General features: G+C 51.3%; 17 protein-coding genes, 2 long non-coding RNA genes and 7 other non-coding genes across 64 annotated transcripts in view; 9 read left to right on the top strand and 17 right to left on the bottom strand.

Annotated features, from left to right (window-relative positions):
• Nucleotides 1–5,849: 5,849 nt before the first annotated feature.
• On the top strand, nucleotides 5,850–23,358 carry ELP6 (elongator acetyltransferase complex subunit 6). Of its 2 annotated transcripts, none has more exons than XM_049799227.1 (7): nucleotides 5,850–5,960; nucleotides 10,157–10,235; nucleotides 11,852–11,922; nucleotides 18,739–18,869; nucleotides 20,133–20,325; nucleotides 21,688–21,834; nucleotides 22,450–23,358. In XM_049799227.1, the coding sequence occupies exons 1-7, from the start codon at nucleotides 5,907–5,909 to the stop codon at nucleotides 22,576–22,578; spliced, it is 804 nt and encodes a 267-aa protein (XP_049655184.1). In that variant the 5' UTR covers nucleotides 5,850–5,906; the 3' UTR covers nucleotides 22,579–23,358. The 2 variants fall into 2 exon arrangements, with proteins under 2 accessions (XP_049655184.1, XP_049655186.1); XM_049799229.1 differs by lacking the exon at nucleotides 5,850–5,960 and adding an exon at nucleotides 9,149–9,476.
• A 3,670-nt stretch (nucleotides 23,359–27,028) lies between these two features.
• SCAP (SREBF chaperone) lies at nucleotides 27,029–93,930 on the top strand. Of its 13 annotated transcripts, XM_049799223.1 has the most exons (25): nucleotides 33,555–33,630; nucleotides 34,022–34,157; nucleotides 40,396–40,488; nucleotides 46,415–46,631; nucleotides 59,795–59,924; nucleotides 61,739–61,896; nucleotides 65,670–65,890; nucleotides 67,494–67,599; nucleotides 68,572–68,744; nucleotides 69,441–69,567; nucleotides 74,221–74,333; nucleotides 75,224–75,318; nucleotides 79,885–79,983; nucleotides 80,420–80,638; nucleotides 81,622–82,055; nucleotides 82,752–82,946; nucleotides 83,712–83,913; nucleotides 84,768–84,883; nucleotides 85,030–85,600; nucleotides 86,790–86,875; nucleotides 87,393–87,475; nucleotides 88,419–88,585; nucleotides 88,966–89,046; nucleotides 91,257–91,463; nucleotides 91,869–93,930. In XM_049799223.1, the coding sequence occupies exons 4-25, from the start codon at nucleotides 46,510–46,512 to the stop codon at nucleotides 92,112–92,114; spliced, it is 3,951 nt and encodes a 1,316-aa protein (XP_049655180.1). In that variant the 5' UTR covers nucleotides 33,555–33,630; nucleotides 34,022–34,157; nucleotides 40,396–40,488; nucleotides 46,415–46,509; the 3' UTR covers nucleotides 92,115–93,930. The 13 variants fall into 13 exon arrangements, with proteins under 13 accessions (XP_049655169.1, XP_049655171.1, XP_049655176.1 ...); XM_049799222.1 differs by lacking the exons at nucleotides 91,257–91,463; nucleotides 91,869–93,930 and having other exon boundaries at nucleotides 81,622–81,727; nucleotides 81,806–82,055; nucleotides 88,966–89,809; XM_049799211.1 differs by lacking the exons at nucleotides 91,257–91,463; nucleotides 91,869–93,930 and having other exon boundaries at nucleotides 88,966–89,809.
• Nucleotides 93,931–94,008: 78 nt separating this feature from the next.
• PTPN23 (protein tyrosine phosphatase non-receptor type 23) lies at nucleotides 94,009–113,700 on the bottom strand. Of its 2 annotated transcripts, XM_049799209.1 has the most exons (25): nucleotides 113,408–113,700; nucleotides 110,280–110,354; nucleotides 108,926–109,053; nucleotides 108,222–108,298; nucleotides 107,175–107,224; nucleotides 106,413–106,544; nucleotides 105,869–105,949; nucleotides 103,871–104,002; nucleotides 103,602–103,649; nucleotides 103,255–103,311; nucleotides 102,591–102,649; nucleotides 102,220–102,299; nucleotides 101,866–101,980; nucleotides 101,409–101,474; nucleotides 100,868–101,013; nucleotides 100,106–100,426; nucleotides 99,509–99,663; nucleotides 99,210–99,361; nucleotides 98,757–98,936; nucleotides 96,221–98,504; nucleotides 95,831–96,015; nucleotides 95,503–95,607; nucleotides 95,223–95,361; nucleotides 95,024–95,137; nucleotides 94,009–94,932 (listed from the first exon to the last, which is right to left on the bottom strand). In XM_049799209.1, exons 1-25 carry the CDS (start codon nucleotides 113,489–113,491, stop codon nucleotides 94,390–94,392), a joined length of 5,508 nt encoding a protein of 1,835 aa, XP_049655166.1. In that variant the 5' UTR covers nucleotides 113,492–113,700; the 3' UTR covers nucleotides 94,009–94,389. The 2 variants fall into 2 exon arrangements, with proteins under 2 accessions (XP_049655166.1, XP_049655167.1); XM_049799210.1 differs by lacking the exon at nucleotides 103,602–103,649.
• Nucleotides 113,701–114,021: 321 nt separating this feature from the next.
• On the bottom strand, nucleotides 114,022–127,725 carry MYO1G (myosin IG). 2 transcript variants are annotated; one of them, XM_049799225.1, is made up of 22 exons: nucleotides 127,593–127,725; nucleotides 126,352–126,560; nucleotides 126,164–126,257; nucleotides 125,593–125,758; nucleotides 125,450–125,503; nucleotides 124,411–124,506; nucleotides 124,194–124,310; nucleotides 122,778–122,984; nucleotides 122,553–122,698; nucleotides 121,901–122,015; nucleotides 121,535–121,705; nucleotides 121,391–121,461; nucleotides 120,044–120,118; nucleotides 119,808–119,940; nucleotides 119,014–119,180; nucleotides 118,731–118,938; nucleotides 118,308–118,531; nucleotides 116,893–117,037; nucleotides 116,705–116,809; nucleotides 116,503–116,616; nucleotides 116,008–116,162; nucleotides 114,022–115,913 (listed from the first exon to the last, which is right to left on the bottom strand). In XM_049799225.1, the coding sequence occupies exons 1-22, from the start codon at nucleotides 127,685–127,687 to the stop codon at nucleotides 115,757–115,759; spliced, it is 3,024 nt and encodes a 1,007-aa protein (XP_049655182.1). In that variant the 5' UTR covers nucleotides 127,688–127,725; the 3' UTR covers nucleotides 114,022–115,756. The 2 variants fall into 2 exon arrangements, with proteins under 2 accessions (XP_049655182.1, XP_049655183.1); XM_049799226.1 differs by lacking the exons at nucleotides 114,022–115,913; nucleotides 116,008–116,162 and having other exon boundaries at nucleotides 116,524–116,616; nucleotides 116,705–116,735.
• Nucleotides 127,726–129,073: 1,348 nt separating this feature from the next.
• Nucleotides 129,074–129,207, bottom strand: LOC126038099 (small nucleolar RNA SNORA9). Its single transcript, XR_007505907.1, has one exon. It is a non-coding gene; the product is annotated as a small nucleolar RNA SNORA9 (small nucleolar RNA).
• Nucleotides 129,208–129,794: 587 nt separating this feature from the next.
• LOC126038098 (small nucleolar RNA SNORA9) lies at nucleotides 129,795–129,928 on the bottom strand. The gene has a single exon (XR_007505906.1). It is a non-coding gene; the product is annotated as a small nucleolar RNA SNORA9 (small nucleolar RNA).
• Nucleotides 129,929–130,542: 614 nt separating this feature from the next.
• CCM2 (CCM2 scaffold protein) lies at nucleotides 130,543–168,983 on the top strand. 3 transcript variants are annotated; one of them, XM_049798523.1, is made up of 11 exons: nucleotides 130,543–130,804; nucleotides 157,748–157,970; nucleotides 160,387–160,560; nucleotides 160,793–160,876; nucleotides 161,099–161,282; nucleotides 162,573–162,709; nucleotides 163,797–163,932; nucleotides 164,444–164,501; nucleotides 165,255–165,393; nucleotides 165,895–166,033; nucleotides 168,248–168,983. In XM_049798523.1, exons 2-11 carry the CDS (start codon nucleotides 157,959–157,961, stop codon nucleotides 168,526–168,528), a joined length of 1,344 nt encoding a protein of 447 aa, XP_049654480.1. In that variant the 5' UTR covers nucleotides 130,543–130,804; nucleotides 157,748–157,958; the 3' UTR covers nucleotides 168,529–168,983. The 3 variants fall into 3 exon arrangements, with proteins under 3 accessions (XP_049654480.1, XP_049654479.1, XP_049654482.1); XM_049798522.1 differs by lacking the exon at nucleotides 157,748–157,970; XM_049798525.1 differs by lacking the exons at nucleotides 130,543–130,804; nucleotides 157,748–157,970 and adding an exon at nucleotides 158,039–158,416.
• A 2,543-nt stretch (nucleotides 168,984–171,526) lies between these two features.
• Nucleotides 171,527–179,918, bottom strand: NACAD (NAC alpha domain containing). The gene is given in 10 exon segments (XM_049798786.1): nucleotides 171,527–171,654; nucleotides 171,797–171,919; nucleotides 172,042–172,173; nucleotides 172,257–172,403; nucleotides 172,782–172,865; nucleotides 172,963–173,051; nucleotides 173,160–173,396; nucleotides 173,957–174,086; nucleotides 174,089–177,901; nucleotides 179,672–179,918. Coding segments are annotated over 9 exon segments (4,608 nt in total). The 5' UTR covers nucleotides 177,740–177,901; nucleotides 179,672–179,918; the 3' UTR covers nucleotides 171,527–171,639.
• A 1,796-nt stretch (nucleotides 179,919–181,714) lies between these two features.
• On the bottom strand, nucleotides 181,715–197,180 carry TBRG4 (transforming growth factor beta regulator 4). Of its 3 annotated transcripts, none has more exons than XM_049798708.1 (11): nucleotides 197,108–197,180; nucleotides 196,127–196,628; nucleotides 192,654–192,971; nucleotides 191,195–191,366; nucleotides 189,092–189,249; nucleotides 188,431–188,541; nucleotides 186,188–186,332; nucleotides 185,310–185,552; nucleotides 184,450–184,561; nucleotides 183,614–183,728; nucleotides 181,715–181,890 (listed from the first exon to the last, which is right to left on the bottom strand). In XM_049798708.1, the coding sequence occupies exons 2-11, from the start codon at nucleotides 196,550–196,552 to the stop codon at nucleotides 181,789–181,791; spliced, it is 1,902 nt and encodes a 633-aa protein (XP_049654665.1). In that variant the 5' UTR covers nucleotides 196,553–196,628; nucleotides 197,108–197,180; the 3' UTR covers nucleotides 181,715–181,788. The 3 variants fall into 3 exon arrangements, with proteins under 3 accessions (XP_049654665.1, XP_049654666.1, XP_049654667.1); XM_049798709.1 differs by having other exon boundaries at nucleotides 197,098–197,131; XM_049798710.1 differs by lacking the exons at nucleotides 181,715–181,890; nucleotides 183,614–183,728 and adding an exon at nucleotides 183,737–184,042.
• Nucleotides 181,965–182,092, bottom strand: LOC126038104 (small nucleolar RNA SNORA5). Its single transcript, XR_007505912.1, has one exon. It is a non-coding gene; the product is annotated as a small nucleolar RNA SNORA5 (small nucleolar RNA).
• Nucleotides 184,793–184,932, bottom strand: LOC126038102 (small nucleolar RNA SNORA5). Its single transcript, XR_007505910.1, has one exon. It is a non-coding gene; the product is annotated as a small nucleolar RNA SNORA5 (small nucleolar RNA).
• On the bottom strand, nucleotides 185,829–185,945 carry LOC126038103 (small nucleolar RNA SNORA5). Its single transcript, XR_007505911.1, has one exon. It is a non-coding gene; the product is annotated as a small nucleolar RNA SNORA5 (small nucleolar RNA).
• LOC126038101 (small nucleolar RNA SNORA5) lies at nucleotides 191,864–191,997 on the bottom strand. The gene has a single exon (XR_007505909.1). It is a non-coding gene; the product is annotated as a small nucleolar RNA SNORA5 (small nucleolar RNA).
• On the bottom strand, nucleotides 195,549–195,677 carry LOC126038097 (small nucleolar RNA SNORA5). The gene has a single exon (XR_007505904.1). It is a non-coding gene; the product is annotated as a small nucleolar RNA SNORA5 (small nucleolar RNA).
• Nucleotides 197,181–203,183: 6,003 nt separating the features above from the next.
• LOC126037788 (cathelicidin-3-like) lies at nucleotides 203,184–204,097 on the top strand. The gene is made up of 4 exons (XM_049798554.1): nucleotides 203,184–203,357; nucleotides 203,586–203,693; nucleotides 203,793–203,876; nucleotides 204,002–204,097. Exons 1-4 carry the CDS (start codon nucleotides 203,184–203,186, stop codon nucleotides 204,095–204,097), a joined length of 462 nt encoding a protein of 153 aa, XP_049654511.1.
• A 1,058-nt stretch (nucleotides 204,098–205,155) lies between these two features.
• LOC126037741 (cathelicidin-2-like) lies at nucleotides 205,156–206,568 on the bottom strand. Its single transcript, XM_049798441.1, has 4 exons — nucleotides 206,391–206,568; nucleotides 206,210–206,317; nucleotides 206,022–206,105; nucleotides 205,156–205,302 (listed from the first exon to the last, which is right to left on the bottom strand). Exons 1-4 carry the CDS (start codon nucleotides 206,562–206,564, stop codon nucleotides 205,192–205,194), a joined length of 477 nt encoding a protein of 158 aa, XP_049654398.1. The 5' UTR covers nucleotides 206,565–206,568; the 3' UTR covers nucleotides 205,156–205,191.
• Nucleotides 206,569–208,514: 1,946 nt separating this feature from the next.
• KLHL18 (kelch like family member 18) lies at nucleotides 208,515–236,447 on the bottom strand. Of its 2 annotated transcripts, none has more exons than XM_049799273.1 (10): nucleotides 236,256–236,447; nucleotides 222,654–222,784; nucleotides 222,323–222,463; nucleotides 219,850–220,048; nucleotides 217,544–217,704; nucleotides 217,100–217,236; nucleotides 215,888–216,125; nucleotides 213,953–214,057; nucleotides 213,519–213,630; nucleotides 208,515–211,845 (listed from the first exon to the last, which is right to left on the bottom strand). In XM_049799273.1, exons 1-10 carry the CDS (start codon nucleotides 236,403–236,405, stop codon nucleotides 211,459–211,461), a joined length of 1,761 nt encoding a protein of 586 aa, XP_049655230.1. In that variant the 5' UTR covers nucleotides 236,406–236,447; the 3' UTR covers nucleotides 208,515–211,458. The 2 variants fall into 2 exon arrangements, with proteins under 2 accessions (XP_049655230.1, XP_049655231.1); XM_049799274.1 differs by having other exon boundaries at nucleotides 215,888–216,110.
• Nucleotides 236,448–236,546: 99 nt separating this feature from the next.
• On the top strand, nucleotides 236,547–263,891 carry KIF9 (kinesin family member 9). Of its 3 annotated transcripts, XM_049799277.1 has the most exons (22): nucleotides 236,548–236,633; nucleotides 238,559–238,703; nucleotides 239,812–239,912; nucleotides 240,457–240,622; nucleotides 240,758–240,864; nucleotides 241,655–241,879; nucleotides 244,028–244,111; nucleotides 244,232–244,324; nucleotides 245,051–245,198; nucleotides 246,053–246,117; nucleotides 247,231–247,308; nucleotides 248,682–248,750; nucleotides 249,196–249,300; nucleotides 250,712–250,767; nucleotides 252,197–252,287; nucleotides 253,380–253,510; nucleotides 254,860–255,042; nucleotides 256,899–257,107; nucleotides 258,700–258,879; nucleotides 260,506–260,621; nucleotides 262,961–263,065; nucleotides 263,709–263,891. In XM_049799277.1, exons 3-22 carry the CDS (start codon nucleotides 239,817–239,819, stop codon nucleotides 263,814–263,816), a joined length of 2,415 nt encoding a protein of 804 aa, XP_049655234.1. In that variant the 5' UTR covers nucleotides 236,548–236,633; nucleotides 238,559–238,703; nucleotides 239,812–239,816; the 3' UTR covers nucleotides 263,817–263,891. The 3 variants fall into 3 exon arrangements, with proteins under 3 accessions (XP_049655232.1, XP_049655234.1, XP_049655233.1); XM_049799275.1 differs by lacking the exons at nucleotides 244,028–244,111; nucleotides 244,232–244,324; nucleotides 245,051–245,198; ... (11 more) ...; nucleotides 262,961–263,065; nucleotides 263,709–263,891 and having other exon boundaries at nucleotides 236,547–236,633; nucleotides 238,636–238,703; nucleotides 241,655–242,689; XM_049799276.1 differs by lacking the exons at nucleotides 238,559–238,703; nucleotides 244,028–244,111; nucleotides 244,232–244,324; ... (12 more) ...; nucleotides 262,961–263,065; nucleotides 263,709–263,891 and having other exon boundaries at nucleotides 241,655–242,689.
• Nucleotides 263,782–268,570, bottom strand: LOC126037970 (uncharacterized). The gene is made up of 3 exons (XM_049798947.1): nucleotides 268,547–268,570; nucleotides 266,008–268,232; nucleotides 263,782–265,121 (listed from the first exon to the last, which is right to left on the bottom strand). The coding sequence occupies exons 1-2, from the start codon at nucleotides 268,568–268,570 to the stop codon at nucleotides 266,049–266,051; spliced, it is 2,208 nt and encodes a 735-aa protein (XP_049654904.1). The 3' UTR covers nucleotides 263,782–265,121; nucleotides 266,008–266,048.
• On the top strand, nucleotides 268,336–337,745 carry SETD2 (SET domain containing 2, histone lysine methyltransferase). 3 transcript variants are annotated; one of them, XM_049799271.1, is made up of 21 exons: nucleotides 268,336–268,606; nucleotides 284,250–284,265; nucleotides 287,649–292,090; nucleotides 294,356–294,487; nucleotides 295,369–295,497; nucleotides 299,088–299,211; nucleotides 300,427–300,504; nucleotides 300,811–300,908; nucleotides 302,782–302,908; nucleotides 304,542–304,676; nucleotides 305,349–305,477; nucleotides 308,521–309,159; nucleotides 320,471–320,519; nucleotides 320,836–321,016; nucleotides 324,337–325,012; nucleotides 325,902–326,036; nucleotides 326,634–326,773; nucleotides 329,448–329,559; nucleotides 335,582–335,662; nucleotides 335,926–336,027; nucleotides 336,897–337,745. In XM_049799271.1, exons 1-21 carry the CDS (start codon nucleotides 268,569–268,571, stop codon nucleotides 337,056–337,058), a joined length of 7,725 nt encoding a protein of 2,574 aa, XP_049655228.1. In that variant the 5' UTR covers nucleotides 268,336–268,568; the 3' UTR covers nucleotides 337,059–337,745. The 3 variants fall into 3 exon arrangements, with proteins under 3 accessions (XP_049655228.1, XP_049655229.1, XP_049655227.1); XM_049799270.1 differs by lacking the exon at nucleotides 268,336–268,606 and having other exon boundaries at nucleotides 281,953–284,265; XM_049799272.1 differs by lacking the exons at nucleotides 268,336–268,606; nucleotides 329,448–329,559; nucleotides 335,582–335,662; nucleotides 335,926–336,027; nucleotides 336,897–337,745 and adding an exon at nucleotides 327,774–329,439 and having other exon boundaries at nucleotides 281,946–284,265.
• An 806-nt stretch (nucleotides 337,746–338,551) lies between these two features.
• LOC126037742 (tumor necrosis factor receptor superfamily member 16-like) lies at nucleotides 338,552–342,199 on the bottom strand. 2 transcript variants are annotated; one of them, XM_049798442.1, is made up of 6 exons: nucleotides 342,069–342,199; nucleotides 340,826–340,961; nucleotides 340,635–340,745; nucleotides 340,081–340,252; nucleotides 339,843–339,988; nucleotides 338,552–338,972 (listed from the first exon to the last, which is right to left on the bottom strand). In XM_049798442.1, exons 1-6 carry the CDS (start codon nucleotides 342,126–342,128, stop codon nucleotides 338,668–338,670), a joined length of 930 nt encoding a protein of 309 aa, XP_049654399.1. In that variant the 5' UTR covers nucleotides 342,129–342,199; the 3' UTR covers nucleotides 338,552–338,667. The 2 variants fall into 2 exon arrangements, with proteins under 2 accessions (XP_049654399.1, XP_049654400.1); XM_049798443.1 differs by lacking the exon at nucleotides 340,635–340,745.
• Nucleotides 342,200–342,556: 357 nt separating this feature from the next.
• Nucleotides 342,557–349,445, bottom strand: LOC126037916 (D-threo-3-hydroxyaspartate dehydratase-like). 4 transcript variants are annotated; one of them, XM_049798852.1, is made up of 9 exons: nucleotides 349,112–349,445; nucleotides 347,492–347,650; nucleotides 346,560–346,840; nucleotides 345,629–345,815; nucleotides 343,511–343,632; nucleotides 343,219–343,408; nucleotides 343,041–343,146; nucleotides 342,847–342,960; nucleotides 342,557–342,789 (listed from the first exon to the last, which is right to left on the bottom strand). In XM_049798852.1, exons 1-8 carry the CDS (start codon nucleotides 349,129–349,131, stop codon nucleotides 342,871–342,873), a joined length of 1,155 nt encoding a protein of 384 aa, XP_049654809.1. In that variant the 5' UTR covers nucleotides 349,132–349,445; the 3' UTR covers nucleotides 342,557–342,789; nucleotides 342,847–342,870. The 4 variants fall into 4 exon arrangements, with proteins under 4 accessions (XP_049654809.1, XP_049654808.1, XP_049654812.1 ...); XM_049798851.1 differs by having other exon boundaries at nucleotides 342,557–342,960; XM_049798855.1 differs by having other exon boundaries at nucleotides 342,557–342,960; nucleotides 346,560–346,651.
• Nucleotides 349,446–350,403: 958 nt separating this feature from the next.
• On the bottom strand, nucleotides 350,404–377,655 carry NBEAL2 (neurobeachin like 2). 9 transcript variants are annotated; one of them, XM_049798389.1, is made up of 55 exons: nucleotides 377,547–377,655; nucleotides 371,346–371,434; nucleotides 370,969–371,133; nucleotides 370,290–370,371; nucleotides 370,087–370,208; nucleotides 369,921–370,003; nucleotides 368,886–368,971; nucleotides 368,104–368,389; nucleotides 367,926–368,032; nucleotides 367,622–367,705; nucleotides 367,413–367,496; nucleotides 367,176–367,274; nucleotides 365,936–366,507; nucleotides 365,710–365,842; nucleotides 365,512–365,631; nucleotides 365,095–365,428; nucleotides 364,913–364,995; nucleotides 364,715–364,807; nucleotides 364,095–364,266; nucleotides 363,426–363,559; nucleotides 363,169–363,328; nucleotides 362,992–363,094; nucleotides 362,281–362,434; nucleotides 361,980–362,138; nucleotides 361,729–361,888; nucleotides 361,465–361,550; nucleotides 360,489–361,157; nucleotides 360,232–360,410; nucleotides 359,998–360,157; nucleotides 358,656–358,793; nucleotides 358,260–358,565; nucleotides 357,895–358,044; nucleotides 357,091–357,248; nucleotides 356,885–357,009; nucleotides 356,559–356,679; nucleotides 356,315–356,472; nucleotides 355,952–356,088; nucleotides 355,749–355,856; nucleotides 355,239–355,334; nucleotides 355,024–355,148; nucleotides 354,800–354,940; nucleotides 354,583–354,713; nucleotides 354,393–354,502; nucleotides 354,159–354,276; nucleotides 353,991–354,088; nucleotides 353,785–353,901; nucleotides 353,598–353,687; nucleotides 353,370–353,479; nucleotides 353,105–353,277; nucleotides 352,736–352,830; nucleotides 352,523–352,639; nucleotides 352,281–352,442; nucleotides 352,052–352,200; nucleotides 351,818–351,953; nucleotides 350,404–350,945 (listed from the first exon to the last, which is right to left on the bottom strand). In XM_049798389.1, the coding sequence occupies exons 1-55, from the start codon at nucleotides 377,595–377,597 to the stop codon at nucleotides 350,841–350,843; spliced, it is 8,283 nt and encodes a 2,760-aa protein (XP_049654346.1). In that variant the 5' UTR covers nucleotides 377,598–377,655; the 3' UTR covers nucleotides 350,404–350,840. The 9 variants fall into 9 exon arrangements, with proteins under 9 accessions (XP_049654346.1, XP_049654347.1, XP_049654349.1 ...); XM_049798390.1 differs by having other exon boundaries at nucleotides 355,952–356,085; XM_049798392.1 differs by lacking the exon at nucleotides 377,547–377,655 and adding an exon at nucleotides 373,704–374,118.
• Nucleotides 377,656–378,154: 499 nt separating this feature from the next.
• On the top strand, nucleotides 378,155–419,815 carry CCDC12 (coiled-coil domain containing 12). Of its 3 annotated transcripts, none has more exons than XM_049798559.1 (8): nucleotides 378,198–378,285; nucleotides 390,710–390,963; nucleotides 391,324–391,563; nucleotides 415,993–416,072; nucleotides 417,848–417,909; nucleotides 418,010–418,044; nucleotides 418,459–418,535; nucleotides 418,845–419,814. In XM_049798559.1, the coding sequence occupies exons 3-8, from the start codon at nucleotides 391,457–391,459 to the stop codon at nucleotides 418,922–418,924; spliced, it is 441 nt and encodes a 146-aa protein (XP_049654516.1). In that variant the 5' UTR covers nucleotides 378,198–378,285; nucleotides 390,710–390,963; nucleotides 391,324–391,456; the 3' UTR covers nucleotides 418,925–419,814. The 3 variants fall into 3 exon arrangements, with proteins under 3 accessions (XP_049654514.1, XP_049654516.1, XP_049654515.1); XM_049798558.1 differs by having other exon boundaries at nucleotides 390,710–391,055; XM_049798557.1 differs by lacking the exons at nucleotides 390,710–390,963; nucleotides 391,324–391,563 and adding an exon at nucleotides 404,924–404,994 and having other exon boundaries at nucleotides 378,155–378,285; nucleotides 418,845–419,815.
• A 9,422-nt stretch (nucleotides 419,816–429,237) lies between these two features.
• Nucleotides 429,238–435,907, top strand: LOC126037868 (uncharacterized). Its single transcript, XR_007505831.1, has 3 exons — nucleotides 429,238–429,354; nucleotides 435,265–435,333; nucleotides 435,842–435,907. It is a non-coding gene; the product is annotated as an uncharacterized LOC126037868 (long non-coding RNA).
• Nucleotides 435,908–451,934: 16,027 nt separating this feature from the next.
• LOC126037867 (uncharacterized) overlaps nucleotides 451,935–460,177 on the top strand; it is an 8,970-nt gene continuing 727 nt past the window's right edge. The window contains exons 1-5 of the long non-coding RNA XR_007505830.1: nucleotides 451,935–453,172; nucleotides 454,191–454,318; nucleotides 457,173–457,295; nucleotides 458,399–458,871; nucleotides 460,054–460,177. The exon at nucleotides 460,054–460,177 is cut by the window's right edge and continues 727 nt beyond it. This is a non-coding gene — a long non-coding RNA (uncharacterized LOC126037867). The remainder of the gene's footprint in view (nucleotides 453,173–454,190; nucleotides 454,319–457,172; nucleotides 457,296–458,398; nucleotides 458,872–460,053) is intronic.

Here is a 460,177-nt window from a genome sequence, read left to right as displayed (position 1 = left end):
TAGGAAGTATTTCCTAACTGTAAGGAGAAAGAACACAAGGACAAGCTGCCTGGGGAGGGTGGGCAGCTCTCCTTGTAGAGGCCCTCAAGAGCGGGTTAGATGCCTCTCAGGGTGGCAGGAACTGCTGACTCTCCCATACGGCGAAGCTGTGGGATTGCCGATCCCCTGGGTCCCTCTCAGCTCTGTTTTCTATGATCCTGTGTTCTCCAGCACACCACTTCTTCACATGGACAGAGGTGGGGCTGAAGGGTAAGCTGTTTGCTTCTCTCACTCCCCAATATTTCTTGATTCAGGAATATTGCTCCAATCTACATATCCAATTTGCATTTATTAAATGAATTAGAATTCATTCTGCAGAAGCACCCAGGAGTCTCGATCTTGAATGAAGACCTCCTTTTGCTACGTGCTACAAAAACGCAGCATGAAAATACGGTTCTTGCTTCAGAGAGCTCAGAATTTAACTGCAAGGCAAGAGACAGCAGATGGAGACAATCTGTTGGGTAGAAGAGTACAAAGAAACAGCGAGACAATACTGGCTGGCATGGCAGACAGCAGGGTTTAGCACAAGATGAGCCAAACTTGCTAGAGTTTTGTGCAGACATCGGAAAAGAGGAGACTTCAGGAAGGATATGGGAGAAGATGAGGAGATTCTTCTGCAGCTTTAGAGCTCTTGCTTCTGCGTGGTGACCCAGGCCAGGGATACAGATGTGGAGCAGAGAAGTGGGTCTCTGAAGTTGTCTGTATCGTCCTTGGGATGCTGAGAGTATGTCGTAGGTAAGATTGGCAGAAATAGGAGAGGGCAGGAAAAAAGGGAACCGTGGGAGAGCTCTGTGAGCAAGAGTTGGGAGGATGGGAAGGAAAAGATCAGAGAGGCAAGAAGAAAAGCAGGATGGGGCCAAATGAGGAACCGAGTCAGAAGAGGGTAAGAAGCGTGAAGGATGAGGGGATGATGGTGGATGAGAAGGGCAGAAAGCAGTGTCTTTAGAGAGCCAAACACCTGCATCTGGGAGAGGAGAAGGACAGCGTTTTCTCTGCCTGCTTTGATCCCATTTTGCTTGCAGCCAGCCTCAGGATCTCAGCGGTTCCTCACTGAGATGACTTTGCTGCTGGATCCCTGCTGGTTTCAGCATTTTTCCCAGGGATTTTTCAGTTTCTGCTGGAAAAGGCCTGGAGACCCCTCGTGGAGAGCCAGCAGGCATTTTGCTTCAAAATGGTAAAGTGAATTTTAAAGGTGACCTGAAAATTGAATCAAAACTCTTTTTTTTTTTTTTTCCCCTTGCTTTATGAATGCTGTAAATTATTCTTCACAGCCACCAGCAATCAGCAAACAAACCATGGTTAAATGTAGCAAAGGATTACTTAGATTTGACATCAGCGGCAAGTGTCTAAAGCGGGGATAATGAGGCGCCGGAAAGAAATGCCAAGAGAGGGTGCAGAGTCATCGTCGCTGAGGGTTTCTAAGAACAGGTTGGACAAACATCTGTCAAGAAGGGTTTAAGTTGAGCTGATTTTGCCTGGTGGCAGGTGTTGCTCTATCTACACGACCTCTCTGGGTCCCTCCAGTCTTATGCTCAGTGATAGTGCAATGCTTCTGCTTTTTTCTCATCAGAAATGTCAGGCCTGCTCTTCTGTCCCTCTGCCAGAGTTGTTGCCTCTGCAAAACAGGTTTACGAGCTTCACCTTCACTGGGGGCTGACAGAATGGTAATTCTTAAATAATTTCCTCCTACATTTTTAAATTTCCTCCTACATTTTTAATAGTTGCTACATACAGAGGGGAATATATATGTATATATGTATACAAATAGGTAAAAAGTAAGATTTGAAAAGGGAAAGAATAAAAATCATTGCCCTTCCTATTTTCTCTATTTACCTTGTATTTCTTCTGTCCCAGTTGTATCAGTCCCCCATGAAATCTTCCAGGACAGTGAATACCCAGATGTGAGACTAACCCCACCCTGAAGCATGTATTTGGCTTCATGCAACCAGTGTAAGGAGAAGGTAAAAGAGGGAGTCGTAGGCGCTGATGCTGTTTGGTGTTTGTTTCTTTTGAAGGTGTCTGTCTTTTAAAGGCAGCTCAGGTGTCAACGGCTGTTTTACCATGTCCTCGGGCATCTAAATTCGTATTTATTTTCCCCATCTCCTCCCTGGCGCTTTGTACCTACAGCCCAACCCAAACTATTCTATGATCTGTGGCCTTGGGGAATCACAGACTAGAGGCTTTGTAAATACCTGCAGGACTCTGTTTCATCAGCAGTGATTTTCCCAACTGCTGCCAAGCTAAAGAAGACGGGAACATGAAAGCCAACACTCCTCGCTCCCTGGCTGCTACTTGGCTATTTTACCCTCTGTGTTTCTGAGCCAGACCCCGAGGAAGATGGCGAGGTCCTGTGCCGGCCGGTGTAATACCTAACCCCCGCTTCCAGCGGGCACAGGGCAGATCTGCTAGCTGCTGAAAGTGGGAAGCGTGAGTCCAAACACAACGGCAGGCAGGGATGTTTGAAATTAGGAGCGAACCATAAGCAGCTCTGGTGTTGCTGCTCATTTGCAAAGCAATGGGCGAGCTGGAAAAGAAATGTCAGATGTCCGCATTGCTAGCGCGACCGAAAGAAACCAGTTTTCCCCGAGTTTTCCTACAGAAAAGAGCACTGTTAATGGCAGAGGGGTGAGGACCGAGGTTACGGCAGGGTGACACGTCTGAGTAACAGGACAATGGCAGGAGCAGGCAGCAGCCGCCCCCGGAGAACAGCCCTGCCTCTCGCACCGGGCTCCAGGCTCCCTCTTTCCACTGGCTGTCACAGGCAGGGACCCGCTGGCTTAGAAATTCTTTTCAAAGTCTGGCTCTTGCATTTCTTCAGAGAAATTCAGCACCTGGTTCAGCTCATCCATTATTCCTTCCAGCTGCTTTTTGCCATGTCAAGGCCCGAGCATTGAGCAGGCTGAATTTATCCCCTGAACACAAGCTGAGTTAAAGGGACAACTTGCCCATTTCTTTTCTTACCCGGCCATTGACTCAGCCCAACATCTGCTCTCTTATTAACCTTCTCTGGCCTCAGAGCGCTAATGATCTTTTATGACTCAAAGCATTACTAAAGCATTTAGCATTCTATCAGCAACAGAGTTATCTGAAGACAAGAAAACCCTCCCACTTTGGTACGCTCCTTTTGCTGTGGTGCAATTTGATGTGTGCATTAAAATCCAAAGGGACGGGAATATCCCGGATAGCTCAGCGATAAGTAGCGCAAACATCTCTGTTGCCAGAAACAGATAATCAAAGGAGGTGAATCAAAGTGCCTTCTCCCTAAAAATCATTTTCCACGCACTCACATCAAGCCCAGTGCTTTTAGTTAACCTTCCTTGCCATGCTCTTGGGAATTGCCTCGAACACCGCAAGATTAATTGTTTTGATTTGTTCAGTTGTGTTTTTTTTACTCTCGGTCATGAATTGCTTTTTACCCACTGGTCTGACATAGCAGAGGAGCTTAATTGTAAGCAGCATTGTTACCTATGGATGCCATATGGCTCCACTATGCAATACTTACGAGGTTTGCTGCATTGTAAATACTGCAAATAAGCATGAAGCAGATGGGAGGGAAGGGGCAACAGTTTTAACAGCAAAATTCTCACTGCCTTCATGCGGTAACAAGTCATGAAATGTGAGAAGGAATATATTAAGAAGGACAAGAGGTGTTTTGAGAGATGCAGCTGTACTGTGCATGCGGTTTTGGTCCCCTTCCCACTGCAAAGAGAAAAAGAGAGGATTTTACATTTCATTTACAAGGCATTTAGGGCTCTGCGGCTCCTGAAGGAGCTGGAAGAAAAGTGCTACAGAGAGAGAAATGTGACAGTGCAGACAAAAGGTGGTCTGAAAATGGCATATTCACTAGCATACAAATGCAGCCCTATAGAGAGCTCCCAGGTAGGAACATCTCCGGGTTCTTCACCATCTGTGAACTCCCTTTGCTGTCATCTGTGCTGCAGAATGGGGCTCTGCAGACAAACCATGTGAACTAGGAGGCCAGGAGCCAGACTATTTCAAAGGGCGGTGAAGGAATTAAAGCTCTGGCTGCACCAACACAGAGCAGGGACTTAGCTGGTTACTGGACTCCCTGAGACCAAGACCCAGGTTCCCAGCTCTGTGAAAGGGTAGGAAAACAAAAGCAAAGTGATTGGGACTTTTAAAGAAGCTTTCAGCTAAAGCTTTTACAGAAATGAAGCCATCAAAGGGTAAGAGAGGAAGTCCTTTCACAGCTAAATAACTGGTTAAAAGACAGGAAGCAAAGGGCTGACACAAATGATCAGTTTCTGCAACCAGGCGAGATTACAGATGGGGTATCTCAGGGTCTGGGCTGGGACCTGCCTTAGCCAGCATATTCCTAAATACTCTGAAGAAGGGATGGAGAACGGGATGATAAATTTTACAAAGAATACACATAAGAACATAGGAAATAAAGAGAGAAGAACAGATGCAATGGCTCAACCAAATATTCATACAGCCCACTGTCCTTTCTACCACAGTCGTGCTAACTAGAATGCAAGGGAAGACCAAGGCCGAGGCAAGCACTTCGTGTGTTCCCACAGTTCTTCTCCCAGGCCCTAGTAATTTGCAGTTCAGGGACTTCCCAAATCAGTGGTGGCCCTCAGAAGATTTCTCTTCCACGGACTTGCCCCCTTCTCCCATTTAATCACCCTCCTAAACCTCCAGTAGTGATAATTTGTGGTTCTGAAGAGCCCCACGTGAAACTATGCAGGCATCTCCTCTCTCTTGCTCGGCACTTGCCATTTATTAGCATCGTTTGATGCCCCCTAATGCTCACAGCAGATGAGACAGTGCAAGGCTGGTGCATCTTTTCTCCAGGCCCCTTGGCACATCCAGGGCTCTAGTACATCTCCCCTCAGCCAGGCAATCCTCATCCACATTATGAAAACCAAGGGTTACAAAAGCTTAGATGGGGCAATGAAATGAAAGGTGAATTCAGTGCCAAAAAAATGCAAATTCAGGCACACGGGCAAAAATAACACTAAATGATATGGATTTTCGTGGTTACAGGCTGTAAATTTGCTGTTACTACTCAGCTGCTGGCTGGGAACTGCTGTGGCTCGTTGTTTTGAGAGTGCCAAATTAATGCTCAGCAGCTCTCAAATGTGCTAGTAACGTTAATAGGACAGAGTAATAGACCCCTCCCAAATATCCCACTGTCCCATGGCATGTTTTATCTGCCATATAAACCCAGGGACCTGCAGTTGGCAAAGGTGTGTGTGGGGGGGGGGCACCACTGGGCCAGGGATCAGTGTGGTGACCAGCGCCACGATGTCCAGCTGGAGGCCGGTCACTGGTGGCGGGTACTGGGATCCAGTCCCATTTAGCACCTTCATTAACGATCGGGACGCTTGCCGCTCAGGGACCCTGGGCAGGCTGGAGAGATTATGGGCTGACAGGATCCTCACGGAGCTCTACCACGGGAAAAAGCCCAAGTCCTGCAGCAGGATGAACCCAAAGCACCAGGAGAAGGCCGCGGGGGCCTGCTGAGCACCAGGGTGAGTGTGACCAGCGACGCTGCTCATCCCTCCCCAGGCTGCCTGAGGGGGAGCATGGCCGCCGAGGGAGACCGCGGCGCTGGGCCCAGCCGCAGCGCCACAGACTGCCCGGGAAGATGCTGGAGATCTCTCCAGGGACGTCCGGGACCCGTCCCGGGACACCGGCTGAGGCAGGGTAAGGCCGGGCAGCTCCCGAGGCCCGGCCGGGTCGCTGAGGGGAGCGGGGACGGCCGCCCGCCATGGCTCCCCGCCCCTCCAGCAGGCGGCGCCCTTCGGCTCCGCTCAGCGCATGCGCGGAGGTGACTAGGGGGAGGCCGCACCGCCTCTCCCCGCCCGGAAGTGTCCGAGTCTTCTCCGCGGCGGCCCGCCATGTTTACGGAGCTGAACGAGCTGCTGGACGCTTCCCCGCAGCGGCCGGAGACGGTAAGAGGAAGGACGGGCGGACGGGCGGGAGGGAGCGGGGCCGCTGTGGCGATGGTGAGGGCCCCGCGCGGTGCCTGCCGGGAATTGTAGTCCGGGCAGCGCTGGCCGCTGGGAGAGCCGCGCGGTGCATGCTGGGAGGGGCGGGGCCTCGTCAGGCGGCGGCGGCGGGAGGGTGGGATGGCGGCGGCGGCGGCCTCGGCCTCTCCCGCGGAGGTGAACGGCCTCCGGGCCCTTCCCTTCGCCCGGGCCCTGGTTCCCCGCCGCCCCTCACGGCTCTGGCTCCGGTATCGGAGGGACCGGGCCCTGGTTCCCCGCCGCCCCTCACGGCTCTGGCTCCGGTATCGGAGGGACCGGGCCCTGTCCCCGCCGCCTTCGGCGTGTCTATGCGCTGGTGGTTGCCGTGTCGTGGATAACGGCAAAACTGGGGGTCCGACCCGCCACCCAGCGCTCGTTCAGGGCCCTCTGGTGTGTTTTAGAGGTTTCTCTTCCGTTAGGCCACTAAATTGATTCAGTTAATCCGTGCGGTTCTTGTGCTGATGAAGTCACGCTGTAACTAAGCGCCCTCGCCCTGTAGAAAAGCCGCAAAGCGCTTCAGGTAAAAAGTTAATAAAATACGCACGTGTTACCCATTACTCTGTGTCTTTCCTGGTAGATAGTAACTTAGATAATAAAAGCAGGTTTGGGGTGATAATTTATTTTGTGAGTCTCGAGTTTCCTCTCTTTCCTCATAGAGCTTATGATGTGAGCAGGGCAGCTTTCTCCCTGGACTGGGAAACGCCAGTGAGGTAATTCCTTGTCAGCCTGCCTGGAGCGGGACAGGGCTGGTCTGCTGGGGAAAAAATGCTGGGGAAGAGTTGGGAGAGTGCTGCTGGATAGAGGTCAGGCCCTTGAGGCTCAAAGCAAACCTGGTAGAGGTTGTTGGCTAAGGTTCGGTGGTAGCGGTGTCATTCTCCGTAAAGGATAGACTGATGCTGTGTAAATTCCCAAGTCCCTGTGGTTCCTGTGGGTTGATGACTGGGTTTTTAATGCACCTGGAATGCTAAGCGAGGAGCCTTTGGTGGAACTGGACTGTTGGCAGAGTGGAGCCTGTGCTCTGAGGTGGGTTTTGATGGTGGAGCCATGGGATGAGTGGGGATGCTGTCATCTGCAAGCCCAGTTTTGGAGGCAGGGGGCTCACCTTTATGTGATTAGGAAATTCTGCAGAGCAAAACCAAAAAGAGATTTGGCCTGAAGATCCTGACTTTTGATTTGGCAGCCCAGGCAGGACGTTACAGAGGACCTGAACAAAAGGCTCCTTTATGTGAGGAATTGCCTCAGATTTCTGTTGGCTGTTCCTCTCCCATCAGCCAGGGACTTGGACTTCCCACCGCACGCTCCAGATTCCTCCTCCTCGAGGTGTCTGGCAGTAGTATGTAGTATGGCTGGCTGCAGAACGAGTGGTGTTCCCTGATGCCAGAGTTGGAAGATTACTGCGATATGGACTAAGCCGGTGGTAAATCATGAGTATTCTTGTTTTGTGAGTCCCCCTCTGCGCCGCTCAGTGTCACCGATCACTGTACAGAGCCGTGCAGTCTGGGTATGGGCTCTCCCTCCTGCGAGACACAGTCCATGGGGTGTGCCGAGATATCTGGCCAAGGCTGGCTAGAAATTGGTGTCCTGCTGCGCTTAAAAAAGCATCAGCCCTTTGCAGATCTCTTCTTCCCATCTCTGCCATCCCGATTTTTGTGTCTCTGTGGTTGGTTTGTGCCATTTTCAAAATGCTGACAAATGCCTTCACTGCAGGGCTGGTAGGTGGATGAAGCTGCCGCCTGCGTAGGTGTATCTGACATGTCACCGCTGAATGCTTGTGACACCCGCTGCTGCCCTGCCAAGGGATTTTGGCAGTTTCTAACAAGTAGCTGCAGCTTCTGCCTTGTAGCCTGCAGGTGGAAAGAGTGGCAAAAAAAAGGCAGAGTGTGGGGCAGACAGATAGAGAAGGTGTTACAAGAAGGCCTTCTCTTTGGAAGTGCTTCATCCCCAGCAGCATCTTTCTGGGCTTGAGAAGGATGTGCAGAAGAGGGAAGAGAATCAGACGGCACGTCTGTGGTGGCAAATTGGGGGCCGTGGGGTTTCTGCATGCCAGCAAACATGGTCCTAGTGGTGCGGCCAGGACTTACCTGCTTCTCGGCAGGAGAATTCCTCTTGCCTGGCAGCAAGGGGAAGCTGCCTGCCCTCAGGACCTCCAGGGACCTAGTTTCTTCCAGCCAGCTGCTAAACAGTTTGATATACATAGGCTGTGGGGATGTGTGCAAGAGGTGCATGGACTCACATGAAGGCAGCATGACCACAGGGGTTTTCAGACCTTGGAAAGCCTTGCAGATTCCTGCTGGTTTTGCATGTCTTCGTCCTTGTGTTGACACGACTGGTAGAACCCCAATTCCTGTACTTGTGTCCTGTGCTCTGGAGTTGATAAAGGCTTTGGGGCGGTTCTGTGACCACAAGCAGGGTGCTGGACTTTCCCGGAGCTGTTGCCTTCCTTCCTTCCCCCAGCTGTGCTTTGGTGCAGCTGCTGCCTCTGGAGATGCACCGTTTGGACGTTTCCACCCCTGGCTAGCTGGGCATCCAAGCATTAGAAGTGAAGAGTTTTGAGTGCTAACTAAGCAGCTGCAGTGTGACAGCGAATCAAGGGTTGGCAGGATTTAAGGGTTGATAACTGGAAGGTTTGAAAAAGCGAAATAATGTATGCTCTGAATGATAACATCCTGCTGTGTTCTGCACAGTGTATGTGGGAGCAAAGGAGGGAGCCTTTTGAGAGCTAACAGGCGAAGGAAGGGACTCGGGGTGGCATTCAGCTTGCTGTTGCAGGGAAGAGGGGAGTTGCAGGGGATGGAGTCATGCAGAAGATAAAACCGCTGAACGTTTGAGCTTGGGCTGTTTGAACCTAGAGAGTCCTCCAGGCTTAGCCATGGAGGATACGTCTTAGTGAGATGCTCATGGAAGCGGTGTCTCCTGTTATTGTAATGGCCACAGAGGCATAAACCTTTTTTTGGGTGGGAAAGAGCTCTCTCACTGGCTGAGGCAGAGCAGTGCTTCTCTACCCTGGTTTCTGCTTTGCATTCCCTGCAGATGTGTTCAATATTTGCCATTCCATTAGCACCGCTTTTTAACGTCTTTTAGGCACTGGGGAGTTAACTCTGATAGATGGCTTGTGAATTGCCTATGGGTAGATTGCTTGTTGCTGCAAAAGGCTTTTTGTTTTCTTCTAATAGATTGAGGGGAAAAAAAAAAGCATTGATAAGTTCTCTGTGATTAAAAGCAGCTCTTCTATGATTTGTATTGATTAAAGAAACATCTTGACTAAGATTTTAATGGAAACAAATGCCTCGATGAGACTGGTACTGATAACAAGCATGCACTGATGAACGGAATTAATTTCCTGCTTGATCAAAACAAGGTGTATACTTTGTGCAGAGAGCTCTGCTCCAGTACACATATTTTGATGATAAGGTTTTCTGCTCTGAACATGGCATGTTTGAGGTAAGCCTGGAACACGGGACAGGGAGGGATGTCTGGGGACAGGAGAAGCAGCAGCTGTAGCAGGGCTGCCATTTTAAGCGCACAGGTGGTGTTGGCCGCGGCAATGGGAGAATGGACTGGGAACAGAGTGGGTGGCTGTTGTCCCTCTGCCATCTGGGCCACTTGGAGTAGGAAGATGACTGTGAATTGGAGGAGAGGGGGACAAAGCTGGGAGATAGAAATTGCTCACAGCCACCTGTGTCGACGATGTCCAGCACCAGGGGCACGAATACGTGTGTGCTCTGGATGTGCCGGCACTGGAAAGTGCAGTGCTGCTCATTGTTGTCCTCTGCAGTGGCCAGGTGTTTTTGCATGTGAGGAGGTGGCTCTTGGTGGGCACAGAGCTTGGGGGTCCAGCTGGGGTCTCAGTCTAACGCAAAGCTTTTAGCTGGTGGTCATGTCTTTCAGAAAGCAGTGAACTCAACATCTTCTGATGCCTCCCTGTGGGCTGTGTCTGGAGGAAGCACTGGCACTTTGTAAACAGACGGATGGCTGGAGCGCTGCTTGTCCGCTTCTTTCTCTGACTAATGCCTGCAGAGTTTCCCCTAGCCTGAGCAGATGTCTTGTCTACCAAGATGGAACCAGGAGCAGTTTGTGCCCTCATCTTCCTCTGTTAAATTATTTTGCTGCTTCTTTTTCAGGGTAAATTCACGCTGCTGCGAGACACCAGAACAGATGGCAGCTTCCTGGTGCACCATTTCCTCTCCTTCTACCTCAGAGGTATGTCACCAGCAGGACTCTCCAAGGCAAGGGTTTGCCTTTCCCTGCTCCTTGGAGGTTCCTTCTGCATAAAGTGTTTCTGTGTGAGCAGAGGCTGGTTTTGCGGAGCATGAGGCATCCTCGGATTAGCGCAAAGCCTTGAGGTCAGGATTTGTGGATCCCAGTCTGGGCTTGTTCTTGGGACTTGCTCTGTATCCTTGGGTTCATCCTGTAATGTCTGTGCACCTTGTTTCGTCATTAGTGCAGTGAACGTTGTAAATCACATGGACATCTGACAGTGAGGTGTGGACTCTAATTCCTTCACTAGCTACGTGTTTTATATGTAATTAAAAATATCAGGATCAACTGGCTGGTAGGGAGTAAAGAAACAAACAAAGAGCCTGGCAAGTTGCCTGACTGCTTTTCTGGTAACAGTTTCACCTGTGAGTAACCTACCAGCCCCTGTAGAGCGGGTGCTGGACTCGGACTCCTCCAGCTTTCTGTTGGCAAAGCAACCAGCCCAGCAAATCTGGTATCTATCAGACTTGAAACTTAGCTCGGAGTGCTGTGCAGGTGGTAGGGCTGAATGCATCCTGCCCCCCATAACTGCTACTTCCTCAGCTATGGCTTTACCCCATTTTAAAAAAATTGTTTTACTTAAAGGAACAGAGTGAAACTGCAGGAAAGCCTGTGGAGAGCAGGTTATTAACAGTGTGAATGGTTTAAAGGGACAGCTCTGCCGAGGCACTGCCTCAGGGTCTGCCCGCATCCCTCCATGGCTCTGCTAACATGCTGGTCTGCCGCACTGTCCTGGGAGTTGTTGCGGCGAGCTGCCTGCCTGCCTGGGAAAAGCCTCCTTGTGGGTAGGCAGCCCTTTGGGATTATTAATTTATCTCAAGGCAGGTATGCTTGCTGTCACCCGCTCATTTCCACCCCAGGACCTGGTTGCCAGTTACTCTGTCTGTAGCACCTCCATGTTGGCCAAGTACCTGCTTGGTGCCCAGAAATTCTGGGAGCTCCCGAGGGGTCAGTGAAGGCTCAACTGGGGCCACTGGTTTGTTCCACTTGAAATCCATGTCCTGCTCCCTGGCAGGGAGAAACAAATACTGATTTTGTTCATGGCCGAACCATAAGGCCAGGTTGTCACGTGCCGGCTTTTCCAAAATCACGTTTTAGTGAGGTATCTTTGTCAAAATTGCTTGTTCTATGTGTTTCTCCAGTCAAGGTCACTTGCCCTATGAGAGCCAAAACAGGGATTTTTGGCATGTCAGTGGTTTCAGGAGTTTGTGTCACGGCTGGCCATTGGCCTTCTTGCAGTAATACCAGCAAACAGTGGCAGGAGATCCCAGGGCAGGGTGGCATGAGACAGAAAAGGGGCCTCCTACTTTTTTTATGTCATCTTTTTCTTGTTCTTTCCCTTTCTTTTTAAACTGACTAACATTTTCCCTAATACAGAAATCCTATAGAAAGGTGAAAATTGAAAACCCAGCCACGAGCAAGTGAGGGGCTGCCTAGACCTGCGTCAGTTCAAGGCCTTTCCAGACAGATTTGTAGCCTGGCTGCTGTGATTTATGTGCTTCGATAATGGCAGCTTGCAAAATTGAAATGATAATGTGTCTTTTTGTCTTCTCACCCAGCTGGCTGTAAGGTTTGCTTTGTGGCCCTGCTCCAGTCCTTCAGTCACTATAACATCGTAGCACAAAAGCTGGTAAGTCTCTTGGCGTAGGTTAATAATTACAGGTCCAGGTAGTTTCTGTTGGGTGGAAAGGAATGAGAATGGGGAACAGGAATTGCATGTGAGCAAATGTTTCCAGATCTTGATGGGGACAGTCAGGAGTGGTGTGCCTGCGGCAGGGGCTGGAGAACACTTCTTGCTGGAGAAGGAATGTGATATAGGTCAAAAACCTGGCTACGAGGGTCACTGCAAGGGCCCCATCAGGCTCTGCCCTGGAGAGGGCAGAGTGCTGAATGGCTGCTTGCTTTCTTTGTGCTTAGAAATGTTTTCTGGAGATCAGCATCCCCCAGACCGGCCCAGACTGGTAGATGTAGTTTCATTAGTGCTCTGGGGAGAAAAATGCTGTGGTGTCCGTGTCCCTAGGGCCTCTCTGTATGCCTGCAAGATGCACTGGCTGTATGGCACAGGAGCTCCTGAGGTGACTTTATCCTCTGTCCTATGGTTATGTTGTGGTGAAGTGCTTTGGGCTGAATCACCTGTAGATTCAGAAGGACACCTGTCTGCCTCTTTTGGTCTCTGGGCTAAGCCATCAGTTTGAGCTATCTGAGGAGCCACAAGCACGGAGTATGTTCTTACAGATTTCCTTCCCGTGGTGAGTCAGGCAAGGATTATGTGTACCCTGAAACAAAGAAACAGAGAAACAAAGTAGGCAGGGTTATTCCCAGTGTCAGCAAATCAGTCTGAGCTTTGGCTTTAAACTGCATATCTCAGCTTTTTGTACAAGGCTCAGATGTGAAATGCTCCAGCTGGGAAGTCCAGGTGACCTTCCAGGGCCGAAGGGATGACAGCTTGCATTGGTCCTCCCTCCTCTGGTTCTGCTGGAAATCCCAGCAGTGCGGCTGCTTATAAAGACTTCCAGGTGTTGAAGAACAAGGTGTTGCATTAACGTTGCATTCCCCACTGTAAATGTGGGTTGAGTTTTGATGCTTGTTGAGCAACAGTATTTTATTTACTACTCCGTTTTTACCTTTTAAAAGGAGATCAATGGTCTGAAAGCTGAGACATAAATTAAAATGGAATGAGCAAATGAAGCATTTCCATGTGGAGCTTTAACTCACAGGCTGATACTCAACGTGCAGTTCCCTGGCGGAGCAGATTCCCTACTGCTGAGCAAACTAGCCTCTGTGAGCACGGAATAGTTCTGGCCTTCATGTTGCAGAGAGGAGGAAATTTTGGGGGGAATTTGCTAAGTGGGACAGGAAATGTCCCACAGGCATTATGCTATGCACAGGGCATAGCAACTGGTGTAGGTAGGAGGTTCAGCTGTTAAATATGGGATCCTTGCCTGCTCTAAAAGCAGAATTGTGTTTGTTGGTGTGTTGCCTAATGTGGTGAAATTTCCCGGTGCATAGCTTGTGCGTGTGCTTTTAATAGGTGCTGTTGTCATCTCCCTCGTGGGAGAACCCGAGAAGGGAGAGAACATGAGGATTAGCTGGAGCACACGTGCAATGCAAATCGAAATGATTTGCTGTCTGATGCTTCAACAAAAAGGTTACTGACGGGAAGGGAGGTGATAAGAAGAACAATACGGTTTGCCCAGGGGAGTTCAGAGAAGCGATTACATTTGCCCGCCCGCAGCGGTGAGCTGTCCCTGTCCTGTTGGTTTCAAGTCTGAGGCAGTCTTGCGTTGTAACTTCACAGGTGCCTGTGTGGTCGGTTGTTGTGAATTCTTCCAAAGCTCTGAGGACCTGGAGGTTGTAACATCAGTTATTTATATCTGTCTGAGTTTCCATAAGATCTTGTCTTTGCTTTAATCCTTCTTTGCCTAAATGAACACATCAGGCTCAGTAAAGGTGGTTTTTGGCAGGGTACTTTCACTCTTAGACTTGGTTAGGAATTTGCTGCTGTAGATCTCTACTGGAGACCAGCTAGTATGTCATTTACGTGGCTGCAGCAACCCCCGATTTCAGGCAGTACCCTGAGCTGTGTCGTGCTGCAGTCGGGTGAGCTGCACGCTTCACCAAGTGACCGGCCGCTCCCTTCCCATCTCCCCTTCCTCAGTGGCGAGCTCAAGACCAGCTGCCTGGCTCTTGGTGTTGGCTGGAAGAGCTGCAGGGTGTCAGGCTGTAGTTCTGGGAACTGCTTGGAAGAATCTGGCCCGTGGGTGGCCACCTGCATTATGTTATCCCACCCACAGGTTAAATCTCCCATGCATGATCATTCTTAGCAGAAGATGATGCATTTACGAAAGACTGCAGGTGCAAGAGCTTCATAACTTAGTGATGCTCCTGTTTCTGCTGGGAATGGGCTGGTCCCAGGCCTGGGAGGAAGGGTCCTGGAACCAGGGTTGTATTACACAGTCTTTACAGCGATGTTTTGTGGATCTGGTCCTTGTAGCACCTGATGTATGGTAATATACTGAATATTTATACACAGCTGAAGTAATGCTTACCTTATGTGCTGCTTCCCCACAGTGTTGCCAGGTCTTACCAGTCCAGAACCAGTTCCTTCTGTGTTAGCTAAATGCAGTGATATATTTTACTTGCAGGAAAAAGCTTCTCTGGATTTTTGTGCCTGTGTTGCAATACTGGCTTTACGCTTTTCCTTTTCTGCAAATCCCACTCTTTTCATGAGGGTATGCACTTAATTTTAAGGGATAGTTAATGTTATTTGTCACAACATTGTAGAGAACATGCTAGGCTGCGGCAAGACTAATGGCACCAGGGCAGCTTGCCAGATTGATGCTCCCACCCTCATTTGTACGATGTTCATTTTGTTTTAAAGGAAAAATGTATTTGTCCCCATTTGGTCTCTCTTGCCTGCACCCCTGTCCCCTGCCACAGTGCTGAGATCACAGACGACAGGACATCACCTGGTCACCTCTGCTTTCCCCTGCCGGTAGCTGTACTAGAGAAGAGACCTTGGCCGGTTGCCCCATCACAAATCGTCGCCCTTTGTACCACGGCTGTGTTTGCTGTTTGAGCTAACGACTGCTGCCTCGCATGCTCCATTACTAGTTCTCTCCTGCAAATATTTTGCTTTCCCTTATGACATGGCCAGCGGTGAGCGGCGGTTCTGGTTTGAAGGGACGTCACTGCTGGCAGGCCGGTGGGCTGCCACGCTGCCCGGCTGGCAGCATCCCGAATGATCAAGAACAATTGTGCTCCGTTGTGGAGCTCGCAGCTCCAGTCACGCTGAGTTGCTGTTTCAGAAGCATTTCTGGGCTTGATCGATAAATGACAGATTGCCAGAGATAATGTCTATGTGCTCCCAGCGATAATGGAGCGTGGTGCTGTGAGATAATGAAAGCTTTCAGGGCTGGTAATGCACGCTGTTTGGGTGCTCTGCAGCACTGTGGCTCTGCAGCAGGGACGTGTGTAGTGTCTGTGGCAGTCAGGAAGTTGCCGTTGGCCATTTTGAGCACTTCTTCCACTGTCTGAGCTGTCCTGATCCTTCCTGCATTGCTTCCAGAGGTTGCATCAGGCAGGCTGCTAGGTGGGAGACGAGCAGAGGTTTGCTGTGGCAGGTGACTGCAGTGGGGCGAGTCCAGGTCTCCATCCAATGCTGTCTCTCTGGGACCTGGATCCCCAGTTGGAAAATGAGACTGGACTTGCTGGGTCCACCCAGGAATGTCATGGCCCCGAGGAGATCGAATTCCTGGTCTAACCCACAAGCACACTGCCCCTGGCAGCCTTCCTCTCATGCTGTGGCCCTTCTCTCTGTCGTCCAGGCAGGCCCTGGTGTAACAGCACTAAGCTGCTGGGTATTTGAAAGAGGGGACACTCTTTTCTTGCTGATCTGAAGTATAGAGTTTGTGTGTGCAGGAAGAAATGGCTGAAGCAAAGTTAAAATCCATTTCTGAATTATTGACATTAATGGCAAATTTAGCCACTGCTGTAGCAAAGCATTTCAGTAAGTTCCGAGTCCTGTGGTCTCCAAAAACTCACAAGGGGATGAGGTTTCTGAGACTGTTGTGCAACCCAGCCCTGCTTTATGGCACATCAGGTATTTGCCGGCTGTTCCTTGCTCCTGGCCTGCCACATAAAGGTTCTTCTGTTCTTGGCTAGAAATGTTTCCATTGTGCGTGCTTGCAATTACCCAGGAGGCTTCCCTTAGCTCTCTGTTCCTGCCCTGCTTTCTGGCATGGTTTTAGTGAGCAAATATCACCTGCAAAAGCTGAATCCCTCTGCCTGCAGCCCACATCAGCCTCTGCTGGGCTTGGGGCCAGCAGAAGGTATGGCAAGGAGAGTGAACGGCCCCACGCTCTGTAAGAGTCTCATTTGTGGGAATTACTGCTCCTGGATTGCCTGGGAGAAGGGGAAAAGAGAGGAGACAATGTGGATTAGATGAGGCAAGAGTGTGCTGCAACACTGTTCATTGAGAAGGTGCTTGAAAACAAAACGGGTATGTCTAAAAATGCTGGCTGGTGCCTTTCCTAAGGCCCTCCTTCCCAGAGTGTGCTTGGCAAGTGGGACGGATTTCCTCCCAGAAACATGCGTGGAAGACCAGGAAAAAGAAGGGCAAGCTCAGGGCTGATGTAAAAACTGGATCTGAGGTGGGGACATGTCAGATGGCCTTCACCTTGGAGTAGTCTCCGCTTGTCAAAGTATCTGCTGGCTGTGATGGAAGACGTTGCCTCCAATCTGTTGTTTTCTAATTGCCGTAGACAGCGTTTTCTGGCAGCAGCCCTGATGAATGGATCTCTCCCCCTCACATTTCAGCTGGGAGGGAAAGCGGTGGAAATCTGTCTTTCCTCTCATTAGCACTGAACGTGTGGCAACTGATAAGCCTTGCAGGAGCTCAGGGTTAATCTTCCTGGAAAGGACCTCTTCCTTATCTACCCAGACCTTCTCTCTGGAGGTCCTCATGTGGAAATACCATGCTCACAAGCAGCTGGGCCCAGGCCCTTGTAGGGATTGTCTTATTGATCAGATGCTTAAGATGTGGCTTTACAATCTTTCCTTTTTTTTTTTTTTTTAATTAAAAAAGAGAAGAAAAGGGGCTTTAAAATGTTGGCACTTACATTTTCCTGTCAGAGTAACAGGAAGGTCAAGCAGATGAAACACAGGGGTAGAAAGCAGGAGGCAGAAGTGGACACATTGCTTTGCTGCATCTCCCTCTCGTGTGTGAGCAAAGAGAGCGCAGTGGCTCTCAAGGGTGTCATGAGGACGGGGAAACGCTTGGAAAACCTCCAAGGTCTTTTCAAAAGAAGGTGTTGGGACAGTGCCAAGCACAGAGCTCTGTTCAGTGCTCAAGGTCCTGGGGGAAGAGCTGCTATGAGCCTTCCCCTTGCTGGGCAACTCAGACTGTGCTCAAGTGTCCTGCAGCTCCCAGCACGATTGCTTAGGAAATAAGCAAAAAATCTGTATTTTTGGTGATGCTTAAAAAGTTCCTGGTCAAAAGCACTAGTGCTGCTGGTGTGTGCCTCTTCCAGCATTCAGGCAGAAGCCAGTCTTGGCTTAAGGTAAGGCCTCCTGCTCTAGGACTTACCTCTGTTCCTGACCAGTCCTGCTCAGCAACCCCCTTCGGAGGGTTCAGAATCTCACAGCATCCCAAAGGGATGTCTTCTCTCAAGGGATATGGGAACTGCTTTCTCAGGATCCTTGTTTCTGGTTACCTGCCTCTGGCTCACCAGTTCTGCCTGTCAGGCAATACTGCATTGAGCTAAACCTTCCTGAACTCTTTGTAAACCATCTTATCTCTCCATCTTGTCCACCTACCTGCTGCCTTGCACAACAGCCCTATTTCCAGGCTGCTGAGACGTTGCAAATCTTGGCGTTAATGCTTCTTGGTTCCATTTTAAGAAATCACAGTCCTGTTGTCAAATGTGGGAAGCAACCCGCACTGGAAAGCCAAGTAAATTTGCACTTCTTCCTGCTGGGAAATGCACAGTTTGGCTGCGTTTTGAAAATAGTGCACATGAGATATCTTTGCACGATCATGTCAGTAACAGGTACTACATTTTCTCCTGAGAGGTGGACTGATGCAGTTACCAGTAAACTGAGGAGCTATAGAATGGTTGGCACAAGGAGCCCTTGCTGATGAAAGGAAGGAGGACGAGACAGGAGTTCATGAACTAGATCTCCATTTGGGGTTTTCTGCATGTCTGCTGCAACTCTGCCAGGGCTTTCTCTGTTGAATCTGAACGCACCCAGCACGTGGCTTTTGAGGTCAGCCTCATCGTGAAGCATGGCTGAGAGCAGGAAATCTTGGCTTGAGTTTGAGTGGTGGCCCCAGGCAGTTTTTCATGGTCCCTCCTTCTCCAAAGGGGAGCCAGGGCTGAGGCTGCTTCCCATGGGAGCCCCAGCCACGCTGCTTTTTCCCGGGTGTTGTGCAAGCGTCGGGGTGCGCAGCCAACGGCGTTCTCCAGATCCAGGCCGTGCCTCGCTCAGGTGCGTGGGTTGTGCTGGGGAATCATTATTGCCACAGTGATGATTTGGAGATAGTGAAAACCAAAGGCTTTCGCCACCCAAGAAGGGAGGGTGAAGAAATTACTCACAGCAGGGTCCTTGAGGCAGCCTGGAGAAGTCTGTACCCATCTTCTCCTTGCCTCTAGATAAGAAGCTGTTTTTCTCCCATGCAACAAAGCTGTCTTCCCAGGAACAATTCCAGGATGTCTGAGCCCCCAAATCACAGTGGTTTTTTTTAATCCCGTGGCAAAATACAGGAGAGCGAGTGTGTGTAACAGAACCGCCTGTTTCATCCCCTTTGCAGGACTGACTGAAGCATTAGCTTTATTAGCACATTTAGATAAGACTTGATAAAAATTGGCCGTCGATCCGCTTGGTTCTGTTTGCACCATTCCTCCAAATCTGTTCACTCTGCAACATCATGTTTTCCTCTCTCGAGGGAGTCAGTCTGACAGCTGCCAAAGAACGGGGACAGCTTGTCTTCTTGGAAGGCCTCAAGTCCTGCCTTGACCTCTTGTTTGGAGAGGAGGAGAAGCAGTCAGGACAGCCCAGTCCTCTTCAGTTTATAAGGTAAACCTGAGCGGTTGGTGGTTCTGCTGGGGCTCAGCAGGGCCCCCAGCACAGAGCGTTTTCCCCTTCCTGTCTTCTACTACTGCAGCCAACACCGAGAGCAGCAGTGAGGTCCACAGCTGAGACCTGGCTCCTTTTGGGCTTCCCTCCAAGGCCCGAGGACTCAGTAGCTGGGCACCTAAGTGAAGGGAAATGCCGGTGCTGTGCACATTGCTGTGCTTGTTCTGCCCTGTCTCTCCCTGCTGCTCAGGTTCTGTCCCCCTTCTCCAGCATTTTGGGGCAATTTCTGCCCCTGTCCTCATTGCCAAGCGTGTTATAGGTCTAGAGAAAATTTATTTCAGCACTCAACAGGTTTGTGTCAAATAAAGCTCCATCCAAGCAGTTTTATTGCTTTTTTTTTTTATTATTCTGAGTTTTATTCTCATCCAAGAGAACAGTGCTGCTTTAACCATGCTGGCTTTCATTTTTATTCCCACTTTACTTCCTCCATGTCCCTGATGATTTGGTAGAAAAAAAAATCCACTGAGGGCTGTTAAATTGGCAGATACCGCCTCTGGGTCGGGCAGCCTCTGGGCAAGGACTGCTGCATACTTGCTCTGTTCCTGTATGCTCCTAGTTCTCAGCTGTTTCAGACTCATGCTGGGGTAGATGGGCCTTTGGTGAGACCTGGGGTAGGCACTGAAACCCCGCAGACCCCTGTGCTGTGGGACCGTGCAGCCCTTCAGGTCCGGGTGAGTGGGTGTTGCTGAAGTGCGGCAGGATCAAGCACTGGACAAGCTCAAGAAGTGGGCTCATGTGAACCTCATGAGGTTCAACAAGGCCAAGTGCACTTTAAACTAAAAAAGGGCAGATATCAGACTAGACATAAGGAAGAAATTCTTGACTATGAGGGTGGTGAAACACCAGCACAGGTTGCCCAGAGAGGTGGTAGATGCCCCATCCCTGGAAACATTCAAGGCCAGGTTGGATGGGGCTCTGAGCAACCTGATGTAGTTGAAGATGTCCCTGCTTGTGGCAGGGGGCTTGGACTAGTTGACCTTTAAGGGTCCCTTCCAACCTAAACCATGCTTTGATTCTATGATCCCTGGAGCTGGGCAGGAGGGTTTCACCGCACACAGTTGAGTAAAGGAGCAGTGACTGTCACAGCAGTGGGGACAGCAGGGAGGGTGTAGGCTGGTGTTCCCTGCATTGGGTCAGTGGGTGAGGAGGATGCACAACGTGCATGTGGGCCAAGCCCCTTGAGACCTCTTTCTTCTCTTCCAGTGAGAGCGCTTCCGACCTCAAAGCCTTGTTTGACTTTGTCCGGACGTCCCTGACTCCCGCTGGCAGCGACTCCTGGAAGGGCCCTGTGCTGCTAGTGGATGACCTCAGCGTCCTGCTCAGCCTGGGTGCCACACCAGTGGCGGTGCTGGACTTCATCCACTACTGCAGAGTCACAGTGTGCTACCAGCTGAAGGTACTGCTCCATCCGTACACAGCATCCTGTACGCTACATGTAGAGAAGAGCCTTTGGAGCAAAGCCTGGCTTTCTTTTCTTTTTTTCACCTGTGCATGGTGAGGTTTGGAAGTCTTTGGCTATCCAAGAAATTCAAATCATTGCTCTAGGGCCACTCTCAGGGAGTTGTGTTAGTCCTTGGAGTACCTCTGTAGGGTCCTTTGCAACTGGTTTCCCAGGAGAAGGGTGCTCTCTGTCCCTGAAGTGTGAGCAGGGTTTCAAGGTCTAAAATATTGTTTCTTACAGCTCCTGGCTCTCCAGAGATCTCTACTCATACCTGTGTTTGTGGGAGAGCAGTGAAGGAAACAGGTTATGAAGGTAGTGAGGGGCTGATGAGTCTTGCAGGGGGCAGAGATGAAGGTCCACTTGGAGGGGATGCGAGTCTCTGCTTCCGCCGATCTTCAGTGTTGCTGTGTGTTGCACCAGCTTGTTTCTAAGGGCACGTGACAATGCAGCACTTCTACAAAGATCTCCCCAGCAATGTGTTAACTTCTGAGAGCATTGCAGCCAAAAATTGTTACACTCACATCCATCCTTCGCTATTTACGTTGCAGCATCCCCCACCCTGGCCACTTTTTTCTCTGCTTGAGTGTGAAATAAAGTAGACGGTGTCAGGTTTTGTTAGCCTGCACTTCGTATGGTGCCAGGGTCTTTGTGCTGTAAATGCTGACGAGGGATGTTCTGCTTGCTGAGAATATTTACCTCCAAAACAGCTAAAAAAGATGATAATGCTAACACATTTCTATTTCTGTCTAAGATGTTCCAAAGCTTTAAAGTATCTTTTGATTGATTGGGAATTTCATGTTATTTTAAGTTCTTGGTGACCTGCATGGGCTGAGGCAGAGACTCTTGGGATGCATTTTTAACAGATTTGGTGTTGCGTTGGGGAGCTCTTTGCTTCTTGTGAGAGCTGTGAAGGTTCAAGCATCACAGCTCTGGCTGCAGCCGTTTGGCCATGTCTTTATTTAGCTGTTCTGAATTAATTAAGAGTTGCCATTTGCATGGCCTGACAGACTGGTTTAACTAGACAGCTGTCTCATAACCAGGGCTTGATGTATTTTTAGGCTGCGTATTTTTAATGTATATGTGTGTGTATGTAAATACAGTATATATACAGCAAACTGTTTCAGAGTTTTATATATGTATCCACTGTTTATTTTCCCAGCGGACTTTAGCTCAGAACCAGCTGCCATGCTGGGGGATGCCTAAGTAGCTTAGTTAGCAGGGCATTTGTGCAAGCTCCCGTTGCTATCTCCCCTTCCTTACCCTGAGCGGATTAGGAGGCAGCCAGGGGCTCATCACTGCCTGGTGTTCTCCTTCCAGGGAAACATCGTGGTGCTGGTTCACAGCAACGAGGATTCAGAAGACGAGGAAAACGAACTGATTGTGAACTCCCTGTGTCATCACAGTGACCTGATCCTGTGGGTAGAGGGGCTGGCGACTGGCTTCTGCAAGGATGTTCATGGGCAGGTAATGCACAGGAGAGCACGGAGAGGGGGCACATGTTGGTGTCACACACAACGCTGCCTGCAGGCCCAAGGGTGGGCGAGACGCGCTGCATCTGCCCCGTGGGAGATGGCCCAGGGCTAGCCTGGTCTGCAGCATGGTTAAGGACTAATGAGCAGTCTTGCTGTGGTCACCAGGATCTTCTGGAGCACCTGGGCTCTTACAGCCATGACTCCACTTCCATGGGGATATTCAGGGATATCCTGCCACCAGGGGACTCCCCCATCCCTGGAAGCTGGAAGGCGTTTGTACAGCAGCTGCAGTACAGGTTGTGTCCTGCCCCAAGATGATGGCAAAGAAAAATATCTATTTCCTGGGAAGCTTCCCCAAACTATCCTGTTGGTGAATCTCAGCCTGGCTTGTACTCTTCTGGGCTGGGAGGGCAGCTGGGTCGCTGGGACCTGGTCACTGCGTGGTCCCTCGTCAGGGGCTGCCACCAAGGGGGCTGGTTACAGGCAGCTGTGTGGTTTTCCTATCAGTCATCCACCTTCCCTGCAGGCCAGCAAGAGGTGTGGGTGGGTGAGGATGCTGTGTCTGGGGCAGTCAAAGGGATGATATTCTTTTCCTTTCCCTTCGCAGATTAAAATAATTAGGAGAGCATCCTTGGAGCTGACAGCGGAGCAGGATCTCTTCCAGATCTACCAGTATAAGATCCAGGACAAGAATGTCACCTTTTTTGCTAGAGGGCTGTCAGCTGCAGTCCTGTGATGCTGTGATACCACACAGCGCTGTGAGCAAAGCCGGGGCGGCTGGTACCTCTAGACTGGACGTGCCACCAAACCAGCCTGGCTGCTTCACCAGCGCCTTCCAGGAGCCCTGCAGCAAACTAACCCAGGAGGGAAGCTTAAACGCGTGTTGGACTGCATGCCAACGAGGGGATTAGCCTGCCCAGAGCTTGCTGCATCCCTTTGTCCTCCCACCCTGTTCCCAACATACGCAGGCCAAGAAGTGCAAAAACTTGCAAGAATGGCCCTTAGAGCGTGTAAATACAAGCAGGGAGGATGCCCTGCGGCCTGGGTGTGCCTCACCCTTTCTAGTGTGTTAGGGCAGGGCAGTGGTGCCAGGCACTGCTGTGTGGAGGGATCACCCCACCCTCCTGCTGGCATTTAATGAGATGACACAGAGCGGGTGGAGGCAGGGATGGTCTGGGAGCCTGTTGCAATTCTTACCTTTCTCCCAGCTCTAGCACAGGAGAGATTTGCTCAACTCCCAACTTCCGCAGAATTAAAAAAACCCACAACTATAGCTGTATGTATAGCCCCTCACCTTGCTGCAGTGAGACCTAGAGGCTGCCTTGCTTGGTTGATGGCTTGCTTTGTTTTTTTACTTTCCCCCTTTTCACGTGAAACCCCTGTGTCTGTGTGTGTCTGTTTAGCGTGTGGCTTCCCAAGCTTGTCCTTGGCTTTGGATGATGGACAGACACTTGTACGTGAGCCTCTGTCTCAGCCACTGCTTCCGGACCACAAATCATTACTAGCATTTATATGACCTGCCTGTATTGAAGCATTATTGGGGGCTAATAATCACTAATTTTAATTGGGTAAGGGTACAGTCATTAAGTAACCGTCAATCTCTGTATGGGAACCGCTCCCCACAGGCTCCTTGGCAGGGGAGAGAAGTGGGCATCTCCTGGACCGGGGTAAGGAGATGACTTTGGGTCCCCCTCCCTCCCCACAGATGCAAGTGCAGTCCTGGGAGCAGAGCTTAGACCTGGAGGTCTCCCGGTAGCTGCTCTGGCTGTAGTGGGAGATAAATGACATCCCGCACGCTTGTGAGAGACAAGAGTGACCTGCCATGTCCTTTCCTTGCAGCTCTAGAGCTGGGGTAACAACTCTGTGGGACATGTTTCTGCTTTTTCCATGCAGAAATGCTGTACAGCCCAGTGACCTGTCCTGCTGTGGGTGTTGGGAACAGTCCCCTTTGGCTTGAGTTTGGGGAGTCCTGGCATGCTTGGAGGCTGTGGCTGCTTATTGATAGCAGCTCAGGGAGATTGGGCAGGCTCTGGGGATTGTGGCGAGTGCCGAGGAATGCAGGAGAGCGAGCGAGGCCTTGCGTGTGCATTAGGATCGCTTGACCCTGCTATATGGGAACGTAACCTATGGGTCTCTCCGTGCTGCCAAGGCCAGCTCCAAGTCGTGTCTCCAGCCCAGCCTCATTCAGCAACCTCCCAGCTTCCAGGCTCAGGCAGTCCCTCCTGGGCCTGACCCAAGCCCCAGAGCGTCACAGCCCCAAATTATCTTTGGGGGGTGAGCCTTGAGCTGCCGGTGTGTGTGGCCCAGGCAGGCAGCTGGATCCTGAGTGTGGTGTGCCGGCGGGGCTTGGGGTGCCCAGCCCGACAGCCGTGGGGCTAGGAAGCAGCCAGGTCCAGAGCTTACTGTGCCCAAACCCCTGTCCAACCTGTGTGTGGAGGCAGAGCCAGGGACACTGCTACAGTTTGGGGTCCCAAGTGCCCCCGAGCTGTGCACAGAGTCCCAGGCTCCTTGGGAAGGTTCCTGGTAGCTGATGGTGCCATGGTATCACTGCTGGTGGGTGCAAAGCACTGTACCCTGCCCCAGCAGAGACAGGCTGGTGACTCCATCTCCTCCCACATCACACAAACCCTCGGGATGGTTCCTGCTGTGCTCTGGTGGGGTAAAAAAGTGTTTTTTGGCCGTCAGCCGTGCAAGCGGCAGAGCTCAGCGCTGCTGCTGCTGCCGGCCGAGCGTGGTGGCAGTGTCCGGGGGCTGACGCGTGGTCACAATCTGCAAAGGGAGGACGAGATGACCGGTAGGTCTTGGGGAAGGGAGCTGCCGGCACCGTCGCTGCAGGCACTATGGCTGCTTAAAATGCACCTGTAATAGGCGCATAATGGTGTGTAATTGAAGTAATGCCTTGATGATTAGCTATCCCTTGGAGAGATCCCAAAACATTCCTGCTCCAAGGCTCTGCCTCCCTCCTCTGAAACCAGCAGGGTGACCGTATAGCATCGCTGCTGGCTTTTGCCTGGTTTCTTTCTGCGCTTGACTGATGCCTGCATCCAAGCAAGAAACCAGAGGCTGTCCGGGGCCGAGTTGGGCTGGGCACCATTCGGGGAGCAGCACCCTGACTCCTGGTGTCCCTGTGCAGGGGGATGTTTCTCCAGGATCCACGGCCCTTCCAAACGAGCTGCTCTTTGCACTGTGCACCGGTGAGGGCTTGGACAGGCAGCATCTGGGAGATGCCTCCTGGAGAAGGGGAGGTGAAACCTGTGGTGGTTCCTGGTTGACGGCAAGGACCAAGCCCAACGTTTCCTCCATCCCTGCCCGATGTCCAGAGGTGGCATCTGCCATCAGGACATGATCGCTGGAGGCCGATCTGTCAGCTCTGCTGAGCCAAGGCCACCTGGCGTGGCCATGGCTGAACCAAGACCTTGCTCTGGAGCTGACGCTGCGGGAAGGCAGCGCAGAAAGCGGAGACGAGGAGGGACACGACTGATGGCAGAACAGGGTGACCTTGCACAGGGTCAGCCAACATCTGCGTGCTTGGGGCCGGTGCTACGTGCAGCGCTCCGAGAGCCAGAGCTTGTGTAACAACGCTGCATCTCGACTGATAAAGCAGGTGGCACTTGGCCCGAGGTCTCTGGCCTTCATTCCCTTGGCCTTGGTGGGAACAGCCTGGGTCCTTGGCCAGGCAGCAACTGGGGAAAGGCCCATCAAGGCTGGGACTGGTGGGGCAGGGGTGCAGGTCCCCTGGGAGAGGGTTGGATGTGATGGTTTGGGGAAGGGCTGCCAGCAGCGGGGACTGTCAGAGAGCATCAGAGCCTGACAGCTGCAAGAAAGGCCCTGGAAAAGGCTGGTTCATGGGGGGTGCTCAGCCCCAGGAGATGAACGAGCAGGGGCTGCCTTTACCCTGTCCTATTTCTGCTCCTTTCCTTTGTTCCTTCCCTGCTTCTCACTCTGGTTTTCCACCAAGACTTGTCTTTTCAGGGCCGGTTCCCCTCCTGGCACCTCCTCTTTCCTCACAGGGCTACCCCGGGATTTCAGGAGTGATGCTTGGCAGCCGGGAGCTATGCCAGGGGTGACTGCCAGACCAGCAGCACTGGTGTGGGGCTGGCTGGCTGTGGGGCAGTGGTGGCTTGGCTGCCTTCCGCCATTCCCCTCCGTCCCTGCCGGCACCGGAGCTGCTGCATCCTTTCCCACCAACCTCGGCCTTTTTCCCCATGGCTTCCTCTGCACCGGGGGGAAAAGACACAACTTTTCACCGGTGCCACAGGGTAAGCCCTGACCCCACGGGTGCCCTGTGCCCAGGCTATGGGGCATCCCATCCCATGCCAGGGCCGTGTTGGTGGGAACAGCATGGGCATTTCTGGGGGGGGGGGGAGGGGGGAAGGAAAAGATCCCTTGGCCTGTCGGTACCACCTGCCCCTTCCCCTCCTTCCAGGGGAGCAGCCCACCCGACCCAGCCCAAGCCATGTGCCACTGTCCCCTCTGTGCCCAGGGCTCCCGGTGTCCGGCCCGCTCCGGTCCCCTGCAGCTCCGGCCAGCCGAGTCCCCTCTGTCCCCTGCACCGAGCTGCCGGTGCAAGGTCCACTGTCCGCCGTCCCCCCACCCGACGCTGGCCCAGGGTTCCTGGTGCCCAATCCTCCCCCGCGTCCACCCTGCGCCGCAGAATTCCCAGCGCCTGACCCCCCGCCTCCGCCTCAGCCCCGCCATTCCCCGGTATCACGGTCCGGGTCCGCTCTCTCCTCCCACTCTGAACCCCAGGGCGGCCGGTGCTCGGTCCGTCCCCGCTCCCGTGATCCCCAATGTGCTCCAGGACCCCCCCCTTCCCGGCTCCCGGTCTGCACCCCCCCTCCCCTCTCCCCTCCATTCCCGCTCCACGTGCTCCCGCCGCCACCGAGCCGCTTCCGCCTTCCCACGTGAGCGCCGGCGTGCCCGCCCCGCCGGGGGGGAGGGCGTGGCCTGACTGTCGAAGGGGGCGTGACCAAAGCGCTAGGGGAGCGAGCTGGCAAGCGAGGAAGGGGCGTGGTTATATGGGAAAAGGGCGTGGTTCTGCGTGCGGATGGGGGGCGTGGTCAGGAGGGGCGTGACCGCGGCGGCGGCGGGAGGCGTGGCCGGCGTCCGGCGCTGCGCGCGCGCGCGTGGGGCCCGGCGGCGGCGGCAACGGCAACGGGGGGAGGGCGGGAGGGGGTGGGTTAAACCGGACCGGGAACGACGTGTCGAGCGGCAAGGTTTAGGGTTAGGAAAGCGGGGTGGTGGTGTTTAAAACAAACCAAGAAAAAAAAAACCAAACCCAAACAACCCCCCCAAGGTAAATTTAAAAAAAAAAACAACAAAACAACAAACAACAAAACGGGCTCACGGCCGCGTAAAAGGTCGGAGGTTGAGGAGGAGCCGTTTCCCACCCGTCGGTAAAGGTGAGAAGCCACCGGCGAACGCGATCGGTCCGCGACGGATACCGAAAAACTACCCCCCCTCCCCCCCCCCCCCTCCGCCTCAGCGTGGTTCCCGCCGGGCCTGGGCGCGCGCCTTCCCCTCACACACACGCACGCGCGCGTGCGTGTGTGTGAGGGGAGGGCGCGCGCCCCCCCCCCCCTTATTTAACGGCCCTTTAACGGTCATTCTAGCGCACTCCCCCACCTTCCTTTTCCATCTCCTGAGGGAACCGCGGCCTTTAGGCCTTTCCCCGGTGGGAAGGTTCCCTCAACTGTGGGTGGGGGGCTCCCCGCTTCCTCTGTCGTGGAGGGGGGCGGATTTGGGGTGCACAAAAGAGGCCGGTGGGTGGGGAGAGGCCGGCTGGATCTCCTCCTCCCCTTAACTTGTGGTGCTTCAGGTGTCTGTTGGATTTGGGGATTTGGCTGTGGAGGGTGGTGGGTGTCTTCTCCGGGTTCCGTTTTTATTTTATGAAACGTGTTTTTTCTAATAATTAGCAGTGGCGTGGGCGTTAGCAAAAAGGATGGGGATTAATTTTCTTGTTTGCGAAGAGCAAGGTGCTGTGGTTTCCTGAGATATGCAGAAGGGACCACCCTACCCGCTTGGCAACTGAGGATGAAGAAGCAAGTGGTGTTTGTGGGAAGGGAGGGGAGATTAGTTGGGTGCTTGTGCAGAGGATCTGCTGAGGGCCTGGAGTAGCGACTGCTCTGCCTGCAGGAGGATTCAGAAGGAACTAGGATCAAAACAGAGAGCGTTTACTGCTCAGGAAACTGGGAGTCATCAGCCTGAGGTATTGCTGTGTCTGAAAGGGGGATGTAGAAGGTTTTGGTGGGTCAAAGGTGGTGGGATGGGACTAAATCAGTAAGGAGGGTGAGTTGAAAGAGTTAATCATCTCTGCTGCAGAATCAGGAGAACGTGCTTTGTAGAAAAGAAGCAAACAACAGCCCATAAAGGGAATGACTGAAATGTGGAGTAAGATACTCTGGTAGGTTTGCTTGGCACACCGGTAAGTAGTTACTGACCTCTTCAGAACCGCAACTATTCTGCTGCTTTGATTTTATGGGGACTTCGCTCTGTGATGATGGCACGGTGCTGCAAGTATCTTTCACTCTGGGTAATCGCCCTTGTCTTTGGAGTTTGGTCAGTACTTAGGAATTGGCTTCCTTGTATGAGAGCGGGTGAGCATTTCTAGATTATTTTCTAAAAATAATGAGCAAGCAGAGGAGCTATATGAATCCTGAAGTGGTGTAGCTGTGGGTTTGTATTTGGGAGAATCCCGAGGAAAGGACTACTGCCTTAATGCCAAAATTTCCTGAATGCAATGTCTGCTTATTTTTCAGGATTGTTGAAAGACAAATTAAGTTTCCTTTCATGAAAGGGGCAAAGATGAGGCATGATCTCACTCTTTGTGAAACCTAGAACTGTTAAGACAGCATACTAGTGCGATAAATTTAGGATTACATGAGCTGTTGTGTAATGCAGAAAGGAGATTAGCTGACTTGAATTCAGAAGAAAGGAAAACACCCTGGGATTTTCATTGAATGTATGACATGTTGAGAGCTGTGCTGCTAGCCACCGAGTCCTTCCACCAAAACAATTCTGCTCAGTATTTTCAGTTATAAAGCTTAACTCAGTACAATGCTGTTTATTTTTCTAAACGTGATTCAAATATAACATCATAAAAGAGCAAAGAAGAATCAGGTTTTCTCTCAGGAGCATTAAAATAGTTTTTTAAGTGTCAAAATCTCGGTGATGAATGAATTTGTCAAGCTCTCTCTGAAGACAGCTGTTGAGTTATTCAATGTTACTTGAATTCAGTGGGTTGCTAGGCCTGTCTGTCATCAGAGTTCATATAATTATGCATAGAAAAGTTGGGGTTTTTTTCCCCCTCTCTGATGAGCAAAGAGTTTAAAAAAATAGAATAGGTACAGCTTGATGAACAAAAATAGTTTTACCTGTCTATAGTGGAATGTAGTAGGTAATGAGTAGAAGGGGAATAGCAGCAGTACAGCAATATCAGTAGATGTTGTGATCTGGGAATCCTCCTTCCTATTCTTGCTGTGGCTGATTTTCTTTGCCTCACTCGTGGAACTGACAGACCTCCCTTGACTGTCTGTCCAGGGAGCTTCAGGCAGCTTTCTCCCATTTTACAGAAGACTTCCTACAGCATGCTGTGGCAGCACAGAGCCCCGCTGATGGGGAGCACGCTCTTCTCTGCTGGGTGCTGTACAAGCAAGGAGGAACTAATGGCGCTTGGCCTGAGGAGCTCAGTCTTGAGTATAAAACAGGACTGGAAGGTAGATGTAGGCTGAGCTTTAGAAGCATTCCTTAGCTGTAATACCTTGTGTTATAATTCCTTCAAAACTTGTACAGTGCGTTAAAGAGTGAGAAAGAAAAGTCTTAAGGAACTCTAGGTGGTTCTGTGATAGTGCAGCCTTCTGTTTCAATGTCTGTAAGCTATTACTTCTCACAACGAAAATATCAAAAAGAAGGTGGAGAAACAGGGACTTAAAGGTGGTTGTCTTCAAGACAATCTTTTAATTTGTGTCCTCAGATGAAGACACAGTCCCGGTGTTTCAGAATGGCTGCTGTCCTTTCTGTGTAACTGGGTTCCCTTGGGAAGAAAATAAAATTCTAAGGCTTCTGCCAGTAAAAGAGTGAGTTTCAGCTGCAATGACAGAGCAGTGGTGAATGAGGAGAGGAGGAGGGTTGCATTTCTTTGGTAAAAATTGAATTAATCTTGTATGGACCATTGTGATAAAGATGCCATGGGAATAATAGTTGGTTTGTTTTCAAAAGACAATGTCCAAGTCAGACTTTCAGACTTGTTGTCTAACAGTAGTTTTGGGATTGTTTCGCTGTCGGGAGGAAAGAGCTTAGTGATTTGCTAATCCTGGTTTTCTAATTGGTGGTTATTAGAAAGAAAAATATTTAGTTCTGCGTGATGCTAGAGATGACAAAAGCTCCCTTATTGGATGTTGAGAGTCCTGGTAGTTTGCTTATTCAGGCTTGCCAAATGTTACTTCTGTAACCTAGAACCTGCTGAAAATCAATCCCATGCAAGTGAGTCACCTTACCGATGCTTGCGTTCCCTTGTGCCTTCTGAGGGTGCTTTTCAATCCTGGAAGGTCTTACAGTGCAGACTTACTTTTTTGTCATGAAAAGTGTTCTGATTAAAGGCTTGTTTTTTTGTTTGGTTTTTTTTAGGGAACAATGAAGGGAAATACAAACTGAAGTTTACGTCTTAACTTTTGCTTTCTGTTTCATGGACTAAGTGGTCAGAATTGTGTTCATTGTCTCCCTTATTTTTGTCAGTGTCAGCATCCTGCCTGTGAGAGGATCCCTGTCAATTAGATGATGGACACAGCCAAAACTTCCAGTGTTCAAGAGTTCAGAGTGAAAATACCACTGAATCTCTAATATTCAGGAGCCGTAGAGAGGGTCTGTGTGGAACAGGAAGCGCATTTCCTCAGAGAGCCAAAAGTAGACTTCTGTTTTTCTGCCAAACCCAGAAGTTTTGGAAACTCTTCTGTTGACAGCTGTCAGAAGGTACCCAACTGGTACTACAGAAACCAAGTCCTCCTTCTGAAATGGGGAGACTATTGTTTTGGATGTTTCCACAATATATTTTTCAGGAAAATGATAGTGCTTAACACATAAACTTCATTTGATCCAACTCTAATTGCAGTTAGTCAGGAAACTTCTGCCAGTGATAGCTGGACTTTGTTATAGAGGTGTCTTTTTAACGTGAGAGAGTGGCTTACTCAAAGCTATTTCCATGTTTTCTTTGGGGGGGAATTTTCTTCTAGGAGGCAAATGACCCAATACTTTTGTCTCAAAAAAGCAGTGCTGGAGCTAGGTAGAAATCATATTATTAAAGTACTAATTGCAAATATTGCTTTCATCATGCCTGCAATATGTGGGTTATTCAGACCCGGAGCTGTTTCCGTTCTTTGTTTGAAGAGTGGCAAAACCACGTAAGAAGGATTAAGGTAGAAATCAAACCTGACTATCAGAGGCCATCAAGGGATACAAATATTATTCTGTGGATGTCTGAATAGTAAGAAGATGGTGGAGGAAAGAACATAGAGGAGAACTTACTGTCCAGTGTCAGTGAGGCTGAAGTGTTCAATATCTTTTGACTCTTACTGAAAACCGAAGTCAGCTGGTGAGCAACTAATGCTAGTGACAGACTAGAAAAAAGAAAGAGCAGGTTTGCAAGCAGTCATTTAAGTGAGGTATTTTCGTCTGTGTACCTAAAGTACAAACTAAAAAAAAACCCCAAAACTTAAAAGCTTTAGTAGGCGTTTTTTAAGCAATGGAAAATAGGTGATGTTTTGAAAGACTAGAGGAGTGAGCAGTTTGTGTAGGTGAAAGAGTGGGAAGAAGAGAATGGGGAGTTGTAGTCATCTTAAAATCCTGCAGTAAGTAGTCAAATGATTTGTAAGCACCTGAAAGATTATGGGGAGCATGTAACAGCCAGTGCTGGTTTGCCGCAGGTACTTCCTTGGCAAAGCGAGTTTACTTCTTTCTAGAATAAGATGTCAGGTCTGTTTCTGGCTGCAGAAACAAAAGCTTCCGTGTATCTTGAATTCAGTAAGGTTTTGATTTTTGTCCTAATAAGATTCTCAAGTAGGTAAGATTTAAAAAAAAAACCACCACAAAAACCAACCCTAAGAAGGTGCTGTATGATGGATACAAATGTGGTTAAATAAACATACTTGGAGTACCAGTAAAGATCTTGTTAAAATGGAAGGCTGTTTTGAGAAGTTTACTGTGGGGGCTATGGGTTTTCATTCATGACTTCAGTGGTAGAACAGACTACGCATATTGAAGTTGTAAATGGCATAAAGCAGGGAAGCATGCTACAAGTACGCTATATGACAGGATTAAAAATTGAGAGGTGGATTTGGTGACTTAAATGTAGCCTGAAAATTGGCTACAGGTCAATAAGGACAGCAGTAAGGTTTTGTAATCAAGCAAAAATAACCAGCTGCAGGCATTAGAATAATTGATTAGGTATAATCCATAATTAAAGGAACCTTTCACCTGCACTGGTGACCAGTAATCTCCTGTGGGGAAAGGAGGGAGGGGAGGCAAAAGTTTTGTTTGGGTATATAAACCGGAGAATAAACTGCAGGTTATGACGTAATCCTTCCGTTCCACCCAGTGCCGGTACGGCTTTGTTGGGACACCCCGTGACCTGGTTTTGGTATGATATTGGAAAAGTGACATGAACCAAGTGGAGAGACTATGAAGCAGAGCAGTCTGTCTCTGGAAAGCACAATCAGGGGAAGCTGTGTGCCCTGAGAAGAGTGAGGGGAGACTCGAGGAATTTACTCTTGCAAGTATTGCTGCTGAGGCTGTCCTGTTCTCCGTGCCCACTGAGAACAGCACAGAAGGAGCGGTTTAAACAGTAGGGAGGGACACAGGTAAAACGTTAAAAAAAACTGTCTAAAGCTTAGTACTGGAGCACATTGCTTGAGGTGGCTGTAGAGTCTCCCACTAAATGCTTAAGAACAAGATGGATAAATATCTGTTGGGATTAATTTGAGCATAAATCGTAGTGCTCTGAGTGAGGTGCGTGTGTGAATTGGAGCCTTCAAAATCCCTTCTAGCCTCGTTTTCTCTCACACGTGAGCTGTAATTACTAACGAGGTTTGTTCTGTTCTGCCTGTGCTGCAGGTTTCTGACCATGACTGGGTGAGCGCTGGGGCAGGATGAACAGAATAGGCGAAGGGCAGCTTGCCTTGCAGTTAGTGCCTTTCACTGCAGACAGAATGAGGCATGGGGCACGTGACCTGGAAGATAAAGATTGTGTCCTGCAGTGCAAAAGTGTGTGTCTGGCATTGTGTGCTTCACAGAAAGCTGTCATGGTTATGTGGAAGTGTTTACCTTGATTTTTTTTTTTCAATTTGCATGCTTCAGTGAGGTGTGAGGGCTGCTTTGACTCTTTATGGCTAGTCCATAATATATGTAGTACTTGGAAACTTCAGAAATGGCACTGAGCATGGATCTGACAAAGTTAACACTTCATGAATGACATCCAAAAGCATTCTACATATTTCATACCACAAACTAGAGGCAAGGGCTAAGATGTTAAACTTGATCTTGCAGAGAGGTTTAGAAAATGGTATTAGTAGAAACAGTAGCTGTAGTAGAAAGACAAGTGTATTGCAGGTCCATGCTGGGTGAGCTGTTTGTGTACTCCTCTCAGAAGTCTTGCATAAAGAGCTGCAATGATAGGCAGGCTGCAGTGATTGTAGAAGAAAGAGCTAAGCGGATGACATTGTGTTTCAGGAGGAAGTACAAATGTCAGCACAGCTACTTTGTATTACAGCGATGGAGCTTGATTAAGACCTACAAGAAGGTAAATAACACCTGCTGAACACTTGGAGTCCATATTGTTTTCATGGAAATGATTTTTCTGCATGCTTCAGAAGTTTTAAAATGTGGCTGTAAGATGCCTGCCTGCCTGATCAGTGCATTCATATAGACAAGGTATATCCTAAAAAAGATCAAAGGTGCTCTTTTTGTTGGTTACTATTTGTATCCTGGAGTTAATTTCTGGAGTCAGGAACTTCCTGAGCTGCCAGAGAGTGAAAAGTTGATCAAATTCCTCAGTGTTTGTGCCTGGCCACTGAGTTGGGGCATACTGCAACAGACCAGCAGGCTCTTGTTGAAGTGAGAGGTGGATTTAATGGTAAAGCTCCGATATGTAACTGCATGTGGGTGTTGCATCAGTCTTTTGGTATTTTTAGGAGAAGGTGATTCCCTAGCCATTCGTTGGAAAGCAGCTACATTGATAAACAAAAAGAAGCGGATTATTCCAAAAGTGATCACGTGAGATGCATTGCGTAAGGATGGCTGCTGGGCACAGACTGACGGTCTGTTTAGGTTAGTATCTGGTTTCTAAGTGTGGACAGTATTTAGTACAGGGGAAGAGTGTCCAAACAAGACAAATATGTTGGATACTGGCAGGCAGTGCGGTGCTTGGGAGAAGTGGCTTGTGGCCGAGGGGCTTCTCGAGGGAGAGGAATGCCTTGGCTTTGTGCTGAATAGTGCTTTACGGCTCGCTCTTCCAAAAATTTGTCTGCTTGCTTTTTTAACCCCTGTGACATAGACAATGTCCTGGGGTAAAGATTTCCACAGCTTAACTGTGTGTTTATTTTGAGCTGCCACTTCATAGTTTTGTTTGATGCTGAATTATTCCTGTAATGAAAGAGGCAGCCCTCCCCTGTTCAGTTTCCTCAGATCATCTCTGTTAGAGAAGTCCGTTGTATCCATTTGCTGGTAAAATCTTTCCCAGATTGAAAAGTCTTCCCATACTTTTTTGTTTTATGGAAGCTGCTTCTTATCTTTGGTCATCCTTGTTGAACTTCTCTGTACCTTTTCTAATTCTCCTGTGTGTCCTTTTTGAGATGAGGAGGAGAGGAAGAATGACCAGAACTGTGTATAGCACTTAGTGTGTGCATAGCACAGATTTACATATTAATGTAATTATTTCTATTTGTTCTCCATTCCATTCTTAACAATTCCTAATACACAACTTGATTTTTTTTGACTGTATCGAGTTCATGTTTTCAGAGAATTAATGATTCAGACCCGAGGATCTTGTTCGTGAGTGGCAATAGCCAGTTGAGAATGCATTCCTGTGTATGTAACGTTATTTTCCCTATATTCCTCACGTACCATTCATTGGCATTGAACTTAATCTCTCATTTTGTTGCCTGGTCACTTGGTGTGGAGTTATTTCTGCCAGCTCTCCAGTTGGCCTGATCTTTGCCGTCATGAATAATAACAGACAACTGAAAGTGTTACTTATTTCAAGACTGTACTTTTTTTCCGGGGAAATTGTGAATACGTCAAACAGCACAGTTTCCTATGGGACTGTCTGATTACGTCCCTCTATTAAAAGGATCAGACGTTTGTTATGATCCTCTTTTAAGCTCTCTTATAATCAACTTCTATGCATATGAAGGTCCTCCCCCTTTATTGCATGACAGCTTAGTTTTTTAGAAGTCCCCCCCTAAGGAATTTTCTTGAACGCATTTTTAGTAGTCTAGGTAGACTTTCTAAATTGGATCTCTGATCTATGTGCTTGTTTATTCCTCTGGAGGAGTCAGTCCAACAGATTTGTGAAGCTGACTCTTCCTCAATGTGTGGTAACTCTCCTTCCATCAAACAATTCTGTTTGCTATTTTCTACTGATTTCTTTAGAACATCTGCCTTAGTGATCTGTAGTTTCCCAGATACTCCCTAGTAAAAGTAGGAAGAATACCTCCCACCTTTCAGCAACTGCATTGGCACAAAAGTTTACGTGTTCCTTCAGCTGTTTGGTGTTGGAGTTCCTTTGGGTCTCTTGCAATAATACCCTCTGGTCCAGGACCCTGGCTGGTGTAGCGTCTCACTCTGTAACCCCTTCACTGACATGCCAATCTGTGATAGAGCCTGATGTCCCTCCTAACAGGATTTCAGCATGGAAGCTCCCTGCCTGCCTCTGGCTCATAGCTGCTCCTCTCTGAAGATAAACTCAAGTTTTATTTAGCTTTTCTTCTACAGTTTTCTGTTCTCTCTGCGTTCTCCCTTTATATACTGATAATCTCTTGGCCCTATGGATGTTCCAGAGGACTAGCTGCTCATGGTATCTGAACTAGCATTTATTATTAGTTCCTATGACTCTTCCCAGTAGTTCCTCAGACTTCTTTTTGACCTGCTGTATAATGTTTTCATACATAGTGTGCAGGAACCTCTCTCTGTATTTTCATAATTTGGATACGTCTTTAGCTCTTCACTGAATTTTTTTTTTTTGATATGTGACAGGCGTTTCTTCTGAGCTTCCCATGTCGTATCTCTAGGTATGCTCTGTTACCTCCAAACATTTTCTTTTTCCAATTCCCCTTAAAGTTTTTTTTAAACACACTTTTAAATGTAGTGTCCGTCCCGTCCCGTCCCCCCCCCCTTTTTTTTTTCCTTTGCTGTTATGCGAAACAGTGGGGTTTTATTTGGGACTCTCTTATTCCTGGAAAGATGTAATTTCAGTTGTCAAATGAGATTTTCTTGTAAAAGCAGAGCCACTGTCCAAACCTACTTCAACTGTGCTTTGCTTGTTGGGAGTTTTAAATATAGAGTTAATTCAGGTACTGCTTAGGTCTGGTTCCTTTGAGGTGGTGCCACACATGAAGGAAATCAGACCTAATGGTCTCTAACCAGATAATAGCTCAAATGTTTGTTCTTTTTATTTCTGTTGAACCTTTTAAGGAATTACACTACAGCTTGGTTCTGTAAGCCCTGCCATGATGATACCAACAGGGAGAAGTGTATTAAAGCCACACCATCTGAGCTGAGCTTGGCTGACAAGGTACTAGCTACAGAACTAATCATCCAGCAAAAAAATAGCGTTGGAAGAACCTTTAGTGGACTGAATAATAAAGAATTGGTGTTGGTGTTGATCTTATTGACAGAGAAGTTCAGTGTAAAATGTGTTGGACGGCAAGTTCCAAACTCAGTAACTCTTTGATAAAATGAAGGAATTGCCACTTTACAGGTCAGTACAGCCATTGCTAATCGATGGTGGAGGAGGTTTATGAGGCGCTTGAAAAAGTCTTTTTCGAAAGACATTCTGACTACCGTTGTTTAAAGTTTGTGTATTGGATGGCATTTGAGAGTTCATATCCTTTCCAAAACTCCTGTTAGTTTTTGATTATAGTGTTATACCTGTGGAATTCTATTTATCTAAGTAAATGTCTGTTTTCTATAGTAAAAAATTCAAGAATTAAATGAAAAGCCAAACACTGCAATCTGATTGGTCTCTCTTGCCTTTTTATCTCATTAGAGTAGGAGTTTACTACTCAGTTGCCTAAGGCCTGGAAAAAATATAACATTGTGGTTGTACTTTTAAAATTCAGTTGCAGGTGATAGATTGGTATTGTGGGAAAAATCCACCTTAGCTAGAAATCCTCTGAATGGTTCACTGACAAACAAAGCAACTGCTTTCTGGAGGGCTTACAGACTTTTATCTGGCTGAGAATTGACACGCTGCTTGGCATGCTCGTTAGAAGAGCATGTTCTGGTGAAACTGTGAAGAAAGTAAGAGTTTGATGTATAGCTTCCTAATATTTACAGTAGCAGCTTTTGTTGTGATTCTTAGCTTTATATTTCACAGTATTTTTTAATGGAATCAGTATAATTTACTTTCCTTTTACAGACTAGGGAGAAATGAGTCTAGAAGGGACAAGCCATTGTCCAAAAGCTGCTCAGCAGCTTAGTGCCAAAATTGGAAACTAAATTTGGGGATTCCCTCTATGGTGTATATCCTGCATCTTTTCTTCTCTAGATTAACCCGTCCTAACTAATTTTGCAGGTTTGCTACCGTGTATCTCCATCATTTGCCCTGCCCCAGGTATATACTAATAATATTTATGAAATTGTAATAGATGGTACTAAAACAGGCTAAGCCCATATTTTAAGGGAGAAGCTGTCTCATATGATCATGTTTCTTTCTGTGTAGTAAATTGACAGTGGAGACCAGATCATTGCTATCAAGAACTAGGTTGGGCAAGAGCTCTGTGGTCAGGAAGAAGAGATTGGGAGATGTTTCCTTGTGTTTGGTAAGCTGTCAGTATACTTAATACGCGAGTAAGGTTCCTTTGGCTGGATGCAAAAAGAGTAGTAAACTTAAGTTGTGGTTTTTTCTAAATTTGGATACTTTCTATTTTTGTTACATACCCTAAACTTCTGTGTTTTACAGTTCTTCACGTGGAACATCCTGTCACTTCATCCACACCAATAAGTTGTTGTCTAACGTTGTCAGAAGTATTTTAGGAAGCCAGAAAGGACATTTGACAGAAACTGTGTTCAATGAATTGCTACTCTTAAGCAGGAGTTTAGCTCAGGTTCTTCTCTTTTGGCATGAAAGTCCAAAAGATGTCCTGAAAATAGTTTTGGAAACTTATTTTTGAATGCCAGTCCCTTATTTGGTAGCAGATAATGTATTGTCTGGGATGTTAAGATTATTTAGGTGCTTTCTTTTTGAATTTTTGTGGCAGCGTTTCTCTATTGTTGCTACTTAAGCATTTCAAGATATGATTAGAAGCTTGTAAAATGAGTGAAATACCACTTGTAAAATGGAGTTTATTTCAGATAGCTTCTGGATTTTTAAACTCTTAAAACATAAATGAATATTCTAGGGGGAAGAAAATGGGCAAAAAGGTGAGAATCAAGTGAATGGCTACTGTTAATTTGTATAGAATTTTGTGTCAAGATGTGCTTAACTCTTTGATCCTTAAACCTCTTAAGTTCCTGGCAAGCATGCTTTTATTTGGTTTTGGTGGTTTATTTTTGTTGACTGAGGGAAATGAGTTGCCAGGCAAGTTTAGAGCACATGGTCCAAACGTTAGACCAGTGCGAAGAGCTTTGAGGTGTCTTCAGAGAAGAATAAATGAGAAGGGAAGGGTACGTTGGAGATGTTTGATCCTCGCAATGCAATATTATACTATTATATTGAGAACTCAGAGGTTCAGTTCCTGTCAAAACTAGCTTGTTTCTGACCACATTCTGACCAGAGGAAGGTGAGGCTTACTCTGAGCATGCGCCTGGTTAGGTGCACTTTTTGTGTATTGAAATTTGGTTCAAAAACTGTTCAGACTTTAAATACTGTTTTGGCCATATAGCTGGAATGGGGGAATGCAGCCTGAAATCTAATTTATTGAAGAGTTTCTACTTTTTGAATGTGAAAAGTACCCCTCTATGAAGTATACTCAACTGAGAACATACAGGCTGTTCTGGAGCCTTGTTTCTGAAAGGGCAGTGTCAGGATTAACCCATTCCAGACACCAGTCTCCAGGAGGTTAGTACATTGGTCATGATTTTCCCATAGGAAGTATTCTGTTCCCTTGTGACCTCTGTGTCCTTTCACAGCACAAAGCCCATTATTCTTCCCATGGGAATGCAAGTGGAGAATAGGAACTTGGGGTTAGAGCTGATTGTGTAGCGTTTCTGTGAAGGGAGGTTAGTGTTTTGAGCATATTTCTTGTTTTCCCACCTCTGAAGTCTTCAGAAGAATGCTTCATTCCTGGCCCTCACTGGAGGAGAATCCACACTGGGTCAGTCAGTTATGGGGAGTGGGAGAACTGGGTTCCTGAGGGCTGTTACACTCTTCCTTCCCCTTCTCCCTTTCGCTGGTGCTGGGATGTGAGAGCTTCTGCAGCAGCTGACACCTGTCGTTTTCCTGAGGGGATCACAGTGGTGATAGCTTCTAGCATCTTGAGGATATGAAGCATCTCTACAGTCCAACAAAGGGCAAGAAAATTGCTTTTTTTTTTTTTTTTTTTTTTTTTTTTTGCTGGTGTGTGAGTGATCTAACATTGGGCTGTTTTCTGCATCTGCGGGGAAACTCTTTGATTTCACTTGTTTTCAGGGGGTTGTTTGTGGTGCTGATTTTCTGGCATTGTCATGAAATCATAGCTGTAGTGAGGACTGAAAAGAGGTCAGAGAGACATTTGTGGGTCGAGTGGAGACTGTGAATCAGACAGTAGACTCAGTGTTGGCAATCACTGTTGCTTTTCTGCTTTCTGTGTCCTGGGTATAGCCCAGGAATGCATGAAATATACCTGTAGGTATACGTGTGTGTGAATATATCCCCATAGGCTGCGGAAGTGCTGCCACATGGAGGAGGTGGTCGCACATGGATATGATATTATCCCCTATGGACCCTCTGTTCTGTGGCTCAAGATCTTAACTGGAGCCCAGATCAAAAATTTTCTCATTTGTACAAATGTACCAATTCGAAGTAGTTGGGCTAGTTTTGTCTCTAGCAGCATCGATCCTGCTGTTTCCACTTGTTTTGTGGTAACTTTGAAGGCAGAAGGTTGCTACTCTGATTCTGCTGTCTCCTGGGAGCCTGTGTTGGATTGATGGATACGTGGCAAATGACTGCAGCATTGGGAGGGTGAATTATTGCTAATGGTCCATACGCCCGCCTTGCCCTCAGGTGCTGAGAGAACAGCAGTCAAATTGATCTGCTCTGTTGGCAACAGCAGAGAGTGACTTGAGTGACCTTTATAAATCCTAATTTTTAGTAAACTCTTTCTTCTTTTTCTTCTTTCCCCTTCATTCCTCCCCTGTCCTTCCCCAGATACACAGCTTTGGCAGGAAAGCTTCTGAAATTCTGCATCTGATCTGGGCCTGCTACAGCAATGTGATGTGCTTTTCCCCTCCTAAAGAACAGGTATGTCAGAGAGACAGGTCATGTGTTTGAAATGTTAGGTCCCAGGGGGGATGCTGCAGCTGGTGGTAGGGGTTTGGGGGGACAGGAGGACCATGTTGGATTTGTTCCTACTTTACCAAGCTTGGTGTTTTAAATGTTAAAATTCATGTTGAAAGTTTAGGTATAGGACTTTGCTATAGGCAACAAGATGGAGCAAAGTATTTTATGTATTGAAGTGCAAGAAAAATTACTACAGAACAGTGATATTTTTTCCTTCTTTTTTTCCCTTCTCCCCCCCCCCCCCCCCTTCACTAGCTCAGTCATATGTTTTTATGACATCTAATGCTAAGGCCTGATTCAAGAACGTTTTACGGGAAACTGATGCTGAACATACTTTAAAAAAAACAGGTTACCGTTTATTATAAAGGGAGAAGTTTTCATACATTCGGTAATTTTGCCTCTAAGCATACAGTGGGCTCATGTTGTCTGAGCTGCTGCTATTAGCGGCATTTTCCTGCACTTCAGTGGTAAAGGGAGGCTTTCTGTGAAGGCTGTAAAATGCTTTCAGGCAGAAATGTAAAGAATTTGGAGCATGTAGCTATTGTTAAGTGAGATAAAAGCTTTTGTCTTGGGAAAAGTAGTATCGTTCAGCATCTGTTAGTTGGAGTTTATTTTTCCTGCAAGAAATTCTACATTTCTTCCTTTGCTGGTCAGTCTTGGTTTTTGTCAGAATTCACAGTAGAGCCAGCAAACTAGAGCATAATACTGTGGAATAGCCACCTCTTTCTTCTTGCATTTGAGGCACAGTTCAGTATTACTGTGGTTTGGACTCTCTTGGTCATACAGATTTAGTAAGGAAATGTTAAGAGGCTGTTCTGGGTCTGAGTGTTGCAAACCTCATGTGCCGGTACAGGTGGGGAGGGGAAGGCTGCTGTATGTACGTAGAGATCTTGCACTATATCTCTTAACCTTAGTGAAGCTCATAGAACCATATAGTGGGCTACCAAAAGTGTTGTGTTAAGACTGATTAGATGTGTGCTTAATGAACAGTGCTGCATGTGTGAAGCAGCAGTGCAAGTCTTTCTGTGTAGAGGCTTTGTACAACATGCTGGGAGACTAACCTCTGGAGAACACTTTGGCATCTCCTCTTTTCCTGTGGTTAAACACTGGAACGAGTTGCAGAGAGGCTGTGGAGTCTCCATCAGTGGAGATACTCAAAACCTGACTGGTCATGGCCCTGACCAACCTGCCCCAGGTCACCCTGGATGATCTCCGGAGGTCCCTGCCAGCCTCTGCTGTGCTGCCATGCCTGTGAAGTTGTCTGGGTTCGGCTTCAGTGCAGCTTCCTTACCTGGTGCAGAGTTGGCCGCCACAAGCTCCTCATTAGAGAAAAGCTTTGGAAGTAGAAAGTGAATCATCTGTTCAGCTCTCGGACAGGTGGGAAATAGAAGAGCCTGACATACTGTCAAGTAGCGAGAAGTTACAGTGAGCCAGAATTGTCTTTTATGAGGGGTTTGGATGACGAACTGCTGTGCTGGCGTATGCTGAGGCGGCGGCAGGGAGCAGGTGGCATGATGCAGTGCTCTTATGTGCTGATGCTGGTGCTTAATTCCAGCTGAAAAGTTGCTTTGTCTTATGACAGCAGTCGGCATGGAGTATATGAAGTGGTATATAACATAACACACTTTCTAATCAGCATAAGGATCAGCTTGGCAAAAGGTGGCCTTGGGGCTCTAAGAGTGTTTGTGGGCATTTAATATTTTCTCTGCCTGTCTTGCGTTGTGAATGAATACCAAATAAATGATTGTGCTTTCTTTTGATGTGATGGTAGAAGCCCTTCTTCCAGAGTTGCAGCATTATGTATGAGAGGAGTTTTTGGCTACTCGAGAAACTCATCTCCAAGTGTGTGTGTGTGTGTGTCAGAGGGTGTAGTACACCCAAAAAAGTACAAAGATGTGGTGTGTGACATGGTGTCAGAAAAAAATTCAGTTTTTAGTCATAGTTCCCTTCCTGTCTGTGGGTGAGGGAAGGGGCTTCAGAGGGAAACGGCGTCCCAGCTGACAAGCGCTGTGGTTTTCTGACCTGCGTGGTGTAACAGCCAGGCTGTCTGAGTACTCTCCCTGGAGGAGTTAGCAGAACAGCTCCTGTGGGCAGAAGAGCAAGGGAAGCTGGGTGGCAGTGGAGGATGCTAGCTCTGGTGTCTCGTCTTCACCTGGCTTGTGCTACCACATCAACTAGTCACAGACTATCAAGATTTTCAGGATTTGGTTCAGGACCTTCCTACCAGCTGAGCTGTGGTATGCCTGCATGTCTGAGCTGTGGTATGTGTGCATGCCTGTAGCACCCTGATTGTAAGTATGCTTAGTCCCTTATACAATATAATCTGCTGTGGTGTGCAGCAAATTACCAATTAGACTACGGCAATCGGATTGTTTCGGCAATTGCTTTTTGTCCTCTGTGTAACACAAGAATGGGGGAAAAGATTCTGTTCACAAGGTAGATTAATTCACTCTTCTGCAGGTATGCAGGTGTTGTGAATTTGTTATAATCTGAATTCTGTTTTCTGTCTGCAGCACTGAATTTCCTGTTTGTGACAAATTTGTGGCCTTAGCACTGTGTTGCATCTCATGAAACATTTGCAAGGCTGCACTGAAAAATCTGTTTCTCGAGGCATGGTTGAGTAACCTTGGTGCAGGGTGTCCTTCCTGGACCTATGCTCCCCTCATAGGCCCCCAAACCTAGCTCCCCCAGCCCACCCCTGGCCCAGCCGACCCCCAGGTAATAGTTACTGTGGGAGGTGCTGTGGCTACACGAAATATTGGAATTGGATGCGTCCGTGTGGGGAAGGCATCTTAACTGAAATCACACTTGTGTATAGCTGAATTTGTGTGATCCTGGAAATAATAATGTTTTACGCTTCTGTAAATGGGAGAAGGGACTAGAGAGCTGAAGCAATTGCTTAATGTGTAGCTTAGTTTGGAAATGAAGAGACTTTAAAAGCCAAACCTTGCTCTTCCAAGCCTGCTGTTTGCTTTTGTTTCCTATGATCTATCTCTGAACTTCATTGTATATCTGTCTCTTGTACCTGAAGTCAACCAGAAATGCAACATACTGTGTTGCAAGGTTAAGGAAACATCCTGATGTCCTCTTGTTTCCAGTCAAACTTTGTCTGGGATTTGCAGTCATACCAAAGGAAAGAAATACTCTGAATGCATTCTCCTTTCACGGTTGTCCTAAAATCAGAGTGTTTATTTTGAGTTTGCTAATATTTGTTTGCAAAAAATGACTTTGAATAGGAACGGTTCCTGCTTTAAACTTTTATAAGCACTGTTGTAGCATAAAGTTAATAAAGATTTCAGAATTTAATATGCAACCTCCAAAAAACTAATAAGCAAATATTAGCTTTGGAATGCTTAATGTTTTCTTCTTAATGAATGCTGATATTTCACATCAGGTGAAGCAAGTAAATACAAAGTTTTCCTCTTTTGCAATTAGTAGAAACTGTTCCCAGTGCAATGCTAATAACCAAAATTGCTGTTAGAAGGTGAGGCTGGTCAAAGAGCCTGTCATGACATATTTCTGCCACAGAAGTAGAATATCTGTGTTTTTCCCAAGTTACTCATAGAACAGGGATCAGAAGGGATGGTCCAATCCTGACACCCAGCCCTACAGCAAGATCAGATCTGCCCAGTCATTTCTCTCCAGGCTGCAACACCCAGGTTTTTGTGGACACCCAGGTCACCGCTTAGTTACAGGGAGGGGCTGTTGCTCTAGAGATCTGCGTGCATCAGAAATGATGGCTTAGCTGCACTTTAAGGTAAAGGTGGGGAATCAAATGCCATGTACTTGAACGGTGGGAATGAAGCCAGGATGGCTTTTGCCCAGTGTGTGAGGAAGCTGGCTCTCAAGGTCTGGCCCAGGCCAAAGATAAGCTGCCCATAGCAGGCAGCAGGGAAGCAGCAGTGGCCCAGCTTTGCCAGCACAGTGTACATCTAAGCCTTCCTTGTTCTAATGCTGCCGCGCAGCAAACATTCCTTTGCATGGTACGATATTTTAGATTCTCTGTGTGACTATAAGACAAAACCTTTCTGTTCTGCATGAATGCCATGTATGTAGTGTTTTGGCTAGCTTGTTGGCCTTACCCCTTGCATTGCAAGGTCTCCAGGCAGCAAGAGCACACTTCTTATCCCTCCCCTCTCCCAAAATTCTGGCATGTTCACGCTGGTGCTGGACTGCAGGCAAACTGAAATTGCCTATGACTAAGAAAGTTGATATTGATTCTTATGGAAAGATACAGTGCCTTGCTAAAAGGTATGAGCAAAAATATTTATCCAGGTTTTCCACTTGGTCATTAGGCCAATGTATTGGTGCTTCTGTTGCTCAAAATCTGATTATTTTTAGTTGCATTACTGGTGGGAAGAAAATAGGTAGATCATTGTAAAATAGTCCTGTGGGCATTAAATAGAATTTAATCTGAAAATAAAAACACGATGGTTGTACACTAGGGTTTGTCTTCCCTCATGTGTTCTATTCCATATAGCTGAAAGTGGGTGCTTAGGAAAGATTATAAAACCAGACAGCACCTGTGATACCTCCTGGCTTCTAAATATTTGAGGCTTACAGAATTCTGAAGCCAGATATGTATAAAAACCCTTGATGGATTTCTTGCCTGTGTGAACCCATCAGACCTTTTGCTCTAGTATTCTTTACATTCAAGATGGTAAAGGTGAATTGTTCAAAATGTCAAGTGACCAGCTGGTTTTAATGGGTAGCCTGGGTTTAGGTCTTGTATTGAATTCTCTGGCACAACCATTAATGGCATTTTCCTGTGGACAAAATGATTTATTTCATGTGCTTTGGGTCTCTTATTGTTGTCCCAGTCTTATTCTGGAGAAGCCAGGAAAAATGTATTTATTTCCTCTCAGATTAAAATATAAAAATCTTGGATAATCATAGCTTTGAACTGTATGAAAAAAATCTGTCTTGCATTCAAGCTTTTCACTTCGCAGAACATTGCTGTGAACCACATGCTTTGTGTTTAGCCTGAAATTAAAAAAAAAAATAAAAAAAGGAAAAGGGTAGGTTTCCTCTGCTCTATCTTTCCTAGAAATTTGTTTTGTGCTTTATTTTAATGTATTATCTTAACCTTTTCTTAGGGCTTTATATATTGCATTTTTTATACTTTGCAAATCAAATTGCAAGTTTAAGTTGTCCGCTTCTGACATCTGCAATTCAGTTTGCGCTTGGTAGATGGCCTGGTCCTAAGTCTTAGAGTCAAATCAAAATACATTTTGACAAGAAGTACCTGCATTAGTTTATTTTACTGTGTAGTGTGCTCTGGCTTAGTCTTCGGAACTGTGGCTACTTAGGCTTCCCTCCCTCATTCCCCATGCAAAAATAACTTTCTTTAGATTGTCTTAGCTGTAAAGCCTATTCTGGTCTCTTCTCTTGTTACTGGTGTGTTACTAATAGTTAAAGCAGTGAAAGCGCTTCAGTCTGTGTCCAAGAGCACTTCCCTTAAGACCATGTTGCTGACAGCTAGCCTCAGTCCTTCTTTTCTAATTGGCATTTTGGCATCTCCTTGGAGTACTGCTTAATTCTTTTACTGCTAAGCTCCTTTTCTTCCTTCCTTTCAGACAGTTTGGTTCCTAGCTCTGTTCCTGCGTGTTCTCTCTGACCAGCAGCTCATGGCAGCAGTGCCTGTTGTCTGTTCAGCTGGTGTTTGTTCTCTGCTTATGTTTCTGCCCTTCCTTTCCCTAGGCAAAACCCAATAATTTGATCGGATTGCCTGTAGGCTCATAGCAAGTGCTCAGTGTGTGCTGTCTGTTTCTCCCTTTTCTTCTGAGGAGATACAATGTTGGAAGTCTTTCTAAAACAAGTTGGTAATGTTTATTTTCCTTTTATTTATTTATTTTTCTCATGAACTTGCTTTCTTTCCAACTTCTAGCTGGATACAGTGCCTTTGCTGGAGCGTTGCACATGCTGGAATTGCCTGACCCCCTGATGTATTCCGGGATGGCAACTAGGTGATGACAGTTGAGGATGACCCTGACTGAAAAACTGCGCGAGAGGATATCGCGGGCGTTCTACAACCACGGGCTGTTGTGTGCTTCCTATCCCATCCCCATCATCCTCTTTACTGGTCTCTGTATTCTGGCCTGCTGGTAAGTCACGCAAAGTACTTGCTGTCACAGGGTGCTGCTGCTTTGTGGGTTTTCACAGCAATGCCATGAACGTGCTCAGGTTTCCCTGTCTTGTGGGCTATCCCAGAAGCTCTTTTGTGTTGTTTTTTTTTAAACTTAATAGGTTTTTATCATTTCTTTTTGTGGGACAAAAGAAAAGGCAGGGATGAAGTATCTTCATGTGGTTTAATAAGTAAATAGTAAAAACTAATTGAATAAGTGAAGTAAAGCAATAAATAAAATAAAAGTACACCTGGTGGTGGACTCCAACCATGAATTAATAATGGGGAGAAGGAAAGTTGATCTTTCTCTCTCCATACTTGCCTATTCTGTTCTCCCTTAAGCTTGTACTACTCTTTTTCAGCCCTTGCGTTGGCACACATGTGTTGTGTGTTATTGTAAATTCTCTACCCTCCTTATGGACTCTTAATTTGAGTACGAGTTGCAACTGAATGCAGTTTCACTCTCAGAAATGTTACATGGGCCTCTTAATCATTTCCAATGAGGTATTATTATTACTGCAGTTGAGAGAACTTTTGTGCTCAGATTTGTGCACAGACGCATGTGCATATATAGATTGCGTCTTCGCCTTTTTAATTTGAAGTATCTTGTCTCTTGGTCAAAATAAAACCTGTGTGGTGATCTACTCTGCTTTTAGAAAAGCGCCACCTGTGTTGATACAGATGTAAACTTTTCTTTGAGCATCACTGAGGATAAGACAGACTTCTTTCATATCTACAGTTAAAAGATTATTGAAGTGATTGTTTTCAGGTATTGAAAACCTGTGAGATTGCTTTTCATGCCTGTGACTCTTCAAGGCTGTGAGCAGCAATTGAGGCATTGCTTTCCTGACTTTTTTCACTGCTTCATATTAATTCTTGTAACTGGCAATGATAATAGTTTTGTTTTCAAGATCTCTTGCTCTGTAGAAATATGAAGCTTCTACAAGGGCCAAGCAAGCAGATTCTCTGTTCTGTTTATCTTTGTTGATATGGTTGCAAGTAACGGCTCTATCTTTTGACGTCAGTTTTGCTGGATGCTGCTTTCACGTGTCAGGCCTGCATTAGCCAAAACAGAGTTTCACCATGAGTCCTGAATCGCCATGCCACAGCATTCTTGCTTGCTAATTGCTTCATCAGAGCTTTTAGTGGTATTAGGCTCCTATTTTCAGTTATCTTTCAGGTGCTGTTGCCTGGGCGTAAATGCAGGAATGGAAGACAACTGCTTCAGTGTAAAAAGTTTATCCACACAAATGTGGCATTTTGGGAGGCATCAAAATGAAAACTGCATGCTTACTCCCTTTCCTAAATTTAGGATTTCCCGGACAGGAGGAAATCTGATCTAGGATTACTAGCAGCTGTCCTTATTCTTCTTGGGAACCTTGTGCTCCCTATGTCAGAACTTGTATCTGTCCTGTCTTTGTAGTCATATGTGTAGAGCAGTGTGAATTACGGTGTCTTGCACTAAGTCCTTGAAGCTTCAAACCAGGTTGTCTTTGGCAGATTAGTTACTTGTGATTGTGTATTTGTGGAAGTATCTGCGTTACTTGGTGCTGGTAATTGAGATTCTGCAGTTATTGGTTACTTTTAGACGACAGAAGCTTGTCCAAGACACCATCAAACATAAAGTGAATAATGAGTTTCAGTAACTCATTAGAAAAGCATATAATGGCCCTAGAAGAGACAGGGTTTTAGAAATACTGTGATGACACCCTTTGAGAGCAAGTGTACCTTGGCAAAAAATTGGGAGTGCAGCGTGGGTAAAGTGTTCCCTCTTTGGAAGCAGTTTTTAGGGATGTTTCAGTTCCTGTTCTGAGCTGCTCTGTATTAACTACTGTTAACTAGGTGTTAATTCTGGCTTGAGAAGTAGCGTTACTAATAAGGTCAAAACTATTCCAGAGTGCAGCCCTTCTATACTTGAGTGCATTTCAGTGTGGTAAGACTGAACTCCAACAGGGTATGGGTGAACAGAACACTGAAATACTTACTGGAAGTTTAGTTTTGGGTTGAGGTCTTCAATTCTTCATCTTAGTTTGAGCCTGAGGTTTGACGACTTCATCATTGACGTAGATAATGGGGTGAACTGTACCCTCAGCAAGTTTGCAGATGATACAAACTTCATATGTCATGAACTGGAAAGTGGAAAACTGGATGAAGTGGCTGGATGAAAACTAGAAAGCATGGCTGATACACCAGATGGCTGCGTGGGCAGAGAACCTCGTGAAGTTCAACACAAGGAAATGTAAAAGGAAGAATAACCCTAGATGTCTGTACAGACTGGGGGTCAGCTCTCTGGAAAGGAGCTTTGCAGAACAGGGGCCGGAGGTCCTGGTGGACACCAAATTGAACTCAAGCCCCCTGTGTGTCCTCATGGCAAAGGTGGCCTGCAGTATCCTGGGCTGCATTAGGGAGAGCGTTGCCAGCAGGTTGAGGGAGGTGATCCTGCCCCTCTACACAGTACTGGTGAGGCCACACCTGGAGTGCTGGGTTCAGTGCTGGGCAGCTCCCCAGTAAAGAAGGATGTGGAATTACTGGAGCAAGTCCAGCACAGGGCCATAAAGAGAGTGAAGGGACTGGAGCATCTCTCTTATGAGGAAAGGCTGAGAGAACTGTGGCTATTCAGCCTTGAGAAGAAAAGGCTCAGGGGATCTTGGCACCATATATAAATATAGGAAGAGAGGGTGTAAAGAAAATGGAGCCAGGCTCGCCACTCAGTGGGTGCCCAGTGACAGGACATGAGGCAATGGGCACAAGATGAAACACAGAAGATCCTGCTTTATGTATAAGAAAACAATTTTTTACTTTAAGGTTGTTAAGCATTGGAGCAGGTATCCCAGAGAGGTGGTGGAGGCTCCATCCTTGGAGGTACTCAGTAGCCATCTGGACACAGTGCTGAGCCACAGTGCTGTGGCTGACCCTGCTCTGAGCACATTTAGCCTCACCCAGCTCCAGAGCTGCCTTCCAGCCTCAACTGTCTGTCATTCTATCTGTGCGCTTTCTAGTCTGCCTATGAAGTTTATAAAGGAGCTGTGTGATGCAAAATGATTTAGGAGAATGGTTTTGAAGCCCCTTTTTCAATTTCTCCAGTGCAAGAGTCACGTTGATTTATCAAGGTGTTAGGAGTGTCCCCTTCCCTGCCATGCTTCCTTCCTTCCATCTTCTGTTTTTTCCCCAAGCTGAAAAAGGAAGTGGTGCTGAAGGGAACACACATCCTTGCTATGAAGTGATTTGAGAGTAACTCCTGTTTTCATGGGGCTAGGTAGCTTTGCAGTTGCAGTCCACATATTGTTCATTCATTGAAAACAAGAAATAAAACTTACTATATCCAGTACATTACCAAGTATATTGTATTTCAGGTTCCTTGGTTTGTACTATAATTTGGGTATTTTCTTGCCAGAGCTCAAATTCAGGGGCTGCTCTCTACAGTGAGCACTTGATAAATATCCTTAGAAGTCTGAGATGCCTCGTCCTTGTTTGCTCTGTGTGGAATAATCTGATGTTTGTGGTGTGTGGCTGCACACAGTTGTTAGTTCTGTGGCTTGTGCAACTATAGCTGTTGAACGCTAATCCCTTAACAAATGGGTAGGGACTACAACTGCGTAAACCTGGAGCAAGATATTCAGTAGCTTTTCAGACTGTACTGCACTAGAATCCTTCTAAACAAGTGTTTTCATCAGATATGGTAAAGTTTTATAGTTTTTTGGGGGGGGGGGGGGGGACCACAAGGTGCCAAGGCCAACGCAAGGGCTATAATTTGTTTTTTAATCAGGATGGCCAAATATTTAAAATGGTGTGAAATAACAGGAAAAAAGAAGTGATCAACAGTCATCTCGGTGACTGCTGGCTATCTGTGGGGTGGTGCTGGAGACTTCAAAAGTATTTTAGCAATTATTTGGGAAAATGAATTTTTAGTTAATATACTAACTCAGTTTAGGTTGAAGTTAAGTCCTGGAACTGTGTTATCTGGTGGGCACTTCATGCATTATATGCTTGCCCTATTCTCTTACTCTTTCCTAGGTATCTGCTATTGGCCGCTGTAAGAAATAAGCTGCTGGGCAGACAGACTCTTGGTCTGACCCAGCACAGCTAGCTTTATGTATATTTGTTTTAGACTACATCCATCTGAATAGCCTTCTGCAACACAAAACTGGCAGCTGTGGGGCATGTTCAGCACACAGCGTGGGCTGGGTGATGTCTGCAGGAGCCGCAGCAGTCAGTTGCTTATGGGAGCTGTCGGACGGCCACCTCCTGTGGAAACTTTCTGTTGGCTGGGGGCAGGAACTTGCTGATGGCCACAAAGTGTCACATCCACATTTTTTCATGCAGTCAGATCCTGAGGACTCTGAGTAATGGTCTTTGGCACCGATTTAGTGCTGGAATTTAATTTGTTTGTGCTCTTCAGAAGTGTTCCATTTTCTTAAGACAGATCTCACTGATTCATCTCAGCCACCTCACTGCAAAAATGAGTGAGAAATGTGCTGAAATTTGGAGAAGGAAGCTGGTGGAAAAAAAACGAGGCCCAGCTTCAAGGTAGAAGCTCATTTAGGCAGTGTTTCTGTCCAACATGATTGATAAGAGACCCTCAGCACTGTTTGCATAGTAATACAGATTAGTGTCTGAAACAAGCATGGATCGATTAAGTAGTAGAAACTACAGGTCTTTCTAATGAGGAAAGAAGATACACAAGTGATCCAGTGGTTCATACTGACTTTTATCAACAGAGGAGGACCTAATAATGTCCTCAGTGTTGCTGAGAAGGAAATTAACTCAGTTGTTCTCATTTTCCTCCCCCACACCTCAGTAAAACTCAACCATCTTTGTGTTCAGATAACTTTTTTTAAAAGGTGAAGTAAACCATGTGGTCCACAATTTATTCAGCATCAGTTTTGGTTCTTGATCAATGTGACAACAGTTAATGTGTGGGTGTTTCTCCTGTTCCTAAAAGGTCAGTTGCCAAGGATCAGGTAGCACAGTCACCACAGAGTGTCTGTTACAGGTTGTTTGAATGTATTCTGTCTTTAACCTTGGAAGTATTTTGTGTAGACACTATTTTTAATGTCAGCTATAGACAAGACATAGCATATCTGGTTTTGTTAATAAATTAACATTCAAAGCACAAGCAAAAATGCCTATGACTCATTCTTACTCTAAAAGTCTGAAAATCCAAGTTGTATTAGTTTTTGCTTCACAGTGAGTGGTTTCTGCTGAACTAGCTATTGAAAGGTGTAGGGCTTGTTAGTTAACTTTTTGTTTTTCTATGTATCCCTTTGGCGGTGACATTAATTTTCATCACCTCACTTAAATGGATCTGCATTTAGAAACATTCCTGCTCTTTCAAAGGACAAACTTAGCTGAGTGTATAATATTTTTTTTTTTCCCCTAGCAGAATGAGAATGCCACTAGATGATACCTATAAATCTGGTAATCAGGGTAAATTTGAAATTCCTGTGTAGTTCTGAAGAATAGTTTTTAGTTAAAGTAAGAATTTAAAATCAAACAGTTGACTCTGTGAAGCAGGTTTGGGAGAATTAAACAGGGTGAGTCTTTGCAGGGGTTTGTTATTTGACTGAAGCACTAGGTTCTGCTAGTTCTACTAAAGAATGGTAGAACTGACTGGAACCAGAGCCCTTTTGTGCATAGATATTTCTAAAAGGACACTTCACTTTCTAACAGGTTTGTACTATCTTGTGTGATAACCAGAGGAGGTGAGTCGCTGTCAGACTCTTCATGTTCCAAATCCATAGAGAATACAGTCCCCTGTGGGACTGCATGGTGAAACTAGAAGCAAGTTCTGTGTGGCGAGACCTCTGTTCTGATTTGCAGAAAAAAGGAAACTGGCAGCATGGAGCAAGGGGAATCTTTACTTTTGCAGTGTGGATTTTTGAGGGCCCTGTCAGTGGGAAACAGGGCAAAAGCAAACATAATTTATTCAGAAACAGGTATTGTTTGTGCACTTACCAAGGCTAAAAGGGAACTGTTGCTGCCAGATATCTGGCTCGCTCTACCTTCTGGCAAGACCCTTTTTATCAAATTTCATATCTCTCATTAGCAATGGGTTTTCAGGTTGTTCTATCTGTGCAATAGTTTAGGCTGGGAACAGGCTAAAAGCTTGTTCTACAGTGTGCAAAATGGAGGTGGTAGCTATTTTAAGGCAATATATCACCACCTTCCCTGTTACCTAAGACTTGGCAGCTCTCCATTTTCCTTCATACTCAGCAGCTGAAGACTGTTCTGGGGTGGTGGAGATCTCTGCTTTGATTCTGAGAAGGAGGAATATGCAGTTGTAGGGTTTGCAGTTCTATTGAGTTGCCAGCTGCCTTGGGCTGACCTGGCAGTTCTCCATCTTGGCCCTTTAAGCTGTCTTGAAAATATGTAAAGTAGTTGGATGAACATTTCGGCTTGAACCTACCTCATGCTTGGTAGCTAAAATGCACTATTGCTTGAATTCAGCAATACCAACTTGTAAATGATCTCTTTTTCCCTTATTTTGGATTTGCAGAAGGGTGTCAGGGTGCACTGTCATGTGAGCATCTAAAAAGAACCCTTCTCAAAACCAGAACTTCTTTTTGAGCTTTCCTGTCACCTATTTTATATTCTACTTTTCTTCCGTCCTTTCTCTATGCTTTCCATTTGGGTGTTCACCTCTTTCCCTGATGGTCAAAAAAATCTCTAACAAAGAGAAATGTGAGGAGATTCAAACCTGAGTGCTAGAAATCACTGTAACTCACTTGGATCAGTTCTTGCCTTTCGTAAGAAGTGCACATGGAAATCACCTAGGCCTGTCACATCTCGCAATCCTTGCACCATTTAGTGACTGTGGGAAGCCAGGATGCTTCTGACAACTCATCAGCAGCCCTTGGTTTGCTTTTTTTTTTTAAGTATCTCTTTACTTAAAAGATGCTCTAACATTGATGTCTGAAGTAGTAGGTCTAGTGAATTTCTCTGTATCGCTGGGTGGTTCTTTCTCACTCTGTCCTTTTTTTATCTCTGCTGTCAGTCTGTCTCAGGTATCACTGACAAGATCAGCTGGTATCACATGCCTGTATAAGGCTAAGTAAATTCTAGAACTAATGTTTTAGCATCTTACTGAAATAACTTACTGTAAGTGTGATCTAGAATGCATGCTTTTTGTGTTCTTCCATCAGATGTTCTCAAAACCTTTCATAAACATGAGTCTTCAAATATCACTGTGATATAAGTAAATATATGTTCCTGCTTCCCCTATGGTGTGATATATATTTATGTTGTAGTTGGCTCAAGATGAGGGACCTTTTGAAAAGACTCCCAATAGTAAGTCTTGTTCCTGAGCTCTGCTGCCAAACAATACCATGAGCAATCTACACTATCTAGATCATGTTGCAATAAGGACTATAGGAGCTAAACATAGGTGTGTACAGACATCAGGGTCTGTTTTAACCTTTTATTTAAATCTTTTACATGTGGATTTCCTGTGGAGCCTTTTCTCTGAAGATAGTTGCTGAAAATGGGGATTATAATAAAAAAGTAGTTCTAGCATATTTTTTTTTATGTGTGCCAGACAGTCTGCTAGGAAGTCCTGTTCCTGATGGGTGCACATCAGTGTCTTCTAATACTGCAGCTGCCACAGCTCTTCTAGTCTCAGTAAAATATAGAATAGAATCCTAGAATGGTTTGGGTTGGAAGGCACCTTAAGGATCATCTAATTCCAACTCCCCTGCCGTAGGCAGGGACACCTTCCACTAGACCAGGTTGCTCAAAGCCCCATCCAACCTGGCCTTGAACACTGCCAGGGATGGGGCAGCCACAGCCTCTCTAGGTAACCTGTTCCAGTGCCTCACCACCCTCACAGTGAAGAATTTCTTCCTAATATCTAATCTAAATCAATGCTCTTTCAAACTATGAAGACAATATCACCAAAGACAAAAGCTCTTTCTCCTGATGAAGGTCATAACCAATAAGAGTAGAGCCATGACTGAGAAGTGTTATGCCTCACTGTCTTTAGCAGTGATGAGTATTAGGATTAGGACTCATTCACTTACAGGGAAATGAAAAGAATTGTGTTACTTGGCAACGTGGCTTTTGTTGACTGAACAGCATGGAAGTGTAAAGGAAGCTGAAGGAGCCCATCAGTGTGGCCTGCAGAAAACTTTAGAATGGATAGAGAAAATCTAACGCTGTTTTGTATCACATGAGCAAGAGGCAAACGGTTTGAGTAACTGCAGTGTTAGATGCTGCTTACCTCTTCCTTGCCTGCTGTAGGGATGGATTAAAAACAAGGGTTGGAGGGGGCATACAGATCTTTTCCTACAGCATAAATCCTGTTCCATATTCATGAACTAATCAAATTGCAGGTAAATGCTGAAGTTAATTTAGGTATCAACAGATCTACCCTGACCACAGGCCTGAAGAGGATGGTGGAATATGGGAGTCTTGGTTGCCTTGGTTTGCCAACAGCTGCAGTAAGATATAGTCCTCAGCAGCACGCAGACATCTCCAGATTTTATTTTCTTTCTTCCATCAGAAATTTTCCTTTTGTTCTTTCCCTCCTTTTGTTGCCCTTGAGTCTTCCAAGAAATGCCATTTACTCTTTCCTCTATTGCATTTGCATGTACTTTCAAATTTTTTGGACAAGTTTGAAAATCCTAACATGAGAAACAAAAAACAATGAAACAAAAAGAAAAACCCTTAGTCATTTAAAAATAGCCATTAGGGAGCTGTGAAGTTGCTATGTCCTGTATTTTGGGAGGTGGCTTGCACTTCAGGATGGGAGTGGTTCACTTCTTCCCCTTGATGGAAAATTAAACTTTTTTTGAACAACAGGAAAAACAAATACTGAATTCTCAGCTGACCTTCCTATTAGCTGCCATCAGGCAGCCTGTCCTGTCTTGCGTCTTTCTCCGAGGCCTCGTGTAACCCTGAGCCAGCTGGAAGCTGTGTACAGATTGCCGTTATTTAGATGAACTTTTCTCCTTCCCAACTTCTCAGGTAGCTTCCATAGCTAATCCCAAGGCTGTTGTAAACAGCAGGTACATATGTAGGAGGAAATCATTCAATAGTAGAGGAGTTGACACACATCTCCTCTCCATTCTGGCAACAGGCATGTTTCTTGCTCATGAAGTGTTTTTATTCAGATGTAAATATACTAGTGGCTGAGAACCAACATGGTGGAGCAACTGACAACCATCTCCAGAGGCTAGTTTTTTTAAAACATAGAAATACTTTTTTTCCATGTTTCTGTGGTATGTAAACTGGCACGTTAAGGCCTTCTGTTGTGGCCTCGAGCACAGAAAGGGCATAACAGAATCCAGAATTGCTTGATGTGACACACTCAATACTGACAAAACATCTATGGTTATGGCCAGGTTGTTATTTTGCAGACAGCTGTGGAAATTTAGGTCATTCACCTTTCCCAGCTCTTCTGTCCCTCTGCTGCAAGTTGCTGCTCCCACAGCTCTGCCAGCAGTTCATCTTAACCTTCTAATCCACGAACAGGGGTGAGTTCTGCTTAACATTGCTGTTAATGACCTGGATGAGGGAGCAGAGCGTGCACTCACTACGTTTGCGGATCATGCCAGCTGGGGGAGAGCAGTCAGTATGGTGGAGAGAACGATTGCCATTCAGAGACACGTTGATGGGTTGGGAAGATGGACTGACAGGAGCCTCGGGAAGCTCGGCAAAGGCAAAAAGGCAAATGCAGAGTCCTGCGCCTGGGATGGAGTAAGCTCCTGGAGCAGGACAGGCTGGAAAGCAGCTTTGCAGCAAAGGACAAATTAGACATGAGTCAGGCAGCGGATGCACTAGCAAGGGTAGCCAGCAGTGTTAAGGGGAAGGAAGTCTTTCCTCTGTTTGGCCTTTGTGAAACCACAGTCCAGCATCCACTCTGGGGCTCTGCAGTATGAGGAAGGCATTGACATGCTGGAACACATCCAGCAGAGCTGTCGGAGTGGGCAGCTGTGGAGTACCATGGAGGAGGAAAGGCTGAGGAGACTGAGTATCTTCAGCTCTAAGCAGTGATCTTACGGCTGGCCTACAACTACTTATTGGGAGGGTGTAGAGAAGGTGGAGTCAGATTCTTCTCAGGGTACACAGTGGAAGGACAAGAGGTGATGGACAGATAGGAAATTCTGAATAGATCCAAGGAAAAAAGTGTTTGTTATGAGGGTTATCTAATACTAGAATAAGTGCTGAGAGAGGCTGTGGGACCTCAGTCCTTGGACATATGCAAACCCAGATGGGACATGGCTCTGAGCAACCTGCTCTTGTTGGCCCTGGTTTGAACAGGAGTTTGCACTGGAGCCCTCCAGAGATGCCTTCCACAGAGATGGGGTCTGTGATGTCTGGAGGTCACTGCTTGAAGCAGCACCAACCCCAAAGTTAGGCTTGGAGCCCTGTCTGGTTGACTTCTGGATATCTCTCATGATGGAGAGTCCACAGCTACTCTGGTCCCTTTTCCAGTGTTTGACTGCTCTCGTGAAGAATTTTTTCCGTACGTCTGATTGGAATTTCCCTTGCTGCAGCTTGTGTCCTTTCCCTGTGCAACCCTGAAACAAGTCTGGGGTCATCTTCACCATGCTGAAGACTGCATTTTAGATTTCCCTCTCACTCTTCTCCAGGCTGGATGAGTCCAGTTAACCCACTATCTCCTTTTGCACCATGTTCTCCTGCCAAATCACCATTTTGGTGGCCTCCACTGGACTAACTGTGGTAGCACAGGCTGGTCAGGCTGGCAAGCACCTCTGGAGGTCATCTGGTCCAACCCCCCTGCTCATGCTGGATTTAGGGGCGCTATTTGGAATGAGCAGGGTGAGGAAGGGTGGCTACTTGTTCTGTAGGCTAGATATGGGTGACTGAGACAAAGGGAGGATGCAGTCACCTTCTTGGGTGGTGGCCATTTATTGCTTCTGTAGGCAGAGCTCACTGCGCTCACTGCACCCACTGAAAGGACTTTCATCTCCGGCTACAGACAAGAGTTTTCCCTACCTAGCAATTAGTAAGAGGGCAAAATCCTTGCATCCCAGCAGGCCTTCAGGAAGTGAAAAATAATCCACTACACCTCTGCCAGGATTTGGGGCATTTTTGCTTTGAAAGACAGCAAGAGTTGAAAGGATTTTCAAGGTTGGATTGCGTGCAGGGCTAGCCAAATCTTGCTAAATTGGGAAAAAGTACTTGTGAAGTGTTCAGTATCTGGAAGAGCTCAGTGTTTCCATCACCCTTTACTTGGTGCCATAGCTGTGACCTCTGGCAGTGGTCAGGTCTTCACCACGGACTGTGGAGATCTGACCATCAGCTGCACTGCTCTCAGCATTTCCCGCAGCTTCTGGATATCGAGGCTTCTGATGAGGTGCAGCAGCAGGCGCTGCTTGTTTCGGCGTGTCTGACAATAGCCTGGTCCTAGAGATGAACCTTCAACCAGAGAAGCGGCAAGATCACTTCTGAAGCCTGAGGTGCTCCACTGCTGCTGGTGAGGCAAAACCAGCCTCAGGCTGTCCTGTTGTAACTCCTGCAATGCACTGGCAGTTTAGATTCAGTGCCCCTAATTTAAAATGAGTTAAGTTCTATAAAAGATTATTGTTCTGACTCCTTAAAACTGACAGGTGGTTGCACAGGGAAATCCACCTCTGGATAAGTATGTAGCATGAATCTAAAGTGTTTTCCTTCGATTTCTGGAAACACTCAGGCATCAACTTCAAAATAATTTAGTGAAAAAATCATTCTTCCTCAGTCACCTGTTCAACTCATTCTGCTTTGTTTATCACATATACTTGATTTTATTATTTTAATTTATGTGTATCTCCATCTCTGTCAGATGCAGGATGATTGCTGTATGTATCTCCCATGGGCTTTTGTTTTCAGCAGATCATTTGTGACAAGCAGGTGCTACGTGTCATTTAGAAGGACTAAAACTGATTGCTGCTTGTGAGAGAAGAGAGGCTGTGCTGTGCCTCCAGATTGTGGCTTTTATTGGGCATTTTCACCTCTCGTGTATTATGACCTGATTTTATTATTCCTTTTTCTCTTCCCTCCCATTGCATAATGAAATGATAATAATTAGGTGTTGTATTTTTGTCAGACTAATAAAATAGCGAATCTGACAAGCTTTACTTCTGATTTTGTTGTTCTTTTTCAGCCTTTTGTTGTGTTGTTTATTCTGAAGCCTTGTCTTTAGCTGTTGCTTGTCCCCTCCATAGCCTTTGATGATTCAAGCTAATCCCTAATGATGTGGGCAGAGTATTGCATGAAAACAATTCCAAGGCCTTTATATTTATTCTGGCAATATTGCAAGAAAAGTTCAGCTATAAACAGGAAAATACGTCAGAAATTTAAGGCCTGATAGATAGTCGTGCATCAGATGATAAAAAGACAGAAGTTATATTCTCTGGTTCATTTTGGTGCTGACAGTTGCAGTTTGTTGGTTGGTTATCTCTGTAACAGCAGTCTTGCTTTTTCCACCAGTTCGATTCTAATACGGTTTTAATCACTTCTGAGAACCTCTGGAGCTAAAAACAATATTCTAAACTCTCTGAAACCTCAATACCTCAGCTTTCAAATAGTTTGAAGTGTTTGTTGTGGGGTAGCTGCTACAATCATCTGAAAATTGTAGTAGCAAAGGGGCAAGAATATAAATATTTCATAGCTCTTTTGGTGCCTTATTGCTACTTAAAAGCCCTTTGAGGACCAATGAAGTTAATGACAAATACCGGAAATAGTTTAAATCTTAATGCAGAAAATTAGGTGATTAGTACAGGGTTTGGGTCAGGAAAGCAGCCATCTGAATACAATGAATGTCTCATTTTTGTGCTGGCTACAGAATAGTTGAGATATGGCTGTACTTAATGTTTTTAGCACTACTAACTTTCAGGTGATGGAGAGTAATTCAGGTAAGGTCCTGCGAGAACTACCCTTCTTTTTCTCCTAGGACTTCTAGTTAGCTCTTTCCAAGGGAAAAAGACCAATTATCTCTTGTGTTGGGGAAACACATCCAACAGTTCCTATGAGAGCTAATGCCCTCTTGTATTGCAGCTGTGTCTCCTGTCCTGCAGAGGTTGGATTTAGCTGAAGTGGGCACATTTTTCATGACCCGTTCATTTTTTGAGCTCTTCTTGGAGACTGTCTAAAAGCCTAGCTAAAACCAAAGCATGATGTTTCTTGCTTATGTCTTAATCATAGTTACCCGCTGCTGAAGCTGCCACTGCCTGGAACGGGGCCTGTGGAGTACAGCACCCCTGTGAAGGATTACTCTCCGCCCTCTCCAGACGTGGGTCTACAGCAAGGGGATCTCAGCGAACGTCCCGACTGGGTGAGTCCTGCACTGGGGGTGGCTAGGTTTGCTGACTGTGTGTGTGGGATCAATGGGATGATGAAACATCCCTGCTGTGTTACCTACACTTTACTGTAATCAACAGAAAATATTTCTGGAGACGTGTTGCTTTGTGAAGCTGCTAAGTTTAGGCTGTATTTGTCTTGTATTAGTCTTGTTCTATCAGAAAACCCAATGCTAGGCATTTGGAAGAGTTAAAAGCTCTGAAATGCTGTTTAAGACCCCGCTTGAGAAGCAGATAACTTTATCTAAGGCAAGTAGTACACTTTTTAAAGCATTATTAGGTTTTAAATAAGTTTAATGATGGGTTCTGGAATAACAGGCCCCAATTTCCTAATGTCATATGAAGGCATGCAGTTTCCCTAGAACAGCAGGACAAGCCTCCTGCTGACACACACCACTTCACACACCTGCCCTTGGCCTCCTCTGAAGGGTGAGAGTAGGATTTAGTCAGCCTTTACTGCTGTAACTGTCTGTGGAGATGCTACCAGTGGTTACGATGGTGGGTTTGGTGTTGTCAACCTCTCTCTGAAGGGATCTGGATTCTGGCTATCAACCAGCTTATCTGTTGAAGATCATTAACTAGCTGTCAGAATGGGAATGTCTGTCTCGCCTGGAGGTGGAAGACAGACTGTCCAGCTCCTCAGCACTTATAATTTTCTCTCTTTTGGCTTTAAAATATTGCACCTAGTAGGGTTTTTTCTGATGGTGTAGGTAGTCTAGGCTTCACCTCCAAGACATAAGCTTTTTTCTTAAGGTCACAATCAAGAGTTTTTCATTTGAATTAGAATTTAGGCAGCCACAGATTCTGGCTGTGGAGGTAGCTGCTACAATGTGATCTAGAGAATGTAGGGATGCTTGAAGAACTTGGTGAATTGAGTATAATCTAGAGGTGGGTTTTGGTTTTATTTTGGGTTTGGTTTTTTTTTAATTGACTGGTAGGTATCATGCAGGTAAATGAGTCTTCTGTTAAGGGTTAGGAATTAACTTTTTTTTTTTTTTTCATGAGCAAACTGGAACCCTGATGCTTTCCAAGAAGGCTGATAACCTGGTCCAGGAAATCAGGAAACAATCTTAAAATCAGCCTTTGTAACTGGCATTGTTCTTTTTCATTCCAGGGTCTCTCTTAAGTAGAAGTTACCTGTTGGCTTAATGCTTTTGATGTCTCCATCTCTCTATTCTCTCCATGTGTGCCTTTCTCACTGTTATTGAAATAATTTGCTGCCTTATACACTCCCTGGTGCCACTGAGAGCTTTTTGCCCTATGCTGTTAACTTGGGCTGCTACTGGCTGATTAAATCTTGCCTTCTGCTTTGTTGTCTAGTTCAGCTAATAGAGCACAAAAGTTCTGGCTGCCACAGCATGTCAGCACTGCAGTCCCCAGAGCAGGGTCAGCAGCCTGGGCACAGCGACCAGGAAGATTTAAATGTCACACAGCAGAATCAGCACAGGTTGGGGGAACCACAGCGTTGTGAGAGGCATCTGTGAGAGGCAGCGAGTCCCTGCTCCTGCCTTTCATTCCAGTACCAAATTCAGTAGGAGGTAGGAGCTTCTGCCTCACAAAGAAGCGCAATAGATGGATGCCAAAATGGTCAGTGGCATTTTGCCTCTTTGAGAAACAGACTCTTTTTGTTCTTGCTAGGTTAGTACTGTCATGTTTCACCTCTAATTTGGGAAAGGAAAATATAGTCTGGCAAACTCCTTCCTGAAAGGTTGCCAAGCTGTGGTCTAATTCTGCTAAGCAGCTTCCCACTCACCGTGTGTTTTCATTCTCCCTCTGGTTTTCCCCACAGTATGTCGGTGCTCCTGTGGCCTACATTCAGCAGATCTTTGTGAAAGCTACCGTCTCCCCATGGCAGAAGAACTTCCTTGCTGTTGATGTATTTCGTTCACCCCTCTCCCGTGTCTTCCAGCTAGTGGAGGAGATTAGAAACCATGCCCTGAGAGACAGGTAATTACTGTTCATTAAAGTTTGCGTAGAAGGCAGACTGACCCACTGTTGTACATGCTCATCTTCTAAATTACTGCCTCTGATTATTAGCTTTGAATTTGTAAAATTCTCAAAATTAAAAGAAAATGAGACATCACTGCTAACAAGTGACATCATATGCATCCTGCACATAGAGCAGTTTAGCTTTTGTGCTAGAGAACTTGCCTGTCCGCTAGTCACAGGTAATTGTCAGGAACCTTCTAGTCAGAGTCCTAGGCAGAGAGGTCTGGAGGGGCCCTCCAAGGTTATACCTGTTACAGCAGATAGCAGCATCATATAATCCCTTCCTAAGCATCCAAGCTTCATATTAAAGCATGTTCATCTGACCTCACCATGCCTATTGTGAAGCTCTTCCAGAATTTTATGTGGTCAGGAACCTTCTCCTGACTTGCCACTTCAGCTATATTTAGGACAAGTTGATACCTGCTTGTTTTTGTCCTGACACAGTCTTTGTACAAAAATAGCTTTCCTCTGCTTCCAGATATTTACAGGGAGAACTTGTACTCCCCACCCCAAATCCTTGTTTGTTAAGGTAAACATATGAAACTCTTGGCTTACTCTGGTAAGATGGCTCTGTATTCAGTTTGTCATCCTGGTTGCTTCTTTTGGCATTGTTATTAGTGTATCATTCCTGAACGTGGGAGATTAGAACTGTACACAGTATTCTCAGAGGAGTCTCATTTGTGTGTTATTTTCCATGGAAATGCCTTTCCTAAAATATAGTGAGGTTGCAGGTCCATTTTTCATGGCCAGTCACATCAATTTTACACATTATGAAGTGATTGGTTAACATCTCCATGTCCCTCTCTGTCAGTTCCAGCTGACGAGCTCCCAGCTTATAGCAGAAACTCTTTTTTGTCCTCAAGTGCATGGTCTTGCCCTTTGTACTGTTAATAGAAAGGGAGTTAAATTTATTCCAAGCCTCACCATCATCCATTTCAGATATTCTGTTCCTGTTCTGTATTAACAGTATTTCTTCATTTTGTGTCATTGGCAGATGTCCCTATACCTTATTCCAAGGCTATTAATAAAAGTATATAATAATCCTGATTCTCTGAGCTGTCTGTGAGAAATTCCACTTTATTTTCCTCAATACTGGTGGTCCCCCTTTCAGCAGCTCCATAACCATTTTCCTGTTAACCTCATTCTTTACTGCATCACAATTTTTGTGCAAATTTTTGTGTCCTTCCTGTGAACTAAATTTTCTGTGTGGTGCTGCACCAAAAGCTTTATTGGGGCCCAAGTAGGTGAGATCTGCTGTGCTTTCCCCATCTGAGAAGTCAGGCTTTTAAAGAAAAAACCACTCAGATTAGTCTGGTGTATTCTCTCTTTGTAAACTAAGAAGGCATTTTATATACATTAACTTGCCTCTGTTGTTTTTAAAATAAGTTTTCCTTCGGGTTCTAAGTTTTTAACTGTGGTCAAGTTCTTGGCCTTGGCTGAGTTTACTTTCTAAGGACAGAAATGCTTCCCTACTTGTCTGTCTATGTTTAGTGAGAATAATGATGCTGAGAACAAACCAAGTGTGGTGAAAAATGGTGAGATTAGAGTCTTTGATCATGTCCTAGCTTTTCAGCCAGGAGCTTTCTTCATTCTTTGTCCTCTAACTCACACAGGTAGGGAAGATTTACTGCTTGTTCATACTTCCTTGACAGCATCCTTCATTGCTTCATTTTTGAGAGTGTCCACTTTACTACTCTACCAGATGATTTGTCCTTTTTTTTAAACCATTCCTTGCAAGCTAGCTGCCTGCTCTCTCTGTGGTAATTTTTTAGAAATGCCATTTATGCTCTTAAATATGGAGCTCTTTCCTACCAGCTCACAAAGCCTTGGCACTGACATTCTTTCTATGTTTTTAGTTCATCTCCTCCTTTATCTTATGTGTAACTTTAGATAGTAATTTGTATATACTTGCCAATTACAAGTTAGAAGCAACTTGCTCCCAGGACATGTGTTGTCTTCTCATTATCTCACCTTGGTGTTGCCCTTGATGAACAGTGATGCAGAATGGAAGCAAAAATTAAACTTAGAAAGTCACCAGAAGAAAAGGACTTAAGCACTTAGACCTAAACCTTGGGATAAGGGCTCCCATTTTGGTGACGGACTCAGATATTTCAGGAAACATCTAACTTTGAGATAAATTCTGAAATTACCTCAAAAGTCATTATGAAGTTCCTTGTTTGTTGTTTTTGTCAGTATCAAAGTTAAGTGCAGCTGATTTTCTTAATACAAAAAAAGGCATTCTATTATACTGAAGTCCAGAAGGAGCTGAAGATTATTGACAACTGGATAGGAAACACAAGGTGATTATATTTTCATCAGCTGTAAGCTTGGTGAAACTCATAATTTGTAAAAAGTCAGAAGTGACCTGAAATTTGTGGTTTGCTCCAGTGCATGTTTTTTGGTATCACTCTGCCTCCACAACACACTGGTAGGGACATTAGCTGCGTCCTTTTGCTTCACAGATAAGAATGTACATAGGCTTATCTGCAGTATAAACTGTTATCACTGTTATGTTTCAGAATTAGCTGAAGCTGAAATACAAAACAATACTCTTCCTGGAGCTATCATTGGAGGCATCACTGCATCAGTTCCTTTAAATTATCTTTCAGGAAGCTTTTGTTCCTATAAACACAGTATTTTTGAGCATATTTTCTAATACTTTCTTTTGATAGCTGTGACTTCTCTGGCTATCTTACCACACAGTGACGGGATATAGGATATAGATTGTGGAGGGAGTTTTCACAAAGAAATAACTCCAGTCATCATTGGTTGGTTTCTGTGTTTGCTCTTTGTAGTCATTATAGAAAAAAACTCTTCTAGAGAAGACATTTCACAATAGGACCCTAACTGATTTGTCTTCTGAAGCTACCTTCTCTGTAATCTGTGAGGCTGGAGCCAGGGAAGACTCTTCTCTTGTATCTTAACTTAGCCTTTGTTAAATTTACCCTTCCTGTGCAAATACCACCAGTTGCCCATATCATGCTGAGGGAAGTGTTCTCCTTTGGACCAGCAGCTGTTCCTTCTCTAGCCAGATAGTATGCTGACAGGTTTTCTCACTAAACCTTCACAGTCAGATCCTATTGTAAACCTAAGCTGATTCTTGCTTGAATTACTAGTTGGTAAGGATTATGTAGTTGTGTTAAAATGAAGTTCGGAAACAAACACAAGTTCCATTTTGTACCAGTTATACCTCTATTAATTCCTGAACCTGTAAGGCATTTTCTTTTCCATACAATGCAGAGGAATTCTGAAACATTTTGCACAGTTGCGGATACTGAATCCTTTGTACATTTTAGAGCACTCTGTACACCTTAAATAATCCACCTCAGGAAGGCTAATAAATATTTCTGTAAAATGTCCCATTGCATATGTGGAAAGAAGTATGCAGACAAGTTTAAGGTCTTTGAAGAAGAATTCCAGGGAGACAGTTTCCCTGTAGACTGGAGGTATCTTAAAAGTGGAACTGAAAATTGTGGCACCTAGGATGGATGAAAAGTGAAAGCTGTGTGGCCAGACAGTATGCAGAAAAATGATAATGGGGTTCTAGAGTCTGCACACCAGTTACAGTGAGATCCCAGTCTATGGCCTCAGGCTCTTGATCCTTAGTTATGAAGAACAAGAGCAGTAACATGGTGATGCAGGTTCTTGGGGTATTCATCTCAGCAGCTTTGCCTTTGTTTGTGGGAGTTGCAACATGCAACAGCAGCATCTAACTTTTGTTTGCATTTCAGTTCTGGTGTCAAAAGCTTGGAGGAAGTTTGCCTTCAGGTAACAGATCTTCTGCCTGGCCTCAAGAAACTGCGGAATCTGCTCCCCGAACATGGCTGTCTGTTACTGTCTCCAGGGAACTTCTGGCAGAATGACCGAGAGCGATTTAATGCTGACCCAGATATCATCAAAACCATCCACCAGCATGAACCAAAGACATTACAAACATCGGCTACTCTCAAAGGTAAGATGCTGAAGTGCCAAAGAAGCTGTGAAAAATGCCTACAGCTTGCATTGCTGTTTTGTCCTTGGAATTGCAACATCTAGATTGCCAATATTACCAAATTGGGTGGCATTTTGTTACTCACAGCATCTGAAACAAAGCTACCAAATATATGTCATCTCTCATTTTATATCTGTATTTGAACTCAGTTCTGTATTTGTGGAAAGTGAATAATTCCACTCAGTCAGACTCTTTTCTGTAGGTGTAAAAATAGCAGGTCACTTGTCCAAGTCTTTTTGTTCCTCTTACTGTACAAGTGCTCTAGCCTATCCTTTTCCCTCATGCTATTGTCTGTCTTACTCAAAGGCAGCTTCATTGTCACAGATAAATGTACATTCATCCTGCTCCCTCTTGTGTGTACACTGATAGTTGCTTGCATATAGCCCGAGTTGACACTGGATATCATAAAAGTATTTTTATCTCTTAATTAAAAACCCCCACCCTCTGACCATGTCTGGGGTCATACTGTTTAGTGGTTCCATAAGGCCAGAGGAAATGCTGTTCCTTTGGTTTTAAAGGGACTTTGTAGATGTCAGGAAGCCTATAATATGACATGTCTGAAAAGGAGTTTTGTAACCCTAAAGTAAGTTTGTTTTAAAGGTTGTTTTTTGAGCATCCAGCACATGTGCACGCTGTGGTTTGGAGCACATGGAGCCTCTCTTTGAGAGCTCATTCGCAAATGAGATAGAAGTCCACAATGTCCTGGGAATTCCCGAGAACAGTGGCAGTGTTCATCGTCATGCATATATTTTTTTAAGTCTGCATTTTAGCATGCAGGATTAACAGAAGAGACGTAAATAGTCCTTTGCAATGCAAAGTCTTCCTAGAACCTCTGGTTCATATCACACACTGACATGCACAAAAACAAGTGTCCAAGGTTTTCTTTGGCTGCATCCTTAAAGATAATGCCTGTCTCCTCTGTTGAAGGACAAATTGGGTGCCCACTTGACATGCCTGTACACTAACACACAAAGCATGGGGAGCAAACAGGAGGAATTAGAGGTGTGTGCAGTTGGAGGGCTACCAACTTCACCCAGCTCACAGAGATAGCGTGGGGTAGCTCTCTGTACTGGAGCGCTGCTGTGGGTAGACACAGGCTCTTCAGGAAGGATGGGCTGGGGGACGAGGAGTTGTCCTGTGTGTGAGTGAGCAGTGGGAATGCTTGGAGCTTTGCTTGGGAATGGGTGATGAGCTAGTTGAGAGCTTATGGGTTAGAATTAGAGGGCAGACCTTGTCTGCTATAGACTGCCTGGTCAGGAAGAAGAAGATGAGGACAGACAGCTTCCCCACAGGAAGAAAGGTGTTTAAAGGGAATCTCCCATGTTTTAATTTCTGCCCATTGCCTCTTGTCCTGTCACTGGGCATCACTGAGAAGAGGTGCTCCGTCTTCTTTACTCCCCTGCATCAGGTATTTATCCACATTGATAAGGTCTCACCAGAGCAGTGAGAAAGTGCTTCCTATAAGAACAGTAGTTCTCATTCAGCATTCCTCACTATAAACACCTCTTGTATCCCGTTTATTTTGTTGTTACCCTAATGCTTCATTTATACCGTGTTTTTGCAGATCTGTTGTTTGGACTCCCTGGGAAGTACAGCGGGGTGAACCTCTATAATAGGAAGCGAGTGGTATCATACACTGTCACACTGGGTCTCCAGCAATATGATTCCAGGTAAGGAGCTTTTAGCTGGGCTGTTCCCATATTAGGCATCCCTTGTTCAATTCTTGGCAAGTTCGCTGTTTTCTCTAGTGTGATTGTTGTTATGGTTTTCTTTAATCTCCATTTTCTCATGTTTTAGAGTATTTTAGGATCTTCTGAACATGCTATAGAAAAACGGTGCCGTTTTTGGGAGAAAACTTACTGTGTTTTCAGGAAATAAAATGCTATCAGTTCTCAGTTTCTTTTTTAAAAAAGAATATATAATACTCAAAGCTGCCAGTGGGAGTTCCTCTGACAATGGCTTCATCTGCACACAGAGCTGTCATTGTTGCAGCCAAGGCCCAATAGGTCTGTTTTGACCCAGTTCCTTGTACATAGAGTGGTTTGCTTTCCAGTAAGCATTAATTCAATTGGTACCAACTGTGAAACCCCTTTGGCAGTGTTGGCAAAGCTGGCTTGGATTGAGTGGATCTGAGGACTAAATGCTCTGCTCAGTACTGCACAGAATTCCCCAGGGGATGCCTAGGACCGAATTGGCAGCACCGTAGTTGAAACTTGCTCTGTTGCTGCCCATGCAAGAACCTGTCAGCCTCAAGGACTGTCATGTAGCACCTTTCATCAGCTGTACTTATGTAAAATTCAGGGGATGTTTGAGACTGCAGCATATTCTGTTGCCCAGGGCCAAGATTTTGGATGATGAGCCCTTGCTTTAAATAGTTTTGCTGAGTCTTCACAGCTGTCTTTGAATCTTCATAGAAATCAAAGCCAGTGAGATTGCCACAGTACAGATGTGACAAATATGGTTTGGGCCACAGAGGAACGGACTTAGGAGTCAGGCCTAGAGAGAACTGTGCTTTATAAGTCTGTGTGAATCTATGGAGCTTCTTCCTACTTGTTCTATACCCACTGAGCTCCTCCTTGGAATTTTGTGCTGGTTGTTGGGTACAGTAGAGGTGACATCCTCCTGCTTGCTTTTCACCTCAGGTTCCTCAGCAGCCTCCGCTCTCGCCTCAAGCTGCTGCATCCCAGCCCTAACTGCACACTGCGAGAGGAGAACATCGTTCACGTCCACTTCAAGGAAGAGATTGGCATTGCTGAACTGATACCCCTTGTCACCACCTACATTATACTCTTCGCTTACATCTACTTCTCCACACGTAGGTTTGTGGGGTGGAGAGCCTTGAGGGGAGAGCAAGCTAATAAGCCATCTGTACACCTGCTAGCTGAATATAAGTAAGGGATCAGTGGTGCAGTCCCTTTCCCTGGCTACAGATAAGAGAGACGCCTGTCCATAGCCCTGCAGTTCCCTCCTCTTGCAGCAGGAAAGGTGGTATTGAAATTTTACCCTGAACTGTCATGTAGAGAATTAGTAGTCCTGTTTATAGATTTCTGCTAATTTGTCCCTTTTAGCCAGTGTGGTGTTATTCCTTGTGATGTCTTCTGAGGTGTTTTCTGTCTTCAGCAGCTTTAAATGCCATAGTAATGACATTTTTTCCAATTTAGAGAGACTAATTTGTTGTCAGACAGATCAAGTACATGTTCTGAGTGGGTGGTTTTAGACCTTACTAGCCACATTTAAGTTCCTTTTTTCATGCCTCAACAGTGCTGTACTAGAACTAGTTTGAGCTGCAAGCCATATATTATCCTCTGTCCCAACCTTGTTACAGTACCTCTTAACGTACTGGGAGCGTCTGGGAGCTGCATTTCAGACATTGAGACTGAACTACCATTACTTCTGGGTTGCAGGGTATTAAGCTACCTGCTGAAATAAGTCAGGATGAGGATCCCTTCTTGATTTTTTTATTGTCATTTTCTTTTGCTTGGTAACTGAGACTTTGCATTCTGTTTTTCAGGGAAGATTGACATGGTGAAATCGAAATGGGGTCTGGCACTGGCAGCAGTCGTGACGGTGCTCAGCTCTCTGCTTATGTCCGTTGGGCTGTGCACGCTGTTTGGTTTGACACCTACTCTTAATGGAGGGTATGTTTCCAGCACCAAACCTCTTCCTAAAGAAGGGTAGATGGAGGCGAAATAATTTGAAAACAGCTGTTAAATGCTTAATCTTTAAGATCTAGTATTTTTCAAATAACTTATGTGATATTATTTTACACACTGCTCTGCAAAATTATTATCAGATGCTCTCCTGGGCTGAAGGGCTATGTGTTTCTCTGCTGGCCAGCAAATAGACCTGACTGGGTCCCAGTCTTCCTGGAGATGCCTTATTGCTTAGCAGTTGGCTCTTTCTGCCTAAAGCAGAACAAATTGCTGGGACAACATCTTATTCATAACTTGATTTCCTGGCAGCTAGGTAGGCTCTCGCATACCTTCCTCCTGCAGGGACTTGTTGTAGCAGCCAGAAGGGCTTGTTACCTTTTCTCTGGCTGACGGAGGTTCATTACATTTTACTTAGAAAAATCCTTGAAGCTGGCAGAACTGACCCATGGTATTTGTGCCTGGGAGGCTACCTGGGTGACTTTGCACCCATCACTGATAGTTGTCAGCTCTTCTTTTGACTGGGGTTTCTGTGCATGCTAGAGTTGGCGTTTGGGACTTGTGATGTGGTTACTGCCATGTGTTATATTTGTGTCAAGCTGAAAACCCCTGAGAAAGCTCTAACTGGCACCTCACCTACCTGAGTTCTACACACTGTTCATTTCTCATTAATTAGAGTTCAGTTCAGAATCTTTCTTTCAATTTTCAGATACCTTTCCTAAGTAGTTAAGGAAGTATCTGTCATTCTTCTTCCCATCTCCTCCTCACAGCTGTACACCACAGGAACAATAAAAAGTCTGACCCGTGAGGGAGACTCCTCAATGCTGGTGATAGTTTACCAGGAGCCAGACCTAGCTGGAGGAATGCCTCTCCTGGAAGCCTATAAGATCTATGAGTAATTGACTTCAGAAAATGAAATATTTGTTGTTTCTGGTTTTACTGCTGTGATGCCTTGGAACCTTAATTATGGATCAAGACCACGTTATTCTGTGAGCCAGATAGGATCTACTGGGAGTTTGTAATTTTAATGCAAGAAAAAAGGCAATATTTGAATGCAGATACATGGGAGGAATCCAAGGGAACAGTTTCGGTTATTGCAATGACCAAGGCCTTTGTATACTATCACCCATACTGTTGTCACACAGAAGGGCTAAACTCATCTAGTTATTCCTCCTAAAGGATGGAAAGGGTTAATTCAGTCCTTATTTCTAAAAATAGTTTTCCAGCAAAATTTCTTTGCCTTAAAATGATTGCATGGACAGTTTCCTTTGGGGTTGAAACTTAATTCTTGCAATACTTTATAAATTATGTCTAATTAGATGGAAGACCCTTGGAGTCTATGGTGATGGGGTCTGATGACACTTGAGGGTTTTTTTTACTTTTGGTGAGTGACTTTTTCCTGATTCCCCAGTGTCTGCCAGAGCACTTTCCCTCTAGTTACCCAGTTCCCCACTGGGGACAGAGTGTTCTTGGTGTGTCATGTACCAGTGGCAACGTGCTAGGATTTGGCCAGCTTAGGGTGCAGAATCTGGTTAAACTTTGATCTGACTTTCAGCCTTTTTTTATCTGTTTTGTTTACAGCAGAGCCTTCCAGATGTGGGTGTGTTTGTTTTTAATGATACCTGTATTTATGATAAGCCTTTTTCCCTCACTGTTTTTTGTAAGGTATTAAAGTTTGTTGCTCAGTGATCAGTTTTTGCTTGCTACAATATGTTATATAAACTGGACCTTAATCATTATCAATCAGCTTTTATAATGAGTAAAATGATTGTAGGTGATGTAGGCATTAGTCTATTTTCAGAAAAGAAAACTAAGTGGAAATAGGTGACATGATCTGTGCAGGATTTAAGAAAGAATAAACAGTGAAGTTGAGGCGAGTGCCTGGAGTTCACTGGAAGTGGGATTCCTGTATGCCGGTGGACTGCGGGAGTCTCTACATGAGTCCAGAGCACAAGCCACTAACCCACCAGTTGCCATCTCAGGTTAGAGGAATCACAATCTGAAATGATGAACTACTCCTTGTTGCCTATAAAAAAAGTCCTAAACTGACTAGCTCAAATGTGAACATTTTCATTTTAGATGAGAGGCTGATGTGATACATTCTTAAATCTTCCAAATATTTTGGATAAACCAGAGGTTGTGTCTGTTCACAAGTATATAATGGAGTCAGAGAAGATCTTTTTCTTTATGAGTTAACAGTGCTGTTTCTGTTGACTCTCTGGGATACTTGATCGTGCTATGATGCAGCACCTTCTGGCATCAAAGTGATAAGTGAAGTGTAAGTGTTTCAGTAGATGGACATGATACAGCATCTCCCCTTGCTCTTCCTCTTCCTCTTGTAAGCTCTTCCTCAGTGCTTGGCACTGTATGGCAGAAAATATAATGAGGATCTCTTGCCATCTTCCTCACTCTGAGTGGGGACAAATTAACTGAGGTTTTGAGTTGCAGGGTGTGAACAGCTTGTGGTTTGTCCTGCAGAGTCACATTACTCTTCAAGAAAAGCTAATATCTCATTGCTTTTAAACTGCTGGTCATTTAACATGAAACTGCTGACTCTTCAAGGATTAGTGAAACTCATAACCTGGGACTATTAGTTAATTATCTTCTGCAGTAGAAGCTACAGTTTAAGTAGGACATAGTTGTTGAGAGAATTATGGGTTTTCTCTTCCCTATTTGTACTGCCTTCTGCAGGCTTACTGCAGCTTATCTGGAAATGGTGCTGGACCCCCTGCCTATCTTGCAGGACTCTGCATAAGGACAGGACTCTGCAAGGACTCTGCAAGAGCGTACCCTTGCAAATAACATGCTCTGCAGGATAGTGCTGTGCTGTGCCGGGCAGAAGGGCTCTTCCTCATGTTTGTTGCATTGTCTTTATTTAGAGATATCCATTCCTAAGGCTTAGAAAAAGCTTTTCTCACATCTGTCTCCTGTCCTAAAGTACTGCTTGAAGGAGTGACACAGGTTATGAACTGAAAATGCTTAAATAAAGGCAGGACTGAGTTGTACTTGCTAGATTTTGGATTCTTTGACATTAACAGGAAGTTGCCTATGAGAGGCTTATATATATTTGTGTTTTTTTCACTCACTACGGAAATTCACTGCCTGCACAGCTTTTGGACAGGAGGTGAAGGGACCAATGTGTTGCACAATTGTTAGAGCTAAAATTTGGTTAGGTTACCTGGAGAAGCATGTGTAGAGTTTGGTTTTTTTTTGGTTTGGGTTTTTTTTGTAATCTGGCTTTCAGTGGAGCTCTTGCTGTTTCAGCTTGCTGTTTGTTCAAGGAATCAATTGGAATGAAGTAGCTGAGTTAGCAGTGGTTCCAGACAGATGTTTTTCCCCAGCTGAGCTTGTAAGGTACAGGCTGCTGACAGCTCTATGTCTGCAAACGTTGTTGAAGCCCATGTCAGATGGCCGTAGGCAATCGAAAAGAGCGTTTGGGAAGGTGGTCCTTGGAGGTTATGGCAGGTAATGACAGAAAGCAGGAGGCGTTCTTCTGAAACCCTGTTGTTTACCTGCCTTGGCTGTTAGTGATATGCCAAAGGGTAAGCATGCATGCATGCACACACATTCTCCTTTCGGATCCATACGTACCAGCACAGCCCAAATCCATTACCCTCCACAATGAAAGCTTTAGTATTTTTGCTTAAGTATAGCTGGAGGGAAGTGGAGGGATTTACTATCTACCATGTTCTGGCATGGAACAGCTTTTTGTCTCTGATCCGGACTGCAAGTAGTTCAAAAGAGAGAAAAAAATTTAGGGGTGAGAAAAAGAGTTGAATGAATTCATGGTAGTGACCTTGGGTAGTCTTACTTTTCTGCATGCATATATTCTGAAGGTGAAATCCATTTCAGTGTGTTTTCTTGACTCTTGGGTAGACATTATCCCTGCCAGGATTTAGTTTATTTATGTACAAAGCATATGTACATTTCATGTTGTTCTCAGTATTGTGGCTTCTGAGCTACCCAGCATACTGGGGAACAGAGCTCCATGCATGTTAATTTATCTCGTCCCACCAAGAGAAGTCCCTTCAAGGTGTCTCCTTCACTGCCCGAGACTGGGTGGCTTACAGCAGTTGCAAGGTGTGGAAGCTTTTGCCCACTGGGCATCTGAACCAGGCACTGCCCATGCTCTTGACTTGAGAATTTTTTTTTTTTTAAGTTTTGTTTAATGTAATGCTGAGCTGTGATTTATCAGGATTTTCACTGCTGATGGTCGGACATGCTCGCTACCCTCTTGTTGTAATGCCCTCTTGCTGACTAATTATTACTGAGTCTATTGCAGTGATGTTAGAAGTCCATCTTTTTGATTTGCACCTCTCTGTACTAGATACTGGAGAGACTCTTTGAGGGGCACTGTCCCAACCCTGGGAAGCATTAAGACTAATTTAGTGGTGGTCTACAACGGCCATTTTCCAGAAAATTACACAGCTTTGCAAAAATGTTAATATCTCTCCAAAGCAGATGAAATACAGAACCCGTACCTCATCACAGAGTCATATTGTGTGAGAAGGGATTTGGCTAAGAGGACTGGATAGTGTTTCTTTGCCTTGACTCTAGGATGTGTATTTGCTGCTTAAGTTGCGTTCTTCCCTTCTTTTTCACCAAGGATCTCATTCTCAGTTCTGGTTCTGTTTCCTCTAGAGAAATATTTCCATACTTGGTTGTAGTGATTGGCCTAGAGAACGTGTTGGTTCTCACCAAGTCAGTTGTCTCTACACCCGTTGACCTGGAAGTGAAGCTACGCATTGCCCAAGGTATGCAGCCTGCTCTGGAAAACTGTTAAGAGAGAGACAATTAAGGTAACCCAAGGACTGGGAGATGGGGAATGATCTTAATTCTGGTCTGTGAAGGAAACAAGGACTGTGTGTGTTGAATGTGAATTGTATTCTGTTAGTCTTTTTGTACTGTTCTTGTTAATTCCAAGAACTAATATAAGCCTGTAATTGTGGGCACTGCTCTTTAAGATTGCTGACTGAAGCATTGGCTAAACAAGTTTAAAAAAGTGTTAGTAAGGGAGAGCTGTATCTCTTGGTATAGATATTTAGCACCTTGTCCTCTCATGTCATGAATATCATAAGTGCAGTCCAAGGTCATATGAAGTTCTGCTGAGTCTGTGACAAAATTATCTTCTCTATTATAGATACACTCTGTACCTGCATAAGGATTTGAGTGTGCTCAAACCATGGATAAATGGAGTTTGCAAACTGAAAAGATGTTTCTAAACATCAGGAAAGAGAGATTCTAGAGTGGTGCCTAGAAAAATCTTAACCTAGTTTTAAAAATACAAGTGGTTTGTATCCTAGATCAAAACCAGGACTCAATGGTCCTTTACGCTTCTGAATCTGTATTGCCCTGTGCAGTACCCTCCAACTGCTGAAATCAGGACAGTTTTGTGAGCTGAGAGGGTCATCCTGAGCTCCCTTTGTAGTTAATGATAATCCTGCTAATAAAGACATTGGGCGTCTACAGTCCAATTTTTAGACTTAGATATTCAAAATAGGTCAGATGAATTTTAGTGTGAAAGTGGGGTTTTTTGCCTGTTGTCTATAGATGCCTAATTTTAAAGAAGGGAAGTTTGCTGTGCTCATGCCTGTCCACTAATGAACAGTCTCCTTTTACCTGTCTTTGCACGTTCTTTCTCCAGGCTTGAGCAATGAAAGCTGGTCAATTATGAAGAATATGGCAACAGAGCTTGGGATCATCTTGATCGGGTATTTCACCCTTGTCCCAGCCATCCAGGTGAGTATGGCTGATCAGTTTGAGTTTGAAGGACAGAAGCTTGTAAGCACTGCAGGAATGCAGTGTGCAATATTCCCCTCCCCTCTTTAGCTGACTGGGTTAAGAGTCTGTTAGTGGGAAACATATACATGTATACAATGTGGATCCCTCCAGGAGCTGGCCTTCTGTCCAGCAGCTCTCCCTGGATCCCCGGTCTCCCCAGTCGGGATCCTTCCAGTAGCTGGGCTTACACATTCAGTTCATCCAGTAGTTGGCCCTAAATCCTTGCTCTCCCCAGTTGCCTTACACACATACACACACATGTGCAAGTTAGTCTCTCAGTCATCCCCCAGCCCCACAGTCCCTTGGGCAGTTGGCCGGGAGTCACTGGTCTGTCTGGTAACCAGCTCCTCCAACTCTCACTCAGGGACACACACATACCTCGCTCCCAAGCCACTCGCCCTGCTCACCAGCTGTCTGGCTCAGTAGTCACCAGTGATGACACACTGACTCGCATACTCTAACATGCTCCAGTTGCTGGTGACCCAGACACATGGACTCCTGCGCCCCGTGGTCGCCATTCCAGTTGCTGGTGCTTAGACCCTGCTCGTTTCAGTTGCTGGCACCGCAGACACACGGGCTCCTACAGGACCCATGGGTTTGGAGAGCCTCTCTTGTTGACTCATCGTGATGGCTGTCACCCCCGGACCATGGGACTGATCGCTTTGCTGTGACAGCCCTGGGAGAAGCTGGAGCAGGGGCTCATTTCCCTCCCAACCATCCATCCATGCTCCTTGTGTTTATGGAAATGAGCTTCCTATCACAGAACTGAACACTGCCCAGTGCCTTTGCTGTGGGGATGCCTTTATTCCAACTTTAAAGCCTTTTTCTGAGCTGGCTAATCCACCTTCTAAGTGGATGGAAGGGAAAAACAAAACCCTACTGCAGAATATCTGCTTTGAGAATTAGGGTGGACAGTCTGTCTGGGGCTCTTTCACCAGATTGACAAATCTGTAAGTTTTTACAACCACAGATATCACTATCTCTGTGTTATGGGTGGGTAAACTGAAACCTCAAGGTAGAATGCTCTGTCAGGGGTCACATCATTGGATCTGTGTTGCACTGAAAATAGCATCAAGGTCTTCTGCCTCACAGTGTGTTACTCTTTGTGCTGCACAGTCCCTTTTTCAGGACTGTGTTTGCTGAGTTGTATCAGGAAGCTGACACCATTTGATTTTTGACCCTTGACCAAGCAGGACTTGTTCCTGGTGAGCTACATGAACAGAAGTACTGCCTAGAGAAATCCTCATCACCAATCCTTAGCACCTCTGCAGCCAGACTTCAGGGAGGTGTGAGCCTATTGTCTCTGGAAATTTCTAGCAGGTGCAGTCAGCAAGCGAAGGCAGGAGCACCCCAGCATCGACATAGTTGGAGGCTACTCTGGGCCCTTGCTAGGTGCTCGCTGGCCACATGTGACCTGCATGAAGAGGGGTGGGTAGTGTATATCCTTGCTTTATCATCGAGGACTCACGAGTAGAGACTGCAGATTAAAGCGTATTATAATCTAAGAAGATTAAACATTCAGGTTGGACTGGAGCATTGCAGGCTGAACTTCACAGTTCCTAAGAAAGAGAGGAGCTACAGTAGAATTCCCCAGGCTACAGCCAGCCACCTATTGTGGCCTAATTTCTTTTATTTGAAGCTGATTGCAGAGATTGCTCAGCTCAAACGCTGGCATGACCCATCCTTTAGGTCTAAATTGGGCTCGTTCATACGGTATATTAGCACCTTTTGGCCTCTGTTTCATTGCTGCACTGCTGGACCTCAAAAAGTGAAGCCTGACAGTATCTGTGAAGCAAGTGTAGTGCCAGCAGCCCTGTCGTGTGGATACCGCTGGGACAGTTCACTTTCTTGTTGCACTCTGCTGTACAGGAGCTTGCAGGGTGCACTGGTTACAGGAGATAAAGGAGTGTGATAAAAGGGATGGGGCAGAGCCATATAACAGTGTCAGTAGAGCCATGGAAAAAAGTAATGCCAAGCCCCCACCCCCATGTTATCTCTGTTAGAGTACTCCTGTTTATTACAGTGTTTTGACACATGTGATGACATCCACTCTCTGCCCTCCATGTGATCCTGTCTTTCCTTGAATGCTTGCTTTCTCCAGAGGAAGAATCTTGCAAGGATGCTATCTGTTAAAGACTGACGGCTGCTCTGCTGGAATCTGGTGTATGCCCCTTATCTTCGTCCCTGAGAATGAAGGACACTGTACAGATAATGTTCTTTACTCATGTTGCAGAGTCCAAGGAATCTGGCAGAAAGAGAGCCAGGCTGCGTAAATCTGGCAGGGACCTTTGCTCTAGGCTGTCAGAGGGAGCAGTGCAGTGCTGGGGTTGTTCGGGTGCTATCTGGTATAGGGAATAACAGAAGAGGGAGGCATTTCTTTGCTGCAGGCTCTCACCTGCCCCAAGGACTGTAAAGAGTCTTGTCATTTTTCTCAGTTACTCCTTGGCAGCGCAACTCATTTAGCAGAAGGGAATTTTCTGTGTTTTTCGTGGCTCTCCTTGTCCTCAAATAGAGTTTGGCTTCAGATGAGAATTGTGCATCCACTTTAAATCCCTCGTAATTGTGAGCAGCAGTGAAATCCTCTTGCCTTGCATTGCAGATGGGTAGAGACCCCTCTTTTCCTGGCACAGTGTCACTGTTGATGGTCCCAAGATGCTGCAGGGCTGCGTGCTGAGCACTCGTCCTGTGCTTTCTGTCTTTTATCCACTACCTTGTACTGAAGTTCACACACCAATAGCCAAATCCTGCACCCACTGAAATCACATTGGGTTTTGCCATAGGGTGTGCAGTATCCAAGTATAAGAAGATTTTAGATTTCCAGGGCTAGAAGCTTCAGATGTCTCTAATCCTGAGTGGAGGTATTAACAGAATTAGTATCTCTCTATGCAGAGCCTGCTGTTTGTGGAGCCTGTGTTTGCCAAGGTCTGGGTGAAATCCAGATGGACATTGCTTTCCTTCTGGTTTTCTCCTTGAGAGAGGAACCTATGTTGTGTTTTCATCCCTCTGCTCCCAAAACCTCCTGTCAGATGTTGGGGAAGGGGCTAAAGAGAAAAACCTGATCAGAACCTGCTTCCTTGTGCTGCTGTTGCTGGGAGGTTTGAGGAAGGGCAGCTGACCTGGTGGGTTATCTCGTTTCATATCACACTGATTTTTTAAATAACAAGCAGTTGATTGCTTATGTTTTGACAACAGTTTGGACAGGATGGGGAGGCTTCAAGCTTTGTTTGAAGATTTTGGATAGCCTTTCATGCTATCTCTTTTCATTTCACTGTGCTGATACTGGCCTCCAGCCTTGCTCAAGAAGCCGGGGCAGATGTAGGAAGGAGCGGGACAAAATAAATTAATGTCTATGCCCTTCCTTCCACTTAAGTGGAGGTGTCCTGGCTTGGTCTGCAGGTAGTGAGCATGGCACTACGCCAGCAGGCAGGCAGTGAATAGCAGTGGGTGTTTGCCAGCTATGTTCTGCAAGTGAGGGCCAGAATCTTTAATGTGTTGTTTAGCCTAAGGTTTTTACTCCTGCTTACTTTCAGCTTTCTTGATCTCTCCACATTTACTTGATCCTTTCTGGGTCCGGACAGGTCCTGACAGAAATTGGTACCTCCAAGGGAAACAAGATGCCTCTCAAAAAATATTTTAATTCTGTGTTGCTGTGGAATTTTGAATGTAGTGGGGGAGAGGGGATGGCATTTAGCACTAATGGGGATTAGGGTAAGAGCGTGCATTTGTTTTATAGGGATGATCTGGGAGTTGACTGCATTTCTGCTGCTGGGCAGAATCTTTTAATCCTTATTTCTGCAATGGCACCTGCTGGAGAAAGTGGAGCATTACAGGAAGTTCAGGAAACACTGGCTTTTGCAAACGTTGTTCCCCATATATTTGTTGTTTAGAGACCTCTGAGACTGGGTAAGGGACTTCTCTTCCAGGGGCGTAGGAATGAAATTTGCCCATCAAACATACATTAGCCACAAGTGTAATTTAAGGAGAAATGGTCTACCTGGGACCCTGGAGAGTGGCTACGAACAAGTACACAGACGTACAGTGACTTCAGTGGTCTGTCTTTGGTTGGAGAGTGATTGATCCAGTTCCTGAGCAACCTGTGTTCCTGGAGGAATTTTAAATCTGAGCTGAGGTTTATTGGTAAAGTGCAGGAAACTGTCACCATTGGAGGCTGTTTGTGATTTGAACACACGGGCAGGAGGCTGAGAGCTCTGGGTGCCGCCCTGCCACAGCTTTGTGAACTGGGAAAACATCCTCTGCTGGTTTTTCCTATGGTGCTTTTGATGTTTTATGGCTGAGAAGAACAAAGAATGCGAATCTGAATAAATACACTCTTGAGTTCTCGCACAGACTTTTCTAGCACTAAACTCTCAACTATTACAAAATATCGGTAATAGGATTTGTCAGTAAAATAGAGTCAGGCCTGCACTCTGGGGAAAAGTTTGCTGAATTTCCTTTTTTCTGAAGTCGAAATATTTACCGTTGTCTCCACAGCTACCATAGCTAATCAGTGTGTCCTGTCTGCAGGAGTTCTGCCTCTTCGCTGTGGTCGGCCTAGTGTCTGACTTCTTTCTGCAGATGTTTTTCTTCACTACTGTGCTGTCCATTGACATTCGCCGTATGGAGGTAAGGAAGGGCCAAGAACACGGAGTTTTGCCTCGGGCTTTCCTTCTCTGCTATTGTGGAAGGATTAAAGGAAGCACACCCTGTGATTTCACTCTCTAAGCAGAAAAGATGGAGCTGTAAAAGTTCCAGGGCAGTACTTGCTTGGTTAAACATACGCAGGGATTGGGGACAGGACGCTTGAGGAAGCAAGACACCCTCAGGTATATAAACATGCAGATTTTGGGTAAGTGGGCTGGAAGGAGCCACGGTCACAAACACATGACCATGGCTGTGCGAAGAAGAGAGTGTGTGCTGGAGAAAAGCTGGGACAGATTGACTTGAGGGTGAAGGTTGGAGCTCAGACGTGGGCATGTATCAAAGATAGCTGTCTCTGCACACACTTCTCTCGAGGGACCTCATCACCACGGCTCTCACACATTTGCTTTTCTCTCGGCAGCTCGCTGATCTGAACAAACGGTTGCCGGCAGAAGCCTGTATGCCCCCAGCGAAACCTGCCAGCCGCTCTCAGCGCTACGAACGCCAGCCAGCTATGCGACCTGCCACCCCCCACACCATCACCCTGCAGCCATCGTCTTTCAGGAATCTGCGCCTGCCAAAGAGGCTGCGGGTGATTTACTTCTTCGCCAGGACCCGGCTGGCCCAGAGACTCATCATGGTATGCCATGTGGTGTTTGTTATCTGGTGCCCCTTGCTGCTGGACACTAACCCAACCCAAAAAGGCTTCTGGGGCACAAAAAAAAGCCCAACATTTTCATGCATCCTTGTTCCCCTGCAAGACTTATGCTGCCCCATGGTAAATGCAGTTCAAGAAGTACTTCCCTAAGAACATCGCTCTGCATGCGTTAACTCCAAGGCTCTGCTGTTTGCATGATGTTTGGGTGGTAGTGGATAATTTTCTGGTATTTGCTTTGAGACAAAAATCTGGTTTTATATAAGCAGGTTTTCAAAGACTGTATGAGTGGAGAGAGAAGATTTTTGCAGAGCAGAAATCATGTTTTGTTCCTGCAGATAATGTAGACTAAAAACCTGGAACTATCTTGCTACATGAAAGACTAAGGCTTTTCCTTTTGCAGGTGTAACTGCAGTGGTTACACCAGTTACTGCTCCTGCTTGTACCCCCCATCTCTATTTTGGATGTCTATAATGGAAGCGGGGAATGTGTGTGCTCCTCAGCTCTACAAACGACAGCCCAGTGTATTACTGTCAACTAACACTGATGGCAGTTTAAGTTAAATTAATACATGAGTCTGTGAACTGTGGCTGCTGCAGAAGGACTTGCAGAGTTCATGTACCAGAACCCTGAATTAAGCTTTTCTAGCCCTGTTTGAGGGTGACGGACGTGCTGGTCCCTGGAGTCTCTTCCCTGCTGTGCATTTGTGTGGGAGAAGTGGGGTTCTTGCCATCAGGTTGAGTTGGATGGCTCGTGAAAAAGTAGTGTTCAGTTTTTGTGCTTGCTGTGTGACCTCTCCCACTCCTCCTGGAGGATAAGTGTCTGTCAGGAGTAAGACCATTAACTGAGTGCAGGGCATATCCTTGGTTGGGATGTTGTTGATCAGCTCAGACAGCTGATGAGGCGTTGGAGGCAGAGTGTGAAGGCCATGTACTAAATGGACTTGTCTCTTTGCTCATCGTGTGTAGGCCGGGACGGTGATCTGGATTGGAATCCTGGTTTACACGGATCCTGCTGGTCTCCGCACCTACCTCACGTCACAGGTCACCGAACAAAGTCCTTTGGGTGAAGCAGGTCTGCCTCCTATGCCTGTTCCTGGAGGGGTCCTACCTGCTGGCGACCCTAAGATTGATCTCTCAGTCTTCCCGTCAGACCCTATACAGCTGTCAGAAAACCAGACGCAGCCACGTGAGCAGAAGTCAGGGCTGGATTCCCTGAACAGGCTGGAGACAAACCAGCACACTTGGGCCCAAGGACCAGAGGGCAAAGGGAATGGACAGACGGAGCTTGGAACTGAAGCGGAGGTTACCTGGGGAACAGAGGATGAGGAGATTTGGAGGAAGCTTTCCTTCAGACACTGGCCATCCCTCTTCAGCTACTACAATATCACTCTGGCCAAAAGGCAAGTGGGCTGGCATTGAGTGCCGCAGGCACTTTGGAGGACTGACCTCAGCGTTTTTCTTTCTTCTGTTCTTCGTCTTTCTGAGTTAGATAATTTGTTTTCCACATGGCTTTCTCCAAATGTGTCTTCAGGAGGAGACTACTAAATAGGCCATCCTGTGCACTGCAGAGGTGCCAAACTCTCCAGGGCTGTTTGAGAATAAGGGTTGTGTTTCTCTCTGTGCTTGTGGGTTGGGTTACTTGCTTGTTGTCTTCCTTCACCCTTGAGGTGATGTTTAGAATTTTGTAAAACAATATATGATCATTTGTAAGTGATGGGGATGGCCCATGTGAGGAATAGAGAGACATCTGAGCTGAAGAAACTTCTTGGTGAGATTTTCTGGCCTGCAGCATACAGGGAACTGGACCAGATCATTATATCCTTACTTAAATCTGTGTGATCCATTTGAACTCATCAGTAGTTCATTCCACTGTTGGCTCTTAACCTCTCCCACAGAGTTGAGGGTTAAGACCTCGGAAATATCTTTAGAGAAAAATATCTCAAAGGAGGTCTTTAGTTGAGAATACCTAGAACTACTGGACTGAAAGTACGTACTGAGACCTACCTTGGCTTCTAATGAGAAGATAAGCTATTAGGATTTTCGTGTCTTTTTGTGTTTGTTGTTCCTAAGCTATTCTCATCTTTCCATTCCTTCAGATACATCAGCATCCTTCCAGCAATCCCTGTCACGCTGTACCTGAACCCACAAGAGGCCTTAGAAGTGCGGCATCCCCAGGAGGCTAACCGCTACCACCCCTTCTTATCTTCAAGCACTGGGAAGCTGGATGCTGAAGCTCAGCCTGACCAAGCTTCATCCAAGCTGCAAGGGCACCAGGATGTCACTCTTTACAAGTAAAACTTGTAAAGCCTTCTTGTATCAAAAACTTGATACAGCCTTCTGACCATGCCTTAACTCCCTTGTAGACACGGGTGGCTTTTTGGCTGTTTGGCTCTTCTCCTGGTGGGAGACCAAAAAATATTTGTAAAGCTTCAGTGCAAAATCCTGCAATGCTCGGGACAGTCTAGCTCAGCTAGTGCAGCATTAAATTATCTCTCCTGGAACTGTTTTTCTCAGCAGCTGAGTTCCCTGGCAGGAGAGGGTGTGTGCTCCCAGGTTGTTAGCGCACATGATGCATTTCGGGGTTTATCACTGGGTAACAGGGATAGGAGTTCGTCTTTGGGAATAAATGTCGTGATTCAATAATGCTTTATTGGGTGTTAGATCAAACTCTCACGCATGCAGGGACCTTCCTTTCCTATTGAGAAGACAGGCACACAGCTTGCTGTCTGAATCTGCAGTTCTCCTTTGGCTGTGTTGAATGCACTTTATATTATCCCAATCCCCATCTAGTGTTTTTTTTACCGTCTTAATCGCTGTGTACTTTTCTTATTGAAAAGTCTGAAAATCTTGTTGAAATTGACATTTCCCATTAAAAGAATCCTTAAATTTTCCAGAAATCACTATAGCTTATTGGAAATTTTTCTCAGCTGAAAAATCTAGACCAGCAACGTGTGTAATACTTTCACAGTATTTTTCAAATTCTATCCGTGGACTAGTAGTTGGATCTTTTATCTCATGTTCTTTTTGTCTTTATGTCTGTTTGTCTCTCCCACCAGGGTGGCTGCTCTGGGTCTGGCCTCGGGCATTATCTTGGTCCTCCTGCTCTTCTGCCTGTACAGGGTGTTCTGCCCCAAGAACTATGGGCAGAATGGGCTCTCGCACAGCAGGAGGAAGAGGGGGGACCTGCCCTGTGATGATTATGGCTACTCCCCACCTGAGACAGAGATCGTCCCCTTGATTCTCAGAGGTCACCTCATGGTAGGTTGGACGGGTGCAGTCCTTACAAGAAAGGCATTTTACTGACTTGCGCCACACATCATCTGTTTTCTTTGGTTTATTTAAATACCAGCTATGCAGCCTTAGCATAATGTAGCCATGGAGGCTAACATCCGGGGTGAATGCTGTATCTTGTAGATATGTAAGACAATGTATCCTGAAGTTTCCTGTAGGACTTTTCCATTTCTTCCTGAGACTTGCTCTGAGCTTTTTGCAATTGTGGTTATTTCCTTCTCTGTGTAGCCAACTGTTGGCTTTTATTGGCTGGGCTGATCCAGCCTTCTTTGCTGGGGTAGCTCTAGATTCCTGATATGTAATGCCTACTGGATCCTTTTTTCCTGCTTCCCAAAAGTTAGTGCATAGGTTTGGGCTGTTAAATATTGTTTCCAGTGCTAAAAGCATCCATGGATTTGTACAGAAGTGTGCTGCTGCTCTGTTCACTCATTTTTTCTTGAGGGGAAAGTTGTTTCTTCCCATTCTGAGATGAAACAAAGCGCTCAGGCATCCAGTCAGATGGAGTTTGAAATGCTGTGCCATATCTTCCAGAGAAGCTGCACCTCTGTTCTTGATGCTGCCATCTCTTTGGGCCGTACTTTGTCAGGGAAAGGGAAGACAGACCGAGTCTGTCTGATTTCCAGCAGTCTAGTGCACATCTAGGACTCTGGGCAAAGATGTACTCATGTTCTCAGAGTATCTCTAGGTTGCTAAGCTAGTCACGTAGTTTTGACATAAAATTTATCATCTGTATAGTTCCTCAGACACACACGAGGAGCTTGTCAGAGTCCAGAGGCCTTGGTGGTGCTACGTGCTCAGCTGTGCTTGTTCTTCCTTGCCAGGACATCGAATGCCTGGCTAGTGATGGGATGCTGCTTGTCAGCTGCTGCCTGGTGGGCCAGATCCGTGTGTGGGATGCTCAGACTGGCGACTGCCTCACCGTTATTCCCAAACCAAGGTATGTGTTGTCTGTACTAAGTCATTCAGCTGTGGGCAGGTCCCTCCACAGTTGCTGCTCAGCAGCTGGCGCAAACCCCTCTGTGAGAAATCAGCCCTCTCCAACAGTAGAGGTGGGAGGACTGACCTTTTATTACTGTGTTTTAGGTTGCGAAGAGACAGCAGTGGCATCTTTGACTACCAGGAAAGCTGGGATCATAGTCCAGATGGCAAGAATGGTCTGGACGACTCTTTTGAGAACAGTCACCAGCTCAAAAGGATGCTCAGCCCCGCCCAGCCTCCGCTTTTCTGCGACCAGCCAGACCTCACGTCTCTCATTGACACGAACTTCTCTGAGCAGGTGAAGGTGGCCGAGTCAGAGACGCGACTCCGTGCTGTGGGCAGTCGTCAGAAGGAGGCCGGGTATGACTTTAGCAGCCTGGTTGGTAAAGTGTACGAAGAGCACGGCACCTCCAACTGTGTGAACTTCACTGGCCTCTCAGCCCCACATGGACAGGCTGGCTTCTGTGCGGGGAGCGGCAGTCCCCGCTCCCTGCACTGCGGGCCCGAGGAGGGAGGCTGCAGCAGCCGCAGAAGGAGCCTGGGGGATGAGTCCTTTACAGGATTTGACAAATCATCACCACTTCCTTCCTGGGGAGGAGACTTGGAGAGCTCTGTCTGGAGCCTGGACCTGCAAGGGAACCTGATTGTGGCTGGCCGGAGTAATGGGAAGCTGGAGGTGAGGAGCGAGGCTCAGTGCCAGCCCGGGCACTGGGTGACCTGCCAGCAGCTCTTTAAGACTGAAGAAGCTTAAAGATTGCCATGTCATTAAGTAATGTTGCTGGTCAGTCATGAAATAAGGTAAAATGAATAGGAATTCTACAGGAGTGATACAGGTTTTGAAGCAAATTTTAATTGGAAATTTAAATCTCCTCCAATGAGAAACTTTTAGAATTAGGTTAATTTCATTTTTGGAAATTAAGTTAGAATTTTCCCTTCAAAGTAAATGCAGGGGTTTTTTAAAACAGATATATCCTGAAATATTATTTTTAATGATTTTTGACCTGTGCTGCATGTGAGTGGCTCTCATTCTTCCCAACAAAGAGGGAAGGCCAGGCAGGGAAACAGGCAGGCCACTCCCATTTTTTTTCTTTGTCCTTTAAGTGTGCTTTTGAGCTCAGGTACCTTCTCCTGAGCAGCTACCTTGAGACACTGAGTTTTGCTGCTGAATCTTGTCTCCAGTCCACATCACAATATTGCTTCAAAATCCAGTACACTTCCAGCTCAGAACAGGGCAGATGTGGGGCTGACGAGGAGTGAAGAAGGGTGCTGCAGAGCTGGGAACGGGGGGCATGCAGCAGGAGCCTGTGCTGTCACAAGGGGTGTGTGGTGCACCAGGGCTAGTGTTCGTTGTGACCCTATTAAGAAAGGCATGCAGATTGTGAAGTATTAATTAAAATAACATTTATTGGCAGTTAAGGCTAGAAGGAAAAAGGATAGTGTGATCTTGGGTCCCTCCCATTGCAGGGAGCACCACGTTGTACAGTGTTGGTCAGACCTCCTGTTTGAGCAGGGCACGCCATGCGGATCACGTCCATGGAGAGGTCGGCCAGTGCTGTGGTCCTTAGACCTCTTACAGGATTTTCTTCAAAGAAAAGACTTCTATTTATCACTTCTGCTGTCAAACAAGACGATGTTCACTTGAGAACTTGCTGCTTCACTTCAAGATAGATAGAAGGATATTGATGATTGTAATCACTAGTGCCAAGTGGGAGCTGCCTCCAGGCTCCTTTGTTAAGATCAGACAGCTAAGGGAGCCAGGGGATATATGTGGCACAGCACGGGTTAGCTGTTACATGGATCACCAACTCCTCGATGTACAACATTCTTCTGGTCAGGATCACAGTTGTAACCCCTTCTCCTTCCAGGTTTGGGATGCGATCGAGGGGACCCTCCGTAGCAGTAATGATGAAGGTCAATCTGGCATCACAGCGCTTGTCTTCCTGAACAACAGGTAATGGTGTTTGTGCTTGGTGATCTGGAAAGGGAGGAGAGCATGTGGTGTAAGCCAGGACCCCAGCCCTGACCCTCCTGCCGTGGAGGTTGAACAGCTCGAGATGGCAGAAGCTCAGTGGGGAAGTCTCTTCCTTTGCATGCATCCACCTCTCAAGCTGGGCATGGTGGAGCGAGCTTTCCTGGGTCCAGGTCTGTTCTGGCAGCTGCTTCCTCTTCATACAGATACTCAGTCTTTCTAGTAGCTGAATATCCAGAATAATTCAGGGCTGGGAGGTGGGGCCTTTGGGTCACTGGTGTGTGTGCTGTTATTCAAGAGGCACCGCCACCTGCCAGTTTATTCTGTGGTCTGAACTTAATACAATTTTTGAGCCCTCTTCCTTACAATCAGGAGTGCCTCTTCACAGGGGGAGCCTGCATGGTTTGTGCTCTGCCTCGGAAGGTGTCTGGTCTCAGGGCTCCTCACCCTGTGAGAGTGGGGAAGGGCCTCTGCTCATGTGCCTGTGTTTCTCCCTCAGGATTGTCGCTGCCCGGTTGAATGGCTCTTTAGATTTCTTTTCGCTAGAGACACACACGTCCTTGAACCACCTGCAGTTCCGAGGTAAGCAGGCGTCCGAGCATGCTGTGCACTGCCCTGAGCTCCTCTGAGCCTTTTCCTTTTCCCTTGCCTTCTTGCAGCTGACTCTTCCTCACACCCACTTCATAAGCTGTCGTAGTAATTCTCTGTTCCAAAACATCCTGTGCTGCAGGATGCTGAATCAGCTGCTGTGGAGAGGTGAGGAATACTTTGGGAGTTCCCTATGCAGGGAGAGCATCTCGAGTGCTGGTTTTCTCCAGCATAGGTCTGGAGGCTGAGACATGCATTCCAGGGTCAGCTCTGCCCTGTACCTCTTTCCCACTTCTCCCTTATTTTCTCCTTCAGCAAAGTCTGTTCTCACTCATTTGCACACCATATAGCCCCACACAATCATGATAGAGCTCGGGGCCTCTTCACAACCATGACACACACAAAACTAGTCCATGGCGATAAGTGGCTCCTTTGGTTCTGAAGTGGCCTGGAGGAGAGAGAAACCCTGGTTTTACTCCAGGAGAATGGGTGCATTCATGGAGGGATGTCCTGGGGTCTGCAAGCTGTAGATCTGGAAGTGGAGCAGGCTCTGCAGGAAAGGGCTGGCTGTGGCAACACTTTTTCCCATAGAGTGCAGAGAGTCTTGTGCCCAGCTGTCTGTTCTGCCTCTGACAAGGGTAATCGCAGAGCTCTTGGGCTTCAGGGATCTCAGCCTTGCAGAAGAATTACTGTGTAGGGAGGGAGTTCTGCTGCTGAGGACCCTGTCAGAGACCCTCACTCCAGTTGTTCGTGAGCACTGAGCAGCTGTAGCTTCTGTCAGTGTCAGCCAGAGTGCTGAGTGTTGGCTCATCGGAGGACCACCTTGAAGTTCAGTGTCTAGGCGTCCCTGATACTGCACCATTTCTGGGTGATATTAGTCTTGGAGCGTAAGGCTGTATCTGCTGCAGCAAGGACTTACCTGCTTGTCTCGCCACAGGAGCCCCAAGCAGAAGCAGCATCCCATCTTCCCCCGTGTTCAGCAGCAGCGACATCATCATGTGTCAGCTCACCCACACCGTGTCCTGCGCCCACCAGAAGCCGATCACGGCGCTGAAGGCTGCGGCTGGACGGCTGGTCACGGGGAGCCAGGACCACACTCTGAGAGTAAGGCTAAGCAGAACAGGAGATCATCTTGCTTTAGGGCTGGGTGACTTCATGAATATCAGGGTCTGGGTTCTGGGCTATCCCTTGTTTTCTCCTTGTCCCTTCCAGCAGCAGCTGTCCCCTTCAGCTATGCATGTTGCTTCCCTGCCCTGTCACTGCCTGACAGGCATTACCCTTTTCCTGTGTCCTTGGCAGCAGCTTCCAGTGCCCTCACTGAATCACTGACAGGCTCTGGCTCTGCCGTGAGCAGCGGGCAGCAGTAAGGAAGATAGGAACAGGGAGATCTGTTGCTTCGTTAGCAAGAGTGGTAAGACGCAGGCAGTATCCTGTGCAGCATGGCTGCCCTGCCGACACTCACATCTGCCTCTTCTGCCCTGCAGGTGTTTCGGCTAGAAGACTCATGCTGTTTGTTCACGCTGCAGGGTCACTCAGGAGCAATCACAGCTGTGTACATTGATCAGGTAAGGTGCAGCTGGGTCTGCACTGGGAAGAACAGCCTTTATATATGGCTGCTGAGCCACTGGTTCAGCCGGAGGGACCCAGCTGGGACTCTCTTCTGGTTTGCGCCTGGAGAAGTTGATGTGGGCTTCTCTGAGGACACAGAGGGTTTGCTGGCTGCTGTGACCCTGTGCTCACCAGAATTGCATTCTGTTCTATTGTATTGTACTTTATTCTATTCTATCCCATTCTATTCCATTCCATTCTATTCAATCGTATGCTATTCTAACTTATTCTATTCTATTTCATTCTATTATATCCTATCCTACCTTATTCTATTCAGTCTAACCTATCCTGTTCTATTGCATTCATTTGCATTCGATTCAGTTCTGTTCCATTCCATTCCATTTTATTCCATTCCATTCCAACTTATTTTATTCTATTTCATTCTATTATATCCTATCCTACCTTATTCTATTCAGTCTAACCTATCCTGTTCTATTGCATTCATTTGCATTCTATTCTATTCCATTCTATTTTATTTTATTCCATTCTATTCCATTCCATTTTATTTTATTCCATTCTATTCTATTTTATTCCATTCTATTCATTCTATTCTATTCTAACTTATTCTATTCTATTTCATTCTAGTATATCCTATCCTACCTTATTCTAACCTATCCTGTTCTATTGCATTCATTTGCATTTGATTTAATTCTGTTCCATTCTGTTCCATTCTAACTTATTTTATTCTATTTCATTCTATTGTATCCTATTCTACCTTATTCTATTCAGTCTAACCTATCCTGTTCTATTGCATTCATTTGCATTTGATTCCAATTCTGTTCAATTCTATCGTATGCTATTCTATTTCATTCTATTATATCCTATCCTAACTTATTCTATTCAGTCTAACCTATCCTATTCATTTGCATTCTGTCCAGTTCAATTCTGTTCAGTTCAATTCTGTTCAGTTGTTTTATTTTATTCAATTTTATTCCATGCTATTCCATTCCATTCTATTTTATTTTATTCCATTCTATTCTATTCCATTTAATCCTAACCTATCTTATTCTATTCTATCCCATTCCATTCTATTCAATCATATGCTATTCTAACTTATTCTATTCTATTTCATTCTAGTATATCCTATCCTACCTTATTCTATTCAGTCTAACCTATCCTGTTCTATTGCATTCTATTTTATTTTATTCCATTCCATTCCAACTTATTTCATTCTATTTCATTCAGTTTTATTTCACTTTATTCCATTCTATTCAGTTCTATTTCACTTAATCCTAACCTATCTTACTCTATTTTTTTCTATTCTATCCTATCCTCTTTTTGCATTCTGTTCTATTGTATACTAATTTATTCTATTCTATTCCATTCTATTCTATCATATGCTATTTTATTGCATTCATTTGCATTCTATTCTACCTTATTGTATTGTATTCTATCCTATCCTATTCCTTTGCAATACAAGCTGATCCAGTACTTTCCCACCCAGCTGACTGCAAGTGCAGCAATCCCTTTCCCTGGAGGTGGTTTGTCTCCCTGCCCTGTTTGGAGCAGGAAAGCCCCGTCCTGCTGTACCTGTCCTGCCGGGACAGCCGTTCTGAACACAGCTCTGATGCCAGGGAGCCTCTGAAGGCAGAGCTGGGAGCACCAGGCTGAAACTGGCCCAGGAAATGTTCCCTGCCCTGTGAATGTCTGCCCTCTGGGGGACTGGCTGTCTCCTGAGAGAGGCGGCAGAGGCTTAGCAGAACTGACGCAGAGCCTGCACTGCCAAGGCTGGAGAGGTGAGAAAGGCTAACAACAGGGCTCAGCAGAGCCTGCCCTGCTCTGCTGTGAGCCTCCAGGGAGGCTTTGTGTACCAGGTCCCCTTGGAAAGAAGGAGAGCTGCACCTGTGTGCTTTACAGCTCTGTTTAAATGAATTTAGGTTTCTCTGCACCTGGGAGTCCTGGTGGGCCTGGGGCATTGTTACCTCCAGCCTGTTGGAACACAAGTACAAAGACAAGGGAACCACTGATCTGGCAGCTCCCCTTTCCATCCCTCATTCCTGTGACCTCCCTCCTGGGAGCATGCCCGGAGCACTGGAACTGCTTGTATATGGAACTGGCTCACGTGTTCAGCGGCTTCATGTGTCCGTGGCACTGCGAAGCCCTGGGGTGCGATGGCAAGGGCGCTCTCCTCCGAGATCCTGACCTGGTTCTGCCTGTGTCCTTGCAGACGATGGTGCTAGCGAGCGGAGGCCAGGACGGTGCCATCTGCCTTTGGGACGTGCTGACAGGGAGCAAGGTCAGCCACATGTACGCCCACCGAGGGGACGTCACGTCCCTCACCTGCACAACGTCCTGCGTCATCAGCAGCGGCTTGGACGACGTGATCAGCATCTGGGACCGCAGCTCGGGGATCAAGCTCTATTCTATCCAGCAGGTTGGTAGGCAGGGAGCAGCCAGGGAAAGGTTAAGGGTGCTCCTGTGCTTTTCTGGACCCCACCAAACCCCGCAGACTACCTCTGCTGGGCTTGTAGGGTGAAGGGATCTCTATTTATAAACTCCACCTGCTTTGGAAAACTTAACCGTTTGTAAACGTAACGTGCAAGAGCTTGGAAAAGACCAAATCAGTTGCTTGGCTAGACTGTGCTGTCCCACTGCGAGGCTCAGTGGCCCCATTCCAGCACATGTGCACCCACCCACGGGGCCAGGCTAGCAGAGAGGCTGCGGCTAAATGGCCTCTTCCCAGCCACGGCAAGAAGCGGCATGGGCAGGCTGCTGCCCTCCCTCGCGGAGGAGTTCCTGCCGGGGGCTTGGCTCTCTGACCTGCTCTCGTTCCACACAGGAGATGGGCTGCGGCGCCAGCCTGGGCGTGATCTCCGACAACCTGTTGGTGACGGGAGGCCAAGGCTGCGTCTCCTTCTGGGACATCGGCTATGGCGACCTGCTCCAGACCGTCTACCTGGGGAAGAGCAATGAGTCGCAGCCTGCGCGGCAGATCCTCGTGCTGGAGAATGCTGCTATCGTCTGCAACTTCGGGAGCGAGCTCAGCCTGGTCTACGTGCCCTCGGTGCTGGAGAAACTGGACTGAGGAAGGAGGGGCAGGCGCTGGAGCCTGGGTGGAGGGAGGCAAGCGTGATGGGGCACCCGGGCCCCTTCCGTAGTTGAAGGGAGCGTAGGCAGACGAAAGGTGGGCTCAAGGCAGCGCCGCGCTGCTGCCCGCAGGCAAGGGGATGGGGATGCCGGCTCCTTCACTCTGTCCATACCTCTGTTGCCTTTCCTCCTTGTAAACCGGACTCTTGCCACCCAAAGGTCTTCAAGGCCCCAGCCCTCCTCTTCGCCCCTGTCCCCCATTTCCCTGCATCTTCCATGTGGCTGCTGGGGCTCCCCACTGGTGCGATGCTCCTGGGGCTGTCCTGGCTAGCACAGAGGGACATGACAGAATGATGGGGGGGTGCCACGCTCTGCTCCAGCATCCTGCTCGGGACAGGACAGGCGATGGGGCTGGCGTGCGGTGGCTCCCCAGAGCTGACCGGCTGTCTGGGGGAGACCAAAGGAGCAGCAGCGTGGGCCTGGGGCAGCCTCACTGCCTGTTGCCTTGTGGTAGCCGAGCTAAGCTCTGTCTCAGCAGGTTCCAGCTTAGTTGCAGTTGTGCCAGCAGCTGTGCCCAGCCTGCCTTTGCAGGGCTGTCCCAGCCCAACGCCCACTCCCAGGGCACAGGGGACAGCCCTGCACACCCGGCCTCCACCCACCCCAGGCCCAAGAGGAGCAGCCAGGGGCTGCCAGCCCTCGGTGAACCCCTGGCACCCAGTGCCACCATCACCGCAGTCTGGCCATAGCCCCTTGGCTCACAGTGGCAGCGGGTCCATGTTGGGAGAAGGATGGGGTTGATCTCACCTGGGTGCTTGGATTCGCCTCCACGTCAGGGGAAGGACAGAGCTGACCTCACCTGGGCACTTGGCTTGGCCTCCACGTGCCTTAGAGCGCAGGCAGGGCCCCCACCTGCCCGGCTCCGGGCTGGCCCTGCCCCATGCGGGCTCTGTGCTGCAGCAGTCCCTGCCCTATTTATTTATATGCTGTATATATTTATTTATTATGGCAGGAGAGCATGGGACCAGGTACCTGCGCCCACATGCCCGCCCTCGCTCTACCAAGCTGCCATGGCAGAGCTGCCCTGGCACTGGACCTGCTCCCGCCTTTCTCCTTTGCCCAGTTTGCAGCAATAGCACCTTCCTCCTCCTCCCGCTGCAGGGCCAGAGGAGGATTTTCTCAGGTTGGGACCAGGCCAGCAGCCCTTGCCCCCATCCTCCCTGCAGGGAGAAAGCCCTGGGGGGCCAGGAGGACTTGGGGGAGCAGTGGGGACCAAAGGGCCCTGCCACTAGTGGGCAGCCCCCCACTCCGAGACACCAGGCTTCTCCTCTGGGGTGTGCCGGGGCAGGAGCTCAGCTCCCCTCCCCAGTTGCAGTACAGGCCCTGCTCCCACCCCAGGCAACAAGAGGCAAGGGGGCCAAACTGCTGCCCCCCCAAACCCTGCCCTGGCAATGGACGGGGGAGGGAGCACCAGCCTCGAGCAGAGCTGAGGCTGAACCCTTCTTCTACCATGCTCTTCCCTCCAGTAAATGCCGATGACGTCTGTTAATTGAATCCTGGTGATTGTAGAGGCAGCGCCATGCCAGCCCCCAGGCAGGCGGGAAGCCCCCCTGAGCACGGCTGGAGAGACCCAAGGCCTGGGGGCTCCCCCGGGGGGGACCATGGGGCAGCATTCCCCCCCACGCTCCGGCTTCCCCCTCTGCCTTGGGTGGCCTTAGCCTGGCTGTACGCTTTGTACTGTACAGGGGACGCTTTTTGTACCAGATCCTGTTTTATAACCTGTCCAAGGACACCACCATTAAACAGAACTAACCTGAGCATTGCTGCGCCGCTGCCGAACCCCTCCTGACCCCCCATCACAGTCCCATCCCACCCCCACCCAGGACCCCCAGGACCAGGCAGGGAGCCAAGAGCCCCCACGCCAGCAGCAGCACTGGGGCCTGGCCCAGCTGCAGATCAAACTCTTCTTTATTTTAGTAGCAAAGAGCTGAAAAAGTCAGTTCTAATTGGAGTCAAATAACGTGGCGAGCGCCAATGTTACACCTGTACAAAGCAGAACGATTGGGGGAGGGGGGGGTAGGGGAAGGCAGATACCCCCCCAATGCCCCCCCACCCCTTGGGGTACCCCAACCACTGCTGCCTGGGGTCCTCCCATCCCAAACTAGGGGTCCCAGGGGAAGGCAGCACCCACAGGGCAGGGGCCCAGGGCTGTAGTGCTGGGTCTGGGGGCAGGGGGTGGGGAACAGGACACACAACACACACGGCCCCCCCCCCCCTCACGTCTTGTTGAGGGTCCAGAGGGGATCGAGCATGCTGAGGGGGTCGTCACTGGGCCGGGGCCCCCGTAGCCCCTCGCCCGTCTGCGCCTGCAGGAAGTTCTGCTTGTTCATCCGCTGCTTGCCCTTGAGGGAGGCATCCAGGGTGAAGGCCTCGGGTGTGAGGGAGGCCAACAGCTCCAGCGAGGAGGTGGGGGGGGTGGCAGAGGGGACCACCGGCTCCCCCCTCGGGACTTCAGGGCTCTCCCCTACGTGGTTGCTGCTCTCAGGGTCACCAGGCGGCTCAGGGAGGGGCGGCCCCGGTGAGGAGGGTTCAGGGAGGGGGGCACCCACACCATCCAGCACACCGTCGGGAAGCACCGGCGGCGTCACCTGGGTGTCCACGGCATCGGGCGGGGGGACGGGATCTGGCAACCAGACCCCCCCTTGCTCCCCGCTGGTCCCCCCGGGCTTGATGCTCAGCTTAGCGATGGTGGCCTGGATAGAGCTGATGGGCATGTCCCCACCCAGGACCAGGTCCTGGGGGTCTTGGTGGAAATAGAGCTGCGGGAGAGAGGCCCTGTGAGCCCTGGGGGGGGTGATGGATTCCTTCCCCCCCCCCCCTCACACACACACACACTGACCCTGCACCCACCTTGGGGGAGGCACTGTTAGTGGCCTTGGGGACGGCAGGGGCTCCCACGCCGTGGCGGTGCAGCACTTGCTCGGCGTGCAGCAGGACGGCCTCGTAGCAGAACCTGAGGTGGAGCTGCAGGGAAGGAGAGTGGCATAGGTCAGTCCCTGGGGGCTTCAACCCCTTCTCCCCCCTCCCACCCCTCCCGCGGCCCCTCTACCTTCTCCTGCAGCATGTGCTTGCGCTGCTGCCGCATCCGCTTGACCAGCTGGGCCAAGTCAGGGATGCCGTTGCCTGCCTCCACCTCCTGCATGGCGGCGTAGAGCAGGCAGAAGGCCCCAGTGCGGCCCACCCCGGAGCTGTGGAAAGACAACCCCCCCACCCCGAAACAGGCTGTGACAGGCCCCTGGGGAGGGGACGACGGGGACACAGCACCCCATGCCCCCACAGGAGCAACACCCCACCCCCCCACCCCACCCCACCCCCCCAGCCCTGCTCACCTGCAGTGCACTACAACAGGGGTATGGAGTGGGCGCTGGTGCAGGTAGTGGCCGTGCACCTCCTGGATGAAGCGGAGGAGACTCCCCTTGCTGTCGGGCAGGCCCCTGCGTGGAGTGGGGACACACACACTCATTTGGGTTGGGGGTCCCGCTCTCAATATCCCCCCCAGGAGGGGTCACCACTGCCCCAAAGACCCTCCCCATGCTGGGGCTGGAGCCCTGAGGTGCCCCACCAGCAGTTCAGGGGGTTCCCACGGGCACCCACCCTCCCCAGCTGCTGCAGGACCACCACGTCATGCCCCCCCCCCCCCCCATCCCTGTGCCGTACAGCTCTGGCCAGGAGGTGAACTGGAGGTGGATGACGGTGCGCTTGAGGCTCTGGTCCCGGTACTGGAGCGTGATCATCCTCTCCACGTGGGTAGGGGCGACTTTCAGGCTGGTGAGGATGAGGGTGATGGGTCCCTGCACCACAGGCTGGCCCCGCTCAGGGGGGAAGTACCGCAGCACCTTCTGCTGCGGGGAGGGAAGGGAGCTTGCTGTCAGGAGCTGGCGCTGGCAGCCCCCTTAACCACCCCACCTGGGGCAGCTGTAGGACCCTCCCGGTCCCCATCAGGGCCCAGATCTGCTGCATGGTGATATGCTGGGAGAGTGCGACAGGCACCAGGAGGGGCGAGGGATGCCAGCGCCAGGAGCCACGCGCGCCTGGGAAAGGGTCTACCTTGTCCAGCTCCTGCTCCGACACCAGCATGACAACGACGGAGACCTTCTGCTCGTAGATCATCAGCCAAAAGTCGGCGGCAGTGCCCAGCAGCGGGGCCTGGGTAGCGATGATGGTGGGGCAGTAAGGCGAGAGGTCCTCCACCCTGCTGGCGTTGATGTAGTCGTCCTTGCCCGAGCGGAGGACGACACGGTTCCTGTCGTAGGGCATGATGTCCTGGTGCCGGTTCTTCATGGAGTAGCAGCGGGCAATGGCGATGGAGAGCTGCCGGGCGTCCCGCTCCTGGGCATCCTGCAGCTCCTTCCAGACGGCGTCCAGCTCGGTGGTGCCGCCGGGCCCTGGTTGCTCCAGGCGTTCCACCAGCCCTCGGAAGCGGTCGAGTTCTGCCAGCAGCCGCAGGACTCGCTCCGGCTTCTCATAGGGATCGTTCTCAATCAGCTGCACCGCCTTGGGCTTTTGCCCGTCCTTAGCATCCGCCTTGGTGGGCTGCAGCAGGGGCTGGCCGACGGCCACCTTGGAGCCGCCATGCTGGCTCTCGGGGCTGGAGGACAGCAGGTCATCGGTGGAGGAGCTCTGCCGCTGGAAGGGGGCCTCGCCGGGGCCCTGGGGGAGCGGGGCCGTGCCCGGCGTCAGCGAGGGTGGGGGTCTCTGCGGCAGGCTGCTGGATCCCGGCACCAGCGCTGGGGGCTGCATGGGCAAGGCCGGCTGCGGGGAGGGGGCCGGGGAGGGGACCAGGGGACCTTGGACCACCGCTGCGCCCGGCATCTGGCTCAGACCAGGGCTGGGAGAGGGGGTGACGTGGTGGGGGCCAGCCTGGCTGGCAGGGGCAGGCGGAGGGGGGCCCAGGGCCATGGTCCCGGGGGGCAACTGGCTGCTGGGGGGGGGGGCAGGGCTGGGGCAGAAGGGCAGAGCAGGGGAGCCAGCGGGCACCGGCTGCAACCCCCCCAGTGTGGCATGCAGGGGCTGCGTTGGGGGGCCGCTCTGGCCGGGGGCCCTGGGGAAGGGCAGGGCCCCCCCGTGCGGGGCGAGCCCCTGCGGGGGCAGCTTGTCCTGCCCCGGCAGCTGGTAAAGCTGCGGTGGCAGGGGGGGCTGCCCGGGGGAGGGTGGGGGCAGCTGCCCCCTGGGGCCGGCGAAGGACTGCTGGGCAAACTGGGCCTGGGGGGGCAGTGGGGGCCGGGCAGGCGGCTGGAAGGGCAGCGGAACCTGGGCTCTCCCCGGGGTCAAAAAGGGAGCCGGGGGGAACTGCTGGGGGCCCTGGGCCCGAGCGGGCATCTCCATGCCAGGCTGGAGCTGCGCTGTGGGGGCAAAGGTCTGCGGGTGCTGCCTGGGAGGGAACGGGTGCTGAGCCAGCTGCCCAAAGGGCTGCAGCCCCCCCTGGGCATAAGGGAAGGCGACAGGGGGGCCCCCCAGGCGCTGTGGGGCCAGGAAGGGGACTGGGGGCACAGCCGGCCCCTGGCCGGGGAGCTGCGGGGGAGCAGTGCAGCTGGAGATGGGGGCTTGGACGCTATCCACCGTGGTGGTGGCCGGCCGGGCAACTGGAGCCGGTTCGGGGCCGCTGGCCGGCGGCTGGGCACCCATGGGGGCTGGCCCTAGGGTTGGGGGTCTGAGGGGGCCGGGTGCGGGCACCCCCGGCTGGCCCAGACCGTAGGAAGCAGCAGGAGCGGGAGCAGAGCCGGGCAGGGGACCGTGCTGCGGGGACGAGCGTGGGGGAACCACGTGGGGCCCCACGAAGCTGGGCTGCACCGGGGCCGTGCTGGGCTGCACCGGGGCTCGCATCAGCGGGGCGGCCGGGAAAAGCTGAGGGGAAGCGGCCGGGGCAGAACTGGGGGGGGGTCCAGCCGCCTGCGGGGCAGAGGGCTGCAGGAGCTGCACCGGCGTCCCCCCGCCAGGGGGAAAGGGCCCCGGCGCCGAGGTGGGTGCTGCTGGCAGACGGTAGTGCCCGGTGAGGGCAGGGGGTCCCGGGAAGCGGGCAGGGGTGAAGGGCTGCAGCGGGGCACTGGCCAACCTGGCCGCGGGGAGGAAGGGCTCGGGGGGCCGCAACCCGGCAGCCAGGGCCGGGTTGAGGGCGAGGGCGGCCAGCGTGGGGGGCGGCAAGTGGGCCAGGTGCCCGGCTAGCACATCTGGCGGCAGGCTGCGCAGCTCTTCCGGCAGCTCCGACAGCACCAGGGAGCTCAACGGTGGCAGGTCACCAGCATCCGGCCCACCGGTTTCCAGCTCCAGCGGCTTCCTTTGCAGGGCGGGTTTGGGGGCCGTGGGCCGAGGGGGCGGTTGCTTCTTCATCTCCCTGCCGGGGGGGGGGGGGGGTAGCGGGGCTCAGCACGGAGTCACTGGCCCCCAGCGAGCCCGGGTGGGCACGGGGAGCCACTGTGCCAAAGCCAATCCCTCCAGCCGCAGCCCAGATCACCCAGCAGCACCCAAAGGTGCTTCCCACCTCCCCAGGCGAGGCAGGGGGCATCACATCAGGGACCCCCGAGCCCAGCTTTACGTTCCCTCCAGCCCACACGCACATCTCTGCAACAGGCACGGCACCACCTACTTCTCCAAGATCTGCTGTCTGTTGGCCTCGGCAGCTTGGCAGGCAGCCCGGGCCTTCTCCAGCAGTTTGGCGGCTTTCCCCTCCAGGTCGGTGTAGAAGTCCTTCCCCTCCTGCGATTTCTTCATCAGATCCTCATAGGCTTCGTAGGAGGCCACCAAGGTCTGAACTGTGGTGTTCCACCTGGGGAGATGGGATGGAAGGGCTGAGTGGTGATGTAACGCGAAGACAAAACTGGGTCTCCCCACTCCTGGGACCTGAGGAGCCCACCAGCACCCACCTGGGATGGACACTGGGTGCAGGACAGCCACCAGTGGCTCCCCCAGCAGTGGGGCACGACAAGGGACAGAGAAGCCGGCAGTGACGCCACACCTCTCCCTTGTGAGGGGGTGAAGGCTATTCTCATGCACCCAGACCCCACCATTCCTCCGTGCCTCAGCCCCACACACCACTCACTTGTGCTCCACCTCGCCCAAGGCCTTGCGCACAGCCGCATATTTGACATTGGCGTCCGTCAGGGCTTTCAGGACGTTCTCCTGGGCGGCCAGGTTCTGCTCCAGGTACACCTTGATCTGGTCGTACTTCTTCAGCTGCTCCTCAAAGAGTTTCTGCCAAGAGAGGGGAGGGTTTGAGGGGTCACAGGTGGCTGGGGAGGCTTTGGGGTAGTCTGGGACAGGGCAGAGCTCTTGCTGCAGCCCTGACCGGGATGTGTGACACACAAAGGGCCTTCCCCAAACACGGCGGCTGGCACCCACCTTCATCTCGGAGCGGTCGGTGGTGACCAGCGAGGTGGTGATATCATCCTTCTGGATCATCTCACGCAACTGCTGCTCCAGGGACATCCGCTGGTCCCTCATCTCCTGCACCTTGGCCAGGATTCGCTTCAGGTTCTGCAGCACCTGCTTGTCGTCTGGGGGACAGGGAGGGCTGAGCGGCTGCGCCAGATTGCGCCGAACCCAGCGCAGCCTCCCCGACCCGAGCCTGCTCACGGTACATGCTGCAGCCGAGGGGAGGGAACCGCGGGGGTAAGGAACCAGCCTGTGGCTTGTCCTGGCACACCAGGCAGTAAAGACAGGCATTTGCCGAGACGGTAACAGGGTCTCTGGCCCATCTGTCCCCACACCAGGATCCCATTTTGCAGGTTTTTCAGGGGGACAAGCCCCCACCCCGGCTTGCAATGGACCACGCAGCTGGCTGATGCCAAAGCAGCACCAAGATGAGGCAGAAGGTGACACGAGGGGAGCACCGGGGAGACAGGAGGGAGAAGCGGACCTACTTTCCCCCCCAGCTCCAGCCTGGGGTGCCATTGGGAAGCCGGGATGGCTGCAAGCACGGGGTGCAGCACCACTCACCTTCGGTCAAGGCGGGTGAAGGCAGCGCAGCCCGGACCTGCTCCAGCGGCCCGCTGAGCAGGCGGAGGTTGCCGATGTGCAGGTTCATGGCTTTGTGGAGCTCGGTGTTGGTGAAGCTGGCCTTCTCATGCACCTCCATGTACTTGGAACACTCCTTGCTGACCTCGGCCAGCCCTGGGGACGGCGGCAGGGGGGACCCCTGGGGCGGTGGGACCTTTCCAAGCAGCTCCTGCAGCTTTCGCTCCTGAGCCTCATCCTCCTCGAGGAGGTCTCGGATCTCCTTCAGGGAAGCCTCGACATCAGTGAAGACCCCGGAGAGCACTGCAGAGGAGAGAGACCGAGGCTGGCAAAGGGCTGAACCACCACCTGCCACAAGCTCTCCTGGCCCCTGCCTGCTCCAAGCCTGAAGCCAGGCATCAACACAGCAGCCTGAGAAATAAATCTGGCTGTGGGTGACCAGAGAAGGCAAGGACATCACAGGCCAGATGCCTGGGTGCTGGGCTCAGGGCCTGCCTGCACTGGGCTTCAGAAAGCACTGACTCCCTTGGCTGCAGCCACCAGCGGGGTGACGGCTGGCTGGGCCTGTGAGGAAGCAGCATTGCCTATGACTGGCCAACAGGAAAAATGCTTTGGGGTTTGGGAATTTACATCAGCAAAGAATCAGCCATCGGAGCGGCCGTTCCCAATGCCAAAGCCCCCATCAGGGAGCGGCATGCCTGCCCCCAGGGCCAGCCCAGACATCCCTGGTCGCCGTATCCTTACCCTGCATGGACTGGACAAGGTTCTTGACGGTGTCGGGACGCACGCTGAGCGCAGCGCATTTCTCCATCAGGATGGGGGGGATGTGGCTGTACATGTCGAGGTTGTCCACGGTCTCGGGGTCCAGCTGCATGGAGTCCATGAACTGGCTGCAGGTGAGAGAACAAGCCCCTGAGCGGTGGCAGAGCCTCCCCACAGGTCCCCCCACCCCAAACCACGGCCAACTCGGGGCGCAGCACTGCAGCGTCACCCCTGATGGCCTAAGCAAAGCTGCACGGTGAATTTGGGGACCAGTCACTGGGACCAGAACCTGCTGGGGGACAGGGTCTGCCCCAGAGCTGGGCAAACTGGGACTTGACCATACTCAGCACACGAGGGTAACAGATCAGGGATGTCTGTGTTCCCATTGGCGCTGGGGTGGGAAACTCAGTGAGGGGATAAACAGGACAGCCCTGCACCAGGCTGCAGGGAGCCCAGAACGCTGCCTGCATCTCCAGCTGGGAGAAATTGGCCAGGGCCCTGTCTGGGTATGGCTCACACGTACTCCAGCACTTCGTTCTTGGCTTCGATCTTCGCCATCACATCTCTCAGCAGTTTGGCCTTCTCCTCGCTGCAATAGAGCAGAGGAAAAAAAAAAATAATCCTTTAGTGCTGCGACAGGAGTAGGGAAACCTCCACCATGAAGTCACAAGTGCTCTGAGCTCTGCGGGAACTGGCCGGAGCCTCGTCCATCCCCGGGCCTGCTGGATGAGGCCCTTTGGGGTGGCAAGGCCAGCTCCAGCTGCCAGGAGAGACACTGGACAGAGGCCAGACGTGAGAATGACTCAGGGATGTTGGCAGTTCCCCAAGAAAACCTCCAGCTCCCAGCTCTCTTTAGCTTGCAGAGTTGCTGAGCTAGGGCACGGGCTCCTTGTTGAGAGCTGCACCCTGAGCTCCGTGACCGGCTGGCTGTCCTGCTCCAGCCAGAGCCGTGCCCATCCGCGCTGCAGCCCAGGACACACCTGTACAGGGAAGAGGCCTCGTGGGCAGCCATGGGCACCAGCTTGGCGAATATATCGGGGCCAGTGACAGCTGGATCCGTGGGGTTGACAGGGAGGGCTTTCACCAACGGGGCACCTGGGGGTCGAACACACAACACACGCTTGTCTGAAACCTCCACGGGGAACAGATTATTCCCAAGACAGGTCTTCCCGCTCAAAACCTTCATTCCTGGCAGATTCCCAGAGAGCATGGCATCACAGCACGAAGCCCCAAGGGTCCCAGAGCCCAGAGCCCCATGGATTCACCACGCGTCACCATGTGTCCCCCCCCTCTCCCATCAGGAGCTGGCAGGAGAGGGCACTGCCCATCCTCACCTTTCACAGACTGCAGGGTGTCCAGTGCAGGCACAGCTTCATGGTAGATGAAGTCATTGTCCTTTTTGGCCGAATTGTACCTAAAACCAAGAAGTGATGGCACGTTGGTGAGGAGCAGACAGCATCCCTGGCTCCCTGGGCTTGCTCCCAGTGGGGTCAGGCCCTGGGTCTCTTGGGCTCGCTCCAGGGAGAGCAAAGAGTGACTTTCACAGCAGCTGCACATCCCGCGAGCCTCAGGCAGCACGGGATGCTCGGCTTTGCGTGTCGGGGGACACCAGGGGCGCTCCCTGGGCTGCTCCGGCCACAGGGCATTTCTGACCCACAGAGAAGCAGGACGGTTACATCCAGGGGAGCCCCGTGCACGGACTCACTTGCCACCGATCACATCCATGGTGAATCTCAGGGCTTCCTGGACGGTTTCTGGCTGGCCCTGCAGAAATGAGAGTGAGTTAGAGCTGGCAGGGAATTGATATTACTGTCCCAGTGGCCGATCGCAGCCCTGCGTGCTGTGGCCATGGCTCGAGTGTGCCCAGGAGCCAGCAGCAGCCTCACCAGCCATCTCTCCTTGTGCCCCGTAAAGGAACCAAGACACCTGGAAGCAGCCCCAAATCTTTCATGTCCCACTTTCACACACAGACCCTGCTACAGGGCTGTCCTCAGTTTCCCAAGCACCGTAGCACTGACACCAGAGGCTCTGTGGGGAGCCCACCAAGGCAGCAGGGCTGAGCACTGCAGACCCACGGCCCTTCTGGAGCTGCCCACATGCTCCTAAATGATTAAAACCAAACCAAACCCTGCTAAAGCCCTGGTAGACCAAGATACAACAGCCTTGGGCTTGGCTGGATGTCCCAGAGGGAAGCAAAGTGAAGCTTTGGGAAGCCAGCACAGGTTTGCCAACCTACTGAACGGCAAGAAAAGCTTTTAAACTGACTCCAGTCTCATCTTCCCAGTCTGGCATCCTGCTGGCCTGAGCCAGGGCCCAGCACAGGAACTTGAAAAACCCAATTACTGCTACCAGATGGAGCAGGAACACACCTTTGCCAGCTTGATTGCTTCATTGAGTTTATCCAGAGCACTCTGGAAGTAGATGACCTGCAGAGAGACAGGGAATTAGGGCTGGCACAGAAGTAGATGCCCTTGCTTTGCACAAGAACACGACTACCACTCCCTGAGGGCCGCAGCTTCCCACAGCGTAATGGGGTTTTTCAAGAACACCCACAAACGCTTGCAGGAGGCAGGACATCATTGGTGACACGCTCGTGTCCCCAGGGCTGCGGATACCCAGCGTCACCAGCATGACAATCTCTTCCAGGACTCAACCCCCCCAGGGCAGGAATCCAAAGCCTGGACCGGACGAGATGGACCAACACGGCTCTGCTTACCCTTTCCCCAAACTTCTGCTGCTCCTCAGCCTGTTTTCCCATGTGCAGCTGCAAGAAAACACCCATCAGCAGTGTCAGAGCTCCTTAACTCAAGGGAGATCCTCTGAAAGGGGCAAGAAAACCCCACAGAGCAGCCAGAGCCCGTTCGTTGGTCATGTTGTGGTGAGCACTGCGCCACAGTGGGCACAAGCAGCCCAAGCCGGGATGGGAGCAAAGAGCAGGTGCCCCCAGTGCAGCCAAGCCACCCCCCAGTTGATCTCCTCACTTACGTGGGCCACAGCAGCAAAATAATAGATTTTCATTTGAACCAGCTTCTTCCAGTCTTTCTGGATCTTTCCCAGCAGCGAGGCTGTCTCCGAGTTTTCCAGCGCCCGGCAGGCCTCTTTGTAGTAATCCACCACCTACAGAGAGAAGGACAGGTGTTTGGAACCCCCCAGAAAGCCAGATCCCAGGTGGAACAGAGAGCAGCAAGGGAAAGGAGGATTCACCGGCACCAGGGTTTGTGCCCAAGGTCTCAGATCACCCAGCCAGCACAGCAAAATGGTCAGTCGGTGGGGAACTCGCAGATGCATTTTGGGTCAGAGCCAGGGACTAGTGACATCACCACAGTAAACCTACCCCACATGGAGAGTTAGAATCATAGAATGGTTTGGGTTGGAAGGGACCTTAAGGATCATCTTGTTCCAACCCCCCTGCCATGGGAAGAGACACCTTCCACTAGACCAGGTTGCTCAAAGCCCCGTCCAACCTGGCCTTGAACACTGCCAGGGATGGGACATCCACAGCTTCTCTGGGCAACCTGTTCCAGCGTTTCACCACCCACGCAGGGAAGAACTTCTTCCTTACATCTAACCTAAATCTACCGTCTTTAAGTTTTGTCGTGGTTTAACCCCAGCCAGCAACTAAGCACCACGCAGCCACTCATTCACTCCCCCCCCCATCCAGTGGGATGGGGGAGAAAATTGGGAAAAGAAGTAAAACTCATGAGTTGAGATAAGAACAGTTTAATAGAACAGAAAAGAAGAAACTAATAACAATAACACTAATAAAGTGACAAGAGTAGTAACAAAAGGATTGGAATGTACAAATGATGCGCAGGGCAATTGCTCACCACCCGCTGACCAACATCCAGCTAGTCCCCAAGTGGCGATTCCCCACCCCCACTTCCCAGTTCCTATACTAAATGGGACGTCCCATGGTGTGGAATACACCGTTGGCCAGTTTGGGTCAGGTGCCCTGGTTGTGTCCTGTGCCAACTTCTTGTGCCCCTCCAGCTCTCTCGCTGGCTGGGCATGAGAAGCTGAAAAATCCTTGACTATAGTCTAAACACTACTGAGCAACAACTGAAAACATCAGTGTTATCAACATTCTTCGCATACTGAACTCAAAACACAGCACTGTACCAGCTACTACAAAGACAGTTAACTCTATCCCAGCTGAAACCAGAACAAGTTTAAAGCCATTATCCCTTGTCCTATCACTACATGTCCTTGTGAAGAGTCCCTCTCCACCTTTCCTGTAGGTCCCCTTTAGGTACTGGAAGCCTGCTCTAAGGTCTCCCCGGAGCCTTCTCTTCTCCAGGCTGAACAACCCCAACTCTCTCAGCCTTTCCTCACAGGAGAGGTGTTCCATCCCTCTGATCATTTTTGTGGCCTCCTCTGGACCCGCTCCAACAGGTCCATGTCTCTCCTGTGCTGAGGACCCCAGAGCTGGATGCAGAACTGCAGGTGGGGTCTCACCAGAGCGGAGCAGAGGGGCACAATCCCCTCCCTCGACCTGCTGGCCACACTGATGGTGATGCAGCCCAGGACACAGCTGGCTTTCTGGGCTGCAAGCGCACGTTGCCGGCTCATGTCCAGCTTTTCATCCACCGGTACCCCCAAGTCCTTCTCTGCAGGGCTGCTCTCAATCCCTTCATCACCCAGCCTGCATTGATACTGGGGGTTGCCCCAGCCCTGCACTTGGCCTTGTTGAACTTCATGAGGTTTGCACAGGCCCAGCTCTCTAGCCTGTCAAGGTCCCTCTGGATGGCATCCCTTCCCTCTAGAGCATCTTACACTCTCCTTTGAGGAGCTGATGGTTGCACTCAGAGCCTAAGGCAACAGCAAGACCCCATACTGCTCTCTGACTGCGCTGACGCTGCGCAGGATCTGGGACACCCTCCCCGAGGTCCCGATCCCATGTGTCGCTCCGTGCAGTGGGAGTGGGGCTGTTCCAAGGCAGAAGCAGCCAGAGTTCGGCACAGCAGAGATTGCCCAGGAGCTCACCTGGGCGCTGATCCGGGCCACGAGGAAACTCTTCCTGTTGTCCAGCATGGACTTCTCCAGGAGACACTCCTGTGCCTGGCCCTGTCAAAGACAAGAGGGGAACACTCAGTTTCCCCTACACCTTGGGACACCCCCCTATATCCAAGCCAGCGCCAGGCCCCAGCCCCTGGCAGGACCCACCAGCTACAGCCCCTTTCTTCAGGGGTGGTGGGGCACAGTAAACTCCAGCCCCAAGGGATGCCCGAACAGCCTGGGGATAAGCAAAGTGGCACAGAGCCTTCCCTCTTCCCTGCTGCCTCCCCAGATCTCCTTCCTTCCTGCAGGAGGGAGCCCCTTGTGCCTACAGCAGCCCGGACCCCAGAGACAACAGCCCCCATGGGGCACTGGGGTCCTGTTTCACCCAGCTCCAAGCGCTTAGACTCCACAGGGAGCACCCAACCCTAGGAACACCCCTCTCCTGCTTGAGCAGCAGCTGCCCTCAAGGTGTGCAAGAAGCCATCCCAGTGTGACCAGTGCCCCCGTGGAGGCAGAACCCAGTTCCTACCAGCATTAGGTTGATGTTGAGGTTGAGGATCTGGTGGCTCATGTCTACGCTGTAGGAGTGAGGGAAGTGATCCCGCAGGTATGTAAACGCGCCGGCAGCACACTGGAAGTGAGTGCAGGAAACCTTCATGCCCTGAAAAGACGGGAGAACACGTGTCAGGTGTGCACAGCCCTCTTGCACGTGTGCCGAGCCAGCCGACTTTCGTAGGCACGTGCGGCTGGACACAAGAAATTTGTGGAGACTTGGCCGGACTGGAAAAGCAGCAACCTCCTTTCACACGGCAGGGTTACGGTGATAAACCCCAGCTCAGCAGGGGTTAGATGCTCCCTGTGCTGCTCAGGCCTCCTCCGAGACCCCAAAAAGCAGCTGCCACAAGCCTGGAGCGAGTCCCTGCGGCTCACGAGGCTCTAAACAGCTCAGTGCTTTCCCCTGGCCGTGCATGCTCCAAGCTGTGTCACATTTCTCCCCTTCTGGCCCTAGGTGCTGAGGGTAGAAGGTCAGCCTGGCCAGCAAGCAGGCAGAGCCTTGCTGGAGCAGGGACAGCAACAACGGGGCAGGGAGGGACGCAACCATGAGGGGGGTGGCCCCTCATAACGCTCTACAGCAATCCTGGGTCACAGCAGACATCCAGAGCTGGTGTCTGACATTGAGATACTTGTAACCACCCAAGTTACGGAGGAGAAGTACTCAGTGCTACCGGCTCGTGCCTGTTAAGCACACGGGAGAGAAAAGTCATTGAGGGAGGACCCAGGGGATCGTTACCTCCTCAGACACTCTCTTGTCCATGGCGCCCAGCATGGAGTGCAGCGCACCTGCGGAAAGAGGACACTCTGCCAGCCCCCGCTCACTGCTCCCAGAAACTGCAGGTCTTGTACCAGAGAAGCTTCAATCTGCGGCGAGTCGGCCACAGACACCCAGCAGCACCCAGCTGGCTCTCTGTGCCAGCAGGACGCAGGGAACCATGGCATTCAGGATGCCCATCTCACAGGCCACCAGTGTGAAAGACTGCACATGCAAGTCATTCAGCACAGGAAAGCCCCGTGCTGGAAACAAACCCTCAGTATTGAAAAGCAACTATCCCGCACCCTCCTGGTTTAACAGAAGTGTTTCTTCCAACTTCAGGGAGCAGCTAAACTACTTTGCTCTGCACGTGGTCCACTGGGAAAATGCAGTCAGTTCCTGATCTGCAGCACAAGGGGCAGCTGCAATGCCAGGGATGGGAGTGTTTCCAGCTGCATTAAGTGGCCAGGGGCTGAGCGTCACCTTCCCTTTGGGGCTACCAAAAAAACCCCACTCTGAGCTGTGATTGTCCACAGCTGGAGAGCAAGGTAGGGGGAACAAAAGTTAGATTTGCTGCTTTTACACCCATTTGCTGCTTTTGAGGAGACGGGGTGCTGGATGACCTTGACAAAAACTGACTGAGACCGTCACTGTGCCAGAAAGGGCATTTGTAAGGCCACAACCCAATGTCAGGCTCCTCGGTGCAACCTCTGACCGAGATGCAGGGCAGCACACGACCAGGGCATGCTCAGACCACGAGGAAAGGAGAGGAGGCTTCTGACAAAAGCCAAAGTCAACCTCTTGTGCAGCTCTGACGCTAAGTACCCAGCCCCACAGGCAGCACGGAGGAGGGGAAGAGGCACAACCAGGCTGAGCCACGGGTGCTGGTGGGATCAGGCGGGCCGTGCTGCTGTCTGGCTGCTCTGAGGAAGGCCGATGTGGAGCATGGAGCAAAGGCTGGGCAGGGGGGGACGACATCCCTTGTGCCCAGGGCAGACTAAGAGGACAGCCGGTCTCCCAGGCCCTTACCCAGGTTGTAGAGGATGCATGCCTGCTCGTACTTGATGTCCTCGTGAGTCACCGTCTTGCCTGAGAAGATCTCAGTCCTGCGAGGAGAGAAGCCTGATTACCAGCTGTAGATGGAGTTACTGGTGTTCCTGGGCATGGGCCACCAGCCAGGAAAAGGATTTGTCAGGAGACGTGCTCCCTCAGAGGTTCGGAGAAGGGGCCCTCCTGCCTGGCATCACCCTGGACATCAAATCAAGGTGCCGGAGGCGGTGGGAGCTGGTGGGACGGTGTCTCTCCACATGGTGGGTTTGTTTTGGCTTTGTAATCACACAGACACCCCATTTACACACAGCTGAGCAACTCTGCCACTCCAGGGGATCTCAGCACTGTCACCTTGCACGGTGACGCTGTCCTGGCTCTGCCTTGTGTCTCCTCAGAGCCAACCGTGTTGCCTTACAGCTCGGCTTAGACGTCCTGCCAGATCCCCAGGGCAGGACGCCATTTCCCAAGGGGTCTCCAGGACACCCCTGTGCCACCCAGGTACAGCTGCTGGGCTTCAGACAGGGGCATATCGGATGCCGGTGAATGACGTGCACAGGCAAGAGGGAGCAGTTGCTCTGCTGTGGGTCAGCCTCCGCATTTCAGGAAGCTCACGCTGGGAACTGATCCTCCCACTGATAATGCCCACGCTGGAAAGAGCGTACGGGGAAGAAGCTCCTCCTCACCATGCGATGGGAACTGCCGCCTCCTGCTCAGCACCCATGGGGATGCGGCTCTGCAGGTAGTGGAGTTGGCCGAAGTATTTCCGCAGTGTGCTGCAGCCCTCAAAGTCCCTGGGAACGTTGACGGCGCTCTGGAGGGGAGAGAGGAGGAGGAAGAGGCTGCCCTGAGGACAGGACTGTGCTCACGGGTAACGTGCCAGGCAGGAACAAGAGCCTGCCTGATTTGTGGTGAGATCTGCAGGCAGGAGGGGACAGTCAGAGCCAGGCATCAGCCAGCTCCCCCGCCATGAAGCGGCACCACAGGAAGGAGCAAGGCCTTACGGAAAACACCGGTGTAACACAGCTAGAAAAACAGGTCTGTTTGCCTAAAAACGAGGCTGGAGGGAGCCACTTTATGGATCTGGAGCAACCGGTTCAGGGAAAAAGAGCCTCTGCTCTCCTCGGCACAGGCTCCTAAGAGCAAAATAAACGGGTGGAATTTGGGAGCGACTGACAAAGGGGTGTCCTTGACAGGGCACAGGACCTGCTGCTATGGCAAAGCTGTGCTGGGAGAAGGAAGGGAAGAGCAGGAGACCCTGGAAAGGTTTCCCAACCTCCTGCTTCAGGGTTAAGGCCACAGGCAGAGGCCAGAACTCCACAGATCCCAGGCTGGAGATGTTAGGGCACCCACCCACTGCTGTGCTTTGGAGAGGCTGGTAAGATGACCCCAGTGCCAGCACCACGAGTTACCCCAGCTCCACCCTGCGCATCAGGCTCATGGCCCTGCTACAAAACCTACGGCACATCACAAACCGGCACCGGTCCCAGTTCGGGGCAAGTCTCCGACCGTCTCCAGCTGGTTTTGCCATCCGTGTTTCAGCTACCAGCTGTCCGGGGCCAAGGCCATCTCTAATCTGCTCAGTGGCCCCAAAATTGATGACCCCAGTGACTAACACAAGTATGTGGGCTCCAGAGCTGAGAGCAAAGGGCTGATTTATTCCCTGAGAAGACCTCAGGCACCAGCCTGACTAGACAAAGCGATTCCTTCCTCCCAACAAGGAACTTGTATTCAACACAAAACCCAACAAATTCAGGGAAGTGGATATAGCAGAGCCCTAATGCCCAAACCCTGCACGCTCCTTGGGAAGCCCAGGATGCAGCCCGGCTGCCAAAAGCCTCATCCATGGGCCACTGGTGATGGAGAGAAGCAGCCATGGCAGCGCTCCGGCACACCTCCCGGTTCAGAGAGGCAGCGGGAACCAGTGGGAGCCGGCAGACTTGTCCTTGAGCATGGGGTGGGCAATGAACCAGCTCCCCCGGTTTGGCTCTAGCAGGTCTCACTGGGGCTGTGAGTGATTCAGGATGGAGCCCGGCTTACCTGCCGGAGCAGCTCCAACTTCCGCAGCTCCTCGTTGTAGTTCTCTGGATTCTCCCCATAGTTCTTCAGGACAAACTGGAGGGAGGAGAGAGGGGTGAGAGCCTGGCCCTGTCTGACACCCAGAGACACCTTCCCAGCCTTGTGCCCAAGCAACAAGCGGCAGCTCTCCAGGGAAGCCTGGAAGAAGGCCCCACGGCGGGTCTGACAGTGTGAAGGGCCGTGCATCTCCTGGCTGGGAGCTTGTTTGCCTCCTAAAACCCCCCAAATCTTGTCCCACTCCTGCTGAACCTCAGCTTAACGCAAAGCCAGGGTGCAGCATCCCATGGAGACAACAGCCTGGGGAGAGTCACCGATCCAGCATATGCCAGGAGCTGGTGGGGACCTTGGAGCTGGAGCGGAAAAGCTGGAATCAAGTGGCCAGTGAAGGGGACAGACCGAACTGAAGTCACTCCAGATTCACACCCAATATCCCTCTGTGTTTGCATGAAAGCAAAACCTCTTGCTGACTGTCAGAGGGTGGATGTCACGCTGGCAGTTGGCCAGGAAGGCCACTCATCGCGGCAAGGGCAGAAAGGGAAACAAAACTGGGTAGCGCATGCCGATACGGAACAGCACAGTGCCGCAGGCCCTGCCAGAGGCTCCTCAGTCGCCATGGAGAGGAGCTAGAGCCAGGGCTTGGCCAAAAACGCTCTGGCAACCCCAAGGAAGATGCTCAGCAACGAGTTACATCTCCCCACTGCCACTAAGAGAGCAGTGGGGACAGAGCTCCCCAAACCTGCCTCTAGCTCAGGATTCTCCAAGGGTTTGTGCAGGAATTCATCCAACCTTCCCGGCAGCCGGGAACCCACAGCCCCACTCTGCCCTGGCTCAGGCAGACACTGGGAGCTTTATCCAACCCAGCGGCTGCCAGGTTAAGGGAGGCTGGGGACATTTGAAGGGCTGCCCACACCCTGTCACTTAAACACAAGGTTAACACAGCTCAGTGCTGGAGAAATGAGGGAAGTTTCCTCTCCTCCCTCTCCATTTTGACCAGGGTGCCAGGTTTCTATTCCCTGTTGCTTCTCATAAGCCAGCAAAACAGAGCGGATTTCCATCAAACGTGTGCGGGGAAGCCTGGTTTACAAAACAGACTTCCACCTGCTGCCAGACACAAAAATTCCCTAAACAACTACTTTTCAAAAGTCACCATCCCTTGGGACAAACTTGGGCCTGGAGGCCACCATCCCCTCTGCTGCAGCGCTCCGTGGGCTGCCGCCACAAGGCCCAGGGCACTGCTGGCTTCCCCGGCACTGGCAGGCAGGCATGGCAGGGCCAGAGCCGCGCCGACAGTCACCGCACCTTGTCCTGGCCGGCACAGCATGACTCAGCTCAGCGATCCCACAACACCTTCCTCCTGGCACAAGGACATCCCTGCCACGCTAACACCACTGCTGGGGTCCGACAGACACCAGTCCCCCTCAGCACACCAAAATCCAGAGGGGTGGGAAGCAGGTGGTGGCACAAATGCAGGGGAAACGCCCCCGTCCTCCTTCTACATCAATAAATCATGCTTTTCATCTGTAGGCGGCACTAGGAAATGCCAATCATAGGTGGAGCTTGTTTACAGCTGCTTAATTAAGTACTTCACCTCCTTTAAGCCATCCGTTTGGTCCCTGCTGGGGCGGCCAGCACAGATTGTGTCCCCCCCGCAGCTCTCGGCGGCCACTGGGAAGGAAGGAGCCTGTCGACTCGCACCCACCGTACTCTCAACCTTCGTCTAATAGCACCGCAAAGGGATTGGGGCTTTTGACTGACTGATGATCAGTCAGCCTGGGCTGCTGGCGGCGGGAGAACCAGCTCCCCCCTCCTCAGTTCCCTCTTTTACATGAGCCCGTGGGAGTAGAGGGAAAGGAGACGCGAGGGATCGGCCATCGCTGACCCGGATCTCCTAACGAGGCCTGCCATGGCATTAATAACGACCACTGCCGGGTGGGGAGGCTGGACCCGGCAGCAGCGGGGCTCAGGGAAGGGCGGCTGCGATGCCAGGAGTCAGCGCAGTCACATGCGGTGGGGACAGACTTGCCAACTCACCGCTCGCCCCCGAGGTGGCTGGGGAAGGCTCTGCCTGGGTTGGGGAGCGCTCCAGGGACTCCCCCCTTCCCAAACTCTGTCCCCCGGCAGCACCGCATTGGCGGGGACCCGCTGACCCCAGCCACCGAGGAAGGTCCCAAGACCTGAGGAAGCAGCGAAGCGAGCGGGGACAAGCCAGGGTGGGCTGACGGGGGCACAAATTCGCTCGCGGCCTTGCTCCCGCCGTGACACGCAGGGCAGACCCACCCCAGGGTGACAGGCCACCACAGACCCAGCCGGGGCACCTCACACCCCTCCCTGCCCAACCACTCCCAAGAGCCCCCCAGGGCCCTGCCTGACGGTGCCCCCAGCAGCCCTGCCCCAGTCCTCCCCATCTCCGGCCCCCCCCCCCAACACCCAGAGTCACAGCCCCCCCAGATATCCCCGGCTATAACTCCCTGCTTCACCAGGGCCCCCCCAAAATCTCTAAACCTCCACACTCCCCTTCCCTGTGCACCCCAAAGACTCTCCACATCCCCAACACCCCCCACAGAGCCCCCAACCTCTGCCTGCCCCACACCCCAAGCACGCCCCTCCCTCACAGACCCCCCCCCCCAACTCCTCTCTGCTCCACACACTCCCCTCCCTCACAGACCCCACACACCCCTCATGGAGCCCCCCCGACCCCTCTGCCCCACACCCCAAGCACTCCCCTCCCTCACAGACCGCAAACACCCCTCCCTCCGAGCCCCTCTTCCCCCCTCAAGCACTCCTCACCCTCACGAACCCCCCAACACCCCCCGCCTCACACACTCCCCTCCCTCACAAGCTCACCCTCCCTACCCCCCAAACACTCCCCTCCCTCACAGACCCCAAACAGCCCCCCCCAGCCCCTCTTCCCCCCTCAAGCACTCCTCACCCTCACGGACCCCCCCAAACCCCCAACGCCCCTCCCCACACACTCCCTTCCCCCACAGACACCCCCCCCCCTTCCCCCCCTTTCAAGCACTCCCTTCTCTCACAGGCCCGCCCCGCCCCGGGCCCCTCGCAGGCCCCAGCCGTCGCCTTCCCGGTCCCACCTTCTTGACGGCGGCGTTGAAGGCGAACTCCCCGGCCTCCTTCAGGTCGAGCCAGATCATGGGCATGCGGGGCACGGCCTCCATCCCGGCCTGCGCCCGCCGGAACCGCCCGCCCAACCGGAACCGCGACGCGGAGCCTGACGGGAAACCGAGTCCTCCCTAGCGAACCTCGCCCCGCCTCTTCCGGTATCGCCGCCACGCCCCCCGTGGCGCCGTTACCACGGAGACGCCCCGCCCCTTCTGCGGCTTCTCAACGGCGGGTTGGCGCGGCGGCGCTTCACCCGCCTTCTAGGGGCGGGGCTGTTCGTAAGGCGGGGCGGGGCAAAGGGGCTGTTTCCATGGCGACGCTCCGCCCACACCCCCCCCGGGGAGGGCACAGGACGTTCCCATGGCAACGGCCGTCCCCGTCCAGGCCTGGCCCGGTGCAGGCCCGAGGCGAGCGGGCCCGGCCCCGGCCTGTCCCGGGCTCCCCCCCCCCGGCTCGGTAGCCCCCCGCTGGGCCCTGCCCGTAGTGTCCCCGCAGGCCTCGGTCCCACAGCTGGGGACAGGGCTGGCCTAGGCCGGAGCCTGGGGCTCCCCTGGGGCTGGGCCCCGGGGTGGGTGGGGGGCATCTGGGAGCCATTTGGGACTCCGACCCCCACCGTGCCCCTCCCCGTACCCAGAGAGGACCCCCGACTAACGATGTATTGTATTAAACGGTGCAAAAATAAAATATCGCCTGTTCAGTCGCGCGCGAGCCCGAGCGGGGTGAGGAGATCGATCCCGTTGTCACCGCAAAGGCTTCCAGGTCCCGAGAGGAATTGGCCAAATCTTCGCCCATCGAGGGATTAATTGAAAAACGGAAACGTGAATTCTTTCCCAGCTGCAGCCATAGCGAGGGCTCGGATACTTTTAAGGAGTCTTCCTTTGGAGTGGTGTAGGTAATTAGCCCTGTTAATTAGCCCTTGTTCCTTGATTTCCTGTGGTTTCTTCTCCAATATCGGGACATATATTTAAATTTAAGGTTCCAGGCCCATAGCCTTCGGTGGTCCCCAGTAATGCCCTGTTCTCCCATATGAGACCACCACCAGGCCTGTTCCAAAACTGTCATTGTTATCAGAAGAATAATGGTGCGGGTTTTTTTCCTATTTTTTCCCCATTAATTTAATTGTTTGATGAGTTCTGGCAGGGGACAAGCTCTTCGGCTCGTTAGCGGCTTCCCAAATACCAGCGGGACAGGAACCACCTTCTTCCAACCATGAAAAATCCCCCCGTTTTCCCATCCCTCCTTTTCCAGTTCATTGCTCCCTGGGGCACAGGGACACCGGGTGTCAGGGACATTGGGACACAGGATATGGGCACAGGGACATCGAGGACACCGGGACACAGGGACCTTGGGACATCGGGATACTGGGTGTCAGGGACATTGGGACCTGAGACACAGGACACAGTGACATTGGGACACTGCGTCTCAGTGACAGGGATCTGGGACACAAGGATATCGGGATTCGGGACACAGGGACATGGGGACAGAGGGTGTTGGGGATATCGGGATCCAGGACACGGGGGCACCAAGACACGGGGACTTCAGGGCCAGAAGGACACAGGGGCCATAGGGACATTAGGTGTCAGGGACATCAGGACCCAGGACACGGCACGTCGGGACCCGGGGCCCAGGGACACAGGGATCAGGGACACAGGGATGTTGGGACACAGGGTGTCAGGGATATCGAGACCTGGGACGTGAGGGCACAGGACACAGGGATATCGGGACACCGGGTACTGGGGACATCAGGGCCCAGGGCCATTGGGACACTGGATGTCAGGGACACAGGGATTTGGGACACAGGTTATTTGGGACACTTGGTACTGGGGACATCAGGATACTGGGTGTCAGGGAGATGAGGACCGGGTGCACAGGGACCCTGGGAACCAGGGCCCTGGCATAGGGGGCTGCCTTCCCGCCCCATCCCATCGATCCCAGCCCATCCCACCCTCCACCACCCCCTTCCCACCCCAATTCCATCCATGCCCCCATCCCTGCCCCACCACAGCCAGCCTGGGGGCATCCCCCCCCCCCCCCCCCAGGCTAGCAGGGACCCAAGCTGTGGGGCAGTTTTGTGGGGTACCCCAGCCCTGTGGTCCTGAGGGTCCCAGCCATGCTTGGGGGGGGGGGGGGGGCTGCAGGGGTCCCATCCAGCTCTTTATTCCCAGCACACACAGAGGCTTCGGCAACGTCCTGGGGGGCCGTGGGGACACGTGGTTGGGGGTCACAGTGGGGCTACAGGGTCCTAAGCAGAGGCCAGTGGGGCAGGGTACGGGCAGGATGTGGCCGGGGGGGGATGGAGCAGCTGCCCCCCCCGCCCCACCTCATCTCCCGGGCCAGTAAAGCACAAAGCCGTCGCGGCTTTTGCCAAAATCGGGGGTGACCGCTCCCGGCCGCGTCTCCACCGTCAGCAGCCGCCGGCGCCCACGTAGGCTCAGCTGGATGCAGTCGGAGACCCGGACCTGCAGCTCCCGCTTGGTCCTACGACATGCCGGCATCAACAGGGTGCAGGGGGAGCTCACGGGGTGCCAAGGACACCCCCCCCAAACTCTTCATCCCTGATCCCCCAACTCACGCTCGGCAGTGCTCCAGGAGGACGCCCACCAGCTCGCCCACCCGGTTGTCCTCTGCTGGTTGCATCTTGTGTAGGCACACAGCCAGGTCGTCCTGGCTCTGGGTGTGGAAGACCACCAGCTGCGCCTGGCAGCTTGTCACGCTCAACCCCGTCACCTGTGGGGACGTCTGGGTGTCACGGCTGCGTGGTGGCGGAGGGGGCTTGGGGCCACAGCATGGGCAGCGTGGCATGGCCAAGGCACCGTGGCCAGTGTGGTGAGGACAGCTTGGTGGGGACAGCATGGTGGGGACAGCATGGCATGGCCAGCATGGTGGGGGCGGCATCACACCTCTGTCCCAGGGGAGTTCACCGTCCTGATGCGGATGGGGCCATGGGGACCATGGAGGGGTCTTCAGCCTCCAGGTGGGAGCAGGACAGCCAGGACATCTGGGTCCCCCTCACCGTGGCTCGCCGGGACAGGGTATAGGGGACACTGGTGGGTTTGGGGACACTCACGGTGCTGAGGGGCAGCGCCCGCATCACCCGGTACTGCTTTCGGGGGTCCAGCTTGTAGAGGTGCTGGTCCGTCACGAGGATGGCCCGGTCCCGGCTCTTACTAAAGTGGTTGATCTGCGGGGACAGGCGAGGGGACACGCTGGGACAGGGCGAGGAGGTGACACCGATGCGGTGGCCGGGCAGGACGACCCGCTCCCCTCACCTTGCGGACGTGGCAGGAGAAGAGGACAGAGCTGAAATGCACCTTGTCCTTGAGGGTCTGGAGGCAGCGGGCAAAGGGCAGCGCCTGCCCCGGGTTCTCGCTGGGCTGTGGGGAGCCAAGGTGTGGGGTGGGGGTGGCACCCCTGGGATGCTCCGTGGGGCACCCCCAAACCCGCCGGCAGCCCTTACCGAGGAGAGGTAATCCCGCGCCCAGCTGCGCTGGCAGCCCCAGTCCTTCCGCAGCCCTTCCAGTGCCTCCATGGCGGCCACCTTGGCCCGGATCTGCCCCATCTCCGAGGGGGGGATGTTCTTGACGATCTGTCGTGCTCGCCATCTGGGGGGGTGGGGATGGAGCACGGTCACGTCACCATCCCATGTCCACGTCCCATGCGTCCCTGTCCCATATCCCTGTTCCACGTCCCTGTCCCACATACCAGTCCACATCCCCATCCCATGTCCCTGTCCCATGTTGTGAAAGACCAAAAGAGTTAATGTCTCAAACATTGTGGTGGGGCAAGTTCTGCTTAAAGACAAACCCCGCGCAGCAAGGAACCAAGGAGAAAAGCCCACCAGACATCAGCAACAGGAGGGGGAGGGCTGGAGGGTGCGCAGCTCCCTGTTCTGATCAGCTGTTCTGATACAAAGATCGAACAATGGCCCTGTCTACAGGGACGGAGAAGTTACTCCCCAAAGGACCCCCAAGCCCAAAGGCTCACAAACTGCTCATTAATCTGATGAGTCTGGGTGCCCACCCGAAGGAGGGGCAAGGATGATAAAAGGACACAAAATGAAGCCCCGGGTGCGCAAGCCCACCGGGACTGGACCCCTCGGCTGACTGGACCAACGCTCGACCCAGGACCGGTGAAATCTTTCTCTCTGTCTTCTCTCTTTCCTTTTCCTTTTCCACAATCCCTACACCTCATCCATTTCAAGACATAAACTGTCGACCAAGTCTGAGACTAAGAGCAGATCCAGCCACCCCTGAGCCCTTCTCTGAGAAGGAGTCTAGAAAGCCAGGGGGTCTGCTCTGAACCCCCTGACTCAACGGGAGGCATCTCCTTATTCCCTGAATCGATGTATATGGTTACACAGTTTACAGAAATAGTCCTAGGCCAATTCCTGTTGTGAGAAACCCTGCCACCTACTACCACACCTCCCCAGTTCCGTTTGCTTCTGTCATGAATAAAATCTTTAACTGATCATTTGGTGTTGTTTCACCTTAATTTAGCCTGATGGAATTTTGAATTAAACACGGCTCCCTGTCCAGTCTGGGTTGTGACACATGTCCCTGTCCCATGTCCCCATCCCACATCCATGTCCCCGGTCCACATTCCAGTCCCATGTCCCCATCCCACATCCCTGTCCCATATTCCCATCTCACGTCCCCATCCCACATCTACATCCCATGACCACATCCCTGTCCCACGTCCCCACCCCTGCCCACGTCCCCATCCCCATCCCACATCCCCACCTTGCATCCCTGTCCCCATCCCGCATTCCCGTTCCACATCCCTGTCCTATGTCCCTGTCCCACATTCCCTACCCAAGTCACCATCCCACGTCCCCATCCCAACGCGGGAGCGGAGCGGGATCCGGGACGGTACCTGCGGAAGAGGCGCTGGCTGGCGTCTTGGAAGCGCGCCAGCACCGCCGGCGGCTCCGGCCAAACCACGCTCTTGCCAAAATCGGGAAGGGTGCGGACGGCCTGGAAGCGCCGCAGCAGCTCCCACAGGTACGTCTTCACCTTGTGCCGTTTGTAGTAAGCCATGATGGTGTAGGCAGCGCGCAGGTAACGGCACCGCCGGCGTGCCAGGGCACCGCGCCAGGCCTGCCGAACACCGATGGTCAGGGCGGCCGCTGCCCCATGGATCCCCCCCCCCATCCAACGGGAGCGCGGCTGTGGCACCAGGGTGGGCGCTCGGCATCGCGGCTCCGGGAGGCCCCCAAAATGCTGCTCCCTCCCAAAAAAAACCTCCCTGGTGGAGCCCTGTGCCGAGACCGAGCCACCTTGTGCCGCACGTGCCCACCTTCTGCAGCAGCAGGACGATGATGGGGATGAGCTGCGCCCGCTCTTGCTCGAGGCAGAAGAGGGTGCGAGGCGTGCGGATGAAGACCTTGGTGTGGCCGTAAGCCACGTCGTCCTGGAAGCCGTGCTGCTCCAGGAGGGCTTGCGTGGCCTCCCGGTCGGTGGCCATCAGGTGGTTGGGCCACGTGTACTCACAGGTCATCTTGTACCTGGGGGGCAGAGCGAGGTGAAGGGGTGCGGGGGGGGGGGTACGGGGGTCCCGGGATGGGGGGCGCAGACCGTACCGCAGGAGGAAGCGGTGGTAGGGCTGGCGGTAGGCGAAGCCGGCGCGGCGCACCCGGACGTTCTCCAGCAGCCCCAAGTAGGAGACCTGGTGCCGGCACCGCTCCTCGTCGAAGAGCGTTGGTGACTTCTGATCGTTGGGTTTGATGCAACGCACGTAGTAGGGCTCCTGCGGGGACATGGAGGGGATGGCACTGCGGTGGCACTCAGGAGCGTCACTGAGCCCACGGGCGTTCTGGGCTGGGGGGCTCCAGGCACGCAGGGTGGGATTGCACTGGGCGTGGGTGGCTTGGGGACATCTTGGCTGGGTTGGGGACATCTTGGCTGGCTCAAGGACATGCCTGGCTGGCTCAGGGACATCTTGGCTGGCTTGGAAACATGCCAGGCTGGCTCAGGGACATGTTGGCCGCCTCAGGGACATGCCTGGCTGGCTCAAGGACATCTTGGCCACCTCAGGGACATGCCAGACTGGCTCAGGGCCATCTTGGCTGGCTTGGGGACATGCCTGGCTGGCTCAAGGACATCTTGGCTGGCTTGGAGACATGCCAGGCTGACTCAGGGACATCTTGGCTGACTTGGGGACATGCCAGGCTGGCTCAGGGACATCCTGGCTGGCTTGGGGACATCTTGGCCGGCTCAGGAGCATGCCCGTGTGGCTTGGAGCTATGCGCATCTGCCATGGGGACATACCAAGATGGGTTGGGGACGTGCCCAGCTGGCGTGGGGACACATCAAATTGGTGCAGGGAGATGCCAGGCTGGCACGCGGACATGCCTGGCTGTCCCTGGTCCCTTACCTTGGAGGCGAGGTTCTCCACCAGGGCCACCATGGAGTTCTTGAAGAGCGTGCCAGTGGTCAATGGGCGTTTGGTGACTTCGGTGATGCTCTGCTCACCATCAGGCCACATGGCATGCAGCACGGGGTCCGCACTGGGGACAGCGTTGGCGTGGGGCTGGCAGCACTGGGCACCCTGCTCCTGCCCCATGGCTGTGCCACTAGCCCCCCCCCAGCTGTGCCCCCTATGTCCCCAACCTGTTGTAGAAGAGCCGTTTGAAGTCCTGGAAGAGCGTGTCCTTGTTCTTGTCCAGGAAACCTTCCACTGAGTACCTGAGGGAGGGAACACCATGTTGGGGGGCTCCTCCAGGTGCCCTGGGGTGGTTGGGGAGGGGAGCTGCATCCGACAGGACCCAGGTGTCCGGGCAGTCCTTCCTGCCCATGGTGGGCCAGGGGCTGCCAGGGGCACCTGGCTCCATGCAGAGGTGACATGTGGCCCTGGGGGTGGCCCTGGGGGTGGCCCTGGGGGCACCCATGGAGGCCAGGGGACTGTGGGGTTCAGTGCTGATGGACATGGAGTCCCCCAACCCTGTCCCCACTGTCCCCAGGGTATGGCACGGCATGACCTACACGGCCTGTCCTACTGCACACGGTCTCTGGGGACCTCCCAGACCCCATGGACCTCAACAGTCCCACAAATGGCCTCCTGTGGTCCTAAATGGCTCCATGCAATTCCCTGGGGGTCCTCAAAGCCCCACGGTCAATCAAGGCCACCCCATAGTCCTCCAGGGGCCCCTCTGGCCCTCTATGGTCCCAAGTGGCCCCCCATTGTCCCCCAAGGTTCCTCATAGTCCCAAGGCCACCCATGGTCCTCCATGGTTCTCCATGGCCACCCACAAACCCATGGCCACTCACGATGTCCATACTCCCCAACGGTCACCCACACTGCCATGGCCCCAGCTGACACCCCCCAGACTCCCACGGTTCCCATGATCCCTGCAGCCTGATGGTCCCTCATGACCCCAAACCACCTCCCACAATCCCTCAAGGCCCCCCCACAGTCCCATGCCCCCCATCCATGCTCCCACATGGCCCTTCATGGTTCTCCAAGGCCTCATGGTCAACCATAGAGCCCCAAGAGCCCCTCTAGAACCCTGGTCCCAAGTGGTCCCCACAGTCCCACCCCATGTCCTCCCAAGGTCCCTCACGGCCCCAGGGCCACCCATGGTCCCCCACAGCCCCCCACAACTCCATGGCCACTCATGATGTCCATAGTCCCCAATGGCCACCCACACTCCCATGGCCCCAACTGACCCCCCGCCAGTCCCCCCAGCCTGATGGTCCCCCATGACCCCAAACCACCTCCCACAGTCCCTCAAGATCCCCCCCCACAGTCCCGTGTTCCCCCTCCATGCTCCCACATGGTCCCCCACCATTCTTCAAGACCCCACAGTCAACTGTAGACCCTCAACCCTGGTCCCAAGCGGCCCCCCCCCCTCCCCATGGCCCTCACAGCCTCCTAAAGACCCCCATGGTGGTCCACAGCCCCATGGCCACCCGAGGATGCCCATGGTCCACCATGGCCCTCCTCCATCCCCTCCTCACGTGACATCTCCAGCATAGTGCTTGATGCGAAAGTCCCGGTTGAACTCCATGGTCTTGTCCGTGGGGCAGAGCTGGGGAGCAGGGGGGGCTGTCAGGTCCCTGCCCACGGACCCCCAGCTCCCCCCGGTTTCCCCCCAGAAGCACCTTACGGCTGGTGTAGTGGGGGTGGCGGCCAAGGCGGGCATCCATGGAGGCAAGGAAGAGGGAGTCGGTGACGGTCCCCGCTGCCAGGCAAGCCTCGTCCAACAGTGCCAGGATGCCGCGGTGCGGCTGCTCCACCAGCTCCACGATGGGCTCGTTGCTGAAGTACTCGATCTGGGGTGGGAAGAGGGGTGGGCACCCCGAATTGCTCCCCCCCAGGTACCCTGATTTGCTCCCAAATCTCTCCATGCCAGGCGATGGCATCCGTGTGTGTGTCCCCGCCACGTTCCCCGTGTCCCCGCCACGCTCTGCCAGGCAATGTCCCCCGTGTCCCCCCCGTGTCCCCCCCGGCCCCCTCCGTCCCCTCACGCTCTGCCAGGCGATGCCCTCTCGCTGGTACTCCGCCTGCTCCTGCCGCAGGATCAGTTCGATGAAGAGCTGCTGCAGCTTCTCATTGCAGTAGTTGATGCAGAACTGCTCGAAGCTGCGGGCAAGGGGGTCAGGCCGGTCACTGCCACCCGGTCCCCCCCATCCCATCCCCTGCACACCCCCTGAGCTGCATGGCCCTGCTGCCGTCCCTCACGGTCCTGTCCCTCCGTGTGTCCCTCCTGGTCCCGGTCCCGTCACCTCCACGTGTCCGTCGTGGTCCCGTCCCTTTCCACGTGTCCCTTGGGCATCCTCCCCCTCCATGTGTCCCCCCCCAAGTCCTGTCCCCTCCACGGGTCCCCTCCTAGATCCCATCCCCGTCCTTTGTCCCTCCCAGGTCCTGTTCCATCCCTGTGTGTCCCTCGTGCATCCTCTCCTCCCCTGCTATGTGTCCCTCTGGGGTCCTGTCGCTTCCACGCATCCTTCTCAAGCCCTGTCCCCTCCGTGTGTCCCTCCTGGGTCCTGTCCCCCCCACGCGTCCCCAACCCCGTCCCCTCCACACGTCCTTCCCATCCCCAATCCCCTCACCGTGTTCCTCCCTGGTCCTGTCCCCCCAAAGAGTCCCCATGTCCGTCCGTCCCCACCCCCAGGTCACCTGTTGGTGTCGAAGATCTCGAAGCCGTAGATATCGAGGACGCCGATGACGGTGCTCTTGCCGTGCAGGCGGACGTCGTAGTCGTGGGCGGCGATGCTGGCGTTGATGCGCCCCACGATCCAGCAGAAGAGACGTTCGTAGATGGCCTGGGGACAGGGACAGGGTGGTGGGCACCCAAGGGTGCTGGTGGGGGGGCAGATCTATCACCCTACATCCCCTCCATACCTTGGCGCAGGCATCCCGGGCGTAGGCAGCCTCCTTGGGGCTGTGGCCCTTCTCAATCAGCTCCCCGCCGCCGGCGGCCACGGTGCGGGTCAGGAGAGCCTGGCGCAGGCTGCCGGGCGCCGTGGCCGTCAGCTCGGCCAGCGCCGAGAGCTGCGCCGCGTCCTCCATCGCCGCCGTCTCACCCTCCGCCACGAACCCGACGTTGCCCTGGGGCAGCCCCGTCGCACCATGTTGGAGGATGAAGGTGGGGGGACACCCGGGAGCACCCCGGGAAGGGGCTGGGGTGTCCCTGTGTGAGCCGCTCCCGTACCCTGGGCTGGACTGGGCCATACAGAGCTGTACTGGTTTGTATGGGGCTATACTGGTTTGAATTGGGCTGTGCTGGGCTTTTCTGGGCCATGCTGCTTTGCATTGGGCTACGCCAGTTTGCATGGGGTTGAACTAGGTCATACCGGTTTGCATTGGGCTGAACTGGGCTTTGCTGGGCTGTGCTGGGCCATGCTGGTTTGCACTGGGCTGAGCTGGACCATGCTGGTTTGCACTGGGCTGAGCTGGGCCATGCTGGCTTGCATTGAGCCGCACTGGGCTTTGCTGGGCTGTGCTGGGCCATACTGGTTTGCATCGGGCCACGCTGGGCTTTGCTGGGCTGTGCTGGGCCATACTGGTTTGCATTGCGCTGTGTTGGGCCATGCTGGTTTGCCTGGGCTGTGCTGAGCCATGCTGGTTTGCATTGAGCTGTGCTGGGCTTTGCTGGGCTGTGCTGGGCCATACTGGTTTGCATTGGGCTGCGCTGGGCCATACTGGTTTGCATGGGGCTGTCCTGGGCCATACTGGGCCATGCTGGTTTGCATTGGGCTATACTGGTTTGCGTTGGGCTGTACTACACTGCGTAGGGGTACACTGGTTTCTATGGGACTGTACTGGTTTGAACTGGTCTCTACTTGTTTCCGTTGGTCTGTACTGGGTAGCGTGGGGCCATGCATATTTACATGGGGCTGTACTGGTTCGCCCAGGGCCATACTGGTCTGCTTCAGGCTGTACTGGTGTGCAGAGGCCATAATGGGCAGGGGGATGATACTGGTTTGTCCAGGGCCATACTGGTCTGCCTGGGGTCGTACTGGTGTAGGTGGCCCATACTGGTCTGCATGGGCCTGTATTGGTGTCCAGGGCGTCATACTGGTGGGGGGTACTCATACTGGTCTGCCCAGGACTGTACTGGTGTGAGGGGGTTGTACTGGTGTGTGTGGGGGCCATACGTGTATGGGGGGCTGTACTGGTGCACGAGGACCCTACTGGTGTACGGGGACCGTACTGGTTTGCCCAGCCCCATACTGCTGTGTGTTGTGCCATACTGGTCTGCCTGGGAACATACTGGTGCACGGGGCAGGGGCGGGTCCATACTGGCGGGGGTCTCACCAGGTGCAGGATGGTGGCCAGGATGCGGCGCACGGAGCCCATCTCCTCCGGGGAGAAGCCGATGACGGCCATCGCCTCCTCCACCGCCCGGTAGCCGTCCGCGTCGTCCCCGCAGGCCTGGGGTCGGGGTTTGGGGGGACACGTCACATGGCGTGAGGGGCCGGGACCCCCCCTGCCCACCCCCTGCCCACCCTGTGCCCGCCCCAGCCCCACTCACGGAGCCCTGGGCACCCTCCCGGGTGTAGCGGTAGGCGCCGGGGTCCCGGCAGAGGTGGAGGGAGGCCAGTAGAGCTGCCGGGGCTCCCAGTAGCAGCTGGGGGGGTGAGAGGGGGGCTGTCGGCACGCCGGGGGGTGGAAAGCCCCATCCCGGCGGCCCCCCCTGCCCAGCTGGTGCCGTTCGGTGTCCCCGTACCCTGTCGCAGCCCATCCCGTCCCATCCCAACGCGTCCTGTCTCGCGCTGCCCCGTCCCATTTATCCCATCTGCCCCATCCATCCCACTCCATCCCATCGATCCCATCCATCCCACCGTTCCCATCTGTTCCAACCTTCTCATCCCACCCGGCCCATCCCCATCTCATCCCATAGATCCCATCCATCCCATCCCAACCTTTTCACTCCATCCTGTCCGCATCCCATCAAACCCACCCACTCCACCCCGTAGATCCCATCCATCCCATCTCATCTAAGCCATCTCATTTAACCCATCCCAACCTTCTCACCCCATTCATCCCATCCCCATCCCATCTCCATCTCATCCCAGAAATCCCATCCATCTTATCCGATCCCATCTTATCCCTCCCATTCCATCCATCCTGTCCCCATCCCATCCATCTCATCCACACCATCACAACCTGCCCCATCTTGTAGATCCCATCCATCCCATCTCATCTGTCATCTTACCTGTCCCATTCAACCTTGTCATCCCATCCCCATCTCATCCTGTCTATCCCATCCATCCCATCCCCATCCTATCCTGTAGATCCCATCCATCCCATCCCATCTGTCCCACCCCATAGATCCCATCCATCCCATCTCCATCCCATCCTGTAGATCCCATCCATCCCATCCCCATCTCATCCCATAAACCCCATCCCACCCACCTCATCCATCCCATCCCATCCCATAGATCTCATCCATCCCATCCCCATCCCATTCTGTAGATCCCATTTATCCCATAGATCCCATCCATCCCGTCCCCATCCCATCCCACAGATCCCACCTCATCCACCCCACCCCTCCCCGTCCCCCGGTTCACCTGGTAGAAGGCGTGGAAGTTCCTCTCTCCTGGCTGCTGCTGGAGGATTCGGGACTGGAAGAGGGCACAGGGGGTGGGTGCCAGGCGGTGTCCTCGTGGGCGCAGCACCCACCTGACCATGCCCACCCGCAGCACCCCCGCACCTTCTCCAGGAGGTAGTTGTGGATGTGGCCGCCGGTGGGGTCGCCCTTGAAGTCAAAGTTGATGTCCATGTACTTGCCGAAGCGGCTGGAGTTGTCGTTGCGGTTGGTCTTGGCGTTGCCGAAGGCTTCCAGCACGCAGTTGGACTTCAGCAGCACGTTCTTCACTCTGCGTGGGGGCGGCGCGGCACGGCACAGCATGGCGCGGAATGGCACGGCATGGCACAGCACGGCACAGCACGACACGGCATGGCACAGAACATGGCGCGGCGTGGCTGCAGCCTCACTGATGGGCGCAGGACGTGGCACCCCTGGGCACCCCGCATCACCCGAATGGCTGTCAGGCCCCCCCAGGACCCCCCTACAGGCGTGGGGCACCCCATTTGCCCCCCACAATCCCTATGGGCATGGAGCACCCACCCCTGGTACTCCCAGACCACCCTTATGAGCATGGGGCACCCCCGTCTCCCCACTCCTACCCCATAGATGAGGCCACCGAGGACCCCCCACCCTATGGCCCCCCCCCCAGCCCCAGCACTCATCCCTCCCGCCGCCGCCGTGGAGCAGGACCCACCTCTCCACCTCGGCGCGTTGGGTAGGGTTGGTGATGGCGGCGATGTACTGCATGATGTACTTGCTGGCCTCCGTCTTGCCTGCCCCGCTCTCGCCTGGCAAGGAGGGCAGGGACTGGGCGAGGGGAGCCCACCCAAGGGTGCCCCACACGCAGCTCCCCCCCCCGCCAAACTGCTGCCGTCCACCTACCCGAAATGACGATGCAGGTGTCCTTGGCGCGGCGCTTCATGGCCTTGTAAGCGGCGTCGGCCAGGGCAAAGAGGTGGGGTGGGCGCTCGTAGAGCTCGCGGCCGCGATAGCGTTCCACCGCCGGCGGGCCGTAGAGGTCCAGCATTCGGTAAGGGTTCACCGCCACCACCACCTCCCCAATGTAGGTGTAGATGCGACCCTGCAAGAACCTGCGCGCAGGGGTGGCCATGGGGCTGGGGTGGCACCCTGCGGGGTGCTGCGCTATGGGGCAGGACGTATGCCCTGTACGGTGCTGTGGGGCAGGATGACGCCCTGTGGGGTGCTGTGCCATGGAGTAGGGTGTCACCCTGCAGGGTGTTGAGCTAGGGGAGGGTGGGATGGCATCCCGTGGGGTGCTGAGCCATGGGGCAGGGCGGTAGGCTGCAGGGTGGCACCCTGTGCCGTGGGGCGGGATGGTGCTGTGCCGTGGGGTGGGACAACATCCTGTGGGGTGCTGGGCGGTGTGGCAAGGTGGCATCCTGTGGGGTGCTGTGAGAGGTAGGGTGACATCCTGTGGGGGGCTGTGCCATGGAGCAGGACCCACGCCCCACAGAGCGCTGCACCGTGGGGCAGGATCCATGGCACAGGCAGAATACTGGGCACTGTGGCGCAGGAAGCCTCCCCGTGGGGCCTGGGCAGCGTGCTATGGGGCAAAACCCCACTCCACAGGGCTTAGGCACCCCCGCCCCACCCCGAGAACCACAGTATGGGGCAGAACCAGCCACCCCACAGGTGCCATGGGGCAGCGGGAGAGCGGCTCTTCCTGTAGGCAGCGCATGCAGGCGCGGGAGCAGGCAGGAAACATGGGGGACCCCGTGGTGGGACACACGGGTGCACTCCCCCCCAGCCCCTCCTGGCACACACCAGCCCCCCAGCTCGCTCTGGGGGGGAAGATGTGGACGTGCCTCAGTTTCCCCCCAGGGGCTGTGGGGCACCGCCCAGATGCTTCTTGCAGAGCCGGGGTTTGGCGCCAGTTGCTTCCGCATCCCCCGGGGGGACTCCGGGTCCCTGTTGCCCCATCACCATGACGCCAAAGCCCCACGTCCTGGCTGCCGGGAGGGCGATGCCGTGGAGTCTCGCAGCGCATCACCCACGCCGGTAACAGCCAGCACCCAGCTTAACGTCCCGGTGACGGCGCCTTGGGGTACCCCCGGCCTCACCCCCCCACCTTCTGCCTCGCCACATCCCCCCGCCCCGCGTACCGCCGGCGCAGGTTCTCCAGGAACTGCTCCATGGTCACCTCGTCCAGGAGGACGAAGTCGGCTTTGCCAAATTCGGGACCCTCCAGCTCCGCCATGCCGCGCCCGTCACGCACCCACTTCCCCCACTCGCCCACGCCAGCTTCCTGCGCTGCCAACGACCGCCAAAACCGCGGCGCAGGCGCGGGGGGGGACGGGGAGGACCCAGTGTCATCGTCACCTCCCGTGGGGTGACAGTGAGGTGGGGCAGCCGTGGGGCGGCCATGGGGCTGGGGTCATCACGCCACAGAGATAGTCGCTGGGGGCTGCCGAGTCCCACGGGAGCATCGCGGCGTCCCCAAACCTGTCACCATGTGTCCCCATCCCCATCACGACATCATGCCAAAAACCCAGTGGGAAATCGATTATTTATTAAGATGCCGGCGCCAGCCATTCTCATCTCAGTATCCCCAGTTAAACCCAGATAACTGGGAGCTCTGGGGATGACAAGCCACGGTGAGGATCATCGGAGAGGGGACCCCTGTGCCGGTATGCAGCTGGAAAAGAAAGGGGGTAATCATTAGGACAATGAGGATTACAGCATTAACGAGGTGGGATATAAATTCCACGGCTCCACTTGTGGTTATCACGGCAAACCAGTGCTCACCAGTATTCCCAGTTCCAGTTAAAACAGTAAGTTACTCCCAGTAAAGCCCAGGTATCAAAGAAACTCCTTACCGAGTAAGCGAGGAACATGGCGACTTTTCTGGGAGGGTTGCCATCCAGTTTTCCCGGCGGTTGTGCCAAAACCAGGTGATCTAATAGATTTTCACCTAAAATCAAGGGGGAAAAAAAAAGGTTTGGAGTCACGATGATGACAAGTTGAGAGTTAATATTTAAATCTCCTGACGCTGGCGGCTTTTGGCATCGCTGAATCCGTGTCACTCCCCTTACCGCTGGCAGGATTCGGCTGTGTGGCAAAAGCGTTGCCGACAGCAGCTTCTCACCAGCTCCTCTTTCCAGCCCTGGCATCGCGGTAGCAGGCAAGAATCGCTGGTTAGAGGCAAACAGACACCCATGTGGGTGGGCACGGCCGCCCCACGCTGCCTTCTCCTGTCTGTCCTGGCACGCAGGAGCTGCTCGTTTTCCTGTAGATTTAATTAGCTGGATTAGTTGCGGGGGGGGGGGGGGGGGGAGGGAATGTCTAGAGCCTCAAACTGCCCCCAGGCTGCTCCGGCCAGTGCTGCAGAAACCAGGGGGGTCACCCCAGCCCTGTTCCCCCCATGGGATTTCAACCCCTAGAGGCTCCTTTGGTGGCTAACGAGACACCCACCTCTGCTGTTCCCAGTGCCTTCCTACGTCCCTCTGCATTGGAGTGGGAACCTGAAACCAAAGAAGGAATGAATGGTGTCAGCGGGGCTGGAGGAGGCAGCAACCAGCACCGCTGTGCTTGGCACGGCCAGCTGGACCCAGCCCGAGGGCCGTGGGACTCCCCCTGGGCACGGGGGTGTCCGGGATGTCTATAACCCCCCCCCGGGGAAGGCAGGGAGAGGCCTCAAACTGTCCCAGGGCTGCTCTGGCAAGCACTGCAGGAATGGCAGGGGCCACACCAGGCCCCCCCACGCTGGTAGGCTTGTGGCAACGCCCATAACGGTGGCGGTTGCCAAATAAATCCTGGCGGTTGCCAAATAAATCCGCCGAACCATCAAAGAGATCAGGGTGTGACTCATGGTGTCACCACCTTTGAGGGTCTCTGTGCCCAGCCAGACGGCATGGGTAAGTCTCACTGGCTGCGTTCCAACACCATCATCACCCCCTCTGCCCCAAGAAGGTCCAGCCAGAGTGAGGGGTGATGAGGGACGAGTAGGACCTTGTGGCATCACCCCAACTTGCCTCACATCACCCCAACTCGCCTCACGTCAGCAGGAGCACGACCTGGCGTGAGCAGGACCCCATGCTGCAGCTCTGTGGTGGGGTTTCAGCCCTGCCAGACTTTCGTTCTGTGGCTGAGGAGGTTCGGCAGAGGTAATTAAGACAGGCTAATCACGATGACGTAACCCACCTCCGCTGCTCCAGAGGCACCTTCCTACGTCCCTCCGCATGGTCGGAGTGAGAGCCTGAAACCGAAGAGGGGAAGAACAGCGTTAGCAGGGCCGGAGAAGGCAGCAGGCGGCTGAGCCCTGCCCGAGGGTCCTCCAAAATGTCCCGATCTCCCCCCAGGCACGGGGATGTCCGGGATTTCTATAACCCCCCCCCGGGGAAAGCGGGGAGAGGCCTCAAACCGTCCCGGGGCTGCTCTGGCAAGCGCTGCAGGAATGGCGGGGGCCACGCCAGGCCCCCCCACGCTGGTAGGCTTGCTGGGGCGGGGTGGGGGGCAGTGGGAAGCGGGCACGGCCGGGCCCCGGGGGACACGCAGCCCTCGGCCCGGTGAGCCCCGCTCCCCCCGGGGAAGGCCCCGGGCGGGCAGACGCGGCCTATGGAGAACTACCCTTCCCAGCATGCACCGTACCCCACGGCGGCGGCATCGGGGCCCGATGGGGGAAAAGAGCCTCACCCCGCGCTGCCCCGGGAAGCCCCCATTCCTCTCCCGGTCCGTGGGAGCGGGCCCAGCCGCGGATGGCGAAGGATGGCGGCGGATGGTAGCCAGGCCGGAGCGGGCCAGCCTCCCCTACCTACAGGTGCTGCCCCCATGGCTGAGGGCGGGGCTACACTGGCGCGTGACGTCAGCGCGCAGGGGGGCGGGGCCACGCCGAAGGGGCGAGGCCAGCGGGAGGTGGGCGGAGTCGGTCACCGGAGAGGGCGTGGTCGGATGGGATAGGCGTGGCCATCGCACCTGCCGTTCCAGTAGTGGGCGGGGCCGTCCCGTCCCCGCGGGAGGGAGTCGGCGCATGCGCGATGCTGCTCTTTTTTTTCCGCCGGCCCCGCCCCACGCGGCTGGGGAGGACTGACGTCAGTCCTCCGGGCGGAGGGCGGGGCGCGGTGCACGCCGGGAAGCCGCCGCCCAAGATGGCGGCAGGATTGAAAAGTTGTTGGTGGTGCTGAGGCGGCTCCGGGCTGGGCCGCGGCTGGGAGCGGGAGCCGGACGGGCTATGGTCACCACCGGCCAGTGAGACTGGGTTGCTGGGCCCCGCCGAGCACCGAGGCCGGGCGAGCACGGCCGCTGCGGGGATGCCCCGGGGGGGGCCGGGTCCGCCGCCGCCGGAGACATGGAGGAAGAGGGCAAGAAAGGCAAAAAGGTGAGAACCGGCCGCTCTCGGGTCGTCCACCTCTGCTGTAGGGCCGCCCTGGGGGTGGAGGGGTGGCAGCGGGCCCTGCTGTGCCCCCAGGACCGGGGCCTTCCCTCACCCCTGGGCCTGGGGGGCTGCCCCGTCCCGTGGGTCGTGGCTGTCCGGGGCCTCTGCAGCTTACGGGCCGTGCTGCTGAAGCCCTCCCAGGGGTGTCTGGAGCTCCTCTTGGCTTCTCGGGCCTTGTACCCTCGCTGTGGTGGCTTCAGGCTTGGCCCTGTCCGAACTGAGCATCTCCCTTTTGGCGTGGCTGTGTCGAGGGCTGGGACCTCGCTTCCCCCACCAAAAAAAACCTTCTTTGCCGTGCGAATGTAGGGCTTGCGGGGAGTACTGCCACTGCCTCGCTGCCTTCCAGGTATCCCCCGCACTCGACCGTGGTATGGGTCCGCTCCCACTGCTCTGCCTGTGTCCAGACACCGATCAATGGTCAAGGACTGATTTACTCCTCTGCTTCTCTGCCCAGGCTGGAAACGAGATGGCTGGTTAATGACACAACTTAAAACACGTTCTGTAATAGTGCTGGATTGTCTTGGTTACTGATTGTAGTGCTAAACTGGGAATGCTATACACTCATGTGTCTCTTTTATGCTTTTATGTATATATTGAGTCAGCTATAGTCAGGAGTACTGCGCTGTAACCACCTCAAAGGTCAGCAATCTTCGTCTGCATTGACTGTGAATAGGCTGCTCTAGTTTCTCTTGTTTAAACCTATTTTTATGTCATGTGGGGGAGGCGAAACTCGAGCTGAAGGCTGGGGCCAGGATGCTTGCTGAGAGCAGCGCTCCCTGAGCAGGGAGGGGGTGGGGGTTGGCTCTTTCTTTGCAAAAGAAACCCTTCCCTTGGTTTGATGACATAACTGGGGGGAAACAAGCTATTTTTAGTTGTTTTGGGGGCACCTGCAGTAACGGCGATCTCAGAAGGTGGCAGCAGAGTCTCCTGCTGAAACTTTGGTTTGAAGTGATTGGAATACTCACTGAATTAGAAATATTGAATGATTTTTTTTTCCTGGAGTTACCGTGCAGACTTCCCACAGCTGGAAAGTAAAACCACTGACATCCCCTTGCGATGTCTGGTGACCCGTGTGTGGTGTGGCAAAATCTGCAACACAGGTGGGAAGAGAAATTATTCCTCTGGATATGTCATGTTCCAGCTTTCTAGAAGAAACAACTCCAGGCGCTTGCTCCTGGGGCTGTAGATAATTGTAGAGTAACTTTAGATGTAAGTAAATGCCTGTCCTTTGTGGTAGGCAGTGACTGCAGGGCTGGAAGCAGTGCTCAACTGAAGTACAGAGACAAGATGTGATACGTTCTGGAAGTGGAATTGGTTCTTGTCTCTGCTGAAAAATGTTTTTTTTGCTATTTGGGAAAAATCTGGGGGGGGTTGCCTTAGAAAACAGTGGTCTCTGGACATGCTGCTTGCTTGTGTGACTGGGTTGGCCACAGAGAGTGCTGTCATACCAGCCAGTGTAATCTGGGACCTTTGTGCTGCTGTCTGGGGACTTCTAGTGTGAGAAGAGACAGCCAGCTCCTGTGGTTGTGGCTCCTCAGGATAACTGAGGCAGCAGGGACCTCTGGAGATGGACTAATCCAGCCTTCTGCTGGGCTGGGAGCAGACTGTGTCCTGTAGGGTTTTGAGTCTCTCCAAGGATGAAGACACCACAATCTATCTGGGAAACCTGTTCTGCGTTCATCCTCACACTAAAGAAAGTTGTTGGGGTTTTTTCCTTATGCTTGAACAGGATTTGCTGTGTTCCAGTTTGTGCCCTGTCAGTGGGAAGAGTCTGGATTCTTCTTTCCAACCCTACCAGGTCTTTGTACATGTTGATGTGTACAACCTCCTCTTCTCTGGGCTGGATGATCCCACCTCTCCGAGCCTCTCCTCATGTGATGGATGCTCTGATCCTTAAACCCTCCTCACAGCCCTTTCCCTGGGCCTGCTCCCACCTGTTCCATTCTCTTGTGTACTGGTGACTCCAGTCCCCGCCCTGCTTCCCTGCTGCGTTGTAGGTGATCCCAATGGATAAGGAGCATCCCAAGCCCCTCAGGAGTTGGGCTGCAGCTGGGGAACTTGGTGTACACAGGGGTGGCACCTCCTGGGCCAAGGCATGGGCTTACAGAGCTTCCTTGGTGTGAGTTTCCCATTGCAGTGGTAGCTAATTAACCCTTGGAGCAGGTGCCTGCAGCTCTTTTGAGCTTGGACAGCTATCGAATGTGGTTAATTTGCCTCTGGAGAGGGACATATTCATCCACTATGCCACAGCAGTTCCCAGCTACAGGGAAAAACTTTTTCCTGTTTGTTTTTTTCACACACTGTGGATCATTCCAGAAGGCAGGTGTCTGGCCCTCAGCCAGCAGCATTACGGGCTGAAACAGGGCAATTGAGTTTCTTTAACGCTGCTCCAAAGGGTTATTAGGGCAGGTTTGGTCAGGACTAGGCAGAAAATCCCAGCCCTGCTTTGGGGCTAACTCCAGCTTTAGACAAAGCATGTACTTGTTAAACTGGAGCTCTGGAAATCCTGCCAGGAACTTGTGTTCCCCGGCTCTGGCTTTTGGTGGCTCACGCCAACAAGGTTATCCCAACTGGAATGCGGCAGTGGTGGGACGGAGCACATCCAGCTTGCTTTTGGCTGTGGTCGTGAGAGCTGCGTCTTAAACAGGTTTGGGATAAAACACTTGTTTCTTGCTAATATTGTGAGGAAGGATGGATCGATTTGAAGCATGTTGGCTCTGGCTGTGCTGTGAGGCTTCCTCGGTGCTTGCCGGTGCAGTCCGCTGGGCCACGGGAACCTGCCCGGAGCTGTAGAGCAGCTGGTCTCGTGCCCGGCAGCTTCAGGCGAGGCTGGATGTTCCTGGTGCACTCCTTCCTGGAAAGAGAAGGGGCGGAGGGAGGATGAAGGCAGATTTCTTGGCTACCCTGGTTATTATTTGCCTGTAGAGAGGATTTTTCCTGCTGGCCTCTGTTGCAGAGGCTCTTGCAACATTGCAAATCTGTAGGATGGCTGCCAGGCTGCTGCAAGTGATCCAGTGCAAAGTGCTTGCATGGTTTTCCTGAAGTAATTCTCTGTGGGTGGCATCAGGTGTTAGCATAAAACTCCTGACTTTTCCAGCTCAGATATGCCCTAGATCTCTGATGTTGGCTCAGTTTGTCTCTTCCCAGGCCTCTTAACAGCAGCTGCTTCAGCAGTTGCCAGATCTTCCTCGTAAAGCTGATCTTGATCTGTGGCACTGAATTCTTTGTGGTTTTAAGTGCTGTTTAATATTGAAGATATTGGCCAGTCCAGCAATTCCTTCTTGTGCAGATCATTGGGAAACGTCTGCCAAAACTGAGCTTGTAACTCTGAAGTGTGCCTTGCTCCACGCCAGAGGACTTGGGCAGCAGGGTCATGTTCTGTGCTGGTGTGTGCAGAGGGGAATGGAAAGCTGAGAAACTTCTGGGGGGAGTTAAGGTGGTTATGAAATAGCTGAAATTGAGCTGGTTCCCCTTGAAGCTGGGTGCAGGGCAAGCCCCCAGCCTTAGTATAAAAAATACTGAGGGGCTGAGCTGGAAGTCACAGCTCTGCAGGAGTTTCTGCTTGCAGGACAAGTTGCTTGAGCTTCCTTCATTATCCCAAATATCCAGCTTGTTCATGCCAGAATAGCTGCTGGGCTTTGACAAGCCTGTGGCCTGTGTTCCTGTCTGAGACTCTGTTGCTACAGAGATGATTCTTCCATGACTTCACTTATTGAGGCCACTTGAGTGAATGCAGTATCTGTATTTTTAGCTTGCTGGGAGGTTTTTAGGCTAACGAAAGCACCCACGTGTACTTGGACCCTATACTGCTCTGCGTATGGAGCCCAGGTCTGTACTTTCAGCTAAAGCAAGCCACGTGAGGATCATTCCTGTAGGCTGCCTGTCACCTGTTGCTCTCTTCTGTTCCAAGACTTGATGCAGCAGCCCTGACCTGATCCCCAGCCCTTTTGGGATGAGTAAATTTGATGGGCAGGCTGTGATTCCTTGTGATAAAGCTCTAGCTACCGCTGTCTGCCATGGTGTCTGGTCGCTTCACGTCTTGCTCTGAAGCCGTGCTGCAGAAGGTTGCACAGAGGGTACGATGAGGGGTATTTAGCCCCTTTCTCTGATCTCTGCAGTGCGGTGAGTGTTGCTGTCTTCTCCTCTGCTCCCAGCGTGTCGCTTTTCCCCATGTTCACGCTGCTGGTTGTGAGCAGATGCGACTTGTGGTAGAAATGCAGCAGGTGGGCAAATACCTGCTGTGCTCGTGAATGAGGAGGGTTGGTGCACTGCCCTGATGGTGGGGAACCGGTGGAGGGGGGAAGAAATTGGGCTTCGATCGCTGGAAGGGCTTGGCAGGGGTAAGGCCGGCTGCTGCCATTGTCCCTTGCTGCGGCATTGATGGGTGCTGCAGTTTGGCATGCTGGCACTGCCATCTGGGCATTGGGGGACAGCTCGGCATGCTGCAAACTGCTGCCTCTTCCAGTGTGGCAGTGGTGTGGGGGGTACCTGCTGCTCTTAAAACAGGAGCCTGGCTTCAGAGCTTCCCTCACTGACAGATCTAGCTTGAAGTGTTTGTGCTGATTAAAATAATGTGGTTTAAAGTACAACTAGGGTCCAGCTGTGAAAGATCAACTTGAGACCCTTCTCCCCTCTTACCAAGCTTCAAGGCACATCAGGGTCCTGAGACAGATGCAGATGGGTTGTGAATTGCTGGTCTTCCTGCTCTGTGCTTTAGTCCAAATGCCTGGGCACTTCTACTGCTGTGAAGCTGAACAGCACTTAAGAGGCTGTCCTTGTTTTTTGTGCTTGGAGAGTAGTCTCTGGTCTTCCTCTGTAGCTAGAACATGATTTGCTGTGTACCTTAGCTGACATCTCCAGACAACGGACTCGTCTGAAGTGGCTAATATTTGATCTCTCTTCTGCACTGGTTTATGCAAGCCTAGTTGGGGCTCACGTGGGTAAGAACAACCAAAGTTCTGTGATACGGCTCTCTGATATCCTCTGGGTTTTCATTGCTTATCCCGTTAAACCTTAACAGTTGCAGTTACAAACCCAGTGCTGTTTCAGATGAAGCTTGGGAAAACCTCCCAAGTGCAACTTGGCGTTTACCTAATCATGCTTAAAATATCTGCCTACGTTCAGCAGCTCAATAATGAGTAAATTTGGCGTCCCTGCTCCCTCTGAAGGGATGGCCTCCGGGTTGGGAAATGGGCTTTTCATTTTGAGAGCTGTCTCATGATCTAAGTCTTCGTGGGGAAGCCAGCAGACCCGCTAGACTGGGTTTTAGCAGCTGCTTTCCTTTGAACTGCCAGTGCTTGGCTTGCTGTGGGGCTCAGCGGGACAATCCTGTCCTTGCTGTTCTTGGCTGCTTTTGGCCTCGGCCCAGTTACGAGCAGGGAGTTGCTCTTTTTCGCTTCAGTGCTTCCTCCTGTCTCTGGAGGAAGCCGAAAATCTTCTGGAATACGAGGAGCAGAGGCTGAATGGAGGTGGGATCATCTTGGGTTTAGGCTTGAAGTCTGGATTGGGGGGAAATGTGGGGTAAAAACTGGCTGGGCACGGGCAGGAGAGATGGGGCTCTGGTGTGCTGGCCTCAAATAGGGCAGGTCTTGTATCCTGCTCTGGGTGGTGGCATCTTCCTCTTGCTGCTGCTGAACTTCAGCCGCCTGGCACAAGGGTTTGGACAGTTCTGGTGGACCTTGTGGTGCCATACAACTGTACTTGTCCAACTTGCAGCAAGGAGTGATTTTAAAACATTTACTTCGAAAAATTAAGCTTAATTGTGCTTCTAGAAGCCTGTGAAAGTTGACTCAGCTGAAATTCAGTGTGAGTCTGTCTCCTTGTAGGATGTGTTTTAGTCTCATTGGTGCCCTACAGAGGAGACCCTCTGCTTTGTCTGGTGCAGAGTGAGGATCTGTGGTATTGGGAAGGACTGGAGGACTCTGGAAAAATGTGTTGGTGTCGCCTGGCAGTGTGGAGCTTTGCTCCCACCTCTCCCGGGGGTCTGGGGTGCTGTTGGGGTGCTCTTCTCGCCTGGTGGGCGGCCTCTTACCAGCTCTAGGGTCTCAGCTGCTGCTGGTGGTGGCAACTGTGGCATGGGACATCTCCAGCAGCCCCTCTCCTGGTCTTAGGTCTACACCTCCTGGCTGGAGGGCCAAGAGTGGCTGTAGATGGGCATGGAGCTGTGGCTGTAGGTGGGTACAGAGCACATATCATGGTGCTTGCTCAGGAGGAGCTTACCCTGAGGACCAGGGTTCAAGGGCTTCACAGCAGGGCTGTCCTTACTGCACTGCTCCTGTCCGGATGGCCTTGGGACTCTTGTGGTAGGTGAGATCGTCCTGCATGTTCAATAGTCGTATGGCCATGCTGGTGTCCTGCTGCTCTGGGCCTCAGTGGGCTGGGGAGGAAACACAGGCATGTCTCAAACACAATGTATGTCCCTAAATAGGGATACTGAAAGGGTGAGAGGCCACTTGAGACCTGGCACTTAACTTGGTTGAACATGGGGTGCCTGGCATTTTTGTGACCAAGGGCAGTGAGGCTGCTGGGAGGGGCAGTCCTGCTTCCCTCCACCTCAGCTTCTGCCCCGTCCTTGGCACTGGCTCCAGGGCTCGTCTTCTGCCTGCCTGGCTTCCTGCACTGCTTGGTGTGTGCCGCGGTTGGAGCAGGACAGCCCTTTCCTCTGGCAGGCGGCCACTAGATAAGAGGGTCTGCTGTTAGGACCGTGGTCTGTCTCAAGATGAGAGAGTCTGTCCCTAAAACCAGCGAGGGCCATCAACAGGCACTGGCATAGTGGCTGGGAACAGGGATACATTTCCAGTTTGCTTCTCTCCTCAGATTGGGGATGTACTGAGCTGGTGCTGTGTCTGTAGCTGACCTTTGAGGTTCACAAGCTGCTCTGTAGACCAGGCTCCCACCCTGTCCTATGGCCTGTTCTCCATGGCATACTGTCAGGAAGCAATGTGGTTCCTTCATCCTTGGTCTGACCCCACTCTGGATAGTGTCACTTCTCCCGTCTTGGACTGGGAGAGGCAGCAAGCAGGTCACCTCTGTCAGTTTTATAAATACATCCACCATGCTGACTTGCAGGGATCTGCATGTGGCATCTCCTCAGGGCTGCTGCTTGTCCAGGCTGAAGGAGGCTTGGCCTGAGTTACACAGCTCCTCTGGGCCTGTGGTCACCCCCATCTTGAGCACCTTCCTGGCTTTCCCAGTCTTCCCCCCGTACCTGTGAGATGGGTGGATCAGAGCTTGGCACTGGGGTGGTGATTCCAAGAAACCTGGTGTCTTCCAGGGTGGAAGCAGGCAAGAGTCTGCCAGGTACCAGAGGTGGGGAGTGTGCTGCCTGCCTTGCTCTAGCAGAGCTCTGCCTCTGCCCAGTTGCTTGGCTTCAGACAAACCTGAAATGTTCTGTTCTTGTGCTCTTTTCTATCCTTGCGTAACTGATGTTTTCAGTAAATGTTGCCACCTCACCCGTGTCCCTTTTCCAGATGACCAGTGCAGGTTCCTGGGGTCTGATGACCCCACCACTGCAAAGACAGTCGTCCTGATCCTGACCGGCTCTGCCTTGGCAGGAGCTCCCATCTCCTTCTCCCTTTTCCTGTGCATCCTTGTGTCCTCCCTGGTGCTGGCTGGCACCAGCACGTGAATAGTAGCTGTGACTGGAGATCAGTTCCCTGAGATGGGAGGCCCTGGGGAGGACAAAGCTCTGCTTGAGTCACAGCAGTATCCTGACTTCCAGCTGTAGGAAACACCTTCCAGCTGGCTATGACCTGTGTAATCAGATGCTGGGTGTTGGCTGCTCTGACTCCCAGCAGCTACTGGGTTGTGTTTGGTTTGTATTTGCTTTCACCTGCAAGGATGTGCAGAAGTATTTACCCAAATAGAGCACCAGTGTGGTAGTGAGTTATCTCCTTTGAAGCTGGGGAGATGGCTCTTCTGAAAGCTCTGGTTGGTGCTCACGTGCAACTTAACCACACTGTCTTCTCCTGGGTAGTCATGGGAAGCAGAGGGAGAGCAACCTGGCTGCTGCTGATTCTTGCCATCTAGGTATCTCTACCCTGCTATGTTCCACCTCTGTGTATGTCCTGGTTGTGGCCTCTATGGGTTTTGAGCATGGAGCAGCATGAGGGAGTCAGGCTGGGGGCATTGCTGGGGGATCATCTCTTTGGGGAGCTCATCCAGGGCAAGTGACAGCCATGGCCTGGGGGATGAGAGGGGTCACTTATTTGGGGTTAAGGCTTCACAACCATGGAAGCTAATGGTCTTGCTTTGGATCTTCAGCCTCTGGTAGCCTTCACTGTACACCAAACTGCTGCTTTGCTGCTAAGGCCAGCATGGGAAAGGACAGATCCTGCAGCAGTGCTTAATGTAACACAGATTTTTCCTGGGCTCACATGCCTATGTCAAAATAGTTTTGCTGTTGTGGGTTTTGCTTGGTACAAAATAACTCTACCATGTAATTGGGTAAATACTTGCTTTGCTGTTTGGTCAGAGAATGGCAGACAAAGCTCAAGCTTCCTAAAACTGCATCGCTCACGCAAGATGCTGGCTGAAGTAATGATACCAGCTTTCAAAAGTGTAACTTGCACTCTTTAAAACTTTCCATGACAGAAGCCCTGACCCAACACAGGTCTGGTTCCCACCCCAGATAAAATCTATCTGCAGTCCCTGTTAGTTGTGTTTTGAAGAGCAACACCGAATACTCTGGGTTTAAGTCTCTGTCTCCCTTTTGTATGTGTAACATCCAGAAAGCAGGTAATGTTTTCTGTTTCAGAGGTGCAACCTGTTTCTGTGCTGGTGAAAGCCTGAAGCCACACAGGAGTAGTGATCTGGGATGAGATGTCTGTTTAGCCCAGAGACCTCCTTGAACATGAGCAGCTTCCATATTTCCAGCATGCTGCTTTGTTGTGCAGGGACTTGGCAGGCTGGCTGAGCCAGCAGACATGAAGCTCTGCTGTGTGGGATGTGTTTTGGTCTGAGGCTCATCTCCACAGATCTATGGCAGGCTGCAGAGCCTGGTTTTGCAGGGATGTGACCAGGAAGCCCCCAAGTTTGCTGTGGGACCACAAGGATCACAAGTCTTGAAGTGGTGACTTAGTAAAAAGTTATTGACTCATCTCCTCAGTGGTGGCTCTTCTGCAGAGCCCTAATTCTTTCCACAGCCTGTGGCATCCTGCTCCCAGAACAGTCTTTCAGTCTTGCACAGGCTTAAACTCTATGTTACTTTTCACAAAGCCATATCAGCTTCTAGTACCTTTTGATTCTTTCCCCCTAGCATTTAGCTACAGAAAAAAAGTCAATCAAGGGAGAATGTGCTCTGCAGAACCACAGAGTTTAATGTGCCTCCAGAGCTGGGGGGTGGGGTGTAAAGAGAGGTGACCACAAAAAGTGCTCACCTCTGACCAAACAGAGAAAATGAGGTATGAACTTGCACTTGTCCCAATACTGTCCCAGTACTCAATCGGCTCTGTGCCTCAGGGTTAGCTGTGTGCTTTATCTTGACTACCATAGGGAACAACAGTTGTATGCCACTAAATCTTGGTAGGTAATTGGAACATACTTGTAGGCAACACAGATGGATTAGCATTGCTGTGAAACTTTGGAAACCTTGTGTTCGGCAAAGGTCTTTGGGTATCATTTACATTCAGCCCACAGAAGGTGCTAAAAATACAGCAGCAAATGCTGCTTTGTAGGAAGGTGCGCTGCTCCTTGGGGAACAGTCTCCAGGACTGGCTCTCAGCTGGACTTTGCTGGAAGCAAAGCTGTGGCTGGCCAAAACCTGGGAAGTCTTCCTTTGCCACTTCTAGGTTTGGGTACCAATACTGCAATGGCAGCTATGGTTCACAGTCCCCAACTGCATTCGTACTTGCCTGAGGTCTTGTGTTCTAGTGCTGCTGCTGGCTTCTCTGATGGTATCTCCTGTTAATCATCTCTGGCTTGTGCCCTTACAGACACCTGTAGTAGTTGTCCAACCTGACCCATGCAGGTATTTTCTAGCTAAAGTTAGGGTGGGAACAAGATGCTCTTGTGTAGCAGTAAGTATCCTGAGAGCTCTGTGTGACCAAGATATTAATGAAGCTTCATGAATATAGAGCAGAATAGGAGCAACTTTCTCCCCTGCCAATACACCTGGCAAAGGTGAGTGGGTTAATGTGTTTGAAACTTAACTCTGCATCCATTTGAGTTTGTAAGTCTCCCACTGTTAGAATCGTAGAATGGTTTTGGGTGGGAAGGGACTTTTAAAGGTCATCTAGTCCAGTTCCCCCCACCATGAGCAGGGACATCTTCAACTAGATCAGATCGCTCAGAGCCCTGTCCAACCTGACCTGGAATGTTTCCAGGGATGGGGCATCTACCACCTCTCTGGGCAACCTGTGCCAGTGTTTCACCATCCTTATCAAAAATGTCGTCTTTATGTCTGGTCTGAATTTACCCTTTTTTAGTTTAAAGCCATTACCCCTTGTCCTATCGCTACAGGCTCTGCTAAAAAGTTTCTCCCCATCTTTCTTACAAGCCCCCTTTAAGTACTGAAGGGCTGCAGTAAGGTCTTCCCAGAGCCTTCTCTTCTCCAGACTGAACAACCCCAACTCTCTTGGCCTTTCCTTGCAGCAGAGGTGTTCCAGCCCTCTGATCGTTAGGTTTTGGGTGACTTTGTTCCATTTTTCTACTTTCCAAAGAAGCTTCATGATCCTCACCTCCAAGTCTAAGAATGTTACCTGGTTATTGCATGTCTCCATCCTGTGCTGTACCTGTGTCCAGAGCTGTACCTCTGGCGGAGAAGAACAAGCTTCTGACCAAGGAGGTAGATTGCAGCAAGCAGCTTGGCACTGGCAGCTGTTAGGAGAGAGGCGATGACAGGCTGACAGCATTGCAAGATGTGCTGTGGACACAGTCCGTGCAGCTTGGCAAATCCCCTTGATGAGTCTGGCAGAGCTTTGGAACAACTCAATGGGGCGAGCCAGAAATGGAATTGAAGTCAGGAGACTCAGATGAAGGAGAAGGAGCTTGAGGGCACTGGGGTGGTCTGGTTGCAGAGCTTGTGTACCTGTTTCTGATGGGAGTTGAAAGGATGGGAGTCAGATACTCTGCATCTTGCTTTATAAACAGCTTATTTCTCCAGGCTGAAGAGTGTACAGCATGGGGCTGTCCTTTCCTGCTCTCCCCTCTAGGAACTGGGAGACTTGGTGCTGATAGGACCAGCCTAGACACTGGTGAAGGTCTCCACAGGCAGCACAGGGAGCCTGACATGGATTTTTAACTTGTTTCACATTTTTTATCTCAAACTACGGCTGCTTCCTGCCTTAATCTTTATTTTGATGCCATGCTTTTAAGACACTGAGATTTCCCCAGAGGCAAGGTAGGATAACCAAAGTTCACCATATCGGCTCTATTGGTATTTCCAAGGGAAGATGAGCTTCTGTAAAATCACTGCAGCAGCACTGGCCATCCTGGTGTCACTGTCTTATGGTGCCTTAAGGGCAGGTAAAAGCAGAACTAGGGGATGAAATAAATGGGATTAATCACACAAACTCTCTTTATGCTACAGAGTGTAATTTCCTTAATGCAGCGCTCTGTTCTGGATGGCTGAACTGGGCAAAATGGGAGGTCTGGATCTGACTCGTAGTGGACTGGAGCCAGCTGCTGTCTCAGGTGGGTCAGCCTGTGTATTTACAGGGCAGTGTATTTACACTGTAAATAAAAAAAAAATCTGAAATAAATGAACTTTGGCAGGAAAGCAGTGAAAGGATTTATGGAAACTGATGAAACTGCCAAGCTAATTGCTGAAGCCAGAGTATGCAGAGCACGAAGGTCAGAGCCTGGCTGACCCGCCTGTGGGCTGTGTGTAACAAGAGCTTGTACTTCCCCCCTCTGCAACTGAATTCCCCTGAGCAGAAATACCAATGGTAAAAGGATTCCCAAATCGCTGGTTTCTTAAAGTCTTGGCAAAATTTTAAGTAAATAAATATTCTGGAGTGGTTGGCTCCTAACAGAGGAAATGTCAGAAGCCAGACTGAGCGGTGGTGAAATCATAGGCTTTGAACTCTGCCCATGGTCTGCTCAGGAGCTTGCTGTCTTACATGCATGCCTGAAGTTGGAAAGCCTTGCCCCACCTGAACCATCAGCATCCTTCAGGTATCACCTTACCTTGGTCAGAGACAGCTGACTGATCCTGCTTCTCCAGAGGGGAGCTACAATGGATGCAGTTGCAGGGAGTTTTTGGGGTCTGCTCTGGCTGCAGCTGAGCCAGGCAAAGGCTCTTGCTCTGGCTTCTCACCTCCACCTCCTGCCTCTTCCCATCTGCCAGCCTGTGTGGGTCCTTACCAAGTCTGTCAAGCTTTCTTTTAGCATAAAAAAACCTCTGAGTTTAGGTCTGCTGGCTTGCTTTGCTTCCTGACTTGGCTCTGGCCATTATATGTGCAGCTATGCCACTGTGTCAGAGTGGGGTGAACCCCGGAGGAAGGTGGGTTGGGGCAGTACCTTGCCTTGTCACCTACCCTCCAGAAATGCATTATCATGTCCCTGAGAGCTGTTGTCTTGCAGCATGGCTTCTCTCTGCTTCATTTCACAACAGCTTTGGGAGTTTGTGCTAGCAGCACTTTCTACGTCTGTGCTCACTGGATGGCTAAACTTGTGTGGGGAGTGCACGGGAGCCCAGCCAGGCGAGGATGTAGGGAATATCTAGTAAGCCCACACAGATCTTGAAAAGGGAGATTAGAGACTTCTTGAAATGTCTCTGCAAATTTAGTTTGACTTGCATAAAATTCTGCTTGACTTCATCCTGTTTTACTGGCTTTGATACCATTCAGAAGAGAGACTTAAAAGTGGTGTTTTCCATAAAGTCCTTCAAATTCTCTGCTTAGTCTCATCTGACTAGTGTGTGTCTGCAGACTTGGCCACCAGCATTTTAATAGGCTTCTCTTTGTCTCCTGCAGTACCTTTTTGTGTTTACCTAGCCAGAAGCATAATACCAAACCCTTCTAGTGTTGATGCAGTAAAAGTTCACTGAGCAGAATTTTCTTAACCAAAGCAAATATACTAAGTTCTAAAAACCAGCATAGAAAGTGCACTTCATGGTGCCTAGATGTGGACAGTAAGTGAAGTGAACTTCAGGGCTTTCCCGCTTTTGTTTTGTAACTTTATTACATTAGTGAAATTAATTTCTTTATTGAAAGAGGAAATGGCCACCTTTCCTGGTTTAATTTGAGATGTGAAACCTCTTCTGAGAGCAGCTTGCACAAGAGGCAGGAAATGTGGGAAATCTCCAGAGCCTGGCTGAGCTAATGTGAAGAGCCAGTGGTGGTGGGATGCTGCCTTTGTGACCCACCATCCCAAGCAGCCCACGTCTAAAGAGCTGAAGGGCTGTGTTTCAGTGGGACTGTTGGGTCGAGCCTGTCACTGCCTCTTCGGAGGAGAAGCAGGGCTTTGAGGACCTCAGCAGTGGACTGGAAGGAGATGATCCACTCCATCCCCTTTCACACCAGGAGGGTAACTGCTGACCTGTTTCTCTCAGATGCTGCTGGCAGGGATTGAAGGGTCCCCACTGCTACAGCAGATCTGGGTCTTTACTTTCCAAAGCATGCTTCCCACAGTTTCTCCTTAGAAGTATTTTCCAGCTGCCAATTACTCACATTGCTCTTGGGTGGGAGTGTTTGGGGCTGCACATCCTTTTCTTGCAGGAACCAAGAGCAGAGGCCTCATTAGTGCTGTGCTAGAGAGATTAATTAGTAATGTTGTCAAGGTATCTGCATAGCTCAGGGCTGCCTGCACAGACCAGGAAGGGCTTTAGGGTGACACGGGTTTGTATATGGTCTGGAGAGAGCCAAAGGCTGGTCTTTTGCTGAGATGTCATGAAGACCTGGGTACAGCAGTGGTGAGCTGGGGGAAGGAGACATGCGGCTACTGGGGGTGAGATCCAGTGCTGGAAGGGGGTGTCTTATGTGAGGGACACCAGCATGTAGGACACACCAGGCAGTGGCTGCTGATGGAGGTCAGGAGCTGAACATGGCTCAACAAATGTGGCTTGTGTTCCTCTATGAAATGCTACTACCATCAGAGACCCTGTTTTTAAGCCTCTATGTGTGTTGGTAGGCCTGTAGCTCAGGAAGCGTGGTGTGCCGGGTGAATGGAGCCCTAGACAGGAGGTGAGACAGGAGGGGGTTGAGGACTTGGTTGCAGTGTTGAGCTTTCAGCCTTGGAAGTCACTTGAGATGATTTGACCTGGTCTGGCAGCTTGGTGCTGCCCAAAGGGGAAGGTCTAATCCCTTTCCTTTCCCCGTGCTGGGAGTGACAACACACTGGGCTATTGGATATGGGTCTGACAGGTGCATTTCTGTGGATCTTGCTGTTAAAGATGATGATGGAGCTGGTGAAGCCAGGAGCTTAAGTGATATGAGTGTGGTGTGTCAGTCAGAAGCTTCGTTTGGTAGAGAGGAACAAGCTCTGGGTGTTGCAGGAGATGTTGGAACACCTGGGCTAGCGTGGTGGCTGTATTCCATATCTCTTTTAAAAATCAGTGCCTCTTTGAGAAGAGTCTGAGAAGCCATTAATCTTGTGATGTAGTGCCTTCAAATACTCTCAGGTTTGGCAGGGTGTGCCTCCCTGGGTGTTCTGGATAGCCTGGCTGTGCAGAAAAAGCTGGTGCATATTAAGAGGACAAAGAAGAACTTAACCAGTAAAGGTTGGATTTGCCAAGTCCTCTTCAAAAATGCCACGAAGTCTTGGGCCTCTGGCATGAAAGAAAAAAGGCTGAGGTGTCTCCCTGTGGGTAAAAGCTTTATGTTGTTTACTGCTGGAAAAAAATGCAACCTGTCTGAACCATGCTTGTTTCCATCCAAGTTAGACAAGCTGTCTGCCTCAGCTCTAATGGGAGTGCCTGGCTGTGTGGGTCCAGACAGGCTGCAAGCTGCTTTTTGGAAGAGCTTAATAAAGCTAGAGTTGCCCTTGAAGCTGAAATAGTGCTGGATTTAGGGGAGCAGCTCTGCCCTGGGGCAGCTGGGTGTCACCTCAGGAGATGTGTCTTGCAGGACCTGCCTGGGACTGGTGTTTGATTACAATGGGGAAACCAGTGCCACTGTGTCTTCAGCTGGCTTTGTTCATGGAAAACACTGACTAAGGGATCTTTGTGCACAGGGGGAGATTGGGTATGGGAGGAGGTAGCTCTAGGGTGTCTTAAAATAGCTTTGGAAATCATCGTTGAGCTATGTGGACACAAATCCAAGTCACCCCATGCTAGACTCCTCTATTCTCTGTGCTGTAAATCATATGTGATTATCTCAGAGTGGTATTGGGTTTGGGGTGTGCCGAGGCTTTCCAGGGACACTGTGAATTCCATGCTTCCTCAGTGGGACTAAAGGGACAGATAACCTGAGCAGTGATCTGGAGAACTTGTTCTTGAGTGGCCTGCTGAAAATAATGATCCTTGGAGAGCTTCTGCTGAAGATGTGCAGGTATTAACCCACCACCCTTTAGCTGCACAGCTTAGCACAGCAGCCAAGCAGGGAGGTGGTAGATTGGGCACCTCTACAGATTTCCCTGAGTAGCTCTAATGTGGAAAGACAGCTCTGGGATCTTCTCCTGCAGCTGGCTCCCTGGCTGCTGGCAGCATCAGTCCACCGGCCTCTGCGCCGGGTACATGCCTGGATGAGCAGCCGGGCAAAGGCTGGGTTGCAGCATCCTTAGTGGTTTCTGACTGCAGAGTGGTCTCTTGCTGCATGGCTCTTGCAAGCCACCTTTTCTCTAAGGACTTGTAAAGGAGCTGGTACAACTTTGCACCCTTTGATTTTATGGGAAGAGAAGGCGATTACTTTGTGCCCCCAGTGCTACATGTAGTCTGTGTCCTGAGAAGGAAACTAAAGACTTGAAGGTGCATAAGCTGCAAACATGCATTCTTAATGCAGGGATTTTGGCTCCTTGGACTGGTGAAAATGAATGGCGACACATCCCAGAGAACATGCTAAAACAAACCAGACCTTATTTCCTACTGCTAGAATCCTCCCCACATCCTTTACCTGACAGTCTAGACTAAAACCTGTTGGGCAGTTTATGTCTATGCCAAATCAATGAAAAGGGTATTTCCCTGTGAAATGGTCCTCTCAGCAGCCAGCCATAACTATGTGATTGCAGGTCTGGATGTTTCACCTCTCCTCTTTCAGTATGCAAAGAATGGGAATAATTTTCTGAAAGCTGGAACTAAGGTGGCTGTGCTGGAGGATGGGCCTCCAGCTTGGTTGGGCACGGGGGAGCTTAGACATTCCCATGGCTGCTGCTTCCTTCCCTTCCCCAGCTCCTAAGTCTTTGGGCTTGGAGTGGTCAGTGTTACCAAATGCTTGTTTTGTGCACTGCATTGAGGCTCAGCAGTCTTCTGATCACCTTAATCAAGAGTTGTGTGGCTTTTGTAGTCTGTGCAAGAATAAAGGCTTGTGTTGAATGCTCTTGAGCTTTGAGATAAGCAGGTTACTTGCATTTAGATGCTGTGACATGAGTGTGCTTTGACAGTGTAGCTCAGGACAGATCTTTGCAGGCTTTGTGTTGATGCAGATGCTGTTTGCAGCCGTACAACTTTGACTGTCCTGCCTGATAACATCAGTCCTATGGTCCTCATTCTCAAAGCTTTTTATCCTTGATGGTGGTGACATCTGCTGTCAGATGTCCTTCTTCCCATAAACCTCACTCTTGTGTTCACCTATGCTGCAAACTCTTTTAAGGTGAACCCATTGCCTTGGCTGTCTGTGGAAGATGCCAAAAGGCTGTGCGCTTTTAGGCCAAAAACTTCCTGGATGCTTTCCTCGGTGTATGTGGAACCAAAGCTATAGGCTTTACTGGGGTCTTAGGTGGCCTACAACTGGGAAGAGACCTCAAATGGAAAACACCAGTATGCCAGAGCTTAGCCTTATCTGTGGCTGCCCGGTGGTTGTGTCTGTGCCCTGCTGCCTGACCACCCTGTGGTGGCCATCCACCTTCTGGGCCTGGAGTGTTGATCTCTTCTGCATGGGTGGCCTTTCACATCTGCTTCTGAGGCTTGAAGAGGCAGCTGGGTTGGGAAACGTGGTCTTCCCCTCCTTAAAATCATCCCTGCAGCTGGCGGGATCCTGGGAGCACCAGGGAGCAGGATGGCATGCGTGGTCTCCAGGGGTGGCTGTACCAAAGCATTGACTGATGCTGAGAGATCTCTGCAAGAGTCATCTATGTGGATGAAGGACCGTGAGTAACAGCACTGCTCTGGCCAGGCTCACTGGGAAGGCCCATGGATCACAAACCTGCGTGGTGCTTGTGGAAGCCGGGATGATGCTGGTGCTGAATGTGTGGAGGAGGACCAGAGGCTTTTTGGGGAGGGATGCACCCAGCTCTGCCTAGGAGTGACCTGCACGGGGCTGGGAGCTCAGGGGGTTCAGTTCCTTTGGCACTGTTTAATACACTAAAATGGCTGCGTTACTCCTGGCTGCTTCCACAACCACGTTCGCTGCATGATTGGCTGGATTGGCACAACCAAGAGAGGCACAGAAATGGTGGGAACTGGGAGAGACCTCCTGGAGCTGTTTCTGATGCTGGAAAACCTCAAGTCTTTGGGGGTGGACATATGGCAACCTTATCTTTAGCTATTTGTTTGCATGGAGCTCCAATTTCAGCCAGACTGTAGAAGCTGGACTTAAGAGAGGACCCTGCAGGTTTGGTTTTGGACAGAAAAAAAGCTTAGAGGTGTGAAGCAAATCTTTAAACTCAGAAAGAAGGCAAGTGTTTAAATTGTTTAGTTCTGATACCTTGGATGGAAATGTGTCAGGCTAATTGGGGATCACTCCTCTGCACCTTGCTTGTAAATAGGGTACTAGATCTAAAGGTTGACTTCTTGGAATAAATAAATGTTTATCTTGCAAGCAGCTGATATTGTTAATATTGAGTAGAAGGGGGCTTAATACATGAACTGAAGTAATCTAGTGTTCTGTGTTAAGGGCAGTATGTGCAGCTAAAAACTGGGGAAATAGGGAAAGGACAACAGGGTAAGCGAGCTTCCTTTTTCCTCCTCACCTTGCTCTTCTGGACTCACCTGTGTGTAACTGGTACCCCTCTGGGAAACGGGAGGACATTGCATCCTGAGGAATCAGCTGGAGCCAGGGAGGCTGGTTAGCTCATGTTTCCCTTTCCCAGCCAGCAATGCAAAATACAGTTCCATAAATTAAATGAATGGGCTTGCCTGTGACCAGGCACCTCCAGCGCTTTCTCATGTTAAAATTCCACTTGGTTTCTGCATTCTAGCGCCTTTTTGATCTCTGAATTTTGGCAGGACCCCCTGGAAACTGTGGAAAAACAGTAACTTTCCCTCCAAAGCATGCCTCCTGGTGCTGATAAGGGTGCAAATAAACTGGTCTTACTACCTTTTTCCCCCTGCAAATACCAGTAAAGGCTAAAGATGAAAGGCTTAGCTGCTACTGACACTGTGCCCTTGGAGACCCTTCTCTGGCTGGCTGTTTATAGGTGCTCCTGGTACCAGCAGAAGTCTGTGTCCCACCCCTAAGACCCTTCAGTGTCAACATGCATCAGAGGGGGAGAGGCAGCGACGATGTGCTGGAACTGGATGACCTGGGCAAGAAGGTATTGGTTTCTCCTCTCTTGTCCACAGGGCTTAAATTTAGCTTAGTCTACTCAGTCCTGCAGACACAAATTCCTGAAATCAGGAAGGGAGGCAGCAAGAGATTAAATCAAGCCCATGAGCTCTTATTTCATGAGATCCTGAGCTGCTCATACTGCAACGCAGAACAGCCTGAGCTAAAGCCTAGCTTAGGAAGTACTGCTTTTAGAGGAGAAGGATTTAGTTGGAGGCTGTATTGATGCCTTCCCCTCCCTCTTGCTGAGGGAGCTGCTTGCTCCAAGGATCCTCCACAAACTGCTAAGCTGAGTCAGGGTGAGCCTCTGGCCTCTTGTTCCAGATGTATCAGCTCAGCCTGGCTCAGCTGCACACCCGGAGATGAAAGCTGAGGGTGGAGGGCTGAGCCGGGCCATAGGAATCTCTTTGGGAGGAGGAACAAGGCTCTGCTAAAAATAGCTGGGGAAAATTCCTTTCTTCTTGCCTTAGAGGAAAATCCTGTCAGGGAGGCTGGAGCCCAGCTTAGCTGGCAAGGCGGTCTGAAACGTGAAAACATGGAGCTGAGCCTTGTTTTGGAAGTGGATTTTGTGCAATGGTTGCCTTTAGCCTTGAGTTGCTGTGTTGTTTGTTTTGGGGTTAAATTTTTAAGACTGACTTGGGCACCAATCACTGTTTTTAGGAAAATTATGTTTCAATATTAGTTAGCACATTATTAAATCTTGTTTGACAGAGTGGCTTTGAAGTCAAATACAGTGTTTCTGGCTGAAATATGGAATTTTTTTTAATTATTTCACTCTGATACTGTCAGCCTCACATCAGCCTGCTGGGAGCAGGGCAGGAGTGAGAGGTCCCGAAGCTAGCAGGGACCCCTTGCTCCTGGTGACCCTGTCTCTAATTCAGCCCAGTGGAGATGAAGCCAGGTTTTGTGGAGCTGTGTGAGGACCTGGAGCAGCTGTCCCACTGGAAAACTGCTGGGCAGAGTGGTAGGACCACCTCCAGAGGCTTCCCTACAAGCTGGTCAAAATGATGTCCGAGAAGTTCCACATGCTGGCTGGGTCTGAGGAAAGTGGTCGGGGTTAGAAGGGAGATAGATGACTAACATGGTGCAGAGCTGGAGAACTGCCCACAGGGTGGGGTGAGGAGGGACAGTGACCTCAACCAAAACCCTTCCTTCATGCCCTGGTGAGCACAAAGCTATTTTTACCTGGTGCTAAAACGCAAGAGTTGCATGTTGTCTGTTCTGCAGGCAAGGCTGCAAGAGGACTGTAGCCTCCTTGTTGAAGGAATTGAGCTTTAACCCTCATCTCCTGACCCCCAGCACATCGGGTTGTGGTCTCAGATGTTCAGCTCCTCAGGGAGAGGAGGTAACACCACTACAACTGCCCTTTCTGGTGGTCAGCTTGCAGTAACTTCTTGCACTGGAGAAGCCACGTGGAACTGAGATGCAATCCCATGCGAAGATAAGCATTGCTGGCTCTGCCAGTCCTAGGAACAGAGTTGTCTAAGCCTCTTCAGCAAGACGTAGGAAGAGATGCAGGTCTCCAGGTGATCCTTTGCATCCCCCTTGCTTAGATGTTCCTGGGGCTTTGGTATCAGATTCAGGCACAGGCAGATCTCACCCATGAGGAGGCTGAAGTCTGCAGCAGTAATGGAGACTTTGCTGCCTGGATGACCCTCCTGAAGAGGGAATGTGCTCTGCTCACTCTGGAAATCATCGGAGGAACCTTCCATATGCTGTTTCTCACTCTACATGCAAAGATGTGGCTAAGCATCTGGGCCGATGCAGATGAATTTTGAAACACTGTTCTGGCCAGCCTGCTGCTGATGGGGAGGCCATGGATGGGCTTTGAAGGCCTTTTACTCCAGGGGCTGCAGATGGGCTATGAAGGTCTCTTACTCCAACAACCTCATCCTGGCAGGCGTTGGTGAAGCTCTGTGTGGTGAGACAAAACTGAGGACACTTTGCAGTGCCCATGTGCTGTGTTTGGGTGCAGGTGTTGCAGATCTGGCTTCAGTGTCCTCCCAGTGCCAAGGGAGAAGGGTCTGCAGCTGTGACCTTGCAGAGGTCAGGAGGATGGGTGGCATCCAGCTCTGCAGTGGCTGCCCTCCTGCTTGCAGCCTTGGCAGCCTGCCTGCAGCTTTGGTCTTGATTAGTTTTTGACTCTGTGCCTGACACCATTATTCCAGAACCCCCTCTTAAATCCTTGCTGTAGCGTTTTGCTAAAGCTGATAAAAAGCTGAAGCTGTTCTTAGCTCTTGGCTTCAAAAAGGAATCCCTTCAATATTGGTTTGATTTAACATTTTAGCATCCAGATATCTTTGTGGGGAGGAGAGCAGCTCTTCTGCAGCGATGTCAGGGTGCCAAGTTCAGTGTTGAACCCGGAGCTGCCCTGTCTGGAGTTTCTCAAACTGAATGCCGACACACCCTCATCTTGCTGTGCCTCCTGTGTGAATAAGTCCCCCAGTGCCAGTTTACCACTTTATCAAATGCTTCCTGTTGACAAAAATGGGAGGAAAGCGGAATAAAAGGGATTTGGGAAGGTGTTGCCAGATGGTGTGCTGTGGTGTTGATGTTCTGATCCCAGCAGCAGGGTGAGGAGGAAGCAGCAAGGGGCATGTAATGGGACCATGTCCTATGGGTGGTTTTCAGTCCAGATCCCACATGGAGCTTTGAGAAAGTTTCCAAGCCTGCTCTGTGGCTCCTGTGGAGTTGCTGATGTCTGTTTGTAGGGGTGGGGTCTGAATGATGAATTTGGGGCAGTGGGGACCTTCCCATCTTACTCAAAGCTGTTCTCATACCGAGCATGCCAGCACCAAATAGTATTCCTCAATGAAACTGCCTCTGCAAAATTAAATGTGGAGAGGGTCCTGCTCCTTAGGCAGCACTGAAGTAACCTGGCATCCCTGCTCTGCAGCTGTGGCGGTTGGCAGTGCACTGGGTGCTGCTGCTAGTCAAACAACTGGGAAGCTGCTTGGCTTTACTGTGTGCATTGCTGAGCCGCTTGCAGAGCGTGGATTTTGGCATGTGCTTCGATGTTTGTGTTGTAGAAGACAGTTGAGGGTGGCCTCCTGAGCGGCTCAGTCCTCTGTGTAGCCAGGGCAGGAGCAATCTCCTCGTTGACCATTCCTCTGCAAGTTCATATATGTAGGTGGCTTCTTTGGGGAAGAGCTTGAGTGCTGGCTGAATCAAAATAAACCAAATTACAGGAACAGGATGATCTAGAACAGGTCACATCTACCTGAATACCTGTAGCTGCTCCTGGTACTTGGTTGAGTTCTCTTGCTCTGTTCTGGTCCAGGACCAGAGAAGATCTTGGTGGGCACCAAAGTGAGTGTGAGCCAGGAACATGTTCCTCATGGCAGGGGTGGCTAGCAGGCTGCCTGGGAACAGGAGGTGATCCCCTGGAGCACTGGGCTTCCAATACAAGAGATGGGAATATACTGGACTGAGTTCAGCAAGCAGTGAAGGGCCTGGAGCATCTCTTGTATGAAGAAAGGCTGAGGGAGCTGGGACTGTTCAGCGTGGAGTGGAGGAGGCTTGTGAGGATTTTATTAATGTAGAGAAACCCCTCACGGGGAGAGAAGAAAAGAAGGAAGATCTGGGCTCTTCCCAGTGTCAGGGCAAGAGGCAATGAGCACAAACTGAAACAGACTTGTATTCAAGCATAATAAACTTCCTTTAGTGTGAGGATCATCAAACACTGGACAGGCTGCTCCAGAGGCCACAGGTTTTCCATCCTTGGAGATGCTCAAAGCCTGACTGGATGTGGTCCTGACCCCCTGCTTCCCACTGGTACTCCTGGCCAAGCCTCGCTGCCCCTGAACATGAGGTGCTGCTGTACAGACCTGGCTGTTAAGGATGGAGGGATGGGGATATCTAGCAGTTATGGGCCACGGAAGGTCTGCAGCCTGTTCCTGAGGCAGCAGGGCATTTACTGGGATTTAAAATGGGTTTTAAGTGGCTGCTGCTGTAATCCCAGCACTGCCAGGTCAGGAGGAGAGCTGGCGTTTCATTGTCTGAGCGACTTTGTGTTGTGCTGAAGGGCTGGAGAGAGCCCCCAAGTAATTCACCACCTGGATGGAAACCTGCCTCAGTCAGGCCAGAGCAAAACAAGGCTGTTAGGGCTTTCTTCTGCCAACAGGCTGAGAAATAGGAAGTAATTTGGAAATAAACCTCTACTCGGCATCAGGATGTACCTGTGGCAGTTTTCAGCTTTGTGTTTGGAGCTTGTGTTTATGCTGAGGTGGCGTGAAGGAACGGCAAATGTGAAGGTTGGTGTAAAACCAGGCTGCTTTCTGTGTGGCTTTCTTGGGGGCTGAGCCCTGAACCAGCCCCTGGTCCCGCTTGTGTTGCAGCACTTCTCTGTGGGGCAAAGAAATATAAATAATAAACCCCTCTTGTGGCAGGGCTGTGGACTTGCAGCTTTACCTTGAGGTTACTAATTATGTACTCATCGCACATCTGGCTTTCCCAGGTCATAATTCACATGCACGGTCTCGTCACCCTCGGCTCATGGAGCACGGTGGCCAGTGCTGTGGAGCCTGGCCCGGGCTTAAGCTGTGCCCAGGCAAAGCCAAGCCCACAGAGCCCATGTTTCTGTGGCATTGCCATGCTGGAGGCTGCTTGGAGTTTATTTCTTAACAGTCAAGTCTTCTCTAAACATGCTGAACTTGTTTTTTCTTGCTTGGTTTCACATTTTATTATTACAGGCACCTCCTATGACTTTTTGTCCTTCCACGCACGCCACTGTCGTCCTTTTCTTCATTTCCTCTGCTGGCAGTAAGCTGACCCAGAGTCCCTTTGGGCTTGGTTAATTATTTCACCCGCTGCTGTATCACGTGCTCCCTTTGTGCAGATACTTCCTCTGCTAAGTGCAGCCTTCGCATCGTCGGTACACTCAAGGTTGGCTTTCTGATCCGCTTGGGAACGTAGCCTGGTCCTGGAGCGTTGCCGGCAGCTCTCTAGGAGAGTGCTCTGGCTTTACCCTAAGCGAGCATGCCCCGTGTCCCTTTAGGAACAGGATAAGTGGATTTGGGATGCAGGCTGTCCCTCGGGACATGCAGCATTGCTGGCCAGCAGCAGCACTGGGGGGCTGTTCAGAGCTTGGGCTCCCTTAATCTCCATGCAGACGTGCTGGGGGAGAATTAGCCTTACAAATTTGCATTTGAGATAATCCACTCGAGGGGATTAAGAAGCTGTTTTTGCTGCTAAGGAGAGGGATGCTCTTTCTCCTTTGTGGTCAGCTCAAAGGGTTGAATGTGTTTAAATGGGCTGGCCAAGACATCATTGATTTTTGGCTGGATACAAGCAGCCGGGCCCCCAGTAAAAGCAGTCCAAACTCCAGCGCCAGTGGCCAACAAGCACTACACTAGAACCAGCTTCATTCCCTGTGATATGCAGCCCCTGTGATGTGGAATTGCTCAGCCTCATGGGAGTGAGTTGACATCTTAATGTGAGCCCTGTCGTCCTGCGTGCATTCATGGTCCTAGAGATGTGTTTTCCAGCATCTTTTGTAGCTTCTGAAGCATGGGAGAAGTTCCTGGCCTGCACCGTGGTCTGGGATTGAGGCAATCGGGCTTTAATTCCTGGCTCTGCCACCACCCCTGGTACATGGTGAAGGAAGAAGGGCTGCCAGATGGTCTTCAGCAGCAAATCCCCTCCCAGCAATTTTCCAACACCCGCCCCCCCGGTGCTCCAGCCAGAGTAATAACAATATAGATGAAGGGTCGACCCTCCCTTTTCCCAGAAATGGCTTTCTTGGGATTTCTGAAGCCAAGTGGGAGCTGGGGACAGGATGTGCTGCTGACTGGGGGTTGCAGGGGGTATGGGATGGGTGAGGAAACCCTGATGAAGTGGGTGCTGATGATGATCCAGGGGCCCCCAATTTTTTTCCCAGTAGCAAGGGGAAGGTGCACATCGTCAGTCATCTTACCTCTAATGGGACTGGGGCCTGCTGTGCTTATGCCACAAGAGCCCCAGTCTTGCCATCTGAGGGTGGGGGCTGCTTATTTGGGGCACCAAATAAAGTGTTTTTTGAAGTCTCTGTGTTGTGAGATACTGGGGGACTGCAGAGAGCTGCAAGTGCTTTACTGGGGTATTAATGAGGTTGCATACTCTGATTTAACTCCTCATGCCCCCAGTCAACTCGACAGCTTTTGAGGGGAGGAGGGCATAGAGACTCCTGCTTGAACAGTGTATTGAAGGCTTGTTGATGGGTCAGGCTATCTTCCCTGAGATTAGTACTGGCTTAATGACCTCCCCTGGCCGGTCCTGCACCTAGGGCTCTCCGCAGAGCAGGACAGCACCAGGTTCTGCTGCTGTGAGCAGTGCCAGCCCTTGCAGGGAGCTGCCTCTGCCATCTCAGCCTCACACCTCACTGGTGCCTGTTCTCCAGTGACTGAGAGGTGAATAGTTGCAGACAAGTCTTAATGTAGCTGGTAGGGTTGGTGAAACCCCTGTTATATGTTTTATTGGCCTCAGACAGGAGAAAGGGAATCAGAGGGATGAATCACCCTGACACAGATGCAAGCTTGGGATGTTGAGGGGTTCTCCGGACTGTGTCCAACCTCAGCTGGGGGGCTTAGCCCCAGGCTAAGTCTGGTCTCCTGGGCTTTTTCCTGAAGGTTTGTCCTATTTCCACTGAATTTTCAACCCCTGGAGCAGCAGCAGCAGGCGGCTTGGCCAAAGGGGCCTCTTCTACCTGGGCCACCAAATCCGAGGAAGGGCTGGCCATGGCCAGGAGTGTCCTTGGAGCCTGGTGGCAGCCAGTCCCTGGCACTCGCCAGAGCTGTGTGCCTTGGCAGGTTTTTGGGGGGGTGCTGGTGGGGCACGTTCCACCCCAGTGTTCCTTGTTCCTCGTTCAAATGTATGTGAACGTACATTGGATGAGCTGGCTCTCCCTAAAAAATCCGACCAAAGCCATCCTCTTCTTTATAGAGCCCCCTCCCCTGCCTCATGGCATGCCTTTCCCTGTCAGTCTGGCCTGGTGGGCTAAACCCAGCTGTGAGATGCTCTCTCTCAATTAGTCAATTCTTAAATGCCTCACTAAGTAGATGAAATAACTGTTTCCTTCCTGAATTTTGGAGCCATTGACAGCAGGAGGCCCTGAGGAGTGATGACGTTGGCCCGTCCTCTGCTGGGAGCTGCAGCTCTCTATGAAATGCCCAGTTCTGGCTGGCACAAGGTGTTCATGTATCCCTTGCCTGCCTCTTCTCCTGACTTCAAGATGTAAATGCTTTTTGAGAAGCAAACCGTGTGGGAATGAGCTCCTGGCAGCTCTTGCCTGCGCTGTGCTGCTGGTGCCTGGCTGATTCCCCGGCGTGGGGACGGACCCATCCTTTCCAAACAAGCTGTGTTGTTTTGGCTGAGCCCCGTTCCCCATCCCAATGGCTTTTACAGTGGATTCCCAAGCTGTACTGCTGCAGGAGATGTCTCCAGACTGGAGAGACCCGCAGGGAGGTGGCCTTGGAAATCACCTTTAGGGATTGCAATAGTGGGCAAGGAGGGGATCGGGGGGGAAGAAAACAAGTTTTTATTTTATGAGTTTTAAAGAGAAATGGGATTCTTCTCTCCCCAGATCTACTAACTAGGCAGCGTGCCAGAGGGGTTCACTTGCATCCCAAGGTGGGAATCTGCTCAGTGCAAGTGCCGAGGGGCTGAGGGTGGCTGGCAGCCCAGCAGGTCTTCGGGTGCCTCTTTTCCAACTGACTTTCTTGCATCTGCTCAATGGGTGGATTTCATTGGGGAAATTGCCACCTTTGCCTTTTTAATTTGATTCTCCATCTGTGAAATTAGCAACTTGCTTTTGTTAATCCTCTGAGCCTGACTCTTAGGCCCACGTTTGAGCCCAGCAAGGCTCACTTGAACACTTGCGCTCTCCCAGAGTGCCTCTTGGGAGGCCTTGGCTCAGGCAGGGAGCTCTTAACCTCGTTTCCAAGCTTTGCTTTTCAAATGCAAAACTTAAGGACTCGAAATATGGGCCCTGAAAAAGCTTTACAGCCCTTGGTCTCCATGGATGCTGGAGAACAAAATAGCTCTGAAACTCAGAGGAGAAACCAGGGTTAAAAAGTCCTGTGGGCTGGGGATATTTCCATCCTGGGTGCAGCTGGGTGTGAGTCCAGGCTGTAGCAACAAAGGCTGCTGGGGAGTTTCCAGGGCTTTAGGGGTGCAGGAGTTGGGATGGCATGGCTGGGAGCCGGGAATGGGACCGAGCTTTGCAAAATGGGCTTCTATGCCTCATCTTGCCTTGCACCCGGCCCCGTTGCTGCCAAACCTTGCTGGTTCTTAATCAACAACTTTATTTTGTCACTGTTGCTGTGTGTAACAGAAGGAAACTGTGGTTATTGCACTTCCTGGCCATGAGCCGGCAGGCGAATGAAAGCTCACGGGTTTGCCAGCCCTTCGGCACAGGCCGTGAGATTCGGAAGCCCCTGAGACGAGGATAGCAGCTTCTCTCCCCCCGGGAGGTGCTTTCGGTGAGCTACCAAAGGCTCTGCGCCAGCAAGGTTTGGTTCTGCTCTCTGTAGCTGGGTACTTTGATGGAGAACGAGGTAGGTACTGGTTTTATATCGGCTCCCAGAAATGCAGAAGCTGTTGTTCCACATTGCGTCATGCCGGGTGACGCCTCTGCTTTGGGCACTCATCTTCAAGGAGAGCCTGTGGCTCTCCCACGGGTCTTGGGGGTGCAGGATGGTGGGGAACGATGGTCCCGTTGCAGCATCATCCCAGCTCTGTGGAGGCTGCCTGCATCCCTGAGGGAAAAGCGAGAGTTTCTTCTGGTTTGCTCTGTACAGATTGGGCCAGATCCGGCAGCCTTGGCACAGAGAGGTCAACTGAGCTGGAACCACTGGACTCCGGCTGGTGGAGTGGGAAGCATCTGGGGGACTGTTGTGGTACAGCCCTGACCCTGAAGGCAGATTTCTGCACCTCTCTGCTTTTGATTCCTAAAAGATGTTGGTGGAAGGAGAACTTTACACACCGGCAGCTAAGGTTTGAGGTCAGACACCGTTGTAGTTGGGGCGGCAGAGCCGAAGTCGAGCCCCATGCTCCGGTCTTGGGAAACAGACCTGTTGCATTCAGGATTTTCTTCCTTCTGGAACCTGGGACAGTCCCAGCCCGTCAGCAGGAGCCAGCTGGTTTGCACAGTGCAGGGTGATGCTCCATTTCGGGAGCCCAGCTGAAGGGAAGGATTCTGTCCCTAAAATCTGCAGTGCTTGGCAGTGCTGGTCCTGCTGCTGTAAAGGCAGAGCTGTTTCACGAGGCCAGCATTGTGTAGCTGTGTTTTCTGTCCCTTTTGTCCTATAAACTCTCTCTATTTTTATCTCCTTGGTCTAAGGGATGTTTTTCAGGGCCGGGCTGTCCCCAACGTCCTTGTGGTGCCTGGCTCGCTCTGGGAGCTTCTAAATACTATCCAACCAGGAGCTTTTCCATCCCACTTTCCCATCCTGGTATGACAGTTTCAAATTCTTTTGGTCTGGCTTTGATCTCTCTTGTTCCTGTAGATCTTTCATGCTCGTCTGCATTTAGACAAGCAATGAGAGAGGCTGAAGCTGGCCTGATGGGAGCAGGTCCCATGCATGCATCTGAACACGGTGCATCAGCTGCTGTGCGGGGAGGGGCACTGTTGGGAGTAGGTGATGCAGTGATGGCATTCCCCCACCAAATATGTCCTATGGCAACGCTCAAGCAGTTTAGGTTAAGGGTCTGCGGCAGTTCTTCTTGACGGTGTTTTCCAAGGCAAGGTCCTGTGGTGGACGGGAGCAAGAGATGAGCTGAATTTGCCGGAGGCTGCTGCTCTTTGAGCTTGCAAAGTACTCCACACTTTTCTGAGCAGGAGTAGTCGGATTATATTTAATTTATTTGCCTTTTGAAGTATCTTTTCTGCCTCTGCAGATAGTACAATCCTTTTTCTTGCCCATGAGAATCAGGAAAGCCAAAGTGTGGTTGCCCTGAGGAGTGGGAAGCAGAGAGCATCACTGCCATGGGACAGAGCAGCCGGAGCCAAGCTTCATGGCTAGGCAGCCAGCGAGGCCACCAAGGAGCTCTGCCTTTCCCCTCTGGACTGGCATTTAACACAGCTGTGAATCTCGAGCATTGGATCTCCCCACCTCAAAACATCCATTTAAGCTGCTAAACTAGGAATTGGAGAAGTTTGTGCATGATCCCAGTCATTTAGCCGTCAGGCAGGCTGGTGTGGAGCTTGGTGAAGATCTACCACAGGTCGGCTCTGCTGTGACAGCCCCTGGGTGCGCAGCGTTTCTGGGCTGTCCACCCGTGCTGTGGTAGACGGACGGTGGTGATGCTCCCTCTATAGCTGGGAGCCCGTGCGTGCACGCTGCCGCCGGCTGGACTCATGTTGGCTCCGCTATTTTTCCAAACCCAGCACTCAATGGTTTGGGAACCACAAAGACCTATTTTTCACAGGGGAGGCTGTCTTCTGGGTCGTGTACTCGCGTTTGTGGGTCTCCCCGGAGACATCAGACCAGTTTGCAGCATCTCTGCCTTTTCCTTTTGCAATCCTTTGTTGAATTTCTCAGGGCAAATGCTTGGGTGAAATACAAAATTGCACCGAAGCGAGGAGGAAGCTTGCCCGTTTTGCGTGTGGCCATGGCTTGCTCGCTGTTACAGCTCTTAATCTGAATATATATTTGTATTTGTTCTTAACTAAATGGTTGCACATCATGACTTTGGGGGAAAAATCCTGTTTTGGTAAAAGGGTGCTTATCAGCATTTGCGTTCTTGCAACAAGTTGCGGAAAGTGGTTTTCAGTGAAAGATCATGTACTTGTGGATTCGTAGCTCTAAAACCAGCCTGTCAGTGGTTGGGGTTGGTAAAACCAGGCTGTGAGTATAGATGTGTGGGCTGGAGGAGCACTGGGTGCTGCTGGTTCCACCCCCCATTTCAGTGCAGAAACTCCCTCTCTTGCCCTTAACCCCAATGCCCTGGCATTTCCCTTTCTCTCCTCAGCCTGGAATAGTGTCTCCTTTCAAACGAGTCTTCCTGAAGGGCGAAAAAGGTCGGGATAAAAAAGCCCAGGAGAAGGTTACAGAGAGACGGCCTCTGCATACAGTGGTGGTGTCCCTGCCTGACCGCGTCGAACCAGATGTGCTGCTGAATGACTACATCGAGAAAGAAGTGAAGGTAGTATCTGCCTGGCTGGGGCTGGGGCTTATATATAGTATATATAGCATTAAGATAACTTAAAGGCATGAGAGACCTTCCATACCCAGGTGCATTTAACAGCTTCTAAATAGGGCTTGGGGCACCAGCCCTATGCTCTATGTTGATGGTGTCTTTCTTGCAGTAGCTGGCATGTTCAGGGGCATGCTTAGCGTGTATGTGCAGTGGTAACGGTTTGATTCTTCTTTTCCAGTATTTAGGTCAACTCACATCCATCCCAGGGTACCTGAATCCCTCCAGCCGCACGGAAATCTTGCATTTGATCGATAATGCAAAGGTGAGCGCTCAGCCTGTTGAATGACCTGCTCTGTGTAGTCTATCTAACATGCAGCATGGAGAAAAAAGAAAAAAAAAGGCTCGCAGAGTTTCCTTGGGGCTGGGTCCTGGTCTAAGTGGTATCCTCCATCCTAGTGTTACAAACGTGGGAGGGAAGCCTGTTACCAGAGCCTTACCAAAGGGGAAACAGTTCAGCAAATCAATGTAAATATGTTTATTTTAGAGAGCACACCAGCTCCCGGGGCAGCTGACCCAAGAACATGATGCTGTCATCAGTCTCTCTGCCTACAACATCAAGCTGGTGTGGCGGGATGGAGAAGATCTCATCCTCAGGGTCCCCATCCATGACATCGCGTCTGTTTCCTACATCCGAGATGACTCCTCTCACTTGGTCGTGCTGAAAACAGGTAGGTTGTGGCCAGCACGGGCAGGCTGTAGCCTTGTGTGTTGGGGTTGCCGTGTGTTTTGGGGTTGTGGGGCAGAGCCCCACAGCAGCCAGCATTGCCCTTGTGTAGGATGGCAGCTGGCCTGACCAGAAACAGGACAAAGGCGATGCTGGGTGAGAACAGACCAAAACGATCGGTGTCCTTCACAGAATCATAGAATGATGGAATGGTTCGGGTTGGAAGGGACCTTTAAAGGTCATCTAGTCCAACCCCCCTGCAGGGAGCAGGGACATCTTCAACTAGATCAGGTTGCTCAGAGCCCCGTCCAACCTGGCCTTGAATGTTTCCAGGGATGGGGCATCTGCTGCCTCCCTGGGCAACCTGTGCCAGGGTTTCACCACCCTCAGTGGAAGCAATTTTTTTCCTTTTATCTAAGCTCCTGCCTTGAGTTGTTTCAGTCCATCCTTTTCTAGCGGGGGTGGAGGAAGGACTGGGGGTACGCATGTCTCCTGAGGGTGCTGTGACTCACAGAAGGGCGAGCACGCTGGGGGAGATGAAGGATGTTGGAGCTGGGCTGGGTTGTATCTGGGGATGAAGTGCAAGCTCACGTATAGCTTAGAAATTCCTCCTGTAGCCTGTCCTCCGGCAACTGCCAGAAGTGTGTGTTGGACCTGCCCTGCTCTTCACAACCCTTGTGCTGGCTGCTGGGAGGATTTCATTGTGATGTTGCATGTCTAAATGCCCGTGTGGAATAACCAGGATGATAGCCATCACTTCTGACACACCTCACTTCTTGTAATACCTGGGGAGGGCCTTGAATCCGTTCCCAGCAGCTCTGCGTGTGTCAGACCTGCCTGTTTTTGGGCTGGAGTGTTTGGGGAATGCTGAGCTACTTAGAAGATGTAATGACAGAGACTTATCGGATTATAAACCCCGTGACAGTGAAGGACAGTCTATAGAATAAATGAGTAAGTGACTTAGAAGGCTGTAATTCTGCTGGTGGATTTCTGAGGCTGGCTAAGCCATGGAAATGAAGCTGGTGATTTACAGAGTTGTCAGAAACCAGCTCTAAATTTTAGGCTTTTCATTCAAAGACTTTGGCCCTGTGCAGTGTTCAGGTGGAGTTCCCGGGCTCCCAAGATCTCCCTCTTCCAGGGCATTTTCTCCCACCTGTGGGATCCTCTGCTCTCCTGTTTTGGGGGCTTTGCTGTCCCCACAGGCATCCTGCTCGGATGACAGCTCACTGTGCAAGGACTCCTTGCTGTTCTCTCCCTGCCTCGACCTTTCCATTATGACTTCTCTCTTTCTCAGCTCAGGACCCCGGGATCTCCCCAAGCCAGAGTCTCTGTGCCGAGAGCTCCAAAGCGCTTACTTCAGGCTCGCTGTCTGAGAGTGGGGTGGTTCCTGTTGAAGCTTGTTGCTTGGTGGTCCTGGCTACGGAGAACAAAGTAAGACTCAAAACACTCGATTAAAACTCTGTCCCACGTTGGGGTTGCCTGCAGAATGACTGTCTCATTGCAGTGCCGCAGGGACTGGGATTGCTGGGAGGTTTTCTGGCTCTTAGACCATGGTGGCCTCATCCTGCTCTCACCAAGTGTCCCCTCTTGTTATGTGACCAGATGCTTACCTGGCTGTACCTTGTGTGACACACATAGGCCTGGTTTTAAGACTGCAGGGTGTGGGTTGGGCTTTGCTGGTACACAAGGTGCAACCTGGAGGAGGAAATCTGGTCCCTGCTCCAGGCCCGGGACCTAGTTCAGACACGAGAGGGTATGAGAAGATGGTTTTTCCTTGGTGGTGGTGCCTGCTGCCCAGGTCTTTCTCCAGCAGCAGGAAATCTGTGAAGATAACTGAATGTCTCCCACAATAGGATTTTGCTAACTGGGGCATTATCCTGATGCTGACCTGGAAATTTGTTTCATCTACTATCTGGATCCAGAGATTCTGATCTCAGCCTGTGTGCTCCTACTTCTACAGCAGGAACCCTTTGCCTTCAGGGTGGAGTTTTGCTCGCCTTGTTTTCGGCTCTAACGCTCTCTGGGGTGCCTGCACCTATTTGGGATGTAGGTTACGTAGCCAAAATCCAGAGACCTGAACTGAGGAGTAGGACAGAGCATCAACACAAAATCTGGGTGCTAATTAATAGCTGTGAGTTGACGATGGAGCATCCGCTCTCCTATTGCCTGGTCTGGCCAGTTGAAAAGGGCTGGGATGCTTCTGTGGTAGTATGAGAGGGTGATGAGGGGTGATTTGTCTCAGGAGTTTGTCTCCTCTAGCACCTAGGAAAACCCTGCAGGACAGCAGGAGGTAGCTAATGAGATACAAGGTTTGTCACCTCCAGCCCTCAAGACCCTGTGGGTCAAGCAGTGTCCAAGATCTTGGATGAGTGGGTTCCCTGTCCTCGCTGGGAGGACGACACACTTAAAAATACAGCACACCGATGTCCCGCATGGGATACCCAACGTAGGGAGCCAAAGAGAAAGGCCACCGCAGTATCTTCTGCCTCACAGCAGCTCTTCTTTGCTCCCTCCCTAGGTGACTGCCGAGGAGCTGTGCTCGCTTCTCAGCCAAGTCTTCCAGATTGTTTACACTGAGTCCACGATAGACTTCTTGGACAGAGCAATATTTGATGGGGCGTCCACGCCGACACGGCACATGTCCTTACACAGCGGTAAGTCCGTGCTCTCCCCCTTTGCTTGTTTCTTACTGGACCTGTCTGAGGGTCTCTCCCCATCTTCACCAATATCCATCACATCTCTTCTGCCACCCTCTGAGGTCAGAGCCAGCCTGGTGGCTTCCCTCCTGTAGGGTATTGAAAAAAACCCCTCCTCTGCTTTAATTGTGTGTGAGTTGGACGGGCACAAGGGCTGTCTCCTGCCTGCAGATGTTTCCCCAGCTGGGCTACAGGACATCAGCCACCATCCTTGTCCCCCATACGCTTTGCCTCTCTATTCATGTTGGACAGAGGCACTTAATAAAACAATCCCTTTGCGGTTCATGTATCTCTGCTGAGTCTGTATCCAGTCCTGACACAGCACAATCTTGGCCCCAGCCCTGCCTGCCTCTCATCTTCCAGCTCTGAAAGCCGACTTGGAAATCAGTGTGTTTGTGTAGGTCATGGGCTGGGAAAAACACTGAATTTCTGCCTCTCAAACTCCACATCTTGAATGTTTTCCTTGCAGATGACTCTTCTACAAAAGTGGATGTTAAGGAATCTTATGAAACAGAAGCAAGCACTTTGTAAGTTAAACGTGGTACACTGAGCTCACTCGGCACTCGGGCTTATTAGTGCAGCCTCGCTGCTGGGTTTAAAGCTCCCAAAGCAGGAACTGCTGTGGTCTGCACATTGAAAAGCTTCTGCTCAGTCTGGCTGAAACATTGGGCAATGTTTTTACTGTCCGTGTGCGGTGCCATGGTCCCTGCCTCCACAGCATCCGTGGCTGGATTGTTCTGCTGTTGCAGGTTTCCAGAGATGGTCACGTACACAATGTATGTGCAGTCCCACATGTCAGCAAAGTGGGGACATGATGCTTGCCCAGTTGCTTTGCCTTGGTGAAGTCCACCTGGAGTTGGGAGAAAAGGTTTTCCCCAAACCCTTTTATTTTGGAAACTTTTCCCCTCCCCAATCGGTGGCTGCTGAAAACATCGATAGCATTTGTGGGCTGAAAACCCGACACACAAATCAGTTGTTTAAAACCACGTGATGCTATTTGAAAGTTTCACATTTAATGCCACAATAAGGTAGTTTGAGACTTTTCCCCACACTGTTGCAAAACAAGAAAGCAGTTGGAGGGGATATTTGCCCATGTAGGGCTTCATTTTCAGCAGGTCACCAAACCAATATCGTTAAAGTACTCTGTGCTGGGTGGGAGCCTTCAGATGCCCATGTGCCTCTCCGCTCTTCCAGGCTCTCCTGTGCTGCGGCAGCCAGCAATGGTGATGCAGGAGGTGCCTGAGTTGCTCTGGAGGACTCACAATCTGTTTCCATTTCAGTTCCTTTCCAGAAACCTTGGATGCAGGTGACAACTCCCCCTCTTCCTTCTCCACACAACAGTCTCCACACATTAAGACAGTCAGTGAGAGCGAGCTGAGCACTACGGCGACAGAGCTGCTCCAGGACTATATGATGACGGTAGGGTGTCCTTGGCTTGCAGGGCAGGGTGGAGGGATTTTCTTCCCTTTTTAGGGTACTCTTGGAATTTGGGTTCATTGCCTTGGCATGTAGAACGTGAGCCCACGCTGGTGTAAGAACATCTCATCCTCCTCCTTTTCATACAGATTGTGCTTGGAGGCCTCGTGGGACCTGAATGTGGGCTCACATCCTTCTGCAGCAGCATCCCCACCCCCTTGTCCCCTCTCACCATGTAAAGGCATGTCACACCATCCGCAGCACGCCAGGTCCATCACTTTGCATGTCACTGTCCCTGTGTACGCTCACAGCTTGTCCCTGTTTGAAAGCTGCCAGCTCAGTAGTGGGTTACAGCAGCCTGTCCTGCTTTTCCATCAGGATGAGCTGGTTCATTACTGCAGCTCTTGTCAAATAGCAATAAATCTGGTAAATGCTGTTCCCAGGCTTCCCATCATCTCTTCCTAAAAAAATCAGTGACGTTTGTGGTGTGCTTCTCTTCCACAGCTCCGAACAAAACTCTCTTCCCAAGAGATCCAGCAGTTCGCAATGCTCCTGCACGAGTATCGCAATGGGGCTTCGATCCACGAATTCTGCATCAACTTGAAGCAGCTCTACGGGGACAGCAGAAAGTTTCTGCTCTTAGGTGAGTGTCAGCTGCCAGGGATTCATCGTGGAGGGTGAGAGCTGGCGTTGGTCCGCTCCCAAGCCCTTGTGATGTGTCTGGTACCGATCGCTGATGCACAGACCTTCGACGTGGGCAGTCCAATGGGATGCAAAGGGGTAGAGGGGTGGGAGTGGATGGCACAAAGATTCCTTGGGGTGTCACCAAGCAAGGAGCAATATCTTAGTCCATCTCTCCTTGGAGATACTTGTTTTCTGAGGGCACCTGAGTCCATCTAACTTGGGCCCTCAGTCTCAGAGGCTTGAGTCACCCTTCCAGATGCTGACCTCTCCTTCTGACTGCAGAGGGAGCCTGGGTGCCTCCTCCAGACCGAACACCAGGCATTTCTGTGCCTGCTGGTAGCAAGAAAGAGGGTTCTGGTCCTTGGCCAGCCATGCGGTGCCTGACACCAGGCGATTCTGGTGTTGGATGTGCTGTTCATCTGGGCGTACTGAACTTGCGTTCCTTCAAGAGGAATTTCACCGTCCTGGGAGCAAGGTGTGCACCCTGGCAGGGGAACAGGACCCTTTCATTCCCCTTCATTAAAAGGAGGCTGTGAGCCTCTGGGGCTCTTGCAAGTCCTTCCTGCTCAAACTCTCTACTTTGATTTTGGCTTTACTAAGCTGAAAGAGCATCAGTAACAAGAGCCCATGGCTTGGGGCAGGAGGACCTGGGCCTGACCTGATGTCTGCACTGGCCCTGGGGCAGGCAGGTTCACAGCTGGGCACTCAGCCAGCGCTGGGGAGGCTTTCAAACAGCGCAGGGACCAAAACAGAGATGCCTGTTGTCACTGAAAAGCGATGCCTTGGGTTTTCACCCTCTTATAAAAGCAGATCTGCTGAAAGTGCTGGGGGTTGCTCACTAGAGTCAGCGTGCCGCAGGGAGCAGGGCAGCTCTCAGCGAGTTCTCGCACCAGCCGGCTTCTCTTTTCTTTGTCCTGGCGATCCAGCAGCGCAGCCGGGTGCCTCCGCCAGCACAAAGGCATTTTCTTTCAGTGGTGCGCACGCAACCGACTTGCTTTTAACATTGCCGGTACCAAAGCTGGCACAAAGGCAAGGTCGCTGTGCTGGGAGGCTGACTTTATATTGGCTTCATGTCACCGAAAAGCAAATCCAACTTGCTTTTCCCAGCCTGGGTGGTCACACCGGTGCCATGCTCTCCCAGGACAGAGCTTGGCTGAGCTCTGGCTGCTCCCCACGGGTTTGACTGGGGTGGGTGATGTGAGATGGAGAGGTGAGGAGCAGAAAACCTTCTGCCCAGGCTCAGACTATGCTAGAAGCCTCCCATAAAGGTTTTTCTTTCAAGTTTTTGAGTGCCCAGAGTTTTCTTCCAAGCAGTTTGGGTAGTGACTGTAGCCCTAAAGCTGTGACTGACTCTGGGAAGGGGGCTGGGAGGGTATCTTGGTTTTGGCTAGCAAGAACACACAGCATGGAGGGGGTTAGGGAGAGGGACAATGCTCGGCAGGACAGCTGCTCCATGATTGCAGATGGAGCAGGATGGGGCCCATCAGGAAAAGCCATTTAAGTAGCCTTAACTTAAACACTTGCTCTTGAGGACTCTCACCCTACTGCTAATTACAAAGAAAACAGAATTAGTTACTTAAAATCCTCAAAGGATAAGTAGCAGCATGCCTAACCTGTGTTCCAGTGACCCTCTGCTTCGCAGCAGGTGACAGCCACCCTGCCAGGGACACCAGCCCACGGTGGGATGCAGAGACAGGACAGATGTTCCTGCAGCTGCCCTGCCTGTGCTCCTTCGGGCGCAGGAGTCGTGGGCTGATGCCGTTAGAGGAATAAGCTCAGTAAAGCCGAGCAATATGTTTCAGTGGGGAATTAGCGGACGATCCTTTCGAGCTTGGAAAATCCTGCTTTAGCAGGATTTTATGCTCGGTGGCCAGCGGCTGCAGTTCTCAGGGGTGTGTGAGAGGTGGCCACAAAAGCTGGAGACTCCAGTGGTCCCTGTCCCCCCGAAATGGGCTACTCTGCCAAGCCCTGTGCCATTTCAGGGAGCTGGGGCATGACATTACAGCCAGCCTCAGCAGCTGGGCTCTACTGGATGGCTCAGAAGCCATGGGGAATTTCAGACAGCTGAGCAAATCCACATGGAAATCTGTCCTGGATGTCTCCCCTGCACGCCTGTGCCGTAAAAACACACGATGATGCTGTTTTCCTCCTCGGGTTTTCTTCCCTGATCCAGGTCTTCGCCCCTTCATCCCCGAGAAGGACAGTCAACATTTTGAGAACTTCCTCGAAACCATCGGGGTGAAGGATGGCCGAGGCATCATCACAGACAGTTTTGGGAGGTACAGACGGACACTGAGCACCACCTCCAATTCCACCACCAATGGCAATGGCGCTGCCGGCAGCTCAGATGACCAGTCCGTCCCTTCGGAGGAGGACGAGTGGGACCGAATGATCTCGCACATCAGCAACGACATTGAAGCCCTGGGGTGCAGCATGGACCGCGATTCCTCCTGAGAGCCAGCGATGGGGGGAGGATGGCGCCAGCAGCTCCCCACGCCGGGGCAGGGGCTCACTCCGGCACCTTCCCACTCTCTCGGAGAGACCCCCGCAGCAGTGCCTGTATCCTGACCGTCGTTCCGGAAGAGGTTTTGGGGCTAGATCAGGATGTAATTACTCTCCCGTCCTCATTAATGGCTCAAAGTGGCCCTTGGCAGGCAGCCGGCACCTTCTCACCATGCCGGTATGCTGTGGTGGAGGATGCCAGGGCAGGAGCCCAGCCTGCGCCGTCCCTGGTTTGGTTTTGCCGGCGCAGCAGGGAGCGAGGCCGGGGAGACAAGTCGGCTACAACCCTCTGCCTGGTTTACAGTTTTGCACATGGTATCCCTGTTGTAACTGCTCTCCTCCTCCCCCTCTTCTTCTTCCTCCCCCTGTTTTTTGAATGAAGTTTACCACAATGTGAATTATTTAAACCTATTGTCGATGTTGTCGAAACATTTCGGCTCCAGACCCACAGGAGAAGCTGCCGATGCCACCCGCGCCGCGAGCTTTGTGCTTGGGCTGCCGCAACCTGGCCTGCAAACGCTGCCGTACCCCCACCCCAGCCCCAGCTTTGCTCAGGAATAGTGGGGGGACCCCGGGGTGGGGGGGGGGCACACGGATGCCATTTTACCTGCCAGCGGGCTCATGTGCACCCATAGGCACAGGGCAGGCAGCTGCCGGCGCCTGCCAGGGCATCCCCTTCCTGCACGCCAGCCTGCCGAGCACGAAGAGTTGCCCCATGCATCCCCTGCCCCCCTGGTCTGGGGGAGCCCTTGGTCCTCCTCTGCCACCCATCCTGGGGTTCGGGGTGCTGGCAGGAGAACGTTGGGGCTCTTTGGGGACTTTGCTGTCCCCCAGGGCCACTGCTGGGGCAGGAGAGCTGATCCAGGACCCACTCTGGGAAGCTTGGAGGGGGGGGGGGCTGCAGGGTGTGCTGTACATGTTGTATATATTTTTACATACAGTTATAAATACACACTTATTTTTTTAATCTCTATCCCCTGCCAGAGGAGCACTCCTGTGCAGAGAGAGGTGCCAGGTGGGCCCCGCAGGGGACATGTTGTTTGCTGGGGCAGGGGGGTCACCTCAGAAGGATCAGGGCTTGGGGTGGGGGTCCCCACTTATCTTAGAGCCACAACCAGGAGGAAGGATGGGGCTGGAGGAGGATTGGGGCAGCACCCCAGGGGTCAGGTGGGGTCTCTGGCACCCATAGGTGGCTCTGGCAGCCACCCTGAGCTGGCGGGGGTGGGGGAGGGGGGGGGGGGTCTGGCTGCAGTGGGTGTTTTGCAGCCAGATGCTGGCTAAGGAGGTTTTTTTTTGGGGGGGGGGAGAACCGGCCTCCTCCTGCACATTCCTCTGCTCTTTGTCCCCAAAGCCTTCCCTGCAGCTCCCCACCTAACCATTACCCATACCGGTATCCATCCCAGGCAGGCAGCAGCCTTCATCCCTACCATCCTCTCCCTCCCTATCCCCGCTGCTCCAACCATTTCTTACCTGCCCTTTCCTGGGATCGCAGGCGCCGGCCCTCGGTACGATCCTGCACAGATCCTGCGCTGCTTTAGGCTGGGGTCAGGGTGAGCCCCTTCTGCTCCTTGGGGGGGTCCCCATCACCCCAATCCCTCCTTCCCCTGGACTTTAAGGGGTGAAAGCAGCCAAGTCACCCTGGTGTTCGGCTCGCTGGAGAGCCGGGGACAGGTACAGGATCCCTCCATCCTCCAATAGCCCTTTCCTTACAGTTTTGAGGCTGATAAACTCCAGAGCAGGAGGGAAGGGGGGGGGTGGGTCTCAAAGAGGGTCCCCCAGCCCCTGGAGAAAAGGGTTTGGCCAGGACACATCCATCCTAGAGAGCGTCTTCCATAGGAACAAGCCTTGATGGAGAAGCTTGGGGTTTCCTCCTCCTGGCAGGTGTTTTTGCCATCAGCCAAAGGAAGGGGAGATGGGGGTCCCGGCTCCGTCCCCTGGGCACCAGCTCCAGGGCCTCGGGCGTTGGGGAAACCAATATTTTTTTCTCCTTCTTAAGCCCAGGAGGCAGCGGCACAGCACAAGGCTGGGAGTACTCAGAGTTGGGGGTAGTTTTAGTGCCTTTTTATGATTTACAGATTAAAAACAAATTGCACATGGGGATGTTCAAGTCCTTAAAGACTTAAGGAAATTTGGAAGAAAAAAAAAGCCCTATTTTTGACATGATTGTATATGGAGAGCTATAAAACAGAAGCCGTAACAGCTCACGGTGGTTTTTTTTTTTTATACTTCAGTGGGAAACGGGACTTAATTCTGGAAATAACCCTGCGGGGTGTAGCGTTCTGGGAGCAAGTAGATGGCAGCAGCTGGGGGGGGGGTTCTGCCGCCTCCATTTCCCCATCGCCAGCCCTGGAGTGACCCCGGCACTGGGGGACATGGCATGGGGGGGCCGCGGCGGTCCCGGGGGAGGCTGTGTATGTATGCTTTCTGTACGGAGTATTTGTTACAGGTAAATATAATTCTGCACCCGACAGTGGTTTGTCTCTTTGCTAAAGCCCTCACCCACCTCCCTTGGGCTTCAGCAAAGCCCGGCTTTGTTAAGCACCTCCAAATTAGCAACACAGGGTGGGCAAAGCCCTGGTGCCCGACTGCTTCGGGAGCATCCTGGGACTCTGCCACCCCACATCCAGTGCCGTGTGTCCCCCCAACACTGTGGAGCCAAGGGGGGTCCCAGCCCTCCCTGTGCCTGCTCCCAGCACCCCGTATCCCACCGCAGTGGCCACCACTCACCCCCATTTCCCTGGGCACCCCACCCCAGTTACAGCCCCTGCACCGTAACCCACTGCTGGACCAGGGGTATCCTGAGCTCCCCCCAAACACCCCCCCCCCAAAGACAGGACCCCCCCACACACTGGGATACAAGTCTGGGGAAGCCATGGGGCAGCCCAGAACCCCCCCCCAGCCCCAAAATCACCGTGAGTGGAGGCGGTGTGCGATCCAAGTGATACATGAGGCCATTTATTGAGCGTTACAGACGCAGAGGAGTATGGGGGGGTCTAGAGAAAGGATGGCAAGGGGGGGGAGTAACTGTGCATCTATACAGGGGGGCCGGGACACCCCCGGCCGCTACATAGTCAGCTCCTGTGGGGGGAGAGAGCAGAGCATCAGGGACCCCCCCGCAGCACCCCAGGGAGGGGGGGTTGCACCCCCAATTCATGCCAGGAGATGCACTGGGGGGGGGCTATCCCCAGTAGCAGCTTCCCCACCACCACCACCCACTCACCATGATGGCGTTGACGATGTCGTTGTTGTTGTGCCGAAGCGCCCGCACAGCTTTGGGGCGCGAGACGTTGGCCTGGGCCATCACCAGCTCGATGTCCCTCACCTCCAGCCCCGTCTCGTCCACCTGCGAGGGGGGGGGGGGGGGGGGACAATGACACAGGACATCACTGTCAGCCCCCCCCCCCTCCCCCCAAAAAGGCCCTGACCCATTCCCACCCGTATCCCTGGATCCCCTCCGGCACCCACCTCCTCCTCTTCCTCGCTCTCCTCCTTGATGGTGAGGGTGGGGGCCGTCTCCGTGATCAGGGGCGAGTGCTCCATCGGCACCTTGAACTTCTCCGCCGCCGCTTTGTGCACTTGCTGCGACAGGTCCTCGATCTGCGGGGACACGGGGTCACCCACCAGCCCCAAGGATGGGACACCCCTCCCCAGGCCCCCCTTTATCCCCCCCCCCCATTCACCTTGGCTTCCCCAAAGACGATGTAGATGTCAGACGCGGGGCTCTTGAAGACGTCGGGTTTGGTGATGACGAAGAGGATGTTCTTGGATTTGCGGATGGTGATGCGGGTGACACCGTGGATCTGCCGCAGCCCCAGCTTGGACATGGCCTGGGAGGTGGGGTGGAAAACAGGACACAGGGGTGACCCCGTGTCCCCCTGTCCGGCATCACGACACCCTGAGCAGCCAAGGAGGGGGGTCTGCAGCCCCCCAGAACCCTGGGACAACAGCAAAACCAGGGACGTGGGACAATGTTGTCCCCCAGCATGGCCAGGCTGAGCCCCCTGCCCCTCAAGAATGGGGGACCCCACACCACCACCCCAGCCCGCTACTGGGACACCCCGGCGTGCCCTGGAGCCCCTCTCAGAGTGGAGATTTCCCCACCTGCCACCCCCCATCTTACCCCCCACTAACCCTAGGATAGGACAGGGACCCCCCAGCCCCATGGCAGACCCCCAGCCCCACCTGGGGGGGGGTCCCCATCCCACCTTCCTGGCTTTCTTCTCACTCCGGCTCTGCTTCGCCTTGCTGACAGTCTCCTCCCCGGTGCCCAGCGAGTGGGTGAGCTGTGCCTGCCAGAGATCCGTGGGTGAGGACAGCCCCAGTCCCACCACCCTGGGGAGGGTAAGGGGGTCCCCATCACCCCCTTTCCCCCCAAAAATCCCCCACCTGGGTCTGGGTCGGCTGTGTCTCTGAGCCTTCGGGCTCCTCCAGCTCAGGGATGGACTCGTCATTACTCTCCGACTCGTTACACGACCCTGCGGCCAAGCAGAAGGGTGGGATGGAGATGGGTATCCCTCTGACACCCCACCCCCCAAAAAAATTTGGGGGAGGGGGGACCCCACAGGGACCCCCCTCTCTCTCACCTTTATGGTTGGCCTCGCAGCGGCGGGGGGCTGGGGGCTGCTTGTCCTGGCGCAGGGCGATGCCGGCGGCTTCCCGCAGGCGCTGGATTTCGGGGCAGGGGTACGGAGCCTCCGCCTCGCTGGAGGAGCTCGACTCCGACTGCAGGGACCCCCGGGGGGGCCCCCGGCCGCCTGCACTGCCTGTCCCTGCCTGCCTGCCTCGCGCCTCCTTCTCCTTGCGTGGGGAGGGCTGGGGGGCTGCAGGTGGGGGGGGCTGAGCTGGTGGTGCCCCCCAAAATCCCTTCCCATAGGGTCAAAACCAGCCTGCTCACCCCCCTCGACCACCCTGGGACCCCCCAACGGGGACTCCCAGCACCCCACCAGTGGGTGATGCCCACCCCAGCCCCACACAGTACCCCATGGTGGTAGGGGGGTGGTCATGGGGGCAACAGGGGGATCTAGGGTGGTGGTGCCCCCCAAAATCCCCTCCCATGGGGTCAAATCCAGCCTGCTCACCCCCATCACCCACCCTAGGACCCTCCAAAGAGGGCCCCCAGCACCCCACCAGTGGGTGATGCCCACCCCAGTCCCACACAACACCCCATGGTGGTAGGGGGGTGGTCATGGGGACAACAAGGGGGGGCACTGAGCTGGTCATGCCCCCCAAAATCCCTTCCCATGGGGGTCAAATCCAGCCTGCTCACCCCCATCAGCCACCCTAGGACCCCCAAAAGGGACCCCCAGCACCCCACCAGTGGATGAAGCCCACCCCAGCCCCATGGCGATGGGTGGGTGGGTGTCGGGGGGGTATATCTTACCTTCGAGGTGCTTCCTGGAGGGCGGCAGGACGGATGGACGCTCCTCGCCGGCGGGGAGCCCTGAGGTGTCCTGGGGGCCGCGGGTCGGATCCGGGCACGGTGACGGCGGCGGCGCAACGGCGAGAGGAGGCACTTGGCTGACTTTGGGGAGCGGAGGGTGGGGGGCCGGCGGCGGGCTGGGGGGCTCGGGGGGGGCTTGGGGTGCCGCTTCCCCAACCGGCTCCGGCTGAGCATCCTCTGCTTCGCCGGCACCCGGAGCAGGCTGGGGGCCGCAGGGGGCCCCCCCCATCGCCTCCTCTTCCTCCTGCTGCTGGGGGGGGGGGCTGGGGGCTCGCTGGGGGGGCTGGGGGGGCCACCATCCCCCAGGACTTTGGCATCGGTTTCCCCAGCAGTCTGGCTCAGGGGCTCATCGCCCGGCCGAGGGGTCAGGGGCTCTTGGGGGGTCGGGGGCTCCTCCGTCCCCCCATCGCTGGGAGGGCTCGGGGGGGGCTCCGCCAGCACCTCGGGGGACTCCAGGGGCCTGGGGAGGAGGCGGGGGGCCGGCAGATCCCCAAAAGAGCCCTGTAACATGGCGGTGACCCGCTGCCGGTCCTCCTGGCTCTGCCAGGCCGCCCCGCTCTCCGAAAAGGCACCGGGTGGTTGGAGCAGTTCAAGGGGGGACGGGGGGGCCCCCACGTACACCTCCCGCTCCGAAGCGGTGAAGAGCAACGGGGGGACGGCGGGGGGCGAGGCGGGCAAGCAGAGGGCCAGGCAGCGACGGGCGGCATCCTCTTCCTCCTCCTCCTCGGAAGATGGGGGTCTGGGGGGGGCGGCCGCCTCCCCAGCACTGTCCTCGGGGGCGGTGAAGAAGCTGGAGTCGGTGCGGGAGCGGGAGGTGTCCAGCAGCTCCGGGGACGACTCCTCGGAGGAGGCGGTGGCAGCGTCCCACTCCTCGGGGGCTTCGCTGATGTCCCCGGGGGGACGCGCCATCGTCCCCCACGCCGAGGGACACGCGGTCACAGGTGGCTCTGGGGACTCGCTGGCCAAGGCCGCCCCATCCGATGGTTCCTCGTCGGCATCGCGAGGGGACGCGTCTTGCGGTGGGGATGGTGCCGTGATGCCGGCCGGCCGGCTGGGCATCACCAACGGTGCCAGGTCGGGGTCGGTGGCTGCGCTGTCTGGCTCATCCGGCAGGCTGGGCGTCACCAACGGCACCAGGTCGGTGGCCGTGGTGGCCGGCTCATTTGGCAGGCTGGGCATCACCAATGGCACCATGTCGGTGGCCGCGGTGGCTGGCTCATCCGGCGGGCTGGGCATCACCAATGGCACCATGTCGGTGGCCGCGGTGGCTGGCTCATCCGGCGGGCTGGGCATCACCAATGGCACCATGTCGGTGGCCGCGGTGGCTGGCTCATCCGGCGGGCTGGGCATCACCAATGGCACCATGTCGGTGGCCGCGGTGGCTGGCTCATCCGGCGGGCTGGGCATCACCAATGGCACCATGTCGGTGGCCATGGTGTCCGGCTCATCCGGCAACCCTGATGGCATGGGGTCAGCCGCCACGGTGTCTGGTTCATCCGGCAGGCTAGGTGTCACCAATGGCACCAGGTCAGCAGCCACGGTGTCCGGCTCATCCAGCGGGCTGGACGTCACTGATGGCACCAGGTCAGGGGTGGTGGCTGCAGTGTCCAGCTCCTCTGGCAGGATGGGCATTACCAACGGCACCGGGTCGGTGGCCACCATGTCCGGCTCATCCGGTGGGCTGGGCATCACCAAGGGCACCAGGTCAAGGTCAGCGGCTGCAACATCCATCTCATCCTGCAGGCTGGGTGTCACCAATGGCGCTGGGTCAGCGGCCACCGTGTCCGGCTCATCTGGTAGGCTGGGTGTCATTGATGGCACCAGGTTGGTGGCTGCCACGTCCGGCTCATTTGGTGGGCTTGGCGTCACCAATGGCACCAGGTCAGGGTCGGTGGCTGCTGTGTCCAGCTCATCCGGCAGGCTGGGTGTCACCGACGGTGCCAGGTTGATGCTCACGATGTCCAGCTCGTTCGGTGGGCTGGGTGTCACCAAGGGTGCCAGGTCAGTGGCCAGGACATCCAGCTCATCGGGGCCATCGGTGGCTGCCAACTCGTTGCTCCCTGCTCTCGCAGTGCCAAGGTCATCATCACCATCACTATCATCACCGTCACTCCCAGGGCCACCCTGTGGCTCCCCGTTGGCCGGTGCCGTGTCGCCCCTCCCCAGCCCATCGGTTTGGGGGTCCCTGGGCTCCCCGGAGCAGAGGCCAGGGGGCTGTAGGACGCTGTGGCTCACCACCGGCTCCATGCCGGGCCCCTCTTCCAGCACTGCCATACCAGAATCATCCTTCACCACTGGCTCCTCCTCGGCACCTGGCATCACCACCGGCTCCTCTGGGAGCTGGGGGGGCTCTGGTGGGGGACACCCCCCCAGGACAGGGTCCGGCTCCCACAGGACATCAGGCTCCAGGGCTGAAGCCTCCTCCAGCTCCGAGGAGGAAGATGAGGAGGTGAGGAAGGTCTCACCATCTGGCTCCACACCACCTTCTCCAGAGGGTGCCGGGGGGGTCTTGCTGCCATCCTGCTCTTGCGTCCCCGGCTCCATCCGCTCGGCACCGAGGTCATCCCTGCCGGCGTCCTCCATGCCGGGCACCGCGCTCGCCGGCTCCTCGCCATGGTGGTGCCGCGGGGACCCCTCCGGTGAGCCGGAGCAGACCGGGTCCGTCCCGGCACAGAGGTGGAGCTCGATGCCACCATCCCCAGAGGTATCGGTGCCGGGGGGAGCGATGGCGGTGCCGGTGGACCCCCCCTCAGCCCCCACGGCATGGCGTTCGGTGCCGTAGAGACGCTCGTCCTCCTCGCCGTCGTAGGCGGCCGAGTCGGAGGAGGCAGACGTGTCGTCGCGGAAGGCAAAGGACTCGTCCACCCCCTCGGTGATGGAGGTCTCCGACAGCGAGCGCAGGAAGGAGGCTGAGGTGCTGCCGCCCTCCTCCTCCTCCTCCTGTTCTTCTTCTTCCTCCTCCTCTTCTTCTTCGTCCTCCTCATCCTCCTCCTCACCGGAGAGGGGCAGGGGTGCCGTGCCGTGGGGCAGCGGGGTGATCTCCACCGCCTCAGCCTGGAAGAGCAGGCTGCCGCGGAAGGGCAGCAGCGCCGCCGGGATCAGGCCCGCGCCGGGCAGCCCCTCGCCCCCCGACACCTCCCATTCCTCATCCTCCTCTTCCTCCGGCGTCTGTCCGTCCTCATCCTCCTCGTCCTCCGGTGGAACGAAGGGTCCGTCTTCATCCTCCTCCTCCTCCTCCTCGGGAGACGGCGGGGTGAAGGCAGGGGGGTCCTCCAGGCAGGCGGGCGACGCCGGCACGGTTTCGACCTCGGCCATGCCTTCGGCCTCGGCCGCCGCCATGGCTTCGGCCTCGGCCACCAGGTTGGGGGAGCAGGACGGGGAGGTGCTGGCGGTGCCGGAGGAGCCCCAGCTGCCCCCCTCGGCCGTCATGTAGGACCCAGAGGGGGACGTGGGGGGGGAGCAGAGCCCCTCGCTCTCCCCGTCCGTCTGCTCCTCAGGGGGGGCAGGCGGCAGCCGGGACCCCCCGACTCGGATCGGGGTGGAGGGAGCCGTGAAGAAGAGGTCGGGGTCCAGGCTGGCGGCGGGGGGTCTGCCCGGGGGGGGCTCGGCCGCTTGGCGCTGGGGGGGTTCTTTGGCGGGAGCGGGGAAAGGACAAGGCACGGCGGGCGGCGGGGGACCCCCCCGGAGCTCGGGGGCGGCGGGGGAGCGGGTCTCCTCGCCCATGACGATGCGGGTGTCCAGGGGGTCCGCGGGCGGGGGGGGCCTGCAGGCCTCGCCGGGGGGAGCGGCGGCGGGGGGGGCCGGGGTCACAGCTAGCCCCCTCGGGCTGCGGGCGAGCCTCCTCCTTGGTGGGCATCGGCGGGGGGCTCGTGGCCGGCAGGGGGGCTGTGGAGAGAGGGGAGACCCCCCCCTCAGTGCCATGGCCCCCCAAATCCTGCCCCCCCCCAGCGTCAGCCCGTAATGGGGGGCTATAGGGAGGGGACAGCCAGGGTGCTGTCATGGGGGGGACGGGGGACACCCAGCCAGGCTGGTATCACCCACCCCAGGGGTGGGAGACCAGGGTGACCCCCCCACCCAGAGCACCCGTGGGGTGACACACACCAGCAGACACCCCCCCCCCCGCCAAGGGGCATATAGATTTAGATGCATTAAGGGAGGGACAACCCAGACCCAGGTGTCCCCAAACAAGGGGGACCCCTCTACTGGGAGGGGGACCCCCTATCCCCCCCCCCCATCCCCCTTACAACATCACCCCTGCAGAGAGCTTTGTGCCCACCCATGCACCGAGTTTGTGGGTTCTCAGCCCCCCCACTACCCAGCTAGAGGGGGAGGGGGGGCACGAGCTGAGTTCAGCCTCCTCCTCACCTTACAAGCACCCCAAAACCTCCTAGGGGGAAAGGGGGGGGGTGGTGACACCCCCCCAATTACTCCCCACATTACCTGATGCCCCCAGAGGCAGGTCCATGGGGGCCAGAAGCAACCAGGACCCCCCAGTAACACCAAACCCAGCACAACCCCATAGGCCCCCCCCTCCACGGGGGGGGCTTTATATAGAGGTGAGGGGGCGGGGCAAGGCTGCAGAGGCTGCTGGGAGGGGGGGGTGGAGGGGGGGGGTGGGGTCTCACCTGGGTATTTAAGAGGCAGCTGCCTGCCCTGGGGGAGGGAACTTCCCCCCCCCCCAAAAAGGGGCCTGGGGTGGGGCATGCTTGGGGTCCCCCTGAGAAGTGGGTGGCCCTTAAAGGGTTAATTGGGGGCTATGCGCCCCCCCCCCCCCCAAAATCTCATGTTGTGTCCTATGGGGTGGGGGGTGCTGGGATCCCTTTAGCTCTGCCCTTCTCCACTGCTGCCTGGATGGGACATGCACCCCCCCCCTGTACCTGGGGGGGCTGTTTTGGGGCTCCCCCTGCTCCCACCAGGCACAGGGGCTGTACAAGGCCACCTGCACCCCCCCCTCTGCTGTCCTGGGGGGGGGGGGGGGGGGAGGGGGGAAGCCCTGACACCCCCCTCCCCACCCTCACCCAGACCCTCAACCCACTATTTTTGGGTGAACCACCTTCCCCCTCTAGACTGGGCTCCTGGGGGGGGAAACTGAGGCACATGGGGAGGGTGGCAGTGGGGACATTCCCCCCCCCCACCCGGTACATCCCGGCTGTCCCCAGCCCCCCCCCCCCCGTGCGTGACAGTGAGCCCACGGGGCCGCCTGTGCCGGGTGACCTTGGGCCACGACTCCGCACTGCCCGTGCCTCAGTTTCCCCACCCGGTGGTCCTGGGGAGAGGGAATGGAGTTGGGAATTGGGGGGGGGGAGGGAGCTCGGACTCCCCAGGACACCAAGACATCCCCCTCCGGGTTCTGCCAGGGCCTCCCGGTGTAGGGCTGGGGTGGGGGGGCACAACCAGAGGCCGGCCACCCCTGGGGGGTCCTTGGGGCTGAAGGGAGGGGGTGTCCCCAAAGGGGTGTCCCCAAAATCACCTCCTGCCTCGCTTCGGGGGTGTCAGTACCGGAGCCCCTCGGCAGCGTCGGCTGCTGAGAGCTGCCGCCGCGGCCAACCCTGCGTCCTCCATCCCTCCCGCTCGCGTCCTCCATCCCGCATCCCTCCATCCCACATCCCTCCGTCCTCCATCCCGCTTCTCCCCGCGGCCTCCCCTCAGCCTCACCTGCCTCCGATCCCTCCGGCATTCCGTTTTCCTTCTCCAATCCCCCCAACCCTTCGGTTTTCACCGATTCTCCGGGCATGGCGATGCCAGAGCCCGGCCGGCCGGCCTGGGTGGCCGCCTGCCACCCCGCTCGGCCGCCGGCACCTTTGGCTTGGGCTGGACGAAGGCGGCTGTGCTGGGAGAGAAGCGGAGCATTAGTGGGGCTCCGGCGGGGGGGCCGGCAGCAGGATCAGCCCCGTCATCCCAGATGATGTCAGCAGGATTTTTTTTTTTTTTTTTCCTGGTGGGTTGGTTGGGGTTTTTTTTTTTTGGTTTTTTTTTTTTTTTTTTTTCCCGGTTCCCCCCCCTTTGCCTTTTCTTTCTCTTCTGATTTTTTTTTTTTTTTTTTTTTTATTATCTCTCCGGCAGGGAGAAAGCGGGGTGTGTGCCAGGCACTGCGGCGGTGGGAGGGGAGGGAAGGGCCCACCCCATCGCTGCTTGCATCAGCTCCAAGGCGGGGGGGTGGGCGGTGGGTGGGTTCAAGGGGGTCCCCAGCCTCAGTTTCCCCAGCCAGGATTGACAAAAAGGGGGATGGAGGTGGGATTTTATCCCCCCCCCCCCAAAAAAAAAAAGGAGGCAGAGCATCCAGCGATGTCCTGGGTGTAAGTGGTGGTGGTGGTGGGGTGCTGAGCCCCCCTCCCCAAAACGCAGCTGCATGCAGGCGGTGATGCCAGACGTATCGGGGGGACGACAACGACGACACCCCGTGTGTCCCCCAGGCATCGCCCCGCGCCCGGGTACCGCTGGGGAGGCAGGATGGGTGCCTGCGCAGTCGCCATGGGAACGGCCCTTCTCCTCCTCCTCTCGTCTCCCTGGTGATGGTGAGGAAGAGGAGGATGGTTCCCTGGCAACACTGGGGGGGGTTGGTGGTGGTACCCCCAAAAGGCTGGCGGTGGGGAGAGCCTGGCTGGCTGGACAGACAGGAGATGCCCGTGGGACCGGGCACTCCCAGGACACCCTGACCCAGCTGGGGATGGACCAGACCCTCCTCCCCCCCCCCAGGTAACCCCCCACCCCACGCTGCAGGGAGAGGAAGGCCCCCACCGAAGGATGCTGAAGGGAAACTGAGGCACGGCCGGAGAACATGGAAGGACACCGATGCCTGCCGCCGGGCACGGAGCGAGGCTGGCACCCGGCACGGGCACAGTTGGGTGCTGGCTGCCACCCCGGGCACGGAGTGTGGCTGGCGCGGGTGCCGCCGCGATGCTGGTGCCAGGAGCAGACCCGAGCCGTGACTCAGCATCTCCCGGCCGCCTCCGGTAAACTTCGCTGCACCGCTGCGGCCTTCTCCTGGCACTGTATCCCTGGCCTGTGGGATGGCGGAGCACCGGGAGAAAGGCCGTGGTCCCCAATGGTGCAGGTTGGGGGAAGGAGATCAGGCTGTGCCCCCCAGCCAGAAAGGGCTGGAAGGGATGTGGCAAGGACCAGCAGCATCCCAGTGGCCAGATGGCGGCTAATCCATCCCCAAAGCCCTTCCTGGCAGCTGGCTCCGGTGCGTCATGGCACCCAGGGTTTTCCTGACCCACCTCGTCCCCCCCTAAGCCTGGGTGCACGTGTCCCACAGGACACGGGGGATGCCTCATGCGTGTGTTGGGATGAGGGGGAAGCTGTGGGGGTACTGGGGGGTGCTCGGGGCTGGCATGATGTGGGGCAGGATCTAACCCTTCCCGCTTAGAGCCCCCCACGTCCCAGTGCCTGCTCCAGGGGTCCCGCTGCTCCGGGTGGAAGCGGCACAGCACGGCACAGGAGCCAGCCCTGCCCGTCCTCCCTCCCCTCTCGCACTGCGCAGCCGCCCGGGGACAAAGCCCTGCTAATAAGACAGGAATAAGAGAGGCTGGGATGGCTCTTAATCCTAAACCCTGGCTTAAGCCAGCTTCCTCCAGAGGCTGCGGTGAAGGGGGTCCTGCCAAGCATTGGCACGGAGCCGTCTCCCACCCCAGGGAAAAACCAACGCCGTTGCCAACCGGCACAGACATCCCCCGCCACCCCAAACCACGGCACTGTACAGCGGTGGTTTTATTTGAACACGTTTTTAACACAGACAAGCGTTGCCGGAGAGGCCGGGCACAGCAGCGTGGTTAGCTCGCCATCTCTTTGGCCATGACCTTGTTGAGCTTGTCTTTGAGGTAGGCTGTCCGCTGCCGCTCCAGCTTCAGCTCCAGGAACTCGTAGTGGGGAACCTGCAGTGGGGGGAAGAGGAGATGCCATCAGACCCCCGAGGTGCATAACAAGGTCCTGTGTTTGGCTGCCAGAGGAGTGTCCGTAACCTATTTTGATCCCCCCTGTGTCCCACGGCAGGGACGTGGAGCCGAGATCACCATGGCAGCCCTTGGGCCAGTCCCCACCACAGCAGAGGTGGGCACTGAGTTTGATGAGGCTGTGGGGATGGGCGAAGGGTACCCTGACGGTGGAATTGGCACCCAGGGGACCAAAATGCAGACAATTCAGGACTGTCCCCAAATTGGCCCGCGTCACCACCACTGAACAACAGGCTTCTGTGAGCAGCCGGGATGGCACAAAGCACTGGGAGCAGTACAGGCCGAGCAGCCAGCCCCGGCACCCACCTCTCCTCGTGGCAGAGGAGGATTCAGGGCACCACCTCTGCCACGAGAGGCTCAGGGACCTTGCTAAGCACCAAAACCTGCTTAATTTTTCATGTGAGATGCAGAGGACGTGCAGGGCTTCATGGTTCCTGCCCTTGGCACACCCCATCCTCCTCCCTGTGCCTCTCCCAGCAGCCCCCAGCCTGGCAAAAGGCAGATGAAATGTTTATTTGGAGTGAATTTGCAGGCAGGAGGAGGACAGGCAGGCCAGGGAAGAGGTTCAAGAGCCCAGCACCTTCTTTCTGGCCGGCGGCTGACAGCTCCAGCTACGTTAGAACACTGAAGCTGGGACGCTGTTCCTCGGCAGCACCTCCGCCAGCCTGTACGAGGGAGCAGCCTTGTCTGGGGGGATCCCACCACCCACCCCTGCCTCTATATTTAGCAGTCGAGAGGCACGGCTGAAGCTGCGGGAAGCAGCACTTCCCTCCTCCTCCTCCTCATGTCTCCCCCCCCACGAGCCTCCCCAGCCAGCCAGCCAGCCAACGCGGGGGCTGCAGGGGGGGGATTACGCAAGCGGCTGGGAAAAACAGTGCCGGTGAACCTCAAACCTCGCTTTGCATCAGCCTCAAAACGCGGCAGCAGGCGCAGAGAGCTGGGGGGAGGATGCTGGGGAAGGGCTGAAGCTCAGGGTCCTTGTGGGGACAAGCTAGGGAGATGACTGTGGGGTGACAATGACAATGCTCTGGGGTGACACGTGGCCCTCCAGCCCCAAAGGAGCTGCGCTTAGAGTACGCGGCTCGGGCAGGATGGGGCTGAGCCCAGGGTCCGTGGGGCAAGGGGCAGAGAGAGGTCTCCTTGCCTGTGAAGGCAGCGTGCCGAGCGACCAACCCTCCTCCCACAGAGCAGCCCGCAGGAGGTCAGGGCTCACTGCCTGCCAGGAGAGCTATAATTACCTCCGGGAAGATAAATAATACATGACCCCGCTGGAGCACAGGGCTCCGGCGCAGGGGATCAGCACCCTAAGACCTTGTCTGCCGTCCTCCTCGATTACCAATTTCCCCACTGCTGCCTAGCACCTTCAGGCTTCCTAACAGGTGGCCAAGAGAGGATCACGGCGGCTAATCCCGGTGCGGGCAGGCAGGCGACCTGCCGAGCTGCCCCGCACAGAGCCGTGGGCACCAAGGAGCGCTCAGGGCTTGACCTGGGACTCTGCCCTGTTGTACGGGATCCAGAGCCATCAGGAAGAAGGTGAGGGGAGCGAGAAGGAAGCTGGCAGACCCCCCTGTCCTCCCTGAAGAAGGGGTCTGCTCCTCCATCTCCATGGAATTAAGAGACCCCTCTCTTCCCTGCAGCTACTCACATCCACCACGAGGAAGCCGGCCGCCTGGATGTGGCGCCGGGCCATGACGTAGCTGCCCAGCAGGTCCTTGCTTCTGTTGCTGAAGTTGGGGAACTCCCACCGGAGGAAGGCGACCCTGGGAGATGCGCGGAGGAACGGGAGGTCATGAGATGTGAGGCTGAGCACGTGCAGCCCAAGCGGAGCTGGCAGCAGCACCCGGATCCTGAAGGGAGCTGCGGCAGAAGGGCCTGCTCCAGCTCTGCTGATCGCCCCGTGCCAGTCGGACACAGATTTGTCCTGCTGGAGCCATTATCCTGCCTCTGAGCCATCTGAGAAGCCCCAGGGCAGCAGCTCAAGTGCAATTTATCCACAGCTCAGGCCTGGCAGCAGGCTGAGTGGGGTGATGCTGCCTTTTCCAGGCAGGAAGGAGGCAGCTTTGTCCCCATGGCCCTGCAGACAGACAGACTCTGTGGCAGACAGACCTGGCAGAGGCTCTCTTCGGAGAGAAAACCATTGCCACGACCAGTGTCCAGCCCCCTCCCCTGCTGTGCCTCCACCAGGTTGGCTGGCCAGAGCAGCCCATGGCTCTAAAATGTTATCCCAGTGGGGCTGGCACAGCCCTACCCCAATTTCTGTCCTGTGCCCGCCCCCTCCTGCTCCCAAACAAGGGGGGACGCAGCTGGGCATGGCCCCCTTGGCACACTGGCAGCCCCTGCAGCGCTGCCATGAGTTGCCAGCTGCGGTGACTGGGAGGTGTGGAGCCCACAGAACCTCAGCACCACGAAGGCAGAGCCTTCCCACTCCTCTCCTGGCAGGCTCCTGCCTGGACAGCAGGGCACAGCTGAGCCCAGACCCACCTCCTGGCTCCCGGCGGCAGCGGCTTTGTCCCTTCCGAGTAGAGCAGATGGGGAGCAGCAAAGTCCTTCAAGGGGAGAGGTTTATTTTCACTGTTCACCACCATCTCGGCATCTGCATGGAGAGGAGGGAACACGAGGATTCCTGACACCCACCTGGATGCCGCTCACACCGTCTCCACCGAGGCTGGTGATGCAAAGCATGCGAAATCCTGCCGCTCCCTTCCCAAAAAACCCATCCTTGCTGAAGCCGTGGAGCAGCTTTGCACATGCAGCCAGGGTACAGCACCGTCCTTGCACCGCCGAATGGCAGGGTCTGCTTACCAAGCATCTCCTTGGGCAGAAGATGTGTCCGTGGTGTGATTTTATCCCCCAGTGTCCCACGGGAAGGGGACGTGGGGCTGACAGACCACAGAAGTTGCTGTGGCAGCCGGTTGGCCGGTCCCCACCATGGAGGAGGCAGGGACCGAATTTGACAGGGCTGCAGGAGAGCAGGGAGCTGGGGGAGCCTTGGGTGGGCTGTGGGAGCCGGGGGTGCGGCAGGGGAAGGGAGGGCAGAGCCAGAAGCCTTTCACCGGCCTTTGTGCTGCTTGGCTGCAGAAGGGCTTTCCTCCCACATCTGCTACCCACAGCCATGCCCTGGGCCGTGGTTTCTGCTCTGCCTTCAGAGTCAAGTTGCGGAAGGAGATGGGAACAAGATAGGGCAGCTGCGATGAGCAGGCGGAGGGGTGTGAGGCTGAAGAATGAGGGGGGAAATAAAGCCTGGTAACCGTACCCAAGCCCTCGAGTTCAATTCCCTCCACCAAGCAGAGCCTGATGGGGTCCCGCTGCTGCCCACAGAGGTGGGGAGAGGACGCACTCACCGATCTGCCAGCCATAGATGGTGTGTACGTCGAAGCGCCCGTTATCCTGCCTCCCCAGCACCCCCGCCAATGCCTCCCGCAGGCTGCTCTGCAGCAGGGTGACCTTCTCCCCCACCGGCAGCATGGTGCTCAGCATCTCCACCGGCAGGAACGGCCCCTGGTAGCTGGGGCTTTCCAGCCTGGCAGCAGCGTTGATGTTGATGAGCCTTAGCCGTAAATTCTGGGCCCTGAAGGACTGGTCACCTGGCAGAGGAGAGAAGCAGAACTAGAGACACGGGCCAAAGCCCCGGCCCACAGCAGGGTCCGGCTCTTCATATGGTGGCTTGCCTAGCCTGTCTGACTGGGATTCCTAGTTCTGATCCCCCTGCTATGGGTCCCTGCCTGCTGGCATGGAGATACAGATCACCAAATGCTGGGGTTCCTGGCTTTGCTCCAGCTGTTGGGTGCTTGCAGGAAGCCACCATGAGCTGGCTGAGCCAAACAGGGCCCTTGTTCAGTGGGGACAGCCCCGTCAGAGCCCAGTGTCTGCAGTGTGATTTTATCCCCAGGGTCCCACAGATGACAGAAGTTGCTGGGGTAGCCGGCTGGCCAGTTCCCGCCAAAGAGGAGAGAGGGACTGAATTTGATGGGGCTGCACCTCCCCAGAAGTCACCATTTTGTTAGGAAATACCAAACCCTCCTGTCTCTTCTCGAGGTCTTGGGGAAAGCCACGTGGGCTTGCCAGAGCAGAGCAGCAAGATGTGCCTTGGGGCACACGATTTCCACGACAAGGTTGAGGACAATGCATCATTTAGAGGGACCAGGCTCAGTATCGCTGCTCCCTGCCCCAGGTCTGAGGTTCTTGGTCCCCATCCCACCAGCAGAGATGCCCACCTCACCTCGGATCTGAGCGTGGAAGTCAGGTGCCAGCACTCGCTGCAGGTAGGGAGCCTTGGCCTGCTGCAGCACGCAGAGCGACCACACCAGGTCCGTCAGCAAGTGAGGCTCCAGGCTGTCCAGCTGGCCCTGGAGCAACTCATGGACCTGCAGAGCGAGAAACCAAACAGCTCAGGTCAGTGCTGCTGATGCTTCGATCTTGCAGTCAACACGCAGGTCTGGCAGCTTGACAAACCCCCGAGGTGTTTCGGTGCACCCGATGTGCACTGTCTCCTCTACAGCAGTGCTTCTCCCCTGAGCTATTTGCAGAGGAGAGATTTTAAGATTGCTGTAACGTGACCCTGCAGCTTGTGAGCTGCAGTTCGCTGGCCCGGGATGCTGCGTCGTTGCCAGGGAGGCTCATCAGAAAGCCCAGCAGCAAAGCGCAGCAGCCAGGGGTAACGAACTACTGCAGCCAGCCCTGCCACGAGGGCAGTGTTCAGAAAAGGCAGAGCTGGAGGTGATAAGCCCTTCAGGATCTGCAGCTACATCCTGCGGTAAACAGAGCTGGAGGGGTCTGAGGTTGTATTGGTGGTGTCTGTCCAGGAATCACAGCAAGAGCCTGGAGCTCTGCACCCTTGTCGTGGTTTAACCCCAACCAGCAACTAAGCACCACGCAGCTGCTCACTCACTCCCCCCATCCAGTGGGATGGGGGACAAAATTGGGAAAAAAAAAAGGTAAAACTCCTGGGTTGAGATAAGAACGGTTTAATAGAACAGAAAAGAAGAAACTAATAATGATAATGATAACACTAATAAAATGACAACAGTAGTAATAAAAGGATTGGAACGTACAAAGGATGGGCAGGGCAATCGCTCACCACCCACCCGACCGACACCCAGCTAGTCCCTGAGCGGCGATTCCCCGCCCCCACTCCCAGTTCCTAAACGGGATGGGACATCACATGGTATGGAATACACCGTTGGCCAGTTTGGGTCAGGTGCCCTGGTTGTGTCCTGTGCCAACTTCTTGTGCCCTGGCTGGGCATGAGAAGCTGAAAAATCCTTGACTATAGTCTAAACAATACTGAGCAACAACTGAAAACATCAGTGTTATCAACATTCTTCGCATACTGAACTCAAAACATAGCACCGTACCAGCTACTAGGAAGATAGTTAACTCTATCCCAGCTGAAACCAGGACAACCCTGCAGGGGCTTCTCCTGTTAAACCTGGAGAACTTTTCTGCAACATCTCAAAAATGAGTAGTTTTGCACTTGCTACAAAATCCCCCTTCACAGTGACCACGATTAACGCTGGCAGGGGGAATCCAGAGCCCTGGATGCTACCTCCACACCTCGCCCTCCTTGCTGTCCCAGGGAGACCCCCTGCTCCCCAGGTTGGCTTGGCCATGGGGGACAGGCTGCTCTGTGGTGGGACACAGGGTGCTGCCGATTAGAAACACCCGTATGTGGGTCCTCTTCCTTCTTGGCTGCGTGTCGCAGGTAGGACTGCGCAGGCCACACTCCCTCTGCCGGGTGCTCGGCAAATGCCTGCTTACTCAGCGATAACGCAGCTCCTCTCTGGAAATTGTCAGCATAAATCTGTCCCCAAGGAGGTCAAGGTGACTTCCTCCTCCACTTCAGAGGCCAGTCCGGCTGCCTCCATGAGCCAGGGAAGGCAGGAGGCTCCCCCTCCGCTCGGCCGTTCCAGCCCATCACATCTCCTCACCCTAGGATGCGTCAGCCCTCCCTCCCAGGCAGGTAGACAGCGAGCACATCTGCCTGTGGCAGCCTCTATCCTTCTTGACAGCTCCCCAGAGGTGGGGGAGCAGCCTCAGTGCTACCAGACCGAGGGCTTGGCTCAGCTAGGAGAGCCACACAGCTCTGCCAGGAACGGGTGTGCGACCATCAACACCTATGGCCTCGTTATGAAGAGTTAATTACAGCAATTGGAGTTCAGGAAGGCAGTGAACACACACACGCTGCTTGCGTCTGCTAGAAAAGCGAGCCTGCGGGGACTTATGCCAGTCATGGACTAACTGGTTCAGCTATTGCCCGGCACACAGCCAGGGGAGCCCAGTGCGGGTTTTTAAGCCTGGCCTGAGCTCTGGGTTCCCCCTTCCCATTTCTCACATCATTTAAAACTGGCTCGAGCCATCCGACATGCACTTTCACACACAGATGTGCTAGAAGGAGATCTGCAGCCTTCCCGCTGACTAGGAAGGGAGGAAGGTTGATGAAGAGGGGGAAAGGAGGAAGGTTACCATGTTGAAGAAGTCCTCGATTCCACTAGGCTGGAAGTTCAGGCGAGCAAAAGACAGGATGATACTGCACAGATGGGTGACTGACAGCTGATTGGTGTTGTCCAGGGCATACTGGAAGATACAGGGGGAAAAAACAGAGGTTTAGGTCTGTCCTACATGAGTGTGGACAGAAAAAGATTGAAAGCGTCAGCTGAGGATGCATCCAGCCCTGTGGCAAGATGGGAAAACACGAGTGAAAAGGTCTTTCAGTGCTTCCCTGGGATTTTATCTTGGCACAAGGGAAAGCTGTGAGTGGAAGCAGAGCTCTGTAATATTCTGGTACAGATGCAAAAGTGCAGGAGCATAAACTGGGGCAGAGCTGGAAAGGCGCCTGGGGAGAGAAGCAGCGCTGGCACTCGGGACTGGAGGCTCAGACAGAGCCGAGACCAGCTCCAGCTCAGCACGGATTCCCAGTGCTGATTTTAGCGGAAGATGAACAGCGAGTCCTGTCAGACTCGATTACAGCCGCCAGCTGGGTAGGGAAAACAGTGACAACATCCCAGAGAGCATCTCTGGAGAGGTAGTGGTGGGGAAACTGCTCCCATCTCCCAAGAACCAGGGTGGATCACAGTTGTACTGGTGCCAGTGGGGACTTCCCTGCCCTCCCAAGCCCCCTCCTCACCTGTGCAATGGCCTCAAACAGTGGCAGGTTGAGCCACTTGAGGATGGCAAAGGATCTGATGCAGCGTGTCACCTCGATGGGCGTCATCGTGGAAACATGAGGATGCAGGTCAGTGGCTATCTTCTGGAAGACCTGGGGCTGGTGGAAATTCAGTTTTCCTTAAAGGAGCAAAGAGAAAGCAGCAGCTACTTACAAGGAGCTGGTACGGGAGCTGTGCCTGGATGGGTGGTGATGGCACAAGGGAAAGCAGAGCCGTTCGTTAGGAGCAGAGGAGGCTTGGAGACCGGTATTGTCTCCCCCAGTTGCCTTGGCCTCATCCTTTCTGGTCAGACCAAGTCTCTGCTGAGTCCTGCTGCACCCACCAGCTCTCAATCCCAGTGCCAACTCATGGCTCCAGCCTCCACCTAGTGCTGGTAACAGATTTTAGCTCCAGTGACTCCATCTACAGATCCTGGTCTGGCCAGAAGAACCCTGAACTTGCCCAGGTTACCAGGAATCTCACACCAGCTGAGGAACAAGCGAGCAATGATCAGCAACCTGCAGCACCAAGCTCCGGAGGCCAGTGCAGACCAGCCAGGAGGGGACAGTCCCCATGAGAGGAGCATAGGCAGGGTCCGAGACTGGCTGCAGTAGCAACAAGTACAAACCATCCTGATGCAACAACAGGGCAGCTACAAGCACTGAGGAGAAACGTCAGTGCTGCTTGCTAGTGTCCCAGCCAAGAGCATCCCTGCCGCAGCAGCTACAGAGCTGCTGGAGCCTGCAAGAGCCAGTCTCGCTCCCAAACCATGTCCAGCCATTGTAGTTGTCCATTTTGTAGGTTATAAGGCTGGGGGGACTGCTGGATTACCTGCTCTGATCTCTGCATATGACCCAGGCCCATATATACTGTCCAGCTGACCTTCCTGAGCTGAAGCACCTCCAGCCCTTCCTCTGAGAAAGGCGCCCAGCACAGATTTACAGGCTGTGACATGGAGCGTCCACCACTCTCCTTGAAACTTGTTCCAGATTAATCAGCTTCATAGTAAGCCAGTAACATCAATGACAGAAGCATGAGCTCCCTCCAAGGCCAGGTCTACTGGGGTTATTTCTTTATCTTGAGAGTATAGCTAACCTACAAAGGCCATCCTGGCCCCAGTTGCTGTCAGAAGAGCTGTTCCCACCACCAGAAGCTGGACAATCAACTGAAGGAACTCCTCCTTGGGTCTCCTGGCTTCCTTTATCCCTGCTTGTCTGGGCTTTCCACTGGCTACCAAGAGTAAGAGGAGAACAAGACCATGCAACATTGCATGGAAGGAGGAGCCAGAGAACCAAGACACTCAGGATCATAAACCAGATTACCAATTAGTGCTACCCTGCTGTTAATAGAGCTGTTTGGCACTAGGTTCTGTCACCATCAAGTATCTGGTGGCTCTGGTCTACCCTCTGGCCAGGAACACCACCAAGGTGGCTGTCACCACCCTGAGCACCTGCCAGCGCTTGTAGAAGTACTTGCAGCACCTCACCTGCTGAAGAGTATGAATTCAGCACCCAGCGCTTCTCAAATGATAATTAACTTGTCACTAGGACATCTTGGGTGGAAAGACATCAGCTGTCTTAGTGCCACTGTCCCCACGTAAACAGTCTAGCTCTCCCCAGGGCTCCTGCTCAGCCCTCCTTTTACTGAGGGCTATGTTTTGCAAGTGAAGAAACAGAGGCAGGGGCTCCCTGAGAAACCCACAGCCATGGAAGAAGGCAAGAGAGGATTTGGGGCCATTTGGGTCATCCTGGCTTACTAGCTGCCTATGCTGCAGGGCAGAGGGGCTCCCTGGCACCCCAATGGCCCTTCCAAAGTGTGCTCTCATCACAAGTCCCCTTCTTCCCATGCATTGGAAGGAAAAGGGCATACCTGCGCCCACTCTGCCTGTGCTCAGAGCTGGAAACTACCCAGCTGCACTGGCTGGTACGCTAGGTCCAGCCTAACGTACCCTGCCAGCCTTTCTCCTTCATCTGACCTCAATGCCGTGGTAGCAACACTATCAAATTCCCGCTCGAGTGCCCAAAATCAGCTGGACTCTACCACACGTAATGTCCAGCAGGTGCCAATACAACCGAGCTGCTTACCATAGGCAAAAATCAGGTCCAGCATGACGTTGAGGCTGAGCTCAGAGTGCTTCTGGATCAGGTGGTAGGACAAGGCTCGGAGCAGAGGCACGCAGCGCCGGTTCTGGTAGGCTAGAGCCAGACTTATTTTCCGGATGTCCTCAGGGCTGAACTGTTCAGCAAGCTCCAGAGCCTGCCAAGAAATGTTTTGAGCAGGGATGTAAAGAGAAAGCACAAAGCAAGGTGCAGATACAGCCTTTATATGGAGCGGGATGTGCCATTGCTACTGGCTGAGCCTCTCTGAGGGTGACGGGGACTGGAACTAGTGAGTGTTTAGCACATGGTGAGGCTAAGGGGCTGGGAGCGAGCGTAATGGCTCAAGCGGAGGGAGGGCGAGGGGAAGCAGACCCTTGTCCTCTCAGCAGGGCTCAGCCAGGACCTTCCCGCTGCTGGTTCTACCTCCCCCAGCAGGCAGGACCTCAGCATCCACTCCGTTCTGTGCCCAGCCACCGTAACACGCTGTTGGGCAAGCACTGACAGAGGAAAGGCACCTGCTGCTGGATCAGAGCCCTGTTTTCCACTCTAATTTCCATTTCATTTGCAGGATGCTACCCAACATCGTTAGTTCAGGCTCTGCATAAGCTGACAACCCCGTCAGATCCAGCTACAGCATTCTGCCTCGTCACACACCAGTGTCTGTAGCATTTATTTATCCCCAGGGTCAAGACGGACAGTGGGGCTCATGAGCTACAGCCATTGCTGTGGCAGCTGTTTGGCCAGCCCCCAGCACGGGTTGGATGAGGACTGAATTTGACACAGCTGCAGTCAGGGCTCCTGCAGGGGCTCTGACTCGAAGGACATCTCCCTGCTCCTGCAAGCAACAGAAACGGGGACCCACTGAGCACCAGAGGGGACAGACCTGCCCCCTTTGGAGACGATGGGTGCCCAGAGGCAGCCAGAAGGCGAGGACAGTATGGTCGGTCACTCCTTGTTCCAGCTCTCCTCACAGCTTAGCTTGTGCAGAGAAGCAGAGGATGATGTTTTTGGCAGCTGTGTTATGCTGGCTCTGTAAGTTACCGCTTGCCAGCTGAGCTAAGGAAATCTGAGCCTGTCTCTGCTAACCTGCCGCAGCTGCAAAGTAAAACACATCAGCTCAGCCCACTTCCAGCAGCGCAAACCAGTGCAATTCACCCACTCACACCAGTATGCATTGTGAAGGGACTGGCAAGTGCAAGCTCTCCCATCTACATGGCTCCTCGGATGGAAACCCCTCTTAGAAGCATCCATGCACGGGAAGCTGCTTAAACAGCAACCCGTAAGCACACACCAAAGTACTCTGAAGCAGCGAGCGCAGCCTGTGTGGAATTAGTGTTCCCATATAGGGTTGAAGGGGACAGGGCTCTCCCTCCCGCTGTTGTCACCTGCGGGAGGTGGCCCATCTGAAGGGATCGGAGGCAGAAGGGAGAGCCCAAGCCCATACCTTGTCCTCCAGCCGGTCCATCAGTGCCGGGGAGATGTGCCCGACCTTGCTCATCAGCGCCACCACAGTCCGAGTGCCCTCAAGCTCCGTCCAACGCAGCTCCAGCTTCTTGATGACTTCATTCAGCAGCCTGCTCTCCTTCACCTGCTTGACTGCGAAGAACTCTGCCAGGGAGGCGAGCTGCCTGAAGGTGAGGCGCCGCAGCCGCCACAGCACCTCCTGCTCCACCGACTGCATCTCCCTCCTGTTCCTGTCCACTCCCAGGGAGTAGAGGCTCTTCAGGAGGTTCAACAAGGTGTTATTCCACACCCGAGAAATCTAGCAGCAAAGAGAAATAAGGGAGAGGTATTGATGAGAAACAGCATGAGAGCATTCAGTTGGCAGTCACGCCAAATGCCAGGCAATGCTCTGTCTCTCCAGAAAGAGCTGCACAGTGTTGAGGAGGAGGCAAGAGAGCCCTCCTTGGTCCGAGGACATCCAGCTGTCCCCCACCACGAGACACCTGCTCCTCCTCACAGGTGTAGCCTGCACAGTCAGATACAGCCTGGAGTGACCCAGCACCCTGGTGAGGAAGAGGAATCTCAACATCTGTACCACAAGCCGAAGCATGCACCAATCCCAGTGGCATGGCAGAGCCTCGAGAGGTAACCACACATCACTTACATAGCTGCCGTATAGGTGGTGAACTCTCTCTGCCTCAGAGCAGGATGCTACGCAAACTGGCTACCAGCTGGGTGAAATATTTAAGTAAACTTTACCCTTCTCTGGAGGCACTTGAGCTTCTCTGTGGTGTGGCTGGGATATGACATGGGTGGCTGGTAAGACAAAAAGCAGTGGGGAAGACTGATAATTCAGGGGCAGAAACTTGAGGGTCTCGGGGGGAATGCCAGGGAACTCCAACCCACCTCAGGTCAGATGAAACTTATGCTAAATGCTCTGATTTCTCTCCAGCATCTCCAAAAGGAGGCTGGGCACGAATCCCACCAGCTGCTGAGAGCACCAGGACTTGCCCAGTCCCACTCTGCCCACTGAACTTCTCTGCTTGGCCACCACCGGCTGTGTTCCCACCAGCAGCCCCGACATGAGGCAGAGCTTGTGGTTTTCCACCAGCAATCAGTCCTCCAGCTTTCATCTCCTTTGGCATCTATCAGGGAATGCCAGGCACCTCTATTTCCAGCCCAAGCTTCCCCAGCTGTGCTCTGCTGCTGCCACACAGCACTAAAAGGCAATTTCAGTCCGAAAGTTCTCCTGATTTCTATAAAAACAAACCCAATCCTCAGCACAACACTGGTTCTGATGGGCCCTTCAGAAAGCGTCACTGCGCCAGCCACCCCACTACAGAGCACAGTGTCTGCTTGACAGAATATCCCAACACTACAAGATGATTTCAGAAACAAGGAGTTGCTTCTCAGAGTGACCGTGCAGGAGGCAAGCGACGCAGTGCTGTGAGATGTTGAATTTCAGGCAGGAGTGACCACACGGGTTTGGGCAAACAAAGGCACTAACTCCCTGGCCTGTTCAAACTCCAGCACTTCCACCAACACAGCAAATTCCTAAAGTGCTGCTCAGAAACTGTTCAGCACCTCAGGCACAAGAACAACCTGAGGCCTGCCAGGGTACTCCGCTCAAATCTGAAAAATCACAGACCAGGATGCAGCCAGGAAAGGAGCAGAGCTCATAATTTGCCCTGGGTTATTCAGAAAGTCACAAGGAGAACCAGATTGCTCCCCTGGCTGACCCCTCACCTTTTTCACCCATTCACACGTACAAAACTCACCTCATAGTCTGTTAAGAGCCCTTCCCTCAATGCTGTCTTGGCCCACGCCTCATCTTCTGTTCAAAATCTCTGGCTTGTCGACACAAGGACATTGCAAGCCAATTAATTTTAGTTTCTTTGCATCAGAGCGTCTTTGCATCTACATGATGTCCTCTTACATTCCGTTATCTACGACTGTGGCTCCAATAACAGCTCACTGGAGAAGGATAATTGCGTTTGCAGCGAGTTTGCTTGTTTTACATCTCAAAATCCCTAGCCACATCCCTCTTGGCAGTTTCCTACACTTAGGCCACACTACCTTGCTTCTCATAGCGCCCATCCAGCACATCAGCTTCGCTTTGCCAGCTGTGGAGCATCCCTTCCCCACTGAGCGGCTCCTGGGCATCCCTTTGATCTGTGGTGACAGCGACACAGGACCATGCAGATCAGCAGGAGCAGTACTTTCACTCCAAATACAGCAGCATGGAAGTGTTGCAGCTCAACAGAGCTAACCAGGCAACCTGAGGACAAATCCCACCTCTCTGCTATCCTTAGACAGGTTTTAGGGAGCAGAGATTACAGATCAGGAGAAATACGAAGTGTCTGCAAAAAGCTCTGCCAGCGCCTCATCAAGTTCAACACAGCAAGTTCAGAGGTCAGGGCAATCCCCAGCACCAGCACAGGCTGGTGGATGAAAAGCTGAACACGATCTGGCAACATGCGCTCACAGCCCAGAAAGCCAACTGTACCCTGGGCTGCATCACCAGCAGCACGGCCAGCAGGTCGAGGGAGTGGATTCTGTCCCTCTGCTCCGCACTCTGGAGAAGACAAGGCTCCGGGGAGACCTTCCTGTGGCCTTTCAATATGTAAGAAAGATGGGGACAGACTTTTTACCAAGGTCTGTTGTGACAGGACAAGGGGTAACTGCTTTAAACCAAATGAGGGTAGATTTAGATTGGAAGTAAGGAAGAAATTCTTCACTATGAGGGTGCTGAGGCACTGTACAGGTTGCGCAGAGAAGCTGTGGATACCCCATCCCTGGCAGTGTCCAAGGCCAGGCTGGATGGGGCTTTGAGCGACCTGGTCTAGTGGAAGGTGTCCCTGCCCATGGCAGGAGGGTTGGAACTGAATGATCTTTAAGGTCCCTTCCAACCCAAACCATTCTGTGATCCTACGACATGGGGCCCATGAGCTGCAGGTTACTTCTGTAGCAGGTGGCTGGGCCAGCACCAACCGCAGCGGACAATGCTGAATTTGATGGGGCTGCCAAGATTCGATTGTACAATGTGCCGAACACGGTGCACTGGCTCCCTTCAGATGCCCAATCTTACCCGGTGCTTTCTCTGCTGTCCAGCTGTGTAGCTCTGATGCGCCTTTGCCACTCTGCTGCACAAAGGTGCAGCTTTATCTTACTGAGAAAAGTGAAAATTCATGGGAGCAGGAGTAAGGCAGCGTTTAATGAGGATGATCTCTCCACTACATTTTGTCTCTGGGCCCAACAGCAGCGCTTTTGGGTAGAAATAATCAGCCATCCTGCCTAAAGCTGATAAATTCACCTCCTGATCCCCTCAACTTCATTTTTTACTTGGAAAGCACAGTAAAACCCTGAACAAGCAGCCTGCTCTAGCTGGCCACACCGGTTCAACTGCAGGAGCACCGGCCCTTTCCACCTCATATTCTTTCCCCAAAACTCTTCTGTGGCAAGGAGGGAACTTACCTGGGAATCCATGATGCTGAGGACCTCTTGGAAACACTCATCCTGCAGGATGCTCTCCGTTTCCAGGTTTTTTAATGCTGCGAGCCGGGAAAGTTGAGTAATTATTAGTGAGGCTTGGTTGCTGTTAAGAGCATGGTGTTTGGTCAACTGGAAGAGTTCCTGAGGACTCGTGGCTGTTTCAATCAGTTCCCTGATCATTTTGTGCTCTGGATTTCCACTGTCCTCCACCTGCTCTTTGACTGAGAATCCATCTGCCCAGCTGGAAGGGCTCGAAGTATGAAATGAAGCAAAAGGTGGTTGAGGCAGAGCTCTCGCCATCGCCACCTTCCCAGCCGGCGCCAGCAGAGAGGCCGGGACTGCCGAAGGAGCGGCGACGAAGGCACCGAAGTGCCTCCAGCAGCAGCGTCGCACCAAGCGGGCAGCCATGGTGGAAGGTGTGGGGGGGAAAGGAAGGCTGGGGCAGCCGTAACCGGCTGGAGGTCAACGCTGCATTTCAGGAATGCTACGAAAAGAAAAAGAAATCCTTTAGGAGCAGGAGAATTTCAGAGATGAAGAGGAGCAGCCAGCCAGCTTCTGGTAACCGTGGTGAGGATGGTTTTGACCCGCAACATTTTACGCTTTCTGACGATCGACTGATGGGCAAGACACCACTTTGGATGAGGCTACGCTCTTCCCCGCTGGGGCTTAACTTCTCGTTAGGGGCGGCCCGGCTTTCCCAGGCAGCGGGTCACCAGCACACCGACCTCCCTCCAGACCTTCAGGGACAGAGCCCCATTCTCCCCAGTTGCTCCCAGTTTCCCCACACCCTCCTCCCCGGGTTCCCTCCCGTTCCTGCCCACCCCGCCACCCCTCTCAGCCCCCCGGCCCTCCCAGGGCTGTTCCCTTCAGAATCCCGGCCTCGACCCACGCTTTCCCGCCACATTTCCCCTCAGAAAACCCGCCGGAGGCGGGCCAGGCCCTCCCGCCCTCACCGAGCCTGACCTAGCACACCCCAACCTCCGCCATGTCGCGCCCGGCGCGGTCCGACAGCGTCACAGCTCTACGGCGAGTCTCTATTGGTGGAGAAGCGGCGAGGTTGGGCGGTGCGTGGCGCTACAGTGAGCTCTTATTGGCTGGAGGCGGCGGTTCCCCTCTGGTGGGCGGTGACAGGGGGGAGCCGCGCGGGCTGTGAGGGGGAGCGCGGCCGCCATGATGCGCCGTGATCCGCCGTCAGCCACCGGGGCCCCGCTGCCCCCCTTCACCCTCCCGTCCTCCGGTCCTACCTGAGGCCGCGGGTCAGGGCTGGGCCCGACATCGCCCGCCAGGCCGCCATTTTGCGGGGCTGAGCCCCCGCGCTGCCATCCCTTCTCCTTCCTCAGCTTCCCCCCCCCCCCCCCCCCTTAAAGCCTCTCAGCCGGCGGCCCCTTCGCCACTTTCGATACTGAAATTCACGGCCTGTAAAGAAATACTCTCCTAAGACTCGTTTTGGAGTTTTAGAAAGCAGGCATTCTTCATTGCAGCGCTGGGTGTGCGGGGGATAATTCCACCTAGCGTGCATTCCACAGCTTCAGCACAAACAGGTTATATAGCGTAACTAATTACATATTAATCGGATTAGTATACATACAAATTATGGTAACTGATTATCGTAGTACTGCCTACATCCGATCTTGTGCAATGGTTCTTAGTTTGAGTCGAAGGGCTGCTTTTGCAACCACCGACCCATTCCAAATTCTGCTGGCTGACTTTCATGTCTTTGTTCGTTGATCTTGGAGCTTAACATAAGGTTTCAGTCACGTATGGTCAGTTTCAATATTCTTCTTATCTAATGTACAGGAACATCCAGCTGTAAGAGCAAAGAACTGAACTTAAGAGTCACTACCTCTGCTAGTTAATTACTTGGCTACACTTTTGTCTATTGTTTCAATCATAGTGTTATCAGATTTCTAATAATTACCAAATCTCACCTTTACAGTCATCTAGCAGCAAACCAGTTTCCACAGCTGGTACAAAATATTAAAACCATAAAAAGACACACTATACAGAATGTATGGACATATGCTATCACTTGGGGGAAGGAAAGGATTTCCACCCCCTGCTCCCAGCCGTCTCTGGGCTGCTGCCCCAGCGCTGACGGACCAGCCGTGTCCTCACTTTACCTGCTGAGGTTCTCACCGGTAAGGTTAGCTGAGTTCTGCCTTACCCGACCCCTGTGTTTTCTTTCCTGCTGTTATTAGAGCATCCAAACAGATCAGGGCCCGGCTGTGGGAACGAATAAAAGACAAATAAATCTGTGGGTTCCCAGGAATGAGGAGGGGCAGCTCGATTTTTGCAGAGATCAAATAAAGCGAGAGATGCTGATTTATGAGCAGGGTATTTCTCAATGGCTCAAGGCCTTTATGTTTGATTTTGGGGGTGTTATTTACCACCACCACCTCTGCCCTGGTTGGCGGCGGGGGGTTGGCTTGTGAAACGCAGCTGTAGCTGCATGAGCATGGCGTTACCTGACTAAAACTCGCCAAATTTTCCCTTTTTGTTCCAAAAACGGCCTTGCAGGATTTCGTGTCTATTTCAAAAGGGGCAAGCCTGCTCAAGGTTTACACAGGACGCTTAAAAATAATATTTAGAGGTCTCCATACTGGTTTTGGTCGCTGTTAGTTTGTGAGTATGAGCTGCAGGAAAAATGGAGCAAAAAATTTCCTCTGGAGGCCTGGTGCACCCTCCTGTGGGACTCTCGCTTTGGGCGCTGTGTCCCTACAGGACGTGGGTGCTGCTCGGCTGGATGTTCCCTTCTCGTATCTGGAAAGATTTTGGCTCCAATAAAAGGCAGATGGTTTTGCTCGCCTTGGCATTGTGCTGCAGAGGGGCAGGAGTCCCGGCAAGGACTGCTGGTGCCGGGTGTCCCACCTGAATCCAATTTTCTGCATAATTGAAGAATTTGGAAGGAATTGAAGAATTTGGAAGGGATTTGGAAGGGGTTTGGAAGGAATTGAGGGATTTGGAAGGGATTGAAGAATTTGGAAGGGATTTGTCTTCCTCAAAAGCTTGTCTCAAGTTGAGGAAGTGTGAAGGGGCTGGCAGGGACTCTGCCGAGAGCCGGCTCAGCCACAGCAGGTTGCCCAGGGCCACCTCTGGTTGAGTTTTGGGTATCTCCAAGACAGCCCCTCTCAGCAACCGGTTCCTGTGTTGGCTCACAGTCACCTTGGTGTCCACCAACACTCCCAAGGCCTTCTCTGACGAGCTGCTGGGTGTCTCCCCAGCATGTCCTGCTGTCTGGGGTTGTTCTTCCCCTGGTGCAGGACATGGCACTTCTCCTTGTTGAACCCCATGAGGTTCCTGCTGCCCTATCTCTCCACCTGGTTGAGGTCCCTCTGGACAGCAGCATGACCTTCTGGTGCATCAACCACTCCTCCCAGCTGGGTGTCATCTACAAACCTGCTGAGGGTACACCCTGCCCCATCACTCTGATCATTAATGAAGTTGTGAAACAAGACTGGACCCAGTATGGACCTCTGGGGAACACCACCAGTGACAAGCCTCCATCTGGACCTTGTGCTGCTGATCATCACCCTCTGGGTCTGGCCTTTGAACCCATTTTCAGTCCATGCTGATGGTTCCTAACCGCCTTCTTGTGGGGTACAACCCCTCCTGGTGGGCTTTGGCTTGCTTAAACCCAACCCTGCACCTTGGGCAGTGTCTGCATCTTCCTCCCACATCACCTGTCTGTGCTTCCACCTCTTGTACACGTCCCTCTTGTCCTTGAGCTTAGTCAGGATCTCCTTGCTCATCCATGCAGACCTTTGGCCACCTCTTTTCATCTCCTGCCTGTCAGGATGGCCCATTGTTTGGCTTGGAGAAGGTGATCCTTGGAAATCAACCAGCTCTTCTGAACCCTTCTTTTCTCCAGGGCTGTATCCCATGGGATTCTTCCAGGCCAAATTCTGCTCTCTGGAAATGTCCAGTGTGGTGATCCTGCTTTCTGCCCAGCTTTCCCCTCTCAGGTTCTTGAGCTTCACTGTCTCATGGTCACCACAGGCCCCAACCTTCTCATCTCCAACCAGCTCATCCTTGTTCATAAGCGAGAGGTCCAGTGGAGCACCTCTCCTCGTTGGCTCCTCAGTCGCCTGGCCCAGGAAGCCATCCTCCAGGCCACCCCTGGAGTGGCGTGTCCAGTTCTGGTCCCCACAAGTCAAGAAGGATGCAGACAGACTGGAGAGGGTCCCAAGGAGGGCCAGGACAATGGTCAAAGGGCTGGAGAACCTGCTCTAGGAGGAAAGACTGAAGGAGTTGGGTCTCTTCTCTCTGGAGAGGAGAAGGCATGGGGTGAACCTTATCACAGGTGTCCAGTATTCAAGGGGTGGCAGCTTTTAAGGAGCCACATGGAGAAGACAAGGGGCAATGGGTACTGGGAGAGGTTTCATCTCAGCTTAGGTTGTACAGTGAGACCAGTTGTTCCCTGGAAGAACCTCCCCAGGGATGCGGTGGAGTCCCCATGGCTGGAGGTTCTCAAGATGAACCTGGATGGGGTGCAAGATAATCCCATCGAGGGTCCTTTCTCCACGGAAGGTTGGACCTGGTTGCACCTGGATCTTTCCAGGGCTGTCCTATGGGTCTGCGATTGACTGCATCTGTCCCTGGGGACTTCCCAGATGCCACCCACCAGCTCTGACCCGGGCACGCTTGTCCTTGCTTGATTTACAAGCCGCTGGGAGAATGTACTTAACAGCCTTCACCAGCTAGGAGCTCTGAACCTGTTGGGTGGCTTTGGGCTTCCCCTCACTGCGCATGGCGGTGCAGACGGAGGTTGAACGACGGTCATCTTCTGGGCAGGGTTCCTTGACATCCTGGAGGTTCCTGCTTGGCCTCAGAGAGGGTGACTGCTCCCGGGGCTGGTGTTTGGTCAAACCCACCTTGTTTGCCGTGAGGGACAGATGTCTCCACCGCTCCGCCCAACCATAAAACACCTCAGGGGGCTGGAAAGCCCCGGCCGTGGGGCAGGGTGGCTTCTTCATCCAACAGGAGCAAGAAAACCCAATGTGGTGTCACCCTACGTCCCCATCAAACCCGGGCTAGCTCTTTCGTGGTCACCTTGGGGTGCACCTTACCCTGGTGGGGTGGCTCGTGGTGCCTGGGGCCAGCACCTTCCATGGTCACGTTGTGAGTCGATATCACCGCTGTCCTCGCTGTCACCCGTCCCAGGCACCCAGTGCCCTTCCACGGGGACCCCTGTGGCAGGGGGACCCCAAACCCTGTGACCTCTCTTCTGCTGAGCCCCAGAGGAGGCCAGCAGCACCCATCTCTGGTGCTGGGACCCCTTCTCTGGTGGCCTGGGGACCAAAGAGGGACGGACTTGGCTCCCGGCTGGATTTGGCCCACCGGGAATTTCCCGTTGGCACAGGAGCAAGCGTCAACCCACGGGAACGCCCATGATGGTGACGCCGGCACATCGGGGCCAGCTCCCATAAAAGGGCTCCCTGGCACGGCGGGTGGCAGGAGGCAGGATGAGGCTGTGCCGAGCGGTGCCGCTGCTGCCGCCACCGCTGCTGCTGCTGCTGCTGCTGGGGCTGGCCAGAGCCACCACGCCGGGGCCGGATGGATCCACGCCAGGGTTGGATGGATCCATCGCTCCGTCCTCGCCGGGGCTCTGGGCCGTGAGCTACGGGGACGCTGTCTCGGCGGCCGTGGAGCTGCTCAACATGAGGGCCGTCAGTCCCTACGTCCTGCAGCTCCGGCAAGCCTATCCCCGGCCCGGCTGGGTGAGCGCTGAGCTCCTCCATCCTGAGAGCAGCACCGGGGCTGGGCAGTGCAGGATCCGACCTTTCTCAGGGCTGAATCTGGCCCGTTTTGGGGCTGGGTCTGATCCCTTGCAGGGATGGAGCCCACCCAAGTTGGGGGGCTGATTCTGGCCCAGCTCTGGGCTGGATCTGGTACGTTTTGGGGCTGGGCGTTGGGGACGGCGGTGCCGTAGGTCCCTGACATGTCCTGTCCCTTCTCCCAGCCCGGGGACCTACGGCAGCGGCAGGAGCTGAGCTTCACTGTCGAGGAGACCTCGTGCCGGGCTCCGGGGATGGCCACCGCCACCTGCAAGAGCCGCTGGCTCGGGGTGAGACTTTGTCCCGCGGGGCTGCCCGCTGCCGTCCCCAACGGGGAACCAGGGAGCAGCCAATGGGGAAACTGAGGCACGGGGAGTGGGGAGGGTCAGGGGTCTTCTTGGCCTCGTCTTCCCCGTGTCCCCCCCTCTGCTTCCCCACAGGCGGTGAGTTGGTGCCAAGGCTTTGTCTTCCTCGAGCAGCAGCAGCCCATGGTCGAGCTCTTCTGCGACAAGGTGCCCGCCACGGTAAGGAGGTGCCCAAAATGGCACCGTCCCCAATGCATCCCCTGGCTTCGTCACCCGCTCCCCTTGCTGGCTGCCGTGGGGCACGACCCCACGGGGGTCACACCTCCCCCTCCCACCCCATCTCCCCGAGGTTCGACGCCGCTTCTTCCCCTCCCAGTTTGGCCGTATCCAGACATCCAGGCTCTCGGACTTGTTTGCCAGGATCAAGGAACGTTTCAGGGGCTTCTTCCAGTGCACCAAGATCTGGATCCGCGACAAGCTCAACCTCAAAAAACCCAATCCCTGAGCGGGCAACGCTGTGTCTCCCCCACCCTGTGCCCCCGCCCGGGCGTTCTGCTTGCAATAAACATCCCTGCAATGTTCCCGGTGTCATCCTTGTCCCTGCGAGTCCCTGCGCCGCCCTGTCCCCTCACCGTGCCCCACCGGGGAGCGGGGACGGTCCCTGGGGGCTTGCGGTCCCCCCCACCCTCCACCCCCCATGCCCAGCCAAGGGGCTCCCGGGCTGGGGGACACCCCGGGGAGTGGGGCCGTGTCCCCGAGGGGAACCAGAGATGCCACCTTCTGCATATGGGAGATGATCAGGACCCCCACCACGCCTTGTGTCCCCCCCAAAAAAACCCCTGCCACTCTGTGGGCTGGGGCCAGGCATTTCTGGAGGGGGGGAGCTGAGCCCCAGGGCGGGTTCCCCAACATCTCGTGGGGGAATAAAAGAGGACATGGCGGGTGGCTGTGGGGACAAGGATGCCGAGCTCCTGGGTGCTGGTGCTGGCGGTGCTGGGGGGGGGCTGCGCCCTCCCCACGCCAGCCCCCCTCACCTACACCCAGGCGCTGGCTCAGGCCGTTAACTCCTTCAACCAGCGCCCCGAGGTGCAGAACGCCTTAAGGGTGCTCAGCGCCGACCCCGAGCCCACCCCGGTGAGTGCCACCGCCTTGGGGACACTGCTGGGTCACCCGGTGTCCCTATGGGGACCTCGGGGGGGGGTGTGCCAGAACCTACGCATGGTGGGGGGACACGGTTTGGGGTGTAGGGTGGGATGCAGGGGGACGCTCCCCCCGCCCAGGCTGGCTCTGGGCAGCCGGTGATGGATGCCATCTCTCCCTGGTGGGTGCCACCACCCTGTCCCCATCCCTGTGTCACCGCAGGACGTCCAGCTCAGTTCCCTGCAGCACCTCAACTTCACCATCATGGAGACGCGATGCCCAGCACGCTCGGACGCCCGCCTCTACGCTTGTGAGTTCAAGGAGGACGGGGTGAGAGCCGATGGGAGGGGTGTCTCATGGTGGGGGGGTCCCCAGCCTGGGGACGGTCCCACCCGCATGTCCCCATGCTCAGCTCCCCACTCTCCGCAGGTCATCAAGGTCTGCTCCGTGCCCGTGCCGCAGCACGGCAGCCACCTCGTGCTCAACGTCACCTGCGTGGACTCCACCGTCGATGTGAGTTGGGGGGTCCCAGGGGATGGGACACATGCTGCGGGGGTGCAACCCCAGGGTCTGGAGGGGGGAGTAGGGGGGGGATCCCCATGGTTACCCCCCCTCCATGATGCCTCCTCTCCCTGCAGCCCATCCGTGTCAAGCGCTTCTGGCCGCTGCTGAGGTTGGCCGTCAAGATGGTGGCTGCCGGCATCAACCTCTTCAAGGTCATTGTGAGGAAATGAGACCCCCTCGAGGGGCTTCCACCTAGGGGACCCCCCCTCGCCACCCCCCTCCCCAAATAAAGCTGCTTCCTGGCCCAGCTGTTGCCTTCTCCTGCTGCTGTCACCCACAGGGGACTGGGGACGTGGCGGATGGGATGGGGGAGATGCTGATGGAGGAGGGTCCTGGGGTGGGGAGATCGGGGTCAGCCCCCCGAGCTGGGCACTGCCGGCTCCCCGAGGCCTCATCCTGGGACCGGCCTCATGTGGGGACTTGTGCCCCGGGGACTGGATCCCTCGCTGCTCCCCGAGACACCTTGGGGACCAGAGGGTCCCCCGGAGAGCCTGTGCCAGCTGCGGGGTCCCCATGGGGGTGCGCATGGGGCACAAGCCCGTGGGAATGTTGGCCTGTTGTGGGGGTGGAGGGGACAGGAGGGGACATCCTCAGGGTCCCACAGGGCCACTGGAGCTGGGGCTGCAGCCATGACCCTAGGCTGGCCACTCATGGGGCATTGGGGGTCCCCGTGCACCCCATCCCCGTATCCCAATGTCCCCGTCCCAAACCACTGGTGATGGCCCTGGTGGCACATCTGGGGTCAGTGCTGACTCACTGGCGCAGCCTGGGGACCCCCCCGGGCAGGGCTGCGTCATGGGGGTCCCTCAGGAGCTGAACCCCCCCTGTCTCTTCTCTTGCAGCTCCCTGGGGGACACACAGCCCCAGTGCCCCCCACCCATGCCCCCCCCTCTGCCAACACCACCAGTATGTGGGGGCAAAATGCTGTGGGGACAATGACGCCCTGGGGATGATGGGGGGCAGGATGTGAATGACTTCTTTTTTTTGGGAGGGGGGATATACCCTGGGGGCTTCCCAGCGCAAAGCTGGGCCCTGTCCCCAGTGCCAACCCCACATCCCCTTGGGGCCAAGCCCTTGATCCCCAAGATGGGATGGGGATGTGGAGCCGCAGACGGGGATGGCAAATGATGTGGGGAGAGGATCCCGCCCAACTCCTGCCTGTGCCCCCTCCCCGTCTGCATCAGTTTCCCCCCATCCCTGAATGCCGGGAGGCAGCGAGGAGCCCCGCTCACGCACACTGGCCGCAAAGGGCCCCTTTATTCGTTCACCCTAAGTGGATGGAGCCCCTGGCCCGAATGTCGAAGTTGATCCTGGGCCGAACGCGCCGGATTCTGCTCAGGAAGCGCCCGAACCGGCCCCGCTGGATGAGAACCGGCTGTCGGAGGGACAACGGGGTCACTGAGGTTGGGAGGGGGGTGATGCTGCTCGGGACCCCACAACCAGGACCCTACCCAGGACCCCATAGCCGGGATCGTTGCGTCTGGGACTCTTTTGGGACCCCCTCACGCTCAGGAGCCCGTACCAGGGACCCGACACCCAGGATCCTGCACCCAGGTCCCCACACTTGGAACCCCACTGAGGAACCCACCCAGGGACCCCACACCCGGGACCCCACCGAGGAACCCACCCAGGGACCGCGCACTTGGGAACCTACCAGGGAACCTACCCAGGGACCCCACCGAGGAACCCACCCAGGTCCCCACACTTGGAACCCCACTGAAGAACCTACCCAAGGGACCCCACACCTGGGACCCTGCACCCAGGTCTCCACACGCAGAACCCACACCAGGGACCCCATACCTGGGACCTCACACCCTGGTCCCGGCTCCCAGGACCCTCCCAGGACCCCGCACGCAGGACCCCACACCCAGGACCCCCCCACACCCCCCCTCCCCATCCCACTCTCCACCACCCTCAGGCTGGAGACACCGTGGCAGGATTGAGCCACGGCGGGGGGAGGGGATCCCTTTTGAAGGCAGCAGACCCCAAGACACGGGGCAGGAGGAAGGATGCCAACACCCCACCCGTGGGTGCTCCCATCCACGGTCAGCGGGTGTCACGGGTGGGTGCTGATCCCCCCTTTTTCCCACTCACGTCGGAGGAGGCATCGGTGCAGCGCAGGTCGATTTCGGGGGAGCTCTGCAGGAACAGCACCGGCCCCGTGCACTCCTTGATGACCTGGGGGGGACGACAGACACGACACCCAGCGTCACGCCAGCTGAGGACACCCGGGACCCTTGGTGTCTTTTCTTCCTCCCCCCCGGCTCCATCCTCATCCTCACCCCGTTCTCCTTGAAGTCGCAGTCATCGGGGTTCACCCGGGCGCCCGAGACGCACTCCGTCTCCATTATGGTGAAGTTGAGTCCCCGCAGCGTGCCCAGGTCGACACCCTGCGGGATCACGAATGGGTGGGTGGGGGACACGAGTGGGGTGGGGTGGGGGTCACGGGTGGGCAGCACTCACCGGGGTGGGCTCAGGGTCGGCGCTGAGCATCCTGAAGACGTTCTGCACCTCGGGGCGCTGGTTGAAGGAGTCGACGGCCTGAGCCAGCGCCTGGGTGTAGGTGAGGGGGGCCGGGGCGGGGAGGGCGCAGGCCCCCCCCAGCACCACCAGCACCAGCGCCCAGGAGCTCGGCATCCTTGTCCCCACAGCCACCCGCCGTGTCCCCTTTTATTCCCCCACGAGATGTTGGGGAACCCGCCCTGGGGCTCAGCTCCCCCCCTCCGGAAACGCCTGGCCCCAGCCCACAGAGTGGCAGTTTTTTGGGGGGGGACACAAGGCATGGCAGAGGTCCTGATCATCTCCCACATGCAGACAGTGGCATCTCCGGTTCCCCTCAGGGACATGGCCCCGCTCCCCGGGGTGTCCCCCAGTCCTGGGAGCCCCTTGGCTGGGCATGGGGGGGGAATTGTGGGACCATAAGCCCGCGGGGACCGTCCCTGCTCCCCGGTGGGGCACGGGGGGGGGGGACGACGGGGCAGCGCAGGGACCCGCAGGGAAGAGGGTGACACCGGGAACGTTGCCCATGTCACGTTGGTGCCCCCCGGGTTTGCGCAACCCCAGGCTTGCCCCATCCCTGTTGCCCAACACCGGGGGGTGCCCCCCCCCCCCCCCCCCAACCTGTGTCACCCACGCACACGTATGACCCCGAAAATATCTTTATTCCAGCTCTGTTGGGGACAGGGGGCGGCGGGATGTCCCCTGCAGGGATGCGCCGGCGGGGGGCCGAGGACGCGGGGGTGGCCGCGAGGATGATGACGATGATGATGGGTGAGCCGGGTTGGTGCCGAAGGCTCGTGGGGTGCTGGAAGAGTGGGACTGGGTGCTGCCGCCAGGCTGCTAGGGGGGAGAAATAAAGGTGGGCTTCACCCTGCGGCCAAAAAACGTCCCCAAAGTGAGCGGGGAGACACACACACGTCACCACCACCGTCCCCCACCGAGGGTGGGGGGACCTGGAGCCCTCACCGGCTCCTGGCCGCACTCCACCATCGACAGCGGCACGTCGGGCAGGAAGGCGAAGACGGAGACCTGGGCCATGCACCGCTGTACCTGGGGGATGTAGTGACCCTGAGCATCTTGGGGACACCTTTCTGTCCCCTCCCGTGTTTTGCGGGGGGGGGGACACACAACCCGGTTCCATGCTTACCCTGCCCGGCCGGGCTCGGCAGCTGGCACCGCGGCGGTCAGGGAGGTTTTTGGGGCAGGCGGGCTGCCGGGCGGTGAAGTTGATGCTGAAATGGGTGCCCCAGTCGAATATCTGCCGGGGTGGGGGGGAAAGGACGGAGCCGTCGGTGGCTTCCCGACACCGGCAGAGAAAGGGGTCCTCACCGAGCTGGGTGCCCGAGCTGGGGACACCCAGCTGCACCCACCGTATCGCCCACCCCTCTCCTACCGTCCTGGTGACTCCCAGCAGCTTGAGCAGCCTCAGCTCCTGCCCGTGGGTCTCCAGCACCGAACGAGCCAGGTCGCGGGGAGCCGGCAGCCCCGGTGGGACCGCGGCGCTCGCCGCCAGCAACACGGCTCCCAGCACCAGCGCCATGCGGCCGAGGGAAAAGCGGGAGGACGATGGAATCTGCTGTCGGCTCGGGGCCCCCCGGTTCGGCCGGGTTTGCTTCCAGGATAAACACCGGGCCCCCGCCGCCGTGGGGAAGGGATCGGGTTGCCGGTGTTTTCCTTGGCACGGCGCCGTGGCGGGCGCTTGCCTGGACCTGGTGGGGATGCGGCGATGTCGGAGCCTCGGCGGGGCCGATCCCCCATCTGTGGCCCCTTCCCTTCGTCCGCTCCCGATTTCAAGGACACGATGGTAATACCGATGCCCCTGGGATTCATCCAGCCACGCTCGACGTCCCACTCCTCCCGAGCTGGGAGCGAGAGCATCCTCCTGGCTCCTATGGAGAGAAAAATCAGGAGCCCCCTCCCTTCTCCCTCTTTCTTTCCACTTTTTTTTGTTTTTTTTTTTTTTAAATTCCTCTAGCTCTGCTCAGAGCTCAGACTCATCTAAACACCACATCCCCAGACAGATCAAGCCATCACGCCCAGAAACCCTCCCCACCTCGCCCAAAGACACCACACCAGCCAGCCAGGAGATGAATTTCTCTTGGTTTTAATATAAAAAGGGTTAAGTGACAGTCAAAGTGCCCTTTTGGGGTGGGGACAGGGGTTGGTGTGCGCAGGGGGGAGAAGCAGTGCAGCAAAAACCCCGGGCACTTCCCCGGTGCGAGGGCAATGGGTGGGGAGCGCAGCATGGTTTGCGGACACAGAAACGTGCCGGTATGCTATGAGGATCTTTTAATGCATTTTGCAAAATTTTGGGGTTTTCCTTGAATTTGAGGACACAGGATCTACCAAACATTGCATGAAGCCGATCACACTCTCCCAGGAGCTTACACTCCCTGGGTGACCAGGGCTTGTTTCCCCAAAATTCATTATTTTTCTGTCACCTTACAGACACCAGCAGATTAGGGCCCGAAGATGGAGGTGCTGCAGCCTTGCTGAAGGGCCAGGTGCTCCCCTTTCTCTTTGGTTCATCCACAAAGTAAAAGCAAAGAAATCCCCAGGGAACGAAACCCAGGGAGCTCCAGCAGTGTGGCTGGGGGACATCCGAGTCCCCTGGGACCACCGTGCTGCTGAGGATCAGCTTGGGAGCCTGGGGGCCATCAACAGCCCCAGCTTTAGCAGGTCTTGGAGCCACTGCTCTTGCAAGTGTATTTGATCCAATATTCACATTCTTACGGATACGAAGCCCCAGCTGGGAGGGAGAAGGGACACAAGATGGGACAACGGCATGCCAGGAGAGCAGCCCCATGCTGATCAAAGCCTCCTCTGAGCAAGGTGACCATCAGAAGGACATGTCCTGGAGAAGAGAAGATACTACGGGGTGGGAGATAAGAGGCAGGTCCGAGGCCATGGGAGCGTGAGCTGCAGGATTCCTCCCCAGCAGCACTTGAGCCAGGGAGAAGTCAGGCAGAGAGATGGAAAAATAGGGCATGGACGTTCCCTTCAAAGGGACGGAGGCTGGTCCTTCTGCAAAGACCCCACTGCAGCTCCAGCTCAGTTATTTCTGCAATTCACGGCCCGAAAAGCAACTTCATTTTGATTCCAATGTTCGTGGGTGTTTTAGTTGTTTTTTTTTCTTTTCCTTTTTAAAGAGTCTTAGCAGCATGGAAACCCCAAATAAATTCCCCCTCCAGTGAACCCAGCAGCTGATATACATATACACGGAGGAAATAGATAGATACTGACAAATCACATTTATAGTCAGATATGCTCATTATATATACCTAAAATATACATAGTACCTGAATATATAGACATCCACATATACACCCAAAGTTAAAATCCCGAGCGACGCTGGGATTCAGGTATGAACAAGTGTGGGGGTCTGGGTTTGGGGTGAACATCCAGCTCCCCCTGGCTCGGTGCAAGGTGGGGAACAGGAAGGGCAGGCTCCAAGCCCCCTGAAACACTGGGATCGGGCAAGACGAAGGGTGAGATCCCCATCCCTTTGTCGCTGCCGGCGGGATTAGTGTCAAGTTCCTCCTGCCTGAGCAGGCAGGGGTGGCAGCAGCCTGTGCCTGCCCGCCGGCCGCTTCAACAGCAGTGAAGAGGTATGGCTTTGCCGAAGCGTGGCAGGGGAGGACACGGGCATGGAAGAGAGCCCCGGAGGGATGGCAGTTCGAATTCATGCAAGAGAAGCGCTGAAGAGCCGATGCGGGCAAGGGCGTCCCAGGCAGGGAGCTGCCGCACTGCCTGTGTACTGCTTCATGGCAGGCAGCTGCTTCAGCCCGGTCACAGAAAGTTTCCCGGCCCAAAACCAACCGCAAAGACCTTTCCCAGTGTAGCAAACTAGAAAATACCAAAAGGTGCGGATCTTGCCCGTGCCACAGCTGCGCTGGCTCTGCCAACGAGCCATTTTCCCCCAGCCCTTTGCAGGGATGCTCACCCCACATCCCTGCATGGGATTTCTCTGCCTGTGCTGCCCAAAACAGCCTCGCTTGGGCAGCCATCCTTCTTCCCACCCCCAGGGACAGGGAGTCCCTGCATCAGCACAGCGGTGCGCTTCCAGAGCTGACAAATTCGAGACGTATTTTTCTTGCCTTTCCTGAAAAATCCTGGCCATGCTCCGCTCCAGCTGCCTCTTAAACATTGACTTTGAAAATAGATCAATATTTAATTTAAGGGACATCTTTATAATTAACACCTTGGCCTATTTCCCATTTTGAAATCCTGACTGTTGCTTAGTATCATTTACGTTCAGCCTTCTCCAGAGCTTGCTAAAATGATTCAATGGTTTAACCGACCAGTTTTCCTCTTCCTAGTTTCTCCATCATGTGGCTCTTGTGGAGAAGTTTTCCCCATCGAGCTGAAGAAAGCACAGCTCTGCTTCGAGAAGCCAGCGATGTCTTGTGTAAGAAGAACCTTAAAATGCAGCGCCTGGATGTGGTCCGGGAACCAACACTGGTGGGTTTTTTCCATTTCAATAAGCCAGGTGAGAGCTGCCCATGCCCAGCAGCAAGCAACCACGACACCCAAACATCGTCACTGACCCAGCCCTCAGGGTATCAGGGTCACTTTGCTGCTGATGGAAGGCGCAAATGTATTTTCAAAGTCATTAAAGTGGCCGTTTTTATGTTGCAATTAAACTTGCCCCCCCTCCCCCAGCCTACAACGGCACTTCCCAAAGGTGCAGCCGAGAGCAGACCACAGGGCTATTTGGAAAACCAACGGCGAGAGGAAGGATTCGCTTAGCCACAGCTCCTAGCAAAGGCTAACGGGTAGCGGAGGGAGGCAGGCAGGTCCTTGCTCCATCAGTACGTAGACACATCGTGTTTCAACATGTTCGACCTTTCAGGAGCCTCAGCCCAAAATGCCAAGGGTGGGGATTGTTTTGTCAAGTTTTGTGTGTGTGTGTGTGTGTGAATGACACTTGAGCACCTGGAAATGCACCTCTGCGGCTATCACATCATGAAACACTCTTTGAACCGCTCCCCGGATTGTCGTTGAAAAGATGGCCCCCCCAAACGCTTTCTTCTCAGATGGTCAGGAGGGGTATGCAGCCCACACCAACCCCTCCCTCGTGACACACCATCGGGGCCATGAACGTCCAGCGGTTTGTCTCCGGGTCATACATTTCCACCGAGCTGAGGTTGGACTGTCCGTCGTAACCCCCCACAGCGTAGAGACGGCCACAGTTTGCAACGAGAGAGACACGGCTCCTCCGGGTGTTCATAGGGACGATCAGGTACCACTGATCCGCCATGGAGCTGTAGACTTCAGCGATACTGAGGAAGCCCGAACCATCGTAGCCTCCACAGACGAACATCTTGCTGCCCAGCGAGGCTGCTCCATGGCGGCAGCGCTTGTTGAGCATGCTGGCGACCGGGTGCCAGGTGGCCGTGTGATGGTTGTAGTACTCCACCTGCAGTCACAGAGAGCACACAGCGTTAGGGGACCCTCGCTCAGGACCTACCACGCGGCACGGATCACGCAGACTGTTTCAACACGCATCTGGAAGCCGACTGGGGAACTTGGGTTTTGTTTCTTGGTTTCATAGCTTCGTATTTTGTATCGTTATTAAGCTTTTCTCACATCCTGGATCCCACCAGCCATTGTGTTTCACCCCACTCCTTCTGACCTCAGCCCAGTAACTCATTGGCGAGCTGAAGCAGGTGAACGTGGGGAGAGACCATTCTCCCCACCTGATATGCTGCAGAGACCACAGCAAATGCAGCTTTGAAGATGCTCCCTCTACCTCTCTCCGCTTTCATCAGCTTCTGCACAGTACCGGCATCTGAGCCTCAGCACCAAAAGGATTGAGCACCCTTCAATTAAAAGTTCAACTGCCACAGGATTGCATCTCGATTGCAGTATGTTGATTTTCCTCATGCACACGAGATTGTACTGCTGCCCCAAGGCAGAACCAGCCAAAGCTCTGTCAGACCTAAGAGGTGCATGTCCAAGCTGTCCTTAATGATCCCCTAAGTGTTCCCTAACCTTAAGTCAGACTTCCTGCTCTCCCCACGCAGCAGATTTCAGCTGTAACAGTTCAAACTCTCCAGTTTCTCATGTTGGACGACCACCGCTCCTGATACAGTTCAAGCTTACATCCCGCACCCTGCGGCAAAGGGTAGGGTTTCTTCCCCTTCTCTGTGCAGTAACCTCTGCCGCTTTCAGAAGAGGCTGGCATCTCCTCCCTGTATGTTTGTAGAAGGGCTATCTGGCACCTCAGGGAGAGAAAAAACCCAGACAACCACCATTTTTTATCCCTTGCATTTCTTAGGGAGACCAATAGATGGAACCCTTCTGCAGGGGCTCCAGCACTGCTCCAAACTCATCACGCTCAGGAATGTGCTTAGACAAGCAGATTTGTAGTTCTTGGCTCTGGGGTACTCCAGGCTGCAGACAACAGCCTGCCCCTGATCTGCTGAGCAAGGCAGAAATAGTTATTGCTGCTCCCAACAAACCCTTCATTATAAATTTCTGAGAGCGGTGCATTGGTAACAGATCCAATTCAGATACGGCTCCCCGTCTTCTCGCTCCTGAGCGGTTCAATGAGCCTTTTCTGTTCCACATCAGGTTTTTCTTTACAGAACAGGCAGAAAACTGAAATGCAGGGCAGGTGGAAGAGGGCAAGCTGGCCTTGTACCACCAACTCCCCCTGCTGCAAAGCTTGTTTCAGAGATAATCCGCTTCTGAAACCGAAGCCATCAAACAGGCACAGAAAGCAAAGGTAAAAGCCTGACATCTGGGATACTTCCCAGCTCAAAGGTACAGGGATGCAATGATAAAATGATTTTAAAAGTGAAGGAAGCGGGGAGACAACAAACCGCAGCAGCTCAATCCTTTTGGTGCTGGGGAACAAGAACAGCACTTCCAGTCCAGTTCCCAGTGGGTACCTGGCTAGCTCATTTCTTCCTGAGCAAGAACGGTGGCCCTGGAAATGACACAATTTGGTGGTGCAAACACTTATGGCACTTTGGGTGCACAGGGAAAGGGCACAGAGCCTTCCTAGCCCCATCCTGACCTTTTGGCTACCTGCAGTAGATTAATTTCTGCACAAGGCTTGCAGAAAGCCACACCCCGCAGACTTACACTGTTGAAGATCTGGAGACCGTCGTGCCCTCCCGATACATAGATCCGGCCCTCGAAGACGGTGACTCCAGCAGCGCTGCGGTTGGAACTCATGGGGGTCACCACTGTCCACCTTGCCGGGAGAGGGGAGAGGTTAGCAAGGGTTCTGCAGGCACGGCGCACACACAGCCCATAGATTATTTCAACTCTATCGGATTTTCTAGGACTGGGTTCCAGTAATTCTCCTTTCACCGCCTATTTAAACCATGGTTTTGTTCACTTGCATCCAGGTAAACTCTTGTGAGGAGGGATGCTGCTCTGCTGTCAGGGTACAAAGGCTTTCCCACATCGTTCACTGAGTTCCTTTTACAGCCCAGACGGCCAGTGATGCCACGGCACGGCACTACCCTAGCAGCAAACAGATGGATAAGCTGTAGGGCCTGAAGAGCTCTTACTTGTTTGTTTCTGGAGAATAGGACTCCACGGAGTTGAGGGATGAGTTTCCATCATATCCACCACATACGTAGATCTGGCCATCCAGCACCACTGTTCCCATGGCACTGTAATGAAGAGCAGGACCCTGCTGAGATGGCCGTAGGTGCTTCCACACCATCCATAACACAGTAAATCTGCACAGCCTGCCTTGCCCACTGCCCGCCGTCACCTCCTTCGCCCCACCAAACCTCCTCCTCTTTCCCTGGCTTCACCTCCAGGCTGCTCAACCGCTCAATCCCACCTGAGCACTGGGTCTCACAGGTCACAAAAGATGCTTGCAGCATGAGCACACCCCAGTTTTATGATCAAAGAAACTAAATCAAAGCACACTGAGAAATTTTGACCCAGATCATAGGTCAAAATCCCAGCAATTCTGGCTTCCCATGAAGGACCTGCCCACTGCTGCTGGTCAGAGATAACTTTGGCGAGGGACATCGCTGCACAGCCTCAGGAGATGCACTAGTTGATGTCAAATGTAAAGCTCGTTAAACCAATGTGCTCACTGACCCTGTCATTACACGTTGTTAACCATGTATTTGGCTCACAAAGGCTATCAAACAGGATGCTTCACACAGGACACTAGAATCCCACCTTGAAAATGTAGGCATCAAAGCTTCTTATAAAAGCTTGGCAACACAACCCTCAGCGATAAAACCCCAGCACTACAGCTGGAGCCGAGCAGTTTGTACAATAACTGTCATTTTCCTCCACACAAGAGCATCCAACACCCATTCAACACCCAAGGCAGAACAACCCAATCATGGAGGAGCAACTGCCTCTCAGTGTGGGAAAAGCTCCCAGGAACCTCACTGCTACAGAAAAAAATGAGCTTTTCCACTACAAATTGGAGCCTTGTACCCAGGATTTCATGTACTGAGCTGCTTGCAGTGTGCTCTTCCCAATGATCAACATCTCAGACCACAAAAAAACCAAGCCAAACAAAGCATTATGGTAAAGAAGTGCTGCAAAGCTTGCAGAAAAGCGAACAATTTAACAAGTCTTAGTGACAGGGCATGAGCGCAAAGGAAACTGCAGCAGAAACCCTGGATGCCAGGAAGATATTTAAACATGGAAGCAGCCACCACGTTATGGTGGGGAGGACAGGATGACCATACAACTTAATAGGTGGGTTTTCAAAATAATGCAGGGTAAGCTCCCAAACCCAACCACAAAGTGGCCCCTAGGCCAGTCAGGAAGCGTGCAGGTCTGTCCATCAAGCACAAACACCTTCTGCTTAGCTGTAAGCTCCTCACCCTGGACAATAAAAATACTCCTCTCCTTCCTAGCTGCGATTCACTTATGATTTCTGGTAGGGAAAGAAGATGCCAGCACTGCACAGAGATGGTAAAATGGGTTTATTTGACTCCTAGCAGTACAGGAGTTTCCTACATGGTGCTTGCCAGTGCTTCACCCACCATCTAGCATCACAACATGAAGAAATGGGGCTCTGACCACCTCCTTTGGGACTCCAGTTCAAACTCTCTTTTAGTTTGATTTCACTCCTTGATGCCACCAAAATGGAGAGATCTCTCTAGTTTAGAGCCCATGCTGCTGCTCAGCTGCTTTTTACTTACCGAGGTCTTAATGGCTTTCCTTGTAAATCAATGCTGTGTGCACAGGTATAACTTTGTTGAGCTGCTGAACAGTTTTCCCCTCTTACCAGCAAGCAGTACCCAGAATCAGCACAACTTGCCTGCCCCAAACGTGGCCAGGCAAATCCCATCTGCTTCCATACTGCTCCACTCCTCCTTTTTCTTTTGTTCCTTCCCCACACATGAAATTCTCATTCGGCATCCACCATCACCCAACACCTCTAACTTTCCTACAACCTCACATTTTTTTTTTTCCCATTCCTGCTCCAAAGGTCCCCTTCCCACTGAGCGAGCTGAGCGTACCTTCGCTTGCTGTTCATACTTTCTACTTTGGACCAGGAATCCATCTCCGGGTTGTAAACCTCCACAGTGCTCAGCCTCAGCTGACCATCATAGCCGCCGATGGCATAGAGCAGTCCGTTCACCACTGCGACCCCGACTCGGCTCCGGGCTGTCGTCATCGGCTGGCACTTCTCCCAGCGGTTGGCAATGGGATCAAAGACTTCCACCACATTCAGCGAGTCACCTGCATAAAAATTTGCTACTCAAATTAAAAGAGGGAGATCTGATAAAACACTGTTTTAGCAAGCTTGCCTGTAGCAGAGGCATGCGAGGGATAAGTGGTCGCTGCTCTGACACCAAAGATGGGGCTGACACAGGGACTTTGCCTGCTCTTCTCTGGGAAAACGGCCAGGATCTCACATGTCCTATTCTGAGCTCTCACATATCCTACTCCAGCCTCCCTGCTCCCACATCAGGGTCAAGTCAGAGGCATTTCCCAGCCACATTTCTATTCTAATGAGAGCCTGCTCTGAAAAATTCACATAAACTGCACTCTGCAAAGCAAAAGGATTGTAGTGTTTCAGAGCTTGCCCATGCTCTGTACTAAAAGACTTGACAAGTCCTTGGCTGTGGAAGCGGGACCTCTTACAACCTCACAGGGGCAGCAGAGACCTGCAATGTCACATCCGTCGGTGTCGCTGCTTCCAGCGAACACGGCTTCTCTATAGGATAAATCAGCCGTGTTGCGGTGTGCCTGGGGTGTGAAGCCCATGAGGCAGTGCCCAGCATACACCCGCTATTCAGATCCTACATCCCAGGTTAATGAGGTTGGTTGAGGCTCCAGCCGATAGTTTTGTGAACACTTTCTGTCCCCTTTTTACACTGCGGCTAGGCTTATGCAAGTGCATTGTGTCTGCACGTGTGATCCCACAACCCCAACAACATCACCTAGATACTTCCAAGTTTTTCTTATTGCTATCGGCAAGGACACCACCCTCAAAATGCTGATTCTTTAAGATATGCAATAATAATGTCCTAAATAAACCTGATGTAGACAGAGTTTCTAGCTGGAAGATGTTAAACTATGGGCACAGCCACCTTTAGCATTTCACTGGAAGGGTCAAAGTGCTACACAGAGGAGGAGAAACTGCTCAACGCTTGACAGGAGGGAAGTTCATGATCCCATCATCCCACCCAGCTCTCTCTACTGCAGGGAGCAGATATGCAAGGTACCTGCTGAGTTAAGTCCTCCAACAGCATAAATCAATCCTGCAATCGATGTACAGCACCGAGGACGTGTCTTGAACGCTGGGAGGTGTGGCCGGCGCTCTGGCATGAGGTGATAATCTTTTGCCTCATCGACTAGATCCCTGAAATCAAAGCCAAATAATTACAGAGCTTTGCTGATATGATGAAATCTGACTGTCTTAAGTCAGATGAAGATTTAAGCAACTGACTTTCCCCCTCCCATGGCCAATACTTAAAGAAGGCAACGTGGCCCTGCTGTCACATGAAAACTGGGGAAGGTGCTTTGGTTTTTTTGCTACGTGAGGTGCTCTGTCCACACAAAGAGAGAATTTCATTCTCCAAGACTGCTAAACCACATTCCTGCTACCTGCACCCCACTGAGGGCCACCATCCACTGGGTAATTTTCTAACCGCATGTCCAAGTCTCACCTGCATTTGTGGCAGCAGCGGACCAGGTCATCTTGTTGCACACGGTCAGTGAGAAACTGAGGTCGACAAAGGGGTAGGCGGATTTTGGACAGGAGCTCGGGTAGGAACGACTCTCTCTGGTCTCGGTCATATCGTATCCAAGCTAATGCAGCTTCAAATACCTGCCGGAAGAAAGTCATGGGAAGTTGGAGTTTTGGGATTTTTTTTTTTTTTTTCCACGTTCCTATTGCTGCCAGTTGTCCAATGGAAAAGAAACCACATATTGACAACAATCTTCCCCTGGTCTCAGATGACACGGTTTCACGACAGAATGGCAACGATCTACAGCGCACCAGAGGGCTCTCCTGTCGCGCGATGCTCGGGTGGATTGGCTTTGGCATTGCTTTCTCTGCCTCCGACTTAGTCTGCAATAATACTGACCTATTGTCCCATGCGACAATATGTTTAGTATGAACATTTGCAGGGAGACGAGGGAGTGGGGAACAGAATTTTCTTAGGGGAGGTGGGACAGAATGCAAAACCTTGGTTATGTAGTGTCAAAAATCAGCAAACTGGGGAAGAAGAAAAGAGAATGGTCGTGCTCTGTGAAAAACCAGAAGACAGTTTTGATGAGAGGCATCCATCAGTTAACTTTGGATAACTACACAGTAGATGTCTAGAGCTGAGCTGGCCTCTCTAGGCTTCCTTCGCAGACACTGAAGAGGCAGACCTCTTCAAAGCACCGTTCATCTGCCCTGGTTTGGATGACTCCAGATTACAAAAGGAGCCTGGTGACTAGTTTAGTTGCAGACACGTACTCCTTGATTCATGGGACTCTCATAGTTAAAGCCTGGGCTGGGCTGTCCTACACTCTTGCGCTTACATCCAGATGACTATATCCAAGTCCTGTCACTGTACCCCAAGGCAGAGCTCCCACTGAGCACAGTGTCCCCACCAGTCACACTGATCAGGGGTTGCACTCCAAAACCAACATCACACACTGCAGCCTCATCTCTGTTTACAGGTTCAGCTCAGGGAGATCACAAACCCACAGCAGTCTCCCAGAAGCTGCAGAACTGGTCACTGTGGTCACAGCCACCACCTCGCAGGATAGCTGCCCTCTAAACCAGATTACACGCTCACTTTGGGTGGTCTTTTATTGTAACCTGTGTTGGTGGAGAAAAGTCCAGCAGTACTATTGATCGGAACAAAATTATGAAGTCCTTCTTTTACAGTGGAGATCCGGAGTCTCTCATATCATCTCTCCTGAGGGCAAAAGTACCTCTTCAACAGCACCATGGTGAGCTTAACACCACCACCCCCCCCCCAGTTACTTCCACTCTACAAGGTGCTTTACGATCAGCAGATACACTGCACTGTACTAAAATACTGCCATTTCTGAAGAGGGGGCTGGCAGATGCCAGGGCATGAGGAAATGTCACCAGGGACAGACTCTTTGGACTCCTACCTGCTCCACAAAAGATCCACTTGGGAAGAACAGCAAGAGACAAATTTGTGGTACGATATAGCAACGTGGCTGGAATGTGAAGCAGGTTGCCCTTGCTCCCCATTTCAGCGGCATTTCAGACAGCCTGATTATCAAAGCACTCTCCTACCCTACATGGAGATAGCTGTAGGTCTGCTTTTCATTTGTCATCTCCTTAGTAACCTCCTCAGAAAGAGCAGGACAGATTTCCTGGCTCAAGGACAGGTTCTGTTTCTCCTGCAGACTGTCAGCCCAGCACCGATAGATTCTCAAGGCTGTTGAAACGTCCAAAGGTTGCTCAGCACTGCTTTCTGTTTTTTTCTAGGGACAAGCCAGTCTAAAGGAGCCTCTTGATGGCAAACTCAGTGGAATGTTTGTTATAAAAAGCTGCAGCACTCACAGCAAATTCTTTATACCTCAGTAGCACTCCTTTGGACTTGAACATGAGCTCCGTGAGGAAGGGCTCCCTGCCACTGCCCATACTCTCAGCCTCTCTTCCTTAGGACCAGCAACTTACTGACAGTTAGGGGCACAGCTGAAGGTCCTCAGGACCCAACAGGTTCCACCTCTGCCACCGATGAATCAAAACACCTTAAAACAATGTTTTGCTAAATCTACGGTCTGAGAAACTCTACCAGGCATTTCTCAGAGCAAGGTAACATTGGCAGCACAGACAAGAACTGGGGCTCAGGGAGTCATCATAGCTTTGCCTAGCACTGTGCCAGGACATCTCAGCTTCATTCAGACCAGGAACAGGGTCATATCCCATTCCACTCTCAAGCAACCAAAAAACCCTCCAAAGGAAAAACTGCCTCTGCCGAGACCTATACCAGGTACACACCTGCTCTTCAGACTTCACATTGAGCTCATCCCTAGAAACGAGCTCCAGGACATCTTCAAAAGGCAGTGCCAGGAACTCTTCAGACATGGATACCTCCACGAAGTGCTGATGAATGAAGCTGTTGGCAGCATCATAAAGCACCGCACACATCATCGTCTCTGCAAACTGCCGCACTCCCAGACAGTTCTTTGGGTGAAGCCTGGGAAAGAGGGGAAGAGGAGAGCAAAAGTAATGTCAGTTTAATGAAAGGATAGAAAGAATTACAAACAGGTTCAGTGAAGCAATACAAGCCTCAGAGGATACGTGATGCAGTGAAAGCCACAGCTGTGTCCTCTTCAACAATGGCAGGTTCCAGCTCACTGATGAACTTATCTACATAGAGATCTGAAGCTGAACCCACAGCAGAGCCAGAGGATGGAAACCACAACTTAAAACTCTCCCCGCTGACCTGCCTGAGGAGCCACTGGACAGACTCAATTGGCTCTGCGTGAAGGCTGCAGGCTGTCAGTTGAGGGGAAGCGAGAGGCTCTGCACAGCAATCCCTCCCTCCCACATCTTGGGGTGCCTGGGCTGTGAATCTAACACCTTTTTTTTTTTTCTAACTCCAGTATTGGACAAAGCTGGATTGAAGCACATTGTGCAAATACCAACCATCAGTCACTGTTCTTCATCTTATGTGTTTTCTAAGTACTACAGAACAGCATCTATTACGGCTTCATAAAGCCATTTCCTGTGATTAAGGAGGCTTTATCACCAAAGATGCTTTTGTAGTTGGAAGTTAGACAGTGAGAAGTACCTCTGCAGATCCAAGCCTCTCTCCAGAACAGCCAAACAGCTGCATAAAACTGCTCAGTGGCATGGAGAAGCTGGAGAAGATGGTATTTTCCACAACCATATGCCCTACAGAAAAAGTTAAGTGTCCTGGACACTCCTGACCAAACAAGAGGCCCTGCCCGATACAGGCACGTCACCATTCAACATGAGCTGATAGTTGTGTTTTGTGGCATTAATCATCAGATACTAAATTAAATGCTACCTACATGGGGAATATACCTTGGACTCTGATGGTGTCAGTGTCTAATGGTCTGCAAAAACCAGGCCCAGCTGTTGATAGTGGTGTCCGGATGCACATAAGGATGTGACATCGCTTGTGTCCACTTCGGGGAAAGCAGCCTCAGTTACTGCTCTATGCTGTGCCAAGAGCAAATACGTAGCACTGATGGGGGGGACTTACACACAAGGATGACTCTCAGGGCTTGCACTGGGCTTGGTTACAGCATTATGGACCTGTCTGTGCACAGGGGCCTAAAAATATCCCAAATCTTAATTCCATTTAAGAATGAGAGCTCAGCGTGCATGTTGCAGCTCTTCAGGATGGTCAGAGTCCACTAATTTTCTGGTTATTAACCAAAGTGACAGCTGCACACTCAAATCCAGGACTTGGGACACCTAGTTGCTCCTGGTAGATTTGGGAGAACTGTGGCAGCTAAATCTCAGAAATCAAATCACCTCGCTTAATCTAGATACAGATACAACCATCTAAAGCTAGCAGACACTCAAATACCAATGCAACCCATCTCTTTCCAGCTTGGTGTCATATCCAGTACCTCAAATAAAATGTTTTTGCAAGAAAAATGAATACTCTGCAATCTTATAAAACCTAATTTAAAACAAACTGCAGAAAGTCAGGATGCACAGGGGACTGAAAAATGAGACATCTTAAACACAGAGGAAAAACATTTTTTCTCCCCAACCCATGGTTTTAGGATACCTCTATTTAGAGGTAAAGAAAAATAACTCGCCAAGATGTTCCATTTATTTGGAAGGTATGTTTAATATCACACCATGGAATACACAGAACAGCTGCAGAGAAATCAAGCTGGGGAAGGGAGGGAGAATTCAACACGTAAGACTCCCTGGCACAATCTGAAGATGCGTGTGGTACATTTCCAAAGAACAGCCCAGCTTTTCTGCTTCCAGATCATGCTGCTGGAACAATCTTACAGCCAAACACCAGCAAGGGAATTGAAAAACCTGGGACCAATTTAAGGCTCTGCCACAGCTTCCTGTCCAGCTCCTTGGCTAAGTCCCTTTGTTCCTCCCCTCCTACACATGCAGCAGCAGAAAGCGTAATTACTGCAAGGATGGGTTTGTTAGTGGTAGAGGCAGTCACGCAATAGTTATGGGTAACCAGCTAGCTAACTCTGAAAAAGGGAAATGTTCGCTCAGTTTTGCTCTAGCTATTAATTCCCATTCCCATGGCTGGCCAAGGCCTTTTATTGTGTGCCAGCTGTAGCATCTCATAAACCAGATAAGTCCTTTTATAGGCAACGAGAATGGCGAGTCTTGGGAGATGCAGACCTCCTTATCATGCTGGCAGGAGACATCCCACTTCCTCCCAAGCCAGGCACAGATGAATAAAACCTTGCTGCTGTTAGGGAGCACTAAGCATAGCTGAAAGACAACCCCTTACCTCTCTCTGAGGAAAGTGCAGCAAGCGTCTTTGATGTTCTGCAGCTGAAGGAAACTTGCCCCCATCAGCAGAGACTGGACATTCTGCTGATCTATTGCCAGGTGACCATTGTAGGCAAAGTTGATCAGAGCCTCAAGTGCACTAAACAAGGGGGAGAAAGGGCAGAATTTATTAACAATTAATCTAGGAGGGGACACTACTAAAAGAAAAACCTTTTCTAGCACCATTCACACAGAGGGTAGGCTTTCAAGCCTTGCACACACAATGCCAAGGCCCGCAGAGCACTCACTGTCCCTCAGGATATCCTCACTTGTGTGCCTTGGAACACTACCTGGGATCCATCCCCTGCATGACAATCTCATCCTGCTTGCACTCCATCATGTCGTTGGTGAACATGGCGTGGAAATACGGGATAGAAGCTGCCAGCACGATCCGGTGAGCACTGAATTTATGGTCCCCTACCTAAAGAGAGAAAAAGGGAAGGAGGGAAGATCAGCTCCATCCACCACCAACTGCACAGTCCAGATGATTCACTGTAGCATGGCTTTGCCAGCCCAGCAGTAACCGAGGGCCAAAAGTTGGATAATTTCCATTTGCAAACAGGACAGCAGCCTGTGTTTTCAATTCAAACTTTTGAATCCAGTTTTCCAGCCTCGTAAGCCTCCATGAGTGGTCAACCAGGTAAAGACAAAGCAGTATTACAGCCCAAGAGTGGGTGGTCTCCAGACTGCTAACAGAGAACGACCAGCTCCACAGAACCACGTTTAGATGAATCAATTTGGTATTCAACTGCATGCACATGTTTCAAACCCAGGTCTGCTTCCCCCAGCAGCTGCTTGGGGCAGAAAATGCTCACCCATGGCCCCATTTCAGGTAACACACTGCCCCTAACAGCTGGCACTCATTGATCCCACATCACCCGTCTGATCTCAGGACACCCTAAGCATAGCTGCGAAGGCTCAACCCGAGTTCTGGACCACAATTATTCTGCAGAACTAAAAGCTGGGTGATGTGGCTGCCTGTTTCCTTTTCCTTAGCTCTTCCTCTGAACCGATGACCAGCTTACAGGTTAAATCCCACACACTTTTCTTCTCAGGCACCCATCATGTATCTTCAGCTTACGCTCAGAGCCATTCACCTTCACTATAACCTAGAGGCTCATATGGGCTCATCTTCTTTAAATCTCTGCAGGTTCACTTTCACCAGCTCTGCTATACCTGCTCACATTTATATCCTCTGAAGAGTCTTTCTGATCCATACAGAGCGAGGCTTGGAAGGGGTTTCCTGCATCTCTGATTCCACTTCTGACTCCTGCAGACGCTATACAATATTTTAACTTCTTCTGAATTACATAGGTCTTTGCTCTAATTACTTCTCTCTGTTGGTTCAGAGCTTTTTTTCCCTAATTTCCAGGCTAATCTGACTCACACCAGCCTATGCCAATCTGAGCTTGTGCAGAACTGCCCTTTTTCCCCACTTAAGCAAGATTTTCCCATTCGAGCTTTGTTTTGCTGGGACAAACAAGCTGGCACAGCAGGTCCTCTATTCTCCAGGTCATCCCAGAAGCCCTTCTCTTCTCCTCTGCACTCCTCTACAAAAAGCTTCATCACCCTTTCATGTCTAGGCAGCTTATTAACAAAAATGTTGTTTGCATTCAGGGTTTTCATGGTTCCCAACAGTGCCTTGCCTCTCCTTCTAGGCCCAGAGCTCTCACACCCAGTAAATACAACTTGCTGGGAGTTTAGAGAGCAAAATCCCTGACACATGAAAAAAAGAGAGGAATTGGGCTCTACGCAAGATGCATAAGCAAGCGGGATTTCTTTTTTTTTCCTTTTTAAACAAAAGCATACTCAACTGCCACAAATGCTGTTACAAGATTTTTTTAAAACCAGCTTGACCACCCAGCTGCTCGCTGTGCGTGCCTGCCTGCACGACGACTGGGAATCACAAACATTTAGCGTGTGGTCAGCTCACGGCACTGTGTGGCTCAGGTGCAGGGGCAAGTCTGCTTTGCCTGAGCTTCCCAATTTAAAATAGTGCTGCAAACATCCAGTCGAACTGCTTCCAAGACTTGCTCCAGCCTGGCAATGGCAGGACTACTTTTGGAGAGCCTCTGTCCTGGTCAGCTTAGGTGTGCCTGAACCCCTGCCCATGCTGTTCACTGTGCCTGGACAAACCCCGCTGTCCTGGATTTTGCAGGGTTCCCAATGCCCAGATCAAGAGCAGCAAGTGAAATGGTATGGACTATTACAGCTCATGGAAAAAAAACCTCACATATATACTTGTACAGTGACTTGTTAGCTCAAGATGGGTAAAGGTCAGTATCAATCTCTTCTACTAACCCAAATCCACATGTAAAACATCCCAGAGGCTCTAAGACTTGACAGCTATGCCACAAATACCAGCAAATACTCTGCCGCTGTGTTCCCCTCTCTGCTACCTCAGTCATTAATCTATCTCATGCTTTACCTCCACCTCCTGTGCCAGCATTGAGCAGAAGGAGACGAGTACCTAAGACAGCCAAGCAGGAGCCAGACTGTGGTGGTGATAGAGGCAGGAATAAGAGGGCTTGCTTGGCAGATCAGGGCTAAGATGATGTTCCAAGAGAGAGAGAGGAAAGAAGCAGAAACAAATAAGGTAATCAAAGCAAGAGGATGGATCTTTTATAGCAGCAAGCTGGTAAGGACAAGCATGGAACTTAAGACAACAGCTCAACTGGTGCTACAGCAGCAAGTGCTGGACCACAGTATGGGAACAGCCCGTGCTCCCTCAACGTGCAAAATCATCATCAGCTTCCTTGTGGGCACACAGTAGGATGGGGCATATCTGGCAAAAGGAGTCGAGACTGCTAGGACTCACAAAGGAGCCCACGGTCAAAGAGGGGACTGAGCTCAAGGCCACAAGTGCTAGCCCTGTTTAAGTAACTAACATTTGCGGAGCAGGGTTCCCCACCCTGGCTTTACACAGCCTCTTGTAAGCGAGTGCAAACTCTGGCCTGGCCTCTCTAACGCAAGAGGTTTAAAAATACTTATAAAATACACCAAGTTTAATGAGAAAAGCCCATAAGAGGAAGGAAGCGATTCAAGAACCTGTGCACCCCTGAAAGCTGACAAAACCTCACTGTGTCCACGGCTGTGGGGTTTTAATTTCCTCACTCCGCATGGCTAACCGCCAGGTCGAGCACGTGCGCACATGAACAACTTTGCTTCTGTTCGTGTCTCCATGTAAGCCAGTGACCAAGGTGCTGCTCATGAGAGAAGCAAAAGAGGTACAGGATTAAGATGGGTAAATAAGGAGACTTGGGTGCTAAAGCTCTTTGTTTGGGACTTCTCTCTGGGGAAAGGTTTATGTATGACCAGCCGCAACCTGGTTGACCGCGATGACTAACTCGCTGCTCAGCCTGTCCACGTTCCAGCCCCGAGGCTCAGAAACACTGGACCTGCTCGGCAAGCTCTGGCGCTTCCCGGCCCATTCCTACCCTGTGGATGAAGCCACTCCATCAGCCGTGCCTGCAGCAGCTGCTCCTGACCCAGCCCACTGACGGGAGGAATAAACACCAGCGAAGCTAACAAAACAGGTCTCATTATTGACATACCTTAACGCTGTATCTCTCGTGCAGTGCATGCCAGCCTGGGATGTCTGGCACAGACCTGGCAGAAGCTGCAGGAGGACTCTGGTAGCATGGCGGCGGGACCTGGCCTGTCCTTGTTACTTCCCCAGCTCCTTGCTGCCACATGCGGAGCAAGGTCGAAGTGTTACCAGCATCGTTTCGGAGCTGGGGGACAGACACTGCTGCTAAAGCAAGAGATACACGCCCATAGATGAAGCCTGCAGCACAAGACAGATCTGTTCCTTGGTCAAGAGCAAAGGGCTGATTAAAAACTCCAGGCTATTTTCTTTCATGCAAGATGCAATTCTTCAAATTTTTTTTTTTTTTTTTTTTTCTGGAAATGTTTTCAACTACAGGGCAGAGAACTGCAGTGCTGGGAGTCACTGACCAGGAGCTGGTCTGGAGTACCCAGCTTCTGCAGGGAAACCCCTTCCCAGGTGTCTCAAATGTCCCAAAACACAGGAAAGCCCCATTTTTGCTTTCGATGTTTCTCTGGCTTGAAACAAGATGAAAGAACAAGGCCTCATATCTCTAAAATTTTGAAAGACGTTGTGGTGCCTGGAAGGAAGTCAGTCCAACTGCAATACTTACTTTGGTTTAATTTATCTCTTAACTACAAGACGTGTTTGGAAGAGCACTCCCATTCAGGCAGTGCAGAATGTGGTTGAGTGTGCAAGAAAAACATTTTTGTTTAATTTCATTTCCACCCAAACACAAGTTGCCAAAAATCACGGCTATTCAAATGTCATTTCACCTCTTTAAAAATAAAAAGTAGTAGTAAAATTGAATAGGCACCTATAAAAATGATAACTTCAAATGCATACAGCGATCCTCTAGTTATAACCAAAGTTAACCTTATAACTAAAGCTAATACCAATTTCAACAGCAAGGCTCTATTTACTCAAAACAAACAAGCCTACAGTGTTACCCAACAATGAGAAAAAGCCCTCTGTTTCAGAAAATAACTGTAAAGTACAAAAGCAACACTAGCTTGAAATTAATTTTTAAAATAGATTTAGTTTTAAAATGGATCTGTGTGTTGGGTAGCCATCTACGCCATGATTTCAGTCGCTGGGATTTATCCAGTCAGCTGTGCCCCAGGATTTCCCAACCCTTGAAGAGCTCATCAGCACAGCTCACAATTCCCTCTCCCTCTCTGTCAAGCACAAGGTCAATCGGCGCTTCCCATATCCTTTGCCAGTGCTGCATTTCTCCACGTGCCATCGTGCTGTCACTCTGGGCAGTGATGAAGGACCAGGGCATGCAGACAGCCACCAGTAATGTCACCGCTGAACCAGACAAATACCATCTGCAATAACCTGCCCTTATTCTTCCCAGGAGTTCAGCGGTGCAGCTCCAGACTTCTGCGTGCTGCTCACAGCATGAGCCTGTTTGGTGGTTTTTTTTGACCTTGCCTCTCTGACGGATGCATATATTAAACTGCATCTCCACTGCCTGCATTTCTCCCTAGGAAAGGCAGAAAGGGATCAAAGCACAAGAGATGCTTTAGGCTCCAAGTCCAAATACAACAGATTTTAGCACTGTCCAACAGTCTGTGCAGAACCGAAGCTTTCCACTGTGCTCCAGTTTCAGGGATGCATCACCGTGATCTCACCCCACAATGGGCTGTCACCAAATGACCTTATTATAAATAATATGCCTGGTTATTGCAAAAGCAATCTTTTATAGTCATTCAGCAAGATTCCTGCCAGGTTAATGAGAGCTGTATCATCACAGGGATGAAATACCTTGTGTCTGGGTAGCACCACCCTTCTGGCTCCAAGCCGCTCAGCAACTCCAAGGGACAGGATTGTTCCCCTGGTGCGGTACTCACCCTTCGTTAAGGAAAGGGTTTCACCTTGGGGAATGCCCCATTTAACAGAATAACTGCACCATGGATACCCTGCACAGGTAAGGCAGGGTTTGAACTAACTGGAGTTCATTTTGGTTACCTGCAGGGAGAAACCTCAGCTCCCCACGCAGGGCTGGACCTCCTGCCCAGCTCGGTCCCCTTCTATGCATGGAGTACAGCTGGACAGTGCAGATGGAGCCATGTAGTTCACAACTGCTTCCCTTGCACTGGTGCTAACGCTCCCCTGACCTCGCTGTTCAGGGAAATAAAACAGAAATAAGCTGTAGAAAACCAGGGAATAATTTTCTGCTGTTGTAGCAGGGGAAGGGGAAGGACCGGGACTGGCCCCGGTCAGCAGTGAGATCCACGGAGCTGTATCAGCAAAGAGCTGATCCACACTGTGATTGCCACCAGCTGAACGGAAACTATTTCCTGGTACCGGACAAGACAAAACTTGCGGTTCCTTTTTTTTTTTTTTTTTTTTTTGAAAACTTGCTCCTGTAATGATAGAGGGCCCTCAGGGAGATTTATAAATTGGGATCTCTGGTCTAGAAGCTATCATTATGTTCATACCATCAGTGCTTAACGGCAAGTCCGGAAGGAACAACTGAATTTCTTGCTGCAGGCGAAGGACAATACCTGTTTTTCCTGTAGAAATTAAAAATACTTCTGAGGATGAGCACACAGTACATGTCCCCTCAATTCATCCTTGCGTCTTCTGTTCCAAAAAGTGCCCCCTATCCCCACAGCCAAATGATCTCCCTTTCTTATGACCAAATATATATGCTTTCCTATGCCTGATGGACTCATGCCACAGTCACATAAGTCTAACAAGAAAGTGAAAAAGAGCTCATGCTATTTTTTATATCATTCCATGCTACCATTGACAAGTTTCCCCTTGCTCAAAATCCATCACAGCCCTGCCCACTAATTCCAGAGGTGCCAGCAGAACATAAAAAAAATACAGAAAAATCTTTGTCTGGTTGCAAAAAAAACCATTTTTGTCCTCACTAAGTGTGGCTGGCAGGGATGGACTGCTCAGTTCCTGTTTTGATTCTACAGAGCAGCTCATACTTGGCCATGCAGCCTTTGGAACTGGCTGCCCTTTCCATCTGTATTCAAGAGTTGTCTCAAATGAATGATCTTCCTTTTTATTTTATTTTTATATTCATATACTGCTGCATACACCCCAGGACTGAGGTGTCCAGAGGGCAGGATACCACCAACCCAGAGAGCTGGCATCTCCAACAGCGGCAGCTCCCTGCCGGCAGCAGGATTTTATTGCCTACCTAGTGTCATGGGGCAAACTGCCCAGAAACGTCTGTAAGCTGGGATGTCACTCAGTATTTGGACTCCCTCGCTCTGTGTCATCATGGGACGTGCATCTAAACCAGTCTCGGTTGAGGATTTCAGCTTTTGGCTGAAGGTGAAAGCCCTCATTTGCAAGAATAGACTGTTTAGGGGCAATACCCACGATGTTAGAGAAATCAGGTGCTCCTGTTGAGTTAAACACAAATCAGTGCATTTATCTTTTGCTTTCTGAACCTGGAGTTCAGGACTAGTCTCCAGGCACAAATGAAATCACCACAAACCTAATCATATGCACATCACCAAGCCAGAATTAGCTATTTATACAAGCACCAAAAAGAGAAATACCCCAGGAACTCCACATCAGTAAGCTCACTGGGAAGAGGCTTGAGGATAAGCCCTTCAGGTAGGACTGTCATCCCTTTCATAGTCTGAGCAAAACACCTTACCTTTCAGAAGATTTCCACCTTTATGCAAGGGTGTGCTATTTTACAATATGTAATTTTAGGTGCCTTTCTTGTAAGGCAAAAAAATACTGTTTACCAGAAACAAGAACAGAACCGCTGCTTGCAAAGCATCCTTTCTGACCACAAATATCACAGAACTCCCTTTCAACATGTTCTCTAACTGGGTAATAAAAGACATGCTCTCCCTTACACTCCCACGTCCACAAAATGTTAACAAGTTCCAGAGTACAACGAAGCTTTCTCCATAGAAAAATGCTGTAGGTGTAATAAAGGCATCTATTGTTTTCACGACATCATTACCCTGCATAGCCGAGAAGTCTCTCGAGTTCTCTGCTGCAAGGATCTTCTCAACCCCCCCCCCCCATCTTTCCTGACATGACATTGGCATTCAAGTCACAGAGAGGCCATAGGAGAAATTAAGTTAGTGTCCAAGCCATCGTAGCAAAGTTTTGCTAGGCAGAAGATAATGGAACAGCAAAGTTTAAGAAATCTTGTATCAAAATTCAGGCATTGAAATAAATACCCTTCCTCCCCACCCACCCCTTCCCACCCAAATAGTAGCTGGATGAGACATGAAAGAGTTTTGATCAAACTCAGCATGTGCAAAACCAAGAGACTGATGCCATTAAGTCAGGCATCCTTCTGGTCTAGGCTAACTAGAGCCCTGCTGGTATAATGGTAACTAATTGCTTTGAACCAGAAAAGACATCCCTTTTGCATGTACAATAAACACATGTTCCGAGATAATTCACTTCCAGCTCAGAGGAGCTGAACAGCTTTGCTGGACCCCAGTCCCTCCAATTCCCATAGGAACAGGGGAAAGGAAGCATCCTGGGGAATCACCTCCTGCTCCTAACTGGGCAAGAAATACCTGCCAGTGCCCCTGCCAGGCACCAGGTTAAATACCCAGGTTGCTGAAGCCCATCTGAAACTGTGGGACAACTTTTGCTTTAAGGAAAGCAAATAAAAACCAGTGCAAGCGGGTTTGGAAGTCAGACAGTAAGGCCTTTTTGCCATGCTCAAAGAAACAGAGTAAAAAGCTTAGTGCAGAAATGTGTGGTTTCTGCTAACGCTTCAGGTTTAATGTCTTCATAAAGCACTAAAAATACTCGTCTTTTACATAAGGGGAACAGCAGTGACGCTAGCTGAGACCTCTGGTGAAAAACCAAGTCCAATCATAATCCAAAGTAGCTCGCTGCTGCTGTATGACAAGATTTAAATAAGGTCCTTAACCTAAAGGTCTCACGTGCATAACAGATTATGGTTTTTAAATCCATCGGCCCCTCAAATAAAAAGATATTCCCTCTCCCACCAAGCTCATTCTCCTTAAGGATCTCACAAACATGCTCACACATCTGCAGAGCAGCCAGGCACAGGGTTTTCAAGGACCTTGCTGAAATTACGCACACAGCCTAAGCTGTCTGGAATTCCACTTATCTGCCACGGCGAGACAAAGGGAGGCTCCTCCACCTCTGCGTCTGCTTGGCAGCAGCAGCTCTCTCGGGTTCATCTGCCTGAGTCTGGGGGGTTTCAAGTTAACAGTCTGCTTTGGAAAAACTGTGATTAGAAGGGGAGAAAAGCCAACAGGACTATCACCTGTCAGTCCAATTCGGATTGTGCATGAAACAAATAATATAACCTCTCCACAGCTTGGAAGTATTTTAACTTGCCAGGCTTGCATTATTTTTTAAAGAGACTTTTCTAATTAGTCTTGGAGTTAGTCATGGAAATATGGCATTTGAGCGATTCAAAACCAAACAAGGAGCAGCAACAATAAGAAGAGCTCACATTAACTTCGCTCTTTGAGGATTTAGAAAGGCACAAACCTTCTCTCTTTTGACCGAGGTTTAGCCAAGATTGCTGGAGGTGCCAGCCTGGTACTCGGTTCTCTGGCTCTGACTGCTGCAAGCAGGAGCTATAAAACCCCCAAATTTATCAATGAAGAAATAGGACGAGTATTGCTTCCCTGTTTTATGGAGCAGTGCAGTCCACAGGCTTTCAGCAAGCTGCTGATGTGTCCCCAGAGAGCACTTGTACCTTGGCCTAAAGCAGAGATGCAAAATCCAGAAAACAAAGCTACCCAAGCAGCTTTCACCTCAAAAGGATATTTGTCTTCAAAACACAATGCTCAGGAAGAACACAAACACGGAGTAGCTTCTTTTCTACAATTAAAAAGCAGATCAGGATCTCCAGATCAGGGAATAACCCCCCCAAATACCTGCACTCGTCAGTGAACTGACATTTTCCACATTTTTGCGGCATTTATTTGTGAGCTCTAAAATGCTTTGAGAACACAGACACATAGAAAAAAAAGACTGCAAATCCACTGTAAAATAAGTGGGAAGGGTTCTGCTGTGCTATTGTGCACAGGAAACCAAAGCAATGAGGGCCCAAATCTTTAATGCAGAGCTTTTCTCATCCAGTGAGCTTAGTAAGAAGCTAATGAATTTCTACCAATAAGGTAAAATTAATGGCAGTGCTGATAGTAGAAATAACTGAAGAATCCTAGCTCATTTTTAGACAGAAAGCGATGCTAAGGGTGGAATGCTCTTGGGAAGAAAGAGCTCCAGGGAGAAGCGGAGTAGTGCCTGGACTGGAGCATGACAGCACTGCACACAAAGAAGCCAGAAAACAACCCAAAAGTCTCCTAACATGAAGACAGCCTGAAAGAAAAGGCTTTATATCCAGTTTCTGGGGGAAAACAGGTGGACGCAGAAATCAAACCTCACTGATTTAATCTGAAAAACCCAGCTGTCAATAACTGCAAAAACATCTGACCCATAGTAGGTGGCACCCAGAGGAGATCTCCCTACAGCAGGTTCTGCTTCATAGCCAGAGATGCTAAGATCATTAAATTTGAACCCATCCCTCGCATGTATATAAATTTTGCCATTCACAGCCCATTTTGCCATTTCAAGCCTGAGGAATCTGGACAATTCAAACTTCAGTCCATCACTGGAAACCCCAGTTTGGTCCCAGATGCTGGGTATGGAGAAGTGCATGGAGAACAGCTGCTTCTCTGCTGGTTTTGCAGGACGCCCTGATTTCAGGGTCTACTATCACACCTCGAAGTGTATAGTCCAAAACTGAAAACTGGTCAGGTTAAACTGGCAAACAGGTTTTGTTGTTGGTTTTTTTTTTTAACCAGACAAGGCCACACTGAGACACAACCTAGCAATCCGGAGAGAAGAAAGCAGTAGCAGAAATTTGGCTTTAGTAAGCAAAAATCCTACTTTCACCAAAGGAAAATGAACTAACCACAGAATAAGGTGTGCCTCCTTGCTACCCTCCTCCCTCCAGTTTATTCATATTTGTTTCTACCAAATCATCCTAAAATTATTCTTTAAGTAAACACTTCAGAGTCTCTAAAGGGAGATTGAAAGGACAGATGCCTGTGATGGAACATCTTCAAGAGAAGCTCTGACCTGCAGCTATTTAAGAGACAGGAATAGAAAAGGACTTTTCAAATCTGTAGGCTCGACCATCCATGCAGGAAAGGAGCTTTGGCTCTCGATAAACACATCCCAAGCTGCTGGAAAGACATGCAGCTCACTTACTGCCCCGTGAAACTTTGTTTTCACATGGGCAATCAGGAGAAGCAGTGACAGATTTCCCTAAGCTGAGTTTGAATAATCGGAGCTCCAAGGGAGCCAGTCAAATCAGCACTTCTTACTTTTAATCGCATCTAAACCCAGCTGCTGTACGCTGCTGAGGCAGCACCGTCTCCCGCAGAGCAGCGTGAACTGCAGCAAGACAGTTTCTGAGAAAGGAGAACATATTCTGCCCCTCCTATTTACTGAATGAATGCTTGCCTGGCTTTACGAGGGGAATAATTAAAACAAACAAACGAGAGTACCAACACTTCCTAACAATTTTAGGCCTGTTTGTACAGCAGACATTTCTGTGGGCCAGGAGAATCATTTACAGCCGTTGACCCCAACGACGATATCGGTAAAGAGGCCACTAAAAACCTGAACTGTGCTGCAACAACGCTGCTTGCTCCTGTTTCAGCCATGAGCCTGAATGCTGGTCACATCAGGAGGAATCCAACTTCTGGCCCAAAGTGGTGTTTGGCAGCTTTTTCTCTTTATAGATGTGACAGCCTAAAAGCACTAGGATTGAAAAAAAGGGCAACAAACTCACTTCAGTGATGTGACACACATCAGGACCCACTATGGTTTCCTTCAGGTATGGACTTTCACTGCTTCTTGGTGCTTTTGCTAACTTCATTTTGGGTAAGAAGTATTCAAATGCAATCCCTGCTAAACAACTCATTTCGCAGGCTTCTTCTGCATGGCACTGGATTTACAACTTCATCAATGCATGCAGAAAGTGTTCCTGAGCAAGGTCAGGGAAGAGCACGTTTTGCGTCAGCTGTGTTCAAGGTGGCTAACTGATTCAAAGCCACCTCCAAAGTCCAGCTAAGAAAAATTACTTCTTAAACATTCAGCAGCTAGAGAAGACACCCTGTACCGAACAACAGGGAGGAAATGCTTGGCATGGATTCAGCAGGCTGCATTAATTCTATCGCCACAGGACACACGGGCACCGAGAAATCTGATGTCAAGAGGCAGAAGCGGCAAAGAGGTGGGATATTTTGACATGGTGACTCAATACAACAAGAGGAATCAAAGAACGAAGCACTTTGGATACTGAGGCTGCGTGTCTACAAGGGAAAGCCGGACTGTTTGAACTAACACGGAAACACACTGTCAGCCCTCTGCCAAATGAATTGGTCGTTGCTGGGATCTCTCTTCAGTATAATAAAGAATTAACCAGGCAGTGCAGAAAGTTAAGACTCATTATAAGAATGACAGAGACATCTTTCTTAATATATTTTCAACCTTTGTAGGGATGAAAGGCTCTCCAGTCTCCCAGATAGCAACAGTCCCTAGAAGAGAAAATGATAAAAGGAAAAAATATAGCAGGGCCAACATGGTACCCTCATCCATAAAGCTGCCCAGCATCGTCAGGGCACTCATTCTGACGGCTGGACTGGAGAGCTGCTTCAGCCCTCAAGACTTTAAAAGTTTTCCCACTCTGCCACAGAAGATGTACAAAAAGAGATAAGCAAGATGTAAAAAGCACTTTGCTGTGGTAAATCTACAGGGATGGAAACTTATTCAGAAGAGTTTTGCAGAACAATGGTCAGGCACTTATTTGAGATAAGGCCAGGGTCATATACCTCGTCACTATTGTCTCCCTCCAGACTGTGCAGAGCAGCCCAACTCCAGCAACAGGACCCACAGCTGGTTCACTATCATGATTCCAGAGCTGTGGGACTCACAGGACCTGAGAACCTTCTTCTGCAACACGAAGCCACCTCAATAATACAAAATTTAATTCTAATAAAACTGTGCTCTCCATCACAAACCACTTTTGTCACAGAATTCCCCCAGGTTACGTTGCAGACTATCTGAAATTCCATGTCTTAGAAGGTACAACCTCCGCCAAAGAGGATCAGAGCACAGCCATGCTCTTCACAAAGAGCATTTCACCCTGTGAAGCAGTCCTTCTTTCTGGGAGGCTAGAGCTGATCTACAGGGATGAAGCAGCCCTGCATAGCCCAGGGGTGCACCCCAATCACGCGTCCTGCGGTCTCCACAACAAGCACAACGCTTGCCAGCTCCCTCTTCGGCAGCGGGAGGTAGGTGAAAAGTTTCAGCATGAGTAGGCTGGGAAACACCTTCACGTTTAATTAAACTTCAGTGTTAATTCTGGAATGACTCAACCGATCCTAAGAGTTGCATGTCGCACCTACCCCACGACAAACTCCTCTGCCCGTGAGCTCCCGGTCTGAAGGACTCCGGCATCTCCTGCCCAGCGCTGGCCACGGGCCACTCTCAAAGCCCTTCCAGCCCAGCCCCCAGAGCCAGGCACACAATCCTGAGGATTTACCAAGGTTATAGATTATTTCTTTGATGTAAGAAAGTGGATGTTCTTAAAAGATAGAGGTTTCCTAGGGAAAAGGACTCTTATCCCATGGGTTGGAGCAGAGGTTGGTGCATAAACCTGCACCAACCCCATCCACAGTGTCACCTCCCAAACCACTCCTCAGTGCCAGGACCAGCACTGAAATGTGGCAGGGAGGCCTGGGGTGCCCCATTTTCTCCCAAAACAAGACATTTTATTGAATCACCCTGCCTGGCAGCTGGAAAACCCACGACGGTCCCAAGGGAGACGGAGGCTCCATCTCCCACCCCATTCCCCGGGCTAAGGCACAGCATCGGGGTGTCACCGGCACATCCCTGCACCCACCCTGGCCTGGAGGTGCTCGGCACCCCCCTCACCCCCAAGGGACCCTCACAGACACACACCCCCCCCCCCCAGGGCTGGGGAGGCCCAACACCCCCTTACACCCCACTGAGGGGGCTGTGTGTGTGTGTCTCAACACTGCCCTTCTCCGCTGCCAAAAACCATGGGGAGGGGGGACCCTCAGCTCCCCCTTCTCCCCAGCAAAGGGGCTGGGGGGGCCCTCAGCTCCTCCCTTATCCCCCACCAAAGGGGCCCCTCAGTCCCCCCCACCCCAAAGGGACCCTCACCTCCCTGCCTTGTCCCCTCACCAAAGGCACCCGAGGGGACCCCAGCTGCCTCCTTCTCCCAGGCAAAGGGACCGGAGGGTCCCCCACCATCCCCTCAGGGATCGGGGGGTCCCTCAGCCTCCCCCCCTCCCCCCGGGACCGGGCCGGGCCGCACCTTGAGGGTCACATCGCAGAGCTTGCCCTGCCGCCGGATCTCGCCCATCACGCCGTAGCCGCGGCTGGGCAAATCGCCCACCGAGAAATGAACCAAGTCCTCAGGGTCCAGCTCCGGCTCGGCCGCCACCGCCGCCGTCGTCTCCAGCATCTTCCCGACCGCTCCCGCCGCTCCCCGCCTCGCTTCGCCTCCCCCGCGCCTTGTCCCCGCCCGGCCACCGTAACGCGGCCCTCACACACCCACCCACCCACTCCACTTCCGCCTCCCTCCGCTTCCGGGAGAGACCGGAAGAGGTAGGTGCCATGGCAACGGCGTACACAACCCCCGCTGGCCGCCGCGGCTTCTCCTCGCCCGGGCCCGGTTGAGGAGGGGACGCAGGTAGGTGAGGGGGGGGGGCTGCCCCCGGGGGTCACCCCCTCCTCAGGGCCTTGTCGTCAGCCGACTCCTCCGGCCGTGGTGTCCCCACAGGCCGCATCAGCCCCGCAGGCTTTGTTCCCCTCCTCCAGGACTTGTCGTCGTCCCCCCCCCCCCCGGCAAGGCCTCGCCTCCTGCCCCCCAGGCTTTGTTCCCCTCACTCAGGCGATGTCTCCGTAGGCCTTGCTCTCCCTCTCGCTGACCCCCAGCCTCACCTCCTCAAGATCTTGTGTCCCCACCATCTCCACCCCCCACCCTCCCAGGTCTGCTAAAACATGGACGATCTTTTCCCTGTCCCTACAGCCCCCACCTCGGCCTCAGCTCCCTCTCAGGTCACCTCCTTTGCCCTCCTCTCCAGCAAGCGGGGCTGTGGGCATGGCTGTCCACGGCACTCCCTCTGTTGCCTGTTATCTCAGCCATCCTCATGCCATCATCCCACCTCTTCTGTCATCTCTCCTAGGCCCCCATTATCAGTGCAGCCGTGTCACTAGCTGCCTCGCATCCCGCAGTGTCTGGCTGGTTTGCAGTCAGCTGGGAAGGCAGAAGGTAATTTGGGGCTCTTCTCTCTCCTGTTCTCCTTGGGGCAGAGGTGGCCCCGGGCGTGCAGATGGCCTGGGTGCTGAGGCAGAACTGGGCTTTGATGTTGAACTGGGTGGATTCAATGCTGACAGCATCACTGGAGTTTTAATTCTAGGGACAGCCTCATGGTCACCACCTCAAAAGCAGCTTTGCCTCTCCAGTGTTTAGATTTGGCCCAGGCTTTTGTCCATCTGTGGTGGATAAGCTTAGGTCTCTCAGAAAACTGCACTTCACTGCTCTGGGTACACATTTCTGTGCCAATCGGCCCCCAAATCTCCATCTAAAATTTCCCTTTGGCGTTAATCTTTGTGTAGGCACGTTGGTGTCTGCCTCCATTGCAGAGATAACTGTTTCCATTAATTCTGAGCATAAATAGTCTGTTAGTCTTGAGACTAACTAGTCGGGGAGTCCTGCTGGCTTCAGCTGCTGTGTAAGGAGGGACCAAGGAACTTGGGTTTGGCACCTTGTCATAAAGAGCTTCAAAACCGATGGCCCGAGTTGTGAATTGTGATTTGCTTTGCTTGCTTGGCTTATGTTATGGGTGCTGAATGATGAGTGAAGGTAACAGCAAATCTCGCTCTTGTCCTTTCAACATTTCCTGTTTGAACCAGGGGCGGATGATTTAGCGGTGAAACAGCCAGAAACGTTTTTGGTTAGCTGACCAGTAAACATGTAGGTTTTTTCATAGTGCCTCAATAAAAATTCCACTGCAGACAAAAAAACCCCACAATTACTGATCAGATTGGTTGGATGGTTGGGGTATTGTTAATGAGCTGGAGAGCTTGTGGTCTCTACGCTGTTGGTTAGGAGTCTGCCAGAGAGGTGTTTCCCGGTTTCCTTCCCGTCTTCTAACGTTAGTAAATACTCCCAGGAGTAATTTGCTTTTGTCCTAACATCGAACAGTGGGCATTGTTGCAGTGAGGAAAATTCCACTCATTTGGAATTTGTTCTGTCTCTCTCTGATTCATATTAGAGTTTTTGCCTAAAATTTTCCCCTGCTCCTTCTTCCTGCTGTGCTTTTTGCTGCAGCTTTGAAGAAATAAGGCACATGCCCCTCCAGCACAGGGTTATATTTGCGTAGCAGAGTTTTGTGATCTCTAACAATCCCGATAAACAGGTAAGTAGCATTTCTATGCTGGTTACCAACTTTAAAACTCCATGTCTGTTTCCATGTCGCTTGTACCTGTGCTGCTCCTGCCTTTATTTATGCAGTGCTGGCAAATATTTTGGCAACTTTTTGTGTGTGTTACTTAGAGCCGAATCCTTATGGTGACATCTATGCACTTCTTTATCACCGTGCTTTTTCACAGATCATTTATTCGAAGACAGTCGCCGATGCTGAAGAGATTATGGTCACGGTAACATAGCTCTATTTTGGATTCTACAGTGGGCATTGTGTTGGCATCACTGCAGTAGTCGAGGAAAAGGACAAGGCGCCCACGGTACCTTTACCAGGTAGTCATTCAAATGGTCACCTCTGTTTTAAATAAAGAGAAGTCTTGGTTCAACTCACATGTCTATGTTTCTTTTTAAAGGAGTCACAGCAGATAAGGTGAATAAAAATACTTAATATACAAAGGATACAAAGATCTGGTCCGAAATTAGAAGTTGTCACTAGATATTACACAACTATTGGGCCCAGGCTGTCTGTAGGAAACAGCCGAGAGAAAACACAGGATCTGCATGTTCCAGGGATTTAAAAATACTCAGTCCATGTTTCTTAGATGGGGCTTTAGCAGCTGGATGTATCCTCTGAGCCCTCCTCTGGTGGATTTTAGCCAGCAAATCATCTAGCTTTGCCAGATATTGACAGCTGCTTACTGAAGTTGCATTGACCAGAAGAGCAACACAAGAATTTCACCAGGAGTTGTCAGGCACATGACTTTTTTTCTTCTGGAAACTTTAAGATCAGGTGTTCATTAGGAAGTTTAATATATTTTTGCGTATCAGTATAAAGAAGGGGTTACAAAGATATGAGAAATGCATATTCAATACAGACTGTAAACAAGGTAATTACTGCTCAGAGCATTGGAAATGTTGGCATACCAATGGGCTGCACGGTCCTTTGCAGTGCTGTTGAGTTCCTTCAGGCTTGGTTTCACCTATACCACGTCTAACTCAAAGCCTCAGAAGCTTGAAATACAGTTCTAGATGAGCTAACCTTACAAAACAAGGCTGTGTGTGCCTTCACACACAGAAAACACTAGACAAAGGAAAATCTGTCTTGTATTCCTGCAATTGTTTTGCTTTGCAAGGCTAAGAGGAAGAAAAGCTTGTGTTGTCATACACTAATGTGCCTGATGCACAAGAGGAAATCATGATCAGTAAGACCCTTCTCTTTTTACATGCTCAGTTTTCCGAGCAGAACAATGCTGCAAAGAATTTTCAGCAACTGTTTGCCCACAGTTGCTTTTAATAAAGAGTAGAAAGTGCAGCTGAACATTTGTCAATGCTGTATTTTTAAACTTGACTACTCTGTAGCTTGCCTTTTCACGACAAATAACATTTAATTTCATTTTAGGGAGTGCAACATTGTTGATTTTTCCCTTTTTTCCCTCTCTAGTTAGAATGGATGCAGTAGAAAAGAGAGTCCATACATTTGTGCGAGTCAAGCCAACAGCTAATTTTGCTCAAGATATGATCAAGTTTGGGCCAGACAACAAGGTAGAGAAAAAGAGATTGCAAGTGTGGAAGGTTTGGAATTTTATTTCAGTTTTGCCCACAGAAATGCAGAATTCTTCCATTCCTTAAGGCCGTGTTGATTCATGTGTTCCTGCATGCTGTGCTCTGTGCTGACAGTAGCTCATGGTTTTGTATCAGCAAGCATGACTATGGAAAACATACTTCTTGTGGTACAGTCACTAGAGAAGATCCTCAAAAGGACTGGGACTCTGACTGTTCCTTGAGGAATTCCTAGCGGTAACCACCATTTCAGCCTAAGAGGTCTCCCTGCGGTACAGTCTATTTCTATCCCCCCTTCTGAAATCAGACACATCACTGAAAGGTAAACAGATGAGCTTAGCCACATTTCCTTTTTTTTAAAGTATCCATTACCAGAAAATACCATCAAGATCAGTAAAACAATATTATTATTTGTGCTCTGTTTTCTACTTACCTCCAGGTCTTCAGTGGGTATTTTTTTTCAGACAATAACTGCTGAAACTCTTCATGGCTATCAAAGTTATCTTCATCTCTTTTTGGGTTTCAGACCATAGATATATACATCAGAAAAGATGCCAAGAAAGGAGTTGTGAATAACAGGCAGACTGACTGGTCCTTTAGACTGGATGGCGTCCTTCACAATGCCTCCCAGGAACTGGCTTATGAGACTGTGGCTAAGAAATTGGTGTCTGAAGCTTTAATTGGCTATAATGGTAATTTGTTGCTATTTTTATTGTTTTGACAATAAGTGTAGATTTGATCTGAGGGAGAGATCCTTTTGATGTTCCATCTGAGAAATGCAGAGGCTCCCTCCTAAGTTTATTCTTTTGCTTTTGAATCTTTTCTAGGCACGATAATGTGCTATGGGCAAACGGGGGCTGGTAAAACTTACACGATGACGGGAGCAACTGCCGAGTACAAGCATCGAGGAATCATACCCCGAGCTATACAGCAGGTACTAGATTTGAGTGGGAAAAGAGGCTGGAAGAAATCACAAGGTCAGCTCTTGCTGATACTCATAAAAGTGTTTTAACACAGTGAATATGTTTTATGTTAATCTCCACCGGTCCTTTTTTTTTACTTCATTTTATCTAAGTAATGATCATTAAAGAAGTAAAGGAGGCTGTAAAACATAGTTACTTTGTACCTTCATTTTACTACACCATGACCTTGTTCACTGATAACAGCGACGTTTCAGAGCACTGGGATGGTGTTGGCTTGAAACATGCTGATTTGTTGGTCCCGTTGCTGCATAGACACGTCCCTGTCCAGAGGCACAAGTCTACCACTGCTCTGAGGGGGCAGGTCTGCCTATCTTTAGGCAGCGATACTGCAGAATGCTCTCCACTTCCACAAAGACAACTCACGTGCTCAGTGTGGGGCTGACACAACACATACAACCTGAAACAAAGATGGGAGGAATTCTGTAGTTCTGCTTTACTGTCAATTGCAGAGGTTGTTCCTGTTTAATTCTACCAGCTCACATAAAGTACATGCTGCTTCCCAAATGTAAGCAGGCCTTCAAAATTGTTGTTTTTAAAGCTATCATTTTGCGAAATCATTAAAGCCGTTGACTTAGCCCTGTCAGCCCTCAGACAACCACAGTTCAGAATTAGCTACATGTACACAGATGCACTTGTAGCTGCACAGAAACTTGAAAATAGCTTCTCTGGAAAGCCATAAATAGCTAATAATTCTGTTTGTGAGCTAGCACTGCCACTGACAAACTCTTTGTTTTTGTACAGGTCTTCAAAGCAACTGCACATTCTGTTGATCCGTTCATCACTGTCCGAATATCCTACCTGGAAATCTACAATGAGACCTTGTTTGACCTTCTGTCCACCATGACCAGCAATGGGACCAGTGACATGCAGATGGCTGTAGTGGATTGCCCGCAGGGTGTTTATGTGAAGGGCTTATCTATACATTCAGTTAGCCATGAGGAAGATGCTCTAAATCTCCTTTTTGAGGCAAGAAAAAACAAATACTACACTTCATCTGATTTTTATATTTATTGGCTTAGCTGAGGGAGGAGGCAGTAAAGCAGGAGGTTTGTGTCCAGGATGGCTGCAGGGAGGTTCAGGCCTCTTTGTTCTCTTTATTGTGGATAAAAGAACTGGTAACTCTCTGTAGCCCTGTTCGTGCAAGGAAAATGTCCCTGGCACACAGATTCTGGAAGATCTCTGTGGAGAAACCCTGTTTTTAGTGTACGCCAGAGCAAGTCAAGTGATGGAGGAAATATGTTGAGGTGAGACCACAGAACGTAGTAGCGTTGGAGATTCCAGGCAGCACCAAAATAGCGAAGGCAGCTGCAGAATCTGCCTTCATTTCAAAAGCCTTGTCTGAAATACCAGCCACCTCACCGACCCCTTCAGCTGACTGAGATCCCAGACAGCCAAAAAGACTTGTTTTCATTACCCTGGTTATCACATAAGGATGTCAGTGAGTGACTTAGTACAAAGTGTAGAATATTTGGGATCCTTTTAGACCCACCAGCTGACCAACACTGGAATTTCTTCCTGAAAAACACACCTGCCTGTCCTAGCTATGTCAATGCTCCAAGAAAAAAGAGTCTCACCAGCAACATCTTTGGCAGATAGGCTGGGATGGTCATGGCATAGGTACCGTTAGTCAGATTTTATGGCAGGGACTTTCACACAGTGGGTTGGATTTGTGAAGGGAGTTTGCTTACTTATGTCTGCATCTTTCGTTTACTTGTGTGTACTTTATTTCATAAGGAAAACATGAATAAATAATTGGTTCTGTATGCAGGAAGCGTATTCTTACCAGGAGCCATCTGGTGTCCTTAAAATCTTTCACTTGCCTTTTTAATAATGGGACTGTGTTGTCCTAAGCTAGCCTCTGTGATTTGCAGGAGCTCCCATTTTCTTTTTAACAAGTAGAAGGATGATGATAATGCAGCTTAACTTGAGATTTATAGACAGAAAAAGTACAAGTGGTGCCTGGGGATCCATTCAGGTCCTTAGATGAGTTCTGTGTGTGGTTCTAGGTTCACAGAGAAAGCTCCAGGGTTTGAGGAGGCTGCCCACTATGCTGTGACTCTTCATCTGTGGAGTGGGGATGATAGTATTTACCTAGAGATCTTCACCTTCATCCTTGCTCTTAGATTTACGCTCCCTAGTGTGGAGCCAGTCACTGACCTTCCAACTCTCAAAGGTCATTGTCCGTTGAGACCCAGGCAGACCAGTCAGCTGTGAAACCTGTTAACAAGTGCACTTCTATGCTGTAGAGCCTTCCATTTCCTTTTCTGCCTTGCCAGCCTGGCAGCACAGCTCTGTGATAGACCAGTGGTCCTAACAAGCAGTTGCAACATCATTTTCAATGTTGCTTTCTTTTCCTGTAAGTAGGCATTACAAATTTGTGGCTATCATTTCTGTGTGAGTTTTCTATGACATTTAAAGCTTGCAGAGCTCTTTGGTTTTCTAGTCATCAAGAAACTGAAACAGCTGGGGAGGTATTGCCTCTGAACAAGGCTTGCCTGACTGTTCCTCAAAAAGCCACAGTTCTGTGACCTGAGCCTTGAAAGTGGAAATGCAGATAATGTGGTCTCCGGTAAAAGGCATTATTACAGTAAACAGTGACCTTTACCAACTGCACCATGAAATGCTTTGAGGGGTCTTTGAGTAAGAAAGCAAGGCAAACACGGTGAGCTCCTGCTCTGACTGCTCTAACCAACTGGTTGGTGTTACGGGCTCTGCAGAGTGAGGATTGAACCACTGTTTATTTAGAGTCATAGAATCATTTAAGTTGGAAAAGACCTTCAAGATCATCAAGTCCAACCATCAACCATGCCCACTAAACCATGTCCTGAAGTACCCCATCTACTCACTTTTGAATACCTTCAGGGATGGTGACTCAACCACTTCCCTGGGCAGCCTATTCCAATGTCTGACAACCCTCTCAGTAAAAAATTTTTTCCTAATATCCAACCTAAGTCTCCCTTGCCTCAACTTGAGGCCATTTCCTCTCATCCTATCTCCAGCCACCTGACAGAAGAGACCAGCACCCACAACTAACTGTGTGGATTTCTGATTTCCCTTTATTCTACCAATGCAAAAGTTTAAAAACACTGTCCTGAATTTTGACTTCATTTGCAGGGTGAGACCAACAGAATGATAGCAGAGCACACACTGAATAAAAATTCATCCAGATCCCATTGCATCTTTACTATTTATATTGAGGTAAGAGCTCCAGCAGTTTTCCCAGGGACTCAAATGGCTGATAATCTTTACATGTCTGTTTTTTACTGTATTTTGGTTTTGTCTACTGTTAAGTACAGTTTATATTCTTTTCTCCCTTAGTCTCGTTTCAGAGTTTTCTCAGATGTCAAATGCATTAACTCTAAAATCAACTTAATAGATCTGGCAGGCTCAGAGAGACTGAGCAAGACCGGAGTAAGTAATGGAAGAAATATTTCAGTGAAGAGTCTAGTAATCAACATGGTGGAGGTGAAATTCTGGGTTTTCCCCACAACAGAGTTCAACCTGTGATAAGTAGGAGGGACTGTGAGAAATTGTAAGTCACATTAACACATCAGAGGGTGCTCAGTTGTTTGCAGCTGCTGTGTATCGTTTCTAAGTCCACATGTATGTGACTCCCATCCTGGATGTGCCTTCCAACCTAAACCACATTCAGTTAGTTAATTTGAGTTAATTTCTCCATGAAAGAAAGGGCTAGAGCCATCAACTATTAAGACAAAGGACCTCTGATTTTCCTCTTCATTCTATGAGTGACAGTGCAAATCCCCCATTCCTAGTCACAGCAGGCAAACCCTTGAAACTTTCTTAGAGCATTAGGGATCAACAACTGAAAGCTGCTCATGTCCTGTGTGACATTCTGTATTGATCAGAATAGAAATCGCATCAGCCCATTGACAAATACATAATTTACCCTTTGGGAAGGAAAGCCAGTGGTCTTTGTAGACTTGTAATGAAAACCTGACGTCTCTGAAAACTTGTTTTCAGACTGAAGAAAGCTCTAGATCACAAATTTATTGGGTCTGAATTAGATCTTTAACCTCGCAGTCAAGTGGAGATGTACCCTTAGTAAGGAATATGCTCTCTTCTGTGGTTTGGCCAGAAACGTGTTGTGGAAGCCTTGCCTTTTGATCTTCATTACAGTCTGAAGGACAGGTTCTGAAAGAAGCCACGTACATCAACAAGTCTCTGTCATTCCTTGAGCAAATCATCATTGCCTTGGCTGATCCTAAGAGGGACCACATCCCCTTCCGGCAGAGCAAGCTCACTCACGTTCTCAAGGACTCACTAGGTAAGAGCTGTGCATTACAACAGCCCCAAATAGCTCCTAGAAAACAATGTTGTTTCAGTGAGCATGTTAAGTCCTAAGGCCATAACATACAAACACATGGAACTCATCATCGTTCTCAGGATGTCTGTTTTTCCTCATCAAATAAAACAGCAGGCACAGGAGACAGTACAAAGCCCACACTGATCAAGCCAGTAGAAATTAACGAAACCTTTGTTAGAATACTTTCAAAAACTACCACCAAAAAACCCCCAAACCCAGCATGTTACAAGCCTTTTCAGATGCTCCTGCTTTAGGATCAGGCTACAGATGATAAACACAAAGCTGTGGTACATTGTGAATCCACAGGAAAGGCTTATACTCTTGGAATGCAGGCTGGAGACATGGGAGGAGAAAGCAGCTGAAAACAGGCTGTAGACATTTGTGTGGAGTAACCGAAGTCATCAGAAATAAGAGTGATGTTTGAGGCATTCCAAGCACAAGTCTTGCATTGCTTTTAGGAAAGGCAGTGTCTATGTCCTGCCAGGTTCCCCGCTATTAGATTTAGGCCAAGGGCTTTTAAAATCCTCTGCTCCAGTTTTCCTGATTTCAGGCTTTCACAGTTTGTATTCCCATCCATCTTACTGCATCATCGCCACATGAGAAACACATTTTACCTTTATTCTTAAGTCATTCTGTGCCACTGTGTTTCTGTACCCATGGGAACTTTAGAGGGACAGTTAGAAACTGGCTGTGTTCTTTGTTGCTTCTTTTTTTCTATTTTAGTCAGCACATAATATAATACATTCCAGAAAAGGAAACAATAAAAAACCCCAAATTATATTCTTTGCTTTTTTTTTCTTTTAAAATTTTCCCAGGGGGAAACTGCAATACTGTCCTAGTGGCAAATATCTGTGGGGAAGCTGTGCATGTGGAAGAGACTGTAAGTTGAACTGATTTCTGCAGAATTAAAGTCTTGTTCCTGCTACTCTTGCAATTGGCCGTAGCTCGGTTTAAAGAATAGTCTCTGGAGGGCCATGGCAGAAATCCCAGAGAAACATCCTGCCTAATTCATCAGAAACATTGGATAGCTCATCTTATCTCAAAGGCTCAGAAAACAGATTGCTCTGCCAGTCTGCTTTGTGATGCAAACAGATGAGTGGTAAGTGGCCCTGGGGAAAATGAGAGCCTGAAATAGAACAGGCACAAGCAGCTAAAATCTGAGCACACTGGATAGTGTTAATTATTACTGTTGGTTCAACTCTATGAATGTGTTTGAATGGTACATTCAAAGAAGAAGGCAAAATGAGGTCAATGGAATCACACCAGTTCACATCAGAGCTGAGCTGGCTTTCTGCTGGTTCAGGAATCAAGAGTAACCTTCTAACAGTGAAGTTTTTTAACCTGTGAAATAATGAAATTGTGGAAAGTCTCACTGCTTGAACTGGATCAGCTTGACCACATCTGTAACACAGAGAACAGAATCACTCTTCTCTTTGCCAAGAAAGTTTTAGGTAGCAAAAAAATGTAAACACAGACACCTGTTAGGCAGTTGTCTTCAAGGCAGAGTTGTTTTTATCATCTCCTCCTTGTGTTCTGATAGCATCTAGAAACTTGTAATATTACTGAGAAGACAGCTGCTATACTTTGCATCAAGAAGAGGATTTTCAGGCTGCAGGGGCTTACTCTCAAGATACCACAGTTGCAGGAATTAAGGTTGAAGGCCATTGATGTGTGATTTGGAGTTTTTCGGGTCTGAGTGTTATTTTGATTAGAAATGGGAGTGGATATTTTTGAGGTCGCAACTCTGGTACAATGAGCTGTCCGCATGCAGAACAGAGAAGACAAAGACATCCTCTGAAGCTGGCTAATCACATAGAAGCCAGTGAGCACTACAGGATACGCTCCTGGAATGACAACTTCTATACTGCTCCCTGCAGTTAAATAGCTGTTGTATTTCTGTGTTCTGGGATCCCATATGATTAAGTAGTAAAAGATTCTGAAAATTATATCCTTGCCAATATCTCTTTCAGTTACTTAAGCTCATGTTTTTCAGTTGTCTTCTCTTCGTTTTGCTACCAGAATGAAATGGATCACAACAGAGCCAATCCTTAATGAGACATATGACCGAGAGGTATGTAGAGAAGGGGAATGGAAGAAGGCATATTTTCTCAGGTTCATTAATATTTAGGGTAATGACCTTAAAAACCAGAGGGAAATTCGGTAGCTTAATGAATTACCACTCATCAGCCAAGCTGACCCTTGCTAAATTTAGGTATATGATAAAATGGATTGGTATGAAACTTTTTTTCATTGGTATTTAATTACAGTCTCCTTGAATATGCTAGAGGGTACAGTCATGCATATGGTCACATCTTCCCTGACACGTGGTAATTCTTTCAACTGCATGCATATAAGCCCATAATTTTTCTGATAAGATTCACCTCTTAACAGAGATATTATGTTGTGGACTGCTCCCCTGGTATGTGGGGAAATCATCTCCAGTCCTACCTGCAGCTTTAGACAGCATTATCCCTGGTGCTGCTGGTAATATAACATTTTTGCCACAATTACAAAACTTGTTTAAACAAGGAAATAATATAAAGGAAATGATCATAGTATTTTAGATGTCCCGAATGCACTTTCACAGCTGAAACAGAGCTGGCAGCAGTAAATGCTCTATGAATTACTGACAGCCCAGAGAACAAGTTTAGAGTTATCTGATCTGTAACACATGTGGTGTGTGTGAGAGCCCTGCTGTATTTCATGGTCTGATCTCCTTGGCAAGCAGAGAAACAGCTGGGGAGTTTCCTCCAACAGCTTCCAGAAGAAGTTGTACAACAGACTGTATTTTCCTCTTCAGTCCCTTCCATTTTTGTTGAGATGTTGGAGTAGAAAAGCGTAGCCGAAAGAGTAAAGTTTAAGGAAGCTACTGTGCTTTGATGCTCAGCAAGTCGCTTGAAAAGCGGCTCAGTAGCCAATTCTCACTCAATCCCAAGGAGATTTGTGTACCCCCACCTTTCTGGAAACACATTCTAAATAGTGAATGCTTGAAGATATTCCACGTTATGGAGAAATTCAATCAAATACACCACAGGAGACTCCCTCCTCTATTAAAGTTAATGTCAAAACTCAGTAAGGGTCAGAGTGGAAACCTGCATATTTTTTTGCTTTCAAGATAATATCTCATAGTCTGGAACCTGATGACCCCTGCAGTATCAGATCAGGAAAGCATCAAATTAAAAAACAGGTGGCCCTTCTTTTATGGCTTAGGCTGACTCTGCAGGCAGTACACCCAGGATACAACAGAAGCTGTCCTGTTGGAAGTTAATCAAAGGCAAAGTGATTTCCATTCCCACTACTTCACTGATGCAAACCTGACAGCAAACCCTGGGGGAGCTGGTACACAGCTGTGATGTTCTCTGGCAGCCAGTTTAATGCTGCTTTTCAGCAGTTTTTTCTCCAATAGCATTTAGTCATTTGCTCACCCTTTTGTTTTCTGGCTAGGGGACAGTGAAGGCTTTGGAGAAGGAGATTATTCTTCTGAAGCAGGAACTGGCCATGCATGACAGCTTGGTAAGGAATAGGCTGCAACATCTTAGATGGGACATAGTTAAGGCTTTGTCATGATATTTGTTTTGCAGTAGGATCAGTTAACTCAGTGTCCAGTGTGATTGTATTCTTCCTTCTGCTTTCAGCACTGTCTTTTGGGGTTTAGGCAAAATTCTGAAGATCCCATGCAGTGAGACTGTGTTGTAGCTTCAGTCCCCAACCACTGTAGATGTTTCTTCAGAAACTTGAAGGCCTCCTCTTGTTTGATTGAAATGTGACGAGGAATGCATTGCCTTCAGTCTGCTCCCAAGCCCCATGTCCTGTCAACTCAGATGATGAGAAGTTGCAGTCAGAAATTAAACATAAGGCTTCCTTGGGCACAGTAGAGCGATGTTAGGTGTTCGCCACACTAGTACTTGCTCAGCTTTTTGTAATTCACGGATACTCAGTTGTTCACCTTTTTTCTTAGGTAAATCGTTCTTTCGTGACTTATGACCCTCTGACTGACATCCAGATAGCAGGGATTAAGTCTCAAGTCCATAAATACCTAAAAGGAGTCATTGATGAAATTGATGTAAGTAGCTTTCTAGTGGAGAAGGACTTAAATACTGATTCCATCCCATTTTACTCCAAGACAGAAGCAATGAAAATGTCTTCTGAAGAGGTTGTCTTTAACCCCCAAAGCGCTACAGAATTGTAATTTAATTTTTTTGCATGTTAAGGACTGTCTCCTTGTTTTCATTCCATTTTTGCTTTTTTGGAAGCTTGAGACTTCTCCTCAGACCCAAAACCCTTTGAATTGGTTTATTTGGAACTTCTTTAAAGAATTAATGTCAAAATTTTGCCCTGCCAACATCAGACTCAATCTTTGCAAGGTGTGTTGCCAAAATATGTCCAGTCTTTTAGAGACAGGTTCATTAGGGCAGGGTCTCTCAACTTGAAACTACCTGTTGACTGCAAAATGATTGCAAAACAAAACAGCAAAAGTCCTGCGTACAGAAATATTCCTGTGTGGGCAAACTGGAAAACAAACGAAATATAAGGAAATGGAAGTCATAAATGCACAGTCAGAGTTACTGTAAAGTTTTGTTTGGTTGTGAACAGAAGCCAGTGTGACAACAGTGCAGAAGTTGCTGGAAGACTGTTTTCCAAACAGTTAGATAACACTTTAGTTTAAACAAAACACTTGAGACACTCCCTCTCATTTAATGTAATCATTATCTTCTCTCAGAGTCCCTGTTCTCTCCCTCCAGCAGGCAGGAGTGGAGCAGAATAAAGGCTTACGTGAAGGTGTGTTTTACCTGGCCTGCAAAATGTGATGTGGGTGGGTGTGGAGCAGGGAAGTTAGAGAAGGACTAAGGAGTTTCACACAGGGAAGGATGGCACTGAAGAATCTTTTAGAGAGAGGGTTGAGAACAGAGATAGTGCATTTCATCGCTTGGTCCAGTCTTTTGGACTACGAGAGAGCTGAGTGCAGATTCCTGCTCAGCTGCAGACTGCCCATTACTTATGTGTCCGTGCCTCTGCTCATCAGCCCTTAACCAGCGACAGTAGTATGGCTCGACTGCACTGATTTGTTATCATGGGTAAGAGGGCTAAAGATAGTGCTCTGGCAGTTCCAAGTACTCGGGCAGTCTTGGGCAGCAGTGAAAAGAGAAGTAGCATCATAATCCGCAAAGTCAGTAGTTTCCATCTATGTAATTTGCAAAATTATTGTAAATAATTCATTAATTTGATGGCTGTGCACTCCATGGAATTTACCACGGTCTTTCAGATTCCTTTTGCTTTAAAAATTGCCTCAGAATGAGCAACGTATCCACCTCCAGCCTGACTCTCAAGTGCAGGATAAAGGTAACTCTCCTTGAGTGTGGATACCTAGCAAGTGGAAAGCAGAGCTCTCACAATCTGAAATATTTCAATCGGTACAGCTGACCACAGCATAGAAATGCTTATCTGTATCTTCACTGCATACATCTTTTCCTCAGATAGTGAACATCAGGCAAGTCCGGGAGGTATTTAAGCAGTTCAAACTGATTGTAAGGTAAGATATCCAAGGTCGATGCATTTCACAGTAAGGTTTAGAAATTTGACCAAGCTTTTGTCTGTGATATCACACTTACTGTGACATCGGTGAAGAATCATTATGAAGTACAGGGAATAACTTGTAACAGAAAACACAATTTTGGACAAATTCTGCTGGCTTTTGCACAAGAAGACTATTGCCTCTAACCTTCCAGTGCTCGTAAGTCACGTGCAAAGGCCCTTGATGGTAAACTTCACTGGTTAAAGTCTTCTTGGCAAAGATACCATCACCGAGCATAAACTGTGCAGGATCCCTAGTCATGGAGCATACCTCCATAGTGCGAGGCAGTCTGCAAACAGATCAAAAGAAAAATGAAACTCTGTAGGATGAGATGATATGAACTGGTGTAACCACACCGGCATCTAAAAGTCATCAGATTTACTTTCTTTTTTTAGAGATCATGGCAAAGGAAGGTCATAAAGCAACTTGGAGGAACATGATAAGAGGGCTCTGTGGCTATTTCCAAGGAGGTGCTCTCTGATGTGTGGTGTGGGATGGGAGACAGCGTGAAGGTGGCTATTCGAAAATGTCAACAATGGATGATGAAAGTTGTTTTTTAGGCTGGAGGAGGGAAGGTAAATGACAGGCTGGAAAAAAATCCTAAAAATGAGGACAAGCATCTTCCATGTCATGAAATAGAAAACCAAGAAGAATAAGAGTATTAGGGCAACCCACCCACTCCCTGCCCCACCGACCTTTCCAGCAATGGTCTGGCTAGGCAGTAGAGGTTGCTACTCACAAGAGTGACATCGGGATATTGCTGTAGAAAATCTGCCTGCACTTGAGAAACTTGTGTGAAGACAAGCGTCTGTGGTACATCATCAGACTGGGCAGTCAGGCATTGCTGGGACCCAAGACCAAAATGGGTTTCATGGTAAAATTTTGCCTGATTTTTTTTTTAACTTGGGACTCCTTTTATTGTTCTGAAACAGTGGGCTTTAGTCTTTTTTAACTTGCAGGTTCTCTAACAATTTTCATTCTCATATAGTGTATTTAAGCCATCTGACAATGCTTTACTCCTTCCCTTTCAGTGAAAAAAATCACTCAGTTTGAAAATCACTAGGTTCAAGTAAGGTGATGGAACTGAACAGAGGTAATATTATTTGATCTGGACCATTAAAAGGTTATGTGAAGTATTAAAATAGCCATCAAAAAGCTTCCATGTCTAAGATGCCTAAGGGGACATCACAGAAAAAGAAGAGGAGAATGGAAGAAGGTTACAGTGGTTATGGGGAAGAAAAGGAGCAGCAAGGTGGGGTGTTTGGGAATAAGATCACGGGTAAAAGATGGCTTTCTTTGGAAATCTGATATTGGCAGATATTACAGGTTTTGACATACGAAATAGTCCTCCTTGAACACAATGGTAAGGGGCTGTTTTCTACCCTAGTCAACAGGAGCGTGAAGTGGAGGCCAGATTACGAAGCAAGTATGCTCTGATAGACAAAAATGACTTTGCTGCTGTTGCTGCTGTTCAAAAGGTAATGCCTGGTGCTTCAGCCTGGCCCAGAATCTATCTTAGAATTGGCTTCTCTGCTGCTGAACCTTGAATCGCCTCAAGTTCTCAACTTCTCCCCATTGAAATCTGAAGCTCAGAAATGTTAATGGGATAAGTGGGTCATAAAACGTGCACAGAGCAGAGGTGCACCAGTTAACAAAGTGGCATTCATATCAGCAGAGCATTAGACCCATTATCTGAACAGAATAATTTATTAAATGGGAATGAAAAAAATATAAACTAGAAGGTGACCTGTCTGTCAATCAGTTGCAGAAGGCAGTGTCAGATTGCCTGCCTCTGCTGAGATAACTCTTTTAAGCCTTATAATTTCTAAGCAAAGTAAATGTATCATATGTAAACCATAAATCCAGATGTGGGACTCTATCTTATAGTTTATAATCTATTTTTCATTACTTATTTCCATCTGTGAAATATTTTCTCTCTGAAGTGGTTACTTCCTTGCCTTGATTTTACCCGGTAAAGTGGATAAAATAATCATTATCTGTTATGCAGAGTCATATACTTGTCCTGTGGCTTAACTGAAGATGCTTTGAATTTTTTTGGAAGAAAGGCAGAAGGGAAAATGCAAAGTATTTGTATAACAGAAGCACATAGTCTCTAACAGGCCTATTCAAGTCTTTACTTTAAGAAGTGGAAATCAAAACAGAAACCTGATTTAGGTAGTTTTTAGTGCTTAATGGTGCCTCTGTTTTATGGTTGAGGCAATATGAGAAATAGTATAAGAAACGTAATTATAATACATATCTTCACTAAATGAAGACTTCTGAGGGTGCTTTTATTTCTGTGAGACTAGACCCAAGTTATTCTCCCCCTAAGTGGCTGAAACACTTGACATATGAATTTGAGGATAATTTTGGCCCTATTTTAGTTTTCACTTCATTCTTACAGATGTGTTTCCCTGAAATACTTGGTAGTACCTACAGATTTCCAGATTAGAGTGATATTAGATATTCCACAGGAATATCTGCTGGGCAAGGGCTGTATAGCTTTTGTGGTCTAGACAGCTACAGATCTAATGCTTCCTGGTCCATGTTTTATTTCTTCCTGTTTCCAGGCAGGTGTGGTTGATGTCGATGGCCATTTGGTGCGGGAAGAGGATGGACAGGCTTCTGGGACTAGAGCTACTCCTTTTTCATCCAGACGTGGTGGGAAGAAGAAATCCAGGAAAAGCAATGAGCAGCCCAAGTGAGCTTAGTAGCCAGGCAGCTCTCCCTTTTCTCTGATAATGTGTCATCACAGTGACTGGTTCTGGTCAAGGTGTGATGAGCAGCCCACAGAGGAAGGCAGAGATGAAGCTGGCTTAATGGGTGTGTCGAATTTCTGTGTTTCTTCAAGGATGACATTCCAGCATAGTGCTGGAAGGGTTTGTGGTGTCCTTATGGCCACCAGCCACACCATCAGGAGGGTGTTAGGGGAACGTGTGTGGCCGGCAGGCACAGCCTGTAGTAGGGTAGATGTCTATTATGGGGAAGATTTACCGCGAACAGTTTGTCTGTGTGTCTGTTACGGATGAACCAAGATCATAGAGCGCTGCGCAGGGTGTGAGCTGTGGACACAGGGGTGGACAGGCTTTGAGCTGAAGAGCTTGCAGCCAGCACAGACAGGGTTAGCCTGTGACAAGAGAGGTGGAGAGTTGAACACGCAGGCAGGGTAAGAGTTCTGTGGTGGTGTCAGAAGACATGTTAAACCTTCAGGTTTTCTTTGAAGTGTTAGGTAGAAGGAGATCTGCTAAGTGGAAAGGGAGGAAGGGACAGTAGACAAAGGAGCAGATAAGGAGAAGAGATTTTGAGAGGGAAGGGGGAACTAGCAATCAGTACTGAGCAGAGCAAGATCCTCCAATTTATAGAAGTGAGGTCCCTGCATTGGCAGTTTCTAGAACTACTTCTGTGGCCAAGAGCATCTGCTTGGTTCCTCCCTGACATTTTCCCAAAGTCCTTGTGTTAGAGAGAAGAGGAACCACCAAGGCTTTAGTATCCACATGACACAGTGGACTCCTCTGTGCAGTCCTGTTTTTTAGGTAGATGGAAGGAGATTTGGCAAGCACTTTTCTATATCTCTTTGAAGTCACACTGTCCCCTGTAGACAAGGCTGGGTGTTGTTTGTGGAGGTTAGCTGAGGGAGAAGAACAGAGAGATGGGCTTCATTTAGATGTGGGGTTAGATCAAATCCTAGGGGATTCAGTTTGTAGGTTCTTCTGAAGGTAAAGAGGGTTATCCTGTCTACAGGTGTGCCTCAATCCAGACAGGGTGGGACTGTTGTCCTTGTGATCTTTCTCAAGAGAGCTAGTCCAGCCTGGGCTGTGTTCTACAGTATTTGCTAAACAAGGCAGCTCCTCTACTCTAGGAAGTAAGGATGTGTGAGAACAAGGCTGATCTTATTCTTTGTCAGTAGATATTTCACTGCAAATGTTGGTAGAAGCTATGTCAGACTGCTAGTTTTTGAATCAGCAAAGCTAGCACCTGCAGCATGTTTTGGTTCTAGTTTCCTATTATGAAGAAATTAATTAATCTGGTTCATCTTTTTCCCCTTGTCAGGAAGGACAGAATCAGGAGCTCTCTTTCTGGGAGAGATCTGGATGGTTTTTTACCATCAAAAAGTCAGGTAATAATTTCCACCAAGGATCTGGATGTGAAAGAGGGAGTAAGGAGCCAGGATACAGCAAATATTGAGGCAGAGCTCTCAAAGCCAGCTCCTGTGGATGATTCCCAGCGGCCCAGGTAAGCTTTCCCTGTAAGGGAGTATATCCCCTTTGCCAGAGGGTGGTTTACAGTCAAGTGATTGCATTGTGTTGCTCTAGTACAACTGCCTGCTTCAAAGTAAAGAGGAGAGATTCAGAGATCTTCATTGCTTGGATGCAGAAATACATTGTAGGACAGCAGTGGTTGTATGGACACCCTGTGTACCAAAGTATGTTGTTGGTGGTCATCTCCTCCATCTGCTTTGAGCTCTGTCCTGATCAGTTGCTCTGTTAAGTGTGAAGTCTCTGAAAATCACAGCACTCTTCACCCTTTGGTTAGTAGTAAAAGTGCACAGAGACCTCATGTCCAGCCATAAAACCCCACACAGTCATGAAAATGGGTCAATAGCTGTACAAGATCATGGCAGGAGGTGCCATATCAAGACAGAATAGTGGAGAATGGCCAAAAATGCAGCAATGTGCCAGTTGTCTGCTTGTACCACGACAAAGAATTTAGCATGCAAGGGCAGCACTGAATTGCATTTCATTCTGGATGGAGTTGATGGGATGAAAAATGCTAAGGGTACCGAGATGAAGGACTCTTTCCAGGAGGATGTGCTCAACAACGTGAGGCTGTTCAACTCACAGGAGCTCAGCCAGGACCCCACACAAACCAGTCTGGACACCAGTCTTTTCCCATCACTAGCCATCTTTTCTTGCTGAGTGCTCTCAAGTTACTAGTAATGCAGCTCTGAAGTATTGCGAGCGCCTCCATTGCCTGTGCTGTAGATGACCAGTCCTTGCTTGTTCCTGCCACCCAGGGAGAGCATCACAGTGAAGCTGTCCCAGGAGAATTTACTCCTGAAGCACCTTAACATGTTATCGTGTTCCTCCGTGCCCTCTGCATGCGCTTTAGTATTCTTCTGAAAGTCCTGTGGCTGGCAGGGAAGGCTGCTGCTGCTGCAGCTGCATAAGGCACAACCCAGAGTTCTTAAAGTAGCTCGGTCGCTGGCTGTCAAAACTGTAGCTGTGGCAGTCTGCCCAGTGGCTGTTGTTTACAGCGCTTTGCCAGCAGTTTGGCACAGAAAGCAGTCTCACGTAGCCTTTGAGGAGTTTGAAAAATGCCCTTAAGAGGTCAATCAGAAGAGGGCAGTAGATAGAGTTTTGCTTTAACCAGTCTGGTCTGAGGAATGTGGAGACTTCTAGCTACCTTCTGCTACCAGATCTAGCCTGCTCACCACGAACAACCTTACGCAGCACAGAGCAGCATCCATAGGAGTGTGACGTTCTCCTGAGGGACTCTCCTTTTGCCCAGTGTGATTTGTGTTGAAGCAAGAGCTGGTGTTCCTTGGGGCACGTTTGCATCAAAGCCATTTCATAGGAAAGTCAGGATTGATGCATACCACTTTGAATTCAGTCTTTCTAAACAGGCAAGACTTAAAAGCCATAGGCGGCAGCATTGTAGTGCTGGCCAACGCAGACAGCTATGGGGTTTGGTTGGCAGAGTTGTCTGGTCTGTGCTGAGAATCCAGCGAGGAAAGAGCAAAGGCGTTTCTGTTGAACAATAGGGATGAACAGTATTCATTATTTTTCTGAAAATTCAGACCATTAAAGGTCCACTTTCCAGGGAAGACTCAATGCTGAGGCATCCCTGAAGAATGTAGTTTCTATGTAAATAACTCTTTCTTCTGGGAGTAGTACTGGGGGTAAGCGGGTATGAAGGTTGGCACAGAGACGGTACCAGGGTGCAGCTAGCACAGCGAGATCCTCAAAGGGCCCATTGAAATACATCCACAAACCTCAACTATGGCAACTCCCATGAACTGTCTCGTGCTGCAGGGCAGAACAAACTGACCTCCCCATGTCTGTGTGTGTTTTCTTTGAATTCTGTTGCAGCTCCCCTCCATCCAAGCCTGTGGCATTTGAACAGTTTAAGGAGGAGTGCGGAAGTGAGATCAGCCGGATCTTTAAAGAGAACAAAAGCATCCTCCTTGCCAGGAAGAAGAGAAGCAGTACAGTAGCGCAGAGGATCAACTTCATCAAGCGTGAGATGGAGGGCATCAAAAAGGCTCTGGAGGCTCAGAAGCAGGAGCGGTGGCAGCAGGGTAAGTCACTGTGTGGAGACCGGCCAGCCAGAATCTGACAGAAGAGGGAAGCTGCTGGTTTCAAAGCAGTTCTGGTGGTGAGACCACTAGACCACCACTGCTGCTTGCCAGGGCAGTGGGGCAGGCTGGGCTTTATGGCCTAGCTCTGCAGCTGGCCTTGTGGTTTGCCACCTGATTCCTCCACCTGAGTCCTCCACACTTCAGTGTCATCGAGTCGTGCTACTCAGGCTATACACTAGTGAGGTGATCTGCAGTCAGGTTGATTCCTCACCCCACGCTTTGATGGATTAGGCAGTGTACTGCTGACAAATGGAGGTCAGTACAGTGTAGAAATCATGGGTAGCAGGCTTGCCCTTACTGTGGTGGAGATGTACTGCATCTCCTACAGCTTGATTTCATCTAGATTAGGGTTTGGTTTATGAAAGTCAAAATCCCCAACTGCAAGGTATTAGAGGAAAAAATGGGGTAAGTGCCTTCCTACTTTGTTGCGGCAGATATTTGTTAGGTGGAATATGCCTGGATGAGACTAGGAAGTGTGTCAGGTTTCGTGGTCCCTGCAGCAGGGCTCCCAAGAGTCAGTGCTGTTACATTCTGCAGAGGAGTGGAGAAGAAATGCCTCTGGGCAAGGACAGAAATCTGAAACAAACAGCTTTAATAGCAGAGTGGTCTTGAGTGCTCTGCATGTGATGGTGAGGAAGTAGCAGTGGTGTTCCTTGCACGCAAGGAGGACAGCAAAACAACTCAGTTCTGTAAAACTACAGCCTTAACTACTGCCAGGCAATTAGCGAGAAATAAGAGGGAATGAGAGAGAAAGAGAATGGTCACCAGCAAGCAGGCCCTGACTAGAGAATGAGGACCAGAGAGTCAGACCCAGAGTGAATGCTGCTCTACTGGTTTCCGTTTCTCTTCCTATAGAGAGACTTTTATGACCATGCTTTGCAAGGGCCCTTTTCCCATAGGGTCTGATCCTGCAAGATGCAAAGCTCTTTTGGCTAAACGATGAACAAATCAGCTTGAATCCATATCGAAGTAAGGGTCTGTCTTTTAATGGACTCATTGCTTCTTTTGGGCCTTTGCTTTTTATGATGACACCTACCAACTGGTGGTTTATTGTGGGTGCTGGAAACCACAGGAATAAACTGATTTGAAGGAAACCAAGAGCAAGAGATGTTTGTCATAGGGAAGTAGCACTGGCTCAACTGCGCCCAAATGGGTGACCAGCCCTTTGTCTCAAAAACCCCTACTCTGGCTGCCCAGGGAGTTTTTCAGTAGGAGCCATAAAAGCCCTAGGTGATACCCTCCAGCAGGCTGTCATGTGGGTGTCTTTCTGTGGAGCCTGGTCCCTCCCCTTCATCTGCACGTGTCCCAGTTCGGGGAGGACTGATGTCTGAGCGGGTTCAGGAGTTCATCAGTGATTTCTGCCACACGCCACTCCAACACCGTATTTGTAGAAAGCATGTCTAAGGAAATGTCAATTGTGTGGTTAACCTCAGTATAACTGGGTAACTACCATGTGGTTCAAAGTATAATGACTGTTCTTTGTCCCTCTCCACCCTCATGAGAAACCTTCGTTTCCTTTCCTTACCCTCCAGGAGAGTATGTTGATGAGAAAGGACAGATCATAATTGATGAGCAGGAGTTTTTACTCATCATGAAGCTGAAAGACCTGAAGGAAGAGTACAGGTCTGGTTATGCTGAATTGCAGGACCTGAAGGCAGAAATCCAGTACTGCCAGCATCTGGTGGACCGGTGCCGGAACAAACTCATCTCAGGTACTGGCTTGCCGGGGCAGTTTCTGAGCAGCCTCCAGTTTAGCTGGGCTGCTTGATAGCAGCTCGGTACTGAAGTACTTCACAGACATGTTGCATATAAGTCAAGCCCATGTCATTCTCTGTTGTCATTTTTCTTGTTGCCTTCCAGACTTGTTTTTTATTGGTGATTGGGTGGGGTTTTTTGACATTACACTGAATTGCTGCAGATTCTCTCTCACAGATAATGACATACTGCTCCTTGGTCACGCCACTAGATGCGATGCTGTGGGTAAGAGCTTTTCACAGTGAGGTTGACAATAATGCTCCCACTGATGGCCCTGGTTCTCACCCTTGATTTCATTTAATAGAGATGGTGGCTAAGGAAATACACTGGGCCAGGGCTCTGGACTACAGATGTCTCCTCTGTAGCCCTGTGAAATTCAGGTTCCAGCGTTGCAGCACTGGCGCCTTGGCAGGAAGCAGAGCTTGGTCATTCTAGTTCTTCACGAGCACCACCCTCATGGTGATGAGTCACATCTCTGCTCAAGATGATCCCCCGGATTTGTCCCGTGTGATGGGAGACAGTAAGTGTACAAATGCCAGAGTCCCAAACATTTGGATGCTGTGCACATGGCAACGCTTTATTTTCTACACACTTGCCAGAGCACAGCTTGTATCTATCAGTGCATCCCATGCTGAAAAAAATGCACAGCTTGTTCCAGGAGATAGACAGGGCCAAATCGTAACTGGGCAGAAACTTTGCCACTGGTTTGCGTTGGATCTGGGTTTGGCATTTTTTGGGTGCTCCAGATGTTTGCTGTTTGTTTAAACATACAGGCATGGACTTATTCAATATCTGTGCCATCCCAGAGTGAAGAGGTCATCTGAGCACTAAAACTGGGGTAAAAAGTCAGCGGTGTTGCATCATGCCCACAGTGCCTAGCAAGATCAGGGCTCTGCGTTTAACCTTGTTTGTTCTTTGTGACTCCCACAACAGAAAGCAGCTCCATTCCTGGTGTCCCTCCTGGGCAGCACAGCCTTCTTCAGGAGGCTGTGGGCTCTCCCGCTCCGTGGGGACACGTGCCAGGGGAATGGAGCAGAGCACAGATGTCTGCTGCTGTTTGCAGCGGGTGTCTGGGAAATGGCCAGAATTCCTGCTGCATCCCAGCACCTGCTGTGTGTTATCACTGGCTGTTAGGGGGTGGAAAGCGGCTGTGCTTCTGTAGCATTTGGAATTGAAATCTGAACCCCAAATGTGCTGACCTCTCAAAATGGCTAGCTCCAGGCTGGATGGCTCCCTGTCTCCGGGATGCAGGAGCAGTGCCATCTCGCGGCCAGCCGCCTCTCAGGCTGCACAAGTCCAGGGGACTGTCCCCAGGGCCAGCCACCACGTCCCAGCCACCTCGCAGGCAGCAAGGACGGGTGGCAGCCTGCCTCAGCACGGCCGATGCCTGCTGACAGCGCCTGTCCTTTTTAACCAACTTTTCTAACAGTTTGAAATTCAAGAGCTTGGAGTTCTGAGGTCCCATCTGAGAGTTTAAGAGCACCGAGGTCCCGTCTGATCCACAGGCAGGGAGCCAGAAGCAATCCACCCTTGTCTCTTTGGTCATTACAGCCCGGTTTAATGCCCCCTGTTTTGCTTTGCAGAGTTTGAGATCTGGTACAGCGAGTCTTTCCTTATCCCCAAGGATGTGCGGGAAGCTCTGAAGCCCGGTGGCAACATCAGACCTGGAATGATTCCCATAAACAGAGTCATGTGCCTGGTGAGTTGTCCTGGCAGCTCTGCTTATTCTCCTTGATAGCCACGCGTGGCATAGTAATAAGGGCACAACTAAGCCTATGGGAGGAGGAGGTCATGGCAACTCTGCCTCTTTCTCTAAGCAGAGTGGCTGGCATTGAAATGCTATCTGCTATGATGCAGAGAGCAACAATCCGGAGATACATCTTGCTTTCACATTAGCTTTACCATTAAGAGGCTAAAATAGGACAGAGTGATTGAAGTACCCAGTCATCTGCTGACTATCAGTAATCGGGCAAACTGCCCAGAGGTGCGAGGGGTAGTTGGGAGGCTTCTTTCCAGTCTGTATGGTCTGTAATGTTTACAGCTAAGCTATTGTGTTTCGTCTTGTGGCAACTGGTACTTAGCCAGCCCTCCACTTAGAAACCACCACTTTGGGGTACCCGGGGTCTTTTGTCATTCCTGACAAAGCACAGTTCTCTTAAGCTTCTCATTTACCAGACTGCTTCTTTGCATTATTCTCCTCTGAAGTCATTCCAGGTTTTGTCCTTCATTGCTAAATATCAGACTCAAAACCTTCAGACTGTTTGATAGGAACGTGGCGGCAGTGCTTCCACTCTGTCTGGCATGACAAAGTGATGCACAGCAAGGAGGGAGATCCCACCCTGGCTGTGAGGGGGAACCAGCTCTTTGTAGGTGTAACACATCTCCATTATTGCTGCTTAACCTCAGCAGATCACAGAGAATAGCCAGTGGGGACAAGTCCTAGGTCCATCTCTCCCAGGAGCCCATCCCCACTAGGAGCAGGGGGCACCCACAGGTCTTTGGGAAAGAGTGTAAGCAGGGCGTGAGCTGTGTGACCCCTTTCCTAAATGCACAGCCCCGTTTCTAGCCAACGTGTAGTGGGGGACAGGATGGCTTTGGCTTTTTAGAAGGAAAACAGAAAAGGCACTCTTTTGTCTCCAGGTGTCTGATTATTTTGACTGCAAATCTCAGTGAAGCATTTTCTTTACTCCCTTCTAGAAAGGCATGTGAAGAGCTTTAAAGCTGATCAGAGACAGGTTCTTCCCATCCTACTGAATCAGCTCCCTTGAGGGTATGAGTAACAAACATGATGTGAGGAAAAAAAAAAGTAGCGAGTTTACTTTTAAAGAGAATGTTGTGATCTACCAGACTGTGGAAGATTTCAGATACAGATGCAGACCTGCATAGGAAAGAGCAAGAAAACCCAACCCAACCCAACCCCCATTGGCGTTGACCCCAAAGCCTAATGAGGTCAACAGGAAAACCCTGACTGACTGCATGGGCCCAGGATGTCACTCTTTGGGGAAAAGAGGAAATCCATCACTAGTCACTTTTACTAACCCAAGTTTACTCAATGTATTCATAGAAACTCCCTTAATGGTTTCCAGTCCGGGATTTCTTGTCATCACATCAATTATAACCCCAAAGATGAATGAAGCATGCCTTTTAGCAATGCTTTGCAGCTGTGTCAAGTTGTTGATGTTACAGGCAGAAATCTCCAGGCGGAGGATAAACAGTGTCCCTGGTGATGTTGCTCAGTGCTGGTTTCTCCTCTTGTTCCTTTTACTGGGCAGTTCACTACAGCTTCCCAGTCTGGGTCACTGGCCTTGCTGAGGCCTGTACCGGTCTGGGAGGCAACCACCTGCTTTTTCTCTGGGGGTTTGTTTCCTCCTTAGAACCATTTTCCCTTTTCCAGACTGGCTCTTCATTTACGGTTCTAATCCATTTCTCCAGGGTGTGCATCTTTCGCTCTTGGCTTGATTCGGTTTGGCCACCTGCCTTTTATCACACCAGAATTTCACTGTCACCTTCTCCAAGCTACTCATGAACCACCCCAGAGGTGACCTAAGAATCTGCTAGAGCTATCCTCAAATCTGAAAACATCATAGACAAGCTGGTATCTTAAACAATTGTGCTTCATTCAATCCATGTTCCTCTTCAGTGCACTCACTCCTTCCAGATGGTTTCCTGGAGAAGCATGGGTGTGGACATCAGCAAGCTGGGCTCAGAGGGGACCACACTGAAGCTCAGACTTCCTTCACACTGTGAGATTATCTTGCAGTGGAAGGAAGATTGTCCTGTGTGTAGTTATAGGCAGACCATGGCTGTGAGAAGATGGCTGAAGGAACTCCTTTTGGGGCTTTACACTTGCAGGTGGGTTTTTCCCAAAGTCCTGCCCAAATCTGCTCACCTAAAGCATGGGAACGGGGGACTTCCCACTTCTGAGGCTTCAGAGAGATTGTTGAATCAGTGTGCAAGGCAGCAAACACGATCTGTTGACCTATATGCCTCCAGATGCATGTTTTTCTCATGGAGCGGGGTCTGTCTTTCTGCTGGCAGGAGGAAGACGAGCAGGACAGGTTTGAGCGGATGCAGGAGACAACGCTGCCAGCCTGCCCAGCTTCGGTCTCATTCTACAAGGCGAAAATGAAGACTGATCAAAAGGTAATCTCAGCTGGGCCCTGAGATTTCCACATACCCCTGCTGATGTGCGTTGGGAGAGCGATTCTGTGCCTCACTGCCAGGTGTGGTGTAGGGCTCTTCCCGAATGGATGCCATTTTGGCTGTAGCCTTTTGAAAGCTGCTGGTTTGGTTCTGCAGCACAACTAAGGTCTTTGAAATGTTCTTTGTCTCTGGCTGATGTAAAGGCCCCATCCTGTGCTGGTCTCCTGCTAAAAAAAGAATCTCAGCACTTCTCACTTCTGGTTCCTTCCTGGCAAGGGGTCACCATAAGATACCACTGAGGCCCTGAGCTTTCAAAACTTTCAAAATGATTGGGTGCTTATGAGTAAGGGCTGCACAACTACATCAGTAAGCATTTTTAAGGAAAACATCTCAAAACCAGCTTTTCAGTGACCGGGAGAATTTCCCAGTGCTTCTTATACCCTCCTTTGAGCCTGGTGGGATCTGCCACTGGTAGAGCAATGCTGGTGTGATGGGGCTTATTTGGGCAGCTTTTTTCCAGCACCACTTGGGAAGGTTGGGAAGGTGTTTGGGTTTTTTTTCAGGAAAAAAGCTTTTACAGGTGAGAATTCTGCTCTGAAAACTGACCTCACGTTAATGATCCTTTTCTGTTTTCTGTTGCCAGCATGCGTACACCAGAACCATGTCATCCCTCGAGCAAATGCGCAAGAAACCCGGGCTCATCACAGCAGCTGGGAAGAATAAGCCCCTGTCGTTTCTGCACGTCATGTAGCAGATTCAGGCTCAGCCTGGAACCCAGCATTCAGTAAGCAATGTCACCTCAGAAAGTGCCTTGTGTTCGTGTCCACAATAGATTTGTCAAAAATAAACAGTAGGGGGAAAAAAACCCCAACCCACCCAACTTTTGTGCAGCTAGACTGACAGTTATTGGTAACCAAACCCACTGTTTAGACAGGAAGCAAGCCAGGGACTTCAAATAGCAACGCTTGTTTTTCTGAGTGTCTCTGGAAAATGCAGCGTCACGACAGAGAGGTGCGTTGCAGACAACCTGGGCTGCTTCTGCCTCCCTCCTTCCTGGTGCCAGAGGCAAGGGCCTCCGGGCTTGTTCTTGACAGAGTCTCAAGTCACACTTTGCTAGTTTGATGCTCTCAAGGTGGATCCTGAGAAGCCAAGTCTGGGTGAGAGCGAGCCCTCCCTTGGATTGAAGGGACCCCAGGGTGTTTGTCCTCCTGGACAGAGGAAGAGGTTGGAGAGGTGCACATGACAGAGAAGCATTTCCATCAGCTGCCTGGCGTTAGTGTGGCAGCATTGATTTACGGTAGCCTCGCCACCCCAACGCAGCAGGAATAGGGCAGTGTTTGTCTGCTTCTTTCCGGGAAGGTGATCCAGATCCAGGGTGAGATCACGGTGCCCAGCAACTGGAAAGCTCCAGAGGATACCGTGCTGCTTCGCCAGGCTGCTCTTATCTTCGCCTGCTGAGCGGAGTGTGCTGAAGTCCTCCTCCTCTAGCACCAGTGGAGGTGGGAGGCTGACTCCACCTCAGTACATGCCAGGGAAGTTTGTATACCAAATATCCAGCCAAGAGAGTCCCATCTCCTACTACTGCAAATGCTTCATGACCACATCAGTCTTGCTGGGGCAGAGCTGGGCCATTCCTGTGATTTACCCAAAATGATGAGAGATGCAAGATCTCACAGGGCTCACCCCAACACCCAGCTCACCCAGGGTGCAGGGCAAGTCGTGCATGCAGGGCAAGCTGTGATGTCTGGGTGTACGGATCTGCCTGAGGAAGGTAATGAAATAACAAAAATTAATTTAATACCCGCCTGGGCAATGACAGCAGCATGAGCCCTCTTGGACAGCTCTGGTGATGGCAGGCATTTCCTCAAGCCTAAGCTGCCATCAGTGTTGGCTCCCCCGTCACTCCTCTCCACCTGTACCACAGCCGTGGCTCCGAGGAGCCGCATATGGACATGGGCCCATATATATGTACATACATACGTGCTGGTCAAGCTGCAGGCTTGACTTAAAGGAGCTCTGGAGTCCAGCTCCTCCTCGGAGTTTCCTCTGCTTGTCTCTGCAAGGAATAAAAGTATCAGCCACAATTTTTGCATCTACTATGGATTTTGGGCGGCCCTTGGCGTTTACCCTCTGTTGCTCCAGCCAGTAGGTGCCGCTTGCATCTTTATCCCTCCAGGAGGTTGTGGAGCCCTGAGAACTTTGAAATTATTTGGAGAGCTGGAAGAATAATACTGAAAGCCCCAAAATGTGGTGCCCATGCTCCATGGCCATTGGGAACACCCTGGCCAAAGCCTAGCAAATCACTGGGATTACTGGAAAACCCGCTAGTACTCGGCTGCAGCTTTACGGGGCGATGCTGGCTGGGCCCCGCTGAGTGATGCAACAAGGACAAACACCCCCTGCTGCCAAAACCAGCACCAGCTATGGCAGGAGCATCCCTGAATTCAAGCACCCAGGGTGGGAGGTTTTCCACACGCTGCCCCCCTTTACATGCAACACTGGGGAAATTAATTAGTCTAAGCTGTTCAGTGCGGTTTAATACGTTGCAGCTCACTTCTGTTACTGTAATGGCACCTGGTCCCCAGAAGTGCTGTGGATCACAGCCTAGAAAATCTCCTCTTCCTTGTAATTATTGATTACTAAAGGCTTATAAAGCTGCTGGAAATTCAATCCAGGCTGAATTTCCCAGGAAAACGCATCCACATGAACTGAGCTAAGCCTTCCATCGACCTCCTCCTCCACCCACCCACCCCTCCTTTGCTTCGCCCTTGTGCTTCCGTGTGGGTGCTGCTTGGTTGCCACCCACCCCGTCCCCACGGATCCCTGTGCTGCTGCTGCCTATGCTGTGGTCCCAAATCTGGAAAAAAAGCAAGAAGTCTGAAATTTGGATGCTGCAAATGTAGTTTTGAGGCTCCTGCATGAGCAGGAAGGTCCTACTGCACCTCAAAAGCAGACAGGTATCCTGGGGTGCTCCGGCACTGCCTTACTGGAGGAGCTCTCCCCAGAGTTCGGGAAGCTGGTGAAATAAAATAACCTGTGAAAGGACAAGAGTGTTTTTTAGTGATTTTGTGGCATTTCTCTCTGAAACATGTCCTGGGTGCTCGCAGGGCCTGGGGACAGGCACTACCCTGGGGCGCGGAGACCTGGGTGTCTCCTCAGAGCAGGGGACCGGGGTGGGCACGGGGGAGTGGGTCTGGGTGGCTGGTGGGGGACCGGGGGGTGCCAGTGTCTGGGCTGTGATCCCAGGGCTGTCCCGGCTGTGATCCTGGGGGTGCCCATCATCCTGGGCGAGATCCTGGGGTTGTCCCAGGGTGCCAGTGACCTGGGAGTGATCCTGGGGTGCCAGTGATCCCTGGGTGCTGGGAATCGCAGAGGTGTCGGTGTCCTGTGGTGCCAGCATCCGTGGGTGTGTGTGATCCCAGGGGTGCTGGTGATCCTGGGGGTGATCCCAGGAATGTTGGTGATCCTGGGGGTGATCTGGCAGTGCCGGTGATCCCAGGGGTGATCCCAGGAGTGCCAGTGACCCCAAGGGTGCTAATGTCCAGGGCTGCAAGTGATCCCGGGGTGCTGGTGCCCCGGGGTATGGGAGATCCCAGGGGTACTGGTGATCCCCGATTCCTGGGGTGCTGGTGTCATAGGGTTGAGCCTGGTGTGTCGTGGGTGATCTGGGGTGCTGGTGATCCTGGTAATCCCAGTGAGATCCTGTTATGGTCCCAGTGATCCTAGGGAGATCCCGGTGATCCCATGGGTGATCCTGGTGTGGACCCAGTGATCCCAGGGAGATCCCGGTGACCCTGTGGCTGATCCTGGTGTTGTCCCAGTGATCCTGGGGAGATCCTGGTGTGGTCCCACTGATGCTGGGGAGATTCCAGTGGTCCTGTGGCTGATCCTGGTGTGGTCCTGGTGATGGCAAGGAGATCTTGGTGATCCCATGGCTGATCCTGGTGTGGTCCCGGTGATGGCAAGGAGATCTTGGTGATCCCATGGCTGATCCCGGTGATCCTGGGGAGGTCCCGGTGGTGATCCTGCGGCTGATCCTGGTGTGGTCCCGGTGATGGCAAGGAGATCCTGGTGATCCCGCAGCTGATCCTGGTGTGGTCCTGGTGATGCTGGGGAGATCCTGGTGATCCTGTGGAAGATCCCGGTGATCCCATGGCTGATCCCAGGTGATCCTGGTGGCGGTCCTGCAGCTGATCCTGGTGTGGTCCCGGTGATCCCGTGGCAGATCCTGGTGATGCCATGGCTGATCCCGGTGATCCTGTGGCGATCCTGGTGATGATCCTGTGGCTGATCCCGGCATGGTCCCGGTGATGGCAAGGAGATCCTGGTGATCCCGCAGCTGATCCTGGCATGGTCCCAGTGATGCCGTGGCTGATCCCGGTAATGCCGTGGCTGATCCCGGTGGTGAACCTGCGGCTGATCCCAGCATGGTCCCGGTGATGGCAAGGAGATCCCGGCGTGATCCCGGTGATCCCGTGGCAGATCCCGGTGATCCTGTGGAGATCATGTGGCTGATCCCGGCACGGTCCTGGTGATGGCAAGGAGATCCCGGTGATCCTGCAGCTGATCCCGGCATGGTCCCAGTGACCCCGTGGCTGATCCCGGTGATGCCGTGGCTGATCCCGGTGGTGAACCTGCGGCTGATCCCGGCATGGTCCCGGTGATGGCAAGGAGATCCCGGCATGATCCCGGTGATCCCGTGGCAGATCCCGGTGATCCTGTGGAGATCATGTGGCTGATCCCGGCACGGTCCTGGTGATGGCAAGGAGATCCTGGTGATCCTGCAGCTGATCCCGGCATGGTCCCAGTGATCTCTTGGCAGATCCTGGCGATCCCACGGCTGATCCCGGTGGCGATCCTGCGGCTGATGCCGGCGCGGTCCTGGTGATGGCGAGGAGATCCTGGTGATCCCGCAGCTGATCCCGGGGAGATCGCGGTGGCGATCCTGCGGCCGATCCCGGTGGGGTCCCGGTGAGGCCGGGGGCGATGCCGCTGACCCCCGCGGCCGACGCCGGTGCCGGTGCCGTCGATGCCGGTGCCGATCCCGATCCCGCCGCCGCCCCGAGGAGACGCCGGCGGTGCGGCGGCTGACCCCGCCGCGGCACCGCGGCCATCCCCGCGCCCACGCCGGTGAGACTCCCGGCCTCGTCCCCCGCCGGCGGTGCCGCTGCCCGCCCGGGGGTGGTGGTGGGGGGGGTAGCGGTAGCGGCAGCGGCGCGGCGGCGCGGCGGGGAGGAGCCGGGCGGCCGGGGCGGACTCGGCGGCGGGCGGCGGGCAGGGCAGGGGCAGGGCACGGCGCGGATGGCGGGGCCCCGCCGGCGGCCGCTGCAGCGCGGGGCCCGCCGGAGGATGTGAGGCGGCGGCGGCGGAGCCGAGCCCCCGCCGGGCTCGGAGGGCGGAGAGGGGCCTTCTCCCCCCCCCTCCTTCGCCCGCCCGCCCGCCCCGCGGCGCGGCCCTGCCCGCCCCAGGGGCCGCGCCTGCCCCCGACGGCGGCCGCCCGACCATGGGGGACTTCTACGACCCGGAGCACCCCACCCCGGAGTAAGCGCGGGCCGCGCCGGCGGCCGCCACCGCCGCTACCCCCCCCCCCGCCGCCGCCGCCGCCGCCGCGGCCTAAGGCCTTGCCGGGCCCGGCCGAGCCGCGCCGGGCCGCCCTCCCCTGCGGGGAGCCGCCGGGACCGGGGGAAGGGCGGCGGTGGTGGTGATGGTGGTGGTGGGTGTGGGAGCCGGGGCGCCGCCGCCGCCGCTGCCCCTTCCCTACCTTCTCCGGGGCCCGGCGCGGCGCGGCGGCCGGCTGGGGTAGGCCGCGCATCCCCGGCCTTGCGTGAGCGCCGCCGCCGGGCGCCGGCGGGTGGAGGCCGGGCGGCGCGGCGGTGGGGGTGGAGCGGTGGGGGGGGGGGGGGGGGGGGGGGCGGGCGCTGCCGGCGGCCCGGGCCCTGGGGTGGCGAGGGCCTTAACCCTACCCTGGGGGCGGCGGGGCCCAGGCCCCCGGCCCGGCGGGGCTGCGCGGTACCGCCCGCCCCGCGGAGGGAGGCCGGGCGGCAAGTGCGGACGTGTCCCGGCCTCCCCGGGGGGCCATTTTTCCGCACCTTATTTACTATGATTTTTTTTTTTTTTTTTTTTTTTTTTTTTCCCCTCCCGGTGTGCGGAGGAGTTACGGAGTGCTGGCTTTATTTCACCCCTTCCATCCTCCCTCCAGCAGCCCCACCGGCTCGGCCCCTGCCCTGACCCCATTTTCTGACAGGAGGAAGGAACCAGGCAAAAGGGGGAGAGCGGCCTAATGGCCGGTGAACTCTGGTTCTCCTCTCCGCTGGGGATTTTCACTAACCCCCCCTGCGACATCACGCCAGGGCCGCTGGCTTTATCAGTTCTTCTAAGCAAGGCATTCGGTTCCTGGTGGTAGCCGTGGGGTTTCTCCCCCCGCCCCTTTCTTGTTGGTTCTGAACGCTATTTTTACATTTTTAGACTTCCTTTGCGAAGGATTCGGGTGCTTCCTAAACTTTGCGCGTGCGGCATCCCTGACGTGCGTCCGGCTCTGGGGTGGAAGGAGGCAGACACCTGGCGTGTAGAACACCTCTGGGCAATGGCTGGATTGGAGGCAAAGCTAAAAATGGCATGTTTTGAGCAAGGACAACAGAGCAAACCTTTCTTGAGTGAATGCTGCGAGTTCTGTCTGTGCCCACCTGGAGCAGCTGAGGATCCGTTTCAGCTGAGACGATGCCTGCGGCCGAACCTTCTGAAATTAGTGAGAGACGGAGGATTTCATTTTGAACCCGGTTGTTTTTTGCTAGATGTGACTCCTGCCTTTCTCCCAGGACTGGAGAGCCTGGAGCAAGCCCTGCACCTGATTTATGTGAGCTTAACCCCAGCGGGGAGCGACGGTCCCATCCTGAGCAACCCTCTGGGTTCAAATGACTACTATCCGTCCAAAAAGTTTTAGCCTAATTTAGGTATTTCACCTTTTTAGTTTAGAGTGCAAGGGATCCTGTCCCCGGGGGCTGGGGTGGCACGTGGCATTTGGTGTCAAACCAGGCGTCGCACTGAGCTTGGCGGTTAAAAGCGTATGGGTTATATCATGCTGCCGCTTGTTGTCTGAAACAATCTCGAGTGTCGCAAACCTGGGCTCTTGAAAGAAGCCAGAGCGGTTTCTGTAATGACTTTTAAAAAGAAACACTAATTTATTGCTCTGACTTTGGGATTTTCTTGGGGAGCGCGTTCCTGGTTGGGACTCTGAAAGCTGTCAGGAGGTGTTCACATGTTTTTGGGAGCCTTGTTTCCCCGTGCCTGCCTTGAAGCCTGGCATCTGAGTCACGTTCGCTGCTTTGTTAGTGGTGTGTCTTATTTAGGATGTGTTCTTCCCAGTGTGTGTGCTTTTAACTCGAGAAAATGATTATTTGCAGTAGCTCAGCGATGGTTTTCTTCAGAGGCCAGGGTACCTTGTGGTTCATTGTCTCCTTCCCTGTTCTCGAATGTCGCGATATCACAAATGCACCATACAGCACGTCCCAGGAACTGGTTGGGTATTTCCAAAGTGTAGTTGGCTGCTGCGGTGGAGAGGGCAATTAAAAACAAACCGTGATGGCTGCAGGATGTTTGCTGCTGCTGGAGATGGTGGCTTTCCCCTGTCCTGTACCCGCTGCGGGGTGCGACGAAGAGGGATGTGCACTGTTTGTTTTTTGGAGGAGTTGATTTTGTAGCATGTAGCGTTGGAGTTGTGCTGCTGCAAGATGTGGGGGCTTGGGAGAGCGCTGGTTGCAGCCTGGTGATGCAAGCGGAGCCTGGTAAATCGGCCTTATTTTTTATGGGAATTATTCACAGAATGGTTTGGGTTGGAAGGGACGTTTAAAGATCATCCAGTCCAACCCATGGGCAGGGACGTCTTCCGCTAGATGAGGTTGCTCAAAGCCCCGTCCAGCTTGACCTTGAACACTTCCAACGATGGGGCGTCGTTGCTGAGATTGAGCTCTGCACTGGCTGTAGGAGATGGGATATTGAGTTGGGGAGCTGAACTACCTGCGACCTGAGTACGTGCTGATGGCGTTTACCAGAATTTTCCTATTAGCAAAGAAACTCCGGCTGGCTTTTGCCTGGTTGGTCGCTCTTTGCATACCACTCGGCAGCCAGAGCTCAGGTTCTTGAGAACTTCAGCGTCCAGCAAAACCAGCTCGCCTCACCTCTTTGGGTGCTGAAATTGGGGTCAGCCTGAGGCCCTGAGCTCAGAGCCGCCACCAAGCTCCGTGTGAGGTCTGCAGCTTCTCTGTAGAGCTGCCCAACGTCGAACTGGACCTACTTGGTGGATGTTTGTATCATAGCCTGCAAGCAGAAGAAATTTCATCTCTTTGTGCTGTTACTAGAGCTGTAGTGGTGCAGCTGATCGAGCCAAACCTGGGATGAGTGAGCGCTTCCTTCGAGAAGACACCGAGATTGTCCCCAGCTGCTGCGTAGTGAGTGTGGAGGACCCTCTAAAACAAGTGACATGTTGGTGGGATCGTTGCACGGGGCGTGATGGATGTTTGAGAGTCCCGAGGATTTCTTTAGCTCACGTCTGCGCATTATCATGGAAACCGAAGGTGCTGCAGCTGGTTCCCTTGCACACCATAGGGCTGAAATATATTTATCTGCTGTTCTGCGCTCTGCTGAAGGAGGACCTCCCCAACTTGAATTTAGCTCTATTTTGGGGGAAGATGGTCTTCCTACTGTCCTGCATCTCCACAGGCTGGTGATGCTGGTGGGGCTTGGTGGTACGCGTGGGTGGTTTGGTGGGGTCCAGGTTTAGGGCTGGTACATTTGAACACCCTGTTGATTTTGTAATGTGACTTGATATGGATTCAAACAGTCTAAAACTTCAGGCTTTTGGTTGTGGCTATTACTACAGGTGTTTTTTTAATGTGTGCTGCAGCTGTGGAGACTCATGGGCGGTTCAGTGTTCGTGTCACTTTCGGACTTGATTATTTTTTGCTTCCCATGGGCAGCTGGATTCTTATTTTCTGCTTTTGTCTGGGGAAAATGATTGGTAACATTGATGCCCTTGGCACAAGGCAGAAGCTCCCGGCCAATGTGCTGTGGTTAAATACCCAAATTTGACTCCTCAAGTATGTTGTGATCCATTGGGGAGATGCTAATGGACGGGAAAGGCTCAGTTTTACACATACATTTCCCTTTGAACGCTTCTCCCCTTTATTGAGACTAATGATGGTCCCATGGGGTGCAAAATCGTGAGTGGTAAGGGAGAAACTTGGCTCTTGCTGCCTGAGTGTACCTTAGGGTTTTTCAGCTCCCTAAGCTTAAGCCTTAGTGTCTCTGAAAAGTCAGTTTATTTAAAGAAAATTCTCTTTATACATCCGAATTTGTCTTGGTCGTGAGAGGAGACCTTCACCTGCTTGCCTGGCTGGCCAGTAAGCTATCAGACAAATTTCTCACTTGGGTTTGTTATTTTCGATGTCATCTTAGGACAATTCCCAGCTGGATCCAAACTTTCTGAGGCTGGTTGCTTGCAGCAGAGCTGAATTAAATGAGGTCGTTTATCTCCAGGAAGGAGATGTGGATGCCATGCAGCGCTGCCCTTTCCGCTCTTCTCTTGCCTTTTTCCTGCTCCATCCCCAGCACGTTTTGGTACCGTCGCCCAGTTCTCTTAAAAACAAAGCCTGAGGTTTGTAGCTTTGCTCTTGGAGAAGTCTTCTTCTCCCTGTTTTTTTGGTACCCAAGTTTGGGTCTTCTTATCATTGTTGGGTTTTGAGGGAGGAGGACCTCTTGGCTTGTCCTTCTGCCCTGGATTCTTGTGCAGCCTCCTTTTCCATCTGCTTGTGGTTCAGAAACGCGGCGTGCAGCAAAGGCAGGGTAGATCTGCAGTGTTTAGCTTCAGAGGAGATTAAAAAACGTGTGGCGGGGAAAAGGTCCACATTTTGGCTTTGAGCAGTTGAGGTGCCTGTGGTTTCTGCCAACTGAGATGCCTATAAATACGAAAACGGTGCATTTTTCCAGGGGCTGGCTGTGTGTGAGTGTTCTGAGAACACTTTTCTCCTTTGGTTTTCAGTGTTTTAGATCTGTGGATCGGTGGTGGAGTGATTAAAGAAGGAATTATGTGTGTGAATAGGACAGGGAAAGTTGTGGCCTCGGGATGCCTCCCTGGGAGGGTGTGCTTGAGCAGTTGGGTTTCTCAAAAATGAGGAAATTTAGCCGCTGTAGGCTACCCACGCTATATATTTTGAGTTCCAAGTTGTTCCATTTACCTTTAGTCACCTGGACACGTGCACAGGTAATTACACACTCCACACTTAATATTCAAGAGCAGCCAATATATAAACTCAGCTTTCCTAAATACTACGGTTTGTTGATCGCTCGGAAAAGAGGCAGAGAAATCCCTGGTTTTTGAAAAGAGAAGGCTTTCAGATGGTTCTCTTGACTTAATTGTTTCTAATTTCCCCTCTGCAATTTAATATTTTTCTTGCAATGGCTCAAAGTGGGTTTAAAGTGGATAGGTGACAGCCTTCCTTCAATGCCCTGTGTTAGAAATCTGTTGACGTAATTCTAAATATAATTTGTTTGTGTGTATATTTAGACAGGGAGAGAAGATTTATAAACACCTATTTTTGTGTCTGTAATAGACACAGAAACTTAAAGAAAAATTAATATGTTTGCCATATGTATTTGGCAAACATATTAATGTTTGCCCAATTAATAGACTGGCTACATTTTATTATTTAGGTGATTATTTAGATTTGTTAATGAGACGAGCTGTGGTGTACCAGTGGAACTGTGCAATCTGCTTTGGTGCAACTTTCTCGGTGCCACAGGAAGCGATTAGGAGCTGAAATGCTGCTGTCCAAAGGATCTGATCACTGTTGGTGGTTTGACACCTGTGTCGGCACAGCCACGTAACCCCGCAGGCAGGGCCGTCAGGAGCGGTGATGCTTTTTCCATTTTACATCATCCCAGGCTACACTTTGTTTTCATTTTTCCTTGCCAGAGCTGGTAGGATTCATTGAGAAAAAGTCTTGAGAAAGTCAAAGTGTGGCTCTGGTTTTTGTAGGTTTGGTAGGACACTTGCTGAAAAAGGTGTGGGTTGTTTTCCCCTTGGCTTTTTTCCTGAATTTTCTCTCTCTCTCTTTTTTTTTTTTTTTTTTGTAAACTTCCATAAAAATGATCCATCCCTGCAGCTGCCCCTTTCCAGTGAGCTTCAGCCTTTTGGGATCCATTCCAGAGGCTATCATCCCCCAGAGCATCTCCCTGGGAGCCTGGGGGCTGATGTAGAGCAGGATCTGAAACTCAAGAGAAATGAGGGCCAGGAGTCAAAATTTGACCTGAAATACTGGTGTGGGAGGAAGAGGTGTTGGGCTGGATCTGGAGAAGGAGCTGGAGCCTGAGCAATACTCTTACCTGAAGCACTGTTTTCAGGACCAAATGCGGATTCCTGCTGGCTTTACCCACCATTGCTCAAAGATTTTACAATTTCCACAGCATCTCGTTGTAATTGCATTATTGCCTTCCTATTTGAAATGCATCAGCGGAGGTTTTGCAGCTAGAAATAAAAAGCGTGTCATTCTGAGTTAGCAGAAAACAATTATTTTTATCATTTGCAGCCTTCTGTAGCATTGATGTCCAACAGAAAAAAACTCAAGAGCCTAGTGCTTGGAGTTTGTTTGCACAGCCCGTTCCCAACTTGCACTTTTATTGCAAATTTCTGGTATAAAGGGGGATGAAGGGAGTTGAATTTATCTGCTCCTACACTAATTTCCCTGCCTGGTATCACCTTGTGTTTAGCATTGCCACAGCAACCGGCTGCGATGTTGCACAGCGATAGCCGGGTGCAGGTTTTCACTCATTAGCTCTCATTTCTTCTTGCCGTGTTAGGCTGGGTTTAATCTCACTAAAATAGTTTGATTTAAAGCACTCAATTCTCCAGGAGTTGGTGTTGCAGGGAGCTTGGGTTTATTTTCTTTTATTGAATTGAGAGCGGCTCCCAAGATGTCTCCCACTGCTGACTTAACCTGCCTGGCAGGTTTTGTAATAGAAGATTAAACTTCATCTATAATTGCGTAAGAAATAAATACGTTAAGGATTTTATGTTAAAGCAGCAACCTTAAGCTTGGCTGGGGCGTTGCAGCATTTTATTTACTGCACCGAGACAAAGTTTTTCAGGGCGCATGGTGCAGGTTGCAGTTTCTGCCCTTTGAAGTCTGAATTTAGGGACACCTGATTATTGGAAAGTGTCTTCTTGTTAAACTTGGGGTGAGTTTGGGGTAAGGACGGGACATTTTGTGAATGGAGACTTCAGTATGGTGAATTATGGGAGTGTTTGGTGTTATATGCGTGTCTATGAATTATAAGGTAACCTTGCTATGATGACTCAAGGTGAAAAAGTACACTAAAATTTAATGTTTTTACCTGCGTGTGAAGCTTGTGGGATGTGTTTTTGAGAACCTCTCCTGCTCGGGATGCAGGTGACAGGACTGCTCCTGCCTGCTTTCTGTTTTGGGGAGAAGGGGATGCTGGGGACCGCTAAGGTGACACATCTCCACACCAGGCGTTGCGGGTGGCACGCATCTGACTGCATTCCAGCGTAGGCAATGCAGATGTTTCCACCTCCCCAGTTGACACCAGGCTCTTGGGAGACCTCCCCGTCTCGCATCAGCGGGGCCACCGGTGTGGTTAGCCTTCTGCTGAAGCAAGTAGCCTTCTGCAAGCCCAACCTGCAGTCCGAAACAGAGAGAAATCTGTATTTACAAGGCATTTTAGGAGACAAAGGTGACCTGCAGTGCCAGGGCAGGTATTTGTCGTGCAGGCTTGGTGATGCCTTGATAAGGTCAGGTTAGGAATTTGCTCGCTCATGCAAGGGATGATGATACCTGCTGAAGATCTGGTCTCACTGATGGGCCAGGGAGGCGAAGGAGGGGTAGAAACCCCCCTAGTTTTACCCAGTCTGGAAATGCAGATGTGATGTAGCCTGAGGGTTGCCTGGGAGCCAGGGGGCTGCCCAGGGAGTGGGGGGTCCTTCCCGGCCTTGTGCCTGCCCCCTGAGGGAGGAGCATTGCCTTTCTGCCTTGTGGGTTTGTTGGTTTTTCCCCCCCCCTGTTTAGCACACAGACCTAATTCCCCAGAGCCATTGCTCAGGTCAGATGAAGCCTCAAAGTCTCTGCGTGGCCAGCAGATATGCGGTGGACTTCTCTGCCAAGAGTGAAGCCCTGTGCTGGTCACTGGCCCTAATGATCGTAAGTCAGCTTAGATATTTCTGATTATTATTTTTTTTAAAAAATTCAGGTTCCTCACCTTCCTCTGCCTCCCCTGTTGCTGCAGGGAAGTGCTTTAGAGAAGTGTTGGTATTGCTTGGAAGCTGGGTGTAGCCACTTGCTTTTCAGCAGGATTTAAATCTTGAAACTTTTCCTGGTATCGAACATCTTTTAACTTAATTAGAGCAGTTTAGTTCAGCACATGCTGAACTTTTTCTGTGCAGCCCGGTGAGTGCATGGGGTGGGATTTTAGCAAAATTAAAAAACCAAACTGTTTCTTTCTACTAATTCCAGTAATTCCTTTTCCCTCTGAGCCTAGAAATGTTACCAGCATCTAACCTGGCAGTGCCTGCACATGCTGTGCCACGGCAGTCGAGTCAAACGTGACCATTCCTGCTGGGTTACGAAGGCAGACGCCGTACGTGAGAGGGAATTTTGCAGAAGGCTGGCAATTGCTTTCTCTCCTTTTGTTAATGAACTCGGAGGGTATAAATCTGCAGCAGAGCGTTAGAAGATATTTGCTGCTTCTCGTGGTGGTAAGCAATTCTGGCTTGCAGGGTCGGTATCCCCCAGGATGTGCTGTGGGGGTAGCTGGGATGTGTAGCACCAGTTTAGTCCTAAAAGTGGTTTTGTGCTGGTAGGAGAAATGCCTTGTTGTATGGTTGTACCATGGTGGTGCCTCTGCTTAAACCAGCGTTACGGCCTTGCTGCTGCAAACACTGTATGTAGATCTGTAAAAATGTCTGTAGCCTGAAGAAACTGGAAATAATTAAAGGTGGGACGGGGCGGGGGGGGGGACGACATAAAAAAAAAATTGGGAATGGGGATAACCACCTTAGTGACTTGTTCAGGGTCACACATGGGCTGTTGCAGAGCTAGGAACCAACCCCGAGCTTTTAAGACTGGCCGAACCCTGGCTGTAGGAAGCAGGTTTTCATTTCAGCCTTTTCAATTGTTAGAAATCGTTGAATGAAGTGGTGAAAATGATTAGTGAAATAATGACCTTGCCTTGCATGCTGCAAGCGGCGGTGTGCTCTGAGGCCGGGAGTGCCCTACGCCTGTTTGTAAAGCTGCCGTGGACTGTTGCTTTTAATGCGGATTTTGGGGTTTGTGCAACTCCTGTCCGTCCATCCTGCGGGTGGTACCCCACGGTGGGGGGGGGGGAGAGCGATGTCAAACTATCCTACATCTTCCCCTGCCTGCGTGCTGGAGGTGAGAAGTTGGAGGTGATAAACTGCGTTTGTGTTAGATCCAGCCTCATCTTTCCCCAGGGGCAACTGCAGCCCTGGACAGACAGATGGCTCAGGGGAGTGCATGCATTTTAGGAGTTAATTGCATCAGGTAGGGAAAATGCAGTTTGTATATGTGAAACATTTTCTTTCGTGCTATTTGTGCCTGATCCTGTCAAAAGGAGGTGATTTTGAGGCAGGGTTTACCTGAAAAGTGATCCCATTTAAATTTTTTTGGTGGGAGGATGCTAACTCTAAAAGCTGCTGATGAAATCTCTCCTTCCCTGCTCCCAGAGGAGGAGGAAGCTTTCCAAGGACCGATGCTCCCATGGTACTGAGCCAGAAGCCATGGTTTTGAGTTAAGCTGTGGATTTATGCCCTCTCTTTTTGGCACTGTTGCTCTTCCGTCCCGTCCCAGCCCCCAAGTCTGTCCACGTCCTTTCCCTCTCTGTGTTGGTGCTCTGTTGGTAAATCCCTTGCCCGGCTGCCATGGGAACAGTATTGCTTATGATGATTGCTGTCACGATTTCAAACTTAATTTCTTCTTTAGACGGGCCCTGGCACTGAGCAGAAAGGGGAGAGCAGGAGCTGTGTGCATGGTGATGAGTTTGGGAATTCCCGGGCAGTGTTGGGGAAGGAGCAGGGTCCTGTGATGCTTTTATTGGAACAAAAGACTGGAGACCACTGGAAATTGTTTTCTTCTTAACCAGGTCTTCTTCCTGAAGCAGAAGATCCTAGCTTCTCTAAAACGCTAATGTTATTAACACACAGATAGCTAAATAGTCAGTAAATGAAGCTTTGGCCAAAAAAATCCCTCAAACCCTCAACCTGTGGCTTTTCACGTGCTCCTACCAATGTCTGTTTTCTCTGACCCATTTTCCTTTGCAAGAGGAGCAGCAGCAAAAGCAGATTGTTTTCAGAAATCATCCCTTTCCCCCTTTATTTCTTCCCCTTCTCTTTAGGGTTTGATCGCTGCTGGGTGGACCTGCCCCGGGAGGGGTCTGCACAGGCTCCGCCAGACCCAGGGCTTAATTCATAGCTTGGGCAGAAGCTGGCAAAGAACAGGCATTTTACCTCATGCCGTTTTGGTTTTTTTTTTAGCCTATATTTTCCCCAGCTGTGGAGAACGGAGTGTAAATGCTGGTAGTAAAAATTTACAGCGCTATAAGTTTTCCATATTGTGCTGTAATGCCTCTTGAATCTGTTCTCAGTGGCTCTCCTCCAGCCTGATGAGAAATGGGAGCCTGGGCTGGCCTGAATTAGAAGCTACAGCAGTTGAGTTTCTTAATCTTCTTCATGCCTGCTGTTGAAATGGCTCGTGTCTGGGGTGTTTCTGATTTATAAAGTTCATTTCAAGGGGGGTGTATTCAGAGGGAGCGGTCACCAATGGTTACAGGTGACTCCATACACCAATAACCCAGAATCTATGTTAAAAGAAAAATCAGTTTCTGCCATACTTGTGACTATGCAGGATGCTACTCACTCAGCCCTTATAATTTTTGTAAATGAAAGAAGAAGTATTTATTTTTTGTATATTCAGCTACTTGTTTTCCTGGTGTGTTCAGTCCTCTCTGGTCTTTCATATTTCAGCACAGGAGAAATGGTGTCTCTTCCCCTGCTCCAAACTTTACAACTCCAAACCCAGAGAAAATGTTGTATAAGCCAGCAAATGCTGATTTAGGAAAGCAGGGGATGGGACAGCTGGATCTGGGGGATGTGCTGCAGGGACAGGTATATGCTTACAGCTACCTTGACCTCATTTTCTGGAGAGCTTGGCTTGGTTTCAAGCTTCTGTTTAAATAAGATGTTTGATACTGTTAGTGATTTTTTTTTTTTTCTCCTCCCTCTTGGGTGTGCTTTAGCCTTTCCTCTGTCTAGCTGTTTGGGGGAAGGAGCAGGATTGTCTATTAACTTCCCTGCTTTTTTTTCTGGTTGTACATTATCCTGTTGTTGTGCAGTATTTTTGGGAGCAGGGACACATTTGGGTGTTAAAAGCACAGTGCTCTGTACAAAAGATTTTGCAGCAATTTAGCACCGTATTTCAGTTAATCATAGGGACAGCTGCACGTTTATCCATGTTTTTTATCTCTAGCCGGCCGCATTAGAGACTAATAAACCAAGCAGGCGATAGCACTTTAGACCTGTAAGTATTTAATCGAATCATTCCGTTTTGAGGGTAGCAGGAGCTGAATGAGAGCAGCAGCGAGGGAACTTCACCCACAGTGTTTTGGTGCACGGCAGCGGCAGAAGCCCAGAGGTGCAGCCCTTCATCGCTGCCGAGGCAGCGATGAAATCTGCCTAGATATTTCCTTTTTGGCTTTAGGATCATGCTGGAACTGCAAGTTTTCACCCGAGGTCTTTGTATTTCCTTCTGGTTTGCTTAGCCCTGGTGGTGTGGATGAAGGTCGTGGTGTTAGGTGCTGGTTGGATCCATGAGCAGCTATGGAACTCCATCTGCATCCCCCCGCTGGCAGGACATTTCTGGTTAACCTGGCCTAAGCAAAACAGTCTGGAGGTTGGGATTTCCTCCTGTAGAGTGCTGAGGTTTTGCATTTTGTTTCCTTTCTTCAGAAAGAAAGGTAATTGCTGAGGTAGGTGAGCTTTCAGATGGATCTGTGCTAATGCCTGCACAATACCTTGTTGTCAGCTTAAAGCAAGGTGAGTTGAGTGCCTGCTCAGGATGGGGCTTTTTAGGCTTGCAGGGTTGTTAGTCTTGCAGATGTTTAGATAAGAAAGAGCTTTAGGCTTCCAGGTTTTTCTCTTTTAAGAAGAAGAAAATGAAAAAGAAAAAAAAGAGGAGGACATACAGGAGATGAGACTCTTCAAGTTTTGTCTTAATGCAGACCAGCATTTGTCATTTAGACTTCAGAAGCCTGAGGCTTCTTTTTTTGTGTTTGTTTGTTTGCTTTTTTAGCATAAGCAAAGCCTGCATATAGTTCAGATTACAGTGTGGATTATATCTTAAAAAGGAGAGAAGTCTCATTCAAGTCAAGCTGTTTAAGCATCTCAGAAATGCTGGAGCTGCTGAACCTCAGAATTAAAATACAACCGTATTTTTTATTGACATGCCTGTAAGTAACCTGGGATGTTTCCAGGAGTAGGAAAGCTTTTATTTTAAGTTTTAAATATAAAGGATTTTGGTAGAAGTGTGGGTCCATAGCCTTAAAAAAGCCTTTCCTGCAAATACAAACTCCTCTGTATGGTGTGGGGATTTGGGATTTACTTGCTGTGGTTGCTGTTTGTTGCAGTCGTGCATTTGTGGGGTGCGTGCAGGCACATCTTGCTCTCACCTGACCGATATTTGTCATTAGTTAATCAGACCTAACTGGCAGAGAGGCAAAATTGTTCTTTAAATTTTATTTAAAGGGGCAGACTGACTTTTTTTTTTAAATACTAATACACAGGGCTGCCGTAGACAAATAAAAGATGGTACAGTTCCCTGGTTTTTGTTGTTGTTGTTTTTTAATTTATTAACCACTTTTTTGTAGATGTCTTCAGTTTTGCTTTGAGTTTTATTTTGGGTTTTAACAAACCCTTTCTCTTGACATTCACAGAAATGAGCCATCAAGTGCATTAATTCAATGCTAATTTTAATAACAGTCTTCCTTTTATGTACCTGCAGATAGCAAGGTGCAGCTGGAGGGAAACAAGTGGGATTGCTCTAAACCTCTGGGGCTGGAAACCTGCTGGAAAACCTATGGGTTGTGTAGTTGGATGGATCCCCAGCTCGTGTACGCTCTTGTTGTGCTGAGTCTCCTGTGTGCCAGCTCCTTCCTCAGACTTGTAATGTGGGGATTTTATGTAACTTCAAACCCAGTGTGGGAGGAATTTGGCAAAAGGTTTTTGAGCAAACAGCAACGTGTTCACTAATTTTGGAAATCTATTTATATTTTTTTGATCTGGGGCGAAGGAAGAAGCTGTAAATGGAAATGGGATCCATAACCCAAGCCAGCTACCTCCTTCATTAAGGCTAACCTGTGTGAGGGCACCTGTAGCGAGGTGGGATGACTTTGTGCTGTGGATGGAGGGGTAATTCAGGAAGGAAAAGCACTTGGCCATAACTGGCTGAAATACCGCCGCAGAGAGAGAATACTACTATTCCCTCTCTGAGAAGAAATACTTTTCTGTCCAGTAGAAATTAAATTCTTCATATAGGCATCTAGGACTATACAAGGTACATTACCAGTAATGTCATATCTGCTTCATTTTTACATATTTTATTTTAAATAACCAGTTTAATTCATGCAACATCTTCTATTTTGTGCCTTCCTAACTGTTTTCTCCTTTAATATTTTGATTTCTTACTTGCAGCCCTTTAAGCTGCTCAATTTCTAGCCATTTCCCCCTCCAAGGGCAGGCAAGTCTCACTACTGAGTGGCTTTAGAGCAGCAAGATCACCCATTTCGTAAAGCAGCTCAATTTCTGCTGCAAGATTTTCTCTGGGTTTTGAAGGATCTGAACTAGCTTTTTTCCCCCGTCAGTGTATTGTAGTTTTCTTGCCTGCTTTGACCCCCCCTGTACGGAAGCCGGTGCTCTGCTGTCTGCCTTCGTGGAGCAGCTCTTTCGAGGTGGCAGATGCTGAGGCTGCTCTTCCAGCCTGGCGTCGTGTCCGGGAAATCTGCTGCTGTGGCTGCAAGCTTGGAGCGGGACTTGAGCTTAGAGCTGGCCTGGATTGTGCTATGATTCCTGCTGTTATGTGGGCATGCCCTCTTGGAAGGGAAAATTTCATTCTTAGCTTTTGGTTTTTGGAGACCTCTACTTTGTGTACTTGCCAGCATTTTAGCTTAATACTGGTTTTATGCAATGTTTCAGCAACAAGAGCAAAAATGGATTGTTAAGAGGAATTACTTACTTTACTCTTGCAGCAGGCTATTAATTATAAATACTACACTTCATTACCTGTCTCCCAATATATAGCTGCTTAAATCTATGTTCTTATGTATAGGGAGACAGTTATTTCTTTTTGGTTTAGGACCACCAGCTTCCATCTGTTGGTTCTTATTCTGTGCTGTATCACAACACGTCTGGTTACGGATGTCTTGAAAATCTTCATAGAACCACAAAATCATGTAGATTGGAAAAGACCCTTAAGCGCATCGAGTTCTATGCTCATGTTGAGTCTTGGCTGCACTAGACCTCAGTACTGTTCTCACCCCTTGTAAACACTTGCACTTAACACCCAAAATTTGTGACTGTCAACAATGGTGTTGTCCTGCAAGTCTAAATCTCCACTTTCTGTAATCTTAAAAATGAAACCTCCTTTTAGGCACTAATTTGTGTCAAAGTGCTGTTCTTAGCGGGCTTCTGACCTCTGCATCAGCAGTATTTTGAATTCATGTCGTGCTTAACCCCATTAAATCACACATGTGCCCTCGTGTACTCCACAGCTTGCTTAAAATCATGGCTTATGCTTCCTCAATGAAAACAAACCATTTTTGCTGCTCTAAGAACGATTTATAGCCTACTAATAAGCTTTATCAATTGGACGTGAGCCTTCGTAGAGGCAGGAGTGTATTACTGCTGGTGATAGGTCTTTCTAGCAGGTTGCTCCTAATTCTCTGTTGATGATGGCTTAAATGGAGAAATAGGTGGTTACTGTTGTGCTCTCACCGCCTCGGGTCCCTGCCTGGGTTATGCAGAAACCGAGAGCTTTGGGTTTCTTTTCCAGAAACTGATACTTCTCAATTAGCTGGGGCTTGAAGTGAAATCTGTGAACCTTTTCTGCAAGAAATCTTTCACTGTGTCACCACAACAGTGCTGAACTATGGCTCAAAAGCTGATAAAATTTAGGAAAAGTCCAGCTGAAAACTTCCCCTGTGTCTATAAGGTAGACAGGGAACAGGCTGTCTGCGTGCAAACATCAAGGTTAGAGCACTGAAGAGTCTTTTGTACTTTTAGTAGAGGAAATTACAGATAAAGACAGATGAGCTGTTGACATCTTGGTTGAGGCATATTGGTAACAGTAGTTGTGTTCTTGAAACTACTTTTTTTTCGTGGTATTGGAGTTAAGAACTTAGGGAAGCAAAGAAAAGCTGGGCTTTCCTGTTGGCTCAGCATTGGCAGGTTTGGTTGGGATCAAGGTAATGCTCCAAATTAATTCATTGTTGAGCAGCTAGCTGCCAAAGTACTGATTAATTAAGTTTAAGCATCATGGCAAATAGCCAGGGCTGCAGATCCATAGCAGGACATACAGCAGTAAGGCGTTTGTAATTATCTTTCATTTCTCTCGATGAGAGAAACAGATACTTTTCACTGTTTCTGGGCTGTTAAGGAAAATACTAAAATTGAAAGAAAACCAAATTCAGCTTCCTACATCTCATTTTCGAGATTTTTTTATAGCTGTGTTACCTCTGCAGTGTCTGTTGAAATAAGGTTCTTTCTGGTTTCCAAACCCTCAGAAGATAACACCAAGCCAGCAGTTTGCTCAAAAAAGGTTTGCTCTGTCAAAGTCTGTGCAGAATTTTCAGCTTTGAAATTCTTGAGCTTCAAAACTATGCTGTGTTCCCCTTCAGAGGTGGTTGGTATGTCTGCTTGACCATTGGGTGACGTTGGTAGGGGCATCTCTTGCAGCAGGATTATTTGTGGGGTTGTTGTTACCCTCTCTGTGTCCCTGGGTCCGTCCCGTTTGCAGTGCCAGACTTCTGATGTTAACGTTTCTTGTTTCTGCCTGATGTTTACACCTCCTTCTTACGTTTTCTTTTGCATGTTTTCTTGGCTGGATTGCAACAGAGAAGAAGAAAATGAGGTGAGTAAAACTGATTCCTTTCTTGATGTAGCTCCTGAGACATGCATTAGCCCAACCTGGTTAGTTTGACCTATATAGATTTCATGAGGCAAGAGTGACTAAGCGTCCAGATAAAGCAAACTGATGTTATTCTGGGGTGCCTCTAGTTCAGTGGTTAAATCCGGGAAAGAAGGGAAACGCCTTCAATACCACTTCTGCCATCTACACACAAGGGTACAATAGCAGAGCGCAGTGGTGCCCTTGAGTCATTCGGTGTAGGTAGATGGTTCTTTCTGCACTGTGAGAAGATGATTATCTAAGGACTTCATCTGTAAAAAAAATTAGTTTTGCTGTGTGTGACTAAATGAATTTAAGGGCAAAGGAGAAAACTTGGAGGGACTGGAACAGTTTATAATATAGCAGCATAGAAATCACTGCTGCTAATAATTTTTTATGCTGTAAGACCATATCTGCTCTGGTTGTGCTGGTGACCATACTGTGTGTCCTCCCTATGTTCCCAGTGAATTGAGAACTGCAGGAGCAGTGCTGCTTCAGTCATTGAGTATCTCTGCTGAAAATGCAGAGTGAGTTTCTTATGGCCTTTTTCTTTCTGTAAAATACCCACAGCAATGTTTTGGGGAATGTTCCCTTTCTGTAAAACATTAAAGGAAGGAGAACTCCTCTTCTAGAGAGCTTTTGCCAGTAATTGCTACCTATTAAATTTCAAAAGTTACCTGTGGAATATGTTTAAAATTCTGTAAGTCATGTTTTGTTAAACTTGGTGTTATTTAAGAAAAAAATATCCCTGGAAGGGTGAGCACATGAAGGTGAAACATTTGTTCTGAGATGTATCATCTCTGCTGAACAGACTTTGAAAAGGGGAGGAATAGAAGCTTAGCAGGTCCTTTTTTTGCCTTCAGGTCCTGTGTTTTGTGTAAAGGTGGATGTATCCAAACCCCGTTATTGATGTGTGAGCTGGGATTTCAGATCTGTTGTGCCTGAAGTTAAAAAGATTTTGATCAAAACATTGGCACATTTCCATAGCTGTGAATGTTTCACATAAAATAATTTCACAAAAGTTCTCGCAAGAAAGAAAACTTTTGAATGCTGATGCACTGTATTTACTGTATTTTAAAATACACATTTATTATTTTTTTATATATAATTGGTATGATAGGTGAATCCACTCTCTGATAAGAATTTGGATTCAGATTTTTGGAGACTCCTTCCATTAGATATCAGGGTATGGCTGAAGACAGGAACTTGCTCTCTTACTCTTCCATTGTCCCAAGACATATGCACAGGTTGGGGTAAAAATTTCTGGTCATGTAGGGATAATAATTGACCCAGCAAACCCAAAAAATGATGTTCCCTTGCTCTTTGGGAGGCTGAGCCCAGAGTCCTATGGGAAGGTGGTCTCGGTAGCATTCAGACATATAGAAACTCCTATCAAATGGGCTGGACACTTGATGATTTTGTCCTTTATTCTTCTATGAGTTAGTTTATATACACTTGTGTATTAGTCTCTGGGTCACTTCTGATGTGTGGATTCTTTTGAAAATGGGTAGCATTTTCGGCATGACTTTCTGGAGATGGTTGTGAGACAGTCCTGGAGAGAGGAGTGTGTTTCAGAGGTCCTGGGCAAGTGTGTGGACATGCACTTTTTTTCAAGGTTGCTGTTTGGGTGCCCTTTTAGCCATGGCACTTATTTAAAAGCACCCATGAAATGACACCCATGTAAATAACACCCATTTAAAAGGAGTGCTTTTTATTTTTTGCACCCATTTTTTCCAGAATGCAGCTAATCATCTGCTGGCAAAGCTCAAATGTGTACATGGTGGTGGGTTGGGTAGCCAAGACTAGTCATGTGGAGACCGTGACATGGTTTCCACAATTCAAATAAAAACCCCATGTGTTTCATCAAAAATGAGGATATTTTTATATATATGATGTCCAAGGGTGCAAATAGAATGGGATGGGGTTTCCATTCCGCCAACGTCTTATTTAATAATTTACTATGGTGCCTTTAGCCTGAGCAACTATGCATTGTTTCACAAAAGTTAAAGGATAACAAAGTACGTAATAATTCACAGTGGGTTGCAGGAAACCGCTGTTGCTGCCAAAGATGTGTTCATGCAACAGTTATGGGAGTAAAACCCAGCTCTGAACAATTTTTATACTGCTACAACTGTTTCCATTGGAGTTCTGCTTCTCCCACAAAATGTAATTACACTAATGCAATTTGGATTTATGGGGATAAAGACTATTGACAAGAACACCCTTTTACCATGGTGCCACAATGTTTATCTTTAGGGATTGCACTCCTGTGACACAGCTTTTGCATAGATGAGCCCTCAGCTTTAAAATAGTTGGAGAAGTGCCAAGATGGGTAAACATACAGTGCTTTATGCTCTGAAAATTGCTAATCTCGGGCTTGGATAAATGCATCCTGTAAGGTAAGAGGTTTTCATGTGGAAGGAACTTTGTTGCTCTAGACTTGCTCCATTTCCAAAGCCAGGGTTCATTTGCAAGTGCTGGCACAGCAGCTTTCTTGGTAGAGATCCTGAGCTCTTAATGTCCTAGAGAAGATGACTTTCAGCTCATTAGTATTGAAAACAAATGGACTTGCTGTAGCACAGTCCTCACTGCAAGGTGGCGAGTGAGATCCTGGGCAGGAGACAGCAGATAGCTTCTGGTGAGATGTGCATGGAGCATATTAGAGTCATTTGGCATGGAAGTGACAGAGTCATCACGCATGAGTGGGTCCTGATGGGAATTCTTGGAGGTTGTTATATTAATACTGATGTACCCCGAGCCTGGAAACTTATTAGGAATTTCTAATGATTCAGATAAGGCTGTTGGCAGGAGGTGGGAAAGGACAGGACTTAAAACTGCTGCTGTAATTCTGGGTAGTCTCATTCATGCTGAAGCTAAGTGCATCCAGGTGCAGTCTCCTGGGACATGAAAACAAATGCACTTAAAGCATAAAAATGCAGGACGTTTTGTAGCGTGGGACCACAGAAACAGCACAAACAAAGGGGTGCTATCTCTTCAATTAACTTCATATGTTGAACACTATCTCTTTTTAAAAAAACCTAAGAATTAAATCAAAAAAGGACTTTCAGTTTGCTCATTAATAAGTCTGTTAAAAAGCCTCGGTCCAAACCCCAAAGGAGGTTTTGCTCCAAACTGGAAATGACTGGGTAATTGATTCTGTTCAAGAGAGAGCCAGGCGCAGAAGGCAGTGCGGCTATGCTATCCCAGACTCCATCCCAGGGTATCAATTTCTATTTTATCGTCATGAAAAATTCACCAGGTAAAAGAAAATTGTTCATTGTGCCTCTAGAACAGAGTTAAAACTCTAAAAACCAGTTCCTCTAATGCATCTTGTTTTTCTTTTGCAGGGCAAGCCTGAAACTGTGCAGAAAGCTGGCTTTATCAAAGGCCCTGTGTTCAAAGGCATTGCTTCGAGTCGCTTTTTGCCCAAAGGCACCAAAACAAAGGTTAACCTTGAGGAGCAAGGAAGACAAAAGGTCTCTTTCAGCTTTAGTTTAACCAAGAAAACCTTACCGAATAGATTTCTGACTGGTCTCGGAAACGAGAAACAAAATGAAACTCAGAACTCCCCAGCAGTACCCCTTCAGACTGACTTTAACCCCAAAAGTAAAATGGACCTGGGGGATGCCGCTGGTTCAGCTGAGGAGTCTTCACCTCCGAAACCGAAGGTAGAATTAGGGAAGATCCATTTTAAAAAACATTTACTTAATGTCACAGCAAAACCTCCACCAGCTACAGCAGCAACGCTACCGCCACCGCCGCCGGCTGTGGCACCAGTAACGGAACCGGTGGCATTGGCCGTGGACTTTCCCTCAACGCCACCGCCTCCCCCGCCTCCCCCTCTGCCGACGGTGTCGCCAGCAGCATCAATGCCTGTTCCTACAGCAGCAGCCTTGCCACAACTGCCGGTAACACTGATGTCGACACTGTTGCTGTCGCCGCCCGTGGAAGTTGAAGTCCCTGCTTTGAAGGAGCCATGCCACACAGTACCTAAGGAGGCTTTGGAGCCGGACGTCAAGCAGGATGTGATATCGCGCGGTTTGGAAGAACGTGTAGCTCCAAACATGCCCGAGCAGACGGAAATAACTCCACAGAAGGAAGATTCCCATATTGGGAAAGAGGATGAGGTTTCCGATGGCTCGAAGGGTGCTCCCCTCTGCTCCCGGAGGCAGGGGTCAAAGAGGAAGTTCTCCCAGTCCGACGGCACACTGCTGGGCTCCGAGTCTGATGAAGATTCGGTGAGGACCTCCTCCAGCCAGCGGTCACATGAGCTGAAGATATCCAGTACAGAAAAGGAGAGAGATCCCAGACGAAGCTCCGCATCTCTCAGAGGTGACGACTTGGGGAAGTCCTCCTCACGCTCCAAGTCGGACAGGGATGAGAAGTACTCGAGTTACTCAAAATCAGAAAGAGATTCGCGGTATGCGTCCTCCCGCTCTCGATCAGACCGAGAGAGAAGGCGAAGCCGGTCTCATTCCCGTTCCCGATCTGATCGGGGCTCCCGAACCAGCTGTTCCTACTCGAGGTCAGAGCGTTCGCATTACTACGAATCCGACCGCAGATACCATCGGAGCTCCCCGTACAGGGAAAGGTCGAGATATTCCCGTTCGTACGCTGACAACAGGGTGCGAGAGAGCTCGGACTCGGAGGATGAGTACAGGAGGACACATTCCAGATCAAGCGACTCGAGGCGTACGTCATCCCACTCCTCCTCCTCCTACAGAGACTCGAGGACTTCTTACTCTAAGTCGGACAGGGACAGCAAAGTAGAGTCGTCTCATGCCGATGTGGAGAGGAGAGGAAGGTCTTCTTCAAAAGCAGACAGAGATTCAAAAAGGACTTCAGAAAGTGAAGTAACCAAAAGGTGCTCTCCCCTTGATGAGCTAGGCTATCGAAAGGGGACATCCCATTCTAAGCCTGACAGTAATGTGAATTCCTCCCGTTATAAGTCCACCCCTTCAAAGACCCCTGCACCAAAGCCTGATAAATTTAAGAGTTCTTTCTGTTGTACAGAATCAATCGAAGAAATAAAACAGCAGTCTAATTCTCTAGATTTAGAGACCTCTTGTCTAAAAAGCAATGAGATCAGGGTGTCCATTGCGAAAAAATTTGAAAGGGAAAAGACACTTTCTCCATTAAGTCAGTTAAATGATTCGCCGGCTTTTAAAAAGGCAGACGAATCGAAAGTGGGTTTTCCTAACCCAAAGTCCGAGGAACTTACAGGACACGAATGCCGTGACAGTGTTAAGGAACAAGAAACTTTATTAAAGTTAAAGCATGATCAGTTAAGAACATGTTTCCCCATGGAGCTGAGTGTAAATGGGTCCCCAGAGGGCAGGGCTGATGGTTTGGCAACTTCCAGTGCCTCCAAAACAGAGGATGTCGCCATGTCTTCTGACAATAGCCTGTGTCGGTCAGAAGCATTGCCTGTCGTGAAGATGAGTCCGTCGTATCCATTGCCATCTAATGGGTTTGAGAGCACGTATGCGTCTCAAGAGCAAGAGCCAGATGATTCTCGGGTCCAGTCCAGTGAGTGCAACAGTCTATTTAGGCAAGCGGAGGCTCCAGTCCCGCAGCAGCAAGGGGAAGCCATCCCTTTGCCTGTCGTGAATGTAGATCATACTAAAACTGTACTTAAGAAGCTGGATGATCAGGTGACTCCGTGTGACAAAACCAAAGAACCAGTTTTTTGCTACATTTCAGACGATGCCACCCCTGCTTTGTATCATTCGGAAGTTGAAATCGAAGCAGAACCAGCAGATTTAAAAGTTACATCCGAGACTTTTCTGGACGTGCAGGTAGAGCCGCAGACGGTTACGTGCGATTACGAGAGCACGGAGGATCACCACTTAAAGTCTGCCTGTGATGATGAGCACGGCCACCCTTCCCATAAAATTAGCCTGGCAGTGGAGAGCTCGAGCAGGGATCCCTCCCAGGATGGCTGTTTGCCAAGGCTCAGGTCAGACCATCCTGTGCCAGAGGAAAGCGTCTCTTCCAAATGGGATGTGCCGCCACCAGATGGATACCAGGAGCTGCTCCAGCATTCGGAAGCCGAAGAGATGCTCGAGTTGGATACTCAGCACGTTGATCTTGGTTTGGCAAAAGGCAAGCCGTCGTTCAAAGATGAACATTCGTACTATTCGGAAGTGCCGCTGGAGCACCGCAGCAGAAAGGTCGTGGAAGAAAGTGCTGTTTCCACCGAGGGAGTTGTGCCAGATGATTTCAGGGTTCGGTGTCCCAGCATGCTGGCTGAGAAGGATGAGGGAAATGAGCCCTTGGTGGCTTCGGCTTTTCCAGACGCCTTGTTTCCCTCCTGTGATGTTGTTGTCACTGCAGAAGAAATGGAGACAGTAACTCAAGCCCCGACGTGCGACAGCAGTGGCAACGCCGCTGAATTTGTTCCTGCTGGCCACGACGATTACTCTGATACAGGAGAGAGTGACAGCGAGGGGGGCAGTGAAGACAGTGACACGGAAGACTCGGATTCTGATGACGGCATGCCACGGAAACGGCTGCAGTCTGTTGTGGTCGTACCGAAGAACTCAACCATTGCGATGGAGGAGAGCAGCCCTGGCTCCTCGCGGAGCAGCCAGGGCAACAGGCGCTTCTCCGACCACTGGGACGATGAGCGACCTGAGCCCAGTAGACCCTACTATGAAGAGAGATCGGAGACTATGGCGAGTAAAGGTGGTCCACAAGTAGAGAGCAGATGTTCTCCTAGAGGGATGGAGAAGAGTCCAGCAACTTCTACTGAGCTCAGCAGGAAGGAGATGGAGGAGCTGCGGCCAGATCCGTGCCAGCCTCAGAGTGACGGCGTTGACAGTACGAGTCAGGCAGACCTAATGGCAGACTGCCACGGCAGACCTAACCCAGATGAGAGGATAATGTTGAAGGAGCTGATGTCCATTGGTAGGCCGGTCGGCCGACAAGATGAGCAGCCGTTTTGTCTGCCAGAATGTTTTGAAAGCACCGATAAATCCCGACACCAGATGAGCTCTTCCAAGCCAGACAGTAGGCAGGGGAAGGGTGGGCTTAACCAGTCTGGCCTCGGAGACTTCTCCCGGCTGGATGGTTTTCATACAGCAGAGGATCTGGGTGGTTTGGGCTGGGACTTTTCCCAGCCAGAGAAGCCCAGTAGCACCTACCAGCAGCCAGATAGCAGCTTCGGGGTCTACGCGGGCTACGTTTACCAGCCGGGTTCAGGAGCGTATGGCGGCTCTCAGAGTTACTGGCAAGGCAATGGTTATTGGGATGTGCGATCTGTTAGCAGACCTTCTGCAGTTAATTATGAACGACTCCAAGGGCAAGTACCGGATTCTCTAACGGAGGATCATGAGGAGTACGAAGAGGATGACCGTTGGGATGATGACTGCAAGCCTCGTTTTCCCAGCCCCTCGAGTAAATGCCAGATGCCCGGGCAGAAAGAAAAAGGCTCAGTACAGGCACATGAGATCAGCAGCAATTCAACCAAGGAGCTGGTGCCTGGTGGGGAGAAGAAGGAGGAGGTGAAGGTTTTGGAAAAAAACGATGCGAAAGAACGAGGTCCACCAAAAAAAAGACGCCCGGAGTTGGAGAGTGACTCTGAAAGCGACGTGGAGTCGAGGGAGAAGAAGAAGGTGAAACTGGAGGGGGAGCAAGTGGAGTCGGCACCGCAGGACTCCTCCATGGTCGGTCGGTTGTGTATCATGGATGACTTCAGAGACCCCCAACGCTGGAAGGAGTTTGCCAAGCAAGGAAAGATGCCCTGTTACTTCGACCTTATTGAGGAGAATGTGTACTTGACAGAAAGGTAACTGATTTTTTACCCTTTGTTTTTTCTTTTTCTTGCCTATAGCAATTTTAGATTTTAACTTACATTTGGTTCTGTGATAGCTTTTTTTTTTAATGGCCAAATTGGTGTAATTTGGAGGGAGGGGGAGGGATGTCATGTTCCCTACGTCTGGCAAAGCTGCTCATAAAGGAGACAACTCTGGACAGGTGTTTAACGCCCCCGGGTCTCTTCTCCTAAACAGAAAACCCCGATTGGGCCCAGACAGGCCCTGGTGATGTGAAGAGGTGGAAGATGGGAGGGTATGGGGGAGGGTGATTTATTTATACCCTCTTCTCAGTCATCTCGCAGTATCCCCTTTGTCTAGGGTTGATTTGGGTATCAGGCAGGACTTGCACACATAAGATTATGGGCATCAGCACCAAGTAAACGTGTTATTCTTGTACCCGTGGTAGTTTGTAAGAGTAACTAAAACTTTTTCCAAGCTTTTTGCTTTATTCTCTATTGTCCACCCTTCATCTGAACTTGGTGCAGCTACATTAGAGCTCAGAGCGGTATAGCAGCATCACCTTGGGGCTTGCCAGATCTTGTCTGTTTAGGGTCCTCAAATGCCACCTTGCTCCCTCTCTGAAGACACAGGGAAATCTGCCTGGGTGTGGGAAGGGTTTTAGCAAACAATGTGTGTTTCCAGAGGCTTTGGTTACTTGCATGTAATTATTTGTCTTCTCGGATGAGTTATTTTAGATCTAACAGACTGTGATTTGAAGTATCAGAGGGTACGGTTGGCTGCAGATTGTCCTTTTCCCTTTTGCATGGGAATGTTGCACAGGATATGATCCCTGGAAAATAAAATCATCTATTTCTGAGCTTTAGGGATAATTAGTAAGTGTATTGCTTCAGGGCTCAACTACTTCTGTCCTTGTGAAAAAAATACTCGTTCTGGCTTTAACACGTAGGTGAGAGCTCCTTACGAGCTTGTAACCAATTCCTATTCCTGGCACAGACTATGGTAAGGCCTTCTGATGATGGATGCCTATTTAAAATCTTGCCATTTCTTTTAACTTCACGGTCCTTTTTCATCTCCTGATTCCTCAAGGGTGCTTGAGTAACGGTGTTCCTGCCAGACCAACGGGTACCAAGCGCCGGTGCTCGCCAGCAGCAAGGGCACCCAGCGCAGCAGAAGCTCGTGGGGGATGCCTCACGTGGGCCAATTTAAACACGTGTTGGGCTTCATGTGTTGGGGTCTTAACGCTCAAGGTTTTGCCACATCTTTTTTTCACTAAAATGGCTTTTTCTTTTTATTAAAAAAATGTGTTTTAAAAGATATTCTTGATTCAGAGTCTGAGTATCATCCACTTGCATGCAGATAAAACCTGCTATTTATTTAAATCTAGGGTTTTTTTCTTATGCCTTTTTTTGTCTTGCTGGGATCCACGCTCCAGAGCATTTCCCTAATCATCTCATAGCAACTAAAATACCAATTAGTAGATGCCTTTGATGCCCTACCTTTTCTGGAACTGCAGTTTTCTTATTTTCTTTTTCATCATCTTATTTGACAGTAAAGTAGAGGTTTAAGTAGCTAAACTCTCCAATTTGCTTCATTAAAAGAAAGCTATTTTAAAATGGTACGTGCACTTAACTAATGGTTAATATGTTAATATTTTAGAACGTAGGTTTTTCCCTGGCCTTTGGATCAATGAAACCAAATGGACTATTACAGAACAGCTGAGGTTGGAAGGGAACTCTGGAGATTGTCTCCATAATATTATATGTGAATACAGAATATAGTATTTAATGAGAGGCTAATCAAAGTTTACCCTTTTAGTTTAAACCTTAGAACTTGTGCTATATGGTTATATGGTGAGAAATCCTCTGTCTAGAAAAATCAGGACTGAATTTTCTGAAAATTGGTTTCTTTACTTGTACAACAAAATGAAGGGATTTTAGCCCTTCCTCTGGGTGTAGGTGTATGCGCATGTGTTCATCTACATTGAAAGTAAAATTGGACTGCGGACATTGAGGAGAAGGAAAAAAGTTAAATATCCTGGGATGTCTTTCTGAGAAATCACCTTTTGTGATCAGAAGGGCATCACCTCCTGCTCAAAACAAACTGAGTGTTCTTGGTTACCTCTGTACCTTCTTATGGTTGTCCAAAGGTAATCAATCCATATGGCCAGTTTCTAGAGAATAAATTATTTTCCTCCAGTAACAACTGACAAAGATTGAGGAGTAATTTCTCTATGCAGGTGCTGCCTAACCTGTATTTCAATGACTTGTCTTCAATAGGAAGAAGAACAAATCTCACCGGGATATTAAACGAATGCTGTGCGAATGCCCTCCTCTCTCCAAAGAAGAGCGAGCTCAGGGGGAGGTTGCTTGTGGAGAAGACTGTCTCAATCGCCTGCTCATGATAGAGTGGTAAGTAGCGTTTCATGAGTTACCAGAGTTGGGCAGTGTTGTCCACGAGATGACTTGGGAGCCCCTAAAGGAATCGAGACTTTCCTGGGTGGTGACAACAAGCTGTCTGTGCACTCTCATTTTCTCTGGCTGGTGTGGAGTGATCTTCAGAGCCTACACATCAGCATTTAAATTGACCTTAGGTCTTCTGCAGGAAGCTAGACCTGAGAAACCTCCTGTTAAAACCTGCTACAAAGTCCTGGAGTCTTCTGCTCCTCAGCCTTAACTCTAGTCCATCGCAAGCATGGTTGGAGAGAGTCAGAAATGCAAATTAGCTCTACTTGAGATCCTTATTTCCTCTCATTTCTCCTTTTGCATCTCTCTCCTCTCCCCAGAGCCTCACCAGGCTGTTGTCTCCTTTTCCCTCCTTCTAGAGGCTAGGAGAACGGGGAGCTCTGTTGTGAGTGGGAGGCAGGGGACGGGGCGCTTAGTGGGATTCACCCCCTGGCACAAGGATTGTCACCAGCTGGAGTGGAAGGAGAGGAATTAACTGGCAGAAGTCCTGCCCTTTCTTTTTAATTTAATAGTCCAGGTAGTAGATATAGGGGAAGGGGGGTATCTTGGGGGGAGAACTCTTAAAAACATGGGGAGAAGAGGCCAGTTCATCCCATTTTGACTGTACAGTGGCATTCACATTCCAAATGTTTTTATCTTCCTTCCAGAAATAAGTTGTCTGCATTTGCATGTTGACAGTCAGATGGTTATGCTTTTTATAGCAAAACATGTTTGAAGGTTTTACACTGAATTTATTATGGTTCCTTGGTATCTATTTCCCATCTGAGCCATTTCTGTTATTGCTGTTGTCCTGCTGGGAATTGATTTGTTCTGTTTCCTTCCCTTAGTTCTTCCAGGTGCCCAAATGGCGACTACTGCTCCAACAGGCGCTTCCAGAAGAAACAGCATGCAGATGTTGAAGTGATCCTCACTGAGAAGAAAGGCTGGGGGCTGAGAGCTGCCAAAGATCTGCCATCGTAAGCCTTTGCTCTTCGAATGACGTCCTTGTGCTATTTTGCTCCCTCGTGAAGGGAAAATAAGTTGCTTGCATTTTCTTAGTTTCACTGACATTAGTAGATTTGCTGAGGTTCTTCCAGCTTTATATACTGTCCTTGTCCTCTGTCAGGTGTCCCTCTTAGTTATCGCCATCTACATATCCGCTAATTGCATGTTAGGTCTCCCACTCTGGTTTTGCTGTCTTCTCATTAGGGTTTCTGACAGTTGTGCAATGGCTTCCTCTTGTGTTCAATCTGTCTTCCCTTCTTTTTCTGTCCCCACTACATGGTGTCAGAGGAGCACACGCTCCGGTTGTGTCTCCTCTTCTTCTCTTCCCACCTCTGCGGGACCCTTCTCTTCCCACCTTCTTCTTGAGTCCTCCCCCTCCTCCCCTTCGGACTACATGAAGATCCCATGGAGACCTTTCCTCCCTCGTTAGCCTGTTGTTAGTTAACGGCTGTACTTCTGAGTGCTGGTTTGACATCATCCATGCTTACAGATCCGAGTCTGTCTTTGACTTGTCTCTGTTTCACTTAAGCCAGATGATATTTGCCTGTTGTGCCTGGATGAGTGCCTTTAACGACACTATCTGGCACAAAGAAGCTGGTGGGACTGGAACACAAGGGTTGTGCGGTGCTTGAACCCGTTGGCAGCAGGATGGATGCTGATATTTTTGGAATTACAATCCTGTTTGGAAACTGTTGTACTCAAAAAGTGAACGTGGCTGGGAAGAAAACTAGTGCTGTGTACATTTTGCTCGGTAGGTGTGTGTGCAAGGAGCAGGTCTGAGACGGGAATGCCTTTTCACTAGGTAGGGTAAGTCAAGGAATTGCTTTCTGCCTTGCTGAGCCAGTGCTTTCTCATTCTCCCAGTAGCAAAAAGAGCTTTAGATGATGCCAGGAGAGAGGAGCAAGGACTTTTAAAGAGCTGCTGGGGCCTGAAGCACAAGGTGCAGCGGAAGGAGCAGGATGGGCAGGAGACAAAGATGGGGTTTGTTGGGAGAAGGGAGCAAGGCAGGAGGTGTCTCCAGGTGAGAGCGGCTGCGGTGAACTGGCACACTCCTACGGCTAGAAAGACCTGGGTGGATTTTTCTCCTCCAGGTTCAGATCTCACCATTTGTGTGCAGGTTGTGCAGGCGTGGGTGTTCTCTCAGATCCACACAGGCCGAGCAGAAGTTGTTTGTGCTGCTCTGCAGATGAACAACAGACTTTGTAGAAGAAATTGCTGGAGTGTCTTGCCGTGGGGAAGCAGTGCTGTGTGCTGAGAGTTTCACCAGGCTCTGATTTTCAGGCTGTGGGATGGGCATGGTGAGTCTGTTCAGCCTCAAGAACACCAGAGACTGAGCTTCAAGACAATCTGGCTAGAACGTAATTGTGCAAAGATTTTCTGTAACTCTGGATATTTTAGTGAGTTTCCGTGGAAACTCTGATTTTTATTTTAATTTTTTTTTTTTTTTAATGCTTCTGTTGAAGACAAAGAGTTCTGCTGAGGAATCCAGCAGTGTTTCTGACACTTAAGAAAGCTATAGGTCTTACAGCAGAGCTTTTTGCTGCTATATCGAATGTATGAGACTAATTCACAGGAGGATATGGGGAAGAGTTTTGATTGCTTTAGAGAGGTATGCCAAGTTATCTAAAATGCAGTGAAAACAATTCTGCATTTTCAACCCAATATGGTTAACTGAGAGTGCCTTCACACTGTGTTTATGTAAAAGATAACAGCATTAAGTGATAAAATGAGTGAGTGCTCTCCATCACTGTTCTGTTGCACAGCAACTGTATCTAAGAAGAGGGTGAGCATTGTGGCCTTTTCTGGCTCCTGATTTTCCAGATTCACCAGATAACCCAGGGAGTCCCTGGTGCTGCTGGACCTAACCTTTGCAAGAGCAGGGTCCTGTTGTTTTTGGAATAACATGTGCACATGGAAGTGGTAGTGATGGGGACTGAAGCAGTGCTGTTGCCCTCTGTGGAAATACCAGGTCCAATTTATTTTAGGAATTTCTTTTGAAGACGAGGTCTGGAGGTTGTAGTAAAGATATGGATGGTAGTGAACAGCTCCCCATAGCAAGCATCGTGTCTTCTATGGGAATGTGTCTGGGATCAGGAATGTTGAGAAAGATGGGAAGGAGATAACTGTGTGAAGAGCATCTTGGGTAAGAGAGTAAAAAATCAGCAGGAGCAGCAAAAGTATCTGTTGCAATTGGCCTGTGCGTGTCAAGGGATTTGGATACAGTTCCTCAACACTTGATAGGGTGACTTGAGTCTGGGGCTGGCTGGAATATTGCTTTTGTTTCTGTGTGTGCTATTCTGAAAAGCTGTTGTTTGGAGAGATTTGCAGGCTGGCAGAACATTGCTGTGGAGCTAAACCTTGTCTTAGGAGAAGAAAACTTTCTCTTGATAGTCTTCCCACCAGAAGACAGTTTGTGGATGGTCACAAGTCCAGCAAAGGGTGGATAGGTTGTACACCCAGAAAGAGACCTGTCCCACTTGATGTGGGTTTGTTCAAAGATATTTCTAGCTCGGCTCTCCTTGCTGTCCTGCCACTGCACCTCTGTTGCCCAACCTTGGAGTTTCGTGGTTTTGAGGGGAGCTAACCCAGCTAAGCAGCAGGTCATCAGAAGCTGCTGACGTCAGATGTTGCTGACATCTTCATGTTGGTATCTGCTAAACGCAGGCTGGGGAGGCATCTAGGAGAAAGGTACGGCTGAGTTGTAGGCTGAAAGAGCAGATTAGTGTATCAGAACCTTTTTTTTGGGTGGACGTGGAGATGGGGAAAGATGGACGTTGTTTATACACGTGGGCTGGAAGGCTACCACGGTACTGTGCGAGGGGCTGGGATTAACGATGGGAAGGAAGGGGGATGAGTGATACTTGACCAAAACACTGAATGCTTGGTCTGGGTGGAGCTGGGCAGGAGCTTTTGCTTTCCTAGTGCTCTCCTGGTTAAGCACAAGGAAAAAGTTGAAGGGTTCAGGGTGATATTAAGCAAGGGAAAACTTAGGACAGATATCAAGAAAGCTGTATTGCAATGTGTCTTAGTAGACTGGAGGGTGTAAAGCCCAGCTGTGCTGCAGAATACGATCTGTGAGGTTTGTGTCTGAGTGTAGGGGTAACTCTTTCATCTCTGCTTTTAAATTCACCTTTCCTACAGTTAAAAAGGATATTTTATTGACCCCTCATTTCCTCTACCAGACCAGCAAGGTGCAGATGGGCTTTCCATTTCAATTGAGGAAAACCACCTGCCAGTACCTTCTCTTAACACTCCTTATTTTCCTCTTCACATCACCCCCAAGGTCTTGTTCTTTTATAGAATAAACCCTGCTTGAAGGGGAGCTTTATTCTTGTGTTTGCGCTTTTCACTGTGATGTACCTGCCCATGTGATAGGATAAAAAAACCCCATTAATCAGAATTGCCTGAGATTAAGGCATATACTAATCACAGCTACACCACCAGGATGACCAGGCTGCAAGTTGTATTTAGAAAGCCTGTCTCAGCAGTGGTTATTTTCTGTTCCTTGGTGTTTATTGCTTGTGGCTAAGCAGTGATGCTTTTTTCTTCTTGGATTTTGCAGCAATACTTTCGTCTTGGAGTACTGTGGAGAAGTGCTGGATCACAAAGAGTTCAAGGCTCGCGTGAAGGAATATGCCCGGAACAAGAACATTCACTATTATTTCATGGCCCTGAAGAATGACGAGGTGAGCAGCATGATTGCTGTGCTTGGCTTTGAGGGAGGCCCTGCTTATGTACAGTGCCGACTCTCTGTGAACCCACTAAGCAATGTCCTGAATCTATTAGAAATGTTTTCCTGAGGAAAGGAAACTTTGGCTGGCTTTGTGTTCTCATACCTTGCTTTTTTTTTTTTTTTTTTTTTTTTTAACCCATTGCTCAGTTTCAACCTGGTTTAAAGAAGTCCGGTAGCTTAACTCTATCCCAGTGTCCTTGGAGAGGGGAAATTGTCCTCCCAAGGGAACGGATGGAGTATGGCCCGTCCCTTCCACATGAGCAAACCTCTGTGGGAGAGAAACTGTGTCTGTGTCCCAGCTTGGGCAGATGCTTCAAGCCAAACTCAACCTTCTTGGATACCCAAGTAAACCAGTCTAGAAGACATACTGAGAAACCATGTTTCCTTTCTTCCCTTTCTCACAGAACTACATTAAATTGGGACACTTTTAACTGGTGGAATCCCTATGTGCAGAATTACTGTCATTGAAATATTTATATACCAGAAGTTCTTAATTATTTATCTTTGCTTCAGCTCTATGGGATTGTGGAGCTGTGATGCAGAGAGCACAGCCTTGCTTACCTTGGGCGATGGGCTCTCTCTCGCTGAGAACAAAGTGTATAAATAGAAATTTAATATCATATTCTGCTTGTCTCTTCTGTCAAGACTTTTTGGATCTGCGTAGCTTTACAGTAAATGAGCTAAAAATACTCAGAATGCTTTTTTCCTCTTTTTTCCCCCCAAAGTATGCAATTTTTGTAGCTGCTGTGGGATTGTTACGTGATCACAAGGGGGCACAGAGGAGTGTTTCCAGTTATAAAAGGGAGAACGCACTGGTCCAGGAGACGACCTTTCTATTAAAGTACGATGCGTATGGCAGAGATGTTCGGCTTCCCCAGCCCTCATGGTCATTGCACCATGTCAGAAACAGATACTAAAAATTCAGGATCCCCGCCCAACTGAAGAACTCTGTATTAACCTGCAATGAAAACTAGGAACCATGTACCAGTTGCTTTGTGCTCTTCTGTTTTGGGGGCACTTAATATTATAAAACCCATTCTCCAGATGATGACTTCTGCATGGGTTGTGTTCAAACGCATAGTGTTCATAGCTATACTGCTTCATATTTCTGCCTGGTGCAGTGAGAGGGAGGCTGTTTTGCTGTAGTTGTTGTTTCTTTTCTTTTCAGATAATCGATGCTACCCAGAAAGGAAACTGCTCTCGTTTTATGAACCACAGCTGTGAACCAAACTGCGAGACACAAAAGGTAAACTGCTGGATCAAAGCTGCTGGCTTCTCACTTCTACTGCCTTGCGACTTAGAAAGCTCAGAGTGAAAAGCATTTCTCCTTTATGTCTGGTTTTTTTGGTTTTTGTTGTTGTTGTTTTTGTTGCAACTTAGTGAAATGGAAACAGCTACCTTTGAAATGGGCAAGTACTTCTGAGCCAGTTAACAAATTTTAAATTTATCAGTGATGCTGTTTGAAGGATTAGTCTTGTTAATTTAAAGCAAAACCAGAGTCAAGCCTGGCTTTTGTAATAACTGTTGTCATCTTGTTTTTTCCTTGCCTTAGTGGACTGTGAACGGGCAGCTCAGAGTTGGATTTTTCACCACCAAACTAGTCCCATCGGGCTCAGAGCTGACATTTGATTACCAGTTCCAGAGATACGGGTACGTTTCAGCTCCCTCTGCTTAAGCTGCTGGAAATGGGGTTTTGCGAGCATTGGTGCAATGAAAAAATCCTGCTCCAAAGCAATCCATTGCAAAGCCTCGTCTAACAGAGCAGTTGTAAATGAACTGGAATTCAACTATATAAAAAGCTACCTGGATAAAGTTTCTTCCATTTCTAACACAAGAGATTGGGAGAGGAATTGCCTGTTGATTTAGTATGTCTTTTGCAGTGTCACTTTATTGCCTTTTGTTCCACTTCATACCATTTCTCCCCAGTGGAAATTTCCCAGATAATTATCTTGACTGGTTTTTTTCCTCTATCTAATTATTAATTACCCAAGCTCCAGACTTTGCAATACCCTTAAATAATGCCTCTTCTTCCCCACCCACCCCTGTTTTACAACTTTGCAAATACTTGCAGAGCTGTAAAACCCCAACAGATAGCATGTTCCCTCTTCCTGTCTGACTCCAGAAGTGCAGGTGTGCGAGCTGCAGTGTGGGCTTTGGCTCCCTTCTCTAAAGCTGAGGCTAATATTTTTATATTACTGCTTGTCCAGGTGTATGGCAAAGTATTTCACTCTCTCTATTGTGATGAGCACTAAATAGCATCTGACATGCTTGAAGAAACATGTAATTATGAGATTAATTTTAGATCCATTTTATAATCCGTAAGCTTTTTTTACTGAATACAGTTGTTTAAGGAGTGTCTCTTCCTTCTGGATCCTGCATTCTGCAACTCTATGGCTCTTTCTATAACAAGGAGAATCAGAGATGAATTTTTAGTTGCATTATAAAATTCTTTGTGCTAGAGTATCAGATGCTGTCATGTAGTTTTCTGTTCCTGGTGCAAACTCACAGGAAGGCAGGCAAACTTAGCCTCAGCCCTTCTGGTTGCTCTTGGAGCAAGGCCTGTTTGACTTCTAGGCTCGTGGGAATATCTCTGAAGCTGGGGAATGTCATGTAATATGCAGTCTATACACCCATAATTTTATTTTTATCTGTATATGGCTTAGTCAAAATTATTAGGTTTTCATATTATGGCTCTGTTAGGGCCTCTCTGATGGAGAATCATTTTGCTATGTTGGTTCACTTTGATATCTCGCATATTTGAGTTCAGCATACCTAGTGTTGTCTCACTGGAGTTTTCCAGCTCTGATCTCTTGGTTGTCGTTTCTGTGCTCACATTCTGCTTCGTAGAAGATCTTGCAGATGAGCTTTGCTGTTTGTTGCCATTAGTACTGCAGAGCCACGTTCCTCCAGTGGATTATGCACATTTCCAGCCCTCCCCATTCTCCCAAATAATTTTGGCATATAGGTTAAAATTTATAGTATGTCAAGTAGAAAATACAGAGGCTTTGTAGAAATATTGCCTGAATATAATATAATTTAGATCTCTTCTTCTCTCTATGGCTGTATATCTGTGCAAAAAAACATCTTCCACCTGAATCTTACTGCTTCCATGAATCCTCAGCCTGTTCTTTATTCTGTCTTGAGCTGTAAAATGCAAGCCTTTTTTCTAATGGATATATAATCCTGATTATGTACTCATTAGGAAATATATTGATTGCAACGTGTGGTAAGAAGTTAGCAGTCCTAACAGCTCCACCTTTTCCTTTCTGGTTCTTGGTTCTTGACCTACAAAGAGCCTGGAAGTGAAGCAGACTTTGGTGCCTTGCTGAGACGACATGGGATCACAGTAGCTATGTAAAAGAAATAAAGACTTTGTTTGAATTTTTAGTGGCCAGAAAGGCCTTGCCATGCAGAAAAATTCCTGTCCCTTTCTTCTGAGGATGCACTTAAGGGGAAGGTAAAATAACTTGTGGATGCAGTTGATCTGTTATTAAACTGCTCTGTTGCTTATGCCCACCAACAGCAAAGAGGCTCAGAAATGTTTCTGCGGCTCGGCCAACTGCCGGGGTTACCTGGGAGGGGAGAACAGGGTCAGCATCCGAGCCGCCGGAGGAAAAATGAAAAAGGAGCGCTCCCGTAAGAAGGATTCGGTGAGTCTGATTCCCCCTTGTATGTGTGTTTTTATTTATTTCTAAGAGTAGCAGCAACCAAGGGCTGACCTTGGGCTTGATCCTCTCTATGTGAGTCTTCAGGTCACTTCTCTAGTCTTCTTCTGTGATCAATGACTCATGATGACCTCAAGGTTCATCTTTTCTATGGATGTATTCGTATAATTTTCTTTCAGAGGGGCCCTCAAAACTTGTGTTTTCTTGGAGGTTTAGTTAAATCTGTATTTCCTTTTTCTGGGTTACTTAGCACAAAGTCCCACTGGAGAGAGACTTTCACAGGTAAAATACCTGGTCATCAATACTGCATGCTACTAAAAAGCATACTGAATTCTATGTGGTTTTAAAAATTTGGTTTGTTTTGCATGATTTTTAAATGTCAGTGAAAGATAGGCAATACTGGGTTCAGCATTTACAACATTACCTGAAATTTGTCAGCTGAAAGGGTGCAGATGTTTGCCATCTCCAGGCTGGGATGTGAAATTTGAATCTCTTAATTGCTTTGGCCTAGAGGCAAGTCAGCTTCCAGGAGGAACTTGTATGAACATGTGTCGTATTTGCGCTGACTTCAGTTACAGTTGTGTTTGCAGGTGGACGTGAATGAAATATGTAACTTAAATCCAGACTTTTTTTTTTTTTTTAGTGTTTTTACAGCTTTTCATGCATGTAATCCTCCTCAAGTAGTTCTGTGAACCTACTCCCCACACTGAATTGCAGGGATGGGTTCACATGGTAGATGTAGGAAACTGTGCAGAGAAATCTGAGCAAAGCAGTCAAAAGGAGTTTTGCCTGAGTGCAGACAGTGGCAAGAAACTGCATGGGTTCTTTTTGCTTCCTACAAGGTGTAATTGTTCTGTCCTTGAAGATATAAGCCTCTATTCCTACAGATAAGACTTGTTACCTGCTCTTTTGGGAGAACTACCTTTAAAAATGCTAGCTTCATTTTTATTTACTGTATCGGAGAGTCAGGAAGCCAAGAAATTATTTACAAGTCATTTACAAGGTGTTTTAAAATGCTAATTGGTGGCACTGAGCAATAGGCTAAATTGTGAACGTTGATGTTTGGGTGTCTGCATGGAGAAGAATGCACCTCTTGTTGTAAAGATTATAAATACCTGTTAGGTATTTAAAGAAGTAAACCTATCTGCAATTAAAGATAATCTCTTAGTGCACATCTGTTTTCCTGTGTGAAAAGATAACCTTGCGACTGGGAGTATTTTGGTGTACACACCTGGAATTTCCTTCACACAGCTTTAGATGTATACATCTAAAATGTGCCACTCATTAGGGGAAATGGATGGTGGAGTCAGGGAATTCCTGCCTGTTGCATGTGTGAGTGCAACTGGCTGCCCTCTGTCCCCAGTATAAACAGAACTGGTGGGAACAGTGTGCTCTTCTATGGGATTTGAGGTCTAAAAAAACCCCCATAATAGGCCAGATAAAAGAAACCCAACCACACTGAGTCAAATTAAAGCCAGGCTTCTTTTCCACATGGGCAGATTGCTTGGAAGAGGCTTCTCCTGGCTCTCAAAGCCAAGGGAGCGGATTATCTCTGCCATCGTGTAGGGTGGTATGAGCCTGGCATGACCTGAGAGTTGTTTTTCTTTGGCTGTGGTAGGTGGATGGGGAGCTGGAAGCACTGCTGGAGAATGGAGAGGGTCTCTCCGATAAGAACCAAGTTCTCAGCTTATCCCGGCTGATGGTTCGGATCGAAACGCTGGAGCAGAAGCTCACCTGCCTCAAACTCATACAGGTGAGGAGGACCCAGCTGAAGGGGAGGGATCCACGACCTGTTAAAGCAATGCCCTTGGAGCTCTTGTTAAGTGGAAGAGGGCGAAAGGTGGGAGAACGGTCTTGCACTTGTGCCAGCATCCCAAGCATGAGCCAAGCGGTTCTGCTCACTTTATACATCACGTGTTATCTCCACCCTTTGCTCGTTTTATATTCGGTGGTACTCCTCCTGGGTGGTGATGCAAAATGCCCATTTCTAGAAGCAAATACATTCCTCGTACATAAGGGTTTAGAGAGTAAATGAGTAGTTTGTCAGTATAAAAATCATAGCTGTCTTATCTCCAAGATTATCCTGCATTTTTACCTCTGAGTGCAGATGAGTTGCAGCCAGTTTTCTGTGCAACCCATTATCTTGTTAAGTTTTATTCCGCAATGCGGGCTGTCCACCGGGTAACAGTTATAACGGTTCCGCTGCGTACATTATTGCTCCAAACCCAGCAGTTATAGCCACTTAAATTACATTAGACGTGTGCTGATCTTGGCAAGTGCCTAGTTCTGGCTTCTGCAATGAGTTTGAGAGGTAACATAAGCCCAGTTGAGCAGTTAGCCATGTTAGCATGCGGAAGTCAAAGGGGTTTTTGCCTTTAAGTCTCTGACCATTCCCACGGACTGTCTCTAACTTTGGCTCATCCAGAACACGCACTCACAGTCCTGCCTGAAGTCCTTCCTGGAGTGTCACGGCTTATCTCTCCTCTGGATTTGGATGACGGAGCTGGGTGATGGGAGAGGAAGCACTGCTAACAACCTGAAGTTGCAGCTGGAGGTCAGTAATTGCCTTGGGTTTGAAGCTTTCCTAGCAGCATTGCTAATTGCTCAGAAGCATGGTGATTTTCTTTTTTCTTTTTTTTTAATATACGTATTATATGCTAAGTGTTCATGGAAATAAACTTGGGTATCCTCAGAAGTACAGCCTTAAAACTTCTGCTTTAAGGGAGATCCTTAATATATGGAAAGAATTTGCTCTTGTGGTTTTTCTTAGATTTCTGAGTTAGCAACACAAGCCAGACTTAAATAAAGATCATTGCCATTGCTGTTTATTCCATACTGAACCACGCAGGGAATTTGAGGTATTGACGGTCTGAAGTGGAACTTGAATATTTCCGTTTTCTGTATGTGCCTCAGCATTGCATGCAAAAAGACATCTGGAAGTTCCTTTATTAAAGACGCTTCTACAAGAAGGTTGCTGTGCAGTTTGGAGAGGCGCACCCAGTCCTGCATCCCAAGCAAGAAAGCACAATCCACGTGAGCTCTAGAGCTCAGGGTCCCTCTTCTCCTGCTGACTTCTTTCTTTTTCAGAAGTGGTGACAATCCTACCCAACCCTGCTTCCTTAGCTCAGCACGATTTTTCTCCAAGCTGGTACTTCGTGTTTCCAAATGATTCGTGTCCTACTCGTGCCTTTCTCCTCTTTAACACCGTGGGTTCAGGTGTTCCCTCTGAGAAATGGGCACTGTCAGTACCAGAAGATGAAGACCTGCCTATGTGTGCTTTTGTGAGCCTTCAGCTCTTGGGGTGGGATGAGGATACCTGAAGGTTTTTGGAGCCTAGCTTGATATCGGGTCTAACGAGATGCCTTCTACACTTCTCTTGAAGCGCCTGCATGCTGGTGGTGAGAGGGACAGCACATCTGTCTGCTCAGCAGTGTGTCCCATGGGAAAGTCACTGTTTCCACTGCCTAGTCTTCATCCATCCTTAGACAAAGTTTGACTGTAAATACCTGGAAAACTTCCGTGCTGTCGGTTTAGGGGTCTCTGACGTTAAGTTAGAGGTTGCTGACTTGTGGGGTTCGAGCAGACCTGCCCGTATTTCATCTGCCTTGCACTGTGCAGAGCATGTTGTTGCTGATGGGCCATGCACGTTGTGTACAGGGCATGGATTCAGCGTGTGCCTCAAGTTTTCTCTCCTGCTGATGTGATGTGGCTTTTCAGTACTGCTAGACAGCTGCTGAGTCAACATTCCTCTCCCCCGTATGGGGAGGCACTGTTCACAAGGCTACAGAAAGATCTTTTGAGACCAAATCTACAGGGACTGAGTTAATGTGTTGCAGTAACTGTTCTTAGGAGGGAGCTGAGCTATTCCCCTTTGGGACTGCAGTATTTTCTTCTTTGAGGTAGGTAGGATCCATCTCACTTTATGCATGTTGAAACTGTTGCTCCAAGGGAGTCTCAAGTCTGGATTTTTGTACATATAGTGCCTACCCTACTTGCTCCCTGACATACAGGTGCCATGGCATTGCAGAGCTGCTAGGTAGCTTGCCTCTGACTCATCTTTGACCTCTAGCTTTGGAGAAATGAACGGTCAGGTTAAGGTTAGACTCTGGTTTTTCCCTGGGATAGGTTCAGGCACTCACCCTTGTTGATCTCAAACCCAGAGCTGCTCCCCCCAAGCTTCAAGAGGGAAACTGAATCATGGTAGTGGTGGCTTCATCTCCACTCTCCGTGCGTCTGGTCACAATACACTGTCAACTTCGCTGAGGTTTTGTGGATTGGGTATATTCTTTTAAAATCCAGGTAATTCTTTACTGGGTTGCAAGTGGGACTTGGGATAGGGGCCAGATCACACTTTGCTTTTTTTTTTTCACCTCTGTTTTAAAAAACTGTCATTGTTTTAAGAGAAATAGTCTTTTGGCCATCAGGTGCCCATGGCAGAAATTAGCATAATACCGTAAAACCATCTTCTGTCCTTCACTCCTGGAGGGCTGGTTTTGAAGGTGAGCAAGTTGAAAAGTCCTGTATAAGGGCTGGCTATCTCTTGCTTCAAAAACAGGGATTTGGGGTCTAGTCTTGGGAGAGAATTTGCTGAAGTCACTTGCTGGATCCTGGAAAGGTTGTGCTTATTTAACGTCTGGTGCTTCTTTCTGTGCCCGTGATGCCTGTTCCTACTGACAGGTTTTGTAAAAGGATTTTGGAGATCTTTTCAATAACTTGTTTCTCATGCAGGCTTTGGACAAAACCCAGTTGAGGCCAAGTTTTTTGGCTGGTCCCCAGGGAAAAGCACTATAGCATGAGCTGTGCTGTGTTCTCTGGTACTGTGTTTGTCTCATCACCTGGTACCTCTGTGTGTTTGCCAGTGTCTAAAGGAGGATACTTGTTCCTGGGACTGCCTTCTTGGGTGCTGGAAGTGTGTTGTGGTACTGGGAGTGCAGGTGCTAGCAGAAGCCTCATTTTCTGGCGAGATTAACTCAGCTGGAAGTGCCATCAGTATCAGAGATGCTCGCCTTGTCTTGTGGTTTGGAGTTCCCCAGTTGTCCGTATCTCTTTGTGCTTAAGGTTTAGCTCCATGAGTAGCAGACTGTCTCCTTCGCGCTGATGCCGGTAACACTCCAGCTTCTGCTGCAGCACACAGCACCTCTGTCAAGCGATGAAGAAGTTTTCCTGGTATTAGTTTGCAAACTCTTTTGGGTCAGTCTCTTCTGTTTTGACTGCTGATAAATCTTGATGTTTCTGATCAGGTTTTCTTTCATGTAGCGTAACTGCTGAATTGTTGTATTGATTGTCTTAGGAATGGGTATGGCCAACTGTGTCTGAGCTCTTTGAAATCAGTTTAATTGCAACTAATTGCTAAATTATTTTAATTGCTAAATACTTGTGCTCTCTGTTTTCCACCCACTCGCGGTTTATTTGCTCTCAGCAGTTCACCACTGCAGTTTAGCCTTGAGAAAGGATGCCGCTATCCCTGACCCATGACATCTCACCATCCTATCGATATTTCAGAGTTACTTCTTGTTGAGAAAAGGAAATTGTTCCAGGTTGGAGACGGCTTTAAATTCTAATGGCTCTAAGAATGTGATTTTTGTCTTTGCAATTAGATCATGAAGACACTAGAGCTCCTGCCTATACCTACCAAGAACATGCTGGAGGAGAGCAAGGTGCTTCCCATTATTCAGCGCTGGGCTCAGACCAAGACTGCTGTCCCGCAGCTCAGTGAAGGGGACGGCTACTCCAGCGAGAACACCTCGCGGGCTCACACGCCACTCAACACGCCAGATCTTTCCACCAAGCAGAGCGTGGAAGGTGATACGGACACCCCCAAGAAGCTGGTATTTCGAAGGCTGAAAATCATAAGTGAAAACAGCATGGACAGTGCCATCTCAGATACAACCAGTGAGCTGGAAGGGAAGGAGGGCAAAGAGGACCTGGACCAGCTGGAGGGTGCCCAGATGGAGGTGTCAGAGGAGCAGCAGCAGCAGGAGATGAAAGCCACCATCGACATGCCAGTGGAGAGCTGCAAACCCCAAGCTGCGGAGCTGGAGGCTGAGCCTGAAGCAGAGGTCAAAGAGAGCAATGGTGCAAAGCTGGAAGAGCCCATTACAATGGAAACGCCATCTCAAGATGAAGAGGAAGGCGTATCCGATGTTGAGAGTGAGAGAAGCCAAGAACAAACGGACAAAATTGTGGATGTGAGCGATTTGGCTACCAGGCTGCTCGACAGCTGGAAGGAGCTCAAGGTAAGAGGCACCTACCTGCAGCTACAGCACCTCTGCTCTTGCTAAGGAAAATGCAGAGTTGCTTGTGGTTCAGTGCAAACAGGGCTAAATTGTTGTCATGTTGGTAAATGTTTGACAGCTAAGATTGCCTTTTCTATGCAAAAGGGCTTCTCTGGGTGCTTTCTATATATATCCTTTCATTGCAAACTGCCCTGTACGTGACTTACGGTAGATTTCCAGGCATCGGTGTGTTGCACACTGGAAACAGCAGATAATTCCGTTTGGGCACCACAAAGACACCTTAGTCATCCAGTTATTTTTTAGGCTGTTCAGGGGGAGGGCAGCTGTAAGGGGATTGAGATTCCCTTCTCAACCGATCAGAAAAAGAGGCCAGCAACAGTGCCCCAAGCATTTGTGGTTGAAGTGGCCCAGTACCCGTCAACGTTGAAACAATTGACAGACCGTCTACTCTTAAATTCAGTTATTGCAAGATCATCAGTGTTTCCTGTCCTGTTAACATCTGCTTTTCAGCTGCAATGCATAGAGCCTCCAGAAACTGGTCTGTTGGCCATATTCCGTTCTCTTGTTTGTAGTTTTAGTGCTGGGTTAGTCTCTGGGTGTTTGTGGTTGGTGTTTAGATCAGGTAAATACTCAAATTTGTGGGTGCTATTTGAGCCTTTATAGACCGCTAGAGTATGCGGCTGCTCACTGTTTCACTCCTATCAAGGTCTTCCTCGAGCAGATAACCTCTTTAAGAGAAGGGCTTGGTGGCTGCAGGCTGCCTTCTCTCCCCCAGAATCAGGCCCCTGCTCCTGTGCAGTGTTAGGGGGCCAATTTGGCCACTCGATCTTCAGCCGAAGCTTTTTTTTTTGATGGGACACAGGATGACATTCCAGTAACTCGCCTCTCAATGCTTCAGGCATTTCCTGGGCTTTCTTTATATGTTTGGAAAGTCCTTGCCCATCTGCTGCTTCTGTAGGATTATATTATTTATATTATATTTGAGAGCAAGAGGGGTGGGAGCCTGTAATAGTGGGAGCCACTTTAATAAGTGTAAAAGCAGCATTTGCTGAGGATCCAGCAAAGGAATTGAAGGTGCTGCCATTCTCCTGGCCTGGTGTGGGCTTGGTGGAAAAGGTTGTGGAGGGTCTTCTGCCCTTCTCTTAATCAAGCGTCCGCCCAGTTTTAATTATTGGAAGTAGTCTTTAAGCAAATTTATGTTCTACGATGCATCATGTAGCTAAAGAGTTTATTTACCCATTGAATTTGATAATGAGTAGTGATTTAGAAGAGGCTAATAAAAATAATGGGAGTTACGCGTACTGCAGCACCACGCGCAGGTGAAGGAGACCGCAGCAAGCTTTGAGTCCGTGAACCTTTGCTTGTACCATTCAGCAACCATAGCTACAAACATTAGCATTTATAAAATGTATCTAGAGATTTACATAAGACTTAAGAGAAATCTTACCTTAATTTCTGAATTTTTCAGAAAAATCAGATACTCTTGAACATTTGCAGAATTTAAGCATAATCATTTGTGCCATAAATCTTAGTGGGAGAAGAGGTGAGACTTCAGTGTACAAACAACTAAAGTACGTTTCTATAGAGAAGTTAGGTTGTGTTTGGTTATGTTTTGGTTTTTCCCCCCTCTCCCCTCTTTACCAAGTGGATCTGATCGTTTGCTAGATTTTAATTTGCAGACTCTTAAAATCTGTGTGTGCCTCACAATATTCTATATTGAAGTGACACTGTCATGTTGAATTTATGGTTAAATTGAAACAAAGTCCTTTTCCATCTATTGCTAATACCGGGGATTGTTTAAACTGAAAGCTAAGTCAAGTCTTAGTCCTATACTGCTTTGGAGATAGACTTGCTTTGGACTACCCATATCCAGTCTTCGGGTTGCAGCCAGACATGTTCGCTTCCAGGATCACGTGCTGCAGTGTTTAAACTTGAAAGAGCAGAGAAAAAATGTTGACAAACAGTAATGAAATGTGTGAAAGTTTTACAAAACCCGTGACTCCTCCAAAATGTTGGTTTGAGACCAAATTTGATCTGACAGTGTCATTTTATCACCAAGGCTTGTGGGGGTTTTTGAGCTTGGAGGAGCTGAGCCTTGGGTATCTAGAGACCTTTGCTGAAGCCCGTGGTCAGGCTGTGGAGTCACGACCCGTCACAGTTGCCATTTAAGATGTGGATTCACATCCTCTCTGTATACTTACTAATTAAACTCAGGTTGTTGCAAGGATGCTAATAGCCTGATGCAGTGCGTGTGTCTGGTTGGAGGAATGGGGTTGTATCTCATAAGCCCTAGCTTTGTAGTAATCCCAGAAAATCCAACCTAAAAAAGCAGAATCATGCCATGGGTCTGTGAAAACTCATTTCTGTCCTGTAAAGCATTCGTGGGGAAACTGTGACCTGGGGGTTCATTCTGACCTGGACTTTATCATGGCACTAAGAGTTAACTGCTTCTGTCCGACTCTCACCTGTTAAGATGCCAGGTGCCACCATAGCCCGGCCTGGAGGTGGCTGGTGTCTAAAAGGAAAGACTAAGCTGGCAGGGCAATGGTTTAGATGGAAGAGGATGGTTAGTCACCTTGGAAAACCCAGTCACCCCAGAGGCAGGAGAGCCAAGTGCCTTCTCCAGCACATCCAAGCTTTTTAAAAGCTGGTTTTGTTTTGAGTGGTGGAACATCTGCAATAACTGGCCTTGGATGGGGGGGTGGGAGGGTCTGAAACCTCGTAACTTAAGCTGTGTCCTCTCCAGTCTTGCTGATGACCCCCTTGTAATTTCAACCATTTCCATCTAGCTTCTCAGGGCAGCAAGGAGCTGACCATGTGTCTCCTTTTCTCAACTCCATTTTCAACTCCGTGCTGAAGAAGGGAGAGGACATAGCGTGCATACGGTGAAGAAACGGGAAGATGGTTGGGAAGCTGGATGATGCATGAGCAATATAATAGGTGAAAAGAGGACAGAGGTGGTTAACTCATTGATGCCGACGTTATTTTGGTGCGTCCATTGCCGGCAATGGACGTCGCTCCGGGAAAATCCCAACTCCTGGCATGAAAGGATTAAGTGAGCTATCTTTTTCTATACCTCTATACACAGGACTTTTAAGTCCTCGGCTTACAGGGCTCACACACTCCCAACTCCTTAACCCACAAGGAGTGTTGGCCACTGCTACATACCCATTGCAACACACACTCACACTCCCCAGCGGGGTAAGTTTTCAGCCTGGGCTTGTGCACGCCATTCCCGCTGTCCGAGGAAGCGGTGCATATCTTCTCCCATGCTGAAAACTTACTCTATGTGGCAAAGGCTGGTTGGTGGACACCCAGCAGGGCACAGGTGGTGGTTCAGTGTGGTTCTTCCAGGCACCTTAGCCCGCTCCAGCCAGAGGATTGCACTCAGGTAAGGTTCTGTGGACTGATTCATACAACAAACCCGTGATGGACGCGACACACGGCGTGATGGCCAACAGACCCAGTACTCTACCCTCTTGGCATCACAGGAACAAGCGGTAGGGTCAGCACCACCAAGCATGTCAAGCTTTTCTCAGCATACTTTTGATGGCTTACATTTCAGTAGCTAAGGCTGAGGGACAGGAAAGCTTTGGCTTCAAGTGTAGCATGTGCTTCAATAGTGTTGGTGTTTCAGGGTGGTCTGGCCATTGGGGTTTCCTCACCATTTATGCCAAAGCAGGGTCTTGAGGTCCTGCAGCTCCACTACCCAAGTTGTAAACTTCTTGCGATGACCCGTTACACATCTAAAATTTGTCCTTTAGCGAACCTGCGTGCTCTGCCAACTGACTAATGCCGCATGGGCACAGCTGGCATGGCAGTGCAGAATGTCCCACCCTGCTAGCATGGTTTGGGTGCCACTCTGCTGCAGGTGGAACTGAGCTTTTGGCATCTTCCTCCACCCCTGAGTGGGCAGAGGGTGCCCTCACCTTCTGGGGAGGGGACAGGTAGGAGTTGTAGCTGTGAGGATTCCCAGACCTTGCCCTTGTGAGTTGGAGAAGATCTTTTTGTAAGAAAAAACCTTCTGAAAGAGCCAAGTGTCTTGGGTTTAAAAGGTTTTAGTTGGACACTGCTAGCCTCACAAGTATTTAGTAGTGACTTGGAATTCAAGTCTGAGGTGTTACCCCAACTTTAGCCAAGGTGGACTTTCTCTTTTGCAATGAAAACACCCGTTCTGTGAGCTTAATTGTCACCATGAAAAGGGATAGCAGAGCTTGGGTGACCCAGGCAAACTGAGCTTTCATCTTCCCCTGAGATGGTCTTTCCAAATCACGTCCGATGCGTCTTAGTAGGACAGCCCTGTGAAGCTGCTCTTGCTTGTCCTGTTCCCAGACAAGCTGTCCTGGAGCGACTGGCTCTTGTTCCGGCACGCACATCGCGTGCTTTAATTAGGAGGCTTATAATTTGTTATAATTTACAGCAAGAAATAGTTTGCGAAAACAATAGGCACTGGTGAGCGGCCAGGCTGTTGTTTGTGGTGGGTTTTTTTGGCCTTCAAGCAGGGATGTCATGGCACTAGTTCTTTCTCTTGCTCTCCTTCATCCCTTGGCATTGTGCTAGAGCTTCATGCTTGTGCAGAGGGGATGGGGAGCTGCAGAGGGAAGAGAGGAAAGGAGCATTGCAGGAGGGAGGAAAGCAAGGAAGAGGAGATCCAGCCCTGGCTGGTAGAGCACTGTGTATCCAGCCTGGTAGGGGACAGATTCGGCTGTGTGGTGTTTCTTCAACAAATTGACAACATAAGTTCAGAGTACTCCAGAGCAGAGTTAGGTGGGACAACACGGTCTGCAGGTCATCTTGGCTTTGAGCCTGTAAGCCCTGTGGCGAGCTCTGGTAGGCTGCAGGTGGCTTTCCAGCAATATGTCCAGGGGTGGGATTCATCCCCTTGGCCCCAGGAGAAATGTGCCTGGTCTCTGGTTAGGTGGGAGAGGTTTTGAAGCACAGGTGCGTGGCTGGGTTGGCATAGGTCGGCATAGAAGAGCGGTCACCCCTTTGCTAGCTGTGCTTGCCTTGGCACGAACATAAGACGAGCCTCTACCCACTTGCGCATTTGTTTCCCTACACCCATCATTGGTACCCGTTGGTTTTCTCCAGTTTAGTCCCATTAAATCAGAAATAATTGGCAGCTAATGGGCATATATCTGGAGAGGGTTTCCTTAGGCACAGTCTTCCCTTCCTACCACTGCATCCTTTGAGTCTTGAGATCATTCTGCAGCAATCTTGCCTCTCCTAAGCCAAGGATGGTTTTGTGTCTGCAGCTGGACAGCCTGAATCCTGTTTTGTTTTGTGTTTTTTTTCTTTTCTTTTTTTTGTAACAGACTTGTATCACTTTTCTTTCTGTATTTAATTATCTGTGCAATTCATTAAAAATTGTTCTGGAAGGTAGAGAGCCATTTGGACTCTGTTAGCGGTGGTTGCATTGATTTAGCAGTTATGCATGCTCAAAGCCAGCAGCTTCCGTTTCCAAAAATAAAATAGGCTTTTCTTCGGAGTTCCCCCTGGCTTGCGTCTGGTTTGACCACCATCTGGTTTTCATGGAGCAATTTTGACATATTCCTTCGTTCGTTGCTAGTTCAGAGACTCTTGCTGCCTCCATCTTCACTAGCCTGATGCTGGAGGCTTTGCAGCCTGTTGGGTAGATCCGTAGCTGCTCTCCAGCAGACATAGCTTGCTCCCCGGTTCTTAATTATCTTGTATTTTGAGCCTCCTTGACCTTCATTAGGGCAATCCAATTTGATGGGACAGATCCTGCCATGGGTTCACCCATTTTCCCCCTCCAGTGCCTCCTGTCGCTGTGGTCACAGCCATGTCTTTCAGAGGAAGATACTTTCTCCTACCTAAGGAGGGCAGATGCTTTCTTGCCCCTTGCACGTTCAACCATCTTTGACCTCAAAGCTTAGACTCAATTACCTCTGTTGAGTTGAAATCGCTGTATTTCTTAGCTTCAGCAGCTGCGTTTTCAATGTCATGGTGAACCTAAAGCAACGCGTGGCAGGAACAGGTAGTGCCATGTTTGCAAAGTCCACTTACTCAAGGTGGCCCCTGTCCTCCTTCTATTCCCATTGACCCTTTTTTCCAGTAGTTTCCCATTGTACGTCCCGCTCTTTAACGGGACAAATCTTTTTAGGAGCTGGGGAGGCTGGTCTAGCTTATCTCTTCCCTCCACTTGCCTGGTACATTGTCCTTGAGCTGTCCTGGCTGGTTCATCCATCGTCTCATGGCTTGGTGGCTTCTCATCACACCTTCTCATCTGCTGAATCAGGAACATCACTCAGCCCAGACGTGGGGTGATTTTTTTTTGAATGTGCTGCTCTGTGGTGTGTCTGAGAATTAAATTGGGGGGGGGGGGGGGGGGAGGGGGGCTGACGTGGGAGAGAGAAAATAAATAGAGAAAACCTGTTGCTGGTGGGTGCTTTTTGTTCTGCAGAAGCTGCTCTCATGGTCAGCTCCTTCCCACAAGAGGCAGTAAGAGGCAAAATTGTCCCTGCCGCTGGACGGCGAGTAAATAGCATTATATTGGCTTTATTATCCCAGCTGGCTCCTTCTGCATCCCTCCTCACCCCAATCAGTGAGCTGCTGCCTTGTTTCTTTGCATTTAGTTAAAAGCAAAATAGATATGTAAAAGAATAAAAATCTTGGCCAAAATAACTTTTTTTTTTTTTAACCTTTAGCAGCACTTTTGAAGTGGTTTTGTCTTGTGAACAGACCACGACAGGTTTTCTTATACTTTCATTTATTTCACCAAAGGAAAATATATTTTCTTAGCCCATGGGGCACAGGGTATTTTTCCTAACACGGTAAAAGTGGGATTCTCAAACCTGGGCTCTCTTGTTAAATCCAGTGCTGGAAATGGGCACGTTGCTAACAAGTGATGCAATCTGGTGCAACCAGGCAGCCCAGCAGAGATGGCGGTTGATTAATTTCCAACCAGCTTTAAAAAAATCAAGTGGGATTTTATTTAGAAAGTGAACACTATATAAGGTTGAGAGTCAAGTCGAGGTAAAGCTTCGTATGTCTGAGCATAGGGAAGCTTTAAATACCCAACTAGAAGCAGCCTTCACTCCCTCAGTAACAGTTTAACACATCTTTTTCTCCCCTCTGCCTCATCTATGCCCTAAATTAAAGGATATTTTAGTGCTGTAGGAAAGGTCCTTAGTGTTTTTGCCCCCAGGGCATCAAGGTATGATCAGTGCATGTGGCATCGTATCGAGTATGAAGAATTAACACCATTTGGAGGCTCTGATGGTCGTGGACTTGGGGAGGTGGCTTCACCGAGGTTTTGGCTTTGCTCCGTCTCCTGTCATAGGAAGTCACAAATCCTGCCCTGAGAAAGCCAGGATCTCAGCACACTGCACCAGAACAGCTTATTTGTATAGCGCTGAGTATATCTTTTATGAATTAATGGTCTTTTTTTGGGATGCAGCTGCCACCTCTATCAGGGATGTCCCACGTTTTCCCTCTCTGATTTTTCATAGTTTGTTTCTTTGGTCTTGTTTCCTTTTGCCTGACCATAGTGGTCATATTCAGCCAGAAAATAGCTGGTTCATCACATTCTGCTTCATATAACTGGGTGTTCTTGTGAACTACTATATTACTTCAGGAAGGGAACAGCGCAAGGGCTGTATACAAACTGGAATTAAAAAAAGCAAGCTTTTTCTTCCAAGCTACCACCACTTGGACAGTCAGTAGTGCTGTAAAACCTCTCTATACATTCTACGCACTGTAGGATCATTAGCATCTCTAATATGATTACATGTCATTTACACTTCGAGTGTCAGAGTATTGCAACTAAAAATACAATTGAAAACACAGTGGTGCTAATAAAACTTGTTTTGTAATCTGTAGTGTTATGTGGTTGCTTAACATGACATCGAAATAATTGTTGCTGCATAATCCAGTGGCATTTAACAAGGATGTCGCACAAAGCTGTGGCCATCCCAGTCCCAGCATTTGCAAGACCAGGACCATAGGTCCAGGAATCTTCATTCTCAAGTCCTGTCCCGTTTTATTAAGTTAATAGGACAGTGTTGATGATTTATTCCTGCTCACATGGCTTTTGGCATTCAGCAACATGTAGTGTGCCATCCATATATATGTGAGAAATGATTTCTGGCTCAACTAACTCGAGGTTGCAAAGGATTACCTATTGCCTTAGCAAAATGCATTAGCAAAATTCCTTCTTTGGCGCTTGCTTTCTTTGAGGCTCCTCTTCTCCCCTTTCTTCCTGCGGTGCTGTCTCTGCCTGGATTGCAAACGGGACGGAGCAAGAGGCATAACCCCAGGGCTGCCGGCGGGTCAGAAAAGCAATAAATAATCAAAAGTGCTATGACATGTCTTGTAATTTCCTGTTGCAAAGCAGCACCTTTTCTTCAGCTCAATCTCTGACATTGCTGTGGCTGCAATCCCCCCCATCATCCTGGGCTAAAGGCTCGGTTTCTTCCAGGAGGCTGGCACAGGTGACTGAGTCGGTGGCATTTGGGGACCGACCCAACATGGGCAGAAATCTCAGGGGACAGTGGTGCGGGCAAGGGGCTGTGCGGGTGCAGCTGAGAGGTTGTAACTGCAAATAATAATGACGGAAAGTAGACACAGGGGGGTTTTAATGCAATACACTTAAAGCTCAGATAGGATAATTAAAGGAGGTGGTCAGAGGATGCCCTAAAGACCCTTGGAAGGCACACAAAACCTAGTTAAAATACCAGCTGCGTAACATAAGCCCCACAGGTCAGCAGAAATCTCCTCTCCCCAGTTTATTCTGCCAGCGGGCTTGGAGCTAAGCTGGGTGCTGCTCAGGCTTCTGAACCATGACCTGCCTTGAAACACAGACAGAAGAAACATGGGTTTGTTTGAAATGCGTGACTTAGTACCAGGAATTGTGCTAGCATTCCGATATTAGAAGGTCAAAAATGCTACAAGCAATGAGTAACAGCCTGAGTGTGTTTAATGGAGAATTCCCTCAGTGCTGCGAGTGGGATGGGGCATGAAGGGGACCAAAACCAGGCTGGAGCTTGGTGGCACGGCAAGGGCTGGGCTTGGGGGTCTTGGAGATGCAGAAGGTGCATTGGATGTGCGTTGTAACCATGCTTTGAGCCCTTGGCCCCCTATGGCATTAAGAGCACGTAGGCGGTGGCTGTGGGCTCAACAAGTCTACCTCCCTGCCCTGGTCCCTGTGGATCTGCTGCCTCATGGTCAGGGGGGGTTCCCCAGCTTGGCATGGCTTGGGTTGAGCCGCATGGGCATGGGCAGCACTCCTGGGCTGCAGAAAGAAAAGGGTTTACAGGGAAAGGGGAGCACTAGTGATGCTTCTGTGTCCCGCCCCTATGCTCTGGACTGTCCTGATCTGGTTTTCCTGCTCCTGCCTCTTTCGATCCATAGCAAATGTGTAAATAAATAAGAAAAATTTAAAAAGGGCTTGTTTACAGACTCCTAGTGCCTCTTAGCGTTGGAAGAGGTCACAGCACATGATAGCGTATTTGCAGATGCTTCAAACTGTGCATGTTTGCTGTGTTGTGTTCAAGCTCCACAGAGAAGCAAAAATATTAAAAAAAACCCCAACCTTGGCCCAAATCACTTTTTTTTTAACCTTCAGTAGTGCTTTTGAACACTTGTGTTGTGAACAGATCACAACAGGGTTTCTTATTCTTTCATTTATTTGGCCAAAGGAAAATATATTTTCTTAGGCTGAAACACAGGACTCAGAATATATTTTTCTTATATATATGTAATCTAGATATATTTTTCTTAGCCAAAATGTGGATATAAAAAGCCATTGGGTGCAGGGGGCTGCTTAATGCATGGGAAAGGTGAGTTTCTTTGTCTTCGAAGGGCTAGTGCCTGGTGCTCAGCTGGGTGATATGGCTTGATATAAAAAAGAATCATAGAATCAAAGCATGGTTTGGGTTGGAAGGGACCTTTAAAGGTCATTTAGTCCCACCCCCCTGCCATGAGCAGGGACATCTTCCACTAGATCAGGCTCAGAGCCCCGTCCAACCTGGCCTTGAATGTTTCCAGGGATGGGGCATCTACCACCTCTCTGGGCAACTGCTTCCAGTGTTTTATCACACTCATTATCAAAAATTTCTTCCTTAGATCTAGTCTGAATCTACCTTCTTTTACTTTAAAACTATTACCCCTTGTCCTATCGCAACAGGCCCTGCTAAAAAGTCTGTCCCCATCTTTCTTATAAGCCCCCTTTTAAGTACTGAAGCACTGCAATAAGTTCTCCCCGGACCCTTCTCTTCTCCAGGCTGAACAACCCCAACTCTCTCGGCCTTTTCTCACAGGAGAGGTGTTCCAGCCCTCTGATCATCTTTGTGTCCCCCACTCTGGACCCGCTCCAACAGGTCCGTGTCTCTCCTGTGCTGAGGACCCCAGAGCAGGATAAGTAGCGGGGTGCGGAGTTGTCTGCCGTAGGAGAAAGGGTGGTGGTCCTTGGTAGCCCATCTCAGCAGCCTTTGATAGGTGCTTGGTCAAAGGGGTTTACTCAGACCTGGGAGATGGCCTCCTGCTCATTTCCCTCAAGGTGCTCCAACATCAAGTGTCGGATCTGGGGAACATCATGGGAGACGTGGTGGACCCTGTGTCTGTTTTCTCCAATGTGGTGAAACTGCGGCTGTCGTAGAATCGTAGAATATCTCAAGTTGGAAGGGACGCATAAGGATCATCGAGTCCAACTCCCTGCTCTGCGCAGGGCTGCCTGAAACTGCCTTGAAGACCAGGACAGGTACAACGAGAGGTCTTCAGGCGCTGGTGGTAGACAGGCACATCGCTGTGGTGTTGTTAGAGGACAGGTCAGGTGCCTGTGTTCAGCTGTGTTTGCCAGGGCAGGGATCAGTGGCCTTAGACACCCCGACAAACCAAGACTCAACTGGAATCTGTGCTGGCTGTGCTCACTGTGGGAACACCAGGGCTGACAAAATAAGAGGTAGAAAAGCACAATTTTGCAGCTGGAAGGTGGCTTGTTTAATTGCAAAAATCGTTTGCTTGCTGTTCTGGCAAGTTCAGGTACTCGTAGCATGTGGGTGGGAGGGCCAGCTTACATCCTGCAGCAGTGCTTGTAGCACTTGGCCCAAAAAGCCACCCAAACTCATCAAACATGAAATGCTGATCAGAGGCAATATATAGAAAGCACTGCAATAATTTGCCTAAAACCAGAACTTTGCTTATAGAGACCCTTTTTTTTCGGTTTCTTCTAAAATTGTGATTGAATTGCTAAATTATTAGTGCCATGTTATGATTCTTGCAGCCCCATAGTTATTGGGGTTGTTCTTGTGAGTGGCTGAAACTCTGACCCTGCTTCTGGCTTGCTTTGCAGGAGGTGTACCGGATCCCGAAGAAGAGTCAAGCAGAAAAGGAGAACAGTGGTATGTACTCATGTTTTCCCATGTATCGCTCTGCTCCTATGAAACCACTTAATTTTCCCAGTCTGGGTTGTCAAGAGATGTTCTGCCTTCATAGCTTGGCATTCCTACTCCTTGAAGACAGCTCCTGTAAATATGGAAGATAATCTAAGCAGTGGGTGATGGGAAATGTAGCCCTGAGGCTGATATGGGGCAACCTATAACTTGTTTGAATGAAGATGGTGTTGACTGACAGAAGCTACTGAAACTGCAAGAGAGGGGAGCTAGAAATACTCTGAATTATGAAAGTTCTCTCCCTTTTACCTGTTTTCCCCAACAGCTGACCGTGGGAGAGAGACAGCTGGCCACAGGGATCAGACTCCTACTCCGAAGAACCCCATCCTGAGCAGAGAGCGGGATCCCGAGAGGCAGAGCCAGAGTAAAGAGAAGAAGAGACGGAGAGACTCGTTGTCCCCTCCATCTTCAGCGTATGAGCGAGGAACGAAGAGGCCGGAGGACAGGCAAGTTGTCTGGTGGCAGTGGTGGCAGGGCTGAGGATCTGACCTCTGGGCTAGGAGTGTTGGATCTGCAGTAGTCCTGGGTAAAAACTCCGGGCAAAATGGTTCTGGTGATCTTTGAAAACACCCAGGGATGGGGAAGGAAATTTTTTTGTAGAGGAATCCCATGTGTGTGGTGAGATGCACTCCCTGGCTGGAGCTGGATGGCTCCTTGGTGTTAGGTGGCCTCTCCTCTTGGATAACCTACACCTTCGTCTTCAGATAACCTACACCTTTGTCTTGAGGCACTTTTTGGGAATTAGATGGGTGACAAGGGAAGCTATATCCAGCTCTTGCACAGAAATGAGGGATATAGCCCTCCTAATGCAGAGATGTCTTCTGAGTCCTTCAAAACCCATTCCCTTCTTCTAATCCACCTCTCCCCAGTGCACGTGGGGATTATTCTAAACTTAAACTTAGAGGAGGCCTGTACCTGTACAAGAGCTAGCAGTACCCAAGCCAAACAGGATTTCAAACACAAAACAACTTCTTTGACTGAGTGAATATCCCCCCAAACCATTGAGTGCAAGGAAAGTGGTGCAGGTAGGTATGACCCCACCAAGCTGATGCCGTGTCTCCTGTCTTCCCTGGGAATGGCGGCATCGTGCTGCCTTGGCTGAGAAAGCACCTCTTAAGCTTTAAAGACCTTGTGGTGGTTTTACCTTGTGTTTCTTTTTTGTGGGTGCTCCGTTGCCCGATGGAGTCTCACCTACCCTGCATATGTTTTGCAAGTAATGGATACAAGGGAGAGCGCGGACTTCAAATTTACTTACATCTTATTAAAAAAAAAGATTTTTAAATGCAGGATGTCTAGGGAAACAAGGCATGAAGTCTATAAGCTCCAGTGAAAGTACAAAATACTTTAAATTACAGTGCGCACAGATGCTGAAAAGAAAGTAGAAAACGAAAGCAACCCATTTGTGTTGCACTACTGTAAGTTGTGCCCTTCCACGTGAAATACTTCTGCTGACAAGGTCTGGTGGGATGGCTGTTTGGAAGAGTAAGGATAAGGGCTAGATAACTGAAATGTAGACGTCTTTTGTCTTAATGAGTTGGCCAGTTCAAGGAACAAGCAGAAGCAAAAAATATTTTTAATTATTAGCTTTCTTCAGGATTTTAGCGAGAATTGGATCGCTGCAACAACCCTGGCAGCCACCGAAAGCTGCCTTTTCCTTTTCCTATAGATTCAGCACTTTTAGAGCGCCCGAGCCTGCGCTGGCTCCCAGGGTTATTCCCCAGCACCCCGCGAGCGTGTGACCGGGCACAGCCAAACCTTCCCAGGGGCCGGAGGAGCGATAGAGGTGATGGTGGTGGCAGGGCTGGTCCAACGCAGTGCGTGAATCAGCGGCTGCTTGCTACCAGATGCTCGTTTTCCTCCCTTGAAAGTTGCTTCTTAATTCAGAGAAGGAAAATATTCCACGTCTTGCATTTCAGGGAGACTTCAGCTCATGTTAAAGGCAGTAAGGATACTGAGGAATTTCCTTTAAAGAAGTCAGTTTTCTGTTGTCCCTCTTAAATAGGATCTAAAGCCAGTTAGTAATTAGGGAACAATGGGTAGTGAGTCAGCCAGACGAGGAGAGTTTTGTCCTCGTATTGAGTTGTGCTGGGAAACTTTAAAACATCTGGATAAAAAATAAGACGTAAATCTATAATACTGTAATGTAAATCTATACTACTGTAATTAGCCATTTGGGGGATGGAAGCATCACTGAGGTCTGGGGCTAGAAGTGGAGCTGAGTAACGGCGGTGTGTCAAGAGATACGAAGAAGGATGGAATAAATAGCATATTTTTTGTGTTATTTTAAATAGAACAAGCTCTTTTGTGGCCAAGGAGTTGCCTGCTCTGGCTCTTCCATCCTGCAGCCATGTCCTCATGAGTGAGTGGTGCTCGCCAGGAGAAGGACTGGGGTGCTGGCATCCTTCCCTGAGGATGCTCTTCCCGCTCTGGCTGTCCCCCTTGGTTATATGGAGGATTTAATAAGACTAAATAATAAAATAGGTGGAAAGAGGAGCAGAGCAAACAGAAGAGCATTGCTGGCTTGCTTGATGCTAAACCCTGGGTTTTCTTCTGCCCGTCCCTTCACGCCGGCTGCCTCTCGTGTAAACTCTCCAGGCAGTGCCAGGAAAGACTTTAATTATTGAAATAGAACTCTTCACGTCAATAAGGTTCACATTAACAGATCCTTGCAGCTACTCTGGGAACGCGAGGGAACATCTTAAGTGTATCTGTTGGTAGCAATGTGCTTTTGATATGTAAATGGAACGCATGAACATAAAGCGAGTATATAGAGAATATACTGAATGCTTTGTAGAATCCATTATATTAGGGCTGCAAAGCATTTTTGCTTGTAATCCCTGTTTTACCACACTCATAACTTCTCAAAATATCCACCTTTGATCTGAAATTTTCCATGGTTGAGGTTTGATCAAAGTCCTTAGGCTTTTTTTTTTTTTTTTCCTTCTTTAACTCCTTGGAAAAATCCCTCCAGCTGCTCTGCATCTCGGGATGAAAATTCTTATTTGTAAAAAAGAATTTAAAAAATCCATCCACACTTTATTATTTTTTAAGCTGAATCTGTGGTCTAGTAAATAGCATAACTCTAAACAGAGACGTGCTGTTTGTAATTCCCTTGTTCTTTGTCATGTCTGCAAACACGCAGTGTCCAAGGCGGGGTCTTTAGATGAGAAAGGTGGGGTGCTTTCCCCGTCGCCGAGCTGGCCTGGTCTTTGGGGGTGAAGATGCTGTGGTGAGAGCTGTGCTTTCTGTTTGGAGAGCCTCTTCCAAAACCGTTCTTCAGTGGTCCTGCTTTGGGAAACCATGACAGAGGGTCTCCAGCATGGGTACTCAGCCTGTTTGGGGGCACCCTGCTTATTCTGCCCTCTCCTTGGGTTCCCTGTTGGTCCTGGAGATGTTGCTTCCCCTCTCTGGGTATCTTGGTGCTGCCTAGCAGGTCCTCCACACTACCTCTGCTGCATCTTTGCATCTCTGTTAGCTTCAGCACCAAACTGAAGTGAGTAAATCCAGTGGCACCACTTAGCTCATCCTCTGCCCTGGCTCCTTGCTCATGCATGAGCAGGACCAGTGGGTGTTTCTCCTCTCTATGTGTTGCCATGGTTGGTCAAGCAGCTGAAAACAAATGAATGTTTTTAGGAGTTGATGGGGCTGTTGGGCATTTGGGTACCCCCAGGTCTGCCACCATCAGTGATGGCCCTTTTACTGCTGGAGCCCTGGACCTGCAGGTTTCTGAGGTCTCACAATGCCTTTTCTTTTCTTTCTCTCCCAGGTATGACACACCAGCATCTTCGAAGAAGAAAGTCCGGCTTAAGGATCGCAACAAGCTGTCCACAGAGGAGCGCAGGAAGCTGTTTGAGCAGGAGGTCGCCCAGCGGGAAGCCCAGAAACAGCAACAGCAACTGCAAAACCTGGGGATGACGTCCCCCCTGCCCTATGACTCCATGGGCTACGGCACGCCCCACCACAGCTTTATTGGCTACCCGCCTGGCTACCCCATGCAAGCCTATGTAGACCCCAGCAACCCCAACGCTGGCAAGGTGCTGCTGCCCACGCCCACCATGGATTCGATGTGCTCGCCGGCAGCGTATGAGCACCCGCAGACTTTGGTTGGGCACACGGTGGAACCAACCCTAACTACTCCTCAGCCGGTACCAGTAGTCCAACATGTAGCAACAACGATGGAGGTTACAACTCCGCAGTATGTAGCACAAAGCGATACCGTGGTCCATCAAGAACCCAACGTGGCCGTCCTGCCCGTGGCTGCACCGGGACCGGTGCAGAGCCAGAGCTATGGAGTCTGGGATTCCAGCCAGCAGACTGTAGCTGTACAACAGCAGTACTCACCAGCTCAGTCCCAACCAGCCATATATTACCAAGGACAGACCTGTCAGACCGTTTATGGTGTGACATCCCCCTACTCACAGACGACCCCACCGATTGTACAGGTAATTTCCATTTCAGACACAGTGTGGCACAAAACACCCACAAAATGAAGAGTACCAGCCTGGTACAATTTATTTGCTCAGTCTTTGCTAGTGTTCTTAATATGAGAGCATCCCACTTTGCTCTAATATTAAGCTGAAGTAACACTTCTCAGATAACTTCCTATCCAAGAGTCTGACAAAAGCACATTTAGGCAGGGTATTTTCCGTGTACAAATGCCATATGTCGTAATTGTTGGGGCCAAGCAGGAGTTCACAGCTTGCAGTGACTTTTTTTAACCTATTTATAAAAGTTATTTTTGATTGTTTTCTTGATTGTTGATTCTGGTGAACGGATATTTCTGTGTAAGAGCTTCCACTGTCACTGACCAAGTAAGCAGTAAAACGCGGAGGTGAGAGCTTGCCTTCTGTTGACCTTTGGAAGCAGGGTCTGGAGCTACCAGCTCTTGTATGACTTAAACCAACCAAAAAACCCAACAGATCAACTTTTTTTATCTGTTTTCTCCAAATTACATGTCCCTTTCCATCAGGCTCAGCCTTGAGCTCTGAATGACCATACTGAAGTGCGGTCTCCTTTTACTTTGTCTTCCTTAACAAGGGTATTGGCATTCAGCAATGCCTAGTTCTTCCTAAAAGCAAGATGTAGGCAATCGTACAACTCCTGGGATAGCAAGTAGGCCAATTGTATATGAAATTCGTTTGCTTGAACCCTGCCTCAGTCACTGGTTATTGCTGTTTGGTTTGGATGTTATCTTCCACTAGTCCTCGAGGACTATTATACTCTTCTTGCCTCTGCTGTTTGATTCCCAGTAAGGGAAGCTGTACCCTGTCTTCCAGCGAAGGGTTTTTTGGTAAAGCAAGCTGACTTGTGCTTCCCTGTGCTCTGTTTCAGAGTTATGCCCAGCCAGGTCTCCAGTACATCCAGGGCCAGCAGATTTACACAGCTCATCCGCAGGGAGTCATAGTGCAGCCACCGACAGCAGTAACTACGATCGTCGCAGCTGGGCAGCCTCAGCCCATCCAGCAGGTAAGGCTTGATGGCTCAGAAAAGATGGGGAGTGTTCGTCTACTACACCTGCTTTGGGTTCCGTGATTTGCCATGGCTTCTGGATTCTGTGAAAGTGTTGGGGGTACCAGCCGGAGGAGTTTCCCATGTGGTAGCATGCTGGCAGCCTTTGGGATGCTGCTGTCCAGGCTGGATGTGGGCAGCAGACATATTTTTGGGGGTTTTGAGCCCAGATCGTGTTGCGTTCGGGCTTTCTGCCAGTGCATCTGAGGAGGCTGTGTACGGGTGGGCATATGGGAGCTCCATGTCCTGCTTTCACTTCTGAAGCCCATCTATCAGAAATAGTGGTTATGGCATCCGCCACAGAGGATTTAAGAGCACGGGTAGCAAAATGGCTGTATTACAAGCTCAGGGTGTAGTCAAGTGGGTGCTTGGGATGTTCGATGAAGAACTAGAGAAGGATACTGTCCTTGCTACTTCCTGGGCCAACACTAATGTCGTTTTTAAGTTTTAACTTCAACAAAGTCATTGTTGTGGGGGAAAGAGCTGTCAGGGCTGCTCTGACCACGCTCACAGCCACTCATGTCTTTCTCTTCATCCCTTTTGTGCTATTTTCAGCCAGAGCTTGTGGTGACCAATAACCTCCTGGACTTGCCTCCACCATCCCCTCCAAAACCCAAAACAATCGTCCTCCCACCCAACTGGAAAACGGCCCGAGATCCAGAGGGGAAGATCTACTACTACCATGTGGTAACAAGGTGAGTGTGATAACAAGGTAAGCGTGATGGCTGCTTCGGGCTTGGAGTTTGATGGCTCAAGCAAAGGGATTGGGTGTAAGAGAAATGGATGGTCAGCCCTTGGTGTCTCGTTAGGCAGCTGGTGGGGTGCTGCTCGTTAGCTGGGTGGGTGGGAGGCTGAGATTGCTCAAAACCTTTCCTTTATCTCCATAAATGTGGCTTGGGGATAGAGCCCCATTTTCTGCAAGCAGAAGTGTGATGATGGCAAACAATTTCCTTACAAATGATGACTCCAGCTGTGCATTGAGTTGTAACCCGGTGTGATAACACGGTGGTGAGGAGCTCCACTTCTGACATCGCATTGCAAAAAAAAAAATCCCATCAAAGCAACATCTTTCTCCCCAGCATCTCGGTCAAGTTGGATTTAGTATTTTTGACATCATCTGTGGTTCCCATCGCTCTGCCAGAACACGCCATGCCCCACATGGTGCTGAAATGGCAGCAGAATTAACAGGCGGAGAGAGACCTTGTCTGCCCCTTGCGCTCTGAAACACCCGTGCGGCTCTGGCAGCGGTGCCAGGCAAATAACCCCCCATCTGTGGAGGCTTTAACATGCGTGCGAGCATTGCGGTGGGCATGCCGTATGAACAGGAGGTCTTTGGTGGCTCAGGGATCAGCCATGATCCGTGGTGTGCAGCATCAAAGGGTTTGTTTTCTCACCCTCATTTTTTTCCATCTTCAAACCTCTGGTCTGTTCTGGAGCAAGAAATAGAGTTTCCCAGTGTTTTTCCCACACCTTTGCGATCAGTTTTGGAAGGCACCAGGTTTTTTGGATCAATACCTGTGAACTTATCTAAAATGAGTATCATGAATTTTAGACTTCTGAAAAGGACTTTTTTTTCTGTATGGGGATCCATCTCTCTAAAGGGTTAAGCCTGAGTATTTTCTTCCATGTCTTGACTGTCTTGATGTCAGTTTTTGTTACTTGTGCACATATCTCTGCTTCGATTGATCTTTTCAGTCTCCTGTTTGGACTCCTTCCTGCTACCTTACACATCAAGAGTTGCACCAAGGGCAGAGCAGAAGACCTTCAAACTCCAGGAAGAAAAAGAAAACAGTCGAGCAGGAATTTGTGATTTGTGCCGTGGTTTGGAAGTCTTGCAAGGAGATGAGGAGACGCAACTGAGCCTTCCCCCTTGGCGAGGAATGCCTCCTCCGTGCATCTTCTGCAGCTACACGAGAAGCCACTAATTGAATATAATTAATCTTGAACTTCTTTGAGGAACACATGCTGGAAGATTTCTTTCAATCCTTCTTTTAACTGTATATTTTCCAAAAGGATGAGGCCAGTAGAGGAGAGCAAATCTTACTTGTTGATATGCTGTCTTGTTTTAATATTTCATTCTACTTGCCAATCAAATTAATAGTGGTCCAAGCTCAGGGATATTCAGCAGTATCTGGAGAATTAAGTAGCAGGATGAAGCACATTGGGGCTCATTGAAATAAGACTTTCGTTCTTCCCCCCAACATATCCTGAAAAGTAAAAAGCCCTGAAGTGGGACAGCGTTTCTGATACAGGTCAGAAACTTCGAGAAACTCAAACTGGCAGCTTCTTTTGATGCAGGCTTTCAGGATTTCTTTGTATTGAGCTGAAGAGTGCACATCAGGGCTTCACACAGAGTCTAGAGATGGAAAATAGTTGCCACGTTAGGTGACATCCAAACCTAACGAGGTCTGGAGATCTGTCCTTTGCATCCCTCTTGTTTAGTCCGTTTGTGAGTGAGTCCTCTCACCTGATGGAGAGTCCCATGCTCGCCCTAGTCCTGCAAAGACAGCGGTCTGTCCTGCTGGCCCCCATTTCTCCTGGTTGTGTTCCTGCCCTGGTCTGTGGTTTTCCTCCCCGGCACCATCCTGTATTTGCTCTCAGATGCCGATGGCTGCCTGCTCCCCTCTTCCCCACCTTGAGGAAATCCAGACCAGTTCTCCCCATCCTTCTGTGGTTTGAGCATGGTGGGGCTTTTCCCTGCTTGTTGGCCTGCTGAGCCCAAGCAGGCTCTGATGGCTTTTCCCATCTCAGCCGAGATGTTTCTGCAGAAATGGTGCTTCCCACGTGCAGTGAGCCAAAAAGAGCTCTAGCCCTGCGTTTAGCCTCTTCTAGCATATGGATGAGCTTCATGTCATCTGCCCATCCATCCTTTCAAGCTCCTGCTCATTCCTGTGGTCTTTCTCAAGATCTGTGGTCTGTGTCCTTTCCACGATGAGATACCTGTGGCTGAACGCTTAGCTCAAGGTACCAACGGCTGCCCCTTGCTCTGCAGGAAGCAGTACCTTTCCCAAGGTCTCCGCTGTGATGTCTCCCATCTTTCCATGCCAGAATCACTGACCTTCTTTATTTACTGCCTTTTTTTATTTATTTCATGCCTGTGACGAACTTCCCTTGATCCCACATTGAGTGTCGTCAGTGCTAGAAAATCATGCAAATTCCGTTTTTTAAGTTCTTCTTGCTCGGCTTTAGCCTCCTCCACCTTGGAAGCCTACTCAACCTCATCATTAATAGCAAGATAGGGCCATGCGTTACAACCCTGTTAAGAGTTTTGATGACTGATGGAGACGCGATGTCCCAGTTGATGGAGCAATTGATAAGCAGGTACCGGTTACTTTTAAGAGTGACAATGGTCTGTCTGTCTTCCTCCAGGCAAACCCAGTGGGACCCTCCTACCTGGGACAGCCCAGGGGATGACGCCAGCCTTGAACACGAAGCTGAAATGGACCTTGGGACCCCAACATACGACGAAAACCCCATGAAGGTAAGCACGGGGGTCAGCGAGAGAAACTCAGCATTAACGTCTCTTGGACAGACCATGGGGATAATTCTGTCCTGCAGAGTAGGAGCAGTGAACGCCGGGGCTGTTGTTGGCGTTGGTACTGACTTGGGAGGGTGATGGAGGGACAGCAGCAAACTAAGATAAGCTGTAGCGGCTATATATTGACCATGGCGCCACCATTTTTTTGTGCTTTAAAATAGTGGTAGAGAATTAACAGAGTTAAGTTGTTCTTCTCTTGCCACTGTGAAATACCTGATGAAGTGCTGCCCGGTAGCTGCTGAAGAGCAGCTTCCCTTTGTTGCTGCCAGGTTTTGCCCTGGTGACAAATAGTCGAGCAGAGATTTTCGTTGTGTTCTCACCTCCTCATCCTTCTGGGTGCTGGCTTGGTAAAGACCCTGGTGCTCCTTTGCTCACCTCTCGGGCTGTGCTGACCGCAGCTTGGGTGAACGCAGGACTTACCTGGGGGGCAGCTAAAGTTCTGCCCTGGATGCCAAGCATCATTGCAACCTCATGTGCGGAGGTGACCTTACAACTTGCCAAAAAAAGGGGCATGAGGTGCAATAACGTTGAAAAAGGAAAAACTAACGGTGCAGCAGCAGAAGCAGAGGAGCTGGGAGCTCTGTGTTGGCTTCCACCACCAGCTGCCTTTCTGCTTTCCTGGTGAGTGCTGCAGCATCTCCATTGCTCCTGCTGCCAAAGGTAACGCCTGTGAGGACGGAGCTGCTTTCCAAATGGGCCTTGATTTCCAGTTAGGTCCCTCTGCGGCCACATCTACCCTGGTGCTTGGCAGGAGGGGACTTGGCTGAGCCTCCTTGGAGGACACGTCTGCCATCAGTGCAGGTTTCCAGCTCTGCCAGCCCTTGCAAAGCAGGGAGGGCAGAGTCTGCGCAGCGGTTGCTGAGCCCCTATAGATAAATTACCCTATATACCTTTCTGATTCCCTAAAAAGAAGAGAGAAGAGCTGTGGAAAGAAAGGTTTGTCAGGTTGTAACTCTCGGGGAGCAATTCTGTCGATGCTTGGGTGATACCCACCTACCCAGGACTGATTTTGTTGTGGGTGCTGAAGGCATTGTCTGTCCTACAATGCCCAGGAACGTCCCGCTCTGCTGCCATCACCTTTCCCATGTGCTGCCAGGATCGTAAGGGTTAACCCAATCCCTGTAAAGCCTCCAAGTACTTCAGCCGGGATTCCTGGCGACTTCACTTAAACTATATTATTGACAAATATTTATGTCCCTGTAAAAAAGTTAATTAGAAAATGAACTAAGAGTTGGCACACGGCGCTCAGCTGAGGAGCCTTTACTTCTGCAGAGAAATTCAGAAAAGCCTTTTAAATGATTTTTGTCCCTGGGTCGGCATCACATGTACCCTGCTGGCATCCCCTGCGGTTCTGGAATCCTTGGCAGGCAAAGGAGCAAATATGTCACGGCACTGGGAGGATTCATAAACACGCGAGTGTCCTGGGATCGCTGGGGCTTGCTGGATCCCTTCGGTGAGCTTCGGGTTCAGTAGCATGCAGCAACCTTGCGCTGCCCTGCTCTGGCCGATACCTCACTTTATCGTGCTCAGCAAAAGCATTAAGAACTGACCCCATGCAGCTTTCTGAACACTCCAGATGACTCAGGCAGAAAGAACAACAAATATTCCTAATTTGCCTGTTTTCTACAGTGCGTTTTGCTTCGATGGGAAGGGTTTGCCATGTGCTTGCCTTGGGTTGATCCTAGTTTATCTGCACTTGCCTGTTGCTTCTGGATTCGGGTTGCAAATTGTTGTTGAAGGATATCGGTGTGTGGAGTGAGACACGAGAACCTATTTAGCAAACAGACCCTCATTTTAGGCTTTAAGGCGAGGTTTTATTAATGTGGAATAGCCGTGAAGCGCATCCCCATGCGCTGCAGCAGGATTTGCTGCTGCAGCTGTATGAGCTAAAGCTTAGGGCCAGCATGGAGATACTGGGGAACATCCCTTCAATGAGAACAAAGTGGTGAGAAGAAGGTTGGGCTCTTCTGAGTGAGAAAATGTAGTGCTGGTGCTTCGCAGCTTGGGAATCTTTTTTCTATGGACTTTTAAGGGTCTCGGCGGTGCCTGCGACTGCAAAGGGAGCAGCAAGGCAAGATGCTTCTGTAGATGTGGGCAGGCGTTTACATGCCAGAGTCAAAACGTTTGGGATAAAAAAGGTGCTGAGAACTGGGATGATGCTCAAAGGGCTTCACCTTGGGGCAGACGTGAGCCAGCTACTTCTGCCAGGAGTTTTTGCTGCTCACTCAAACCCCCAAATCCCTATTTTCAGGTGCAAAACTTCTCTGAAGCCATCAATACCTCGTTCCTAAATTACCACCGGCCGCACAGCTTTGGCTGACCTTACAGTGATGTGGTTCTTACTCACTTTAGAACTCTAAATCTCATTCTTCTCGGCCAGAATTGCCTGAAGGTTGGGTTTTTCCTGGTCATGGAAATCGTGTTGAATTCCCCGGTGGTCATAGCTTGCTCACCGCCTCCGTAACGATGCTTCCACCCTGAAATTGCAACCACATTCCTTGGATTTTTTTACCATACTCCTCCCCACCCTGCACCTTTTCCAAGACAGATTAAACCCACCAGCATCGCAGCTCCGGCCATCCAACAGCTGCTGCTGCTATTCCTGGTGTCTCCCGGCTGCGGGGCACCACTTGCCCTGGCGAAACGCGTGTGCCGGTGGCGACTGGGGTATTTTATTTCCTCCGGAGTGTGTTCAACGCGCTTCTGAGCATCATCTGCTCCCTTCTTGATACCCTCAAAGCCCCGGCGTGGCCGGCGTCATCGTGGCTGGTGTCAGTGGGGGGTGAGCTCGCCTGGGGCTTGCACGCTGGTACAGTGATTTTGATGGAAAGGCACAAGAGGCGTGCAAAGCCACGCTTGCTATTTCCCCTTAAAGCACATTTCAAAACCTGCTTTTTCCCTTGGAAAAGGGATTTCTTGAGAGGGTGGCCTGGCGGAGTGCTGGCAATGACACAGGGCTGGATGCCGAAGTTTGTGCATCTTTTTAAGACGGAAAAAGCCCGGATTTATTGCATGGATGTGTTTTTGTCTGCTCGATTGTACCTCCCGAAGAGCACAGAAGGGTTGGCATCAGCAGATTCCAGCAGCCTTATCCCATGCTGCTGGAGAAGAGCATTATGCAAAGGCTTCTCTGAATTTCCCAGCACATTTGGCTTCTTGCTCCCCTCCCACTGTCACCCCATCCCAGGCTGGTTTTCCCCTAACAGCGAAGATTAATTTTAGCATAAAGAGAAATTAGCACCTTTGCACAAGTAGTAGCTTAGAAATATGGTTCCTATTTCTCCTCCACCTGCCCCCCAAAATTTTGTCACTGATTTGTCCCCCACCCCTCGTGCTCTGGCCAAGGGGAGCCGAATTCTGCATGAGCTGCCAGACGCTGCTGGCTGCCGGGGCAGCGACTGCAGCCGTGCATTGGCTCTCGGCTTTCCCATCCGTCAGGCTTGGTGGTCAGCCGGGGTTTGGCTTCTCCTGCCTGCTCTGGTCCCCCAAAATTGCCATTTTCCTCTTCCAGGTCACCCCCGCAGCCCAGGTGGCTCCTGTGGTGGTGGTGGGAAGCAATGGAGCTCAAAATCCTAGGAGCATTCAGTCCTAGGCTTAGTCCAACCAGGCCAGGCTTTATTTTTGCATTTACTATTTATGCATTTATTTACACGCCTCTTTATTTGGCATTTGCAGTGCTTCCCTGCAAGCTCCTCCAAACCCATCCTCCAGCTCTACTTAAGCCAGCTAATTAGCGCTGATAATTTATAACATCCTTCGAGGGCTAAATTAAAATCCAATTGTTACCAAACTGACCTGCGTAGAAAATAACTCCTTCCTTGCGCTGGCTTGGGGAATTAAGAGATATTGGGGTGTGCTGGAGATGCCGGGGTGATGGTGGTCGAGAAGGGCTTGGTGATGGAAGGTGGCAGGGCTTGGTGACGCCACCGTGCCGGTGCCGCGCCGGGAGCCGGCAGGGAGCCATCTGCTCCCCATCACCAGCCTTTTGATGTCGGTACCCGAGCCGCGGGCAGGGAGCGGCGAGCTTTGATGTGCAGCCAGCCCAGAGACGCACCAGCGCTCGCTCGGGACGGCTCTCGGCAGTAAAACTTCCCCGTCAAGGGTTGATTTAAGCCCCACGTCGGTTTGCTCTTGGGACTTTGCAGCTCTGCCCTCCAGCCTCAGCCAGGCGCGTCTTTGGGATTTGAAAGGGACGGGATGGCTCCTGCTTTTTTCAGCGTTAAATACTTTAAAAAATTGGGTTCTTTTAATGAAAAGAAATAGCAGGACACCTTCAAAAAGCAAAAGGCGGCAAATCTCCCCTGGCTTTGCAAGCCTTTAACAAGCCCTTTTGCTCTCTCCGTCCTTAAAATCCGAGTCGTGGTAACTCATGGTACCCAAATCTCTGCCAAAAACCAGTGCCGGAGAAGAGATGCTGCTTCTCGCTATCTGTCGGAGACTCTGATGAGGTCATGGGGCTTGAAGGCAGAGCCCACAGGGATGGCCATGTGTGGGGAGGGGGGTGTTAAGCTGGCGGCGAAGGGGTGCAGCGGGTGCAGCTTCTACTCCATTAACACGGGCGGCAAATTAAATCAGCCGGTGCTTGTGCTTTGTGGGATTAGTACTCGGGGGACCAGCCAGAAATTCCTATCAAATTCACTTTATCCTTCTACGATCGTCTATAGCTAAAGATAATCTTCTGTAAATGCTTGCCAGTGGAGTCCCAGCCCTCGCAGCACTTTCAACACGAGGGCTGATGGTGTGCCGGCGTGCCGGGCACACCTCTCCAGCAGGAATGGTTCTGCTACGGCTGATAGCTGCCACCAAGCGCCTGGCTTTAATTAATGGGCTGAATAAACAAGCGTTCTCAAACAGTCCCAGGAGTGAGGTTAGGACAGTGTCTCTCTGGCCTGGGTGTCTGGCCGTGCTGGATTCATCCCTGCAAATCATCCTTGTGCCGGTAATTAGGCTTTAACGTGTGTGAAATAAATGGGGAGGGGGATGATCAGCTGCTTTCCTTCTCCCTCGCCTCCAGCTAAAGATGATACCCCCCGCCGCAGCACTCGCTCTCCCCCCCCAAACCAGCCTGACTCCCCCAGGACCAGCTTGTGCCCTTTTTCCAGGTTTTTTTTCCAAAAACAAGAGCGAGGATTGGTCCCTGTGCCTCCCTGGAGGCTGTGCTCCCAGCTCAGCAGCGTGGCTGAAGTGTGCTGGGACTGGGCTGGGGAGTGTGCCGGGACCGGGCTGGAGATTGTGGCAGGATCATGCTGGGAAGAACGCTGGGATTGGGCTGGGGAGCGCACCAGGAGTGGACTAGGAAGCGTGCCAGGATCAGGGTGGGGAGTGTGCCAGCACTGGGCTGGGAAGCTCACTGGGAGCAGGCTGGGAAGCGCGCCTGGATTGGGGTGAGGAAGCCGGCAGCGGGCTGGGAAGCTCACTGGGACTGGGCTGGGAAGAGTGTTGGGAGTGGGTTGGGGAGCACACTGGAACTGGGAAGCTCACCAAGACTGCCAGGATTGGGCTGGGAAGCTCACCGGGACCAGGCTGGGAAGCGTGCCTGGATTGGGCTGGAGAGCATGCCGGCATCGGACTGGGAAGCTTGCCAGGACTGGGCTGGGAAGGGTGTTGGGAATGGGTTGGGGAGTGCAGCAAGACTGCCAGGATTGAGCTGGGAAGCTCACCAGGACCACGCTGGGAAGTGTGCCTGGATTGGGCTGGAGAACATGCCGGCATCGGGCTGGGAAGCTTGCTGGGACTGGGCTGGAGAGTGTGCCAGCTTCGAGCTGGGAAGCCTGCTGGGAATGGGCTGGGAATTGTGCCAGCACCGGGCCGGGAAGCTCACCGGGAGCCGGCCGGGAAGCGCCCGCTGCCCACCTGGCCGTGGGGCAGGGGTGGGGCGGCAGGAGCGCTGTCCCCAAGGGGGGATGGGGGAGATCCCTGCTCGCCCCAGGCGGCATCTAATACCCTTTTATTTCCCCCTCTCCAGTCTTCCAAGAAGCCCAAGACGGCGGAAGCGGACACGTCGAGCGAGCTAGCCAAGAAGAGCAAGGAGGTGTTCAGGAAAGAAGTGAGTTTCCCCAGCGCCCCGGGGGGGGATTTGTCACCGTCCCACCCCGGTGACGTGACCCAGGGGATGCCGGAGGGGAATGTCGGGGTTCGCCGTCCCCGTACAGGTGACACGATGCTGGAGTGGAGGACCCCACCGTTGGGGACGTGGCCCCGCGGAGGGTTGGGGCTGGGGGGGGGGGGCGGGTCAGCATCACCCCGGGGCTGGGGGCGGCGGGGCCCGTGAGCGAGGGCAAGGTCGGATCCAGATCTCCTCTGGTGCAGATGTCGCAGTTCATCGTGCAGTGCCTGAACCCCTACCGCAAACCCGACTGCAAGGTGGGACGCATCACCACCACCGAGGACTTCAAACACCTGGCGCGCAAGGTGACGTCCCCTCTGTCCCCGTCGGGGGGGAGAGTTTTGGGGGGATTGCGTTGCCCCTTCTGCTGGCTTGTCTTGTAGGGGGGGAATAGTTGGGGAATAATTGCAGATATTGGGGGGATGATAGCAAAATGGCTTAGGGAATGTTTGGGGAATGATAGCAAATATGTGGGGAATAATTGAAAATATTTGGGGGAATATTTGGGGAATAATAGCAAATATGGGGGGAATAATAGAAAATATTTGGGGGATAGCAGCAAAATAGCTTGGGGAGTATTTGGGGCATAGTAGCAGGTATGTGGGGAATCCTTGGGGAATAATAGGAAATAGTGGGAGAATATTTGGGGAATAATAGGAAATATTTGGGGAATAATAGCAGATGTGTGGGGAATAGTAGAAAATATTTAGGGTGTAACAGCAAAATAGCTTGAGAAATATTTGGGGAAAATTTGAGGAATAATGGCAATGATTTGGGGAACATTTAGGGAATAATAGCAAAATAAGTTTGGGGAATAATAGCCAATATTTGGGGAATGATAGCCAATGTTTGGGGAATAACAGCAAATACTTGGGGAATATTTGGCAATAATAGGAAAAAGGCTTAGGGAATATTTGGGGAGCAATAATAGGAAAAAGGCTTAGGGAATATTTGGAGAAAAACAGCAAATACTTGGGCAATAATAGCAAAATGGCTTGGGGAATGTTTGGGGAGTAATAGCAAATGATTGGGGAATAGTAGAGAATATTAGGGGAATAATAGCAAATATTTGGGGAAAATTTGGGGAATAATAGCAAAATAGCTTGGGGAATCCCCAAGACTTGAATTATTGGGAATAACGGTGGGTATTCCCGGCCCCTCCTCTCCCCCGCAGCTGACTCACGGCGTCATGAACAAGGAACTGAAATATTGCAAGAATCCGGAGGATCTGGAGTGCAACGAGAACGTGAAACACAAGACGAAGGAATATATCAAGAAATACATGCAGAAATTCGGGGCCATCTACAAACCCAAAGAGGACACGGACCTGGAGTAACCACCTCCACCACCTCCACCCCCGCAGCGATGCCAGACGCAGCCAAACCTCGGAATACTCTATTCTGCCAGGATTCGCGGTTTTAAACCACCAACCTGTGAATTTATTATTATTTTTTTTTAAAAAAAAAAGGAAAAAAAAAAAAGAAAATAAACTTCGTTCCCTACGGCGTGAGGCGGTTTGTGCTGCCGGGGCGACGCGGAGGAAAAGACGGGCTTCGCTAAGCCGGGCTTTGCTGGCTCCCCTACCCCGGCGGTGCTGTCGGACGCACGCACCCTGTGCGTCACCGAGCTCTGTATTATATTTTAACGTATATGTGAATATATTGATAATTTTTGGTTTTGTTTTTTTTTTTGCTTTTAGCCCAAGATGTGCCGATACCACGGGAACACTTTGTAAGGATAGTTTCGGGGTTGGTTTTTTTTTTGTTTTTTTTTTTTTTTGGTTGTTTCATTGGTTTTATTTTTGGTTCTGCGAGGTTTAATCTGTTTTCATGTAAATATTGCAGAGCGGGGCTGCCCCTGGATTTCTGGCAGGCCTCGTGCTATGTTGATAAGATTGATTTTACTGCTTAAATCATTTTACTTTATCCAATTTTTACGGAACTTTTTATGTAAAAAAAAAAAAAAAAAAAAAAAAAAAAGAGAGAGAAAAAAAATTAATAAAAAGACAAATGACAAAAAAATCGACACCAGACCCGGCCCCAAAAGAGGTTTGGCACGGCCGGGGGGGGGGGGCGGCCGGGGGGACCTGGCAGTGGCACCGGTGGGGACATGGTGGCCTGGCTCGGTGGTCTGTCACCTCTTGCTCGGGGACCCCCCCCCTTGTCACCCTTAACATCCCCATGAGCCCCGAACCCCTGGGGGGGGGGAAGCAGGAAGGGGTTTTGGGGTGACCTAGCTCGGGGCAGGGGCGCCCGTGCACATTTTGGGGTTAAAATGGCTCTTTTCCGTCATGCTGCGTCCCCCGGTGCCACCTGCTTTGGGGTCTTTGGGGGTGTTGCCCCCCCCCACCCCCCCCACCTCAGGGCCACCCACCCCCCTGCTGTCCTTAATGGGGACGGGCACGGGACACGTGCGTGGGTTTGGGGACCCGCGGACGCCCGAGGACAAACGGACGCTTAAGGACACACGTCCTGGTGATGTGCTGGTGGGGACACACGGATGCTTGAGGACAGCCGTGGGGTGACATGCACTTGGGGCGGGGGGGGGGGACGACATCACGGTGAGAAGGGACAAACACGGACACCTGAGGGGACACGGATGCTTGGGGACACACGGATGCCTGGGGACACACGGGACACCCAAAGACGCACATCCCGGGGACACGCGCGCGTGGGGACAGACGGACACCCGAGGCATCGTGGTGACACACAAGTGACACATTTAATACACCCACCCGGAGACCAGCTGCGCCCCCGAGTCTTCCACCCTCCGTCACCAACTCCCCACCCTTGACACCCCTAAAAAAAACCAAAGTACAAAACCCCCCTCAAAAAACACCCCAAAGAACTATCTGACAGGAAAAAAAGCCCCCAAAACCGGAGAGCACCCACCGAGCCCACCCGGTGTCCCCCGCGTCCCGGCAGGTCTCGGGGACCCCCGGTCGGTCACACGGCTGACGTGGCGTCCCCCGGTCCCGCCAAGCGCCGGGCCGCATCCTGCCGTCCGATGGCCACCAGAGCCTGGCAGAGGGTCTCCAACGTGGCCCCCTCGGCGCCGGCCCAGGCGCTGAGCAGGGTGCGAGCGGGTGCTCGGCCCCGGCCGAAGGTGCCGATGGCGTCGGGGCCGAAACCCAGGCGGGTGGCCAGGCTGCGCCAGTCCCCCCCGGGACCCCCGCTCTCCAGCAGCCGCTCCAGTTCCTCTTGCCGCTGCGCGGGTACCGTGCTGAATGGGTGCCCTTCGGGACGGGGGGCTGCAGGTGGGGAGGGGGTCAGCGTCAGCACCCCCAAATCTCCGCCCGGTGGGATTTCTGTGCCGGAGGTGTTGCCGACTCCCGGGAGAGAGACGCTTACTGGGGTATGGGTGCTCCTCAACCCTCTTCAGGTGCTGTCTGGGGTATGGGTGCTCCCCGAGCCCACCCAGGTGCTCCTTGACCCCCATTTGGGTGTTATCTGGGGTATGGTTCCCCCCGACCCCCATTTGGGTGCTATCTGGGGTATGGGTGCTCCCTGAGCCCACTCAGGTGCTTCCTGACCCCCCATTTGGGTGCTACCCAGGGCATGGGTTCTTCCTGACCCCATCAAGGCGTCCCCCATTTAGGTGCTCCCCAACCCCATTTGGGTGCCACCCAAGCCCATCTGGGTGGTCCTCGGGACACGGGTGCTCCTCAACCCCATCCAGGTGCTCCCCAGCCCTATCTGGGTGCTCCCTGACCCCCTTTGGGTGCTCCTCAACCTTGTTCGGGTGCTTCCCGGGGCATGAGTGACCCCCCAACCCCATCTGGGTGCTCCCCAACCCCACCTGGGTGAACCCCAAGACAGGGATGCTCCCTGGGGTGTAGGTGCACCCCAACCCCATATGGGTGTTCCACAGGCCATGGGGGCACCCCAAACCCATGCGGGTTCTCCCTAGAGCACCCCAACCCCATCCAGATGCTCCCCACGGTACGGATGAACCCCAGGGACAGAAGCACCCTGACCTCCCCCCACCCATGGGTGCTCCCCAACCCCATCCTGATGACATTGGGGGGACAAATCCCCCCAGACCCCACCTCACGATGGGTGCACCCCCCCCCCCCGCCCCCCCCCCCCCCCCCCTCCATGGCTGGGTGGTGGGTGCTCACCCTTGCCAGGCTGGTGGGGCTCCTGCAGGCTGTGGGTGTCGAGGAAGACCCCGCTGTCACTGTGCAGCTTCTCCCCCTCGGGTGATGTCCCCAAGTCCCCTGCCCGCGCCTTGGCCAGCTGCTGCTTCTGCCTGCACGTGTGCCAGCTGCCCGCGGTGGGCCACCGAGTGTCACCCAGGACCTTCAGGGTCCCATATGTGCCCTCCGCGACCCCCCCCCCCTCCCCAAGAAAACCTACCACTTGAAGGCCACGTAGGCGAGGAGTCCCACCACCACGGCAGCCAGGAGGGAGCAGTAGACGGGGATGATGTCCTTGCCGGTGGCCTCGGGCGGTGGTGGCACGAACTCAGGGGTGATGGGCGAGGGGCCCCCCGTCACCGGCTCGCCGCCTGCGCGCTCCAGGTCCTCGTCTATGGGGATTGGGGGGGGGGGGGGGAGGTGTCCCGCCCCCCAAAGTTTAGGGGAGCCCTGGGGTGGTGGTGTGTTCCCCACCCCTGCCTCAGTTTCCCCTTGCAGGCCAACCGGCACCCATGGGTGGATGGTGGGGTGGAGGGACCCCCCCCTCCAAATACATTGGGGTGCCGCAGTGGGGTGCGTGTCCCCAGTTCACCCCAATTTTCCATGCCTCCCCCCCCCCCCACCCCGTGATGCACAGCACCTCAAATCCACACATGGGGAAACTGAGGCACAGCCGCCACCCCCCGGTAAGAACACCCCCCCGCCTTCCAATCCCCGGGTGGGGGGGTGACACCAGCGTGTGTGTGTGTGTCCCCCATCGTGGGTGCCACTCACGGGTGCAGAGGGTGTCGCGGGTGGGGGTGCAGGGCCGGGCAGGCAGGAGCGGGCAGGGGGTGCAGGGCTGGCAGGGCTCCACCGCGCTGCTCACCGCCGAGAAGGTCCGGTCTGGGGGGGTACAAGGTGCTGGGGGGGTACTGGAGGGGTGCAGGGGGGGGGTTTGGGGGTGTGTGTGGGGGGGTACTCACTGTGGGTGCAGGGCTGGCAGCGGGTGTCGGTGTGGCCGCAGGGTTCGGTGACGCCGAATCCGGGGGGGCAGGGGGTGCAGCACCCCCCCGCCGCCGTCGTCCTCCCGCTCCCGCACCCCCCGCCCCGCCCGGGCACCTGCGGGCATGAGGTTGGGGGGGGGGGGGGTCCTGCCTCAGTTTCCCCTTGGTTCTGGACTCCCCCCCACCGCAAGTGCTTCCCTCCCCCCCCCCAAACCCCCCCGTTGTGTCTTCCCTCCCCCAACCCATGGGGGGGGGCTGGTTTGGGGTCCTGGAGCGGGGGGGGGAGAGGGGGGGAAGGGGGGGGGGGCTTGGCCTTGAGTGGGGGGGTGATGGCAGGACAGTGCTGTGCTGGGGGTGGGGGGGTGGATAAAAATAGAATAGAGTAGGATGAAAGATTAATGAATAAAAAAAAAGAAAATTACCCCCCCCCAACCTAAAAGAAATAAAACTGAAAAAAAAAAAAATCAAATAGAAAGAATAAAAGTAAATAATCAAGTAGAAAATAAAAACAGACATGAAATAAAAAGGATTGAAATGAAATGCAAAGAAATAAAGGGAAATGCAAAGAAATTAAAGGAAACGAAGTGAAATAAAGTGAAAAAATATGAAGTGAAATAAAGCTCAAGGGGAATAAAGTAGAAGAAGATAAAGGATAAAATAGAATGAAAGAAAGGGGAAGGAAATAAAAGAAAGCAAAATCGAATAAGGCAAAATAGAATAAATCAGAATAAACCAAGGTAAAATAAAAGAAAACAAGATAAGATCAAATACAATAAACCAAAATACGATCAAATGCAATAAACCAAAATAAGATGAAATAAGATAAACCAAACCAAACTAAAGTAAGAAAAGAAGAGAAAAGAAGGGGAAAGAAAAGAAAAAAGAAAAGAAAAGAAAAGAAAAGAAAAGAAAAGAAAAGAAAAGAAAAGAAAAGAAAAGAAAAGAAAAGAAAAGAAAAGAAAAGAAAAGAAAAGAAAGGAAAAGAAAAGAAAAGAAAAGAAAAGAGAAAAGAGAAAAGAGAAGAGAAGAGAGAAGAGAAAAGAAAAACCTCCGTACAACAAAAAGACGTGAGGTGAAGCGGACCCCGCGGGGGATCGGCCGGCCCGGCGGGTCCCGGGGCGGCAGCGGGGAGCCCCGTCCCGGTTCCCCATCCCGGTCCCGGTCCCCGTCCCGCTCCCTCCCGCTCCTGCCCCCGGTCCCGGTCCCGTTCCCGACCCCGCACCGGGCAGAGCAGCAGCAGCAGCACCGGCAGCACCGGCAGCACCGCGCGGCCCCGCCGCATCGCGGAGACCCGGGCCCGGCCCCGGGACCCGCTCCGAGCCGCCCCGCTCCGCTCGGCCCCGCTCGGCTCCGCTCGGCCCGGTCCGGCTCCGCTCGGCTCCGCTCCGCCTACGGCCGGGCTGGGCTGGGCGCGGTCCCGCAGCGCGGGAGGGCGCGGCGAGCCCCCGGGACGGGCAGGGCGGGACGCTTCGCCATTGGCTGAGAGCGCCGGGGCTGGGCGGGGCTATGTACGGAGCTCCGCCCCTCTCGCTGCTCGGCTGGGCCGGGGTCCGCTCCGGTCCGAGGGGACGCCGGTTCGGGTCCCGCTCCCGGCCGGGGACCGGACTGGTCCAAACTGGGACCGGTCACGCTGGGACCGGGGCTAGCCGGGGGAAGGTGTTCCGCCCCCCCGCCGCCCCCTCCCCACGGTCTGTCCCCTCCCTGCCCCGGGGGCAAAAGTGTCTGGAAACGGGAGAAGCAGCTTTATTGACCCCGGTGTGTGTGTGGGGGGGCAGCACCCCGGCGTGGGTGCAGGACCCTGGCGTGGGCGCATGGCTTCACCGTGGGACCCCAGCATGGGTGCAGGGTCTCGGCCTGAGTTCAGGGTCTCCAAGTGGGTGCAGGACCCCGGCGTGGGTGCAGCACCCTGGCGTGGGTGCAGGGTCTCGGCGTGGGTGCAGGGTCTTGGCGTGGGCGCAGGGTCTCGGCGTGGGCGCAGGGTCTCGGCGTGGGCGCAGCACCCCGGCAGCTCCCCGCTCTCCCCACTACCAGCCGCGGACTGGGTGCCAGAGCTCCACCACCTTCCCCCCGGCGTGGACGTAGTAGACGGGGTGCATGGCGGCGGTCGCGCAGGCCTGCGGTGGGTAGGGATGCTGAGCTGGGCGTGGCGGGGTGTGGTTGGGGCGTGGCGGGGCGCGGCGGGGCCGGTACTTACGTGGAAGGGGATGAGAGCCAGGATGCTGCCCAACGGGAAGCGCTCGAAATCCAACCGTCCGTCGATGGCTTCCACCTGCCCGTGCTCCTGCGTCAGCCCCACCAGCCTGCGGGGACACGCCGTCACCCCTCCGTCGTTGTGTCCCCCCACCCCAAAAGCCACCCCCCCCGCCCCTCACCTAAGCTGGGGGTGCCCCTCGATGGCGGCGCAGCCCCCGGGTGCCTGATCGCGGCCGTGGAGGCTGAGGGCAGCCCACCCGCAGTCCACCAGCAGCTGGTTGCGGTGGGGGTAGTGACCGATGACCCTGGTGAGGACACGGATGGCCACGTCCTCCGGGTGGCAGGAACCCAGGAGGGTCTGCTGAAGGTCTGGGAGAAGAGGGGGACCAGCTCAGGTTGGGGTGCATGCCACCCTGGGGGGGTCACAAGCAGGGTTGGGGCTGGGAGTGGGGTCCCCCCGGACCCGCTCACCGTAGAAGAGGTAGTTGCCTGGATGGAGCTCGGTGAGCTGGGCCATCTCCGGCACCGGGTGGCTGCAGGACGGCGTGGAGCCGATGCTGGCCTGGGGACACGGCACCCCTGCCCGCCGCAGCCTGCTGGCACACGGGGACCCTCTGAGAGGCCGGGAAATGGCCGAGGGGGGGACACCACCCCCCAGGCACCATGGGGAACAAAGCCAGAGGTGGGTCCATCACCCCTGGGTGCCACGGGAGTGGGGCCAGAGGTGGGTCCATCACCCGTGGGAGCCATGGGGAGCAGGACTGGAGGTGGGTCCATCACCCGTGGGTGCCACAGGAGAGGAATCGGAGGTGGTGATGATTCAGGGAGTCCCAGATGTGCCAGAAAGCACTCCCCCCAAATGTTCAAGGAAGCCATCCAGTTGTGGCAGAGCCCCCCCCGCCCCGCCTCAGTGTGCTAGGAAGACCCCAAGATGTGCTGGGGAGACAGCCAGATGTGCCTGGATGCCATCCAGATGTGCCAGAGAGCCCCCAGATGCAATAGAGAGCCCCCTCAATCACTCAAGGCAGGTCATGCCCCCCCCCCCCCCCCAATATGCCAGAGCACCCCACCCAATGTGTCTGGGACCACCCCCAGATGTGCCCCGGTGTCCCCAGATGTGCCAGAGATCCACCCATATGAGCTGAAGATCCCCCCAAATGTTTTAAAGCATTCCCAGACCTGTCTGGGAGCGCACAGATGTGACACAGCACCCCCCCAGATGTGCTAGAGGCCCCGCCCCGATGGTTTTGGGAGCCCACAGATGTTTCTGGGAGCCTGCAGATGAGTGACAGAGCCCCCCCAGATATGCTGGAGGACCCCAAGATGTGTCAGGGTGCCACCAGATGTAGCCAGGAGGACCCAGATGTGCCAGAGATCCATCCAGATATGCCTGGGCCCCTCCAGACCTGCCATAGCACCCCCCAGATGTGCCTGGGACCCCCCTCAGATGTGCCAGGACATCCGCAGATGTGCCAGAGATCCCCCCAGATGGGCCTGGGATCCCTCCCAGGTATGCCAGAGCCCCCCACATGTGCCAGGGCACCCCCAGATGTGCTCATGAACCCCCAGATGTGCCTGAGGTCCACCCATACGAGCTGGAGATCTCCCCAGATGTGTTAAAACATCCCCAGATGTTCTGGGGACCCCTCCAATGTGTCAGAGCACCCACAGATGTGCACAGGAGCTCCCAGATGTGCTCGAGCACCCCCCCAAGTATGCCAGAGGACCCCCCAGATATGCCTGGGACCCCCCACAACTGTGCCAGAGCACCCTTCTCTCTGCTGGGGACCCCCCCAGATGTTTCAGGGCACCCCAAGATGTGCCTGAGATCTTCCCAGATGTGTCTGTGCAGCCCAGATGTGTTGCACCCCCCCGCCCCCCATTCAAAGGCCACATAGCAAGGGGGTGCCATGTCGTCCCCCCACCAGGGTGGCAGCCGGGAATGGTGCCCCCCCCTCCCCTGCTCTCCCTGGGCCCTCTGAGACCGTGGGGCACATTGCAGGAGGGGTGGGTGGCAGAGCAGCCCCCTGACTTTTGGGGGGGACGGACCTGGGGGGGAGGGCAGCATTTTCGTCCTGTGCCTCAGTTTCCCCACTGCAAAACAGTGCCACAACCAGCTTGGGTGGGACCAGAGACCCCGGGATGGGTCCCCAGGGAAGCACGTCCCTGTGGGTGGGGGGATGAGGGTCCCAAGGGACCCCACTGACACCCCCCCCCCGCCCCCACCGTCCCTCCTTTAGCAGGAACCATCCGGCAGCAATTCCCTCCGGGATGTAAAACCCCGCTGGGACAAAAGGGTGACAAGGGGGACGACGACAATGACACAGGTCACAACCCACCACCAAAGCCACATCAAAGGAGACCGGAGCTGCCGGCATCCTCCTCCGGCTCCCCGGGGGGGCTTTGTAGGGCCCCCTTTTATGGGGGTGATTTGCATTTACGACCAGCTGCTGGGCTTTTATGGGAAGGGGAATGACACCCATGGTGGCCAGCTTGGACACCCTCCCACCCCGGCCAAAAAAAATTAAAAATAATAATAAAAAAAATATCCCCTTAACTCTGCCCTTCCCCTGGATTTGGGACACTCACGCGGTGACGAAGTCAAGCACGGCGGCGGTGGTGGCCCGGGCGATGGCTTGGATGGCCGGGACATCGCGGCAGCCGTAGGTGTCCCCGCAGTGAGCGTAGACCCCCACCAGCGTCACCTCCTCCGGTGCCTCCTCGGCGATGGCCCGGGCCAGGGACATGGCACCGGGGTCCGTGGGTCGAACGCCGGCTGCCGGCCAGGACGAGGGTCCAGGCACGGCTCGGGGGGGGGGTTTGGGGGGTTGATGCCCCATGGTGGGTGTGATGGTGGGGATTGGGGTTCGGGGCGGGGGGACTTAAATACCCCATCTTGGGGGCTGGGGGGGGGCTTATGGGGCACTTCTGCCCCATGGAGCATCCGTGAAGAATGACTTGGGGGGGGCTTAAATGCCCCATCCTGGTGAGGCTGGGGGCTTGGGGTTGGGGGGGTATATGGGGCAGCTCGTCTTCATCAAATATCATGCGATGGGTGGATGAAAATGGGGTTCGGGGGGGCTAGATGCCCCATCATGGGGGCTGGGGGGGCATATGGGGCACCTCTGCCCCATGGAGCATCCTTGAAGAGTGATTTTTTTTCTTTGGGGGGGGCTTAAGTAACCCCCTCCTGCATGAGATAGTGGTTCTGGGGGCTTGAGGGTGGTGGGGCATGGAGCATCCTTCCCCGACGGAGCACCCGTGAAGAGTGACTCCTTTTTTTTTTTGGGTGGGAGGTGTCTTTAATGCCCCATTCTGGTTGAGATGGTGGGGCTGGGGGGCACACGGAGCATTGAGCATCCTGGGCTGGGGGGGGTGGCTGGAAGAAAACACCCTCAGAGAGGACGTGTGATGCCCCATCTCTGCACCCCCCCGTCCCAGCAACCCGGGCGCTGGTGGGATTTAAGGGGGGCTACATTTTTTTTTTTTTTTCTTGGGGGGGGGGGGGAATAACACCTACCCCTGCCATTGCCGCAGTCGAGCTTGAGCCAGACGAGCCAGCGCTTGCCGGCGGGCAGCGGGCGCTGGCGCAGGAGGGCCAAAGCCTGGGGGCTGTCGAGGAGGAGCTGGAAGGCTTGGAGGTGCTGGGCCAGGGTGGCACATTCCTCCAGCCGCCCCCCCGGCAGCGGGAAGGCGTAGAGGATGTCATCGAAGCCCCCCGCCGCGAAGAACCGAGCTTCGGCCAAGGTGGAGACCACGATACCCCGGCGGGTGCCGCCCGTCGCCAGTTCGGCGCCTTCTCTGGGGTGGGGGGCGGTGGTGGGTGGTAAGGGGGTGCTGGGAGGGGGATGTTGGGGGGATGCTGGGGAGGAGAGTGGGAGAATGGGGGTGCTGGGGAGGATGCTGGGGGATACTGGGGAGGGGAGTGGAAGAATGGGGGTGCTGGGGAGGATGCTGGGGGATACTGGGGAGGGGAGTGGAAGAATGGGGGTGCTGGGGAGGGTGCTGGTGGGATACTGGGGAGGAGAGTGGAAGAATGGGGGTGCTGGGGAGGATGCTGGTGGGATACTGGGGAACGAGGGTGGAAGGATGCTAGGTGGGAAGGTGGGGGGGACACTGGGAAGGAGACTGGGAGGATGCTGGAGGGATGATGGGGGAGATGCTGATGGGGAAGGTGGGGAGATGCTGGGGGGGAGGATGGGGGGATGCTGGGAGGGATACTGGGGGGGAAGGTTGGGAGATGGGGGGATGCTGGGAGGGATACTGGGGGGGTAAGGTTGGGGGATGGGAGGATGCTGGGGGCGAGTTGAGGGGTGCTGAGGAAGAGGATTGGGGGATGCTAGGAGGGATATTGGGAGGATGCTGGGGGATTGCTGGGGAGGACGGGGGGCTGCTGGGGGGCTGCTGGAAGGATTCTGGGGGGATGCTGGGGATTCCGGGGGTCACACTCACAGCGTCTTGTGGGTTTTGACGTGGGGGCGCAGGCGGAGGCCGAGGGTCCGGCAGCGCTCCAGCATGCGCTCCGCGTTACGCCGCATCGTCGCCTGGTCCAGGGTCAGCGCCGGGGTGGGCAACTGCTCCAGGGGGGCTCCCAGCCACACGCTGCTGCTGCTGCGGGGAGGGGGCAGGGAGCGGGGGGGGACACACCTGCCCTCCACCCCCAAACCTGCACCCAGCCCCGTACCCAGGCATGCACCCAAACCTGCACCCACCATGCACCCACCGTACCCCCCAAACCTGTACCTACCGTGGTCTCCCCCCCCCCCCCAGAAATAACCTGCACCCACCCCTGTGGGCTGGCGTGGGTCCCTGCTCCCTGGGTGGGGGCTGGTGGGCTGAGCCCCCCCCATGGGACCCGGCCCCGAGGGGTGGTTTGGGTGAGGACGGTGCTGGGGCAGCTCGGGGGGGGGGCACAAACCCAGGAGGGGTGTCCCTCGGTCTCAGCTGGATACTGGGACAGGGATATATGGGACTGGGAAACTGGGGAGTGGGACACCTGGGTCACCTCAGACTGGGACACTGGGAACAGGAACAAGTGGGACTGGGAAACCTGGGACTGGGACATATGGGACTGGGTCACCTCAGACTGGGACACTGGGAACAGGGACAAGTGGGACTGGGACATATGGGACTGGATCACTTCAGACTGGGACACTGGAAACAGGGACAAGTGGGACTGGGACATATGGGACTAGGACATATGGGACTGGGTCACCTCAGACTGGGACACTGGGAACAGGGACAAGTGGGACTGGGACATATGGGACTGGGTCACTTCAGACTGGGACACTGGGAACAAGGACAAGTGGGACTGGGAAACCTGGGACTGGGACATATGGGACTGGGTCACCTCAGACTGGGACACTGGGAACAGGGACAAGTGGGACTGGGACATATGGGACTGGGTCACTTCAGACTGGGGCACTGGAAACAGGGACAAGTGGGACTGGGAAACCTGGGACTAGGACATATGGGACTGGGTCACCTCAGACTGGGACATATGGGACTGGGACATCGGGGACTGAGGCACCTGGGATAGGGACCTGTGGGTCACCTGGGACTGGGACATGTGGGATTGGGAAACCTGGGAGTGGGTCACCTCAGACTGGGACATATGGGACTGGGTCACCTGGGACTGGACACTTGGGAGAGGGACATATGGAACTGGGATATATGGGACAGGAACACCTGGGATTGGAATATATAGGACAGGGACACTTAGGACTAGGATCTATGGGAAAGGGAAAGCTGGGATTGGGATCTATGGGAATGGGAAACCTGGGACTGGGACACCTGGGATAGGGACACACACACCGGGAACAGGGACTCCTGGGACAGGGATCCTTGGGACAGGGATGACTGGGACAGGGACACTGGAAACCGGGAGACCTGGGCCCAGGACGTAGGGACAGGGACACCCCCGTCCAGCCTCAGGTGGGCCGGGGACACCCAGGCTCTCCGGCAGCGGGACCTCGGTGTCCCCCCCACCACCCGGGACGGCCACCGCAAGCCTGTCCGGGTTGAAATTCCCGGCGGCACCCCGAGCACCCAGCCTTCCCCCCCTCTGCCCACCTGTCCATCCGTCCGTCCATCCCTCCGTCCGTCTCTACGGCTCTTCCCGGCTCGGCTCTCCGGTGGCTCCGGTTGTGCCCGTTCCACGTGATGCCACGGGCACCCGCAGCCAGCCTCGGCTGGGGACAGAGGTCACTGCCGGCCGTGGGGCCTCCCCGGGGGTGGCAGGAGCAAGGGAGGACACGGACACCGCGGCCGGGGACGCTCGGCCTCCCCGGGACGGGCTGCCAGCTCCCCGGGAACGGTGGCCGGCTTTGGAGCCCCGTGCCCGCGGAGGGACAATGAAGGAGGGCTGAGACCTTGCGTGCTCATGCTATGTGTGGATGGGGGATGCTGAGACACAACCCCCCCCCAACACCCCCAACTCCATGCTGGTGACACACGGGTGCGTGGCTGCTGAGGCCTGGCACGTTCAGGACACGTGGGCACAGGGGCGCTGAGGGCTGAGGCCGCACGTGCTCATGACACGTGCGTACGCGGCCGATGAGAGCCCAGCTGCCCCGAGTTTGTGACACGGGGGGGGGTGGGGGTGTGGGGGGTGTGTGCCCGGCTGCTGAGACCCCCTGCGCTTCTGACCTGGGTAGACGGCTGCTGAGACACCCCCCCTCCCCCATGCTCGTGGATGTGGGTGCATGGCTGCTGAGACCCCCCACGCTCGTGACATGGGTGCACAGCTCCTGAGCCATCCCACCCTCATGAGATGCGAGTACACGGCTACTGAGACCCCCCCCCCCCATGCTCATGACATGCGGGTATACGTCTGCTGAGACCCTCATGCTCGTGACACGTGGGTAGGCAACTGCTGAGACCCCCCCCCCCCCGTGGCTCGTGACACGTGGGTGCATGGCCGCCGAGACCTCCACGCTCATGCCACATGGTTGTATTGTTGCTAAGACCCCCCCCCACCTCCATGCTTGGAACACATGGGTACGCGGCTGCTGAGACCCCCCACGCTCATGACATGTGGCTACAAGGCTACGGAGACCCCCCACGCTCATGACACACAGGGACACAGCTGCTGAGACCCCCCCCCCCCCCGGCCCCGCATTCGTGACACGTGTGTCCCCATGTCCCAGACTGGCCGTGTCTCGTTGCTGGGGGGGCCCCACTGGCTCCCAGCCCAGAGCGGAGCCTGTACTGGGATGGCCCCGCTATGTAGGGCAGGCAGAAAGAGGGGGGGGACGACACACAGACTGGAGAGGGGGGGACATGGGAGAGGGGGTGTCACCTCCCCCCTAACCGGCGCGGGGCAGACAAGGGCCTTGCACACATTTATTTCCCATAGATATATTAATTTTTTCTTTTTTTTTTTTCTGTAAAAGATCTAAAAATGGATAGAAAAAAAAAAAAAATGTGGGGGGGACACACACACCGGCCGGCTCCTGGCCAGCGGGTATGGCAGAGTGTGTGGGGGGGCAACGGACATGGCACCCCCCTTCCCAGCGAGGGGTCCCCCGCCTCCTCCTCGCCCCCATCCCTCCGCGGGAAGGGGGGACGCGTCCCCCTAAAATTTGGGGGGGGGTGGGGGTGGTGGTGCGTGTGTGGCAATTCTGTGCCCCCCACCCCACCGGGGGCTGGATAAGGCCACGGGCGATGGGCTGAGCAGGCAGCACGGGGCTCCCCGACCCCCCCCCCCCGGGCTTTGCGGGGCGCAGGGGTCCCCCCTCTCTCTGTGCCGGGCAGGGTGGGGGGGCCCACGGGGCACCCTGGGTGGGTGGTGGGTGCCAGCCTAGGACTTGCCCTCGGCGGGGTTGTACTCCGTCTCGCCGGCCGAGACCTGGGAGATGCGCCGCGTGGAACGCCACAGCCGCCGGTGGAACTGGCCCGGCCGCACCTGGGGGGGGGGCAGGGGGGGATGAGCACCCACCCGATGTCCCTGGCCCCTTCCCCGCCTTCCACGTTCACTTCTGAATCCCCATTCTCTTTATGCATCTCCATCCTCATCCCCTTCTCCATCCTCATCACCTCCCAAATGTCCGTCTGCTTCTCCATCCCCATTCTCATCAAATTCTCCATCCCCGTTCCCTTCCAAATCCCTGTCCTCATCCCCTTCTCCACCCGATCCTCTTCCAAACATCCATCACCCCCAGACCCTTCCCCATCACACAACCCCTTCCAAACCCCATCCTTTGCTCCACCCACACTCATCCCCTTCCTAACCCTTACCTCCATCCCTTCTCCCATCCCCTTCCCCATCCACACCCCCAACTCTTTCCCAACCCCTTCCTCATTGCCATTCACCCACCATCCCCTTCCCTATCTCCATCTCCTCATCCCCTTCCCCATCTCCTCTCCCCATCCATCTCCATCTCCATCTCCACCTCCTCCTCCCCATCCATCTCCATCTCCATCCCATCTCCATCTCCATCTCCACCTCCTCCTCCCCATCCATCTCCATCTCCATCATCTCCATCTCCTCCTCCCCATCCATCCCCTCCTGCCCATCCATCCCCATCCCCATCCCCATCCCCATCTCCATCCCCATCTCCATCCCGTCCATCTCCTCCATCCCCACCTCCACCCTTTCCCGTATCTCCTTCCCAATATCTCCCCCGTGCCACCCCACCCCACCCCACCCCTGTCCCATTGCTCTGGAGACCAAGTAGGACAAGCAGAGTTCCCCAAGCCCAGCAGCACCCAGCGGACACCGAGGCATGACCCCCCCCCAGCCACACATCACCGCCTGGGGTGGGGATCCACGCTCACCTCAGCGGGCTGCCCGGCTCCCACCACGATGAGCTTGCCATCCTCCAACCCCACCAAGATGTGACTCTTCTCCTTGGTGACGGACACGCTGTGGACGGGCACCCGCATGGGCACGGGGGGCACGGCCGCCCTGAGGCTGTGAGAAGACGAGTGGTGGGATGGGACCCCTCGAGCCCCCCCCAGGGCACCCCAAGGGGGTGGTTGGGGTGGGACAAGGTGGGTGGTAGCCCTCACCTCTGGAGGTCACGGATCTCCAGCCCGCACTGCATGGTTCCCAGCACCACAAACTCCTCCGTCAGGCACATGGCTGTCACCTCCTCGTCCAGCGGGACGGAGGAGAGGTGCTTCCCGTTCACCGAGTAGAGGTGCAGCGCAAACCTGTCCTGAAAGACAGAGCGAAGACGGGGGGGAACACACGCGCTGACGGTGACGAGGGGGAGGACACGGGGACACCCGGCCATACCTTCAAGCAGGCTCGTTGACCCACGGCGGTTTGGGCGACCACCTGCCCCTCCGGCCCCACGGCCAGGTGGGAGAGGACGGCGGGTGGTGAGGTCTCGCCGGGCGGCCGCAGGGACCGAATGAAGAGACCCCGGCGGATGGTGTGGATGATGATGGTGCCATCCTACAGGAGGAAGGGGACACAAGGCGATGATGGTGGCACTTCCCACCCCGCCGCCCACCCCGCCACCCCAGCTCGCTCACCTTGGAGCCCGAGACTGCCATGTCCAGCTCAGTGCTGATGGCCACGCATGTCACCTCAGCGTCGTGGCCATACAGGACCTGGACGGGTTTGGGAGCCAAGCCGCTGGAAAACCCACCCTGGTGTTGGGGACATGGGGACCTCAGTGACCTGGTGGCAGTGCCCACCGTGAGCTCCGCCCTGGCTGGAGCGAGGGGTAAGGGTCAACCCCCTACCTGCTGTAGGACCTGCCACACCATGCAGGTGGTGTCCCGGGACCCAGAAATGAGGTAGATGCCGCAGAGGTCAAGCGCCAGGCAGGTGACAACATCTGTGACACCCAGAGGGACACCATGAGGGGCTGGTCCCATCCCACCACGCTCGGCACCCCGACCCCGTGGGACGGCACCAAGATGTGTTCTGGAGTGTGGAGATGCTGCTAACCCAACCCCACTACGGCTCTGAGATGGAGCCTGGACTGTCCCCAGAAGATGGGAGACACTAGGAGATGTCCCCTGCCCGCTCACGTGTCCCCCGCCTCCCCCCACGGCCCTTACAAACCCACTGGGGCACCATCGGACCTTCATCGTCGGAGCAGGACGTACCTATGTGCCGGGTGATGTGCCCAACGACCTTCCCTTTGGCCAGCAAGGTGACGCGGAGGCTGTTGTCCCAGTGTCCCCCACTGAAGAGCAGCTTCCCATCGGGAGACACGGCCAGCGTGCGGGAGCAGAGGTCTGCGCCGGGGGCGAAGGGGCCCTGCAGGAAACGCTGGGTCCTGGTGGGGAAGGACACGGGATGGTGGGAGAGCCACGGGTGGGCTGGTGGCACCTCCGGGGACCATCCCTGGTGACCACGTGCCCGACTCACTTTGCGTTGGAGACGGTGGGGTCTTTGGTGAAGCTGAAGTAGTTGGAGATGTTCTTGTCGTAGGGTAACCAGTTATGGGTCCCCAACAAGCCATTGGCACTCACGGTGACCTGGGCAGAGATGGAGATGGAGGTGACAGAGCTCCCACCACTGAAGCCCTCCTGGGATTTGGTCCCAGTCCCCCTGGGCTAGCAGCATGCGCCCATGCCTCAGTTTCCCTGTGCTCACCAGGACGTCGGGCGATCCCTGAGTGATGAAGGAGTGCGCCTGGTTCTTGGGGACCACGGCTTGCACCAGGGCCACCCCATCGCTGATGCCCTGTGGGGAGACAGCAACCAGTGGGCACCCTCCTGGCCACCACCAAAACCCCCCAGTCCTGGCCAGGGACCCCCCCCCATCCTGGGGTTGTCCTCACCTCCACAAAGAAAGACTTGAGCTGGTCCAGGTTCTCGAAGACGTTGGGCGACCGGGTGTCGAGGCGGGCCAGCCTCCGGGCCGCGCTCTCTGCTGACAGCCGGGCAGGATGAGGTTCCTGGGGGTAGGGGGGGCAAGGGAACCCATGAGAAGGGGGGTGGGCTTCCCCAAAAGGGGCTATTTTTTGGGGGTGGGGGTAAAAGCTACCTTGAGCAGCTGGCAGGGCGTCTGCCCAAAGTTGCTGATGATGCCCTCCAGAGCCTTCCTCTGCGTCTCGTCGGCGATGGCGTCCAGGTCCACGGCCCCTGGGGATGGGGATGGTCATGGGGGGGCCACCTGGCAGGCACCCCCCCACTTCCCCGCCCCACGGCTCACCCTCGTAGGTGCAGTAGTAGAAGACGTTGAGGGCCTCCACGGCGGCCGGGCCTCGTTGCTTGTACCCGAAAATGAGGTCGATCCACTCGTGGAGGTGGGCTGAGACATACTCTGACTCCTGTCCCAAGGATGGGGCATCAGGGTGGGCCGGGAATGCCCCCCCCCCCCCCCCCCGTAACGACCCCACCAGGGGTGGGAGTAGAGGAGGGGTTGGGGTGAGCTCCGCCATCTCACCAGGGCTTTGCGGTGCTGGTAGATGAAGTCCTCGCGGGAGCGTGCCCACCGGGGCAGCACCACGTCGCCCACCTTCTCGTTGGAGAGCTGCAGGCAGCCCAGGTCGAAGCCTACAGGCAGAGCAGGCAGGGGGTGAAGGACACCGACCCCCGCTGTGCTCCCGTGGGTGGGGATGATGGGTGCCCCTTACCGTTCTGGTTCTCCAGGAACTCAGGGAAGTAGAAGAACTCAGGGATGAGCTCCTTGACGTCCACAGGGTTCTCCATGCGGGCTTGCCACGCCGCCGGCACCGAGTGGAACTGCCGGTCTGAGCAGTCAAACCTGGCGGCAGAGGACACCCGGTTGGAGCCCAGTCATCCCCCCCCCCTTGATGTCCCCTCCCTGGGGTTCACCCACTGGGTGCCCACCTGCCGCTCTGCAGCTGGATGTGGAGGGTGGTGAAGGGCTCGGTGCGGATCAGGTAGTGCATGACGCCCGCCGCGTTGGAGTAGTGTGTGCCGTAGTGGAACTTGTCCACGGTGCCCGTGGGGTCCTCAAAGCTCTCGTACCTAGGGGCGAGGTGGCGGGGGTTGCACTGGGAGCCAGCCAGGCGCTCTCCGCATCCCCCGTCCCCCATTTTAGGGATACTCACTTCTCCTTCACGTCCCGGGCGTGCCGCTCATTGGCCACCCCGATGGGCTTCGACAGGTCCCGAAAGACGGCCGGGTCGGTGAGGTCGAGGGTCTCTGAGACATAATCCCGCAGGATCCAGGGGAACTGGGTGGGGGTGGGAGGTGGGTGAGGCTGGGGTGGGGGGGCACGCGATCACTGGGGGGATGGGGGGGGATGGGGGGGGATGGGGCTCACCACAGGGTACTGGGAGAGGTCGTTGTAGGTGCGCCCCGCAATCGTGTTCAGCTGCATGAGATACTCGAAGTTGGAGATCTCCCGCAGGACCCATTTCTGGAGCGAAGGGAGGGTGGTTGAGATCGGCTGGGGGGGGAAGGAGGTGGGGCAGACACCCCACCCCATGGCTGTGCCTGTCCCATGGCCATCCCTGGTCCCACGGCTGTCCCTGGTCCCACAGCCATCCCCATTCCGTGGGCATCCCTGGTCCCATAGCCACCCCCCACCCCATAGCCATCCCTGGTCCCACGGCCATCTCCAACCCATGACCACCCCAGTCCCATGGCCATTCTTAGCCCCACAGCCATCTCCAACCCATGACCATCGCTGGTCCCATGGCCATCCCTGGTCCCACGGCCATCTCCAACCCATGACCATCCCTGGTCCCACGGCCATCTCCAACCCGTGGCCATCCCCGATCCCATGGGCATCCCCATCCCATGCTGGTACACTCCCCTTTTTGCCACCTACCTGGGTGAGCCCTGAGGCTTTCAGCAGTTCCTGGGGCGACCGGCTGCCGAAGTAGATCTGGTTGGGGGGACGCAGGCCAAGGATGCAGGAGTACACCTTGTTCCTCACCTGGGGGGACAGGGAGAGGACATGGAGTAGCTGGAGCCTGGGCAGTACCGTGGCCCCGGGAGGGGTTTGGCGGGCAGGGGGAAGGGCGCCACCACCTTTTTTTTGAAGTTGAAGAAATAGTTGGCCTGGTCGATGAAAAAGAGCTCGAGCGCAGAGCGGCGCAGGTTGTAGCGGCGCAGGTGGACCTCGCGCAGGTGGGACAAGGGGCGCTTGAAGTCGTAGCCGATCCCTGCTGAGATGGGGGGGGGCACAGAGCCCCATGGGTGTCACCACCCACCCGGACCCCCATTCCCGAGGCAGGGATGGAGGTCAGCATCACCCTGGGACTGGGAGGACCCCACCCCCAAAACAACCAGCACCCGGCATGATGGGCTTCTGGGGGAGATGGGATGGGATGGGTGGGGGGGTTCCTCACCCCGCCTTGCTGCAGGGACCCCCTGAGGAGCACACGCCGTTACCTCCCTCCGTCTCCTCCTTCTCGCTGCTGCCGTCATAGAAGTAGACGTGCTGGGTCGTCACCTCCAGGCGGCCGGGGACGACGGCCACCGTCGTGATGAGCTCGCAGTCCTCTGAGACCACCAGCTTTTCCCGCTGGTTCTGCTCCTTGGGCTCAGCCCTGGGTGACACAGGAGGGTGAGGAGACCCCGGTGACACCCCCAGTCTGGGCAAGCCAATGCCATGGATTGGGATGGGGAAACTCACTGGTTGTCCAGGACTGGGAGGTCCTCTTCGGCCAGTTGGTCATCCTCCAGCTCGCTGACTTTGGCCTCCTTGGCCATGGCGAGCGGGAGGGACTCGGTGGGGTTGTGGAGGTGGTCAGCTCCTGAAATGAGGAGGGGGTCAGCAGGCTCCCCTGGTCCCCCACAGCTGGGGCACAAGCCCTGCGAAGGGCCCCCATCCCACCCTCCCAACCCCAACAGGATCCCTGATGGCTCCCAGCTCAACCCCACCACGTGCATCCAACCATTGGCATCCCCTCGCCCGTGGCACGGAGGGACCCCCGGGTGTCCCACTCCCATCAGCCTCACCCAAGTTGTCCCGTAGGGCGCTGGCCTCCAAGTGTTGGTCGAAATTCAAGTTGGGCACCAGCTTCAGCCTCATCCGGGAGTAGGTCTCGGCGCTCGACAGCTTCCAGCGAACCTCTGGTGGGTTCCTGGGGGGCAGGCGGGGGTGAGGCACGCCGGGGACCCCCAGCTATGCCACTCCTCCCTGGGGACCAAAGCAGGGGGCTCACCGGTCTGCCCAGGCGGAGCGGGGCGAGGTGAGGAGGCGGCACAGGGACCGCCACTGCTTCAGCACGGTGCTGTGGTGGTTGTTGGCTTGCTTCAGCACGTTGGCGTGCCGGGTGTTTTCCGCCTTGGAGCGCTTCGCCGCCGGCTCCAGCACCAGCTCCTGCCAAGGGAGCAGAAGAATGAAGTGGAAGCAGGGCTTGGGGACATCCACAAAGTGAGGAGCAGGTCCATGGGGTGACATCCCCAGGACAAGGCGAATATCTCCAGGACGATGTACTTAGGGTGAGGAGCACATTCTGGGGATGATGTCCCCAGGATGAGGAGCAATGTCCCCAGGGTAAGGAGCATGTCCCCAGGATGACATCCCTGGGATGAAGAGCATGTCTCCAGGATTCAAGTCCCCAGGGTGAGGACCATGTCCCTGGGATGACATCTCCAGAGCAAGGAGCACATCCTCGGGGTGATGTCCTCAGGGAGAGGAACATGTACCCAGGGCAAGGAGCACATCCCTGGAATGACATCCCTGGGATGATGAGAACATCCCCAGGATGATATCCCTGGGATGAGGAGCATCTCCCCAGAACGATGTCCCCAGGATGAGGAGCACATCCTGAGGACAATGTCCCTACAGTGAGGAAGATCTCCCCAGAATGACATCTCCAGGATGAAGAGCACATTCCCAGGATTAATGTCTCCAGGGTGAGGAGCATGTCCCCAGGATGACGTCCTTGGGGTGAGCAGCATGTCCCCCAGGATGAGGAGCACATCCCCAGGGTGACGTCCCAGGGGCGAGGAGCAGGCAGTACCTGGAACATCTTGCAGCTGGCCGCCTTCTCCTGCTCCCGCCGCTGGGAACTGCTCATCATGGCATCGTAGCAGGCGTTCCAGAAATTGGACATGTGGTCGTGGCTCTTGGCAAAGGTGTCCATCTCAAACTGGGCCATGGTGGGCTGCACCTACCAAGAGAACCGGGATGAAAGGGGAGGCCTTTGCAGGGCTTGGCACCCACCAACCATCATCCAGGCTATGAGCATCCCTGCCCTGGAGGTCACCCTTGCAGGCTGTCCCAACCCGGTGGTGACCTGGGCACCCCACCGCAGTATGGGCCCATCTGTAAGCCTGGGAAGGTGTTCCCCATCAGCGATGCCACCCCATGTCCCACGGCACCCACATGCTTCTCAATGAAGCCCCTCCACTCCGGGGTGGTGCAGAAGAGCTGGAAGTCCTCGTAGAACGTGGGGCTGCCGTTGGTGGGGGGCAACGAGGGCAGGAAGAGCTGCAGCTGCAGGGTCTCATAGCACTGGTCCATGAGCGTACGGACGATGGGCACCAGCCAGGAGAAGGTCTCTGACTTGGCGTCCAGTGAGCGTCGCAGCGGGGTCTCCAGCTTGCCCAGCAGGTAGCAAGCCTCGTCCTTTTTGGGGGCCGAGGCGGTCTGCAGCAGGCTGTGCAACTTCACGTACGCCAGTGAGTGCAGCTGAGGGGGGACATGGGACATCAGATGGGGCCACCAGCCCTGCCCCAAGGGCTGGGGTCTCACCCAGAGCCCCAGGAAAGGGTGACCCACCTGGGGGTCCTGCAGCATGATGTAGCCCACGAGGATGCGTAGACCCGTCTGGGCCATCTCCTTGAGGTCGGAGGTGCCGTTGGCCAGGTGGTACCAGACGCCCAGCTTGTCCAGCAGACTGCTCACCCCCTCGTAGATCTGGGGGGGATGCACAGTGAGCCCCCAACCCGGCCACGCACCCGCCACTTCTCCAGCCAGGCGGGTGCAAAGCCACCATGTCTGCGTCCCCATCACCCAGCCACCCTTGGTTTTGCTTGACATGAGTTTGGGTTATGGGTAGGGGTTAGGATTAGGGTTTTGGGGTAGGGTAGAGCCCCAACTCATAACGTTAATGACAAACTAGTTAGGGTTTGGCATGACGGTTATGGGTTGGGGCGTAGGGTATGGGTTTATGGCAAGGGTGTAGGGTTAGGGTTAAAGGTTAGGCTTGGGGTTAGGGTTGAGGTTTACGGCAAGGATGTAGGGTTAAGGTTTAGGATTAGGATTTAGGAAGTACAGTTAGATTTATGAGTTAAGGTTAGGGTTTAGGGTATAGGATTAGGATTTTGGTTTACAGTAGGGGTGTAGGGTTTGGGTTAAGGGTTAGGACTGGGGTTAGGGGTAGTGTATAGAATTGGGGTTAGGGCTGAGGTTTATGGCAAGGACCTATGGTTAAGGTTTCAGGTTTGGATTTAGGAGGTATGGTTACATTACATGTTATGAGTTAAGGCTAGGGTTTCGGCTACAGTAAGGATGTAGGGTTAAGGGTTAAGATTAGGGTTAAGTGTTGGGGTTTACAACAAGGATGTAGGATTAAGGTTTAGGATTAGGATTTAGGAGGTACGGTTAGATTTACAGGTTATGAGTTAGGGTTATGGTTTAGGGTTAAGGCTTAAGGTATAGGGATAGAGGGTTGGATTTATGGCAAGGGTGTAGGGTTAAGGTTAAAGTTTAGGATTAGGGTTTAGGGTTAGATTTTAGCATATAGGATTAGAGTATCGGATTTGGGTTTATGGTAAATTTGTAGGATTGGGGTTGTTAGAATTAGGGGTCAGGGCTAGGGTACAGGATTGGGCTTCACAGCAAGGGTGCAGGGTTAGGGTTAAAGGCTTAGGGTTAGAGTTGGGGTTTATGGCAAGGGCATAGGGCTAGGGTTAAGGTTTGGGTTTAGGGGTTAGGGTTTGATTTACTGGTTATGGGTTAGGGTTATGGTTTAAGACACAGGTTATTTTCTAAGGTTAGGTTCAAAGGCTGCAGGTAGGGGCAAGGGTTTAGGGTTAGGGCTAACATCAGGGGTTAGGGGTTAGCATTAGGCTTCAGAGCTCGGGTTTGGTATCAGGAACCCCTGCTCACGCCCATCCACCTTCTCACTCCACAGGGCCTGGTTGTTGTGTCCCTCAGAGAACAAGAAGTCCTGGAGCAGCCGCAGCAGCTTGAGGGCATTGTGGGTGAGACCAGGCAGGGCGGCCGGCCCTGACTCCTTCAGGTCCGTCAGCGCCGACTCCAGCATCATCTCCAGCAGGCTGTGGGAGAGCAGGCATCTCAGTAGGGTGGTCTTCCCTCGGGACGCATCCACCCAGACCTGGGCAGGACTCACCTGCGCTTAATCTCATCAGGGGGCCGCACCAGCTCGCACGCCGTCCCCAGCTTGGTAAGGACGGAGAAGACCTGCCCGCGCTCCCTCCACGCCGCGTCGTCCCAGCCTTCTACTCCACGCCAAGTCACCGAGAAGACGATGTTGGTCAAGAGGTTGCACAGCTCCTCCTCGGGCGTTTGCTGCCAATGGAGAGGAAGGGTGAGAGGTCTGGTGTCCAGCGTAGCCCAGGGTGGTGGGCACAATGGCTTTGGGCTCACCTGGGGGTTGCTGGTGTTGGAAATGTTGTCACTGGGCAGCGCATCCTGGTAGCTGCTCTCATCCAGGACGTTTGAGAGGCTGGAGCTCTTGCGTGCTCGCAGCCCTGGGAAGGGCTTGAAGCTCTCCAGGGGCGAAGGGGTGCCAGGGCCGCTGGCGGGGGTCTGCGTGCCGCTCTCGGCCGTAGCGATGGAGCTGGTGCTGGCCAGGTCAAGCCCCAGGTCAAAGGGTGAGGTGGAGAAGGGTGAGAGTGGGTGGTAGACACCATCAAAGGGAGGACCATCACCGGGGTTGGAGGACGAGCGGCTGGCCCGGTCGGAGGAGTCGAAAGACTTGAAGTTGTAGGAGTGGAAGGACTTGGTGCGGCCACTTGGGGAGATGGAGTGGTCGGAGAAGCCTTCAGAGAGCTCCTGGTCTGAGGCCTCGTAGCCCAACGGCAGGAAGACGTCCAGCTCCTGCAGTTCGGCCGGCGGTGGGCTCACCCCCTCCTTGCTGGAGGGGTCGGAGAGGCGGAGAAGCTCCAGGCAGCCCCCATTGCCCCCATTGCTCAGGCTGTGCTGGCGGGACTCATAGGATTCCTTGACGTAGAGCTTGGTGAGCGTGTCCTGCCAGCCAGCCAACCTCGCCAGCTGCTTCACCATGTCCTGCTGCGCGTAGATCAAGTGGAAGAGCTGCAAGGGAAAGCGAGGGGGGAGACCCGATGATGTTGCCCCAGCTCCTGGCAGGAGCTCCTGCGGGGTTTGGCCGCTCTAAGGGGCAGGATGCTTGGTCCTGAGCACCCTAGACCCTCCATAACCATCATGGGGTGCTGGGGCCGCACCACCTCCATGCTGGCATGTCCATGTGCTGGCAACTCCGTGCATGGGGTGTTACCACCATCCCCACGGCCCCTGCGTTCAGGCAGGACTGAGTGCCCAGGGAGCTTAGCCCCGGGGTGACAACTCGGTCACAGCCCCTTGCATCCATGGCCCTGCTCACCTTGCGGCAGATATCGAGCCGGACGGTCAGCTCAGCCCGGTGGGACAGGTAAACCACGGCCACCAGGTCCTTGTAGTTGGGAGGGTCTATGAACAAGGAGAGACAGTATGGTAGTGGGACACCTTCTTCTGTCCCCAAAAGCCACCAAAGCCCCCCAGCCCCAAGACCAGCTGAGCCTCATGGGAAGCCACCAGTGATGACCCCATGGCACGTGTTCAGGATGGGTGGCCAGGGCCAGCCTGCTTTTGGCAGGGTACGTGGTACCTGCCCCGAGGACCTGCTCTGAGAGGCAGCGGAAGAGCAGCATGGAGCTGGGGATGTCACTGAGGCAGGCGATGAGCCCCTGGTACCCGATATCCTTCAGCTTCAAGCGGTTCTTGCTGCGCTCAGGGACCTTCTCGTACTTCAGCATCTTGTAGAGGACCTGGCAAGACAGAAAGAGGAGGTCGCTCCGCTACGGCAAAGCCCCTGGCCGCTGGGGATGGCAAGAGGTTGGTGCTGGGGACCTGCCTTACCTTGAAGACCCTCTCCCGCACTTCATCCGAAAACTTCTTCTGCACCAGCAGTGAGAAGAGGACCTCCACGTGGCCCGGCTCAAAGAGAAAGGCGAAGAGCTGCTCCTGGGCAGGCGAGCCCTTCAGCAGGCTGTGGATCACCTCCAGCGCCCCACAGATCTGCAGGACATGAGGTCGGTTGTCCACTGCCCTCCACGTGCCCCACTGCGATCTCGGCGGCTTCTCCCCACCTGCTGCCGAGTGCCGGGCCAGCCTGTGGCACACTGAGGTGTTTGGGGACCAGGGTGGCTTGGTGCCGTACCTGCTGCTCGTCCTGCACCCCGGCCACGTAGCTCAGCAAGCTCTGCATCTCCTCCCCGGAGAAGCTCCGGCAGAAGAAATCCTTCACCAAGCTGAAGAGGGACGTCTGCACTGTTTTGATGTCGTCGGTGGCCATGGTCTTCTCCCTGGAGGTGCTGATGGACGGACATGCATGGGCATCCCCTCTGGGGACATGCAGAGCCACCTTCTTGCCCCTTGTCACCCACCACTGGCACGATCCCAAATCCCACCATGAAGCCTGAGGAGCTCCAAGACAGCCCAGTGTGGACATCCCTTCTGGCCAGCCCTGCCCACTGGGAAATGTCCACCCCACGCATTTGGGTCTCTGCAGGGTGTGAGCAGCCCCAATATCACGGGCGTGTGGAAACGCATCGGGTCGGACAAGAACAGTGGATCAGCTTGTTGCAGAAACCACCGTGATCCGAGGTGCTGCTGGAGAAGTGCTGGAGGTGGATTTTGGGTCTGAGTGGTCACAGCTGTGGGCGGAGGCTTGGGGATGGGGCACGGCCATGAGGAGGGGAAGGTCCTGCACCCACCACCATGCTCCCACACTGGGAGATTTTTTCCAGGAGGTGCTTGCAAGGGGGATATTGCCCCAAGCAAAGGGTGTCTACCCCAAACCGCAGCTCCATGGGGTGAAGCCCACCACCACGTCAGCATTAGGGGGTCCAGGCGACAAGCAGCACCTCACCCGTAGTATGACCGGATAGAGTCGAGGATGTACTGCACCCCGTACTTCTTGCGGATGCGTTGCTTGTGGTCCTTGACGACGTTGGCCAGATACTGGATGTGACCTGCAGGGAGAAGGTGTGAGTAGCCGTAGAGGCCGGTTGGGATGGAAAACACCCCCAGCACCCCCAGTTCCCACCTAAGCGGACGGCAAAGTCGCTGTTGCTCCAGATACGGAAATCGAAGAGGAGATGTTGGTAGAGGAGGTGGAGCAGGAGCCCGCTGCCCTCAGAGGCTACCTGCTCCATCAGGATCTGCGAGGCCATCAACGTGCTCATGTCCAGCAGCGAGCCGGAGACCTGCCATGGGTGAGAGGGGAAGGCTTGCAGCCCCAGCGTCCTCCTTGGGGAACGTCCCTGAAGACTGCGGGATGGAGCCTTTGGTAGCAGCCCCCACCTTCTGCAGCAGTGCCCCGATGATGGCCGGCCCGTGGCACTGCACCAGGCTCTCCTGGTTCACCGGGTGGTTCTGGATGAAGTTCTTCACCAGCAGCAGGAAGGCGGCCACGCTGTTCCTCTCCAGTCTGCTCTCTGCAAGGCACAGGGCAGAGCCCCACCGGTAGCTGTGAGCCCTGTGCCCACCCGAACACCCTCCTACCTCTGCCTGCCTCTGGATGCAAAGGGCATCCTGGAGACCCCACCGCCAACTTTTCTCTGCAAACTTTTCAGCCTGTTCTCCTATTTCCCCCAGATATATGCGAGTGGAAACCTCCATTTGCTCTGAGCTTGGAAATAAGCAGCTGGGTATCGGGAGAAAGCCTGTTTCACCTATGCAGGAAAAGGCTCCCGCGTGAACCCAGTCCTACTATAAGACTTCAGAGACTTCAGGCAAAGGCGAGCCTGAGGTAAGCAGGCTGGAGCCACCCTCGTCTTCCCAGAACTGCTTTTTTATGACTAATTGGGTCATAACACCATTAAAAGACGCCAGCGGTTTCTCCATTACCCTGTAACTCTTGGTGCCTCAGGCAAGACCTCTCCTGCCTGTGGTAGACACCAGCCTGGTCCAGGCAGCGAGGTTACCTCCGACCACCCGAGGCTCCTGCTCCACGTCCCCCGAGGTCCTCACCTGAGGACTTTCCCAGCGGGATGAGCATGCCCTGGGCGTTCCTGGAGGATGTCAGCTCTGGCCCCACCAGGTCGTTGGTCTCCTGCTCATCCTCGGGCTCCTCCTTGTTGGACACCACTTGCTCGAGCAGGGGCAGCAGCACGCCCATCCCACCCACGCAGTTGACCACGTCCTGCCGGAGGGAGGCGAGAGGCTTTGCTGGGTGCTGCGCAGCGATGGCAGTGTAGAGGAGGAGGCTGCACATGCACCCAGGGTCCATCCTGCTCGCTCATGGGCTCAGCCCAAGCTGGGGAGAGCCAGACCCTGCGGCTAGCAACGATCAGGGTGTGCCCAAACCCACCCTACAGCGCAAAGCTAAAACAGGTCCCCAAAAAGCACCTGTTCCCCTGAACCACCCATGGTCCCCACCCTGGACGTTGAGGACCTATGGGGCAGACAGGTCCATGGGTGAACGCAGGTCCTTGGTGGACCCTGTACCACGTAGCAGAGTCCCTGAAGGGTCCAGGGGAACCACCGCGGTCATCCAACTCCCTGTGGGGGTCCTGCCCTGGCCGCATACCCAAGGAGAGACCCAGCTGCCTCCACGCCATGGGGTGGATGGGCCAGGAAACCCAGCATACCTTGATATCCCAGTTGACCACCTTGTGCCCCGTCAGCCTCCCGTCCAAGCCGTGGCTGGGAGAGAGGTCCAGGCAGATGTTGTTCCTGCAGGCCTAGAAGAGAGCACCATGGGAGCATCCTCATGCTCCTGGAGATGTCACTCACGGCAGAGGGTCTACCAGTGCTGTCCCCATCCCCAGGGGGGCGGCTCTCCTCACCTGTGGGGTGTAGTACAGCAAGAGCTTGCTGCTGAGCTCCACCATGTCACCTTCCAGTGTAAACGGTGATGTGACGTTTGGTCCTGGCGGAATAAGACTGGGGTGAGCTGGGGCATGGTGGAGGAGACCCCGGTTGCCACCAGCAGCCCTGCAGACATCCCCTGCATCCCACCCTGACATACCTGCGCAGAAGAGCGCCTTGACCTGGGCTTGCTGCAGAGCCTCGCAGAAGATGGCCACGGAGCCGAGGTGACCCTCCAGGGACGTAGGGCTACCCCACTCCATGTCCTGGCTGCCGGCTGCTGTGGTGGCCACCACCCCCTCCGTGGGGGGCTGAGTGGGGGTCCAAGCATGGGGACCCAGGGCGGCAGGGACGGACTGGGATCGGCCGAGTGTGGGGTGAGGGGGGAAGACCAGCTCCGGCCCATGGGATGCCAGCGGGTGGCTGGTGACAGCGGTGGGGGCGGTGGTGGTGGTCCGGTGGCCCGCGGAGCCGATGCAGCAGGAGGTGAAGGACTGGAAGGGAGAAGGAATCGGGCTTAGCCCCCAGCCCCATGCCATGGGGAAGGGTCTGGCTGGGCGCTGGGGGTGTCCCCCACCTCGTGGAGGGAGGGAAAGCGGAGCTGCGCCGTCTTCCGCAGGTGCCCATCGGCGTAGATGCTGACGATGTTCTGACCGAAGGGCCGGCGGCCAGCGACATGGACGATGTCAACGCAGTGCTGGGGGGACAGAGAGAGGGTGTCAGGCATCCTGGTGTCCTTGTTGCCCCCCTGGGTGGGGATGGGGATGATGCTCACCCAAGCAGAGTCATTGAAAGCAAACTCCGGCAACGCCACCGTCATGTAGTCCTTCTTGGTGCAGACAGCCACCACCAACACACCACCGGCGGTGAAGAACGCCTCAAAGCCTGTCCCACCGGCTGTGAAGAAGCTGGTGGAGGAGAAGCGTGGTGGGGATGGTGGTGCTGCCCCTCCTCATCCTCCCCTCAGCCCCCCCCGACCCAGTCCCTTCATTGAGCATCACCTATAGAGCTGCCTCCTCTTCGGCCTTGCTGGTGGCTCGGGCTCCTCCTCGCTCAGGCACAACCACGCATGGAAGGCGAAGGCGCTGCCAGGCCACTTCTGGACGGTGGGCACCATGATCCCCGCCATACCGGGTGTCAGGTCAAAGCACTGCAGTGCCCGGGGGGGTCCCTCGACCCGCGCCATCCCCGAGAGCGCCCGGATGACGGGCGCCACGTAGGGATGCGGTCCACGACCCCGCTCGTGCCGCAGTAGCCGCAGCAGCTGCCGCAGCTCCCCGGGGCGGATGGATAGGCTGCCCAGCGCCCGCAGCAGCTCCAGTAAATTTTCGGAGCAGGCAGCTGGCAGTGCCGGCTCAGTGGCCAGGGCACCCAGCAGGCACCCCACCATGCCCGCCTTGACGCAGGTGAGGCGGCTGGGCAGGGAGGCTTCACAGAGCCGCCGCAACCAGCCCGAGAGGAAGATCTGCAGCTCCCGGCACGCCAGCGCTGGCAGCCAGGCCAGCAGGATGAGCAGGGGTTGCTCGTTGCGGATGGGGCGCACCGGGAAGGAGCTGTGGTCGCCCTCCACTGCCTGCCGAAACACAAGAGCTGGTTGGTGTAGCCCCGACCCCATGGAGAGGGACGGGTCCTCCCCCTGGCCACCCTAGGCTGGCAGCAGAGACTTTGTGCATCAAGCATCTTGGAGACCCCAGTGCATCAAGCATATCAGAGACTCCCATGCGTCAAGAGTTTTGGAGACCCCCACATGTCAAGAGTTTTGGAGACCCTGCACGTCAAGAGTTTTGGAGACCCTGTGTATCAAGCATATCAGAAACCCCATGCATCAATAATCTTGGAGACCCTTGTGCATCAAGCGTCTCGGAGACTCCCATGCATCAAGCATTTCAGAGACCGCTGCGCCTCAAGCGCCCTGGAGAGCCCCATTCATCAAGCATTTTGGAAATCCCCGTGCATCAAGTGTGTTGGAGATCCCCGTGCATTAAGCACCTTGGAGACCCTGCTGCATCCAGCAGTACCAGAGCGAGCAGTACCACATCAGAAAGGGCTCAAAACTCGAAGGTGAGCACGACTCCAAGCTAAAGATGGTCCCAGGACCCCTCAAGGAGGAAGCTGATGGGAAACTAGCAGGGTGGAGAGGACTGTTGGGCAAGGAATGGGGTTGCAGGGAGGCCGAGATCTACCATGAACCTTCAGCACCGAGGGCTTTGCTTGGTGTGGAGGAGAAGCGGGCATGCTCACCATGTTGAGGAGCTCCTGGAGCAGGCGTTGGGTGGGCTGGCCTTGGCTCCTCAACACCTCGTAGAGGTGGGCATAGCCGATGCGCTCCTTGAACACCTCCTGCAAGCACCCGAGCATGTGGGACCCCATGCTGAGCCCCACCACGTGCCGCTTTCACCCCAGCCCACCTCGCAAGGTGAAAATGCCCAAACCCATCCACTTTTGGGGTGTTCTCCCCGCCTCTGGTCTGCTGCTCACCTTGGCCGAGGGCGAGTTGCGCATGATGGCGGTGAGCACCCCGATGGCGTGGACCGCGATGGCGTCGGAGCTGCTGTGGAAGACCTATGGGGACATGGGGAGCGGTGGGTCTGCTGAGCCGTGGGGTTGATGGGAGACGCAGCCCACCACGCCTGGTGGTTTGGTTATGGGTTGGCCCCGATTGGTTATGGGTTGGCTCCACACGATACCTGCTGGAGCCCATCCTTCTCTGGCGACTGCACGGGGACCTCGTCCTGGGCTTCACCGACCTCCCGTGAGCTGCTGAGGTAGAGCTGTGGGACACGGGGTGGGCATCAGCCCCCGGGGAATGGCAGCCGGTATGGGGTGGGGGGAAGAGGGTAGGGGTTATGGAGTGTCCCCATCCCAGGGATGCTTCTGCAGTGCAGCCAACCTGGCCCAGCATCGTTTAGAGCCAGGAAGGGTGAGGATGGAGATGCCGGTGCCCAACCCTGTTGTCACCAAGGAGGGACACCAACGTGGCCACGCCAGTACCTTGCTGTTTTGGAGGAGCCGGATGATGTGCTCGAAGCAGTTGTTGCTGAGAAAGATGGCTTGGAGGACCGGCCGGTCCTCGCAGCTGAGCATGGCTGGGATGGCATCTACAACGAGGTGGAGATAGCTCAGCACCCATCCCGCACCCCCATCCCCATCCCTGTCCCCAGCCACCTACCCAGCATGAGCACGCGGAGAGCGATGAGGCCGCCGGCCGCCTCCGGCGCCAAGGAAGCGACGGGCAGGTCCGAATTGAGCACCCTGAAGTAACCATCCAGGAGGACACGCAACGGCACGGGGCCGGCGCCGGGACTGCTGCCGTGCAGCACGTGGACCACGGCCACCACGCCACGTAACGCCAGCTCCAGCAACCCGGGGACCGGGGGGGTCCCCCCGCCTCCCCGCTGCAGAACCCCCAGCAGCACCTCCACCGCCGCCGGCGTGATGGCCCGCAGCGCGTTGGGCTGTTGGGGTGATGGGGGGAGATGGGCCTTTATGTCGTCTATCGTGATATAAAATCCTTTATTTAAGCTATTAATGCTGAGCCCAACGTCGCCAGCGCTGCAGGTTTTGCCCCCGTCGCACTGCACACTGCTCCGGGGTGCGTGCAAATTAATTTAAAGCAAATTTCAGAGCTATTAATTAAATGCTGATTTTTAAGCACTGGGCTAATTAAAACCTATTTCTGCCCAAATTTATTCAGCCAAGAAGTGCTCATCTGCCATCCCAGAGCCGAACCGGTGGTGAACCAGCAGCTTCAACTCAAACCCCTCTTTAATTTAATATTTTTTAAGGTAAACCCACTGAATTTAGGGCTGGAATTTTAAATATGACTTTCAAAGGCTTTTGAAAATTAAGCAGTTTAATTCCAGCATTTATCTCGCTTGCAATAAATAAAACATTGGGGTTTATCGCTTGGATGATGATCCCAAGTCCTCCCCATCTGCTTCCCAATGCTACCTTGGATCCGGAGAGGATGGCCCCGAAAAGATGGATAAGCCGGAGCTGGAGTGTTTCAGGGAGCTGCCCTCCGGCTTGGAAACTCTCTGCGAGGATGAGGAGGGAAAGATTTACTTTGGGGAGTAAGCAACAACAACAAAAAAAAAACCAGGGGAAAAAAAAAATTCGTTTTCCCACCCAAATCCACCCCAAAAGGCAGGTCATGTGGGTGCTGGATCCTGTTGATGATGGAGGGCATGAGGATGCTCAAATATTTTGCAGCTCTGGTTATGCTGGGGGAGGTTTCTTTGTACTAAAAAAACCAGGGTTTTGTTCAAAAATAGGGTTCCATTTGGGGATTTACTGGCAGTTGGGCGCGTTGGGAGCTTTAGGTGATTTTTTGCAACGCCTTTGCCTCCGAGGGGGATTTTTGGGGGGCTTCCCCAGAAAAAAATCCCCTTTGCACTGATTTTTGCAGGCTCCCCAGGGCGTGCAGGACTTAATCCCTGCTTCAGGATTCTATACCTGGCCCTGAGACCCCATACGTGCCCTTACCGGGTCCCAGGGACAGGTATAGGCTCCTATATTTGCAGGGGCAGGTATAGGATAACCTGGGGCAGGTATAGGGTCTTATATTTGCCCTCCCCTATGGACCCATACGGGGTCCTGGAGTAGGTGTAGGATCCTGTATTTGTCCTTGGATCAATAGTAATCCTGGGGCAGGTATAGGCTCCTATATTTGCAGGGACAGGTAGAAGATGTCCTGGGGCAGGTACAGGCTCCTATATTTGCAGGGACAGGTATAGGACAACCAGAGGCAGGTATAGAATCCTATATTTGCCCACAGATCATATACCTTCCCCGGCATACTAGATGCCCCCACAGATCCTATATGCGCTCCTGGATCCTATCCCCACCCCAGCATCCTCTATCTGCCCCCGGATGCTTTACGCACCCATGGATCCCATACTGACCCTCTACCTGTCCCCGGATCCCATTGCCGGAGCCCAAGCCCGGCTGCAGCGGGCGATGGGGGGTCCGGGACCCCCCTTTTACCTTGGAAGAAGGCACCGAACTCAGGGGGCAAAGGGGCCGGGGCGAACTTGTATTTACTCTTCTCCTTCGCGCTGATGACTTCCCTGGAAAGAGAAGGGTGAAGTGGAGGGGACACGAGGCAGGTGGGGGGATTTTGGGGTGCAAGGCCGGGGGGGTCCCCGCTCACCCGCTCAGCTGCCGCCGCCAGGTCTGGTAGGGGTCGAAGAGGCACTCGCAGAGATGCAGGGCGTAGAGCATCCCGCTCTCCAGCTGCATCCCGCTCCGCTCATCCTCCCCGATGCTCTTCAGCTGCCGGAAAACCAGAGCAGGATTAATCGTGTCCCCCCACAACCCCCCCCACCAAAAAATTCCACCTCTGGCTGAGCTCACCTTGCTCGCGCAGACCCGCAGCAGCTTCAGCACCTCCGGGATGAAGCCGGGGGTTTTGTCCGCTTGGATGTTTTCCAGGTTCCTGCAAGGAGGGGGATAACGCATTGGGGGGGGTTAATGCATCGTGGGGGGGTCTGGGGGTGACAACGCGGCAGCCGGCGCAAACCAGGGCGCATCCTCAGCTGAATCCTGTCGGTGGCTGGGGAGCAGGGGGATGACACGGGGGGGATCGTGTGTGTGTGTGTCCTGTCCCCCGCCCTGTCCTGGGGACACGGAGGTGATGGCTTCGTGGGGATGCTGCTGCCAGGGATCACCTTCTGTGGGCTGGCAGGAGGTGGAAGGGCCAAGGGGGTGGGATGCACTTTGGGGGGGGGAAGGAATGATGCACTTTGTGGGGGGATGCTGTGCTTTGGGGGGGATGCTGTGCTTCAGGGCAGGGTAAATACTCCTTTTTGGGGTGATGTGATGCACTTCAGGGGGGGTGATGATGCACTTTTTTGAGGGGGATGCTACCCTTGGAGGTGATGGGGGGATGCTGTACTTCATGCAGAGCCGGGCTGCGTTTGGGGCTGATCCTGCAGCGCCGGGATGACCGAACCCGGGAACCCCCATGGTAGGGGGGAAGCCAGGACCGACCCCCCCCCCCCCCACCCCACAGTGGTGGTGGGCTGTCACCCACCTGCAGATGATGATGAAGAACTTGAGGAGGAGCAGTGCCTGCCCCAGGCTGGCCCCGCCGCCTTCCTCCCGCGGGACCTGGGCCACGCACTGCCCCAGCCGCTGGCTCAGCACCTGCAGCACCTCCCGCGGCAGCACCGGGATCTCCGACACCGACTCCTCCGGCCTGCGACGGGGAAAACGGGGGTGGCAGGATGTGACCCCGCCACTCCACGCCCCCCCCCGCTCCATCACCCGCCCCCCCTCAAGCTTCAGACCGGATGGTTTAAAACCACCAAGAGCGGATGAGCTGACGCGGCAACCCCCAAATTTAGCTGTGGCTGTCGTCTGCTCCCCCCGCAGGGTGTCACCCTCGCAGCACCCAAGGGTGCTCCTCACCTCCTGGGCTCCAGCGAGGGCAGGGCGATGATCTTCTCGAAGTTCATGACGAAGGCTTCCAGCCACTGCTGCAGGTAGGAGAGGTCCTTCTGCAAGGGCGAGGGGGGGGCTGGAGCCGCTGGCCAATCAGATCCCACAGGGACCACCGCCCCGGTGGTATCAGCCAATCAGCGGCCAGAGTGGTGTCGTTCCCCACGCCCCCCCACCCCACCCTCAGGAGCCGCCAGCCAATTGGCACTGGGGGTGTGAGCACACCCTTGGGAGCCGCTGACCAATGGGCACTCAGAGCAGCGCAACCTGTAGAACCGCTGACCAATCAGCACACAGAGCAGCGCAACCTGTGGAACTGCTGACCAATCAGCACACAGAGCAGCGCAACCTGTAGAACCGCTGACCAATCAGCACACAGAGCAGCGCAACCTGTAGAACCGCTGACCAATCAGCACACAGAGCAGCGCAACCTGTGGAGACACTGACCAATCAGCACACAGAGCAGCACAACCTGTAGAACTGCTGACCAATCAGCACACAGAGCAGCGCAACCTGTAGAACCACTGACCAATCAGCACACAGAGCAGTGCAACCTGTAGAACCGCTGACCAATCAGCACACAGAGCAGCGCAACCTGTGGAACTGCTGACCAATCAGCACACAGAGCAGTGCAACCTGTGGACACACTGACCAATCAGCACACAGAGCAGCGCAACCTGTGGAGACACTGACCAATCAGCACACAGAGCAGCGCAACCTGTGGAGACACTGACCAATCAGCACACAGAGCAGCGCAACCTGTGGAGACACTGACCAATCAGCACACAGAGCAGCGCAACCTGTGGAACCGCTGACCAATCAGCACACAGAGCAGCGCAACCCGTGGAGCTGCTGTCCAATCACAACCCAGAGCAGCACAACCTCTGGGCTTGCTGACCAATCAGCACACCCCATAGAGCTCCTGACCAATCAGCATCCGGAGCCACACAACCCATAGAACTGCTGTCCAATCAGCAGCCAGGACACCTGCCCCCTACAGCCAACTGCTGGCCAATCAGCAGCAAGAGCCTCCGCTCCCCCCCAAAAGACAAACTGCTGGCCAATCCCTTACAGAGACCAACTTGCCCCTGGGGTCCTGCCAACCAATCAGCACCCGGAACACCTGCCCCACCAGGCAGCTGCCAGCCAATCAGCAGGCAGAGCCGGGCACCAGCCGGCACCACCTGGCACAACAGCGGGGGTCGCCCCGGCCGCACCACGCCACGGGGACGGGGTGGGGGGACAGGGACGGGGACCCCCATCGCACCTCGGGGTCACCCACGGCCCCGAGCGCCCCAACGCAGCACCTGGGGTGTCCCCAGCACAGGCAGGTCCCGTCCCCGTCCCCGTCCCCGTCCCCCCCGGGACATCCCGCTCCCCTGGGGGACGCGCCCCCCCATCCCCACCTCCCCGGGGACACGGGGTGCCTGATCACCCCCCCACCAGGCACCCACAGCACCGCCGCCATGGAGGGGACGCGGAGGGGACCTCGGGCCCCTCCCAGCAGTATCCCCCCAAAACCCACCCCCCACCACCCCAGTCCCCCCCCCGGACCCCCAAACCCCCCCACGTCACCCATTTCCCCCCCAAAACCCGCCTTCACCCCCCCCACCCCCCATTTTACTGCCGGGTACTGCTCAACCACAAGCACCAGCATCCGGTGGGGCGAGCTGGGGGGGGGATGTCCCCGTCCCCCCCCCAGCCACATTCCCCCCACCCAGACCCCCCGTTACCTGGCCGGCGGGGTGACCGCGGCCGTCCATGACCCCGGTACACGGCGAGCCGCGCCGGCACAGCCGGGACGGGATGGTGGGGGGGGCGGTTGGGGGTTTGCGGGGGGTGTTGTTGTTATTTTATGTCCCCCCCCACTTTTCTCGCCACCGCCGCCTCGCTTTGCTCTTGTGCAAAGCGACCAAAAAAGAAACACCAAGAGCATCAGGAAATGCCAAGTCACCCGCCGCCCCAACGGCGCTTCCTCCCACCGCACACGGCTGCCCGGCATCGTTTCGGGGTACCGGGGTGTCACCAGTTGCCCCCAATCCCGTGCGCCCACCCAGCAGCTCTGGGACGGGCCAGGGATGGGGCCAAGGTCACGGAGGTGGCGGCGATGGGACACGCGGGATGATGGGCGTCACCGTCAGAGCCGGCACGCGGCACGAGGTTCCAGCCCCGGTTGGTTTCAAACACCACGGATAACCGGATCGTGCCAAAAACATGAGCCAAATCCTGCCGTCACCCCCGCGACGGTGCGACCGAAGCCAGGGTGCGTTGAGTTTGCCGGTTCTCAGCATCTCTCCCCTCCCGCCCAGTATCGCCCCTTGCACCCACCCGGAGCCGGCGTCCCATCCCGGCGCGGTGCTCACCGGGCCGGTGCCGGCGGCCGCCCCCGCCGGTGCCCGTCCCAGCCGGTTGCCGGCTGGCAGAGCCTGTTGGGTGGCTTCTGGGCTCAGCCGGCGCGGTGCCGCCTGGGAACGTCGTGCCGGCACCTCCGTCCCTCGCTGGCGCTGCCGAGAGCTCCGGACCCCCCCCAAAAAAGGTGACGGTGGCAAAGCCACCAGGTTGTCACCTCCCTGCCGTTGAGTCCCAGGGGGTGACACCGGGGGTGATGGCGGTGGGAGCCCACTGAGGCCCCTGCCAACCCCCCTGGGTGGTGTGGGACAACACAGCCGGCACCATCCCCGCCATGGCACGGCCACCCTGTGGGACAGCCCTGGGGACATCCCTGTCCCCTGCCGGCGCCGCCGGCGGGGTGCCGTGAGCTCTGCCCCATTTTAAAGCCACGAGAGATAACGCATCTGCTCCCGGCGTGCGGCCCTCATCCGATGTCACCAGCCGGGGAAGGGGACGATGATGGGGGACGCCGCCATCGAGGTGACGCTCAGACCGGTGGCATCACCCGCTGCCCTGGGTCCAAGACTCAAAACAAGCCTGGCAGCGGGACGGTAAAAGGTTGACGCAGGCCAGGGACGTGTCCCGGTGGCCTCGTCCTTGCCGGGTGCTTGGGGACATCATCGTGGCGAAGGCCAGCACGGTTTTGCAGCGTGACCCGGCTGGGGAGGTGACACCGAGGTCCCGCCTCGGGCCCCGGTGCCTCTCAGGGGTGGCACGCCACCTTGTCGGTGCGGCATGGTGAGCGGGCACACCCCGACAGCGTGGCACGCTCACCGTGCAAGGGTGCACAGCCGGACGGCGTGGCACGTGTCCCCCATACGAACATGTACATCCGTGTGCCCCGTGTGACCGTGCACACCCGACGGCGTGGCACACGTCCCCGTACGACCACGCACACCTCCGTGACGCAGCACGTGTCTCCCTGTGTGGGTGTGGACACCACAAAGGGGTGGCACCTGTCCACGTATGACCATGCACACCCGATGGCACGGCACGTGTCCACCGTATGACCGTGCACACCCCCGGCAGAATGGCGCGTGTCCCTGTACAACTGTGTACAACCCAACAGGGTGGCACACGTGCCGCTACAACCATGGACACCTCTATGGCACAGCACGCGTCCTCATACGGCCATGGACGCCGCGGCATGGCACGTGTGCCCACACAACCACGAACACCTCCATGGCATGGCATGAGTGCCCATACAACCACAGACACCTTGGCACGGCACATGTCCCCATACAACCACGGATACCTCCATGGCATGACATGAGTCCCCATACAACCATGGACACCACGACATGACACGTGTCCCCATACAACCACAAACACCTCCATGGCACGTGTCCCCATACAACCATGGACACCATGACATGGCACGTGTCCCCATACAACCATGGACACCACAGCATGGCATGTGTCCCCATACAGCCACGGCCACCTCCATGGCATGTGTCCCCATACAGCCACGAACTCCATGACATGGCACATGTCCCCATACAACCATGGACACCATGACATGACACGTGTCCCCATACAACCACAAACACCTCCATGGCACGTGTCCCCATACAATCATGGACACCACAGCATGGCATGTGTCCCCATACAGCCATGAACCCCATGACATGGCACGTGTCCCCATACACCATGGACACCTCCACAGCATGACCTGCATCCCCATACACCATGGACACCACAGCATGGCACGCGTCCCCATACAACCACAGACACCTCCATGGCACGCGTCCCCATACAACCATGGACACCACGACATGACATGTGTCCCCATACAACCATGGACACCATGACATGGCACGTGTCCCCATACACCATGGACAACACAGCATGGCATGTGTCCCCATACAGCCACGGCCACCTCCATGGCATGTGTCCCCATACAGCCACAAACCCCATGACATGGCACGTGTCCCCATACAACCATGGACACCTCCACAGCATGACCTGCATCCCCATACACCATGGACACCACGGCATGGCACGCGTCCCCATACACCACGGACACCTCCATGGCACGCGTCCCCATACAACCACGGACACCTCCATGGCACGCGTCCCCATATACCACGGACACCTCCATGGCACGCGTCCCCATACACCACGGACACCTCCATGGCACGCGTCCCCATACAACCACAGACACCTCCATGGCACGCGTCCCCATACAGCCACGGACACCTCCATGGCATGCGTCCCCATACAACCATGGATACCACGACATGACACGTGTCCCCATACAACCACGGACACCTCCATGGCACGTGTCCCCATACAACCATGGACACCTCCACAGCATGACCTGCATCCCCATACACCATGGACACCACGGCATGGCACGTGTCCCCATACACCACAGACACCTCCATGGCACGCGTCCCCATACACCATGGACACCTCCATGGCACGCGTCCCCATACAACCACGGACACCTCCATGGCACGCGTCCCCATACAGCCACGGACACCTCCATGGCACGTGTCCCCATACAACCACGGACACCTCCATGGCACGCGTCCCCATACAGCCACGGACACCTCCATGGCACGTGTCCCCATACAACCGTGGACACCACGGCACGCGTCCCTTGTAGGAGCCCCCCCGGACCTGTCCCACCAAAGCCATTCCTCCCCAGCACCCCGCAGCGAGGATTTAGGGTTTTTCCCCCCACACTCCCACCCGCCCGTGCCAAGTAACCCCGACCCCAACCGCGGTGCCTGCACTGCCGGGCTCTGGCACGCTCCGGTCCGATTCCCCATCGTCCCCATCGATCCGGGCTTGTCTCCCAGCGCCCACTTCCACAATTTAATCATTTATTTTGGTTTTACCCCAAAACGGGCCTGGGATCATCGGGGGGGGGCGGCAGCATCCGTCACCCAGGGGACCCTCAAGAGGCGTCACCCCCTTTTTCCCAGCGCTGAGCAGAAAGGGGGGGTGGGTGCACGCGCGGCGTCTTTGTTTTGGGGTGCAGAAGAGCGGGTGGGTGCCGGGGGACGTGGTGGGATGAGGCGACCCCAAGGATTGAGGACCGGGGTCTTCGTCCCTCCCGGCGTCCCCGGGGCACGTGCCAGGGACACGGCGGGGTTTTGGGGTGGAAATAACCCCCCCTTCACCCCCAAACCCCAGCCGGTCACCCCAAAACTCCGGGCGCAGGAGCTGGGGGTGACATTTTGGGGCTGGATTGGGGGGAGGGGGGTCTCCTCTCCTCCAGGATCTACCCCCTCCCCCCCCCCCCGCAACCTGGGAATGGGGATAATTAAGGAGAAAACGAAACGCGGGGAAACTCTCGGGGGTGGGACGGGGCGGCTGGGGACCCCCCCCGGCCATGGGACCTGCCCGAGCGGAGGGGGGAGGCAAAGGGGGGTGGGGGGGTCCCCCCTGAGCATGACACCCCCCCCCCCCAAAAAAAAGGCAGGACACACATTCGCCTGTCCGTCCCCCCCCCCCCCCCTCCCGCTGCTCCAATGTCACCGCGGCCGCACCTGCTGCCGGGCGGGGGCGCAGGGACCCGGGGGGGGGGCCACACACACACAGAGCACCCCCCCCCCCAAAAAAAAAAACAACCCTCCCGGCTGGGGGTAAGGGGGGGTACGGACCCCCCCAAGTCTCCCTAGGAGAGGTGGGAAGGGATGCGGCGGGGGGTCCAGGGGGGATGCGGAGGGGAAGGGGGGGGGGGGGGGGCCGAGGGGATACGGTGCCCCCTCCCCCGGGGGGGGTGTGTGTGGGTGTGAAAGCCGTGAGGGGGGGGCACAGAGATCTTACCTTAGCGAAGTAGAGCATCCAAAGCTCGTAGAGCCGCTCCCGGGAAGCCATGCCGGGCCGGCACGGCTCGGTACGGCACGGCACGGCGGGCAGCTCCGCCCCCCCCCAATCTCCGGGCCCTCCCCCAGGTACGGGGCGGGGGGGGGGGCGGTGACAGGCCCCCCCCCCCCCCCCGATACCGGGTACCTGCTGCTGGAGAGGGGGGGTATCCTCCCCACGCCTCTTTTTGCCTCCCCCCCCCCCCCCACGGCAGCCCTTCGGGCTGCCGTGGGGGGGCGGGGGGGAGGCAAAAAGAGGCGTGGGAAAGGTAAAATGCCCCCCCCCCCCAATAATTACCCCCCCCCCCCCAATTAAATCAGCTTTGGGAGGGCGGGGGAATAAGCCTAGCCGGGTGAAGGACTATGATTTGGTGTTATTTTACCCTTTAATTTTTTTTTTTTTTTTTTTTTTAATGCCCCCCCCCCCCGCTGACTGCGCCCCCCGGCCGCGCTTTAGTCCATCGATGCGCTCGGCTCTCGATGGAGGGGGGGGGGGGGGGGGGCGTTGCACCCGTCGCGCATGCGCGGTGCGGGCTGTACGGAATTAAAAGGAGGAGGGGAGAGAAGGGAGTAAGATGGCGGCGCCCGGTGGTGGTGTGGAGGCGGAGGAGGCGGCGGCGGGCCCGGCCTTGGGGAGGCTGGAGGAGGAGGCGAGGCGGCGGAGGGAGAGGTTGAGGGCCCTGCGGCAGCGCACGCTTCAGGTGGGTGGGGGAATGGCGCTGTTTGGGGTGTCTGGGGTGGGCGGTTAAAGGGCGTGAGGGTCTGGAGTGGGCCTGGGGATGTGAGGGGCTGAGGGCGTCGGGGGGGGTGTGTCCGCAGAGGGTCTAGGGGTGTTGGGGGGGGGCACAGAGGGTCTGGGGATGTGTGTGTGTGGGGGCAGAAGGCCTGGAAGAGGGGTTATAGGTGCAGGAGAGATAGGGGAACAGGTGGGTTGGGAGGGACTGGGGATACTGGGGGGTTGTGGATGAGGGAGGGGGGTTAGGAGAGGTTGGGGGAGAGGAGTGTGGGGTAGAAGGGCAAGGGACAGCAGATAAGCCTGGAGACAGAAAAGGAGGCTGGAGAGGGGGGTCCTGGGGGAAGGGAGGGGTCTGGGGCAGAGAGTAGGGGGTAAAAAGGGAGCTTGGGGGGACTGGGAGGGAGAGGGGGGCCTGAGGGGAGGGAAAGGGTGGTGAGGGTGATGGTGGGGGTTCAGGGGTGGTTGGGGAAGGCTGTGAGGGGTCTGGGGCCACCAGGCTGGTGGGGCTGGGCATAACGAGGGGTTCAGGTGGTGGGGCACTGGGGGCAAGGGGGATGGCTGGCTGGTGTCTGGTGGGGTGGGCAGGAGAGGGGGGAGAAGCAGAGAGGAGTGGGGCAGAGGGGGTCCCCCACTGTGGGGAGGGGGATGTGGGGTAAGAGGGATGCAAGACGAGGCAGGGGTGCAAGTGCAGGAGGAGGGGGCTTGGGGATTTGGGAGATGCCCCGGCGATGGTACTGGGTCTCTCTGGTCCCATCTGCAGAGTCTGTGCTGGCTCTGTAAGACCCCATGGCCTGTCTGGCCTTGGGCTTCCTCTTGCTTTTCTGTTCTGCCTTTGCTGTGCTGCCCCTGGTCTTTGCTAAATGCCCCCCCCCTTGTGCAATTAAGTCTCTTGATTTTTCCACCTTATCTCCCCAGTTTGTTGTGTATGCATCACATTTGAAATCCAGATTGTGACCTGGGTTTGGTAGTGAGGATGAAAACAGAGATTCACCCGGGGTTAATTAACAACACGTTACATTTCTCTGGTGCTTTCTGGGCCTTAAACTTCTCTTCCATAGAGACATCGAGACCTGACTGCCTTTAGCGCAGGCTTGAGGATACTGAGGAACCGGGTGTGTTGCCTGATCAAAGCCAGGGCCAAGTGGGTCCGTAAATTGGGATTTTTTTTTTAATTTCCTCGGGTATGTGTGCTGTGGATGGTGTGGCAGGTTGCTTGCTCAGCCCTGGAGGAATTCGCTGTGGTTATTGTAAATCTTGTGTCTCGGAAGGTGCTGCTGCCAGCAAAATATCCGGGATCAATTCTTAGGGACTTTATCTGGAAAGTTTTGTGATGGGTTGAATCCTCGCCAAAACCCCTCCATTATTTTACCTAGCTGTCCTTGTTGCCCCCACAAATGCTGAGCTCAGAATATTAAAATAGAGTGGTTTTTTATTTTTTTAATTGAGGGTGAAAGGAGGATGGATTAGACTTGAGAAGCTTGGCAATTAATAACTCGGCAGTGCCTACTGAGGAAGGCAGCCATGTTCCAGTGTGTCTCAGCATGTCCTGACATTGCTTAATTGTCCTCTTTTGGGCCAGTAAGTTAGTGCTAGAGCTGCTCCCCTCTGCCATGTCATCCTGAATTTGTTGATCCGGGTTAGTTTGGTCCAGTAATGTGGGAAGATGTCTTGTCCCTCCACTGAAGGACCTTCACTTGGGGTTATTGATAGGAGCTGTGACTTTGGTGGGCAGCCCAAGCATGTTCTGCTGTGTCTCTTCCCTTGAGATGTTTGTTATTATTGAAGAGCTGAGCTTTCTGAAAGGGGGAGGTGGGATACAGCCCTGTGCCCAGCCTTACCAAAATGAAGAGCTCCTTTCAAAGGAAAAGCTCTTTCCTTTCTTTTCTGTCTGGCAAATTTAGAGGGAGTAAGATGGAGTGGTTGTGGAGGGTGTAGCACATGGGGTGGTGTTCTCATCTGCTTTACTGCTGTGCTTTTTTTTTAAATTTTGGGGTGGGGTTTTCTGATTTGGTCCCTGTGAGGACTCAAGCTGTTCTTACTTCTTTCCCATGAGTAGTATCTCATGCTCAGTACCGGCTTATTGCACCTTTGAGGGTAATGCTCAGTAGCATGTGATGGCTCCTGGTAGACCTGTCCTGCTGAGTCTGTCCAAGCCTTTCTAAATCTGGTTTTACTCTTTGCTTTTGCAACATCCTGAGACAGAGTTCTACTGTTTAATGACAAAACTACCTCTTTTAAACCCATTAAATGGAAGTTGCCTTGGGTGCTCTCTCACACAGCCCTTGTGAGAAACACAAAATAATCGTTCTGTTTTCATGTTTATGGTTTTATAGTGCTCGATATCTCTTCCAGATTCAAGCTGTGGTCCGTGAAGCCTATCTTTGTATACAAATCTTTCTGAATCATCTCAGTGACTTTCCCTGGTACTTCCCTGAGTGCTGGGATGCCCTTTTGCCAAGAGGGGATCCAAGACTACGTGCCTAGCTCAGAGTGCGGGGCACTCGTGGGCTTACAGTGCTGGCACACAATTTCCTCTTGCATTTTTTTCTTCTATATTCTCACGCACCATACAAGCCTGTCTTCAACTGTCAAAGCTTATCTACTTTTTCCAGTCCTATCAGTCTCAACTGAGACCTTTCCGCAGCAGCAGAGCTCATCGGAAGCCCATTCCCTGTGCATGTGTAGCCAGAATTATTCTGCCTGCCATGTGTGTTGCTTTACATCAGGCTCTGAATTTCACCTGTTGTCTCATTGCTCAGTTAGGTGTGATTTTACAACCCTTCTGCCAGCCCTTGTTGGATTTCCTTGTGAGTGATCTCACCTGCAAATGCTGTCATCTAACTAGTCAGGTCTTTCCCAAGTCCTCTGTGGTGCTTGCAACAGCCCAAACCCTGGCAGAGGGTATGTGGGGATAGAGAAGAAGAGGGGCCCTGCTGATCCTCACCTGCTGCTGTGAAAAGCCACTACTGGGGTTTGCAGGAGAGAAGGTGCTGCACTTTCTGTTGCATTTCTGTATGCTTAGGGAAAGGCTACTTAAGATCCAACAAGGAACCTCCTTCAGTTCGGTGCTTCTCTGCAAATTACACCATGTGCTCAATCTTCATGGGAAGGTGATGCTCATCTTTTCCCAATCAGGGAGGAAACGAGTGAGGTAATACCCGGGTGTAACAAACTCAACAGATCATGTTGTGTTTTCTGCTGTGCTTACCCGACCTGTTGCATCACCTTTTACTGATCACCAGCAAATGGGGGTTTTACTCAATAAAAAGTGTGTGTGTGCGTTTGAGTTCTGGGCATAATTTACATTTGAGAAATGTCAGTCACCACTTGCTTATACAAATATGTTTAAAATAGTATGCAGGCTGATGTTGGATTCCTAATCTCAATGTATGGCCTTGGCATCAGCAGAATTTGCAATGTAGAGAATCAGGTATGGTATCAAAGAGGCCATTTCCCTCCTTAAGTTAAATAAAATTGTCTTTCAGCAGCAAGCAATCAAATTGACTTGTTGGCATATTGAATATTGCTTCCTGTTCTGGGGAAAAAAATAGTTTTGAATTGTGTAACCGTAATCTTGGTTTGCAAGCTTTCCTCTCCCCCCCCACCCCCCCAAAATATCAAAATATCTTGCAGCAATTGCTTACGAAGCTTACAAGCCCTGAGGGCTGTGGCACAGCCTGCTCTGTAGTGGCTGGAGAGCTAAAGGGCTGCTTGCCTTTGAATTGCCAGTGTGTAGCTGAAATGTCCAAACCTCATCTTTTAGTCTGACCTGTCTAAGGCTGTGCTTGGTTCTTCTGAGCAACAAGGGCATCAGATTATTATTTGAGACTCTTTTTACGTCCTTGGGACAGGTCTGATGCGTGCAGGTTCAACCAGGATGGGTAGCAGAGCCTTTTTTTGCTTTGTATGAGCGTTACTGTTTGTGAGTCCTGCAAATGGAAAGATCATCTCTCCCTCTTTTATACTCCCTCCCCCCCCCCCCCCCCCCCCCCAAAAAAAAAAATTTCAAACCAAGGAAAGTGATTCCCCCAAAACACCCACAGTATCCTGTTATCTAGAAGCCATTGGAGAGCCAAGTGAAGAGGTGGTGGGAACAGCCTTGAAGGTAAGCTTTCTGCTGTGCTGGAGGAGAGGAAACGCACAGGGTAGTACTGTAGTCTTTAACAGGGCTGTGCACGTTTTCTGCCAGCTTATGACATTTAGAAAAATTCTTTCTAAAGCTGGTCGCTTATATAACTGGCACTTAGCTCATGTTTTCACTGCCACGTTCAATTAACAGGAAAACCCCACCAAGTTTTTGCAGGGAGCCTTGTGAAAGGTCACGCAGTGACGTAGGTCTTTTCAAGTTTAAAGTTACGTTTTTCTTTTTTTTTAAGTAGCAAACTAGGTTCCAGCTTCTGCGGTCCTGCAGCAGGGTAAAGCAGGGACAGCCTTTTCCTAAATACACTGTACCATGTATTGCAGACCTCTCCTAAAGGAAGGCGTTTGTGGGGTTAAGAGCTGAAGAACAGGATTCTTCCTATGGCTTTTATTTTTCAAATGACTGAGTACGAGCAGTAAAAGCTGCATGAGCGTTGAATGGATCTATAACACTCTCTTTGCCCAAGGCTTGTTGTGCTGATGCTAATGATGATGCTGAGGCTTTATCCTTACAGTATCGCCCCGATTATCTGCTATGTCTTTTTTTTTCCTTCCCTAATGGCTGAAAATCAGATTAAAATGTTCTGTTTGCATTTCTCAGGAAGACTTTTTTTTAGCTGAAGAAAAACTTTTGCCCAGTTTAAGCTTTAGCTTAGCATGATTGTATTTAGTGTCTTTAGTTTAACTGTTCCTGACTGTCACCTAACTATATGTTTTGAAGTGAAATGGGAGAGCAAGGTCTCCTGAATCTGCTTAAAGCTACCTGGCTGGAGGTGACTCCATGTTTGCACACACTGAGGTCCTGCAAATGCTTGCTGGAGCAGTTTGACCAGCAGCGAGATATGCAAAACTATGGGTGTTTTCAGGATGGAAACCTTATGGGCTGAGTTTCAATAGCACTTTGCAATTTTCTGGATTAAAAAATGAGTGCAGCGGCATGGCGCTTCCCATGAAAAGCTGAAAGCACTTGCACCACCTCGACTAAAAAAATGTTGTGCTATAGATTGGACTGAAGCTTTTTGGGGAGCTTTGCTTAATGGAGGGTTCAGTCCAGAATGCTGTTTGGAGCAGAAAGCAAGTCCTTGTCCTAGATAAGAAGTCATGAGATAGCTCTCTTGATCACCGCTGGCCGGTCTAAGGGAAGCTGTTGTCCCTGCCTATCTGAAAACTCAAATTCTGTTGCAAGTCCTCTCCTTCCTACACAAGAAGCTGTATTTCCACAACCACAGCTTTCTGCTGAGCAAGTTGATAATTAACTGTAGTTACTTGTATTTATGAAATACTTGTCTGTAGGTTGCCCTTGAAACCGGTTCTATGATGCATTCACATTTGCCTGGTCTGGAGTTAGACGAAGTCTTTGCTTGGGTGCAGCATGCACTGAAGTTTACCTTCAAACCCCGTTAAAATCACCATGTAGTGTCAATTCTTCCAGCAGCCATGTCCTGTGATGTGTCTGTAAGCACCTTGTAAATTGGAGCTTGCATCTTAAAAATATTGAGGTCTCTGCAAAGCTAAGCTGATTTGGGGATCCATCTGTGATAAGGAAAACTGTGCTGGTAAAAAAGGGTGGGAAAGGGGAAGGTCACAGGCCCTTTAGTTGGTTTAGGTATCTCAATATAGTGTGTGTGTCATCCACAAATGACTTGGGGAGGAATTTTTTTTAGTTAAAAATATGTGTACGTATATTTAGTAAAGGATTTGATAGACTTTTCCTCTGGCTAGCACCAGAGAAGCAAAGAAGTAGTGAAATAAAGAAGCACGTACGTTATCTTTCTTGCAAGGAGCCAAGTACTTTTCCCACAGCTACTTATTTTTAGCAATAGATATCCGAGTAGAGGAACTGTCGTCTCGGATGCTGCTTGTAACCTGGGTCTGCTCCTTTGATCCAGCTGTTGAAATAATCTTGTGTGTAGCTGCTATTGAAATGAGAGGAAATACTTCATGGCTGCTAGTGGCGTGACAGGGCTGTGGCATGTTGCTGTTGGGTTCATTTGGACAACAGGAGAGAAGAGGGCGTTCAGAGGAAACTTCCCAAATTCGGTTTTGTGAGACTGCGAGCAGAGAGGTTGAAGGTGTGCTCGGCCAGGCTGTCATACGCTGAATGCAGTTAAAGTGTTGAGAGGAACTTTGGATCCACCTCTGCCCTTTCCCTGCCAGTTTCTAGGGTTTCAGGGTGATTCCCCCCCCCCCCCCCCCCCGTTTCTAAAATACAGCTTGTGGCCCCTGTAAAGACAAAGAGGCAGCAAAGTCCCCCGTGTGCGGGGATGATTTGGATGGCGGTAGGTTGGAGATGGAAGGGCAGGCAGCAGCGCTGGGCTCATTTGATAGAGCAGCTCTGTGCTAGGAGGACAGGTGTAGCAATCCTTTTCTGTTCCGTTTGGCTCGTGGATGGGCTGTTGTGTCCTGTCTGAGGCTCAGCAGTTCAGGAAGGATGGGTCAGCATGCTTGAAGCGACAAGGAGACGTGGCAGACTGGGAAAGGATGACCAGTGGGGAGAGATGTAAAGCAAATTGGACTGACTAAATGGGAGAGAAGCTTGTGGTGCAATATGGGCATGATAAGGACCAGAAGTCCTCAATGCCAGTCCTGTTTGAGCACTGATATCTTTTAATCTCCAGCATGGCCAGCACCTCCCTGTCCCTCACCCACCACACATGCTTCTGAACTCTCAGGGCAGCTCCTGGGATGTTTGGGATGCTGTTCCTTAGGCCAAGGCTAGTACAAGCAGATGCTTCGGGCAGAACCAGCTTGACTTAGACTGTCTCTTGCATACTGCTTTTTGCCATCACCAGCAGGCACCATTGCCACCTTGTCAGACTGCCAGTGGAGTAGCCCCCCAGAAGTTGGCACTTGGAGGCAAAAATCTCTGAAAAGAGCATGCAGGATGTTTTCCTTTTTTTAGTATGAAACCGCTGTGATCTAATAAACTTTGGGAGCCCCACGTGTATCTGGTAACTGGAGGGTTAACTTTCCTAGGAGAAACCAGCAGAAAGTTCATAAGATCTGATTTTCCTGATGCTCATTAATCTTGACTTACTTTTGCATTGCCATGGTAAGGGACAGAGGGTTTTTACATAATTTTTCTCTTTTCATCTGTACCCATAAAAAAAGATTAAGTGCTCCTTTTGAACCCAAACTAGACAGTGCTAAAACCTTGTCTCCTTTAATCTACTGCTCAGTAGTCCCAGCTGTGCTGGCTAGGTTGTCTTTTTGCTGGAGCTTTCAAATGGACTCCATGGAAATGACTGCCACGAAGCCTCTTTTCATCTGTTGCCGACAGCGTGCTCATGGCCGACCGAGTAGGAGCTCCAAAGGGTAATGCAGAGCCAGAGGGATGAGTTGTGGTAGTGACAGGAGATATGGACAGTGTGTAAGCTCTCTGTTGGGGAAATCTTATTTAGCCTTCAAATGGATAAACTTGTCTCTATAACTACTTGTACTTTAGGTTATTTAAATTGTGGGCAGCTTTTTCTTTTTTAACAAAGAAACCCTGTTTTCCCAAGGAGGGAAGGCTGGTGGGATTGTGTCTCTCCTCCCTAGCTGCTGGCCCCTACAAGCTTCAGGAAAAGAGGTTGGATATAGAAGGAGGCTTTCTTTTTTTACCACCCTACTGAATGATTCAGTGTGAGCTCAGCTATTACCATCTATCAGGAAACTGATTAGGGAGATTTGTTGTGAAGTTTAACTGTGGAAAATGTTTTGGTTGGAGCTCCTGCTTTATTAAACCTTGAAGAACATACCCAGGAGTCAAATCCATAGGAAAGCAGGCCTGAACCTACAACAATTCCTGCAGGAATTTCACTTGGCATCTCTTATTGAAGGAAATGCATGATGGTTTTTACTGGGAAGGCAACATCAGTGTGGTCCTGAGCTCTTTGGCTTTGTAAATTGTGGTAAAATTCAAGATGATGTTTGTTGAACAAGAACAATGTAGTTAAAGGTCAGTTTGAAGATTTTCCTCCCATATGTTTGATTCCCTTTCAGATTCTGTTTTTGAAGCTTTTCCTTTATTCAGATTTGGTTGTATTTCCTTTGACAACTCACAGCATCTTTTTTTTTAAACGAGGGCACATTTGTTTTCCTGATGCCCTTAGTTCCATGAATACAGCAAATGCAAATCATCCCACTCCTCAGATCGTGTAGTGTAAAGCAGGAACATTTCAAGGGTAATGTATTTTCATCTGGAAGAAAGTAATTTGAAATACAAATGCCGACAGGGAAAAGTAGTGTATATGTGAACTTTCAGACACACTCCTTAAGCTGCAGATGTGGTGCAGAAATGGGGATCCAAAGCTGATCTAAGCAGCAAATGCATTCCTGAGTGGATTTAGGAGAGCTGCAAAGGACATCGTTAATAAACAAAAATCAAGTGACCTTTAGTAGCTTGAACTTGGGAGGCAGTGAAGGGCAGCAAAGCGCTTGAAGGTGTAGTCCAGGCTGGTGGTGAAGACTATGTGAATTGTCTAAGGCTGAAGATTGTTTTCCAAAAATTAGGGACAAGCTGAAATAAGAAAATCTACTCTGTAAATATCCAGATTTCACCCGTTTCTCGCAGCTAACACAGACTGTTTGAGCTTGTGCAGCTTGTCCTGTGTCTCTTGGAACATAGATGGCTTTGTGCCTGAAATGTGGCAGCTTCAGGTTATTCCCATTGCTTCATGCGAAACAAGGCACAGAGGTAAACAACAGGAATGCTTGTGTGGGTCTGTGGAGAAACTGGTCTTTGGCCCTGGGTTATATCCTCACCTGTGCTGTAAAAATCCAGGTTGCTTGGGACTGCTGGGGTTTTTGTGCCAGGGTAAGTGTCGGTGGCACTGAAAAGAGGCAAAAAGTGGATTCCTTGTTTCTGCGTGCTCAGGTTCTCTGTCAGATCATCTTTAGGAGAGCTCTCCAAAAATATTTAGTTGTACCTAGGTGTAAAAAAATGAGAGAAAAATAAATAAACCAATGAGATCTCTGCTTTGAAATACCATGAAACTGGCATGGCAAAGTATAAAGCTGCTTAATAAGCATCCTTTGTCTGTAGTGTTTGAATTTCCAAGGGAGTAGAGCAGATGGTTGTGCTGTTGGCTTCTGTGGAAATGCTTGCTGAAGGCATGTATTTCAGTATTATCCATATAATATAACTGTGTGTGTATATCTATATAAATTCCTGCATTCAGATTCCACCTTCTCCTTCCTTGTAGCCTTCCCTCGGTTTCTTCACTTGTAAGGTGGGTGGTGTAGTACTTCTGTAACTTAGAGAGGAATGCTTGTATGGAAAAAAATCCTTGCTGTGGAAGTAGTATTTAGCATCTACAATCACAGACAATCTTACTGTGCAGATTTGCTTTTGACTTTTGCATTTGGCTTTGCCACTATTAAATTCTGGGACAGTGTTTGATTGCTGTAGCTAAATAACAGGATTCAATACTAGGTAATTTCCCAGTAAAAGGCCTAGGTATTCCTCTCCTTTTATAACAGAATATCTGGAGGCTCAGGGGGATGCTGCTCATTTTCCAGAAGTATCCATCAGCAAAATCAAGGTGGAAATCCTCGTGCAGGAGGTGGGGGAGATGCTGGAGCGGCATGGCTCAGCCCCTGCTCGGCTGCTGTGCTGATGTACAGGCTCACCTGAGCTGGGGAGATGTCTTTCTCCGCACCGAGCCCTTGTAATGCAATAATCTTAATGAGCATAATAGCCGCATAGCTGTTTCTCTCCTGCTCTCTTGTCCAAAAAGCCTCGAACGAGGCAAAAAAGCAGGAGCCTTCCCTCCGAGGCTGTACGACCTTCAGTTGTGTTTGTGTGGGGAGGAAGGGTCTCACACCTGCTCCTTCACTTTGCGTCCCCGTGCCGGCACTTTTGTGGCTGTGTTGTGCATCACGTCAGAAAAAATTGCTTTGGCCGCAGCCCAACCTTTTGTTTAGCATTGCTTTTGCTTTGCAGCCAGATCGCTTCCCTGCTCTTCCACGCCTGCCCGTGCTGGCAAGAGAGGTAGGAGGGGGAGGAAGGCCACGGTGCTGCTTGTTTCCTTTGCAGCATAGCTCTGCATCGTGTTTTCCTGCCATCGCTGTGGATGAGGAACCTTTCTGTCTGTTTTCCTGGCTGTCCCGAAGAATCAGTTAATCTGCAAAGGCTGGTTGGGCTCTGACCGAAGCAACTGAACCATCTCTCCGGCAGAAGACCAGTGTGTGGCCCTGCAGCTTGGCTCACTGCCGTCCTCAGATGTGTGTTTTCTGCTTAGTTTTTATTTTGGTGGAGCAAGGCAGCCTTGTGTTCTTGAAAGCAAAGTACCAAGTGGCTGAGAAAACAGTTGCTGTGGAAACAGAGCCTAGTAAAGTTATTACAGCGAGAATAAAATGCACACTTAGGGCTACAAAGGCTTCATTTCTATTCGAGCTTTATTAGGAAAGTAATAAACTATCGCAGCGGTGCTCAGATGGCTGGAGATGGAAGCCTGCAGACAAAATGATTGTGCTTCCACCAGCAACATACAAATAGACGCGCAGTGGGTGGCCAGGAGCCGTTGGTCATTTAACCTTGGGAAATATTCCTTGAGGCGCTTCTCTACAATGCCACCCCAAAAACGTTGTCGTCTTTGAGACAAGAGGGTTTTCCAGAGCTGTGTTGGTGTACCCCAGGGTCTGGGGTGATGGGGTTTGGGCATCCCTGGAGTGATGTGGCTTGGGTGTCCCTGGAGCGATGGGGAAGATGGGGTCAATGGGGCTTGGGTGTTAATTTGCATCAGGAGTTTGCTGGAGATCTCGGCTGTTTCTTGGTGCCTGCGGCGAGGTCCTTGGCTGGGCAGGCTCCCGTGTTGTGTTGCTTGATTGGTATCCGCAGGGAAAACTGTCGATACTAAAACCTGAAAAGCAATATATTCTTGAACACTCATTTTGTTTGTCTTGCGGCCAGTGTGAAATGTGGTTTTGTTTTGTTTTTTTCTTAAACTCTGGAAACCTTTTGTGACTGTGTGGTTAGGAGAGGCTGGGAAATAAAGTCTGGGAGTAGAGGAGTGCCAATATATAATTACTTAAAAGGGTGCTGTACACAACATAAAGGTGGGAAGTAAAAGCTTGCAGGTGAATAGTGTTTTGTGTGTGCATAGCTGATGACAGTCCTGTGAAATAAGGAGCTATGCTTGTTTTTGTAGGAAGGTGGGTCTCTGTTTCTCTTAAGGATGTGCAGAGTTGGTGGTTATAGTCAAGACTCAAATTCGTGTCTGCTTATTCAGAGCTCCTTGCCATAATCACTGGAAACAGTGACAGTCACAGCTGTCTCCTTCATGCACTGTTTGACAGGTTTTATGCAAGGGAGCCAAATAAATACAAGTATTTTGCTATGTCTGTAGTTCCCAAGATGCTGCCATGCAGATGTAAGCCAATGCTACTGGGGAAGAAAGTGGCCTGGCTTTTGCTGCTCTGTCTGCCCTCCCTCTGGTGAGCCGAGGTTAAAACAGAGTCAGGTTAAAACTAACCCAGCAGGAAAAAGGAAACACTTGGTTTCTGTCTGCTTTGATTCCTGGATCTGGTTCACAGGGAGACCTTGCGAACAGGAGGGGTGGGGAGGAGGACGGATAGACCTTTGTTTAAGCGCTGGCTTTCGTGCATTTGTGAAACTGTGGCTGTAGGCTGGAGCTTAACAACCTTTTACACCCGTCCAAGTGGATCCTACTGTGGCTGCATCCTGCCTGTAGCTGCCTGTTCTGGCATGTGTTTGACCCCGCCGTGAACTGGTTCAGGAAGCTAACTGGCTTTTATTTTTATTTTTTTCCCCTCTTGGTTGGTTGGTTTGGTTTAATTTTTGTGGGAGGGTAAGTCCTTGAAGCAGTTTCCCATGGGGTGAGGTGAGCACCAGCGATGGGAAGGTGTGGCTGGTGGGGATGGATGGAGGATGGGGATGCAGGGGGGCTCTGGCATGGCCACCTTGGATGGGACAGGGGACAGGCTGCAGGATGGCAGTGCCAGAGGCCAACCTGAAAGGCTTCTCACTGAGCCAGGGCTGGGGTTGACAGGTTGGGAAGCTAGGCGAGAGATATATTTATTTTTAAGCCTGTGACAGCCAGTGCCTAGGTATAAATAATGGAGTGTGGAGGGATTATTTTGACTAACAACACACAGAGCTGGCACAGAGGCATCTGGGATAATTGATGTAATGAATTTGAAAGGCACTTGAGACAGGTTTTCCAGCAAGTGTTCTCTGCGGTGCAGTGCTCCTGCTCATCCTTGGGAGATGCTGGACTCCCCCAAACTTGCTTTTTTTTTTTCAGTGCACCCACCTGCATTGCTCTGACATGGCTCTGGACCCCCAGCTCTCGAGGGATGGCTGGTCTCGCCATCGGTTGCAGATGGATAAGGAGCAGCACAGAGGCTGACAACCTGCTATGAGTCTGTCAGGGATCTGCAGAGCTGCCGAGACCTGGGGAAGCTGGGGGAGTCCCTCCTGTTCTGAAACCAGCAGCAATTAGTAATAGTGACACAAAAGCTTTTCCATCTCTGACTTTTGCCTCTCCGAAAGACAGCAGTAAGAGAATGACATAATTGATCTCGTCTGCAAAATGCATCAAGTGGTGTGTGGCTGGGATTACTCAGCACAGTTGTAGAGCAGATGGATGGGTAAAACATTTTGTTCCACATGATTTGAGTGTTAATCGGGCTGTGCTTGGTTTTGGGAATCCCTGTGTGCTCATTCCCTCCTGCAGTCTCACACTTTGATGCAGGTGGAAGAGGAGCCTTTCTCCATTCCCATTCTGGTCGGTTGTGGCTGTGCGAGTAATTTGGAGACAAGGCTGGCAAAAGCTGCATTTTTCCTTTTTTTGAGGGAATGTGCAGGGCTCGTTTTTCCCTCTGACCCAAAACAATGTTGTTCTCCTTCCTGCCTTAGAGCTGTTGCAGAGAGGTGGAAAGAAGACACAACTACAAGAAAACTTGCTCGTTGGGGCTGCAGTGTGCATCCTTGTAGATATACCTGAGCTCATCCCACTCCATGCAGTGAGGCACTGCTGCTTCTCTTCCCGATGGGGACATCACCGTGTGAGCATTCAGACCATGATGCTCTTCCCTGGAGGCACCTGCCACAGTTTTTACCTGCCGTGCTGGGGAATTCAGGCAGTTTCCCAATGAGGCAAGTAGTTGAGGTTCTTGCTGACCTCTTGTTGAAGAGCCCTTAATGTTCTGTCCCATTAGCTGTCTGCTTTGTTTTGCCCATTTTCCACATCGGGTACTTCTGCTAAATTTCCATGCTGTTTGCTTGGGGCCATATTCGCTGCTGGCTCCATCATCTGAATTGTTGGTGTGCTGCTACTATACTGCAGGGGTTTTGGCATCTCATGTGATGTCTAAATGAACAATTAAACATTCATAAAGGTTGTCACGCTCTTAAAAAAATAGAGACACACAAATATAGGGGACCACTCACATTTTGTGCTTTTTGAAAAAAAGAATGCAAAGCTTGGCTTTTGAGTACTTTATACCATCATCTGTATGTTTTGGTCTCTTTGCAAAAGTGAGTATTATGCTGTGCTGCTGTAAAACAAGTCTGAAGGAGGTCAGGACTTGGGGTCCCAGCACTGTGCAGAGACCTTGGTTATTGCCCAGTTCAGTGAGCTAAAGAGTGAAAATATTTGTTCCTTATCAAAAAAACATGGGTCCCTGAACTGAGTTTTCAACCCAATCCTGAAATGTTAGCTGAGGCTCAGCAGATGCTTTGCGGTGGCTGTAGGTGGCTCGGCACTGCCCCTCTCCTGCCATCAGAAGGAGAGAAATAGTTTTGTGTGGGAAACTGCATGGCCAGCAGGACTGGGGCAGCGATCATCCCCCTGTACTTGGCACTGGTGAGGCTGCACTGTGAATACTGTGTTCAGTTTTGGGCCCCTCAAAGACATTGAGGTGCTGGAGTGTGTCCAGAGACAGGCAACGAAGCTGTTGAAGGGTCTAGAGCACAAGTCTTATGAGGAGCGGCTGAGGGAACTGGGATTGTTTAGCCTGGAGAAAAGGAGGTTGAGAGGAGACCTTATCCCTCTCTACAACTACCTGAAAGGAGGGTGTAGTGAGGTGGGGGTCCATCTCTTCTCCCAAGTAACAGGATGACAGAAAATGGCCTCAACTTGCGCCCAGGGAAGTTTAGAGTGGAGATGAGGAAAAACTTCTTCACCGAAAGGGCTGTCAAGCACTGGAACAGGCTGCCCAGGGAAGGGATTGAGTCACCATCCCTGGGGGTATATTTAAAAGACGTGTAGATGTGGTGCTTAGGGACATGGTTTAGTGGTGGATCTGGCAGTGTTAGGTTAACGGTTGGACTTGATGATCCTAAAGGTCTTTTCCAACCTAAACGATTCTATGATCTACCACAGCCCAGTGGAGGATTGCGGCATATGGAGAAGGAAGGGTTCGAAGGAGGCTTTGTGTCTGTATTTCTGCGAGGAGCTATTTTGTTTTTCAATTAAGCATTTTGTTCTTGGCCAGTTTGCTGTGTGTCTTGAGAGACCCCGTTGGCTGTGACCTTGTGTGAATCACAGAAAAGAGAAACTGCAGTTATTAATGCTGTGTCTCCCTGCAATGCCCAATTGCTTCGATGCTGGACTGTAAATACCTGGGTTGCACCGTCTATGAAATTGAGTTATTTGCCAAGCCTATGTGTTCATTTAGCCTCACAGCATCCCTCTTGGGTGGCTTTGAACCATCCCAATTTCATAGATGGGGAAGTTAAAATCTTGTTGCTGAAATAACGTGTGTTGTAAAAAGCCTGAATGAATGGTGGTCTGTTGCTGGGCCATCCTCTTGCTACATGAACATAAGGTTGCTGTTGGTGATAGAGGAATTTTCTTTTCAAGTTTAGTTCTCTCATACGGTCCAAGCAAATAATTTATAATACTAACGAAGACGGGATGGTCCTGGTGATCTCCATCAGTATGCAAGTTTCCCCAGCATCCTTCTGCCTGGGAGAACAAGGTTGAATGCAAAAAAGCAAAGGAAAATCCATGGCAGGGTAGCTTGGGAGCGGTGGCTGTGTTGCTGCATTGCTGGTTGGCGTTGCTTTTCAACGGCCTTTTTTGTTTAATTTATGAAGAGGAAAAAGAGACCTCCAGAAAATAGGTTAATCATCAGCTCCAAAAATGCAGAGTTAGGTTTGTCTTGCGCCCAAGTGGCACTGCTTAATTAGTGTGTGCAAAGCTGTGATTTACATTTGTGAAACTCTCAGTAGTTGGTCTAACTTTTTTTTAAAAATAAATATGGGATTGGGAGGATTCATGCGTGGAGCTTCTTGGCTGCAGCAAACCTTTAACCTTTCAACAAGGTCTTGGTGTGTAAACACAAACCTGATTGTAGTCTTTTCTTCCCCCCCCCCCCTTTTTTTTTCTTCCTTGGAGAAATGAAACTGGCCATGTGTAGCACTTGGTTTTGTTTCTGCTTTTATTCGAGAGTAACAGAAGTGACACATTAATGCACTGAAATGCCTCTAAAATCCAACCAAGGTAGCCTGACCCTCTCTTCCCTCCCACCCCAGAGGAGAACAAGAAGGTATCTGGAACAGTGTCCCTGTCTGCAGTGGTGGCTTCTTGGCTTTAATATGACTAACAGGTGGCTTTTTAAAAGTTTTTGTTATTGTTGTTTTTTTCCTGGATGGTAGAGAAGAATAATGTGACTTAGTGAAGATGTGATGGGGGTTAAAACAGGCACACCGTTTCTCTGGCACAAACAGAATTAATTCTCAAGTTAAAACCCCTTTTTTGGTAGAGATTCAGCTGATTCCTGAGTGTTGTGTCCTGTAAATCAACAGCTTTTATTGGAGGATGGGATGACTCTTGCAAGCACATTAACCTGTCAGATTCAAATAAAGAAGTTTTGTCATTGGTAGAACAAGCTGTAATGGTCTGCTCTGCCTGCTGCCAGCACTGCTTTTTCAGAAGGGCTGGCTGTATCTTCTCAAACGTGTCAGTGCTCTGAACGCAGCCTACAAAACCTGTAAAACTTTCCATTGCTGATACCGGTACTTGTATTAGTGGGTGTTTGGGAGCGATGCTTTTTCCTGCCCATCTTCAAACACATTTGCCCTGCCATTTCAAGGATGGATGGTCCTCCTGCATCTTTGCAGACTGGGAGTTAAGTAGTCCCTAATGGGCATTTGCTCCATTTAAGGCAGCAGGTCTGGTTGTGCAGATTTCCTTTGGGGAAACGATGTTAGACTTAGACCTCAGAAAAGCACCACTTTATCTCTCAAATGTTAATTATTGGATGCTTTTGCAAATTGGCAGCTCCATCCGTTCTCCCTCAATGTGCAAGCCTTTCTCTGCCAGTGTGGTGGGGTCCCGGCTGCCTCCCACTGATGGGTTGCAGCCTTATCTCTTGGCAGCGTGCCGTGTGTCACCAGCCAGGGCTGTGGCTTGACTGCGGAGGGTGAGTTCACACGAAGGAAAGCCTCGCATTAGCATTTTTGCATTAATAGGGAGGATTATGGGAGATGCTTGGCACAGGGATTGGGAGAGGACTCTCTGAGGGTGGTGGCAGAGCATGTCTAATAACCACCTTATGCAGGCAACGCCAATGTATGTGCATGTCCATCGTTAACAAAATTGGTAATGATGTTGGAGCAGCATCTTGTGCTGATGTGAACGGCACTGACCTGATTGGATTGGTGTAGTGAGAAATCCTGGGGTGAGGATGGAGGATGAAAAGTACTCTTAAACTTATTCAGAGCCCAGAGAAGAATGGTAAGAACTGGTCCAAAATGGGTGATGGCAAGGAAATTTGGTGTGAAATGGTGTTCTTTGGTAGCCTGTTGTGCAAAACTATTAGAGGGAACTGGTAGCCTATGTGTGCGCAGAGGTTCAGACAGCTTCCCCTAATGCTCTTGTTCTACATAACTTAGATTTTGTTTTGACAATGTCCTACATGGAAAGGAGTTAGTGACATTTCTACAGTATTGGGATGGTGAAGCTTATTCATGGCTTTTCTAGCTCCTCATTGCCTGAAAAAGTGTTTTGGCTTTGAAATGTCTTGTTCTTCCTGCTCAGAAATGCCTACTTCTTCCCCCTCAAGCTTTCTCCATCTAATTGAAGCTTATGTGTTTTCACATATGCAGCCTCTTCAATAAAAAGTTTGTAGTTCTGATCTCGGGGGAATATTTGTGTCATAATTTCACCAGGTGACAGCAACTTGCTGCCAGAAATATTCTCCAGTCTTTGCTGTTTAACAGTGGTGTTTGCGACACAAACGTACAGGTTCTGAAATTGTGATAATGGATATATTTAAACCTGCAAACCACAGCCGCTTAGGGGTTATTTTGAGTTATTTGAAGGGAAGAAATATTTTTGCTTGTTTACTATATAAAAAAAGGGGTCTTAAAAATACCTTTCCTTTTGGAAACGTGAGGGGTTTTTTTGGAGGCATGGACATAAACCAAGGTGTTTAATTTTCAGAGGCAGTTTTTGTTCCTTGTGTTTGTTTCTTATGGGAAGTCACGCTGTTAGGGCTCTGATTTAACCATTTCCATAGTAACCAGCTATGACTGAACCAGGATTAGGACTTCAATAAGGAATAAGCAGCAGGGACACAGAAGCTCCGGCTCTTAAAAATCATGTTTTTATACAATTACCACAAGAGTTGCTACAAGCAAATGGATTCCAAACAGCTTTTGAAAAATATCAGTGGATCTCGGGTACTGAGTATACTTTAATGACGTTTTTATGTTCAGAACTTTTTGCTATAAAATTTTATTATGAGATCCTTTTTTAGGCTACTTAGAGAATTGAAACTCTATTGGTTTTAAAACATGCTTTATTGCTAATAAAAACCTTCAGCTACTCGGTGACATTTCATGACTTAGCTTTTTGCATTATGGCATTAAAAGCCTTGAAAGAGCAGCGAGGTGGGAGCAGGGCTGCACAGTGGTGCCTTGCCAGACTTCAAGGACATCTAAGCTCAAATCTTGGCCAAGCGGGAAGCAAAAAGTGCTAGTATGTGCCATGCTCAGACCAAGGCACTGTAAATCCGTCCTCATCTCGGAGCTGACCTGACCGCCGCGTATGCTTCAGTACAAAGAAATACCATGGAAAATGGTGAATGTAACCACCAAACAAGATGAATGCTCGTTACCTGGATGAAGTTGTCCCCTTGTGTCATGCAGAAAATCAGACTGTATGACCTGGCAGCTTCCCAGTTGTCAGAGGAATGAGGATGGGCTGTTGCATGGGCTGCTTTTCTTGCTGATTCCAATGCTAGCAGTTTGCCTTGCATGGGCACCCTGGGGCTGGCTCTCGGCAGCCGGTAAGTGGGAATAGGAGCAGCTACAGCTCAGCTGGCAGCGAATAGCTCGAGAGATCAAACTTGCTTTGTTCCAGCACTGACCTCTTTTTAACTCCTCAAAGAGACAGTTATTTGTGCCAAAGAAGCACTTGACTGGTAACGTGACCATCTTCTAAGCCTTAAATGAAAGATAAGGAGATCTTTAGTATTCTGGTCAATCCCCAAGGAAAATAAGTCAGTATTAGTTCCTGGGAAGAGGAGAAGCTGTTGGGTCATTTTGTTGACTTTTAAGGGTTGCCAGGGGATGGCTAACTGTGGCTCGGTTGCATTTAATATGGGCACACAGGGCCAGCTAAAGCCTGGGAGATTTGGAAGAGCAGCTCTGCTAAAGCTGGGGAGGAATGGAAATGTGAGTTGGAAGATTTAGGCAGATATCAAAACTTAGCTATTTGGTTATTGCAACTTTGGGTAAAAGCCAACCCTGATTAGAGGGCAAAGCAGTTCTTCAGGCAGAAATTTTTGAAAGATGGTGGAGAAAAGAGAAGGACACAAATACAAGCATCAGTTTATGAAGTGTATTTAGGAAGGAGTTAAGTGACACACTTGTGTCATATGGGAATGATGAGCTGCTTTCCAGCCCAATGGTGATGAGAGAATATTAGATATCTAGCAAAACCACTTAAAATCAGCAGTTGTAGGTAATTTGCACCTAGGAATCCTAAAATAATCAGCTGAAGAGATTGTTAGCCTGCTGTGTTTTGATTTAAATCTTTTCTGAATACTGGATAAATTCCAAAGGACTGGAAAAGTGCTAATAAAACACCACTATTTAAAAATAAAGGCAAGAGGGGTAACTTGGGTGAAGCCAGTTTGACTGCTGTTGGTGTTGAGCAGAATGATGAAAAGCCTGATTTGTGATTCTTTTAACTAAGAATGAGCAAAAGGGAGTGTCATTTTTTTGTCATGTAAATTTGATTTAGTGAAGGGTTAGTATTGCACAACACACTGGTTAAAAATTACATCTCTGAAGTGGCTAACTGATAGCTTAATAGCTGTCAATGAGGAATCATCATCTGGCAGAAGTGTTGCTTTTTGTGGCCTGTGCACCCGGTATTTCCATTAGTCATTTGGAAATATGTATAAATTTTCTGCTGGCTTGATGACAGCTGACTCAAAGTCTGAAGGCTGGTGAGGTCCGAGTAGTGATTGTCATCTGTTTGTATTAAGTATGAGCCCTTCTGAGCAAAGAGGGGTTGCAGGGTATGTGGATGTGTGCTCCATACATCTGCGTGGGGAAAATACAGGGTTTATCCATAAAATGGGTTTATCTCTGGGAAACCAGTGGCATTTAGAAGGATGCTGTTTCTTGGACTCGTGTGTCAGGTGAGGAATGGGGTCCCCTCCGTGTTGCCCTGGTTCACGTGGTCCGGTGTGGGCATTTGGAAACATCTTAAAAAGTCAGTGATGGGGTGGGGGTAAGAAGAGTGTGCCACATTAACCTGGTGGTTTATCAAAAAGATTTGAGAAGTGTCCTCGATCGTAGGGCACAAGTGTTTGCACCCTTTAAACATATCGAGTACAAAATGCTCTTTGGAAATGAGTGACGGCAGGAACCAACAACTGGAAATAAGCTATAGCATCGTATGGGCTTCAAGAGAAGCTGCCGAAGAAAGGAGTGGCTCTTCCACCTGCCACCTTCAGGACAAGGTTGTGTCCTTTCCCTTTTCTTGGAAAAGATGGTTTACGCAAATGTGGATTGCCACAGTGTAGGGATAACTGGCGGAGACTTCCCAGATCAGAGGTATTTTAAGTCAGGCAAGGTGATTTAAACATCCCTTTTGGCCTTAGATCTTTGAACGCCATGCAAAGAGAGTTGCTTCCCTTGTTATTACAGTGGAAGGCACCAAATAGCTGGGCAGGCTCCTACCAGCAAGAAAGAATCATGATAAGATGCTGAAGCCCAGGGGAAAGTTTCTTATTTCTCAATGTTGTATTGCCCAGAGCAGATGCTCTTGCAGGTAGCCAAGACCTGCTTCACATGCAGGGAAGCACATGATGGGTGGGAGAGTTTGCCTTACTGCAGGTAAAATCAGTCTCATGTTTTCTAATTTCATATGCAAAGTTCGGCTGTATGCCGAAAGAGGAGATGATAGAAATGCCTTCCTCGACTACATTTCTCTCTGCTGATTATCAAGGCTTACCTCCTGCTTTGTGATATGACCTGCCTGAAGTCTGGGAAGTGGTAGAACACGAAATCTGGTGCTTTCCCCAAAATGCTGGAGGAGCCTGATATTTTGCAACAGGAGCTCAATAAAATCCAGTTGTTCTTCAGCAGGCAAATAAAGCTTCTGCCTGGCAGGACCATGGGTTGTGGGTGCTGACATGAGATGGACTCATCTCTCTACTAATGACCCAGAAGTCGTCATCTTCACTGCCCTCCTGTTACATGTAAACTGTAGCTTTTAGCTACGTGTTGACTGTGCTTACAAAGTGTTTTTACCAGATTGTCACTGTCCATCTCTGAATATTGAAATGTCAGATGTATTCTCTCTGCCTGGTGCTGGCTAGGAGGGAACTAAATGCAATTAATGCTGACCAAATAACATGGTTTACATCCCAGGTTTGCAGGACCCAGGTTCTGAACCTTGCAGACATCATGCAGTTCCCCATATGTGTTCAGGTAGGAGCACAAGCTATTAACTGGTCTCGTGTAAAGCTTGCTATGGGCCTTGCGGGTGTCGCAAAGAGGCAGCTGACACCCTTCTTTGAACAACCTGATGCAAATCTTCTTGGATTTATGCCTTGAACAGGCAGTGGATTAGACTCTTTTTATCTCAGACCTCTTTGTGAAGAGTGGGAGTCTGTGGAGCAGAAATCTTCACGTTGGTAGCTACAAGGCAAGAGTTGCCAGTTGCGATGTCTGTGAATTAAAATGGGTAGGAGACTACAAACGAGCAAGCTTTTTAATGGTGGGAGTTTATCTTTGGAGTGTCTCCTTCCAGAGACTGAAGGATGGAAATGATTTTATTTGCAGGTAGTTGGTGAACAGTCTTGTAGACTGTCTGTGTGTGTCTCCAATCTTATGACTTACAGCTAATAATAAACACTTCACTACAGGGTGCCTTGAAAAGAGGAATCGCTAAGAGCGAGAGTGGAATGGCAGAGGGGTTATTTTTGGCTCCCTTTGTGGCATTGTTTGAAATGTGAGAAAATGAAGTTGAACCGAAAAGTAGTGAGAGTTGAATTGCTGCTGTGCACCTGTGGGAAGTGACCACCAGCCAGCAAAGGGAAACGCATTAAAACACTTGAAGGACAAACTGGTAATTAGGGCAAATGCTGTTTTGGGGAGGACTATTTCTTTTCCTGCATTAAGAAATGAAAATTATGACACAACTGTTGAACAGAAATATTTGAAGAGGATGATGAAGGGGCAGATCTCAAGACAAAAACTTGGAGCAAAGTGGAGAATCCCAAGACGTTGCTGCTGCGTCAAAGTCCTGAGTGATCTGATAAATCCAGTATGGGCAGAGAAGAAAGAGGAGAGAGATGGGGCAGCGGTGAAACATGGAGCCGTAAGATAAGTTGCATGTTCGAGAGGCTGTTTCTGTATCAATAAATGATCATGGTAATAGGATCTGCCTTTCTACAGCCCTTTGCTCCCGAGGAGGCACAGCAGCATCGCCACAGGCTCTGTATCTTGCATGTGGTTTCAGGTTCTGCACCTGCAGGAGTGGCTGGAGAGGGAAGCTCCCCCATGTTTGTGCAGCCGTTACCTGCATGGCTGGTTGTGCACAGGAGGAAGGAGGTGTTGGTCGCAAACCCCCATTTTTTTGTCTTTGCAAGGGCAGTTAGTCATCCACTTCTGCACTAAGCAGAATGTCAAGGGAATGTTATTTCCCCCCTTTCTGTCTACTTATTAACGTCTCTCAGTACCACTATCTCTCAGCTATGCTCAGGCAAGGTGACATGAGCAAGGAGGCTTCGTATCTTAGCCAGGTTAATTTATGGCACTGATGGATGCAGTGTGAGCTGCTCCAGCTGCCTTTGCACTGAAGCGGATGAGTGCACATGCAATCCTTCTGCAGAGGATGCAGTGCCTGCATGTGAGGACAGTAGTGTCGTACAGCGTTTCAGCTCTGCCCTGGCTCTGTTGATACTCCAGGGATTTCTGGGAGGTATTCCCTGAACAATTTGGTTGTATTATTTCAGACTAAAGTGAAGCATGTTTGTTTTGAATATAATTTTAGGGCACGTTCCGAGTAGCTACCTGGAGAGTGCAGGGGATGCAGGTAGAACTTGCTATGGTGAAGTATTTTTCTATTGCTAGCCAAAGCTACAGGCATTGCCAAGCAATGGGGTGCATCTCTGGTTTTTGTGGAGGAGTAATGATCTCTAAGGGGGTCTAACAGAATTTTTTCTAGGAATATCACCGTGACTTGAGAAAATATTACAGTGGTATTGGGGAATAAATTTAAATCTGTGACTGGATCTAATGGATCAAGCTGCTGTGAGCACCAGATCAATCCTTTCCTTTCTGTGTCCTGCTGCCGTTGTGCACAGTCAGTCTCTAAGGCTGCAGACACTTTAATTGCTGCTTTCTGCTGTAGTAATTGAAAGTTCAGCTTTCTTATGCAGCAGGCAACCCCAGCATTTTGGGTGAGGTAGTGTGGAAAGCAGAGGAAGGATCTTCTCCAAAGCCTGGCTGGCTGGGTGCTGCTAGCCATGCACCCTGCTTGCATCCTGCTCCAGCCTAAAACCATCAAAAAGTGGTTTAAATCAGCTGCAATTTATATGTATATTTAGAAACCTGTGACAGGTCCCTCCACGCAGGGTCTAGAGTAAGCTGCTGTCGGTTTATAACTCTTTGCCTTTTTTCAGCTGGTGTGAATTCAAGTGCTTGAAGGCAGCAGAGGAAGCCCTTGTGGTAAGCTGTGGGTACGGAGTGTGTGCAGAGGGAAGGCAGCACAGCCTGGCTGGAATTTTAAGCAAAAAGCTTGGCAACTGGAAGAGGCGCAGTGATCCTCATCTGCTGCATCCATCAAATATTGCTTTACGCCCCCCCCTGTGTTTTTTTGTAGAGTTGGTGATGAGCTTCCTCCTTGCAGAGCAGCAACCGTTCCTGATGCTGTGGGAGGTTTATGGCCTCTTTGCAATGTGCCACCTCTGCCCTGTGGCTGGGGGTTTTCGTCACTCTGCTAATGAAACCGAAATCTTGTTTACAGACTGTTTTGCAAATAGGGAACCAGCATTAATTTCTCTTGCTGGGAGTGGGTGGGGGGGAAGCCTGACTTCAGGTGTCCATTTCAGACCTTGTTTGTGTTCCACTTGCGTGCTGATCTGTCTGGTGGATCCTGATTAGCAGTGGATGATGGCAGGGAGTAGAATTTAGAGGGCATTTGAGGCAGTGATGAGCAGGCTGGAAATGGTTAAGTGCAGTTATGCTGTCTCCTTGAACTGTGCTGCCATCCTTATTATCCTGTGTTCCCTTCTGCTGAAGTACAGGAGGGACCGTATCTCCTTCTTCCCAGCTCAGGACATCCCCAGGGAGATTCCTGCACCCATTCTCGTGCTGCTGAAGGGCAGTGTGCCCGCTCACTGCTGTCCAAGAAGGTGCTATGAGGAGAGCCATAGCAGTGGAAAAGTCCCTGGTTGAAGGCACTATGGGACTTGTCGCGTGAAGTTGCGTTTGCTGGTGGTGTGCTTGATTTTTCTAGGAATATCACCATGTGGGTAGGGAGCAGCTCTGTGCTGGCTTCCCCCAGCACAAGCTCCTTACCCACAGGAAAATATTTGGGTGGTAACGGGGAATAAATTGGAATTGGGGATTTTGGGTAAGCTCTAGAAGGGTGGTGGGATTTCAATATGAAATTATTTCAGCATACAGGGAGAAGAAAGATTTGCAGCACTGCAAAGAGTGTAGGCTTGCAGTGGGAAGAATGGCCATGGCTTGATATGAATATTTTTGCCAAATACCTCTTTAGGATTTCAGAACCTGCTTATAACCCTTCTGGATAAAATTCTAGCAAGAATGAGGGGAATGCAGGCTCTACGTGTGTACATTACAAGTATGAAGAGATGAAAGGAATGAGAAAGGACTTAAAAGCTCAGGAAGGTACTTCCCACAACTTTAAATAATGTGGACTGAAGGGTGTCTAAATATTACCTAGCACTAAGCTCACACCAGAAAGTTACAGCAGGCTGTGCGTGCTCTTATCCAGCCAAGCTCATGGTCTGTATTGAACAAGAAATGTCTGTGCAATTACCACAAGGTTACAATGGACTTAAAAATAAAGTTGCAAGCAGGGAGTTAAAGCTGAACTAAACACTGTTTTTAGGAATGACTTTTTTGTTTATTTCTTTCTAAAAAGGCGGGACCATTTTTCTTGCCCTTTGATCAGGAGCTGAACTTGAACAACTCCAGTTGCTGATGCGCCTGAACCAGAACTGAGCTATTTCCTGGCTCGTCTGCCTGTTTGCATGTAATCTAATTTTTAACCTAGGTCACAGAATACAGTTTTGAAGTTCATATAGTCAAGATGCATGTGATAAGTAAGCTGCTCACTAGAGAAACCTTTCTGGTCCTTTCAGAGGTTGGTAATAAGTTTAGCAGGTGAATAATTTTGGTATCCTGAAGTTGGCTATTAGATGTCTGAACTCTCCAGTGAAGCTTTTAACAGAGCAAGGAACTAATCAAAGTAATTTCTGATCTGAAAGTGATGTTGATTGTGTTCTGGTTATAACCAATTTTTGCTTGCAATTTTCCAAAGAGATGAGAACCTTTTTCAGGGTTGGAAAAAAAGACTTTGAACAGACTGACCTGGAGGGCTTAATCGCTTTGAACTGGGTGAAAAGGACTGCTAACCTTTGTGATGTGATGAAAGACTTTTCTTGAAAATAGTTTCTTTGGTCTCTGAGCTGTTCCTATTGAAAGATGGATGAATGCTGGCACAACAGCCCCCATATGTTTGTGGCAATGTGAATTGTAGCCAGGTACTACAAATGCTGTGTATTTATTACCAGGTAACTTGGGTAATACTTCTGGAGCTGGTCACGCTCAAGGAAGTAAAGACTTAATCTGCGATCTGCTAGAGCTGCGACATTTTCCTTTTCATTTGGAGGATGATGGGGGAGTTAAATCACAAAAGCAACAGCTTCCAGGGAAGTTGTTCATTCATTGCATTTGCTATAACAATATACTCTGCAAAATAAGGGCAGATGTGGTTGTCACGGAGCATACTTTGTCGGTGGTTGAATGAAATTAGTTAATCAGGGTGAGAACCAAACAAAACCCCTTCCAGCTCATTATTGTTAACGCTCAATATCTGTGCCTGTCTGGATAATAAATATAATTGGTAACTTGGCTAATAAGCTGTTAGTGCCAGTGTGTGGATGATGCAAAATGAGCCTCTTTACAATACTGTAACACCCTGTTAAAGAGAAATTTGATTTATGTTACTGCATGGTGTTTCTGGAGCTGAAATTAGACCCTTTGTTGTGCTGATCGCTGTTTGATTCCTGCCGTCTTGTTTTGCAACCTCTTAAAATGTCCAGAATGATTACTTAGGAGAAAGAAAAGGGACCTGTGCAAAGCCTGCTGGCGTGTGCTCCCTGGACTTTTGCAGGTGATCTGCTGTGTTGTGAGCCAGCCGAGTGTGGGCTTGCTCACTTCCTAAACTTTTATTATCTCTTCTGTCTGCCTATACTTCCCTTCAATCAATGCAATAATACCTGTCCTTTCTTCTGGATCCCGGAGCGTGGGATTTAACTTCAGGTCCCTGCCACAGCAACGTGGTGAAGGCATATGTGGCTGCTGGCTGTCCTCTATTTTGCTCAGTGCCCTGATCTCCTTTTTCTCTGCCATTTAATGTGAGGTGGTAATTCAAACACGGGATGAGGCTTCTGAGCTCTGTTATTGATTGCAACTTGCTGTTTGCTCTCTGAATTGATGCAGTTACCAGCAATAAAAGGGGATATCAGCACTGAGTGGCGTGATTGCCTCCGAGAGGAAAATTAAATTTTCCTTGCCCATTCTTACATTTGTTTATCGTGCTATCTGTACAAGCAGAATACTAAAGGGAGAAAAAGGAAAACAGGCTTAATTTAAAGGTGTCATAATTTAAAAGTAATTTCAAACTGTGCATTGCTGTTTGCCCTGTGCCCTCCAGGAGGGTTTCTGGGCTGCTGTTTGCTTTGTCATTTCCAGAGAGGCCAAGGCCTGACAGATCAACTTCTTCTTTCAGAATAAGGACAGCGGTGAACGTGATAACAAGCAGCTCAGAGAAGATGACGAAGAGGAGACCGTCAAGCACAAGTAATTATTTATGCATTCCCACTTGTCTCTCCTGTATGTATTGTTGAGGTGCTGCTCTTGTGTTTGCTAATTAGGATCTTTCCTTGGCTTCTAACATGCAATTTTTTTTAGTGTGAATTTGATCTCATGGTGTAAGTGATCTGAGATGGGGGAATAAAGATGAAAAGCCTGGGGCTGACTTGCAGTGTTTCTGGGGGCAGTAGGTGCTGCCATCAGAGGTGTTGGGAGCATTTAGGCTGCCTTGCTTTTTAGGGTCCTTTGAATTCAACAGCCATTGCTGCATCTCTGTGCCCTGGATGTGTGTCATTTTAGGTGTGGATATGTTTTTTTCCATGAACGGAGGCCCGCAGGGTACACGTGTCTGTTTAACTGTGGCCCACCGCTGTTCTCTCTTGTCACCGGAAAATGTGAGCACAAAACTAACCGAGGCGGGGTGTCACTCCTGGCAGGACCAGCTGACTGTGCAGTTGGTTTCCTGCCGGTAAAAATGCTGTCAGGTCTCCTTTGGAGACGACGGGGGGTGAAGTTTGGTTTGAAGATGCAGGACGTAACCTTTTCTCATCACTTTACTGGCTAGAAACCTCCTCTGTGGGAGGTGTGCATCAGAGATGCTGCTGTAGATGAGCACGTGTGCTCTGCTGAGGAAGTAGAGTAAAATCCTCGCTGCTTTTTGGGAATAACTCCCAGCAGAAAATGCATCCCTTCTTGAGAACAGCCTGCCTGGATTTGGGGCTGGGAGTGCTTCTTGAGAACCATCACGGAGACTGAACTTTGTAGGCGCCGTGGTTGGGTTTCATGCCGGAAGAGGCACGAGGTCTGGGCTGAAGCTGAAACAGGAGCTAGAGGTCTTGGAAATGATGATGAATAATGAATAAACAGCTCTTGAGCCCTGCCACTCGATACGCAGTGTGGTGAGGTGATGCAGCGTGCGGTGGTCCGCTGACGAGCAGCATCAGGCCTTGGCTGTCTCTACCACGCAATGAGCTGGCATCGTTGGGCTAGCACTGATGTGCTCCTGCTCCTGAACTGGAATTATGTATTGGTCCTCTAAATCTCTGAAAAAATCTTTTTTTTTCTACTCCGACTGACTTTCAGGCTGGGGTTTGTGGCTTTTTAGCCACTGCTGAGCAGCCTGGAGTGTTTCAGAGGTGATGTGGTTTCATACCAAGTCTCTGGCATCACTGCTGTCAAGTTGGTAAATCACTTTTTCTGAAAGTGCTTGTTTGTGAGCTCTCATGGCAGGTTCTGCAAAAAGCCTTCCCCTGCTTGTGGGTGATGCCCTTGAAACTTCACTAAGGTTATATGTAGAGAGCAAAGGTGTTGAATAGGAACTCCCATCTCCAGCCAGCTTTGTACTGATGCATGAAACTCCCTGCAGATGTGGGCACAAGGCTTCTCCTGAAATACGTGGGAGCGATGCCTTTGGGGAGGCAGCTTTTGGGGTGAAAAATTTGCTTTCCAGATCGATTTTCCTGCGGGAGTGTATAGCTCTTTGTCCGCCTATCCAAGTACAGCATGTTTTGTCGGGATCCAAATGTAACTTTGCAAGGCAAATTAGAGCAAGATCTGCTCTGCAGGAAATGTTTGAATCACAAATTTGGCTGAGATGATTCTTAGCTTTTGCTTTACTTGTTGAATGTCCTTTTTCTGTTGCTGGAATTGGATGTGTGTTTTTAACAAGATCTAGAAGGCCGGCGAGGTGATAACTTGATTTCATCTTAGATTTTATTTCCCAATAGTGTAGCTGAACTTTGTCAGCCCTTTGAAAAAGGGAGCTGCTGTGCACTAATGCCCTGTTGGCTGGTGGCAAAAGGTAAACTGAGATAATCTGCTAGTGTTTACACTAAATTTAAGAAACAAGGGGTCCTGGTAACTGAAATCTGCCTTCCCTGTGAACCACTCCCTCCCCCCAAACAAGCATCTCAATAGCTGTGCTGCTTTCTCAAGCTGAAAACCACCAAAAGCACACATGGGGAGGGGAAATCTAGTGGTTCAATAAATAATCCTGTGGCCTGTGCACAAGGTTTAGGTGCAGTGACCACCCTGAAAAGCTGGCAGCACCCTGGGCTTTTGCTGCAGGCTGGTGCCTTCTCCATCCCTGCAGCTGCACCTTCTGTGCCAGCCTGCACCCGAGACCATCCTTTATACCCTATAAAAAGGACAGAACTGCCAAGCGCTGGCTTTACTAATATTTTCGTGCTGCCTATGTGACGACAGGCTTTTTGGCAGCTTCCTGTTTTTTTTCTGATCCACTCAAATCTCCTCCCCCCCCCTTTTTTCTTTTTTTTTTCTTCCTTGTTTTTATCTTTCATGCTGCAAGCTACCACCGCAGGAACAAGTGCTGACGAAGCCCTCTGTGAAAACCCTGATACACTCGCAGCAATTTCAGCTTAGGCTATCTCGGATCTGAGCTCTCAGGGGAGTTTATATCTGTAATTGCAAAGAGCTGAGGTTATTTTATTTTTTTTTAACCACTTATGCTTAGCCCACTGACCAGGAAACACCTTCCACCACGGTGCAGCCTGCAATCTGCCTTTGCAAGGAACAGGGTGTGGGTGGACTTTGGCCCTTCCGCCCCGTTCCCGTGGGGAAAAGCGGTCGTTTTGGGGTTTGGGATCTGCAAGGCGAGTGCTGTGTAAAGCCATGGCTGGCTGGAGAGTGGCATTGCCGCCCTGCAGGGAGCAGAGAGGCGTTGAGCTTTGAAGTTGTGCTGCAGTTCTGCAAGCGTAGCTCGTCGGGGGTGTTAAAAGTGTAAATAAAAATCCAAAGTAGGGCTTGGAGAGGGAGGGGAAAAAAAAATCTTCAACTCTTCACCTTAACTAGAAATTAAGCTCCAGTGAGCTGCTGTTAATCAGCTGCCAGTGTTTCGACACTTAGTCATCCTTTAAAATTACAGCTCTGTGCTGTGCCGCTTGCAGAGATGAATTTCTGGGAGGAGCTGGGGAAGGTAGGGGTTGGGAAATGCAATCTCTCCCCTCGCTGTGGGAAGAATGTCACAGGGCAGGTCAAAACCACTGTCGGACTTTTTTTAATCTCTGCACAAAAAATACAGCAGTGAGTCTGCTCAGTGTTGACTTTAGCTTGGCAGGACAGCCAAGGCAGTAGCAAGGATAGCTGCTGTGCAGATGTGCTTCCTTACATCTTGGAGTGTGGAGACCTTAATGGAGAGCTTACAAAGAATAGAAAAAAAAATCAAATATGGGTGACAGCAGTGTTTGCTTGTAGGCTGAGCTCGGTACACGTGGTGTGTTTGATTGACATCTGCGTGGACAGCTGAACCTGTTACCGCTGATGGCTTGTCCTGATGGATGCAGTGCAATGAGTCAGGCTCCATCACCACCCCAAATCTCCCACGCTGGGGAGATGCTTGCTCCACAGCAGGAGGAGGTGGGCACGGGCAAGGCTGTGTAGTGTTGCACCTTTTGCTCAGTGCCAGAGAAGGGAGAACAGGAGTTTAGTTGGCTGCATCTACCTGGGTCGTAACCAGTGGGGGTACTGGGTGAGGAGATTCAGGAGCCAGCAGGACCTAGGGTCCCTTCTGAAGATGCTTGTCCCCGTCTTGATGCAGTGCAGAGCCCTTCTCCCCTCCCGGGCTGTGAGGATGCTGTGGACCTTCTTTCTGGTTAGAGCTGTGGCTGTGCCTGTCTCACTCTGGAGGAGATAGCAGGGAGATGATCTGCTTTCACAGGGAAGGCCCCGTGGAGCTTCAGCTGGTCCGAAGCCTGGCTGCACCTTCCTAACAGAGGCTGTCAGTGTGTTCAACGGGTGCCTGGTGACCCTGGCTTTGCCTTGGCCAGGCTGGGTGTCCCTCTGCCTGTCCCCCAGCGGCAGGGTGCAAGAGTGATGCAGTCAAAGGTCCCTCCTACCCAAACCTACCCCAAACCCTGGTCCCTCCTGCCCAACCCTTGGCTATGAGTTCCCAGCATCTTCCCAGCAGTCCACTCTTTTTCAGTAGTCATTGCTGGGAACGCATCCCCGCTGTAACGAAACCACAGCATTTTGGGGGTTGATTTGTAGGTGCGTAGACCTCTGCCTGACCTGCCCGTAGGAGAGCTCTTGGTGTGGTGTGGGGGCAAGGCTGTACATAGCCCTGAGCTTATGTGGAGCGCCTTTTTGCTCAGAGACCTTGTGCTGGCTCTGTGCTGAGACAGTGGATCTGAACCTGGTTATTGAAGTGTGGAGTGCAGCAGAGTCGTGCTTGGCACTGTTTTGAGGCTGGCTAGGAAGATGCTGAGGTCCTGTGGCCATCTGAATGCTACCAAAGTACCTTCAAGGTCTCTTTTTGGCTTGAGCCTCATGGGTAGCAGGTAGTTTCTGACCCACCACCAGCTGAAGAAGCTGAAGAAACCCCGTAAGAGCATGGGCGAAGCGTGCTCTTGCACCAGCATGCAGAGGAGGGTAGCTGGGTGCTGCGGGCAGGATCAGGGTTTGCACATCAGCCAGCTCCTGGTGCTGCATCACCAGCCTGGGTCCCGTGCTGCAGATTGAGTGTGGGTTTTGTCCCAGTTGTATTTACTGTTCTTGAAGTTGCTTGTGTCTGCCTGGAAAGCACTCAGCTGCCTGGTAGAGCAGTGTGGGAGGCCAGATGGCCTTGTGGCACCTGACTGCATTTGAAGAGCTGCTCTTGCAGCAATCCTGCAACACCTGGGAATACATCTCCCCATCCGTGCTCCCCCAGGAAGCATGTCCTGAGAAACCAGCTGCCTCGGCAAGTTTTGGGGGCTCATGGTGTTAATAGAGGCATTTGTTTTTTTGGCATTCCCCGAGTGCCTTTTGGCAGCCGCTTGGGGAGGAGGATGTGCTCTGACATGCTCAGCTATTTGAGCATGAGCAGCCCTCTTCCAGCAAAAAGAGATTGTTCCTCGGAGGGTGGGTGCTGATGGGTCTCTGCCTCTGCTTGTTGCTTGCTCCTTTTCTGCCTTGGGCGAGGAATCCAGGAACAAAGGCAACAACTTTGTCCTCTTGATCAAACAGCAGCTCTGGACCTCTGCGTTAGAGATGTCTATCCTCCTGCGAGAGAAGGTGCGAGGAGAGCCTTGACTAACATGGCGTGCGTTCGGGACGTGAAAGTAATTTCTTGATTTCTAAGTTGGAGCAGATGCAGATTGTCTTGGTGTGTATCTTGGTTGCTGGAAAGGTCACCGTGTGCAGTGAGGCAGCCTGGAGATGTACGGACCATGCTTTTGATCCAGCCCAACTGTAGGGAAGCCTCTAGGAAAGTTGCAGCAGAAGATGGTGCACCCAGATGTCAAAGCTGTCTGCAAGGGAACAGGCTGGGTAGGAAAGTGAAGTGCAAAAAAAAAAAAGGGTGTGTGTGTTGTGAAATTAAGTCCATGCCAGGATTGATGGGTGCTGTATAGCAAGGCTTGCAGTGCCCCAGAAGGGTGATGGTGCTGTAGAGTTCCCTCAGCACCCACGGGTGATCACGCAATGCCCTGTATGTGCTAAGTGACTTTGTAGAGAAGTGCAGCAGGTCAGTGGGGGGGGGGGGGGGGTGAACAAGAGGAGCAAAGAGGGTATAAGGGTCCAAGCCTGAAATCTCTGCCCAAATGCTCTTCATCTGGTTCTTTCCATGGGGTCTGCAGATGGTAGGAAAGCGAATAAGCTTGTCAGTTGGTTAAACTCACTATATGGTGAATTTTCTCTGGCAAAAAAAAAATCAGAGGAGCTGTAGAAAAAGCTTGAAAACTACTTCTGCTATGTGGTTTGCAACTGGAAACAGAAGAGGGAAGTGTTTGCTGCCACTGAAGAGGATCTGAGTGTTGCCCCAGGGGACACCTTCACCGCATGGCCCTGCAGGTACCCCAGCGTCCCTGGTCCTTTCATGTTCTTCAGCATCTCGGCCAGAGCCCAGCGTGGGCTCCCTCCAACTTGGGCCCCAGACCTCCTGGATTGCTGCTTAAGTTGCCTGCTTTGCTGTTCTTGGTTGTCTGGCTGTCTTGTCAGTGCTTCTTCAAACCTTCTTGCCATCGTGGGGCACGTGATGAAGCAGACGAGGGTCCACCAAACCACCACTCCTTCAAGGATTTCAGACCTCCCTCAACTTCTGTCGCAGTAGTTTATATGTTTGAGTGTGGCTTCCCAGGACCACCCAGGAGTAAGTGAATTCTGGAGATGCAGAGAAATAAAATTAAATTATTGTGCTGGTTCATCTTTAAAGGACAATGTGGAAATGGTTGCTCAGGACAGCAAGTTGGAGTGGCTCTTGCAAAAATGGAAGGCTCTGAAAATGGGGGCTCTGGACCAGCTTGGGAAGGTCAAAGGGCAGCAAATTCTTAAACCAGATGGTATTTTTTCAGGGCTTTGGAAGGGAAATTGCCTGAAATGGCTGAAATATGATTTAGAACACCCAGGACTGCCCTAAACTGCTTCTGAAGAATGGAAAGGCTCTACCGTGGCACTTCAAAAGTAGTCGTCTGGGATCTGGGTATTTAAAACCACTTTGTTTTGATGATGCAGCAGAGGAAGCATCTCTTTTATTTGTAGCTTCTTCCCCCCCCCGCAGTTATCAGGTGCCTAGAGACGATACTGAGGAGCACAAGAGACATTTAAGCAGGGTGATGTGAAGGGCTTAAGGGAGACTGAGAGGTGGAGAGCTGTGGAGGAAACCTGCTTCTGATCCTGGGCAGAGTAAGCAGGGTCTGCCAACACCGCTGGACTTCTGCATTCCGCTGCTAGTATCTGTCCTGCTGAGGTCTGCTTGCCTCTTTCACTTCCAGAAGCATTAAGAAAATTGTACTGAGATGTCCTAGCCGGCCTTCCTTGGCCCCTAACCTTGTCCTCAGAGAGGTAAAAATAGGAAGGTGCTCTTGAAGCAGTCTAGTGGGTGCAGCTTCAAGTGACTGTGATAGTAACTGGGAGCGAGGATGCTGTGACATCTAAAGAAATCGCCATTACAGGGTTTCTTGGCAAACCCATTCCCTGTGTTCCTGATGCAAGGACATCAAGTGGGTGCTTCACCAGAAGGCTTGGAAAGATCCATTCATCAGTTGGAAGCCGGTGTTTGCTCCATAAAGCCCTTGAGACTGGAGGAGTAAAGCAAAAAACAACCTCTCGGACTGCTTTGAGTGTCCTGTGTTTTGCATTGAGATAGCTCTTTGCATTCTGCGCATACCCTGCATGCCGTGCCATTTCCAACCCGCCTGCTTCAAAGAAAAGCTGACTCTCTTCTTCCCCAGCAAGGAGCTCTGTGCTGGAGTGGAAAGTGGATTTGAGGCATTCCTGACCCAAAACAGGGAACCTGCCACCCCTGACAGGCTTTCAGGAGATGCTGGGAGGCTGTGTGTGCTGCTTTCCTATGTAATCACTGCAGCTACCCAAACACTCTTGCATTCCTAGGTGCTTCCAGCACAGACCTGCACTCACTGCTGGCTGTAAGGTTATAACTACCTTCATCTGTAGCAGTCCTGGCTGGTTTGGGCTGAAATGGGCTGGGAAACACCGCACAAGGTGCTCAAGTTGCAGGAGATCATCTGGGTTGGGCACATGCATCACTTCTAAGGAGATGCTGATAAAATCTGCTAGTGACTGTGCACATGCTTGACCCCACCCTAAAGCCAAATGGTTCAAAGCCAGTTCTTGTCAGGGTGCTCAGTCCTTCCCGAGAAGTGTTAAGCACTCACATTAGTGCTGGTGCATTGCCTTGAGGTGCCCTCCACCCCTGGGAGCTGCACTCCCTAACCTGGCTCCTATGTGCCCCTTCTGCCATGGAGCTTGTTGTTAGCTCTGGGTTATTTTTTTGTTGTTTTTGTGGGAACTTGGATAATTCATCACTTGTAAAGCATGCCGGGCTGTCTTTCTGGAACGCAGTGCTAGAGGAACTGCTGGCACCTGAACTTTATTTAACCCACCTCTGTGGAAGACCAGCAACTTCTAAATCTATGTTTTTAACCCTTGCCTGCCTTCAAGTTACTTGGGGTAGCACCACCCTGCTCCTTATCTCTCTGTTTGTACAGATGTACTTGTGCACAGAAGAACGGGGAGATAAATGTTCTGCTCCTGCTGGTGCGTGGTGAAATCCCTGAGCCCCCTGAGGAGGCACCCGTGGGGACCGCTGGGCACCGAGAATTACCAGAGGCAGGTGTGAAAGCTGCTCTTGCCTTGCACGGTTAATTAAAGGGATCAATTTTTGTTTTTCTCCTGCCGCTTGTGGTTGTGCATGGGTTTAATAAGGATCTGAAAGCACCGGTGCCAGGTGCAGGGGGGAATCTTCTGGGCACAGCCTCGTAGCCCATCTCCTCTTCGCCCCCACACGTCGGCTGCTTCCCCTTCTGCCAGACCTGTGCTGCTGTTCGTCCCATCTGCAGCAGAACCTGCCAAGTTGTGCCTTATGGTTTTCTGTTTTTTAAGCTTGTGGATAAACTTCCAGTGAGCATGAGCAGTGCTGGACTGCAAGGCTTTTGTTTGCAAGCTGAGGTGGGGCTTTCTGGGTGGGAAGAGTGTCAGGGAGCAGGTTTAAACTCCAGTTCCTCTTCCTTGTGTGTTCCCCAAGTGGTGCTGAAGCCCTGCAGCAATGTAATGAAGGGCTGGACACCCTTCTTGTAGCAGGAACGAGACCTCCAGACTGTGTCTCCCTTGAAATGTGGGATCTGGGAGTTTCTGCTGCAAACAGAAGACCTCTTAGCTCTCCGCTGGTTTGGCTGTGGCTGAGCAGCCGCAGCTCCCATTGCGTACGCAAAACTATGATTTTAAAATATTGCTTGTCAAGGTGTAATGGTAACATCTGGCTGGACTGAAAGAAACAGCTCACTTAGCTCATAGCCCTCTTGTTCTAGGTGATCTGGCTGTAGGGAGTCTGGGTTTGGATCCCTTTCACCTGCAAGTAAATCCTTCTAAACATGAGCTAAAGAGACCAGAAAGTCTGGGAGATATTGAAAGTTTGCATTCTGCAGGCTCTGTCACTTTGTCAGATAAATCCTCTCTAGTGAGTGTGAGTCAGGCTGTGGCCAGATGTCTAATATAGCAGCCTGAGGTCCTGTTCCCTCCTGGATGAATTAGCTGCTCCTCTTCCTCCCCTGGCCTCCCAGGTTAGCAACAAAATCCTGCTAAGTGGAGATTGTCTGTAAAATCATGGAATAATGGTGATTTCTGTATGCCTGGAGATGGTATCTCCTTCTACAAAAAAATTATCACTTGATCCTCCAGGATCAACCTTCCTGAAAAGAACTGCCTTTCTGGCTGGGGATTGATGGTGATCAGTACAGGTTAATTTAATAAATCCCTCTTCCCAGGATATGTGTGTGTAAAAAATACACCTAAAACTCGGTACAGCAGCCTGTGTTTGTGTGGTGAAGGTGCTCTTGGCCTGGGGGAGGTATTGCAGCTACATGCTAATCTCTCCTGTGTTTCTTTTAAGCATTCTTTCTCCCAGGGCTGGGAAAGTTGTTCCTGTTTCATGGTGTTGCTGTGATGTGAGGGCTCCTGGGACTTGGGCTTGATTATACAAGAAATGTCTGCAAGTATCCTAATCTGCCTGGCCCCTGGTTTCCAGTCTGCTGGTTGCATTTATCGCAAGTCTTGCTGAGCTCCAACAACGTGCTCCCACCACCTCTGTGGCACCAGCCATGGTGTGGGTTGGACTCTTTGGAAGTAGATTCACCTGCTGGAGAGGGGATGGGATGATGTGGGAAGGGTAGGACCTCCCTGCTGTGCTCCAGGGACCTCTGAGGTTGGGGTTTTTTGTGCTTCCCAGATAAGTGTGGCCATCTGACCGCTGACTACCTTCTTATCGCCTCTTCTGGGCTGTAGCTTCTTCACCCTTTATTTTGCTGCTCTTTGCTTTGACTGTAAACCCTTGGGATGGGTTGTATCTCACTTGCTTGTCCATCAGTAAAGTCTAGCAGGGAAGTGGCCCCAGGTCTCAACTATGTGCTGGGAAGAAGAATGGTAATATTCAACCGTTGATTTTCCTACCTGATAAAAGTGCCCTCTCCTGCGTTTGCATCTGGGCTCTCTGTGTCCTCTGCAGCGGCACAGCCACCCTCATTGCTGCCAAGGGCTTTGCTGGCAGCTGGGGCAGGAGCATTGCTGGGCAGCAAGTGCCTTAGTTTCTATTTAAACTGATTAAACCCATCGATAGTGTTAAATGAGTTTAAGCTACTTAATTTGCCCTGTGGGCTAGTGTACTGTTACATCCAGCAGCCTGCAGAGGGTGTTGTAGGTATGTGTAAGCAGCTGGAGGTGGGATAGGGTCTTGCGAGCTTGATTTTTCAGGGCTGTGGTTTTGGAAATGCCTGTGCTTGAAGCTTGCAGGGTTTGACTTCATTGGGAATCAGCCTGGAGGTGCACGTGACTGAGGTTGTCTAATGGTTGTCCGTTTGAGGCCCAAATTATTTGGGAGATGTGTAAAAAGAACAGCCTTGAAATGGGGGAAAACCAGCATCTGAGTACTGCACTGGGGAGAGGGCTGACTGACTCCTGAGCTCTCCTGGAGAGAGGTGGAAGGATGGGTGAACTTCTGGGTGTCATTAGGATATCATCGTCCCTGTCGCCACCAGCTCCGCCACCCATTTGCTCAGGAACCTGAATTTGCTCCCCTTATTTGCACCACGTGGCTGACCTGCACTCCTGTTGGTAGCACTTCCAGAAGCATCTCTGGTGACTGGGTAACCACCTTGTACCCTAAATAGTCTTTTTTTTTTCCCCCTGTCCTTTCTGTGTACCTTCCTGGGATCATTTTTTTCCTGATTTTGGATCTTCTCTGGTGTTGTCATTCTGAGTCTTATCACTGGGTTGACACCTAAAAGGGAGCTGGGCTGAAGTTCAGAGCTTTGCAAGGCAGCTTGGGTCTAGCTGCCTCTGCTTGGCTTGCCAAGACATTGCCTTCATTCTGCTGAGCTTCAGGTTGACCCTGCCTTTTCTGACTTGTGTGGGTCACTGCTGGCCCTTGGCCGTTGCCTGCAGCTGCTGATGCAGATGTGCCCCTCACTAGCGAGAGCCCATGGTCCAGGGCAATGTGGATGTGTCTCACTGCTCTCTGCTCTTCCCTTTCCTCCCCAGGGAACTCAAACTGCGGAACTACGAGCCTGAAGATGAGGAGCTGAAGAAGAGGAAGGTGCCCCAGGCCAAGCCGGCCTCAGGTGGGTGCAAGCGGGAGTGTGGGTGGTGAAATGAGGGAGCACAAAAGCAGAAGCATTGCCAGTGGTGTTGCGGGGGCCTCACCGCAGGCACCAGCTGCTTTGCTCTGGTCCAGAGGCTTGCAGGCAAGGCAGATCATGCAGAGCCCATTGCAGGGATTCACTGACTGCTGTAATGAGCCTCTCTCTAACAGCACATCCTACCTCCTCCAGCTGGTGAGCCTCCCTCCCCAGTGGTGTTCCCGGAGAGAATGAGGCAGCACTTTTGGTTGTGAGGGACAAATAAAACAGCACGGGACTGTGCATCCAGCCAGCATGCTGCAAAGTGGATGGGTTTTACCCTTCCTTTCCAAAAATCAGGTGGCTTGGAAACCTCTGTGTTCCTGCTTGCTCCAACCCAAGGTGGAAAAGCCACTGGGATGTATTCTGGTAGAAGCTTGCTTGTGGGAGGGTGGTAGGTCCTCAGAGATGAGTGTCTGCAGCCCTTGAGGGTGCTGGCATGTCTGAGCAGCCATGGTGGGAGCACTGGAGCTCTCCTGCTGCTGCTGGGCAAGCATGATGCTTGCGGCCCCTGTTGCTTCATCATCCCTTCTCGCCTGTGGGGACTGCACACCCGGTATTGCACAAGTGGGGTGTGTGTCTGAGCATACCGAGTCCAGCCCCAAACCAAAGGGTTGATACTCAGAGGAACCGAGCTCTCTCTGGAGGATTCTCAAGGAGATTCAGGCTGGTTTTTGTTTGAGTTACCTTCAAACAAATATTAGTCATGAGTCCAGGGTGTTCAGTCTGTTATTTCCTAGCACTGAACCTCTGCGCAGCTCTTCAAGGGAACTTCTACCCTTCGCCTCCCTCTGATCTTGAAATATTGAGTCTTCCTGGAATAGATCTCTTTAAAAACACCCTAAATAAAAAGGCGGCCTTTGGGAGCACGGCAGAGATCTGGTAGGTAGAAATGCTGACACTGCGCTTTCTTTATCCTTTTGTAAAAGTTTAAAACTTCCCCTGACTCTTCCCTGGCATGTGGTTTGGAATTGGGAACAGCAATTTTGACCATTTCCAGTAAAACTTGTGCTCTCTGCCAGCCCTTCTTTGGAGCTGCAGTGCCCATCGGCTGCGGTTCCTGTGTCTGGAGTAACCAGCGTGTCTGTCCTCAGCCACTTTGTGCAGGGGCTGGGGAGGGAGGAGGATGGAGGAGCTGGGACTTGGTGTGGATTCATCTTAAATGTGCCTTGGGCATATCTGTTCGCCGGAGCGGGATTTGCCCCTCCTTGCACAGATGTCTGAGTTGAAAGATGGAGGGCTGTTTGCCAGGCATGCTTTGCCATTATCCCCCAGTATCTGCAGACTTTTATGTAAGGTCTGGGCTGGAGCCTGATTCCTCCAAGATGTCTCAGGCGGTGGCCTTGTAAATGAGTCACAGTGAGTCAAATTCCAGTTTGAACACCTGCGGAGCAGCTGATCCCTGCAGGTCTTACGAAAAGAGGACTCGAACCCGGCAGACTTCTTGCTGCCATTGCTTTTTATGGCCTTTAATGGTTGTTGGGTTTGCATCATTTCCAGATAATTTTTAGGAGTCTCTGACAGGGTTTGGGTGGTAGAGGGATGTGTGTGCCCACGTGTACTCGCTTGTATGTACCACGCTCTTAAGGCAAAGATATTCAAATGGGCTTTTATAAAAGCTTTTTGTGAACCAAGCCCAGAGCTCTGGTGGGTTTCCCTGTACCTTGGTGTCCTGCTGCTGTGCCCTGCACTGATGCTGGTCCTGTTCCCCCATCTAGTGGAAGACAAGGTGAAGGACCAGCTGGAGGCTGCCAAGCCAGAGCCCATCATCGACGAAGTGGTAGGTATACTCAGAGCTGCTCTGTGCCGGGTGCATCTGTCTGTGTCTAGGCTTGAACCTTGCCTGCAGCTCTCACTGGGTGTCTCCTCTTCCTCCCTAGGATCTGGCAAACCTGGCCCCCAGGAAGCCAGACTGGTGAGTGTCTGCAGAGCCCTGCTCCTGGGGAAGGGGTATTTGCATCACTGGTGGGTTACAGTCACCTCGAGGTTGTCTGGGTTGGGTTAAAAGTGCTAGAAATGGGAAACCTAGCCCTGCTGTTGAGGAAGATGCAAGGCACGGGGCTGTCTTCCCTTTTCCTGCTTACACCGAGTGACTCCACTGATTCCTTTGAGATGCTTGTCACCATGGTGGCCTCAGTGACAAGGGATGCTCTGGACATTGGGTTGGTTTGCCCATGAGCTGCCCTGGTGGCAGACACACACTCTGCTCTGTGGTGCTTATAGGAGAGAGAAGGAGTTTCTCTTCCTCTGGGAAAGGTGTAACATGGCCCCTGTGTTCACATCTGCCTGGGGCGAGGATTTGTTCTGACGTTGTCACTCTCCTCTCCAGGGATTTGAAGCGAGATGTAGCCAAGAAACTGGAGAAGCTGGAGAAGAGGACACAGAGAGCCATTGCTGAATTGATACGTGCGTTATCCTGCCGCGGGGATGGTGTATGGGGTCACCAGTTGTTCCAGAGGGATTACAGGATCCTTATTGGGAGCTCGGTGCCTTGCTGTTGGGTCAGGGAGGGACTGGTGGAGCTTGATCCCCTTCCCAAAAGGGTCTGTGAAGCTGTCTGTCCCAAGTAGCTTCCCCAAGGCCGCACGCATGCTTGGCTTGCGCAGCAGGGAAGGATGGTTTGTGGGCTCAGGGGTGGCAGTTCAGGTCCTCCGCTGTGTAGGTTCCCTGGTACAGCTGCTTTATCGCTAAGCCACTGCTGCTTCTCTTTTGCAGGAGAGCGGTTGAAAGGGCAGGAGGAGGAGCTGGCATCCGCTGTCGGGTCAGCAAAGCAGGAGGGAAGCGACTCAGACTGAGGAGGTCCATCCAGCAGCCTTGGACCATGGCTCTGCGGGTTTGCTTCTGCCAGCAATGCCGATCCCATTGCTCTCAGGTAGAGGCACCTTGTTGGGACATGCTGCTCACCAGCGCTCTGCCAGAAGCCCACAAATCCTACTGTGCCTGAAGGAGAGGGGCAGATCCAAGGAGTCCTGCTGTCCCCTTTTGGACTATGGCTGGCTGTTGGGGAACATTCATAGATAGCTTTTGGGGACCACAGGGCGCTGACGTGAGCATGACAGACACCCATGTTAGCTTGAACCTAGGCTGCCAGGACTCAGAGCGAGGAAGATATGGGCAAAAGGGCTAGTGCCAGAGAAGATAAATTCACGCTAACTCTCTTGTCGCTTGCTGGGTAAGCAAGAAGATGCCCACACATCCAACAACCCTTGGGGAGGCACGACCATTTCTCAGGGGACTGATGCTCCCGTTCCTGCACAGAGATGCCTTTTTCAAGGTGCTCCTTTTTTGCAGAAGAGCTGGCATAGCTGCCACATGGGGAACAAAGAGGTCTCTTGCTCTAGAGAACTGGCTGTGAGTATTTGGGAACATCCATGGTCAGACCCAGCATGTGCAGAATAACTCTGCTGGAAGGGGCTGTGCAGCTCGGGACTCTGTTGGCTCTGTGTCCAGTTTAGGTTAACGTGGGGTTTGTTCTGTTCTCTGAAGTTTCCTGACTCTCCAGGCTGTGCCGCATGTACTACTCCTCTATATGTTTTATAATTGACAAAGTTTGTTGTTAAATCTTTTCATAATAAAACAGTACTGCAGCGGAAGAAGTTGTCACTTGTTCTGCAGAAGTCTGAGTGGAGGCAGCTCACTTCATCGCCCTTATGTCTGTGGGGATTTCAGACCATTGTGCACTGGTCCCTGTCCCCTTCACTTCCCCAGGATGGGGAGCAGTGGGCTTCAGTTCACGTAAGTTTGAGGTGGCTGAGCTGTAGCTACAGCAGGTCAAGCACAACTCCTGGGCCGGAGCTGTGCCATGGATGGGGCAACCTGGGGTGATGCCAACCCCATGCTGCTGGAAGTGAGTGGGTGGGATGCTGCAGAGCTGACCCTTCATATTCCCTGGGAACCTTTGCTGTGGCTCTTGGAGATCTTGCAGGATGGCTGCCTTGGTCAGGCCTGATTTTATGGGCTCCTGAATCCTCTGTGTTTGATTCAAAAGTGTTTTTGTCCCAAGATAAAACATCTGGAGTGTACAGCTTTGACAGGGGTATTTACAGAAGAGTTCACTTGTGATAAAAATAGCTGTTCCTGTTAATGCATGCATCCTGCTGCTTTTAAAAGCCTGTTGAAAGGAGCTGCTGGCAGGGAGGGGTCCTTCACGCAGTGGCAGCCTGCCTTGGAGGGGAGTCGTATTTCTGCTCTTGTGCCTGCTGGAGTGTTGGTGGCTGGAGCTGCCATCTCTGATTGTCACCAGCTAGACCAGGTCCTCATGCAGGACAAGATCAGTCCCAGCCATGCTGTATACAGACTGATTGATGTTTGTCCCTCTGCCAGGATCTGCTGCTACTACCCGCTGCTCCATGGTTGCATGTGGTGAGGACACATGAGGGGCTTTCTACCTGCAAGAGCCCCATTCCTGCTTCCAGATGATGGGCTAGGAGCAAAGGTCTTCTGAAACATCCTCTTGTTCCTCCAGCTTCCATGCAAACAGGGCTGCTTAAAGCCCTCCATCCCCAGCTGCCTCCCCTCTCCCTTGGCTTGCCTGTTCCTGGTATTTGCAGCCATCCCTGCTCCGTCCTCCTCTCGGGCTGGTGCTTTTCACCCCTTGGAGGGGCTCTTTCCCAGCTACGTGGGGCCAACAAGGAGACAAACATCTCATGGAATGAGGTGGAGGGAGACCTGTACCCACCTGGGCCAGTGAGTATCCAGCACCAGGCTCTAATGTTGGTCTGTGGTTGTGGAGTCCCTCTGGGCTGCCTAGTGGAAAAGCACCTGGGATGAAAGCCCAACCATCTTTCTGGGGGTCATTTTTGGGCTATTTTTATTGTTTTGCCCTATTCTTCCCTGGGCAGGAAGCAGCTTGGTGCCTCTCACCCTTGTCCTGCCTCAGGCTGTTTCTGGGCAAGAAAGCCAAGATCTGTCACCAGCGTGAAGGTGCCAGCCAGGCACCCTGTGCTGCAGAGGCAGCTGCGTGCTGCTTGTCCTGGGTGCTCTTGGCCGTCAGGTAATGAATGCTGCTCTGTGGGCCCATCATGAAAAATGGGGGTGGATCTGCTGTATGGGGGGGACATCCTTGGCACTGGGCAGAGCATGTGGTGATGCTTCAAGGATGCTTAAAAATGAAAAGAACCTTCCAACTCAACAGTGATAGCTTCTCCACCACCAAAGCGGAGCTGCCGACAATTGAGTGTTCAGTGATCACCCCACCATGTTGGGTGTATTTGTAGTTAGTTATTAATGACCTGGGCTGTCACGCACCTTAATGTGCGTTTCTTCATTGGGAAGGAAATTAGGGAGCATGAACATGTGTTCCCCCACAGCCTTGTCTCTGTGAAATGCCCTGTAGATGTCAGCAGATCTCCGTGCACAAAACCACGCCATGTCCGGCTGGTCCCAGCAGCTGGACTCTGTACAAAGCTGAGCTTTGCATCCCCAGCAGCTGCTCCGGCTGGGATGCTGCCGTGCTTCTCTATCCCTCTGGCTGCGTGGTAGCCACAGTGCCCTTCCCTCCCTGGCTGGAGCTGGACCGATGGCCTCTGCTTTGCAAGTGTCAAATATAAATACGAACACACCATGCGGAGGACAGTCCTCTGCAATGGTGGGAAAACAGAAGAGTTTTCTCTTCTTGACTTTAAAGGGGTTGTAAGTTGCCTTTAAACTGCTTCTGGTTGCAAGCACAGCTCTTCCCAGAGTAAACCAGTGCTCCACTGGGCAGCAGAAGCACCCTCTTCTCACAAGCCCCCCTGGCAGAGCTGTCTGCCCTGCATGGGCTGACATTTTTTTTGAGCTCATTTGCAGTAGTGTTTCCCCCCTGCTAAAAAAATTTAAACAATTAAAAACTGCTTTTCTCATGCAAGGAAAAGTTTTTTAAAGAATTGTTTTCACTTTCAGCTCTCTGAAAATGTCATTTGGAAACAAAAAATGAAAACACTTTCTTTTAGGACAAGCCAAAATGAAACATGCTGACTTTTCCCTTTCCCACTACTTTCCACCTTTATTCCAGCCTGAAATTAAGCCGGCATCAGCCCCAGACCCCCAGGCTTGGAGACCCAGCTGGGAAGGGGGAGAAGCCTATTCCCAGCTGGATGATGGGATCCAGACCCTAAACTAGCGTGTGGAAGCTGGGACCTGCTGCTGGAGCCTCCCCTCCTCGCAACTTTTGGGAGCATCCCTACAGCCGTGCTGCTGGCTCGGAGGCACTGACCCAGCTGCAGTCTCTTCTAGCTGGAAAATACTTGCCCTGAGTCTTATTTCTTTTGCTTTGCTGAGGAGACAGATTCCTCTCCCTCTTTCTAATATATACATTATTTTCTTTAACAGTACTGTTTCCCACCCCTGCAGGATGCCCTGCTGCTTTGGTCCCCAGGGGGAGCACACCTGTAAATAGTGACCCATCTCCAAAACTGGCTGTGAACATACTCTTCCCTGTGGGCAGTGGCTGCGTCACCTGGAGCAGAGCTGTCCTTGCAGGACACGAGGGGCTGGGCTTGTACCTGGCGTAGAGTGGTGGGGAGGAAAAGCAGGATCCAGGCTCATTTCCCTCTCCAGTGGGGCCTCACAGTGAAACATCGCTTATCCTGGCACAGGACTGGGACCCTATTGTGAGATGTGGGTCTCAGCATGGGACTGGGATTCCTGCATGGGACTGGTGTCCATCCATGGGATGGGAATCCCAGCATGGGACTGGGGTCCTGACATGGGCTGGCCCTGAGGCTGGTGTGAAGGTGCCAGGGGACTAATCCCCACATCCCTGGGGCATTTCCTTCCCCAGCCTGGGGGAAAGATGAGTGTGTGGGGAAGGGTTGGGAGAACAGGACCATTTTGGATGTAACACCAAACTCTGCATCCCATGAATTTAATTTATTCCCTGGTTGTGTGGCCAGATGGTGAGGGGTTTTCTCCCTTTCAAAGGTTGTGTCCCAAGGCTGTGTTTGTCCTCTAGACCTTGTAAAATCCCAAACAGTGCTTCTCATGGCCCAGAAGCAGTTTTCACTTAACCATGGGGTTATTTTTTTTGGCTTTGCAGGTGTCACAGGGACCCACCTGAAGCCCACCCAGCAGTGTTCTGTGCTCCTCCTGCACCTGTATCCTTGGGATGTTGCTGGGGCAAAAACGTTTGGAGAAACAGCCCTGGTTTGCTTTGCCCCGATTTCCCTGGATGAGGGGAGCTCTTCTGAGAGCCGGGCTGGAAGAGTAGGATGAGGCACAGCAGAGCCCCATGGATGGGGAGGTAATTTGGCTCAAGGTCATTTGCAAAGTGGACAATGAGACCAGAATTAACAATTTTTCAGGCAAAGCAGATCAGAAAGTCCAAGGGAGAAAGGTAAATAAATAACCCAGCAAGGTAATCCCTTCATCTCCAGCGAAATCAAAGGCTTAAAATTCACCCTGTGTCTCTTGGGGGATTTCTCCGGATCACTGAGCTGATGTTCCATCCATACCACTAGATGCCAGAGGAGGGATCTCATCATTGAGCTCCTTTGGACAGGGATGCTTTTCATGCCCTGCTTTTTGAAATGGGGAGAGTGGTGGCCCATGCGGCTCTGCAGGAGTGAGCTGGTCCTTCTGGAAACCTCAGGGTGCTTTGGGGTGGATGTGGGGAATTTTCTCTGTTGCGTCTTCTCCTTCTGCCTCCCCAGCAGCAGTGAAAGCAGGTCCCAGCTCTTTGCAACTGCATGGCCCTGCCTCTCCCTTCTACAGGCTCCGGTGGTGAACAACAGCATGATGTCTGTCCTCCATCTGTCCCTCCCAAAGGTTTTGGATCTGCTGTCCTCTCAAGAGACCTTGACACAGCCATTGTCTCCTTCGGGTTGAGTGTGCTGTAGCCTGCAGTGATTCTCCCAAACCAAGAGCAATTTCTGGCAGACACCTGCATCTAGTAGAGCTAACAATAATTCAGAACTCCTAACTCATGCCAATGTGGTGGTTATGTGGGCAGATGAAAGGAAAAATGAAGCTAGAAGTCCACAGCACCTTAGCTGGGTCTGATGGCATGGCCTGTTGTCCCACATGTTGTCCACAGAGGTTGGAGGCACCTTTGAAGCTGCTCTAGTCCAAGCCCTGCTCAAGCAGGATCAGCTGGAGCAGGTTGCCCAGGACTCTGTCGAGCTGGGTTTTGAATAAATTCATGTGTCTGTTGAGGAAGCAAAGAAGCTTAGCTGTTACCTAACCCAGAGTGAGACCACCATGGCTTTGGCAGAACGAGCTGGAACTGTGCGTTTGCCACAAAATACCCTGAAAATGTCATTAGGGACCAAGGATAGCCCAGGCTGGATCTGCACCTGGGACATGGCTTTGTCCTTCACTGAGATCTCAGGTCTGTGGAGGGGATGAAAGGGACACAGGTGAGGACACAGGCTGGTTGGGACAATGCCAGGGGCTGTGCAATGCTTCCTTGAAGCTGAACTCTGCTAAAAATGTCTTTTTCTTGGGGGAGAGGAGGCATCAAAAAGACCCACCCATAGGTTGGGGGTGTTTCGCAGACCAAAGGGCCTAAGTGGGGCTTGAGAAAGCTTCAACTCGGGCGACAGAGATGGGGCAGAGCCCCGAGACTGACAGCACAGAGCTAGTTGATGAAGAAAGGTCTTGACATGGTCTCCAAAGGATGACCATCTTGGCTTTCCAAGGTGCTCTCACCTTTCCTTTCCATTGGTTACAGGGCTGGGCGTCCACCCCACGAGGTGTGGGTTGAACATCTCGTGCTCCTCTTCCCCACTACCATTAGCTGGAAAGTGTCAGCCTGAAGCTCACGATAGCAGCTGGAATATCTCTTGAAGTCTAATGGGAGTCAATCAGGCACACAAACATCAGTCTCAGCATCTGGCTGTGAATAGCCTGGAGGAAAATTGAACTTCTGAGCTAGGGATGCTGAAAGAGAAAGAAAAATAGAGTTCCTAGCATCCCAGATATGGAACTGAACACATCTGTTAATGCAATGAAATTCAGCTGCCCAGGTTCTTTCTGCTAGCAGGCTATCTTGATTAGGACTTAATATTTTATAGGCCACATTTATCTATGTATATATTCATGAAAAACAAATGGAACAAGCCCTGAATACAGATGTAGTTGGGGACAAGCATCCTGAGCTCCATGCTGACAGCTCTGGAACATGGGGCTGTTCAGAGGTCGTTCCTTTCATGCTGTTGCTGAGCTGAGCCTTGGCAGCGCAAAATGGTTGTGTGCTCCACTGGCACAAAGCCAACACAAAGATCCCCTCGTGGGTGCCCAACTTGGTGGCGTCCTAATTCTCCCCAGGTTTTACCCTTCCTTGCAGGGAACTGTTTTTTTTTTTTTTTTTTTCCCCCCCAGCATGGATTTTTTGGCCACCCAATATCACTACACTCAAATATTCCTCAATGTTTATCTTCTAGTTGTTGGTGTTTTGTGTTAAATATGTATTTGTGTGTGTTTGTATGTATATGTGTGCACACATAGATATGTTACCTTATTATTTGCAAAGATTTTCTTAACTATAACAGCAGGCACAGGTCTCGGAGCAAGACCTAGCTCTTGGGTCTGGAGAGGCTTGTGTTTGTCTTGGTTGTGCTCATCTCTTCTTGACAACATGTTGAATTTCCCCCTGGAAATCCAGCCCTTCTCTCTCCAGGTCCACTCCTTGTACATGCTATGGTTTTGGGTTACATCTGTCCCTATTTATCTGCTCCTAGCCCCCTTCTCATGATCTTAGTGGACTCTTGAGGACTCAGTGTTTGCTGCCTGGCACCTTTGGTAGTGCACAGTGGAGTGGTTGGAGACAGGTGGAATCCCACTCTGTGCAGCTCAGCGAAGCCACTGCTTGGTTAGCTGCTTTGGTAACCTGTTCCCATGAACACGATCCCACCATGTTGCTCTTGCCCACTGGTGAGATGCTTGGATGCAAACCCTGGCTAGAGGTTGAGCAAGATACAAGTGGAACTGGGACGGAAGGGGAGAGCATGTGGGGAGAGATCCATGTTTTAAGGCTGCTCCATCTCTAGGCTATTAGGCTTACATGGTGCTAAATGCCCCAGATACCTTTGGAGCTCTCTGGGCAACCATCAGCTGATGCGATGTCCCGTGTCACCATGAGCATGCAGCCTCATCTCTCACGCTTCCCATCCTGGTGGCTCCTAGCTCCGACCTTGCTCTGTGGTGTGGCAAATGCAAGGTCTTAGTGATTAAATTTTAATGCAAGAGGATGAAAGGCCTGATTTTGAGAAATAAGAGGGAAGTGTGCCTCTTCCTGATCAGTGGGACTGAGTTTCCAAGCTGCTCATGGACCTGTCCTCTGGTACAACCATGGAGAAGGACTTGGGGGTACCGGTTGTTGAAAAGCTGGACATGACCTGGCAATGTGCACTCACAGCCCAGAAAGCCAACCATATCCTGGGCTGCATCGCCAGCAGGTCGATGGAGGGGATTCTGCTCCTCTACTCCCCTCTCATGAGACCCCACCTGCAGTTCTGCATCCAGCTCTGGGGTCCTCAGCACAGGAGAGACATGGACCTGTTGGAGCGGGTCCAGAGGAGGCCACAAAGATGATCAGAGGGATGGAACACCTCTCCTGTGAGGAAAGGCTGAGAGAGTTGGGGTTGTTCAGCCTGGAGAAGAGAAGGCTCCGGGGAGAACTTATTGCAGCCTCCCAGTACCTAAAGGGGGACTACAGGAAAGATGGGGAGGGACTCTTTTATCAGGAAATGTAGTGATAGGATGAGGGGTAACGGTTTTAAACTGAAAGAGGGTAGATTTAGATTAGATACAAGGAAGAAATTTTTTACAATGAGCATGGTAAAACTCTAGAACAGGTTGCCCAGATAAATTCTGGATGCCCCATCATTGGAAGTGTTCAAGGCCAGGCTGGATGGGGCTTTGAGCAACCTGATCTAGTGGAAGGTGTCCCTGTCTGTGGCAGCGGGGTTGAAGACTAGATGGTCTTTAAAGGTTCCTTCCAACCCAAACTGTTCTATGATTCTATACACAGAAGCGTTGCCTGTGGAAAGCAGACCGGTGGCCTGGGTCTGGAGACTGGCACGTACACTGAGACCAAACACCTTGCACCTGCTCTAACAGCATATGCCAAACTGTGCAAAACCTTTTAATACTGACGTAATATTTTCATAGGGTGGCCATGCTGTGGCTTGAGCAGCCCTTGCAATGTGTCCTGCTGTGGAAACTGTCCTTTTCCACAGAGGGTGACCTTTCTGGAGGATCTTGCTTTGCCCATGGGATAGTGTTTGGCATCCCATGCGCCCACACTGCAGAACTGTGGGTTTGGTGTGAATACTTACCCGTAAGTGCTTGCGGCTTGTAGGCTGTTTCGGATGTCACATTTCTGCCCTATTCTTTCAGTAAGAGCCTGTTTTCAAATAAGCTGTGAATATTTTATGGGCAAATTTTCAAGCAAGCCTGGCATCCTTCAAAAGTAGTCTTTCATGGCTACATAATAGAAGTGGGTAGGAAACAGATTTATTTTTTTCTGTTTTGTGGGAAATTTCATGATTTCGGATTCTTTTCTCCAAACCAAACCAAATTCAAAGCTCTCCACAGGATGAAATAGAATTGAAAAATCATGTTGGGCCAATCAAAATGCCATTTTGAAGCTGAGATGCACCCTATGTGACTTGCTACTGCTATAAGTCATCTCTATTAAAATGATTCTTTCATTTTTTGCTTTTTTTTACAGAAGCCATTCAGGGTCTTCTGAGATAACCTTTTCCCATTTCTGGGAGTAAACTGGTCTGTGGTGGAGTCACCCCCTTTGGCTTCTGCTGAAAGGACTCTGTGTGGTATTGCTGATGCACCTGAGAGAATTAGCACATCCATCCTTGCCTTGTGCTCCCAGCTGCCTTCAATCTTCATGCTGTTGCATTGGAGGGCAAATCCAAGACCACAAATCCTCTGCAGATGGTTTAAGCAAACCTGGCTTTGCTTGGGTTAGACAAAACCCCGAGGAACTGGCATGAATCCCAGTGTCCCAGTCCCACCAGCACTGGGCATCTTGGTGCATCTGTTTGAACGTGAGAGTGTTGGAGGGACATGGGTTCGGGAAAGTGGAGAGTCACTTAAAAGGCAGTTGACATAACGCATCCTTCTCTCAGCTGCCACGAGAAGATGAAGGCTATTTCTTACAGCAGTCTGTGTCCAGCACGTGTTCATGAATATTTTAAGTGCCTGATTTGCCATTTCTTTTGAAAACCCTCAGTGAACATCACTGCGTGTGCTCTAGCAGTGCTCCAACAAGGATGCCAATGCCAATGTCAAAGAGGAGAGAGCATTATGGGTTACAAACTTGAGATGATGACATTTTTTTTAAGGTGCAATCCAAACAACGCTCTTTGCACAGCCAATATGTAACGACAGGAGAATTAAGTGTGAATTATATTTATGCAGCGTCTGGCCTGAGCCAAGGTGGCAAACTCGTTTTAGGGGAGGGTGTTTGTGGGACATCAGCCAGATGCTTGCCCTGGATGACCACCAGCTTCTGCTGTGAGCTGAGGGAGACTTTATTTCAGGTTGTGCATGGGGGGACTTGCAAATCTGGGGTCCAGTACTGATTCTGGTAGGCGTGGGGCTGCATGTCCTCCAGCCCTGATGGGTGACCATGTCAGAGGGGCCAGCTGGCCCGAGGCCCCACGGTGATGTCCAGTGTTGTCCCACTGATGTCCAGGAGGGTGATGGGGTCTGGGTGCTAAGTGACTTTGTGAAATGCCTAGTCCATGGTGATGGGGAGATTGTCTGACAACCTGGTACTTGTTTTATGGGGGGTCATGTTAGCAGAAGCAGAAGAGCATCAACACTCCCCTGGTGCTGGCTGGCTCATTGCCCTTGTCGCTTGCTTTCTGTTCCACTTGCAGAGGGCTTTTCATCTTTACAGTTCATGAAATAACAGAAAAGAATATGTTAATATTTTTTCGAAGTCTGCCTATTTTTCTTGGAAGTAATATTCCTGTTTCCTCTATTGCTGAGGAGCTGTACACCCCTCTGACTAAGGGTACTTTGTCTATCAAGTGTTACTCTCCCAAATGGAGCATTTTTTTCTTAAATAATTAAGCAGTTCTTGACTGATTCACTGTGTCATGACTTGTTAGGTACCATGTATTTTTTTTTCCCTACCAGGTTACAGTCTCCATCTGAAAATCATTATAGAAGTAGCTGCAGATCCTCCCTATGACTGGGAAAACTCAGTTCTTAGTCCTCTACATCTGAAGAAACAGGTGATGGACTCTGCTGTCCCATTCTCCATGTCTTATGTGCAGAGGTATGTCCAGGTCCCAGCCTTGGGCTGTGTTGCAGGTAAAATGGGACTGGGGTTATGAATCAGGGAGAATCGGCCATATGGGTGAAGTCTCGTTGATCACCAGTGTCCCTTCCCCTGCTTCTCCATTTGTGGTAGGCGCTTGTGTTATTTGTTAAAGGGTTTCTTTGTGCATCTGTCTGCGGGCTGTCTTTGTTTTTGTAAACCCACTTTGCTCTGTGGTTTCATTTGGGGACTTGTCCATCTTTGAAAGCTGTATTTGAACTCAAGTTGCGTTCATGGTGCCCAGGGCCTGGTAGAACTTTGGCATTTCAAAGGCAGTCCAGGGTGACGCAGACATGAAGGAAAAGAGAGGGATCCTATGGCTCATGCTCAACTGATGATAATCCTGCATATTTGTACCTTGTGGTATGAAGGACACTGGAGAACATCCTTCCCACCTATTGGGGGCTTCCTCACTTTGCAGACTGTCTTGGCCAAGGGCTGTGTTTGAGAAGCCAAGGAGTTTTTCCAGGCTTGGCATTAGCCACCTTGACCAGCCCAGGATTGCATGCAGGGTGCAAAGAGACAGATGCCCTGAGCCTCAGGACAGCAAGGATGAACCATCAAGGGAGCTGCTGTCACTGTCTTCCCTATGGCATGAAGGAGCCGGAGTTCAACTCGTGGACTTTTGGGGGCAATTGCACCCTGCCCACCTTGAGGAGAAGACCCCAGCAGTGAGGTCTCCCCTGGGGAAGGAGGAGCTGCTGCAGGACTCTCCCCAAGTGGAGCAGGAGGACAGAAAAGACCTGCCGAGCTCCTCTCCAGTGGTGATGGGCTGCTGTTCCCAGTAGGAGGAGGATGCTTCCAGCTGGCGGTGGGGAGCACAGCTGCCTGCTTGGTGGGGGACCGCTCTTTGATTTCCCGGGGTATTTACTGCATTCGCTCTGCCTCCTCTCTGTGATTTATTTGGGGACATCTTGTTTTGGTTAAGGCTTTTGAGCTCTGGGCCACGCAGAGATGATTGCATAGTCCTCTGAGGGCATTGCAGCTTGCCGGGGCTGAGAACTGCTGGTTGGCAAGGCACCCAAGTTATCTGTAATTTTATCTCGCACCTTGGCTGCTTGCAGGACCTGAGAAATAACCTTTTGTTGGACGATGGACAGCATCAGCTTACCTCCCCGCACACCTTAGCAGCATCACTAGTGAGCCATACCAGCCCTCTATGCATAATTAAGTTAATCTTGATTTACCACCCATGCAATTGTTACAGGCTTTGGAAGTGAATTTAGCTAAATCAAATTAAGCCACTTTAGTTCTGAATAAGAATGTCCTCACAGGGTTTTAATGCAGTTTAACTAATCCGCTGCGGACCTTAACTCAGATTAATTTTCCCCAGTGTCTCTGCGTAGATGAGCCCTCAGAATCAGAGAGGTCTGAATTTGTTTTAGGTTGATTTATTTTAGATGTGAATTTTGTAAATCAAATTACAGCCCCTGGGACTTATGGGTAGGAGTAGGGGGTTAATGTAATTTAAACTGCTTTGCCTTGATGCACACCTTGAGCTGATTTGCACCGCTCTCTCATGAGCATAGGTGTCCCTGGGGTCAAGTTTCTACTCCAACCTTGCTTTGTTAAGCCAAGTGCTGGGACTAAAGACTTGCTCCATTTCAGTGGGAAGAGCTGAAGGTCTCCATGCAAGGTGGGGTGGGGCCCGGGAGAAGTTGGGGAAGCTCTCCTGGCTGCTGGTGCAGTCAGATGGACCTGTGACACCTGCAAATCTGCATGCACTGGCTTGAAAATGGAAACCATGGGCTTTGCGGGAGGTGCCCTGTGTAAATACAAGCGGTGGGTTGGTGGGGTGGAGTGGCAGTGGGAATCGCCAGGGAGTGTTGGGTGTTTTGAGGATGCAAAAAGGAGGGATCAGGAAATGGCAGAGATTCCAGGATACTCAAGGAAAATGCCTGCGGTGGCCTGTAAATATCTTGAAAGAGGCTATGCTGGAGTGGTACCACCCAGAGAGCAGCTACAGAGGTGAAGAGCAAGGATGGGCTGGGCAGGCTCAGGGGAAGGAAGCAGCCTAAAAAGACCCGGTCTTGAGCAAGACCAAGGCTGGACTGAATGTCCCAGAATGACACCTAGGGGCTCTGCCCTTGCTGATGTCTCGTAAGACCAATAATAATAAAAATAATGCTGTATCTTTGGGTCATGGTCCTCTGAGAAGACTGAACGGCTCCTCCAGGGCCATCCTCTTGTCTCATCCACAGCCTGGCCATAAAACCTTGGCTCTTCACCTCTGACCAGTGGTGAGAAGGGGACCCCAGTTTAGAAAGCTGCACAGTGTCACAACCCGGGCTGGACAGACCAGGGAGTCGTGTTGAGTTTGGAATTCCCTTGGGCTAAATTAGGGTGAAACAACACCAAACGATCAGTTAAACATTTTATTCATGACAGAAGCAAACTGAACTGGGGAGGCATAACTGTAGGTGGTGGGTTTCTCACAACAGGAATTTGCATGAGACTACCTCAGTAAACTGTGTAACCCAGGGTAACCATATACATCGATTCAGGGAATAAGGAGATGCCTCCCGTTGGGTCCCGAGGTTCAGAGCAGACCCCCTGGCTTTCTAGATTCCTCCTCAGAGAAGGGCCCAGGGGTGGCTGGATCTGCTCTTAGTCCCAGACTTGGTCAACGTTTTTATGTCTTAAAGGGATGAGGTGTAGGGATTGTGGAAAAGGAAAGAGAAAAGGAGAGCAAGACAGAGAGAAAAAGGAAAAGAAAAGAGAAAGATTTCACCAGTCCTGGGTCCAGTGTTGGTCCAGCTAGCCGAGGGGTTCAGTTCCAGTGAGTGCACACATGGGGCTTCAGTTCGTGTCCTTTTATCATCTTTGCTCCTCTTTCAGGTGGACGCTTGAACTCATTAGGCTAATGAGGTGTCATGGTCGGTTTGTGCTTTCAGAACCTTCGGGAAATGGGTTGGTGGGCTTGGGCGTCATTTGCGGAGTAACTTCTCCTTCCCTGCAGACATGACTATTGTTTGATCTTTGGCCATGCACGGTGAGCTGCCCTGCTCAGCACATCAGAACACGGAGCTGGGCACCCTCGGGTTGCTGATGTCCTATGCTGATCGCTGCTTTTCACCTGTGGTTCCTTGCTGTGCAGGGTTTGTTGTTATGCAGAGTTCCCGTTAAGCAGAACTTGCCCCACCACAATGTTTGAGACATTAACTCTTTCAGTCTCTCACACACAGCCAGTTCTAAATTGAACAGGGATGGTCCCAAGCTCAGTTAGATGATGGCCCAGACCGCTTCATGGCTAGCACGCACCCGCTGTGGGTTTGGGCTATGAGAAGAAACAATCCCAAACAACGTCCTGGCAAAGTTCAGGGGTGGCACAGGCCAAGGGCTAGACTCAATTTGCACATTTATTTTGTGGGGGAACGGTTGTAAGCGTGTGGACACCAGCTAATGAGGTACAGCCTGGCTTTGGGTCAGGGAACAAGCACTTTGGTTAGCCATGGATGATGAAACGCTTGTCCCTTTGTAAGATGAGGCTGTGAAAACCACTGGCCTTATCTAGTGCCTCTGAAGAGCTTTGTGAATTTTGATGCATACCACTGTCATGTTGGCTAGCATGGAGTGGCTCTCGCTTCATGTTGGACATTTTCAGGGTGGGTATCCTCAGCCCAACAAACCACCTTAGGCTCCCTCTACATGTTGAAGGACAGAAACAAGAACTTTTAGGGCAGGAGACCTCTGCCTTACTCAGAATATCTATTTTGGTGTGAGCTGGGCAAAAGGAGGAACTAGATTGACTGGATCTCCGCTGACTATCAAAGGACCTCAGAAGTAATTGGTTCAGCTGGAGATGTGTTGGGCACATCTGCATGTATTTAGATGGGCTTCATGGTCCTGGGAGACTGTGAAGCTCAGCCCCATGGTCCAGGCCATCATCTGCTAATCAACCGAAATGTGATTAGAGAGAAATGTTGGTCAAGTGATTAATGAGATGGAGTAGACTGGATTCAGGAGTGTGTATCTTAGCTGCTAAGATATAAAGTGGGATTTTGCCAACAGCTTGCTCATATGTGCATGGAAATCCAGTAAAATGCAGTAGGATTTGAAAAAATACATTTTAAACTTTCTGTTCAAGTTTTGCTTGGATGTTATTCCATCCTGGTGAGTAGGTGGTTAGTAGCATGGCTTGCTTTCCAGTTCTGCAAGCAGCTGGAAGTGGTATATGAACCAAGCAGAGAAGGAGTGGCAAGTTTGGTGGTATCTGCTGGGAACATCCTTAGGACAGTCCTAATTGATGTGGAAGAGGTCTCTGCTGCTGTGAAGACCATGCACTGGGAACTTGTTCTTATGTGTGGATGAGAAGTCCTCCTCCTTTTGGATTTGGCTGAGTAGTACCCTTAGCATTTATTATTCGTGTTAATATGATGAGGAATAAAGGGTGCAAGTCTTACTTGGGCTGAATTTCTTTTCTACATGTTTTTGTGAACCAAGGGCAACGTGCAGAGCTGCCTATTTATTTCCAACCTATCTGTCTGTAGATAAATATATGGAGTGAGTGCATTGAGGTCACAGGAGTGGTTGTATTCAAGCTGCCTTTGGGCTGAAATCTCCTCTGTTGCTGCAGTCTGGAATGGGATTCAGGTAACTTGTAGGAGCTGAGGTGGTGCTGGGTCATCCACCTCCTTCCTTGCGTAGAGGGGAGATGAGGAGTAGATAAATGTTTATTTATTGGGTATGAACCATTTTGTGCTTTGAATTGTTGCTGGGCTTTTTGCAGACACATAGTGGGATACTGCATATTTACTCGTTAAAAAATGAAATAAAGCCCAACCGGCCCTTGCCTTGTCCTATTCCTGCTGTCTCCATGTTCTCCACCCTTTTTCTGCCTTGTGTCAGGCAAATCTGGCTCCTTCTTTGCAAATACCATCTGCTGTTGCTGCTGTTCTCCCAACCTTTCTCGTTAATAACTTGCATCTGTTGGACAGTCTGTTTTTCTTTGGTTGATTCGGAGCCTGATCACTTCACTGCCTTTTATCAGCAAGTGTAGAAAGCCATGATATGCTACAAAATTGACAACGATGTCAAATACATCTCTGCAGGACTCTCCTGGTCACTTGGTCTGGTTTATCCTCAGCCAATGTAATGGCCTTTTAAAAATTATGATGTTTCTTTCTCCTCTCGTTAGAAATGCCACCTCCTGCATCTTTTAATTGGATTCCCTTCTGTGCTCTTTGCGCTCCGGCATTGCAGAGTGCCTTACCAGACAGTTGTCTTGACACCCCTCTGTTTGTCTTATGAAAAACTGGGCATAACATGCACTCGGTCGGAGTAAAAGACAGCAGGGTGGGCCAGATTTTGAAGGAGCCTTTGACGGCTGCGTGACACGAAGCAGGAGTGACCCTGGTGTGCCGGAGCAATTGCGCTGGTGTGGGATTCTCAGGCCGGCAGATGCCAGAGTCCTACCTGCTGGGATGATGGAGGGGAGGCTTCATCCCAAGTCCTCAGCCCTTCGGGCCACGTTTCTGCAGTGGTCCACACCCATGGACTAGGTCAGGCTTTCAAGTGTCCGGCTGCTGCAGAAACATGAAAGGAAATGCCCATTTTTTGACAGCTGCTGAAAAATCCTTTTTTGATGTCCCTGGCCAGACTTTTCCCAAGTGGAGAGCTTCTGCTGCCTGTCCCACAAGCTGAACTCACTGGAGAATTAGGACCATTGTTGCTTCTGGTAAAGAAAGGACACAAACCCCTCTGTCTCTGGGCTGCTGTCATGACTCAACAGGTGTCCAAGCCTCCAATGCAAGTTTCTGCAAAATTTTCTCCTGCAATATCATCTTACAAAACTGAGCAGAAACAGTAGGACAGAATTTTGTTTCTTAAACACTTGAGATACTTAGGAAATGCTTGGTTGTTTCCTAGGGCTGTCTGAGATGCTCTGGACATGGCTTATGGATGGGGCTTGAGACCTCTGGGAGACCTGTGGCAATGGTAGGTGACCCTCTGCAATGGCAGGCGGAGGTGTGGAGGGATCCCACAAGGTATTTTGTACGGTACAGGATACTTGGGTGTGGGCAACTCAATTGGGCGTCTACACATGGCACCTACATTTGAGATGACCTTGGTGGGGGCCTTATGACTATTTGGTACCTTCAAAAGGGATGAGCTGGCAAAGCTGGGGCTGATGTTTTCAAGAGTGCCTAAAGCCCATGGTTTTAGGAGAGTTTCAGCACCTACTTCTGGCCTCTGGCCACATTTCTGTGGGTATAACCATCAGCCAGGGGAGCTGAAGCCCTTTGCAAAACCACAAGCTCTGTCCTTTTATGAGGGCTGGGTGCTGGGCCACATTAACATGGACATGGCAAGTCCTACTGATTTCAGCCAACTTTAATGCTGCTGTTCTGAAATGGGCTCAGGTGCCCAGGTGCCTTTGAGGAACGGGGCCAAAGAGAACAAGGGTCATACACCTTTTGATCTGATTTCATTTTTTTTTTGGCAGGACTTAACACAAGCATGTTCAAAAATGAGAAGGAGACTCCCTTGGCTGCTAAAATCATGACCTCTCCATGGTGTGAAGGTTCTGTCCTAGGAGATGCTGGGAGCTGGTTCCCACCATCTTGTGCCCAGCAGATTGAGGGAAGTGATTCTGTGCCTCTACTCTCCTCTGGTTAGACCCCCCGCCCCGCGGTACTGCGTCCAGCTCTGGGGTGCGCAGTACAAGACAGACACAGACCTGTTACAGCAGGTCCAGAGGAGGAAAGTGAATATGATCAGAGGGCTGGAACACCTCTCCTGTGAGGAAAGGCTGAGAGAGTTGGGGTTGTTCAGCCTGGAGAAGACTCCACAGAGACCTTATTGCAGCCTTCCTAAAGGGGGATTATGAGAAAGATGGGGACAGACTTTCTAGTAGAGCCTGTTTTGATACAACAAGGGGTAATGGTTTTAAACCAAAAGAGGGTAGATTTAGACTAGACATAAGGAAGACATTTTTGATGATGAGGATGGTGAAACCCTGGCACAGGCTGCCCAGAGAGGTCGCAGATGCCCCATCCCTGGAAACATTCCAGGTCAGGTTGGACGGGGCTCTGAGCAACCTGATCTAGTTGAAGATGTCCCTGCTCATGGCACGGGGGGTTGGACTAGATGACCTTTAAAGATTCCTTCCAACCCAAACCATTCCATGATTCTGTTCTATGATTCTATGATCTTACAATGGCTAAAGGGACACCAGCCCCCCGCTCATTGACCATTAATTACAGACATGGCATGAGCAGAGAAGAGGACACTTGGCCTGATTGCCCCATCTCTAACTAATGGCTTTCTTTAGGACTTTAATGGGGGGACCAGAGGCAGAAAAGCAGCTGGGGGGGATGGGGGGGGGAGATGGGCAGCGGGAAGCAGCTCTGCATCCAGGACTTGCCTTTTTATGCTATAGCCTCTGATCTCAGCAGGACTATGTCCTCCCCTGCCCAGGGCTCGTTGCCATGATTGGGAATTTGGAGCAGGTGCCGGGGAAAATCCCATGGGCTGTGCACAGCAAAGACTGCAATGTGATGCTCCACCACCACAATTTCCATTTCCTACTGGCACAGGCATGCAAAAACTTCCCAAGGCAATTCCTGCAATGTTGGCTGGAAGAGGTGAACAATAAAAGAATGGGGCAGGAGGAAAAAAAGGACAGCAAAATCCCAATATAATTTTTCTGTCTGGAAGTTCATTAGCATCTGTTAGCTGGCTGCAGCTGCTGGATTTATTTCCATCACACCCTGCTGAGGTGCCAGCCATGTGCTGAAGGTGTTTCAGGCACAACGGGACCGTGATCAGAGCTTTGCCGGAGACCTCTGGCTGGGACGTGCTGGGAGTCACTGTGGGTGCAGGGCTGGGGCTGGATGGGGAAGGTCACAGCTCAGGACCGAGACTGAGCTTTACTTTTACAGCTGGCATTAATTTTTCTCCCCCCTTCTCTAACCCATCCCTCTCCATGGGTAATGCAGCCTGGAGAAAGGAGGACAAAAAGCTTGGCTATCACTCGGAAAACTGAGGGAGAAAAACTCTGCCCTCGTGGAGACTTCAGAGGCTCACAAATACAAATCCAGAAGGCCTCCAAAACCCCCAAACTAGGTGCAAAGCTTATAAAAAAAGGCCAGACAAACCAGATCATATTTATTTAGGAGTTATGAGTCAGAAAAGGGGCCATGTGATGTGTTCAGGGGTGGCTCAGGACCTCCTCATGGTGGTTGGGGAAGGTGGCCAGCCTGCTCTCCACCCCAGCAGGACTTATGAGAGCACCACCAGATTTTGGGGTGTTTTCCAGCCCTGGCAATCCATGAGTGACCATATCTAAGTTGCAGGGTAATTTAGTGCCCTAAATTACCAGCAGACGTGGTGCAGGGTCACTGCTCAGTCCCTTAAGGGGGTGGCTGGCAGCTGTGCTGAGCACTGGGAGAGAGGAGGCTCCTCCTGGGGCTGCCCGTGATTTCCCTGGCTGCCTCTGGAGCTGCTGACTCAGTCTTAAGGGCTAGAGAGAGCACATGGAGCAAAACCACTTAAAAAGGAGCTCACCTGATCCATTGGTTTAGTTTGGTTCCTGTTTCCCCAGCTTCCTCGTGAGCGATGCTTGGGAAGGAGGTTACGGTGCGAGCCAGGAGGTAATATCAGATAGAGGTTGAATTATGCTTGTTTTGCAGTACAAATGACATGGGATGGGCACATCACGTTTTGAACAATAAGTATGCATGTGCTCTTATTTTCCTCCTGGTTTTTAAGCCTCCCCCACCCCCAAACCTTGAGAGCTGGAACTACGTTTAAAGAAAACCAGAAATTTTTCATGTATTCACATGACTATAAGGGTGGACCTTTTAGAAAAAAGTGAAATATGTTGAAACTTGGAACAGCATAACATAAGGCATTGCCGCTTTGGGTGGTGCTTAGACTCCCCTGGATGGTGGCTGAGCCATCAATTTTTAACTTGCCTGTTTGATCAAGAAATAATGAAAAGCTTATCATCCACCCATCCATCCATGGGTTGTCCATCGTTCCCATTCTCTGGATCAAAGGCCACAGGGTTGCTGGAAGGTGAGAATGACCTGGTCTTCCCCTTTCTTCCCTCCTTGGCCTTTCCACATATCACATTTCTATCCCTTGCATTGGGAGCAGATATGGAGCCTTTCCAGCAGCAAAGTCTGCAAGGGCCAAAGGATTCCCTGAATCTTCACTATTTTGCCACCTTGCAATGAAGTCAAAAGTCCTGTGGCATGGAAGATTTTGCATGTGCTCTACAGATGCTGCTAAGTACATAAATTTCTTTCTGTGTTACAGAAATTGTGTAAATGTTTTTGTGCATCTATTTACATTTCCTCCCACTAATTTAGAGGTAAGATGAAATTCAGGGCCAGGCCCAGGAGGCATCACCTGGTCAGGGATTTGCTCTGGTAAATGTGTGTCCTGGAGAGAAATTTTTCTGTAGTTCTTCAACAGCAAATGTCACTGACTTTGGCAAAAAGAGCAATCCAGGGCTGCCAAACAGTTAAAGAAGTTCTCAGCTCATTGTCTGGGGGAAAAATGATGTCCAACTGGAGGAGCTTCAGTTCAGAAGACTTTTATTTAGTGTGCACTCTGCCCCAGATCCATGTGTGGTACCAGACAGCCTTGGTCTACTGAAAGGACACTGTGTTGATTTGCGCCAGCTGGGTCTCTGTCTCTAACTGCTCCAGTCTTTGACATATGATTTAAGATAAGAAAGAAAAAATTGAAGTGACTGGAGGAGACTGTGTTACTTCATGCTCTTGGTCATTCTCTCATATGTGTGGTGACTCATGTCCAACTGCTGGTGGTCAGTTGGGGATGGCTGAGATGGGACCTGGACGTTGTCTTTGTCTGGTTCCATTGAAGCCAGAGGTGCAATGATTGAAAAGATGACTTCCCTCTTCCGTGGAGTGTTCCACATCAGTATAATTGCAAAATATAACTACATCCTGCTCCTCTTTGGTAGGACTCTTACGCATTTGCCTGCTGCACCATGAACCATGCAGATGAGTAGGGACTTTTAAAGAGGATTAATGAATTGCAGTGCTTACAGGATGGTGATGTTTTTGTGACTTCAGGGTTTCCCAGCGCTGGCTGATGCATCTGAGAGTGGTTCCTCAGAGCTTCCTGAATGTCTGGAGGACTTAAGAACATAAAAATGTCCCCATTCAGTCAGAAAACCAGATCTTCCAGCCAAGTGTCCTTTTTTAACCAATGGCAAGTTGCTGATATTCAAGGGTAAGCACAGCATGGGCAAATGTAAGGTAAACCTCTACCCTCATAGGTTTTTGTGGTCGGTAACTGATGACGTACCTGGATCTGAAGTTGTATCTGGGCCACTGTGCTTAGAGATGTTGTTCATGTCTCCTCCATGAACATATCTCATCAGTATACTCCTGTGACTGCATTTCTTTGGTCTTCTGTGGCTTGGTTAGTTATGGATCAGGTGGAAAACAGTGGTGCTTTGTTTTAAAGTCCTGGTACAAAAATAACAGTAACCCCCACTCAATGAAGTGCTGCAGCATCTCCATGCTGCAGGAGGGAGGGAGAAGGAAGCTCCACTTCTTCTGTGAGCTCTCCAGGTCCATGAGGACAGCATTTTCAGGGTGTGGGCAGTACGGAAATCAGCCTTCTGTAACAATTTCTTGAGTGCTGTGTAGCCTCAACACTGTCTCCCCATTCAGATTCTTTGGACCTCCAAGACCTCATTTTTGCCTGTATTTTACCAAGCTCATTTTCAATTACTCGGATCATTACCTAGAAATGTGTCCCACAAAACTGGGTAATGCAGAGTAAAATTCTGGAAGTACATGTGTGAAGAAAATCATGGAATGGTTTGGGTGGGAAGGGACCTTTAAAGGTCATCTAGTCCAACCCCCCCTGCCATGAGCAGGGACATCTTCAACTAGATCAGGTTGCTCAAAGCCCCATCCAACCTGGCCTGGAATGTTTCCAGGGATGGGGCATCTACCACCTCTCTGGGCAACCTGTGCCAGGGTTTCACCACCCTCATCATCAAAAATGTCTTCCTTATGTCTAGTCTGAATCTACCCTCTTTTAGTTTAAAACCATTATGCCTTGTCCTATGGCAACGGGCCCTACTAAAAAGTCTGTCCCCATCTTTCTTATAAGCCCCCTTTAAGTATTGAAAAGTCACAACAAGGTCTCTGTGGAGCCTTCTCTTCTCCAGGCTGAACAACCCCAACTCTCTCAGCCTTTCCTCACAGGAGAGGTGTTCCAGCCCTCTGATCATCTTTGTGTCCCCTCTCTGGACCCGCTCCAACAGGTCCATGTCTCTCCTGTGCTGAGGACCCCAGAGCTGGACGCAGAACTACAGGTGGGTCTCACCAGAGCGGAGCAGAGGGGCACAATCCCCTCCCTTGATACCCCTCTCCAGCTGAAGATTGCAACTTTACTACAGAAAATCAAACCCATTTCACTTGGCCCAGCAAGACCGTTCCTAAACAGTGCTTGTCATCTTGTCATTTCTGAACGGCCCTCCCTTTCAAAAACTGTGTTAAAACAAGACAGCCAGGAATTGCTTCAAGCTTTGTATGATTTTTTTTTTTCCTTCATGTTACGATATTTGAAAGAAAAATACCCCAAGAGTTCCAATAAAACTCCTGCTGAATTTATTACGTGATTGTTAGAGAGCAGAAAATGTCCAGTAAAAAGCAGTTTTCAACAACAGGCTAACCTACCACAGCTCTTCATAGACTCTATCTGTGGTAGATGAAGCTGTATTAAATAAAACGACGTCTTGCAGGCATTTGGATATTGCAAATGTAACTAATAATAACAAGGCCATGCTGTTATTAATGACTTTTTCCTCTGGGGTATCTAAAGGACTGAGGAAAACCAAAGGTCAGATCAGATCATTCCACCTAGGTACCACCAGGAAAGGTTTGACATGGTTTTTCCTGAGTGTGTTTCATTTACAGCTGCAGGCTTTTGACCTATTGTTCACTAAAATAATGACAAAGAAAAAGAAGAAGAGAGGACTTACTGTTCATCTGTATTTAATGGAGAATTATGACATGTTTGTAAAGCTGAGGGTGGTTCATGTCCTGGGAGTGCTTGGCAGAAGTTATCATGGCTTGATGTTTTGCAAAATGGTTGCTTGAGGCATTGGTGCTACTGGGACTTTGTCCTTCAGAAAACTGAAGAACAGCTAATGTGCAGAATTTCTTAAGGACCTGTCTGTCTCTCTGCATGAAGCATAACTCTCCGGAGTGCCAAAAAACTTCTGGCAAACCTTCGGAGATGTAAGGATAAGGGTCTTCCCATGCTGTCAACACTTTGGTTTAAGAAAGAGAAAAGCTTTTCAGTTGGTCTCCATTGGAGTTGTGATTGAATCATGCCAAATAAAAAGGCAGTCCAGAAAGTTTATTAATGGAAATGGATGAAAGTCTCAGGGAGGCCTGAAATAGTACTAAATGCTTTTTTTTCTATGTTAACCCGGGATGTCTGGGGGTGCATCTACTCACAACTGGAAGAAGCAGGGGAGATATTTGGGCATCAGGCCCATGTTGAAGTTATCTGGATGGTTCCTCTGAATGCTATGGAGGTCATTCTGGAAGGTAGTTTCATACTTAAACCCCACGAAAATGCTGCTTTCGTTTATTCGTATGCTGGCTAAGTCTTGCCGAAGTCAGTAGGAGTTTGGCTGATGAAGGACCTTCAAGTTTGGCAGGAGGTGGTGTTTGAACATTCATATGCCCCAATGTTCAAATGTGGATGGCTTTATTGCCTCCAGTGAGGATAGGAATCTGTTTTCATTCTGTGGGAATAATAAAAGCAGAAGGAATATTAACCTTCTCGCAGCTTTTTTAATTGCTATTGGCATTTCGGAGACGGAGACTGCGGCCAGGCATCTTGCTGCAAAATGATAAAGAGGCCAGAGCCAGAGCCTTTTGAAATTCATGGAAAAAAACTTCCACTGACTTTAATGAGTTTGAATTAAACTCTGAAATGTTGTCCATCTGGATCCCATTTCCAAGCAGAGCGAGAACTGGGGTGGAAGGTAAATTAACCTTATAGCAAACTGACTTTAAAATACAGCTCAATCAATATGAAAGGAATAAGGGGAAAGCTCCATTTTTAACAAATGGGTATTACTATCTTCTTACATATTGAGCAGCCAAGAATGGGGGAAATTATAGAATTGCTGGAGCCTTCATAAACTCCAGTTACAGAAGTCTGATGCTTTTAGACTGTGCAGGTATTTAGTTTATGACTGAGTGTGATCTTTGAGCATGATGAAGCCCATGGCTCTATTAAAATGGCCTCTTAAAGGTACTTTCAAACATATTAACAAGTGAGCCACCATAAGCTTGGGGCATCTAGCCCTAACCTCTGCTTGATAAGAAAGCAGAAGTCCATCCCTTGTCAAGTTCCAAGTTCGTGTTCTAGTCTCTGTCTTAGAGTTATTCTGACATTTTTTACATGAGGATTTTGTTTCTGCCCTTTTCCTCAAAAATCAGCCCAGATAAACATCAATGGAAACTGAAATTCTGGGGGACCTGATAGTACTTTCGTGCCATGATTGCTCAGGGGATAGAGGTCCACCAAACTTCACAAAACAGAATTGCTTTCAGAAATACGAGGCCTCCAATGCTCCAGAAACGGTGGACACTGAGGTCAGTGGACATACCACCAATTTATGTGAGTGTATAAAGTGAAAGCAGAACCAAAAGTTTTGATTTTATATTATAACATTTTAAAATAAATCAGTTCAGTATCACAGCTAATGGAATCACAGGAAGTCCTTCTTGGTGACTGATGGCATTTATGCTGGGCTTGGGTCAAGTAGGTGCAGATTTCCTTTACTTTAATCCAGCAGAGAGCATAACAGTGTTTTGAACCTCATTATGGTTTGCAGAGGAGGAAAATAAAAAAATGACAGAGTAAAAAAGAAAAGTGTTACTTATGCAGATAACAAAAGAACGTAGTGCAAAATTTAAGTTTCCCTAGCAAAAGTCATTTTTCTTCTATAACCAGCATTTGAAAAACATTGATGCTTTTGCAGTGCTGCAATTAAAATGCTGCAATAAGAAAGACCCTCATACAGCATAACCATCAGCAGCACTGGAGATGGATCCCAGATACAGGGTGTGTAACCTTCAGTGCCACTGAAGTCAAAACGCAGTGGCTACAAACCATTTTTGGTTTTGTCTGTCCACCATGGGGACAGACTTTTTGGTAGGGCTTGTTGTGATAGGACAAGGGGTAATGGTTTTAAACTAACAGAGGGTAGATTCAGACTAGATCTAAGGAAGACATTTTTGATGATGCGGGTGGTGAAACCCTGGCACAGGTTGCCCAGGGAGGCAGCAGATGCCCCATCCCTGGAAACATTCCAGGCCAGGTTGGACGGGGCTCTGAGCAACCTGATCTCGTTGAAGATGTCCCTGCTCATGGCAGGGGGGGTTGGACTAGATGACCTTTAAAGGTCCCTTCCAACCCAAACCATCCCATCATTCTATGATTCTATGGTTCTATGATGTTGGCTCCAGGCTGCTGCTTGCAACAGGTGTTATGGAGAGTCTCTGTATTTTCCAGGGTGAGTTTTTTATGGTCTTTGGCTAAAGACTAATTCTAAAGATGATATTCATTGTTGTCTTGGGCTCCATGGCTGTCATTTCAGATCATCTTGCTTCCCAAAACACCTCATCCTTTCTTCCAGAGAAGCCATTCTGTCCTGGCGAGTCACAGTTCCCAACATTCCTCTCTACAGAAGAAAAATGTCACTCCAGTTCAATACATGGCAATACAAAGATGTCGGTGACTTGTCCTTCTCTCTCCCCCCCACACTCCCCCCCCCGGTGTGTCAGACAGAGCCCGGGAGTCCTGGCTTTTAAGTGTCTGCGTCAAGATTCTCCCCTTCCTGTTATAACTTCTTTAAACAAGCTCTAGATAATAAATAAAACAAATCCCAAGTCCTCCATGCAGGCGTGCACATACGCACACATACTCTCAGTCTCCAGCCAAAAAGAGCCAGCTCCGCTAATGTCATAACTGCTAATTTATGCAAAGTGCCTTGTTGTGCCATCGAAGGCTTTTCATTCTTGACTATAATCCAAGCAAAATCCCATTAGGTCCTAAAAATTAATTTAAGGCACATTTCCCCAGTTGTTTACAATTACCCTCCACACTAATACAAGCAGCATGCCGATCCCCTCCTGCTGGCTTTAATTTATTTATTTCAGCCTAATTTCCCGCCTCCCCACAGTCACTTTGTGTATACTGGAAAAGCGGAAGATTCCAGAGCTAGCTGCATTGCAATGGACAGAGACTTTATGCTTGGATTCCCCAAAGAGCTGCAAGGCAGTGTGGGACGCGGCTCCTGAGAGACGTGCTCAGCTCTTTGCTGTAGCTTAATTTTTGCACAATGAGAAGTTGAGAGTTGGGGAAGTCCTGGAGCAAGTCCTGTTTCACTTTGGTCCTGGGTACAATGCAAGCACAAGGCACAGAGTCCTCTTCCATGCCAAAATAATCTCCCTCTGGGCCGAGCCCATCACTCACCTTTGGGGCCAGAAGGCAGCAGTGGGAAGGGGCTGGTTTGCAGGACAAGTGTGTGGTGAGAAGAGGTGAGGGAACCTGCTGGGCTTGGAGGATCACTGAGGGTGAGGTGGGAAGGAGACAATATCTTCATTGTCATCCTTGTTAAGTCTCAGGGCTGGTGCAGAATGAAAGGCTGCTAAGCAACCTGGTCTAGTGGAAGGTGTCCCTGCCCACGGCAGGGGGGTTGGAAATAGATGAACCTTAAGGTCCCTTCCAACCCAAACCTTTCTAGGATTCTATGAGTCTACAATTCAGTGGATGAGGTCTTGGCCTGGGTGCCAGCCAGTGACCCCAGTCACTGGGGTACAGATCTACTGACACACTGAGATGTCTGAAGTGAGGACATGGGTGGAATATGCTTGAGCTCCAGCTTTGCAAAAAAAGCTCCAGCTCACTGGTAGCCTGCAGCACTGCCTGGGTCCTGCCAGATCTTGGCCCTTCATCAGTGACATCTAATGAGGAATGGGACCCTCCCGGTGGCATTTCTCAGCCCTGAGCAGCCCCATTCCCTTGGCATAACCAGAGTTCCTAACGCACCTCCCTCGTTCTGTACAGCTGACCTGCCTGTAAAAGCGTTTGCGTGCAAAATCACAGCAGGGAAACACAGCCTAGAGCAGGGGCTGGTTGCTGAGGGGTGCTGGGGAGGGAGAGTCAATTCACGTCTGCACTGGAGCTTCTCCCTTCCCTGTAGAGCTAAATCACCAGTTTGTGAGCTACTGGGTGAGCTGGAAATGTTCTTGCATTTGGTGCTCCGTCGCGTCCCTCCTCTGCATTGCTCAGCTGAAGTCACTCCGACTGGAGATGCTGTCACTCTGCCCTACCTTGCTTCTGGTGACACTTGGCTGTGGGCATCCATCTGGCTCTGTAGAAGACCACACTCAGCCTCACTGTTTCATCATCCCTCTTGGTCAGCCAGCTGCTACCTTTGGAAGGTCTCTATGCCCCCAAATTACTGCAGTTTTTCCTCTCACAATAATTCAATCACAGGATGAGTTTTCAGGTCTTCCTGCTGCCAGCCGGGTGTTGTAGATGTTCAGCTGCAGAGTTGTCCTCTGATACTCCAGCCCAATCAATCCCAAATGCTTTTCTGCACAATCAAGCCCAAAGCTTTCTAGGAACAGCTTCACCCTGAGAGCAGGGGACTCTTTTCACTCCAGAGAGCCCTAAAAGCTGATGTATAGTGTGAGTGGGAGGTCTCGGTCAATAACAAGGTCCTGATGTTCATGGAGACACTAAGTGCCACTGGTAGAAATCAAGCTAGACCACCTGAGTCCTCGTCCGGTGTCTATCTCCCACCTGTTGTAAGGTTTTTAGAAGTGGTCACTTTTCTGTGGTTTGCCTTTTCAGCCAAAATGGCATCCCACAGGGTGGGGTGTACTCAGGCTGTACCCAGACTTTACCAAAACCCTCTCCAATATTCTGGATATCTATTTAGCTCTCACCTCAAGGAAGTCTGTTATTTTTGCCACTCGTGTCTTCTTTCCTGCCATCATCAGCCCAGTAAACACATGGCTAGAATATCTTTTCTTCCCAGCCACCAAATTCTCCTCACTGCTCTGGTCTTCTCCATGATCCCCTCCATACCTCTCTCAGGTCTTTCTTTCTGCTCCATGCCTACCAAGCCCCAGGGCATCCTGGATTTCCTGCTCTCAGTGGCACATGTTCAGTGATAGAGTGAGTCCCTTGAGAAGTGCCCCAAGACTTGAGATAGTTGGGGTGGGGGACAGTGGGTGCTGCTCCAGAAAGGCGTAGGTCTCCTGCAGGGTCTGTGTCATACCTGCCAGCCACCCCTGCAGATATGTCTTCAAGTCCCTATGGTGTAAGTATATGACACAAATTTGAGCCAGAGATGTGGGGCATGATTCAGACGCCCACAAATAGACACACGGTGCCATTTGAGATGCTTGAGAGTGTCTGAGACTTCCAGATGATGTGATGACCCAGGACCCAGGACCTCTGGAGACTCCCTGACCTCTGGATGGTGCTTGTAAGCCAGGTGGGATAGAGTTGGAGAATAATTTAGATTGAAAGGGACCTCTTTAGGTCATCTAATCCAGCCCCAGCTATCCTCAAATGGTGCCAGGCAATTTTAAAGGTGACTAAAAAGTCTCGAGTGGTGTCCTCCAATGCTCGTTAGTCTGCCTGTTGTTCTGCTCCGAGTCACGACCACCGTGAGTTCCTCAGCTGCAGCTCGCCTTCATTGTCAGTGGAGAGCTCAGCAGCCTCCTGCAGAGGATACCCAGAGGGCCTGATCCCACTCTTGTGCCCACTGGGTTTTATTCAGGGCAGGGTTGGGCCATGCTTTGCCAGGTGAGACCCCCCAGCATCCCCCCACCTTCCGTGCTGCCCAAGCTGGTGGTTCCTCCTCTCTCTGGTTTGTCTTTAGCAGCTCCTGGTCTCCAGCTGGAGCCGTCAGCTTGACTTGGGACGCAAGCCGGCCTCTGGGATGCCACTGAAGCCATTTGAATGGCACAATTTATCTTGCTCCAGCTCCCTTTTGACTACGGTTGGCCATGCAGCGAGGAAGCGTGGTTCCCGCTGGCTCTGCCGTGTGCCTGCCGAGCCAGCAGCGGAGCCGCAGAGGGTTGGTCGGTGCTAACAGGGGGGAGCTGCCATTGAATGGGCTGTTCCCTGCCTGTCCTCGCTTTCCAGCAGCAAGTGTCCCTGCGGAGCTACCCAGCCAGGAGCCAGCCCTTTGAAGTCTTTAAAGGCTGGCTTTTCAGCAGCAAGGCTTGAACTAATTTGTCTGTGAGGCTCTCCAGAGACATCATCTCACCCGCTGAGGTAAGTGGTAGCAATTTAAACACCTTCAGGTTGTCCTGGGTTTTTTTTGCCCCCCTCCCCCCCCCACCCCCCAAACATTGCACTGCTTTCCTTAGGAGAAGGTAGTGTGCTGCAAAAGAGGCTTTAATTAAACTGAAGCATACATAATCCCTTTCTCATGTTTTAATTGAGTTTCCACTGATGGAAGCCAAGAGTATTTGGCAAAACAAGGCCTGGATCTGCCTTGGGCATCTTCAGATATGAGGGACATCCCTGTATGAGGACTAAGCCCTTGCAAACCTGCAATTAATGGGAAAAGGAGGGGAAGAGGCTTATCTGAGATCTGTTTCCCCTTGAGACATCTTTCTCTCTCCATTGAGAAACTCTCAGCCCCTTTACAGCCCAAGCCTGGTGCAGGTTAGGTCTTATTTTAAGGATCTGTGCGATCTGCCTAAAATTACAGGATTCCTGCGTGTGGGGTAGGGTGGGTGCACAGCTCACTGCCCCCCCAGCTTCCTCAGCACCCAGCCGAGGATCGTCCCGGGGGGGTTTTGCTCGGAGCTGCCTGTGGAGCCGCAGAGCCCCCGGCATTTCAGCACCCTGGACGACACCGCGGGGCGTGGCGAAGGGCGTGACAAAGGGCGTGGCAAAGGGCGGGGCTATATGCAATGCATTGGGCTGCGCAAGCGTGTGCCAAGCTGTGCGCCATGCGCTGGGTTGTGCGCTGACTTGTGCACCGAGGTGTGTGGGATGTACCGAGCTGTGGGTGATGCATGGGGCTGTTAGCTTGGATATTGGGGAAAATTCTTCACCGAAAGGGCTGTCAAGCACTGGAACAGGCTGCCCAGGGAAGGGGTTGAGTCACCATCCCTGGAGGTATTTAAAAGATGTGTAGATGTGGCGCTTAGGGACATGGTTTAGTGGTGGACTTGGCAGTGTTAGGTTAACGGTTGGACTCGATGATCTTGGAGGTCTTTTCCAAGCTAAACGATTCTATGATTGTATGATTCTATGTGCAACTTGCCAGGCTGTGTGTGACACACCAGGCTGTGCGTGATGCAGTGGGCTGTGCGTGACGCACTGGGCTGTGTGTGACGTGCTGAGCTGTGCATGATGCACCGAGCTACGTGTGACGTTCCAAGCTGTGAGTGATGCAAGATGGGGATCCTCTTCCCCTCCCCCTCCCCTCCCCTGTCACAGGGCAGGAGAAGGTCATGGAAGAGGTCCTGAGGTGCAGCAGAGAGGAAGAAAGTCCATGAGCAGCATGAGGAGGGAACGAAGCTGGAACATCTCCAGTTTTCTCATGTGAAATGAAATCAAGACCCACTTCTCCTGCCAGCACCTCTGAGCTGTGTCCCAACAAGCCCTTCTTCTTTTTTCCTCTTCTGTTGCAAATCTGCCCCGTGAATCTTCTTCTTTTGTGCAATATGAAGTCTCCATGTGGCATGACAATTCCCTGGTGGAAGGCATGTGGGCTGCCAAGCTGATTTTATTTGTTTCCTATTTTTTCTACCCAACTTTAAAGATTCTAATTCTAAGCAACCCCTGTGCTCTCCCCATCAGCCTTTTGGATAACCCTTCTTAATTGGGGTGGTGACACTGAGACTCCTACCAAATCAATACGAGTGCATTAAAAATGACCTTCAGTGAGAACACATTAGCCAAGTGTAAAGTGCTCAGTAGGAATGTCATGTCATTTTTTTACAGTGGTATAAAGCACTATATAAAGAAAATTTCAAGTGCCCTTGAATTTTTCTTGTAGTCGGCTGAGAATTATATAGGCATGTTGCTAATCAAATTGCGAGCGTAGTGAGCTAGCTACAGAAGCCTATATAATGGTGGATTTTGGGCGAGGAGGGCAGTATTTTAGGGTGAATGTTCTGCCAATTCTTTCTTCTGGGCTTTATCTGGGCTCAGAAGTTACAGCTGTTCTTCACTCTGCTGAATGCTTTGGCAGGAGGAGACAGACTTAATCTCTAGTTATTATTAATACAATGTAATGGGAGAATTCTACTAACAAGGGTCAAACTGTAGAGTCTTCCCTTTGAAATTAATTCCTTGTAAATCCCTGCAGAACCTATCAGGCACTCATAGGCGTATTAAACAATCAAGAGGTATGCCCTATACTCAAGATCTTGTCTGCTGAAGAGTGGCTGACCTAACAAAGTAACTGAAGTTCTTGTTCCGCTTCTGTCATTTTGTTAAACATCAGTGGAAATAATCTTAATGAACACAGCTATTAATCTTTTCTTCCTGGCCCCAGGCTCTTTGCTATTAATCAGCTCTGTACTAATTGTTAAGTTACCATTCCCAGTGTGTCAGACTAGAGATAACTTGCTCTCCTTTTCCGTAGGAGTGGAGGTCATTGGTGACAAGTCCTGTGAACTCTTGAGGAAACATCTCAAATCCTACCTGCAAACCCATCCCCACTGGGAAAATGTTGCAGACCTTCACTTCTCTGAAAGCTCAAACCCTTCTCTTCCTCTCCACCCTAAAGATTTCCATTGCTGATTGGTGTCCACTTCTTCCCCCACGTTGGGACAACCTCTTGGGATAACCTTTTGGGACAACCTTCCCATATTCCCTCCCAGTATCCATACAAAATCCCAGACACCCACGTGGGCGCTCAGCTTGGGGAAGTTCTCACAGATGGCTGGGACGTGGCCAGAGGGGCCAGGAACAGCAGCAGCCCCTGATCTTTTTTCCTCTATGGGAAGGAAGCTTGTGAAGAAGCCGAGACAAGGTACACTCTGTTTAAGGCTCTCTCTCAAAAGTCCCTATTATTCATACAAAAGCTTGTACTTCAAAATGGAAATTTCCATGGTGTGCTTTTTCTTTACAAGGGAGATTTTTTTAAGCTGGCTAATTTTTTTTTTTGGCTTTCTCAGCTGACTGAAATCAAAAGAAATGAGCTGAAACTTGTATTTTTAATCTTATTTTCAACCATCCAAAGAAAAAGAAAAAACCAGAGAACAGTCAGTCTGATCCATCGACTCACACATGGTTTTTACAATCAATTTCTCTGATAAAATTCAGAAATTAAATGAAAATTAAAACACTTTCATTTTTTTCCTGTCAGTTTTTCATAGGATCAAAAGACAGTCAGCCAGACTTTCTGCTTAGCAAATCTTCCAGACTGAAAGCCTCCTCTCTTATTATAAAGCATCTGGTTGGAGCTGTAGGGACAGCTGAGAAGACAGTAGGGGAGGGAAAGCAATTTTTTAAAAAGTCTGATATAAATAACAATCTTTTAGCTTTCCTGTGCTCAGTAGCTGTGGTGAGACTCACAGGCCTTGATGTGTCAGAAATTATGCTGGTACAGAGAAGAAATGGGGTTTGATGAACTTCCTGCCTTTAATATGTTCCTACAGAGCTGCTGTGCTCAGTCGTTCCTGGGTTTGGGGTTTCATTTGAGCCCTTAGTGCGATTAAGCCTCTAAACAGTGATTGTGCCACAGTCAGAAAATGAAAGAGTTCACCTACTGATCTGCTTCTAACATGGAAATTAGACCCACTCTGTCACACTTCACCCCAAGTATGTGCAACAAACACCAGTCTACAACTACTGAAGACTGGATGCATCTAGAAACACATTCACAACGTCCCAGCAACAAAAAAAAGGAGCAAAATTACCCACGTGCCCTTGCAGAAATGCTCCAGCTGCTCCCGCTATCTATATTGTCTCCCTATTGAATGGGGGCTCCTGGTCAGGGTCTCATCTCCAATATGTAAAAGCCCTCTGTGTTGTTGGTGTGAAATAACTCTCCCACCCCAAGCTCTCAGAGCAACTACAACAGTCCACCAGCACCAAGGAGTGGAAAGACTGGGAGGCAGAGTGTGATGGGGACCTTAATGCTCTCCTTCTCCTTCTCCTTCTCCTTCTCCTTCTCCTTCTCCTTCTCCTTCTCCTTCTCCTTCTCTTCCCTACATGCATGATCTTTCATGCATTTTCTTACTGCCCCAAGGGGGACCTGCTGTGCCTTTGACCCACGGGCGGAGCTCAGATGCTGCCTTTGAAGCTCAGATTCCTGCATAAAGCAAGCGCTGCTGAGAAAGTGGCATGTTCTTGAAAATCCATGCTGTAAAAAGTGAGTATGCCTCATTTATCCCCAGGGCTGCACCTTCTCTCAGATGGACCTCCAGTGGCAAGATAGACCTGCCAGCAAGTTCTGGTCCATATCTCTCTCTCACACAGCTCAGTCTGTCCCACTTGGCTCCAACCTGAAGACAACACCTCCTTCAGTTCCCTGGCCACTTTCTTTCCAGGATGCAGCTTGTATTTCCTGGCTGGCTCGTGCTTCGATGTGCCTGAATTGCCCTTCTTCACTAAAACTGGCAGTGTGAAAAAGCTGAGCATCAGCCTTGTGTTTTAATTAGATATGTGCCAAGCTATCAGAGAAATGGATCAGAAACAGTGGTTCCAGTAATCGCAGCCAACTTTTATCCATATCCAAGAGGAGGGAGCCATGAACTGCAGAAGAAACTGCTTTCTGGGTAGCTTGCTGAGCCCTGTGGTTGTTTCTCCACCAGCTTATGTACCATATCCCATCCCAAGGCTTAATGCTTTGACCTAGAGGTGCCTCTTCCAAGTCAAGGTGTTGTCTGACCTCCTTTTTGGAGAGGGTGAGCTGGCAGAGGGACCTAGACCAGCTCAGGCATCCTGGGGCCCAATTTCTGTGGGCTTTAGTGGGAGGTTGGCACCACCTTATCTCCCAGGTTCCATCTTGTCACATGAGAGGGTTAGTGGCGGAGCGGTGAATCCAAAGGAAGTCTCCAGAGTCCCGTCTTAACATCCTGAACACCAGCCCATCCTGCCTCTGGGTCATACCTCCTCCCACAGCCTGGGTTGGCAGCGGCTATATCTTCCCCCACTCATTCCTGTGGCTTGTTTGAAGTCAATGGCTTGACCTCAGCCTGATGAATGAGAAGCCACACTGCTGGACCACAGTCAGCTACATAAGCATCTCCCACCACATCAAGACCTTTCATGGAGTCAGTACAATGCAGCTCAGCCACTCTCTGTCTATCTGTAAGCGCTACATCCCTCAGGGACCGGCAAGAGGACTGAAGGACCGGCGTGGGGGACATCTGAGCTTGCTGCACGCAGCGGAATGGCTCTGCATCATGTATTCCCCGGGGATCACCAGCCCTTTGGGGTGGGGAGAGCAAAGAGCAATGGGGTGAAAGGATGAAGGAGGGGTTTCAATGTCTGGCCCATTTAGGATCTCTGCAGCACATCAAAGGCAGTGACGGAGGATGGATTCACATCACCACCTTGTGATCACCACCCTGCTCCACGATAGCGGGCACAAATCCAGACCCCCCCCTCCCCCTTCATGCTCTCTGTCAAAGAGAGGGGCCCCAGGGTGAAGCTGGAGTTATGATTTGCGTGGAGCTGCCCAACCTCAAGGCAAAGGCTGGGAGCGAGGTGCAGGAGGAGGTCTCCAGTAACCTGGCAGGGGAGGTGACCCAGCAAGCAGGTGAGGAGAGGGACCATCCCATGCTTTTGTCTACCACCATCCATCTAACGCTAGCTGATGTTATGGGAAGGGCTGAGCTCTCAAGACCATGTGTCCCTTGGCGCATCCTGAGAGGCTTTGGTCCATAGCTCTCTAAGCACTGGGAGATGGGGCAGATTGTGTGGGGTCATCCAGCACCCCAGTATGGGGATGGGGTGCAGCATGTTCCCACCACATCTCCCTTCAGACTCCAAGGACCTTTGCTTTTACCTCACTTGCATTTCCCCTGTGGCCTCTACCACCTCTGCATTGATTGTCCCCGGATGGTCCCCACCACAAGCCCCTCTTACGACCAGCCTCCACCGCCCCCTACTAAGTGATCCAGCTCCAACTCAATAGCAAACACCGTGTTCGTCGTTTCTCGTTAGCTGCGGGACAACTCAATTTACAGTCAATTGAATTGTGTAATTAACTGATAAGCAGGTGCGGTAATTCAAGTAGATCTGGATAAAGGGTTTATTAAGAATTAGCACTTTAATGGAGGGCAAAAGGCTGCATTTCTTTGCTTCCATGGTCGCAGCTGCTGTGAAACGCCTGCACCCGTCCCATTGCTATTGGGGATCGAAGCAGTAAATGCAGTGAACGGAAGGGGCTCTTCCCCGTTCTCCTGGTGCCTGATCCCTCCCCTGCTGCGGAACCGCGGCCATCCTTGGGGTGGAGCAGGACTGCCTGTGGCAAAGCGCAAGGACAGGTCACCCTGGTGGTGTGGGAGTAGCTGGAGGACATGATATATCTAATTAAAATGGCAGGGAGAACAGAAGGGCAGGGTGTAAGGGAAACTCCACCAAATGCTGGTACATGCTCAGGCCAAATTAGGAGAAACCTCAGGAAACCCTAGGGCTGGACTTGGTCCCTTCTCTTCCCCTCTTGCTCCTAAGGTCTTGTAAGGTCTCTCCTGCTCAGCAAGAGCAGTAAAAGGGCCAGAGAAAGGAGAAATCTTGTGCCCCGAATAAAACGGCTTGCAAACTTGTACTTGCAGGCTGACCTGGCCATGGGCATGTCTGATCCCTGCATCGTGGTGTCCGACTGCGCTGCCTTCCCGGCTGCCCTGGAGATTTTGGCTGCAGGAGGAAAACAGCTCGCTGGCAGCCGAGGGGAATATTTCATGTGAGTAAATGAATTTAGCCAACAATCTGTAGAGGGCTGTCTCCACACGCCAACTGAGTGACTAGCTATACTAAGCAACGCTGGACTTAGTCCCAGGAATTCAGCAGGGTAAAATAACGAAGGCTGGGGCCGCGATCAGCAGCTGGGGTTTTATGATCACGGGGTAATAAAATTTGAGGCATTAATATGCAAGCGAAACATTAGCACTAAATATTGGAGTATGCTTTAAAAGTGGCCAAGAAAGATGTGCTGAGGCTCAGACGTTAGTGACGAGCTGCTTGGGAGAAGGCAAGGTTAGTTCCCTGGCTTGTGCTAGTCTGGGGATGAGATGATTGAAGTACTTGGGGCTGGCCTTGGGGAAAAAAAGTCCATGGCTACAGAAAGATGAAATTTCTTAGAAAAATTGATTTGTCTAGGAGGAAAATTAATTTCTTTATAGTGATAAAGGCCGCTTAACACTAGCCCATGTGCTTCTGTTAGGTGACTCCGTACTTGTCAAGTCCACGAGTGAAACCAGCCATCGGTCATTGCCCCACATGTAATTGTGGTGGGCTGGGATGGAGAGAAATGGTTCCAGTTTGATTTCCGCTTCTCTATGGAAAGAGTTTTTTTCTCTCCTACGGTTCCCTCCTAGAGCGACAAATCCCAATGCAAGGCAAGTCTTGCTGGTTTGCGCATACACAAAGTGTAAAGAGGGAATAAATGGCATAAGTGAAGAAAAGCAGATTGTGTTTTGGTATATATTACAGCTGAGGTATTGCCAAGCTTGAGAGACAAAAATCGTAAGCCTGAACTACAAATGTTTACATGTTTAGTAAATAATTGCTGTAGGGATTTTTAAACTTTGCATTTTAGCATTAGTGTCTTTTGGACACATCTTCTCACTCGTTTAGAGACCGTGACAGCTGGCAGCGTTTGCTGTAGATCTACACATAAGGTTTCCACCACCAGGGATAATGTCCCTGGTGCTGCTAGCATCATCCCCTCCTTATTCTTTATGTGTTTGGACTTTAGTCCCAAAGTTCTAGGTGAGCGGACTCCCATGCTTTTTGAAGCAACAAAAGCAATGGGAAAGCAACCTCTTCCATGACGATCAGTTTGATAAAGCTCCAGAATACCCTCACACAGAGGAGAGTGAAGAGAGAGGCAAAACTTTGGATGAAATGCAATAAAAACAGAGACAAACATTGGGTCCCCCTCTTTGCAATGCTGAGAGAATTAGTGGAAAATATATCAGTCATTTGCATTTGCTGTGGTAAAGACTTTATTAGGAAGTCTGTGCAGCCCCTTGTCCAGTGACCCAGGCGCAGGCACGCTCCAGCTAGTCCCAGCTTTGCAGAGCTTCAACAGCCTTTGTATAAGCCATCGGCTCTGAACAACTTTGGTATCAATGAAGAGAAATAACAATTGGCCATCTAAGATTAAAGCCAGCTGCTTTCAGTGAATGACTGAGCTTCACTCTGAACAGGTTAGGAACAGAAAGCCAAGCAAGCATCAAATGCCCACCAAAAGGGAAGAGTTTAAAAGTCCAGGGAAGCTTTCTATATTTCTTTTGTGTCCAAATTTATTTTTTTTTGCAGGAAGAAGGGGAGAAGAAAGGGTTTCTCTTTCATGTTTTCTGGCCTGGGAAGGATCCATCCTTCGGGGAACTGCAGTTTTGCAGATCCTGCTTGATGGCAGAGCCATCCATGCCAAGAAAGCCTGCCCTATGCATGGCAAAGTCTGCCGAAAACATGCAAAAAAAAGATGAAAAAAGCTTCAGAAAACCAAAACAACCCCAGTACCCAACATTTATCACAACTACAAAAAGAGGATGAAATTGGCAGATCGCGGGTGCACCAACTGTGCTGCCTTTGGCGACAGGGATGAATCCGCCCTTAGATTTAGTGCAGGGGCACGCTGGGATATGGCAATTCTTTCATCCTCTCGACTAATATTTTAATAAATAAAAATAATCTCTGATTAGGTTATCCGTCAAATCAATTCTGGCTATCGGATCCCTGCAGACAGAGCTGTTTCGGTTGCAGAGGGGGAATGGGATGAACTGGAGCTAAGCTGAAGGGAGGGAAAGAGGGAAAGAAGGAGAGGAGAGGAGAGGGGGGAGGCGGGAGGCAGGGAGCTTTCCTCCCTGCGGCTGGAATGTGGAATATGTTTAGCTGAATTTACAGCACGCAGAAGTTATTGAATTTTCCATCTTCACCGTGGAATTAGCATCAGAGAGAATATTAAATGCTGCACTTTTCAATCTGTGGTTGGTGGAGGTTCGGAGGGGAGGGGGGAAATGCCCACAAAAGTTTTATGGCTGAAATATAAATCTGCTGCGAGTGCGGCGATGCTGCACGTCCCGAGAAGCAGTGAGCTGTGCCGGCAGAGCCGGGGCCGGCTGAGCTCACGGATACATTGCAACCCGTCAGCCCTGCGCTGGTCTGATAAAAAGACCCTTGAGGAGTCAGGAGAGGAGCTGCCAAGTGCCCATAATTACATTTCTGTAACATTCAGGAACCTGGAGAGAGAGGGAAGGGCTGTTCTGCCAGACGCTGTGCGTGCTGATGGTGAGACACCCCGCTGGGGACACACAGTCTGTCCAGGCAGGGCTGGTAAGGCGCAGGAAAGGGAGACTAAACCCATGAAATAGGATCAGATCAGGCCTTCATCCTGCATGAAGACACCCCAGAAAAAACCCTGTAAAATAGTCCTGCTTCCAGACAGTTTTCAGCGCACTGAGGTCCCACCAGCCTCTGCCATGCGATGACTTGAGCATCTTTTGCATTAGGGTGCGACTAGACCTGTGGTGATAACGGACCCTGATAAACCACTGAGGGTTGAAAAGGCTGAATCTTTTTTTTCTTTTCAGGCTCAGAGCCCACTGTGAGCACTTTGGCACTTGAACCCTTCTGTAGGGAGTCTGCCATGCCCATGGGGTTAAAGAAACTTGTCCAACCTCATGCCTCAGTCCCAAGGGAAAGGCAATATTCAGGTATATTTTTATGAAATTTGGTATTGGTGGTGGGTTACAAAACTCCTCGGTGCCCTGGGGTAATGCAAACTTTGGGGCACAACAGAAATTTCCCTTGATTCTTAAAAGCAGAAACCAGGCAAGCAATAAATATACCTGGTGTTTCATGCTTTCTCTTGCCCTCTGATTCAGTCACTTGCTGTACTTTGACTTTCCGTCTCTGAAGCACACTAGCTCCTCTTGGATTTCTCTTCTTCCTAATGTCTTGATAACATGCATACAGATATATAAATACAGTGCATTCAATAATAATCCAAATGCCTTTGGCTCCTGATTGTGCACTGACTCTAATTGAGAGGAAGTGTTTGAAATACTTTTAGTGGATATGGAAATGAAGCCTCCTGTCCTGTCTCTGTGAAATATCCCATTGATATTTCCTTGCAAGTGTTGAAAGAAGCTGCCAAAGGACAGAGATAGATGGCTCCTAAGTGAGGAGCCTCGGAAGATGCATCTTTTCTGACACCGTGCCTTCTTAGAATCATAGAATGATTTGAGTTGGAAGGGACCTTTTAAAGTCATCTAGGCCAACCTCCCTGCAATAAGCAGGGACATCTTCAACTAGATCAGGTTGCTCAGAGCCCCGTCCAACTTGACCTTAAATGTTTCCAGGGATGGGGCATTACCACCTCTCTCCTAGGAGCCTTACATGGTTTTGATGGCCTCCTCCTTGGCTGAGCTGGCTCTCTCATCTCCTTTGATGCCCTGTGGTTCCCTTAGCCCTCCTCTTCCTCCAGACATGGGTCAGTTCTTGCTCTTGCTTGAAGAGCTGTCTCCTCCACCTGGTGTCCGCTGGATCTTGACCACTTCCCCTTGCCTTTGCATCTCCAGTCCCTTCTCCTCCTTCACTCTGTGACCTGCAGTCTGATGCAGAGCCTGTCTGCTCAGGGATGCTCAGGAAAGCTGGTGCAAATTCCTGGCAGGCATGAAAGTAAAGTGAATTTTTTAAGCTGCATCGGATCAGCCTGGATGGTCCTGTTTAGAGTCAAAGCCCACTTAATCTGGTTGAGCTGAATTTCACACCAGAACTTAATTGGATTCAAATTGCTTTTGATTCTCTTTCACAGGCTGAGTGCCCCATAGTCAGTCTGCTGTAGGAACTCACTTTCCTGGGTGTCTCTGGTAACAAGACCCACATCCAACATCTTTCCTACCAAACTACACAGTTGTCCCCGCCATGAGTGCATGGAGTGCAGTGATGGAGAAGATGAAGAAGAGTGCTCCTGTGGTCTACCTGCGAGGCCACAGGCCAGTGGCCCCAGAAGAAACAAGAAGGTCTCTGTCCTAGCCACTTTTTTCCTGGATTTTCCAAATGCATAAAACTGTTAGGGGGTGGGTTCAATTTAGGAGGCTTTCTGAACTCCCAAAAGCTTCCAGAGGATGACTGACACCATCCCAGGAGATGGAGAAGCTGACATATGTGAAGACGAAGTGATTTCTGCTCCCTGCTCACCAGAACAAGCCCTGAACAGGAATTTTGGTTGCCACAGTCTTTATGAGAGGGAAGCAAAAATTCTCTCTTCAGCCCCGCCATTTTGAAGTAAGATATTTTGACATTTTCAGGGTTCTGCACACTGTTTTTTAAGCTAAAGCACTCAAAAATTCAAGCCAGCCCACCAGAGTTTCCCCATTTTGGGCAAATTTAGGACTCCGGAAAATATCACCCATTTCTCTTTGAAAGGAGCCTGGGAAGGCTGCAGAAGCAGCTACTTCAGTGTAGGCTGGTCTTGCCACCCGTGGGATAATGGTTCCCTCAGCCATGCCAAGGGAGGCTCCCACCCATGCTTTCTGTTGTAGCCCAGCAGAAGAAACTAGGTAGTCCAGCAGAAGAATCTAGATAGCCCAATGCAGTGAACCTGCTCTCTTTGGGGTAAAGCATCAACTCCCTGTGGCTGGTTTAGAGGAAAAAACTCCTGTACCCATGCAAGTGTGGCCAGCTCCTCCTCGGGCATGCTCTACTCATGTCCTGCATCAGAAATCAAGCCTGGTCCTGGGATCTGCAGAAGGTGTGGGAGGAAGCCAGATGCTTTCCTGAGTCCTTATGGTCCCATTGCCCTGTTACACCTTTTTTTGGAAAGGCTTGCATAGGTAGAAACCTGAGATTTTTTGTGGGATACATGAAAGCCACCTGAAGCCAAGAGAGGGCAGCAAGCAACCTCTCTCTGCCCGAGCCCAGCCAGCAAAGGAGAGAAGCCTCCTGGTACTTTTTAGGCTGGCTCTGCGCTCCTTGCAATCAGGTATTGTCCCTTGGGAGAGGGATTCTCGTGCAGTGAGTAATTTCACGTTTGGAAAGAGTGATTTTTCCTAGAGAAGGAGACTATCTGAGAGGTGCATCATGTTCATTTGTACAGCCAGGAGCTGGCAGCCAGGAGATAATGCTGTTCTGTTTCTGGCTGGTTTTCGCCCCTATCGCCCTTGTCACATTGGAGAGGGGCTGATGGAGAGAAGTGTCGCAGCAAACAGAGCTGCCGGAGGAGCTGGTTTCTTGTGTTACTCCCAGTTTTGGGGCTAGGACAGGGTGCGAGGTCAGAGCAGCCAGAACCCAGTGCTGCTTTCTGATGGTGTGAGGCAGGTGGGGATGGTGCAGAAAAACCCAAGGCAAAGTGGTTAAAGCCTTTGCTGGTTTTGCAGCCGGCTCTCGGTTATATGTAGGCAGCTCATCCAGACTGCGGGTCATCGGGTTTCCAGAAGTGACTGGTAATTGGATATCCCACTCCCACAGGTGACTCTGCAGTCGGAGGCATTAAGAGTACATTAGGAGCAGCACGGTGAGAGACAGCCTAAGGATGACTTTGCAGTCATCATGGCATCCTTCCACATGCTGCCTCGCTGTAAGGATCTGCCAT

Source organism: Accipiter gentilis, chromosome 4, assembly GCF_929443795.1.
Source record: "Accipiter gentilis chromosome 4, bAccGen1.1, whole genome shotgun sequence".
NCBI lineage: Eukaryota > Metazoa > Chordata > Aves > Accipitriformes > Accipitridae > Astur > Astur gentilis.
Note: the sequence above shows the minus strand (reverse complement) of the source record. Positions and strands in the feature narration are given on the sequence as shown.

Coding starts and splice junctions, on each gene's coding strand:
- ELP6 (XM_049799227.1), top strand. CDS start 5,907: ATGTTTACGGAGCTGAACGAGCTGCTGGACGCTTCCCCGCAGCGGCCG. Junction 18,870..20,132: donor AGTCCTCTTCAGTTTATAAG/GTAAACCTGAGC, acceptor CTTCTCTTCCAG/TGAGAGCGCTTCCGACCTCA. Junction 21,835..22,449: donor GCAAGGATGTTCATGGGCAG/GTAATGCACAGG, acceptor TTCCCTTCGCAG/ATTAAAATAATTAGGAGAGC.
- SCAP (XM_049799214.1), top strand. CDS start 46,510: ATGACCCTGACTGAAAAACTGCGCGAGAGGATATCGCGGGCGTTCTAC. Junction 69,568..74,220: donor ACACCTACTCTTAATGGAGG/GTATGTTTCCAG, acceptor TGTTTCCTCTAG/AGAAATATTTCCATACTTGG. Junction 82,947..83,711: donor CAGGATGTCACTCTTTACAA/GTAAAACTTGTA, acceptor CTCTCCCACCAG/GGTGGCTGCTCTGGGTCTGG.
- PTPN23 (XM_049799209.1), bottom strand. CDS start 113,491: ATGGAGGCCGTGCCCCGCATGCCCATGATCTGGCTCGACCTGAAGGAG. Junction 105,950..106,412: donor TCAACATCAACCTAATGCTG/GTAGGAACTGGG, acceptor TGTCTTTGACAG/GGCCAGGCACAGGAGTGTCT. Junction 98,937..99,209: donor TTGGGCGAGGTGGAGCACAA/GTGAGTGGTGTG, acceptor CCATCTCCCCAG/GTGGAACACCACAGTTCAGA.
- MYO1G (XM_049799225.1), bottom strand. CDS start 127,687: ATGGCGGAGCTGGAGGGTCCCGAATTTGGCAAAGCCGACTTCGTCCTC. Junction 121,706..121,900: donor AGGGCATCGCCTGGCAGAGC/GTGAGGGGACGG, acceptor TTCCCACCCCAG/ATCGAGTACTTCAGCAACGA. Junction 117,038..118,307: donor AGCCAGCGCCTCTTCCGCAG/GTACCGTCCCGG, acceptor CCACCCCCCCAG/ATGGCGAGCACGACAGATCG.
- CCM2 (XM_049798525.1), top strand. CDS start 158,123: ATGGTCCCGTTGCAGCATCATCCCAGCTCTGTGGAGGCTGCCTGCATC. Junction 158,417..160,386: donor ACCGGCAGCTAAGGTTTGAG/GTCAGACACCGT, acceptor TTCTCTCCTCAG/CCTGGAATAGTGTCTCCTTT. Junction 162,710..163,796: donor TCCTGGCTACGGAGAACAAA/GTAAGACTCAAA, acceptor CTCCCTCCCTAG/GTGACTGCCGAGGAGCTGTG.
- TBRG4 (XM_049798708.1), bottom strand. CDS start 196,552: ATGGCTGCCCGCTTGGTGCGACGCTGCTGCTGGAGGCACTTCGGTGCC. Junction 191,367..192,653: donor TGGACCGGCTGGAGGACAAG/GTATGGGCTTGG, acceptor ATTTCTTGGCAG/GCTCTGGAGCTTGCTGAACA. Junction 189,250..191,194: donor GGACCTGATTTTTGCCTATG/GTAAGCAGCTCG, acceptor TGCTCCTTTAAG/GAAAACTGAATTTCCACCAG.
- LOC126037788 (XM_049798554.1), top strand. CDS start 203,184: ATGCCGAGCTCCTGGGTGCTGGTGCTGGCGGTGCTGGGGGGGGGCTGC. Junction 203,694..203,792: donor GTGAGTTCAAGGAGGACGGG/GTGAGAGCCGAT, acceptor CACTCTCCGCAG/GTCATCAAGGTCTGCTCCGT. Junction 203,877..204,001: donor GCGTGGACTCCACCGTCGAT/GTGAGTTGGGGG, acceptor CTCTCCCTGCAG/CCCATCCGTGTCAAGCGCTT.
- LOC126037741 (XM_049798441.1), bottom strand. CDS start 206,564: ATGCCGAGCTCCTGGGCGCTGGTGCTGGTGGTGCTGGGGGGGGCCTGC. Junction 206,318..206,390: donor CCGACCCTGAGCCCACCCCG/GTGAGTGCTGCC, acceptor GTGATCCCGCAG/GGTGTCGACCTGGGCACGCT. Junction 206,106..206,209: donor GCGACTTCAAGGAGAACGGG/GTGAGGATGAGG, acceptor CGTCCCCCCCAG/GTCATCAAGGAGTGCACGGG.
- KLHL18 (XM_049799273.1), bottom strand. CDS start 236,405: ATGCTGGAGACGACGGCGGCGGTGGCGGCCGAGCCGGAGCTGGACCCT. Junction 220,049..222,322: donor TGCACTTTCCTCAGAGAGAG/GTAAGGGGTTGT, acceptor CCTCTTTCCCAG/GCTTCACCCAAAGAACTGTC. Junction 217,237..217,543: donor CGCTGCTGCCACAAATGCAG/GTGAGACTTGGA, acceptor CTTTGATTTCAG/GGATCTAGTCGATGAGGCAA.
- KIF9 (XM_049799277.1), top strand. CDS start 239,817: ATGGATGCAGTAGAAAAGAGAGTCCATACATTTGTGCGAGTCAAGCCA. Junction 241,880..244,027: donor CTCTAAATCTCCTTTTTGAG/GCAAGAAAAAAC, acceptor CTTCATTTGCAG/GGTGAGACCAACAGAATGAT. Junction 252,288..253,379: donor CTGTTGCTGCTGTTCAAAAG/GTAATGCCTGGT, acceptor TCCTGTTTCCAG/GCAGGTGTGGTTGATGTCGA.
- LOC126037970 (XM_049798947.1), bottom strand. CDS start 268,570: ATGGTCGGGCGGCCGCCGTCGGGG. Junction 268,233..268,546: donor TCGGGCGGCCGCCGTCGGGG/GCAGGCGCGGCC, acceptor CCGGGCGGGCAG/CGGCACCGCCGGCGGGGGAC.
- SETD2 (XM_049799270.1), top strand. CDS start 284,191: ATGTTTACACCTCCTTCTTACGTTTTCTTTTGCATGTTTTCTTGGCTG. Junction 300,505..300,810: donor CAAACTGCGAGACACAAAAG/GTAAACTGCTGG, acceptor TCCTTGCCTTAG/TGGACTGTGAACGGGCAGCT. Junction 336,028..336,896: donor TCAAACACCTGGCGCGCAAG/GTGACGTCCCCT, acceptor TCTCCCCCGCAG/CTGACTCACGGCGTCATGAA.
- LOC126037742 (XM_049798442.1), bottom strand. CDS start 342,128: ATGCGGCGGGGCCGCGCGGTGCTGCCGGTGCTGCCGGTGCTGCTGCTG. Junction 340,746..340,825: donor CTGCCAGCCCTGCACCCACA/GTGAGTACCCCC, acceptor GTACCCCCCCAG/ACCGGACCTTCTCGGCGGTG. Junction 339,989..340,080: donor GCCTACGTGGCCTTCAAGTG/GTAGGTTTTCTT, acceptor CACCGCGGGCAG/CTGGCACACGTGCAGGCAGA.
- LOC126037916 (XM_049798851.1), bottom strand. CDS start 349,131: ATGGACGGACGGATGGACAG. Junction 347,651..349,111: donor ATGGACGGACGGATGGACAG/GTGGGCAGAGGG, acceptor CCCTCCCCGCAG/CAGCAGCAGCGTGTGGCTGG. Junction 345,816..346,559: donor CGACTGCGGCAATGGCAGGG/GTAGGTGTTATT, acceptor CCTGGCCGGCAG/CCGGCGTTCGACCCACGGAC.
- NBEAL2 (XM_049798389.1), bottom strand. CDS start 377,597: ATGGCTTCCCGGGAGCGGCTCTACGAGCTTTGGATGCTCTACTTCGCT. Junction 365,632..365,709: donor CTTTCAATGACTCTGCTTGG/GTGAGCATCATC, acceptor CTGTCCCCCCAG/CACTGCGTTGACATCGTCCA. Junction 355,857..355,951: donor TCTTCAACTTCAAAAAAAAG/GTGGTGGCGCCC, acceptor CTGTCCCCCCAG/GTGAGGAACAAGGTGTACTC.
- CCDC12 (XM_049798557.1), top strand. CDS start 378,160: ATGGCGGCGCCCGGTGGTGGTGTGGAGGCGGAGGAGGCGGCGGCGGGC. Junction 404,995..415,992: donor GAGGAGACCGTCAAGCACAA/GTAATTATTTAT, acceptor TTTCCTCCCCAG/GGAACTCAAACTGCGGAACT. Junction 418,536..418,844: donor AGCCATTGCTGAATTGATAC/GTGCGTTATCCT, acceptor TCTCTTTTGCAG/GAGAGCGGTTGAAAGGGCAG.